We start from the raw sequence: 576,716 nt of genomic DNA, 5'->3' as shown, positions 1-576,716 counted from the left end.
CATTACCAGTCACTTAGCTCTATAGCAGCTTGATGGTTTGCTACATCCCACCTCTATTTCCATGAGTCAGTGCTAATGGGAGTCTGCACTAGAAAGTAAAGACAGCCGGGGGCCCTCAGAGCTGGACCCAAGCGATGGGGAGCAGGTAAGTATGCTTCTCTTCACACGTCTGGTGGGATGGGGATGGAATTTAAAAATCAAGTCATCCCTGGACAACACCTTTAAAGATGTCTTCCCTTGACAATTTATGCCCTATTCACAGGATAGGGGATAAGTGTCTGATTGGCAGGGGACCAACCGTGTGGGCCCCCAACACTCACTAGAGCAGGGCCTGTGTTCCCCTGTTTAAATGGACCGAAAGACACGCATGCATGTCCTCCGCACAATGCAGTCAAATATACTATGGCCTTATGGCATTGAGTGTTATTATGGTGTATGAGTGAAACTGAAATATATGACTTGTTTTTTTATGGGAAGCCGTAAAATATAAAATGTAAAATATCCAACTGCTGTATATCTCAGAGTATTCTAGGTGGAATCTAAGGGGAAGGGTAAGCAGCTATTTCTTACATTGCTAATTAGCACTGGACGGTGTTACCTATAAAGACAAATGAGTTACTAGGCAGTTTCAGCAGGAGTTTCTCTTACCTTTCAGACAAAATAGAACGAAAAGCAGTGATGTCCCTCTATGGAAATGCATTTCTTCTCACTCGGGAACGTCTGTGGTGAAAATCACTGCATGGGAGTGAGATTAACCTAATCTGTCCCTCATTAAGCACCTTATGCCTACCTTCTTAGCATGCTCTGGAGGGTGATTCAATCATTGGACACATTATTGTCATTTCGAGACTGAACCACTGAAAAGCTTCAGGGTGTACTTACATAAGCACATTTTGTGAAGGGTTCTTTAATGTTTTTTCCCCTGTGATTTTTGTGACAAAACTGTACTGGTTTTGAAAAAATGCCACAGTTTTGCCACAATTACAAAAATCGCTGGGAAAAAGGCAACAAAAACCACCAAAAAATGGAACCTTATAGCTTAAAGTATTCCAGAATATTAATATTGAGGGCCTATCCTCACATGAATGCTGAACCTTAGAAACTAATGGTAGGTTCACACCTCCGTTTAACTGATCCAGCAGAGATCAGCCTTCAGGAGCTCACCAGTTCTGGGCTAGCTGCATACTGCCGTTCACCGCCAGACTCCATTGACTATAATGGGATCCGACGGGAATCTGGCTGTTTTCCGGCATGAATGCCAGGTTTCAGCTGGACAAAAAATGTTGCATGTATACTGCCGTTCAGCACTGGACCCCATTGACTATCAGTCAGGGATCCGGCCAGTTTCAGGCATGAGCTCCGGGTTTTGGTCCAGCTGAGATCTGCCGCACACATCGGAAACCACTAGACAAAAAACAGTGCATGTACAGGTTCTTGTCCGACCGAAACCTGGTGCTTATGCCGGAAACCAGCGTAATCCCCGCCAGATCCCATTATAGTCAATGGGCTCCAGAGGTGCACAGCCCTATCCGGCTGATGCAGATGAAGTAATCTCTGGCAGGCTGTTTCCCTGTTGGAACAGCCTGCCGGATACTTTTACTGCGTATGTGAAAGTACCTTAGACTACTGTACGATCATAACAATAAAATTCTACCAAGCAAAAAAGACAAGTACTAATGTGACAGCATGTTAAAGAAATTCTACATAGAGGAGAAGACAAACACTTAGAAGACATTTTGATATCATCACAATAGAATTCTGTCAAGGAATAAATACAAGGACTTTTGTGACATCATCAAAATTTTATTTCGCCAAAGACAAACACTTCCAAGGAATATAGCCAAACACTACTGTGACATCATAAGAGTGGAATTTTGCCTAAAAAGAAAAGAAAATTGTGACATCATAATACTGTATGTATGTTGAAAAAGGTGTACACTGTTGTGACTTTATCAAAATGGAATACTGCCAACACTTTGGGCAAAATCATTTAGGATTCTGCTAGAAGGACGCTATTATAACACCATCACAATGTGCAAAAAGGTCCTGAGGGGCCAGTGCAGAGATTGGGAGTGCTGGTGGCCCTGATGAAGTGTTGTGTCATGGTGTACTCTCTCAGGCCATTGCTCCCTGGGGATCAGTGCAGTGGAAATGCAGTTTTGAGGAATGAGGCCAGAAGTAAATGTAAAATAGTCTTTTTTTTAGTAAAATTTCCAAGTGCAATTTTCTGGCACCAATAGAAATTATGTAAGTAGGTTGGATGGCTGCAATTTAGCACTTATATTGTACTGGCCTGGTAGTAGTCTGGGTGATGGGTGTCTTAGCTGTAGTGCCTCACCTCACAGCAGTGTCTTTAAATGCTGGTCTCAACTGGTCAATCTGCTGTCTGATTTCTCTCAAGTATGTTCTTGAGGCTGAACAAAAGTTGATCTCAGGTTACACAGGAACTCCCCCTCCTGGCAGGAAGCAGGACCAGCCCACTCCCACCAAGGGGGAAGAAACAGGGTGGTTAGCTCTGTTCCTTGCCAACCATTGCCATCCACTTATTAATGGAAGTAATGTCCATAACATACAATATAAAATACAATACATAACTATGTACATTTTTTCTGATACCTCCAGGTCTGGAATTCCTCTTAGGAATAAACAAAAACGATGGCGATTATTGAATATATCGTAATGGAATTTCACCTAGGGATGAAGGCAAAAATGAGGCATCATCATAATGGAATTCAGCTAAACATAGATTAACTCTATTGTGATCTCATAAACATGATTTCTGCAAAGAAGATAAATGCTATTATGTCATGTTTTTCGTGGATTTCTGCCTAGGAGCAAAGATTTATAGTGACTTCATGACAAAAAAAAAAAAACAATAATATGACACGATCACAAAATAATTTTGCCAAGTAGTACATACAAACATTATGATGTCATCGAATTTGGCCAAGGAAAATAAAAATAAACACTACTGTGACATCATAATAATACAGTGATTGTGACATCAACATCAGGGGAGAAATCATAGGGCCCCATAGCATGATAAAATTACAATAATTAACAGTTTGACAGTACCAAGTCCGAATACCTCCATACAATTTCTGTCAACAGGCAGGCATAATAAAACATTAAATGTCCCATTATAAAAATAATAAAATAAAGATCAATGTAACATCTTGTTATTATTGGGACCTTCATCAATTCTCCAGTTCCCTGCCATATTGAGTCGGGCTCAATCTCCAACTGTCAATCCAAATTTATCTCCCCGTTTCTCTCTCTCCCCCCCACGGTGGTTGTCTCGGTGGTTATCACTAATAGTTACCCGAATCCCTCCCCCCCCACTCATCCCCCCCACCGCCCCAGCTGGCAGGTCGATACCAGCTGCATATTGCTCATATCTGTCAGTCCTTACCAAAAGGTTTTTCCATTTCTTGATACTGGGGGATATTTTTGCTCCCCATTCCCTTGCTATTATTACTCTTGCCACCATTAAACCTCTTGTCCAAATACTTTTCTTTGTTTTCTCCCTAATTGATGGTAAGGAACACCCTAGAAGAGGCACTTCCGGTTTATATGGGAGGGAAACTGAGGACTCCGCACTCAGGGAGCGAAATACCCCTCACCAGTACAATTTCATACTCGGACAAGACCATATCATATGGATATAGTCAGCGGGCTCTTGGTTGCACCTCCAGCATTTTGGTTCTCGGTCTTTATATCTTACTTAATAGTGTTGGGGTCAAATATACTCTATGGATAATATTAAAATAAATAGTCCTAAAGTTACTAGATATAGTGGTCTTTTTAATATTGCTGTAAATGTTACCCCACTCGATTTTGTCTGATCCTATATCCTTTGCCCATTTTTCTTCACTATAAAACCTTAGTGTTTTTGCCAAACCCTTCCTTATTAACCTATAAACCTGAGATATGGTCACCTTTGTTATCATGTGTTTACTACAAAAATCTATGAATTCGTGATTTCGTGTAATAAAATAATCCTTATTTTGTGTGGCATCAAATGCGTGTTTTAACTGATAATACCTATATTGACTCATTAAATCTGTTCTAATTCCGGGGCATAAGTCTTTTATTTTCTTATTATCCCACTTTTAATTAATTGTGAAGCATAGATAATACCGTGATTTACCCAATATTTATAATCCGTAATTAATTGAAATTCTACAATATTACTATTATCCCACAGAGGCGAAAAATTTGTGGTGTTAACAATTCCCAGAATTTTTTTTATCTTTCCCCACGACAAATCCACCATACGACAAATTGGGCATTTTTTACCTTTGTTTTTGATAAATCCCGTCTCCAACATACTAAATATACCGTATTTTGGGCCGTTAAATCCCCGTTCCAGAAACTCAGTTATGTTATTTCCCCCTGACTTTATCCATTGTACTTGAGCAGCTAGATAATAACCCAGAAAAAAAGGAACCGATAGCCCTCCGTCTTCTTCCGCCAGCCAAAGATATTTTTGCTTAATTTTGACCCTTTTACTTCCCCAGATTAAGTCATTAAGCAGTCGTTCCAAATGGTTGAAAAACTGATCCTCTATCCAAACTGGACATGATGCCAAAATGTACAAAATCTGGGGAAGCAAAATTATTTCGATCAATGCGATTCTATCCGCCTGTCCCATAGATAACTTCTGCCATATTCCAATCTTACTTTTACATCTAATCATCAGGGGAGTTACATTCAGTCTCACAAAATCTAATATACTTGCACTTAACTTTATACCCAAATAATCCATGGATTCCGTGTTTTTTAATACCTTAATACCTAAGGAATTCTGTAGATTTTTCTAATCCAGTGGTAATAGCACTGATTTTGCCCAATTAACTTTATATCCCGATATATCGCTAAACTTATTTATTATGTCCATAAGATAGGGGAGCTGTGATACTGGATTCTCCAAAAAGAGAAGAATGTCATCTGCATACATGCTTATCTTATCAGATACCCCATTCATACCAAAACCAGAGATCCCCTCATCCGACCTAATTTTAGTGGCCAATGGTTCTATAAATAAGGCGAACAACAAGGGAGAAAGGGGGCATCCCTGTCTTGCTCCTCTGTACAATTCCACCTGTTCAGACCATACTCCATTGATATTATTTCTGGGATGATTATATAAAATCTGGGTCCATTTAATAAAATATTCGCCCAAGTTCCTCTTATGCATTACTTTCCAAAGATATCCCCACTCCACCCTGTCGAACGCCCTGTCAGCGTCTAATGACAGGATGGAGCGGGCAACACCCCCCTGGCCAGCCTGGATATTTAAAAAGGCCCTGCGTATACTAGATTGTACCAATCTTTTAGGTATAAATCCAGTCTGGTCTGAGTGAATTAGTCTATCAATTACTCCCCTTAATCTATTGGCGAATACCTTAGCACAAATTTTGTAATCTGTATTTAAGAGAGAGATCGGGCGATATGCCCCGATCTCCCTCTCGTCCTTTCCCTTCTTTAGGATAAGTGTAATTACTGCTTCAGATAAAGATACTGGTAACTGACCTATCTGATAAGAGTTATTTAAAACCTGTAGCAGCAGTGGCAAGATTACATCCCCGTATTGGCGATAAATTTCAAACGGGAGCCCATCGGTCCTAGGGGAAGAATTTCCCTGAATGGTCCCGAGGGCCGCCAGTAATTCCTTTAGTTCTATTGGCCGATTCAATATTTTGCACTCCTGATCTGTTAATTTAGGAAGACTGATATTCTCCAGAAACATCTCAATATCTCGATCCTGCAGGTTTTTGTTATTAGTATATAGGATATTATAATACTTTACAAATTCTCGCTCAATGTCCTCCGGGCACGTAATTATCTCTCCGGTTACACTCCTTATATCTTTTATTCTGTTCTTACTTTTTTGATTTTGAATCATAAATGATAGAAGGTTACCCGGTTTCCCTGCTTGCGAAAAATATTTGGCTCCTGTGAAAAAAAACTTATGTTGTGCTTTTTCATATAGGTAATTACTATATTCTAATCTAGCATCCTCAAAAAGCGATTGTGCAGTAGTATTATTGCTAATAAGGTCTCCTTGTAAACACTGAACCCCTTTTTTAAGAGCAAGTTCTTTTGCAGCATACTCTTTCTTTCTCCCATTGATTTTAGCAATATATATTCCGCGCAAAAACGCCTTAAAAGCGTCCCATACTACATGTATGGGTGCTGACAGAGCGTTCCATGCCCAAAACTCCCGGATTTCCTTTCCTGGTCCTTAATTAACTTGATCCAATGCGAATTTAATTTAAAGCTCCTTGTTTTCATTTTAATGTTCCTCATTCTTATCGTAATGACCATAGGAGAGTGATCAGATATTGTGTGCGTTTCATACTTCATTTTTATAACGCAGTCTAATAAATCAAAATGAGCTAAATCTAGATCTATTCTAGACATAACGGTATTTGCGCGGCTAAAACATGAAAATTCTTTTTCCCCCCGTATAAATATCGTCAAATGTCTATCAGTGCCATTTCATAGGAAATCTTTCTCAATGGTGTTAATTTTATCCTTATATACTTTATGAGGATGATCCCTGGAAAATCTGTCCTCCTCCAAATCCATGACATCATTAAAGTCATCAGTTACCAGAACTGGACAACGTGTTCTAGAGCCTATGAAATCGGCCAGATAGGACATAATGCACATGGAGAAAGGAGGGGGAACATATACAAATGCCAATATGCAAGCATGACCATCAAGGTAACAATGGAGGAAAACAAATTTTCCCTCTTTATCAATTCTATAGGCGATTGGGGTATAGTCCATAGATAGATGCACATAAACACTAACACCCCGGGAGTACACCGAGCAGCAAGCGTGGTAGTCATACTTTGCCCATTTCCTTCTCATATAGGTGATGTTCTCATCTATAAGATGTGTTTCCACAAGACATACTATCGCAGGAAGATGTCTTGCTATTGTATCAAATAATGTCCGCTTAGTCCGCTCGGACATTCCACGTATGTTCCATGTTAGAATTCTATTCATATACTTTCCTAGACCAGAGTGCAGCCTTCAGGACCCACCACAGGGACAGGTAGGGAAGGGGGGAAAGAGAAGGAGCAACCACCAACAACCACCGAGACCCCACCAGCCCACCCACTCCCATTGCACTTTCCCTAGCCCTCCCATACCCCTCACTACCCAGCCCCGCCCCCACATGGTCAGGAAATCCGGGGATTTACTAACCTCTTACACCTCGCCCCTCCCCCCCCCCAACCAGTCCGCCCCCCATCAGTCTCTGTTAAATAATAATAAAGTGCCTTTAGATAAAAGACCTATCCCCCTGCCGTCAAGCCATTCCTGTAATTCATCAGGTTGGTTAAAGAAATTTGTTTGGTCCTGGTATATCACTCTCATTTTCGTCGGGTAAAAGAGTGCATATTTAATATTAGCTTTCGCCATTCTCTTTTTGACATCTCTAAATTCCCGACGTTTTGCCTGTGTAGCTCTTGAGTAATCCGGATAGATTTGTATTTCCCTTCAATTATAGTCAAGGGGGGGCATGAGTCTTTTATTTTTCATTATATTGTCCCTATCCTGAACATTTTGAATTTTAACCAGGATTGCTCTTGGAGGACTCCCCACAGGTGGTTGTTTGGTAGGTATCTGGTGGGCCCGAAAACCCAACAGACAGTTTAGCCACCCCAAAGACCTCCATTAGCCATTGCTGGGTAAACCCTGTCAATCTTTCACTTTCTCACGTACTTTGTTCATCTCATCTTTTATTATAGACAAGTCTATTTGAATTGTGGAACTTTTAGCAGACAGATCTCCCAATGCTTGATTTTACGTTTGAACCGCATTCAGGATATCTGTTAGCTTCTTATCAACTATTTCTATCCTCTCCTCTGTTACTGCTTGTTTGTCGCTCCCGCCCTCCTCTACCCCATCAGTCCCCCCGTGTTAGATGGATTTGTTGCATCAACTTTATTCTTCCTATGTCCCTTCTGATTAGTCCTGGTCTTATATTGTCGTGACTTCCGAAATTTGTCCATTTTGGAGACTGGGCTACCTCCAAAGACTTCCTACCTGGGATCTTTGCTGGCATAATCTTGTAAGCTAAACAGCTTTAGCGACGCCAAGAGATAGGGAGACAAATTGGGGGAAGTGGAAGCAAATAGCTGCCTTTGCGCCTGGAGTGGCAGGCCCCCAAACAATGAACTTAGGGAAGCACTTACAGAGTAAAATAACTCTGGCACTATACAATCTCAATAGACCAAAAACAAAAGGCGCTCCCCAGATGCCCTGCTTTCGTCACACCTCTGGGAGCCTACCTGTCCAGGTGCAAGAGCGGCAACAAGTCATGCAACAGTCCGACATACAATAAAGGTGTTTAAACACATAAGCACATCAAATTCTCTCATTCAAAGCATCGAAATCACATTTGGGGAATTATTATACGTACGCCCCTTTCCTCTGTATCGAAAGTTCTACCAGATATTGCGAATGTAACTACTCAGGAGTTAATAAATATTAGTACAAAGTCCAATTAACATATTTTCAGAGTCCTGCGTACATATCGTAGCTTATAACGAAAAAAACGTAAGCGGGGAGAACAGGGCAGTTAATCTTAATCGGTTTACATTCAGTTATTTAAACTTAGGGCCATCTTTAACAAGGGGCAAAAGGGGCAGCTGCCCCGGGACCAGTTGCTCCTGGGGGGCCCAAGGCAGCTGCCTCTTGAGCCCTGCTAGCCACTGCCCTGGGTGTCAGGCTGTCAGCTACACAGGGGGTGCTGCCATGCCATGCCTGCCGGCACTCCAGTCCAGGCAGCGTACTGTGAGAGCTGTGATTCTCTAGGACCTTAGATGACATCATCACCATGTGACCAGTAACCTAGCAATATTACTGGTCACATGGCTATGAGGTCATCAAGGTCCTACCAGGAGTGTTGCTGTAGAAGTTTGCCTTAAGTTTGGAGCTATTTTTGTGAAGATGACATCAGAAAAAGGTGACAGGGGCTGTTATGCTAATATACTGTAAACTACTGTATAGTGGGGTGCTGTATAGTGTGGCGGCCTGTATACTGTGGGGGGCTGTATACTGTGGGGGGCTGTATACTGTGGGGGGTGTATACTGTGGGGGGTGTATACTGTGGGGGGCTGTATACTGTGGGTTCTGTATATTGTGGAGTGCTATACTGCTGTACTGTATACTGGTGGGGGCTGTATACTGTGGAGTGCTATACTGCTGTATTGTATACTGTGGGGGGCTGTATACTGTGGGTGCTGTATATTGTGAAGTGCTGTACTGTATACTGTGGGGGGCTGTATACTGTATACTGTGGGTGCTGTATATTGTGGAGTGCTATACTGCTGTACTGTATACTGTGGGGGGCTGTATACTGTGGGTGCTGTATATTGTGGAGTGCTGTACTGTATACTGTGGGGGGCTGTATACTGTGGGTGCTGTATATTGTGGAGTGCTATACTGCTGTACTGTATAGTGTGGAGGGCTGTATAGTTTGGGGGGCTGTATATTGTGGAGTGCTATACTGCTGTACTGTATAGTGTGGGGTGCTGTATACTGTGGGGGGCTGTATACTGTATGTGCTGTATATTATGGAGTGCTATACTGCTGTACTGTATAGTGTGGGGGCTGTATAGTGTGGGAGGCTTTATAGTGTGCGGGGCTGTATAGTGTATATCTGTGGGTGCTGTAAATTGTTGAGTGCTATACTGCTGTACTGTATAGTGTGGGGGGCTGTATACTGTGGGTGCTGTATATTGTGGGGTGCTATACTGCTGTACTGTATACTGTGGGGGGCTGTATACTGTGGGTGCTGTATATTGTGGAGTGCTATACTGTGGGGGGCTGTATACTGTGGGTGCTGTAAATTCTAGAGTGCTATACTGCTGTACTTTATATTGTGGGGGGCTGTATAGTGTGGGGTGCTGTATTGTGTATAGTTTGGGGTGCTGTATACGGTGAGGTGCTATACTGGTCTACTGTATACTGTGAGGTGCTGTATACTGTTGGGTGCTGTATACTGTGGGCTGCTATACTGCTCTACTATATACTGTGGGGTACTGTATAGTGTGGGGTGCTATACTGCATACTGTATGGTGCTGTATACTATAGGGTGCTATACTGCATACTGTGGGTTGCTGTATACTATAGGGTGCTATACTGCATACTGTGGGGTGCTGGGGTGCACTGTAACACTAGGGTGAGCCGAGCCCTGGTCTCCTTCCTGCAGAGCGGTGCCCACTTCCAGCCTGAGCCCAATGTCACGGATGGTGTTGCAGAAAGCTGGAACTTATAAATAAACATCCGACTGGCTTGATCCCAAACTAAGGAGCATATGGGTGAGCCCTAAAAAACCCCTAGAGCTCTCCCTGACTGCTATGCCCATGCAAAGATCTTTATGGTAGAGAATTGCATGTCCACGTACCTTATACTATCTGACACCTGAAAACCCTATAATAGTGAGGGGACACAAACACCGGCTCCCTGCACTTAATACGGACGGAGTCAGGGTCACCTACAATCAAGCCAGCAAGTAAACACAAATAAAGGAAACAGACTTATCTGAGGAATCAGGAGAAGGAGCATCCAGCAGTGAACAACTCATCCAGGAAGAAGTATAAAACGCAAAGTGAGGCAGTATGGGAGGGAATATAAAGGTAGACAATCAGTGCCAATAGATGACAGCTGGGAGAAGGAAAGGGGATGACAAAGTGAAACCAAAACAAAGAACTTTATGCAAGAGGTAGAGAAGAACGTCTAACGGACCTTCTCACATCGCTGGCGGTGACAGTACCCCTCCTTCTATGGGTGGACTCCGGACACTCAGAGCCCACTTTCTCAGGATGAGACCTATGGAAAGCCCTGATGAGACGAGTGTCCTTAATGTCCGCCACTGGGAGCCACATCCTCTCCTCAGGACCATAACCCTCCCAATGAACGAGGTACTGGAGAGAACCGCGGATAATGTGAGAATCCACAATCCTAGAGACCTGAAATTCAAGATTACCATTAACAACAATCGGAGGAGGAGGCAAAGAGGAGGGTACCGTGGGTTGGACATAAGGTTTTAATAGGGACCTGTGAAAAATATTATGGATCTTCCAAGTCTGAGGAAGATCAAGACGGAAGGCAACGGGATTGATGATGGACAAGATCTTGTAAGGCCCAATAAACCTAGGACCCAACTTCCAGGAGGGAACCTTCAGTTTGATATTCTTTGTAGACAACCACACCAGATCCCCCACATTCAGGTCCGGACCAGGCACACGTCTCTTATCCGCCACACGCTTTTATCTCTCACTCATCCTTTTCAGATTACCCTGAATCTTTTGCCAAATAAATGACAAAGACGAGGAAAATCTCTCCTCATCAGGTAAACCAGAAGACCCCTCTCCAGAGAATGTCCCAAACTGCGGATGAAACCCATATGCACCAAAAAATGGTGACTTATCAGAGGACTCCTGGCGACGGTTATTTAAAGCAAACTCAGCAAGGGACAAAAAAGAACACCAATCCTCCTGATTCTCCGCCACAAAACAGCGCAGATATGTCTCCAGATTCTGATTGACGCGTTCGGTCTGGCCATTCGACTGCAGGTGAAAAGCAGAAGAGAACGACAACCGAACCCCCAAGCGAGAACAGAAGGCCTTCCAGAATCTGGAAACAAATTGCGTGCCCCTATCAGAAACGATGTCTGAAGGAATGCCATGCAATTTAACAATGTGATCAACAAACGCTTGCGCCAGCGTCTTAGCATTGGGTAACCCAGGAAAGGGAATGAAATGCGCCATTTTGCTAAAATGGTCCACTACTACCAGAATCACAGTCTTCCCCGAGGAACGAGGCAGGTCCGTAATGAAGTCCATGGACAGATGCGTCCAAGGACGGGAAGGAATGGGTAACGGGAGGAGAGAACCCGATGGCAGTGAATGAGGGACCTTGGCACGAGCGCAGGTCTCGCAGGCTGCCACAAAACCCTCAACCGTCTTACGAAGAGCCGGCCACCAGAATCTCCGAGCAATGAGATCCACTGTGGCTCTGCTCCCCGGGTGCCCAGCAAGGATAGTATCGTGGTGCTCTTTAAAAACCTTGTGTCGTAAAGCGAGAGGCACAAACAACCTTCCAGGGGGACAAAGATCAGGAGCCTCTGCCTGGGCTGCCTGAACCTCTGCCTCCAAATCAGGATAAAGAGCAGAGACGACCACCCCTTCAGCCAAAATGGGACCCGGGTCTTCAAAGTTCCCCCCTCCCGTAAAACAACGTGACAGGGCATCCGCCTTCACATTTTTAACCCCAGGACGGAACGTAACAACAAAATTAAATCTAGAAAAGAACAAAGACCATCTGGCCTGTCTCGGGTTCAGATGCTTGGCCGATTCCAAGTAGGCCAGATTCTTATGGTCTGTAAACATGGTAATAGGGTGTCTGACTCCCTCTAACCAATGGCGCCATTCCTAAAAAGCTAATTTGATGGCCAACAACTCCCTATCTCCCACATCGTAATTTCTCTCTGCAGAGGAAAGTTTCCTTGAGAAAAAGGCACACGGTCGCCATTTGGCAGGAGAGGGACCCTGATATAAGACCGCACCCACACCCACCTCAGAAGCGTCCACCTCAACAATAAAAGGTAGAGACATCAGGTTGTACCAAAATGGGAGCGGAAGAAAAACTCTCTTTGATACTAGAAAAGGCTTTAAGCTCATCTACCGACCATGAAGAAAAATCTACCCCCTTTTTAGTCATATCAGTGAGTGGCTTAACAACAGAGGAATAATTCAAAATGAACTTTCTGTAATAATTGGCAAAACCCAAAAACCACATCAGCGCCTTCTGATTCTCAGGAAGCTCCCAATCAAGCACAGCGCTGACCTTCTCAGGGTCCATGCGAAAACCAGAAGCGGAGAGAAGAAAACCAAGAAATTGAATCTCCGGAGCCGCAAACACACATTTTTCCAGTTTAACGTACAATTTATTATCCCGCAGAATCAGCAAGACCTGACGTAGGTGGTCTCGATGAGTCTTGAAATCAGGGGAAAAAATCAAAATGTCATCCAGATACACCAGTACAAATTTCCCCATTAAATGATGAAAAATGCTGTTCACAAAATGTTGGAAAACGGCCGGAGCATTTATCAAACCAAAGGGCATAACCAAATTCTCGAAATGACCCTCAGGGGTATTGAAGGCCGTCTTCCATTCGTCCCTTTCCCTGACCCTGACTAGGTTGTATGCCCCTCTTAAATCCAACTTAGAAAAAACATTAGCCCCAACAATCTGGTTAAACAGGTCCGGGATCAGAGGAAGCGGATATGGGTCACGAATCGTGATACGGTTCAGCTCCCTGAAATCCAGACAAGGTCTTAAAGAACCATCTTTTTTCTTAACAAAAAAAAAACAGCGGCAACAGGTGACTTCGAGGGTCGGATGCGTCCCTTTCTCAGGCTCTCAGAGATATAAGTACGCATAGCGACTCTTTCAGGTTGGGAGAGATTGTATAAACGTGATTTGGGCAGTTTGGCGCCTGGGATGAGATTAATAGGGCAGTCGTACTCCCGGTGCTGGGGCAACTCCTGGACACCACTCTCGGAAAACACATCCGAAAATTCAGAGAGAAAAGATGGCATAGTCTTGGTAGAAACCTCTGAAAGAGACGCCGTGAGGCAATTCTCTCTGCAAAACTCACTCCAACCATTTATTTGCCTTGCTTGCCAATCAGTGGTGGAGTTATGTTTAGTGAGCCAGGGTAGCCCCAACACTAGAGGAGTAGGTAATCCGCTTAAGACAAAACATGACATATCCTCAACATGAGCGTCACCCACAGTCAAACGGATATTGTGAACTATGCCCTTTAACGATCTTTGAGAAAGTGGAGCGGAATCGATAGCAAAAACTGGTATATCCTTTTCCAAAGTGCATACCTGGAAACCATGTGTTATTGCAAATTGATTATCAATAAGATTGACAGCTGCTCCACTATCTACAAAAATCTCACAAACAATGTTCTTGCTGTCTAGCGCCACCCTGGCAGGTTGGAGAAAACGGGAACTACAAGTAAATGGCAAACCTTTAATTTCCGCATCAACCTTGCCAATAGTAGCAAATGGAAAGTTTTTAGAGGGTTTTTTTCTTTTTGTTTTTCTTTTATTACCCTCAGAAAACTCTATGAATCTCCTAGAGGGGCAAACATTAGCCAAATGATTTATACCCCCACAACAGAAAAAAACCCTCTTCTGAGAGCTGAATCCTTTACTATCAGAGGCAAGCAAACCCAGCTGCATGGCCTCCTCCTCAGAGGGGATTGAGAGAGACTGAGACCCCTGCGCACTGAATGAGACAGCCCCACTGTCCTTGGACTGAATATGACAGGAAGGAGTAGTCTCCTCTCTCTCTCTCTAAGACGCCTGTCAATACGAACAGCTAGAGACATAGCAGATTCTAACGAGGCTGGTCTCTCATGAAAAGCAAATGCATCTTTCAATCTTTCCGAAAGACCATGGCAAAATTGACTTCGGAGTGCAGCATCATTCCAATCTCCGAAATTCTGATCAATATATCTCTGCGGACTGTTTACCCTGGCATAAAAGACGCAGTTTAGATTCAGCCAGAGCAATACGATCCGGGTCATCATATATCTGCCCTAGGGCTACAAAAAATTCATCCACCGATCGGAGGGGCCGTGCCCCGACCGGCAGCGAAAAGGCCCAAGACTGAGCGTTATCCCTGAGCAGCGAGATGATGATCCACACCCTCTGCTCCTCATCACCAGAGGAATGGGGAAGTAGGCGAAAATGGAGTTTGCAAGCCTCTCTAAAGCAAAAATTCTCACTACCCCCGGAGAACGTATCCGGAAGCGAGATCTTAGGCTCGGAACAAACTCCATGAACGCAAGCAGAACCGGTCACCTGAAACTGAGACACAGTTTTACGGAGATCTGCTACCTCCAGTGAAAGACCTTGCATGCGGTCAATCAAGGCTGAAACCGGATCCATGCTTAAGATGGTTATTGCGCTTTATGATGTCACGGATGGTGTTGCAGAAAGCTGGAACTTATAAATAAACATCCGACTGGCTTGATCCCAAACTAAGGAGCATATGGGTGAGCCCTATAAAACCCCTAGAGCTCTCCCTGACTGCTATGCCCATGCAAAGATCTTTATGGTAGAGGATTGCATGTCCACGTACCTTATACTATCTGACACCTGAAAACCCTATAATAGTGAGGGGACACGACCACCGGCTCCCTGCATTTAATACGGACGGAGTCAGGGTCACCTACAATCAAGCCAGCAAGTAAACACAAATAAAGGAAACAGACTTATCTGAGGAATCAGGAGAAGGCGCATCCAGCCGTGAACAACTCATCCAGGAAGAAGTATAAACTGCAAAGTGAGGCAGTATGGGAGGGAATATAAAGGGAGACAATCAGTGCAAATAGATGACAGCTGGGAGAAGGAAAGGAGATGACAAAGTGAAACCAAAACAAAGAACTTCATGCAAGAGGTAGAGAAGAACGTCTAACAGACCTTCTCACAGAGCTGGCAGTGACACCCAGCTGCCCAGAGCACTGATCCTGAGCCGCTGGAGTCTTCAGAACTGGAAGTATTTACAGTCATTCACTGTACTCTACCAGATGTGTGGATTTTTTGTGTGTGTGTTGTAGTGGAGGGCGTGATTGCCTGCTAAGGTGTGGGAAGGCGGGATCCAGGGGGCCCAAGTAAATTTTTGCCCAGGGTCCAATCAATATTAAAGACGGCCCTGCTTAAACTGCAAGTGATATTTTGCTAGGATAGGTCCCCAAACATATAGCGTAAGAGGCATCTGCCCCCTCTATTTGATCACAGAGTTTCACTCATAGTTACTTAGTTTCGCAGAGTAAACAGGGAGAGAACATAAATCAAAGGCACAGATTGTATATCCAAATATCGACAAGGGTAGACAGGTGTTAGTAGCAGTACATATTCTAGGGAGCTAAATTATATGCTCCACCAGGCTACTCTCATAATCCAAGTCAACCAAAGCCTTAAAGGCAAAGCTGCTGTGTCCACTACTGTATCCTTCTGCTGGGTCCACTGGGTCCGGGGGGTGAAATGCAGTCAACTCACCACAGGGCGCCGCTACCAGCGCACTCACATATGTGTGCTCTCCACGGCGTCTCAGGCACCCGACCGGGTCCAGCGTAGGCGAGGAGGAACAGGATCAGGACATCTCAGCTGGAACCAAGCAGCGCCCCACCGCCTCAGCCAAACCGACGTGTTCTCCCACACTCAGGATACCTCCGTCACAGGCGTCCAGCGTCTCTCCTCTCAATGGGGGTATATGGTATCTATGCCGCTACCTGCCCCAACTACCGCCGATCCTCCTCATCAGACATCCGCCCGGGAGCGAAACAGCAGAGCATCAGGAATGCCAACCTGGAGCAGCGCCAAACATCAGGTGCGCAGAGACGGGGAACAGGTGGGAGGGAGCGCGGCACGCCCACGTATCATCGCCTCACGTCATGCCGCTGCCTACAAATAAATGTCTATTAATGGAGCATAGTTGGACCTGGAGTTGTTTTCTGTCACTTTTCTAATGCTTCCTTCATACATAGTGGGACATTTATTAAGACTGGTGTTTTACATGTCGGTCTTAATCTATGCTCTGCTGGGGCTACACTTAGTAATTGTGGCACATCCGCACGCCAGAACTGAAATCTATGCCGTCAAAGGAGCTGGTGAAGATTTCAGGTATAATCTTTGCCACCTTCCTGATGCATAATAAATGAGCCAAGCTGACTATACCTAGCCCCACACTTCCCTCTACTCGCCCTACTTATTAGAAGAGTGACAAATGGAGCTAAAAATTCACAAAGAGTCAAAAAAAGTTGTGGAAATTTAGCAAAATTGATGATAAATTTCCCTCAGTTTGTAGTGGCCTTTTTTGGTGACACTGCATTTTGGGGGAGCAGAATTCCACTGACCCCAAAAATGTACCAAAAGTAAAGAAAAATGCCTGAGAAACATCTGGCCACAGTTGGAAAAGAATACTGCAGAAATATGCCTTTTTTCAAAGAATGTATGTTAAACCCTCATTATAGTGACAAATACTGCATATGCCCAGATTTACTAATGTCTAGCTCCAAAAATCTGTCTAAAAAGAGCATCAATTTGGTCCATCTAAGGTTTATACACTTTTTTATGACATGCTTGATAAGTGGGTGGGGTATACTGGACAGGGGGTGGAACGTTATGTGAAAGAGGACAAGCCTAAGATGCAACATTTTGCAACAAAACTGCACCACAATTCTGACATAAAAATCTGTCTGAAAGTAAGCTAATAGTTGGCGTAGTGAGAGAAAATTTGTCTGTCCCTGCACCAGACTTATCCGCCAGCCTGAGCCCCTGTGATAAATCTGGTGCAGGTCTAGGCAGCCTGGCTAAGCTTACACCATCTTTAGAATTTGTAAATCTGGACCACAGTGTTCATGACAAATGTTATTTTATTTATTTTATTTATGCTATGCAACTGCCATAAGCACACTGATCAATCCCCTCAACCCAGTGAGCTTCAAATTTGCCTGCAGCCATCACTAGAGGGAGCTCAGTACAGGTCCTTCTCAAAAAATTAGCATATTGTGATAAAGTTCATTATTTTCTGTAATGTACTGATAAACATTAGACTTTCATATATTTTAGATTCATTACACACAACTGAAGTAGTTCAAGCCTTTTCTTGTTTTAATATTGATGATTTTGGCATACAGCTCATGAAAACCCCAAATTCCTATCTCAAAAAATTTGCATATTTTATCCGACCAATAAAAGAAAAGCGTTTTTAATACAAAAAAAGTCAACCTTCAAATAGTTAAGTTCAGTTATGCACTCAATACTTGGTCGGGAATCCTTTTGCAGAAATGACTGCTTCAATGCGGCGTGGCATGGAGGCAATCAGCCTGTGGCACTGCTGAGGTGTTATGGAGGCCCAGGATGCTTCGATAGCGGCCTTAAGCTCATCCAGAGTGTTGGGTCTTGCGTCTCTCAACTTTCTATTCCCAATATCCCACAGATTTTCTATGGGGTTCAGGTCAGGAGAGTTGGCAGGCCAATTGAGCACAGTAATACCATGGTCAGTAAACCATTTACCAGTGGTTTTGGCACTGTGAGCAGGTGCCAGGTCGTGCTGAAAAATGAAATTTTCATCTCCATAAAGCTTTTCAGCAGATGGAAGCATGAAGTGCTCCAAAATCTCCTGATAGCTAGCTGCATTGACCCTGCCCTTGATAAAACACAGTGGACCAACACCAGCAGCTGACATGGCACCCCAGACCATCACTGACTGTGGGTACTTGACACTGGACTTCAGGCATTTTGGCATTTCCCTCTCCCCAGTCTTCCTCCAGACTCTGGCACCTTGATTTCCGAATGACATGCAAAATTTGCTTTCATCCGAAAAAAGTACTTTGGACCACTGAGCAACAGTCCAGTGCTGCTTCTCTGTAGCCCAGGTCAGGCGCTTCTGCCGCTGTTTCTGGTTCAAAAGTGGCTTGACCTGGGGAATGCAGCACCTGTAGCCCATTTCCTGCACACGCCTGTACACGGTGGCTCTGGATGTTTCTACTCCAGACTCAGTCCACTGCTTCCGCAGGTCCCCCAAGGTCTGGAATCGGTCCTTCTCCACAATCTTCCTCAGGGTCCGGTCACCTCTTCTCGTTGTGCAGCGTTTTCTGCCACACTTTTTCCTTCCCACAGACTTCCCACTGAGGTGCCTTGATACAGCACTCTAGGAACAGCCTATTCATTCAGAAATTTCTTTCTGTGTCTTACCCTCTTGCTTGAGGGTGTCAATGATGGCCTTCTGGACAGCAGTCAGGTCGGCAGTCTTACCCATGATTGCGGTTTTGAGTAATGAACCAGGCTGGGAGTTTTTAAAAGCCTCAGGAATCTTTTGCAGGTGTTTAGAGTTAATTAGTTGATTCAGATGATTAGGTTAATAGCTCGTTTAGAGAACCTTTTCATGATATGCTAATTTTTTTAGATAGGAATTTGGGGTTTTCATGAGCTGTATGCCAAAATCATCAATATTAAAACAAGAAAAGGCTTGAACTACTTCAGTTGTGTGTAATGAATCTAAAATATATGAAAGTCTAATGTTTATCAGTACATTACAGAAAATAATGAACTTTATCACAATATGCTAATTTTTTGAGAAGGACCTGTATAGTTGAATGTATAGAACTATAATAAAACTCAATAGGAGCTAAATAAATCTCTATAAGTCCATTTCATTATGTCAGAAAGAAGTAAAAGCTCAGTATCAATCAATAAGGAGAGAAGAGAGGGGCTCGCAGAGGAGGCAGAAAGAACAAAGGCACACAAAGTGGCTTGGGCCCACCCTCAGTCCATTTAACTGCTCATTTGCATATGGATTCAATGTACTGTACTTTCCAGAAGTAAAGAGGTTGTCCGGTCCCAAAATCTAAATTCATTTTATGTGCCCCTAACACCCCCCAACATGCATACATGCCCCAAATACCTGTTTTTCATGTATGTGCTTTCTCTCCTCCTGTCTGGGCATCAGACTATCCTGGCAGATCTGTTTACATTCCTGGTTTCCGGTTTCGTTGAATAAGTAACTTTATTGATAAAGCCTGGCTACACTGCAGAGTGATGAGTCACCCCTCCCCCACTGTTTAGTCTGCAGGAGCTACTCCCACTACATGTAGCCATGTTACTACAATCATACATGAATCCTGCTCGTCTATTTCTCACTCAGTGTCTAAATCACATCACTGACAGTCCACAGGCATTTCCCTCACCATCTCCTGGAATCAGCAAACACATCCAAGCACATCTGTATCTAATCTTATCATGTGTGATACAGCCTGCTGTGCCTGATATACAGCCTCTTAGGTGAGATACTGCCTGCTGAGCTGTGTATATAATCCCATCTTGTACTATACTGTCTGGTGTGGTATGTATCTAATCCCATTTTGTATGATACTGTAACGGTCATATTGGTGTTTGACCGTGACGCGGTTTCGGTGCAGACTGGTTGCCAGGGGCAACGTGTAGTTTGTGGTTCGCACGTGCACTTCCCCTTTAAGGTGTGCCTCCCTGCTGTTTGGTGAGCAAGGGGTTAATCTTCTGGCTAGTGGGGATTAAGGTGTTTCCTGGGTGTGGCCACAAGCTTGATATAAACCTGTGGCTTGCTGGCTGGGTCTAGTGGTACTACAGCCTTGCTTGGGGTTGGAGCGTTGCTCCTTGCCTGGGTGTTCCAGCCCAGTCCTTGTGGGCCACCTTATGGAACATAAATTGTCCTCCCTTATGTACCCTCCTTGTACCTTTACCCTCACTTGTTGTATGTGTGGTGTGGGTTTATGTTTTTGGTGTGTGTAGCGTTTTGTTGGTTGTTACATGTCTGGGCTGTTGTTGGTGTTGGTCCCTGCATGTATGCTATACGTTACCCTGTATATTGTAGCCTGTATGCAGCGCTGCTTGGGGCTGCCATGCACTGTGTGAGCATGGGGGTCTCTGGCAGAGTTGCTATGCTGGATTCCTGTGTGGGTTGTTTGTACTGTGACCTGCTGTGTGTTTGGGCTCCTGTACTGATGCACAGGTTCCAGTTGTGGAGGCTTCAGCAGGTGAGTGAGTTGTCATGTTGTTCTTACCTGCTGATCCTCTTGCTGTATATGGTCTCTCCCTTTCCCTGCTTCTAGGCCTTTAGAGACTCCTGTTCCTCCGTGTTGTGGATAAACAGGTCGTCTCTCCCCTGCTCCTAAGGCCTCATGCACACGACAGTATTTTTTCACGGTACGCAAAACGGGGTTCTGTTTTTCCGTGATCCGTGACCGTTTTTTCGTCCATGGGTCTTCCTTGATTTTTGGAGGATCCACGGACATGAAAAAAAAAGTTGTTTTGGTGTCCGCCTGGCCGTGCGGAGCCAAACAGATCCGTCCTGAATTACAATGCAAGTCAATAGGGACGGATCCGTTTGACGTTGACACAATATGGTGCAATTTCAAACGGATCCGTCCCCCATTGACTTTCAATGTAAAGTCAGGAGTTAATATACCATAGGATCAGAGTTTTCTCCAATCCGATGGTATATTTTAACTTGAAGCGTCCCCATCACCATGGGAATGCCTCTATGTTAGAATATACCATTGGATTTGAGTTAGAATATACTGTCGGATCTGAGTTTCACGATCTAACACAGAGGCGTTCCCATGGAGATGGGGACGCTTCAAGTTAGAATATACTGAGAACTGTGTACATGATTGCCCCCTGCTGCCTGGCAGCACCCGATCTCTTACAGGGGGCTGTGATCCGCACAATTAACCCCTCAGGTGCAAATAACCCTTAATTGTGCATATCATAGCCCCCTATAAGAGATCAGGGGCTGCCAGGCAGCAGGGTGCAGACCCCCCTCCCTCCCCAGTTTTAATTTCACTGGTGGCCAGTGCGGACCCCCCCACCCCCCCTCCCTCTATTGTATTATTTTCATTGGTGGCACAGTGTGCGGCCCCCCCCGGCCCTCCCTCTATTGTATTATCATTGGTGGCCAGTGTGCGCCCCCCCTCTATTGTATTAATATCATTGGTGGCAGCGGAGAGTTAGAAGCATCATACTTACCTGCTGCGCTGTCTGTGACCGGCCGGGAGCTCCTCCTACTGGTAAGTGACAGGTCTGTGCGGCGCATTGCTTAATGATCTGTCACTTACCAGTAGGAGGAGCTCCCGGCCGGTCACAGACAGCGCAGCAGGTAAGTATGATGCTTCTAATATTGCTAAGTAACTATGGCAACCAGGTCTGCAGTAGCGTCCTGGTTGCCATGGTTACCGATCGGAGCCCCAGCGATTAAACTGGGACTCCGATCGGAACTCTCCGCTGCCACCAATGATCGGGGGGGGGGGGGGAGAGGGGAGGCCGCACACTGGCCACCAATGATAATACAATAGAGGGAGGGAGGGGGGGCCGCACACTGTGCCACCAATAAAAATAATACAATAGAGGGAGGGAGGGGGGGCGGGGGGGGGCCGCACACTGTGCCACCAATGAAAATAATACAATAGAGGGGGGGGGGCGCACACTGTGCCACCAATGAAAATAATACAATAGAGGGAGGGGGGCGGGGGGGGGGCCGCACTGGCCACCAATGAAATTAAAACTGGGGAGGGAGAGGGGTCTGCCCCCTGCTGCCTGGCAGCCCCTGATCTCTTATAGGGGGCTATGATATGCACAATTAACCCCTTCAGGTGCAGCACCTGAGGGGTTAATTGTGCGGATCACAGCCCCCTGTAAGAGATCGGGTGCTGCCAGGCAGCAGGGGGCAGTCATGTACACAGTTCTCAGTATATTCTAACTAGAAGCGTCCCCATAACTATGGGAACGCCTCTGTGTTAGAATATACTGTCGGATTTGAGTTTTCACGAAGTGAAAACTCAGCTCTGAAAAAGCTTTCATACAGACGGATCTTCGGATCCGTCTGTATGAAAGTAACCTACGGCCACGGATCAAGGACGCGGATGCCAATCTTGTGTGCATCCGTGTTCTTTCACGGACCCATTGACTTGAATGGGTCCGTGAACCGTTGTCCGTCAAAAAAATAGGACAGGTCATATTTTTTTGACGGACAGGAAACAAGGATCACGGATGCGGCTGCAAAACAGTGCATTTTCCGATTTTTCCACGGACCCATTGAAAGTCAATGGGTCCGCGAAAAAAAATGGAAAACGGCACAACGGCCACGGATGCACACAACGGTCGTGTGCATGAGGCCTAAGTGAGGGATTTCCAGGGCGACTCAGGATATTAGGTATCCAGGGTATGAGCTGTCCCACCATCAGGGTCCGCTCATACGGTTAGGAGTTAGGGAGAGGATTAGGGACGCAATAGGAGGTGACCTGATCCCGGTGTCCTGGCCTAGTTGTTACCATTATCCTTTTGATTGTACGGTGGGGTGTTTCCCCCACCGTGACAGATACTGTATGATGTGGTGTGTATCTAAGTTTATGTCAGATACTGTCTGCTGTGCCCCTGTATCTAAATCTATCAGCTGCAAAACTGTCTACTGTTCCAGTATCAAAGATTCTCATGTGTGATCCTGTCTGCTGAGTTATGTATCTAATCCTATCTTGTATGATACTGCCTCCTGAAGTGTGCATATAGATCCTCATGCACATGACTGTGTGGTCTGCAAATTGCGGATCCACTAAATAAGGATACCATCCTTGTGTGATCAGTGTTTTTTTGCAGAGCTAATAACTTATATGGTTTTGAGGACCTCATTTTGAGGACCAGAATAGGACATGTTCAAGTTTTCTGGAACTGACATACGGATATGGAAAGCACACGGATGATGTCTAATATAATACAAATGGACATCCACTCAAAAGGTGAAGAGTATATTAGGGTTAAGCCTCTTAATTACCACAAATGTGGCCACTCACGGATTCGTAAACCACGATAGGGCTAATGCCGTCACGTCATTCATTAATTGGATGTCGGAGTGCTGCAGCATAGGTTCTCCTGTTGTGTTGATGGTGTCATCCATAGGTAGATATAGATCCGCTTTTAGGCAGTGGGAGACTGTCCCTATATGGCTATCCTGTCCCTGTCTAAAAGCGGAGCAATCGCCCCGAAAGGGGTGGCCCCACTTCTCGGTGGCTCACCCTATATACTAAAAACCTGAGAGTTGTAATAAGCTCCCCTGTTCTGGTTGCCGAATACCAGTTATTGAACTTTCAGCCTGGTTCCTGTGTATACTAGCTAGTTCTGTGCATTTTGTAAGATTTCCTGTGTTTTTGACCCAGGTCGTATACCCCACTAATCATTGCCTTCTCCCTTGTACTTACTGTGTATGACATCAGACTACTCTCTTGCCTTTTTCTGTTTGTGCTGTTTGTCTCTCTTGGTTTTGACCTGGCTCGTTTCTGTTGTGGATTCTGGTTACTGATTTGGCTTTGATGTTCTTTCTCCTCTGGTTCGGATCCTGTTCACTCCATCAGCTAGCAACTGCCCAGTGATAAGATAGAATTCCATACCACCAGCAGGAACCACTTAGGGTTAAAGGAAATCTGTCACCAGGATAATCGCTATTGAAGTAAAGCCATAACCTAATAGCACTCAGTACCTTATTTCCAGATGCGCCTTTGTTCCCGAAATAGATGTTTTTTATCTTCTGAAAATCCAGTTTATTTGGTATGCAAATGAGCCAGTAATGTGCCTAGAGGGGCGTCACTCTTGCAGGAAGGAGCCCAGGCACCTCCTGCCACAATGTGTCCACCCACCCCTCCTACATCACAGTCAAGCCATAACTCTGCCCCCTTTTCCCTGCTTCCAGCATGGGGGAGTGCCTGGGCTCCTGCAAGAATGACACCCCTCTGGGCACCTTACTGGCTCATTTGCATACCAAATAAACTGGATTTTCAGAAGATAAAAAACATCTATTGCAGGAACAAAGGCACATCTGGAAAGAAGTGCGTCTTAGTTGGCATCCAGTCTGACAGTGCATGTGCGTCTTAGTTGGCATCCAGTCTGACAGTGCATGTGCGTCTTAGTTGGCATCCAGTCTGACAGTGCATGTGTGTCTGCTAGACAGTTTGTAGTAGTAGTTCATCACAGAACCCGTCCCTTTCTTTGGAAGAGTCACTGGTCAGTGTTCTTCACCAGGGACAAGCCTCTACTGTAGACCTCATCAAAATGATATATTTTCAACTTGTAGGCATTGAATGTATAGGGTCTTTTAGATTCTAGTGTATATATACACAGTATAACGAGATAAAACGTGTCACTTTTAGTAATGAATGTGGTCTATGACTTCCTGCATTGTAAAGCTCTAACACGCTGCTTTGCTTCGTAAAAATAGTATAATGATCAATTTACTACCAGATATAACCTTGAGAATAAACACCACCCACACCACACGCTCATCATAATTACTACATATTTCAGTGTTTTCTTCATGTTGAGAAAATTCCTAGAAATGATTTTAATCTGTAATGTATGCATGCTGTAGGACCGAAGAATTCACAGAATGCACTTGTACAATTTATTCATTACATTTTTTGGTTCATGACTTTGTTTCGTTTTTAGGCTTTTCACAAATAAATCTGTGCATGATAAAAAGGACACTTCAAGGTTAGACAAGTCTCAGCCTCTGATAATGGGCACAAAGTAAGAAAAAGACCACAAACAAAAGACAGCGCAGACTAAAGGGGGGTTTAGACGCTCCGATGTCCAACTGATTGTCGGGAAGGAAGTGAAGGAGACTGTTGTATTTACATGCAGTGATCTCCTTCACAGTATGAAGATGAAGGATGGCTATTGCGATCCTTGGTCCCCATACAGAATCATTGTTTCTGGGCAGCATGACCTGCTGCCCAGAAAAGAAAATTTTGGTGCCTGCACAACAGCATTTCACTTGTTCATCCGGTGATTGGTGGCACATTTAGATGGCAGATTGTCGGGAACGAGCGTTCACAGGAAAGTTTGTCCCCGATAATCTGCCAGATTATCGTGCAGTATAAATCCACCTTTAACGACTACAAACAAATGCATCAATTAAAATGAAATTTATCTGTCAATGAATTATGTAGATAAGGATACGGAAGGATAAGCGTAGGGAGGGACTAGTAATTCCTGTATGGAAAGAAACATAATGGCACACACAGTAAGGAGAGATCCTCCGCTCACAATCAACCAGCAAATTAGCTCTCCTCCAGACGGAAGAAAACTCTAGTGCCACCTATGGATAGATACCATGTAAGTCAATGTATTACACATTAAGGCCTCATGCACACGGCCATTGTTTTGGTTCGCATCCGAGCCGCAGTTTTGACGGCTCGGATGCGGACCCATTCACTTCAATGGGGCCGCAAAAGATGCGGACAGCACTCAGTGTGCTGTCCGCATCCGTTGCTCCGTTCTGTGGCCCCGCTAAAAAAATATAACATGTCCTATTCTTGTCCGCGCTTTGCGGACAAGAATAGGCATTTATATTAAAGGCTGTGCGTACCGTTCCGCAACACGGACGCCATCTCTGTTTTGCGGATCCGCGATTTGCAAACCGCAAAACACACCACGGTCGTGTGCATGTAGCCTAAATGGAATCACTGACCACTAATAGGAGATGCTCTGGAACTTTTAGCTGCCCAGTGTCTGTGGGATACAAATGACAAATGGAGGGCAAAAACGGACACACAGACCAAACACGACATCTTCACGGGTGAAACACATACTGACATCAAACAGACACTGATATGTGAACGCAGCCTTACAGGCTGGGTTGCCAGCTATCCAGAAATTCCTGGACAGTCTGTGAAAATCTGGGATATTTTTCCAGTGTCTGTGAAAAAAAAAAATAGTTGTGTCCCTAATCTTTGGGGCTGGTGGTACCTGAACAGATCAGATCACTGTGATTGTAATTATCATTATTTTACAGTTCAAATGCTGGTAAGGAGTTTATATAAGCTCACTGACCGTAGACATGTATTGATAATTATCTTTATCCTTCATTATGGTTTTCCAATTTGCCCATTAAAAATGTCCATGATTTTCAGGTAAGTTGTTTAGAGTAAAAAAAATTCCAGTTGTCAACTCTGCTTACACAATGGCCACCTCTATAAGTGACACAAGATACTGTAGATGACTTGTTCTTCTAAAGGAGGGATAATTTGCAGACCTTTTCACCAGAAGCATTGCTTGTAAGACACCCTTTGTCAGCGGAAGATGATCCCCCCCCAGCAAAAAATAAAAATAAACATCATTAGTATCAACGCATCCAAAAATGCCCTGATTATTAAAAAAGAAAAGTACTTATACCACAAGTAAATGACAAAAAAAGTATGAATTGCCATTCAATGGTCATTTCACCTGACAAAAAAAGTAAGAGAAAGTAATCAAAAAGTCATATGTACCCCAAAACGGGTACTAATATATATTTTTTCATAAATAAAAGTATTTTTTTTAAATAAATAGCTTTATTTTATTCACAGACGAATAAATATAGACAACGTACGTGTGCATTCCGTATTCTGCGGAACGGAACAGCTGGCCCCTAATAGAACAGAACTATCCTTGTCCGTAATGCGGACAATAATAGGACATGTTCTATTTCTAACGGAAATACGGACATACGGACATGGAATGCACACGGAGTACCTTCTGTTTTTTTGCGGACCCATTTAAATGAATGGTTCCGTATATGGCCCTCAAAAAAAACGGAACGGACACGGAAAGAAAATACATTCATGTGCATGAGCCCTAAAGGTAATGTATAATTTTTACCGCATAGTAAACACCGTAGAAAATGAGACCAATAAAACTGTTGCGCAATTGTGTTCCCCCCCCCACCCCATTAACCCCTTGATGACCAGTGCCATACATGTACGGCGGAAGTCGTCACTTTAAATATGGCGCCTGTTTGAGAGCGCAGCAAGCGCCATAGCTGACAGATTTCTGCTGTTTTGAACAGCAAAGACTCAGGGCTAATGTCTGCGATCAGCAATAATGCAGATCGCATTTAACCACTCAGAGCTGTACCCGTACAAGGCTTCCAGGCCTATCACAGGTATATTTCAATGCAGGCCTGCAGGTGGCAGCGTGGCACTGGAGAACACAGACGTTTCTATTCAGTAATTAAATTCTTTTACTGAATAGAAATGTCAATATGATTATTGCATGTTAAGGTCCCCTTGGGGGCCTAAAAAAAAAGTAAAAAAGTAAAAGAAAACAATATTGCTTACCGGTAATCGTTTTTCTCGATACCCATGACGGCACCCCATGCGACTCAGGACCTCCCACCTGGACAGGAAACCTGAGAAGATAAAAGGTTCACACCCCCACAAAGCTCCAGTGGAAGAAATAAATTGTACTCCGTATAGAGCTGTGGTAGGAATTCCTAATATTCAAGGCAAATACACCCATATTACATGACATAGGCATATAAATATATACATAAAGAGAAATTCTCTCTCTCTCTCTCTCTCGATATATAGGCTTGAAAAAGGCTCAAGTGTAGAGCCGAAACATTGCACCACCTGGGTGAATAAAGGTTCACTTACTTTTATCCATTGGAGTGCCGCTCGTTTTTCCGTTAAGCAATATTGTTTTCCCCTCACCCATGACGGCACCCCATGCAAGATAGACTATAAATTGGAACTTAGGGAGGGATCACAGCCTTAAGAACCTTCTTACTGAAGGATGCATCAGAGTGAAGCTGCAGTCTATAATGTTTAAGGAATGTATGCGGGGGAACTCCATGTGGCTGCTCTACAAATCTGCGCCAAGGATGCATACGCCCTTTCTGCCCAGGAGGTCGAGACTGCTCTAGTAGAGTGGGCCCCAAAAGGCTGACGGAGGGGAAAGCCCCAAGGAAACATAAGCTTTTACTATGGCCTTTTAATCCATCTAGAAACGACAGCAGAGGATACTTTGCGTCCCTTGTTTTTTCCCAAAAACTGGATCAGAAGATTCTCATCCAGCCTCCAAGAAGAAGTTGCCTCTAGATATGCTATCATTCACCTTCTAACATCTAGACAGTGGAATTTTTGTCCTTTAATGAAAGGATCTGGACTGGATCCTAAAAAGGAGGAAAAGATTTTCCAGACCCTGTTATACTTCCTAGCTGTTGTTACCTTCCTGCTACCTAATAAGGTTGAGACTACTCTGTCGGAAAGGCCTCTCCCTAACCAGATTTCCCTGTCAATTTCCAAGCTGCCAGCTGGAGAATCTCTGGATTGGGGTGAAGGACAGGACCCTGGGAGAGAAGATCCTCCCTTGGAGGAATGAACCAAGGAGGGCCCGTTGTCAGGCTTATCAGAGTTGAATACCAGCTCCTCTTCGGCCATCTTGGAGCTATTAGTATGATGGAGGCTCCTTCCCTCTGTACTTTCTTCAGGACTTGAGGAATTAGGGCAAATGGAGGGAAGGCGTACCCGAACTACTGATTCCAGTCCTGTGCCAGACAATCTATTGCTGTAGGATTTTCTGAATAGTTGAGGGAGAAGAATCCTTCCACCTTTTTGTTTTTCCAGGACGCAAACAGATCTATTGTTGGAAGTCCAAATCTTATTACAATCTGAGAAAAAGTTTCTGCGTTCAGACTCCATTCCCCTTGACTGAGCTTGTTTTGGCTTAGGTAATCTGCCAGGACATTCTCTTTCCCTTTTAGATGGATTGCAGATAGAAAAAGATTCCTCCTTTCTGCTAGTTGAAAAAATTCTGTGGCAGAAGGAGAGAAGGGACGCCACTCGCGTCCCCCCCTGGTGGTTTATATAAGCCACTGTTGTTGAGTTGTCGGAATAAAAAAACACCTTCCTGTGCGAGATCTCTGGAATCGCTACTTTTAGAGCCCCTTCCACTGCTTTGAGTTCTTTGAAGTTTGAAGTGGAATTCCTTGTTTTTAAATCTCACCTTCCCTGCCAGCATCTTCCTTTTGAATGTGCGCCCCATCCCCAGGCACTGGCATCCGTTGTTATCAAAATTGGGTTCGGAAAGGACCAGGGTCTTCCTTCTGAAAGGTTTCTTTGGGATGTCCACCAGAGAAGGGATGACCTTGCTCTGGAGGAAAGATGGAACTTTTTCTCCAGTGTTTGTGGAAGTCCATCCCAGGCCTGTAGGATGTCTGCCTGTAGTAGTCTTGTATGAATTTGTGCGAAGGGTACCGCCGGGATTGTAGCTGTCAAGTGCCCCAAAACCATCATTGCTTGCCTGAAAGAACAGTGGAAGGAACGAAACAGAGCTCAGACATGTTCTATGGTCGATGACACCTTTGTTTGTGGAAAGATTGTTTTCTGGGATTTGGAATCCAAACTCATTCCTAGAAAGGGGCAAACTTCAGATGGAGTTAAATAATATTTTTCCTGATTTATCTTCCACCCAAAGCCGTTTAAACAGTGAGCACACCAGGGTCAGATCTTTCTGTAATGCCTCTCTTGCGTGAGAGATGAATAAGTCGTCCATATATGGTATTAAAACTATCTTGGACAATCTGAGAAAGGCCACCATCTCTGCCACCACCTTCGTGAAAATTCTCGGGGCCTGAGAGACACCGAAGGGGAGCGCCTTGTACTGTAGATGCAGTAGATGACCTTGTACATGGACTGCAGTTCTTAACAATTTTTGGGAGGATGCATGAATTGGTATATGATAGTTCGCGTCTTCTAGGTCTATGCTGGCCATCCAGCAGTCCTTGAATAATAGATCCACAGTCGTCTTTAATGTTTCCATACAAATTTTTTTGTATTTTAGAAACTTGTTTAGTTTTTTTAAGTTCAGTATCATGCGAAAGGAACCATTGGGTTTTTTGACAAAAAATAGAGGGGAGTAAAACCCCCTGCCTTCCTCCCTCTTCGGTACTTGGCAAACTACTCCTTTGTTTATCAGTAATTGGACTTCTGATTGTAGGGCCTTGGACTTTTGTAAATCCCTGGGGAGAGGGGTCTGAACGAAAAAATCTTGAGGATAGGAGAGGAACTCCAAACGCAATCCCTTCCCTATCCCCCCCAGAACCCACTTGTTCTGAGTAATCCTTAACCAAGCCGGGAGAAAGGATGACAGTCTTCCCCCAACCTGGAGTCTGGCGTCATTGCTTCTCTTTAGGTCTGCTATCTTAGGTCCTAAAAAGAAATCCTCCTGATTTCCTCTGAAATCTGTCCTTTTCTTTTTTGTCGTATGGCCTTCCTCTTTGTCTCCTGAATCCATGCAGGGCTTTACGAAAAAAGGAATTCTTTTGAGGAATGGGAAACCCTTTTTTCCTGTCTGACGCCTTTTCTAGGATGTCGTCCAGACAGGATCCAAAAAGTCTGTTGCCATCACATGGAAGGGAGCAGAGTCTAGCTTTCGAGCCGTGATCCCCTTTCCAAGATTTGAGCCATATTGCCCTTCTAGCTGCGTTAGTCATAGCAGAGGACTTTGCAGCAAACCGGATGACGGCTGTAGATGCGTCTGTTAAAAAATCTGCAGCCTTATAAAAAGTAGGTAGTGAAGCTAGGATCTCTTCTCTGGATTTATTTTCTTTAAGGTGAATTTCCAGTTGGTCTAACCAAAGACGGAGAGACCTAGATACCCAATTGGCTGCGATAGCCGGTCTAAGGCATGTGGCTGCCGTCTCCTAAGCCCGTTTTAAATAGATATTAGCTTTCTTATCTAGCGGATCAGCCAGGCAACCCAGGTCGTCAAAAGGAAGAGACGCTTTTTTAGCTATTTTGGCGATCGAGGAGCGTTGGAGCCTTATCCCACACTGTGGACACCGATTCGTCATATGGGTATTTTCTCTTAACAGAATTGGGGATGAAGAATTTCCTGTCAGGGTTCCATTCAAGGCCTGTAAATTTTTGTGAATTGTGAATACTCTATGCTTTTTTGGGCCTAGGGCTTGAAAGGCTTGGTCCGCAACTGACTTAGATTGTTTAATATCCTCCAGTTGCATTGTAGATCTTACTGCCTTAAGTAATGGCTGCGTATCCTCAGTAGGAAAAAAGGATCTCCCAGAATATTCCCCTTCTGAAGAATCAGAATTGCTGGAAAATAATTGTCCTGATTCTTTATCTTCATTGTCGGAGGAGTCATTATCTGAACTGTCATACTCCGGGGATTTATCCGGGGATCTGGGACAACTCTTACTGAATGCTTTAAGAGATAAGCGACTTCATAGACCTGGTTAAACTCTGGGACTCTTCCGCCACTAGCTTATCAATACATGCTGGATATAACTGTTTAAGATATGAAGCTGCTAGGGCCGTTTTACATCCTGCACACTCTTTGTGCTTGGCCTTGCTAGTAGATTTTTTGGGCGGCTTTGAGGTCTACAAACAATCAGAACAACACCCCATTAGTAAGGAAAAGATTACTCTCACCAATAGATGTAGAAATTTTCCTTCCCCACTCCTTAGGACTGGTACCGGACTGACAGGCCTCAAGGGTTCCAGGGGTTCAGCAGGGAGCCCGGTGACGTCACCATCAGCCGCAAGCATTATGCAGAGTGATCAGAGGGGCTGTACCTTGGCGGCAACAGATCGCGCTAAGCCACACCCCTCCGGTCCGATGACGTCACCGGGCAGCGCGTGTTTTTCACAATGAAGGAGGCAAGGGAACTATGCTAATTAGCATAGTAAACGCCTCCAATGCAGGCAAATGGGGCGGCAGGATGGAGAGAGAAGCAATACTCGGACCTAATCACTTTTCAAAGGACTGAGCCAGGAGGAGATTAGGGGCTGTTACTAAGGGGGAGGAAAATGTGCGGCAGGAGGTGGTATATGATTCAAGGGGGGCGGATGCATGGAGGACGTGGCAATGTGCGTCGAGAGGCGGAATAACAATGAGGGGGCGGAGTCACGGCGGAGAGGAGAGTCGTCTGAAAGCACGTGATGCCGCGCTGCGCTGGGACCCACAGTGCAGAGCGGCAGGAAGTTAGACAAAAATAAACAGAGATGTAAACAATGCGTGAGGGACCGTCGGAGTCTTGTAGAAATGGCGAAAATACCTTAAAACATATGGGGGGACCTAGAATCACCTGTTAACAGTGAGTACGCTTAAAGGGGTTATCCGAGCTATGGGAAAAAAAATAAAACCTAACAAAATTAATCAGGATATACATATACATTAGTCAAGCTTGATTTTTTGAAAAAAGAACGATCCTTACACCTTTTCCAGGTTCTGTTATTGCTGTATGGATCTATAAGTATCAAATCACAACTCAAGCAATAAAGTTTTATACAAAATCACAGATCTTTTTATTGGTACAAAAAATAGAGTTGTGACCACTGGCCACACAGACATTTAAGAACACTTAAAATGCCATACAGACCGCAGATATGTGGTAGTTACAATAATTGTGCGTAAAGTGCAAGTGCTAAAATTACTTTACAGCAGAGGAGATTGGTCAATGCCCAACACCGAGTTAAGTCCTGTCTATACCATGTAGCAAACGGTAAACATTAAACCATAGACTAAAAAGGACCTATTACTCACATCGGTGACTCTAAACAAATAATGACATGAATGAGGAAGCATACTGACCACAATCTCTACCACGGCACTGACAGTCTGTGCCCCGACGCGCGTTTCGCCGTCAGCTTTTTCAAGGGGTAATGACAAACAACTTCCTAGCCGGGTATATATGGTCCACATAGTGGGCGGACACACTTTCACCTCACCTATTGATGAAGGGCACACTGATGAGGAGGCAGGTTCCACAGCATTCCTCACCTGCATAGTATGTTATGCTCGTCTCGTGTGTTATGGCGCACGAACCGCCGCACACCGCCAATGCCCACGTGACCGGCCGTAGCAGTGACGCAGGACGGCTACGCTCACCAGAGCACAGGACGTCCTACGTCAGAGCCAGGGCCGCGTCAGTGCGCCCGCGGCTGCGCAGATGGACGTGCGCACTACGAGCTCCATGCAGGTTAAGGGCAAAATCTGTCTTAGATCTATTACTCCAACAGTGCGCTCTCCATCCTAAAACATATATACATATGGGGTTATGTAGTTTTTCTTATCTCCCTACCAATATTTAGTTCGTCATGTATCTCTAAAGATATATATATCTCAAAACAGATATGCACAGATACCATACATCATAAATTAAATTCTGAATAAACCCCCCACACTAGAAATACAAAAACAGTGATTAATGACACCAGTGATAGTGCTATAAACAATATATATATATTTATGTAAAATACACATAAGTTGTGAGACAATTCATTATTATGTAAGCAAATATACACATCAATATCTGCATGATTCTCATTCCAAAGGACATGATTATCATACCACAAAAATACAGTTTGACTTGATTATATAAATAATTACCCTCGTGCAAAAAATATAAGTAAACATGATCATAGTATTAAAACATATGTTGTGCACAAATACATATAATAAAAAATAAAAATAAATAATAAAAATAAATATATTGTCATGCATGCCTTATCACGGTACAACAACACCGGCATGAACGAACAATACATGTGTTATAAAAATAAAGAAAGACATGTATTTAAAAATTATTAGTAATAAGAATACATGATTTCATCAACATGTGTTTATAATGTACAGACATAAATGCATTTCATAACATGATGTGTATACATGACTCATTGATCGCAGTTCACCAGACGATCCACTGGTTTGTAGGCCCTATCCATATTTATTCTTATGGAGAAAAAGATTTTCCGATCCCACAACAGCAGTATATATATACCCTACATATGTAGACAAAAGAGAGATCAAATCAGTGTGCATAATTCAAACATCACACCATAGGAACCCGGCTAGAGATAACCTAAAAACATAGACATCCTAACTATCTAAAACACCACACATCAGGGATGATGCTGCACCCTACAAAAACGAGGCAAATGGAATTTTGTCATTCAGGCCAAATGGCACCTGAGTGTTCAGCTTCACAATCCACTTGCTTTCAACCTGCTCCAACCGTTTGAACAGATCTCCGCCACGCGCACCAAGGGAGACCCTATCTATCCCCCTGAATTTTAAGTCCTGCCAACAGTTGTTATGTTTCTGACGGAAATGTTTTGCAATAGGTTTTAGTTTTACAAGTTTATCTCTTTCTCCATCCACAATTTTGGCAGCTGCCCGAATGTCTTTCTGATGTTCCTGTATGCGAACCCGAAACTCACGAGTCGTCATACCAATATATATCAGGCCACATGGACATGTGGCGTGATATATGATTCCTGTGACACTACAGTTGATAAAATGAACAATGTTGTAGCTCACTTTACCTGAGGAATCCTCAAAAGTCTTGGTTTTGGTAATTGCTCTACATGTGGTGCAATGACCACATGGTACAGACCCCCATTTGGGCCCTTTGGATTCAAAAATGAATCCGGATTTAGATGGTATATAATGGCTCCTCACTAAAATATCCCTAAGATTTTTGCTACGTTTCGCCACAAATTGGGGAGTGGGGGTAATTATTTTCCCCAGGTCCACATCCGATTTGAGGATGGGCCAAAATCTTCTGAAGATTTCTCTCATATTGTACCATTGAGTATTATAGTTGGTTATCATGCGTGTGACAGGAGTTTCTGGGTTGACCCGAGTCTTGGGAGATAATAGGGATTCCCTTGATGCGGCGGCGGCACGCGTATAACCACGTTGTATATCACTCTGATTGTAACCCCGTTGTGTAAAACGGTTTTTTAAGGTTTCAGATTCCCTTTCAAATTCGCCTCTTGATGTGCAGATCCGTCTTGCCCTCAAGAATTGACCAATCGGTATTGAGTTTTTTTGATGTTTGGGGTGGAATGAAGTCGCATGAAGCAAGGAGTTAACGGCAGTTGATTTCCTATGGATCGAGGTTTCAAGGTCACCATTAGTTGTTATTTTAATGTTGATGTCTAGGAAGTCAATTTCTTTCTGACTTACCACTTTGGTTAGAGTGATGTTCCAATTGTTCGCATTTAATTTCTCCAAAAACAAATCCAAAGACACCCGTGACCCCTGCCATATAAACAAAACATCATCAATAAACCTCATCCATGATATTACCTCCCCATCAGCTTCATCCATAGATGACTGCACACACTGTCGCTCCCAATTGCCCAAAAATAAATTTGCATACGAGGGTGCGCATTTCGCACCCATCGCTACTCCTCGTAGTTGTAAATAATGTTGGTCTTTAAACAAAAAATAATTGTGCCTCAATATGTAGTCTAGAAGTTTCATCAAAAGATCAATCAAATCCTGTGGAAGATTTCTTGTGCGTAGAAAGAAAAGAGAGGATTCCAAGCCTATATCGTGTGCAATACACGTATACAATGATTCTACATCACATGTTATTAAAAACATGTTATCCTCCATTTTTACATTCTCCAGACGTTTTAACACGTCTGTCGAGTCACGAATATACGAAGGTAAACTCTCAACGCATGGTTTTAGATAAAAGTCCAAGAACTGGAACACTGGTTCATTAAGACCACCACATCCCGAAACAATCGGTCTTCCAGGAGGCTCAACCCAGAAACTCCTGTCACACGCATGATAACCAACTATAATACTCAATGGTACAATATGAGAGAAATCTTCAGAAGATTTTGGCCCATCCTCAAATCGGATGTGGACCTGGGGAAAATAATTACCCCCACTCCCCAATTTGTGGCGAAACGTAGCAAAAATCTTAGGGATATTTTAGTGAGGAGCCATTATATACCATCTAAATCCGGATTCATTTTTGAATCCAAAGGGCCCAAATGGGGGTCTGTACCATGTGGTCATTGCACCACATGTAGAGCAATTACCAAAACCAAGACTTTTGAGGATTCCTCAGGTAAAGTGAGCTACAACATTGTTCATTTTATCAACTGTAGTGTCACAGGAATCATATATCACGCCACATGTCCATGTGGCCTGATATATATTGGTATGACGACTCGTGAGTTTCGGGTTCGCATACAGGAACATCAGAAAGACATTCGGGCAGCTGCCAAAATTGTGGATGGAGAAAGAGATAAACTTGTAAAACTAAAACCTATTGCAAAACATTTCCGTCAGAAACATAACAACTGTTGGCAGGACTTAAAATTCAGGGGGATAGATAGGGTCTCCCTTGGTGCGCGTGGCGGAGATCTGTTCAAACGGTTGGAGCAGGTTGAAAGCAAGTGGATTGTGAAGCTGAACACTCAGGTGCCATTTGGCCTGAATGACAAAATTCCATTTGCCTCGTTTTTGTAGGGTGCAGCATCATCCCTGATGTGTGGTGTTTTAGATAGTTAGGATGTCTATGTTTTTAGGTTATCTCTAGCCGGGTTCCTATGGTGTGATGTTTGAATTATGCACACTGATTTGATCTCTCTTTTGTCTACATATGTAGGGTATATATATACTGCTGTTGTGGGATCGGAAAATCTTTTTCTCCATAAGAATAAATATGGATAGGGCCTACAAACCAGTGGATCGTCTGGTGAACTGCGATCAATGAGTCATGTATACACATCATGTTATGAAATGCATTTATGTCTGTACATTATAAACACATGTTGATGAAATCATGTATTCTTATTACTAATAATTTTTAAATACATGTCTTTCTTTATTTTTATAACACATGTATTGTTCGTTCATGCCGGTGTTGTTGTACCGTGATAAGGCATGCATGACAATATATTTATTTTTATTATTTATTTTTATTTTTTATTATATGTATTTGTGCACAACATATGTTTTAATACTATGATCATGTTTACTTATATTTTTTGCACGAGGGTAATTATTTATATAATCAAGTCAAACTGTATTTTTGTGGTATGATAATCATGTCCTTTGGAATGAGAATCATGCAGATATTGATGTGTATATTTGCTTACATAATAATGAATTGTCTCACAACTTATGTGTATTTTACATAAATATATATATATTGTTTATAGCACTATCACTGGTGTCATTAATCACTGTTTTTGTATTTCTAGTGTGGGGGGTTTATTCAGAATTTAATTTATGATGTATGGTATCTGTGCATATCTGTTTTGAGATATATATATCTTTAGAGATACATGACGAACTAAATATTGGTAGGGAGATAAGAAAAACTACATAACCCCATATGTATATATGTTTTAGGATGGAGAGCGCACTGTTGGAGTAATAGATCTAAGACAGATTTTGCCCTTAACCTGCATGGAGCTCGTAGTGCGCACGTCCATCTGCGCAGCCGCGGGCGCACTGACGCGGCCCTGGCTCTGACGTAGGACGTCCTGTGCTCTGGTGAGCGTAGCCGTCCTGCGTCACTGCTACGGCCGGTCACGTGGGCATTGGCGGTGTGCGGCGGTTCGTGCGCCATAACACACGAGACGAGCATAACATACTATGCAGGTGAGGAATGCTGTGGAACCTGCCTCCTCATCAGTGTGCCCTTCATCAATAGGTGAGGTGAAAGTGTGTCCGCCCACTATGTGGACCATATATACCCGGCTAGGAAGTTGTTTGTCATTACCCCTTGAAAAAGCTGACGGCGAAACGCGCGTCGGGGCACAGACTGTCAGTGCCGTGGTAGAGATTGTGGTCAGTATGCTTCCTCATTCATGTCATTATTTGTTTAGAGTCACCGATGTGAGTAATAGGTCCTTTTTAGTCTATGGTTTAATGTTTACCGTTTGCTACATGGTATAGACAGGACTTAACTCGGTGTTGGGCATTGACCAATCTCCTCTGCTGTAAAGTAATTTTAGCACTTGCACTTTACGCACAATTATTGTAACTACCACATATCTGCGGTCTGTATGGCATTTTAAGTGTTCTTAAATGTCTGTGTGGCCAGTGGTCACAACTCTATTTTTTGTACCAATAAAAAGATCTGTGATTTTGTATAAAACTTTATTGCTTGAGTTGTGATTTGATACTTATAGATCCATATATCTTGTATTGGTTTTGTAATGAATGATTATGGATCATTTACTTATCTAAAATAAGGAAACAGTATTGGTTTATCTATATATCTTGTTGTTTCAGGATTTCCTTAGTTAATATGGACTTTCGTGCTATAGAAAGTGACTGGCTATCACGGGTCACTACCATATTCAGGGATGGTGCTGCATCAGCCAATAACGCCGCTCAACCGGATGTATTTGAGACACAGAAAGTACTTAAATACCTATATAAAAGTCGCACCAAGACATGGTGGAACAAAGTCGCATTGGAGCAGTATTTGATTAAGGACCTAACACCACGGGGTCTTCGTGTACAGGTATATCCCTCTTTCCCACTGGAAGATGACACACTAAAGCTTAGATGGGAAGATGCCTGTAAGATTTGCTCCCGGACATTTCTAGAACTCCTAATAGGGTATGAGAAAAAACATTTGGAGGAAATAGAAAAATCTATAAATCCTTTACAAGAGAAACTACGTAATCTTATAGATCCTGAGGCCCTAAATCGTTTTGAACAAGAACTGAACTCTGACCATGCACGTTGGGATAAGGAAATTCAGGATATGAAGGCCAAGAAATTCCAGCGGGATATTGCGGATCACCAGCAAAGCAGGGTGTTCCGATGGCAATATAAACGTAGTTTTGGAGTCTCTGGCAATAGTTCCTCAGCATCCAATTACAGTGGGATATCTCAACAATCCCATCGATCCCAAACGAGATCTCAAACAAGATCACAGGATGGACAAAGATCAGACATTCCACCCCAGGATGTGTCAAGACAATACCATACACGAACACCTGTAAAACGTAAATACAATCCTGAGGAGAACCACGGTGGGGAACTAAAGGTAATTAACTTGTCTGACACACCACTTACTGTGGCACAGATTGAGGTGTTATCATTCGGACTAACCTTTAGTCCAGTGTCCACCTATGACAATTTTACGGCAATAAAGGATACTTTCCTTTTTGCACGTAAACTAATATACAAAAAACATTTCTCTAAAAATGATCTTGATGTCTTTTCAGCCCCGGAGGAACTGGAGGCGCTTCGAGCGCTAGAATCTCTGCTTCTGGAACAAGAGGTAGGCATGCCCAAGTTCCCGCCCTTCACCCGTGGCCGGGCGACCACGTTTCCACCCTTGTCATGCAATTCCGCCATCGAGACTTTTGTCAAGATGGTGGTGCAGGAGCTGTATAGACTACCAGCGAGGAGGCCATATGATAATGTGTCGAAAAATCAGCGACTGGCCATAACAGAATTAAAGAATATGAAAAATGTGGTGATCAAACCAGCTGACAAGGGTGGAAACGTGGTTGTTTGGCCTACGGATATGTATGAAACTGAAGTATATAGGCAATTGCGGGATAGGATGTGTTATGAACGTTTGCCTGCCAATCCAACCATTGGTTTCAAACTCCAATTGGAGGACATTCTATCAAGTGGGGTAGAAGATAACATCATTACCCAATCGGTATACCAGAGCCTTTTAATCAAACATCCGGTCATCCCGACTTTATATCTACTACCGAAAGTCCATAAGTCCTCCACAAAGCCTCCTGGAAGACCGATTGTTTCGGGATGTGGTGGTCTTAATGAACCAGTGTGCCAGTTCTTGGACTTTTATCTAAAACCATGCGTTGAGAGTTTACCTTCGTATATTCGTGACTCGACAGACGTGTTAAAACGTCTGGAGAATGTAAAAATGGAGGATAACATGTTTTTAATAACATGTGATGTAGAATCATTGTATACGTGTATTGCACACGATATAGGCTTGGAATCCTCTCTTTTCTTTCTACGCACAAGAAATCTTCCACAGGATTTGATTGATCTTTTGATGAAACTTCTAGACTACATATTGAGGCACAATTATTTTTTGTTTAAAGACCAACATTATTTACAACTACGAGGAGTAGCGATGGGTGCGAAATGCGCACCCTCGTATGCAAATTTATTTTTGGGCAATTGGGAGCGACAGTGTGTGCAGTCATCTATGGATGAAGCTGATGGGGAGGTAATATCATGGATGAGGTTTATTGATGATGTTTTGTTTATATGGCAGGGGTCACGGGTGTCTTTGGATTTGTTTTTGGAGAAATTAAATGCGAACAATTGGAACATCACTCTAACCAAAGTGGTAAGTCAGAAAGAAATTGACTTCCTAGACATCAACATTAAAATAACAACTAATGGTGACCTTGAAACCTCGATCCATAGGAAATCAACTGCCGTTAACTCCTTGCTTCATGCGACTTCATTCCACCCCAAACATCAAAAAAACTCAATACCGATTGGTCAATTCTTGAGGGCAAGACGGATCTGCACATCAAGAGGCGAATTTGAAAGGGAATCTGAAACCTTAAAAAACCGTTTTACACAACGGGGTTACAATCAGAGTGATATACAACGTGGTTATACGCGTGCCGCCGCCGCATCAAGGGAATCCCTATTATCTCCCAAGACTCGGGTCAACCCAGAAACTCCTGTCACACGCATGATAACCAACTATAATACTCAATGGTACAATATGAGAGAAATCTTCAGAAGATTTTGGCCCATCCTCAAATCGGATGTGGATCTGGGGAAAATAATTACCCCCACTCCCCAATTTGTGGCGAAACGTAGCAAAAATCTTAGGGATATTTTAGTGAGGAGCCATTATATACCATCTAAATCCGGATTCATTTTTGAATCCAAAGGGCCCAAATGGGGGTCTGTACCATGTGGTCATTGCACCACATGTAGAGCAATTACCAAAACCAAGACTTTTGAGGATTCCTCAGGTAAAGTGAGCTACAACATTGTTCATTTTATCAACTGTAGTGTCACAGGAATCATATATCACGCCACATGTCCATGTGGCCTGATATATATTGGTATGACGACTCGTGAGTTTCGGGTTCGCATACAGGAACATCAGAAAGACATTCGGGCAGCTGCCAAAATTGTGGATGGAGAAAGAGATAAACTTGTAAAACTAAAACCTATTGCAAAACATTTCCGTCAGAAACATAACAACTGTTGGCAGGACTTAAAATTCAGGGGGATAGATAGGGTCTCCCTTGGTGCGCGTGGCGGAGATCTGTTCAAACGGTTGGAGCAGGTTGAAAGCAAGTGGATTGTGAAGCTGAACACTCAGGTGCCATTTGGCCTGAATGACAAAATTCCATTTGCCTCGTTTTTGTAGGGTGCAGCATCATCCCTGATGTGTGGTGTTTTAGATAGTTAGGATGTCTATGTTTTTAGGTTATCTCTAGCCGGGTTCCTATGGTGTGATGTTTGAATTATGCACACTGATTTGATCTCTCTTTTGTCTACATATGTAGGGTATATATATACTGCTGTTGTGGGATCGGAAAATCTTTTTCTCCATAAGAATAAATATGGATAGGGCCTACAAACCAGTGGATCGTCTGGTGAACTGCGATCAATGAGTCATGTATACACATCATGTTATGAAATGCATTTATGTCTGTACATTATAAACACATGTTGATGAAATCATGTATTCTTATTACTAATAATTTTTAAATACATGTCTTTCTTTATTTTTATAACACATGTATTGTTCGTTCATGCCGGTGTTGTTGTACCGTGATAAGGCATGCATGACAATATATTTATTTTTATTATTTATTTTTATTTTTTATTATATGTATTTGTGCACAACATATGTTTTAATACTATGATCATGTTTACTTATATTTTTTGCACGAGGGTAATTATTTATATAATCAAGTCAAACTGTATTTTTGTGGTATGATAATCATGTCCTTTGGAATGAGAATCATGCAGATATTGATGTGTATATTTGCTTACATAATAATGAATTGTCTCACAACTTATGTGTATTTTACATAAATATATATATATTGTTTATAGCACTATCACTGGTGTCATTAATCACTGTTTTTGTATTTCTAGTGTGGGGGGTTTATTCAGAATTTAATTTATGATGTATGGTATCTGTGCATATCTGTTTTGAGATATATATATCTTTAGAGATACATGACGAACTAAATATTGGTAGGGAGATAAGAAAAACTACATAACCCCATATGTATATATGTTTTAGGATGGAGAGCGCACTGTTGGAGTAATAGATCTAAGACAGATTTTGCCCTTAACCTGCATGGAGCTCGTAGTGCGCACGTCCATCTGCGCAGCCGCGGGCGCACTGACGCGGCCCTGGCTCTGACGTAGGACGTCCTGTGCTCTGGTGAGCGTAGCCGTCCTGCGTCACTGCTACGGCCGGTCACGTGGGCATTGGCGGTGTGCGGCGGTTCGTGCGCCATAACACACGAGACGAGCATAACATACTATGCAGGTGAGGAATGCTGTGGAACCTGCCTCCTCATCAGTGTGCCCTTCATCAATAGGTGAGGTGAAAGTGTGTCCGCCCACTATGTGGACCATATATACCCGGCTAGGAAGTTGTTTGTCATTACCCCTTGAAAAAGCTGACGGCGAAACGCGCGTCGGGGCACAGACTGTCAGTGCCGTGGTAGAGATTGTGGTCAGTATGCTTCCTCATTCATGTCATTATTTGTTTAGAGTCACCGATGTGAGTAATAGGTCCTTTTTAGTCTATGGTTTAATGTTTACCGTTTGCTACATGGTATAGACAGGACTTAACTCGGTGTTGGGCATTGACCAATCTCCTCTGCTGTAAAGTAATTTTAGCACTTGCACTTTACGCACAATTATTGTAACTACCACATATCTGCGGTCTGTATGGCATTTTAAGTGTTCTTAAATGTCTGTGTGGCCAGTGGTCACAACTCTATTTTTTGTACCAATAAAAAGATCTGTGATTTTGTATAAAACTTTATTGCTTGAGTTGTGATTTGATACTTATAGATCCATATATCTTGTATTGGTTTTGTAATGAATGATTATGGATCATTTACTTATCTAAAATAAGGAAACAGTATTGGTTTATCTATATATCTTGTTGTTTCAGGATTTCCTTAGTTAATATGGACTTTCGTGCTATAGAAAGTGACTGGCTATCACGGGTCACTACCATATTCAGGGATGGTGCTGCATCAGCCAATAACGCCGCTCAACCGGATGTATTTGAGACACAGAAAGTACTTAAATACCTATATAAAAGTCGCACCAAGACATGGTGGAACAAAGTCGCATTGGAGCAGTATTTGATTAAGGACCTAACACCACGGGGTCTTCGTGTACAGGTATATCCCTCTTTCCCACTGGAAGATGACACACTAAAGCTTAGATGGGAAGATGCCTGTAAGATTTGCTCCCGGACATTTCTAGAACTCCTAATAGGGTATGAGAAAAAACATTTGGAGGAAATAGAAAAATCTATAAATCCTTTACAAGAGAAACTACGTAATCTTATAGATCCTGAGGCCCTAAATCGTTTTGAACAAGAACTGAACTCTGACCATGCACGTTGGGATAAGGAAATTCAGGATATGAAGGCCAAGAAATTCCAGCGGGATATTGCGGATCACCAGCAAAGCAGGGTGTTCCGATGGCAATATAAACGTAGTTTTGGAGTCTCTGGCAATAGTTCCTCAGCATCCAATTACAGTGGGATATCTCAACAATCCCATCGATCCCAAACGAGATCTCAAACAAGATCACAGGATGGACAAAGATCAGACATTCCACCCCAGGATGTGTCAAGACAATACCATACACGAACACCTGTAAAACGTAAATACAATCCTGAGGAGAACCACGGTGGGGAACTAAAGGTAATTAACTTGTCTGACACACCACTTACTGTGGCACAGATTGAGGTGTTATCATTCGGACTAACCTTTAGTCCAGTGTCCACCTATGACAATTTTACGGCAATAAAGGATACTTTCCTTTTTGCACGTAAACTAATATACAAAAAACATTTCTCTAAAAATGATCTTGATGTCTTTTCAGCCCCGGAGGAACTGGAGGCGCTTCGAGCGCTAGAATCTCTGCTTCTGGAACAAGAGGTAGGCATGCCCAAGTTCCCGCCCTTCACCCGTGGCCGGGCGACCACGTTTCCACCCTTGTCATGCAATTCCGCCATCGAGACTTTTGTCAAGATGGTGGTGCAGGAGCTGTATAGACTACCAGCGAGGAGGCCATATGATAATGTGTCGAAAAATCAGCGACTGGCCATAACAGAATTAAAGAATATGAAAAATGTGGTGATCAAACCAGCTGACAAGGGTGGAAACGTGGTTGTTTGGCCTACGGATATGTATGAAACTGAAGTATATAGGCAATTGCGGGATAGGATGTGTTATGAACGTTTGCCTGCCAATCCAACCATTGGTTTCAAACTCCAATTGGAGGACATTCTATCAAGTGGGGTAGAAGATAACATCATTACCCAATCGGTATACCAGAGCCTTTTAATCAAACATCCGGTCATCCCGACTTTATATCTACTACCGAAAGTCCATAAGTCCTCCACAAAGCCTCCTGGAAGACCGATTGTTTCGGGATGTGGTGGTCTTAATGAACCAGTGTGCCAGTTCTTGGACTTTTATCTAAAACCATGCGTTGAGAGTTTACCTTCGTATATTCGTGACTCGACAGACGTGTTAAAACGTCTGGAGAATGTAAAAATGGAGGATAACATGTTTTTAATAACATGTGATGTAGAATCATTGTATACGTGTATTGCACACGATATAGGCTTGGAATCCTCTCTTTTCTTTCTACGCACAAGAAATCTTCCACAGGATTTGATTGATCTTTTGATGAAACTTCTAGACTACATATTGAGGCACAATTATTTTTTGTTTAAAGACCAACATTATTTACAACTACGAGGAGTAGCGATGGGTGCGAAATGCGCACCCTCGTATGCAAATTTATTTTTGGGCAATTGGGAGCGACAGTGTGTGCAGTCATCTATGGATGAAGCTGATGGGGAGGTAATATCATGGATGAGGTTTATTGATGATGTTTTGTTTATATGGCAGGGGTCACGGGTGTCTTTGGATTTGTTTTTGGAGAAATTAAATGCGAACAATTGGAACATCACTCTAACCAAAGTGGTAAGTCAGAAAGAAATTGACTTCCTAGACATCAACATTAAAATAACAACTAATGGTGACCTTGAAACCTCGATCCATAGGAAATCAACTGCCGTTAACTCCTTGCTTCATGCGACTTCATTCCACCCCAAACATCAAAAAAACTCAATACCGATTGGTCAATTCTTGAGGGCAAGACGGATCTGCACATCAAGAGGCGAATTTGAAAGGGAATCTGAAACCTTAAAAAACCGTTTTACACAACGGGGTTACAATCAGAGTGATATACAACGTGGTTATACGCGTGCCGCCGCCGCATCAAGGGAATCCCTATTATCTCCCAAGACTCGGGTCAACCCAGAAACTCCTGTCACACGCATGATAACCAACTATAATACTCAATGGTACAATATGAGAGAAATCTTCAGAAGATTTTGGCCCATCCTCAAATCGGATGTGGATCTGGGGAAAATAATTACCCCCACTCCCCAATTTGTGGCGAAACGTAGCAAAAATCTTAGGGATATTTTAGTGAGGAGCCATTATATACCATCTAAATCCGGATTCATTTTTGAATCCAAAGGGCCCAAATGGGGGTCTGTACCATGTGGTCATTGCACCACATGTAGAGCAATTACCAAAACCAAGACTTTTGAGGATTCCTCAGGTAAAGTGAGCTACAACATTGTTCATTTTATCAACTGTAGTGTCACAGGAATCATATATCACGCCACATGTCCATGTGGCCTGATATATATTGGTATGACGACTCGTGAGTTTCGGGTTCGCATACAGGAACATCAGAAAGACATTCGGGCAGCTGCCAAAATTGTGGATGGAGAAAGAGATAAACTTGTAAAACTAAAACCTATTGCAAAACATTTCCGTCAGAAACATAACAACTGTTGGCAGGACTTAAAATTCAGGGGGATAGATAGGGTCTCCCTTGGTGCGCGTGGCGGAGATCTGTTCAAACGGTTGGAGCAGGTTGAAAGCAAGTGGATTGTGAAGCTGAACACTCAGGTGCCATTTGGCCTGAATGACAAAATTCCATTTGCCTCGTTTTTGTAGGGTGCAGCATCATCCCTGATGTGTGGTGTTTTAGATAGTTAGGATGTCTATGTTTTTAGGTTATCTCTAGCCGGGTTCCTATGGTGTGATGTTTGAATTATGCACACTGATTTGATCTCTCTTTTGTCTACATATGTAGGGTATATATATACTGCTGTTGTGGGATCGGAAAATCTTTTTCTCCATAAGAATAAATATGGATAGGGCCTACAAACCAGTGGATCGTCTGGTGAACTGCGATCAATGAGTCATGTATACACATCATGTTATGAAATGCATTTATGTCTGTACATTATAAACACATGTTGATGAAATCATGTATTCTTATTACTAATAATTTTTAAATACATGTCTTTCTTTATTTTTATAACACATGTATTGTTCGTTCATGCCGGTGTTGTTGTACCGTGATAAGGCATGCATGACAATATATTTATTTTTATTATTTATTTTTATTTTTTATTATATGTATTTGTGCACAACATATGTTTTAATACTATGATCATGTTTACTTATATTTTTTGCACGAGGGTAATTATTTATATAATCAAGTCAAACTGTATTTTTGTGGTATGATAATCATGTCCTTTGGAATGAGAATCATGCAGATATTGATGTGTATATTTGCTTACATAATAATGAATTGTCTCACAACTTATGTGTATTTTACATAAATATATATATATTGTTTATAGCACTATCACTGGTGTCATTAATCACTGTTTTTGTATTTCTAGTGTGGGGGGTTTATTCAGAATTTAATTTATGATGTATGGTATCTGTGCATATCTGTTTTGAGATATATATATCTTTAGAGATACATGACGAACTAAATATTGGTAGGGAGATAAGAAAAACTACATAACCCCATATGTATATATGTTTTAGGATGGAGAGCGCACTGTTGGAGTAATAGATCTAAGACAGATTTTGCCCTTAACCTGCATGGAGCTCGTAGTGCGCACGTCCATCTGCGCAGCCGCGGGCGCACTGACGCGGCCCTGGCTCTGACGTAGGACGTCCTGTGCTCTGGTGAGCGTAGCCGTCCTGCGTCACTGCTACGGCCGGTCACGTGGGCATTGGCGGTGTGCGGCGGTTCGTGCGCCATAACACACGAGACGAGCATAACATACTATGCAGGTGAGGAATGCTGTGGAACCTGCCTCCTCATCAGTGTGCCCTTCATCAATAGGTGAGGTGAAAGTGTGTCCGCCCACTATGTGGACCATATATACCCGGCTAGGAAGTTGTTTGTCATTACCCCTTGAAAAAGCTGACGGCGAAACGCGCGTCGGGGCACAGACTGTCAGTGCCGTGGTAGAGATTGTGGTCAGTATGCTTCCTCATTCATGTCATTATTTGTTTAGAGTCACCGATGTGAGTAATAGGTCCTTTTTAGTCTATGGTTTAATGTTTACCGTTTGCTACATGGTATAGACAGGACTTAACTCGGTGTTGGGCATTGACCAATCTCCTCTGCTGTAAAGTAATTTTAGCACTTGCACTTTACGCACAATTATTGTAACTACCACATATCTGCGGTCTGTATGGCATTTTAAGTGTTCTTAAATGTCTGTGTGGCCAGTGGTCACAACTCTATTTTTTGTACCAATAAAAAGATCTGTGATTTTGTATAAAACTTTATTGCTTGAGTTGTGATTTGATACTTATAGATCCATATATCTTGTATTGGTTTTGTAATGAATGATTATGGATCATTTACTTATCTAAAATAAGGAAACAGTATTGGTTTATCTGTTATTGCTGTGTTTACATGCAGCAGTGACAACAATGACTCATCTCTCCCTCATGAATATTTGTGGGAGGGGTTGATCTGACCTTCTCCTTATTATAATAATTATACATTATTTACTTTTTTCTTCAAGTGGGCGGTCTTCACTGGAACGGAGCAGCCAGCCATACAAGTGCCGAATGAAGAGCTGCGGCAGTGGTGAGGATCGCGCATGCGCGATCAACTCACAGCCGCACGGACTGTAATGCAGAGAGGTGGGGGCGTGGCCAAGGCTGATGACGTTCCGTTGAGGTAGCCGCGGCACAAGTGAGGATCGCGCATGCGCGATCAACTCACAGCCGCGCGGACTGTCATGCAGAGAGGTGGGGGCATGGCCAAGGCTGATGACGTTCCGTTGAGGTAGCCGCGGCACAAGTGAGGATCGCGCATGCGCGATCAACTCACAGCCGCACGGAATGTAATGCAGAGAGGTGGGGGCGTGGCCAAGGCTGATGACGTTCCGTTTACATGGCTTAGTCACTCCGACAAGCAGAGAGCTCCATGTCAACGGAACGTCACAGCTGATGACGTGGGCGGTCACATGACTGTTTAGTGTAGCAGAGAAACGGCACAAGATAGGTACAGTAAGTGATTTAGGAAAGCTAAGGGATAGGAGAAATAAAGCCATAGAGATAAGGTTAAGTTAACTCGGATAACCCCTTTAATAGAAAAATAAAAAAATAAAAACTTTGATTCTGGACAACCCCTTTAAGTGAAAGACTTGCAGGCTTGTATTGGATAATGCAGGTCATTTTTTGGGAATATCTCGGGAACGGCAAATCCTAGAGAGCTGAGACCCCCACAAGATTTGAAGATGAATGGTTGCGTTTTTGAGTTTCCGCGGAACATACACACATACGTCCTTTTATATATATACAGTACAGACCAAAAGTTTGGACACACCTTCTCATTCAAAGAGTTTTCTTTATTTTCATGACTATGAAGGCATCAAAACTATGAATTAACACATGTGGAATTATATACATAACAAACAAGTGTGAAACAACTGAAAATATGTCATATTCTAGGTTCTTCAAAGTAGCCACCTTTTGCTTTGATTACTGCTTTGCACACTCTTGGCATTCTCTTGATGAGCTTCAAGAGGTAGTCCCCTGAAATGGTCTTCCAACAGTCTTGAAGGAGTTCCCAGAGATGCTTAGCACTTGTTGGCCCTTTTGCAGTCCAGCTCACCCCAAATCATCTCGATTGGGTTCAGGTCCGGTGACTGTGAAGGCCAAGTCATCTGGCGCAGCACCCCATCACTCTCCTTCATGGTCAAATAGCCCTTACTTTCAAAGTTTTCCCAATTTTTCGGCTGACTGACTGACCTTAATTTCTTAAAGTAATGATGGCCACTGGTTTTTCTTTACTTAGCTGCTTTTTTCTTGCCATAATACAAATTCTAACAGTCTATTCAGTAGGACTATCAGCTGTGTATCCACCTGACTTCTCCTCAACGCAACTGATGGTCCCAACCCCATTTATAAGGCAAGAAATCCCACTTATTAAACCTGACAGGGCACACCTGTGAAGTGAAAACCATTTCAGGGGACTACCTCTTGAAGCTCATCAAGAGAATGCCAAGAGTGTGCAAAGCAGTAATCAAAGCAAAAGGTGGCTACTTTGAAGAACCTACAATATGACATTTTTTCAGTTGTTTCACACTTGTTTGTTATGTATATAATTCCACATGTGTTAATTCATAGTTTTGATGCCTTTATAGTCATGAAAATAAAGAAAACTCTTTGAATGAGAAGGTGTGTCCAAACTTTTGGTCTGTACTGATATATATATATCAGTACAGACCAAAAGTTTGGACACACCTTCTCATTCAAAGAGTTTTCTTTATTTTCATGACTATGAAGGCATCAAAACTATCCGTCCTGACTTACAATGTAAGTCAATGGGGACAGATCCGTTTAACAATGACATAATATGGTGCAATTGCAAACGGATCCGTCCCCCATTGACTTTCAATGTAAAGTCAGGACGGATCCGTCTGACTAACAATTAGACTTAGAGTTTTTTTTACATAGAATGCAGACGGATCCGTTCTGAACGGATACCAGCGTTTGCATTTATAGGTGCGGATCCGTCTGTGCAGATACCAGACGGATCCGCACCTAACGCAGGTGTGAAAGTAGCCTAAGCTTGTGCTCTCTGTATATAGTGCCCCATGCTCTGTGCCCTCTGTATATAGTGCCCCATGCTCTGTGCCCTCTGTATATAGTGCCCCATGCTCTGTGCCCTCTGTATATAGTGTCACATGCTCTGTGCCCTCTGTATATAGTGCCCCATGCTCTGTGCCCTCTGTATATAGTGCCTCATGCTCTGTGCCCTCTGTATATAGTGTCACATGCGGTGTCCTCTGTATATTGTGCCACATACTCTGTGTCTCCTCCTGAGTTCTACTCCATCTGGTTCAGGCCACCATGATGACATCTCCCGGCCACTATTCAGTGCCCCTAATGCTAGTTCCACATGATCTGTGCCCAGGGGCGGTCCAAGGATTTTTGCCGCCCTAGGCAAAGATCCATTTTGCCGCCCCCTCATGTCACTCACTCACTGACAGACAGACACGCACTCAGACACTCACTGACAGACACGCACTGACAGACAGACACGCACTGACAGACAGACACTCAATATTCCGGCATCACAGAGGGCGCACGAGGGAGGAGTGGGGAGCTGCTAGAACAGCCTCCCTTGCCGCCCGCCTCCTCTCCTCCGGTAATTTACTGGCAGAGCAGGCACCTGCCATCAGGGTAAGCAGATGCCTGCTCTGCCATATTTAAGAAGGACCTCCACCTCCTGGCCCCCCTGTAACGGCGCTGAGGGCGGCTCAAGAGCCGCTCGCCCAGGGCTGCAGCCCCAGTCAGGGGGAGCCCACCAGGGAGCCCCCAGCAGGCCGGCGCCCTAGGCGAACGCCTAGTTCACCTATATGGTTGCACCGGCCCTGTCTGTGCCCCTTGTATATAGTGCCACATGCTTGGTGCCCCTTATATGTGCCCCTTTTATGTATCGTGCCACACACAGTGCCCCTAATGCTAGTGGCACATGCTTTGTGCCCTCTTTATATAGTGCTACACACTCTGTGCCCTCTGTATATAGTGCCATATGTTCTGTGCCCTCTGTATATAGTGCCATAAAACTTGTGCCCTCTGTTTATAGCGCCACACACAGGGCATCTAATGCTAGTGACACATACTCTGTTCCCCTTGTATATAATGCCACATGCTTGGTGCCCCTTATAAATAGTGCCTCTTCTATGTGCCCCCTTTATGTATAGTGCCTCTTCTATGTGCCCCCTTTACGTATAGTGCCTCCTCTATGTGCCCCCTTTATGTATAGTGCCTCTTCTATGTGCCCCCTTTACGTATAGTGCCTCTTCTATGTGCCCCCTTTACGTATAGTGCCTCTTCTATGTGCCCCCTTTACGTATAGTGCCTCTTCTATGTGCCCCCTTTACGTATAGTGCCTCTTCTATGTGCCCCCCTTTATGTATAGTGCCTCTTCTATGTGCCCCCCTTTATGTATAGTGCCTCTTCTATGTGCCCCCCTTTATGTATAGTGCCTCTTCTATGTGCCCCCTGAATACAGTGCACACATACTGTATTATAATACTCGGTAAATGGTAGAATGTAGTGGGTAACATAAGGTGTGATGTCACAGGTTACTTGTTGCTGATGGTCACATGACAAGAGGTATAATAGATGCAGTGGGTATATAGTATATACAGCAGTGCACTGATATGTGTGGTACTAGGTAAAAATTACACCTGACATTTCAAATATCAGTACACTGCTGTATATACTATATATCTGTACACACTGCTTCTATTATACCTCATACCTCACATATCAGTACACTGCTGTATATACTATATATCTGTACACACTGCTTCTATTATACCTCGTACCTCACATATCAGTACACTGCTGTATATGCTATATATCTGTACACACTGCTTCTATTATACCTCATACCCCACATATCAGTACACTGCTGTATATGCTATATATCTGTACACACTGCTTCTATTATACCTCGTACCTCACATATCAGTACACTGCTGTATATACTATATATCTGTACACACTGCTTCTATTATACCTCATACCTCACATATCAGTACACTGCTGTATATACTATATATCTGTACACACTGCTTCTATTATACCTCATACCTCACATATCAGTACACTGCTGTATATACTATATATCTGTACACACTGCTTCTATTATACCTCATACCTCACATATCAGTACACTGCTGTATATACTATATATCTGTACACACTGCTTCTATTATACCTCATACCTCACATATCAGTACACTGCTGTATATGCTATATATCTGTACACACTGCTTCTATTATACCTCATACCCCACATATCAGTACACTGCTGTATATGCTATATATCTGTACACACTGCATCTATTATACCTCGTACCTCACATATCAGTACACTGCTGTATATGCTATATATCTGTACACACTGCTTCTATCATACCTCGTACCTCACATATCCGTACACTGCTGTATATACTATATATCTGCACACACTGCATCTATTATACCTCGTACCTCACATATCCGTACACTGCTGTATATACTATATATCTGCACACACTGCATCTATTATACCTCGTACCTCACATGTCAGTACAATGCTGTATATACTATATATCTGTACACACTGCATCTATTATACCTCGTACCTCACATGTCAGTACAATGCTGTATATACTATATATCTGTACACGCTGCATCTATTATACCTCGTACCTCACATGTCAGTACACTGCTGTATATCACATATATCTGTACCACTGCTTCTATTATACCTCGTACCTCGTCACATCAGTGAGCCAGCCACTGGGAATAGCAGAGCAGGGAACCAGAGGTTTCCTTGTCCCGCTGGCGCTGCTCCAGGCACAAGTCCAGTGGACGCAGATACAATTGAGTTCAAGGGCCGCAGCGGCCCTGAACATCCACCGGCCCAGGGGTATGTGGACTCCTGCTCCCCGACCCAGCCCGCCCCTGTATACAAATATAGTATCATTATAATCGTACTGACTGAATCGTACTGGCTTAAGTCAGTTTTACAATGTAGTAAACGCCGTAAAAACAAAAGCCATAGAACTGTGGTGGAATTGCGTTTTTCCAATTATACCCTATTTGGAATTTTTTCCAGCTTCCCACTACATTGTATGCAATATTAAATGGTGCCATTAGAAAGTACAACTTGTCTTGCAAAAAAACAAGGCCTCATACAGTACAGCTACGTGAAGAGAAAATGTATTGCTCCTGGAAGGCGAAAAAAAGAAAACCAAAAAACACCAGGTCCTCTGAAGGGTACTTCCACTAGGGATCAACCGATTATCGGTTTCACCGATATTATCGGCCGATATTGAGGATTTTGACCGTTATCGGTATCGGCATCTATTTTGCCGATATACCGATAACGTATTGGGAACACAGAACGCGCTGCTCAGAGCTCTCCGTGTTCCCTCAGCAGCACAGGGGAGAAGGAAGCAGTGTCTCCCTCCCCCTGTGCTGCCGCTGCCGCCAATGACAGGAGAGAGGACAAGAGGGGGGGAGGGGCTGTGGCCACCGCTCCACCAATGAAGATAAGTCTCTCGATCATTCATATACAGGAGGCGGAAGCTGGCTGCAGAATCACATAGCCGGCTCCCGACCTCTATGAGCGGTAGCTGTGATCTGCGGTAGTTAACCCCTTAGGTGCCGCGGATCGCAGCTACAGTTCATAGAGCTTCATTGGTGGCGCAGTGCGCCCCCCCAAGCCCCCCAGTATTAATCATTGGTGGCGCAGTGCGCCCCCCACCCCCATCCCATCCCAATAGTAAAAACATTGGTGGCGCAGTACGCCCCCCCCCCCCCAGTATTAATCATTGGTGGCGCAGTGCGCCCCCCACCCCCATCCCATCCCAATAGTAAAAACATTGGTGGCGCAGTACGCCCCCCCAGTATTAATCATTGGTGGCAGTGGCCACAGGCTCCCCTCTCCCCTCCTCCTCCGATCGGAGCCCCAGCAGTGTAATCCTGGGGCTCCGATCGGTTACCATGGCAGCCAGAACGCTACTAAAGCCCTGGCTGCCATGTTCAGCTCCATGCTGCTGTGTGCACAGAGCAGAGCAGCAGGGACAGTGTGAGCTCCTATTCACCCTGATAGAGATCTATCAGGGTGAATAGGACAAGGGCTCTAGTCCCTAAGGGGGCTAAAAGTTAGTAAAAAAAAAAATATATATATTAAGTATAAATGAAAAAGATTTACAAAAAAAAAATACACGTTAACAATAAACATATACATTTTCAGCAGATTTGTGTAGGAAAAAAAAAATTTCTCAAAAATAAAAATACCCAGAATATCGGTATAAATTATCGGCTATCGGCCTGAAAGTTCACAAATTATCGGTATCGGCCCTAAAAAATCAATATCGGTCGATCCCTAACTTCCACACTAGCGTTTTTCTTTTCCGGCACTGAGTTCCGTCCTAGGACTCAATTCCAGAAAAAAACTGATCAGTTTTAGGGTTCATTCACTCATTTGTGTGTGTTTTGCGGATCCACAGATCCACAAAACACGGACACTGGCAATGTGCGTTCCGCATTTTGCAGACCGCACATCGCCGGCACTTAATGAAAAATACCTAATCTTGTCCGCAATTGCGGACAAGAATAGGACATGTTCTATTTTTTTCGGGAACGGAAATGCGGACCCGAAAGTGCGGATCCGCATTTCCAGATCCGGGCAACACATTGTGTGGCCCCATAAAAATGAATGGGTCCGCAATTCCGTTCTGCAAGATGCGGAACAGAATTGCGGACGTGTAAATGGAGCCTTATCCAGGGGTGTAGCTATAGGGGGTACAGAGGTAGCAGTCGCTACCGGGCCCAGGAGCCCGAGGGGGCCCAAAGACCCTTGTGCCACATAAGACACTGGCATTATAGAAAGTGCATACTGGTCAATTTACACCTCTGGCTGGAGGGAAGGGGTTAGGTTAAGAATTTGGCATGAGGGGGTGCCCTTTCAATGTTTGCCTCAGGCAGCAGGAAGGCTATGTGCTCCCCTGCCCCTTGCCAACAAGCACTGAGGGACGGGGGCCCAAGCTGAACTCTTGCACCAGGGCCCATGAGCTTTTAGCTACACCCCTGACCTTATCCCCATGCATTCTGAATAGAGAGCATTCCGTTCAGGATGCATCAGGATGTCTTCAGTTCAGTCTTTTTGCCTTTTCAGGACGGAGATAATACTGCAGCATGCTACGGTTTTCTGTCCGGCCAAAGATCCTGAACACTTGCTGGAAAACCGGATCCAGCAATAATTTCCATTAAAATGTATCAATGCCGGATCCGGTAGTATCCGGATCCGGTTTCCCAATCTGCCCATGCACAGACTTTTAAAAATGTGAAAAAAATAAATACCGGATCTGTTTTTCCGGATGACAACTGGAAAGACGGATCCGGTATGGCAATGCATTTGTGAGACGGATCCGCATCCAGATCCATCTCACAAATGCATCCATTTGCGTCCGGATTGCCGGATCCAGCGGGCAGTTCCGGCGACGGAACTGCCTGCCAGAATCCTCTGCCGCAAGTGTGAAAGTAATAAATTCTTCACCATACATTTTTATTTATAGATACATGCCATAATCTATCTATCTATCTATCTATCTATCTATCTATCTATCTATCTATCTATCTATCTATCTATCTAGCTATCTAGCTATCTATCATTGATCTAAGGAAAAAAAGCGCACCTTACAAAGCCCATGAATACCTGTATTTTTCACAAGCACTAAATAAAAAAATGTCTCATGAAAGAGGACAAAACAGCAATAATTATAAAAAAATAAAAATAAAAAAATAATGATGGTTCCACTGGGGCTCGAACCCAGGACCTTCTGCGTGTAAAGCAGACGTGATAACCACTACACTATGGAACCGCCGTGGAGGCTGACCCTGACATGCGTACAGAAAGAGAAAGCTCCCATTTCCTGTTTCCTACACGTCACACCGCGCTTGTTGGTAAACTACTATACAGACACATGAACCTGCGCTTTACACGGCCGTGGTCTGAATGACGTCACCAGCCTATTATAAACGCGTATATATATCATTGTAATTAGCAAAGTACCATAGTTCTTGCATATGCGATACTTTGACGTATTCAGCCCCTCGATGAATTCGTGTATTACTCACTAGTTATTAACGTTTAATGAATACTTCAACGTCCACCTCATAGCTCAGCGAGCAGACTGTCACTGGAAGTGCGTCCTGTATTCCACCACTAGATGGCGCACGGAGCCAGAGAGAGCGCGCGGGGACCGCTGCATACATTCAGAAAGAGCCTCCATTATGGCGGCTGTGCCGGGGTTGCGTCATTGTGACGCCGCTGTGAGGGGAGAAAAGCGCGGGACGTGAGGCATGAGATCAATGCAAAGATATTTTGCTAAATTTGGGAAACTGGTGCGTGACACCAGTCGTTGTTTAGCAGCGATTGGCTGCAACAAATTAGCCAATTTTAGGCAAATTATGGTAATAAATATGATCACAACACGTGGCCTATATGCTTAGATTTGCCACCGCATTTACTAAGACTGTCCGCTGGCCTTACGACTGGATTACTGCTCTGAGGGCACATTATTCTTCTGGCTACAGGTGGCGGAAATACTGCGGATTCTCTGGAGTGGAATTTGCGCACGGAAAATCCACAGCGTTCACACTACATGTAAAGTGGATGAGCGTACCTGCTAAGTGTATGGCCACACGGTCAGGTATCTGCATGGGGTTTCAGAAGCCAAAACAGCGTTGCCCCCCAGAATTAATAATGTCCCCATTAGTGCCCCCCAGAATTAATAGTGCCCCATTAGCGCTCCCAGTAATACCCTGATTAGTGCCTTGAGTAATAGAAATGCCCACATTTGTGCCCCCAGTAATAGTAATGCCCTCATTAGTGCCCCCAGTAATAGTAATGCCCCCATTAGTGCCCTGAGTAATAGTAATGCCCCCATTAGTGCCCCCAGTAATAGTAATGCCCCCATTAGGGCCCCCCAGAATTAATAATGTCCCCATTAGTGCCCCCCAGAATTAATAGTGCTCCCAGTAATACCCTGATTAGTGCCCTGAGTAATAGTAATGCCTGCATTAGTGCCCCTCAGAATTAACAATGCCCCCATTAGCGCCGCCAGTAATAGTAATGCCCCCATTAGTGCTCCCCAAAATGAATAATGCCCCCTTCTTGGCTTGTGGAAAAAAAAAAAAAAAAAAGGACTCACCTCCCCCATTTGATCGCGCTGCGGTGAACACTCGCTGCTCACTGGAAGCTCAGGACAGGACCTGCGAAACGTCATCACACTGGAGTGAGGGTCCTGTCCTGAGCTTCCAGTGAGCAGCGAGTGTTCACCGCAGCGCGATCAAATGGGGGAGGTGAGTCCTTTTTTTTTTTTTTTTTTAACACAAGTGGGGGAGGGGGCTGGAATTAAAGGCTGTACAATGGAAGCACTCATTAGTAACAGTCCATATAGGAAAATACCGGCATTTATTATTTACCGGTACCGGCAGGGACACTAAACGACCGGCTTGGCTGGTGAGTTACCGGCTAGGTGGCAACCCTATCCAGGAGGCTCCCGGATAAAAGGGGGGACTTCCAATACTCCTGAAAGAGATGGCACATCTCCCAGAAAGCATCGCTCCGTGTAGTGTAACTGTATGTGGGGCTCCGATGCTACGCCATTAGAAGCAGACCCTGCTCCCAAATGTGTATTCAGAGGACACTGGGCAAAAAAAAAATTAAGCGTCTTACGAAATGAGCAGAGTTTCAAAGAGGAGATTGGGGCCTTTAGGCCTCTTGCACACGACCGTGTGGCTTTTTCAGTATTTTGAGGTCCAGAAAAAATGTATCCGCAAAAAATACGGATGACGTCCGCGTGCATTCCGTTTTTTGCGGAACGGAACAGCTGGCTCCTGATAGAACAGTACTATCCTTGTCCGTAATACGAACAATAATAGGACATGTTCTATCTTTGAACGTAACGGAAATACAAAAAAGGAAGGCATACGGGGTACCTTTGTTTTTTTTTTTTGCAGATCCATTGAAATGAATGGGTCCGTATATGGAACGCAAAAAACGGAACGGAAAAAATATATAAGTTTGTGTGCAAGAGGCCTTAGGCTAATTTCACAAGGAGGATTTTGGCTCTGATTCCGCACCAAAAATTCTAGTCAAAAAACGCATGCTGAACTTCCCCATTGCTTTCAATGTTGTTGTTTTTTTCACATGCGGTTTTAAAAACCACATCGCAGAAAAAAGAAGCGTCCTGTCCATTCTTGACTGCGATTCTGTGCGGAATCCGCGTCCAAAAATTCCATTGAAAATGGGCAAGAATGAAAATCCTCGCCTAAACCACGTTAAAAAACAAGTCAGGAAAAAAAAACATGATACGGATTCCGCATCAGGTTTTTTTCCTTGCCCAAAACACTAGCCTTACAAAGGCTAGCTGATCCTTAAGGTCCAGCACCACCACCACGATCAGCTGTTCTGTGTAGCTCCATTGCCGGAAGTTGGTGCCGGAGCTACAGAACACAAGTAACATTGTAGTTGGCAGCATTGGGAACAGATCTCTCCGCTACAATGTTTAAGGAGCAGTGAGGTTCTGGCTCCGACTGAGGATAGGCCACCACTTAAAAATGGCTGAACACCCCCTTTAAATACAAGCTCCACCCAAACTTATTTTTTTTCAGTCTCGCCAAAAAACTGATGAAAACAAGCCATAGCCCCCCTCTCCCAGAGGGTATTTTATTATAAGGTGGTTTGGTGGTGTACAGCCACCTTACTGTGGGACTGTATGATATATTGTATTATTTTATGTGGGCCGTATAGAGCTGTTATGTTTTATTGTATGCGTGGGGCAGCCTCAGTTCTGGTGGTTTTAGGTAGGTGGTATCATCCCCCATCAGTATGGCACTGTGGAGTGTCAGCCCAAGAGGCCATTATTGATAGGGCAAGGAAAACAAAAGGACAACCAAGGACAACATCTGCGTGGAGTTTGTATGTTCTCCTCGTGTCTGCGTGGGTTTCCTCCGAGTTCTCCGTTTTCCTCCCACTCTCCAAAGACATTCCGATAGGGACCTTAGGTTCTGAGCCCCATTGGGGACAGCTTGATGCTAACATTTTTAAAGCACTGCAAAATATGTCAGCGCTATAGAAGTGAGTAAAATAAAAATTTAGGCAGTTTTTCTCCCCAGACCAGTGACATTACTGTGGAGTGAGGCTGACTGTCCTGATGCGGCTGGTAGAGTTGGCGGAAGAAACCGCAGTGTGGATGTGTTATTTCTTCACAGGTTTGCCAGTCCGGTTCCGCCCACTTGTGTTGCTCATTATTATAGTCGAGAACCTCTCACTAAGGGCACATTCAAGCAACCACGCTGTGTTTTGTGGTCCGCAAATTGCAGATCCGCAAAACACGTATGCCGCCCATGTGCGTTCTGCAATTTGAGGAATGCTACGGGCGGCCCATTATATAGAAATGCCTATTCTTATCATGCTGTATATTTTTTGCAGGGCCGCAGAACGGAACAACAGATGCCGACAGCAAACAGTGTACTGTCCGCATCTTTTGTGGCCCCATTGAAATGAATAGGTCCTTTGCGAAACGGATTCGGACCCGTTCATATGGTCGTGTGAATGAGCCCTTATCCTGAGACATGGACTGTACACGTGTTGTAGCTTTGCTTATTCCCTGAGGGACAATTACTGAACTGTGCTTGAATACTTATAGAGACTGAACCTGCCTCTGCTGTCTCGCCCCTGGTGGTTCTCCTCCCGCTCTGCACTAGAATCGGCTGCCTTTACAGTATTTATAGATGTAGCTCATACGGAACAGTTTTAAGGACTGTCGGTTTCTTGCGTGCACTTGGTCTCGATTTTCTCTCCTTTTCCTGATCTGGTTGGTTGTGGTGAGCCTTGTCATCTGCATGTGATCTCCCTCTTCTGTATGCGCTTATGAGTGATGTATTCACAGATTGCCACCATTAAAACATAGCCTTTATTCTAGTTAATCACCCCCAGATACATAAAGAAAAAATAAATATAATAACAAAAATATGAAATAAATAATAAATGGTGAAAATGAGGGGAGTAGTTCGGCGTAGGTGAAGACTGGTTATATTCTGGGACACTGTCCCTAAGTCTCACCCTATAATCGATACCCTACCTACAAAACGTAATGGCCGCCCTGATAGTGGCGAACCCGTATCAGGAACCTCCTATATACCCCTAGGATGGCCCTACTACAAGTTGGCAAATAGGCTACCATAAATACCAAAAATAATAAACCAAAAATAAATATTAAGCCTCCAAAAATATAACATCCACTAGAAATAGCTTATCAACTCCTTAAATCAGACACATCACAAGCATCACCAAATATTTAGATTGCTTTGAATAATGATGACCCAGACCAACGCGTTTTGCCCATTCTATCACAGGGCTCATCAAGGGACATCTTTTTATTATTTGATTGGAGAGTATAAACAAATAGTATCTCCAAAAAGACTATACAAATGAGTCTAACAGCTAGAAAGATTGTGATCAAATAAGGCAAAACAAGATAATGCCAACTTTCAGTGTAAATATCTGAAATATCAGATTTATTCCCTTCATCTTCCCCCCCGCCCCTCCTTCTGTACATCACATATAAGATTCGTACAGGCAGGGAGCTTTTATCCTTATTTATCTTTATATTCTTAAATACCCAATATCACATGTTGGGTTAGCATATATACAGATGACTCAGTCCTTTTATACTTGGGTGCCCGATGTCAGCATGGTTAGAAATAATAGGCTCAATATCCTGAAGATAGTTGGCAGTAGAAGGAGCGATACCACCGCGGACGCCAGGTCTACCCGGACCCCCTCTTTCTGATGAGTCGGCTACTGCCAACTATCTTCAGGATATTTAGCCTATTATTTCTAACCATGCTGACATTGGGCACGCAAGTATAAAAGGACCGTTTTGTAGGTAGGGTATCGAGTATAGGGTGAGACTTAGGGACAGTGTCCCAGAATATAACCAGTCTACACCTACGCAAAACTACTCCCCTCATTTTCACTATTTATTATGTGTTTGATATTTTTATTATATTTATTTTTTCTTTATTTGTCTGGGGGTTATTTTAATTTAACTAGGATAAAGGCTATGTTTTAATGGTGGCAATCTGAGAATACTCGTTTGCTTAGGCACCATGCTCTGTGTCTCTGGTTCCAGGTCCTTGGCTTAGACTGATGTCTCCTTCACCTTTGCAGTTACCCAGGATTTGGCTGATCATAAAGACACTCACTAATAGTCTGAATGGTAGTTCTGGTTCTGACAATCCAGCAGTGTGTTAATAATTGCCGGTTTTTGGGCCAGAGTTTATAGACAATGACTGTTAAAGGGGTTGTCCAGGTTATTTTTTTTTTGTTCTTTGTATGTTTCTAACTAAGCAAATGTAAGGGGTTTTCAGTTCACTTACTTCATCTACAGTGGCCCTATCCTTCTAGTTAGTGTCACATGACCTGTGATGTCAGCTTCTTTCCCTGCTCTGATGACGTTCCGTGCACAAGCTTGAAGGAGCAGGTCTGTGTCTGTGCAGGAAGCGTCACTGTAAGCTGTGCTGGTTGGAGCGACAAGCCACGCCACCTGCTCTGCCGATCTGCTGTTTAACCCCTTCTACCATAAGCAGCACAGACTCATGGTTGGAGGGTCTGCCTCAGGTACTAAGCAGCTGCAGGGTTTCCTCTTCTCCAGGCACTGAAGAGACAAATGCTGTGCACAGGATCTTCCCTCCCTCCTCACCCTGCAAACACAGAGCTGACAAAGACTTTTATTAATATTGGTACATAAGCTCTTTGCGGTGATTTAAACCGCAATCCGCAAAGAGCTTAAATTAATTTATCATCAATGATGGTCTGACCCCCACTCCCACACCATTCAGCCGTTCCCTGTAGCCTCTGGCACTGGAAGTAGCACTGTCAATGGAACACAGCTGTGTTCAAAGTGTGGTGGCCATGACGGGGTACTGCAGCTAAGCTCTCACTGAACTGAATGGGATGTGAGCTGCAGTAACCTACTACACTTTGAACGGAGCTGTGCTTCCTGTTCCATTGAACGTGCTAGTGCCAGCACCAGAGGCTGCAGGGAACTGCTGAATGGTGTGGCATAAGCTAAGGAAAGGTCATCAATGATGGTCTGACCCCCACTCCCACACCGGCACTGATGGGCGGACTTTAGCGCTGCCCTAGCCTGTAAAATGGCTAAAGCCCGCCCATCAGAGCCGGTGACATCACCGAACACACTGCTGGGCGGAAGCCTCTGCCCGGCAGTGTGTTATTGCAAATTAAAGAACCCTTGCCCTGCGCAATCCAGCATCGGAGAATGCTCCGATGCTAATATCAGGGGGGCTGACTGGGTGAAATTATGGTTATGTCCGGGTTTAGCTCTGAACCCGGACAACTCCTTTAAAGGGAACCTGTCACCAGGATTTTGTGCATAGAGCTGGGGACATGGGCTGCTAGATGGCCGCTAGCACATTTGCAATACCCAGTCCCCATAGCTCTCTGTGCTTTTATTGTGTTAAAAAAACGTTTTGATCCATATGCAAATGAACCTGATATGAGTCCTGTGTCCGGAGATGAGTCAAGCGGAAAGGAGCCCAGCACCGCCCCGCGTCCTCCGAATCTCCTCCTTGCTGGCTGACGTCACAGAGCTGGAGGATCTGATGCCAGCACAGGGAATGAACATGATGCCGACACTGCGCATGCGCTAGCTCGCGCATCGCGAGATTTCGGCGCTCCAGCTCTGTGACGTCAACCAGCAAGGAGGAGATTCGGAGGACGCGGGGCGGTGCTGGGCTCCTTTCCGCTTGACTCATCTCCGGACACAGGACTCATATCAGGTCATTTGCATATGGATCAAAACGGTTTTTTAACACAATAAAAGCGCAGAGAGCTATGGGGACTGGGTATTGCAGATGTGCTAGCGGCCATCTAGCAGCCCATGTCCCCAGCTCTATGCACAAAATCCTGGTGACAGGTTCCCCAAGGTCCAGGCCATTTTTTGCAAATCTGACATGTGTCACTTTATGTGGTGATAACTTTAAAACGCTTTTACTTATTGTTTACTCATCACATATTGACTCATAAATATATTGTATCATAACTTTGAGTCAATATATTTTGCCTTTATTTATTAAAAAAAATCCCAAATGAGGTCTGCCTCAGGTACTAAGCAGCTGCAGGGTTTCCTCTTCTCCAGGCACTGAAGAGACAAATGCTGTGCACAGGATCTTCCCTCCCTCCTCACCCTGCAAACACAGAGCTGACAAAGACTTTTATTAATATTGGTACATGAGCTCTTTGCGGTGATTTAAACCGCAATCCGCAAAGAGCTTAAATTAATTTATCATCAATGATGGTCTGACCCCCACTCCCACACCATTCAGCCGTTCCCTGTAGCCTCTGGCACTGGAAGTAGCACTGTCAATGGAACACAGCTGTGTTCAAAGTGTGGTGGCCATGATGGGGTACTGCAGCTAAGCTCTCACTGAACTGAATGGGATGTGAGCTGCAGTAACCTACTACACTTTGAACGGAGCTGTGCTTCCTGTTCCATTGAACATGCTAGTGCCAGCACCAGAGGCTGCAGGGAACTGCTGAATGGTGTGGCATAAGCTAAGGAAAGGTCATCAATGATGGTCTGACCCCCACTCCCACACCGGCACTGATGGGCGAGCTTTAGCGCTGCCCTAGCCTGTAAAATGGCTAAAGCCCGCCCATCAGAGCCGGTGACATCACCGAACACACTGCTGGGCGGAAGCCTCCGCCCGGCAGTGTGTTATTGCAAATTAAAGAACCCTTGCCCTGCGCAATCCAGCATCGGAGAATGCTCCGATGCTAATATCAGGGGGGCTGACTGGGTGAAATTATGGGTATGTCCGGGTTTAGCTCTGAACCCGGACAACTCCTTTATGTTTAAACTGTTTTTTATTCAGTTCATTTTTCAAAAACATTTAACATGTTCACATTTCAATCCATGAAGTACATAATATATATGCAAAAACAAATTACATACTATCAAAAATATCCCTGTAATGTGACATGTTAATAGGGCGTGAGGAATAAACCCCACCACAATTTAGAAAGAAGATACTAAACGTACAAGAAAGAGAAAAAGAAAGAAGGAGGGTAAGAAAGGTAAAGATAAGGAGAGAGAAGGGGAAGGGGGAAGAAGGGGGGAGGGAGGGGAAGTATATGATGAGAGTGCCTGCCATTTATGAAGTGAGTATTGACAGAAGTTCTGGAGAGTCTTGAAACTCGATCCACTGCGACCATACCTTTTGGAATTTATTCGAAAGGTCCGAAGCCTCTGCAGAAATCTCCTCCATTCTGTTTATATGCAACATTTCTTGATACCATTCTCTAATGTTAGGTGCATGTACAGTGCGCCAATGTCTAGGGATCACGGACCTAGCTGCAGAGATAAAAAATCTCAACACATTGCGTTTCTGAGAAGCGATGGAACCTGGTAGGATGGAGAGGAGCGCCACTCTAGGTGTGTTTTCTATTGACTTCCCAGTCATTTTCCTATATATGTCAAAGATTTTATTCCAGAAAGGTTTTACCTTATTGCAGCCCCACCAGATATGCAACATAGTCCCCTTTTCTGTGCTGCATCTCCAACAGGTTTCTGGTACTGATGGGAATATCCTATGTAATCTAACTGGGTACCTGTACCATCGAGCCATAATCTTATAGTTTTTTTCCTGTGCAGAACAGGCCATTGATAATTTGTGAGAGAATATAAATGCTTTCTGTTGTTCCTCCTTTGTTATGGAGGCACCTAGTTCTTGTTCCCAACCTGAAATAAAACTCGGTCTGCCCTGATATGTATCTTCCATCAGATTCCTATATAGCAAAGAAATCAGGTGAGTCGGCGGAGATGATAACAGAAATAATTTCTCAGTTTCAGATAAGGATTTTCCAAAGGAACCTTCCTCACCCTTCGAGGAAATGTATGATTTCAATTGCTCGTATTCCAACCAGGAAACACGAGCATTCAAGTGTTTTGCGGACAAGTCCTGAAAGGACGGCAAAGGAGATCCTGATAGGATGTGATAAAAGCGTGGATCTGCAGATGCCTGCATTCCCAGAAAGAAATCCCTATTGGAACTAGCTGGAAAAGCTGGATTGTGGAAAAGTGGAGTTAAGGGACTGAATTTTCTAGAACAGATGCCTCTCTGTATAAATGAATCCCATAATTTCAAAGTTTGTTGTGTCAGTTTATTACACTTTTTAAACTTGGGACGCATCTCTGTCGCAATCCAAGGAGTATGGTGAAGTGGAGAGGAGTAAAGGGACTGTTCTAGTTGAACCCACTGTTTAGAACGCCTATGATGCTGCCAGTCAAGCAATCTGAGAAAGGAGGAGGCCGCGTGATAAAGCTTCAAATCTGGAAGACCCGCCCCACCCGAGGATTTGGGTCTGGTCAATGTGGAAAGTGCGATTCGAGGACTGGACGAGCCCCATACAAATCTGGTAATTAAAGTCTGCATAGAGCGAAAAAATGCAGAAGGGGGTATCAACGGAACTGTTTGAAAGATGTATAGGAATTTTGGCAAGATATCCATTTTTAAGACATTCATTCTCCCAAACCATGACAACCCTTTTTTATTGTAGTTGGCAAGGTCTTTTGTCGTTCTATCTAATAGTGGGAGGTAGTTTAAAGTATACAACGAATCCGAATCCACTGGTATCTGGACTCCCAAATACTTTATTGCTGAGGATTGCTGCTTAAATTGGAATGATGTGAGTAAGTTGCTGAATTCTTGTTGTGGTATGGATATATTAAGGATATCCGATTTTGAATAGTTAACCTTAAAGTTGCTTAAGTGTCCAAAGCGCTCAAACTCCTTTAAGATTGAAGGAAGAGAAATATGCGGTTGAGAAACATACAGCATCAGATCGTCAGCATATAAGGCTGTTTTATATTGTGTTCCATTTATCGTGGTGCCATGTATTGAGGTATTCATGCGAATTGCTTTGGCCAAATGTTCCATTACAATAACATATAATAAGGGAGATAGTGGGCATCCCTGCCTAGTGCCATTGCTTATTTTTATAGATGGTGAGAATATACCGTTTACCCTCACCTTTGCTGTGGGAGTGGAATATAATGCACGAATTCTACTCATAAATTTAGACCCTAGCCCTATTTGTCTTAGGGAGGCGTCCATAAAACTCCAGTGAACGCGGTCGAATGCCTTTTCGGCGTCAATCGCTAATAGGCACAAAGGGGAGGAGTTACATTTCGCCGCGTTAGTTAGCAATAAAGTCTTTATTGTGTTATCACGAGCTTCCCTACCTCTTACAAAGCCAACTTGATCCGAATGTATTATAGATGGAAGTAAAGGGGATAACCTATCCGCGAGCATTTTTGAGTATATTTTGATATCTATGTTAATTAAGGATATGGGTCTGTAATTTGTTGGAACAGAGTGATCTTTACCAGGTTTAGGTAAAATACTAATGTGGGCTTCCAGGGACTGCGTTACAAATGGCGAGTTAGTATCAATACTATTAAAAACCTTCGTCAAAAAAGGAGACAGAAGGTCCTTAAATTGCTTGTAAAGTGCTGGTGTAAAACCGTCAGGACCGGGGCTTTTCCCAGTAGGGAAGGCGGAAATGGCGTTTGCGACCTCGGTAGTTGTAAAGTCTAACTCTATAGTCTCTTTATCCTGCGTTGAAATTGTAGGAAGAGCTGTTTCCTGTATATAATCTTCAATACGGGTATTTAGAGCCTCAGCAGGTGAGTCTGCAAATTGCCCTTTTATGTTGTATAATTGGGAATAATATGAATGGAACACTTCCATTATTTCGGTAGGATTATGAGTTTTAAGGCCATTAGATTTTTTTATGAAAGGGATAAAGGTTTGGGTCGACCTAGGGTGTATAAAACGTGCTAACGGTCTGCCGCATTTGTTAGAGTATTCGTAGAAGAAGCCCTTCCCTCTATCCGAATATCTTTTATATTTTTGATCAATCAGAGATTTAATAGAGTCCCTGACTTTTAGTAGTTCTACATGCGTTGTTGGGGATAACGTTCTTTTATGCCGTATTTCTAAGTCATGAGCCTGAGATAGTAGTGTGGTTAACTTGAATGCCTTTTCTTTTTTTAATCTGGCCCCATGTTTGATTAATGTTCCTCTCAGAACACATTTTAATGCCTCCCACTGCATTGGTAAAGAGGTGCTGTCTGTGGAGTGGATCTGAATGAATTCACTCACTGTTTTATGTATATCTGCGGCGCAAACTACGTCTTTGAGAAGGTTATCATTCAGTCTCCAATTCCATGGTTTGTGTGCTGAATCAGGAAGGTCTACAGAGACATAAATGGGAGCATGGTCTGAAAACAGAATATCTCCTATGGATGCCCTTGGATTCCATGCCAGTGTTTGATGACTGACCAGGAAAAGGTCAATACGGCTGTATGAATTGTGAGGGGTTGAGTAAAATGTGTAGTCTTTACCTTGTGGGTATATAGTTCTCCATATGTCCACAAGTTGAAGGGAGTGAATCCGCGAGAGCAAAGATCTCAGTTGCCGTCCCGAAGAGGATCCCTGACCCGCGCTGGAATCCATAACTGGATCTAGTGTGAAGTTAAAATCTCCGCCGATCAACACCCGACCCTCCGCAAAGTCGGACATCTGATTTAGGAAAGATCTGCAAATAGAAATCTGTTTTTGGTTAGGCAAGTACCAATTAACTATAGTAAACAGGTTGGAATGTATTCTTAATTTGATGAAGATATAGCGCCCCTCTCCATCCACCCTTACATCCTCCACCGATCCCTGTACAGATTTGTGCAATGCTATCGATACACCCTTGGACCTAGAATCCAAACTAGGGCTGTGGAACCATTGAGAATAATATCTATCTCGGATAGATGGTATGTGGTTCTTTTTAAAATGTGTTTCCTGTAATAATAACACCTGAACTTTCTGTTTATGCATATGGTAAAGAATCTTAGATCGTTTCTGGGGAGTGCTGAAACCTCGGACATTCAAAGATCCTAGCTTTAGGGTAGCCATCTCTCTTCGATACTGTAAATGGGGAAGAGGGGATGGAATGGGAAAAACAAGTAGGGGAAGAAGATCAGGTTAGAAAGGGGGGTGAAAAGGAATTAAAGAAAAGGTACAGTAGAAATAAGATAAGTAGGGTACTAAACACGTCTGGTGAGGACACAAGGAAAAGTGTGACCCCAACTATGTGACGTGATCCCTAAGTGGGGACGGACTTTCAATAGAGGAGCTACTCCCCTCCAACCATCCCGGAGAGATCATGAACAAATATTCTGAACTTGGTAAGTAAAGCACCAAAAACACTGCATGAAATAGACTAATTAAATACAATGGACCAGAACCACAGTAACAATAGGACCAATGTACATTAACAGATTCACAAGTAAGTGATCAGACCATTATGCCTTAAATCCCTGAGCTGGGTATATTAACACCTGCACACCATGAGACGGCATGTATAAGCAGACCTGTCTATGGTTGACTTACTAATTAGAGTGAACCCACTGAATATAATGTATCTGGAATCTCTTCCCGCTAATATTCCATCCCTAACCACGGTCATGAGGACCCAACCCCCCCCCCCCCCCCCCCCCCCCCGCCCGGGCGCCCCCAGAAAATTCTAAGGAAACCCCAAGGGAGCAGATCCCCACAAGGCGGCCAAGGATGAAAAACCAGTGTCACCCCAAGAATCAATAAAAACAGATTTTGTATCACTGACTCGTCTGGCTATATTTTACATTAATATGAACTACAATATGATTACCCACATGAGCTTTTCAGTACGCCCCAATCTGCTAATGTCGCCATACTAGTATCTACTGCTGTCTATGAGGAGACTCTTTGCAAAAATATGTGATGACCCATAAAAGGTTGAGTCAGGCACATACTTAATGCTGCATACCTTTCACTACACAAGGGTGTGAAGCAATCTTCAAACTGTATAACATAATTTGCCAAAGTATACCTATATCTACCATGCTGGGTATGTGCCGATAACTACATTTGACTGAGGCGTCTGAAATTTACATAAAGGCTTCTCATACGATTCCAACAGATATCTGCCTAATAGAACATCTTATATGGAACTGTAGCCCAAACACCACATTTTCTACACGTCCTGTTGTGGACATGTGATTACACAAGACCACCCTTCAAACCCTGGGTCAGTCTTGTATATGGCGTTCTAACCACATGAAATCTTGAGTGGAACATGAACACAGAACAGATAGGAACATCAATCAACCAAAGAACTGACTGTGCGCATCCCATACTATACAGACATGTTAGCACTTTCAAATATCGCGCCTCTAAGATTCATGTCCCAGAGTTAGGATCGCCAGATCATATTGTGTAGGACCTGTGAGTCCTATAAATGTTGCCCAATCAAATAAATCGAGAGTCTACTCCGTGTGAGACCCGTCATCCGCATCCAAGCCTCTGGGTGTGTGTTGTTTCTTCTGGCGAGGCGATCTAGAAGCTCTCTGAGGGAGTGGTGCCCCCCCTTTCATGGGGCCATTAGGTAAGGATGGCCAATCGTGTATCCTCACTGGGGCAATACCCAAGGATTCTGCAAAAGATGGTATGTCCCTGGGGTGACGTAGTGACACCAATTTGCCATTCATGCGGATTTGTAGGCAAAACGGAAAGCCCCAGGTATATGCGATTTTGCTTTGCTGTAAGACTTCCAAAAGAGGGCGCAGGGCCTTCCTTTTCAGCAGGGTGACTCTGGATAAATCCGCCAGGATTTGAAGTGGCGTGTCGTTATATAGCACTTGACCGGCTTGTCTAGCCTTATTCATAATGGCTGCTTTCAGCTGGTATCTATGGACGCGGCATATAACGTCCCGAACCCTATCCGTGTTATCCGGTTTAGGACCTAAGGCTCTGTGGGCCCTGTCCAGTTCCAACGGAGTGTCGGGTGGTGCTTGCAATATATCATTAAAGATGAGGCGCAGGGTAGTGTCCAAATCTTTAGGGGCCACAGACTCAGGTAGCCCCCTCACTCTGATGTTATTGCGGCGCCCTCTATTTTCAATATCATCGAGTAGGTCTGCTAGGTATTGCAGCTGGTATGTGTGGGACTCCATCTTGAAATCCTGCTGATCTTGTCTGGTGGACACTGCCCCAATGTCCTGCTCCACACATGTCACCCTTTCCCCCATATCGAGTATCTCATTTTTAATGTTGAGGACCTCATTTTTATATCCTGCTTCTATTCTGGACACGTAGGTCTCCATATCATCTTTTGTGGGGATTGAGGCGACTCTAGTGAGAAGGTCCCTTATTTCAGCCAGGGTAGGTGAGCCCTGGACGATTTGAGATGCAGCCAGTGAACCACTACATTCTTCAGATATAGGGGAGGTTGAAGGTGCATTAGGGGATTGAGGATTAGAGATATTATTGCCCTGTATCAGGCCCTGTTCCCATTCCCCCTCTCCCCATGCGTCAGACGACTCCTCTGTTATGGCGGTTTCCCGCCCTTCCTGAGGCTGGTGCTGCTGGCAAGATGGAGCGGTATCCCGCCTCTCTCTTTCCCCCGTTACCTCTGAGGACATTGCTGGGCTGTATCGAGGCGACGGCACCACCTCGTCAGACCTCCGGACCGCCGATGTTTCGAGCGGAGATCCCGCTCTGCAGGTCTCTGTCTGTGCGTCCTGAGAATCCCAGGAAGATGGCGCCGGTGGATCGCGCTGTGAACCAGAGGTCAGGAACTTCTCAATTCCCTGCGGGGTGAGGTGTTCGGGTTGGCTGGAAAGCGCAGACCCACTTTTCTTCGGTCTTTTAGGTCCCATTCTGAAATGTTTGCAGTGCTATTAGGGCTATATTACGGTCTCTCCAAAGATTCAGGAGCGGGAGCTGAAGCGACGAACGTCTCTACTCCTCCATAGCCAGGCCACGCCCCCCGGACAACTCCTTTAAAGGGAACCTGTCACCAGGATTTTGTGCATAGAGCTGGGGACATGGGCTGCTAGATGGCCGCTAGCACATTTGCAATACCCAGTCCCCATAGCTCTCTGTGCTTTTATTGTGTTAAAAAAACGTTTTGATCCATATGCAAATGAACCTGATATGAGTCCTGTGTCCGGAGATGAGTCAAGCGGAAAGGAGCCCAGCACCGCCCCGCGTCCTCCGAATCTCCTCCTTGCTGGCTGACGTCACAGAGCTGGAGGATCTGATGCCAGCACAGGGAATGAACATGATGCCGACACTGCACATGCGCTAGCTCGCGCATCGCGAGATTTCGGCGCTCCAGCTCTGTGACGTCAACCAGCAAGGAGGAGATTCGGAGGACGCGGGGCGGTGCTGGGCTCCTTTCCGCTTGACTCATCTCCGGACACAGGACTCATATCAGGTCATTTGCATATGGATCAAAACGGTTTTTTAACACAATAAAAGCGCAGAGAGCTATGGGGACTGGGTATTGCAGATGTGCTAGCGGCCATCTAGCAGCCCATGTCCCCAGCTCTATGCACAAAATCCTGGTGACAGGTTCCCCAAGGTCCAGGCCATTTTTTGCAAATCTGACATGTGTCACTTTATGTGGTGATAACTTTAAAACGCTTTTACTTATTGTTTACTCATCACATATTGACTCATAAATATATTGTATCATAACTTTGAGTCAATATATTTTGCCTTTATTTATTAAAAAAAATCCCAAATTCACAAAAAAAAATAAAAAAATTAGCAAATTTCAATTTCTCTACTCTTATAATAGATAGTAATACCTCCAAAAATAGTTATTTACATTCCCCATATGTCTACTTCATGTTTGGATCATTTTGAAAATGACATTTTAGTTTTTTTGGGACGTTAGAAGGCTTAGAAGTTTATAAGTAAATCTTAAAATTTTTAAGAAAATTTCCAAAACCCAATTTTTTTCAGGACCAGTTCAGTTATGAAGTCACTTTCTGGGGGCTTACATATTAGAAACCACCCATAAATCACCCCATTTTAGAAACTACACCTCTCAAACTATTGCAAACTTTGATAACCCTTTAGAAGCCCCGTGAGAATTAAAGGAAAATGGCAATGAAATTTCAAAATTTCACTTTTTTAAACAGATTTTAAATTTTAATTAATTTTTTCTGCAACACATGAAGGGTTAACAGCCAAACAAAACTCAAAATCTATTACCCTGAATCTGGAGTTTACAGAAAAAAACCATTTGTGCTCAAACACTGATGTATGGGGGCACAGCAGGCTTCAGAGTGGAAGGAGCACCATATGGCTTTTGGAGAGCAGATTTAGCTGGAATTGTAATTGGGAGCCATGTCGCATATGAAGACACCCTGAGGTGGCCCTACAGTGAAAACCCCCTAAAAGTGACCCCATTCCAGAAACTACACCCATCAAGGAATATTTCAAGGTGTATAGTGAGCACTTTGACCCATGAGGCGTTTAACAGAATTAGAAAACTTTGGCTGTGAAAAGGAGAAATTACAATTTTTCCCCGAAAAAGTTGCTTTACACCCACATTTTTCACTTTCACAAGGGGTAACAGGACAAAATGCACCCCACATTTTGTTACCCATTTTGCCCCCGGCAACACCCCATATGTGCTCAAAAAATTATGTATGGGCGCACAGCAGGGCCCTAGAGTCAAACAGCAAAATAAGGATTTTGCTGACCTGAATTGGCAGACATTGATTTTAGGTGCCATGTCACATTTAAAAGATTCCTGAGGTCCCCAGAAATTAAAAACCCCAAGAAGTGACACTATTTTGGAAAGAGCACCCCGTACGTACATTTTAAGTGGTAGAAAGCGTACTTTTCAGTAAACAGGTGTCTCACAGAAGGCAGAAACACTTGTTAAAGGATTTCAAAGTGCACATTTCTGAAAATGAAAAATTACTAGCAGACCCCAATTTTTCACTTTCACAGGAGGTTAAAGGAGAAAATGCACCCCAGTATATGTTCCCCATTTTCTCCCCATTCCGGAAACACTCCATATGTGCTTGTAGCCTGCTGTATGGGCGCACAGCAGGCAAACAGCTAAATGTGAATTTGGCTGGCCTGAATTTGCAGACATGGATTTTAGGTGCCATGTCGCATTAAAAAAATTCCTGAGGTCCCCAGAAATTAAAAACCCCAAGAAGTGACACCATGTTGGAAAGAGCAACCCGTACGAACATTTTAAGTGGTAGAAAGGGTACTTTTCAGCAAACAGGTGTCTCACAGAAGGCAGAAACACTTGTTAAAGGATTTCAAAGCACACATTTGTAATAATGAAAAATTACTAGCAGACCCCAATTTTTTTCTTTCACAAGGGGTTAAAGTAGAAAATGCACCCCAGTATGTGTTCTCCATTTTCTCCCCATTCAGGAAACACCCCATATGTGCTTGCAGCCTGCTGTATGGGCGCACAGAAGGCAAACAGCAAAATATGGATTTTGCTGGCAGGTCTGAATTGGCAGACATGGATTTTAGGTGCCATGTCACATTTAAAAGATTCCTGAGGTCCCCAGAAATTAAAAACCCCAAGAAGTGACCCCATTTTGGAAAGAGCACCCCCGTACGAACATTTTAAGGGGTGAAAAGAGCACTTTTGACCTAACAGTTGTCTCACAGAAAAGAATATGTAGTGGTTGTTGGAAAGTGGATATGCAAGCGAGGTGGACTAAATTAGAGATATAAAGTGGATATATTACAGGGAGCATAAAGGATGAAATTAAATTAATACTCCATGGATGTGTGGTAGATTCTGAAACAATCTTGCATGCACAGGCCAGGTTTTTCAGGGCAGGTTTCGCAGTGATAAATAGTGTCTTTCCTTATCCCCCTTTTGGAACACACCCTGCATCTTTTTTGGGTCCTTCCCTTCCTTGCTGTCTGGGGGACTTGACCTGGAAAATGTTGCCCTGGTACGACACGGGCACCATGACTTCCAGAAGTACTGGGACCCTCCCCAGCCTGGGTTTGAAAAATTAGGTCCTTGATAACCACCTCTTGGAACTGAAGGAAAGTTCCTCTGTGGCCTGCAGACTGAAATAGCACGTAAACATTGCCATCTGTACAATGTGTACGGCCAGCTTTTTGTACCACACTTTCGTTTTCCGTGTGGCACTGTAGGGCTTCAGAAGTTGATCTGAAAGATCTACCCCTCCCATGTGCCTGTTGTAGTCCAGGATACAAAATGGTTTGGGGAATGTGGTTGTGGTACCTCGTACAGGAGCAGGGATGCTAGCGTTAGTGTGAATGGTGGTCAGTACAAGGACATCCCTCTTCTCCTTGTACTTAACCACCAGCATGTTCTCATGGAGGAGAGCCCTACTTTCACCCTTTCTCAGTGGTTGCCCTACCAGAGATCTAGGGAGGCCTCTCTGATTTTTGCGCACTGTGCCGCAAGCCACAGTACCTCTTAACAGTTAATGGGGGTATGCTGGTATAATAGTTATCCACATAGAGGTGGTAACCCTTATCCAGCAGTGGGTGCAGTAAGTCGCACACAATCTTCCCACTAACTCCTAGGATGGGGGGGCATTCTGGGGGTTCTATCTGGGAATCTTTCCCTTCGTAAATGCAGAATTTGTGGGTGTACTTGGAGCTACTCGCACAAAGTTTGTAAATCTTTATGCCATACCTTGCCCCTTTGAAGAGTAATAGGGACTCATCTACACAGACATTTTTATCTGGGTTGTACACCTCAGCAAACTTTGTGTTAAAGTGGTCAATGACAGGCCTAACTTTGAACAGACGGTCAAATGTTGGGTCGTCTTGGGGTGGGCACTGTGAATTGTCGTTGTAGTGTAGGAATTTCCTAATTTACTCAAATAGCTTCCGGGTCATGGTGTTACTGTAAATTGTCCGGTAGAAAATGTCCGAACTCCAATATTGTCTAACGTTTAACTTCTTTACAATGCCCATATACAGCACAAGTCCCCAAAACCTAATCTCTGCTGCATTTACTAGGGTCCAACCTAGGGGTCTAGCATATGCTGATGTAGGGTTCTGAGCAATGAATTGTTGGGCATATAAATTGGTTTGGGCCACCATTACATTTACAAAGTCTTCAGAGAAGAAGATTTAAAAAAAAATCTAGTTCAGTGAAGCCCGCACAGTCTATCTGTATTCCGGAGATGCCCTCAAAATCCAGAATTTGGGGCTGATAATTGTCAGGGGGTGGGGTCCATAAGGGTTCACTCTGGGGGGCTGACTCCACTGCTATCCTGGGGCACCTAGAGGGTCCCGCATCACCGGATGATGATGATGATGATGATGATGAGGGGGTAGAGGAGTAGATGAAAGTGGCATCCTCTTCTCCGTCACTGGCAGACTCAATATCGGAGGCAAGGATGGCATATGCCTCTTCAGCTGAGTATACTCGTTTGGATGGATAGGATATTTTTATTTTATTGGGGTGTGACGTGTCAAATGTAGAAATCTTTATTTCGTGTGAAGGGTGTGTATGTTGTGTTTTCACACATGAAGGGGCTTGTAATAAATTTGAAATTTAATTTAGAAGAAAAAAATTATTGTAAAAAAAAAAGTATTTTCTGCCCACAAAAAAAACTTGCAGTGCTCAGTGGTTGCAAAATGCACGTACGCAGATGGTGTGTTCGTGCAAAATTCTAACCTGACTAACTGAAATATATATATATATATATATATATATATACACTCACCTAAAGAATTATTAGGAACACCATACTAATACGGTGTTGGACCCCCTTTTGCCTTCAGAATTGCCTTAATTCTACGTGGCATTGATTCAACAAGGTGCTGATAGCATTCTTTAGAAATGTTGGCCCATATTGATAGGATAGCATCTTGCAGTTGATGGAGATTTGAGGGATGCACATCCAGGGCACGAAGCTCCCGTTCCACCACATCCCAAATATGCTCTATTGGGTTGAGATCTGGTGACTGTGGGGGTCATTTTAGTACAGTGAACTCATTGTCATGTTCAAGAAACCAATTTGAAATGATTTGAGCTTTGTGACATGGTGCATTATCCTGCTGGAAGTAGCCATCAGAGGATGGGAACATGGTGGTCATGAAGGGATGGACATGGTCAGAAACAATGCTCAGGTAGCCTGTGGCATTTAAACGATGCCCAATTGGCACTAAGGGGCCTAAAGTGTGCCCAGTAAACATCCCCCACACCATTACACCACCACCACCAGCCTGCACAGTGGTAACAAGGCATGATGGATACATGTTCTCATTCTGTTTACGCCAAATTCGGACTCTACCATTTGAATGTCTCAACCGAAATCGGGACTCATCAGACCAGGCAACATTTTTCCAGTCTTCAACAGTCCAATTTTGGTGAGCTTGTGCAAATTGTAGCATCTTTTTCCTATTTGTAGTGGAGATGAGTGGTACCCGGTGGGGTCTTCTGCTGTTGTAGCCCATCCGCCTCAAGGTTGTGCGTGTTGTGGCTTCACAAATGCTTTGCTGCATACCTCGGTTGTAATGAGTGGGTATTTTAGTCAACGTTGCTCTTCTTTCAGCTTGAATCAGTCGGCCCATTCTCCTCTGACCTCTAGCATCCACAAGGCATTTTCGCCCACAGGACTGCCGCATACTTGATGTTTTTCCCTTTTCACACCATTCTTTGTAAACCCTAGAAATGGTTGTGCGTGAAAATCCCAGTAACTGAGCAGATTGTGAAATACTCAGACCGGCCCGTCTGGCACCAACAACCATGCCACGCTGAAAATTGCTTAAATCACCTTTCTTTCCCATTCTGACATTCAGTTTGGAGTTCAGGAGATTGTCTTGACCAGGACCACACCCCTAAATGCATTGAAGTAACTGCCATGTGATTGGTTGACTAGATAATTGCATTAATGAGAAATAGAACAGTTGTTCCTAATAATTCTTTAGGTGAGTGTATATACACTGCTCAAAAAAATAAAGGGAACACAAAAATAACACATCTTAGATCTGAGTTAATTAAATATTCTTCTGAAATACTTTGTTCTTTACATAGTTGAATGTGCTGACAACAAAATCACACAAAAATAAAAAAATGGAAATCAAATTTTTCAACCCATGGAGGTCTGGATTTGGAGTCACACTCAAAATTAAAGTGGAAAAAACACACTACAGGCTGATCCAACTTTGATGTAATGTCCTTAAAACAAGTCAAAATGAGGCTCAGTAGTGTGTGTGGCCTCCACGTGCCTGTATGACCTCCCTACAACGCCTGTGCATGCTCCTGATGAGGTGGCGGACGGTCTGATGAGGGATCTCCTCCCAGACCTGGACTAAAGCATCTGCCAACTCCTGGACAGTCTGTGGTGCAACTTGACGTTGGTGGATAGAGCGAGACATGATGTCCCAGATGTGGTCAATTGGATTCAGGTCTGGGGAACGGGCGGGCCAGTCCATAGCATCAATGCCTTCGTCTTGCAGGAACTGCTGACACACTCCAGCCACATGAGGTCTAGCATTGTCTTGCATTAGGAGGAACCCAGGGCCAACCGCACCAGCATATGGTCTCACAAGGGGTCTGAGGATCTCATCTCGGTACCTAATGGCAGTCAGGCTACCTCTGGCGAGCACATGGAGGGCTGTGCGGCCGTCCAAAGAAATGCCACCTCACACCATTACTGACCCAATGCCAAACCGGTCATGCTGGAGGATGTTGCAGGCAGCAGAACGTTCTCCACGGCGTCTCCAGACTCTGTCACGTCTGTCACATGTGCTCAGTGTGAACCTGCTTTCATCTGTGAAGAGCACAGGGCGCCAGTGGCGAATTTGCCAATCTTGGTGTTCTCTGGCAAATGCCAAACGTCCTGCACGGTGTTGTGCTGTAAGCACAACCCCCACCTGTGGACGTCGGGCCCTCATATCACCCTCATGGAGTCTGTTTCTGACCGTTTGAGCAGACACATGCACATTTGTGGCCTGCTGGAGGTCATTTTGCAGGGCTCTGGCAGTGCTCCTCCTGTTCCTCCTTGCACAAAGGCGGAGGTAGCGGTCCTGCTGCTGGGTTGTTGCCCTCCTACGGCCTCCTCCACATCTCCTGATGTACTGGCCTGTCTCCTGGTAGCGCCTCCATGTTCTGGACACTACGCTGACAGACACAGCAAACCTTCTTGCCACAGCTCGCATTGATGTGCCATCCTGGATAAGCTGCACTACCTGAGCCACTTGTGTGGGTTGTAGACTCCGTCTCATGCTACCACTAGAGTGAAAGCACCGCCAGCATTCAAAAGTGACCAAAACATCAGCCAGAAAGCATAGGAACTGAGAAGTGGTCTGTGGTCACCACCTGCAGAACCACTCCTTTATTGGGGGTGTCTTGCTAATTGCCTATAATTTCCACCTGTTGTCTATCCCATTTGCACAACAGCATGTGAAATTGATTGTCACTCAGTGTTGCTTCCTAAGTGGACAGTTTGATTTCACAGAAGTGTGATTGACTTGGAGTTACATTGTGTTGTTTAAGTGTTCCCTTTATTTTTTTGAGCAGTGTATATATATATATAACTACCACTAACTGCAGGTCTTTTAAAAAAAAAAAAAAATCAAAAACGTGCAGCTGTAAATGAGCACACTACTGATCGGTGCTCTGCAACACGCACGCACTCACACAGATCGTGCGTGCTTGCAAAAACTGTAGTATAAAAATTCACTACAGTGCGTTCGTGCAAAGATGGTGCACTAGATGGTGCGTTCGTGCAAAAATCGAAACTGACACTAACTGAAATTTATACATATATATATTGTATACCGGTATATCTAACTAACTACCACTAACTGCAGTTCTTTTTTCACACAAAAAAAATTAAATAAAAAAAACTTAAAATGTGCAGATGTAAATTAACACACTACTGATAGGTGCTCTGCAGCACTCACGCACACAGATCGTGCATGCTTGCAAAAACTGTAGTATAAAAATTCACTACAGTGTTAAAAAAGTAAACACTGGCAAAAAATTAACTTATATCTATATATATAGAAATATAGAACTCTATATATATTTAAATAATGCCCTAACTACAATTTCTTCTTTTTGAACCAAAAAAAAAGAAAAATTGGCAAGAAAATCAACACAGATGTTAAAAAAAAAAGCACAAAGAATAATCCCCAGGTGCTGATCAGGCAGGTATGCACTGAACAGCACTTGGAGGTCTCAGCTCGCACGCTGAAAAAGTGGTGCAGAGCTCGAAAATTGCACAAAAATAAAAATAAAAAGACCAAAAAAAGCGCACGAATAAAATGGCGTCCATAAAAAAAGGACGGGGGGAGGGAGGGGACAGGGACGGAGGGTGGTTAAGGGATCTGGAACAGATGCAAATGAAGAAAAAAATCAGTGCAGCAATTCCAGATCTTCTTCTTCTTTTTTTCTTTCTTCTTTTTTTCTTCTTTGAGCAGGAAAGGGTTAAAAGTGCAGTGGTGGTGCACCACAAGTCCCAGCAAGCCAACAGCAGCACAGAAAAGGACAGAACCTTTCTGCATGCAGTCGCCAGCCAGAATGGCTGCATGTAGGGAAGTTCAGCCCTTTCCTGTATGTGTCACCGAGGTTCCTGGCTTCGGTGAAGTAACAGCCAGTATTTTATGTGTCAGCAGCAGCTATTGCTAATTGACACCTTGAGATTTACCATGGCTGTTGTAGCTGATCCGGGACGGCTCTTACTGGGAGTTGTCAAAGTGCTGGGTGGGTGACTACTCCCCATATTCCAGGCCGGGTTTTGCCAGGCATAAAACCCAGCCAGCACTGCCAGGTGTGTGGATTTACCTCCCTCAGACAGTGGAGCTCAGGAGTCTATGTGCTGTGAACTGAGGGCTGTGCTGGGATTTGAGGTTTAAGCCGGGCTGGAGGACTCAGGCCACTCTAAAGGCAAACAGGCTACCTATGGACTTGATGAGGCTGAATGGCTAACAGGATGTGAATTAACACCCAGGAGAAAAGGTGACTTTTATTGTTTATGGACTTTCCTTGTGTGTGAACAAACACCAAGCCACCTGCGTTTTGTGATACACCTTATCTGCATTTTGTTATACACCAATGTGTGAATAAACACTGCTGTTTGATTCAAGAACTGTGTACTTTGCCTCTATACTGCATCCGCTAGTCCTAACTACCAGAGCGAATCCCCACAATTGGTGGAGGATGAGGGCAAGCGAAGTGAGGCTGACGTGAACGCCGTTATATTTTTGGGTTTGCATTTTTTGGGCACAGTTGTATGTCGTACATCAAATCAGCTTTATTTCAACCCGTGCCCCCCGACAAAATGGAGGCTGTTGTTAAGGCCCTCATGGAGGCTAATTTTCAGCAGCGAGAGACCGACCTGAACCAACGGGAGGCTAATAAGCAGCGGCAAGAGACCAACCAATTGCTGCTACAACACGTGAGCCCATGGACACTAATTGTGGTTACCGACAATCGCTATATGCTAGGAAACTGTGTGCCACAGGTACCCCGGAGGCTCTAGACCACTTGTGCCAGGTGGAAGTGGGAGACACTCAAGCGGAGGTGCTGCTGGACTCAGGGAGCTTGGTGACCCTGTTAAGGGCTACCCTAGTGCGGTCCGCTGAGTATACTGGCCAGAAAGTTGGGGTGATGTGCATTCATGGAGACTTGAAAGACTACCCCACCGCGCTGGTGTCTCTAACCATGGTGGCCGGCAGGTGGACCCACGAAGTGGCAGTCTCGACAAATCTCCACTATTAACTCATAATAGGGAGAGACTTTCCAGGTTTCCCTGCCCTATGGCCGGTTGTGAGAGTTAAGGATACCCCTGAGACAGGAATAAGCCCAGGAGATTGGCCTTCTTCAGGGGGACGGCCAGAACCCTGGGAACCTGAGGCCGAAGGGCCAGCAGTAGGGGTGACCGCCACTTCTGTGGAAGAGGGGGAGGCAATCCCACGTAGGGTAATGGTGGGAGTCATGGAGGAGTTGCCACTGGTATAAACCGCAAAGTGAAGCAGTATGGGAGGAGATATATAGGGAGGCAATCACTGCTAATAGATGACAGCTGGGAGAGGGAGAAGAGATGTCAAAACGAAAGCAAAACAAAAGAACATCATGCAGGAGGTATTGAAGAACGTCTATCAGAACTTCTCAGAGATCTGGCGGTGACAAACACTAGCCCCCAGCACCTGTTCCGCTGTCCCTTAGTTCCCCTCCCGATTATTGAGGTACCATTTGAGAGAATCGCTATGGATCTCATAGGTCCACTACCGAAGTCCGCTAGGGGGCACCAACACATCTTGGTCATCCTGGACTACACCACTCGGTACCCGGAGGCGGTGCCACAGCAACATAAATCGACCAAACTCATAGCAAAATAGTTAATGGAGATGTTTTCGCGAGTGGGGATACCCAAAGAGATTCTGACTGACCAGGGGACTCCTTTTATGTCCAAGGTCATGCGGGACCTCTGTAAGTTGCTAAATATCAAACAGATACGGACATCCGTCTACCACCCGGAAACTGACGGCCTAGTAGAAAGGTTTAATCAAACGTTAAAAACTATGTTAAAACGAGTAGTAGCTAAGGATGGAAAGGACTGGGACCTCCTTCTGCCCTATCTTATGTTCGCAGCGCGAGAAGTGCCCCAGGCCTCTACTGGGTTCTCGCCCTTCAAACTACTATATGGCAGACATCCACTGTTGGATATAGCCAAAGAGGCGTGGGAGCAACAACCCACACCATATAAAAGTATTGTTGAATACGTCACCCAGATGCAGGAACGTATGGAAACCATGTTGCCGCTGGTAAAGGAACATATAGAGGCAGCTCAGCAAGCTCAAAGTCGGCAGGCTCGGGTCCGGATCTTTAACCTGGGAGATCGGGTTTTGGTTCCGGTACCAACAGTGGACAGTAAGTTACTGGCTAGGTGGCAGTGATCCTACGAGGTATTTAAAAAGGTTGGAGATGTAAACTACAAGGTACACCAGCCAGGGCGGCAGAAGCCGGAGCAGGTGTACCATGTGTATTTACTCAAACCGTGGAAGGATAGGGAGACCAGTACTGACGATAGCCCGCGGCCAAGTTTTCTAGAGGGAGAGGTTCCGGCCCCTAAGTCTGATATAAGAGGAGTTTGTCAGCAGGCCAGGGAGTTTGTCAGCAGGAACACAAATGTGTTCTCAGACCTCCCTGGACGCACTTCCATAATCCAGCATGACATTGTCACTGAGCCTCAGGCCAAAATCTGGTTAAAACCATACTGGGTACCCGAGACTCGGCGACAGACCATCTCTGAGGTAGTACAACTAATGCTGCAACTAGACGTTATCGAGGAGTTCAAAAGTGAGTGGGCCAGTACTGATACCTAAACTGGACGGAATGTTGTGGTTTTGTAACAATTTTCTAAAAATTAAGCGAGGTATCTAAGTTTGACGCGTATCCCATGCCCCGGGTAGATGAGCTGATTGAGAGGTTAGGACAAGCCCGGTATTTTTCTGTTTTGGACCTCACCAAAGGGTACTGGCAGGTACCCCTAATGGAGGCTGTCAAAGAGAAAATGGCCTTCATCACACCAGAGGGGCTGTACCAGTATAAAGTGTTACCCTTTGGTGTGCTTGGCGCTTTCAAAAGGCTAATGGACATTGTGCTGTGACCACATCGTCGCTACGCTTCGGCTTACCTGGACGATATTGTCATCCATAGTACCGACTGGGAAAGTCACCTGCCCAAAGTGCAGGCTGTAGTAGACGCCCTTCGGAAGGCTGGACTAACCGCTAACCCAAAAAAAATGCGCAATAGGGTTAGAGGAGACAAAATACCTGGGGTGTGTCATTGGGCGCGGAGTGATCAAACCCCAAGTAAACAAAATAGAGGCGATAAGAAATTGGCCCCGATCTGTAACCACTAAACAAGTAAAGTCGTTCCTAGGAATGATAGGCTATTACATGAGATTTGTTCCCCACTTTGCCACTATAACCGCGCCCTTGGCAGAGCTCTTGAAGGGACAAAAATCTGTGATGGTTCGCTGGGATGAGTGGGCGGAAGAGGCTTTTTCCACTTTGAAGTTGGCCGTGTGCGGATCACCGGTTTTGGTGACGCCCGACTTCAATAGGGAATTCGTGGTACAGACAGATGTCTCCAAAGTAGGCCTCGGTGCTGTAATCTCTCAGGGAGTACACGGGGAGGAGCATCCCATTGTCTTTTTAAGCCGCAAACTCACCCCAGCCGAAACCAGGTACAGCATAGTTGAGAGAGAGTGCCTGGCTATTAAGTGGGCACTCGAGTCTCTCCGCTACTAATTGTTGGGGAGAAAGTTCTGCCTGGTGACTGACCACTCCCCTCTCAAGTGGATGAGCGAGGCCAAAGAGAGAAATGCCCGAGTCACCAGGTGGTTACTGTCCTTACAGAACTTTAAGTTGTCCGTGGAACACAGGGCAAGACGGTTGCAGGGAAACGCGGATGCCTTGTCTTGTGTATACTGTATGGCAAGTGTTCACCCCCTCAGGGTTGAACAAAGGGGGGGGTATGTAAGAAGGCACCTGGAATCATCGTGGATGGAAGGTATGTGTCACCGAGGTTCCTGGCCTCGGTAAAGTAAGAGCCGGCATTTTATGTGTCAGCAGCAGCTATTGCTAATTGACACCTAAAGATTTAGCATGGCTGTTAAAGCTGATCCAAGGCGGCTCTTACTGGGAGTAGTCAAAGTGCTGGGTGGGTGACTACTCCCCATGTTCCAAAAACCAGCCAGCACTGCCAGGTGTGTGGATTTACCTCCCTCTGACACTGGAGCTCAGGAGTCTGTGTGCTGTGAACTAAGGGCTGTGCTGGGATTTGAGGTTTAAGCCGGGCTGGAGGACTCAGGCCCCTCTAAAGGCGAACAGGCCGGCTATGGACTTGATGAGGCTGAATGGCTAACAGGATGTGAATTAACACCCAGGAGAAAAGGTGACTTTTATTGTTTATGGACTTTCCTTGTGTGTGAACAAACACCAAGCCACCTGCGTTTTGTGATACACCTTATCTGCATTTTGTTATACACCAACATGCAGTGTTGGACTGGGGTACCTAGGGCCCACCAGTAAAATTTATTATGGGGGCCCACCGTACGGATACATTCAAATATAATAAATAATCTAACATGTTTTTTATATGCAAAAAAATATTTTTTTATTAACATAGGCTGGTTGAGATACTGTACATTGAATATATTTATACAGTGCAGTAAGTCTAATGTGTTATGTGCCACTTGTGCAGGGGGTGGGAGACTAGGGGCCCACCTTGTTCAGGGGCCCATTGGGGGATTACCCTGTATCCCTGTGGGCCAGTCCGAGCCTGCCAACATGTGAATAAACACCGCTGTTTGATTCAAGAACCGTGTACTTTGCCTCTATACTGCATCCGCTAGTCCTAACTACCAGAGCAAATCCCCACAGCTGCTATAGTGCTGCCATTGACTGGAGCGTTGTTCCAGCCAATTGCAGCGCTCGCAGGGGACCCCAAACACAGGTGTCCCCTGCCTCACCTCGGAGGAGACCGGTGCTGACCAGTTCAGCACCAGTCACCTCCCTCTGACCCCCACCCGACCCGCAGCTTTTTTCAGCTTCCGGCGCTGCGATGTGCCAGTCTTCATTGACTGGCCAATCACAGCGCTTGGAGCTGCAGGGGGGCAATGCTCCCCCCCCCCCCCCCCGATCATTCCCCATAGCTCCGCAGACCTTGCGCCGTACATGTACGGCGCTGGTCCTTAAGGGGTTTATTATTAATTGCTAGTTTAGTGAGCATATACAGGACTCCATTGTTTTACAGTTACCAGGACTGGTAACTGGTACTAGGCCGCATTGCTAAGGGCTGAGAGACCTGGAGACCTTTTAGGAGAGGCCACTGGGCTAGAAGGTATAAAGGATAGCTACATATAAGAAGAGTTTAAGTTCCAAGGATGATATCTGTGAGACTACTACCTGTCTCTTTGTATTCCACTGATCTTAGGTGTAGGTCGTCTTGGGTATTGGCTGAGAACTGAGTGCAGGTTAAGTGATTGTTTCTGTATCTTATGCCATATGTGATCTGTGTCAGTATTTTCTGTATATGCCTTTATCACTGCTTAGTAAACTTGTTTGTTGTCTAAGCCTATTTATTCCAGGACCGTGAAACAGCTACCATGTTACAAAATATGGGAAAACTGTAAGCATTTAAATCAGTGATGTATCTCCAATGGCACTAGACCCCACAGCTGTTACAGGCCCAAGGGCTTCCTTTTAACGTTTGTTCATTTGCGTTTTTTGTGCTTGTGTATTTATGTAATAACTATGCTGTATATGTGCATCTGTAGCAATGCATGCACAACTATTTTTTCCATCTAAAATAACAGATGCTTAAAATACAGGATCAATTCTTTCTTTATATTTCTGTTCTTCTGATGGATCAGAAGAACGGAAAAATAAACAGTAATGTGAACCTGGCCTAATTGAAATTCCTGGTCATTTTGGGCTTTGAAGTCAAGCAGGTGGTCCTATCAGTGACTGACATCCTTCCCTCTATGACTGTGTATACAGAGATAGCTGTCAATCACTGATAGGACGTCTCCTTGACTTCAAAGCCCAGCAGGAATTTAAATTAATACATTACACATTTTACTGAATCTTTTCCCACAAAACTATATATCAATCAGCTCCTCCTGCTCTATAACATGCTGCCTGCAGATTGTACTGCAATTTCATGGTGACATTTTCACTGTAAGATGAGCTGTATTTGGACATAGTGTACCATTAATTAAGCAGGAATATCTGGCAGTACTAATATGTAATAATTATACCTCTTGAGATTTGTTGTTGCTTCCTTCTGTGATTTCCGTGGCTAACCATTACTTTTCTTAATCTTACCTGTCTAGCATACATAAAGTCTTTCATCATTTTTTTAAGTCTGATTCTTTAGAAGAAATTATTTATTTTTTAATCGTGTTAAAGAGGATTTTTTTTTGTTTGGTTTTGATATTTAGTAGGTAATTAATTTGTTAACATTTGGTCCCTGAGATCACCTCTAAAGGGTTAAGCAGTTTTTCTTTATATGCTTGGTTACTTAACCCTTAGAGGATCCTGAGATTTTCCATTTTTGCATTTTCGTTTTTATGTTTCCATTCACATAGCCTTATGAGGGCTTATTTTTTGCAGGACAAGTTGTACTTTCTAATGGCGCCATTTACGGTTGCATACCATGTAGTGAGAAGCAGAAAAGAAATTCCAAATGGGGTAGAATTGGCGAAAAAAAGCTACTCTGACAAAGTTTTTTTTTGTTTGTTTTTACACTGTAGACCACACTTGTATAATTTTTCTTGCGTTTTTAATACTGAAAAGAAAGTTAAAACCTTTGAGAAATAAAAAATATCTTTATCAGCATATTCTGACCCCTATAATATTTTTGTAGTTATGTGTACGGGGCTGTGTGAGGGCTCATTTGTGTGGGGCGATCTGCATTTTTTAGTGATACCAATTTGAAGTGTGTGTGACTTTTTGATCACTTTTTATTAAAAAAAATATTGAGGAGTTGGTGACAAAAAATGGCAAATTGGCATTTTTTTTTTTCGATTACGCCATTTGCCGTATGCCATTAATATTAATATATATTAATTGTATGGGCGGTGCCCATGATGTTTATTTTTTTTATTGGTTAATTATTATTGGTTAATTTTTTTTATATATGTAAAATCTTTTTCAACCTGGGTGACTATAACTTGCAATCATTAGATTGCCTATTGTGTTCATTGATGGCTATTAGAGATGAGCAAATCAAATCCCACGAAGTGGCATTCGATCCGAATTTCAGGATAAATTCGATTCGCCTCGATGCCGAATTTCCTCATGCTTCGCGAATCGATTTAACCTGAAATAGTGTAAAAAAACAAAAGAAAAATTAATACATACCTCCTCCATTTGCTTGCGACGATGTATGAACGCGGCATCTGAAGGGTACAATGATGGGGGGCGGCGCTATCGCAGCTCCCTGCCATTGCACCCGCTACTTACAAAAAAATGCGTCACGAAGCGAATTTTTCTAAAATTCGGCGAATCAGCCAAATCGAACTTTTCAAATATTCGCTCATCTCTAATGGGTATATAGCCATCATTGAACACTTAATTTTCAATATAACAGTAAGTTCTGCCACCTAGTGGCCTGTATTTGTATATTCCTCTAATAGACTCCGAAGCCTGCTTGAGGCGTTGGTCTATTAGATCAATGTAACAGGTTCCTCGATCTCAGCCGGGGAATGCTGTTACCAGAGCGGAAGCGTCCGGCTTCCGCTTCCGGACTGATCAGATGCCATGGTCACATTTGACCACGGCATCTGAAAGGGAAAATGTATGAGATCAGCCTTATGGCTTATCGCATACATGTGCTGCGGGTCTCTGCTATTTAAAATAGGTAGATTTCTGCCCAGTGATTAAGATACTATTTTTAGTATGGGTTTTGGAGGGAAAAATTCCCACCGTTTTTGCGGTGGTCACTGGGCAGAGTGGATATTCTGTCCAGTGATGTCCGTAATTGGCTAAAGTTTAGGGCCTGTCTGGTTGCAGGGTTTCGGGTTTTGGCACCCTGCAACAAGTCCTGATTGGTGGGGGTTCAGAAAGTGGGGGCTATAAATGTCCTGGCTCGCAGGCTGGCTTGCCTTTTGTCGCGGCAGCCCTTGAAGCCTGACCCACGCGCCACTCCCTGGAGATGGATGCTCATCTGGCCGACCTAACCAGCCATGCTGCGGAAGATGGTGCCCCGTCCTGGATTCGGGGATTTTCTTCTTCGTGTCAAGACCGTTTCCCGTCTTTCCTGCCTGGTGCCTCCCCGTGTGTCCAACGCCCCCCTCTGTCCAGAAGTTCGTGCGGGATAGGCGGCGCAGAGGCATCCCTGGTTTCGAGTCATGGTGCGGCAGGCCGCAGTGTCCAATGTGGAGCTGGGCATCCTGGATCTCGCGAGAGTAGTCGCGAGGCAGCAGACGCAGAAGCGAGATTCCTCACCCGTCGCTTTCTGCGGATGCGCATTGATGATGTCAGACACTCCTGCGCTGCGTTCCAACGAGCTGAAAGTCTGGATGGATTGTCGGGACCTGGGCAACAGCGCCCGGATTACAATTTGCTGGGGAAGTGAATCCTGTCGTCAGGCCGGCTGGACCCCCTCCTTCTGGATCTCCTGGACCCATCACAGCTGCAATGCCTCAGCCTGGACCAGGTCTACACTCGGGTGAGTGCTGTGCTGCGCAGATGGCCCCTGTTCTGTTCTATTTGTCCACTGTTCTGTCCTCTCTTCAAGCTATATTCCCTTTGTCTCCCCTCAACCCCCCATCAGTCAGCTTTAAGTGATCCTGTCATTACAGATGTTTCTGCTGCGTGGCTTGCCACAGGTGCGGGGGGGGGGGGGGATGTGGACAGCATTGTGGAGCCGTTATTGGTTCCACAGTGTTTGCCCGTGATTGACAGGTCTAAAGGTCTGTCTGAGACTTGTTTGAAAGAAGTTCCCCTCTTGGTTTTCATCTTTCTACATCTGTTAAGAAAAAAATATGGAATTCTAGATATGTAGATATTTAATCTCTCTTGCCTGCGTCCAAGGACTTTGTTTCAAAACTGGACCGCAGGGAAGAGAGGTCTGAGGAGGATAGGCGCCTTCCTGTTCCTTGTTTTTTTAATAATTGGCTCCAGGCATTTTGTATTTTTGCCAGCATGGTTGGTAAGAAACATCCTGAGAAGTTTTTCAGGCTTGTTTCAGCACGTGGACATTGTACTGGAAGCCTACAAAAGCTTTGGTGGCTTTGGTTGGTTTCAGTATGATGAGAATTTCCGGCAGAAATTGGCAGTTTATGCTCAGTTGAATTGGGGTACAAAGGATGTTGGCCTCTGACTAAATCTTTTGGTTCCCAAGAAATCACTGGCGTTAACCCAGAAGCCTTCCCCTGTGGGGGGTTTGTTGAAACGTGGTCTTTGCTTTGCTTACAATGAGTCGCAGTGCAAATGGCCTGCGAGTTGTAAGTATAAGCATGAATGTGTATATTGCAGCGGGAGTAACCCTCTTTCCAGATGGTTTAAGAAGGCGAATTTGCCGTCGCAACCGACGGTGAAGGAATTTCTTTCCAAAAGCTTGGACGCTGGTAAGCTTAGCAAGAATGCTGCTGGCCTTGTTAAACAAGTTTCCAAATCGGCAGATAGCTGATTTGTTGATGGCTTATTTTTCATATGGCTTCATTCTGTCTCCATTTTCAGGACGGGGCTGTACGATGGTGAGTAATTTACCGTCTGTGCCGCGTGTCCCGGAAGTGGTTAAAGCTAAGATACAGAAAAGAAATTAATGCTGCAGGATTTCTCGTCCTTTTTTGGTGCCATCTTTTGAGGATTTTCGTTTATCTCCTCTGGTGATGGTGCCAAAGAAGGAGCCTAATTCTTTTCGGATTATTCATCATTTGTCTTATCTGTTTGGTAATTCTCTTAATGATGAGATTGATAAATCCCTGTCGTGTGCTTGTTATTCCACATTTGATATGGCGGTTTCGGTTGTTAAGTCTTTTGGTAAGGGGGCCTTGATGGCTAAGGCCTCATGCACACGACCGTTGTGTGCACCCGTGGCTGTTGTTCCGTTTTCCGTGATTTTCTGCGGACCCATTGACTTTCAATGGGTCCGTTGAAAACTCGGAAAATGCACCGTTTGTCATCCGGCTCCGTGATCCGTGTATCCTGTCCGTCAAAAAAATATGACCTGTCCTATTTTTTTGACGGACAATGGTTTACGGACCCATTCAAGTCAATGGGTCCGTGAAAAAACACAGATGCACACAAGATTGGCATCCGTGTCCGTGATCCGTGTCCGTAGGCTACTTTCATACAGACGGATCCGAAGATCCGTCTGCATAAAAGCTTTTTCAGAGCTGAGTTTTCACTTCGTGTCTATTCTAACACCGAGGCGTTCCCATAGTGATGGGGACGCTTCTAGTTAGAATATACTACGAACTGTGTACATGACTGCCCCCTGCTGCCTGGCAGCACCCGATCTCTTACAGGGGGCTGTGATCCGCACAATTAACCCCTCAGGTGCCGCACCTGAAGGGGTTAATTGTGCGTATCATAGCCCCCTGTAAGAGATCAGGGGCTGCCAGGCAGGAGGGGGCAGACCCCCCTCCCTCCCCAGTTTTAATATCATTGGTGGCCAGTGCGGCCCCCCCCGCTCCCCCTCCCTCCCTTTCTTGTATTATCATTGGTAGCCAGTGTGCGGCCCCCCCGGCCCCCCCTCCCTCTATTGTATTATCATTGGTGGCCAATGTGCGCCCCCCCCCCGGTCCCCCCTCTATTGTATTAATATCATTGGTGGCCAGTGTGCGGTCTCCCCTCTCCCCCCCCCCCGATCATTGGTGGCAGTAGAGAGTTCCGATCGGAGTCCCAGTTTGATCGCTGGGGCTCCTATCGGTAACCATGGCAACCAAGACGCTACTGCAGTCCTGGTTGCCATGGTTACTTAGCAATATTAGAAGCATTATACTTACCTGCTGCGCTGTCTGTGACCGGCCGGGAGCTCCTCCTACTGGTAAGTGACAGGTCTGTGCGGCGCATTGCTTAATGATCTGTCACTTACCAGTAGGAGGAGCTCCCGGCCGGTCACAGACAGCGCATTGGTGGCCAGGGGGGAGCACACTGGCCACCAATGATAATACAATAGAGGGAGGGGGGGGGGCGCACATTGGCCACCAATGATAATACAATGGCGGGGGGGGCGCACACAGGTCACCAATGATAATACAATAGAGGGAGGGAGGGGGGGCCGGTGGGGGGCCGCACACTGGCCACCAATGATATTCAAACTGGGGAGGGAGGGGGGTCTGCCCCCTGCTGCCTGGCAGCCCCTGATCTCTTACAGGGGCTATGATACGCACAATTAACCCCTTCATGGTGCAGCACCTGAGGGGTTAATTGTGCTGATCACAGCCCCCTGTAAGAGATCGGGTGCTGCCAGGCAGCAGGGGGCAGTCATGTACACAGTTTGTAGTATATTCTAACTTGAAGCGTCCCCATCACCATGGGAACGCCTCTGTGTTAGAATATACTGTCGGATATGAGTTTTCACGATCTAACTCAAATCCGATGGTATATTCTAACATAGAGGCGTTCCCATGGTGATGGGGACGCTTCAAGTTAAAATATACCATCGGATTGGAGAAAACTCTGATCCGATTGTATAATAGGGACTCCTGACTCTACATTGAAAGTCAATGGGGGACGGATCCGTTTGCAATTGCACCATATTGTGTCAACGTCAAACGGATCCGTCCCCATTGACTTGCATTGTAATTCAGGACGGATCTGTTTGGCTCCGCACGGCCAGGCGGACACCAAAACGACTTTTTTTTCATGTCCGTGGATCCTCCAAAAATCAAGGAAGACCCATGGACGAAAAAACAGTCACGGATCACGGACCAACGGAACCCCGTTTTGCAGACCGTGAAAAAATACTGTCGTGTGCATGAGGCCTAAGGCTGATATTCAGTCTGCATTTAGGCTCCTTCCAATTCACCCTGCTGCATTTAATTCATTAGGTTTTTGTTTGAGCGCTTTTTATTTTGATAAATGTTTACCTATGGGGTGTTCGATTTCGTATTTTTATTTTGAGGCTTTTTCCACCTTTTTGGAATGGGTTGTTGCAGTGCGCTCCATGAAAGGAGGCATGGTGCATTATCTGAATGTTTTTTTATTTGTTGGTCTAGCTGATTCATCTGTTTGTCAAGATTTGTTGTCATAATTTTCTTGTGTTTGTTCAGAGTTTGGCGTTCCTTTAGCTTCAGAGAAGACAGTGTTACCTTCTAGTTGTGTTGAATATTTAGGGATAGTTATTGATTCAGGTGTTGAGGAGTTTCGTTTACCGGAAGAGAAGATTGTAAAAGCAGTTTTGTTAATTAAGAATTTTTTGTTGAGGCATAGTGTTACTGTTAGGCCTCATTCACACGGGCATAGCGGGTGACGTGCGAGAAAAGATGCAGGTGCGTTGTGGGAAAATGCGCTTTTAATGCGTTTTGCATGCGCGTGATAAAAATCGGCATGTTTGGTACCCAGACCCGAACGTGGACTTCTTCACAGAAGTTCGGGTTTGGGATCGGTGTTGTGTAAATTTTATTATTTTCCCTTATAACATGGTTATAAGGGAAAATAATAGCTTTCTTAATACAGAATGCTTAGTAAATTAGGGATGGAGGGGTTAAAAAAATTAATAAAATTAAACTCACCTCATCCACTTGTTCGCGCAGCCCGGCTTCTCTTCTTTCTTTTTCTTTGAGGACCTGGGAGAAAAGGACCTTTGGTGACGTCACTGCGCTCATCACATGGTCCATCAAAGGTCCTTTTCTCCCAGGTCCTCTAAGAAAAAGAAAGAAGAGAAGCCGGGCTGCGCGAACAAGTGGATGAGGTGAGTTAATATATATTTTTTTTAACCCCTCCATCCCTATTTTACTAAGCATTCTGTATTAAGAATGCTATTATTTTCCCTTATAACCATCCCGATTGTCACCTAGCAACCATGCGTGAAAAACGGACCGCATCAGCACTTGCTTGCGATTTTCATGCAGCCCCATTCACTTCTATGGGGCCTGCATTGCGTGAAAAACGCACAATATAGAGCATGCTGCGATTTTCACGCAACGCACAAGTGATGCGTGAAAAACAACGCTCATTTACACAGACCCATTGAAATGAATGGGTCAGGGTTCAGTGCGGGCACAATGCGTTCACGTCACGCATTGCACCCGCTCGGAAAACTCGCTCATGTGAAAGGGGCTTTAGAGAAGTTCAATCGTTGTTAGGTTTATTAGCATTTTGTTGCCGAATCATGCCTATGGGAAGAGTTTTTTGCAGACAGCTATCTGGTCATATTGCTGGATTGCGCAATCCTTGTTTCCATGTATCTTCATGCAAGGATGTCAAAGATGACCTTTAAGGCTACTTTCACACTTGCGGCAGAGGATTCCGGTAGGCAGTTCCGTTGCAGGAACTGCCTGCCGGTACCGGTAATCCGGACGCAAACGGATGCATTTGTGAGACGGATCCGGATGCGGATCCGTCTGACAAATGCATTGCAATACCGGATCAGTCTATTCGGTTGTCATCCGGAAAAACGGATCCAATATTTATTTATTTTCTCATTTTTAAAGGTCTGCCCATATGCAGATCGGATCCGGCATTAATACATTTCAATGGAAATTAATGCCGGATCCGGCATTCCGGCAAGTGTTCAGGATTTTTGGCCGGAGAGAAAAATGCAGCATGCTGCGGTATTTTCTCCGGTCAAAAAAAGTAAGAGGGACTGAACTGATGCATCCTGATGCATACTGAACGGAATGCTCTTCATTCAGAATGCATTAGGATAAAACTGATCAGTTTTTTTACGGTATTGAGCCCCTAGGACGGAACTCAATACCGGAAAAGAAAAATTCTAGTGTGAAAGTACCCTACAATTGTTTCCACTTGTAGTGGCATTATGCTTTGGGGACAGAATTTTAGAGATAAGTGTATCCGTTTGCACACGGATAATAAGGGCGTAATGTTTGTTGTTAATTGTTTGTCATCTAAATGTTCTTTGGTGATTAAACTTTTACGTCATTTAGTTTTAATTTGTTTGAAGTTGAATATCTGGCTTAAGGCTGTGCATATCCGGGTATTGATAAAATTGCTGATTCTTTGTCACGTTTTCAGAAGGACCAGTTTCGGATTTTGGTGCCGTCGTTGTCACGGCCACGGTTTTGGCCGTGACTCCTTGGGAGCCGCATACAGTTGCCCGCGGTTTGGGTTGTTGTTTCAACCGCAGCTTGAGGCTTGATGTTGTTTGCCTCAAGTGCGGTTGCCGCGGACAACAGGTATGTGTGCGGTCCCTTTGGAGTTTGTGTGCGTGTATGTATGCACTGTCGTTTGTCTGTGTGCACTCTGTGTAGTGTGTGGTGTGCACGGACACCTTTCCTGCACTGTGGTTGCCCGTGGCAACGTTTGTCGTTGTGTACATGTGGTGGCAGTGTCCCGGCCTTGGGGCTGACTCCCAGGACACGGTTGCCACCCATGTCGTTGCCTGCGGCAACAACCACAGTGTGTTTGTTGTGTTGGACACTTTCCCTTTAAGTTGGTGTTTTCCCTTTCCTGTGGTGCTGGAAGGGTTAACTCCCTTCCCAGTGTGTGTGATGTCACTGGGTGTGTCTGACCGTTGGGTGTGGCCTCTTAGGCCTATAAAGCCTCTCACTTTGTAATGGCTCAGTAGGTTGCTTCAGTCATGCTTTGCTGTTGCAGCCGCCTTTGATTTCCATCTTCTTGTAAGAGCCACCCTTCCGGTCATAAGTTCTAATACCGTGATGTGTTGTTGATGTCTTGTGTCTCTGTGTTTTGTGCAGCTATGGATGTCCTGGTCCCTGTGTGTCTTCATGTGTGTGCTGTTTACCTTTGTCTGTGTGGACAGCCTTTTCCTTAGCACGGGTTCCAGTCAGCAAGGCTGAGACAGGTTTGTTTGAAACTGTTTGGTTCACCTGTCTTATCCATAGTCCTGTTTATGTACCCCCTTCTTCATGCTGCTTGGCCAGTGAGACTCCTGCTCCTCCGTGCCTAGGAGGAGTGGGTTGTCTTACCCTGCTCCTTAGCCCAGGGACCGGTCGGAGGGTAAGTCAGGGATCCGAGGTTCCTGCGCATGGGTCCTCCTACCATCAAGGTCGGCCCATGCAGGTAGGAGACAGGGTCAGCGTTAGGGACGCAATAGGAGGTGACCTGCTCCCTTATTCTGTGTTCCTGGCGAGTAGCGACTGGACATCATCTGGCATCGCACGGCTGAGGATTTCCCCCATCCTCAGCCGTGACAGTCGTCCAATGTTTTTGGGACTCCTTGTCCGGAGCATCTTTGGGGACTAATTTGGTCCTAGTGTTGGATTTGTTGAGTCGTTCTGTGGCTACAGCAACATGGAAGAGCTATTTATCGGCTTGGCTGCGCTGGTATCATTTTGCCTCTGGTTTGTCAGTTTCTCCGGTGGTAGTTAATGAATCGATAGCGTTGGCTTTTTTCACCATTCTTTTTGTTAATAGGGTCTCTCTGACACTATCAGCACTAGTTGGTCACTATAGGGATACACCTTATTAACCACTTGCAGACCACCCATAGACTGGGTGGTCCACATTTTGCTCTGTAAGGACATTTCTGAACACCCTGTCCGAAACTAGTTTTGCGATTTAAATTTATTTATTTTTATGCTAGAAAATTGGTGTGGCTGGAATAATACATTTCCACCTATCAATTTTAGTTAAAGAGATCACTGTAGGTTATGGCTAGTTTCACACCCACGGTGTGAATTCCATCAGGCTTCTTCCGGCAGTGAACAGCCACCCGGAATTTTTTGGATTCGGCTCTGCTGAATGCCGACAGAATGCCTTCCGGCCGGAACAGCCCGACGGAGTTCACACTAGAGGTTTGAAACTAGCCTTAGATTGTTACTATACTATATGGACACAAATATTGGGACACACCGTTTAGTAGATTGCTAGGTCTCTTAAGTGAATATATAACATGGAGCATGCCTCTACTAGGAAAACCAGTATTTGAAATGTAGCTTTTAACCACCTCAGCCCCCAGTGCTTAAACACCCTGAAAGACCAGGCCACTTTTTACACTTCTGACCTACACTACTTTCACCGTTTATTGCTCGGTCATGCAACTTACCACCCAAATGAATTTTACCTCCTTTTCTTCTCACTAATAGAACTTTCATTTGGTGGTATTTCATTGCTGCTGACATTTTTACTTTTTTTGTTATTAATCGAAATTTAACGATTTTTTTGCAATAAAATGAAATTTTTCACTTTCAGTTGTAAAATTTTGCAAAAAAAACGACATCCATATATAAATTTTGCTCTAAATTTATTGTTCTACATGTCTTTGATAAAAAAAAAATGTTTGGGTAAAAAAAAAAATGGTTTGGGTAAAAGTTATAGCGTTTACAAACTATGGTACAAAAATGTGAATTTCCTCTTTTTGAAGCAGCTCTGACTTTCTGAGCACCTGTCATGTTTCCTGAGGTTCTACAATGGCCAGACAGTACAAACACCCCACAAATGACCCCATTTCGGAAAGTACACACCCTAAGGTATTCGCTGATGGGCATAGTGAGTTCATAGAACTTTTTATTTTTTGTCACAAGTTAGTGGAAAATGATGATTTTTTTTATTTTTTTTTTATTTTCTTACAAAGTCTCATATTCCACTAACTTGTGACAAAAAATAAAAACTTCTATGAACTCACTATGCCCATCACGAAATACCTTGGGGTCTCTTCTTTCCAAAATGGGGTCACTTGTGGGGTGGTTATACTGCCCTGGCATTCTAGGGGCCCAAATGTGTGGTAAGGAGTTTGAAATCAAATTCTGTAAAAAATGACCTGTGAAATCCGAAAGGTGCTCTTTGGAATATGGGCCCCTTTGCCCACCTAGGCTGCAAAAAAGTGTCACACATCTGGTATCTCCGTACTCAGGAGAAGGTGGGGAATGTGTTTTGGGTGTCATTTTATATATACCCATGCTGGGTGAGAGAATATCTTGGTCAAATGCCAACTTTGTATAAAAAAAATGGGAAAAGTTGTCTTTTGCCAAGATATTTCTCTCACCCAGCATGGGTATATGTAAAATGACACGCAAAACACATTCCCCAACTTCTCCTGAGTACGGAGATACCAGATGTGTGACACTTTTTTGCAGCCTAGGTGGGCAAAGGGGCCCATATTCCAAAGAGCACCTTTCGGATTTCACAGGTCATTTTTTACAGAATTTGATTTCAAACTCCTTACCACACATTTGGGCCCCTAGAATGCCAGGGCAGTATAACTACCCCACAAGTGACCCCATTTTGGAAAGAAGAGACCCCAAGGTATTCGCTGATGGGCATAGTGAGTTCATGGAAGTTTTTATTTTTTGTCACAAGTTAGTGGAATATGAGACTTTGTATGAAAAAAAAAAAAAAAAATCTGCATTTTCCACTAACTTGTGACAAAAAATAAAACATTCTAGGAACTCGCCATGCCCCTCACGGAATACCTTGGGGTGTCTTCTTTCCAAAATGGGGTCACTTGTTGGGTAGTTATACTGCCCTGGCATTTTCCAGGGGCCCTAATGTGTGGTAAGTAGGTAAATGACCTGTGAAATCCTAAAGGTGCTCTTTGGAATATGGGCCCCTTTGCCCACCTAGGCTGCAAAAAAGTGTCACACATGTGGTATCGCCGTATTCAGGAGAAGTTGGGGAATGTGTTTTGGGGTGTCATTTTACATATACCCTTGCTGGGTGAGAGAAATATCTTGACAAAAGACAACTTTTCCCATTTTTTTTTATACAAAGTTGGCATTTGACCAAGATATTTCTCTCACCCAGCATGGGTATATGTAAAATGACACCCAAAACACATTCCCCAACTTCTCCTGAGTACGGCGATACCAGATGTCTGACACTTTTTTGCAGCCTAGATGCGCAAAGGTGCCCAAATTCCTTTTAGGAGGGCATTTTTAGACATTTGGATACCAGACTTCTTCTCACGCTTTGGGGCCCCTAGAATGCCAGGGCAGTATAAATACCCCACATGTGACCCCATTTGGAAAGAAGACACCCCAAGGTATTCAATGAGGGGCATGGCGAGTTCATATAAATTTTTTTTTTTTGGCACAAGTTAGCGGAAATTGATATTTTTAATTTTTTTCTCACCAAAGTCTCCCGTTCCGCTAACTTGGGACAAAAATTTCAATCTTTCATGGACTCAATATGCCCCTCACGGAATACCTGGGGGTGTCTTCTTTCCGAAATGGGGTCACATGTGGGGTATTTATACTGCCCTGGCATTCTAGGGGCCCTAAAGCGTGAGAAGAAGTCTGGAATATAAATGTCTAAAAATTTTTACGCATTTGGATTCCGTGAGGGGTATGGTGAGTTCATGTGAGATTTTATTTTTTGACACAAGTTAGTGGAATATGAGACTTTGTAAGAAAGAAAAAAAATAATTCCGCTAACTTGGGCCAAAAAATGTCTGAATGGAGCCTTACAGAGGGGTGATCAATGACAGGGGGGTGATCAATGACAGGGGGGTTGATCAATGACAGGGGGGTTGATCAATGACAGGGGGGTTGATCAATGACAGGGGGGTTGATCAATGACAGGGGGGTTGATCAATGACAGGGGGGTTGATCAATGACAGGGGGGTTGATCAATGACAGGGGGGTTGATCAATGACAGGGGGGTGATCAATGACAGGGGGTTGATCAATGAGTCTATATGGGGTGATAACCACAGTCATTGATCACGCCCGTGTAAGGCTTAATTCAGACGTCCGGATGCGTTTTGCGGATCCGATCCATCTATCAGTGGATCCGTAAAAATCATGCGGACGTCTGAATGGAGCTTTACAGGGGGGTAATCAATGACAGGGGGGTGATCAGGGAGTCTATATGGGGTGATCACCACAGTCATTGATCATGCCCCTGTAAGGCTTCATTCAGACGTCCGGATGCGTTTGCGGATCCGATCCATCTATCAGTGGATCCGTAAAAAATCATGCGGACGTCTGAATGGAGCTTTACAGGGGGGTAATTCAATGACAGGGGGGTGATCAGGGAGTCTATATGGGGTGATCACCACAGTCATTGATCACGCCCTGTAAGGCTTCATTCAGACGTCCGGATGCGTTTTGCGGATCCGATCCATCTATCAGTGCATCCGTAAAAATCATGCGGACATCTGAATGGAGCTCTACAGGGGGGTAATCAATGACAGGGGGGTGATCAGGGAGTCTATATGGGGTGATCACCACAGTCATTGATCATGCCCCTGTAAGGCTTCATTCAGACGTCCGGATGCGTTTTGCGGATCCGATCCATCTATCAGTGGATCCGTAAAAATCATGCGGACGTCTGAATGGAGCTTTACAGGGGGCTAATCAATGACAGGGGGTTGATCAAGGAGTCTATATGGGGTGATCACCACAGTCATTGATCACGCCCCTGTAAGGCTTCATTCAGACGTCCGGATGCGTTTTGCGGATCCGATCCATCTATCAGTGCATCCGTAAAAATAATGCGGACATCTGAATGGAGCTTTACAGGGGGTTGATCAATGACAGGGGTGTAATCAATGACAGGGGGGTGATCAGGGAGTCTATATGGGGTGATAACCACAGTCATTGATCATGCCCCTGTAAGGCTTCATTCAGACGTCCGTATGCGTTTTGCGGATCCGATCCATCTATCAGTGCATCCGTAAAAATCATGCGGACATCTGAATGGAGCTTTACAGGGGGGTGATCAATGACAGGGGGGTAATCAATGACAGGGGGGTGATCAGGGAGTCTATATGGGGTGATCACCACAGTCATTGATCATGCCCCTGTAAGGCTTCATTCAGACGTCCGGATGCGTTTTGCGGATCCGATCCATCTATCAGTGGATCCGTAAAAATCATGCGGACGTCTGAATGGAGCTTTACAGGGGGGTGATCAATGACAGGGGGGTGATCAATGACAGGGGGGTAATCAATGACAGGGTTGTGATCAGGGAGTCTATATGGGGTGATCAGGGGCTAATAAGTGACGGGGGGGTGTAGTGTAGTGTAGTGTAGTGGTGCTTGGTGCTACTTTACTGAGCTACCTGTGTCCTCTGGTGGTCGATCCAAACAAAGGGGACCACCAGAGGACACAGGTAGCAGGTATATTAGACGCTGTTATCAAAACAGCGTCTAATATACCTGTTAGGGGTTAAAAAAAACACATCTCCAGCCTGCCAGCGAACGATCGCCGCTGGCAGGCTGGAGATCAACTCTCTTACCTTCCGTTCCTGTGAGCGCGCGCGCCTGTGTGCGCGCGTTCACAGGAAATCTCGCGTCTCGCGAGAGGACGCGCCGGCGCGTCCAGGAGGAATGAATCAACCACCTCCAGGACGCGTCTGTGCGTACAGCGGTCCGGAGGTGGTTAATTAGCGTAGATAAAATACATGGGTCAAAACAAACAAAACACCTTTTTGAAATAAAAAAATATATACAAAAGAGGAACTGGCTACCATGTAAAATGAATACTCCAGGAAGGGAAGATCTGTGTCACGAGAAGGGGGTGGGGAAGGTGCAAACTGACTCCACCCACACCTCTGTCCCTGCCTACTTGCACTTACCTGTCCTAGGCAACGGAGCGCAACTGGGCGGCGATCCCTAACCTGAGCAAGTGCAGGAGAGACAAACAAAACAGACAAACACATAAGGTCAAAACCAAGAGGTCCAGGCGGTACCAGGGGACAAGCAGAAGCAGCGTCAATGTACAAACCGGGAGTCAATACCAGGAGAAGCAAGTAAGACACAAGGAGCAGGCGAGGGCACGTCAAAGTCAAGCAGAAGTCAAAAACCTGTGGCCAGCAGGCTGCCTGTTAAATAGGAGAGAGAAGGAGTCATGTGACGTGGCCAGCGTCACATGACCCATCCCGCTGCATACAGATGAGCGCCGAGTGCCTAGTTCGGCGCTCAGACTCTTCACAGTAACTATGGGAGCGGAGGACGCCAGCCACGGTAAGGAGGCGTGCGGGGCCGGGTCCTCTTCGCCCCCTGTTCTCGCTCCGAACTTATCGCAGGGCGCCGGCGGCACTGGAGGGACGGAGCGCAAAGCCAGTGCCCTGTGACAATCTGGCTGCCCCTAGTAATCCCTAAATGCCCTACACCTGATCTGGTTTTCCAGTAGTGATTGCCCTGGAGTTTCCTTACTCACTGCCTTCAGCAGAGCCCTGGATAACTGAAATGTTCAGAATATCCTGATGCAGGAGTGCATTTGTGTAGCTAATGCTGTGGGCTGTGTCCCGACACGTTTCCACTTAACTATGGCGTTCAGTCTTATCAGGGGACCTCTTAGTTCCCGGAAAACAGCACAGCGTATGGCACAGTGCGGGGAACAGATGCACGTGATGCACCCCAGGCAGGCAACCTGGGATGCACAGCATCAGCTACACATACACACTCCTGGATCAGGACATATTTGGACATTTCAATTATAGGACTGTATCCAGTTCAATTAATGTCATTGGTTCAAGCCCTGTCGGCACACTATGACAATGACAAACATTTGGAATGTGCTTTTCTCACAGGGACTCAAAGTGCAGGGATAGTTGTGTGGCAGATAGGTGCTCAACCCCAACACAAACTATGGTAAATTTTCTAAAAAGCCAGTTTTGCCTATTTGTATATATATACAGTAAATATATATAGTGTTGATCGCGAATATTCCAATCGCAAATTCTTATCGCGATTATTGGCACTTCGAGAATTCGCGAATATATAGAATATAGTGCTATATCTTCGTAATCGCGAATATTCTAGATTTTTCATCAGTACCTATGATACCTCACTGCTTCTTGCTTGTGGTCCAATGAGAAGGCTACAATATCTTTGACTTTAGGAGTAGTGTTTATCGCGAATTTTCATATCACAAATATTTATGGCAATTTTTTTTTATCGCAAATTTTCCGATTGCCAATTTTCGCAATCAAGAAAATAATGATTGGAGATCACGAAATCGCGAATTAGCGAATATATGACAAGTATTCGCCAAAATATTCACTAAATATCGTGAATTCGAATATTGGTGCTCATCATACCGGTATATATATATTTTTTTTGGGGGGGGGGGAGTGGAAGGAAACTGGAGGAAATCCACACAAACACGTAGAGAACATACAGGGGGTGATTTATCAAACTGGTTTAAAGTAGATCTGGCTTTGTTGCCCATAGCAACCAATTAGAATCCACCTTTCATTTTTCACAGCCCATTTGGAAAATGAAAGGATAAATCTGATTGGTTGCTATGGGCAACTAAGGCAGTTCTACTTTACACCGGTTTGATAAATGACCCCCCACAAACTCCATGCACAGATAGAAACTCTATGGGGCACATTTATCAAAACTGTCTATAAGGGCTCATTCAGACGGCCGTATGCTGTCCGCAAAAATACTGAATGCTATCCATTTTTTTGCGGATACGCAAAAAAGCGGATACGCAAAAAAATGGATAGTATTCAGTATTTTTGCGGATCCATAGACTTCAATGGGGCCATGTCCTGATTTTCACGGACAAGTATAGGATTTGTTTTGCGGAACCGTGGAATAGAAAAGGGCCTCATAGAAGTGAATGGGTCAGCATCTAATCCGCAAAAAAACAGATCCGCATTTTTGCAGATAGCATACGGCCGTCTAAATGAGCCCTAAGGAAAACTTTCTTTGTTGCAACCAATCACAACACCGCTTTCACTTGACCATTGCAAATTATGAAATGAAAGCTGAGCTCTGATTGGTTGCTGTGGGCAACAAAGACAGTTTTCCTTTAGCCAGTTTTCATAAACGAGGTCTATGTCATGTAGACAGAGTAAATACAAGGGACTTACTAATGTATTGTGATTGTCCATATTGCCTCCTTTGCTGGTTTTATACATTTTTTCATCACATCATACATTGCTTGTATCCAGGGCTTATGACTACCCTGCAATCCATCAGTGGTGGTCTTGCTTGCATATTATAGGAAAAAGTGCTGGACTATACACGCTCCCATGGTCCTGACCACCAGAGAGGCCGGCGCCTTTTCCTGTAGTGTGCAAGCACGACCACCGTTGCTGGATTGCACGGTGGTCATAACCCCTGGAAATGAGCAGTGGATAATGTAATGGAAAAATGAATCAAGCCAGCAAAGGAAGCAATATGGACAATCACTATACATTAGTAAGTGCCTTATATTAACTTTCTCTACATGATAAATGCCAAGGGTTAATTCTGTTTCTGTCAGGATGCAGGCAGTTTCTCTTGCATGAAAGGATTGAGAAGTGATCACATGGCTGCTCGTGTACAGCCAATATTCTCCGGGCTCTTAGGCTTTGATTGTGCTTTCAATTGATTCAGTAAGTTAAAGGCAATCACAATACACAGTCGGATACCAGATATGACCCTGTCATTTCCCACATCCATCATCCTGCTGTCTTCTTGATGTTACAGCAGAGGCATCGGCAGACAGAAGCATTTTCTGTGTTACTGGGACTATAAAAAGTCGATACACCACCGAGTCTTAAACCATTACTTTCCAGAATCATCGACTACATTACCTTCTGTGCTTGATTGTCCTGAGCCATCAATTTACAGAAAGTCTATAAGAGCAAATCAGGAACAGCACTTATGTTTCATCTTCTGAAATCTGATAGATATGGGCAAGATGAGGCCACCTTCAAGGTAAGATGGATTAACCTTATAATTGTGCCAGGTTTATGTGCAGCTTAAGGCCTGCACACGACCGTATGGCTTTTTCAGTGTTTTGCGGTCCGTTTTTCACGGATCCGTTGATCCGTTTTTTGTTTCCGTTGTGTTTCCGTTTCTGTTCCGTTTTTCCGTATGGCATATACAGTATACAGTAATTACATAGATAAAATTGGGCTGGGAATAACATCTTCAATAGATGGTTCTGCAAAAAACGGAACGGAAACGGAAGACATACGGTTGCATTTCCGTATGTGTTCCGTTTTTTTTGCGGACCCATTGACTTGAATCGAGCCACGGAACGTGATTTGTGGGCAATAATAGGACATGTTCTACCTTTAAGGGTCCATTCACACGTCCGTTGTTTCTTTCCTGATCTGTTCCGTTTTTTGCGGAACAGATCTGGACCAGTTCTGTACCCATTCATTTTCAATGGGTCCTGAAAAAAAATCTGACATTGAGCTGTCCGATTTTTTTCAGGACCCATTGAAAATGAATGGGTACAGAACTGGTCCAGATCTGTTCCGCAAAAAATGGAACAGATCAGGAAAGAAACAACGGACGTGTGAATGGACCCTAAACGGAACGGAAAAACCGAAATACGGAAACGGAATGCATACGGAATACATTCCGTTTTTTTTTTTGCAGAACCATTGAAATGAATGGTTCCGTATACGGTCCGTATACGGAACGCAAAAAACGGCCAGTAAACGGGGGGGGGGGGGAAACGGTCGTGTGCAGGAGGCCTAACTGTTTACGATTTATCTTTTTTGGATATTTTCAAAGGACTTCTGTCAGCAGTTTATACCTATGAAACTGACTGACCTGTTGCATGTGCTCTCGGCAGCTGAAGGCATCTGTGTTTGTCTCATGTTCATATGTGCCCGCATTGCTGTTAATATTAATGTTTTAATATACCCAAATGAGCCTCTAGGAGCAACACTTAGAAGCTCTGCTCTCTCTGCAACTGCCGCACCCTCTGCAATTTGATTTCACAGGGCCAGGCAGTGATGATGTTTTCACTACCTGGTCCTGTCATTTAAAGTGCTAAGTGTTACACAGCTATCCAGGAAGTGTAACAATATAAGCTCCCAATAGTGTAAGTGCAGATGGCAGATACAGTGTATTAGAATGGAGAAGACATCACATGGCGGTGATTTGCCTGGTCACAGGACCCTCTATCGTCAGCCATTTTATGGACAGGACCTCTGTGTGGACAGCACAAAATCCTTGGCCAACAAGGGGGCATACCTTACTAACACACTGATCAACAGTAGCCAGAAAGTGGCCAACCCCATCACTTTCCAAGAGCTATAACCTTTTGTTTTTTTCATCAATATATGAGGGCTTATTTTTAGCAGGACAAGTTATATTTTTAATGCACCATTTTGGGTACATATAATCATTGGTTAAAGCCAGCTGTCTAGTCTAAACCCCCTTTGTCAGTAAAAAGGCATATTTGTGGTCACTGATGGGTTAATTTAGTAAGAGAGCATGTATATGCAGACTCTTGGGGAACTGATACATCTGGGCCATATGATGATAGGTTAAGATGACCATAAATGTGAATGTAAACTTTACTGTTGTGGGGCTGTCTGTTCTTCCGTTGGCTTCCTTTTGTTTATTTTTCTATTCTTGTGAATCTGAACTTGTATGTGTAATTATGTTTTATATGGTAAAGTCTCATTCACACGTCAGTGTTTGGTCAGTGATTTCCATCAGTGATTGTGAGCCAAAACCAGGATTGGAGCCTCCACAGACATAAGGTACAAGGTATAAGGATCTGCTCCTGTTCTGTGTTTAGAGCTGCACCTGGTTTTGTCTCAAAATCACTGATGGAAATCACTGGCCGAACACTGACGTGTAAATGAGGCATAACGCTGCAATTTTGGGACCCTCATTGCTACCAGGTGAGTGGTAGCAATGAGGGTCCCAAAATTGCAGCGTTATGCCTCATTTACACGTCAGTGTTCGGCCAGTGATTTTGAGATTTTACTTCATATTTCTTCTGTTTTCCGTATAAAGCTGTTTTTACTTGCTTCTGCTAACAATTCTGGTGATCCATGTCATGGGCAGGCCTCTGAACAGAAGTGGAGACTCACTGTGTCACCATTACCTTTGGCCTAGGTCTGAATGTAAGAGATTTTGTAGTTTACAATATGAACCAAAAGTCAAAATGTGATTTCACAAATCCAAGGTGTGGGCTGGTAAAGATAAGTCAAGGCTGGCAGCAATCCCAGGAAGCAGTCCGTGTCAAATCCGAAGCTCCAAAGAATAAATACTTTCACAAAGAAACAGGAGCCAAGGATCTTTGTTGACCAGGCAAGGTGGGGCAGTTCCAAGCTGGTGTACATAATAGAACCGCTGATATCCGGCGTTCCCTTTAAGATGTTTTTGGAAATAATCTTAAAGGGGTTGACCACTTTCTGGCTGCTGGTGATCACTGTATTTGTAAGATGACTACCATATATTGCACTTACTAATATAGCCTTTGTTAACATTCTGCTCCATTTTCTATATTTATTAGGTATGTCCCCTTGTTTGTCAAGACCTTTGTGCTGTCCCCATGGAAGCCCTGTCCATAAGATGGCGGGCCAGGGGAATTACTTAGCCTCCTCCATTCAAATACGCTGCACCTGCCATCTCAGAGTCAGACATTAAGGGCATATCGCTAGGATATGTCCCCAACGTCTGATAGGTGCATGTCCCACCTATAGGACCTGCACCTATCGTTATAACGGAGCTCGCAAAGTGAAGAAGGGCGTACCGCGCATGCACGGCCGTCCTCCATTCACTTCTGTGGGACTGCCGAAAATAGCCAAGTTCTGTCTCTGCTATTTCCGTCAGCCCCATAGAAGTGAATTGATTTCAATGGGACTGCCACTCATCTATTTTCAGCGCTCCCATAGGAATGAATAGGGGACAGCTGCGCATGCACGGTACGCCCCCCTTCACTTTGCTGGCTTCGTTCTAAAGGAAGGTTCAGGCCCTAGAAGTGGGGCCCCCACCTATCAGACATTGGGGGAATATCCTAGCGATATGCCCCCAATGCCTGAGATGATACAACCCCTTTACGTTTAGAGTCAATTATCTGTCCACATGACCCTCCATTTGCTGCCATCTTATGGATAGGACCTCTATGCGAATAGCACAATAGATTTGCCCAACAAGTGGACATGGCTTATGAAATATAGTAAACAGCACAGAATATCAAAAAAGACTATATTATTAAGTGCCATATAGACATTGTACAGCTACAGTGATCACCAACCAGAAAGTGGTCAACTCCTTTAACCACTTCCAGATCGGGCCATTTACCCTCTTCCTGACCGGGCCTAATTTTGCAAATCTGACATCTGTCCCTTTATGTGGTGATAACTCTGGAATGCTATTACTTATCCAAGCCATTCAGAAATAGTTTTCTCGTCACATTTTGTACTTCATGTTAATGGTAATTTAAGTCAATATGTTTTACCTTTATTTATGACAAAAATCGAAAAGTTAGCAAAAAAAAGTTTTCTACATTTTAATCTCTCTGCTTTTAAGACAGATAGTGATGCCTCATAAAATATTAATGAATTAACATTTCCCATATGTCTACTTTATGTTGGCATCATTTGCAATTTTTTTTTTTTTGGGACATTTGAAGGTTTAGAATTTTAGAAGCAATTTTTGAAATTTCCAAAGTCAACTTTTTTAAGGACCCGTTCAGTTCTGAAGTCACTTTGTGGGGCTTACATAATAAAACCAACCCATAAATGACCCAATTTTAGAAACAACACCCCTCAAACTATTCAAAACTGGTTTTAGAAATGTTGTTAACCCTTTAGGTATTCCACAGGATTTAAAGAATTTTTTTTTGCAGATTTTCCATTTTAATATTTTTTTTCCTGGAACACATCAAGGGTTAACAACAAAACAAACCTCAATATTTATTACCTTGATTCTGCAGTTTGCAGAAACACCCCATATGTTATCGTATTCCGGCAGATTTTGCTGGAATGGTCTTTGGGCACCATGTTGCATTTAAAGAGGCCCTGAGGCTCCCCCACAGTGAAAACCCGCAAAAAGTGACCACATTTTGTAAACGACACCACCCAAGGAATTTTTAAGGGTTGTAGCGAACACTTCACTTAACAGGTGTTTCATCAAAATTTTAATATTTGGGTGTGAAAATGAAAAATTACATTTTTTTTTGCAAGAAAATGGTGCTTTAGGCCCAAACTTTCTTTTTTACAAAAGATAACAGGAGAATATCCCCCCACAATTTTCTACCCACTTTCTCCTAAACTGTTATTTGAGGATACGCCATGGAATTTTCTGTCATGGTTTTGAAGAGCAAAAATTTTTTTTTTTTTGTTGAATGAGCTGTCTGAGGGCTTATTTTGTGCGGGACAAGCTGTTTTTTGGCACCATTGTGGGGAACATTTGGCTTTCTGGTTGCTGTCTATCTAATTTTTTGGGAGGTGAAGTCGCAAAAAAAGCTGTTTGGTGTCATTTTTCTATTATTTTTTTTTACACTGTTCACTCGATGGGGTAGATTATGTGATATTTTTTTAGATCTGGTCATTACAGATGCAATGATACCAAATATGTCTATTTTTTTATAATTTTTTTTACATTTTACACAATAAGAGCATTTTTAGAAAGAAAATCATGTTTTTGTGTTGCAATTTTCTTAGAGCCATATTTTTTTATTTTTCTGGCTATGGTCTTGTGTGGGGGCTCATCTTTTGCGGGATGAGGTGATGTTTTTATTGCTGCCATTTTGGGGTACATGAGACTTTTTTTTTTTTTTTTGAACAAACAAGAGACTTTTTGATTAACACAGTTTTTTGGGAGGTGAGCTAAAAAAAATCTGTTTTGGCGCAATGTTTATTTATTCCTCTTTTACGGCGTTCATCCGATTGGGTAGATCATATGATATTATTATAGAGTCAGTCATTGCGGACCAAATATGTCTATTTTCTTTTTTCTTCTATTTTTTACATTTTTAAATAACGGATTTGGGGGGAAATTTTTTTTTTTAAATGTAAAACTTTTTTTTTTTTTTTTCAAAACACTTTATTTTTATTTTTTATTTTACACTTTGTTTCCCCCATAAGGTCATACAACACCTCTGGTGGACATTTAACTTCATTTTTTTTTAACTATTGATTTCTCCTTTAACTGGGGCTGACATACAGTTGCAAGAAAAAGTATGTGAACCCTTTGGAATGATATGGATTTCTGCACAAATTGGTCATAAAATGTGATCTGATCTTCATCTAAGTCACAACAATAGACAATCACAGTCTGCTTAAACTAATAACACACAAAGAATTAAATGTTACCATGTTTTTATTGAACACACAATGTAAACATTCACAGTGCAGGTGGAAAAAGTATGTGAACCCTTGGATTTAATAACTGGTTGAACCTCCTTTGGCACAAATAACTTCAACCAAACGTTTCCTGTAGTTGCATATCAGACGTGCACAACTGTCAGGAGTAATTCTTGACCATTCCTCTTTACAGAACTGTTTCAGTTCAGCAATATTCTTGGGATGTCTGGTGTGAATTGCTTTCTTGAGGTCATGCCACAGCATCTCAATCGGGTTGAGGTCAGGACTCTGACTGGGCCACTCCAGAAGGCGTATTTTCTTCTGTTTAAGCCATTCTGTTGTTGATTTACTTTTATGCTTTGGGTCGTTGTCCTGTTGCAACACCCATCTTCTGTTAGACAGATGGCCTTAAGTTCTCCTGCAAAATGTCTTGATAAACTTGGGAATTAATTTTTCCTTCGATGATAGCAATCCATCCAGGTCCTGACGCAGCAAAGCAGCCCCAAACCATGATGCCCCCAACACCATACTTCACAGTTGGGATGAGGTTTTGATGTTGGTGTGCTGTGCCTTTTTTTCTCCACACATAGTGTTGGGTGTTTCTTCCAAACAACTCAACTTTGGTTTCATCTGTCCACAGAATATTTTGCCAGTACTGCTGTGGAACATCCAGGTGCTCTTGTGCAAACTGTAAATGTGCAGCAATGTTTTTTTTGGACAGCAGTGGCTTCCTCTGTGGTATCCTCCCATGAAATCCATTCTTGTTTAGTGTTTTACGTATCGTAGATTTGCTAACAGGATGTTAGCATATGCCAGAGACTTGCCTGACAAGTAGGAGAGCAGGATGAGGCAGCTTTTTAGCTCAGTGTTGTGAAGTAACTTGTCCTCCTGTGTGATTAGGACAGGTTCTGTGTGTACTAATAGGACAGCGGTCATTTTGTTTTTGCTCCCCAGACAAAACGATCCATTATAACTAATGTAAGGTATTTGGGAATATATTTATAATGAAGTAATATTTAAGTATTTTCATTTTCTTAATTCCCGGAGAACCCCTTTAAGATTATCTTACTCTGCTAAATCATGTTTGGACCAGCAGAATTATCTTTACATTTCGTGTTTCAATATATGTATGTATTTGCAATGCAGAATGTAAGATCATATGCAAGCATATATGAAGCATACAAAAGTATTTAAAAGTTATCTTCCAGACACATTGGTCAAAAGTAGCCAGAAAGAAAAAAAATATAGTACATGGTACAAGAACCAGCCCTGTACCTCACATAGATCCAGAGATCTCCACATTAATTGCTCCAATGTATGTGCTAGATTCTGTTCAAGCTGGCAGCTCAGGGGGTATGTCCTCTGACAGTAGGTGTGCCCTTTCTGCTGCAGCTTTCTCCCTGTAATAGTACGGCCACATTTGCAGATTTTTTTAATGCAGGTTTTGAAGGCAAAACAAGGAGTGGATTCAAAAAAGAACTATAATCTGCCATTAATATTTCTCATTTTATGACCCACGCCTGGTTTTGGCTTCAAAAACTGCATAAAAAAGACTGAAAGTATGACTGTACCCAAGCTGTCACAGATTCCAAGATAGAGTTGGTGGCAGTTGAAGGATGGAACTGAGTGTGTCCATCCACTTCAGCAATGTTACTGAGGCCTCAGCACTGATATATCCCCAAGTAGTACTGAGGCCAGTGAATGGCTGCAGCTGCCACGTGATGAAGGACAGGATGTCACACCTCCAGTTCATAGGGGTCTGGAAGCAGCAGAGATGAGATCCTTGGCACAGGAATGGAGTGCTGGTGACTTGGTAAGTAGCATTCTTTAGGCAGAGCAGATTCAGGCACTTAACTCCAATGATGGTGGAGGTTGGACAACACCTTTAATTCCTAAAATCACAATCTCCCAACCCACATCATCCAGAAACCTAAGATCCATAGTGCTGGATGTCTAGGCCCTTACTTTAGAGATTTCCTGTAGCTGCCCATGTCTGTGATATTTGTCAAGATGAATTATCCCTCGGCACAAGGAAACAACAAAAGCGTTCATTAGTTGAGAAAAGGAATCTTCCTTTTTCATTTGCAGGTATTACCTGTGATATGGATAAGTCAATGTCACGACCAGGGATTTACATTCTCAGTACTAACTTTTGACTATTAAAATACTATAGCTGTATTTGGTTAGTAAATGAACGTGCTGGTGCCTACTTCTTTTCTGTATCTCAGATCTCTAGTGTCAAAACTGTGCCAGACAGCACCTTATATCTCTGCTCCCTGGAGCCCTGTGTATTCATTTCTAAACCTCAGCCCTCCATCATCAGTTAATTCTTTCTAAGACCTGTTGCACGTACCACCCATGTGCCATCTGCATTTTTTGGAGGACCCATTGACTTCAATGGGTCCATGGACTTCAATTTGCAGTCTTTAATATGCAGATGCGAAGAGAAGTCCATATGTCCGTTATGCAAATTATAGAACATGTCCCACTCTAGTCTGCAAAATGAGGTCCACGGACCCATTGAAATCAATAGGTCCTACAAAAAATGCAGATGGCACACAGGTGGTATCTATATTTTGCGCATCCTCAGTTTGCAGATGCCAAAATGGATATGGTCATGAGACCTAAATATGTTGGTTCTGTTCTTGCTTGGACAATATGTACATACTAATGAAAGTTGCTGCCAGACCACACTGCATTATGCATCTATACAAATTTTCCTTGCCTCACATAAAATAAATATGAAATGTGTAAGTTTAGATGCACATTGAAGTTGATGAAGTGGATGTTTTTGATTTGAGACATTATACATTTCAGTGATGTAACGTCAGGCAGATGTTTATGTGACAATTTGGTTTACAAGATCCTCATCATGTGAGATGCTTCATAACAAGCTTTAATTATTTCTATGCAGCAGTCCCTTTGAAACCACACTGCTAATCCATGTAATTTAATTTCTCACTATTCTTCTCCCGTCTGACACACCTCCTTCCTTTTGTATTACAGACCAAAGCGGTTAAAGGCAAACAAGCTTGGGGACTTAGAACAACAACAGTGAGTAGACTTGGACTGTACGAGCCATAAAGACTTGATAGTGGTGCATGTTAGATTTGAAACCATGGGATGTGGGACATCGGTCAAGACTGAATATCAAGGCAAAAAATCTGAAAAAGGTAAGTACTTAACATGCATTTTTTTTCTTTGCAATGGTAAGATATTTTAAATATAGGCTGTATGTATGTATATGGATAATTTTTAACATTTCTTTTTGTATTTAGGCTTGTAAACCTTCTGAAAAATGCAATTGTACTAATGTTAAGGAAATAAATTGTGAGGGCTGTGGTCAGAAGGTAGAGAAGTAACAATTCTCTGTTCACTTAGACCTACTGTACATACCATGGTTCTGAATTTTAGGGAAATGAAAAAGGTATAATAGGTTATACTGTATGTATTCTTCACTATTTGGAACAGTTTGGGGTGTCCTTCCCTTACTTGCTCATGGTCAGTATTGTCTTGAGGTTATAATCATGTTTGGTTTTGCTGGTGTGACCAGAGGTGCGGCTAGGGTGGAGCTGTGGCAAACACTTTGAGGCTCCTGAATGATGGTCAGCCATGGTAAATACAATATACTTTAATGCACTTATACTGTTACTTGCCTGTCCTTCTTTAATTTCCAGAACATTGCCAAAACAGACCTCCTAGACGCCCAGTAAAGTAGGCATGTGGGTATTGTCTGAGTATATGAATTCAGGTCTAGGGAGAGCATGAGAAGTTTGGCATGTCACTTTCTCATAGTGTAAAAGTTAAATTTTTATGACTATGCCATTCTATCGCTATACTGTACAAAGATGGATTGGAAGAAAAGAAGGTCTTGGTTGGTTAAAGAAGCAGTCATGCTAGGATTTCAGAGGACCTTGTGAAGGTTAAATAACGTTAGTTCATACTTTCGTACCTGGAGAGAATGTGAGCCAAGAAATTACAAGTGTGTACTCTGAGGTATGGGTTATTTTATTATTTGGCATCTGACCTATTACACAGCTAAAACAAATGCTATCTTGTCTCTTATTGTGGTAAGCACTTGTTTGTTTGCCTGCTTCTATCCCTTGTGTTTACTTCTTGCCTTCAGGTAAGTTATAATTAAAATACAGCTTATTACTAGCAGAAGAACAAACTATCATTAAGTATAACTGAAAGTCTTGTTTTGCACATTTTGTGATCACAACTTATGGCGTAGTCTAACCAAAATGAAAAATGACTAACTTGCAGCAGGGTGTTAAAAAAAAAAAAAGAAAATTCCCCCACAAAAAACATCACTCACCTTTTGAAAGTACCAATGTTCCAGCTCTGCAGCTCCCACCCTTTTCAGATTGGAAGTGATGACTTTATATTCCTATTCACATGTCCGCTGCCGTGTGTGTGTTCTGTGTATATACAGTGGCATGCAAAAGTTTAGGCACTATTACTGTTTACAGTTAAGGGTACTTTCACACTAGCGTTGTTTGAATCTGGCGGGCAGTTCCGTCGCCGGAACTGCCCGCCGGATCCGGAAAAACATGTGAAAACGGATTACATTTGAATCCTGATCAGGATTCTGATCGCAATGAAAAAATGCATTGGAAAAAATGGATCCGCCATTTATGGACTTTAACTTTTTTTAAATTTATCGGGTTTAACATGCAAAAGCCGGATCCGGTTTGACGGAACACATGGCGCTGGCATTATTAATGCAAGTCAATGGGAAAAATGCCGGCGTTCAGTCAAAGTGTTCCGGATTTTTGGCCAGAGGTAAAAATACAACATGCTACGGTTTTCTGAAAAGCCTGATCAGTAAAAAAGACTGAACTGAAGACATCCTGATGCATCCTGAACCGATTGCTCTCCATTCAGAATGCATGGGGATAAAACCGATCAGTTATTTTCCGGATTTGAGCCCCTAGGACAGAACTCAGCGCCGGAAAATAAAAACACTGGTGTGAAAGTACTCTAAGCAAGTTGAAAATTAAATGATCTCCAGAAGGCATAAAGTTAAAGATGACCCTTTATATTTTAGGCAACAACAATTTTTTTATTTTTTACAATTTCTAAATAACAAAAAAGGAAAAGGATCCCATGCAAAACTTTGGGCATGCTGCATAATAGTAAACGCTTTTTGTAGCCAGCCTAGAATTTCTCAATTCTTGTTTGAGGGATTTTCATCCATTCTTCCTTGCAAAAGTCTTCCAGTTCTGTGAGATTCCTGGGCCGTCTTGCATGCACTGCTCTTTTGAGGTCGAGCCACAGATTTTCAGTGAAAACTTCAGCTTGCACTTTTTGAGGTAGTCTATTAGGATCATTATCCATTTGTAGAAGCCATCCTCTTTTCAACTTCAGCTTTTTTACAGTTGGTGTTATGTTTGCTTCCAGAATTTTCCAGAATTTCATTGAATCCATTCTTCCCTCTACTAGTGAAATGTTCCCTGTGCCATTGGTTGCCACACAATCGCAAAGCATGATTGATCCACCCCTGTGCTTAATGGTTGGAGAGGTGTTCGTTTCATGGTGTTCTGTGCCCTTTTTTCTCCAAACATAACTTTGCCCATTGGGGCCAAACAGTTTTATTTTAACCCCATTGGTCCACAGGACTTGTTTCCAAAATATATCAGGCTTGTTTAGATGTTCTTTTGCAAACTTCTGACTGAATTTTGTGGTAAAGGAATATTTGTGCAGGTTTCTCTGAACAGTTGAACAATCTACCTCAACTGTAGAGTCTGCTAAATCGGAAGGTCTTTTGCAGTCAAGTGGGTTCTGATTTGCCTTTCTAGCAATCCTATGGGCAGCTATCTCTGAAATTTTCTTGGTCTTCCAGACCTTCTCTTGACCTTCGTTGTTCCTGTTAACTGCCATTTCTTATTACATTAATTACATTTCGAACAGAGGAAATGACAACCTGAAAACACTTTTCTATCGTCTTATAGCCTTCTCCTGCTTTGTCGGCCTCAACCATTTTCAGAATGTTAGGCAGCTACTTAGAAGAACCCATGGCTGCTTTTTTTTTGGGGAAAGTTAGAGGAGTCTGGGTATTTCTAAAGCTTTTCTAAAGCATTTGCATCACCTGGCCTTTCCTAACAATGATTGTGAACAACCCTAACAGGCTATTTATGGTCTTAGACCTCGGTCAAAGTTATTTGAGCGCTCAAATCTCCTTGGATTCCCAAACTTTTGTAAGGTACTCCTTTTCTTTTTTCACTCTAAAATTGTACAAAACCAAAATAATACACTGATATTGCTTAAAACTTTATGCCTTTTGGAGATCATTTCATCGTCAACTTGCTTAACCCTTCACAGTAACAGTAATTTTGACCAGGCGTCCCTAGACCATTGCATGCCATTAAGGTTAGGCACTATATCCCAGTATACAGTATACACATACATATACTAAATTAAATAGGGCTGTGTTAGGACAGCTGCACATGGCTGCCGCCTTGCTGTCTGTCACATGCCGGGGGCCCAAGGCAGACCTCCGGGACGTCTTGCAAACAGGACACAGGCAAGATTCAGACCAGGGACCAACAGAGTACTTATTACACATGTAATAAAATAACATGACAGTAAAGCAGGTTAAGCAATAGTGGTAGCACTACCACAGAACCAAGTGCACCGGCAGACCAGAGGCAAAACGCAGAGGGCGGAGAGCCAGTGAGCCACGTTCTTCACAGAGCCCCTGGTGGTGGGGATGAACTGGGTATAGGGCTCACTGGTCGCACCTCCAGGAAGGTCCCGGTACACTTGGCCCCTACCTGCAGAGAACCACGCTGGTGATACCACCAGCGGAAACAGACAACAGTACTGGAACCCAAGCAAACACAGGGCATGGAACAGACAACAAGACAAACGGGAACCAGTACAGAAGCAGATGCCTGGACCCCATGCGGAACGGAAGCATAGCAGTGTCAGGCAGAGCTGCACACAGACAAGAGATACTCCCTCCGGAGAACCCAGGTGCCCTCTCACGAAGGCAGGACAAACACAGGAACAGAAGCAGTAAGGCACTGCAGGACAGACAAGGAACGTACTAGATCAGAAGCAGTTAGCACTGCCAGGCTGGACATAGGACACGATCAAAAGCAGTTAAGCACTGCCAGGCAATCAGACACAGTTAGAGCACTGCTAGGCTAGACATGGAACAGAGTGGATACAGACAGAAAACATGTACAGAAGGACAGGCAAGGCATGGACAAGGATAGCAACAACACAGGCTCGGTACAGAAAATCGGACAAGGCAACAACAACAACAACAACAATGCATTACCAGGCGACACCACAAACAAAGGCAGATGGCAAAACCCCCTGGGTCAGCAGCAAGGGGCTACACCCAGTAAGGCACAAGACAGACTGACGTCCTGGGTGAGCAGCAAGGTGCAACACCCAGCAAGGCAGAAGATAGACTGGCCTCCTGAGTGAGCAGCAAGGTGCAACACCCAGCAAGGCTGAAGAGACTGACCTCAAGCCCCACAGCTCACAGATAGATATAGCTGCATAACTAGGGCACCTGATAAGCCTCACCCAGGAACAGACCAAGGAATGTTAATCCCATCAGAACCAGGATTAACAAGAAGCACAGAACATACAATCACAAGCGTCAGTTCACACCAGTGACAGAATGCTGTAGCAAGCACGCCGGAACACCAACCAGCATACACAGGACAACTGTAGCCAGTATGAGGTTACAGGCAGCCAGCCTACACAGCAACAAGGAGTAGCAGAACCGCACTGTGATACAAACAGACCCATGCAGCCAAACTTAGATCCTGTACACACAAGGCCGCCGCCAGCATGCATCGCAGAACCAGCATACATGGGAACACCCACGGCCAGTACACAAAGCACATGCAGCCAGCACGGCACCAGAGACAGGAGCCGCACAGAGATGCAGACACGGGGAGTACACACATACACGAGCATAGTTCACACAAGACACCGCAGCCAGCACGCAGCCCCAAGCAACCAGTATACACAGGTTACGTCCTGCAGCCAGTACGTAAGAGAGCATGCAGCCAGCCTACACGGCCACAACTGTCACATTGAATTGCACCGTGACACTGTCCCCTGTGGTCATGGATTCAACACTACTCACCATGCTGCTGCATCCATGCTTCTGCATAGTACTTCAGCCACTGTCCCCTTAAAGCATATGCGCACTCACCCCAGGCCTCTCCGGCACCCTGGACGAGCAAGTTCAATGCGAGAAACACATGCTCCTCTAACAGGATCGCCCTTCTTTATAATGACTTATAATGCTGTGTGTCCCTGCCAGACCTTGAATCTACTGAATTGTTCTGACAAAATTCCATCAGTGTAATTCAGTAGATACCGGTCTAGTAGGGACACACAGCATTATGAATCATTATAATGCAGTGCGATCCTGTCAGGAGCAAAAAAAAGGTCAGAATGGGAAATAACGCTTACTCACGCAGCCTGTTTCCTGCATTAAACTTGCTGATCGCCTTAATTGACTTTTTCAATGGCTTTCAGTGGCTTTTGTGATATGATAATGTGCCATAATGTGATATCACATTCAAGTTTAGAACTGCTCCATTTGTGTACATTTTATGACACAGATATCCTACTATAAGTTATCTTACTACAAATACTTGTGTTCTCTGTATTAATAAACCCACTCTGGTTTTTCCATTAGCAATTAAAGCAGCAGTTCTGATACAGAGATGGTATCGTTTCTATATGGCGAGATTAGAGATGAGACGGCGTTACACACTTAATATTTTTCAGTCTATCGAATATGCAGAAGAACAGGCCCAGCTTCAGGTCAGTAGCATCTTCATTCTCTTAAACAGTAAATTATATAGTAATATAAATAATAAACACAAAATAATCATCTTACATTTTCAAAAGTTTACAGCTACAAGTGTTGTGTACTCTCTAACTGAAACCCCCCTATTGGTACCAACCTCTATAAGCAGGGTGTCTAGTAGTTTTCACCTCACCATGGTGCAGTGCCTTCTCTTAACCTCCTTGGCGGTATTCCCGAGCGTGACTCTGGGTTAATTTTCGCTGCCAGGAGCATTAACCCCAAGTCACGCTCGGGGTAACATTGCAGAGTCCCCTCACCTTCTGCCGGCGATCCGGCGATGTCCTCCGCTGTGATCGCCAGCGAGAGCGCATTTGACTTCCTGGTTATGTTCCCTGCGAGCAGCAGCTGCGCATGGGAGTGGAACTGGCCGGGAAATTCAAATAAATATAAACACAAAAAGTGACACACACACATAAAATAGATTATACATTGTAATCTGAGAGGATTGCACTGTATAACTTCAGATCTGACTGTAGTGCCCCTTGCCTGCCATTTTACTGTCATTTGTGCCCATAAAATAAATTTATAACATGGCATCAAAAAAGCGCAACTTTACTACAAAAGTGCTTTTGGACCAGTTGAGTGACAGCGACAGTGACACGGAGGTGCTCACAGAACTGAGCGATAGTGATTTGTGGGGAGATTTGTCGTCTGACACTGACACTGATCTGGCAAGTGACAACGGCGATGATCCTGCACCTGACCCCAGCCATGTGTGTACTTGGTGCCCTATTGACTGCGATACGGACCAGGTAGCGCCCCCCAAGATTCCTGTTCACTGGATCACCTGGGATGAAGGTAGATGCATACCTGCAATTATTTCTCACTGAGAAGGTAATTGAAAAAATTGTCACGGAGACAAATCGCTACCAAGAGCAGCAATCCGCTACGCTGCATGCCACCTTTTCCAGAAGCAGTAAGTGGGTGACCAAAGAGGACATGTGGCAGTTTCTGGGACTCATCATTCTTCAGGGGGTGATGGGGAAACCGCTCCAGAAATGGTACTGGACCACCAATAAGTTACTGGCCACTCCATTTTTTGGCACCGTGATGTCAGAATACCGGTTTTCCCTCATCATGAAGTATTTCCACTTCACGAACAATGAAGAATTTGATGAGGCCACGCATCCTGCGCCCAAACTAAAAAAAATCTGGGAGGTATGGCAAATTATTGTGACCAATTTCCAGCGGACCTATGTGCCAGAAAGGGACGTCAGCGTAGATGAAAGTTTGATGGCCTACAAGGGATGCCTAAGCTGGATACAGTAAATTGCATCCAAAAGAGCGCGGTTTGGCATCAAATCCTACATGCTCTGCGAGTCATCCACTGGGTACATCTGGAATTCGGTCATTTACACCGGTAAAGGCACGAAGTTCAACCCCAGGTACAGCGGCTATGGGATGGCCACATCATCTGTCCTTACACTGCTGGAGCCATTGCTGAACCAGGGATATTGTGTGACCACGGACAATTTCTACACGTCTCCGGAACTGTATGAGGTTTTGCTACAAAACAAGACTGATGAATATGGTACCGTTAGGCCTAACCGACGTGACATGCCATCTATGTTTGCCAAGAAAAAACTCAAAACCGGAGAAATGGTTGCCTGGCATAAGGGTAAGATGATGGCAATGCGATGGCGAGACAAGAAGGACGTGTGTCTCATGAGTACTGTGCACAATACTTCTACTGCCATGGTCCACACAAAAGGTGGGAAAGATGTGCTGAAGCCGCAAGTCGTGATAGACTATAATAATACTATGGGAGGTGTCGACAGAGCCGATCTGGCAATGACATTTTATCTGGCTATGCGCAAACAGCAAAAAAAAATATTATAAGAAGATCTTCAGGCATCTTCTGGAACAATGCCTTTGGAATGCATATATCCTGCACAGAGCAAAGACTGACAAGCCTCTTGTTCATTCTGAGTTTATATGGAAGGTGGTTGAGCGGATTGTTGTCAACCACCAGACGCCATCAGTAGCTGTGAACAGACCTGGACGTCATGCTGTTGATGTTGTCAACCCTGAACGCCTGACTGGTCGTCACTTTATCGACTACATCCCGCCAACCGCAAAAAAGGCAGCACCTACCAGGATGTGTGTGGTTTGCTGCTCAAAGAGAGATGGCAATGGAAAGAAAGTCCGAAAAGAAACCAGGTTCCATTGTCCTGATTGTGACGTCGGACTTTGTGCAGTCCCATGTTTCAAAATTTATCACACTCAGGATGTTTATTGAATTTTCTGTGTTTGACAAATTTCATTATTTTTTTACATTATTAAATAAAATTATATTATTTATTAGATTATAATTCATGATTTTGTGTTTGAAACTCTATCACATCTGGGATGTCTACTAAAGTCTTGTTTGGTCAGGTTTAAGTCAGTAATTACTAAGAATTGCAAGCCTACAATACATAACACCAAATTTCATGCAATATTTTGTTACCACTTTTGGTACAAAATTCCTGACATAATCATACCGCCAGGGAGGTTAAATGTTGCTGGGAGCTCTTCCTCTTCTTCTAGTGGTCGACTCGGGAAACCCCAACTTGAGCTCAGTACACACTCACAAGTTATAATGATAAAACAACTTGGCGCATTTATTTAAAAACATTTGAACTATAAAGGGTTAAGTAGGAGAAATGCAATGATATATCAAGTGCAAGGTAAAATCACATAGTACAACACAGGTACACACTAAGGTAAATAACACCCCTAGTGGTAGAAAATGGAGTATTTATATGCCAGAAAATGGAGTGGGTGGTAAGATCCTCCCCTGAAGCAGTCCAGTGTACTGTGGGCAATTCTAAAAACTCTAGGACATCACTGGTGCTTCTCTAGAGCCAAGTCCTCCCCTTTCAGGAATTGGAAGGCTGTCAGGACTCTACTTTTCTGCTCCTTGCATGTGGCTGTCACTGTTAAAGGGGCTTTCTAAGATATTGTAACTAATGACTTTTCCTCTGGATAGGTTGTCAGTATCTGATCGGTGGGGGTCCTACACCCAGGACACTGGCCGATCAGCTGTTTAAGAAGGCAGTGGCGCTCGCAGTAGGGCCACGGCCTTCTCTCAGCTCAACAAGCACAGTGTCGTACATTGTATAGCGATTGTGCTTGGTATCACAGCTCAGCCCCATTCACTTCAATGGGGGTAAGCTGCGTCTAAACCCTGTGACTGATGAAAGTGACGTCACATTGCCTAGTAAAAGGCAGCGGCTGCTATGCCTGGTAAGCAGTGGCCCAACTGCCAGTTTCGGTGCCTTCTCGAACAGGTGTTAGACCCCCAATGATCAGATACTGATGACCTATCCAGTGGATAGGTCATAAGTTAAAATATCTAAGAAAATCCCATTTAACCTCTCTCCCTGCACTCTGCAAACATGGAGCCACCATTAGCCATGTGCCCTCTGTCTGCTTTTCTTTTTTGGGCTTCTCCACCAAGCCCCTGCTCAGCTCATTTGGTCTCTTCTTGCTTCCTATATTAATGACCTATACTTAAGATGTCATCAATATCAGATCAACAGGAGTCTAACTCCCGGCTCCCCGCGATCATCTCTTTGAAGAGAACACAGCGATTGTGCGAGCATTGCATTCTGTTTACTGTTGACCTGCTCACCGTTGACATTGCAGCGGTGAGCAGGTATAATTGTAGTGCAGCTAGCCCCTGAGGAGCTGGTGCAGAGGATGGGAGTTGTAGTGGCGCTAATGAGATGTGTCACGATGCACTCACTCAGGCCATCACTCCCTAGGGTTGGTGCAGTCACGGAGGGGCACCCTATATTTCCTCGGAGCATTCCCTGTATTAGTGGGCTCCTTGCCGGATGGTAGTCTGGGGTTGCCCTTCATGTTAGGGCTCTTTCACACTTGCGTTCTTGTCTTCCGGCATAGAGTTCCGTCGTCGGGGCTCTATGCCGGAAGAATCCTGATCAGGATTATCCTAATGCATTCTGAATGGAGAGAAATCCGTTCAGGATGCATCAGGATGTCTTCAGTTCCGGAACGGAACGTTTTTTGGCCGGAGAAAATACCGCAGCATGCTGCGCTTTTTGCTCCGGCCAAAAATCCGGAACACTTGCCGCAAGGCCGGATCCGGAATTAATGCCCATTGAAAGGCATTGATCCGGATCCGGCCTTAAGCTAAACGTCGTTTCGGCGCATTGCCGGAGCCGACATTTAGCTTTTTCAGAGTGGTTACCATGGCTGCCGGGACGCTAAAGTCCTGGCAGCCATGGTAAAGTGTAGCGGGGAGCGGGGGAGCAGTGTACTTACCGTCCGTGCGGCTCCCGGGGCGCTTCAGAGTGACGTCAGGGCGCCCCAAGCGCATGGATCATGTGATCACATGGATCATGTCATCCATGCGCATGGGGCGCTCTGACGTCATTCTGGAGCGCCCCGGGAGCCGCACGGACTGTAAGTATACCGCTCCCCCGCTCCCCGCTCCTACTATGGCAGCCAGGACTTTAATAGCGTCCTGGGTGCCATAGTAACACTGAAAGCATTTGGAAGACGGTTCCGTCTTCAAATGCTTTCAGTACACTTGCGTTTTTCCGGATCCGGCGTGTAATTCCGGCAAGTGGAGTACACGCCGGATCCGGACAACGCAAGTGTGAAAGAGGCCTTAACTGTCCGTGTGGCTCCATATCTCACCATCCTCTACAGCTTCCAATGTGAGACTACCATCATTTTATAGACATCATCTTGGCTATCTCATACATAAGTTGGACTTGCAACTATTTTTTTTAAATCAGATCATTTTTATTAGCATTTATGATATAAACCAATAAAGTACATTTTATACAATCAAGTACAAATTGTGTCTACGTATTGTTACCATACGATTACAAAATATAAACTTCCTTCAAATATTGTAAACAGTTGCACATATATTATATCGAGTGCCCTAAAGCCAACCTCCCAAACCACCCCCATACTGAAAGGATTCCCCACCTCCAAACTCCCTCCCCCCTCCCCCACACTCCAGCATTGACCGACCAGTTGAGATATCCATTATTGCTCAGCCATCAATTCCAGAGCTTTTTAAATTTATGAGGACAACCACGTTTCAAAAATACTATTTATTCATACATCAGCATAGTGTTTACTTTATTTCGGAATTCTTCCAACCCGGGGGACACGCTTGAATCCAATGTAATGCTATAAGTTTCCTGGCTACATATAGTAGCCTTCCTATTGCTATCCTATCTGTCTCATCCTCTCCAATCTCAGTCATATATCTCAAGATACATATTTTAGGCTCCCGAGGGACCCGTGTTGAGAAGGATCTTTAAATTAGTTCTAGTATACCCGTCTAGAAACTTTTCAGGCTTGGGCACTGCCACAGCATGTTTAATAAGTCTGCTGGTTCCATCTGACATCTTGGACATTTTGCGTCTGCTCTGATACCTATATGATGTAAAAACACTGGGGTTTTGTAAACCCTATGTATAATAAATAATTGTGATAATTTCCCACTTTCACTCAGTGATGTTTTGGGTATGGCCTCTAAGATGTCTTCCCATTGTTCTTTGGATATCTTACCTACATCTTTCTCCCAACCTCTCATTCTTGATAATAGATGCGACTCCAGGAATGTATCTAAGAGCATTTGATAAATTGTGGATATTAGTCCCTTTTTATTTCTTCCCTGATCATTAAATGTAAAGTGGCATCTCTATGGATCACAACACTACTGTTTTTAACCATAGCATTAAATGTGTGCCTTATTCAGGGCCGTCTTTAATATTGATTGGACCCTGGGCAAGGCGGAACCCGCCTTCCCACACCCTAAAAAAAAGCTAAAATCTTATACTCACCTGTGTCCTTTCACTGGCGCTCACTAGCTGCTGGTACGGCGAGGGATGGTGCAACGCAGATGCGCACACCGCATCCTGGCACAGGCAGGCGTGATGACATCATCACGCCTGCCTGCGCTGGGATTTCCCTACAATAGACCTCAGGCGTGTAGCCTATGACAAGTCTTGTCGCCATCTGCAAATTTTAAGGCCATTGGCAACCATTTTGGTCGCCATCTGTAGCACTGTATTGCATCAGTGACATGACCACTCTCCACATATGATGATATATTACATCAGTGACATCACTGCTCTCCACATATAATGTTATATTACATCAGTGACATCACCGCTCTGCACATATAAGTGATATATTACATCAGTGACATCACCGCTGTCCACATATAGGAGATATATTACATCAGTGACATCACCACTCTCCACATATATGTGGAGATCGGTGATGTCACTGATGTAATATATTACTTACCAGTATATGTGGACAGCGGTGATGTCACTGATGTAATATATCACTTATAAGTAATATATTACATCAGTGACATCACCGCTGTCCACATATAGGTGATATATTACATCAGTGACATCACTGCTGTCCACATATAGGCGATATATTACATCAGTGACATCACCGCTCTCCACATATATGTGGACAGCAGTGATGTCACTGATGTAATATATTACTTATGTGGACAGCGGTGATGTCACTGATGTAATATATCACTTATATGTGGAGAGTGGTGATGTCACTGATGTAATATATTACTTATAAGTGATATATTACATCAGTGACATCACCACTCTCCACATATAAGTAATATATTACATCAGTGACATCACCGCTGTCCACATATAGGTGATATATTACATCTGTGACATCACCGCTCTCCACATATAGGAGGCATATTACAGCACTGTAAAATGATCGGGCAGCGGGGTTGGTCTCCATACAGTATATATATCTATATGTACAAGGGATGAGGCACCTGCTCCGCCGCTATCTGCTTGGCAGCCGCTGACGCCATCTTCCTTCTCTTCTAGCTGAGAGCTGTTGCTCTGCACACTGGAAGCTCTGACAGTCACATGACTTTCGGTCGCGCTCCTGGGCTCCTGCAGTCATATTGAGGGAAAGCGCCGGATGTGTGTGGGCCGGGTGGGGGTGGGGGGGGCTAGCTGGGGTGCGCAGCGCACAGCTCCCATGCCCCGCCGCAATATTCGGCTACAGTGCAATAGCTAAGGCTAAAAAGTCTTGTTGGTCACTGAGTGCTGCTTGGGCCCCCCAGGAGCAACTGGGCCCGGGGCAGCAGCCCCTTTTGCCCTGTGGTAAAGACGGCCCTGGCCTTATTTGAAAGTATTAATAGAAGCTACCTCTTGGTAGGCTATAGGTCTCTTGTAGATTAGTAAATGTTCTAAGCACCCCCTTGTCTAGCAGGTCGCCTAATCTGGTCACCCCTTTGTTTTGCCATGTTTGGAAACCCTTCAAAGGTAGAAATTCAGGAAGCATGTGGTTATTCCATAAGGGAGTAAACTCTGTGGCTCCGATAGCTCCTCTCAATTGTTTAGACTTTTACAAGTGAATTACGTTCATCCACTAGCTGTATTCCTGACCCCTCCAGCACCCACAGGAGCTTCCTCCCACCTATTTTGTGACGTAATATTTGGCCAGTCATGTCCGTTGAGTCCAGATCTATCCAACTGTATCACTGCCTGATAAGCGGTTTAAAATAAAACAATAAATCTTCATTGGAAGTTAAAGTATAAAAGGGCAAAACGATATTTCTCTTATTACAGAGACAGGCAATAGTGGGATGTAATTGTATGGAAAGTGGGATACAGCATATATTATCCAATTTCCAATATCACTGTCACAACACTACTGAGGGCTAGCTGTGTTTGAAAGGACCCTCATCTGTGTAGTATATATTACTCTATTGCACAGTGTATTGTGACTGATACATTCCCACACCGAATTGGCGGTCATGGGTAGGTGTGTGTATAGCGGCAAACACCTGTCCCAGTATCCGTATAGAAGCTTAGAACCAGTGCTGAACAAAACAACCCCTCAGTGATTACGGGGTGATTTCACTACTGGTTCAGTCTGTGTACTGTGCCTTCCCACTGAGAAAGGTAGAGCCTCCCATAAGCAGTATTGTTCAGCCACTGTCAGGGGGCCCTATACCTGGGAGCAGAAAGTGTACTCAGGCTGCAAAGTAACAAAAACAGTGGGATGCCGCACAGTACGATGCTATCGAATGCTCTATCCTATCAGTGTACTCTATACTGCGGTATCAGTAAAGCCGCTAAGAGAAACACTCAGTTAGAAAGCCCTAATAGAGTCTGGCATTCACAGGATAACAGAGCATGTTACAGCAAAGCTACCTAAGCACTACCTACTCCTCAGCCCGCTCGACGCGTTTCTGTGTCCATTGGGCTGGACACTTCGTCAGGAGCAGGGCAGAGGGCTAAGAATAAATAAGTAGTATTTAAATCGGCGCCGGCGGTAGAACGCTGCACATATCTATCCAACCCCTAAAATGTTGACATTGTGCCGCCAATTAATATATCCAGAGATTAGGCAGTGCCAGACCACCCGCTGATTTTGCGTGGAGTTGATTTTCTGGAACCTATCTAGTGATATCCAGCATTATGTCAAACATATAGAAGTTGAGGCATCATCATCATTTTTAAGAGGTTAACTCTCCCCACCACTGACAGGAATAATTTGCACCGTGCCCTGGTCTTGTGTCTAAATTTAATAAGCAGTGGTGTTAAATTCAACTCCTCAAAGTCTTCCAGACAAGGTGAGATATTAATCCCCAGATATTTGATAGTTTTAACACAAGGAATATTATTCACTATAGAAGTTGCCGGGGAGATCTGGCCGTCCAGGAACATCAGAACCGATTTATGCCAGTTTATAGACAAGAAACAAACAAAATGGCAAAGTATGTACCATATAATGTGTTATACTTCACAGGATACTCCCAAATATGAAACCAGTCTAAACTATTCCCAGAATGGAACAGAGGGAGCTAAAACGTAACGTTTAATGAGGATCAATTTAAAAGCTACGTTACAATCAAGAAATAATATATGCAACAAAGACTGATAGAAAGCGACACGACTGTCGTTGTCTATCAGTGTTTGTTGCATGTATTATTTCTTGTTTGTAACGTAGCTTTTAAATTGATCCTCATTAAACGTTACGTTTTAGCTCCCTCTGTTCCCTTCTCGGAATAGTTTAGACCAGTTTATAGACAAGCCTGACAGATCACCAAATCGGCCAGTCAGCAACATGGTTTCCGACAAAGATGTCGACGTATCCCCCAAAAACAGCAGAGTGTCGTCTGCGTACATAGCTACTTTGTTGTGGACCATTCCGCTAGTGGTTCAATTCTATTACAAATAGTAAGGGGGACAGTGGACACCCCTGCCAGGTCCCTCTAGCTAGCCTGAAATTTGAAGATACCTCCCCATTAGTTCTAAAGCATGCTCTTGGGTCTGAATACAATGTTTGCACCCATTTAATAAAACACTGACCAAAGCCCATTGCGCGTAACGTGCACCACAAATATCTCCATTCCACACTGTCGATTGTCTTAGCGGCGACGAGTGCTAGGACTGCCCTATCTTCCCTATTATCCGCCCCAATCTGCAGACTGGTAAAGACTCTACGTATGTCGATAGAAGTGAATTTTTAGGCATAAATCCAGTCTGATCTGGGTGTATTATGGAGAATATCACTTTATATAGTCTCATTGCTAGGGCCTTGGCCAGTATCTTAACGTCTGCCGCAAGAAACGAAATGGGCCTGTATGAATCTGGCAGTTTGGGATCCTTCCCAGGTTTAGGTATTACCACAATGAGTGCTTCCTGCATTGATTCAGGGAGACAGCCCACCTCTAGGGAGTGCTGGAAAACCTTCATCAACTCAGGGAGCAACACCCCGTCAAACTTTTTGTATACCTCAATCGGAAGTCCGTCAGTACCTGGGGCTTTATCATTTGCCATGGTATTCAGTGCTGCACTGCGCACGTGCGGGATATCAGCCGGTCCTGTGGATGACGCAAGGGACTTGCAGGGCGGGCCAAGGAAGAGGCTGGGGAGGAGTAATGTAAAAAGAAGGCAGAGCACCTACACACAAAACGCCGCCCCTGGGCACTTGCGAGCCCTCATTTGCATATGGATTAAAGTGCGTTTTTCCTGCTGGTGAAACTCAGAAGAAAATTATAAAGGTACCATTTGAATCCTGGATAGGTGTGCTAGAGAGCCATGTCAGTGGTGTACAAAGTGATATTTTGGTGACAGACTCCCTTTAAGTGTATACTAGAAGTCAATGAGGGGGCTGTAACAAATGTCGACTCAGCTTCCTTTACCTTTTCATGCATGCTGACATCTACCTCCCTAGATTGGGATTTATGCCTGCAGATAGATTGGATCAATATCCCTCTTAAAAAACCTTTCATAGCATCCCATATAGTGTGTATTGGTGCCATACCTTCATTAAAGGAAAAATATTCCCTCAATGCAACCTCAACTTCCTTCATATCGCCCAGAACCTGCAACCAGAAAGCATTACATCTCCACATCTTGGGTCCCAACCTAGTACCAGTAGACAGGGACCATTCAACCTTCAAAGGGGAATGGTCCGATAGGGATCTGGGTAGGTATTCCGAGGAGTGTATTAATGGAAACATAGAGAAGAGTAAGTGGACGAACTACATAAATAGCTGCGTTCCGCTGGGTGCTGCAATCTCCAGATATCTAACAAACCTACCTCTGTCGTAATGTTATAAAGAGAGTATGGTCCCAGCTGTCTACCAATTCCGAGTGTTTTACATCTATTCACCCCCCTCCTCAGGCACATTGTTAAAATCTCCTACTCTCATCCATGGGGTCCCTTCATATCGCCCAGAACCTTCAACCAGAAAGCATTACATATCCACATCTTGGGTCCCAACCTAGTACCAGTAGACAGGGACCATTCAACCTTCAAAGGGGAATGGTCCGATAGGGATCTGGGTAGGTATTCCGAGGAGTGTATTAATGGAAACATAGAGAAGAGTAAGTGGACGAACTACATAAATAGCTGCATTCCGCTGGGTGCTGCAATCTCCAGATATCTAACAAACCTACCTCTGTCATAATGTTATAAAGAAAATATGGTCCCAGCTGTCTACCAGTTCCGAGTGCTTTACATCTATCCACCCCCTCCTCAGGCACATTGTTAAAATCTTCTACTCTCATCCATGGGGTCCCTGCATATAGAGCCAAGATATCTATTACAAGTCGCATGGGAACCACCAAGAACGGGGGGGAATATATATCACCACCAAAATCATTCGCACACCTTCCAAATTACAGTATAAGCATATAAACCTCCCTTCAGAGTCAACATGTTCCTGAATACATTTGAAATGAACACCTTTATGTATTAAGATGCTTAACCCTTTAGAGTGCGCGGAGAACACTACATGCCCCAAGAAGCCCACCCATGCCTTCAGCACAGTGTGTAGCGACTGTTTGGTCAAGTGGGTCTCTTGTAGGCAGTATATAGTTGTATAAAAATGAGTCAAGTAAGTAAATATACTTTGGCGTTTTGCCGCATCTGCCATTCCCCTCACATTCCAGCTAATTATCTTAGACATATGAGTCATTTCTGAATGTTTTCCAGTAGTTATGCCTCCTATTAACCTGTATACATACATTGCCAATCAATTCCTGCACGACCCTTGGTAATCAATCAATGCTGAAGTGTGCTAGCCCTTCCCTCCCACCCCTCTTAACCCCCAACTAGAAAACGTCAAGCGAATTGTCTAGTAATGAACCATATATCCCACCCAACTTGAGCAAACTCTCCCAAACATGCCCAACGTAACTTGCAGCATAGCCCAGCCCTGTGCCTAGAGTCTCTTGATAAAGTCTCACATGCTACTCACTCTCCTGCATCAAGGCTGCTGTTGGTACCCTTGAAATGTAACATCAAGTCCCATTCGTGTCTGCACCTCCGGAAACGGTATTTCCTGTTACCGCTGTAATAAAGGAAATTAAACAGAACATGGAGGGAGAAGGGAATGCGACAAAACATACAAAAGGTGGGACGCCCCCAAAAGGGAAAAAAATCTTCTTATCTTCAGTTGCCAGCGTCCTTTGTTTTCAGTTGGTTCTCGTGTAGATCCAGCCATTTAAGCTCCTCTTCTGGATTATCAAAAAATTGCGTATTCACCATGGCCGCCACCCTCAGTTTCACCGGGAACATCATGGAATATGCAATTTAAAGATTCCGTAATCTCCTTTTAATATCCAGGAAGCGTGCCCTTTTTTTCTGGAGTGGAATAGTCCAGAAAGAATGATATCTGTACTCCATTAATAAATAAATCCGGATGATCTCATGCTTGTCTTAATATAGTGTCCCTATCCTTATAGTGAAGTATTTTAACTAGGATCGGACGTGGTGGTCTTCCTGGGGAGAGCGGTTTAGTGGGCACCCTGTGTGTCTGTTCCACAGCATATAGAGGTGATAGGCCCTTTTCTTGGTTCTTTTGCAATATCCATTTCTCAATGTGGACTTGCAACTATTTAGTATATTATTAGTTATGAAGATTCTTGTCAGGTAACTGCATTGTTACTGTTTTGCTCCTAAAATTCTAAATTTAAATTTGTATTATTTTGTTAGTATTTAGTAAATCCACCTTTTGCTTTCAACACTGCCTGAATCCTTCTGGGCATGCTCTCGGTCAGATTTAAGCATGTTTCGACCGAAATCTGTTCCCAGGTCTCTTTCACACGTTCCCAATGTTGGTGCATACTGGTCGATTCACTTGGGTAGGAATACAGCTTTTTCTTCAACTCTACAAACAAATGTTCGATTGGGTTGAGGTCTGGGGACTGTGGGGGCAAATCCAGCACCTTAACTTCATTGACATTGAACCATTTCTTCGCCAATCTCAATGTATGCATCAGGTCATTGTCCTGCTGAAACACTATGTTGTCCTTTTCATACCCATAGTACTCGAGTGCACGAAGTAACTCGTCCTGGAGGATACTTAAATATAGAGACCACCATCGATCCTGGTCAGGGATCCAATGCCTTTGGTTGTAAAACAACCCCATATCATCAGGCTTCCTCCACGAACTTGACAGTTCCTTCAATTTCTCAATCCCTTAGTCCCCTTTTCCCTTGTTTCTTCCAGACACATTTGCACCCATCAGAGCACAGTCTATTGACTTTCATTTCATCGCTCCAAATCTTTCCAATCTTCTACTATCCACTTTTCGTACTTTTTTGCAAACTCGAGCTGACGCTGCTTATGGCGATGTTAAGTCGAGGCTTCTTCACCTTTTTTCAGGCGACCATTCCAGACTTGTGTAATGAGCATCACACAGTGCTTGTATGGACGTCTGTGATCTCACTATTACAAAGCATACGAGCCACCACCACTGCCATGTTTGTCGCGTTAGAACTGATAGACCTTGTGATGAGCCAACTTGTTGCATCTGATATTTTGCCTGGACGTCCACCTCTTGGAATGGATGGATGGACTTAGTTTTGTATTATTCCAACTGTCATGGCACTTACATGATGCAGTTGGTCATTTTCTTGGCCAAGATACCGCTATCGATGAGCTGGATGATGCTGTTTCTCTTTTCTTGGGAAATATTCCTTTATGGCTGCTCCTGGATTCGAACCAGTGACCTTTCGCTTGGGAATAAACCTAATGATAGTATACAAGAAGAAAAAGATTGTTCCACCACCAGGAGCAAAACAGTAACAATGCAGTTACATGACAAGAATCTGCATAACTAATCATATGCAAGTCCAATTTATGTATGAGATACCAAGATATGTATGAGATACCAAGATGATTGTCTCTATAAGGCTACTTTCACACCTAAGTCAAAACGGATCCGTCCTGACTTAAATTGGAAGTCAATGGGGGACGGATCCGTTTTCAACTGCACCATATTGTGTCAGTGAAAACTGATCTGTCCCCATTGACTTACATTGTAAGTCAGGACGGATCCGTTTGGCTCCGCATAGCAAGCAGCGTTTTGGTGTTCGCATCCAGAGCGGAATGGAGGTGGAACGGAGCGAAACTGATGCATTCTGAACGGATCCTTATCCATTCAGAATGTATTGGGGCTGAACTGATCCATTTTTTACCGTTTGTGAGATCCCTGAAACGGATCTCACAAACACAATTCAAAACGCCATTGTGAAAGTAGCCTAATGCTGGTAGTCTCACGTTTGAAGCTTGTAGTGGATGGTGAAATATGGAGCCTGAAAATTAAAAGTTTGAAACTTTTTTTTACCCTTTTGCTTGTCAATGTAATACAACTGGCCAAAATTATCTCTGAAGTGTGCAGGTGTCAGAACTCGTTATCCCTCCACTGCAGTCAGGTCAAAGAATGCTGTATGCTGACCATTTTGCTGACTAAAAATTGTCAACCATGAATCCATGAATCTAAGGGTGCTTCAGGTGTCTTACCTTGTTTCCCCTTTGCAGCAGCAAAGTCTGTAATGCTTTACGCTGGTTAACGTGTTAACTCTAACGTTCTAGCCATAAAACTTTCCAAAATCATCTCTCTATCTCTCTCTTTCTCTCTCTGTAAAAGTGTCAGAGGACACACAGGAAACTGTCTCTGGAAGCTTCTAGCTGAATGCCTGGGGAAAGGATCACCTGCAGTCTTGCTCCCTCTCTCCTCCGGGCCAATCCTCACAGTTGCCTACTCCTAGGACGCTCAAATCTTCTACTGAATACAGGGGGAAGGGCCAGCCCCCACCCTGAGCTCCAGAGAGGGCTGTGCCAGAATAGTTAACTCTGGTCATGTGTGGCTAATGCTGGAACATTCTGAGTGTGTTAGATAGCAGCATAATACATGACATATAATGCGCACATTACTACCTTAACGGTACATTAACAAAAAATTGCAGATACCCCATCTAGGGTACTGCAGCAGCTCCTCCATCTCATTCACTTCAATGGGAAGGAGCAGTTACACCCCTCCTCCTGTTCCTTCCCATTGAAGGGAATGGGAATGGAGGAGCTGTTTTTATACCTGCTTACCGTTGCAATCTCAATGAGGAGCAGGTAGTGAAAAAAATTCAGTGCTCGCATGAGCACTATGTTGTCTTCAAACAGCTGGTCAGCTGGGGTGCCAGGAGTCGGATACCTGCCGATCTGATATTGATGACCTATCTTGAGCACAGGTCATCAGTATAGGATACTGGCCAACCTCTTTAACTCCTTCTCCTTTTGGTTGCAATGGCATAGGGAAACAGGTGGCGGTGGGAATTGTAGTCCAGTGCACGTCAGGAGAAAAAGTACTAATACTTGATGTTATAAATCCCTGTTTGGCATTAGCAGCAGTATCCACTGCACACAATGCTCCCCCAACATGGGTTATATGACAATCATCAACCGTCCTTCCCATATTGTCTGGGTTCCTTCCAGGTTGTCCAGCTGCTGGCATTTTTTAACCTCATAATGACCTGGCCTGAAAAGGCTTTAGTGGTTAGCAAAATGTTTTTGTTTTTGCCCCTTTGTGTTTCAGCAACTGTAACTTTTCTATTTCTTTGCATTGACAGTTGTTTGAGGCCTTGTTTAATGTGGGAAAAAATTTTATATTGTATTAATTATGTGCACAGTAAAATGTATTGTATACTAATAAAAGGTGTTTTGCTTTTTTTTTTTTTTTGCAGAATATGTTATTTGTTATTACATTATTACTAACATTTTTTATTTAACCTTGTAAATTCTCCCACCACACCATTCCGACACTTACCGGGGCCACTCTTGGTCTCCCCTTTCTGATCCCTCTTGACACTCACAAAATGCTCACTCAACCAATCATTGCCCACTGCAGTCACTCAGCAGGCATTTTCTGTGTGTCAGTATGGGACCAGGAAATGGAGACCAGTTTCAGTAAATGGAGCTTTTTCCAGCATATTTGCCAAATGTAGGGCTTAACTTAATGTGCAAAGAGCCTTATGTGTATGTACAGCTTTGGTTATTATTTTAATGTCCACTTCTTTTAACCTATCTGGTTTTCCAGCTCTCCAACTTTTTTACATTCATGATTGATCACTACGCGCAGATGAATGAGCAACCCCCAGGCCCAGGTAAGATTTACCAGATAAGCCGGCAGGGCGCTGATCAGGAGGAAGTTTATTTCTTTTTTTTAAATTCGTTTTATTGAAGTATAAATATGCATTATCAAAGTACATGACATTACAGCATATCAATGGATTCAATAGAGAAGTATCATGACATCAATGTACAAATTGGCATAAATACAAGTACAAGAAGTACAGAAAATAAATGAAATAAAACAATATGAAACATTTGTGGTACATTATTCATGTTTAAAGTACATTTTCCCATGGACATGGCATGGCCTCTTGCAGAGAGCAGTAAGGATTCATAATCTTTTCCCCATCCTGTCATAACAAGAATGTTATCCCTAGTGGAAATTTACTGTAAAAGCACCTCACAGTTCCCTTCACTATCTGTATTAGCATATGGAGTCTCAACGAGAACTTAGCGTATTTGCGGACTCGCACCATTCTCCCCAGACTTTCTCAAATTTCTGGGGGCATCCCCTATGAATGTAGACTACTTTCTCCAATGGGATAATCTGATTTACTACTTGTTTCCAGTGGTTAACATTAGTCATTCTATCAGCCATCCAACGAAGGGCTATAGCCTTCCTGGCCAAAAATAAAGTTTCCTCCAGAAATACCCTATGATGGTGGGACCATTGCTCTTCGTCCATGATTCCTAACAAACACATCTTAGGGCAAAGGGGGACCCTACCCGGCACTAGATCTGACAGTAGGGACGTCACATCTTTCCAAAATTTTTGAATAAGTCTGCAGTCCCACATCATGTGCCAGAAATTGGCGCCAGCTTGGTGACATCTTAGGCAATTGTCATTCTCAGATCTGCCTATTTTAAACAACCTACTAGGAGTAAGATAACTTCTATGGAGTATATGTAATTGTATCATCCTATTATTAACTGAGGGGGACACTCTTGTAGGGGCCGCCAACGCCTCACACCACTCTGTTCTAGAAAGAGACGGAATGCAATCCCTCCACTTATCCTCAACAGTCAATGGGGGTGTGTCTATCTTCGTAGTTATGAGGTGCGTGTAAATAGCTGATATAAGACCTCTAGGGCCTTGTGTGGAAAGCACTCCAATCAGGGGGTATTTAGAAATCCTTTTTGAGCCCCTGCCAAACTGTGCAGATAGGGCATGCCTAACCTGTAGATATCTGAAAAACATGTGTCTTGGGGTATCAAATTTTTCTTGAATCTGAGAGTAGGATCTCAAGGAGCCTCCCTCATATAAATCTCTCAGTGTAAGAATACCATGTTCCTTCCACATCGAGGCTCCTTCATGCCCAATTAGATGTTGAAACATAGGATTATCCCACAAGGGTATTAAGTCCGGGATGTCAGTGTAGTGTTTTAGCTTGGCTGCCTCCCAAACCTGATGGGCAAGCTTATGTATCGGGAGGGCTTTCCCATGGAACAGACTAATATCTTCCAGAACCGGCCATAGGGAGTGTAGTTGGAGGAAGTTCTGCAGATAGAACTCCGTATTGGGTAAGGGCTGTGAGGATACCCAGGTAACAAGGTAGCGCAGCTGTCCCGCTAGGAAATATAAAAACAGATCCGGTAGTGCCGCACCTCCCTGCAGTTTAGGCCTCTGTAAAGTGCTTATCGCCAGTTTCCTTCTGGCTTTACCCCAAATGAAAGCTGACATCATGGAGTGGAGGCGGTCAAAGAACTTTCTAGGAACGGTTGTGCTGGCATGTTCTAGAACATATAAGGCCTTAGGAAGGAGGACCATCTTAATGAGATTCAGACGCCCCATCATTGAAATGGGAAGGGATTGCCATGCCGCAAACTTCCTAGTAAATATGGAAATTAAAGGCTCCGTGTTCAAGGTGTACGCTAGAGGGGGGTCCCTAGTAATTATAATACCTAGGTATTTAAACCTGTCTACCACCGGGAGGTTGTGATATACCGTATGCCAGCCCTCCGGCTTGAGAGGCATCAGTGCTGACTTGGACCAGTTAATGTGCAATCCAGAGAAACGGCCAAAATTTTCAATCAACTCAATCGCTCTAGGTAGTGACTGTTCCGCCCTGTCCATAAAAAGGATCAAATCATCAGCGTAGAGTCCCACCCTATCCTCTCTATCTTCTAAGGAAATACCCCTGTATACCTCGTCCTGTCTCAGTCTAATTGCTAGGTGTTCTATTGCGACTGCAAACGGGAGGGGCGATAGAGGACATCCTTGCCTTGTCCCTCTAGCCAGGTCAAAATAATCTGAGTGTGCTCCATTCACCAGTACATTAGCTCTAGGTTGTCTATATAACATCTGTACCCAATTGATGAAAACCGGTCCAAAGCCGAAGCAATCCAGTACTTCCAGTAAGTATGGCCACTCCACCGAATCGAAGGCCTTGGCCGTATCTAGAGAGGCCAACACCCATGGCTTATCTAGGGCTCTACCTAATTGCGTGATAACTTGCGCCCTTCTAATATTATTGGAGGTGGATCTCCCAGGTATGAAACCGGATTGATCCAGGTGTACAACAGAGGCGACTACCCTATTTAGTCTATTGGCAATTATTTTTGTAAGGACTTTATAGTCCAGGTTCAGTAAGGATATAGGTCTGTATGAACCACATTCCAGTGGATCCTTATCTGTTTTCAAGATTACCACTATGGTGGCATCATAAAAGGAGTCCGGTAGTTTCTGCTGGGTTTTAGCCGCTTGTAGCATGAGTTTCATTCTAGGGGCTAAAATAGCGCTATATCTGTTGTACACCTCGATCGGAATTCCATCCGGTCCGGGGGCCTTACCAGTCGTCAAACCTCTCATAGCTTCTTGAATCTCATCTAGGGTATACTCCCCCTCCAACATGTCCCTATCTTCAGCACTCAATCGGGGGTATGTCACCTCCCGTAGGTAATCTGTTAGCTCTTGGGGTGAATACTGTGCCGCTGAACTGTATAGGTTTTGATAGAATTCTTGGAATCTAGTGATAATATCTGGCGACTTTTCTTTTATCTCTCCATCTAACCCCTTGATACGGAGAACTGGCGGGGCCGAGGCATTGTTTCTAGCAATGTGGGCGAGTAGCTTACCTGCCTGTCCCCCCTGCTCAAATAATTGTTGTTTAAGAAAGAAAAGTTTTCGGTCGCTCTTCACCAGTAGGTGCATTTTAATAAATGCTATGGATGACTTTATACACCCCCTCAGGTAAGCCTTCAATGTTTCCCAGATCAATATCTCATCAGTGGTATCACCCTGCACTTCAAAAAACATATGGAGTTGATCCGGGATTCGGTCATTAGAGCCCATCAGTGTTAGCCAGAAAGGGTGTATACGCATCTTATTACCATTCTCCCTTCCATCCGTGAGTAAGAGTTTAGCAACCAGTGGAGCATGATCAGAAGGCCCCTGCGGACAGTACTCAATGCTCTCCAAATCAGTGAGAGACAGTGCATTGCCCATGATATAGTCTATCCTAGACAAGGCACCTCTAGAGGGGGTGAAGCAAGAGTACTGCACCGCCAGGGGGTGTCTCTCCCTCCATAAGTCGAGCCAGCCCATCTCAGTAGCTACTTTGTGAAGTGCTGATGTGGAGCTAGTGGACATCCCCACTCTTGCTGGGTCACGAAATCTGTCTAGTTCTGAGTTCATTAGCATATTAAAATCTCCCATACACAATAGTCTAACATTCGGGTATTGTACAACAAAGCTCACTATTGCCTGTAGGACAGATGTGCTGGCTGGTGGAGGATTATACACATTGATGATGACGTATGGAGTGCAATTGATATAAGCATACATAAATATGAACCGTCCGTCCGGATCCATGACAGACCTCTGCAGTTCCCACCTGAGGCTGCTATGTATCAGGACCGCTACCCCTCTTGAGTATGAGTTCCCATATGCGTTGGCACTCCACTGTACCCACGGCTTCTTTATTCTGTTACCCGTTTCTATTGTCAAGTGGGTTTCCTGCAAGCCCAGGATATGTGGAGCAAATCGACGCACATGCGAAAACACTGCTATCCTCTTCCTAGGTCCTCCCAGACCTCTAACATTCCATGACATAACTTTTAGAGCCGCCATGCTATCCTAAATTCCATGAAATGCATAGTAATGTAACTTTGAGGAAATTTACTGAGCTTTCCTCTCTGCCGCCCCTCCTGCATGTCTACTTCAGATAGTACCATGAAAATAGTATGTACCACAACATAAAACATAAAAAGAAAAGAAAAGGAAAAATAAAAATAAAAGTATTTAAACATAGAACCGCTGGTAATTAGCAGTTCAATAGCCTGCTTCTTTTTTTTTTTTGACCGTGTATACGGGCACCTGCACGGTGTAAATGGATGTTAACCCAGTGCAGGTAGTCGCCGGGTGAGACCCTCGGTTATACTCTGCTAAACAGCCCAATATTCACTGGTTCTAATACAGGAATTAAACATTTCAATCAGATATTAACTCCGCATATCTCAACAAAGAAAACGTGGCATTTAAACGATACCAAAAGCTTAATATCGAAAGGGGAGTCCAGCTTTGAATAACAACGCAGGGCAACGTCCTTCTCAGGCCCACTCAAGGTAAGAAAACAGCACGAAGATCTCAAGGCTGCTCAGGCCTGTGTCTCGGCCTTCCAGCTGCCCACTCATCAGCCTCTCTCGGATCCGTGAAGAACAAGGATTTCCCGCCATCCACTACCCGGAGCCGTGCAGGATACGACATGGAGTACTGAACATTCATCTCCCGTAATTTCCTTTTGACAGCCACAAAGGTAGATCTTTTTTTCTGCAGCTCTGCCGAGAAATCAGGGAACAGAGAGATCCTGGCGTTGTTAAAGGAGAGGTTCTGCGCTGTTCTGGCAAGATTAAGCAGCATATCTCTGTCCTTCCAGTTCAGGAGCCTGGCTAGCAGGGGTCTGGAGGGAGCCCCCGGTGGGGGAGGCCTAGCTGGGACTCTATGGGCCCTTTCTACAGCATATGTCGCTGAAAACGCAGCCTCTGGGAATGTAGACTTGAACCAATTTTCTATGAAGGACGCCGGATCCATACCTTCAGCCTTTTCCGGAAGGCCCAGGATCCTGATATTGTTGCGTCTCGATCTGTTCTCTAAATCGTCGCATTTTTGCTGCCATAGTTGAACTCTCTGTTCCAGATCTGAGAGTTTGACCTGCATGGGTCTGGTGATATCTTCCAGCTCAGACACCCTGTGCTCCGTTTCTCTCGCCCTCTCCCTCAGCTGCTGTACATCATGCCTGAGGAGTCCAACATCCACTTTCACCTCCTCTATCTTACTTGTGAGGGAGGTCTGGCACATGGAGATCGCAGTAAGTAGCTGTTCATGGGCCGCTTTAGGCGAGAGTTCTGGCTCTTCGTCACTTTGAGGGTCTTGCTGCAGAGACGGGTTTCCGCGGGTCGCGTGAGTGCGGACGTTAGAAGGAGACGCGGCGCCATGTTGTGTCTCGGCCCTAGCATATTCCTTGAGCCGCTCCGCTGCCGCCTGCCCCTTGCTTGGGCTCATTTTACTCCTCCGGGTGTTCCCCTTTCGTTTCTGGACCTGCCACTCAATGTTTGCGGCTGATTAGCAGTCAGGATTGATGAGGATTGAGAACGGGTCTTGGAGCGGCGCTCAGAAGCGTGCGCTCATACCGGAAGTCGGTCACGCCCTCCAGGAAGTTTATTTCTAATCATTTCCCACACATTAAGTGCATTTGCAGGCACCAATAAAAATGCTTTATGGGATGATTGATCATAACTACAATTAATTAACCCCCATGCAGTCTCCTTGTTTGCCGGAAGAACATCCTTGTTTAGGCTTATTGCACATGAACGTGGCCATATTGCGGACCACATTTGCGGATCCGCAATACACGGGCACCGTTCCGTGTGCATTCCGCATCACGGATGCGGACCCATTCACTTTAATGGGTCCGCAAATCCGGAGATGCGGAATGGTGCGGAACGGAAGCACGGAACCCTACGGAAGCACTACGAAGTGCTTCCGTGAGGTTTCCTCCTGTACTTCCGTTCAGTAAAAAGATAGAACATGTCCTATCTTTTTGTGGAATGGACGGATCGTGGACCCATTAAAGTGAATGGGTCCTAGATCCGCTGCGGCTGCCCCATGGTGGGTGTTCGTGCATTGCGGCTCGCAATTTGCGGGCCGCAGCACGGCCACGGGGCGCACACGTTCGTGTGCAAGTTGCCTTACACAGGCAATCTGCTGCGTTTTTTTAGCAATTGTTTGTGACATGATCAGTGGCACCTTTACACATTCTAATCCTTGACACGTGTAAAGGAGCCTTAGAGTGCACCTGACAGCAGAATCAACCCTTTCAAACTAGGCATACTGCCTGGTAGAGTTGATCTTTCTGAACTAAAGTTACATCTGCCTTGGGAAAACTGATTGCAGTGTTTCTGAGAAAGAAAAACACTTTAATCTTTATGTAGGTGAGAGCTTCAGAGCACTGAGGGGCGGGGCCAGCACTGAAGAGCTGAAGTGCACTGAAGGGCTAGCCTCCCCCCTCCTCTGTGCACAAAAGCCCTCATTTGCATATAAAATAAAAAGTATTTTTTTCTCAGGAGCACTGCAACCGATTTTTACAAGGCATGTATCATTGTAATCAGTAGGATCAATCCTACCAGGCAGTATAAATAGTTTAGTGGGGTTGATCCTGCTGACAGGTGTTCTTTATAAGTAAGGTCCCCAAGCCAATGCTGTGATAGCATGCTTCTAGCAGAGTAGGGCATGCAAATGTTTTTATAGAATAAACCACAATAACAGATATGCCAGTCCCCAGCTGTGCCAGAGGCCGAGGGGGTTATTAAAGTGCAGAAATACTGGGGCAGATTTACTAATATTGTCTACAGGTGGCATCTCATACTGCATATACAACCATCTGCTCTGCTATAATACTGAAATGCCAGAGGGAAACTGATGCCAGAACTGATCCGATAGTTTTCTATGGAACAGTTTTGATGCTGGGTCTTCCATCGCTGGACAGAAAAACATAGCATGTAGCATTCTTCTGTCCAGTGCTTTTGGGCTATGGGTACTGGAATTGTGCACTAAAGTGCAAAAAGGCTGAGTGCACAATCATCAGTTAAGTACAGCTCCAGCATGACGCAGCCAATGTATATTCACCCACCTTTCCCGTTAAACAGTGTAAACTTAGACTAGACAGTGTAAAGATGCGCCACATTTATCAAAGTTGCTCATACTGGATGATAAATTTGGTGCATCTTTAGACACTGTTGTCTAACTTTACAAAACCTATTGATTGCCTATTAATTCCCGATTATAGGAGCTTCCTCTTTGAGGCTGATAATTTAATCTTGTGTTGCTTTGAGCACAGATGTATGCTGTATGCTGTATGCATATTTATTTTAATGCTTTTTTGCTCTGATATTCAGTAAATTTACTAAATGGAGTGACGAACCCAGCATTGAGGTTGCTATGAACTGTTTCCTTCTAATAAATCTGTGGATTGTTGAGACTAGTCGGAAAGTACCTGTGTTTTAGATCATGTGTAAGGATGAGTCAGATTCCAAATCATTAAACAAAATTCTGAGAATAGTACATAATAAATGTGACATAAATGCTTGATTTTCCAGACTTGATTTCTGATATAACTTTCAACTCTTCAAACAAAGGGCAAAAAAACCTTCTGCTCTATGAAACAATTGAAGTTCCGGACTCTTATGACGGCCCACGTCTTTCATTCCCTTTATCGGTGTCTGACACAAATACACTCCTCCATGATTTCAAGCAAGAAAAGGTAAGCCCACTGATCAGATGCATCCATGGAAATGACTGGCATTTGTATGGTTCCTAGCAGTAGAGCCCATCTGAAAAAATGTGGTCAAAGGCTGAGACTGTGGTAACAAACAAAAAGTCCAATACTGACCAGTTTGATCCCCCTGCCACTTCCAATGCCTTTGTTTACTTAGCTGCAGCAGTAGTGTGCCCATATACAGGCGAAATTGCTGCAGTCAATCAGTGGTCTCTTGCTGTATACCACCTACGGCAGTGAATGGCTGCAGTGGTCATGTTTGTATATGCAATTGTAACAGAAAACTGCAGCACTCTCCAGCCTTGGTCTCTACAAACTTTTATTCACCAATACAAAATGCGACGTTTCGATCTGTGTGATCTTTCTCAAGCAAATAGCTTGAGAAAGATCACACAGATCGAAACGTCGCATTTTGTATTGGTGAATAAAAGTTTGTAAAGACCAAGGCTGGAGAGTGCTGCAGTTTTCTGTTACAATTGCATCTGGATTTGGGGAAGCACAAGACTGGCTTCTGACACAGCGGGCACCACCACAGTAAGGAACAATATTCATTTTTGTAGTGCTGCTACATTTTTCTTTTTATTGCCATGTTTGTATATGGGCATGTAACTGCTGCAGCCAAGTAAACAAAGACAGGTGGGAGGCATAGGAGTGGCAGTACGGGAATTAGCAGGTGGTCAAATGGGTGAGTACTGGATTTATGTCATGCTATTACAATCCCTGCTTTTGTCTACATTCTAGCATAACTTGGACAACCCCTTTAATCATCTTCAAACCTTCTCTTTTCCCCCTGATCTTTTTCCCTCCTCTTTTAATGAACTTTTCAACCTATTGTCCCATAGGGTAGGGAACAGTCAGCCGTGTACTCCACCCAAATGTTGGCTCCCAACTTGGCGATGTTCCCTAACTTGACTAAGTGCAGGGGCCTAAACCTTGGGGGTAAAAGAGTAGTCAGACAGAAAGAGGACAGAACCAAACAGTCAAAGCCAGGACTGAATCAAAATACAAAAGCTTTTTCAAAATCAGGCCAGAGTCCAAACCAAAGAGACACGTCAAAACCAACACAAGATACAAACAAATACCAGACAGGGTCAGTGCCAGGAGATGGTCAAAGGAATAATTGGTAGTGAGGAACAAGGTCAGGGACAATCCAAAAGTCAGAATACCAGGGATCCAAACAATAGTAATACACACTAGTGAGGCCAAGAAGACCAATCATAGGCAACTGTGGCCAGCATATAGTCTTCTGACAGGAAGCATATTAAGTCGGCTCCAAGCCTGATTGGTCCGGCATCCCTTCTCCCTGATAGGCCGATCAGCCCCACCCATTTTTCATTGAATTATTTTCTATAAATATTTGGTCAATCATTTATTGAACCTTTTATTTTCTCTACTTTCATTCAAAGACAGAGGGATTTGTCTATTTTATAACTACTAAAAATAACAGGGTCATGACAAAATATTAAAGGGGTTGTCCTTAGATTTAAATTTATCAACAAGATCTGATTTTTTGGAGTCTGACCACTGGGTCCCTCACCAGTCTCAAGAACAGTGGTTCTTCTGTGTCCTCCTGCATGAATGGAGTGGTGGCCATACATGTCCGTTACCACTCCATTCATCTTTAAAGGGGTTCTCCGGGAATTAAGAAAATTAAAATACCTAAATATTACTTTATTATAAATATATTCCCAAATACCTTTCATTAGTTATAATGGTTTATTTTGTCTGGGGAGCAATCATTAGGAGAAATAAAATGGCCGCTGTCCTATTAGTACACACAGAACCTGTCCTAATCACACAGCAGGATGAGTTACTACACAACACTGAGCTACAGAGCTACCTCATTCTCCTCTATGCTCTACTTGTCAGAGATTATGATCCTGAATACAGTTTAATAGGATCTTCAGCTGAATCTCTGTAGGAATGGAGTTTATGAGGAGACAGCTGAAGTACAGAGAAGATGTACAGGGCAGGCTGTGGTAATGGAGGCTGTATACAAGTGCTGCTGCTCCTCAGCCACATCCCCACCTCCTCTCTGTACTTCATGTCTCCTCTTGAACTCCATTCCTACAGAGATTCAGTTGAAGATCATATTAAACTGTATTCAGCAGCATAATCCCTGACACATAAGAGAGGAGGGTGAGGCAGCTCTTAGCTTAGTGTTGTGGAATAACTTGTCCCCCTGTGTGGACAGGTTTTAGGTGTACTAATAGGATGGCAGACATTTTATTTCTCCTAATGATTGCTCCCCAGACAAAATGAGCCAATATAACTAATGAAAGGTATTTGGCAATATATTTATAATTAAGTATTACTTATTTGTTTTCATTTTCTTAATTCCTGGAGAACCCCTTTAAGGGACTTCTGAAAATAATCCAGTGCTGTACTCATTATCTTAATCAGGGGATACATTTAAATCTTGGCACAACCCCTTTGCAGACATATTAGAGGATCAGAAAAACATGTATGATTTGTGCCAAAAACAATGACACATCTGTTCAAAGGTTGTGTGTGGTAGATTCACTGAAACCACCCACACATCTAACAAATCAGTTAGATTTGGCCAAATGGTGCAGGGAGCATGATTACACATTCTGAAGTCACCCACACCTATCTCATAAAAATTGTAGATATTATTGTGTACTTTTTTACTCCAGTAGTACAAATAAACTGTATAATATATGTCCTGATGTGGCATAGTTGCTAAATGACCCTTATTTAACAGAACAGTTCCACACCTCTTTCTGAAGGAGATTTTTACGGGATTGCTATGGTTTTTAACAGATATGCTCATGTAGTTGCTTACCTCATGTACATCTTCCCCATGGTTTCTTCTTTCTAAACTTGCACCCTTCTAACCTGTTTCCACAATGTAGACAAATCCCTCTGGTTTGTTTCCATCCTGTATGTAAAACTTCCTGTTGCTGTATCCAACCAAACCCATGATGCACTTCTCCTTTCTCAGCCACAGCTCCAGCACCGCCCCTAACAACACCCAGCTAGTTTATAGCTCCTCTCACCTTGCTAGTTACATAGACACTCTCCCATCACTGCCCCTGTTACTGCTTTGACACATCCATGGACATAACATCACAGGAAATAGGAAAGAGCTGCATGGACATGGTCATGTGACCACAGCCCACAACAGGAGATAGGAGCAATAAGAGGAAAGGAAATACATTAACAGCTACTTTAACCCCTTCTCGACTGCAATCCGTCTATATACGTGATAGCTGCACATACCCCGTGCAGCTATCACGTGTATAGACGTCATTGCAGTTCTTTAATCCAAGCGCTGCAAAGCGCTTGGATTAAATCTTCTGCCCCTGTCCTGCTGCTGTCACGGATAGCATACAGTCTAGTAATGCCAGCAAGGGACCAATCAGAGTGGTCCCTTGCCGGCAATCGGATCGCGGCAGTGTTAAAATGCCGGTTTCAGGCTCTGATCTGCGCTCTGCAGATCAGAGCTTGAAATCGGGTAGTGTCCTGAAGCCCCCTATCTGTGCCCCCTTCTTGTGTGCCTCCAACCCCCCACCACCACCGTGAGCCCTGCCTCTGCCATCGGTCCCCGCCCCCCATCCATGTATCCTGCCCCTGATGCGGTCCGCCCCCTCCCCGTCCAATACATTCATCCTGCCCCGATCTGTAATTTATGAATGCTGGCCGTATCCCCACCCTTTTCCAGCGCTGCCCCCTGCCCCCGATGCGGTCCCCGTGCTGTGTGTGATGGCGGCGGCTCCATTCCTGAGCCGCCGCCATCAGCAGCGAGTGTCAGCTCTATGCTGACACTCTGCTGTAACCACATAGATGCCGCGGCAGCGGCATCCATGGGGTTAATAGAGGGAGGGGGCTCCCTCTCTCAACCATCGGGGCTGCAAAGGCGTCCGGTTTTCATGGCAAAGGCGTCCGGTGCTGCCACCTACAGGACATCTGGTAGTATTATACTTTGGAATGCAAGAGCATTGCAAAGTATAGTACAACCATCAGCCCCACTGGATCTTCAAGATCCAAGAGGGAACTGAAAAAAAAAAAATGAAAATAAATAAATAAATAAAAATGTAAATTAAAAAAATGAATTGCCTTTTCCTATATAAAACAAAACAAAAAAAACAAAAACCACACATATTAGGTATCACCATGTCAGTAACGACCATCTCTATAAATATATCACATGATCAACCTCGTCTAATAAACACCATAAAAAATAAAAAATAAAAACTGTAAAAAAAAGCCATTTTTGTCACCTTACATCACAAAAAGTGCAACACCAAGCGATCAAAAAGGCGTATACACCCCAAAATAGTACCAATCAAACTGTTACCTCATCCCGCAAAAAATTAGCCCATATTTAAGACAATCGCCCAAAAAATAAAAAAGCTATGGCTCTCAGACTATGGAGACACTAAAACATAATTTTTGGGGTTTCAAAAATGCTATTATTGTGTAAAACTTAAATAAATAAGAAAAAGTATGCATATTGGGTATTGCCACGCCCGTAACGATCTGCTCTATAAAATTGTCACATGACCTAACCCCTCAGATGAACGCTGTAAAAAAAAAAAAAAACTGTTCCAATTTTTTGGTCACCTTGCCCCATAAAGTGTAATAATGAACGATCAAAAAATCCTATGTACCCAAAAATGGTACGAATAAAAACCTCAACTCTTTCTGCAAAAAACGAGCCCCTGCACAAGACGATCAGTAGAAAAATAAAAAACATATGGCGTTCAGAAAATAGACACACAAAAACATAATTTCTTTTTCAAAAATGCCTTATTATGTAAAACTGAAACAAACAAACAAAAAAAAGTAGACATATTTGATATCACTGCGTCCGTAACAACCTCCTCTATAAAAATAGCACATGATTTACCATGTCGGATGAATCTTGTAAAAAATTTAAGATGAAAAAAGGGTGCTAAAACAGCAATTTTTTTGTTACCCTGTCTCACAAAAAAACTTAATATAGAGCAATTAAAAATCATATGTACCCCAAAATAGTACCAATTAAACTGTCAACTTATCCCCTTAGTTTCCAAAATAGGGTCACTTTTTGGGAGTTTCTACTGTAGAGGTGCATCAGGGGGGCTTTAAATGGGACATGGTGTCTAAAAACCAGTCCAGCAAAATCTGCCTTCCAAAAACCATGTGGAGTTCTTTTCCTTCTGTGTCCTGCCGTGCGCCCTTACATCAGTTTACGACCACATGTGGGGTGTTTCTGTAAACCGCAGAATCAGAGTAATAAATATCGAGTTTTGTTTGGCTGTTAACCCTCAATGTGTTAAAGAAAAAAATTTAATAAAATGGAAAATCTACCAAAAAAGTGAAATTTAGAAATGTCATCTCCATTTTCCTTTAATTCTTGTGGAACACCTAAAGGGTTAACAAAGTTTGTAAAATCAGTTTTGAGTAACTTGAGGGGTGTAGTTTCTACAATGGGGTCATTTATGGGGGGTATCCACTATGTAATCCCCACAAAGTGACTTCAGACCTGAACTGGTCCTTAAAAAGTGGGTTTTGAAAATTTTAAGAATTGCTTCTAAACTTCTAAGCCTTGTAACATCCTAAAAAAATAAAATAACATTTCCAAAATGATGCCAACATAAAGTGTACATATGGGGAATGTTAAGTAATAAATATTTTATGAGGTATCACTTTCTGTTTTAGAAGCAGAGAAATTGAAATTTTGAAAATTGCGATTTTTTTTAATTCTTTGGTAAATTTGGGATTTTTTCATAAATAAAGGTGATATATATTGACTCAAATTTATGACTGTCATGAAGTACAATGTGTTACGAGAAAGCAATCTCAGAATGGCTTGGATAAGTAAAAGCGTTCCAAAGCTATTACCACATAAAGTGACGCATGTCAGATTTGTACATTTTGACCTGGACACTGGGGCATCAATGACCTTTGGTCATGAAAGGGTTAATAAATGACTAATTTTAAGGATGTTGATGCAAACTGGACAACTCTTTTAAACCTTTTTCTGCAAGGGGTTCATCACCAATTTTCACCTGTATACATATACAAATAAAACCTGAATTATAAAATAAAGAATTAACATTCTGCCCTCCATACCCTTATATTTTGTGTAAGTAATCACCCGCAGGGGCGTAGCTAAAGGCTCATGGGCCCTGGTGCAAGAGTTCAGCTTGGGCCCCCCCTTCTCTCAGTGCTTTGTAGCCAGGGGGGCATATAGGCTTCCTGCTGGCTGAGGCAAAAAATGAAACAGCACCTCCCCCCCATGCCAAATTCTCGACCTTACCCCTTCCCTCCAGCCAGAGTAACAGTGTAACTTGACCAGCATGCACTTTCTATAATACTGGTGTCTTCTTATGTGGCACAAGGGTCTTTGGGCCCCCTCAGGCTTCTGGGCCCGGTAGCGACTGCTACCTCTGCACCCCCTATAGCTACGCCCCTGATCACCCGGCACATTACAATGTCATGTAGGTCCAGAACTTCAAATAAAAGCTGCAGCCTGAGCAGAGCTTTCAACATTATACCAAAACCAAGGCCGTAGCCCTAATATTCTATTCTCGACACTTATTTAATGATATGATGTATTATTCTGTACGTCATTGACGTGAAAGGGTTAACACATATACCGTCAATAGATATGTGTAAATGATACCATATAGAATGGTTTGCATGACATAATTACATATATTTTACAGTATCAATTATTCATATTTCAGCAACTTCATGCCCGGTATGTCCTTCAGCTCTTCCATGAAATCAAAAAGTTCCTAAAGCAAATGCCAAACATTGTTCATTTAACCACATCATACTCTAAACAGATCACCGTATGTGGTGAGTATTGTCTGTGGACCGGACTCAGAAGAACCTATCATACAGCTTCATGTAATGTCACTGACAGGAGGAGCAGATTCAGCTTGGATTCCATCAGTGTGTCAATGTACAGATGGATATTGTTAAGTAATTAACGTAAAGTAAAAAATTCTTTATGTTATACATATATTTATACAGGGTGGCCCACGAAAAATAACCCGTATGACAAGATGAACGAGCAAGTGGATTTTTTTTTCTTTAATTACCCACAAGTCACAAAAGATATTGAAAGTGGTCCCCGTTCACATCTAGGCATCTTTGGGCACGTCGGTTTATGTTGGCTGGTACTGCTTGTGATGCTGTGGATGGTGTTTGTGATATTTTCCTCGAGTTCATCCAGGGGATGTGGATTGTTAGTGGACACTTTCTGGTTTAAATTTCCCCACATATAAAAATCACCTGTGGACAAGTCTGGGGAACGTGGTGGCCATAACTAGTGTTGAGCGAATAAAGCTTTGGATCATTGATCCGAAGTCGATTCGGTCAACCACTTCGATTTTAATGCTGTCTCCGTACAGCATTAAAATGCATTGGTTCTGTGGAGCTAAACTTTGTTTCACCTGAAGTCGCGTGAGACTTTGGTGAATGAATTCGGTATTCATTTCTGCATCTTTAAAAACATTTAAAATTAGGAATCCAAAGTCGGGTTTGGTACTGGCTGGTACCTCGGTACCAAACCTGACTTTAGATTCCTAATTTTAAATGTTTTTAAAGATGCAGAAATTAATACAGAATTAATTCACCGAAGTTTCACACAACTTCGGGTGAAACTAATTTTGCCTACTCGGAGGCAATACATTTTAATGCTGTATGGAGACAGATCTCAGAGAGCATTAACACCGAAGTGTGTGAACGAATCAACTTCAGATCTCTGATCCAAAGCTTGATTCGGTAAAGCCTAGCCATAACCCCTTGCTCATAGTTCACTCCTCCGTAAACAGTTCATGGACCCATTCCAGTGAGTTCTGTGAGGTTTGGCATGTTGCCCCATCTTGTTGGAAAAAGCAGGACATGTTATCTTCTGGAGTTAGTTGGTTGTAAAACTGTTCAAAGATGTCCAGGGAAATTGTGGTATTCACAGTTGATCTGAAGGAAATTAGACCCATTATTCGTGTTCCTGACACTACGCACTAAACGCCAATTTTCTGGTTGTGATGTGTTTTGTGAGTGAAATGGGGATTTTCAGCAGACCAGTACCTCGTATTCTGGGTATTTACGTGACCTGATAAATGATACCAAGCCTTATCTATCATGAAGTACAGGAATGGGTCCAAATGTCTGTCAGCAATCATAGTCAGCAACCAAGTCCAGTAATTCACGTGTTTTGCTTTGTCAGACTCCTGCACACACGTTATTCGGTACGGTTTCAGGTTCAGAGATTTCAGCACTCGCTGACACGTCGTTCGTTATACACCAACTTGCTGAGACAGTCTTTGAGTTGATTTTTGGGGGCTACTTGCAATCCTCTCCTGAATTTCATGTACAACTTCAGCCCTCCTGATTGATGTTTGCAACAGAGCCCGTTGGATGCCATTTTCGAACCAGACTCTGAATACAGTCTTAGTTGCCCATAGCAACCAATTAGAGCTCAGCTTTCAGTTCCTACAGGGCTCTGAAAAAATGAAAGCTGAACTCTGATTGGTTTCTATGGACAACTAAGACATATTTACTATTAGGCAGTTTATTTTGGAGATATTGGAGGCAGGCTACTTTTTCATGGGCCACCCTGTATAATATATATCTTAAAAGGCTGGTTTAGTTGAAGTGTGAGTTTCAGGCAGGAAAATGAGATGGCCTTGGTTATGATATGCCACCCAGGGCCGGCGCTTCCATAGAGGCAAGGGGGGCGATTGCCCCCGGGCCCCCGAGTCCTTAGGGGCCCCCCCGCGCCGGCCCGCAACTAACTATAGGCAGGACAGTGACAGTCACACGGAGATGAGCGCTTCCATTGTGGAAGCGCTCATCTCCAGTCATCTGTATCGCCGTCCTCAGGACAGCGATACAGATGGCTGTGCAGCAGGGGAGGGAGAGGTGTTTCCCTTCCCCTTCCTCTGATAGGCTGCATCAGAGGCCAGCGCAGGCGGCATGATAACGTCATCGCGCCGCCTGAGCCCTGAGCCGTACGGGACACAGGCTGGAAGAGGCTTGCATCACATCGCTGCCAAGGAGGTAAGTATAAGTTTTTTTTTTTTTGGTTTTGTTGTCAATACTATTAGCTACTGGCACATGATGGGGGGCTCTGGATACTGGCACATGATCGGGGGGGGGGGGGCTATGGCTACTGGGACATGATAGGGGGGGCCCTATGGCTACTGGCACATTATAAGGGGGGCCTATGGCTACTGGCACATTATAGGGGGGGCCTATGGCTGCTGGCACATGTTGATGGGGGGCTCAGGCTACTGGCACATGATAGGGGGGCTCAGGCTACTGGCACATGATGGGGGGGCTATGGCTAGTGGCACATGATAAGGGGGGCTCTGGCTATTGGCACATGATAAGGGGAGCTCTGGCTACTGACACATGATAGGGGGGGGCTCTGGCTACTGGCACATTATAGGGGGGCCTATGGCTACTGGCACATGTTGATGGGGGGGCCTATGGCTACTGGCACATGATAGGGGGGCCTATGGCTACTGGCACAGAATGGGGGGGCTCAGGCTACTGGCACATGATAGGGGGCCTATGGCTACTGGCACATGTTGATGGGGGGGCTCAGGCTACTGGCACATGATAGGGGGGCCTATGGCTACTGGCACATGATAGGGGGGCCTATGGCTACTGGCTCATGATGGGGGAGCTCAGGCTACTGGCACATGATAGGGGGGCTACTGGCACATGATGGGGGGCTCTGGCTACTGGCACATGATAGGGGGGCCTATGGCTACTGGCACATGATGGGGGGGCTCAGGCTACTGGAACATGATTGGGGGGCTCTGGCTACTGGCACATGATTGGGGGGGCTCTGGCTACTGGCACATGATATAGGGGGGCTCTGGCTACTAGCACATGATATAGGGGGGGCTCTGCTACTGGCACATGATATAGGGGGGTTCTGGCTACTGGCACATGATATAGGGGGGCTCTTGCTACTGGCACATGATATAGGGGGGGCTCTGGCTACTGGCACATGATATAGGGGGGCTCTGGCTACTGGCACATGATATGGGGGGGCTCTGGCTTCTGGCACATGATATAGGGGGGGCTCTGGCTACTGGCACATGATATAGGGGGAGCTCTGGCTACTGGCACATGATATAGGGGGGGCTCTGGCTACTGGCACATTATTGGGGGACATCTATGGGGGCACTTATTACTGGCACATTGGGGGCACTTCTTACTGGCACATTATTGGTGGGCACTATAGGGGCATCTACTGAGGCCAAAAAGAACGGTTATTTTATATGGGGGCTCTGTATAGGGGCATTTTATACTGGGACACATTATGGTGGGTGCTATGGGGAAGGTGGGAGAGGAGTACTATGGGGTAATCTACGGGGGCACTAAGAAGGGGTATTCTATACTTACAAATTATGGGGGACACTGAGGGCATCTACTGGGGCACTATATATGGGGCATTTTATACTGGTACATTATGGGGGGCACTAGGAGGGAGGGGGGAGAGGAGCACTATGGGGGCATTTACTGGGGGCACTATATAGGGGTATTTTATACTGGCACATTATGGGGGCACTATGGGGACATTAGCTCAACTGGGGGCATTACAAGGGGGTATTTTTTGCACTGTCACATTATAAGGAGAATTATTTCTACTGGGTGGCATTATGGTAGGCTTTATTACTCCCCCATGGTATGACCCCCCTAGTAGCAGCACCAGCCTCTCCCTGCTCTGCTATCCCTCTGCCCCTTCTCCAAATCCTTATTATGAAATCTTTCTCATTAGGATAAAACACATCAGCTCCGCCGAGCCCCCGGCCAAAGTGTGGAAGTGGTGTCCGAGATCCCCAAGGGTCAAGCCAAGTAATTGTAAGTTTTCATATGGAATATGTTTATGTTATACACATATAGCATACACCGTGCCCCACAATATACAGTTTCTTCTGTAAAAGTCATCAAGTGTCGGGGGAGGGGGGCCCTATTTCACCTAGAACTGGCCCTGATGTCACCACTTTATGACTGGTGTGGGTCTGACCTCTGGGACCCTCCACTAATCCTGGGAATGAAATGGATTATCCATTGATTAATGTAAAAAATGAAAATCTGATATAATATAGTACATAACAATCTCTTACTAAGAAAGCCTGAACCCTGTACATGAGATGGATGCAGAGATCTGCACCCACTGTGCAAGGAACTATAGCAGAGCTTTATTCAAGTAAACAACTTGGTAGGCAGGAGCATCGCCGTGCCGGGAAAACCTACAAGGGAGTGCAGCGCTAAATAAGAGCTGCATCCATTTTATTCTCAGGATTGTTTAGAATCCTAGAGGTCAGATCCCCACTGATCATAAAGTGATGACATAATAATACACTATCACATGGGAACACCTATTTAAATTATGGAAACACCCTTGTAATTAGTAATTTTGTACTTTAAAATGCTTCATTTTAAAATGCAGTATTGTTGTTACTATCAATTATTTATCCGTTTTATGATTAGGTGACCTTCATGGGAAATTGGATGATCTGCTGCTGATATTCTATAAGGTACAAAAATTCTTGATTTATGTGCAGTTGGGGAAGTTGATAATTTTTGGGGGGGATCTAGTATACAGTATTTTGTGCAAAAGAGTCAGTTAACCAGCCTCAGGATAGGCCATCAATATATGATGCAGCATGCAGCATTTGATTACTATGGATTACTTTGATTACTATGGATTACTGTGGATTACTGATTATCTTGTTTCCCTTTGTAAATCCTTATCTGTTTCATGTATGTTGTGATTGTGTTCTGCAGAATGGTCTCCCTTCACCAGAAAATTCTTATCTGTTTAACGGAGATTTTGTAGACAGAGGGAAGAATTCTATAGAAATACTAATAATCCTCTTTGCATTCCTCCTGGTCTACCCAAATAATTTACATTTGAATAGAGGCAACCACGAGGACCCCATCATGAATCTGAGGTACCACAGCCATTAACATGTTTGTAAAGTTTACATGTCATTTGAATTGTAGCTAAAAAAAATTGTAAAGCAAATCTGTCACCAGCTTCATGCTGTCCTATCTTAGGGTAGTATAAATGGTGACAGAGATCCTGATACTGGGTCATTTACTTGAATTGAGCCAGTTGTGTTGATAACATCAGTACTGAGAAGTTCCAGATGAGCAAAGCAATGGAGACCACTAGAAACAGTGCATGAGCTCAGGAGTCCCAATATTCATGAGCTCCCAACCACTAATTGCCATAGGAAGAGAGCTCTCAATCAGCAGGAGTGGGGAGAGCCAGGAGCTTCTGATTATGAAGAGTCCTGAGTTTGTGCAGTGTACTGAATGGACTTCAGCTCTCAGCTTGTGCTGAAGCTGCTCAGAATTGATTTTAAGAAAGACAATTAAGGCAGTACAAGTAAGTGACCCAGCATTTTGCTCTTTCACTACCCTCAGATAGGACAATATAAAACCGGTGACAGATTCTATTATTCGCAGCTGTAGTGAGAGAGAGACACAGCCTCACAAAGATGCTGCTGGATCCATTAAAGGAGTTGTCAAGGTTAAAAAATTGTCAAAGTGGTAACATTTTATTAAAATTATACTGAGCCCTGCCACCCTGATCCTCCTGGCCGGGCTTTGTCTACATGACTGCAGTGATGACATGCCCATATAATTCATGTTACTGCACTAGCCAATCACTGGCCTCAGTCATCTCGTGCCATTTACTGCTTAGGCCAGTGACTGGCTGCAGCAGTCATGTCCAGTATATCAGCATGTCATTGCTGCAAACAAGAGCATGATGTAATGTTTGGTATTGGAGCAGAGGGGGTTTGAGCCAGTAAGTAGAGATGAGTGAACCAGACAAGGGAGAGAGGGAGAGAGACTAGTATGCAAATGTGTGTTTCTCAACGATATATATATGTGTTGTCTAAGGGGAACTCTGTCTCATTATGGAGAGCCCATGTTACTCCGAGTACATGTGAGCAGTATTGTAGGCCAGGCGATGCCCCTCTGGGTTTCTTGGAAAGATATTCAAATTATCTTTCCGAAATCTATCTGATGCCAGCAGAGGTTAGACATGGTAATTTGCATTTATTTTACCCAGAAATCCAGAGAAGTATTTTGTAGCCTACAATAGTTGTGACGTGTATCAACTGGTCTCCATAATAGAAATAGAACCCATCCAGAGGGTCCCCCTAAGGCCTTGCCATTAGAAATGTTCTCTTTTTTTCCTCTCTGATTAAGGGCTTTTTTCCTGAAAGAACTAGTTGTGGATGTGAGGCTGGCCTAGCCATTTTTCTAGCTGTGCTACGTAAGCATGTTTAAAGGGCAGAGAGGCATTTCTGCTAATCTACTGTGTGAAAATCATGCGGTGCTCATATTGCTGCTGTGTTCTTCTTACTTTTTACCTACTTGCTGTGCAGCAGCAAATAGATATAATTATAGCTCCCTCCTATTCACCTGAGCATACATCATCTGTATAGCAAAAACAGATACCATTTTGATTGAATGTCAGATAAACCAGAGAAACCTCCAAAGTAACATTCAACTGTAAGTGAATCAAGAGAATTACAACATCCCACAAAGCTCACACTTCTCTCAATGAAACATACACGCTAGTTATCTTTCTAAAAGGACTGGAGAATCAGAATTCCTCAAGAGAAAATCTTACTTAGTATTGTATGCCAGGTGACACTACTCTTGGTTTACGTGAAAAGCATACCTCAAATCGCATATCTTAATTAATTCTTATGCGATTTGCATATACTCTTTCTAGAAACCAAGAGTAGTGTCACCTGGCATACAATACTCATGCTTATTTTTAGGTCTCCCCTAAAAGAGTATCCCACAAGGCAAGTTAACCAAGTAAGACACGTTTCTCTTGAGACATTCTGGTTCGCTTGTCCTAAAAAGGGAACTAGCTTGCATGTTTAATTGAGAGAGGTGTATGATTTGTGGGATATTGTAACTCTCTTGTTTCAGTTAAAGGTTACTTTGGAGGTATCTCTGTCTGAAGTTGATCCAAAATTGTGAAATAAAGTTGCTGAAGTTGTTGCCTGTCTTTGCTGATGATGTATCCCCAGGTTAATAGGAAGGAGCTATAATTATATCTACTTGCTTCCCTCTATCTCTCTACAAACTTTGGACCTATCACAAGGCAGTTTGCTCATCCTTATCTGTAACTAATTAACTATGACTAATTTTATTGTTTTAACACTTCCCGTGACTTTCAACATTTTTTTTAATTTATACAACTACAATAGGTGTATTAGTGTATTAGTGACTTATGCAAGTAGTTGATTCACAGTTACACTAATACTGCTGTATAATGTCTTCCATGCTGCTGCTGCTTCTGAGGGTGTACTACAGAGAGTAGGGGAGCCTGATCTCCTGCTGTCTGTGTGCTGTGTATGGAAGACATCTTAGCAGCTATTACCCAAACACTTTGAGCTGAGTTTAAGGACAACTGACTATTAGAGATAGAGCCTTCAGAGCCTTCTGACAATAAATGTAGAGTACAAGTCATACTATATAATGGGCAGATATATTGTTATTCCTCATGCGCACACACAACAGTACACTGTGACTTTTGTTTACCCTTTAGGCCTCTTTCACACGAGCGTGACGGATTTGGTCCGCATGCGTTCAGGGTGCGTTCAGTGAAACTCGCACCGTTTTGCAAGCAAGTTCAGTCAGTTTTGTCTGCAATTGCGTTCAGTTGTTCATTTTTTTCCACGCGAGTGCAATGCGTTTTGATGCTTTTTTAACACGCATGATAAAAAACTGAAGGTTTACAGACAACATCTTCCGGGTGCAATGCGTTTTTCACTGAAGCCCCATTCACTTCTATGGGGCCAGGGCTGCGTGAAAAATGTAGAATATAGAACTGATGCGTGAAAAAAAACACACATGTACACAGACCCATTGAAATGAATGGGTCAGGATTCAGTGCGGGTGCTATGCGTTCACGTCACGCATTGCACCCGCGCGGAAAACTGGCTCGTGTGAAAGGGGCCTTATTAATCCAACATCAGCGACATTTCAGGAATAGCCACTTGACATAAAAAGCCTAACTGATCAATTCACCACAAATATATAGTATTTTATGAAAGAACGGCTCATAACTTGTCTTTATTTCAAGATCTAAGCATACTGGGGTAACTTGTGGTCATCAGAAAAATCAAGTTCTTGTATACTTTAATATAGTGTTTCGTAGGTTACGCCTTGTACAAGCCAACGAAAAATAATAAGGCCACTACATAACTGGTCCACTTCCCTATTAAATAATCATGGGTTTATTTACCAGTGCTTCATTCTGAGAATTAGTGGAGTTCCTGGCAGTCAAACCATCAATGATGAGCATGTGATAAAATACAGTATCCCAGTATAACACTTTCACTTCTAATAATGTGAAAAATATTTTTAATGAAAATATTTTTTTTTATGTCTCTTGACATGGAAGAAATATGCAGCAATATGAGAATTGAGATACGGTATGTATTTATCATTTATATTGTTATGTCCTTTTATTCAGGTATGGGTTCACAAAAGAAGTAATGCAAAAGTACAAGGTAAGTTTTTATGTCATTATACAGTACATAAAACTCTTCAAAGGGGTTGTCCAATTGTCCCAGGTGGTCAGCTGGACACTGTGAAGTCCAGCTTTGACAGTCAGTTGTCATTGTTGTTATTGCTATGTGTGTCCATTCATTCCCGTGGGGTCAACTAAATTGGTGACCATTAGAGGCAAAAACACATCCATTGCCTGAGTGGGACCCCAACCCAGGTAACACCACACCATGATCACTACCAATATCACTAAATAGTGGCTGACTAATATTACCATACTGATACTAAACAAAACCCTGTACAAAGACCAAAATGACCACCATACAGTGCAGTTATATCCAGTGACGTACAGTTAATGTCTCTGATTGGAATGGTTCACTTTCCTGTCTTCTCCATCTGAGACCACCATAACGACTACTTCCATCCATGACTTGTGTCTACAGAGACATCTTTTTGGCTCCTCACTTTTGTAGCCCCTTGTGCTCCCTTCAATAAGTATAATTACCCTTGTGCCCCCCAAATGCATATAAATGCCCCCTGAGTAAATATAAATTCCCCTTGTGCCTCCTTAATAAATATAAATGGCCCCCTGAATATACTGTACACTGAACAAAAATATAAACGCAACACTTTCGGTTTTGCTCCCATTTTGCATGAGTTGAACTCAAAGATCTGAAACATTTTCTACATACACAAAAGACCCATTACTCTCAAATATAGAAACATAGAATGTGTCGGCAGATAAGAACCATTTGGCCCATCTAGTCTGCCCAATATACTGAATACTATGGATAGCCCCTGGCCCTATCTTATATGAAGGATGGCCTTATGCCTATCCCATGCATGCTTAAACTCCTTCACTGTATTTGCAGCTACCACTTCTGCAGGAAGGCTATTCCATGCATCCACTACTCTCTCAGTAAAGTAATACTTCCTGATATTACTTTTAAACCTTTGCCCCTCTAATTTAAAACTGTGTCCTCTTGTAGCAGTTTTTCTTCTTTTAAATATTCTCTCCTCTTTTACCTTGTTGATTCCCTTTATGTATTTAAAAGTTTCTATCATATCCCCTCTGTCTTGTCTTTCTTCCAAGCTATACATGTTAAGGTCCTTTAATCTTTCCTGGTAAGTTTTATCCTGCAATCCATGTACCAGTTCAGTAGCTCTTCTCTGAACTCTCTCCAAAGTATCAGTATCCTTCTGGAGATATGGTCTCCAGTACTGAGCACAATACTCCAAATGAGGTCTCACTAGTGCTCTGTAGAGCGGCATGAGCACCTCCCTCTTTCTACTGGTAATGCCTCTCCCTATACACCCAAGCATTCTGCTACCATTTCCTGCTGCTCTATGACATTGTCTGCCTACCTTTAAGTCTTCTGAAATAATGACCCCTAAATCCCTTTCCTCAGATACTAAGGTTAGGACTGTATCACTGATTTTATATTCTGCTCTTGGGTTTTTACGCCCCAGGTGCATTATCTTGCACTTATCAACATGAAATTTTAGTTGCCAGATTTTTGACCATTCCTCTAGTTTTCCTAAAACTCTTCACAAATCTGTCTAAATCTGTGTTAGTGAGCACTTCTCCTTTGCCGAGATAATCCATCCCACCTCACAGGTGTGGCATATCAAGGTGCTGATTAGACAGCATGTATATTGCACAGGTGTGCCTTAGACTGCCCACAATAAAAGGCCACTCTGAAATGTGTACAGTTTTACCTTACTGGGGGGGGGGGGGGAGCAGGGTCAGAAAACCAGTCAGTATCTGGTGTGGCCACCATTTTCCTCACGCAGTGCAACACATCTCCGTCACAACAGGTTGTTGATTGTGGCCTGTGGAAGGTTGGTCCACTCCTCTTCAATAGCTGTGCAAAGTTGCAGAATATTGGCAGGAACTGGAACACGCTGTCGTATACGTCGATTCAGAGCATCCCAAACATGCTCATTGGGTGACATGTCCGGTTTGTATGCTGGCCATGCAAGAACTGGGATGTTTTCAGCTTCCAGGAATTGTGTATAGATCATTGCAATATGGGGCCGTGCATTATCATGCTGCAACATGAGGTGATGGTCGTGGATAAATGGCACAACAATGGGCCTCAGGATCTCGTCACGGTATCTCTGTGCATTCAAAATGCCATCAATAAAATGCACCTGTCTTCGTTGTCCATAACATATGCTTGCCCATACCATAACCCCACCGCCATCATGGGGCACTCGATCCACAACGTTGACATCAGCAAACCGCTCACCCACACGACACCACACACGCTGTCTGCCATCTGCCCTGAATAGTGAAAAACGGGACTCATCCGTGAACAGAACGCCTCTCCAACGTGCCAGACGCCATCGAATGTTAGTATTTGCCCACTCAAGTTGGTTATGATGACGAACTGCAGTCAGGTCCAGACCCCGATGAGGACGACAAGCAGATGAGCTTCCCTGAGATGGTTTCTGACAGTTTGTGCAGAAATTCTTTGGTTATGCAAACCGATTGTTGCTGCAGCTGTCCTGGTGGCTGGTTTCAGATGATCATGGAGCTGAACATGCTGGATGTGGAGGTCCTGGGCTGGTGTGGTTACACGTGGTCTGCGGTTGTGAGGCCGTTTGGATGTACTGCCAAATTCTCTGAAACGCCTTTGGAGACGGCTTATGGTAGAGAAATGAACATTGATTGCACGGGCAACAGCTCTGGTAGACATTCCTGCAGTCAGCATGCCAATTGCACGCTCCCTCAAACGTTGCGACATCTGTGGCATTGTGCTGTGAGATCAAACTGCACATTTAAGAGTGGTCTTTTATTGTGGGCAGTCTATGGCACACCTGTGCAATATTCATGCTGTCTAATCAGCACCTTGATATGCCACACCGGAGAAGTGCTCTCTAACACAGATTTAGACAGATTTGTGAACAATATTTGAGAGTAATGGGTCTTTTGTGTATGTAGAAAATGTTTCAGATCTCTGAGTTCAGCTCATGCAAAATGAGAGAAAAACCAAAAGTGTTGTGTTTATATTTTTGTTCAGTGCATATAGATGCCCAATTGAATAAATAGAAGTGCCCCCTGTGTTCCTATGAATACTTTTTCAGGCCCCTTTTGCTCCCTGAATAAATAATAATACCCCTAATTTCCTACAGACAGTTGCCACCACTAATAAATAAACATCCAACCCCTGACAAGCAGACCTGGTATCCAGATGTTATGTTCTGGTGCCTGAGCCCTACAAAACAGCAGGGCACCCACAGAATGCCAACATCCTGGCTCAGATGGTGTGATAGAACTACACAGCACCATTTATTGTGTAGCGGACACAGTTGGTTACTGCATTCACTTCCATGGGAGCAGTGCTGCAGTAACATGCTTCATCCACTATACAGTGGAAGGAGCTGTGTAGTTTCGTCACCAGAGCTACCCTGAAACAGCTGACTGGTGGGGTGTCAGGCACCCACCAATTAAATATAGACAGGCTATTCCAATGATAAGAGTTCTGACATTTTGTGTGTTAGAGACAATTAGAACAGGTATTAGAGGTGGAGATCTTGACACCATTTTGAAACAAAAAGAAGCCAGATGGACATATAGGTTGAATACTATAACCCCTTGTGGCCTTAATGAATATATTGATTTTACGTGTATCATTTAAATAATGACATTTTTGGACTAGTCTGTCTATTGTTATTTTTTATCTATGGGTGAGGTAAGGTGCTACTTATAATCAAATTTTGCACCCATTATATATATCTTATAAGATGTGGGATAGTAACTGTAACGGATCTCCTAGCACCCCGACCGGGTACCTCCGTTGATAGATGCTCCTAATGCTTCCCTTGGTCCCCAAGCACTCCACTTGACACTGTCAGCGCTGTAGACCCCACGAACCGCCGAAGCTTGGTTGAGGTCTCGCCGTCTACTACCCATCCTGGACCTACGACAAGGCTCCAGGTTTCAGTGGGTGAACCTCTCCTAAATCCAGAGAGCAGGAACAGCTCTTACAAGAGCTAGTAGTTATAGCCAGGAGAGTATAGCAAATCTTCAGCATATAGCAATCCCCAGTGTTGATCAGTTACCCAAACACAAGCCTCAACATGATGAAGGGTAAAACAAGAACACTTTATTTGAACACACAAGCATTGATTTATACACATTTTCCAACAAGGTTACCACCCACAGGGTTTTGTAAAAACAGCCAATAACCATGTACAATACACTCAGACACTCCCACACAAAATCCTCCCCTCTGCCCGTGATCCAATTACCTCACTCTGGGTTGATGCAATCATCACAGGAGAATACACAATGTCTTCTGTCCTGGAGACAACCGAGACGTAATTCAATTATCTCTCAGGACAAAGGACATCGCCAATACACACAGAGAGACAATGGAACAGACCTCACTACTCCGCGTATACAATGTCCCACCCTTTTCAATACACATAGTCATTTAACATCCCAAAATGGCACGAATTAGACCAGGGGTTCAAGTTAGTACAAGTCCTTTGTGAACAAAGGAAGCCTGGCTGATAAGAGGGCCCATAATCCTGGGGCAAGAGACTGGTAGCCAGGCCCCTCCAAAACCCAGTGGCGAGGTTGGTTTCGCCACACATCTCCCCCTCCCAGGGAAGACTAACCAGATACCTGACCTCATGCCGGTCGGTATCTGAGTTAGTCTGGCAGTCCACCCACAACCCAATACTGGACCTGTTGAATTTCGGGGCCTTGCTCTGTTCTGTATGTCCCCAGCTGTTGAGGGGGCATCTGCTACTCCTTGCTTCCTTGTTGTTCTCTAGCTTGGAGCTGTAGGTACTTGGTGGGCAGAGGTCGACTGCGCTCTGCCCAGATGCCAGCTCTTCCGCTGGGGTAGCCTGTGGGAAGTCCGCCTCTGGAGAAGAGGATAGGGGAGGGCAGAGGCCAACTGTGTTCTGCCCCGATGCCAGCTCTTCCGCTGGGGAAGCGGGTGTGGAGTCAGCCTCTGGAGAAGAGGCTAGAGGAGGGCAGAGGCCAACTGTGTTCTGCCCAGATGCCAGCTCTTCTGCTGGGGAAGCCGGTGTGGAGTCAGCCTCTGGAGAAGAGGATAGAGGAGGGCAGAGGCCAACTGCACTCTGCCCAGATGCCAGCTCTTCCGCTGGGATGGGGTCAGGGAATCCTACCCCCAGGATCTTGTTGCGGATCAGCTGGGGAGAGGAGGGATTGCTTACCTCCTCCTCCTGGCATTCCTGCGGGGTTGGTGGGGACTCTGTACCGGCCTTCCAGCATCCCGGTAGGCCTGGTGCAGAGACTGCGGTCCCATCTGCATCATTGGAGTTAGGGGTGCTGTCCCCCTGTGGTTGGGGAGAGGGACTGGTTGTCTCCTCTCCCTTCAAAGTACACTGCCGCTGGGGATCAGGACCAACTGTCCCTACTCCCTGAAACTCCGGCTGCCGTTGGGGATCTGAGCCGACTGCCCAGCATCCCTGTAGGGCCGGTGGAGAGATCTCGGTCCCATCTCCACCTGCCATATGGTTTCCCCCCAGGACCAGTCTATGAGGTCCCCTACCTCTGTAGCTGGTACTGAAGCAGGGGATACTTCAGTCGGGTCTTCCCAGCTGTAGGGTTGTAGGTCTGGGACTGCCACCCAGCTCTCTGGCAGTGTATATTGGGACCGAATTGAGCTGAAGAGGTATTGGTAATCCTGCTCCAGCTCCCACTCCTTTGACACTAGAGATGCCAGATCTTGTCTCACCTCTCTCGCTGTAGCCCAGTCATGCATAGCCTCCCTGTAGTCATAGATATCCCAGAACCGGGACTCTCCGGCATCTCCGAACTTCGGTTCTGTGAAGGCCTCAAACAACAGGCCAGGGCCATCATAATCCCCACCCTCTGGTCTGTCGTGCTCAGCCATCCAGGGGGAGTGCCGAATCACATACCACCAGAGTGCCTGGTAGGCGTTGTCTAGCCAAAGCTCCTTCCATACCAGGCTCTCCAGTTCTGTCACCCACTCACCCAGGGGCTTCTCTCCCAGAAGGGGCATTCGCAGGGCCACTCACATCCGCAAATGCTGCTCCTCACTAGGGAGACACTCGCCCCGCCGACGCTGTACATCTTCCAGGGCCTCGTGCCAGACGCCCTTCCGGACGGCATCCCTCCAGTCTGGGTCATCCTCCTCCTCGTAGTGGAACGCTGTTTAAAGACTAGCCGATTCCATCCTGCTGTAGCCAGGGGCGCTGTACGGATACTAGCGTTGCCCTTAATTTTGTAAATCCACGAACGGTGTCTCCGAGCTGCTTCTCCTCTCACTAGGACGCCATCCCACTGCTTGCCACCAATGTAACGGATATCCTAGCACCCCGACCGGGTACCTCCGTTGATATATGCTCCTAGTGCTTTCCGAGGTCCCCAAGCACTCCACTTGACACCGTCAGCGCTGCAGACCCCACGAACCGCCGAAGCTTGGTTGAGGTCTCGCCGTCTCCTACCCACCCTGGACCTACGACAAGGCTCCAGGCTCCAGTGGGTGAACCTTTCCTAAATCCAGAGAGCAGGAACAGCTCTTACAAGAGCTAGTAGTTATAGCCAGGGGAGTATAGCAAATCTTCAGCGTATAGGAATCCCCAGTGTCGATCAGTTACCCAAACACCAGCCTCAACATGATGAAGGGTAAAACAAGAACACTTTATTTGAACACACAAGCATTGATTTATACACATTTATACCACCCACAGGGTTTTGTAAAAACAGCCAATAACCACGTACAATACACTCAGATACTCCCACACAAAATCCTCCCCTCTGCCCGTGATCCAGTTACCTCACTCTGGGTTGATGCAATCATCACAAGCAGGAGAATACACAATGTCTTCTGTCCTGGAGACAACCGAGACGTAATTCAATTATCTCTCAGGACAAAGGACATCGCCAATACACAAAGAGAGACAATGGAACAGACCTCCCTACTCCGCGTATACAATGTCCCACCCTTTTCAATACACATAGTCATTTAACATCACAAAATGGCACGAATTAGACCAGGGGTTCAAGTTAGTACAAGTCCTTTGTGAACAAAGCAAGCCTGGCTGATGAGAGGGCCCATAATCCTGGGGCAAGAGGCTGGTAGCCAGGCCCCTCCAAAACCCAGTGGCGAGGTTGGTTTCGCCATAGTAACCTTCCCCCTATTTTACCTCCCCATCCCCCGTCCTATAAGCTGGTATGAAGTGACACTTGATTATGGTAAAATATTACTTTTTAATAGTCAAACAATCTTCTTGAATTAGTAGGGTACAGTGGCTTTGCCATTTGTACCATAAATTGTATGCCCAATGGTTTCTTTGTCCTTCCTCCTGTATTATCAGTAAATCTGTGATTCACTTTCTGTATTTGCGTTCCACCATGCGTTCCACCGTCGACTTCTGGTCATGTGACTTCCGGTTTTTGGCGTGCGGGTATTTAGAGCGACGCTTACTGCATGTAGGTATGGACAGAGACAGGACTTTCCATCTAGATGGCCATCACTGCACCACCAATGTTCCTCTGCTGACCCAGAATGACCTAATTATCATACCCTCTCCAGGCCTGGCATTTCAATTGGGATTAAGGGAAGTATGACCATATTCTCCCCCCTCTCTGCTATACCGATCGATTACTTTGATTAGCCTTTCCTGCTGTTTTTTTTAATTTTATTTATAAAGCCATATTATTACTATCAGTATTTAACTGGTCTGCGGTATGCTTTAAAAGGGGCTTATTAGTACTAGCTTTGTGAACATTAGATGTGTGATGCAGACGTATTATATTTGGTCCCAAATTTGTGGGAATTGTTATTCTTTTTGGCCATGAGATTCACCATTATCATATGGGCATTATTACAATAGTTTAATCTGATTCACACATATATCATTGCTTCCATTTTTGTATTGTTTGCTTTGTGGAGTTTTTTTTGTGTTAGATGTGGTCCCCTGATGAACTGACCCCAGAGAACGGTTCGGAGAAACACGTCGGGACAAAGTTTGCATTCCTGGGACATATGGTATGTGCTCCTTTTTTCCACTGGTGATCAAACTTAGATGCCACTGGGTTATTTGGGAGCATATATGTATTATGTGCCACTATTTATTTATGTTGTAACTTTATTATTTTCTGATACATACATTGACCAATGACATTACTGTTCGACTGTAGTCATAATAGGTCTCTTCTCGGGTGGCGGTATCTATCCCTTGTCAGGGACATATAGGGCCTACCAGGAGGTTCCTGACACGGGATCACCCCTATCTGGGCGGCCATTCCGTTTTGCTAGGTAGGGCTTGTAGTTTGATAGGGCAAGTGTGAGGGTGAGATATTTTTCCTTTCCTTGTCCTGCCCAGCCTTATTGTCTATTGCTTTCTATGGGCTCAATCTGAGTTTTAATGATCATCGGTAAAGGTTTCGTTTTACACTGGTAAAGATACTCTGTGATTATATTTTAATTCAATTACACTAGTGACTACCTGACATCTGATGTCTATATCTATCAGAACTGTAATAAATATTCTGATAAGCCATCAATAGTAAAATCCTAGACCACCCCTTTAAGTTTACAGTACATAAACATAAACCTATATATATTTAACACTGACAGAACATTAAAATATATTAGTTCAAGTACATACTTGTAGTCGGCTCACCTGGCTTCTTAATTGTAGTCTTCTGGGTACACGGAAAATAGCTTGAAAGCTTCAAACATGAAGAAAGATATATTCATCACTCCTGTGAGCGGTATAAAATCTTCTATACTTTATATAACATCAACAGATCTTACTCATAGCATGCTTATAGCATAGCATTTTATGATCAAAACGAGCAATGAAAATGTATCCATGCTGATATTCCTTTCTTCATTAAAATATGTTACATAGAAATATTTTTTGCTGCAGATCCATGCTAAGAACATACTGCATCTACTTGAAGACATATACAGTCTGCTGCCCCTTGGTACCATTATTGACAGCAAAGTTCTTATTTTACATGGAGGGATAGCAGACACGACAGATCTGGATTTCCTCAATTCTATTGAAAGAAGCAAGGTGGGTGAAATACAGAACAGGACATAGAGGTGGGAATAATTTGACTTACTTGATCAATAATTAGCATTGGGTTTGGTTGTTAGAAGCTGCATGTAAGATGCTTGAAAGCAAATACTGTACAACCCCTGTTAGGCTACTTTCACATCTGCGTTTTCAATTAACTATTGAGATCTGTCATAGGATCTCAATAGCGGAAGAAAACGCTTTAGTTTTGTCCCTATTCATTGTCAACGGGGACAAAACTGAACTGAACGAAACGGAATGCACCAAAATGCATTCCGTTCCGTTTGGTTGCGCTCCCATCGTGGACAGAATAACGCTGCAATCAGAGTTTTTCTGTCCGCGATGTGGTGCGGAGCAAAACGGATCCTGACACACAATGTAAGTCAATGGGGACGGATCCGTTTTCTCACAATAGAAAACGGATCCGTCCCCCATTGACTTTTAATGGTGTTCATGACGGATCTGTCATGGCTATAGAAGACATAATAAAACTGCATCCGTTCATGACGGATGCATGCAGTTGTATTATGGTAAAGGAAGCGTTTTTGCAGATCCATAACGGATCTACAAAAAACGCTAGTGTGAAAGTAGCCCTAGAAGAAGTGTATGCTTTGCATTAATGCTATTGCTATAGGTTACCACAGACCCTGTCACAGTGGCAGCCCCATCCAAGTTATGCTGCTATGAGACTGAATTCTGCCAAATATGCGAGTATGCATCTCAATGTGAAAAATGGTATGCATGCTATCTCATTATTTCTTCCTGTACTTCAGCAAGTGCCATTTATCATGTAGAGAAAGTTAATACAAGGAACTTACTAATGTATTGTGATTGTCCATATTGCTTCCTTTGTAAACTGCATTCATTTTTCCATCACATTATACACCGCTCGTTTCCATGGTTACAACCACCATGTAATAAAGCAGCAGTGGTCATGCTTGCACACTATAGGAAAAAGCACTAGCCTATGTACGCACCCAAGGTCCCGGCCACCAGAGAGGCCGGCGGTTTTTCCTATAGTGTGCAAGCACAACCACCACTGATGGATTGCAGGGTGATTGTAACCATGGAAACGAGCAGTGTATAACGTGATGGAAAAATGAATCCCGCCAGCAAAGAAAGAAATATGGATGACCAGTTTCACACTGGCGTTAAGATTTTCCCGGCAGGCTGTTCCGGCAGGGGAACAGCCTCCCGGATCCCTACTACCGTTTGCACATGTGTGCTGCCAGAGGTCCGCCCGGCCCCATTCACTTTAATGGGCGCCGGCCAGAGATCCGGCCGCAGCACAGCACATATGCCGAGAGGTAGCCAGACAAAAAACGCAGCCCACAGTGCTATCCGAAGATTTTTTTATTAGTTTCAGAAGAATCCCGTAAAAATGGCGCCCAGGACAATTTTACTGTGGATAATGGCGGGGAAAACTATGAGGGAGGAAGAAGATGGAAGATTATACAGCACAGTGGGGGGGCGGCTTGTCCTGACTGGCTCAGAGGATGACAGCCTGACCCAGGGGCGGATTGGCCATAGACCTTACAGGGAAATTTCCCGGTGGGCTGATGCCCGGGGGGCCGCCAAGCCTTCATCTCTGCCGCTGGCTGGGTACATAATATGCCCTCAGTGGTAATTAGCTCTGTGAGAATCAGGTATTCTTGTACCTGGTCAGCGACATTCTCTCCCGAATTCAACTATTTCCCGCATCTTACCTCCTCACCCTGCTTCATGTCTTAATCAGAAAATTGGAGGAGGAGGAGAGAAAATGGCCACTATTGATGGCCAACACAGAGGGACAGCTCTTGGGGCAATATATTGTGCTGCACTGTGGTATATGCTATTCTGCGCTATGGTATTGCTGACCCCTCTACTTTTGTTACCCCTGTCAATTTAGACCCTCCTACAACATAGGGCCACTTTTATTATTTTTTTCCCGGGCCACTTTAGGTTTCCAATCCGCCCCTGGCCTGATCGGCCAATCAGGGGCAGAATTCAGGAACCTGGAAGAGTGTCAAGTGTCTGACAAAAAGCTATTACAGACACAAGCCTTTAATGTAGTGTGATAGGGACACTGTAAGGAGAGAATTTGATCAGGGAAAGCTTTGAGGGTGTGAGGGACTGGTCGCACAGTTGTGTGTTTAATACAGCTGCTGGCTGGCAGCTACAGTAGTTCTGCATTACAAATCCCCCTGCAAGAAAAAGAAATTCAGTTTTTTCTGTAAATGAACAGACAGACAGCTTTTAAAAAACAACAACTCAAGTTTCTTTCTCTTTCTGATTGGCAAGTTTATCTTTCTTATTGCCAGCACCCCAATATTATTCTGCTGCAAACGCTGAGCAATTGCACATTATTTTCTTCTAAAAACAATTTCTGTGGATTATACCTATGTTATTAAACAAGTTGCATGTTATTGCAAGATAACGGGTACTTATAGCTAAAGCAATTTTGCAGGAATAACGCCATTATTATACCAATGTTATTAAACGTGTTGCGTAATAGGAAAAGCATTTTACGGCACTCAATAACGCTAATATTATACCCATCTAATTAAACATGTAAAACCATAAAATTCAAAGAGGGTGTACTTTCTTTTTCTCATTACTTTGTTTTTCTCATGACTGTATATAGAAGGTCTTATAATTTGTGTTGACTGCTACAGAAGGACAATATTTTATATTATATTTCAATGATATACTACCAAAATGAAAAACAAAAACAACAAAAAATCCTCAAAAAAAAAGTTTTCTATGAATATTGACCCACTGCGCTGATGTAAGATTAAGCAAATTTATGATGAGACATGTGCCTCATCATAACGGAATAATTTTCCGCTAACACATACACCTGGAAACAGGCGTAAAAGTTAGTAAATGAAGCAAACAGAAGCCAAGCATCAGCTTTTGTATACATGTCTCTCCCATTTCAGCCTCAGCTCCCTAAGACACAGTACTATGTACAGACCAAAAGACTCAGCATTATGTGCCCTTCTCTGCTACATCTGCATCTTTGGCCTTGGGCAAATCTTCAAGTTTTCTAAATCATGTATATGTAGATGACATCCAAATCTCTCTCTTTGCTTCTAACTATACTTTGCTCCCCTCAAGGGTCTATATACCAAAGAGGCATCTAACTGTTTTTCAGCCTTCTGTTTAAAAAGGATGTTTTTGTTTTCAATTTCAGTATAAATCAGCTTTGAGACCTCCAAGGCTAGATCCAAAAAGAAACAATCTTATACATAATGGTAATGGGTTGAATATAGATGGCTGTAAAGCTTCTAAAAATTCAGACGGACATATAGGATCTTCAAGCCATGGAGTACATCAAGTTTCTGACAAGTGCCTCTCTCCACAAATATTTCCAAGTTCTCATCAGCACACTGGTGGATTGCCGGAAAAATTCAGAAATGGTGCCATCCTGGAAATAAATTACTTGGATTCAAGTACTCAGTTGCCTGATACGACTCCAGAATTAACAGCCACTGTACTAAAGGAATGGAAACAGGTTTGTTAAATGTCTTCCTTTCATAGATGATCTGTTTTCTAATTGCCTTGTCCTTGCTTCAATGTAACAATTTTCTTTTGAACATGATTGAGATAGTTGGGCCAATTTAAAGAGGTATTTCAGGAGGAAAAAGGGGAACACTTCAGGAAAATTGATGCACTGTGTAATAACTAGTGTGAGTGGGTCATGGTATTATATGGATGTATATTGAATATTGACTCAATGTTAGAAGTTTTTTCCCTATTCCTATTTCTAAATACTTATTCATTTTTATTTTTACTTCTTGTTGCAAACATTGAGGAACATTTACAAAGCCTGTAGATAGCGTAACCATATAAAGGCTATCTAGATATACACCAGATTTATCACAGGAGCTCAGGCTGGAGGATAAATTTGGTGCAGGGATAGACACTTTTGTCCATCTCTGTACCAACTATTGGTTGGCTTACTTTGAGATAGAATTTTACTCTAAAATTGTGGCTCACTTTTTAGACAGGTTCTAGGTGCAGACTCATGAGTAAATCTGCACCAATATGTTCAAGTTATATTAACTAGTAGCTGATTTTTAGAGTGATAAATAGCATACTGTACTAACATTTGTCCTTTATTGGTTAAGGTTGTGGACATACTGTGGAGTGATCCAAGGAACCAATATGGCTGCTCACCAAACAGTTTTCGAGGTGGAGGTTGTTACTTTGGACCAGATGTAACCAAAAAATTACTTGACCGATGTAATTTAAAAATGTTGATCAGGTCACATGAATGCAAACAGGAAGGTTACGAGTTAGGCCACAATGGAAGGGTAAGAAAAATAAAAAGTACTTACAGTAGATGTCTCAGATTTATTTTTTTACCATAAAAAGTGCCACTCTTTTTTTGGGGTCTGTGACTGGTATTAGAATTTGAAGTAGAATATTGAATATTACTGCACCTTATATTTAGTCACAGACACACCGCTCCAATACTCATGTGCAACATTTCTTGGGTTGAGTTATCTGTAAAATGTCATATGAGGCACACTGATTGCTAATTACTACTTGTGCCTAGAAAATAACATAAACAGTGGACTAACTTTGCACTAAACCAGTGTTTAGTCTTTGTTGCTTCTTCTTTATAGGTTATAACCATATTTTCTGCATCTAACTACTATGATGAAGGAAGTAACAGAGGGGCATATCTCAAGCTGGGCCCGGATCTAATTCCACGCTTTGTGCAATATCAAGTCAGTAAGTGCACACGTAAACTCACACTTCATCAACGGTAAGAGTGCATTTTATTCTTTTTATATTTTTACCTTTGTATTTACCAGGGATTTGTCACTTACAAAACTTTCCTACATATTACTATGTTAAGAAGGACTTTTGGATTCCCAACAACCAATATGTATTTACATTGTCACATCTGCAATCTGTAGAAATTTGATTTCCCCATTGGGAGGCAGGTTTCCTCTGTTACTGTGAACAACAAGGGCTTCTACATCGCATGGCATGATTGAATCTGTCTCATTCGACCAGCACATTGTCCAGGCACATCTACAACAATCTCCAGACCCGACAAACAAGCTTTAGAAAAAAAAAAATCCTGGGTCCAGGACTTCTACTATTTTACTTTGATGCCTGGACCAGTAATATTTGAAACTCTCTGGTGAAACTAGAGGGATTAAATGGCAAGACAAAACCTGTCCACATGCCTTATTAGGGTATATAGACATCATAAAGGGGGGCCCCTGCTTGGGAATCCCTTTATGAGCCAGAAGCAAGTGGCAGTCTATAAGATTGGCTGCTGTTCTGGCAGACTGTAGCCATCCTTGTATTACAAGGAGAGCTATTCCTCTGAATGGCCGCTATGTAATACTGTATTTCCTCTGTAGCTTCTGGGGAAATGCCTGGCTGACCGCAGTTTTCCCTTGCAAAATCAGCTGTTTGCCCGAAACAGGACCTAGGGTGATCTACTGAATGCTGTCAGTGTTATCCAATACCTTCCAGAACTGTAAGGGTTACATAGCATCATAAATTAATATAATGCTATGCGACCCTGGCAGTGCTGGAACTTCAGGACAGGAGCTGCGCTGAGAGTCCGGAGCGTGACACTCGCTCGTGAAACCAGCCTAAGGGGGGATTTATCATGAGGGTGATATATAAAGTCTGTTTTTTTCTTGAGTCTGTGTTCATGTACTTTATGCCACATATATCAAATGTTGCATGTTGATAAATTTGAAATAACTCATTAACATAGCTAACCACACCCACTTTCCCACCCATATTTCAAAACTGGAGTGAGTGGTGTAAGAATGCAAAAAGGTGCAAAATGTTTGCGCAAGTGAGTGTAAAAAGTCACAAAAGTCCTATTTCACAACTTTTTTGAAGCCAGAATTCTGGAAAGAAAGCATGATAAATTGGGACCTAAGAACGGGCCATGACGGACAGTCCTGACATAGCTTGATGTTACAAAAATTAAGTAAGTTATAAAATGAGTGAAACTATTCAATGTAGAATTAAAAACATCACATACCATAAACTAACCAAGGTAAATTTTCTGCCATGACCCATAAAAAATGTAAAAAAATATTTTGCCTGTGTGAAAAGGGTTTTTTGAGATCTTTTTAGTGATGACCTATCCTGTGTAAAGGTCATCCGTATATGATCGGTAGGGGTCCGACAATAGGGACCCCCGCCAATCAGCTGCATAAGGCACCGGCGCTCTCAGTTCACCAAGCACAGCATCATACATTGTACAGCGGCTGTGCTTAGTATCACAGCTCACTTCAGTGGGGCTGAGCGGCGCCTAGGCCATGTGACCAATGAACATGACATGAGAGTGATACCTCTTATAGACAGAGTGCCCAAACTGCAACCCAAAACCCACTAATTTATCGCAAAGTGCCAACATGACAATTTAACCTGAATACTACAGTCCAATATAGTATATCTTCCATGTACTTTATCATTTAGCTGTAATAGCCTGCCTGCATTCAATGTGCTTCCTGTGCCATTCATAGTGCGCCCTGCACTGATGAATGGCAGGGAAAGTCTAAGGCATATTGGTATCAGATAGACTTTTTCCAGGGTGTGGGTGCCCACAGAGAGAGATCTGAGTGCCGCCTTTGGCACCTGTGCCATAGATTCGCTACCACTGGCCTAGGGAAAGCTGTGAGAAAGCCATGGTGCTACTGCGAGAACTGGTGCTTTTTCAAACAGCTGATCGGCGGGGGGTCCTGGGTGTCATCACCACCTACAATATTGTTATATGATTATTTAGCATACAGTTATAGGCCACTGATAAGAAAGCATCACATAATTCATAATATGTGGGAATTATGAAAAATAGCTTCCTCTTGGAGTTGCAGAATACTTCAACTTTTGGCAACTATTTTCTGATTGGTGGGGGACCAACACCTGGGAATCCCCGCCAATCAGCAATTTGAGAAGGCCCCAGCACTCACAGTAGTGCTGGGCTTCTCACAACTTTCCCTAGGCCATGTGATTTCACTTTCATTGGTCACATAGCCTTGGTGTAGCTCAGCCCCATTGAAGTGAATAGGGCTGAGCTGCGATACAAGCACAGCCGTTATCAAATGGATGGTGCTGTGCTTGGTGAGCAGGGAGAAGGCCGTGGTGTTACTGCGAGTGCCAGTGCCTTCTCAAACAGCAGATCAGCAGGGGACCTGGGTTTCAGGTCTAAAGGATAGGTCATCAGTAAAAAGTTCTCAGAAACCCCTTCGACCTTCTCATATATTAATCTCAAAAGGGGATTTGGTGATGGGTATGAAGGATGTATATCCATTGAAAGTTAAAAAAAAATCCTAGGCATACAAAAAAAGAAAAAATCTTTTTTGAATATTTTGTGTGTGCCGGAATGAGACTGATAGACTAGGTTTACCCTTGGTAGGAAACATGCACTTACATATACTGTGGGTAATTGAAAGTTCAATCAAATGTAACATACAGGGCAGTAACTGTCTTCCAAATTAAGGAGAGAGATAAATTAACCCTTGATATGCTGGTTTCTCTCCTCAGGATAAATGCTTCTGAAGATTCTGCTCTTAGAGCTCTACAAGAGCAATTTTTTGCCCATCGTTCTGACCTTATGAAAGCTTTCAAAGAGTGTGACCCAGATGGTACAGGTAAACACAATGGTTATTTTCCATGGCAAATCCAGCCTGATTTTGTTTTCTAGTTACATGTAAAAGCTCCATGCAGTTATTTAAAATGGTGCTATATAAAACAAACTCATATTTGTATCCATAATTAGTTTTATCTCTTTCTGATTATTATGTTTACATACTGTATGCTTATATAGAAAAGTATTAAAGCAAAAAAGTTCAACTGGAAATCTCTCAGTAGGCAGTTGTTGATGTATATTGGATACAGTGCAGTCAACATTTTGTGTGTAGCCTGCAATATTTGGTTATCTTCCTCCCCTCTGTGTCATTATAGTAAATGTTATTCTTCTGTTTACCCTTTTCTCAGTTTCTAGAATTTTATTGTTTAATCTAGAGTTAATTTTTTTTATGAATAAGAAGGTTACCAAATATTTAGGAGACTGAATAGAGGAAAAAGGCTAAGGGAAAGTGAGGAATATGCCACAGTCCCTTAAAGCAATATATCAAAATTTTAGATATGTATTCACATGTAGTACGAGTTTATGCAAAAAAAAACAAAACAAGAAATACATTTTAACGTTACCCAATTTAGGCGAATACAGCTAAATATGCTCCTGTTTTTAATTCTTTTTTTGTCCCAATTTACACAAAAACATTTTGCAAAAACAAGTCCTAAAAGCACATAGAAGGCAACTAAATAGAAGGTAACTAAATTATATGACCATCAAAGCATAAATCATTATATATTTACTAGGAAAAATCTCCATCAATGACTGGGCGAAAACAGTGGAGGCAGTACTCCATCTGGGTCTACCTTGGAGAACATTGCGCTCGAGACTTGCACGACTGGCTTCTGATGGAAATGTAGAATATCTGTCGTGTTTTGAGGATCTTCAAATTGAAAAATCCATTAAAGAAGTAAGTGAAGCATATTGATTTATATTTCTGGCTATTTATTATGCCAAATCTCAATATGAGGTGTAAGCAAATATGAAGGGGCACACTCAGAAGGGAAACACAATAATGGATGATACAGTAGTAATTTAATACTTTAAAAACACACCCTTAAAATTAATATAAAACATACATAAAAACGCACATCAATCGTAAACAAAACGTTGCGTGCAACAATCCTGCACAATGACCTCTGTACTTGAGATCAATGCAGCAGCAATGTGCGTATGGTAATAGTGCCGACAATGTCCCAATCAGAGTCCTAATTCCATATAGTGCTGATATAGTAATGGCACTATGGCCAAATCCTGATAGAACGGTGATAGTGATGTAGCAATGGCACTATGGCCAAATCCTGATAGAGCAGTAATGGTGATGATATAACCCAGTACCAATGTCCGGTAATATGAGCGTTCAAAGGTATATAGCAGTTGTTAATGCTGACTTCACAGTGGGACTGACAATCCAGTTACTTACAGTCTCTTGCAGCTTGTGATGCTCCAGTACGAGCCCGGTCTTAGCCCTCTTCGCTGCCTGACCGCAGCGCTGGCTTCCCAGGCGGACGTACACTCGCAGCGTCCCACGTGGTGTACTCGGCCGTGCGTGGCGTCCCACGTGACCTGGTTGTCTAGGGTACCGGATGGACGCTAAGCTGACGTCACTGCTGTGCGACTTACACTCCGGTTCTATGCCGAAAGTAGATCTTGTACGCTTTTGTCCTTTGATATCGGGCTTCCTTATTCTTTTTATGAATCCACGCTCACTCTGCAGTGCCAGACGCGTTTCAGGGTCTTACGCCCCTTCCTCAGTGGTGAGCCGCTGTATCTTTTTCACTTTACAAATCTCAATATGGAATTCATAAAATTTGAAACAATTTATCAATACAAAATCCAAATGAGGAAGAAGGATGAGAAGGAGTGGAGGAAGTCTGATTCTGGTTGCTTAAGGTTTAAAAGAGACCCTGCTGCATTTTATGAAGCAGAATTCATACTTTAATAAAATTATATATGAGGATATTGATTCAGAATCACATTAAACAATTCTGTATTAAAAACCCCAATGAGTAGTCTAAATGTTTATCACCAAATCTCATATTTTCACATAGAATAATTTGCAACATTGAAGGTTTGAATTTAGTTTTTCTAACCTTCTATTCTTAGTGCCTACTGTCAATATCCGCCACCTATACCATGGCAGAAACTGCATAGCCCCTCTTGGCGCGGTCACAGCTTTAAGCTGCCAGTCCGCAAACTTTAGTGCGCACCACGCAACCGACAGTGGAATTTTGGTTTCAGTGCCTGCTCCAATATTCCGCCTGCAAATTTCACTGTGTGAACGCCCCCTTAGATTTAAAATTTTCCCATTGAAAACAGATATGGTGAACTAACTAATATGCACTGTATGAATTTACAGTCAGGTCCATAAATATTGGGACATCGACACAATTCTATAATTTTTGTCTCTATACACCACCACAATGGATTGGAAATAAAACAAACAAGATGTGCTTTAACTGCAGACTGTCAGCTTTAATTTGAGGGTATTTACATCCAAATCAGGTGAGCGGTGTAGGAATTACAGCAGTTTGCATATGTGCCTCCCACTTGTTAAGGAACCAAAAGTAATGGGACAATTGGCTTCTCAGCTGTTCCATGGCCACATGTGTGTTATTCCCTCATTATCCCAATTACAATAAGCAGATAAAAAGTCCAGAGTTCATTTCAAGTGTGCTATTTGCATTCGGAATCTGTTGCTGTCAACTCTCATGATGAGATCCAAAGAGCTGTCACTATCAGTGAAGCAAGCCATCATTAGGCTGAAAAAACAAAACAAACCCATCAGAGAGATAGCAAAAACATTAGGCGTGGCCAAAACAACTGTTTGAAACATTCTTAAAAAGAAGGAACGCACCGGTGAGCTCACCAACACCAAAAGACCGGGAAAACCACGGAAAACAACTGTGGTGGATGACCGAAGAATTCTTTCCCTGATGAAGAAAACACCCTTCGCAACAGTTGGCCAGATCAGGAACACTCTCCAGGAGGTACAGTACAGACCAAAAGTTTGGCCACACCTTCTCATTCAAAGAGTTTTCTTTATTTTCATGACTATGAAGGCATCAAAACTATGAATTAACACATGTGGAATTATATACATAACAAACAAGTGTGAAACAACAGAAAATATGTCATATTCTAGGTTCTTCAAAGTAGCCACCTTTTGCTTTGATTACTGCTTTGCACACTCTTGGCATTCTCTTGATGAGCTTCAAGAGGTAGTCCCCTGAAATGGTCTTCCAACAGTCTTGAAGGAGTTCCCAGAGATGCTTAGCACTTGTTGGCCCTTTTGCCTTCACTCTGCGGTCCAGCTCACCCCAAACCATCTCGATTGGGTTCAGGTCCGGTGACTTTGGAGGCCAGGTCATCTGGCGCAGCGCCCCATCACTCTCCTTCATGGTCAAATAGCCCTTACTTTCAAAGTTTTCCCAATTTTTCGGCTGACTGACTGACCTTCATTTCTTAAAGTAATGATGGCCACTCGTTTTTCTTTACTTAGCTGCTTTTTTCTTGCCCTAATACAAATTCTAACAGTCTATTCAGTAGGACTATCAGCTGTGTATCCACCTGACTTCTCCTCAACGCAACTGATGGTGCAAACCCCATTTATAAGGCAAGAAATCCCACTTATTAAACCTGACAGGGCACACCTGTGAAGTGAAAACCATTTCAGGGGACTACCTCTTGAAGCTCATCAAGGGAATGCCAAGAGTGTGCAAAGCAGTAATCAAAGCAAAAGGTGGCTACTTTGAAGAACCTAGAATATGACATATTTTCAGTTGTTTCACACTTGTTTGTTATGTATATAATTCCACATGTGTTAATTCATAGTTTTGATGCCTTCAGTGTGAATCTACAAACCGGATTCCAAAAAAGTTGGGACACTAAACAAATTGTGAATAAAAACTGAATGCAATGATGTGGAGATGGCAAATGTCAATATTTTATTTGTAATAGAACGTAGATGACAGATCAAACGTTTAATCTGAGTAAATGTATCATTTTAAAGGAAAAAATACGTTGATTCCAATTTTCACGGTGTCAACAAATCCCAAAAAAGTTGGGACAAGTAGCAATAAGAGGCTGGAAAAAGTAAATTTGAGCATAACGAAGAGCTGGAAGACCAATTAACACTAATTAGGTCAATTGGCAACATGATTGGGTATAAAAAGAGCTTCTCAGAGTGGCAGTGTCTCTCAGAAGCCAAGATGGGTAGAGGATCACCAATTCCCATAATGTTGTGCAGAAAGATAGTGGAGCAATATCAGAAAGGTGTTACCCAGCGAAAAATTGCAAAGACTTTGCATCTATCATCATCAACTGTGCATAACATCATCCGAAGATTCAGAGAACCTGGAACAATCTCTGTGCGTAAGGGTCAAGGCCGTAAAACCATACTGGATGCCCGTGATCTCCGGGCCCTTAAACGACACTGCACAACAAACAGGAATGCTACTGTAAAGGAAATCACAGAATGGGCTCAGGAATACTTCCAGAAACCATTGTCAGTGAACACAATCCACCGTGCCATCCACCGTTGCCAGCTGAAACTCTACAGTGCAAAGAAGAAGCCATTTCTAAGCAAGATCCACAAGCTCAGGCGTTTTCACTGGGCCAGGGATCATTTAAAATGGAGTGTGGCAAAATGGAAGACTGTTCTGTGGTCAGACGAGTCACGATTCGAAGTTCTTTTTGGAAATCTGGGATGCCATGTCACCCAGACCAAAGAGGACAAGGACAACCCAAATTGTTATCAACGCTCAGTTCAGAAGCCTGCATCTCTGATGGTATGGGGTTGCATGAGTGCGTGTGGCATGGGCAGCTTGCATGTCTGGAAAGGCACCATCAATGCAGAAAAATATATTCAGGTTCTAGAACAACATATGCTCCCATCCAGACGTCATCTCTTTCAGGGAAGACCCTGCATTTTTCAACAAGATAATGCCAGACCACATTCTGCATCAATCACAACATCATGGCTGCATAGGAGAAGGATCCGGGTACTGAAATGGCCAGTCTGCAGTCCAGATCTTTCACCTATAGAGAACATTTGGCGCATCATAAAAAGGAAGGTGCAACAAAGAAGGCCCAAGACGATTGAACAGTTAGAGGCCTGTATTAGACAAGGAAAAATGAAGAAAGGATCCCGGAGACAAATAGATTCCTCTTTCAGCTCTTCTTTTTTATTTTGAACAGTAGACAGACATGACCATCGTATACACGGCAGGATGACGCGTTTCGGGTGAGTACCCTTAGTCGTAACACATTGCTAAATGTGGCCCCTCAATATATAGGAGTAGAAATCACCCCTCCTCAAATGGGAGGAACTGATTTCAAGCAACATCCGTTGCACCACACCTAGACACACTTTTTTCATCTTGTATCAATCAGTTTGTGATTGTTAGAACACTTGTGCAGACCTTCCTCTAGCATCTCAGGCTCACATTAACCCATGATAGCATTCAGTACAAGTCGCACAGTGTGAATACTTCACACTGTGCGACTTGTACTGAATGCTATCATGGGTTAATGTGAGCCTGAGATGCTAGAGGAAGGTCTGCACAAGTGTTCTAACAATCACAAACTGATTGATACAAGATGAAAAAAGTGTGTCTAGGTGTGGTGCAACGGATGTTGCTTGAAATCAGTTCCTCCCATTTGAGGAGGGGTGATTTCTACTCCTATATATTGAGGGGCCACATTTAGCAATGTGTTACGACTAAGGGTACTCACCCGAAACGCGTCATCCTGCCGTGTATACGATGGTCATGTCTGTCTACTGTTCAAAATAAAAAAGAAGAGCTGAAAGAGGAATCTATTTGTCTCCGGGATCCTTTCTTCATTTTTCTCTGCCTGTTACGGGAACACTCCCCCAGGGCCCTGGAGCCGGGACTATACACAAACCAGATAGGTGAGCTGGATTTTCTCCGTTTTCTTTTCTGTATTAGACAAGAATGGGAGAGCATTCCTATTTCTAAACTTGAAAAACTGGTCTCCTCGGTCCCCAGACGTCTGTTGAGTGTTGTAAGAAAAAGGGGAGATGCCACACAGTGGTGAAAATGGCCTTGTCCCAACTTTTTGGGGATTTGTTGACACCATGAAATTCTGATTCAACATATTTTTCCCTTAAAATGGTACATTTTCTCAGTTTAAACTTATGTTCCGTGATTTATGTACTATTCTGAATAAAATATTAGAAGTTGGCACCTCCACATCATTGCATTCAGTTTTTATTCACGATTTGTATAGTGTCCCAACTTTTTTGGAATCCGGTTTGTACAATTTTCATAGTCATGAAAATAAAGAAAACTCTTTGAATGAGAAGGTGTGTCCAAACTTTTGGTCTGTACTGTAGGTGTATGTGTGTCAAAGTCAACAATGAAGAGAAGACTTCACCAGAGTAAATACAGAGGGTTCACCACAAGATGCAAACCATTGGTGAACCTCAAAAACAGAAAGGCCAGATTAGAGTTTGCTAAACGACATCTAAAAAAGCCTTCACAGTTCTGGAACAACATCCTATGGACAGATGAGACCAAGATCAACTTGTACCAGAGTAATGGGACGAGAAGAGTATCGAGAAGGAAAGGAACTGCTCATGATCCTAAGCATACCACCTCATCAGTGAAGCATGGTGGTGTTAGTGTCATGGCGTGGGCATGTATGGCTGCCAATGGAACTGGTTATCTTGTATTTATTGATGATGTGACTGCTGACAAAAGCAGCAGGATGAATTCTGAAGTGTTTCGGGCACTATTATCTGCTCATATTCAGCCAATTGCTTCAGAACTCATTGGACGGCGCTTCACAGTGCAGATGGACAATGACCCAAAGCATACTGCAAAAGCAACCAAAGAGTTTTTTAAGGGAAAGAAGTGGAATGTTATGCAATGGCCAAGTCAATCACCTGACCTGAATCCCATTGAGCATGCATTTCACTTGCTGAAGACAAAACTGAAGGGAAAATGCCCCAAGAACAAGCAGGAACTGAAGACAGTTGCAGTAGAGGCCTGGCAGAGCATCACTAGGGATGAAACCCAGCGTCTAGTGTTGTCTATGCGTTTCTGACTTCAGGCTGTAATTGACTGCAAAGGATTTGCAACCAAGTATTAAAAAGTGAAAGTTTGATTTATGATTATTATTCTGTCCCATTACTTTTGGTTCCTTAACAAGTGGGAGGCACATATGCAAACTGTTGTAATTCCTACACCGTTCACCTGATTTGGATGTAAATACCCTCAAATTAAAGCTGACAGTCTGCAGTTAAAGCACATCTTGTTCATTTCATTTCAAATCCATTGTGGTGGTGTATAGAGCCAAAAATGTTAGAATTGTTTCTATGTTTCTATGTTTCTAATTGTGTCGATGTCCCAATATTCATGGACCTCACTGTATGTACTATGGGAATCTAATTCAGATATGTAAAGCTTTATGATGCCTATTTCATACTGTTTAATTTTTGAAAGCATTATGTAATATATATGCTGTTTCCCACTAGGTTCAGCCAAGTTTGGTTGAGACATTATACAGATACAAAACAGACCTTGAGATCATCTTCAACATAATTGACAAGGATCACTCAGGTATTTCTCTTAATTTAGACTATACCTGTACTTGTTAGGTGCTTAAATACCAACAGCGAGAAATGTGCCATATACTATGGGTTTCTTCCATATTTCTTATTCACTGCAAATATAATTGATAATATAGACATAATAGAGAAAAAAAAAAATTCATCACTTTACTTAAAAAATAAAAGTGATCAAAAAGTCATACACACCCCAAAATGGTATTCGCAAAACCTCCAGATTGTCCCCCATAAAATGAGCCCACACACATCTCTATAGACATAACTATAACTAAGTTATGGGTGTAAGAATACAGTGATGCCATGTTAAATGGTGGCATTAGAAAGCACAACTTGTCCCGCAAAAAACAAGCCCTCATATGGCTATGTGAACAGAAAAATAAAAAAGTTATGTTTCCAGAAAGGCAGGGAGCGAAAAGAGAAAACTGAAAATTTCTGTGTCAGGAAAGGATAAATATAACTTCCATGTCATTAGTAGTAGTTCTAATTGGAATTATCTAGTCAAATAAAAGTGAGTAGTGATGAACGAATTTCTTGGATTCAATTCAGCCAAATCAGTCGAGCAATTCAGCCAAATAAATTCCTCCCACATCAAGAGTGCTCCAATTACCCTGAAAAGATTTGGATGGCATTCTGGGGTCTTCTATGACTGTATGCTATTAATTTCAACCTTTTTATTTTATTTTTTTTAAGTTGTATTATACATACTAAAAGTACAATGCAAAACTATATGAACACCCACCCCATCCCCTTCCTCCGTGCCGTTTTATATGGGCAAAACCCATCCCAAGAAGAGCCAGTCAGCATCAAAATGTTTAATCTAGAGTGTACTTAATCAAATGCTGGCTTATGTCCATTATCCATAGATGGCTACACCAGTCATTCCAATAGGTAATTCTAAACCGTAGCATAAGCTCAACATATCATTTAATTCAGTTACAATCTGTCTTGAGACAGTAAACATTCTAGTTTTCAAGAGGGCAGGAGATGCCTATCCAGCTTTATTTATTTCAAGCTGTTTAATGCCAAGCCAGCATTAGTAATCCGAACGTGACAGTGACATACATGGCTATGGGTAAATGCATGGCTGCTGGTGGTGACAAACAGCCTCTTTAAAAACAAATAATGGCTCTGTAGGATTTTTGGATGAAGTGAAGATCAAGCTGCCCAGGATTATTTAATTTATTTCACCTGTCAATATTTTTGTGATAGCAATTAATCATTGATTGATATGCATAGTTTATTGCTTGTTTTACATTTCTTATTTCTTTTTAAACTGATCCAAATTTTTTTTGCTGTTTGGCAGCAAATGCTTGCCGGTGTGTATACACACACTGCTTGGGGTCATGTGATCCACCTCCATCTCTCCTGTCTTCTGACCGTCTGACCGGAAAACGGTGTAGGCTAATTTGAGAAATTCACCTGAATCGAATTGCCAAATATTCAGATTTTACTTGAATTTTTGAAAAATTCGGATCAGATTCAATTCATTTAGAATCGTTCACTCATCTCTAAGTAATGCATGCGGCAAATAATGTATGGTGCTGAGGATACTTTGATAGGTGGGTTGTATGTAGCTATTTGCGCATGTCCAAAATAATCTAGAAATAATATATATCTTTATAAATATATATATATATATATATTTATAAAGATGGCTCCTCAACATTTTTCTTGAATTGGTAATACCTTCAATGGTGGACATATATAACATAGGATATCTTTTATCAATGGTGTATCAATGATCATAGATGTAGGTGTATCTGTACAGTGCCACCTGCTGTTTGTGCATTTCCTTTGTCTGTTCATCTCACTAACATCACTGAGGTGGTAGCACATGCTCAGTTCCATCCTTCAAATGCCACCAGCTGTATCTACTATTAGAAGCTGTGCTAGTTACAGGGAAAGGGCTGCAGCAGAAAGGACATGTCTCCTGAGAAAGGACACACCATCTCAGCTTCCAGCCTGAAGGGAAACTAGCAGACCATTTGAAGCAAGGAATGGGTAGATGTCTGGATCCATGTGAGATACATGGCTGGTTCTAGTTTTGTTAGAGATTGATATCTAAATTACGGTATGTCTGATTTTCCTTTTAAACTTTAATAATGGGATAATCCCTTTAAGGAGCTGAATGTTAAAGAGCATTATGAAGAGGAATTATTGTATTTTAAAGATCAGAGAGCCCTAATTTCATATCTCCTTCAGGTTTGCTATCTATTGAGGAATTCCGTCAGACATGGAAGCTTTTCACCTCCCACCTTCAAATCGATATAGATGAGTCAACTATAGATGACTTGGTCCACAGCATAGATTCCAACAAGGATGGTAGCATTGATTTTAATGAGTTTTTGGAAGCTTTTCGAGTGGTTCACAAATTTGAAAGAAAGGATAGTAACAGAAGATGAAAACCATTACTCATGAAGGAGAATTTCACAGTCATGACCACTTCAAGACAGTCGATTGTTTCCAAACCTTGAAGTCGATGGGCTCTCTCTGTATGATGCAAGTCCTGCCAAGAGCAGAGGCCAGGTATGCTTGTCAGTCATGTACGAAGGAGAAGAAAATTTGATGCAATCATGGAGCTGCAGTCAATGACTGAACTTTGGGGACTTTGAAAAATGGCACTGAGATATTCAGCTGCGGACCACTATGGTGGACTTTTGAAAGAAACCATAAATGCAAGGCATATATACACGTTAAATATAAACTTATTCTATAATCAAAGTATGAGTATGGCCCAGGTTTAAATCTAGATGCAAACATTATTATTATTATTATAATCGTTAACTTTATTACTTTGACTTGGACAGATGGCTTTATGAGCAAACGGGAGCCTTTAGTCATATCTGGACTAGCTTGGCTCAGCACCAGGGGCAAACTAGTGCAAGAAATTTTACTTAGGGTATGCTCACGCATGCAGTTTTGGAAAACAAAATCTGGAGTGGATCATAAAAGGAGAAAAAAGTATAAAGGACAGGTTTGAATTTGCCTTTTTTTAATTTATTTTTTATTCACTTGTTTTGGCTTCCATAACTGCATGCAGAAACCTGACCATATGGTCCTACCCTAAGACATAGAATATTAGTGTAATTAAAATATATTCAAAGATAATGTAATACTTTTAACAGTTATGAATAGAGAAGTAATATGCTGTATATCAAAAATATGCATTTGGACTATATTAATGCTGTTTGTTTTATTTAAAAACTGAATGTTTAATAAGTACTGTATATGTACAATTTTGGTCATCTACACTGCAAATTATTCAGCCTTTACAAAAAAGTTACATGTAAAATAGCAATAGGAAATAACATTTAACCTAATGAATACTTAAGCCCTTTAAGACTATGGGGAGAATTTATCATGTCCTGCACTCCAGAATTCTGGCTTCAAAAAGTTACAACATAGGGGTTTAAGATTTTTTTGGCTTACTTGTTCATATTTTGCAACTTTTTCCATTTATATAACACTCCCTCCAGTTTTTAAAAGTGAGAGGGAAAGTAGGCATGGTAAGCTATGTTAATTAGCTTCCCCTTTAATTTATCACTGCAACTTTTTTAAAAAGGTTCAAAATCACTCTAAAGGAGAGGTATTAAAAAAACTGTAGCAGCAATTCTAGATGAAAATGTTAGGTTTAATGATGCACCAAATTTATCAAATGCAGCCTTGATAAATTTGGTACAATGTACAATGAAACAGACTCAAGAAAAATTCACTTCACATATACTTCACATGATAAATTATCTCTATTATGTTTCTAAAATAGCCATCCTTCTTTCAATAGCTTTCAGAAGCCTTACATCCGTGGAACCTGTGAGCAACTAAATTTAGCTAAAGCATTGCTACAGCCCTACAGTTCTTTGGACGTGTAGTGTTTTTTTCACACTGAAAATCTAATGTTTGTTGAGAGCGAACAAGTTCGCATTGAGGGTTAAATAAGAAGGGGACTAGGTCATTATTAAAGCTATTTTGGTTGAAAAAGGTAGTAAAGTATTTGGATGCATGGTCAGTAGAATTGTTATCCAATGTAAAAATTTTTTATCAAGATAGAACTGATAAAAATAACTTAAAAAAGAATAAAAAACTTTTTATGACAAGAATGATCCAGTCAAGAATCGGGGGCTGAAATGGCACAGCAGCCCCCGATGGGAGAGCGAGGGAGCTCCCTCCCTGTTAACCCCTTTCATACAGCGGTCCCTACGGACCGCGGCATGGAAGGGGTTAAACGTCTGACATCACAGCACAGATGTCAGCCGTTTCGAGCAGAGTGTCAGCAGTGTTCTGACACTCTGCTTACTAACCGCTCAGCCATCCTGGAAGTGAGAAGGGGCGAGCGGGCATCCCGCCCGCCTGCCCCCCCAGCACCACCTCAACCTCGGGTCAGGGCGGGGATCAGAAACTTCCGAAAGTACCAGGACATCAGGGCGTACCTATACCATAAGAGGTTAAATAAGAAGAGACGTCCAGCTTTCCATAAAAAAGGAATAGCTTTTATTCTTTTGAACCTTACTTTACAAAGGAGTGTGGTTTAGTATGATAGGGCATGGCTTGAGATGTGCCATCATATGCTAAAATTGCATTTATTTTCGGCAGCACACCCCTGATTACGCAGGAAAATGTGCGGCCGATAATCATGCATCCTTCATCCTGATGAAAAAATGCTCATCAGACAACAAGAGAGTGTTTACTCATTCATTGGCTGATCGGCTGCTTTATGATGCAAGCCAGTTATCAGGAACAAGTGCCCCTATGAATGCTTATTCCCCTTTATTGGCCTGAAAATCATGTGTTCTAATCGGGCCCTTAGAATTCCAGAAAAACTTTGAAAATATTTTATAGACATTTGTGCTTTTTCTTCTGAACACATTTTCGCTACCTGGAAGATCATGCATAATTTTCCAGAAATTGTGATTTCAATAGTTGATTCCTTTATTTTACAATCTTTGTCTTTTTTGTCATGGACTCCAAAAGTCATTTCACATTATAATCCACAAGTTTAAAATACTGTATTTTCTAATAATGAAAGCATACATGTACTTAAAGTTTTAAATAACTTTTTAGAATAAGCTGCTATGTGTGTACAGTATACATGAATGATAGCACTATAGTTGACCATTTTATGACTTGAACCTGGCATATTTAGCAGTTTTCTCCTTTGCATGCTGCATCTCTTATTCTCAGTTGTCTCTGAGCTGATAGAATACACATTTTCTTCTTAATTCTCTTTCAGAATCACTGTATAGGACATTATAGAAAAGTGTTACGCAGTATAGATGTGAATAAAACACTTGAGTGAGATATAAAACTTACTGTTGAATCATGTATTGCTGCTGAATCATGTATGTTTCTCTGCCTGATTGTTTCTCTCTGCACATTATCCCCTTTCCCCTCTTGCCTCCCATCTCCATAGAATTCTAAAGGATGTTGCAATCTGATGCTTCAGTGAGAAGGCAGTCCGTCCTATTCTCACAAGACAGTTTCTTACTAATTTTAGAGAGAAAGTTAGTTTAGAAAGGTGGGCGGGCAGAAAACAGCTGATAACTCTAGTACAAGGCATTTTTTCTCTGAAAATATATATTACCCAGTTTGTTATATTGACCTGTATTATTGATATATGCAAAGTTGTGTGAAAGTACAGTGACCATTTAACCATGAACTGAGGTATCACTAGTGTTTATTAATATTTAGATAGTGTTTAGTAGATATTTACTGTGCATGGCATCAAGCTGAAAGAAGCAATCGAGAGGCATTGTGAAGTGTTTCTTGTCAGGATGGTTGTCAGTCTTCTAAGCAATCAGAGCTGTAACTGGTTGACAGGACCTTCCTTAAAGGGGCTGATCGGTAGCAGTCTGACTCTTGGCACCTCCAGTGATCAACTGTTTGAAGTGGCTGCGGGACTTGGGCAAGCACTGCATCTTCTTGAGTGTTTACTTGCACGGGGTCTGCCTTGTAGCAGAGTTGCTATGTAGATATAGCTTCCTCTCTTATTCACTTGAATGAGACGGACAGCTGTAATTACCCTGCACTGAAACTACAAAGTGGACAACATGCAAGTAAACGCTGTGAAAAGGATGCAGTGCTTGCATGAGGGCCACAGCCCCTTCACAGAGTTGATTGGCGGAGGTGCTGGGAATCAGACCAGCATCGATCCTGCCCTGAGGATTGGTCATCAATATTACGAAACCGGACAACCCCTTTTATACTATTCCCAAATATCCTTTTCAGCTGGATTCCATGCAAAGTATACAGGCCCTGAAACTCTAGTTTTGGAAGCTATATAGATGCCCTTGTTGTAAGTGACCTTGTTTCATAACAGACGCACTTTAATAACTAAACATGGCTTTATAGCACATTTAAAGTTGTGAAAAACTTGACAGCGCTTCTGAGATGTCTATTTAAGCAAATACTTGTATCCCTCAGGAAATAACAATTATGCAGCTCTTTTTCTAAGAATTCTACATTGGGTTTTTTCTGTGTGTTTCATGGCTGACCCATGTTAGTGATCATACTCGCTGCTGGGTTCGGTCTCTACTGCTCCGTGGACGGCTCTTCATCTCCCTGATGCGTTGATACAGTCCTGATCAAAAGTTTAAGGCCACTTGAAAAATGGCAAAAAATCATATTTAGCATTGCTGGATCTTAACAAGGCTCCAAGTAGAGCTTCAACATGAAACAAGAAGAAATGGGAGTGAGACAAAACATTTTTTGAGCATTCAATTTAATGAAAGCAACTAATAAACTGAAACAGGCTGTTTTTCAGCTGATCAAAAGTTTAGGACCACACCTCCAAAAAAAAACTAAACTCCCCCCAAAACAGAAATCCAACTTCCAAACATGAACTCAGTAATGAGTAGCTCCGCCGTTATTGTTTATCACTTCAAAAATTAGTTTCGGTATGCTTGATGTAAGTGTTTCCATGAGGTGAGTGGGAACATTTCTCCAAGTGGTGAAGACGGCCGCACGAAGGCCATCTACTGTCTGGAACGGTTGTCCATTTTTGTAAACTTCCCTTGCCATCCATCCCCAAAGGTTCTCAATTGGATTTAGATCAGGGGAACACGCAGGATGGGCCAAAAGAGTGATGTTATTCTCCTGGAAGAAGTCCCTTGTCCTGCGGGCATTGTGTACTGTAGCGTTGTCCTGTTGAAAAACCCAGTCGTTACCACACAGACGAGGGCCCTCAGTCATGAGGAATGCTCTCTGCAACATCTGGACATAGCCAGCGACCGTTTGACGCCCCTGCACTTCCTGAAGCTCCATTGTTTCACTGAATGGAAAAGCACCCCAGACCATTATGGCGCCCCCTCCACTGTGGCGCGTAGGAAACATCCCAGGTGGGATATGCTTGTCATGCCAGTAACGTTGGAAACCATCAGGACCATCAAGGTTACATTTTTTTCTCATCAGAGAATAAAACTTTCTTCCACCTGAATGTCCCATGTTTGGTGCTCTCTTGCTAAGTCCAAACGAGCAGTTCTGTGGCGTTAAAGGAGACGAGGTCTTTGAAGATGTTTTTTGTTTTTGAAGCCCTTCAGTCTCAGATGCCGTCTGATGGTTATGGGGCTGCAGTCAGCACCAGTAAGAGCCTTAATTTGGATTGAGGATCGTCCAGTGTCTTGACGGACAGCCAATTGGATCCACCGGCTCAGTACTGGTGACATTTTTTGGGTCTTCCACTTGACTTTTTTGTTCCATAACCCTCAGGATCATTTAAGAAATTCCAAATGACTGTCTTACTGCGTCCCACCTCAGCAGCGATGGCGCGCTGTGAGAGACCCTGGTTATGCAGTTCAACAACCCGACCACGTTCAAAAAGGGAGAGTTTTTTTGCCTTTGCCATCACAACGTGTGACTACCTGACAGAAAATGACAATGAATCCACATCTTTGCACAGATTTGGCCTTTTAAAAGGCATGTGGTCCTAAAATTTGGATCAGCTGAAAAACAGCCTGTTTCAGTTTAATCGTTATTTTCAATTAATTGAATGCCCAAAAAATGTTTTGTCTCACTCCCATTTCTTCTTGTTGCATGTTAAAGCTCTACTTGGAACCTTGTTAAAATCCAACGATGTAAAATATGATTTTTTGCCATTTTTCAAGTGGTCTTAAACTTTTGATCAGGACTGTATCAACTTCTTGTTGACATGTAGCACATGACCACTGCAGTCAATAGCACAGCAGTGAACTGCTCCCCTTTTGTCATGACAAATGACATTTCAGTCGGTGTTGTCATTCCCCTTGCCAATGAGGGTTGTCCCTACACACTCTGACATTGTAAATTCAATGCTGCCAGTGCTAGACTGTGTCCTTACATGCCACTGACAAGAGGAATGGTAACACCCAGGTTTAATGGTACAAAGGAAATGGAATGGTACAATTCAGAGTTCTAATGAAAGATTCTACAGAATTGTGATTTCATGGAGAATACAAGTATTTACGTAAATAGAAATTTCAAAGATGACGTGTTCTCTATACTATTTTCAAATATTTTATTAAAGAGAATGTATCACACTATTTCTTACTGAATAAAAATCCACACTGAAACCAAATAGTGTTGCTTTGACCTTCTGAGTGTACTTGTTTTAATTTAATTTTATATACTAGATTGTCCATACACAATCCATGCCCATAATAATAGTGCCCCTTAGTGTTTTTGTGTTGCTTACATTAATAGTGTCTCCACACTGTGATAATGCCTCCTTTGTGCCCCTACATATCAGTGATGCCTCCTTAGTGACCCCACACAGTAGGAATGGCCCTTTAGTGTCCTCACATAGTAGGAATGTTTCCTTATTGTCCTCCATACAGTAGTGTTGCTCCCTTAGTGCTCTCGGACTAGTGTGATGCCCCTTTAATTCTTCACACAGTGTCCTTTGTGCAGCACACAAAGTAATGTCTCTTTAGTGCCACCCCATAGTAAAGATTTATGCTTAGAGTCCCCCACACAGAAATAGTGCCCCTGGTGTTGGCAAGTGATGCCCCATGGTTTAGTGTCTCCCCAGACTGCATGATGGCTCCTTAGTGTCACGTAGCCCTCTTTCCATCAACAATTTGAGTCAATCATCCAGTGCAGTTGTGCTCCAGTCTATGCTGTCTGTGACTTGGCTCAGCAAGCATGATGACGTAACTGCCTCATGCCTGCTTGCACCAAGCTGCCAGTGGCAGGTGTGACAGGGTGAATGGTAGAGTAGAAGGCTGATGGTTCCCTGCTTCACCATTGTACTCAGCTGTATCTGCTTCCTTAGTACACAGTTAAATAGTGACTTGTGGCAAGCTTCCCGGGACAGCGTCTCAAATCTGGGATTGTCCCACTGGATCCAAGACAAGAAGCATGCATTTATATGCAAGAGTGTTGTGGGCATGCTCTGTGACATGTGCAGAGGTCATTGTGCAGGGAGCGGGAGCAAATGAACTGTTCCCATTACCCACTGTCAGTAGTGTGATCCTGTGTTATCTGAATCCAACTTTATAATAGAGGAGTCACTATTCTCTGTAATCTTAGTCTCTGATGATAAATGAGATGACCGGTGACCCTGCCCCAGTGTACACAGCACAACGTAATCTCAGCAGGCTGCTTAGTGGTCAGAGAGAACCGTGCAAAATTATACATAAAAAAAAATAAAGAAGATATAAAAGTTACTTTGGAATGTGTATTTAAAAAAAATTCCTGTGAAAAATAATGCCCTGAGGGTTTTTCCAGTTTATTAGCAGGCTGTCACAGGTGGGGAGGCTGCAGTTATTTCCTATGTGAACTATGTTAGACGTTTCAGCATAGATTATACCTGAGAAACATATACTTAAGAGTTCTAGGATAGAGCCACAAGTCAACAATCACTTAGGAGCAAACACTCCAGGTTTATGCTTTCTTACCATACTAAGAGGGCTAAGAATATATGCATCTCCTTAATATGTTGTATGGAGATCTTTATATTCTTAATTTGAAGCCCTCTATGTTCTAGTCATCATTTTTTTGAAGACTGCTAATGATGGAATTTACCTTTTCTATGAAGGCATCACACTTCTTTCCAATGTTGTGCTTATTCTGGATAAAGTACAGTAAGTATTTCTGTCAATTGTGTTTTTTTTTTTTTTTTTACATACTCGAAATATTTTCTGTTGGTAAAAATGATATATTGTACAAAAAAAGAGCAAGGATTTAACAAGGTAAAAAAATCTCATTTTATTAATTATAAATCACATGGACATTACAGGTGAGACTCAAAAGGGACAGAACATGGAGACTGGGCCACAAAAGGGCTCTGCAATGTGGAGAATCACAATGGGGGATAATGTGACCATATACAGCAGGTAACAGACAATTAACAGAAGCTGTGAATATTGGAGTAGTTGCGGGTGCAATTGCTGTCCCCTAGTGTTGAACAACTACCTAGCTCTTATTCACAGCGTCCAAGCAATGGATGCTGTAGGGTGTAATTGGACGGTGCAATACTACTCATAAAGATGGCATATAACAATAACTGTAAGTCACTAGTCCCACCCTAATCCAGATACCATGTTACCTACCCATGTTGCTGCTGAAAAATGGTGACACGGTTCCCCCACTGATTTGACCTCAACACGTGTTTCGCCACGTAGGCTTCGTCAGGAGGTACAAATGATATAATCAGTATCCCATCTATAGTAAGATTAATGTTGAAAATGTTTTTAGAAAGTTTTCAGTTAAGTGCAATAATGAAAAAAATATTTTTTTTAATTGATAATAAGCCACAGACAAAAGTACAGTGTAAGCATTTTTTTTATTTTATGCACTCATATAGCGGTATTATATTCCGCAGCACTTTCCAGACATTAGTATCCAACTGTCCCCAATGGGGCTCACAATCTAAGATCAGAATGTCTTTGGAGTGTGGGAGGAAACCGAAGTACCAGGGGGAAACCCACGCAAACAAAGGGAGAATATACAAACTCCATGCAGATGTTATCCTTGGTCGAATTCAAACCTACCACCCCAGAGCTGCAAGACACCAGTGCTAACCACTGAGCCACCGCACGTTCTTTTATGTGAAAAATGGAAATAAGTCAATATACTACATGTCAACATCAATTATAGTTCACTGAAAAAACGATCAAGCAGCAATGACAGTTCTGGAACATCTTTTAATAGCATTCTGTGTAGGGCCATGCCTCTACTATAGTTTATTGATGAATTGCCAGCTGTCTGCAATAGAAGTCCATCTGGGCGCTACCAGTGGGGGTGCGTCACTGCACAGTTTGACAATATCCAATCAGTCGGAAAATACAAATGTGATAGCACTCTGTGAAAAAATGTGGGGGATTGAGTCAGCACAACCTGTATGTAGGTGCACATCACTATGGCGAAATACATATACAAACGGAAAATACTAATGTGATAGCACTCTGGAAAAATGTGGGGGATTGAGTCAGCACAACCTGTATGTAGGTGCACATCACTATGGCGAAATACATATACAAACGGAAAATACTAATGTGATAGCACTCTGGAAAAATGTGGGGGATTGAGTCAGCACAACCTGTATGTAGGTGCACATCACTATGGCGAAATACATATACAAACGGAAAAAACAAATGTGATAGCACTCTGGAAGTGCTATCACATTTGTATTTTCCGTTTGTATATGTATTTCGCCATAGTGATGTGCACCTACATACAGGTTGTGCTGACTCAATCCCCCACATTTTTTCTTTGTAATATCCAATCAGTGGCAGACTGGAGAGGGACCCCCCCCCCCCCCCCCCCCCCAACTTGCAATACCCAGATGGACCTTTATTGCAGACTTCTAGCACTTCATTCAGAAACTTCTAGTAGAAGTGAGGCTACTTTCACACAAGCGTTTTTGCTGGATCCCGCAGGGTCCAGCAAAAACATTTTCGTTACTGATAATACAACCATCTGCATCCGTTATGAACGGATCCAGTTGTATTATCTTTAACATTGCCAAGACGGATCCGTCATGAACTTCATTGAAAATCAATGGGGGACGTATAAGTTTTCTATTGTGGCAGAGAAAACTGATCCGTCCCCTTTGACTTGCATTGGGGGTAAAGCCGGATCCGTTTTGTTCCGCATCCCAGGACGGAAAGCAAAATACAACATGCAAGTTGCGGTTTGCTCTCCGGTCTGGGAACGCAACTAAACGGAACAGAATGCATTTTGGAGCATTCTGTTCTGTTCAGTTTTGTCCCTATTGACAATGAATGGGGACAAAACTGAAGCGTTTTTTTCTGGTATTGAGCCCCTATGACGGATCTCAATACCGGAAAACTTAAATGCTAGTGTGAAAGTACCCTAATAGAGGAATGGCACAACTTCATAAAAATAGATGTTGCAGAATTGTTATTACATTGGGGATGCAATTAGTCACTAAGACATTTCATAAGCTGCATGATAAAGGTCCTCTTTAATATATGTATGTGCAAATGAAGTCCCTTCCTTAAATTAAATATAAGCGAATGGTTTGAGTTGAATCATGTAATGGAAGAAGAGTAAAGGACTAATCAAGGCCATCCACTGTTGAAGGGGGATGAGATAGTGTCTTGAAGAGCCAAAATGAGGAAGAAGTTCGAGAATCAGGGGACTATACACCACCCCTTACACTAAGATAAGAGCACCAGTATTTAAACGAGTGCACGGTACTTGTAGTGGAAGAATACCAGTTATTGAGACAGCATATGAACATCAGGCTACCAGAAAAGGATTTTAGGCTTATTCAAGAGTGGATTTAAGCTACTTTTACATCTGCATTTTTGCTGTCTGGTTTTGAGATCCAGCAAGGGGATCTCCAAACCACAGCAAAATACACTGCTCAAAAAAATAAAGGGAACACTTAAACAACACAATGTAACTCCAAGTCAATCACACTTCTGTGAAATCAAACTGTCCACTTAGGAAGCAACACTGAGTGACAATCAATTTCACATGCTGTTGTGCAAATAGGATAGATAACAGGTGGAAATTATAGGCAATTAGCAAGAAACCCCCAATAAAGGAGTGGTTCTGCAGGTGGTGACCACAGACCACTTCTCAGTTCCTATGCTTCCTGGCTGATGTTTTGGTCACTTTTGAATGCTGGCGGTGCTTTCACTCTAGTGATAGCATGAGACGGAGTCTACAACCCACACAAGTGGCTCAGGTAGTGCAGCTTATCCAGGATGGCACATCAATGCGAGCTGTGGCAAGAAGGTTTGCTGTGTCTGTCAGCGTAGTGTCCAGAGCATGGAGGCGCTACCAGGAGACAGGCCAGTACATCAGGAGACGTGGAGGAGGCCATAGGAGGGCAACAACCCAGCAGCAGGACCGCTACCTCTGCCTTTGTGCAAGGAGGAACAGGAGGAGCACTGCCAGAGCCCTGCAAAATGACCTCCAGCAGGCCACAAATGTGCATGTGTCTGCTCAAACGGTCAGAAACAGACTCCATGAGGGTGATATGAGGGCCCGACATCCACAGGTGGGGGTTGTGCTTACAGCCCAACACCGTGCAGGACGTTTGGCATTTGCCAGAGAACACCAAGATTGGCAAATTCGTCACTGGCGCCCTGTGCTCTTCACAGATGAAAGCAGGTTCACACTGAGCACATGTGACAGAGTCTGGAGACACCGTGGAGAATGTTCTGCTGCCTGCAACATCCTCCAGCATGACCAGTTTGGCATTGGGTCAGTAATGGTGTGGGGTGGCATTTTTTTGGAGGGCCGCACAGCCCTCCATGTGCTCGCCAGAGGTAGCCTGACTGCCATTAGGTACCGAGATGAGATACTCAGACCCCTTGTGAGACCATATGCTGGTGCGGTTGGCCCTGGGTTCCTCCTAATGCAAGACAATGCTAGACCTCATGTGGCTGGAGTGTGTCAGCAGTTCCTGCAAGACCAAGGCATTGATGCTATGGACTGGCCCGCCCGTTCCCCAGACCTGAATCCAATTGAGCACATCTGGGACATCATGTCTCGCTCTATCCACCAACGTCACGTTGCACCACAGACTGTCCAGGAGTAGGCAGATGCTTTAGTCCAGGTCTGGGAGGAGATCCCTCAGGAGACCGTCCGCCACCTCATCAGGAGCATGCACAGGCGTTGTAGGGAGGTCATACAGGCACGTGGAGGCCACACACACTACTGAGCCTCATTTTGACTTGTTTTAAGGACATTACATCAAAGTTGGATCAGCCTGTAGTGTGTTTTTCCACTTTAATTTTGAGTGTGACTCCAAATCCAGACCTCTATGGGTTGAAAAATTTGATTTCCATTTTTTTATTTTTGTGTGATTTTGTTGTCAGCACATTCAACTATGTAAAGAACAAAGTATTTCAGAAGAATATTTAATTAACTCAGATCTAGGATGTGTTATTTTTGTGTTCCCTTTATTTTTTTGAGCAGCAGTGTACTTTCATTATAATAATACAACTGGCTGTATTATATCGAAAATGAAGACACCGAATCCGGCACTAAAACCATTATAAGTCAATGGTCGCCGGATCTGTTTTTTCGTGTAAAAAAATAAATAAAAAATAAATAAAATAAATGTCTCTCGCACCATTGACTTACATAGTTTTTGGTGCCTGATCCGGCTTCTTCAGTTTCCCATGCCGCACACAAAAGTGCTGCTTGCAGCGGTTTTTGTGTCTATATGGAAACGCAACAAACCAGAACGGAATGAATTCTGGTGCACTCTGTTCCGGTTTGTTCAGTTTTGTCCCCGTTGACAATGAATGGGGAAGAAAGTGAAGCGGTGTGCTGCGGTTTTGGAAGTAGCCATATTCAGCAGGTTTACAAGTTTACATCCTCAGATGTCAGAATTAATCAGGCTTTTACTAGTGGAATGGTGGTAATGTCACAAATGATATACAAAGTCCTGTTTGTAAGCGATATTTTGGCTTAATCTAAATACACTAGAAAATAAACCCTTCAGAAGGACATTAGGATGGGAAAGGGGTACTCATCAATGTCAGCCACCAAACAGCAATTTCTATCAGTTGTGCACCCCCTTTCACAAAGACATTCACTTAAAGGGTTTCTACCACCAGAAATACTGTTATGTAGCTGACTGACATTAGCGATGCGCTAATGTCAGCACTACATAACAGTATGTTTCTAACATTAGTCCCTGCAGCCGTTTTTGCTAAAAAAGCACTTTTATTATATGCGAATGAGCCTCTAGGTGCTATGTGGGCGTAAAATCAGCACCTAGAGGCTCCGTCCACTCACCCATTATCCCGCCCAGGTCCAGTGTTGTGCCCGCCCCGCTCCTCTTGATTGATGCCACTGTTCCCTGCATCGATGGCGAAATCCCACGCCTGCGCCGTTCACTTCTGTCTTCGGCGCAGGCGCAGTGAGTGAATGATGCGATCCTGGTGCCGGATTCCTCACTGCACCTGTGCCGACTACGTCACAGTGAGGAAGCCGGCATCAGGAGAGCGGCCTTCACTCACTGCGCCTGTTCCGAAGACAGAAGTGAATGGCGCAGGCGTGGGATTTCGCCAATGATGCAGGGAACAGTGGCATCAAACAAGAGGAGCGGGGCGGTCACAACACTGGACCTGGGCGGGATAATGGGTGAGTGGACGGAGCCTCTAGGTGCTGATTTTACGCCCACATAGCACCTAGAGGCTCATTAGCATATAATGAAAGTGCTTTTTTTAGCAAAAAACGGCTGCAGGGACTAATGTTAGAAACATACTGTTAAGTAATGCTGACATTAGCGCATCGCTAATGTCAGTCAGCTACATAACAGTATTTCTGGTGGTAGAAACCCTTTAACGGGGTTGTCCGGGATTGAGAACTTTGTTACATTAGTACAAGACAGACATACATATAACATACATCCATGTCCTACCTTTTCCACATGTTTCTGAAGCCCTGTTTTCTTATAGGAAATTCTTTGCCGGAAGTGAACTTTTCTTAGACTCACTGGGTCCCTTGCAGGAGCGCTGAAGCCTCTTCTTCCGGCTGCTCAGGGAGCCCGATGACGTCACCGGCACTGATGGGCGGGCTTTAGCGCTGCTCAAGTAAAACGGCTAGGGCAGCGCTAAAGCCCACCCATCAGAACCGGTGACGTCACAGAACACACTGCCCGGCGGAAGCCTCCACCGGGCAGTGTGTTTTTGTAAACAAAAGAGCCTTTGCCCTGCGCGATTTAGCGCAGCACAAAGGAGAGCATTTGGAGCATGAACTGCTCAGATGCTCAAGTCAGGGGGGCCACCTGGGTGAAAATAGAGGTTTGTCCGGGTTCAGCTCTGAACCCGGACAACCCCTTTAAGGGCGAATTCACATGACTGCGACGTATTTTGCGGCCCACAAATTGCGGATCCGCAAAACACGGATGCCGCCCATGTGTGTTGTGCAATTTGCTAAACGGAATGGGCGACCTATTATAGAAATGTCTATAGGACAAGAATAGGAGATGCTCTATATTTTTTGTGTGCTGTCCGCAAAATTACGGAACGGATGCGGACTCATTCATACAGTCGTGTGAATGAGCCCTGACAGCTATTAAAGATATCTAGAAACAAGTGGAGACTTCTAAATGAAATAATTTTTTTATTGGCGTGGGAAAAAGGGAGACTGATTTATTTAAAGTGGTTGTCTAGGAATCAGTAAAAATCTTCTTGAAACTGTATGATGCCTGTCTAGAGGTTGTATGTAGTGTTGTAGCTCAATCGCATTCACTTCAATGTAGCTCAGCCTCAGTAACAAACACAACCTGTGGACAGATGTGGCACAATTTGGGATAAAAGAAACCTTGTTATTCAATTCCAGACATCCCCTTTAAGTATTAGTAAAGTTCTCCACCACTTTTCTGTTAGGACGTACATACTATTCTTAGGATAGGCCAACTATACTTTATTGGTGTGGCTCCAACCTCCTTGATGCTAAACATCACAATGAAAGGGCTGTGTCAGTGTAAACAAGGTACTAAATTTCTCCATTACTGTACAAGCAACAACTTCTAGGATCTTTGCCGATCAGCACTGTAAGTTGAACATGCTTTGCTGAGGTAGTTAGATTTAAGGTCCTGTCAAGGTGCCAATAATCCAAAGAGGTCCTTAGCGGAACCAATGTGTGGAGTGGCTTACAGTGTGATGAAGACAGCAGCTGTTTGTATCATGTCTCATTATTGCCTAGGTATATTAAGCTCAGATGATAGTCCGTGAATCCATGGTGCTTGGGGTTACAACCCCAGTGAATTATAGAAAGAATAGACCAACACTAACAGTACCATACATCACATGTTCTGCTGTGTGTGAGCCTTTCTCAAATGTCCTCCTGGTGCACAGTAAAATAGACTTAAATGGTCACACTACTTACAACAAACCTTGCATAAAGCTATAGTACAGGTGAATTTAAGAAACTTTTTAATATATCTTATGACAGGAAATGCCTTTTTCCCCTCTAGCAGCTCACTCCTGCCCTCTCCATAGACTTTTATGGGCAGCAAATAATCAGTGAATTGGCATTCCACCTTGTCTCTCAAAATGGCTTCAGCAGGGAATGTTAGTTTAGGAGGGGGAGAAAATGAAATTTTTCGCTGATAAAATATATTACAAAGTTTTCTGACCATTTTATTCAATATTTTCATTTTGCAACAATTTATTAGCTTAGAAGCTAACTTCCGGAGTATACATTATGGGGGGCATTTATTAAGAACGATGATTTAGACGCCAGTCGTAGTCCCTCTGTGCTGCTGGTGGATGCGCCAAAGTTATGTGGAGGGTGTTAGCGTTTTTTCTCCAGGCAGGTTTATGATGGTTATAAGATGAGGCATCAGACCTCCAACCGTGAATATTTCCCTGTGCAATGAATATCCGATTTGCACTGGCCAGGAGATAAAAAACAGCCCAGACTGAACATGGGTTGTCAATATCTAAAATGTTTATTCCACAGCACATACTTATATGGCTTTGCGGGTGGGAGCATAGTGTGTGGCAAGATACAAGTGAAACTTCGTTAAACAATACTGGTATCTGCTATATACAATACATGAAAGGGTTATTTTACATATTGACCAAGGTTAATCTAAATGCTAATAAGTTGAATGACTTGTCATAGGTTGCGGTCATTGTATGTGAGATGTGATTTTAAATAGCCTTATGTTAAGGGAGGAAGGTGCTATTGTGTTCACCAACTTGCAAAAGGTGTGAAATGTGCTAATTCGGCGTACTGTATTCCATAAGAGATGAGGCTTGTAGACCTTGTATAATCTGTGATGTATCAATAGTAAAATTAGGAAAAATCCCTTTCAGAGGGGCAAGCCTCTACATAACTTTGGCGCTTCCTTACATACTAAAATCTAGGCCAGCTCTCTCACTGATGTAGATATATGTCAGTTTCCATGCCAGAAACTGGTGTGGAAAATGATAAATGAGACGAGCCTGCCGGCTGCCCTCTTCCCTGCTCACACCACTCCCCCTTTTCTCGGCACTCGGGAAAAGTAGCGAATGGCAAAAAAAAACTATTGCGACAAAATTATAATACACCAAAAAGTGCCGTATGATTCATAATAACTGTCTCTCTATATAATCGTAATTGTTCTAATATATAAAGAAATTTGGTTTGTGAGGTCATTAGCAGGCTTTGAGGCCTTTGTCCAGCACCTCAACCAGAATCAGATAGGAATGCATTTCACTTGTGAATCGCACCCTACGAGTTTACCATTCCTGGACATCAAAATTTCCAAGAATAACAGGGGTGAACTCGATACCTCCATTTATAGGAAGGCCGGCTCCACGAATTCCCTCCTGAGGTGGGAAAGCAACCATCCTCTCCCACTCAGGAGTGGAATTCCTAGGGGCCAATACTTACGACTCAGACGCAACTGCTCAGACAAGGATGATTTCATCAATCAGGCAGTTGATCTGAGGAGGAGATTCCTGTCAAGGGGATACCCCGATCATGTCTTGAGGTCCGCATATCAGACCGCCTTGTCCCGACCAAGATCTTCTCTATTAACTCTTAATCAATCTCCAACCCCCCAAGCTAAAGTAATGAGAATTATCACTAATTTTGACAGAGGGTCCAAACAAGTTAAGCACATTATACAACGCCACTGGGAGGTCCTTAAAATGGACCCGGATTTGAAAGATGTGCTGGGTGACCAGCTTCAGATCACCTACAGAAGGGGGCCTAACCTACGTGATAAACTCGTACAAAGCCATTATGCACCCAATCGCACAAAGTCCACCTGGTTGCGGTCTAAGATTGTGGGCTGTCACAAATGTGGCAATTGTATAGCATGCAAATGTATACAGACCACAAAATCATTTGTAAGCCACGTGACAGGCAAAAAATATTCCATCCAGCATTTCATCAACTGTAAATCCAGAGGGATTATATACCGCATTCAGTGTGAATGTGGGATGGAAAGAATACATAGGGAAGACGATACGAGAATTTAGGAGGCGGATAGGGGAACATCTGGGGGACATCTCACACAAACGGGACACCCCACTATCCAAACATGTACACACTGCCCATAATGGCATCGCCTCGTTGAGATTTATGGGTATTGACCTTGTGAAACCTCCTATCAGAGGGGGTGATTGGGATAAATATCTCCTCCAGCGTGAATCCCGCTGGATCTTCTGTTTAAAAACCACTGCACCCCTGGGCCTTAATGAAAGGCTGGATTATGGGTGCTTTATATAAATTGATATGAGGAACCTATGTAACCTATCTAGGTCTCCGCTATATATCCGGCGTCACTTCCAGTATTCTCTGCGACTTATTTTGTCTCCTATATTCTTGCAAGAAATGTCAGTTTAAATCTAGCTGCGATTTTGTGTCACAGCGTTACCATGGACGCCTTTATCAGGAGGCGTACCGTACGGCTGCCCATCTGTTGACATGGTCTCCAAGGCAACCTTCTCTCCCCACGGCCTCCTCATGACTGTGACTGGCCGCCGTTATCACGTGGTGTTGGCGCCGGCGTCTGGTGTGTTGCTGCGCGGCCGACGATTACAGGGCGGTCCTCCCAAGAGAGGCGCGGTTGGGCTCTATTTAAATCCCACAAAGGTATGTATCAGTGTGGCTGGTAGATGTCGAGGAACCCCCAGAACTAGAGGGACATTACCTTCAGTGAGGATCACCATATCCCCACACACCAACGTGCAGAGGAACATCTATTACTCTGCAGCACGGCACTCCAACTCCAGGGGTGTCTGCCCACAGGCTCTCACTCCAGCTGATAGAGCCTTTTTGCAATTTTTTGACTGCAGGGTTTATCTCCCCTTCTGTACCCGCGGTCACATATGTTATATGCTGTTTTTTCTATATGTACCAACTTCCCCTGAGGAGTCGACACGACAGAAACGTGCCACGTCGGGAGGTCTGAAGAATCTGCATTTTTTTTAATAGTGCCAGTGATCAGATCCATAACTAGGGACAGGTTTTCTGACGGGGTCGCCCTTTCTAGGGAGAGTGCTCTGTGTAGACAGGCAGTATGGGAGCAGCCCCCTTCCCCCAAGTGTTCAGGGTGAGATAGGGCACAGTACCAAGACTCCCTCTGACTACACAAGACACCGTCCGGTCCAGGCATTACCAAAGCCAAGCTGATCCTAGCCATCTGGTTGGTCGGGTAAGACTGCTTGTGTCCACACAGGCGCAGCAGATCTATTTTTCTACCCTTGCTCTACCAGCAGTGGGGTACCTATGTATGGACCCCTTTACATGTTTGTATGTGTGTTATGTTGATGCATGCTCTGGTGTATTGTATTTTATTGCATACCGTATAAAAGTTATATTTTCCCACACTTTCTGTGGTGGGCCCCTTCACATATAGAATCTTGAAATATCGGTGAGGCTTTTGTAATTATCAGCCCCACTCAGTTATCATTAGCACCTCACAAACACTTTGGGAGCAAATATTACTAGAATATATCTTAGTCTTTTCAGCAGCCACATGTTCAGGACTTGGTCACCTGGAAAATGGAAGAACTTTTTTCCGTTATGGAGGAATCTTAGCTCATTTTGCATGTAATCCTGGATTCAGTCTACTGGGACGTGTGAGTAGCAGCTGCATTCGAGGAAAGTGGAGAAAGCAAATACCTGTGTGTGTAGGTGGGTCATGTTTAATTTATACCAAATAGATCACATGCACCATAGGGGGCATATAGAAAAACTCTATGGGAAGACTTACATTAGTAAATTCTGAATGTTGTCTTATTGGGCATATAGATTAATATTGCTTTATTTTACAATTTGACTTTAAAGGGATTGTCTCACTTCAGCAAGTGGCATTTATCATGCAGAGAAACCACTTACTAATGTATTGTTATTCTCCATATTATTTCCTTTGCTGACTGGTTTCATTTTTCCATCACATTATACACTGCTCGTCTCCATGGTTACGACCACCCTGCAATCCATCAGTGGTGGCCGTGCGTGCATACTATAGGAAAAAGAGTCGGCCTCTCTGGTGGCCGGGACAGTGAGAGCACACATAGGCCGGTGCCTTTCATATAGTGTGCAAGCACGGCCAACGCAACTAAAATGTATGTGTATAGTGCAATCTGCTGTTTTTAATTTTATTTTTTTATTTCTCTGTCCACGTCACTGAGGTGGTTGCACATGCTCAGTTCCATCCTTCAGCTGCCTCCTGAGCAGTGATAGAGCTGCAGCAGAAAGGGAACATCCCATGTGCTGCCAGCTTTATATATAAATTTAGCATCCATTGTTTGTTTCCGTGTCCATTCCAATTTTTTTTGTGGATAGGATGCAGACCCATTCATTTTAATGGGTCCACAAAAAATGCAGACAGCACACCGTGTGCTTTCCGCATCAGTATGTCCGTTCCGTAGCCCCGCAAAAAAAATAGAACATGTCCTATTCTTGTCCGTTTTAGGCATTGTTACAATGGATCTGCAAAAAAATAAACAGATGGCATAAGGATGTCATCCGTTTTTTTTTATTTGCGGACCGCAAAAAACACATACGGTCGTTTGCTGCTTTTTCAATGTTTTCTCTTTTTATTTCATCACTTTCCTAGTAAGTGGTTGCCACGTGCCTTCTGGTATTGCACATGGAAGTCACAACAACGCTGTTATAACAGTCTCATGCAAAAAAAAAAAAGGATACAAACTTGTTGGCTCTTCTTTGGTCTATTGTGATGGAAAAAGATGGAACAGCACAATTCCCATGTGCAGAGGTACTATAGCTAGATGTTGTCATATGGAATGGTACCAGAATTAATACAGAGTACTGGCTCTCCTTAAAGAGACCAACTGCCTATAGAGACCTATTGGCAGTGCTCCACAGTATGGAGATTTAGCAGCAATGCTCCAGAGAACAATCTCACTAGCCCCACCTTTTGGAAGTGGCTCACTAGAGTCAAAGTCTTCGTTATTTTCCCTTGTCATTTCCCAAGGCTTGTTAAAAATTGGGACTTAGAATTAAAGGGAGCACCAGTGAGAGGGTTATCTTTGCCTGGGAGATACCTCTTTGCATACACTACATTTTGGTCTGTGACATATGCTCTTCCTTTAGCCCCAAGGCGGTGTTCAGACTTGCATTTAGCGGTTTCCATTATGTTATGTGGTATTTTTGACAGCCACACTTTATCCTATGGTTCCAATGTGGCAGAAGCCATAACACTTGTGGGCTGAAAGGTCCACCATTTGACATTTAGTTATTGTGGTTTAGGCTGTTATGTATTTGGCAACACTGTGAACACAGGGTTTCCAAAATGCAAAATCTTGTAGGAATTTTTATTTTATTTTTTATAAACTCATCTGTTTAAATTATTTCTAGAAATGGATATGATGGATTCCAGCTTACAAAAGAAAAATTCAGAGATCGAAATTACATTTGTAACTGAAAACTCACTGTTAAAAAAGGATCCAATAGGCGTTTCATTTAATGTCATAGAAACAGGGCATGATAACACAGGAATTGCAAAAAAGGAAAAAAATTATAAAAATACAATGAGTTCCTATAGCCAAGATATGCCTAAGGTGTGGGAACATCAACAACAGTTACATTCACAAAAGACTTTCCTGTCGTTTCAACATGAAAAAAGGCAAAGTCAAGTAACTCTTAAAGCACTGAAAGCTGAAAAGATCACTTCTATACCTGACAATCATCTAGCATGACAAAATATGTCACAAGTTTGCATAGTTGGTCTTCTACTGCAACACAAATGCAAAACTCAAAAATAACCCAAAGAATAAATCAACCGTCATAGATAAAAGCTATTCCAAATCTGACAGAATGGAATTCTAGCACAATATCTGGCTCATCAATGGAACCTCAAAGAAAGCATTCACAATTTGTAGAACATGAAAATAATGCTGGCAACAGATCATCTGTTGGCCCCCTAAAGACCACAATGTCAAATATTCCAGAAGCAACCCAGCAGGTGCTCTCTCAATACCTAAGCACCCACTTAGCAAATAAGAGGCTATCAATTATTAGCCGTTGTGCTTAAAACAATCTCAAAGACAATCCCTCCCTCAAGCCAACCCTACAACACTACTCAATTAATGGCAAACATTTCTGAAGACACCTATATCAAAGCAAATGCAACAACTCCAGCACAAATGTTGAGCAGCATGACATCATCAATAATCATCTCTAATCATACTTTTCCTGTCCTGTTACAAGCATCACAGACTCCCATAGTTGAGGTGGAAAATGCATCTAAATCATACTTTACCTGTCCAGGTACAAGCAACACAGACTCATATAGTGGAGAATGCAAATGTAGAAAATACGAGCACCACTTCTACTGATCTAAAATATAAAGCAACTTTGATTCAAAGTCCAAACTTGGCTAAACCCTCCAATGATAAGATTTACACCATTCAGAAGATAATATCAGCAGGCATTCCAGTAGCTACATCTACAGTTACTGCTTTCACAAGTAACGCCAGGAGAAACCATAACAATGTTGGCATACTAACAAAAGCCTATAAAAGAAGAGTCCAATGTGTTTACCCTCCGGTACCCAAGCATGGAACTTTCCGTTTTTTTTACGATAAGGGATCTACTCCAAAATCATTATCCTTATTACATACAGTACTCCTGTTATCCAGACTACACAATGTCTGCAGGTGATGTGTATAGTTTTTGCATGGACAGTGGAGAGTGGAGTGGACTTACCCCAGTTTGCGAAGACTAGTAAAGAATATACCAACTGTTGTGTTTCCTTCTGTCAGAGAACTTCAAGGTGACGTCTGATAATTTGTAGTACTTGACAATGATCGATATATCCTTTTACATTACATATACATTAATCTTTTACATTAACCTTATTTTCTAGCTGCCTTTAGTTTAACTTTCCTTACCCGATGGCTCTCTGTTCATGTAAACCACATCAGTTCCCCATAAATATGTCTTAAATTAAAACAATAATTAGGAGGACAGGGAGGAGGGGGATGCAGCTGCAGTTCTCTCACACTCTCTCTATAAGGCCAAATGCACACGGCCGTGTTCCGCGGCCGAAAGCGGTCCGTGGTATGCCGGGCTGGATTACTGTTCAGAGCAGGAGCGCACGGAGTCATTGGTTGCTATGACGCCGTGCGCTTCATGCCGCCGCTGCACTACAGTAATACACTCGTATTGCATTCGGCCTAAGACTGAATGCTGTGAGAAGGGAGAAGCAGCAGTGAGGATACGTTTTATTGACTATAACTCCTTTTTTGTCCAGGACAGATATTTTTTGCAGAATTCCAGGGATTCAATAGAGGCCATTTTGGCACTATATAGATCTAAACCAAAAGGGGCCCAGCATGCATGTGGAACCTACACTTCCTGAATTTCATGGTCGCCGTCATGGCACATAACAGGTGAATTTAGTGTTAGGTTCCAGTCTTACAGAGATCGCCTTGACGTGCGGCAGATGGGCTCAAATATTTTTGTACAAAATATATTTGCCAAGCATCTCTAATTTATTAGCATAGCATTTGCAATGTAATATGTCTTTGTACTTTATTTAGGTTGTAGAGTGCTGTTGCACTATGTGTTGTTCTATATGTTTTCAGCCATAGCAACGTGCACCTACGCATTGGGATGTGCTGACTAACCCCCTTTTCTTTATCCTCTGGATAGGTCATCAGCATCTGATCAGTGGCCATCTCCCTGCTCATCAAGTATTGCAACTCAGCCCTATTCACACTAATGGGGCTGAGCTGCACCTAGGCCATGTCCGCAATGAATGTGACGTCACATAACCTAGGGAAAGCTGAGAGGCGGCCGCGGCACTACTGCGAACACCGATGCCTTCTTAAACAGTTGATCCTGGGTGTCTGACCCCCTCTGATCGTGTACCTTTTTACTTTGTTTTATGATAACTATTTACTTATTATAATTATTTTATAGGTTGTGTAAGTCTTATTATCTTGTTGATATGTGGCAGAGCAGTGTGCTATGTTAGGCTACTTTCACACTTGCGGCAGAGTGATCCGGTAAGCAGTTCCGTCGCCGGAACTGCCTGCCGGATCCGTCAAAACGTATGCCAACTGATGGCATTTGTAAGACTGATCAGTCTTACAAATTCATTGAAATGCTGGATCCGTCTTTCCGGTGTCATCTGGAAAAACGGATCCAGCATTTATTATTTTCACATTTTTTTCGGTCTGCGCATTCAAAATACCGGAATGTCGGATCCAGCACTAATACATTCCTATGAAAAAAAAATGCCAGCAAGTGTTCAGTTTTTTGTCCAGAGATAAAACCGTAGCATGCTGCGGTTTTTTCTCTGTCCTGATCAGTCAAAAATACTGAACTGAAGACATCCTGATGCACACTGAACGGATTACTCTCCATTCAGAATGCATGGGGATAAAACTGATCTGTTCTTTTCCGGTATTGAGCCCCTAGGACGGATCTCTATGCCGGAAAAGAAAACCGCAAGTCTGAAAGTACCCTTACAGGTTTCTGCAACAAGTTGTAGATTACTAATGACCAAAACATTTCAAAATCTTTTTATCAGCACTAATGTGTCGATGTTAAAGCACTGTACTACACCTTTAAATGGGTTGTAGGTGGTCCTTCATTAAAAAGGATGGGGCTGAGCTACAATACCACACAAACCCCATGGACATGTTTGGCATGGTTTCTGGTAAAATGAAGCCATTTTTTCTAGTTCTGTACAACCCCTTTAACAAGATTCCTCTTCTTTATTTTTTACCACAAAAATCATATAAATGAATATTTACTTCTTTACTTGTACTATTAACATTTTTACATAAATTCAGTATATTCAGTAAGTGGAGTCGTCTCATCCCAAGCAACCTGTTTAATAAAAAGAGCCAAGACCCCAGTAATATCATCTGTTTGTTGCTGTTGCTTGCAGATTTTTCCTACAGTGGCCAGTACAGATGAGAAGCATCATTTGTGAATATGCACATGGTGTATATTGTGCCCATTTTTTTTCCACATGGATTTTCGCAGCGTAATACAGTAACCGCTTAGTAGATGAGATTTTCAAAATCTCATGTATATAGTATGAACATTTTTCAATGAGGAATGTGAAATCTAGAGCAAGTTGTTTGCGAAGATTTCACTCTTTGCAATGTAAAGGGTGAGATCTGAGGCAAATCTGCAATGGAAATCTATATTGCCATGTACCTCAGGGTGCTTACACACATCAATTTGAAACTGCCATTATCTTGCCTTTAAAAAAAACAAACACCGGAATAAGCATTTACATATTTTTTGGGTGGCCATCTGCAATTTTGTAGCTTTTTTTGCACATATTTACTAAGGCTCCTTATGCCTGTTTCTGGCACACAAAAAGTAGCAGGACCACGTGACAAAATGTGGTTGCACGCAGTGTTTTTACGTCACCCACGACACTGGGGAGTGGCAGGGGCGTGGAGTAAATGATTGAAAACTACTCCAGTTAGGGACTTGAGTAGCTTTGAACCTAGGTGCACGGACTGCTGAAGGATGCGCCTATTTTATGACGAGGCCTGTGCCTCATCATAAATTATACACATCCTCCAGAAATGCAGTGACTATCAAAGACTGGAGTAAAACTAGCGTTTTCTTCATGGCGTTTTTACCATATAGAGATGTTGGCAAAACGCCTGAAAAATAAGATAAATGGATGGTCATGTAATACTTGGACACATCGCATGGCCTGAGTGAGAACTGACTGGTGTCTAAAGACTGGACACGTATAGAAGTTACTCTGCAAATAAAGCAATGAAATACAAAAAAAAAACTAAATAAAAAAACATTACAGGCCCAAATATACAGAATATTTCCACCAGCCTAGGGCAACAGATCAGGGGATTAGACACGTATACATATCAAAAGATATATTTCGGAGTATTCCATTATATAGATTCATGCAGTATTCATTTGCAATAAAAATAAAGACGATTTAATTCAATATTGGTTTATTAGAGGCAAATTGTAAGAAAAAGAAATACACATACACGCATTTCTGCAAGTAAATGAAAAACAAGCTAAAACACGTCATAAGAAATGTTCAGTAGTCAAAAAACTTTTGATTATTTCTTCACACATTCAATATATACTATATGCATAACAGCAGTTAAATTCTGTACATTCAGTGTCACTGAGGAGCGCACACGGCGCTCTCACTAGTTATCACCTAGCCTATATATAATATACAGAAATTGTAAATTAATGTGTAGCTGCATCTGTCATTGCATGTTTCTAGTCTGTGACAGAAGTATATTTTAGGGAACCTGTAACCTGGTTTGGGACCACTAAACCACCAGCATGCTGTTATGCAGCTGGGGATTATTGTCCTAATCCTGCCCATAGAGGACTCCATCCCCCCATGCCAAGAATAGAATATGTCAATTGAACTTACCGGGAGAAGGGTCTGGTACTTTTCTTCAGCAGCAACGGGTCCACGTTTCACTGCGCATGCACATGTAATTGGGGTGCAACTGCAGTGAAGCAAGGTGTGCTGACCTCAGGTGCAGCACAGTATACAAGCAGTGGATGCCACTGGTGAAGAATCTTAGACTCTTCCCCAGGTAACTTCAACTGTCATTTACTATTCCTTGCAGGTTTAGGACCATAAACCTCAGCAGCATAACATGGTAGTGGTTTAATCAGCAGGGGTTCTGGCTGTTGGACCCCCACCAATCTGATATTGATGACCTATCCCGAGGATAGATCATCAGCGTCATGAAAGACTTTGAGAAATCTGGACAACCCCTTTAGGAATTGCACTGTCAGAATAGGCCACACCTGCCTAAAACCTTAGCACAGTACCACAGATTATTCCCAGATCCAAAGTAAATTTAAGATAGCTCATCCTACGAGTACCGTACATGTATCTGTGGAACATAAATTTTGCAACACAATTAAAATCAAATTAATTTTAGATTGCTATTTTTCCATACAGAAAAACAAATGTATAAATAGATTTATAAAACCAAACTGACTCTTAGAGCTAGATGCAGATTCCCATTACTGATCAATATTATTGCTGCTGAAGAGTACATGACATTTACTTATAGTATAGCAGCTCTTCTGCAAAAGAACACATGCAGGTTGCAGAAATACATTAGATGACTTTTCTAACAAGATCGTCAGAAGGTAACACTTAGCTGCAGCACCTAACTATGTACAGCCATATTTACTTCCTTGCTACTGACCAATTGGGAATTCCAAGAAAATCAGAGAGATTTGCACAGGCAGTAAGTACCATTGGTATTCGGAAGACTGCTGTGTGAGTGAGCAATAAGACTGTGTCTTATAAGAATCCTGGGGCTGTAAGCGGGCATCCAGGGGCCCAACTACACCCTCTAATGGCAGGAGCTTCTTGACTGTACTGTCTCCCCCATTACATTACTGTTTGCAGGTATAAATGATCCAAGGTTCTATGTATTAAGGATAACTAAAAAGTGTAACTATACTTTAACATAACTCATTAGTACATGAGAATATATGAAACTCTATAATAAACCTTATTAGTTAGAAGTAGCATTAACCTCATTTTCTAGTTGCCTTTAGTTTAACTTTCCTTACCCGAAGGCTCTCTGCTCATGTAAACTCCATCAGTCCCCCATAAATATGTCTTAAATTAAAACAATAATTAGGAGGACAGGGAGGAGGGGGATGCAGCTGCAGTTTTCTCACACTCTCTCTATAAGACTGAATGCTGTGAGAGGGGAGGGGAAGCAGCAGTGAGGATACATTTTATTGACTAGATCTCCTTTTTTGTCCTGGACAGAGATATTTTTTTGCAAAATTTATGGTTATGAATTTAAGGAAATATCTTACAACTAAAAAAAATAAATATTTAAAAGTCACTAAAATATTGGTAATTTATAATTTTAGGAACACGGAGAAACAACAATCCTAGAAGAAAAAAAAAAAAAGAATCTTAAAAGGGTTTTCTAAGACTTTTACAACTGTATCTGATCGGTGGGGGTCTGTCACCCAGGACACTCGCCGAAAAGCTGTTTAAGGAGGCATCGGCACTCGCAGTAGCGCCAGGGCCTTCTCCCTGCTCATCAAGCACAGCACTGTCCATTTGACAGCGGCTGTGCTTGGTATTGAAACTCAGCCCTATTCACTCTAATGGGGCTGAGCTGTGCCTAGGCCATGTCAGCAATGAACGGGATGTCAAATGACCTAGGGAAAGCTGAGAGGTGGCTGCGGCACTACTGCAAACACCGATGCCTTCTTAAACAGTTGATCCTGGGCGTCGGACCCCCACTGATCAGATACTGATGACCTATTCTAAGGATAGGTCATCAATAGTAAAGTCTCAAAAAAAAACATTTAATGTGAACTAGGTAAGGCTTAGTGCACATATTCATGACCTGATATAGCAGGCAATTATCGTGAACCATGGCTTCCCAATAATTGCCTGCTCATCAGTGGAGGATGCAGCAATCACCTCCACTGTATGGAGATGAGTGATGGCTACTGCCATCGCTAGTCCTCATACAGATTTATTGTTTCTGGCCCACAGATCGCTGTTTACATAGCATGATCTCCTGCCCAGAAACATAGATTTCACCCGATGAAGGAGCATTTTGCTCATATGATCTGCGGCACCTTTACACAGGCCAAATGTTAAGAATGAGCGTTCATACTAACATTTGTTCCTGACAACTGCCCTGTGTAAATCATTTTAGCAAGACACTATACCCATTTAATATTATACCGCTGGCTATAGACATGCGTCTCTGTGAGAGAGTAGGGACCATGGGGAACAGTTTGTGTAAGAGAGGGGCTCATGGGCAGCAGCCTGCATAAGACAGAGGGCATCGGGTGCAGTCTGCAAGATATGTGGGGCATAACAGCAGTCTGTGTAACAGTGAAGGGGCCATAGGGAGCAGTCTGTGTAAGAGGATAAAGGGACAATGATGGAGCCTGGAGGTGTGAGTAACCCATTGGACACCAGTTGTGTTACCTTAACCCTTTCTCTGCACTAGACCACCAGGGATGCTGACCTTAACCCCCTCACTACCCTAAACCCCCAGGGATGCTGACATTAACCCCTAATCTAGTCTCAGTCTTCCTACTACAGGGACAATAATTGAGCCTGGAGTAGTGAATAACCCACTGGAAACAGGTCATGTAACCTTAACCCTTTCTCTGCTCTAGAGGATCAGGTAAACGCTTTCTCTGCCCTAAGTCACTAGGGATACTGACAAAACCTCCCACTATTCTAGACCACCAGGGATGCATTCACCAGACAATGATAGAGCCTGTAGAGGTGGACACAAGTTATATAACCTTAACCCTTTCTCTGCACTAGACCACCAGAGATGCAGATATTAACCACTTTAATACCCTTGAGAATCAGGGTTGCCATCATTAATCCAGTCACTGACCTAGACCACTAGGGCTGCAGACGTTAATACCTTCTAAGCTCTAGACCCCAGGAATGTTACCATAAACCAGTCAACTTCCATAGCTAATCTATGGAAAATTATGTAGCACTATAGGCTATATTTATTTTCTGCTGCTTTGGACTGCCCAGTTTAGAAGGAACGGCTCCCTAGTCACTAACTTCCCTGCTCACTAGTTATAAAGGGAGTACTGCTGGGAGAGTTGAGAAACACCACATTAAGTTGTACAATAATTAAGCTCCACCCATAGTAGGAAAGTAAAAGAGAATTTTAGTTGGAAATGATTCATTATGTGACCCAACTAAAGTGAAAAAAGTATAAGAATAATATTACTAGTTATACTGTATTACTTATGTGTACAACATGAAACCCAAGGTTCTCTTGTCTTCTACTTAACAAGGATTCTTTTATTAGGTCTAAATATATTAACCAAAAATATATTAACCAGTTTAATAATAAACTAAGATCATAAAATATTCTATATATTACAATAAAATATTATGTGAATATTTTTTCTAGTAAAATTCTGGTTTTCCACCTCCCAATGCTTACAAGAACAGTTTTCAGCTGAAACTATAATAAAAAAATTCCAGCTGGAATAACTTGCCTGTAATTTTGCAGTAACAAATGAGAATTTCTTACATTGCTAACAAGCGAGACCAAGACCAAAAACAAGGCATTCGTGTAGCTGAAGCAAATCTACAGTATTTGGTTCAAAACGTTATATTTAACCCTGACGTTTCACTGCATCATACAACTAGAACTTGGTAAAAAATCTTGCAAGTAAGTGGCCACAGCCTTGGTCAGGTAAGTCATTGTACCAAAGGCACCGCTAGGAGCGCTGTCATACAAGAAATTGCAGATCCCAGTTGCTGGATCCTGATCGAGGTAAAAATCTCCAGCTCCCAAGGCTTTCTGTTAAACAAAAGAGACACAAGTTTGGATTCCAGATATAAATGAAATGGTTCGATGAGCAGAATGTATACTGGTAAAGGTACAGTTTTATGGAGAGTATTATCACCTATTCTTTATACAAGGTTGATACATTCTGCAACACTAAAACAATATTCAAATCAACTCCTGGGCCTTCAATCTAATTTTCCTACCGAAGGCACAAATGGAGACTAATTCTCATAACAAAAACTATTTAAAAACATTACAAAATATGTCATCTTTATACAATAAAACATATTATACTGGATGGGTGCATTGAATAGGAGCAGCTGTACAGTAACCAACCCTGGCGACCAATGAATTCAAGTGTGTAGTTCCGATGCCTCTTTCCGGCGCTCCTGCAAACATCTGATATTGATTACCTACCCAAAGGATAGGTCGTCAATAGTTGACTTCCAGAGAAGCCCTTTAAAGGGACTGTCCAGTCCCATAATTAAGCTTTTCTGTATGCCCAGAGTACCCCAAACACTACTTAAATTTACCCCCTATAACGTTTTTCATGTCAGCGCTTTCCTTCCCCTGTTCCAAGCATCACTGCATTCGGCCAGGATGTTTACATGCAGAACTTCCTGATCATCATCATCGGCTTTCTGATGGGTTTACTAACCAAACCCAACATACTTTGCTCTGTAATGTTTCTCAGGGCTTGCTCTGTCTTGCCACATGGTCATCTCTGCCGTACTTAGGCCCCCTACATCTCCCCTCTCCATGTTAGTTAGGCGGAGCAAGCCCTGTGAAACATTCCCAACATCTCTTCCATGACGGGGTTTAGATATTCTCTCTATACCCTGAAAAGGGAATGAATTAGTACAATCCCAAAATTCCTGCACAGGCGATACATTAACGTTCCACACTATCAATACATCATTGATGTACCGCCCTCACCAGATAATCTGACCAAGGAAAGGGCTGGTTGGATGTGAGGTCTGTGCATATGCTAATACAAGACATTTTCAGATAATAACAAAATAACGCACAGCATAAAAGGTTTTATGAACTGTGATACAGACAGACAGAACGCATTTCACATATTTAAAAAGGGCACTGAAAAGCATAGGGCGTAGCAAAACATTTTGTAGAGATCATTCGGTTTTGGAGGAGACTGGCAGAGATTGAGAAGCCTTCTGGATCATGCAATGGCAGACAAGACAGCCAGTCTGCTTAAATCTTAAGGGATTTAATGTATCTCTATTAGTAAAAATATCACAGAATAATCTGCTAGCTTTATCGAATATGTCATATGGTATAATGTGTGGGCGCATACTGGGTTCTTGTTCCTATCTGATTACTGTGAGAATCACGGGTGATGTTGGTTAGTGTGATACTAGTCTTGCTATATGTGTGGAAAGAACCTGTCTGTGTTTGAAACGCGTAGACTGCAGACTATTTCTTTATTTTAATTTTTTTGCATGTTTAATAATCATTGGATTTATAATTCTGAGCCTTTGGTGAGTCATACTGATATGGATCAATACCTTCAACAATTGGCGCTCCACCAGGTATCTATCCAAAATAGAGAAATGCTGGACTCCCCTATTCTTTTGGAGGAACTCCAAGCGATTCTCCCGTCCCTAAAGTATAGTTCATCTCCCGGTCCAGATGGATTACCGTTTGAAATCTATAGGTACTTTAATGAATCCTGCGCACTTGGCTCTTTACCACCATCATTTAGAGAGGCAGTGATTGTTTTGGTCTTGAAGAAGGATAAGGACCCATGCGATGTGGGGTCATATAGACCTATATCGCTCCTAAATACGGACTATAAGATTTTTGCAAAAATTCTGGCTGGTCGCCTGAAGAGGGTTACAGCTGATCTGGTACACCCTGACCAGACGGGCTTTATCCCGGGCCGCCAAATACAGTTGAGTATATATAGGGTCTATCTGAATTTGTCTGTTGGGGGTAGTGTGGACCACTCCATCCTGTCATTAGACGCCGCAAAGGCGTTTGACAGGATGGAGTGGTCTTTTTTGTGGGCAACGATGTCTCATTTTGGCCTTGGGAAATCTTTTTTGGAAAGGACTCAAATGCTATATGAACACCCGGTTGCATATATTAATATCAATGGTATTGGTACTTCTCCTGTTATGATGCGGAGAGGGATGAGACAGGGTTGCCCCCTGTCTCCTCTTCGCGCTCTTTATAGAACCGTTGGCTTGCCGGATCCGTTTAGAGAATAGTATAGATGGCTTCGGGGTGGCGGGAGCGAGCGATAAAATAAGCCTATATGCAGACGATGTGATTCTGTTTTTGGACCAGGGTTGGAAAATCCTCCCCTATGTTATAGAGGTAATAGAATATTATGGTAAATTATCAGGCTATTTGATTAACTGGTCAAAGTCATCGCTCCTCCCGCTGAACCGGAAAGCTGTAGATGAGGGGAGCAGAGTTCGTGTTTTGGCTCCTGACGATTCCTTAGATTACTTGGGGGTTAAGATCGGGGTTCCTATAAGTAGGTTTTATGAGCTCAATCTGGCCCCAGTTTTGGATAAAGTCAGGACCAAGGTTGGTGCTTGGCGGAAATTGATACTGGCACAGACAGATCGAATTGCACTGATTAGGATGATTATCTTGCCTATGGTTCTGTTTCCAATGTGTGCTTCCCCTATTTCGATTGATGATATCTTCTTTCATAGATTGGAGACCTTAATTAATGGCCTAATCTGGGGCAGGAAGAGGGTTCGTATAAAGCAGAGATATCTATGGTTGTCGGAGGTAGATGGTGGACTGTGACTACCCTTTTTTCAAGGTTATTATTTTTGTGCACAGATTCAGCGGTGCTGTAATTGGAAAGACAGTTTACTTTCACGATATTTGAATAAAGTCATTGATACACCAATAGGGAACATTTTTTCATGTTTGGAAACTGGGTCTATGGGAATGAGGAAGTCCTTGTTGATCCCTTTCTCAATACAGAGGGTGTGGAATAGGCTGAAGGAGCTCCTGAAAGCCCCCGGCCCGTTTGTTTTCACCCCTCTGTGGGGGAATGGGGGGCTGGAGGAATTTTTCAAAATTACAGAGTTTGGCTATTGGACACGTAATGGTATCAATAGGGTGTCTCATCTATTTCACTTAGGTCATTTTAAATCACTGTCGGAATTTGGTTTAACTGATACTACACCATTAGATTTATTTATGTATGCACGTTTGAAACATTTATTTGAAGCCTCTAGGAATAGGGGCCGTATTTTTCCACAAGAGAATATATTTTTTGATTACTGTGACGTTCAGAAGGACCAGAAGGTGAAATTATCTAGATTATATGCTAAACTCCGAATGGCACTGGCTACTGTTACACCTTTTAAAAGCCCAAGTAAATGGGAGCAAGAGTTGAATTGCCCTCCTTTACAGTGGCCCACTATCTATAGGAATGTGAGAAAGGCGACAGTTTCCAGTGCTCACAGACTAATTCAATTTAAGATCCTCCATAGGTTGTACTACACGCCCAAAACCCAAGTAAAATTTCCCCAAAATAGGGACCGGGACTGTTGTTGCCCAAAATGTGGATATCTGAATGCGAACTATGTCCATTTGCTTTGGAGCTGTAGTAAAATAAGACAATATTGGGGTGAGGTTTTCTCTGCCCTACAAAAGGAATCCTTAATGAACTATAACCCGGGGATCTTGATAGTGATCTTTGGAGATTATGGTTCAGAAACTGAAGTCCACCCCCAGGTTAGACGGATCTGGATGAGAGGATTGATGGTTGCGAAAGCTATATTGGTCAGCCACTGGGGCTCTGCCTCCCAGCACTCGTCAGGGGAGTGGGGTTTATACCTTCAACAAATTAAAATATATGAGGATATTGAAAGGAATCGGAGAGCTGCACGCAGAACCACGTAGAAACAGCTAATGCTTTTGCTGTATGTTGTACTTGATTGAACTGAGGGGAACGACAGCCAATGGGGGGGGGGGGATACAATGTTGTCTATGATTTCTATATTATATACATGGATGCGATGGATATGTTATATACTGCTATATTATATAATCTAATGTGATTGACATTGGTCTATGTACTAATTCTATGTGTTTTCTAAAATAAAAAAAATAAAAAATAATCATTGGATTTCAAGAAGCACAGAATTTCTCTCTTATGGGATTAATGCTGCCATGGGCTGGCGGTTTTCAATGCTTCGGCCGCGGACTACAGGCTAATACTGTGAAGCCAAGGCTACTTTCACATCTGCACTTTGCCTTTCCGCTATTGAGATCCGTCATAGGATCTCAATAGCGGGAGTAAACTCTGGCGTTTTGTCCCCATTCATTGTCAATGGGGGCAAAACTGAATGAAACAGAGTGCACCAGAATGCATTCCGTTCCGTTTGGTTGCATCCCCATCGCAGACAGGTTAACACCGCAAGCAGCGTTCTTCTGTCCGCGATGTGATGTGGCGCAAGACGGATCCGTCATGACTCACAATGTAAGTCAATGGGGACGGATCCGTTTTCTCCGACACAAAAGAAAACGGATCCGTTCCCCATTGACTTTCAATGGTGTTCATGATGGATCCGTCATTGCTATGTTAAAGATAATACAACCGGATCCATTCATAACGGATGCAGATGGTTGTATTATAATGACGGAAGCGTTTTTTGCTGAACCCTGCCGGATTCAGAAAAAAACACTGGTGTGAAAGTAGCCTTAGGGTACTTTTACACTAGCGTTCTTCTTTTATCCTAATGCATTCTGAATGGAGAGCAATCCGTTCTGTATGCATCAGGATGTCTTCAGTTCAGTCACTCTTACGGCATTTGGCCGAAGAAAATACCGCAGCATGCTGCGGTATTTTCGCCGTCCAAAATTCCGGAACCGGCATTATTTTCCATTGAAATGCATTAAATACCGGATCCGTTTTTCCGGACGACACCGGAGAGACGGATCCGGTGTTTCAATGCATTTGTTAGACGGATCCGCATCCAGATCAGTTTACAAATGTTATCCGCTTGCACACGGATTTCTGGATCCGGCAGGCAGTTCCGGCGACGGAACTTCCTTCCGGATCTTCACAACGCAAGTGTGAAAGTACCCTTGGGTGGTGAGCATAGTATATGTACTTTGTTATCAAGTAATCCGTACCTGGTCCTGAAGAAACAGATCACTAGCCATGTGCACAATACGATCCACAAGGATGATCCCACCAATGCTGTCAACATCCATATCTGATACCAATGTAAGTACATGTATTGCTTCCACTAGCAGCTGTCTGTACTCCGGCTGAGGAACATGGTTGAGGACAGACTCGACGTGTACAGCAAATTTGATTTCATAAGCAGTCATCTGATTGAAATAAAAGACTTTCAAGTATTATAACATATTTGTAAAGACTAAACACAACATGCCATACCCAAGCAAAATGCCAAGCAGGGAGCATATGCTTTTCTAGGACTGACTTTTTTACTTTTATATGTCACCAATGTCTGATTGTGGGGGTTAAACTTTGGGACCACCATGTATTCCCTGCATGAAGGGGGTTGCAATGATTGATAAGCTCACTTGGCTTTCTTATAAAACAGCACCTCACAGAACCTACCAACAAACCCTGCCACAATCAGATAATGATTCATATTGATTATACAGTATGTTAACAGTTGGAAATGGTCTTTATTGAGTGACCATTTAAAGAGGACCTGTCACCACAACATGCAAAGCAATCTGAAAACACCATGTTACAGAGCAGGAGGAGCTGAGCAGCTTGACATATTTTTGTGGGAAAAGATTCACAAAAATCTGCAATTTATACATTTATTTTTTAACTTTTTTTGAAGCCCTGTGAATACCCATCGGTACAAGAGGGGGGTGTTATCCGTGACTGATAGCATTGTGTGTATAATGTGCATACAGAGATAGCTGTCAGTCACGGATATCACCTCCTCCCTGTACCGATAGGTTTTCACAGGGCTGCAAAAAACATGGCTGCACCGGTCATATTAAACATGGTGTATGAGCTGCAGACAGTATGTTATAGAGCAGAAGGCGCTGAGAACATTGATCCATAGTTATATGGAAAAGGTTCATTATACCTTGAATTTCATTCCTTTAAATTGCTGCTCATTCTGGGCTTTGAAGTTGAGGCGGTCCTATCAGTGACGGACAGTCTTTTCCCTATATAACTGTGCATACACACAGTTCCTTGACTCCAAAGCCCAGAACAAGCAGGAATTTAAATTAATAAAATACAAATTATACTGAATCTTTTCCCATAAAACTATATATAAATCTGTTCTTTAACATGCCGCCTGCAGATTACAATGCATTTCAATGATGACAGGTTCTCTTTAAAGCATCTAATAGGAGTATTCATCTGCTCCAGTTTTACGCCATGATGTTTTACCAGTAACCAGAAAGTAACAATAAAGTGGTGTTATATATTCAACTTGTAATAGATTAACATAGAAACATAGAATGTGTTGGCAGATGAGAACCATTTGGCCCATCTAGTCTGCCCAAGATTCTTCAAGTATACTTCATGGACAAAATATATTTGACATTACCTCTCTTGTGCTTGACGAGGGAAGGACGTATCCATCAATAGACAAACCATGGCACTGAAGAAGACAGAATATGGAAAAAGGTAAAAAATTTATTACACCAAATCTAAAAATATGTATAAGAATAGTCTTATATTATTTCAGTTAAAGTCAAAAGTTTAGGTTGAAGCACTATCCATTACTAGTGTAAGACGGTCAGAATGGGATGAGAACATTGTCAATGTCATCAGCCGCCATGTGCAAATTTGAAAAGTATGTATGTTTTTTTGCTAAGGATGCCTTTCTGAAGCACTTGGGTGAAAACTACTGTATGTGACGTGGAGAATGATTTCTCATTAATATCTTTTGTACAGGGTTTGGTAAGACATAATGATAGTGTGTATGTCGTCTCAGATATAAGGCTACTTTCACACTGGCGTTTTGGCTTTCCGTTTATGAGATCCGTTCAGGGCTCTCACAAGCGGTCCAAAACGGATCAGTTTTGCCCTAATGCATTCTGAATGGAGAAGGATTCGCTCAGAATGCATCAGTTTGGCTCCGTTCCGTCTCCATTCCGCTTTGGAGGCGGACACCAAAGCGCTGCTTGTAGTGTTTTGGTGTCCATCTGACGAAACTGGGCCAAACATTCCAACACACAATGTAAGTCAATGGGGACGGATCAGTTTTCTATGACACAATCTGGCACAATAGAAAACGGATCCGTCCTCCATTGACTTTCAATGGTGTTCAAGACAGATCAGTCTTGGCTATGTAGAAGATAACAAACAGATCTGTTCTGAACGGATGCAGACCGTTGTATTATCTGAACGGATCTGTCTGTGCAGATCCATGACGGATCCGCACCAAACGCGAGTTTGAAAGTAGCCTAAGAAAATGTAGGCAAGACAAATCGTGGGAGACCAAAAATACAACTAAGCAGGCTATAGCCCAGCCCCTTTAATTTAATCAATTACTTACTTTCTGGAGAAGATTCCACACTTTTTGATAGAACCCGAGAGGCACCCTGTTGATGGCTCCATCTAACCTCCTTCTTCTGAGCCACTGGCCTTGGTGATCATCCCAAACAAGCTGGGTTCCAGTGGATGCAGTAGGAGACATAGTTCCCGTAGGAGAGGAAGGACTACTACATCTCTGTAACAAATATGAAAAGATGACTTATGATTTCCCTCCTTCCTCTTAGCTATCATACTGATCCAGGATTTGTGTTTTATTAAGGACAGAAGGGAGTAATTATTTGCAGCAAGCCATAAAGTGGGAAAGAAGATTAGACCCATGTGACAACTTTTTTATGAGGTTGTGCACATTTCTGATTTAATATGAGGATGCACTGGGCTTTTCCCTGGAAGGGGTCTTGAACTATACATCCTTCAAAAGCTTCAATATTCCAATTTTTTCAGGTACAAAATACATAGATTAATTGAAGAATTAATACACAAGAAACAATTAACATAATAAATTAAAGTGTGGGATAAAATGATCATATAATGCCAGACAGACACGACACGACACAAAATTCACAAATGGATTTCGAGGCAGCCTATGTACCTATAAAACCAAAACCATTTAGGCACAGTACCTTCTCTGCATGTCGCAATATTGATTACTTTTGTAAATTACTTTAGAAGGGCAATCTTACATAGCATTTGTCCATGGACACAATCATTATCCATGAATATATATTACATTAGAGGCATTTTTCTTGAAGAAAAATTAAGCATTTTCCAGGTAACATGATTATTTTGGGCCTGGAATATACTTACTTGGTTTGGTGTATGAAAAAACCAAAGTGTGGCCCACATGTTTCAGGCCATTCTACAGCAGTGAGATTACGTGAGCAGCACTCACTTTACAATAAAGAATACTATATTATTGGACAAGAAACTGAAAAAGGCAATCTAAGGAAAGAACTGGTGGTTTTACCGTCGATCTCGATGAGTAGATGCTGCTGCTTACAGAATGACCATACAAGAACTATAGGAGAACACAGAAAATAATGCTGGTGAAAAATAAATCTAACAGATGCGAAAAAGATCCTACACATGGGAAGCAGATCGAAAGATGCAGGTCCATAAAGGGGCTGTTAGTAGAGATTAGTTTATTAGTGAATAGATCGTATGACATGAACTTTACATGACTTCGTCAAATAGTGTATATAACAGGTCTACCACAATGTAGTTAGCCTTATAGCTCATCCTATATAAATGAGGCCTAAACAAATACAGTACAATCCAATATGGTATATTTTATGTTGCTGCCATTTAAAAGGGAAGATATAACCTGACTGACTTCACAGCCTCACATGAGATGCTGCATATACACTATAATAAATTCCATAAAAATAATTTTTATTATTGAACAGAATTTACTTTTTTTTTTTACAAATGGGATCATTTTAATATCATTTGTAAAACCTATATTTGCTGCTTCAGGTAGAATGCAGACGACTATTAACAACAGCCTGAATTCTGCAAATAGATTTTAAAGTTGTTTTTTGGTTTCTAAATCATGATGACCTATCCTCACAATCGGTCATCAATATCAGATCTGTGTATTTATCATTTCATGTATTTTATAATGTATTGGGGGCACTAATTTAAAGTGTTTTTCTAATACATTTTATTACAGAATTACAGTATATTGACTTAAAGGCTATGTACCACTTTAGGGGCAATTTTTTTATTATTGCAGTGTACTCATTTTGAGCTAAAAATTTTTAAAATTGGTCTTTATTAAAAATACAAAGTCCTTTTTTCTGTACATGGCTGACATGCTCTAGTAGCACCCTTTGGATTTTCTGTCCTTTCCGTCAGACCAGGAGCTGACGGACGCCTTATCTCTTCTCTCTGACCTCCTAAACACTCATTATAGCTTAGTTCTTATCTTACTGATAAGACTGTGACTTAAATAAGTGTTTATGACCTCTCAGTAACTTAGAGATGAGGTTTATTAGAGGACTGGCACAAAGTGAAAGTAGGATTCACACAGCTAGAAAAACTGTTAATCCTTTGTGACAGAACGGCTCAATATTTTAGCCAAAAACTAGTAGAATTCTATCATAAAAAATTTCCCCCAAAGGTGTACAAAGCATTTAAGTGTTTCCTTAGGAACTCTCTGCGAGCTTTGCTAAATAAAAAGTTCTGTCTTTAGTGTCTACTAAATCTTGAAGTTGGGTACTATTAAGATGTCCTAGCTCCTGCTTCCACAAATTTCTAAAAATATATTTTACAAAAAGAATGTGCATTTACTTGCCTGTCTGACTTGCTGCCAGCTCTAACCATTAGCAGCCTATTCTCCTCTCTGTACAGTGATCAGCACCGACACACAGGAACATAGAACACTTAGGGTACATTCACACGACCTTATGTGTTTTGCGGTCTGCAAATTGCAGATCCGCAAAACACTGATACCGGGCGTGTGAACGTAGCCGGCCCCATGATAGAAATGCCTATTCTTGTCCGCGATTGCGGACAAGAATAGGACATGCTCTCTTTTTTGCGGGGCCGCGGAACGGATCTACGGATGCGGACAGCACATTGTGTGCTGTCCGCATCTTTTGCGGCCCCGTTGAAATGAATGGGTCCGCAGCCGTTCCGCAAAATTGCGGAACGGATGCGGAGCCAAAAATACTTTCGTGTGAATGTACCCTTAATGCCAGCGCCGATCACTGCAGTACCGTTTCTCTCAGATAGAAGGGAACGAGGCTGCAGCATACCTACAGTCATGGCTGATTACTACAAATGGAGGCGAACTGGCTGGCAACTATCAGCAGTGGCAGTAAATCAGATAGGAAATCAGTAAAATTTACATTTTATTACATTGTGGAGGCAGGAGCTGGAGCATGGAGACCAGAGACAGGCTGAGAAGTCTGCTGCTGCATCTTCAGGGTTCAGTAGAATGTTGAAGATGGAATTACCTTAGCAACACTCAGAGGGTTGCTAACAGAACACTTTACAGCCAATTTTTCCTAATAAAAGTCAACATTATTTCTAATGAAGTATATTAGACAGACACTTTAAATCACTGTCCCAACACAAAAAAAAATGAAATTGTAGTTATATGTTAAAGAATGTAAGAACTGTAAAGAAATGTAATTTCCTTATAGCCCTGTTTCTATAGTATATATTAAGGAATTGCTGTTTGTTCACTTACATATAAGACTTAAATAAGGGCTATATCCATACTATGTTCTTTGTTCCATAGGATTTCCGCTCCTTCATGACTTTATACAGTACTGGTCATTGCTTCATAAAGAATAGTAGCCATGATGGAAATACGAACAGAGCCTAAGAGGACCAAGTGTATAAAACAGTTTGAGCTATACAGCCCACAGAACCCGAATTGGGGTTGCTGATCACTGATTCTGTAGTCCTTCTGAATAGGAGATATGCAAAATGCAAAAGGAGAAAAGCTCTATATGAGCTCTTCTTCAATCTGCATTGCTGCAAGAAGCTATGGAAGTGAGAAAAGAACAGCAATAAAACGGTGTACTCCACAGATAAATCTGCAGAAAAGCTGCGTGTACTGGACAGCACAAGTCGTGCTGTTCTCAGCGCTGAAGAATAGCAGGTCAGTTGAATTCCATATGGATTTTTTTCAGTCTGGCCAAAGAAAAAACACAACATAGGAGCTGAACAAAGAAGCCCCATGCAGCCAGTAACTCTGTGGCTCTGCCTTGTAAATTTCCCATAATTGTTCTCCGCCTTTTTCTTCACTTTACATAGGAAAAGAATAGCCCCAAGACTGTCTTATCCTATGTGAAGTGAAGAGTCATTGTCAGCCCACAACACTAAGGCACCTGCATGAAAGAAGATCTGCAGAGAATCTGACAAAGACTGCGAAACTAGACTCTACAGACATTGAAAGTGCAATTTGCAGGACTATATGTCCTAGTGTGAAGCCATCAGCTCACTGTACTGTGAGAAGTGAAATCCCAGCAAGGGGCCGCGAGGAAGAAAAAGTTACATTAGGTAAACTGCATTCCTGTGTGATGGAGCTAGACAAAAAGCAGAGTGAATAGAGTATACAGTATAATACAATACTGGCCTTGTCCTTCTTTTACCAAGCACCAATATAGACACTCTGTAAAATATGCTAACATGCCCTATGACGTTGCATTCCGGTGTGTAATGGCTTCAAGACAAGAGGCAGCTTTAATTCTTAGGGTACTTTCACACTTGCGTTAAACTTTTCCGGTATTGAGTTCCGTCCTAGGGGCTCAATACTGGAAAAAATGCTTCCGTTTTGTGCTAATGCATTCTGAATGGAAAGCAATCCATTCAGTATGCATCAGGAGGTCTTCAGTTCAGTAACTTTTACGGCATTTGGCTGGAGAAAATACTGCAGCATGCTGCAGTATTTTCTCTGGCCAAAATTCCGGAACACTTGCCGAAATGCCGGATTCAGCATTATTTTCCGGAAAAACTGTTCCGGTTTTGCGGTCTGTGCATGTGAAAAAGGAAAATACCGGATACATTTTTCCGGATGACAACCGTAGAGACGGATCCGGTATTGAAATGCATTTGTGAGACGGTTCCGCATCCGGAGGAGTCTACAAATGGTATCCGTTTGCATATAGATTTCCGGATCCGGCAGGCAGGTCCGGCGACGGAACTGCCTGCCGGAATCCAACAACGCAAGTGTGAAAGTACCCTACCTCTGTAGTACTATACTAGTATCTACTCTGTAGAGTCTATACATACTATACTTACACTCATTGACAAAAAAAACAAAAAAAAAAAAAAACAACACGCACCAAGAAGTAGTTGTTGGAACTGAATGAAACTTTATGTGTGAACGTAATGATATATTTAAGGATCTAGTACCTAGTTGGACTACCTCTAACCTGGATATGATGAGATACGGCCGGGCATGGAGGCATACAGGTTCTGTATGGTATCCTATTTGCCCACAGATATTGCAGATGGACCTGTAGATCCTGCACGCTCGTAGGATGCTAATGGTGTCACAGCAGGTTTAGTCAATGCTTAACTGGTGATAAATCTTGCAACTGGGCAGATCAGGGAAGTGCTTCAATCTGGCGAAGATATTACAGTGATCCCTCAAGATACAATAGCCTCAGGATACAATATTTTCGACATACAATTGTCTTTTCTGACCGATCATACAATGCCTCAGACTCAGATCCAACCAATCAAGGCCACTTCTCTGGTGAAATAACTGTATTAGTCGCTAGTTAGCAGCTGTTCCTGACTGTTATATGTAAGGACATGTTCTATCAGTCTTAGTTATCTGCTTATTTTTCTTAAATCTTCATTTTCTCTCATCTTGGATGACATTATAGGGGCTTTGGAACCGATTACTCAACTTACAATGGTTTCAACATACAATGGTCCTCCTGAAACCAATTAATATTGTATCTTGAGGAACACTGTACTGGGAAACCTTTGCTGTGTGTGGCTGAGCATTACCCTGCTGAAAAATGCCAGTTGCAAGCTCTGCCATGAGAGGCAACAAATATTTGCACATATTGCTGAGCCGTTAGTGTTCCTCGTATCACTACTAGAGGGGACCGGCTGTCGTATGCGATGGCTCTCCAGATCATTAGAGCAGTAGTTAGGGCAGTGTGTCAGTCCACAGCAGAAATAAAGCACTCACCATGAGGCCTTCATACTGGAACCTGAACATCGTCAGATCCAAAAAAGAACCTGGATTCGTCGCTAAAGAGGATATGGTTCTTGTCTGTTGCAGTCCATGTTTATCATTCATGACACCACTGCAAACTAAGGTGACTGTTGCTGTAGGTCAGTGGCAGGACACGTAATCAGCATCATGATACTAAATTAAATTCCACTAAGTGCCTGAAAATGATTCAGGCAAAGACAGGAGTGTGTGTTGAAAGTGCATGCCCCCATATAACCACTGCTCCCAACATCTAAGATTAAGTCAGAACGGCCTAAATCACAGGCAGTTAGTCAAAACAACCATCCGACTTCTCTCAATCCAAAGATATGTCTCTTCTCAAAGTCTATCAACTGGGCAAAATGTCTTTGAGTGTGTTGTAGAGGCATGTCTAACAGTCATTGATCTCTCACCAAAAGGTACTCTGTCCAAAAGTAGTCTCTGATGGACTTTTTATAGGGCAGCAGGGAAGCACTTTTACACCCTCTTGTGGCAAGACCCAGTGTCTACTCTTACCACACCTGTAATCATTTACATGTCTGCCTGAGACATAGCTACATGCTGAATTTTGCAATAATCTGACTTCTATCTGGGTGCATAATTTTTTTTGTCAATGAGTGTATTATGCATTTTTATTAGTTCAAGACAATTTTTTTCTATTTTTAAATATTTTTCTCTTTGTATCATAGCTGCTACACAAAAAGTCAAAATATACCTTACATACATTTATAGGGAACCTGTCAGATTGGAAATGGAGTGCAATCTGTCAGCAAGTTATAGAGCAGAAGAAGCTGAGCAGACTGACATGTATATTTGTGGGAAAATAATCTGTATAAATTGTATTTTATTAATTCAAAAAATTAAACCAGTTCTTAGTGGGCAGTCCTGTATGGTGGTATCTATAGATGGCTATCAAATCAATCACTGATTAGGATCCTCCACTGGACTCCTAAAGATCCTTTTACACAGGACAATGATCCATCAGATCTGCTGATCGCTAGCGGAGGAGACCGGTGCATTTACATACACCGATCTCCTCCAGAGTATGTGGAAGAGTGATCGCTAATGCCATCGCTCTTGTATGTATGTATGTATGTATGTATGTATGTATGTATGTATGTATGTATGTATGTATATATATATATATATATATATATATATATATATATATATACACACATACATATACATATACACACACACACACACACACACACACAGGTGAAACTCGAAAAATTTGAATATCGTACAAAAGTCCATTTATTTCAGTAATGCAAATTAAAAGGAATTGCATTAATGCAGCTTAAAATTAGAATTTTGTGAAAAGGTTGAATATTCTAGGCTCAAAGTGTCACACTCTAGTCAGCTAATTAGTCCATACCCCCTGAGCAAAGGGTACCTCAAAATTGTGACTTTGGGGTTTCATAAGCGGTAAGCCATAATCATCCAAATTATAACAAATAAAGGCTTGAAATATCTCACTTTGCATGTAATGAGTCTCTCATATGTTAGTTTCACCTTTTAAGTTCCATTAGGCCTCTTTCACACGACAGTATGTCTTTTTCAGTGTTTTGCGGTCCGTTTTAAACGGATCCGTTGTTCCGTTTTTTGTTTCCGTTGTGTTTCCGTTTCGTTTTTCCGTATGGCATATACAGTGTACAGTAATTTCATAGAAAAAATTGGGCTGGGCATAACATTTTCAATAGATGGTTCCGCAAAAAACAGAACGGATACGGAAGACATACGGATGCATTTCCGTATGCATTCCGTTTTTTTGCGGACCCATAGACTTTAATGGAGCAACGGAACGCGATTTGCGGCCAAATATAGGACATGTTTTATCTTTAAACGGAACGGAAAAACGGAATCGGAATGCATACGGAACACATTCCGGTTTTTTTGCGGAACCATTGAAATGAATGGTTCCGTATACGGACCGTATACGGACCGCAAAAAACGGCCCGCAAAACGGAAAAAAAAAACGGCCGTGTGAAAGAGGCCTTACTGAAATAAATGAACTTTGCACGATATTCTAATTTTTCGAGTTTCACCTGTATATGTATATAAATATATTTTCTGATATATGAGTGGGACATTTCAGAAGATGCCATTGGTAGGGAATTGTGCCCTGTAACCCCCACTGATTGCAAGAATGAATGCAACACTCTGAGCGCTGGGCCCCTTTGCCTTTTTATTCAGATCCCAGTCTAAAGGCAGGATTTTCCATTTCCTCACTTCTGCACTTTTATGGAATGTGTAACATTAGATGATCGAAGGAAAGCTAAGTGATGACTACGAATACTTTAATAGTTGTTATCAGAGGTCAGCAAGGATCTCCTACCTACAGAGGAGACCAAGATGACTTGGAGGCACCTGAACAGAAATTAGAAAAAAAATCACCATGACTCAGAGACTTACATATCCAGAATGTTCCACTGTAAAAAGCTTTAAAGGGGTTGTCCAGATTACAGATACTGATGACTTATCCTCAAGATAGGTCATCAATATCAGATAGGTGGGGCCAACACAGATCACCGTCACCAATCAGCTGTTTCAGGCAGCCATGGCACTGGAACACAGGGCACCTCCACCAATCAGCTGTTTCAGGCAGCCGTGGCACTGGAACATTTTTGAACCCCACTTATCTGATATAGACAACCCCTTTAATATAATGAAATAATTTCAGATAACTAGGTATTGGAAAAGTAAAATCATCAATATATACATATATCAAGATATTTTGTTATTTGCATTCCACGATTGTTACTGGTAAATCACCACACAATTACAAAATACAATAAAATTCCTTTAATCCAGTATCTGACATTCCAGAAAGTATCTGACATTCCAGGGGAGGGGGGGGGGGGGGGGAGGAGAGACACGGGGGACTCCTTTATGATGTCCATATGACCTAATGCACTGAAAAGTGTATATGTTTCCACTACGATGCGGCAATCCAGAATATCTAATAATTCAGTACCTATAACGTTCCATCAACTAATTAAAGGAATTTTACTGTAGCCAATAATTACTAATAAATATATGTTTAAAAGGTTAATGGTAAAAACTATGTTATATTAAAATTCAGCAGATCCAGAACTGTAAAAAGATTTTAGGATTAGAAATTGTACATTTTAGAATAAAGTACACTTTATTAGATGACATCCAAGTGATCATTCACCTGATCATCGGCACTAAATCTCCTATCCGTCTGAAACTGGAAATAAAGTACAATGTGATTTCAATTGAGCAAATACTGGATATAACGTATACAGAAATGACTTGTAACAGTGTAGCAGTGACATCTCTCCACTTTAGCAGACACTTTGGCTAATATACTAAGGAACTAGACGATAAGCATTGTCTATAAGCTCGTACAAAGTTTGCCAATAGGCAATCGAGGAACATTTGAATTACTTGTAACTAGACTGTTCTTGGTTATAGATCATTCTGCAGGAGTTACTAGGCTACAAACAGTATATTAGGGAATAATGCAATTATAAAACCCAGAGAAAATAAATATGATGAGTAAATATGATATGCAGTCTGATTATCTACATTAATCAACAGTTATAGGCAACAATAATGAACTTTCTAAAACATTTTGTTAAAGAAAAATTCTCCTTTCTTCACTTAGCAGATGCCTCTTTCCCTATATACCTGCATACTATACTGTCTGCAACTGTTCAGAATCTCTGCACTCACTGAAAAATAACAAAAAGAGGAGTATGTGGGATTAATGTTGTTGGAGCTTCTCAATGACAGAAGTGACTGTGCGAGATAGGTGGAGGGGGAGAGTGAACCTGTCAGAGCATGTAATGTATACATTAATACACAAAGGAGGGATCAACAAACCAGGACTTCCACCTGCTGTGCCCACGACCGTCACAACCATCTAGATAATCTAAAGTAAAGGAACAGATCAAGGCACTGCATGATCAAAATCTTCTGGACATCTGTCTATCCAGTTCAACCTGTTATCCTGCAAGTTGATCCAGAGGAAGGGGAAAAAAAAAACTTGTGAGGTAGAAGCCAATTTTCCTTACTTTAGGGGAAACTCTTTTAGTGAATTCACCATCACCACCTCCTCAGGCAGAGAGTTCCATAGTCTCACTGCTCTTACCGTAAAGAATCCTTTTCTATGTTTGTGTACAAACCTTCTTTCCTCCAGACGCAAACCTTAATACACAATTATTGGTCATCACCCAGGAGATTCCAATATCTCAATATACACATGTATACAAACAATAAAATGTGCTAAAATACATACAATGCAGTAATATATCAACATAATTACTGTGGACATGAGGGTAGGTGCACATACCGGATCATGGATCATCCTCAAAACTAAAAGAAACTCCACGTTTCAGAATATGCATTACATCAATTGCAGATGGCTGCGCTCTCTCATGACCGGCTTCCAGGTTGCTCTGATGCACATATGTGCAGAGCATACAGGCACCATATTTGAAAAGGGCATTTCCATGACAGTACATACAAAAACTACAGGAGTTATGGTCCCCACTCCCAAAGTCATGTTCCCCCCCAGGGGTCTTTCCCACAAGCCAAACACAGCGCTCACAAATGACACACCTATAAAGGCTTCTTATAATGTGCATAGACAGAGCCCACCGGCGCCATGTTTAAGAATGGAAATTCCTTGTTGGTGAACTGATAGCCCATGAACCCAGGCCGCTGGGGTATGACCATATATTAAATAATATGAGGGTATACCTCGGTATTATCAATTCTCCTCAATAAAGTAGCAGGATGTATAGTCTGTATTAAGTAGACGACTGGTGCCAGGAGAGGTTAAGATGAAGGATGGACCTCTCCGTTTCAACACATTTTGTTGAATGTGGACATCGCATTAGTCAACTAAGATTTAGGATAGCTGACTCAGTTCCTCCAATGCATTATAGGGAGAAGCTTTTGAAACAATGGGAATTATGGTGGATTAAGGAATTGGGTACTTTGAGCCCTAGAGGTTTAAATGTGGATTTTTGCCTCAAACCCTTTTTGTAACAAGGCTTAAGTGTTGATAGACAAGGTGTCTGTGCCCAAGAAATCTGAAGCATATGGTCAATAAATAATTCTCTCTGCTGTCTAGTAGGAACTTTATCATTTAATACAGTTGCAAGAAAAAGTATGTGAACCCTTTGGAATGATATGGATTTCTGCACAAATTGGTCATAAAATGTGATCTGATCTTCATCTAAGTCACAACAATAGAAAATCACAGTCTGCTTAACCTAATAACACACAAAGAATTAAATGTTACCATGTTTTTATTGAACACACCATGTAAACATTCACAGTGCAGGTGGAAAAAGTATGTGAACCCCTAGACTAATGACATCTCCAAGAGCCAATTGGAGTGAGGTGTCAGCCAACTGGAGTCCTATCAATGAGATTAGAGGTGTTGGTTACAGATGCCCTGCCCTATAGAAAACACACACCAGTTCTGGGTTTGCTTTTCACAAGAAGAATTGCCTGATGTGAATGATGCCTCGCAAAAAAGAGCTCTCAGAAGACCTACGATTAAGAATTGTTGAATTGCATAAAGCTGGAAAGGGTTATAAAAGGATCTCCAAAAGACTTGCTGTTCATCAGTCCACAGTAAGACAAATTGTCTATAAATGGAGAAAGTTCAGCACTGCTGCTACTCTCCCTAGGAGTGGCCGTCCTGTATAGATGACTGCAAAAGCACAGCGCAGACTGCTCAATGAGGTGAAGAAGAATCCTAGAGTGTCAGCTAAAAACTTACAAAAGTCTCTGGCATATGCTAACATCCCTGTTAGCGAATCTATGATACGTAAAACACTAAAGAAGAATGGATTTCATGGGAGGATACCACAGAGGAAGCCACTGCTCTCCCAAAAAAACATTGCTACACGTTTACAGTTTGCACAAGAGCACCTGGATGTTCCACAGCAGTACTGGCAAAATATTCTGTGGACAGATGAAACCAAAGTTGAGTTGTTTGGAAGAAACACACAACACTATGTGAGGAGAAAAAGAGGCACAGCACACCAACATCAAAACCTCATCCCAACTGTGAAGTATGGTGGTGGGGGGCATCATGGCTTGGGGCTGCTTTGCTGCGTCAGGACCTGGATGGATTGCTATCATTGAAGGAAAAATGAATTCCCAAGTTTATCAAGACATTTTGCAGGAGAATGTAAGGCCATCTGTCCACCAGCTGAAGCTCAACAGAAGATGGGTGTTGCAACAGGACAACGACCCAAAGCATAGAAGTAAATCAACAACAGAATGGCTTAAACAGAAGAAAATACACCTTCTGGAGTGGCCCAGTCAGAGTCCTGACCTCAACCCAATTAAGATGCTGTGGCATGACCTCAAGAAAGCGATTCACACCAGACATCCCAAGAATATTGCTGAACTGAAACAGTTCTGTAAAGAGGAATGGTCAAGAATTACTCCTCACCGTTGTGCACGTCTGATCTGCAACTACAGGAAACGTTTGGTTGAAGTTATTGCTGCCAAAGGAGGTTCAACCAGTTATTAAATCCAAGGGTTCACATACCTTTTCCACCTGCACTGTGAATGTTCACATGGTGTGTTCAATAAAAACATGGTAACATTTAATTCTTTGTGTGTTATTAGTTTAAGCAGACTGTGATTGTCTATTGTTGTGACTTAGATGAAGATCAGATCACATTTTATGATCAATTTGTGCAGAAATCCATATCATTCCAAAGGGTTCACATACTTTTTCTTGCAACTGTATATGGTCATACCCTAGCAGCCTGGGTTCATGGTGCTATCAGTTGACACACAGGGAATTCCCATCTTTAAATCTGGCTCAGGTGCACTCTGGGCACATGCGCATATAAGGCGCATTTATGAGAGGCCTTTAGGTGTGTCATTTGTGGGCACTGTGTTTGTTTGGCTTGTGGGAAAGCCCTTATGCTGCATATGTGCAACCTAGGAGCGCGTCATGAGAGAGCGCTATTGATGATGTAGTGCATATGCTGAAACCCGTGGAGGTTCTTTTATTTTTGAGGATGATCCATGATACAGCATGTGCGATCAAACAACGTGATCCGCTATGTGTCTACCATCATGTGTCCACAGGATTTCATTTGATATATTACTGCATTGTATGTGTTTTAGCACAATTTATTCTTTGTATACATGTGTTATCATGGTGTATAATGAGATATGGAATCTCCTGGGTGAGGCACAGTAACACATACTGTACACTACATTTTGGTATAAGTTTTAAACGCAAAGTCTGGAGGTCATAGGGCCGCGTAGAAAGCTACGTCTGGGCCCTCCACTTATCTGTCAATGACTTTACATGTAAAAAAAACATGCCAGACAGAATCTATACAGAAGGTTGTAACAGCCGCCTTCACAGCTTGGCCGCTGCATTTTAAAGAAGTAAAAATCTATGCGGTTGCCATCCTCTTGCATTTTTTCAGTTTAGCATGTGAACCCAATCATTTGCTCGGTTACTATGGCAACAAGCACTTAGGAGTAATCTACGAAAGTATTCCCCACGGGATTTGCCGTACCTTCACTGTACAAGGTTGGCTACACTGTTATGTACAAAGAGACATCACCAGCATCTCAACATAGTAATAGCAGCAGGAACATCTGTGAAACTGCATAAACTATAAACCAAAAAATATCAATACCTTAAAGGGGTTATGCAATGACTGATGTAAACATTATTTTTTTTATCAGACCTCATATAGAACATGACAATCTCTTTCTACCAAAGCTAGAACCAGCCCTGTACCTCACATGGGTCCAGAGATGTCCCCACTCATTGCTCCAGTTGCTCTGTTAGACATATTTCAGGATGGTTGCTCAGGGGGCTTGTCTTTTCCAATGTTGCTCTTTGCCTGTAACAGCCACAGCTTCGGGTGGCAGTTGAAGACTTAAACTGAGCATGTTCGACCAGCTCAGTGAGGTGGCCAAGAAATAAAGAAAGAACAAACAGCAGGTGGCGCTATACAGATACATTTTATTGAATAACTTACTAGCTATACTAAATTTGTAATTACATGCAATTACAAAAGTATTCAGATCCAGGTGCTGATTCGAAAAATATAGAACATTTTTTGTGGCACAACCCTTTTAAAGAGGACCTTTCATGTTTTTTTATTAATTGAGATAAATACCTTTAGTTGTGGGGTACCCCATGCTGATGCTGCCACCCTGCCTGATTTTTTTAAATATCGCTCCTATGCCCCGCGGTCCCCCCCCCTCCCCCCTGCACTTTTCTCGCTCAGTATGCTTTTGAGACCTAATTGTTTAAAATGTTGTTTATGTTATGGTATATAGAACTTTCTAATTCTTGGTCCTTACCAATACCAGATATTTCCCTACTTTTGCACACTAGAAAAAAAATAAATTCTGCACCGCCCTATTCCAAGAGCCACAACTTATATTTCCACCAACAAAACTATGAGTTATATTTTCCAGTGCGAGGTACATGTAACTCATTTTTTTAGAGAAGTGGTTAATGGTTTTTTTGGGATTATCTTTTATGTCACTCATGAAAATATTTTAGCTATGTTAGAGGAGTTGTAAAAAAAAATGCAGTAGTACCAAATATGTATATTTTACATTTTATTATTATTTTTTTTACTTTCCCTATTTTTGCACTGGCAAAATGGATTAAATGGATAAAAATAAAATATCCATTACAGGACCAAGAACTGGAGACCTGCCCCTTGTTTTAAAAAGTTTATCCTGTTTGTCAAGTTTATCAAACAACACTTTTAATTTTTTTAAATAAACTTTAATTACCGGTAACTATATTCCACTGTGGGAATTACCAACGCACTCCTCCGGTATTTACAGTACTACACTGGAATACTCCTGTACTGAAGTGCATTACTGAAGAGTTTTCCTGACACCATTGATGGGGTGACAGGGGGAGCCCCTTCACTCTGTTAGACTCTTGGGATGCTGCAGTTGCTACTGACTGCAGTATGTATGGGGTAGGACAGGAAGATCTCTAATCCTGGACATTACAGCACAATGTTGGCTGTTAGTTTCATCTGGCACCCGCGCTGGTGATGTTGCAGGCACAACTCCTGTGCTCACACCACTAACATGACACAATTGTAAGGTAGTTCACAGGAAAGGCTCACTTACCATGATGTACTGTTACACCAAAGGGTGGGAAAGGGTTAAAATGAAAGACCAAACATTTTGTGTGGATAGCAAGAGGAGGAAATGTCTGAAACACTCATACCATTACTGCTGCACAAAGCTTTACAAGAAGTTGTAATTTTTAATGGGGTTCTTCAGGAATTACATATTGATGATCTATCCTCAGGATAGGTCACCAATATGAGATCAGCAGGGGTCCGACTCCTGAGAACCCCGCCGATCATTGGTATGAAGAGGCCACAGCACTCCGTGAGCACTTAGGCTTCTTCCTAGGCCATGTGATATCACGTTCATCAGACATATGGCCTAGTCCTAGCTTAGTCCCATTCAAGTGAATGGGGCTAAGCTGCAATACCAAGCACAGCCGCTATCAAATGGATGAGCTCACGAGAGCGCCGCACTTCCTCAAACAAATGAGTGGTGGGGGGAGTTGGACCCCCACCAATCTCATATTGATGACCTATCCGGAGATATGTAAATCCCAAAGAACCCCTTTAAATAAGTGTCCAGCTGTTTGGAGGTGAAACAATACTAAACTCACCTGTTTCATTTCACTTCGTAGCCGAATAATGCCGCTCCTTTCAGTCTTCGTGGCACCCGTGTGTCCCATCTCATGAATGGAGATGGCTGGACTGGTTGCACATGATTGAACTGGTCGCACTTAACAAACAAGAAAGAAATCTAAATATCTGGAATAACTTTCTCACTACAACAAACATTTACAGATATCAGAGCCAAACCAGTGGGAATGCTTTATGAACTTTCCCTATTGAACATCTGATACTGCCAGGGGAACTGTATCACTGTGTAGTGCATTGCCCTAGATGGGTCTGAAGAGAGTGAAAGACGTCCTTTGTTATCAGCCCACTGCTATGGCTCATAGACGTCCTTTTATTTCTCGGTTACTTGGATTATTTAAAAGTTGCTGTCTATTGTACAAATTTGTCTAGTGACCTGTAGAAAGTCTAATGCTAGGAAAACTATTTCCTAGCCCTGCATTCCCTTCCCTACTCTAAGGGTACTTTCACACTAGCGGCAGGACGGATCTGACAGGCTGTTCACCCTGTCGGATCCCGTCCTGCCGCTATTTCGCCGTGCCGTCGGACTACAGCTCCGTCCCCATTGACTATAATGGGGACGGGGCGGAGCTCCAGCGCAGCATGGCAGTGCGCGGTGAGAGGCCGCCGGACTAAAAAGTCGGACATGCAGTCGTTTTAGTCCGGCGGCCTGTCGCCAGGCACTGCCTTGCTGTGCCGGAGCTCCATCCCCGTCCCCATTATAGTCAAGGGGGACGGAGCGGCGGTGCGGCGAAATAGTGGCAGGACGGATCCGACAGGGTGAACAGCCTGTCGGATCCGTCCTGTTGCTAGTGTGAAAGTACCCTTAAGAAAGCCAGCTTTTATATACTGGCCTTCAACAACCCAAACGGAGGAGCAGCAGCTTCTGGATGCAGTAACAAAGTATGATACATGTGTTTGGTGCAGTTGCTGAATATTTGAACTCTTTGCCATTAGCAAAATCGGGCTGCCAATGGAAAACCACAATCTCTGCGATGACAAAATACTATTATTAGGGGGTTTTCTGGGATCCGCACACCCACCTTCATGTAGGAGTAGGTTTGTAATATGGTTAGCATTCTGAAGTTGCATGGATGACTGCAAACTCCTGAATCCATTTCATCTGCACATGCACTATGCAGAAGAGCAGTTCTGACCCCGTCCACAACAGAAGTGACATCCTGTCCATGGCCCAGGCCAGAAACGTGGTAAAGTACGGGACAGTGGCAGAAGCTGGATTTATAGAGGATGAGCGCAACATGACCGGGTTCCTGGGAGACCAGCCTGCACAACTTTGGAACAGTAACTATATTACAAACTTTCGCCAACAGATGTGTTCTGTGAAATTAAGGTGGATTTTAGGGATCCACTGGGTGCCAGAAAACCCCTTTAACTGTTGCCAAGTTAGTAGGTATATTTAGAACCCATTGGGACACGATATTATGGGCTGCACAAGTGCTAATGGTATTAAAAAGATATACTGTGATATACAGTCTTAATTTGTTCTGGGATGACTATTGCAACTTAAGACCATAACTCTATGGAAAACTTGGTTCTGAAGCCCTCAAATTTTTACCCAGAATACAAAATAAAGATAAAACATAAGCAGCTACAACCACTATCTATAAAAAGCAACTCCTTACATTTAAAATTCAGAACAAATTGATGGATCCTGGTGAGTCAGTATGACTGTACAGATATAGAGCAGTACGGGACATAGAGCCAGTCAGCGGATTTACACTACATGTCCCCAGGGTGATGCTTGGATATACCAGTGAAATGTGCATGCTGATCGGCTGGATCTCCCCTGTCAAATAAAATGCTCAACTGACCTTCACCATCCCTGGACTTGTAAACTGAATGTGCTTTTAGGTTAGGCCATTGTGCATTAAAAATATTATAACCTTATCATCATTGCAAATATTCAGAATTCACTTACCACTACGTTCCACACCAAATTCTTTCCCAGTCAGAATATGATGAAGAAGATTCTTCATGTCAAAAGGGCTAAGACTCATCAAACTTTCTGAGGCTTCTTCACCTGAAAATAAAGTTCAAAAAGAGGATATGAAGAGTACAGATTATACCATACAGTGCTGTACATACTGGATATGACACAATGGGTTGACAACGAGTAGAGATGGTTAATAGGTGAAGGTAGATGGATGGGTTATCTCCATATTATACTGGAAGGTCATAGGGTTTTCGTAAGCTCTGTGAATGGACAACTTTGCCCTGTATGTAGTACCTACAGTATGTAGTTCATATTCAGCAGTCATTATGCATACATTTTACCAGCATTGAATATGTTCTTCCTAGATAAAGGTTTGAAAGGTCTTTCACCTGAACAGTTCAAGCTGCATGCAAGCTCTGTGGCCATCACCTGGATGATGAGGCCAATACGCAGTCTGAGCATCTCTCCAAAGACACTGGGCTGAGATCTGACATGCATGGCCAGATACAGCATTATTTCCTAGGAAAGAAAAATGGAGGACGCTATGTGTTATTATTCTTTTCCACTATTGGTGTTCACCCTTAAAGGGTCACTGAGTTTTGGTAAAAACTGTCAGAGATATATCAAAAGTTTTGATTAGTGGGGGTAGCCCTGAGACCCATAAGATCGCTAGAACCAGGAGAGAGAAGCACTCGCACATCGCGCTCTCTCTCCTTACTGCAGAGGACAGGATTAGGCCTCATGCACACAGCCGTTCAGCAATTGCGGTCCCCAATGTACGGGCAACATCCGTGCAGCGGGCCGGACCCATTCAATTTGAATGGGTCTGTGGTCTGTCCGCACTGCAAAAAAAATATGACATGTCATATTTATTTGCAGTGCGGAAAAACTGAAAGAAACACAGCGGAAGCACTCCGTAGTGCTTCCGGTGTTCCGTTCCGTGACTCCGTTCCGCATCTCCGAAATTGCGGACCCATTCAAGTGAATGGGTCTGCATCCATGATGTACACGGCCGGCGGCCGTGGATTGCCGACCCGCCGTTTGCATGAGGCCTTAAGATGGGCCCATAGACCTCTATTGAGGCCATCTCCTGCAGTAAGGGAAAGATATGTGCACGCTTCTCTCTCCTCGTTTAAGCGATCAATAGGGGTCTTTGCGCTCAGACCCCCATCGATCAAAACTTTTGACATCTCTATGAATATCAAAAGTTTTATAAAATCTTAGTAACCCTTTAAAGTCTCAAGTATTTGAGGTCATGTAACATTTCTATCCAAAAACACTACTTGTAAAATACAGTATGACCCATATTTAAAAAAAGAAGAAAAAAAAATGACTTGCTCCAAATTTATTGACAGGCACATACAATGCATTTGAGACCGCCTAAAAGTCAGAAAATAATCTAAACCTAACATGAAAATCCAAATTTGTGCGATTTTCTGGCTTTCCAGTTAAAGCTTACACCTGTAGTCTACAGACACTCCATAATACCCATGCCAGTTTCTCCATTCTTTTCAAAACTACCAAGTGCTGAGAAAAGTTTCAAGTTAGGCAAATGTATGGCGACCACCATGATTTGCAACCTATTAAGGGACAGTTTACACCAAAAACTGACATCGCGTAATACATTTGGGCCTATATATGCCAATGTATTATGACTTTATCCTAATTTTCTAGACTGTCTGAGAGACAGTTCTCAAACCAAGTCTTACCTGTGTCAGCACAGCAATGCTAATATCTTGCCCACTTGCTTCATAGATCAGACGAGTCAATTCATCTGGAGGCAAAGGTCTATGGTAAAAATAATCGCAGTTTTATGCATGTACTGTATTTATCGTAATATAACTCCATTCATGACTTTAGGTTTCTACGTTGTTTGGAGACTCCCGTCACATTAAAGAACTGCACTAACAGCAATTCCTTAGAACAGAAACAGCAACTAGCCCAGTTACAAGGCCATGAGTATGTATTCCAGAACTAGGATTATGATATACAGTGGTGCTTAAAAGTTTGTGAACCCTTCATCATTTTCTATTTTTCTGAATAAATTTGACCTAAAACTGTATTGGTTTTTCACAAACGTCCTAAAAGTAGGTAAAGGTAACCAAATAAATAAAAAAAATTGTCAAAAATATTAAACTTGGTAATTTATTTATGAAGGAAAATGATCCAATATCACATGTCTGTGAGTGGCAAAACTATGTGAACCTTTGCTTTCAGTATCTGGTGTGACCTCCTTGTGCAGAAATAACTTTAACTAAATGTTTCCGGTAATTGTTCATTAGTCCTGCACATTGGCTTGGACGAATTTTAGTCCATTCCTCCATGCAAAACAGTTTCAACTCTGTTATGTTGGCGAGTTTGCTCTCACTTCTGGTTCTTCCATAACATTTCTATTTGATTTAAAGGGTTGTAAAAGAATGTTTTTTTTGCAAAACCCCGATTTGTCCGGACCTGTAAAGGAAAGGTGACTTACCTGCTTTCTGGCACCGTCTCCCTGGTACTTTTCCTGCAGGCTTGCGAAGCTCAGCTTGGCTCCCTCAATGTGAACATCTGGTTTGACACTGCCGCAGCCAAGACTGAATCCACTTGCGTCATGTGACCATTCGTCATGACTTAAAGGGGTTCTCCGGGAATTAAGAAACTGAAAATACTTAATTAATTCATTATAAATATATTCCCAAATATCTTACATTAATTATAATGGCTCGTGTTGTCTGGGGAGCAATCATTAGGAGAAACAAAATGGCCGCTGTCCTATTAGGACACATAAAACCTGTCCTAGTCAGACAGCAGGAAAAGTTATTTTACAACACTGAGGTAAAGAGCTGCCTCATCCTCCTCTCTGCTTGTCAGGGATTATGATCCTGAATACAGATGATAAACTCTTCAGCTGAATCTCTGTGGGAATGGAGTTCATGAGCAGATGTACAGAGAGGAGGTGGGGATGTGGCTGATGAGCAGTAGCACTTGTATACAATCTCCATTACCACAATCTGTCCTGTCCGTTCTCTCTGTACTTCATATCTCCTCATCAACTCCATTCCTACAGAGATTCAGCTGAAGATCTTCTCATCTGTATTCAGGATAATAATCCCTGACAAGTAGGAGAGGAGGACGAGGCAGCTCCTTACCTCAGTGTACTGAAGTAACTTGTCCTCCTGTGTAATTAGGACAGGTTTTGTGTGTACTAATAGGACAGCGGCCATTTTGTTTCTCCTAATGATTTCTCCCTAGACAAAAAAACAAGCCATTATAACTAATGAAAGGTATTTGGGAATGTATTTATAATAAAGTAATATTTAATTATTCCCGGAGAACCCCTTTAAGGGAAGCTGGTCACCTGCATGGCCAGTTATTTAGCTGCAGCAATGTGAAAAATGGATGTTGACATCGAGGGAGCCCAGTGGAGCATTGAAGGAGAAAGAGCAGAGAGCCGGCGCTGGGAAGCAGGTAAGTGATCTTTCCTTTAAAGGTCCGGACAAATTGGGGGGTTTGCCCCCCATTCTTGCACATCTCCTTTCCTGACCATTCCAAAATGTACTCTTCTTTAACCATTCTTTGGTAGAATTTCTTTTGTGCTTATGGTCATTATATTGTTGCATGACAATTTCCCTTAGAATTTTCTGGTATAATTTAGACTTCATTGTTCTATCAATGATGGCAAGCCGTCCTGGCCCAGATGCAGCAAAGCACCACTATGTTGATTAGATGAGGATTTTATGTTGAAATGCAGTTCGTTTTCCTTTCTCCAACCATACCACTTCCCATTAAAATAAAAAAGTTCTATTTTGGTCTCCACTGTCCACAAAACATTGTTTGAATAGTCTTCTGGCTTGTTCAGGTGATTTAGCAAACTGCAGACGGGCAGCAATGTTCTTTTTGGAAAGCAGAGACTTTCTCCTTGCAATCCTGCCCTGCAGCCCATTGTTTTTCAGTGTTTAGAGATTACATTGGGTCAGGGTTGCCAACCTGAATTTTTCTTTTTTCTTATTTAAAAATCACCAATGTGAATGTGTAGGTCTGGGGTACTGCAAATGCATTAGAAGACTTTAGTGTGAGCCATAAAATGATGAAAATTACAATCACAATGACCAGGTCAAGTCCCACCAGCCTAAAAAAAAAAAAAAAAATCACAGACAACTATTTTCTTTTTTCTGACGCTGGAAAAGTGCCCCATTTTTACAGACTGTCCAGGAATTTCTGGACGGCTGGAAAAACCCCCTTGGGTTTCTTTCTGACCTCACAGACTATTACACACCTCGCTGTTGGTTGACCACTCCTGGGGAGGGTAATAATGACCTTGAATTTCTTCATTTGGACACCATCTGTCTGACTGTTGATTGGTGGAGTCCAAACTCTTCAGAGATGCTTTTGTAACCTTTCCAGCCTGATGAGCATCAACAACTCTTCTTCTGAGGTCCTCAGAAATCTCCTTTGTTCGTGCCATTGTGAACTTTCACAAACGTGTTGTAAATGTCAGACTTTGTTAGATCCCTGTTCTTTAAATAAAACAGGTCGCCCACTCACACCCATTGATTAAAAACATCTATCAGCTAATCCTAAAAGTTCACATACCTTTGCCACTCACAGACATGTGGTATTGGACATTTTCCCTAATAAATAAATGACTAAGTAATATTTTTGACTCATTTGTTTGATTTTATTATCTTTATCTGATTTTAGAATTTATGTGAAAATCTGATGTACTTTTAGGTCATAAATATAGAGAATTCTGAAGGGTTGCCAAACTTTCAAGCACCACTGTATGATGTTAGGGGTTTACACTTACGCTGTAATTGTCTTCTCTCGAGGTTCAGGGGGCAACCCCACGGTTAGCTGCTTTTGATGTGAAAGGATTATAGTGCATGCCTATTGAAAAAAAAGGGATTTTAGGAACTACATCAAGTCCTGTCTCTTTTTGGAGTATCCAGTAAAGGGTGACATGAAAATGATTATTTATCATACCTCTGCCAGAACTTCCATTCTCTTCTTCAGTAAACCAGAGATGTAGCGGATCAGACCCCATTCTCGGTTGTGGCCTGCTTTGTTATACAGTTCGCTTAGCAGACAGCGAACTGTTACTCCACTGTGGTCATTCAGATTAGTGTCCCAGTCTAGGCCTCTATACACAAAAATTAATGAACGGGTTAAATGACATGTTTCATATGCAAAAAGATAAGCTAATATTTATTAGCAGCGTGTACGGAGTAGTGAATACATAGTCCGATTTAAAGCTTGATCTGAGGACTAGACAACAGTAGGGTTTAGTGCTGTACAGTCCTATCCTAATCCTACTTTTAATGACCTGTACATTAGAAAGGTGATAAGAGCATGATAGGTGAGGGTCTGGCCTCTGGGAATATGTCCATAGTTTCAGATGGTACAGATCATTTTTATGACTGGTACCAGAAGTGGGAACTTGAGTCCCCTCATTTGTGGCAATGTGAATGATGTGGAGAGCAGATTTAAAGGGGTTTTCCAGGAGTAAAATATTGATGACTTATGAACAGTATTAAATCAGTAGGAGTAGAGGCCAGTGATGTCAAGTTCATTGGCCACATGGCCTATGTGCAGCTTCAAATGAATGAGCTTGGCCTGCAATACCAAGCACAGCCACAATCAAATGTACAGCGCTGTGTTTGGTATGCTGTGAGAAGGCCGCCAGGAGTCAGACCCCCTCCATTCTGACATGGATGACCTATCCTGAGTAGTGTTGAGCGAACTTCTGTTTTAAGTTCGGCGTCTAAAGTTCGGCTTCCGGTTAGCGGAGAATCCCGATATGGATTCCGAATTCCGTTGTGGTCCGTGGTAGCGGAATCAATAATCGGCCATTATTGATTCTGCTACCACGGACCACAACGGAATTTGGAATCCATATCGGGATTCTCCGCTAACAGAAGTTCGCTCAACACTAATCCTGAGGATAAGTTATCAATATTGTACTCTTGAAAAACCTTTTTAAATAGGGTAGTATATTATGGAGAAAGAGCCACTTTAGTTGTGGGATGAACCCTTTAAAACACCATCCAATATAACTGGCCCTCAGTTAAGCCTCTTGCGCACGACCGTTGTGTGCCCGTGGCCGTATTGTGGCCCGCATACGGCCGGTCCGCAATACACGCGCACTGGCCCGTGTGCACTCTGCATCACGGATGCGGACACATTCACTTGAATGGGTCCGCAATCACGGAGATGCGGAACGGAAGCACGGATCGGAACCCCACGGAAGCACTACGGAGTGCTTCCGTGGTGTTTCTGTCCGTGCCTCCGCACCACCAAAAAATAGAACTTGTTCTATTTTTTTTCGGTGCGGACGGGTCATGGACCCTTTTAAGTTGAATGGGTCTTGATCCGTCCCAGACCGCAAATTGCTGTCCCCAATGCACAACGTTCGTGTGCAAGAGACCTTCGTTGAAAATAAACTACACTAAACTTTGTCAACTTCGATATTCAGATGCAGCAAATGTTAAGTTGACATTTAAAAGGGTTTTCTTACCCAAAAAATTCACTGGCCACAGAGGTGACCTGACTGGCTTCAGCGGTCACATGCCACTGTGCTGGGAGCAGGAGGGGGAGAGCAGTGGGGGAGATGCAGTGGCAGTATGGGAGCGGCAGGTGATCTGCTTCTTTTTTTTTTTTAACAGGCTTCAACCTTAATTTTTCCACTCAGAAAAAAGGAGACTTTTGTATTACTTACCAGTAAAGTCTCTTTCTCGCTCTTCCTTGGGGGACACAGGAAACCATGGGTATAGCTCTGCTCCCTAGGAGGCGTGACACTAAGCGAAAGCTGTAAGCCCCTCCTCCATCAGCTATACCCTTCAGCCTGGAGAAGAGACTGCCAGTTGCGTGTCCAAGTAGTGAAAGATAACCACCAACCGGAAAAAGAACTGTCGAGCCCCAACGGGGGCAACCAAGCCGGAACCACAACTGTAACCCAATGAAGGGCGGGTGCTGTGTCCCCCAAGGAAGAGCGAGAAAGAGACTTTACTGGTAAGTAATACAAAAGTCTCCTTTTCTCGCCCATATTCCTTGGGGGACACAGGAAACCATGGGACGTTCCAGAGCAGTCCCAGAAGGGAGGGACCAGAACAAACTCAACCAACACCAGAGGCATCAATCAACTGCCGCCTGCAACACCAGACGGCCTAAAGCAGCGTCAGCCGACGCATGAGTATGCACCCTGTAGAACTTGGTGAAGGTGTGCAAGGAGGACCAAGTGGCCACCTTGCAAATCTGCTCCGAAGAAGCCCGATTTCTCTGAGCCCAGGAAGCCCCGACCGCTCTAGTGGAGTGAGCGGTAACACCAAGGGGAGGAACCCTGCCCTTGGCGAGATAAGCCTCAGTAACAGCCATCTTGACAAAACGAGCGATAGCAACTTTGGATGCCGCCATCCCTCTGCGCGACCCTTCCGGGACCACAAAGAGCGAGTCAGTATGCCTGAAAGAGCTGGTTACTTCCAGGTAAATCTTGAGCGCCCTGACAACGTCCAGGCGATGAAGCTTCCTCTCCCGCGGATGGGAAGGGGAAGGACACAAAGAGGGAAGAACGATGTCCTCGTTCAGATGAAAGGCGGAGACCACCTTAGGAAGGAAGGAAGGAAGGGACCGGACGAAGAACCACCTTGTCCTGGTGGAACACTAGGAAAGGTTCCAGACAGGAGAGTGCAGCCAATTCGGACACCCTCCGAAGAGAGGTGATGGCTACAAGGAAAATAACCTTGCAGGACAGAAGTCGCAAGGAAACCGTCCGCAGAGGCTCGAAAGGAGAAGCCTGGAGCGCTGAGAGAACCAGGTTCAGGTCCCAGGGCGGTACCGGAGGGCGATACGGGGGAACCGCGTGAGCCACGCCCTGAAGGAAGGTCTTGACAGGACCAAGGGGGGCCAGTGGGCGCTGAAACAAAATGGACAGCGCAGATACCTGACCCTTCAAAGAACTAAGGCCTAGACCTTGGGCCAGTCCGCTCTGCAGGAAGGACAAAACGGTGGGGAGAGAAAAGCGGAGCGGAGGAATCCCCAGATCGGCACAGAACCCCAAAAAAGTCCTCCAGGTCCTATAATAGATCCTAGAAGAGGACGGCTTACGGGCGCAGATCATGGTGCGGACGACGTCCGCAGAAAAGCCCCTACGTGTCAGGACGGTGGTCTCAACAACCACGCCGTCAAACGTAGGGACCCTAAACGCGGGTGGAAGATCGGTCCCTGAGAGAGAAGATCTTCCCTGGCGGGCAGTGGCCAGGGCGCGTCTGCCAGGAGCAGCATGAGGTCGGCATACCAAGACCGGCGGGGCCAGTCCGGAGCGACCAGAATCACCGAGACGCCTTCCGCCGCGATCTTCCGAAGGACCTTGGGCAGGAGAGGGATGGGAGGGAATATGTATGGGCGCGCGAAGCCTCGCCAAGGAAGAACGAGGGCGTCGGCTCCGCAAGCTCCCGGATCCCTGGCCCTGGACAGATAGGCGGGGACCTTGTGATTGAATTTTGAGGCCATGAGGTCCACGTCCGGAATGCCCCAACGAAGGCAAATGGCCTCGAATACCTCCGGGTGAAGAGACCACTCGCCACCCCTGGAATAAAAATTGCAGATAGGGCCGGGACGTGGGCTTCCGCCCAACGGAGAATGCTGGTGACCTCCCGCATCGCTGCAGCGCTGCGAGTGCCCCCCTGGTGGTTTATGTACGCCACGGCCGTGGCGTTGTCTGATTGTACACGAACTGGATGACCCTTCAGCAGATGAGTCCAGTATCGTAGAGACAGAAGGGCCGCTCTCAGTTCCAGGACATTGATCGAGAGTTTGGACTCCGATGGAGACCAAATGCCCTGGACGGATCGGGGAGGAAACACGCCTCCCCAGCCCGAGAGACTGGCATCGGTTGTAACCACCAACCAGTTGAGTGGCAGAAAGGACCTGCCCAGAAGAGGGGACTGTAACCACCAGCGGAGAGATGACCGCACCGGAGATGAAAGATGGAAGGGATGATCCAGAGACTGCGGCGATTTGTCCCAGGAGGAGAGGATCGCCCGTTGGAGAGAGCGGGAGTGAAACTGCGCAAATGGGATCGCCTCGAAGCAGGCAACCATCTGCCCCAATACCCGCATGCAGAAGCGGAAGGACGGTCGACGGTGGAGAAGGAGACCCCGAACCGCCCCACGGAGGATCAGACGTTTTTCCGAGGGAAGACCTACCTCCGCCGCTCCCGTGTCTAAAAGCATTCCCAGGAAGACGAGTTGTCTGGAGGGGGGAAGGGAGGACTTGGGGAAGTTGATGACCCAACCGAACCTCGCCAGAGTCTCTAGAGTGAGATCCACGCTGGCAACCGCTTGAGAAAGGGACGGAGCCTTGATGAGGATATCGTCCAAGTACGGTAGCAGAAAAACACCCCTGGAACGGAGTAAGGCTAAAACCGGGGCCAGGACCTTGGTGAACACCCGGGGGGCTGTTGCCAGTCCAAAGGGAAGGGCGACAAATTGGAAGTGGAGGTCCCCCACGGCGAATCGAAGGAAGCGATGGTGACACTGGGCTACCGGAACATGGAGGTAGGCATCCTGTATATCGATGGAAGACATGAAATCTCCCTGCTCCAGGGAAGCCACCGCGGAGCGGAGGGACTCCATCCGAAACCGTCGAAGGAGGAGAAAACGGTTGAGCTTTTTGAGGTCCAAAATGGGCCGCACCGAACCTCCCTTCTTGGGAACTACAAAGAGGTTCGAGTAGAACCCTTGGAATCTTTCCTCTAGAGGAACGGGGGTAATCACCCCCCTGTCCAGTAAGGCTTGAACGGCCGCGGAGAACGCAGCCGCGTCTTTCGGGTCTCGCGTGGGGCGGGAGCGAAAGAACCGATCCGGAGGGAAGGATGCAAATTCGATTTTGTATCCGGAGGACACAATTTCGAGGGCCCAGGCGTCGGAGACGTGAGCCATCCAGACGTCCTTGAAAAGGAGGAGCCGGCCCCCACCCGGGTGGGTGGGGGCGCGCCTTCAGGCAGAGGACTGTTTTGCTGCGGGTGTGCGGGCAGCCTGCGGCTTGCGCCAGGAGGGCTGCGCCCGAAAAAACGGCTTCCTACGCTTGTCCTGGGGAGGAGCCGAAGCGGCAGCTGTGGTGGGAGCCCCAGAGGCCCTGCGGGAGGACCGAAAACGAGACGCACCAGGGCGTCCGCGGGGGGCGCCCCTGGCTTGGGGTTGAGGAAGATGGGTGCTTTTACCACCCGTGGCCTCTGAAATAAGTTCGTCTAAGCGGACCCCGAAAAGGCGGGAACCCGCAAACGGTAGCCCCGCCAAGGAACGTTTGGAGGCAGCGTCCGCTTTCCAGACCTTCAGCCAGAGCTCCCTCCTGACGGCAACTGCCAGGGCGGAGGAGCGTGCAATAAGGGCTCCCGCATCAAGGGAGGCCTCACAGACAAAATTCCCGGCCCGAATAATAAGCTGGGCCAAGGAACGTAGGTCCTGGATGGGGATGTCCGAGTCCAACTCCTGTTCCAGCTGCGTACCCCAAGCAGAGATTGCTTTCCCTGCCCAAGCAGAGGCAAAAACCGGTCTGAGGGCAGAACCGGAGGCAGCAAAAATGCCCTTGGACAGGGTCTCCATGCGACGGTCCTCCGCTGACTGAAGAGAAGACCCGTCGGGAACAGGGATGGCCGTGTTCTTTGACAGCCGGGCCACAGGGGGGTCCACCTTGGGTGGGGAAGACCAGGTGGCCACGACATCGGCTGGAAAAGGATAGCAAATGTCCAGCTTCTTTGGGTTGACAAAACGGGCGTCCGGGCGAGCCCAAGCCTTAGACACCACGGAGGAGAAATCAGAGTGGATTGGAAAGACTTTTGAGGCCTGCCTGGGTCTGATAAAGGAGACGCTAGCTGCGTCCGAGCTAGGGGGGTCATCCTGCACCTTAAAGGTGTCACGTATATCAGAGATGAGTTGACCCATCGCTGAGGCTAGCTTGGACGGCAGGGCCGAGTCCATTTCCAAATCTGAAGCCGCCAATTCACCTTCAGAGAGCGAATCCTTTGGAGAGGAGAGGCTCGTCTGGGTGCGCACGCGTGGCGGGGAGAGGGAGGCATCCGAGGAGGAGGCTCGCTCTACTCTAATACGCTTCTGAGAGTGCCTAGCTCGGGAGGGGTCACTAGGAGAGGGTGAACCCGCTGCAGCGGCAGAAGCAGTGGACCCGGAGGGCGCGACAGTCAGAGTGGCGTCCTGCGGGGTAGGTGGCCTGTCTATTAGGCGGCCCACGACATGAGTGAGGCTTTCCACGGCCTGGGACAGGGATCTAGCCCAGTCAGGCGGGTCAGAGGAAGCAGGGAGCGACACAGCGGGCGACTGAGGCTGCGGTGGAGCTCGGCATGCAGTACAGTGCAGATCAGACTGCCCCCGGGGAAAGGGTTCCCTACAAGCAGTACAGGCATGGTACCATGGCTTGGCGGCTGCAGAAGGGTCTGACATGGTGGAAAGATGTTGCACTTAAAAGTGAAAACCAAGCAACAGTACTGTGGCACGGAGGGGGTTAAACAGTCCTACCAGACCCGGAGCTGAATGTGTAAGGAAGCTCCGCCCCCCCTCTGCCGCGCTGAAGCCGAAGCAGAGCCGCGCGCGCGCGGCAAAATGATTTTAACCCCCAAGGATGTTGAAGTGCCGGCCATGACATGGCGCCGTTCATGCCAGGAAAACGGCTCCCACCGCGCCTAGATGTAGCAGACGGCTTGCATGTCTGCAGCCGTCCCCTGTAAGGCAGCGTTCTAGGACTTGCCCAGATAAACTGCCCTCCAACTAAGCCCGGTAACGTCCCGATATGCGGGGGGGGGGGGGGGGGCGGGGGTTGTCCGGGATTGTAGCAGTGGCCATGTAACAGTGGCCATGTTGGTAGCAGCGGTGGGAGGGAGGAAGGGGAGGCTGGAGCAGCCACTCTCACCATACGCTGTCTTCGCCCTCAGTCCATCCAGCGGGGGTCGCCCCTTCAGCTCCTGGCACCGCGGTGGCAGGAAGCCGGGGGAGGGACTTGGCGTGCGGGCGACCCTGAGCTGGCGGGACGCAGGGGAGCGAGGCTGCCCTGGTCCACCTTGTCTTCTGTGGGGGAGGCGGCAGTGCGGAATTACCGGCACTGGCGCAACTCAACCCCGGGAGAAACAGAGGGGTCTAATGCGCCTCTGTTGTCCCTGTAGGTAGAAAAAAAACCGAGTTAAAAACAACAAATACGTAAAAATAAAAATCATAGGATAACAACCCTGCATAAGCAGGGGGTGTCTTGCCTCCTTGGACACTAAGCAAAAACTGGCAGTCTCTTCTCCAGGCTGAAGGGTATAGCTGATGGAGGAGGGGCTTACAGCTTTCGCTTAGTGTCACGCCTCCTAGGGAGCAGAGCTATACCCATGGTTTCCTGTGTCCCCCAAGGAATATGGGCGAGAAAAACCCTTTAACGTGTTAAATACACAGCTGAAGCAAACCTTAAATTGGCTTTTTCAATGCAACTATACAATGCAGCTGTATATCGTTCAACATAAAGATGAACTAAAATGACGACAGGAATATTCCTATCAGTAAGAATAAATCATCCTAGAATTCCAGCACGGATTGGGGAGATCGAAATCTACATGGCACCGATCCAGGCTAGGCGGTGCAGATTACTAGCGCCACTCATTAGCACAGTGCCTCAGGTCACTCAGGTACCGGCAAGTGTAGCCCTGCAAACCTGTGGGACTTGCATGTCGCAGATTTACTGCCCACAAACAGCATGTGACAATCCCTTAAATGGTTAATAAGTGGTCTCCTGTCCAAATCCCACATTGACATCCGACCAGTCCCCCCACTAATAACAAAGGTGCGACTCACTTTATGACGCACAGTACGTAGAGTATGTCCGCCTGGTCCTGAAGAGTAGGACACTCTTTAAGCTGCTCCACTAGTTTCTTGCAGTCCACGTTACCATGAGAGTCTTTCGGCAAATTTAGATCTGTCTCTGTTGTCTGTAAGAAAGTATAATGATGCCTAATGGGGACTTGTCACCTCCCCTGCTATGTCTCTTTTAGGCCTCTTTCACATGAGCGTGACTGATTAGGTCCGGATGCGTTCAGTGAAACTCGCACCATTTTGCAAGCAAGTTCAGTCAGTTTTGTCTGTGATTACGTTCAGTTTTTTCCACGCGGGTGCAATGCGCTTTGATGCGTTTTTCATGCGCGTGATAAAAAAAACTGAAGGTTTACAAACAACATCTCCTAGCAACCATCCGTGAAAAACGCAGAATATAGAACATGCTGCGTTTTTTCACACAACGTAGAACTGATGCGTGAAAGAAAAAAAAAAAAAAAAAAAAGTACACTCATGTACACAGACCCATTGAAATGATGGGTCAGGATTCAATGCGGCTGCTATGCATTCACGTCACACATTGCACCCACGCGGAAAACTCGCTCGTGTGAAAGAGGCCTTAGGCTTCGTTCACATTTCCGTTTTTTTTTTCACTGACGTGTGCTATCGGCATTTTCCATGGACAGCATATGTACTCATTGATTGATTTTTTTTAACATATCTGTTTGCACATCAGTAGTTTTTACTGACCGTGGGTCACTGAAAAATATCATGCACTCCTTTGGTCTGTGCTGCGGACCAAACACGGCCATTGAAGTCTATGGGTCTGTGAACGAACACAGACACAACATGAATGGCATCAGAGTTTGGTCCGTTTTTTTTACTGACCACTAATAGGAGATGCTCTGGAAATTAAACTTTCAGCTGAGCATCGTCTGTGGCATACGGATGACACACGGAGGGCAAAAAGCAGACACGTGGACCAGACACGGATGCTTCATGGACATCTTCACAGATGAAACACAGACTAATTTTTTCACGGATGTGAAACAGACACAGAAATGTGAATGAGACACAGAAATGTGAATGAGGCCCTATGGTGTCACATCATTCTCAGTAAGGCTACATTCACATTTCCGTGTCCGTTTCACATCCGTGAAAAAAATCAGTCCATGTTTCACCTGTGAAGCATCAGTGTTTGGTCTGGGTGTCTGTTTTTCACCCTCCATGTGTCAGCCCTAATCCATGGACACTGCTCAGATGAAAGTTCATTTCCAGAGCATCTCCTATTAGTGGTCAGCGAAAAACGGACCAAACACAGATGCAATTCATATTGTGTCCATGTTTTTTCACGGATACATAGACTATAATGGGTGCTTTTGGTCCGCATTTAGTAAAAAAAATACTGATGTGTGAACAAACATTAAAACCAAATGGGTACGTGTGCTGTCCGTGGAAAATGCAGACAGCACACGGAAATTATTAGTAAATACTTGTATGTCCCAAGAAATTCTGGAGAATCTTTTTTTGTTAGATCTTTTTGCGCTCTGATGTTTCTCTGTTATTCCTACTAGAAATGTATACATAAATTGATAACCCAGTGTTATAAGTGGAGACCTATACACTGACACTATCCAACCAGAGTCAGACAGTGTAAGGACATGTTCCTTTGACAAAGGGATGTATATATTTATAGGAGGAATAACAGAACGGTAAAACACAGAGTTCAATGAAAAGATGCTCCAGAATTGTCATTACATGAGGAAGTATTTACATGGCGGGAGAGGAGACAGGTCCTCATGAATCCAAAGCCAAGGTCACTGATGCACTTTCACATTATGTCATTGCATGCTGCATTGAGGACAATACTATAGGACATTCAGGAACTGCATTAAATATTATATTTAAAGGGGTTTTCCGGGCTTTTAATATTGATGACCTATCCTGCTATATCTATGGCAAAGCAGCAGCGAGCAAGAAGAGAGAAGGCATGTGCACACTGCGCGTGCCTTCCCTTCAAACAGCTGATCGGCGGGGGTGCCCGGTGTCGAACACCCGCCGATCTGATATTGATGACCTATCCTGAGGATAGGTCATCAATATTAAAAGCCCGGAGAACCCCTTTAAATTAGAGACCAGGGCACACCCAAAAAGTAATACAACTCCCTTTACAGACGGAGTGACAGAGCATTACTAAACACAACATCCGGATTTGCACACTCCACGATTGGGGTATTTTTGGCCATCATGTGCAGACACAATATAGCAATTTTTGGCACCGTTATGCTTTATGATAAGGGTTTATACCTACACAATTTAACAGTGCTATTAAAGGGCTTCTGTCAGCAGATTTATATCTATGAAACTGGCTGACCTGTTCTATGTGCATTTATATCTGCAGTGCTGAGAAAAATGATGTTTCACTATATGCAAATGAGAATCCAGGAGCAACGGGGGCGTTACCATTACACCTAGAGGCTCAGCTCTCTCTGCAACTGCTGTGCCCTCTGCACTTTAATTGACAGGGCCAGGCAGTGAAAACATCATCACACTTGGCCCTGTCAAAGTGGAAAGGACGCAGCAGTTGCAGAGAGAGCAGAGCCTCTAGGAGTAAGTGGTCTCTGACTGCCGCATAAAAGTGTATCAAGAAAAATATTACTACCTGAGGTTTGTTAAGTTGAGGAACCTCTAAGAGATTTAAAGACTTTCGATGACCGCTTAAATTTTTAGCAGGTAGAAACAAAGATGAATCTGAAATTATATAGAATTTCATACATTAGTCTACACCTCAAAAAGCACAACCCAGGTACTTCGTTCTATGGTTGGAAAGCCATTTAAAGGATAACTGTTATATTTTTTTTTGAGAAGATCCTCATAATGTAGGAATCAAAACAGCCGTAACTAAGGGGGAAACTCAAGGAAAACCATGGTAAGTGAAGAAACTAAAGATTGCTTTATGCATAATGCTGCTGCAACAGTAACATATGCTAAAATTGATTTTTTTGATGAAAATATGACAGTTATCCTTTAACTATATCGGAAACACACATTTGATTAACATTGGCTCTCTAATTAGCAAATGTAAAATCTAGCATATTTCTCATATATCTGATACTGCTGGAAACCATCAATAAGCTGATGCTGATTTATAACAGTCATGGCTATGAATGGCATTTATCATGTAGACAAAGTTAATACAAGGCACTTATTAATGTATAATGATTGTCCATATTGCCTACTTTGCTGGCTTGATTCATTATTCCATCACATTATACACTTCTCGCTTCCATAGTTACGACCTTCCTGCAATCCAGCAGTGGTGGCCGTGCTTGAACACTATAGGAAAAGGCGCTGGTGCTTTTTCCTATAGTGTGCAAGCACGGCCACCGATGTCGGTTTGCAGGGTGGTCGTAACCATGGAGACGAACAGAGTATAATGTCATACAAAAATGAATCCAGCCAGCAAAGGAAGCAATATGAATAATAACAATACATAAGTGCCTTGTATTAATTTTATCTACATAATGCATGTACATGATAAATGCAATTTGCTGAAGTGAGACAATCTCTAAGTATTTTCATTTTCTTAATTCCCAGAGAACCCCCTTAAGGTGACTTTTTTAGAATAAAATATTGCATATGAGGAACAACATTGTAGTTCACCATTATATAACTTTTATTTCTCATCAGTTTCCTTTCTATGTAAACTCCATCTGTAATTGTCATTTTCCACGAGTTCAGCTCCAGGAATATCATAGACGAGCTGGTTTGAGGTCTGCCATACAAAGCGCCCTCAGAGGCAGCAGCATGGAGGACATTATACAGCAGTACTGAGTAGGGTAGCTGTGAATGCTCTAGGCATGACATTCTTTTCTGGCATTTTCTTCTTCAAGTTTCTGTATAAAACATGGTATTTGAGCTGCAGGCAGTGTGTTATAGAGCAGGAGGAGCTGAGCAGATTGATATATAGATTTAAAGGAAAGGATACAGTAAAACTTGTAATTTATTCATGTTCTTTCTGGGCTTTGAAGTTAAAGAGACGGTCCCATCAGTGATTGACAGCCTTACCTCTATGAATGTGTATACAGATAGCTGTCATCACTGATAGGACCGCCTCCTGGACTTCAAAGCCCAGAATGAGCAGAAATTTGAATGACATTATTACAGGTTATAATTAATCTGTACCCCCAAAACTATATATCAACCTGCTCAGCTCTTCCTGCTCTAACATGGTACCTGTAGCTTACATTGCATTCTCATGGTGGCAGGTTTCCTTTTACCACTTCATACATGTACGGCGGATGTCGGGTCTTTAAAGATGGCGCCCACTCTGGAGCGAGCGTCACAGCTAGTGGATGCCTGCTGTTTGATACAGCAGACACCCGCAGCTAATGTCTGCGACCAGTGGTAAAGCCGGTTGCTGACATTTAACCTCTCAGATGCCGTGGTCAAATGTGACCACAGCATCTGAGAAGCTGGAAACCCTGAAGTGTGTGCTTCACGGGCTTGAATGCCTGCCCCGGACAGTGACTGGAGAAGGTGCTCATTCAAAGTAATGAGCCTGTATTAGGCTTCCAGGTTTGTTACTTGTATATTAAAGATCAGGCCAGCAGGTGGCAGCACTGAACTGTAATATACCATTTTTTTTTCTTATTGTCTTCCTCTAAACCTTGGTGGGTCTTATGGGCCTATGCGTCTTATAGGGCGGTACCTATTTCTGTATAGGATAATGGAGAAACTTCTATTAGCCTATACCAGGGATGCGGCCCTCCAGCTGTTGTAAAACTGCAATTCCCACCATGCCCTGCTGTAGGCTGATAGCTGTAGACTGTCTGGACATGCTGGGAGGTGTAGTTTTGCAACAGCTGGAGGGCTGCAGGTTGGGCATCCCTGCCCTATACAAATTGCAATCTGATGATTGCATGTTTTGGTCCACTTGGGGACCTAATAAAAAGTAAAAAAATAAAAATCCAAAATCCAAATACTTAAACAATAAAAAAAAAAACTAAATCATGGGCATCACCGAGTGTGAAAATGCCCGTACTATTAAAATATGAAAAACGTTCCCATGCAGTAAATGCGGCGGGAAAAAATTGCCCAATTCGCCTATTTTTTTAGCACTTTACCTCCCAAAAATAATTGATCAAAAAGTCATATACCCCCCAAAAAGGTATTATCACAAACTACAGATAGTCCTGCAAAAAATGAGCCCTCATACATCTCTGTTGCTGTATCTATAAAAAAGTTATTCAAGTTTTTTTTTCAGTATTAAAATGCAAGAAAAACGACACATATGCAGTATAGATGTAATCATACTGACCTGGAGAATGAAGAGCACAAGTCATTTTTACTGCATAGTGAACGGTGTACAAACAAAACCCGTAAAACTGTGGCGGAATTGCGTTTTGTTTGTTTTTTCCAATTCCACCCCATTTTTTTAATTTTTTTCCTGCTTCACACTACATTGTATGCCATATTAAATGGTGGCATTAGGAAGTACAACTTGTTCCGCAAAAAACATAAAAATAAAAAAAGTTATGGCTCCGGGAAGGCAGGGAGCAAAAAACAGAAATTCAAAAATGGAAAATCGCTGCATCAGGAAGGGGTTAAAGGGATTTCTAGGAATAACATATTAATGACCTATGCATAAGACAGATCACCAATATGAGACTGGTGTAGGTCCGACAATCGGCACCCCCAATCAACTGTTAGCAGCTGCAGTTCCAGAAGAACACAACGTAAGGAGCCGGAACACCTAATCAAGTGAATGTGGGCTGAGTGGACATTTAAAAGAAAATGGACGCAGATATATGCATGACTGTTGAAGTTACAGGTCCACAGCTTGCATTGTGAAAGTGAAATATTCTGATGGCAACACTTCCTGTTCTCATTTCTGTCAAGTACAGTGATGTCGTGCAGACCATGTGTGGATCTGCAGCAACGTTCTCACAGATACACACAACAGCCACCGTTCACTACTACATGGATTATTACACGGGCTAGACATGGACTAAATAAAACATATTTAGCACATGGTTTACATGTTTTTACTAAACTAAATGAACGCAAGTTTGGGCAGCCTCTTAGGCCTGGCCACCAAATTTAGTTCTAGATCGATCGATAGATATGAGATAGATAGATAGATAGATAGATGGATATGAGATAGATAGATGGATATGAGATAGATAGATGGATATGAGATAGATAGATGGATATGAGATAGATAGATGGATATGAGATAGATAGATGGATATGAGATAGATAGATATGAGATAGATAGATGGATATGAGATAGATAGATATGAGATAGATAGATATGAGATAGATAGATATGAGATAGATAGATATGAGATAGATAGATATGAGATAGATAGATATGAGATAGATAGATATGAGATAGATAGATATGAGATAGATAGATAGATATGAGATAGATAGATATGAGATAGATAGATAGATAGATAGATAGATAGTCCAAAGGCTTGTGAGCAGCACAGAAAAAAATATAGTTTAGGGCGGGTGCTAGAGGCTGATGGAGCGATCCAATCACCCAAAAAGATAGATAGAGAGACCCCTAAATATTTGGTCTGTGAGGTATGAGAAGATCCAGTAGAGCGCCAAGTCTGTGACGTCAAGAAATGACAGCATTTGTAACAGGAGGTAGAGGTCAACTGTGCTGAAGGCTGAGGACAGAACATTTGGCAGTTTTTAGATTACTAGTTTGTTCGGTTTGGCAGGTTCTATAGCGTGGTGGGGTCAGAAGCCAGATTGTAGCTGGTGAAAAGGTGAGTTGGAGAGGTAGATGGAAATGGAAAGAACATCATGGTACTTTTTTATCGTGATATGCTCAAGAGTGAGCAATTTAAATGGATGAGTGGTATATGAATGTCATGGTGCGCTTCTTAAAACTTACTGACCTAATTACAAGAAGAGATACTTAATCACAAACAAAAGCAGATGTCTCTAAATAAGTCTACTTACGGGGTACTTCCAGGCCCTTTGACTTGGCCATTAATGAGAGTATGTCACGAGTAGAATGGAGAGCACTAAATGCCTGGAATTTCGAGGAGTTAGTAGAGATGGAAGGTAAGTGTGCTGTAGCGCCAACACTTTGCTGCAACTGGTTTATATACTGATCAAGCTCATCCAGTGCTTCATCTGAAAAAAAAAGCAAACCATAATGTATCTAATACATGTTCTGTGCAGCTCCTTGTATCTCAGAACCATTGCATTGTGTGTAGCTCGCAATATAAAGCTACTGTTGAATCTTAAAGGGAGTCTGTCACATAATCTGAGCGTTTTAGACCGCTCAGATCAGGTTATAGACTGTTTGGCCCCCATTACAATGGTACCTCTCTTGTCTGCGTTCCTTGCCGAGCCCTTAAAAAAAAAAAAGAAGAGATTTTTGTATAACTTACCAGTAAAATCTTTCTCGCTCTTCATTGGGGGACACAGGAACCGTGGTATAGCTATGTCCTCTAGGAGGCATTGACACTAGTAAAAGCTGTTAGCTCCTCCCCTGGCAGCTATACCCCCCTCCAGCCTGGAGAGAGAGCTTCAGTTTGTGAACACGCAGTAGGAGAAGCAAGCTAATCAAGAAAAAACATGGAACACCAACCATGCCAAAAGACCCAAAGGGGTTCTAACCAGCAACACCCACACTGTGGCCGAACAACAATACTGGGTGGGTGCTGTGTGTCGCAATGAAGAGCGAGAAAGAGATTTTACTGGTAAGTTATACAAAAATCTCCTTTTCTCGCCCATATTCATTGGGGGACACAGGAACCGTGGGACGTTCAGGAGCAGTCCACGGGGAGGGAAAACCATGGAAGCAAGCGTCCCTGCTGTATCCAAGAAACTGCCGCCTGCAAGACCATGCGGGCTAAGCAGCGGCCGCCGATGCATAAGAATGCACCTGGAAAAATTTTGTGAGTGTGTGTAAGGAGGACAGGTAGCCGCGTGCTACACAACTGCGCAGCCGAGGCGCGATGCCTCAGAGCCCAAGAAGCGTCCACCGCTCAGTGGAGCGAGCCGTGACACCTAAGGGCGGAACCCCGCACCGGGTGCGGAATGGTACAGCATTTGCAGACTGAATCCATCGTGCAATTGCCACCTTGGAGGCCGCCAATCCTTTACGTGGAAACCCTGGATGACAAAAGAGGGGTTCCGTACGCCGGAAGGGACTGGAGGCTGCCAATAATGATCAGAGCCCTGACGTCAATGACGTAACTCCCTTCCCTAGGGAGTGAAGGAGAGGGACAGTGAAGGAAGGAATTTCTACTTTGATGTGGAAGACAGAGACCACCTTCAGGAGAAAAAGGGAATGGGCCGGAGAACCGCCTTACCCTTGTGAAGACCCAGGAAGGTTCTCTGCAAGAGAGCATCCCCAACTCAAACACCCGTCTGATGGATGTGAGAGCCACAAGAAAAAACTACCATCTAGGACAGGAGCCGGAGAGATATCTCCCCAAGGGCTCAAAGGGAGAAGGCAGGAACGGTGAGAGAACTATATTCAGATCCCAAGGCGGTAAAGGACGGTACGGAGGAACCGTATGTGCCACTCGCTGAAGGAAAGTTTCCATGGGCACCAGGGGAACCAGAAGAAGCTGGAAGCTGCCCCAGGATAGAAGCGCCAACACCTGAGCCATCAAGAAAACTAAGGGCTAAACGAAGGTCCAACCCTGATTGTAGAAAGGATAGGACCGTGGAGAGAGAAAAAACGGAGTGAGGGAATGTCCCGGCTTTCATAGAAGCCCAGGAGGACCGCCAGGTCCTATAATAGATCCAGGGCGGTGCAGGCGTCCCGGCCTGAATCATAGTGCAGATGACGTCCGCCGAAAAAACTTCATCCACCTCAGGATGACAGTTTTAATAGACATGTCGTCAACCAAGACCATAAATGCCGATGCAAGACCGGACCCTGAAAGAAGGTCGTCTCTGAGTGGCAGTAACAAGGGACATCTCCTGGAAGGAGAACGAGGTCGGCGTACCACACGCAACGGGGCCAATCCAGAGCGACTAGGATTTGTCGGAATACCCTCCATCTGATCCTCCGTAGAACCTTCTGTAGGAGAAAAACGAGATTTTTGTATAACTTACCAGTAAAATCTCTTTCTCGCTCTTCCTTGGGGGACACAGGAAACCTTGGGTATAGCTCATCTCCATAGGAGGCGTGACACTAAGTGAAAGACTGTTAAGCCCCTCCTCCAGCAGCTATACCCTCAGCCTGGAGCGAGCGACTACCAGTTATGTGCCCAAGTAGTTAAAACAAAGGCAAGGATCAACCAAATTAACACCAACAAGTCAAAACTCCCGTCAGGGCAACCAAAACAATGGGTGGGTGCTGTGTCCCCCAAGGAAGAGCGAGAAAGAGATTTTACTGGTAAGTTATACAAAAATCTTGTTTTCTCGCCCAATTCCTTGGGGGACACAGGAAACCTTGGGACGTTCAAAAGCAGTCCACAAATAGGGAGGGACCACAACCCAAGATGAATTAAAGCACCATAGGCATTAAGGCACCGCCGCCTGCAAGACCAGGCGGCCCAAAGCAGCATCCGCCGATGCATAAGTGTTCACCTTGTAGAACTTGGTGAAAGTGTGCAAAGAAGACCAGGTGGCCGCCTTACACAATTGTTTAGCCGAAGCTCGATTTCGCTGAGCCCAGGAAGCCCCGACCGCTCTGGTAGAATGAGCGGTAACACCAAAGGGCGGTTCCCTGCCCTTAGCACGGTAAGCCTCAGCAATAGCCATCTTGATGAAGCGGGCAATAACCACTTTAGATGCCGCCAGCCCCCTGCGCGGACCCTCCGGAACCACAAATAGAGAATCCGAGCGCCGCAAGGGTCTAGTTACATCCAAGTAGATCCTCAGAGCCCTAACAACATCCAGACGGTGAAGATCCCGTTCCCGAGGATGAGACGGGGACGGGCACAGAGAAGGAAGGACAATATCTTCATTCAGGTGAAAAGCGGACACCACCTTCGGAAGGAAATCCGGAGCCGGGCGGAGAACCACCTTGTCCTGGTGAAAAACCAAGAGGGGTTCTACGCAAGAAAGTGCCGCCAATTCAGACACACGCCGAAGAGACGTGATGGCAACGAGGAAAAAAACTTTGCAAGACAACAAGCGAAGGGAAACCCTGCGCAAAGGCTCGAAAGGAGAAGATTGGAGAGCCGTCAGCACAACATTAAAGAGGACCTTTCACCGATTCTTACCCTATGAACTAACTATACAGATATGTAGAGCGGCGCCCGGGGATCTCACTGCACTTACTATTATCCCCGGGCGCGGCTCCGTTCTCCTGCTATGCCCTCCGGTATCTCCGCTCACTAAGTTATAGTAGGCGGAGATACCAGTCCCTAAGTTATGGTAGGCGGAGTCTGCACTAGCGCTGGCCAATCGCAGCGCAGAGCTCACAGCCTGGGAGGTTATTTTCTCCCAGGCTGTGAGCTCTGCAATGCGATTGGCCAGCGCTAGGGCAGACTCCGCCTACCATAACTTAGGGAACGGAGATACCGGAGGACATAGCAGGAGAACGGAGCGGCGCCCGGGGATAATAGTAAGTGCAGAGAGATCCGCGGGCGCCGCTCCACATGTATGTATACTTAGTTCATAGGGTAAGAATCGGTGAAAGGTCCTCTTTAAGATCCCAAGATGGAACGGGAGCGCGATACGGGGGAGCATAGTGAGCAACCCCCTGAAGAAAAGTCTTAACTGGACCGAGCGGAGCCAGAGGTCGCTGAAAAAGGATCGAAAGCGCTGAGATCTGACCCTTTAGGGTACTGAGACCTAAACCCAAGTCCAGACCAGACTGCAAGAAGGATAAAATCGTGGGGAGAGAAAACCGAAGGGGATGAACATCTAAGGTCTCGCAGAAATTCAAATAGGCCCGCCAGGTTCGGTAATAAATCCTGGACGAAGCCGGTTTACGCGCACGAATCATGGTACGGACCACGTCAGCAGAAAACCCCCGCCGCGTTAGGACCGCGGTTTCAATAGCCACGCCGCTAAACGTAGCGACCCTAAATGCTGGTGGAAGATCGGCCCTTGAGAGAGGAGGTCTTCTCTTAGAGGCAGAGGCAAGGGGGCGTCTGCCAGGAGCAACATAAGGTCGGCGTACCAAGGACGACGAGGCCAATCCGGGGCTATTAGGATCGCAGGCGTGCCCTCCGCCGCGATCTTCCGAAGGACTCGTGGAAGAAGAGGCAGGGGCGGAAAAACGTAGAGGAGAGAGAACTCCGTCCAGGGAAGGACGAGCGCGTCCGCGCCGTAAGCGTCCGGATCCTTGGTTCTGGCCATGAAGGTGGGAAGCTTGTGGTTGAATCTGGAGGCCATGAGATCCACGTCCGGACGACCCCAACGGAGGCAAAGAGACTCGAAGACGTCGGGGTGCAGAGACCACTCGCCCGGGTCGATCGTCGTCCGGCTGAGGAAATCCGCCGCCCAATTGTCCACTCCCGGGATGTAAATGGCCGAAATGGCTGGAACATGAATTTCCGCCCAGCGAAGGATTAGAGACACCTCCCTCATCGCCGCCGCGCTGCGAGTGCCCCCCTGATGATTTATGTATGCCACAGCCGTGGCATTGTCCGATTGGACACGAACAGGGTGACCCTGAAGCAGCGAAGTCCAATGCCGGAGTGAAAGGAGAACCGCCCTCAGCTCCAGAACGTTGATCGGCAGTTTGGACTCCGATGGAGACCAAGTGCCTTGTACGGACCGAGGAGGAAACACCCCCCCCAACCCCGCAGACTGGCATCGGTGGTAATCACCAACCAAGTTATCGGCAGGAAGGACTTCCCTTGGAGAGGGGTCCGTAACCACCAGAGGAGAGGGGAGCGAACCTGGGGGGGGGGGGAAGGGGAAAGTACTGATCCAGACTTTCCTGGGACTTGTCCCATGCGGACAGAATGGCAGTCTGAAAGGTGCGGGAGTGATACTGCGCGTAGGGGATTGCTTCGAAACAGGACACCATCTGTCCCAAGACCCGCATGCTGAACCGGAAGGAAGGATGGCGGTGGGTCAGAAGGCTCCGAACCCACCGATGAAGGAGCTGGCGCTTCTCTGACGGAAGCCGAACCTCCGCTGCATCTGTATCCAGCAGCATCCCCAGAAAGATCAGTTGCCTGGATGGAACAAGAGCGGATTTGGGAAGATTGATAATCCAACCGAACCGGCGTAAGGTTTGTAGCGAGAGGTCCACACTGGCGGATGTCAGTGACAGAGAGGGTGCCTTGATAAGGAGATCGTCCAAATATGGAAGAAGAAAAACTCCCCTGGAACGAAGTAAGGCGAGGACAGGGGCAAGGACCTTTGTGAAAACGCGAGGGGCCGTCGCCAGCCCGAAGGGGAGAGCAACGAACTGGTAGTGGTCGGACCCCACTGCAAAGCGCAGAAAGCACTGATGACACCGAGCGATTGGAATATGAAGGTAGGCGTCCTGGATGTCGATAGAGGCCAGGAACTCCCCTTTTTCCAGAGAGGCCACCACCGACCTGAGAGACTCCATCCGGAATCGCTGAAGACGAAGGAAACGGTTTAACCGTTTTAGATCCAGAATGGGACGAACCGAGCCTTCTTTTTTGGGGACCACAAAAAGGTTCGAATAGAACCCCTTGAATCTTTCTTCCATGGGAACCGGAGCGATGACCCCTTTGTCTAGAAGGGTGTGAGTGGCAGTCAAGAAATCGGCCGCCCCTTGGGGATCCCGGGGAACCCGGGAGCGAAAGAACCGAACTGGGGGGAGGGACGTAAACTCGAGTTTGTACCCGGAAGACACAACTTCGAGAGCCCAGGCGTCGGAGACGTGCGCCTGCCAGAAGTCCCTGAACAGGAAGAGACGTCCCCCCACCCGGGTGGGTGGGGGCGCAGCTTCAGGTAGTGTTCTGCTTGGTCGCGGGAGGGCGAGCAGGCTGTGACTTGCGCCAGGAGGGCTGGGTCCGAAAAAAAGGTTTCTTACGTCTGTCTTGGACAGAGTTAGGGGATGGACCTGAAGAGGTGCGAGGTGCGGGAGCCCTGCGGGAAGACCTGAAGCGAGAAAAAGTGGGACGGCCTCGAGTGGTGGTCCTAGTCCTAGATTGAGGAAGATGCGTACTCTTCCCCCCCGTGGCTTCGGATATGATTTCATCCAAGCGGGTCCCGAACAATCGAGAACCAGTAAAGGGAAGGCCAGTAAGAGACCGCTTTGACGTGGAGTCCGCCGTCCAAACCTTTAACCAAAGCTCCCTCCTGGCCGAAACGGCCAGGGCAGACGAACGGGCTATGAGAGCCCCCGCATCAAGGGATGCCTCACAGACGAATTTGCCGGCTTGAATGATAAGTTGGGCTAGAGCACGGAGGTCCTGAATAGGGACGTCGGATTCAAGCTCCTGATCCAGCTGAGAAGCCCACTCTGAAACCGCTTTTCCAGCCCAAGCGGAAGCAAAGACCGGCCGGAGGGCGGAACCGGAGGCTGCAAAGATACCTTTGGTAATGGCCTCTATACGGCGATCCTCAGTGGATTGTAAGGAAGAGCCATCAGCAACGGGAATAGCCGTGCTTTTTGCCAAACGGGCCACCGGGGGGTCGACTTTGGGTGGTGACGCCCAGTTTGTAATGCAATCCGCCGGGAATGGATAACAGATATCCAACTTCTTAGGCGGGGTAAAACGGGCATCAGGGCGGGCCCAGGCCTTGGAGACCACCGACGAGAAATCAGTGTGGAGGGGAAAAACTGCAGACGTCTGTTTATGGCGAAAAAAGGAAACACTGTTTTTTTCAGAATTAGGAGGATCATCGTGAATCTTAAAGGTATCACGAATATTGTTAATAAGATGGCCCACAGCAGAAGCCAGTTTTGAAGGCAAGGCCGAGTCCATATCACAATCTGAATCAACTAGTTCCCCTTCAGAGGGCATATCCTGTATCGAGGAAGGGCCCGACTGAGAGCTCACCCTTGGGGGTGATACTGAAGCATCCGAGGATGATAGGCGCTCCGCCCTAGACCGCTTCTGGGGTTGACGGGCTCTGGAGGTGTCGCCTGGAGAGAGGGACTCAGACGGGTCAGCTAAGATAGCGGACCCGGAGGGCCCAGCAGGGGAAATATCCGGCTGCGATAAGGGCAATACCTCTGCAAGGCGGCCCACAACGTTAGAGAGGCTGACCACAGCCTGGGAAAGGGATCTAGCCCAGTCAGGGGGATCCAAGAGGCCAGGGGGTGACACAACAGATGGCGGACCCTGTAATGGGGCTTTGCAAGCCGAGCAATGCGGGTCAGGCTGCCCTTGAGGAAGGGGCGCCTTACATGCGGTGCAGGTGTGATACCAAGGACCGGCCGGCGCTGAGGGGTCAGACATGTTGGCTGAAGTAATATAAAAGCGTCCAGGCCAGAGGGGTGCAGAGCTAGAAGGGGTCAACAGTCCTACCAGGTCACAGTGGGAGCGGACGGCAACAGCAGCGGCAACACCTGAGGTAAAAACGATCCGTTCTGAGAGCAGGCTGGCACGAAGAGGAGGCGGGGCCAGCGAGGAGCGGGAAGAAGACGTCCGCACCCCCGACTGAATGTCTAACATGTACAGGAGAAGCGGAACGAAGCTCCGCCCCCCGCTGGAACTTTCGCGCGCGCGCGATTCAAACAAATATGCCGCCGAGAAAATATTGCCCCCCGACCACCTCCTTATACACCGGCGGCGAATGACACACCGGTAGCCGGCAAGAGAAGTCAGCCGGCAGCTGAACACAGCGGCAGCACTGGCCGAGATAACAAAAGGCGGCCCCACATGGCCGCAGCCCCTGAGGTAAACCCTCCCCCACAGCACCGCTCCGTCCTGCTCCACACACAAAGGGGGGAAGCCGACAGTAAGCCTTGTAATGTGACAAGGCTAGGCAGAGGGAACACAGAAGTTAGAACCCTAACCGAGGGGGGGGGGGGGGGGGGGGGGGGGGGGGGTAGGAACAGCTGCATAGCCACCTCACCAGTCGACGTTTTCACCCTCAGTCCATCCAGCAGGGACGCCCCTTCAGCCACTGGCACCGAAGTGGCAGGAAGCTGGAGAGGGGCTTGCAGGCGGGCGACTCTTGTGCTGGCGGGATGCAGGGGAGCTGGGCTGCCCTGGTCCTCCTTTTCTTCTGTGGGGGAGGCAGCAGTGCGGATACCGGCACTGGCGCAGCTCAACCCCGGGAAAACAGAGAGGTCTTAGCGACTCTGTTGTCCCTGTTGAAAAAGGGAAAAATTTTGAAAATAATAAAAAGAGAAAAAAATAAAATCTTTAGCAAAGACAGCTCTGCAGTGCAGAGAGTGTCTTGCCTCCTTGACACTAAGCAAAAAACTGGTAGTCGCTCGCTCCAGGCTGAGGGTATAGCTGCTGGAGGAGGGGCTTAACAGTCTTTCACTTAGTGTCACGCCTCCTATGGAGATGAGCTATACCCAAGGTTTCCTGTGTCCCCCAAGGAATTGGGCGAGAAAGAAACACGTAAGGAGGGAGAACTCCCGCCAAGGAGATGTCAGGGCATCCATGTCGTATGCTTCCGGAACTTCTGCTCGGGAGAGAAGGTGGGGAGCTTTCGTGTAGATGCCGTTAGCACACCCACACCCATGGAAGGAGTCCCCATAGAAGGAGGGAGGTGGAGGGCACCACAGCCCACCAGTCAAGGCCGGAGCGTGTCTGGAATGGAAGGCCACCAAAAGAATACCCCGTGCAATGCAGATGAGGGATGGTAGTAACATAGGAACTACCAAGGCATGCCGGGTGTCAGAACCATGATCCAGAGGAGGAAAAGGACAGGGGAAGAATAGGCTAGTCCAAGCCCATTTCCCGTCTGAGACTGGCGCTATACAGAAGTAGCCAAGGATTAAGTGGCTGCGCAAAAAACTCTGCCTGAGGAGGAAGCCAGGCAAGGGGGGGGGGGGTCACACTGTATCGCTAGCCCCATACCCCAGCAGAAGAGGGGGCCACCAGCAAAGGCCACCGAACCTAGTGCTAGAAGAGTCCATCACCTGACGAAAGAGCTGAACAGACAGAACCCAAGTATGTAGTGGTAACACAATACTGCTCCCACAGTAGTAGCCAGCGCTTGCCCTATCATGACAAGAGGGGTGCTGATGGCTTGAGGGAAGCTGGAATTGGCCTCAGGGGAGCTGGAAATGGCCTCAGGGCATGAAGACCATTACAAAGAGTGAGGGAGGGCCAGGAGGGTTAACATACTCACCTAGTACAGTGTACTCACCTCTCTCTTTCCTGCCGCCATCTTCACCCCTCCTCTGGTCCAGCAGGGTCACCCCTTCAGCTACTGGCAGGACGCTGGAAAAGGGGGGCTTGGATGGGTGACCCCTTGGCTGGCGGGATGCAGGGGAGCGAGGCTGCCCTGGTCCACCTTGTCTTCTGTGGGGAAGGCAGCAGTGCGGATGACCGGCACTGGCACAACTCGACCCCGGGAGAACAGGGAGGCGAGGCGTCCACTGTTTTCCCATCTGAAAAGAAAGGGAAAAAATAAAATAAAATAAAAAAATCTTCAGGAGAATCCCTGCAGAGCAGGGAGGTCTTGCCTCCTATTGACACTAGAAAAAACTAAAGCTCTCTCTCCAGGCTGGAGGGGGTATAGCTGCCGGGGAGCAGCTAACAGCTTTATCTAGTGTCAACGCCTCCTAGAGGACATAGCTATACCCACGGTTCCTGTGTCCCCTAATGAATATGGGCGAGAAAAACACTTTATAAACTTAGGCAAATGAGCTCAGGCTAGTTTCCGGGGCGGTGTTACTGCCGCAAATGCCCAGAAAACCACACCTCTTTCAGCCCTCTGGCCCGCCCTTCTTTCCTACTATCACGTCCTCCTCTGACTCCCTGAGGAACAGCTAGTCATGTTGCGCATGCGCCGGTCTTTGGCGCGAAATCCAGACCGGCGCATGCGCAATATGACTAGCAGTTCCTCTGCCCATAATGGGCAGAGCAGTGTGCATGTGCAGGCCAGCAGTGGAGCGGTGCGCATGCGCAAGATCAGGAAGGCAGAGGAGGACGTGATAGTAGGAAAGAAGGGCGGGCCAGAGGGCTGAAAGAGGTGTTGTTTTCTGGGCATTTGCGGCAGTAACACCGCCGCGGAAACTGGCCTAGGCTCATTTGCATAAGTTTCTAAAATGTATTTTTCACGATCTCGGAGAGGGACACAGCCAAGAGAGGTACCATTGTAATGGGGGCCAAACAGTCTATAACCTGATCCGAGTGGTCTAAAACGCTCAGATTAGGTGACAGACTCCCTTTAAACTTCAGAACATCACAGAACATTCACAATTACAGCTGCATTCACAAAAGTGTTGGCTGCTGAGCTCAAATTTCCTAGAGTTCCCTGGTTCTTACCATTTTCACCGTGGTCCACCTGAAATGCGCCTAGTTCATGCTCATATTCATTATCTGGACTAGAGAAGCCTTCACTACTTTCATCAAAAAGCTTTTCATCGCAATCAGAATCCAGGAAACTTAAGTGAGTGAAAAATGATGTAGTAAGAAAATCGGATAACCTGCCATGTTTTACCCTGAAAAGAAAACAGTCATATAAGAAGAATATATTGGTTGAAGGTAACAATGCATCTTATCTTAAAGGGAACCCGTCACCTAGAAAATGCATATTAAACCGCCAGCAGTACCTTATTGCAGCCTGATTATAAAAAGGTGTCTGTGTCTTTTCTGTACAATGCGCCAAAAGTCTGAAAAAAGACTTTTATTCAACTGGCCACGCTATGTAAACGATCGTCTTGAAGTCAAGGGGACAGCGGCTTTCTCGCCTTAAGGCAAACGTGCCCCGCCCCCTTTCCGGACCCTTAGCGTTTGATTGATAGGAATTCCAATTCCTTCACCACTGGACGCTCAAACGTAGGGCCGGCTATTTGATTCCGGCACCCGCCTCTTGTATTAACAGGTCAGTTACCTTCATTGTTGGCGGTGCGCCCCCCCCCCCCCCCCCCCAACATCCCAGTATAATAAACATTGGTGGCGCAGTGCCAATGAGGGTTAAAAAAATAAAATAAAAATTAACTCGCCTCCTCCAATTGATTGAGTAGCTGCCGGTCTCCTGTTCTTTCTTCAGGACCTCTCAAAGGACCTGTGGTGATGCCACTGAGCTCATCACATGGTCCATTACCATGGTGATGGGTCATGTGATGGACCATGTGATGAGCGCAGTGACGTCACCACAGGTCCTTCGTTCCTCACAGATGAAGACAGAAGAGAAGCCGGGCTGCGCGAACAAGTGGATTAAGGTGAGTTAAATTATTATTTATTTATTTTTAACCCCTCCAGCCCTATTGTACTAAGCATTCTGTTTTAAGAATGCTATTATTTCCCTTATAACCATATTATAACGGAAAATAATTACATCTACACAACCTTGAACCCAAACCTGAACTTCAGTGAAGAAGTTTGGGTCTGGGTACCACAGTCAGTTTTTTATCAAGCGCGTGCAAAACACATAAAAACTGAACAACGGAATGCAATTGCAGTCAAAACTGACTGCAATTGCGTACACCCACGCGGGTTTGCCGCAATGCACCCGGGACGCATCCGGAGCCAAAACGCGATGCCCGTCTGAAAGAGGCCTAAGGCAGTCGTTGGAACTGCCCGCCGGATCTGCCGATCTGGATGTGACTGAAAGCATTTGTGAGACGCATCCGGATGCGGATCCATCTCACAAATGCATTGCAAGAACGAATCCGTCTCTCCGCTTGTCACGCGGACAGACGGATCCGTCTTGTATCTTTTTACACATTTTTACCGGTCTGCGCATGCGCAGTCTGGAAGGACGGATCCAGCATTCTGGTATTTTGAATGCCGGGTCCGGCACTAATACATTCCTATGGGGAAAAATGCCGGATCCGGCATGTCTTCAGTTTTTTTTCGCCGGAGATAAAACCGTAGCATGCTGCGGTTTTATCTTTTGCCTGATCAGTCAAAATGACTGAATTGAAGACATCCTGATGCATCCTGAACGGATTACTCTCCATTCAGAATGCATGGGGATAAAACTGATCAGTTCTTTTCTGGTATTGAGCCCCTAGGACGGAACTCTATGCCGGAAAAGAAAAACGCTAGTGTGAAAGTACCCTAAAATATTAAGTTTAAAACCCCCCTTCCCCAATTTTACATATAAAATATAGAAACAATAAATAAATTAATAAATAAACATATTACATAGCGCTGCGTCCGAAAAGTCCAAACTGTTAAATTATAAAAAAATATCTCCTCTGCGGTGAGCGCCGTAACAGAAATAAATAAATAAATAAATAAAAACCATGCGATTCCCCATTTTTTTGTCACCTTGTCACCCCAAAAAAATAGGATAGGACTGTTCTATTATGGGACGAACGTTTCATAAAATGCATGCGGCTTTTTTTGATGTTTTTTTGTTGTTTACATAGCGTGGCCAGTTGAATAAAAGTATTTTTTCAGACTTTTGGCGCATTGTACAGAAAAGACACAGACACCTTTATAATCATGCTACAGGCTGCAATAAGGTACTGCTGGCGGTTTAAGCGGATCCCCAAGAATAGTATATCAAATGCACATTTACAGCCATAAAGATGTATTTATTTTATACACGTCACATACACTTCTGTCAAGATCTGCGGAACATCATTCAACAAGTGACCATGAAATTATTTTAAATATTAATGATTGTATATTAATTGAATATTTATGCCAGGATATTTTAAAATTATTATTAAAAAGGGTCCTGACTAGCAGGACCACTACCCTAATATCTAGAATGAAAGGCAATAATGAAACAGCATTGGCCTGTGCGGTACTTCAAGATTATCTCTAGGTAGCGGGGGCTACTATTTCTCCTTATGGAAGGCGCCACGTAGACATAAGGAGTCTTAGAGGCCACATAGTGCAAGGTAGCTATCCTATGAGTTAACGTTCAATCTTTTAAACTGGCCTTGAGACCTAATTCAGGATTACCCCAAAACAGCTGTCTGCAGATAAGGTGCTGGATTGGCTATAATCTTAGGTTATGTCTTACGGCCCGTTTAAAAAGAGAGCAAATTTGCTAATTTCTAGGTCTGAAATGGTGCAATTTTTTTGGGGGAAAAAAAGCTGAAATGCTGCTCATTTTATCCAGCTGTATTGCCCCTTTGTTCTGGTGTGGGCGCCAGCACTAGGACCCTCACAAGACACTGGTGATGTTCCTAACTGATAAGCCATCAAAGTCGAACATAGAAAATACTTTGTAGAGTATGCTCACGTGTGGAGGGTATACATTACAGTATCAGCACAGTGGATGACACTACCAAATGCTATCCATGCGCTGAAGAAAAAATCTGAACGGAAATTGGCATTCCATGTGGATTTTAAATCCGTAGCTACAAAATCCGCTATGCATTTTTCTGCACAAACCCCGTCCCGAGTGGATGGACCCTTAGGGTGGTCTCACACAACAGGGTACATGTACTAAACCTGTATACCAGTTTTACGGCATACAAAAGTCGCAATGTTTTATGCAAACACCATTCTGCACAAAAATATGTACAGTTCACAATTTTTTTTCTACGAGGCTAAGCACAAGATACAACAAACAGAAGTAAATCCAGCAGGAAGTAGAAGTTCTTCCTTGATATTTCCGATTCCCCTTAAATCCACTTCTAGCTTTGGCTTGAAAAAAACAAAACAAAAACATCAAAACCTGACATAAAAAGCTGTGCTTCCGGTCTTAGACATAGGTTACCTAGGATTGTTTTTCTATGGTTTGGGCCCATGAAATTTGCTCTAAGGGTCTTATTACACAAGCAGATTTGCTGCCCAGAACAAGCGCGGTTGGAAGCTAGTTTAGATGGATTTACGCAGAGCAATTATTGTGACAATATGTGTCCAGTCATTAGTGTGATCATTCATTCACATACAGCTTCATTCGTGTTAATAACTTACATACCTTGCACCTCCAAAGTATCCATCCTCAAGTTTTCTAATGGTGGCAAGAATAGCGGGATCTATGTCTGTGCCATCGTCATCTGAAACACAAATTAATGAGACCTACTGGTCAGTGTTTCATCATTTCATTAATGTGTACAGAAATCCAGGCTTCTTTCTGGTAGTTCCGCAGCTTAGAACTTTTGAGATGAACCTGGCTTCTCAGTGATATCATTTATCTATATTAACCCCTTAGTGACCAGCCTGTTTTGGGCCTTACTGACTAAGTGTTTGTTCTTCCTTTTTTGATTGTTGCCTTCCAAGAGCTATTACTTTTTTATTTTTCTGTCTATATAGTTGTATGAGGGCTTGTTTTTTGCGGGACAAGCTGTGGTTGTTATTGGCGCCATTGTGGGGTACACAATTTTTTGATGAACTTTTATTAACTTAGGGAGGGAGATGGGAAAAACAGATGGGACAACCAGTTTTTGCACTATAAATTCTACGGCGTTCATTTTTTCGGTATAAATAACATATCATCTTTATTCTCTGGGTCAGTACGATTACAGCAATATCAAATACATGTATTTTTTTGTTTTAATACTTTTGTGCAATAAAATCCCTTTTTTAAAAAAAAAAAAAAAAATTATCTTTTTACATTGCCGCTTCCCAAGACCCATAACTTTTTTATTTTTCTTTCTATGGAGTTGTGTCAGGGCTTGTTTTTTGCAAGACTACTTGTAGTTTTCATTGGTATTATTTTGGAGTAAATGACGCTTTTTGATCGCTTGTTATTAAGTTTTTTTCAGTGGCAACTAAGAATAAATTAGCAATTTTGTAAATTATACCGTAGGGGAGATTTTTTATTTTTTGCAATTTTTTTCATTGAAAAGCGTATTTTCAATGGAATTTTTTTAGTTTATAATTTTTTTTTCCCTTTTCTTTACCACTTAATAGTCCCACAAGGGGACTATAATAGACAACACATTTTGATTGCTTTTAAAATAAAATGCACCATCCCTATAGGAGAGGGGTGCACAACCTATGGCCAGGGGGCCATATGTGGTCCTTGATATCATTCTGTGTGGACCCTAACCATCTGGCAACAGACATGTATGTCTATGTCTTGCGGCTGCTCAAATGTATTTTTCATGTATTCTCCCATAAGATGGGAATCCTGAAACTTTAACTAGACATTAATATACTCTATGTCAGTTGTTAATACCCCTTGAAATTTTATTTTCGGCCCTTGAAATTGGTTCAGTCTGACAATGTGGCCCCCAGCCACAAAACCTTGTGGACACCCGGCAACAGTGCATTGCATTTTAATGTCAGTGCTTTACTGACATTGACCTGCAGTCTGCACCAGAGAGGCACAGCCTGCTGGAAAATACTCAAGGCTGACCCCAGCCAGCCTTTACACACATCGGCACCTCACAATCGCATTTGCGAGGTGCTAATGGAAGACACCTCTTTACATGCGGCGGGCACCATTGTCTATGGCATGTAAAGGATTTAACAGCCCAGATCGGCACTCCTGCCTGTCCGGGCTGTTAGAGCAGGAGCGCGGCTCTTATGTGAGAAAAAAAAAGTATGGGTGGTCACTAAGGGGTTAAACAACTAGGAGAATTTTATTAGGAGGCAAAGGTCATTTTCTGGCAGTCCATGCAATAGACAAGCAAACCAGATATATGCTGCTGTAGATTTGTTGTTTCCACCGGTCCCATGGATGGTTCCCTTCTATGTCCCTGAATAGGAAGGAGCTGTCCCATTGAATTGAATAAGACGACTTGTAATTACACTGCTCGCCACTGTGATGTCGACAGCGAGCAGGTAAACAATGAAGGGAAGGCTGCGCTCGCGCTGATCGGCAGGAGTGCCAACTAGACCCGCCCAGGACAGTGATGCAGCTAAATATTGAGGCGGGGCATGGGAGCTAATAGAACTACTGGAGGGGCACTGTGGGGGGACTGGCAGCATTATTGGGGGCACTCTAGGGGGACTTTTAATACCAAGGAACTATAGGATGCATTACCAGCCATTTTTTAATATGAGGGCACCATATGGGGCATTACTGGAGGCATTTTATTACTGGGGCACTATAACGGGATTTTCTGTACAAGGGCATTATTACTGGGGGCACTATAATGGCATTTTTAATGAGGGTAAAATAAGGGAAAATTAATGCTGGAGGCACTGTTAGGGGCATTTCTATTACAGGGGCATATTAGGAGACATTATTTTGCAGACAATATACAGGCATTATTACTGGGAGCACAATGTAGGGTTTTATTATTTTTACTGGGGGCATTTTAGAGGACATTACTTTTACTGGGGGCACTCTAGGAAGCATTATAGGGACATTATTTCTACTGGGGTCACGATTTTGTCAGCAGTATAATATTTGGAGGCATTGGGGAGCACAGTGTGCACAATATTGGGAGTGGCAACATGATGACATTGTTGGGACACCAAGATGGGGAGTTTGTGTTGAAAAGGTGTGGAGGGGAAAAACTGAGAAATCTAGCATGTCTGTGTAACAAAATCTGCAGAGACGACACGCGGCTGAAAGAGTTTGTCATGGCAGTCTGGGTCAAACGGAGGAGAATGTCTACATCACAGCAGTGCCATCTTAAGAGCATTATAGGCCCCCGGGCAATACAGTGCACTGGGGCCCTGTCTACACAATCACGCACTAGAATAAAAATGCAAATTATCAATAAGGCGATATTTATTGGTACTTTCAACAAAATCACGCCACTCCAACATTAATACCCACCAGCACCAGCAGTACCCACACCAGCATTACCCACTAGCACCAGAGTGTGTGTACATTTATATATATATCTATATTTATTTCGTTTTTTTAGTTGTATGATTAAAGTGGATGTAAACCCCCAAGTATGCAGTATAGCACCCTATAGTATACAGCACCACACAGTATGCAGTATAGCACCCTATAGTATACAGCACCACACAGTATGCAGTATAGCACCCTATAGTATACAGCACCACACAGTATGCAGTTTAGCACCCCACACTATACAGTACCCCACAGTATATAGTAGAGCAGTATAGACCCCCACACTATACAGCACCTCACTGTATACAGCACCCCAAACTATACACGATACAGCCCCCCACACTATACAGTACAGCACTCTACACTATACCGCACCCACAGTATACAGCCCCCCACACTATACAGTACAGCAGTATAGCACTCCCCCCACTATACAGCCCCCCCCCCCCACACTATACAGTACAGCAGTATAGCACTCCCCCCACTATACAGCCCCCCCCACACTATACAGGCCCCCCACACTATACAGGCCCCCCACACTATACAGTACAGCACTCTACACTATACCGCACCCACAGTATACAGCCCCCACACTATACAGTACAGCAGTATAGCACTCCCCCCACTATACAGCCCCCCCCACACTATACAGGCCCCCCACACTATACAGGCCCCCCACACTATACAGGCCCCCCACACTATACAGCCCACCACACAGTATACAGGCCACCCCCCCCCCCACACACAGTATACAGCCCACCACACAATATACAGCCCATTACACAATATATAGCCCACCACACAATATACAGCCCACCACACAGTATACAGGCCCCCACACAGTATACAGCCCCCCACACAGTACACAGCACCCCACTATACAGTAGTTTACAGTATATTAAAATAACAACCCCATGTCACCTTTTTCTGATGTAATCTTTACACAGAAAAGCTCCACAGTTAACTTCTGCAACACTCCTGATAGGACCTGTGATGACTTCATAGCCATGTGACCAGTAATTGCTAGGTTACTGGTCACATGGTAATGATGTCATTAAGGTCCTAGATCAAAACTCATTAAGGTCCTAGAATTAAGATCATTAACACAGTACGATCATGATGCCTGTGTAGCCGACAGCCTGACACCCGGGGCAGTAGCTAGCAGGGCTCAAGAGGCAGCTGCCTTGGGCCCCCCCAGGAGCAACTGGGCCCAGGGCAGCTGCCCCTTTTGCCCCTTGGTAAAGACGGCCCTGGCGGCAACGCTGCTAAATGACGGTTGGGAAGTTGGCTGGTGGGTTCACTGGGCAGGCGGGCCCCCAGGCAAGTGGGGCCCCCGGGCAACTGCCCAGCGTGCCCATTCGAAAAGACGGCCCTGCATCACAGGAGATGCCACCAGATGTAAGAGTTATGTGCGCTGTATTCTCCTGTATGTTTCATAGTGCTGGTAGGCACTATGCTGTAAGAAGAGCTGGCTCACTACTGTGACCGGCATCATACCTCCTCCTCCAAGTTTTTTTTAAATTATAATTATATGTATTTTAAATTTGGTGACAAAATTTTTTATTTGGCTCTTAGATTTTTCAGTTTAGGAGGCAATGGCTACTAGGTATTTTTTTTATTTAGTCTGGACCACTGATGGGTTATGCTATCTAGGAGAGGCTAAAAGCTGCGGTGCCGCGTCAGGTGGCTTTATTTTTTATTTTTTTGTATTTTTCATTCTGTTTTTATTTTTATTTATTTTTTATTTTACACTTTGTGCCCCCATAAAGTCATACAACACCTTTGGGGGACATTAAACTTTAGTTCTTTTATATATATACAGTCTTGTGAAAAAATTAGGACACCCTTTGAAAGCATGTGGTTTTTTGTAACATTTTTAATAAATGGTTATTTCATCTCCGTTTCAACAATACAGAGAGATTAAAGTAATCCGACTAAACAAAGAAAACTGAAGAAAAGTCTTTTCAAGATCTTCTGTAAATGTCATTCTACAAAAATGCCTATTCTAACTGAGGAAAAAGATAGGACACCCTTGCCCCTAATAGCGAGTGTTACCTCCTTTGGCTGAAATAACTGCAGTGAGACGGTTCTTGTAGCCATCTACCAGTCTTCGACATCGGTCTGAGGAAATTTTACCCCACTCCTCAATGCAGAACTTTTTCAGCTGTGAGATGTTTGAGGGGTTTCTTGCACGTACAGCCCTTTTCAAGTCACCCCACAGCATCTCAATGGGATTCAAATCTGGACTTTGACTTGGCCATTCCAGGACTCTCCATTTCTTCTTTTTCAGCCAATCTTTGGTTGATTTACTAGTATGTTTTGGGTCATTGTCATGTTGCATGGTCCAGTTCCGCTTCAGCTTTAATTTTCTAACTGATGGTCTCACATGTTCTTCAAGCACCTTCTGATACACAGTAGAATTCATTGTGGATTCTATGATGGTGAGCTGACCAGGTCCTGCTGCAGCAAAGCAGCCCCAAACCATGACACTTCCACCTCCATGCTTCACAGTTGGTATGAGGTTCTTTTCTTGGAATGCTGTGTTTGGTTTACGCCAAACATGTCCTCTGCTGTTGTGTCCAAATAATTCAATTTTGGACTCATCTGTCCAAAGAACATTATTCCAGAAGTCCTGGTCTTTGTCAACTTTATCGCTGGCAAATGTCAGTCTGGCCTCGATGTTTCTCTTGGAAAGCAAAGGTTTCCTCCTTGCACACCTCCCATGCAAGTTAAACTTGCACAGTCTCTTTCTGATTGTAGAGGCATGTACTTCTACATCAACAGTAGCCAGAGCCTGCTGTAGTTCTCGAGATGACACTTTAGGGTTTTTGGATACCTCTTTTAGCATCTTGCGGTCTGCTCTTGGGGTGAACTTGCTGGGGCGACCAGTCCTGGGCATGTTGGCAGTTGTTTTGAAAGCCCTCCACTTGTAGACTATCTTCCGGACAGTGGAATGGCTGATTTCAAAATCTTTTGAGATCTTTTTAAATCCCTTCCCAGACTCATAGGCTGCTACAATCTTTTTTCTGAAGTCCTCTGACAGCTCTTTTGCTCTCACCATGGTGCTCACTCTCACTTCAACAGTCAGGAGCACACCAAACTAAATGTCTGAGGTTTAAATAGGGCAAGCCTCATTCAACATGCAGAGTAACGATCTACTAATTATGTGCACCTGGTGTGATATACCTGTGTGAGATCTGAGGCAATTTAAGAGGGAATACATGTGAGGGTGTCCTATCTTTTTCCTCAGTTAGAATAGGCATTTTTGTAGAATGACATTTACAGAAGATCTTGAAAAGACTTTTCTTCAGTTTTCTTTGTTTAGTTGGATTACTTTAATCTCTCTGTATTGTTGAAACGGAGATGAAATAACCATTTATTAAAAATGTTACAAAAAACCACACGCTTTCAAAGGGTGTCCTAATTTTTTCACATGACTGTATTACAGATTTCTCCATATTAGCTACAGTTAAAATCATATTAGCCCCAGGTACAGGGGGGATATAGCCCCTAGAAAGGTTGTACATCCCTGTGCAAGCTCAATGCAGAGCTGATCTGGGTCTGATAAGACCCAGCAGCTCACAGACGATCACATGATCACTGGGACTGGAGCAGAAAGTGCTGTGTATAGCGTGATGGGGAAGGCAGAGGCAGGGAGAGCCCTGCTGTCACTTTCAGTGGCTTCCTGCTCCTGTACTATTAGTGTGCAGCTGAGATCTCTGCAAAATGTAAAAGAACCTTTATTCAATGTTTCCCTTCTCCCCTCATTCCTATTTTGGAGACAACTTAACTGCAGCCTAATGTGAACTCTCACAAATGTACTGTAGAAAGAACTAGACATTACTCAGCATGGAGTGAGTGATGGGGAAGGTGAGTGTTGGTCTTCCAGTCATTCTCCAGCATGAAGTCAAGTATGCTAGCTCACTTCTGAGCATTTCAACAATCATCTTGCTGTCCAGCGCTAGGTAGAAGTGATGCTGGTCTGTAAACTGTATGGAGAACCCAGAGATCATGTAAGTCAATGTTTCATGCTTATAAATATGATGTACATATGAACAAAAGTGCATCAGGTAAGTTACTTGACGGACAGAAGAAACTGTTCTAAGAAACTAAGAATCTAAAAAACATGATGGAAAAGATTTATAAAAACTGGTGCAAAGGAAAACTGTCTGAGTTGCCCAAAGCAACCACTAAGATTCCAATTTTAATTTTTTAGAGCTCCTTTTGAAAATAAAAGGTGGAAGCTAATTGGTTGCTAAGACATGTTTCCTTTACACCCCTGATGTGTGTACAAGGTTTCTATCATCTTAAGAAGGGTATGGAGATTAGTTAACTGCCACAAGAAAGAAAGCGGTTTCTCTAGTGCCATCTAATGGCGGGAGGGGGGCAGATTCTTAGCCATACACCACCAGTGTGTGAGATGTTCCAACCCCTTTATGGCAGCAAGAACAGAAAAAGTACCCAAAACAGATAAACACGCCATTGGTGGTTCCCAGTGTAAAGTAGAATACATTTAGGCAAATGCTGATATGCAGTGATGTTTCGTTCCTATCTAGAAATATGTAATACATATTATATTTTACATCCACCAACCTGCGGAGTAAACGTGAAGATCTGATTCCTAATTGTGTAGAGTTTAGACGTTCCCAATACTCCTATGTAACGATATGGCCTCCCACTTAGTTTCATGGCTTTATTAATTCCTATGGACATTAGGATAATATTAGAGAAACATGTTACAGAACAAATGGATTCCTATGATCTTACAATCAAAAGTGAGGCCCAGTTCTATGGTTTAATTCACTATAGAATTTGAGAGGCACATTCTCTAAAAACAGAGAGGGTTCCTGTCAGAGGGAATAAACAAAACCTAGCCAAAGATCTTGAATCTGTTCCTGTTCAGTACAAAACAAAAATGAGAATGGACAAGAATACAAGATTTCAGCATATGACATATGCTGAGGGGTTGTCTGGGGGATAAAAAAAAATGTTTAAAAGGTCAAAATGTAAAAAGTAAAAAGAATCATACCTTACCGATCCCATGCCACTCTTTTACAAAGCTTATTAGTTTTCCCTACTTCTTGGTCCCATGGAAATGTGGCTACTCAGCCAATCACTGGGTGAGGCCTGTCATCGCCGCGGCAAGTGATTGGCTGATCGGTACCAATTCCTGTCTCAAGAGGGACCAGGAAATAGAGACATCACTGGGGGATTTGGGAGGCATCAGAATGGAAGCAGCGGGGAATCAGTGAGGTCAGCATAACATGACCTTTTTTTTAAAATAATTTTTAATTGTATTTATTGTATACTTGACCATACAATGTATAGCTTTACCAGGACAAAAGTCCATGGACCTACCGAGTTTTGCATAGAGATGGCTCAATATTTTAGCAGGCTGCACTCGAAATGGTCGGACATCACTGAAGCTCTGCACGTCTATATCATGATTTTTTAACATCTTCTGAATCTCGGTTGTTTCAGCCAGAACCGATACTGAAAATGGAAGAATAAGGCAATATATATATTAGGTGTAGGGCAGTTTCTATGCAACTATACAAGGGCCAATTACATTGTCATTTAAAAAGTTATCCAATCTTTCAAAATTGATGGTCTGTATTTAGGATAGGTCATCGTTATTAGTTGGGGGAGTGAGGGGTTGTGACTCTCACCACTCCATCCAACCAACTGTTTGAAGGCTAGGGGCACAATCAAGCACCACTGCTACGGCTACTTCATTGTAAATATAAGGGAAAGGAATAAAGCTGCAATACCCAAGCTGGTACTAAAGGTACAGCATCCAAACATATGTGAACAATGAAGAGGCTGCAGCATTTGCCCAAGCAACAGGACAGGACCTGCACGGATGGCCTATCCTAAATTCACTCACTGACTGAACATTATGTAGGTCCACCTTGTGCTGCCAAAACAGCCTTGACCTGTTCAGTGAAGGACTCCACAATGCAACTGAAGGTGTCCTGTGGCATCTACCACTAATTCGTTAGCAGCAGATCCTTTAGAGGCCCTGACCAGTTTTAGGCTGAAACCAGACAATCAAGTTCTGCTGTCCAAGATCTGTCTACCCAGCTGCAGCAGTGACATCACATCAAAGACCTGTGACTTCTGCAGCCATTCACTGGCCTCAGCGGTGCACTAGAGAGGCCTGTGAATGGCTGCAGCAGTTACGTGTTGTCAACGTGATGTCACCGCTACAGCTGGGTAAACAGATTCCGGACAGGAAAATAGTAGAGGTGGAGCGGTGCAGGATCTACCAGGTAAGTAATGATCACTTCTTTATTGCAGACGGATCCCGTGTTTTTTTATTTTTCTCCTGAAACCAGGCAATCCCTTTAAGTCCTGTAGGTTCTGAGGCACATATTAGATGGCCTCAAGAAGTTCATTTAATGTGTATAGACAACTTTACAAGCTTTAAAAGGTCACTAACTTCACATAGGCATATAAAAAGTTTAGATCAGTGGGAGTCATATAGATGCTGGATATCCTCCTGTGGTATGTCATTCCAAACTCTTACAACTTGCACTTCAATCAAGGTGGTTGTTGGCTGCTGCACATGGAAGATCCATCTCTCCATCCAGTCCCAGCCATTCTTTGTGGGGGAGGGATCTGGTGATCGAGCTAGCCAGGGAGCTGCTGGATACCTTGAAGAGCATCTTTTGTTGTGCGGGTAGTGTATGGACAGGAGTTATCTTGTTGGAACACCACTTCTCCTAACCGAGTCAAAAAAGACAGTAGGACTGGTTTCACAATGTCCTGAAGGCTGGTCAAGTTCCCTCAACAAATACTAGACGGGAACAGCCATGATAGCCAATGGTGCCCCACACCCTGACACTGGTATTGGCCCCGTGTGTCTGTGCTCTCCAGCTTTCCTGAGAACTCTGATGTGGTCATCAGTACGAAGGCAGAACCTACTTTCGTCACTGAACACTACTGTTTGCTATTGATGGCCCCATCAGAGTACACAGGAGGACTAGAAAGCACCTGATGTCATGGTGTGGGGCACCATTAGTTACTATTTCCATTCCTGTCTGGTATTTATGGAGGAAACATTAAAGCCTCATTAACATGTCAGTGTTTTGGTCAGTGATTTTGAGCCAAAACCAGGTGCTATACAGAACAGGAGCAGATCTTTCTTTTATACATTATGTCTGTGGAGGCTCCAATCCTGGTTTTGGCTCAGAATTACTGATGGAAATAACTGACCAAAACACCGACGTGTGAATAAAGCCTGACTAGCCTTCAATATGTCCAGTCCTATTGCCTTTTTTTGACTCAGGAGATGTGGTTTTCTGACAAGATAATGCCCCCACACACAGACTGCCCGCGCTACACAACGTACACCGCTGTATCATCAAATCTCTCCCCTGTTGAGAAGGTCTGGGACTGAATGGGGCGACCTATCTTCCACGCACAGTTAACATCCTCCTTCACATCCAAGTTGAAAGAAATTGGAATGGCATATCACAGGAGGATATCCAGCATCTGTATGAGCCAGAGTGGCAGCAAGGGGAGATGCCTTCCAGTATTATTTTGACCCTACTGCAGACCCCCAAATAAGGGTGCACCACCTTGGCTGTGTGACCATTAACCAAGTACCACCAGAAGTTTATACTTTGTCAATCTCAGCTCAATCGTATTACATTTCCAGGTGTTCTTTTTTTTATTTTCTGCTACGGTGTATATCAGGATATTTTTCAAGCATAAAAGCCAAATGTTTCGAACAACAGTGTGAATAAGTCCCAGGTCCGTACCTTGCACTACAACATCACGTTTCAAGCCTGTTGAAAATCTTCTGTTTAACGGATCAATCTCTCCTGGTGCTAAAAAGCCCTATGAAGAAAAACATAAGAAACATTGAAAAGTAATTCTTCTAGCTAAAATACTACCTAAACATGAAACAAAGAAATGGCTATAAAATCAGAACCAAATCAAATCTGCAAAACAATCCGTATGTGACTAACCATGGCTGTATTTAACCTGCAGCTAACAGAGCGTGTACCGGAGATTATACTGTAAAGAAGGAACGGTTTCATTAAAGGGCTTACGCCATGATTGATGTATAAAATGAAAATCATGACAATACCTGTCTAACAAAGCTACATCCAGCCCTGTACCGCACATTCACTGCTACCTTTGCCATGCTAGATTATCTTGTGCTGCAGCTCTCTCCCTGTAACACATGGCTGGTGGAGATTAGAACTGAGCACGTGTGACCAGCTCAATGAGACGGCCATGAAAGACTGAGATGGGAATAACCCTTCAACACATGTTATAAACCCTAAAATTACATTGAATAAAATGTACCGGTATATATGTTTATCAGGTTGTAACCAAGCCTTTGCAATGTAGAAGTTGTCAGTGCCACATCAATGTACTGTTTTATACCTCAGCAAGTAAAGCTCCAAGAATATACAGGGATTGTCCCCACATATGTGGCAATTTTCCAATAGGAACGCGGTCAACTGTATGAGGGTTATGGTACTCCTCTTCTATCTAAAGACAGAGCACAGTAAGACATTAATGTATAGGCCCACACACAAATGCACTTCTGTATGGATCCACATCCACAATGTGATGACCTTGTTGTGTGGGACAGCATATAATTCTGGCACAAGGCGAACCCCATTTTTCCCTCTGATCAGTACTCCTTCTAGAGCTTCTCTGTACTCCTGAACCTAAAATATGAAAATATACAGTATAAAATATAAAGTATTGTAAAAGACATACAGTTTTAGGAAAATGAACCTGCTCAATCAGATGTGGTAGTATGTAGACGTCATTATTTCTGCTATTTCCTATAGGAGTGTGAGGCAGTCATAACAGTGTGTGCATGGGTATGCCAATTTAAAGGGGTATTAAAGTGTTGCACCATGCCCCATCAAACAGCTGATAGGTGGGGTGTCAGGAGTCTGATACTGCGGATGGGTCATCAATATCATGAAATCGTAATACCCGTTGAAGGGTTTTCCAGTTTGCATCAACCTCTTCTAAAATAATCATTTATGAAGGCAGCTGTAATTTTGTATTGTATTTCTTTAATCTTTATTGCCCGTATCTGCCATTCTGGGTTGTGGTCACATGACCATGTCCATGCAGCTCTTTACTTACTTACTGTGATGTTGTGTCCATGGGTATGTCAAAGCAGTAACAGGAGCAGTGATGGGGGAGTGTCTATGTAACTAGTGGGGTGGGAGGAGCTATAAACTAGCTGGGCGTTGTTAGGGGCGGCGCTGGAGCTGTGGCTGAGAAAGGAGAAGTGCATCATGGGTTTGGTTGGATACAGCAACAGGAAGTGCTACATACAGGATGGAAACAAACCAGAGGGATTGGTGTACATGGTGAGAAGGGGTCAGGATGGTATATATTGAAAAAGAAAAACCAGGGGGAAGATGTGCGCGAGTTAAGCAAGTACATGAGCATATCCGTTACAAACTATAGTAATCCCGGAAAACACCTTCAAGGACTGCACTGTACTGTACGGATGTTGTCACAATTATGTTTGCTTTATTCATAGGGGGGGCAATACTGTGATCTCACAATAGTGTTTGTGTTTATAGGCTGTGTTCCACACTACAGCTGTCACAATAGTTTGTGCGCGCATTTATAAGATGTTTTCTGTCATGATGATGTCACAGTTGTACAGATGTAACAGAGTTAACAGTCAGAGTCATCACGCGTTAACTAGATGTGATAACTCACCAAGTGTGACTGTTAACTCTGCTACATCTATATGTGTGTGCATTTATAGACTCAGGATGCTGATTAATGTTCATACTAAAGTGACCAATTCCTACTGATCAGTCCCGGGTTTCCATGAAACACATTGGCATAAGGACTCTCAGAGTCAGGGAACTGTAGCATCTTTTAAATGTATCTTGCATTCTGTGATTATAATTTCAATCTGGAGGGTTTTATACCATTCTCTTTCTGTGCATTTATAGGTTGAGATTTATTTGCATTTAGAAACTCCCCCCTGCTGTAAGTCACAGTAGTGTCTATAAGTCTGTACTTCTAGGCTGCACTGCATTGTGCTGATGTCACAAAAGTGTATTCATAGGCTGGACTCTGATGTGATGATAGCGTTTGTGTGTATAGGAGATGTTCCATTGTGCTGATGTCACAAAAGTGTATTCATAGGCTGGACTCTGATGTGATGATAGCGTTTGTGTGTATAGGAGATGTTCCATTGTGCTGATGTCACAAAAGTGTATTCATAGGCTGGACTCTGATGTGATGATAGCGTTTGTGTGTATAGGAGATGTTCCATTGTGATGATGTCACAAAAGTGTATTCATAGGCTGGACTCTGATGTGATGATAGCGTTTGTGTGTATAGGAGATGTTCCATTGTGATGATGTCGCAATAGTTTCAGCTCATATTTATAACTTGCTCTTTATAGTGAGAATGTCACAATTTTAGATAGTTATTCGCTTCACTGTGGTGATCAGGTCACAATAGTGTGTCATTTTGTAATACAAACTAGAGAGAGAATGAATCAAAGAAGGGAAGTGTAAAAATCACCAATATTTGCACAGAGTAACAACTTTTAAAAATGTATGCTCCTCTTTGGGAAAGTGAGCGAGACATTGCTGGAGGGCCGCTGGCTCCCGCAGTTCAATAGATTTATTGTAGTTTACGCCAGAAACTAGCCTGCCAGAAGGTGTGCCTCGTGATACACTGCAGCGTGCTTCTTATTAAGACTGATGTATGATATACCAATCTTAATAAATTCACCAGTATGAATCTGATCAGTCACAATTCCTTGGTTTGTTTTCCTCTTACCTGAACTAGGTCTCCCCTAAAAACACCATCAATGACTAGATACGTCCAGAATATTGGCCACTCGCATTCAATGTTTTCAAACAATTTCAGCTCTGTTGAGTCGTAATGTAACCTAGTTGGGTCCTGCCAATATTTAAGGAAAATTGGTTACAAGGTCTAAAATTCTCTCCATTTCATTCTAACAACCAAGTAAAAGTGAATATCTACAAACTTGGCTAAGAACACATATAAAACATATGAAGGAAAGGAGAAAGACATTGAGAAAATATAGGTCATGTTTAGATTAATCACTTAAAGGCTATGTACACCTTCGGACTGCATTTTACTAATTTTTGGCTAAAAAAAATTATAATTTTTTTTTAATTGTCTAGCTGTGTAAATCGTGCCCGTCATCTAATAACCCTTATCTCTAATCTAGTAACAGGTCATAAACACTTATACAAGCCACATTCTTATCAGTAACATAAGAACTGAGCTATAATGTCAGAGAGCAGAGATAAGGAGCCCGTCAGATTAGCTGGCTGAGGAGAGCAGAGTGAAAACTCTGATCCCTCTATTAGAGCATCGTAGCCCTGTACAGAAAAAAGGGTTCCATATTTGGAATAAAGGCCAATTAAAAAATGTTTTTTTTTAGCTCAAAAAGAGTACAATGCAATAATAAAAAATAAAAAAAAATTGCCCCCAAAGGTGTACATAGCTTTTAAGGACAGGGTGCATTTTAGTTTTTTCTTTTCTACCTTCCAAAAGAACACAACTTTTTTTAAAAATTTTCATTCACATAGCCATATGATGGCTTATTTTTTGCGGCACTATTTAATGTACTTTAATTTAATATTGTGCACTGGAAAATGGGAAAAAAGAGCTAATTGCAATTTAACCTGGGATATGCAATTGCTTGATGAGTTGCTAAAAAAAATACTGAACCTTTGAGAAACTTAATACTATACTATTCAAGTGAGACCTAATGATGACCTGCTGCCTATCCACAGAAAGGCACATCCTCTAGACCAGTGGTGGCGAACCTATGGCACGGGTGCAAGAGGCGGCACTCAGAGTCCTCTCTGTGGGCACCCGCACCGTGGAAAAAGTCTTTGGTGTATACCAATATGCCTTAGACCTTTCCTGCCATTCATCATCGCAGGGCGCACTATGAACAGCACAGGCAGCACATTGAATGCAGGCAGGCTATTATAGCTAAAAGAAAAAGTACATGGAAGATATACTATATTGGGCTGTAGTGTTCAGGTTACATTGCCGTGTTGGCACTTTGTGATAAATAAGTGGGTTTTGGGTTGCAGTTTGGGCACTCGGTCTCTAACAGGTTCACCATCACTGGTCTAGACAAATGTATTAAAAAAAAGTTTTCAATTTGTGAGATAAGTCCTTTGAGATACTTTCATATTAATTGAACTTTGTGTGTTTTAGAAAAATCATAATTTACCCTCCAGGAACCATCAACTAGTTGCTGCATTTCCTGCCACGGTTCTTACCTCTCTTGGGGTTCTGTAACCATCTCTGAGAAATCTACAGCAGCCATATCTTCCCTTAAAGGAAAATAAAAGATTACAAAAGATGATGGGTAAAAACATACAAAAATAAGAACACAACAGCACATCAGTGTTTGTGCTTGGTGGGATGGGGTATTGAACCACTGATTTTAGTAATACCAATCACTTGTTTGCTCATAAAAGCTAAAGCGTAAAAAACCCTTCAAGTTGTTGGGTTGCATTCTACAGATGAGATGATGGACTGAGCAGGGAGATTTATAAGGGGCATTGTGGGTCATGAACACTATTGTTTTCACACTACACTGTACAAGGCTGCCATACTGTACAAACATATACAGTACACATACAGTATATAGGGCTGTCATACTGTACAAATATAGAATGCCACTATATAGTACATACCGTAAATGACATCCATATACAAGAAATCTAGCAGCGTTCCAGCACAGTGCTCCGAATAATAAGTGCCTGCAGAGTGACCCCTATAAACCGTGTCAGCTAAATAGGCTACTTTCACACTAGCGTTCGGCGCGGGATCCGCTCCTATAATGCAGACGTTTGCATCCGTTCAGAACGGATCAGTCTGCATTATAACTTAGAAAATTTTCTAAGTGTGAAAGTAGCCTGAGCGGATCCGTTCAGACTTTATATTGAAAGTCAATGGGGCCGGATCCGTTTGAAGAGTGAGCCATATAGTGTCATCTTCAAACGGATCCGTCCCCATTGACTTACATTGTAAGTCTGGACGGATCCGCTCGCCTCCGCACGGCCAGGCGGACACCCGAACGCTGCAAGCAACGTTCAGGTGTCCGCTCGCTGAGCGGAGAGGAGGCTGAACGCTGGCAGACTGATGTATTCTGAGCGGATCCGCCTCCACTGAGAATGCATTAGGGCTGGATGGCTGCGTTCAGGGCCGCTTGTGAGACTCTTCAAACGGAGCTCACGAGCGGACACCCGAACGCAGGTGTGAAAGTAGCCTAAGTGACCCCCATACGCAGTAATGGCAGCAGAGTTTAGCTGGATTTTCTGCAGTGCTCTAGGTCAATAAAATAGTTTGTGGCTATTCTAAATAAACCTGCTCATGCACATTAGATAAATGCTGGCCAAACCGCCATGGAGGGCTCTCGGATTTTAACTGCTCAATCCTTTTGTTCTCAGGCAGATAAGCTGCTCCCAGAGGTATGTGGCTTTTCCCCCTTTCCTCGTTCAGGACACATGAAGTGTGCATGTGTTTGGAGGGGTTTAGGTAGATAGCTGTTGGCCGAATGCTCATCTGGCCAACAGCTATCAAATGTGCATGGCCGACTTTAGTCCAAAATATATCTTTATAGGAATTAGAGCTCTGTTCTTTAGGAATCTGAGTTCCCTTCACACAGACATAAGGCCCCCATACACATTAAAGGGATTCTGTCAGCAAGATATTTGATATAGAGCTGTTCATATCATCCTATCAGTCTCCATTATCTTATTAAAAATATACTAGTTTTACCCCCACCTGTCCTTTCATTTTTGATAAAAATCGGTTTTATTAATATGCCAATTACCTTACTAACGTGCCCAAGGGGCTGTCCCTCTGGCTGTTTATGCCCAGCCGCACCCCTTATCTCGTAGCCCAGCGCCGCCCCACTGCTAATTATGCACTACTCTCATCGCCGATGGTGCGCCGTAATCTCGCGCATGCACCCTAAATCCACTGGTCAGCGCCCGCGCGGTGTCCTGGCAGCAGCCTCAGCGAACGAAGAGCCTTTGGATCACCACAGCCGCCCACCGCACATCCCCTGTTTCCGGTGTAGCGTCCCTCTCCAAGGGGCCGCACACCGAAGGTGGTGATCCGGCTGGAGATAGGGGAGCAGAAGACGCCAGACGGGGGTGGAGAGTACCTGTTCTCGATAGACATCAAGGACGCTTATCTTCACGTTCCCATCTGCGCCAGTCAAAGATTTTTCTCCGGTTCGCAGTGGGTCCATTTCACTCACGGGCCTTTTCCAGTTTGTGGCCCTCCCGTTCAGCCTGGCCACGGCTCCCAGGGTCTTTACGAAGATTCTGGCAGCAGTCAAGGCCCTGCTCCATGCCAGGGGAATTGTGGCGATCCCTTACTTAGACGACATCCTGGTAAAGGGTCCGTCATTCCGGGCGACGGCGGACAGCCTGCGCATAGTCCTGGACACCCTGGAGCGCTTCAGATGGACCCTGAACAGGCAGAAATCCTGTCTTTCTCCATCGCAGCGAATTACTTATCTGGGCATGGTGCTGGACACATTTCAGGCCAAGGTATTCTTGCCTCCGGAGAAGCTATCCACTTTCCATCTTCAAATTCTCCCCTTGTTGCGGCCCTGTCCTCTTCCCATTCGTCATTGCATGCAAGCTCTGGATCACATGGTCTATGCCTTCAAAGCAGTTCCCTATGCTCACTTCCATACCAGAACTCTTCAATGAGCCCATTCTGTCCAGCTGAGATTGTTCCCCAGCCTCCCTGGATCGGCTCATACATCTCTGCCCGTACCCTCAAGTGGTGGTTGGTCTCTCCTATGCTGAAGTCGGGTCGCTCGTTCCTTCCTCTCCAGTGGACGGACGCAAGCCTCAGGGGTTGGGGGGGACTATGTTGGGAAATCGTTCCACGCTCTGGATTTGGTATGAGCCATTCGAGTCTATCTGTCCCAGATGTCATCTTTCCGGTGGACGGATTCCCTGATCGTGATTCCAGAGGGGCCGAGATGGATTCGTTTGGCCATTGTGGAAGCGTACCGCGTTAATGACCGGGCCCCACCCTTCCGGGTGACTGCTCATTCGGCTCAGGCAGTGGGGGCCTCTTGGCGGTGCATCACGGGGCTTCGGCCCTTCAGGTATGCAAGGCGACTAAATTTTACAGAGTGCACACCTTTGCGTCTTCTGAGGCTTCTGTGGGGCGTAGAGTTTTGCAGACAGCGGTTCTCCGATTGGCAAGAGGGTTTCTTGTTATGCCCACCCTTGGGACTGCTCTAACATCCCATGGTCAAGCCTGTGTCCCCCAATGATACGGATGAGAAAACTAGACTTTTGTACTCACCGTAAAATATGTTTCTCTTCCGTTCATTGGAGGACACAGCTCCCACCCGTTCTCTTGTTTACGGGCCTTTTCTGGCCTGTGTGGTTCTGGGTTTGTACATAGTGTTTTTTTTGTCTTGCTTCTCCTACTGCTTTTGCTGATTTAGCTCAGTCCCTGTAGGAAAGGTATAGCTGAAGGGAGGAGCTCACACCTTTAGTGTCCGCCTCCTAGTGGCAACAGCTAAAACCATGGTAAAGCCTGTGTCCCCCAATGAACGGAAGAGAAACAGATTTTACGGCAAGTACAAAAATCTAGTTATTTGACCTAATTCTTGTGTTCTCCCAGGAGCTAAACCACCATCGAAAGTGCCTTACTCATCTCTCCCCACTGACAACACATAGACACTCTGCCAAACCATAAGTGTATGTGGGAGGCAGGAGCGATAGGGGTCGGCCAACAGCTATTGAATATGCATGGTGGCTTTAGAGTTACATGGTAAAATTCTATTAGAGAGCAGAATGAACTGTAGCATGCAGATGGGACAGCTTAACCCAGTAGCCCACGCTTTCATAAGCCCCTGCAATCCTGCCCACTTTATTTGACCCAGGGAACAGAAAACATACTTGTAATTTTGTGAGGATTTCATTTTTGGTCACATTAACCAGGTTTATGTCTTCCACTGCAAATGCTGGGTATGAAATGATAGAAAACAGACCTGCGTCAATCTCTTTTGAAGTGGAAGCTCTTGGTAGCATGGAACACAGGATTGACTGTAAAGGGAAGAAAACATATACGCTTTTGTAACGGACAAAATAAAAACACCATAGAAGGAGAAAATCTAGATCTGTATGTGTGTGTGCCCTTGGCACATGATCATGAGGTAACTTCAATAATGACATTAGTATGAAGCATCGATGGCTAACCTCCGGCACTCCAGCTGTGGTAAAACGACAACTTCCAAGATGCTTGGCTGTTCTCAGAACTCCATAGAAATGAATGGAGCATGCTGGGAGTTGTATTTTCACCACAGCTGGAGTGCCAGAGGTTAGCCATCACTGGTATAAAGGGAGTCTGTCACTAGGTTAATCCAGGCACAATGCCTGGTAGGGCTAGCTCAGTTGAATGTAAGAATACCATTCACCTAGAGATCTATTGCTTCATTCTGGAGAAAAAGTATTTTTTATTCAAATTCAAATGAGCAGTTAAGTGCACTGAGGGTGGACCCAAGCCACTCTGTGCACCCTTGCATCTCCCATTAACTCTGCCAGCCACTTATTCTCCTTCTTTATTGCAAGGGCCTGGTTCCTGCATGGTCATCTTGCCTGGCTTTGTAAATCATGAAGAAGAATGAGGGGACAGCAGAGGAAGCAGGAGGAGCAAAGGTGCACAGACTGGCTTGTGCCCGCCCTAAATGCGCTTAACTGCTCATTTGCATGTGGATTACAAGTACTTTTTTCTCTAGAATTAAAGGGTTTCTACCACCACATTTTGACCTAATTAGCTGTCAGACACTAGCGATCTGCTAGTGTCTGCTCTACCTAACCATGCTATTGTAATCCCTTTCTCTGCAGCTGTTACCCTAAAAAACAAACTTTTATTGCAATGCAAATGAGCCTCTAGGTGCTATGGGGGTGTTAACATGTATAGCTTGGAAGAAAGACGAGACAGAGGGGATATGATAGAAACTTTTAAATACATAAAGGGAATCAACAAAGTAAAAGAGGAGAGAATATTTAAAAGAAGAAAAACTGCTACAAGAGGACATAGTTTTAAATTAGAGGGGCAAAGGTTTAAAAGTAATATCAGGAAGTATTACTTTACTGAGAGAGTAGTGGATGCATGGAATAGCCTTCCTGCAGAAGTGGTAGCTGCAAATACAGTGGAGGAGTTTAAGCATGCATGGGATAGGCATAAGGCCATCCTTCATATAAGATAGGGCCAGGGGCTATCCATAGTATTTAGTATATTGGGCAGACTGGATGGGCCAAATGGTTCTTATCTGCCGACACATTCTATGTTTCTATGTTTCTATGTGCACTTGCAAGAAAGAACATACTTTGCTGCTTCGGGGCTCATGAGAAAGAGGGTTGCAGCTCTGGCTATTACTATCCCTCATCTGAAACCTGCCCACCAGAGATCCAAGGCGCAGCCTTGAATGACTGGCGTTCCAAAATGGTGTTCAGATACCATTGCAGTGTATTGAAGGTAGTGAGAAATTTGAAACCAGATGCAAAAAATCCTCAGGATATGCCATAAATATCTGTTAGGAGAGGCCCCACCTCTACCATCCCTACCTATTGGGAGGACAAGGTTTCCCTGACGCAGACTGTGCTGGACGAGGTGGCTAGTAGTGGCCGCATCCAACCACAAACTGAATGGAGAAGTAGCAATGTATGTGCACACCACTTTCCATTTAAGAAAGAGGTGTGCACATACATTGCTTCCACTGACCAGGATCATTACACTTCTTTACAACGGAAGCAGGATGGTGAAGATGTAACAACTTGCTGGATGTGATGGACCCATTGTTATAATTCCAATGGGACCCCTCCACTTTTATTGTCCACATCTAAAAATGCTGTGTTCACAGTGAACCTGTCAGGGTGATTGGCAGTCTTCCCTGTATTACTGTGTACACAGAAGGCTGGACCCTCACCGATTCTCTTAGGAGTCCTTTCAGGTTAACCCTGCTCAAACCCTGGAAAAGGGTTCTATATTAACTCCTGTTTATAACAAGAACAGAAATCTACAATGCACCTCTATAAATACATTGTTCAATCATAGCGTCACAGGATTCAAGGAGCCCATATTGACAGGTCAAGATGTGAACCAGTTCACTAAAACTCAAGCCATTACATTATGAAGATTTGTAACTCTGAAAGTGGTTTTCCCGGGAATTTGATATTGATGGCCTTTCCTCTGGAAAGGTCATCAATATCAGATCAACAGGTGTCCATTTCCTGGCACTTCCGCCGATCAGCTGCTCTTTCCAAGCCATGTCACATCATGTTCATCGGTCACATGGCCTAGGTGCACCTAAGCTGCAATACCACGTACTGCCACTATACAGTGTATGACTCTGTACTTAGTAAACCGCGAGAAGTCCACTGAACCCACTGAGCTCAGATGAGCACAGCAGATTCCTCAAACAGCTTATGGGCTGGGGTGTCGGACCGCCATGATCTCATATTGATGACCTATCCCAAGGATAGGCCATCAATATCAAAATCTAGGAAAACTCCTTTAATGACTGTAGCACAGAACTTTTTTCCCCACAGTGGATATGCAATCAGTATTCTCACCTGACAATGCTCCACGTCATCAGGCAGAACATGAATCACTGATCTGGGACCTCCATGAGCACCAAAAAGGTCCAGTTCATCAATAGCTTCCAGGGCAGCCTTTAAACAAGCATAAAATGGTTTTCTCTATTATCTGCAGGTTAATAAACTATTCTATTCTCAGGTTTGTTTTCATTATGGTTACAAATGAAAAGATATTAAAAAAAAACATAGGAAAAGTCTGAACAGTTAAATAATAACAATTCTATAGAATGGAGCAGGTTGTCATAAGTACAATGCCATGAAAAATAGAGGTGCAAAACAAATCCGTAAATGGACTATCGGGCAGATTTATTAAAGGGGTTGTCAAATTTCTAAGTGGGGTATTAAATGCCCCCCACCAAGCGAGACCCGTCAAAAGGAAGCATACTTACCTGCTCCCTGGCACTTGGTTCCGGCTCCATGGGTTCATTACTGTTTTCATTGTACTTGGGTCTCTACATGTAAACTTCTGGCGTGGACGAGGGACTCCAAGCGGCACATCACTGTGGTCATGTGCCGCTTGGGGGACACGTCACTGCTACAGCCAGTCATTGGCTGCAGCTGCACACGTGATCCCGTCTGTGCCAGAGCTTTACACTACTGACAAACATGGTATAAAAAGCATAGCTTTTGTGCAACCCACAACTTTTAAAGGTAAAAAACTGCAGCAAATTCCCCTGGTGCAAGGCTGTACAATCATGAAACCACAAGATCGTGTTAACGCCACAGAGTGCTATGAACAGCTCACAGACTTTGCTTTGTTCAGTTCTATGAGAAGAGGCAAAATGAATAAAAGCTGAAAAAGCACAGCACTCTCCTCCCATAGTTCCAGTGATCAGTGGGTCTCAACACTTGGGACGCCCGTCGATCAGAACTTATGTCATGTTACTATCAAACATCAAAAGTTTTCTTTCACTTTTTGTTCACTTTGTACACTACAGTAAGTTTAACCTGACTGAAGTAACACATTAAAGTAACAGGATGCAAGAACTGACTAAGCACTGGGTGATGGGAATCTACTACGAAAGTGGCCCTCGAACAGAAATTAGGTTGTGGAAGTAACCCAGTGAATTCTTACTTCATGGGAAGTAGGCTGCAACGTGTGCCACAAAGATGATGGGCGTTTCACATGACTTTACACTTCCTCAGACTGCAAAATGGCTGTTAACTTTTTGAACAGGTTCCAAACCCACAATTCCTATGACTGCCTGTATTGAATACAGCATAGTGAGAACTGACCTGATGAGGGCCACTTAATTTCTTTATAGTGGTCCTCACATTCTATTATATCTGCATGCTGAACATCCCAGTTATTTTGTGGGTCCTAACTTCCACCATAACTGTACTTGTAGAGCAGTGACTGATTCTTCCATTATCGACTATTCTGCACGAGAGCTACAGTCATTCAACATATGATTTTGGTCCTTCATTATCCAAGTCATATGTCGTAAACGGCAAATGACTGAACCTGGACTATTTGCAATCACAGATATCTACATAATCAGATACAGTGGTCCCTCAAGTTACAATATTATTTGGTTCCAGGACAACCATTGTATGTTGAAACCATTGTAACTTGAGTAAACGGTTCCAAAGCCCCAAAATGTCATCCAAGATCAGAGAAAATGAAGATTTATGAAAAATAAGCAGATAACTAAGACAGATAAAACAAGTCTTTACATAGAACAGTCAGAAATAGCTGCTAAATTTTTCTGACCCATCGTAAGTTGAAACTAGACTCAACATACAATGCCTCGGACTCAGATCCAACTAATCAAGGCCACTTCTCAGGTAAAATAATTGTATTAGCAATTATTTTACCCGAGAAGTGGCCTTGATTGGTTGGATCTGAGTCCGAGGCATTGTATGTTGAGTCTAGTTTCAACTTACGATGGGTCAGAAAAGACCATTGTATGTTGCAAATATTGTATCCTGAGGTCATTGTTTCTTGAGGGATCACTGTACTACACTTATAGTATAACATTTTGTATGAGGAAGTCTAAACATAAGCCAACAATTCTGACACATTTTTAGCACATTGCTTTGACAATAAGCTACAGTATTCATCTTACTTTGGCCATCCCCACAGAGCTGGCATTAAGTTCAGGAATTCCTTGATTAGTTTTGTCTCCTCGTTCCCACATTCCATAATCCTGAAATTGACAATATATGAAACATAAATGTATGAAACAACCGTAAGATTGATTTCTTCAACAACTTGCTGACTGCCTGTTGACTATATATGTCCTGGTGGCCGGCACTTATCTCTGCAAGGACGTGTTGAGGGTGGGGTGTCTGCACAAGCTGCTGGGTCTTAGCACACCCAAATCAGCCCTGCAATGAGCCTTGTAAAGCGTCTGGGACCTGTATTCGCTCTGTAACTGGGGACTAATATTGCAGCACCAGTTACAGGAGAAATAGCAATAAAAAATGTAATGTTAAGTGCCTCCAAAGGTCTTCTATGATGTTTTGGGGAGCACAAAGTGTAAATAAAAAAATAAAAAATAATAAAAACCGTCACCACATGACACAGTGCTACTTCTAGGCCCATCACCCAGTGAACATAACCCATACATTCCCTCTATCAAAATGGCTGTAATGAAAATGGGTCATCATTTAAAAAAGTATTTGAGTTACATATTTGTGTTTATGACAAAAAAAATATGAGAACATGTGAAAAACAGTGTTTTATGTCCGGTTTATTACATTTTCATGGGTATTAAAAAAATAAAAAATAAATTACAAAAATGTATCAGTGAAAAAAAAGGCATAAAAATTATTTATGTAACCAAAACAGAAAAAAGAGGTTTTGGCTTTCCAAAACGCATATACAAAAATAAATTTAAAATGCACCAGGTTAGGAACGGCCCAGCCTTAAACTGGTTAAAAATAGAAATAAAAAATATTCCTCTAGCAGAATGGAAAAAAAAATGCATAAAACACCCCAGTTGATCTCAGTAATATTGGGTGAAAGGACATCTCTTATAGTTTCAGTTGAAAAACATATACAGTAGTGATTGCTATCTAAACACACATCTTGTAATTACATTCCTAAAGTTATGAAAGTTTTTAAATTATTCACTTACAGCAACTTTATAAGCAGCTTCAATATAAAACACAAGATTCTGTATAAAGGCCACTTCATCCAGGGTAAACACAATGCGAAGTCCTAGAGTGCACATAATTGTTCATGTTAATATTTGACATACACAACCAGGTCACAAATATACATCTTCTCACTGACTGAACATGTGTGCCCTACCTAGAGCTTTAAAGGGTTTCTACCATCACATTTTGACCTACTTCGCTGTCAGACACTAGCGATCTGCTAGTCTCTGCTGTACCTAACCATGCTATTGTAATTCCTTTCTCTGCAGCGGTTACCCTAAAAAACGTAGTTTTATTGGTATGCAAATGAGCCTCTAGGTGCTATGGGGGTGTCTTTTCAGCACCTAGAGGCTCCGTCCACTCACCATTTCTGCCGCCCAGCGCGCTCCAGCCCGCCCCTCTCCTCTAGATTGACAGCCTACTCGGGCCTGCGCCGTGTGCTTCTGTATTCGGCGCAGGCGCAGTGAAGATGCAGGGAGACAGTCACTGCGCCGAATACAGAAGCACACGGCGCAGGCGCGAGTAGGCTGTCAATCTAGAGGAGAGGGGCGGCAGAAATGGTGAGTGGACGGAGCCTCTAGGTGCTGAAAAGACGCCCCCATAGCACCTAGAGGCTCATTTGCATACCAATAAAACTACGTCCATCCATCTTAGTATCTTCATTTTACATACTTCATCTTACATCATGATTGATGTAAAAAATGATAGATATGGTGGTGGCAGTTGAAGGATGGAACTGACCATGTGCGACCAACTCCGTGGGTGGACCTGCACATTATTATACAGATTAGACGCCAGGGTGTGCCATTACTTAGCTGAAGCACATTTTACAGAGATTATAGCCTCCTGTCTTCTTGGGTATGATGGTAGAAGGTTTGCACACCTGGATTAGGGGGGTTTCTGCCATTCTTCTCTGCAAATCCTCTCAAACTCTGTCAGGTTGTCTGGGGACAGTCAGTGGACAGCCATTTTCAGGTCTCTCCAGAGATGCTTGACTGGGTTCAAGTCAGAGTTCGGGCTTGGCCACTCATGGACATTCACACAGTTGTCCCTAAGCCACTCCTGTGTTGTCTTGGCTGTGTGTTTAGCATCATTGTGTTGTTGGAAAGTAAGGGCTGTTTCACACGAGCGAGTGTGATCCTCCGCTCTGGACTTGCAGGAGCGCACGGCATTATCATGATTTATAATGCTATGTGTCTCTGCATGGCCTTTTTTCCACAGAATCATAGTGACATAAAGCCGTCAGTATGATTCTGTAAAATTAATATTGTCAAGCAGAGGCAAATAGCATTATAAATCATGATAATGCCTTGCGCTCCTGCAAGTCCAGAGCGGAGGATCACACTTACACACGGAGCGCGATTCCCGCAATGGACTCGCTCGTGTGAAACAGCCCTAAACGTTCAGCTCAGTCTGAGGTTCAAACTACTATAGATCAGGATTTCATTAATAATATTTCTGTACTTTGCTCCATTCAGCTTTTCATCAACTCTGACCAGTCTCCCTGTCCCATGGGCTAAAAACAGAGTCTCTCACAGTCTGGGAGTCCTTTAGGTGCTTTTCTGCAAACTCCAGGTGGGCTTTAATGCGTCTTTTACTGAGGGAACGCGTCTTTCTGGCCACTCTGCCATAAAGCCCAGAGTAGTGGAGGACTGCAGTGATGGTTGACGTTTGGGAAGTTTCTCACATCTGCACACAGGATCTTTGGAGCTCAACCAAAGTGACCTTTGGGTTCTTGGTCATCTCTCTTAGCAAGGACCTTCACCTCTATGATTAGCTGGTGGGGCGTCCAGCTCTAGGAAGAGTCCCGGTTGTTTCAAACTTCTTCTGTTTTAGAATTATGGAGGCCTCTGTACATAAAATTTTTTGTATCCTATGGTTCCGTGACTCCACATTATTCCGTCTCTCAGCTCTACAGGCAGTTCTTTCCCGCTCATGGCTTGGTTTTTGCTCTGATATAAACGGTCAGCTGTGAGATCTTATATAAACAGGGCTTTGTCTTCCCAAATTATGTCCAATCACCTGAATTTACAACAGGTAGACTCCAATCATGCTGTAGAAACATCTCAAAGACAATCAAAAGAAATAGGAAGCCCCATAGCTAAATGTCAAGTGTTGTAGCAAAGGCTCTAAATAATTATGTCCATGCAAAATTTTTGTTTTTTCTTTTTAATAAATTTGCAAACATTTCTTGTGAGTGTTGGAATGAGAATAATCTTCATTTTTTTTTGTTAACACACAACTGCAGCTTCTAAAAGTGGCCTTACTCTTACATCCAGGACTTGCCATCGGGAATGCTTGCCAATCTGAAACTTGCCTCCCATCAATCAACAGCAAATATGCCTATTTTATTCAGATTAAGCCACCCAAACAATTTCACTGACAGTACTGATAGCTCAATTTTACAAAATGTACAATGGTAATGATAGATGGCTCCCCAAAAACAATGGGACTGATAGATGGCTCCCCAAAAACACAATAGGAAGTCTTGCTAACTTTCCTTGGACAATCTCAAAACAAGAGTTCTTGGGCTGGAAATAAGGGATTAGATTGTAAATTTCACTTGGACTATACTTTTTTTTCCGATCCAAGTCAACAAGTGAATGTAAAATTAAAGTTTTGTTGTTTTTTTTATTTACCTGAAGCGGTCATCTCCGCCAGACACAGTAGGAACAGTGAGGTAGCATCAACTTGCAGATGTCCCCACTGATCATCACCTACGACAGTGCTACATGTAGCCGTATTGTACTTTGCATGAAGACAGTCGTTTGTACTCTGTGTATGCTTGAATTTTTCCACTTTTTCAACCTAAAGCACAGCAATTTATTACATTCTCGAAGAAATAAATCAATAAATGCTGCATTAAAATTACAGGGGGGGAATTTATCATAAACCAGCATTTTTATGCTGGTCTGTGATATCCGCGTGCGTTGCTGGAGGTTGCGCCTTATTTATAACGAGGTTCATGACATAAATTAGATGCAGTCTCTGCCATAAAATAAGATAAAATACATCTGGGCTGCTGGCCCCGCACCCTCCCCATTTCGGGAAAGTGGCAAGGGCGGTGGAGAAAAGCCACTTGCAGAAAAAGATTTGCACACGTGGTGTTAAAAAGGTTGCAAACACAAGGGGGAAGATTTATCAAAGTGGTGGAAAGTAGAACTGGCTTAGTTGCCCATAGCAACCAATTAGCTTCCACCTTTCATTTTTCAGATCTCACCTGGAAAATGAAAGGTGGAATCTGATTGGTTGATATGGGCAACTAAGCCAGTTCTACTTTACACCAGTTTGATAAATGACCCCAATGTTTTTTACACCAGAAAACTGTCATGGGGGAATGATAAGTTCCCCCCACAGTAGCCACACACCCAAGTCTGGATTTAGTAATCATATTATCTAGCCATCGTATGCGTGCTTCACATAAAGCTTTCACAGAGCCTATGTGGCAGATTTACTGTACTGTTAAAAATGGACTCGGCAATGTGCGCTAAAAACATGCATACATACTTTGCACTGCATTTACTGTTTTAGACACTTTTCTAAACTTTGTACTCCTCGTAAAACAATGGGGTGTTGCTTAGCAAAAAAGGGGTGTGGTTTTACAGGAAGGGGTGTGGCTTAAATGTGCATCCATGCTCCAAAATATGGCAAAACTTTGGCACTTTTTCAGAGCAAAACTATGCCAACTTATAGGTGGTGTAAACGTTGGCTAGACAGTCTAGAGGTGCACCCGATTCATCATCCAGCATCAGCCTGGACAGTTTTTTGAGGTTGGTGGTACTTGACTAGATTATCTTGGGAGTAATTATCATCATTTTACAGCTCACAGTAAAACCTGGTATTGAGGTGTTATCAGTATAATGAGCTATAGACATATATTAATTTTAATATTTATCATTCATTATGGCTTTCCAATTTGTCCGTAAAAAATGTTGGCTGTCCGTGATTTTGGGATAAGTTATTCAGAAAAAAAAAAATTCTGGTTGGCAACCCTGTCTGTGCAGTTTAGAGGGACTGTCTCACCATGGACAATGGGGGCATATCGCTAGGATATGCCCCCATTGTCCTATAGGTGCGGGTCCCACCTTTATCGAGAACGGAGCCCGAGAAGTGAAGGAGGGAGCACTGTGCATGCGTAGCCGTCCTCTATTCATTTTCTATGGGGCTGGCGAAAATAGCAGAGCACTGGCTCAGCTATTTCCAGCGGCCCCATAGAAATGAATGGGAGCGGGGGCCGCGCATGTGCGATGTGCTCCCATTTACTTCTATGGGGAGCCGGCTTGGTGGTGACCGGACCGGAGTCCTCCAGCCACCACCTTGCTAGGCTCTGTTCTCGATATAGGTGTGGATCCCAGCGGTGGGACCCGCACCTATAAGACAATGTAGGCATATCCTAGCAATAATCCCCCAATGTCCATGATGAAACAACCCCTTTAAGGGTCCATTCACACGCCCGCATGAATGAGTCCGCATCCATTCCGCAATTATGCAGAACAGGTGCGGTCCCATTCATTTCAATCCGTAGTTCTGTTCCGCGGCCCCGCAAAAAAGATAGAGCATGTCCTATTCTTGTCCTCAGTCATGGACAATAATTGGCATTTCTATTCTATACTCCTCATTTGCAGTATTGTGCTTAGTACTGGAGACCATATCTCCAGAAGGATATTGATACTTTGGAGAGAGTTCAGAGAAGAGCTACTAAACTGGTACATGGATTGCAGGATAAAACTTACCAGGAAAGATTAAAGGACCTAAACATGTATAGCTTGGAAGAAAGACGAGACAGAGGGGATATGATAGAAACTTTTAAATGCATAAAGGGAATCAACAAGGTAAAAGAGGAGAATATTTTAAAGAAGAAAAACTGCTACAAGAGGACATAGTTTTAAATTAGAGGGGCAAAGGTTTAAAAGTAATTCAAAGAGAATAATATCAGGAAGTATTACTGTACTGAGAGAGTAGTGGATGCATGGAATAGCCTTCCTGCAGAAGTGGTAGCTGCAAATACAGTGAAGGAGTTTAAGCATGCATGGGATAGAGATAAGGCCATCCTTCATATAAGATAGGGCCAGGGGCTATCCATAGTATTCAGTATATTGGGCAGACTAGATGGGCCAAATGGTTCTTATCTGCCGACACATTCTATGTTTCTATCACAGGGCCGGTCATGTGCGGTCTGCAAAATGTGGAACGCACATGGCCGGTGTCCGTGTTTTGCGGATCCGCAATTTGAGGACCGCAAAACACTTGTGGACGTGTGAATGGACCCTAAGACGGTCTAAGTTTCCACTGTATTACTTGTAGGCAGTACATTACATTTGCCCCTATATTTCTATTTGCTATAGGATGGCTTTTGTCTTGTGGCGATGACTATGGTAACCACTGTGGAGAGCTGCGTTCACACTCCCATGGATGCGGCCGCCATATATGTGGAGTTAATACACTATTTCACCTAGTAGATTATAAATGGATGTTGGCCTGATGTAATAACAGCCTATTCAGCATCTATGGAGTCATGACATAAGTGTCATCTAAACAGGAAGATGTGGGTTGGTGACACCCAAGTGGTGAAGGCCTCAATATAACTGCTCATATGGCTATGCTATACCTGGTCCTATTTAGCATAAGTAATGTGTAATCTGTTACCTGTCTGAGCATACAATGTAAGACACCACGCATCAGCTTCACGACACTCTAGAAGAGGAAACGTAACACAATGTCAGTATTGCATGTTAGGATGTTAATTTTACAGTGAATGGAAACATACATTTTTCTATGACAGAAGTACAGAAACATTATTTTTTTGTTTGTTTTTTCATCAGTTGTTTCACAATGTTGCCCCATCTTCTGTCAATTTTGTTGGACCAGTTTTAGGTTTTTCCAGGGGCACTTTAAGTTAACTGTCCTGTGTAAAGACAGAAATGTCGTGCTGACATGGAGGAGTAAAGTCCTACTGCAGATTTTCTGTGATATTACATGGATCAAGAACCGATACACTGGCGCCCTGTTTTGTCATTTTTTGAAGAGCGTGCTGCTTTTTCTCCTGATATACATTCACACCCTGATCTCCTGCAGTACAATCACACCCTAAAGGCTAATACCCAGAACAACTAGCCAATATAGACACATGAAGGGAGTGGAAGGGGAAAGTACTCAGATATCTTACATAAAAGAGTATTTGCTTTCACTGTGATAAGGCCAAAGAAATCAGTTACGATATATAAGATGGGTGCTAAAAAGAAGGCTGGAGGACAGTGCCAAACATGCCTGCTGCAATTACTATGCACTTATTTTAAAGGGGTTCTGCACTTTCATTTAAATGATGATCTATCCTCTGGATAGATAATCAGCTTCTGATCGGCGGGGGTCCGACACCCGGGACCCCCGCCGATCAACTGTTTGAGAAGGCAGCGGCGCTACAGCAGCGCCGCGGCCTTCTCACTGTTTACCGCCGGGCCGCCGGCCCACTGACGTCACGACTAGTATCAACTAGCGTGGGCGCGGCTAAGCTCTGTTCACTTGAATGGATACTAGCAGTTGATACTAGTCGTGACGTCAGTGGGCCGGCGGTAAACAGTGAGAAGGCCGCGGCGCTGCTGGAGCGCCACTGCCTTCTCAAACAGCTGATCGGCAAGGGTCCCGGGTGTCGGACCCCCGCCGATCAGAAGCTGATGATCTATCCAGAGGATAGATCAGTTAAATGAAAGTGCAGAACCCCTTTGAACAACGGTTTCATACTGAAAACTGTACTAATGAAAAGCTGTTTTTACACATAAGTTTCTCTACTGAGGTTTTCACCCACAAAGATAAAAAACATGTAAAAAACGGCAGCATGAATTAAAAGGATAGTCTAGGACTTAGCACACTGATTAACAGTTGTGGGCTGTCTACAGGGTAACGAAATGCAGTTTGCATCTAATCAGAAGTGCAAAGAGCAGCAAGTGCAATAAAAAACAAGTTGTATATACATAAGGGTAGTGTAGACGGTGGGAATAGTCATGTACAGATAATGTACAAATAAAGCTACTTTCACACTCGCGTTTGGTGCTGATCCGTCTTGTATCTGCACAGACTGATCAGCACCGATAATGTAAATGCTTGTATCTGTTCAGAACGGATCTGTTTGCATTATTCATTCAAAAAAAAGGATCCGTCTTGACTTACATTGAAAGTCACCATATTGTGTCAGTGAAAAACGGACCCGTCTCCACTGACTTACATTGTAATCAGGACGGATCCGTTTGGCTCTGCATCATCAGACGGACACCAAACCGCTGCAAGTTGCATTTTAGTGAACGTCTAAAAAACGCAAACGGAGACCAAACGCAGCCAAATTGATGCATTCTGAACGGATCCTTATCCATTCAGAATGCATTGGGGCTGAACTGATCCGTTTCGGGCCTCTTGTGAGAGCCCTGAAACGGATCTCACAAGTGGACCAAGAAACTCCAGTGTGAAAGTAGCCCAAGTTAAATATACAGGTGAGAAAATATACGGATGTACTATGGACAAATATACAGATGTGCTGATGCGTACATATATACAGATATGCTGATGTATACATATATACAGATGGACCATTCTACACTCACCTAAAGAATTATTAGGAACACCATACTAATACGGTGTTGGAACCCCTTTTGCCTTCAGAACTGCCTTAATTCTACGTGGCATTGATTCAACAAGGTGCTGATAGCATTCTTTAGAAATGTTGGCCCATATTGATAGGATAGCATCTTGCAGTTGATGGAGATTTGAGGGATGCACATCCAGGGCACGAAGCTCCCGTTCCACCACATCCCAAAGATGCTCTATTGGGTTGAGATCTGGTGACTTTGGGGCCCATTTTAGTACAGTGAACTCATTGTCATGTTCAAGAAACCAATTTGAAATGATTCGAGCTTTGTGACATGGTGCATTATCCTGCTGGAAGTAGCCATCAGAGGATGGATACATGTTCTCATTCTGTTTACGCCAAATTCGGACTCTACCATTTGAATGTCTCAACAGAAATCGAGACTCATCAGACCAGGCAACATTTTTCCAGTCTTCAACAGTCCAATTTTGGTGAGCTCGTGCAAATTGTAGCCTCTTTTTCCTATTTGTAGTGGAGATGAGTGGTACCCGGTGGGGTCTTCTGCTGTTGTAGCCCATCCGCCTCAAGGTTGTGCGTGTTGTGGCTTCACAAATGCTTTGCTGCATACCTTGGTTGTAACGAGTGGTTATTTCAGTCAACGTCGCTCTATCAGCTTGAATCAGTCGGCCCATTCTCCTCTGACCTCTAGCGTCCACAAGGCATTTTTGCCCACAGGACTGCCGCATACTGGATGTTTTTCCCTTTTCACACCATTCTTTGTAAACCCTAGAAATGGTTGTGCGTGAAAATCCCAGTAACTGAGCAGATTGTGAAATACTCAGACCGACCCGTCTGGCACCAACAACCATGCCACGCTCAAAATTGCTTAAATCACCTTTCTTTCCCATTCTGACATTCAGTTTGGAGTTCAGGAGATTGTCTTGACCAGGACCACACGCTTAAATGCATTGAAGCAACTGCCATGTGATTGGTTGACTAGATAATTGCATTAATGAGAAATAGAACAGGTGTTCCTAATAATTCTTTAGGTGAGTGTATATTGCTATACAAACGGGCAAATATACAGATGTACTATGAACAAGTGTCCCAAACTATAGCAGTAACCAATGTGAACATACCGTGAATGTTGAGAATGAATGACAGTCATGATCATGGTCATAGGAAGGGATGGAGGGAGGAGGAGTGTAGAGGGTTTGGTGAGTATTGATAAAAGGGTTAATCGGGGGACTGAGTTCAGTAAGGTAACAGCTGTGGGGAAGAAACTGTTCCTAAACCTGCTGGTTTTAGTCTGAAGGGTCCTGTAGCGCCTTCTGGAGGGGAGGAGCTGGAAGAGTTTATTGGCAGGATGAGAGCAGTCCCCAAGAATGATGCGTGCCCGGCGTAGACATCTCTTCTTGTGAATATCCTCAATGGCAGGAAGTGGAGTCCCTGTGATGCATTGGGCGGTTTTCACCACCCGCTGCAGTGCCTTGCGTTCAGCAATAGAGCAATTCCCATACCAGACTGTCACACAGTTGGTCAGGATGCTCTCTATCGCACAGCGGTAGAAGTTACCCAGTATGTCAGCAGACAGGTGGTTTTTCTTCAGTGTCCTCAAGAAAAAGAGGCGCTGATCTGCCTTCTTGACCAGTCTGGAGATGTTGGTTGACCAGGACAGATTCTCAGAGATGTGGGTCCCCAAGAACTTGAAGCTGGAGACCCGTTAAACAGCCATGCCATTTATGTGGATGCGGTCAAGGGTGTTCCTCTTCTCCTTCCTGAAGTCCACAATGAGCTCTTGTTTTGCTGGTATTCAGGAGCAGGTTATTGTCCGTGCACCACACAGCTAGGTGCTTTACCTCTTCCCTATAATCAGACTCATCGTTGTCAGGACCCTATCCAATGTACCCACATAATTATTCCCCTTGCAGTCCTCTGGTTCACCCTCCTCTCCTACTCCGGCTTCGAGATCTCGCGTGAGCGCCGGTCACCACTGGGCCCGTGCATGCGCACTGCTTTGCCCCTATGGCTAGAGGCATCAATCTTAACAGTCTTAATGTGCGGGCCCACTGGTGACCAGCGTTCACGTGAGATCTCCAAGCCAGAGGAGGAGGACAAAGTAGGAGAGGAGGTGAGGGCCAGAGGACTGCAAGGGGAGTGGTCGCGTGAGCACATCGGAGATGGGCCTGGGCACTTGCGGGACCTAATTTGCATATCTTTATAAAGTGATTTTTTTTCAGCGTGGGACAGGCACAAGATAGGTACTATATTTATGTTGGGCAACTGTGATATAACGCAATATGAACGCTCAAAGTAGGTGACAGATTCCCTTTAAATACAGATGTGGATTTTTATGAGTAGCATATGCAGCGCGCCGGGCACGGTGGCTGTTAACTGGATAGGTCCTCACAGTGGTTAATCCCTCTTTAACGCTCCCTGGGCCGCGTGTGCAGTGAAGGGTGCACCATTTCTTCCCACGGGGCACACCCTGGACTTTTGGGGACTCCTACATGGTGGTGGCTGCGGTGCCTTTGATGTTAGGGTGAATGAGCAGCAGAGTGCAAGGCAGGCAAGGGGCCAGCGGATGGATTATGGAGTCAATAACCAACCCCACTTTGTTATAATAAATATAGAGTCTCTTTTTACTAAGCAGATGATGGAAGTTGTAGTATAAACACAAGTAGTAGGCATAGTTATGATGTATATAACACAGCAGGATTCCTGCAAAGGTTTTATGTAGGAGCTGGCGATGATGATGGTGGTAGTCTTCCCTGAGTCTCTCTAGAATAGATACACTTTGCAGTCTTGCCAAATTAAAAACAGGCATTCAATCACTCTCAATTTCCTTTCTTCTATACCCAGTCTGCGGGGTGCAGTCCTTATGGCCAGTCTGTCTCAAATCTGGATGGCAAGTCTGTCTCAAATGTGTGGTGGGTGCCAGAGGCAGTTAACCCTTTCCACGAGCAGTAAAGTCCATTGCCATAAACATGCATATAGCTTACTGTCTCAGTCCAGCACATGATTTTCAACCATCTGCAAATGTCTGTTCTTCTCTCAGAGGTAAACTCTCAATCAAGATGTCTCTCTTGCAGCTTTTAATCTCAGGGATGAAGGTTCCCTGGACTAGTCCTAGTTGTCAGCAGCTCACACATACTCATCTTTCCTCTATGCCTGCTCAACAAAAGACTGCTAACCAGGGGGTTGGGCAAGACAATTAACCTGGCAACTGCACTAACAGCCCCCAGTTAACTGTTTGCTGCCTATACATTACCACTGCACAAGAAAATTAATACTTTAAATATTTAAATACTTTTGAATGTTTAAAGTATTTAAATGTTTAGTAGTATGTAGTATTTAAAGGGGTTATCTAATGTCTCCAACTGCCCCCCCCCCCATGTGCTGAGCCGCCCACATTGAATATACTTACCCCACGCCGCTCCTGGTCCCCGCACCGCTGCTGCTTTTTCCTGTACACGAATGAAAACATTCGGTGTCGGGGGGGGACGAGCCACCCTAGCGTCACCCGCAATGCTAGGGAGGCTCGTCTCCATCCCCGCCTGCCATTTGCTGCTTTCCCCCCAGACACTGGATGTTTTCATCCGTGTACAGGGAGAAGCAGCAGTGGCGGTGCGGGGACCAGGAGCGGCGCGGGGTAAGTATATTCAATGTGGGGGGCTCAGCACATGGGGGGGGGGGGGGCAGTTGGAGACATTGGATAACCCTTTTAAAACATTTAGATCCCAATGTTAGCTCTTTCAGTTCACTTCACACACAGCTACACAATTTCTGGCCACCATAAATAGGATAGTTATTCTATTTCACACAGGTTCTCAAATGTATTTTGATAATTTCTGTAACTTAAAAAAATATAACCCATATTTGTTACCCATATAACTGGTTATTCAGAAAGGAAAATGACAAAATGACTTGTATGACTTCGCAATGGACACAGAAATGGATGAAAGACTTTAGAAGCTGGTTACATAACATCAGGAGCAAACAGACTGTTTGGGAGATTGGGGAGATGTATTATGGCTCTATACCAGCTGGCATAGAAAAGTCACAAGGCGTATAGATTTCGGTTCTGGCGCACTGTGCAGCACAGATTAAGACCAACGTATAAAATGCCAGTCATAATAAGTCACCACCCTAGGATTTGTTCAGCCTTGGCTTAAGAAAGACATCTTGGGCGTCATACCTACATGTTATTTATACTATTTCTCCTCAGTAACAGATGGTGACAGAGGGGAAGAGGTAACATATGGACACAACAGACTGTCCTTTCAATGATGGATAAGTAGCACAGTTAACGACATGCTACGCAGTTATACACTCACCTAAAGAATTATTAGGAACACCTGTTCTATTTCTCATTAATGCAATTATCTAGTCAACCAATCACATGGCAGTTGCTTCAATGCATTTAGGGGTGTGGTCCTGGTCAAGACAATCTCCTGAACTCCAAACTGAATGTCAGAATGGGAAAGAAAGGTGATTTAAGCAATTTTGAGCGTGGCATGGTTGTTGGTGCCAGACGGGCCGGTCTGAGTATTTCACAATCTGCTCAGTTACTGGGATTTTCACGCACAACCATTTCTAGGGTTTACAAAGAATGGTGTGAAAAGGGAAAAACATCCAGTATGCGGCAGTCCTGTGGGCAAAAATGCCTTGTGGATGCTAGAGGTCAGAGGAGAATGGGCCGACTGATTCAAGCTGATAGAAGAGCAACGTTGACTGAAATAACCACTCATTACAACCGAGGTATGCAGCAAAGCATTTGTGAAGCCACATCACGCACAACCTTGAGGCAGATGGGCTACAACAGCAGAAGACCCCGCCGGGTACCACTCATCTCCACTACAAATAGGAAAAAGAGGCTACAATTTGCATGAGCTCACCAAAATTGGACTGTTGAAGACTGGTGGAAAAATGTTGCCTGGTCTGATGAGTCTCGATTTCTGTTTAGACATTCAAATGGTAGAGTCCGAATTTGGCGTAAACAGAATGAGAACATGTATCCATCCTCTGATGGCTACTTCCAGCAGGATAATGCACCATGTCACAAAGCTCGAATTATTTCAAATTGGTTTCTTGAACATGACAATGAGTTCACTGTACTAAAATGGCCCCACAGTCACCAGATCTCAACCCAATAGAGCATCTTTGGGATGTGGTGGAACAGGAGCTTCGTGCCCTGGATGTGCATCCCTCAAATCTCCATCAACTGCAAGATGCTATCCTATCAATATGGGCCAACATTTCTAAAGAATGCTATCAGCACCTTGTTGAATCAATGCCACGTAGAATTAAGGCAGTTCTGAAGGCAAAAGGGGGTCCAACACCGTATTAGTATGGTGTTCCTAATAATTCTTTAGGTGAGTGTATATGGCCAGTTCTTAGAATGGTAACTTAGGATAAATAATGACACTTCAAGACAAAGGTGATGTCAGCCAAATAATGATGTGTCCCAAAAGGATAAGTCAAGGTTCAAACAGTGAAGAGAATGTTTTATGAAGAAGTTTTTTTTGTTCTTTATACTTTCCCTCTCTGTAGGCACCATTTTTATTTTTTTTTAAAGTACCAAAACCCCAACAATTAATGTGAACTTGTTTCCTAGGCCATGGAAAACAAGGACACGTGGAAACAATATGCATTACAGTTCTTATTCTGAATCCATTTGAAAATACAGCTGGACCAGAGGATCTAAGCTTAGACGCCTTGTCTGATTATGACTCTCTTTCTGACAGGTCATATTATGGAATTTTGAGTCTCTAGAAGACCACTCTGGAGGTCTTTCACTACAGCTGGCTGATAATTTAATTTTCCCTTTTTATGCGTGACTATATTTTTTACAAAATCACAAAATAAGTTTTTTTTCTATAAAGTAATTAAATAAAATGGTGTCTACAGAAGGAAGGACAGTCCTGTACATAAGCTCAGGTTGCACAGATATTTTTCTTTTCTCTTAGCCCGTGCCAGGATGAAGAGTCATCGAAGGCACTGTTTGGCAGCAAAGCTGTGAGGATGCAATAGGAGAGAACTGCGTCTTAACTTGCACAGTCCAAGATAATCCTCTTTCCTTGAAAACTGGCCTGCAGTAACACTGTGGCCTACCTATATTCTGGCACCTATATCCAACAGTCATCTTGTCAGAGGGCTTCTTCAGGCATCACAACTCTGAGTCTGAGGTACTGCAGAGTCAGAGGAGGTTGGAGGAACACTTCCAGCAGGCCTCTCCATCAGGCCCTCGATAAGGTCCTTATCCCAGGCCTGCTGCATAGTTCTGCTGAAAGCATCTGCCAGGAGATTCTGGCCTTGATTCTTTTGACCTTGTGGTGAGGGTACTGGGGGGTGTCATCCTGCGTGTCACTGGCAGTACATTGCCTGAATTTGCAGGCCACCCAGCCAAGTTACAAATGAAAAATCTAAAGAATTGATTATGTGATGTATGCTGATTCCATGAAATAAGCAGTCATCGAGAACTGCTATTTTGCTATTTAGAAATTAGACCTAGACTGTTTCTATATAGCAACATCGCAGTTCTTTATGGCCTAATTCATGGAATGAGCATCAGCATGCCATGCATAACATGACACGACTTAAGGCTATATTACACTGGAAGATTTTCTGCTAGATGATTGCTAACGAGTGTTTGTAGTAGGGCTCATTAGCGATTATCTGGCATACGTAATTACCCGATGAGTGAGCAAACGCTCGTTCATCGGGTAATTGTGACCTTTCAGCATGCTAAAAAATAAATAAATCACAATTTGCTATCTAATCACGATCTGCTGCCGGTAAACCACAACACTGCAAGGGGACGAGCGATGGCATAACGACTGCTTCTGCCCATGCTGTGGAGGAGATCGCTGCATGTAATAGCAGCGGTCTTCTCTGCTAGCGAGCAGGCGATTCTCTGGACTTTGCATTTGTAACCCAGCTGAGTTCATATAGTATGTAACTACACACCCTATTAGATACAGAAAAAACAGCATGCACCACCACCAACAGTTACTGACGGAAAACACTGAAAGTATGAAGCTGTGAAGTTGCCTAAAATGTATTCATCCATTATTAGATGAGTCTTTGTATGTTTTACAGTTAAAGGCGTTGTCCCCTGCCAATCAGCTGTTTGAAGAGAAAGCAGCGCTCCTGCAAGCACAGCCTTCTCTTACTTTTTTACCTGCTCGCCGTCACAACCGCACCGGTGAGCAGGTGTAATTCCAACTAAGCCATCCCATTCACTTCAGTGAGACGGCTCCTTCCTATTCAAGTGAGTAATCAATATAAAAGAAGTGGACTACCCCTCTAAAGGGGTTGTCTCCTCCCAGCCTTTTATGGCTGAAAGGGGAGCAGTCCACAGTAAGCTCTGGGAGTTACGTTACTGTGTTACGGTGTTTGTGTAGCTCACAGCTATGGGAGTTACGAAATAGTGGAGTGTCAGCCCAGTTGGCCAAACAGCACTGGGACACTGTGAAATATTCCCGTCTCGGCCATTAAGTGCCAAGATGGGAAAATTCCTTTAAATAATTATCTACATTTAAATTGAAAATTGTCCATAAAAATGAAGTCATTATTTTTGTCTGACAAAATCGGCCATCACTACTTGGCACCTATGTGCACTGATTATGCCATGTTAAGAGGATTCTCTGTCCACTTTCTACTATGATATCAGCTGACTTCAAGGGGCCACATCTTGTCAGAGGATCCTTTTCTTATTTTTTTTTAAACAGGGGAAACTACATAACAATAATCATAATAATGTAGAAAAAAGTAATCATGTACAAAAAATATAAGTCAAAAATTTCAACGATAGGAGTGAGGACCCTGCTCGCATACGGTCTATGAGGGGAAGAGCTTACAATACTATACACATTAAAGGACCATTACATAAATAGATGTAAAAGCACTCCCTGTTCAGTAAGCCCAATACAGATGTAGCCAGCGCTATCTTGACTAGCGTGACGCGTGAACACAACAAAAATACTTCACAGTAATAAATAAAAAATCATGTTAAATTGACCGTCCTGGCACAGCTGTGTCACAATAACACTGGCTACATCTGTATATACAGGGTTTCATGCTTCAGTACATGCAGTTTTATGGTTTTGCACATGAATTTCTGTACCTGCTCTAATTCGTATGCCTTAGCCTTGTCCTCATCGCGGTCAGCATTTTTCCTGTAGGCCATGCCCAAGCCCCAAACAGCCAGAATGCTGTAGACGTTGTCCCGGACCCAGGCATCCTTCTGTTCATTGCTGGCAGGCAGCAGTCCAGTGACTGGGTTCTGAAAGAAAGATTGCAACTTATAATGATAGAAATCATCCAAAGAGCCAATTAAACAGAGTTAAAGGGAGTCTGTCACCTACATAACATGTTTTAAACTGATGATATAGCTCTGTGGGAGGCAGATCCATAACACTGATGGTACCCATGTTTAGTTTTTCAGAGCCTCCAAAGTACCTAAAATAAAGTTTTAAAAATATGCAAATTACCCATCGCAAGTGCCCAGGGGCGGAGAGTGTGCTGCAAGTGCCCAGTGGTCCCCGCCGTACTTGCTCCTGACTCCTCCACTCTGTATCGTCCAGCCAGCCCTGTATCCTTGCTGGGTCATTTTCGTCTCCATTCATAATCCAGAGCCTGTGCACTTTACCGCCGGTGTAACGTTACATTACCCTACTTCGTGAGATTTCCCTACCTCCTAACTTCCGGTCGCACCGCTAATGACGTGAGGAGGAGTTCCTGATTTTTGCCGATCCGCGCATGCGCAAAAGGAAAGTTTAGGGAAAAACTCACAGCGGAGTTTAGCTGCACACCGGGACACTACGCATGCGCCGGAGAGCCTCAGTAGGGAAATATTACGGCCCAGTACATCCATCCGATCTCCGCGCCTGCACAGTGTGGGGGTAGGGAGAGCTCATGGCCATATTTTCTGTATATATATATATATATATATATATATATATATATATATATCTTGCCTGAGCTATTCTTAACATAATTTAGGCCGGGTTCACATCTGCATTGTGAACTCCAGTCACTGTATTTAGCGTACATGCCGGCTTTCAGCCGGACAAAAAAATTCTCTAAGCAACATATTTTTGTCCAGCCGAAAGTCGCCATATAAGCCAGAAAGTGGCCCAATTACCGCCGGATCCCTTTACAGAGAATGGGGATCCGGTGGTACATGGTGGTATCCAGCTATGCCAGATACGGTGAACTCTGGCAGTCTGTTCCTCTAACGAAACAACCAGCTGGAGTTCACAGCGCAGATGTGAACCCAGCCTTATAAAGCATAAAATAAATTACTTTACAGCAGGCCCATGGTCACAATGGTCAGGAGGGACTAGGGTAGGGCAATATACCGGTATTGGTAATACACGGTAGTATTAAGAAACGGCAATATCGCTGTTTCTTAATTACTGTGGTATTTTGGTGATATCCTAGGGGCAGTCACACTTGAGTCCCTTCTTCCCTCTCCACTGTGACGTGACTGCTGCTGACCATCAATGAGAAGATAGTACTGAGGAGGAGGGGAGGGGCTGTGGTCACTGTGCCACCTATAAGACGCACTTTCCCCCCCCCAAAAGTGGGAGGAAAATGGCAGTGAGTCTTATGGGGCGAATGCTGCCGTTTACACCGATACACCTCCAACCGCGCTGTGCAGCATGCGGTTGGTGGTGTATCAGCGAGGAGGGAGGAGGGGCTGGGGGCCGGCATCTTCTTTTGTAATGGCAGCGGGTCCCGGTGCAGTCACTGTATTCTATTGCACCGGGCCCCGCTCACTGTACTAATCGTATCTAACTGCAGGCAATGTTTAACTATAGAATATCTTCAATCCAGCAGCCTGTACTTACGTCCGTAGCAGGCAGGAGGCTGGGCGGGCACTGGCAGCGTAACTCACTACGTCACGCGCCTGCTCTGCCCACTTTATGAATAAAGCAGGCGGCGCGGGCACGTGATGTAGTGAGTTACACTGCCAGTGCCCGCCCGCCCGGCCTCCTGCCTGCTATGGACACAAGTACAGGCTGCTGGATTGAAGATATTCTATAGTTAAACATTGCCTGCAGTAAGATACAATTAGTACAGTGAGCGGGGACGGTGCAATAGAATACAATGACTGCACTGGTTCCCGCTGCCATTACAACACTACTGTAGATGCCAGCCCCCCACGCTCTGTATTGGGGGTCATTCACAATACACAGGGACACTGTTATTGGGGGGGGGGGGGGGATGTGGATGACACATAGATAAATAGCATCTTATGCTGTCATCCACATATCCCCCCCCCCCATAGCAGTGTCATGCCACCCACAGACGCCCCCATAACAGTGCGTCATCCACAGATCCCCCATAATAGTGTCATTCACAGGCTATCATTAGTTCAAAGACCACCAAAAGCACAACTTTTGGTTCAAAATATTTATTTTATTTTCCTCCTCAAAAACCTAGGTGTGTCTTATGGACCAGTGCGTCTTATAGGGCGAAAAATACGGTAACCATGACTCTGCTCAGGTAGATTTGACTCTTAAGGCCTGTGCTAAAATGATTATGATGCTGGTTTCTCAGCAACCACTGACTTTTAGCTCATGAGTGACACACCGCTGAGATCAGCATTTCTGTCACTATTTTATGCTGCCCTCAGTCTTACAAAAAAAAAGGTTCTACATTTTTCAAACAAGCACCTGGATCCGAATAAATATAAACATTTTGTACAGCCATTTAGTTATACAATAAAGTGTATCTGTATATGGCCTCTTGCAGTTTGGTCTTTTCCCTAATTCTCTGTCTACCTTGTTGAGATGGACGCACAATATTAGTTCCATCTCTGAACTTCCACCAGCCCTATCTTCTGTTAGAAGCTGTGACAGTTACAGGCAAAGAGCTGCAGCAGAAAGGACATACTCGCTGAGAAAGGATCTGCCCATGTGCCGTGAAAGGTAGTGTCATGCCCCACTCTGACGATGTGCGGAGGTCGGCCAGGATAGCAGCACGAGTTTAGTATTTGTTTTGGTGCCGTGCTGGATCCACCTCTCATCAGGTGCACTGGGTGGAGTCATTAGTTTAAATGGCCTCCAGCTAAGTGCTCTGAGCGGATTATACTGATCATTTTGGTCTGGGAAGTTTGGAGGGAAGGTTGGCTGTCAGTTCCTGCTCTCAAGAGATAAGTGTCATTTCTAGTTTGGTTGTTTGTCATCTATCCCATCCAGGTTCTGTGCGAGCAGGCTACTCCTCTCTCCCCACTTCACCATCTCAGGGAGTTCAGGGTTTTGTCAGTCCAGGCTGGAGGACACAGCACACCTACCTTCAAGGTCTGCCTGTGGGCTGAGCAGTGCAGGGAAAGAGGTCAGGGAGAAACTAAGAGGTGACCCTTCCCCTGTCTCTCGTCCAGAGCCTGGTTGGTGTGTTATCTTTTATACTGAGTGCACGTCCGCCGTGACAGGTAGACAGCTGTTGCAGAAAGAACATGCCCCGTGAGAAAGTGCATGCTCCTAAGGCGCCAGCTCGAAAAAAAGCATAGCAATTGGATCAATAAATGGTGAGATCTCTAGATCCATGTGAGGTACAGGATTGGTTCTAACTTTGTTAGAATGAGATTCTCATGTACAATATGAGGTCTAATTTTAATTTTTTTGAATTAATCAATGGATATCCTCTTAAAAAACTGATAATTGCCAAAAATGATTCTGTTACCAAGAGATTCTGCACTGGGCCCACCTCTCCTGACAAGTGATATGTACTGGTTATTCTCTGCTGTACTTTCACTAGCATGGGATCAAATACAAGCTATTTTCAGCTGCTCTTTATGGAGCCACACTGATCCTTAGCAGCCATCATCAGCAGTGTAAGGTCTATTTATATATGTCTGGATGGTATGTGCTGCCTCAGAGCTATCATTTGCTCTGTAAATCAGTCAGGCCTAAGGCATGTGGTCACTAGCATCATGGCATATTTAGGACACGTGGACTATTGGTTGGCAGATCTAGCCCCCTCATCAACAAATTAGATCACTTTTATTTGCGAATCTGCAAATGCCTAAATTCTGTCTTCTTTGTACCATTGGGGCCTAGTGGTTAGCTCTGTTGCCTTGTAGTGGCAGGTCTGAACATACAATGCACTCAAAGTCTTCAGACCCTTTTACTTTTTGCACATTTTGTTATGTTGTGGCCTTGTGCTAAAATCAGGTTTTCCCTCATCATTCTGCACTCCCCTAATGAGAAAGTGAACACTTTGCTAATTTATTGAAAAGGAAAAACTAAAATCTTGCATTGACATACGGTAAGTATTTCAGCCCCTTTACTCGTGACTTAGTTGAAGCCCCTTTGGCAGCAATTACAGCCTCCAGTCTTCTAGGGTATGATGCCACAAGGTTTACACACCTTTGGGGATTTTCTGTATTTCCTCTCAGGCTCTGTCAGGATGGCTGGAGACCATTGGTGGACAGCCATTTTAAGGTCTCTCCAAAGATGTTTGATTGTGTTCAGTTGTTTGAGGGCTCTGGCTGGACCACTAAAGGACAAATCACATAGCTATCCCTAAGCCGCTCCTGTGTTGTCTTGGCTGTGTGCTTCGGGTCTTGTTAAAATGTGAACTTTCGGCCCAATCTGAGGTCCAGAGAACTCTAGATCAGGTTTTCATAAAAAGTATCTCTGCACTTTGCTCCATTCAGCTTTCCTTGAACTCTCCCTGTCCCAACTGCTGAAAAACACCCCCACAGCATGAGGGTGCATTCCCATTAACGTATACTTAGCTCCGCAATTTTGCAGAACGGTTGTGGACCCATTCATTTCAACGGGGCCGCAAAAGATGCAGACAGCACACTGTGCTGTCCGCATCTGTAGAGCCGATCGGTGGACCCGGCAAAAAATGCATGTCCGGACAAGAATAGGGACAAGAATAGGCATTTCTTGTCCCTATTCTTGTCCCTAGGCAGAAATGCAGAGAAGAATAGGCATTTCTATCATAGGGCCGGCTACATTCACACAGCAAAACACATACGGTCCTGTGAATGTAGCCTGATGCTGCCACCACCATGCCTCAGTGTAGGGATGGAAGAGTCCTCGTTGTTCCAAACTTCTTCCATTTAACAATTATGGTGACTTCGATTCATTACTCAAGCAGATGGGGAATAAATGGGCACTTTCGGACATCTAAGAGGATAATGACAAAACTTTTGCTAAAAGCAGTGGGGGATGGAGTAAGTTGTTAGTAAGCCCAAACTGGAAAGATAGGATAATGGCGGGGTGGAATAGGACAAGAAAAGCAGGGATATGCGAGAGATGGAGAGAAACACAACTGAAACTGATACACAGAGCGATATACGGCTTTAATATATCTCCTGCAAGCAGTAGTGATACAAGACTGACTAAATGTCCAAAGTGTGGTTTGTTGAGGGCGGACTTAGATCATGGGGTGTGGTTGTGCCCCAAATCAAGACAATATTGGGAGTGGATGCTGTCATGGATTAAAGATACGTGGCAGATCAATCTACCATGTGAACCAGAGGTGGTTTTGTTTCATGTATACCCAGATACAATACGAATACCCAAATTAATAGATGGGGTGCTACTGGTAGCATTAAAACGTCTGTTACAAAAATGGTTAGAGCCTCAGATTCCTACAATTGCAGAATTTCTGGGTCTAATGAGACATTTTCTGTTAATGGACCAACTAGACACAGAATCTCATAAAAAAAACAGTTCAACAGGGTTTTTGAATAAATGGTCAACTTTTATTGCCAAACATTTATCGACAGAGGAAATACAGTCTCTTATGAATAAATGGTACCTACGAAAAGATATTCGTGGAGCATTGGGAAAGTTGAAAGTGTCATAAATATGGATTGATGAGAATATGTTTTTTTTCTTTCTTTGTATGACCACGGAAAGGTTTGTAGGAGGGAGGAGACGCATTCAGTCAGTATAGGGGGGGGGGGGGGGGGGGGGAAGTTTCCATAGTTATTGTGGGATTGACAAATGCGATGTTCTTATTCTTGGACGATACTTGGTCTACTAGAATTATATGTAACACTGTGCCTATACTACTGTCCAAACAATTAGTGATTTTGAATACTTACAAAAATGGAATAAAATGTTATTGAAAAAAAAAAAAAGAATTATGGTGACAACTGCACTCTTGGGAATGGTCAGGGCAAATTTTTTTTTCTACCCTTCTAGAGATCTGTGCCTCCACACAATCCTTTCACTGAGCTCTACAGTCAGTTCTTTCCTCCACATGACTTAGTTTCTTCCTCTGATATGCACTGTCAGCTGTGAGACGTTATATAGACAGGGCTGTGTCTTTCAGAATCATGTCCAATCATATGAATTTACCATAGGTGGACTCCAATCACGCTGTCTAGAAATATCTCAAAAAGGATGATCAAGAGAAATAGGAGGCTCCCAGAGTTACATTTCAAATGTCATCAAAAATACTTATAACCAAGCAAAATTTTCCTTTTTATTGAATCATTTTTAAAACTACTTTTTCACTTTATGGGGTATTGAGTGCAGATTGAGGGGGAAAACTAGAATTTTCAGTGGGACAACCCCTTTAAATTGGGCTGTGCTTTTTAAAACCATGCTTTCTATCTTCATTCAGCAGGACCTGCGCTGACGTCACCATGCTCAGATTATTTCAAAGGTCCTTTTGCAGGTCCTAAAAGAAGCAGCAAGAAGACGATGCTAGCTGCGCGATCAATTGGATGAGGCGAGTTAATTTTTTATATTTTTTAACCCATCAATCCACATTTTAGTTAGCATTCTGTATTAGGAATGCTATTATTTTCCTTTATAACCATGTTAAGGGAAAATAATAAAATTAATAGAACACCTAACAAAAAACCCAAACTTCAGTGAAGAAGTCCGGGTTCGGGTCTGGGTACCACATTCAGTTTTTTCTCATGCGCGTGCAAAACGCATTGCACTCGTACAGAAAAAATAATAATGAACATTGGAACGCAATCGCAGTCAAAACTTACTTCAATGTATGGTGAGGTCAGGCAGCACTGCGCGTTAGTCAGAGGGTGCTCGGTCTTGCGGATGTAATCCCGAAGTCTGCACAACGAAGAAAAACCGGCACTCCAATTTTCTTTGCTCAAAAGGATTTATTGGTCACTCATGTGACGCGCGTTTCGACACTCACAGGTGTCTTTTTCAAACAGAAAGTTAGCAGCAGTATCACTTATTACTGCAAACTTACTGCAATTGCGTGCCTACTCGCGCGGTTTTCCCGCAATGCACATGCGACGCATCCAGAGCAAATCCAAAACGCCCGTGTGAAAGAGGCCTTCAGGCAGAGCAAAGACACAGAATTTTAAAAAGGCTAATTTCCCTGGGTTGAGGGCAGCATTTCAGGGCATAGACTGGGAGCAGCTACTGTCACATAATACAGAGGATAAATGGGAGAGCTTCAAATCCACATTGAGTAATTGCACTAAAATATTTATTCCTTTAGGTAACAAGTATAAACGGCTAAAATTAAACCCCCCCATGGCTTACAGCTACTGTAAAAAGGGCAATAAAAGAGAAAAAAGGGCATTTAAAAAAAATCGGAAGGGTCAGCTGTAGCGTTTAAAGATTACAAAGGGCTTAATAAAATCTGTAAAAAGGAGATAAAATTAGCAAAAATGCAAAACGAACAGCAGGTGGGAAAAGAGAGCAAAACAAATCCCCAAAAATACTTTAATTATATAAATGCTAAAAAAAAAAAAAAAAAAAAAAAAAAAAAATAGTTCTGAGCAGGTAGGTCCACTGAATAATGGTAAGTGGGGGTAGTCACTGAAGATAAGGAAAAGGCAGAGTTACTAAATGTTTTTTTTAGCTCTGTATATACAAAAGAAGAGAAAGGAGCTGATATCTGTGGTGCTGGGGCTGTTTGTCAATGGAGTATATTACTGGATGTACTAACTGTAGATATGGTCCAAGATAAGTTAAATAAGGTAAATGTGAACAAGGCTCCGGGTCCAGATGGATTACACCCAAGAGTTCTTAAAGGGACACTGACAGGCCTTCTGAGCATAGTTAGCTCTTTATATGCCCCCCTAGGTCTTATAATAAGTTCCCAATTCATATAAGTATTATCCCTGTGCGCATTATAAAACGTTAAAAATAATCTTTATAATCACCTCTCCTTTCTGCCCAAGGGGCGTTCTTTGTGGCGCATTTGTGCCCAGCCGCGTCCCAACTGCCGGGTCCTTAGACACGCCCATCTCATTAGTATTCACTTGGCGCAATGTGATCCCAGCGAGCGAGGGTGCCGGGCGCATGCGCAGTATCTCCAAATGTCGGGGACTGGAAAATACCGCCCAGAGAAGTGAATACTAATGAGATGGGCGTGTCTAAGGACCCGGCAGTTGGGACGTGGCTGGGCACAAATGCGCCACAAAGAACGCCCCTTGGGCAGAAAGGAGAGGTGATTATAAAGATTATTTTTAACGTTTTATAATGCGCACAGGGATAATACTTATATGAATTGGGAACTTATTATAAGACCTAGGGGGGCATATAAAGAGCTAATTATGCTCAGAAGGCCTGTCAGTGTCCCTTTAAAGAGTTCTGTTCAGTCATTGCTGTGCCCCTGTTTATAATTTTTAAAGATTCTCTAGGTATTGGTACAGTGCCAAGTGATTGGCACAAGGCAAACGTAGTGCCCATATTTAAGACCCTAAGTCCTTAACAGGTAATTATAGACTTATGGGCTTCAAAAGTATAGTTTGTAATTGGATTGAAATCTGGATGAAGGACCGTGTCCAGAGAGTTGAGGTCAATGATTCCTATTCAGAATGGTCCCGGGTTAAGAGTGGTGTACCCCAAGGTTCAGTGCTGGGCCCTCTATTATTTTAAATTTATTTATTAATGATTTTGAGGACAGGATTAATAGCACAATATCTATTTTTGCAGATGACACTAAGCTATGTAGTACTGTGCAGTCTATGGAAGATGTCCATAAACTATAAGCTGACTTGAACACTCTTAGTGATTGGGCATCAACTTGGCAAATGAGGTTCAATGTGGACAAATGTAAAGTTATGCATCTTGGTAGTAATAATCTCTGTGCTTCATATGTCCTAGGTGATGTAACACTGGGAGAGTCACTTATAGAGAAGGATTTGGGTGTCTTTGTAGATGGTAGATTAAATTACAGCATACAATGTCAATCAGCTGCTTCTAAGGCCACCAGGATATTGTCATGCATTAAAGGGTTTCTACCACCTCATTTTGACCTAATTAGCTCTCAGACACTAGCGATCTGCTAGTGTCTGATCTACCTTACAATGCTATTCTCAGAACTGTGTGTGGATCCGTTTCACAAAAAACAAACTTTTATTAATATGCTAATGAGCCTCTAGGTGCTATGGGGGAGTCTTTTCAGCACCTAGAGGCTCGGTCTACTCACATTGTATGCCGCCCCGCTCGTCCCTCCAGCCCGCCCATCTCCTCTTGAATGCCATCCTCCATCTGAGCCAGTGGACGAATTCTCGCGCCTGCGCCGTGCGCGTCTATATTCGGCGCAGTGAATGTCTGACCGCTGCCTGCACAGACATCTCGGTCATCGGCGCAGGCGCAGTGGAGATGTCTGTGCAGGGAGCGGTCAGACATTCACTGCGCCTAATACAGACGCGCACGGCGCAGGCGCGAGAATTCGTCCACTGGCACAGATGGAGGATGGCATTCAAGAGGAGATGGGCGGGCTTAACGGACGAGCGGGGCGGCATACAATGCGAGTAGACCGAGCCTCTAGGTGCTGAAAAGACGCCCCCCATAGCACCTAGAGGCTCATTAGCATATTAATAAAAGTTTGTTTTTTTGTGAAACGGATCCACACACAGGTCTGAGAATAGCATTGTTAGGTAGATCAGACACTAGCAGATCGCTAGTGTCTGACAGCTAATTAGGTCAAAATGAGGTGGTAGAAACCCTTTAAACGAGGCATGGACTCGCGGGGCAGAGATGTGATATTACCACTTTACAAAGCGTTGGTGCAGCCTCATCTGTAATATGCAGTTCCGTTCTGGGCACCAGTCCATAGAAAGGACTCTCTAAAGCTGTAAAAAGTACAGAGGAGAGCGACTAAACTGATCACGGGCATGGAGGGTCTCAGTTATGAAGAAAGATTAAAATAATTGAATTTATTTAGTCTTGAGAAGAAACATCTAAGTGGGAACATGATTAACCTATACAAATCTATAAATGGGTCATACAAAAAATACGGTGAGAAACTGTTCCATGTAAAATGCGCTCAAAAGATGAGCAGGCACTGCCTCCGACTGGAGAGGAAAAAGTTCAGTCTCCGGAAGTGTCAAAGCTTCTTTACTGTAAGAACTGTGAAGCTGTGGAATAGACTCAATTCCTTCTAGGATTCGCATCCCCACCTATTTCCTGGTTGAACTTGATGGACTTATGTCTTTTTTCAACCGTATTAACTATGTAACGCTATATACACAATCTAACAACTGCCAAAGGCCTCTGCCGTACCCGTTGATACATGCGCTCTGCAAAAGACGTCTTCCAACCTTCCAGTCAAAGTTTTTTCAGGACAACACAGTAGATGGTCAGTTATAACAGGAGCGGTCTTCTCTCCTGACATGGTTGTAGTAACAATTCTGGAGCATCTAATCATATAAAATGTATATGCAGCGTGTGTAGGCATACCCCCACCTAAAATAATCTGGCAAAACACAAGGAAGTTTTTTGTTTTAAAAAATAATTTTATTAAACAATTAAAAAATGAACATTTATTAAACATTTTTTAAAACAAAAAATAGGATTTCTGTGCTTAATTGTAAAATCCTTTTCTTGCCGAGTTCATTGGGTGACACAGGATACCATGGGTATAGCTGCTGCCACTAGGAGGCGACACTAATTAAAAAAGCGTTAGCTCCTCCCCTCAGCTATACTCCTCCTGCCCACACTGAGCTAATCAGTTTGTACGAAAGCAGTAGGAGCAGCAAGGAGAAGCGAACAGAAACCAATTGTAAGAAAGAGAGCTGGAGATGGGTCAGAACCAAGAACAGGTGGGACCCATCAGAAAGAACCAGCAATGTACTTACTGGGTGAGAAAAGGATTTTATAGGCAAGCACAAAAAAAATCCTTCTCGCTCGTATCATTGGGGGGGGGGACAGGATACCATGGGACGTTCCAAAGCAGTACCATGGGGAGGGATCAAAACTCTAGAACAAATCTAAGGCTGGCCATGGGATCCCGCACAGAAATGTGGGGAATGGATACACAGAAACTCTGAATAGGACAGGAAGAGCATTAACCAGAAAGGCCAGCCAGACCTCGTAGAATGCACGGCGTCTTCGACTGGGCAAAAAGAGGAAAACCCAGTTAAACAAAGCCCCAGGGCTCGAGAGACTTCAGAAGATGTGGATAGTAGCACATAATATCCACAAGAAGGATAAAGCAAGTCTGACAACTGAAGATGATGTGCAGAAGGTACTTCTGGATATCAAGGACCACAGAATTGCTGTGGGGGCCCGGACAGGATAAACAGGATGTGTTGCATGACAATAAGCCCCATGGAAAACCGAGGGGTGTTTACTCAACAGAAATGGGTCTGTAGAATCTGGGTATGCATGAGACCTAGATAAGACCTTACCAAATGCGCAAGTATCGCGATGGGATATTTCAACGGAGGAAAAAACACGAAAACTAGAAGGAATTACTGGGCAACTGGCAGAGGACTAGTCCTGTAGGGATCTCCCAGGTACGTTAGGAGACCCCTATGTGCCAATTTTTCAAGAGAAATTAGCGAGTAGCCACTCCCTTGTAAAAGAAATCCAGCACGAGAAGAGACAAAAAAAAGTATGGAATATGATCACTCATCAAGCCAGAGATAAGGGATGGCCAAGGGGGACGAAAAGGCACAATGAGAACCCATCAGAGGTATAAAACGAAAAACCATAGGCAAATGGGGAGTAGTCTAAGAGGAAGAGACGGTGTCCTCGGGGATTCATAGCATCCCAGCCGTGCAGCAGAGAGGAATGTGGCAGAAGAGTGTAGCCAAAGCAACCTCCGCCACTGGACAAAAGGCAGACTGTGAGTGATGCTGGATCCAGGACCATATCATGACTGGCATTAGACAGCCTGAGGAAACTGAGCAACTGTACTGTGAAAAGAGAGCAGGCTACAACACATGAGAGAGAACACATACACTCGCCAGAAATACAATCACGGAAGCCAAAAAGGTAAGGATCGCAGCATACACCTCTGCTTAAAAAAGAAACGTGCCAAAGGAGAAGGTACTGTGGTAGACAGATGCCCCCAGAGCCATAGAGGCTTGTCATGAGACTTCCAGCAAAAGAAGCAGCTTGATACTCCACAAACTGCCTAGATCAGGCAGACTCAACTGTAGGCTGAAGAATAAAAATACCGTAATGATAGGTAGAAGCAAAGCGGACGCCAAAAATATCGGAGGTGTGTAGATTCGTCAGAGACCATCTACTGTCACCGTGTAGCGACTCTGCCTGAAGGGGACAATGCGGTCATCAGAGGAATGCACAGATTGGTCCAAGATAGGAGAAATACTCCTCCAGGAGAGAATGTGATGACTATTTCCGACGTCACAAAAATACCAGAGAAAATCTGGACATATAGAAAATAATAGTGCAGGCATTCCAGAGCAGTAAGAATCCAACCTCAGGAGTATGGATAGTGGCCAGGTAGACAGAAACAGTATCTGGGGGGAGAGCAATTACTCGCCTTGTAGAGGGGCATAACGTTGAAAGGATGTTGCATTCCAGCAACGAAAAATCTATTAGCAGTGACAACATGTGACAGCACCACAGCTCCGTCCGGTGAGGGGGGAAAAGTAGTTGATGCACAGTATGTGCCCTGAATCGGTGTGTCCACTACATAAAGACATGTCAAAGCTATTACTCATCTCTTAAAAGAGGCAGTGTTGAAGGTGTCACAGTGTCAGTTAGCGCCAATGTCCCACTTGTAATAGGAACCATCTGGAAGACCAGTGCCATAGAAACGAGGAGTTTATGACAACCAGGGAGAACCCCGCAATAATGCGCACCAGAAGTAAATGGCTCATCGCCTATAGCATGCATGCCAATGCAAATACCTGGTCTTAAAATGGACGTACTGCAGATGACGGTCATCAGGGATGAATGGATGTATTAGCTAAAACTGCAACCGCCAGCGTAAAGACCCCACCTATTGGTGCAACGGCATCCATTGGTAGCGTAAAATGAGCCGGAGATCCACCTGAGAGGGAATGTAGATACAATCACCACACCTAGGACCAGTGTGGGGGTTCCACCTATTGAAGGAGAGGAGCGGTAGATTCTACAGTATATAGAGCCAGTGCCGAAACATAGAATGGAACAGAAGGCAATGTGGTAGAAACCACAAAAACCATATCCAATGCAAATGCAAGGAGTGAGGAAGAAAGCAACGTGGGTGCCACCATGGCTTGCAGGGTGAACGTAAACCCTGAGCTTGAGAAGGGAACCACTCAGTGGTAGACAAGTCATACAGGGTTAAGGCAAATTCTCCACCTAAGAAAGGGGCCAGACAGGAATAGCCACAGGAACTAGTGCTGGTGCAATACTCCACCTGAGGAGGAGGTCATACCATAGAATCCATAGTATCAGGTGTTAGCACCATACTCCACCTGATGAGGAGACCATACAGTAGGAGCCATGGTATGTAGTACTAACGCAAATACTCCACCCGAGGGGGAGGCTGTTCAGTAGGAGCCATGGTATAGAGGGCTAACACATATACCTCCACCTGAGAAGGCCATACAGTAGTAGCCATGATATGTAGCGCTAGCATACTCCGCCTGAGAAGAGGGCTATACCGTAGTAGCGACAAAAGCCAAAGCCAGGGTAGATACGCCACCTGTGAAGGAGGCCCAACAGTAGTAGCTACGATCTCTAGTTCTAGTGTAAATACTCCACCTGCAGAGGAGGACATACTGTACTAGCAATGGTATGGAGTGCTAGCCTAAATATGCCACCTGAAAAGGAGGAGAGCTAGAAGTGGATACAGTATTCAGAATTCCACAGAATTCCCTCCTAGGGCAGATACACCACCTATTGAAGGTGTTGAGTATCATGACCAACCATGTAGTGTGGAGTCCCACCAGGACTTAAAGCTGTGTTGTGGGGGATAAACCCTGGGAGGACAGAGACTACCATGTTGGTGCTCAAAACCAACAAACAAAAATTAAGGGGATAATGCGGTAGTAGCTGCAGTATCCAGTGCTAGTGCCCATATTCCGCTTGTGGAGGAGGACCGGGTAATAGTAGGTACCTTCTCTTGGCATTCTCCACCCATGGAAGAGGAGGAATATGATAGGAAATATAGTATCTGGTGCTGTGGCGTAGTAGACATAGTATTCAATAGTGGCACAATTACTTCACCTGTTCTTGTGATTATTGTACTTGTGGGAGTAGGTAACGCAGGATAAACTATCCAGTGATGGAGCAATTATTCCGCCTATGGAGGTGGGTAATGCGACAGGTTGTACAGTATCCAGTGGACGTGCAAATACACCGCCTATGGAGGGGGATAATGCGACAGGTTGTACAGTATCAAGTGGACGTGCAAACACGCCGCCTATGGAGGGGGATAATGCGACAGGCTGTATAGTATCCAGTGGTAGTGCAATTACAACGCCTATGAAGGGGGGGTAATGCAACAGGCTGTACAGTATCCAGTGGTAGCGCGATTACGCCGCCTATGGAGGGGAGTAATGCAACAGGTTGTACAGTATCCAGTAGCCGTGCAATTACGCCGCCTATGGGGGTAATGCAACAGGCTGTACAGTATCCAGTGGTAGTGCATTTACACAACCTATAGAGGGGGGTAATGCGACAGCTGTACAGTATGCAGTGGTAGTGCAATTACGCCACCCAAGAGAGGGGGTAATGCTACAGAGTGTGCGGCAACCAGTGGTAATTACTCCCGCCGAGGAGGGGGTAACACGACATACATTGGTAGTGCCATTACTCCGTCTATGGGGGGGGGGGGGGGAATATGACCGGATGTACAGTAACCAGTGGTAGTGCAACTACTCCACCTACGAAAGGGGGAACGCGACAGAATGTACAGTAACTAGTGGTAGTGCAAATACGCCACCTGTGGAAAGGAGTTACGCTACAGTATGTACTATATCCAGTGGTAGTGCATTACTCTGCCTGTGGGAGAGGGCAATGAAACTGGACGTACAGTATCCAGCGGCAGTAACCGCATGACGGGGAGCGCACATGCCGCACCTTAGAGGGGGTTAATTCTGCAAGACACCACATTCAGCACTTGATAACACCAGAGTAACTTTTTACTTAAATTTTTTAATATTAACATATAATCGTGTATTTGAAATATGAACCCCCAGCCTCAACTGGGTGAAGAGGCAAGAAGGGGTTATTTTTCATTACACAGCCATGGAACGGGAAAGCCAGCCTCAGTAAGGTGCAGGCAAGTAAGGTTGGTTTGTTTTTTGTCTTTTAAATCAGTGAGTACCGGGGGCGGAGCTCAGCAGTCTCCTGGGGAAGGGGGATCCCTGGGCGTGAAGATTTCGCACCAGGGGCACAGTTTCCGCCCCCCAAACTCCAGGATGGAAGTTGCGGACTAGTAGGCCACAAAGCCAGGGACTCGTGTAGCCGCAGGCCGACTGGAAGGATTTCCAGACGGAACTGAAGGCCCGGAAGAATGGCCGCGGGATTCCAAACCTTAGACCGAGGAGACCTGGGACGGGCGTACTCGACGCCCGGTAGCTGGATGCAGCGGCTGCACCAGGAGGGTATGTGACCGCTGGGAAATAGTACCGGTTCACCCCGGAGGAAGGGGGTAGAGAGAGGGGGGCACAAGGAGAGAACCCAGGACGGGAGGGAATGCAGTAGGAAAACAGCACTTGGCCAGGGAATGGAGGGGTGGAGAGGGGAGGTGGGGGTGAGAGATTGGAGGAGGAGGTGGATGGAGGGGGTCATACTTACCCTGTGTTACCAATACTCACCCCATCTTCATCCTCTTCTCTTCACCCCCCCCCCCCCCCACCCTTCGGGGTACCAGCGGGTTCACCTCTTCAGCCACTAGCACCGAGGCAGTAGTGAGGCTGGAGTGGAGGGGGGGGGGGGGGCAGGCGGTGAGGCGAACAGACAACGGTCTTCCTCCCCAGGTAAACAGAGAGGCCAGGCGTCACATGCATGCGTAATGGCCATCAAAAACTGTCTGTTTTCAATGGCTGTCGTGTGCATGTGGCCTAAATCTATGAATGTGGCCTAAATCTGTTATTCCTTCTGGACGTCTATGAATAAATTGCCAGCAGATCCCACTGGCTGTTACCAGTTTTGGGTGTGACCCTGCACAATGTGACACTGGCAGCACTGATTAGATAGTGTCGGACTGTGCTGGTAACACCCAGTTGATCCTGCTGGTAATTCATACATAAACATCTAGAAGGAATAACAGAGAAATGGCACAACATGAAGTGATATAACAATATGCCCCAGAATTGTAGTTACTAAATCAGACATGTCTGGAGAGGCGATAGCTCCCATTTAACCTTACGCAACCTATTTAGTGTTTTTCTCAGTCCAGTCACTAAGGCCTCCTGCACACGAACGTATTTTTTTGCGGTCCGCAAAAACGGGTCCCATTTTTTCGTCCGTGGGTCTTCCTTGATTTTTGGAGGATCCACGGACATGAAAAAAAAGTCGTTTTGGTGTCCGCCTGGCCGTGCGGAGCCAAATGGATCCGTCCTGAATTACAATGCAAGTCAATAAGAACGGATCCGTTTGACGTTGACACAATATGGTGCAATTTCAAACGGATCCGTCCCCCATTGACTTTCAATGTAAAGTCAGGAGTTAATATACCATCGGATCGGAGTTTTCTCCAATCCGATGGTATATTTTAACTTGAAGCGTCCCCATCACCATGGGAACGCCTCTATGTTAGAATATACCGTCGGATTTGTGTTACATCATGAAACTCAAATCCGACAGTATATTCTAACACAGAGGCGTTCCCATGGTGATGGGGACGCTTCAGGTTAGAATATACTAAAAGAACTGTGTACATGACTGCCCCCTGCTGCCTGGCAGGTGCTGCCAGGCAGCAAGGGGCAGCCCCCCCCCCCCCCGTAGTTAACACATTGGTGGCCAGTGTGGCCGGCCCCCCCCTCCCCCGTAGTTAACACATTGGTGGCCAGTGTGGCCGGCCCCCCCCTCCCCTGTAGTTAACTCATTGGTGGCCAGTGGGCCCCCCCCTCCCCTGTAGTTAACTCATTGGTGGCCAGTGCGGCCGGCCCCCCTCCCTCCCCTGTAGTTAACTCGTTGGTGGCCAGTGCCCCCCCTCCCTCCCCTGTAGTTAACTCGTTGGTGGCCAGTGGGCCTTCTCCCCTCCCTCCCCCTCCTAATTAAAATCTCCCCCCTATCATTGGTGGCAGCGGAGTGTACCGATCGGAGTCCCAGTTTAATCGCTGGGGCTCCAATCGGTAACCATGGCAACCAGGACGCTACTGCAGTCCCGGTTGCCATGGTTACTTAGCAATTTGTAGAACCATTATACTTACCTGCGACCTGTCACTTACCAGTAGGAGGAACTCCCGGCAGGACCTGTCACTTACCAGTAGGAGGAGCTCCCGACCGGACGCAGACCATCGCAGCTCGCAGGTAAGTATAATGGTTCTACAAATTGCTAAGTAACCATGGCAACCGGGACTGCAGTAGCGTCCTGGTTGCCATGGTTACCGATCGGAGCCCCAGCGATTAAACTGGGACTCCGATCGGTACACTCCGCTGCCACCAATGATAGGGGGGAGATTTTAATTAGGAGGGGGAGGGAGGGGAGAAGGCCCACTGGCCACCAACGAGTTAACTACAGGGGAGGGGGGGGCCCACTGGCCACCAATGAGTTAACTACAGGGGAGGGGGGGGGCCCACTGGCCACCAACGAGTTAACTACAGGGGAGGGGGGGGCCCACTGGCCCCCAATGAGTTAACTACAGGGGAGGGGGGGGGCGGCCGCACTGGCCACCAATGAGTTAACTACAAGGGAGGGAGGGGGCCGGCCACACTGGCCACCAATGTGTTAACTACAGGGGGGGGAGGGTGCCCCCTGCTGCCTGGCAGCACCTTCCAGGCAGCAGGGGGCAGTCATGTACACAGTTCTGTTAGTATATTCTAACCTGAAGCGTCCCCATCACCATGGGAACGCCTCTGTGTTAGAATATACTGTCGGTTCTGAGTTTTCACGAAGTGAAAACTCAGCTATGAAAAAGCTTTTATGCAGACGGATCTTCGGATCCGTCTGTATAAAAACTAACCTACGGCCACGGATCACGGACACGGATGCCAATCTTGTGTGCATCAGTGTTCTTTCACGGACCCATTGACTTGAATGTAAAAACACCAAGTTGGAGCTCACCTCACCATACACCACCGAGGAGCACGGACACAGAACCGGAGCCAAGGATGAGAAGTAGCAAAAAAAATATTGTCCAGCTTCACCTCGCAGTGCGTGTTTTATTAGGAAACGTGCTTAAAAACCAAACATCAGGCTCATATCATCAACATGTTTCGGATCAACATATATTACAGATCCTTCCTCATGATACAGAGAATAAGACTGACAAATCTTATATACAGAGTAAAAGCAGTGATTCAGCTGTGGGTAATTGATTGGCAATTGGACTGCTTTCACCCCACCCACAGCATATACCACTGAGACACAGGAACAGAACTGCATGAGAAGAAGAGAGGGGGAAAAAAAAAAAAAAAAATTTTTAATTTTCACCCCTCTCTTCCTCCCACGCAAGAACCGCCCCTAAAGGACAAGAGAAGAAGATACATCTAATAATGCAATATTAAATCTTGTCTTTGATTAAGGCCCAAAGGCATACAGGACTGAAATCTAAAAATCCAATAGGCTTCTCTATTGAGAAGAGCTTTCCTATGGTCTCCGCCCCGTTTAGGAAAATTAACTCGTTCAATGCCCTGAACTTTCATGCCAGCAATATTGCCCTGGTGGCAGGAGGCAAAATGCTGGCTGACTGCTGACACATTTTTTACAAAAGCATGAGATATATCTGAGATATGTCTGCATATCCGAACTTTGAGGGCTTTGGACGTGCATCCCACATATTGCAATTGACATGTAGAACAAGACACACAATACACCACATGTGTGGTATTGCAGTTAATGTATTGTTGTATCTCAAATGACTGCTGGGCTGCAACAGAGGCCACATTCCGTCCTGTTTGTACGACACTGCAACACGTACAAATGCGGTGCCCGCATTTGAACATCCCTTTAGACCTAAGCCAACATTGTTGTGGTACCGTACCATCTGAAAACCGACTCGGACTGAGTTTTTGAGAAAGTGTTGGCGCCTTGCGGGCAACACATTTTATTCCCTTGTCCACAATCGGTTTCCAGGCGGCATCTGTGCGCAAAACTGTCAGATTCTTTCTGACAATCTTGAAGACATCCAGATATTCAAGACTATAGTTAGTTATAAAGAATGGCATTGCAGTCTGGCCTCCTTGTTTTAAACCTTTGTATTTTTTATATTTAGGAAAAACCAGGTCTCGCCTGGGTAATGCAAGAGCTGTTTTTTTAGCTGTGTCTATTAAAGGCTGGCCGTAACCTCTGATCTGCAGTCGAGCAGTCAACTTTTCTGCCTCTCTGAGGAAGGTGGAATCATCTGAGCAGTTCCTCCTTAATCTGATAAATTCACCCCTAGGGATGTTTTTAACCACGTGTTTCGGATGACAGGACAGGGCTAATAAAGTGGTATTGCCAGCTGTCTCTTTTCTATACGTACAAGTGGTTATCTCAGATTTTTCCACATCACCATGGAGAGTAAGATCCAAAAATGAAATAGTGTGCACATGAAAATCAACCGTAAAGCTCAGATTCATTTGATTATCATTGAGATATCTCTCAAACAGTGGTATGGCCGTCACATCCGACGACCAGATGAACAAGGTCATCTATGTAACGGCCATACCACTGCAGGGAGGAAGACCACGGGTTATCACAGGAAAACAAAAAAAGAGACTCCCACCAAGACATGTATATGTTCGCCAGTGAGGGCGAAAATTCTGCGCCCATCGAAACTCCAGTACATTGTAAGTATAGCTTCTGGTCGAACATAAACACATTGTGTTTGAGCAAGAACCGAATCACATCACAAATATAAGCAATGAATTCCAGGCTATAATCTGAGTATGCATTTAAAAACCATTTGGTTGCAGCAATAGCCTGATCATGCGGGATGACTGTATAAAGTGATGTGACATCGGCTGTTACCCAAACAAAATCCGGGTTCCATTTGAAGTCATAAAAGGATTGTAACACTGACCTAGTGTCCAGCAAGAAACCAGGCAAGGTTTGCACTAATGGTTGTAACAGACTATCTACCCATTCTGACATTTTTTCAGAGTATGAGCCTATGCCTGCAACAATTGGTCGCATCGAAGGAGGAAACACTGGTTTATGTATTTTCGGGAGTGAGTGAAATATCGGAGTGATAGGAAAAGGAACATAAATATAGTCTGCTTGTCTCTGATTAATGAACCCTCCACTCACTCCAACACTTAACAACTCCAGAAGTTCCTCCTGAAAGCGGGGGGTGGGGTCACTGGATAGCTCCGTGTATGTGTCCGGAACCCCCAACATAAGGAGATTCTGGGACCTATACACGGAGCGATCCAAGACCACCACCGCACCCCCTTTATCTGCCTGTCTAATAGAAATATCTGGCATAGACTCCAATTTAGATAGAGCTAGTCTTTCCTCAACAGTTAAATTATTTCTGTGCCTGCCTGTATTGTTGCTGACATTATCCTTTAACCGGAACAAATCGCGCTCCACCAACTCTTGGAAATTATCCAATGCAGGTGAGCGCGACTGAATCGGATAAAAGTCAGGATTATGTGTCAAAAAATCATCAGAACAATTAACAAGAGTATCAGTATCATTGCACCTTGAGCGACATTCTTGAAGTTGGGATGTGACACTGAGTTCCTGAAAACTGAACATGGTGTGGAGTAAACTATTGTTTCCCCGTGAGGGACCTTCGGGTAATAAACCCCCCCTGGATGAGAGCTGATTACACTGTGCGCAGAATTATTAGGCAAATGAGTATTTTGACCACATCATCCTCTTTATGCATGTTGTCTTACTCCAAGCTGTATAGGCTCAAAAGCCTACTACCAATTAAGCATATTAGGTGATGTGCATCTCTGTAATGAGAAGGGGTGTGGTCTAATGACATCAACACCCTATATCAGGTGTACATAATTATTAGGCAACTTCCTTTCCTTTGGCAAAATGGGTCAAAAGAAGGACTTGACAGGCTCAGAAAAGTCAAAAATAGTGAGATATCTTGCAGAGGGATGCAGCACTCTTAAAATTGCAAAGCTTCTGAAGCGTGATCATCGAACAATCAAGCGTTTCATTCAAAATAGTCAACAGGGTCGCAAGAAGCGTGTGGAAAAACCAAGGCGCAAAATAACTGCCCATGAACTGAGAAAAGTCAAGCATGCAGCTGCCAAGATGCCACTTGCCACCAGTTTGGCCATATTTCAGAGCTGCAACATCACTGGAGTGCCCAAAAGCACAAGGTGTGCAATACTCAGAGACATGGCCAAGGTAAGAAAGGCTGAAAGACGACCACCACTGAACAAGACACACAAGCTGAAACGTCAAGACTGGGCCAAGAAATATCTCAAGACTGATTTTTCTAAGGTTTTATGGACTGATGAAATGAGAGTGAGTCTTGATGGGCCAGATGGATGGGCCCGTGGCTGGATTGGTAAAGGGCAGAGAGCTCCAGTCCGACTCAGACGCCAGCAAGGTGGAGGTGGAGTACTGGTTTGGGCTGGTATCATCAAAGATGAGCTTGTGGGGCCTTTTCGGGTTGAGGATGGAGTCAAGCTCAACTCCCAGTCCTACTGCCAGTTTCTGGAAGACACCTTCTTCAAGCAGTGGTACAGGAAGAAGTCTGCATCCTTCAAGAAAAACATGATTTTCATGCAGGACAATCCTCCATCACACGCGTCCAAGTACTCCACAGCGTGGCTGGCAAGAAAGGGTATAAAAGAAGAAAATCTAATGACATGGCCTCCTTGTTCACCTGATCTGAACCCCATTGAGAACCTGTGGTCCATCATCAAATGTGAGATTTACAAGGAGGGAAAACAGTACACCTCTCTGAACAGTGTCTGGGAGGCTGTGGTTGCTGCTGCACGCAATGTTGATGGTGAACAGATCAAAACACTGACAGAATCCATGGATGGCAGGCTTTTGAGTGTCCTTGCAAAGAAAGGTGGCTATATTGGTCACTGATTTGTTTTTGTTTTGTTTTTGAATGTCAGAAATGTATATTTGTGAATGTTGAGATGTTATATTGGTTTCACTGGTAAAAATAAATAATTGAAATGGGTATATATTTGTTTTTTGTTAAGTTGCCTAATAATTATGTACAGTAATAGTCACCTGCACACACAGATATCCCCCTAAAATAGCTAAAACTAAAAACAAACTAAAAACTACTTCCAAAAATATTCAGCTTTGATATTAATGAGTTTTTTGGGTTCATTGAGAACATGGTTGTTGTTCAATAATAAAATTAATCCTCAAAAATACAACTTGCCTAATAATTCTGCACTCCCTGTATTCACAGTTACAGTGTCATCACATTCCGAATTCAAAAAATGTTTTTTGACTGTCAAATCTCTGGCAAATTTATTTACGTCAAGAATGGTTTTATAAATGTCAAAATGAACTGTGGGAGAAAATGACAGACCCCTGGAAAGTAAATCCAATTGCTGCTGAGACAAAATTTTAGCAGAGATATTCACAACTTGCAAAGTTTCTACATCTTTTTGTGTCGCGACGGATACCGCATACTTTTTCGGGTGTTTGCGGCCAGCTCGCCGTTTTTTGTAGGTCTTGCTGTCGAATCATTCTGGGCGATCGATGTGAACCGAGCTGTGGCTGAATTATCACTTGTGGCACCCTCAGGTGCGGAATCAGACGAATCTGGTTCCGTTGAACTGAAGCCCACTTTCGGCGCTTTGAATTTTCTATTGCGCTGTGATTTCCTCATGATTGAACGCGGTGTGTTTGATTTATTTTCTGTTGTTTTATACACCACATTGGTTTTATAATCCTGCAGGTCGCGGTTGAACTTCTCCTGTTTTACTGAAATCAAAGTCTCTTCCAATTTGAACAGGTTTTTTTGTAACTTATTGTCCAGATCCTGGAACAGGTCATTGTCGACCATCGGTGTTATAAGCTCCTGTGTAGCTTTTATTTCTTCCCGTAAATTGGAGAGTAAACATTCTTCCTGAGTGATGATTAGTTGCATAAGTTTGAAAGAACATTCTGATAGAATTGATTGCCACTCAGAAAGAAAATCATCTGAATAAATAGTTGTTGGATATTTTTTCAACCTCAAGCCACGTGGAATCATTTTTTTATCCACATATTTTTTCAAAGAGGTCGAGTCCCACCACGTCCAATGCCCTCAAAGTTCGGATATGCAGACATATCTCAGATATATCTCATGCTTTTGTAAAAAATGTGTCAGCAGTCAGCCAGCATTTTGCCTCCTGCCACCAGGTCAATATTGCTGGCATGAAAGTTCAGGGCATTGAACGAGTTAATTTTCCTAAACGGGACGGAGACCATAGGAAAGCTCTTCTCAATAGAGAAGCCTATTGGATTTTTAGATTTCAGTCCTGTATGCCTTTGGGCCTTAATCAAAGACAAGATTTAACCCCTTAAGGACACAGCCTTTTTACACCTTAGGACCAGGCCATTTTTTGCAAATCTGACCAGAGTCCCTTTAAGTGCTGATAACTTTAAAACGCTTTGACTTATCCAGGCCGTTCTGAGATTGTTTTTTCGTCACATATTGTACTTCATGACACTGGTAAAATGAAGTCAAAAAAATTATTTTTTTTGCACCAAAAAATACCTATTTTAACAAAAATTTGAAAAAATTTGCAAATTTCAAAGTTTCAGTTTCTCTACTTCTGTAATACATAGTAATACCCCCAAAAATTGTGATGACTTTACATTCCCCATATGTCTACTTCATGTTTGAATTGTTTTGGGAATGATATTTTATTTTTTGGGGATGTTATAAGGCTTAGAAGTTTAGAAGCAAATCTTGAAATTTTTCAGAAATTTACAAAAACTAAATTTTTAGGGACCAGTTCAGGTCTCAAGTCACTTTGCGAGGCTTACATAATAGAAACCACCCAAAAATGACCCCATCTAAGAAACTACACTCTCTAGGTATTCAAAACTGATTTTGCATACGTTGTTAACCCTTTAGGTGTTGCACAAGAGTTATTGGCAAATGGGGAGGAAATTTGAGAATTTCATTTTTTTGTCTAATTTTTCATTTTAACCCATTTTTTCCACTAACAAATCAAGGGTTAACAGCCAAACAAGACTGTATCTTTATTGCCCTGACTCTGCCGTTTACAGAAACACCCCATATGTGGCCGTAAACTGCTGTACGGCCACACAGCGGGGCGTAGAGTGAAAGGTGCGCCGTATGGTTTTTGGAAGGCTGATTTTTATGGACTGGTTTATTTACACCATGTCCCATTTGAAGCCCCCCTGATGCACCCCTAGAGGAGAAACTCCCTAAAAGTGACCCCATCTAAGAAACTACACCCCTCAAGGTATTCAAAACTGATTTTACATACGTTGTTAACCCTTTAGGTGTTGCACAGGAGTTATTGGCAAATGGCGATGAAATTTGAGAATTTCATTTTTTTGCCTAATTTTCCATTTTAACCCATTTTTTCCACTAACAAAGCAAGGGTTAACAGCCAAACAAGACTGTATCTTTATTGCCCTGACTGCTGTTTACAGAAACACCCCATATGTGGCCGTAAACTACTGTACGGGCACACAGCGGGGCGTAGAGTGAAAGGTGCGCCGTTTGGTTTTTGGAGGGCTGATTTTGCTGGACTGTTTTTTTGGCACCATGTCCCATTTGAAGCCCCCCTGATGCACCCCTAGAGTAGAAACTCCATAAAAGTGACCCCATCTAAGAAACTACACCCCTCAAGGTATTCAAAACTGATTTTACAAACTTTGTTAACCCTTTAGGTGTTGCACAAGATTTAATGGAAAATAGAGATACAATTTCAAAATTTCACTTTTTTGGCAGATTTTCCATTTTAATATTTTTTTTCCAGTTACAAAGCAAGGGTTAACAGCCAAACAAAACTCATTATTTATGGCCCTGATTCTGTAGTTTACAGAAACACCCCATATGTGGTCGTAAACTGCTGTACGGGCACACGGCAGGGCGCAGAAGGAAAGGAATGCCATACGATTTTTGGAAGGCAGATTTTGCTGGACAGTTTTTTTTTACACCATGTCCCATTTGAAGCCCCCCTGATGCACCCCTAGAGTAGAAACTCCAAAAAAGTGACCCCATTTTAGAAACTACGGGATAGGGTGGAAGTTTTGTTGGTACTAGTTTAGGGTACATATGATTTTTGGTTGCTCTATATTACACTTTTTGTGCGGCAAGGTATCAAGAAATAGATTTTTTGGCACGTTTTTATTTTTTGTTATTTACAACATTCATCTGACAGGTTAGATCATGTGGTAATTTTATAGAGCAGGTTGTCACGGACGCGGCGATACCTAATATGTATACAATTTTTTTTATTTATGTAAGTTTTACACAATGATTTCATTTTTAAAACAAAAAAAATGTTTTAGTGTCTCCATAGTCTAAGAGCCATAGTTTTTTCAGTTTTTGGGCGATTATCTTAAGTAGGGTCTCATTTTTTGCGGGATGAAATGACGGTTTGATTGGCATCTATTTTGGGGTGCATATGACTTTTTGATTGCTTGCTATTACACTTTTTGTGAAGTAAGATGACAAAAAATGGCTTTTTTTACACCGTTTTTATTTTAATTTTTTTACGGTGGTCATCTGAGGGGTTAGATCATGTGATATTTTTATAGAGCCGGTCGATACGGACGCGGCGATACCTAATATGTATACTTTTTTTTTTATTTATGTAAGTTTTACACAATGATTTCATTTTTGAAACAAAAAAAATCATGTTTTAGTGTTTCCATAGTCTAAGAGCCATAGTTTTTTCAGTTTTTGGGCGATTATCTTGGGTAGGGTATGATTTTTGCGGGATGAGATGACGGTTTGATTGGTACTATTTTGGCGTACATGCGACTTTTTTGATCACTTTTATTACCTTTTTTGGGAAGTAAGGTGGGCAAAATTTCAATTTCATCATAGTTTTTTATTTTTTATTTTTATGGCGTTCACCGTTCGGGTAAAGTAACATAACCGTTTTATAGATCAGGTCGTTACGGACGCGGCGATACCAAACATGTGTAGGGAATTTTATTTTTTTCATTTTTAATCAGTGATAAATGTGTTTTTTGATTTTTACTTTTTTTTCACTTTTTGTAACTTTTTTTTTGACCCAGACCCACTTGGTTCTTGAAGATCCAGTGGGTCTGATGTCTGTATAATACAGTACAGAACAATATATATTGTACTGTACTGTATTTTACTTACACTGAACAGATCTATGCCTTTCAGCACAGATCTGTTCAGCACCATGGACAGCAGGACGCCTGAGAGGCGTCCTGTTGCCATGGGAACCTTCCCCGTCTGCTCAGAACTGCGCAGACGGGGAAGGGTAAGCACAGGGCTGAGGGGGGCTCTTTGGGGGCTCTCTCCCTCTCCCATCGGGGGGCTGCAAAGGCACAGCAGCCCCCCGATGGGAGAGGGAGGGAGCTCCCTGCGCGGTTAACCTTTTCCATACAGCGGTCCGTACGGACCGCTGTATGGAAAGGGTTAACGGCTGACATCGCATCGCAGATGTCAGCCGTTTATACCAGGGTGCCAGCAATGTGCTGGCACCCTGGTATACCCACTAGAAACCAACGATTATACAGGGGGAGGCGGGCGGGGGATCGCGATCCCGCCTGCCGCACCGCCCGCCTCCCGCACTGCCCGCAACCCTCCCCCTGCACCTCCCACCGGGCTAAAATCACTCGGGGGGTGCAGGGGGAGGGATACAGATCTATTTTAGGAATACTAAAGTTTCTGATCCCCGCGGTCAGAAATCGCAGCTGAATTGACCTGCGGTTTGCCGCGATCGCCGACATGGGGGGGTCACGGGACCCCCCCGCGCATTTAGCCTAGGTGCCTGCTCGATGATTTGAGCAGGCACCGGGTTCCGATCACTGCCGGCCGGGCGGCAGTGATCGGAACAACACATGACGTACCGGTACGTCATGTGTCCTTAAGTACCAGGACATCATGACGTACCGGTACGTCATGTGTCCTTAAGAGGTTAATATTGCATTATTAGATGTATCTTCTTCTCTTGTCCTTTAGGGGCGGTTCTTGCGTGGGAGCAAGAGAGGGGTGAAAATTAAATTTTTTTTATTTTTTTTTCCCCCTCTCTTCTTCTCATGCAGTTCTGTTCCTGTGTCTCAGTGGTATATGCTGTGGGTGGGGTGAAAGCAGTCCAATTGCCAATCAATAATCCACAGCTGAATCACTGCTTTTACTCTGTATATAAGATTTGTCAGTCTTATTCTCTGTATCATGAGGAAGGATCTGTAATATATGTTGATCCGAAACATGTTGATGATATGAGCCTGATGTTTGGTTTTTAAGCACGTTTCCTAATAAAACACGCACTGCGAGGTGAAGCTGGACAATATTTTTTTTGCTACTTCTCATCATTGACTTGAATGGGTCCGTGAACCGTTGGCCGTGAAAAAAATAGGACAGGTCATATTTTTTTCACGGCCAGCAAACACGGATCACGGATGCGGCTGCAAAACGGTGCATTTTCAGATTTTTCCACGGACCCATTGAAAGTCAATGGGTCCGCGAAAAAAAACGGAAAACGGCACAACGGCCACACACAACGGTTGTGTGCATGAGGCCTAAGTCAGAGAGGTTTCTGAGAAGGTTTATTGCTCTGTTCACCTGGGAGTTCAAGGAGAGAGAAAAGATGTGGGGGGGTTGGGTTGAGTCTCAAGACAAAGCAAAGGTTGAGGTCTAACAAAGAGTCACAGCTTATGTGTCCTTACCACATGAATGACCTGTGACTCTACTGGAGAAAGAACATGCAAGTAAGCAGTCAAGTAATCAAATTAACAAACAATAAGGGCACTACAGAATCAGGAGTCGATCATAAGTAAAGGGTAGACACCACTTTTCTTTTTTTTTTTTTTAATTCACTCCTGGTTTTGGCTTCTAAGGCCTCTTTCACACTTGCGTTGTCCGGATCCGTCGTGCACTCCATTTGCCGGAGGTGCCCGCCGGATCCGTAACAACGCAAGTGAACTGAAAGCATTTGAAGACTGATCCGTCTTCAAAATGCGTTCAGTGTTACTATGGCAGCCAGGACGCTATTAAAGTCCTGGTTGCTGTAGTAGTAGTGAGGAGCGGGGGAGCAGTATACTTACAGTCCGTGCAGCTCCCGGGGCGCTCCAGAATGATGTCAGAGCGCCACATGCGCATGGATGACGTGATCCATGCGATCACGTCATCCATGCGCGTGGGGCGCCCTGACGTCACTCTGAAGTGCCCGGGAGCCGCACGGACGGTAAGTATACTGCTCCCCCGCTCCCCACTACACTTTACCATGGCAAACAGGACTTTAGCGTCCTGGCAGCCATGGTAACCATTCAGAAAAAGCTAAACGTCGAATCCGGTAATGCGCCGAAACGACGTTTAGCTTAAGGCCGGATCCGGATTAATGCCTTTCAATGGGCATTAATTCCGGATCCGGCCTTGCGGCAAGTGTTCAGGATTTTTGGCCGGAGCAAAAAGCACAGCATGCTGCAGTATTTTCTCCGGCCAAAAAACGTTCCGGTCCGGAACTGAAGGCATCCTGAACAGATTTCTCTCCATTCAGAATGCATGGGGATAATCCTGATCAGGATTCTTCCGGCATAGAGCCCCGACAACGGAACTCTATACCGGAACAAAACATCGCAAGTGTGAAAGAGCCAACTGACTTTCAATGGGTCCGTGGAAAAATCGGAAAATGCACCGTTTGGCAGCCGCATCCGTGTTTCCTGGCCGTGAAAAAAATAGGACCTGTCCTATTTTTTCTCACGGTCAACGGTTTGCGGACCCATTCAAGTCAATGGGTCCGTGAAAAATCACGGATGCACACAAGATTTTCATCCGCGTTCGTGATCCGTGTCCGTTTTTTCCTATCATTTCAATGGCAAACTTGACTTAGATTTTTTTTTTCATTTTTCATGTCCGTGGATCCTCCAAAAATCAAGGAAGATCCACGGACGAAAAAACGGTCACAGATCACGGACCAACGGAACCCGGTTTTGCGGACCGTGAAAAAAACTGTCGTGTGCAGGAGGCCTAAGTATGAATAAAATGTAATAGAGGACCTGTCATGTCTGTAAATAATTTTATCCCCCATAATATACGATCACCGTGCAGATGCCGTCCTTGGCTGGATTTGTATATTTAAATTTTTATATAAATATAAGACAAAATAGTTTTTAAAAAGTACATACAGGGGAAGAAGTAACACATTTCTGGTATTTTGTGTATCGTTTCCTTCCTTTCCTCTATATAGGTGATTACAGAAAAAAAATACTCTTCCCACTACGTACAATTACAGATCAATACTCAATGGTGCAAAAGTACATGCATTACCAGAATAGCACCAAAAAGTAAAGTGGCCATCTAGTATACACCCATGAAAGCACTAAGGGGAATATACTGTAGATGGACACATGTAGATGACCTTCCATGTCTAGCAATGATCTTCTCACATTAAACAATACAATCATAACAGTACTTTCTTTGGTTCTGGACCTGTGTGACGTTCAGGTACCTCATGCTATTTAAGGGTTTTTCCAGGAGTAGAATATTGGTTCCTATCCTCAGGATAGGTCATCAATACCTGATCAGTGGGGTTCCAACTACTAGCACCCCACCTCCACCAGCTGTTTGAGGAGGCCGCAGCATTCTGATGAACGCAGCGGCCTCTTCCTAGGTCAGTAACGTTATGTTAATCGGTCACCTGGTCCAGAAGTCGCACTACGTTTTTTCCAGAAGAGTAAAAATACTCCTCTGAACATTTTTGAGCAGTATTTTTACCCAGGGAGGAGTACGAAAGCTGCAGTAATACAAATACAGTGCCTTGCAAATGTATTCACCCCCTTGACTTTTTTCATGTTTTGGTGCCTCACAACCTGGAATTAACATGGATTGTTGGAGGATTTGCATCATTTATTTTACAGAACATGCCCACAACTTTGAAGATGTTTTTTTTATTTATTGTGAAGCAAACAACAAATAGGACAAAAATAACAGAAACAGTCAATGTGCATAACTATTCACCCCCCTAAAGTCAATACTTTGTAGAGCCACCTTTTGCGGCAATCACAGCTCCAAGTCGCTTTGGCTACGTCTCTATGAGCTTGCCACATCTTACCACTGAGATTTTTGCCCATTCCTCCTTGCAAAACTGCTCCAGCTCCTTCAAGTTGGATGGTTTGCGCTTGTGAACAGCAATCTAAGTCTGACCACAGATTTTCTATGGGATTGAGATCTGGGCTTTGACTAGGCCATTCCAACACATTTACATGTTTCCCCTTAAACCACTCAAGTGTTTCTTTAGCAGTGTGTTTGGGGTCATTGTCCTGCTGGAAGGTGAACCTCGTTCCTAGCCTCAAATCAGTCATGGAGTGGTACAGGTTTCGCTCAAGAATATCCCTGTATTTAGCACCATCCATCTTTCCCTCAACTCTGACCAGTTTCCCAGTCCCGGCTGCTGAAAAACATCCCCACAGCATGATGCTGCCACCACCATGTTTCACTGTCAGGATGGTGTTCCTTGGGTGATGTGATGTGTTGGGTTTGTGCCAGACATAGCGTTTTCTTTGATGGCCGAAAAGTCAAATTTTTGTCTCATCAGACCGGAGCACCTTCCTCCATACATTTTGGGAGTCTCCCACTTGCCTTATCGCAAACTCACAACGTCCTTTTTGTTTTTTGCTGAAAGTAATGGCTTTCTTCTGACCACTCTGCCATAAAGCCCAACTCAATAGAGCGTACGGCTTATTGTCGTCCTATGTACAGATACTCCAGTCTCTGCTGTGGAACTCTGCAGCTCCTCCAGGGTTACCTTAGGTCTCTGTGCTGCCTCTCTGATTAATGCCCTCCTTGCCCGGTCCATGAGTTTTGGTGGGTGGCCGTCTCTTGGCAGGTTTGCTGTTGTGCCATGTTCTTTCCATTTTTTTTTATGATAGATTTAATGGTACTCCTCAGGATCATCAAAGATTGGGATATTTTATTTTTATAACCTAACCCTGACTTGTACTTCTCAACAACATTGTCCCTTACTTGTTTGGCGAGTTCCTTGGTCTCCATGGCAGTGTTTGGTTAGTGATGCCTCTTGCTTAGGTGTTGCAGCCTATGGGGCCTTTCAAAAAAGGTGTGTCTATGTAATGACAGATCATGTGACACTTAGATTGCACACAGGTGGACATCAATTCACTAGTTATGTGACTTCTGAAGGTACTTGGTTGCACCAGAGCTTTTTATGGGCTTCCTAACAAAGGGGATGAATACATACGCACATGCCAATTTTCTGTTTTCTATTTCTAAACAATAGTTTTATTTATATATTTTTCTCATTTCACTTCATCAACTTAGACTATTGTGTTCTGATCCATCACATAAAATTCAGATTAACAAAACATTGAACTTAAGGCTGTAATGCATCAAAATACAAAAAAAGTCAAGGGGTGTGAATACTTTTGCAAGGCACTGTACATGATACGTAGGCCTGCGCTTGTTCACATCTGCGTTTCTAGCCTCTGTTGCAGATTCTGTCAAAAAGACCTGATAAAAAAGCCTTGTATGCAGCACTTTTTTGTCTGGTAAAAAGACAAGCTCGTGAATGGAACAGCTTCTTCCCTGACAGTCAAGTTGGGCTCACATCACATTTTTGTCATATAGTCAATGTACACAAAAAACGTATATATGTTATCAGACGCCTCAGACAGACGCCATACTGTTGCATCCGTCACCACAGAGTTCCACTGTAAAAAAAAAAAAAGTATGTTATGTAAACCTGCAAAAGGAAGGGGGGGGGGGGGGCAGCGTACGGTTCTGGATATTCACGGAGGCACAGATGATATAAAGTTCACGTCACTTTTATTTAGGGTCCGATTTCAGGAGGGTCACATCAACACATGCTTTTTAGAAACCCAGGATTTCCAGTAACAAATCACAAAACAAAAGCCTCCCAGTCTGGGACTAACTAATAACACAAAGAGTTTGTCTCACCTAGGCTACAGTTGTTAGGCTGACGTTCACACAGCAGGTAGTTTGCTCACTGGTCCTCAGTATTCACAGCACCGTGTGCTGTCCTCGCAGGCCTCTACCTAAGTGAGCCACAGCACTCTGTATATAGTAACCTAATGAGGTTAACTGCCTTAAGGTGTTTCAGAGCATAACAACAAACTGGCCTGGAAGGAAGGGAACAGTTGCTCCCTCTGCCAACCTTAACAACCGTTCCGCATAATCCAGGCCCCACGTATTTCCAGAAAGAATCCTGCCTAAACAACCAAGTTTGTTCAGGCCACAGCACTCCCTGGATTACACTTACTTCACCCAGGTGAGAAATCTGGGTGAAATATACCTTCCTTCCACCAGTATTCCACCTGCATGACCACAGTTACGCTCCATTCACACGTCCGAAAATGGGTCCACATCCGTTCCGCAATTTTACGGAACGGATGCGGACCCATTCATTTTCTATGGGGACGGAAGGGATGCGGACAGCACACAGTGTGCCGTCAGCATCCGCATTTGAGGAGCGCGGCCCCGATCTTCAGGTCCGCAGCTCCACAAAAGATAGAACATGTCCTATTCTTGTCTGCAGCTTGCGGACAATAGGCATTTATATAGGGGTGCCAGGCGGGTGTGTTGCGGATCCGCAATTTGCGGGTCCGCAACACACCACGAACGTGTGAATGGAGCCTTAGCCTTCATGTTTTTTTGCTGTACTTTGCGAGATGGAAAAACGTGATTGTAATTACACTATGCCACCGCTCCACAGGAAACACGTAATGTACAGTCGTGGCCAAAAGTTTTGAGAATTACATAAATATTGGAAATTGGAAAAGTTGCTGCTTAAAGGGTTTCTGTCACCCCACTAAAGTCATAAATTTTTTTTGAGGCTAGTTAAATTCCTTATACTGCGATATATGAATATATAATGCTCTTACTCACTTTCCTTCAGCTGACTTTTATAATATGTAAATGAGCTCTCTACCAGCAAGTAGGGCGGCTACTTGCTGGTAGCCGCCGCATCCTCCTTTCATAAAGACGCCCCCTCCTCATGTTGATTGACAGGGCCAGCGAACGCGCTCGTCCTCTGGCTGGCCCTGTCTGCGTTTAAAATCTGGCGCCTGCGCCGTACCTGTCTTCAGTCGGTGCAGGTGCACTGAGAGGAGGACGCTCGCTCGGCCGCTCCATCCTCAATGCGCCTGCGCCGATGACATCACATCTACACACGGCGCAGGCGCACTGAGGAAGGAGCGGCCGAGCGAGCGTCCTCCTCTCAGTGCACCTGCACCGACTGAAGACAGGTACGGCGCAGGTGCCAGATTTTGAACGCAGACAGGGCCAGCCAGAGGACAAGTGCGTTCGCTGGCCCTGTCAATCAACATGAGGAGGGGGTGTCTTTATGAAAGGAGGATGCGGCTGCTACCAGCAAGTAGCCGCCCTACTTGCTGGTAGAGAGCTCATTTACATATTATAAAAGTCAGTTTTTTTTAAGAAACTGCTAAAGGAAAGTGAGTAAGAGCATTATATATTCATATATCGCAGTATAAGGAATTTAACTAGCCCAAAAAAAAATATGACTTTAGTGGGGTGACAGAAGCCCTTAATTTTTATAATAGCAATTTGCATATACTCCAGAATGTTATGAAGAGTGATCAGATGAATTGCATAGTCCTTCTTTGCCATGAAAATTTACTTAATCCCCAAAAAAACTTTCCACTGCATTTCATTGCTGTCATTAAAGGACCTGCTGAGATCATTTCAGTAATCGTCTTGTTAACTCAGGTGAGAATGTTGACGAGCACAAGGCTGGAGATCATTATGTCAGGCTGATTGGGTTAAAATGGCAGACTTGACATGTTAAAAGGAGGTTGATGCTTGAAATCATTGTTCTTCCATTGTTAACCATGGTGACCTGCAAAGAAACGCGTGCAGCCATCATTGCGTTGCATAAAAATGGCTTCACAGGCAGGGATATTGTGGCTACTAAGATTGCACCTCAATCAACAATTTATAGGATCAAGAAGTTCAAGGAAAGAGGTTCAATTCTTGTTAAGAAGGCTTCAGGGCGTCCAAAAAAGTCCAGCAAGCGCCAGGATCGTCTCCTAAAGAGGATTCAGCTGCGGGATCGGAGTGCCACCAGTGCAGAGCTTGCTCAGGAATGGCAGCAGGCAGGTGTGGGCGCATCTGCACGCACAGTGAGGCGAAGACTTTTGGAAGATGGCCTGGTGTCAAGAAGGGCAGCAAAGAAGCCACTTCTCTCCAAAAAAAAAAAATCAGGGACAGATTGATCTTCTGCAGAAAGTATGGTGAATGGACTGCTGAGGACTGGGGCAAAGTCATATTCTCCGATGGAGCCTCTTTCCGATTGTTTGGGGCATCTGGAAAAAGGCTTGTCCGGAGAAGAAAAGGTGAGCGCTACAATCAGTCCTGTGTCATGCCAACAGTAAAGCATCCTGAGACCATTCATGTGTGGGGTTGCTTCTCATCCAAGGGAGTGGGCTCACTCACAATTTTGCCCAAAAACACAGCCATGAATAAAGAATGGTACCAAAACACCCTCCAACAGCAACTTCTTCCAACAATCCAGCAACAGTTTGGTGAAGAACAATGCATTTTCCAGCAGGATGGAGCACCGTGCCATAAGGCAAAAGTGATAACTAAGTGGCTCGGGGACCAAAACGTTGACATTTTGGGTCCATGGCCTGGAAACTCCCCAGATCTTAATCCCATTGAGAACTTGTGGTCAATCCTCAAGAGGCGGGTGGACAAACAAAAACCCACCAATTCTGACAAACTCCAAGAAGTGATTATGAAAGAATGGGTTGCTATCAGTCAGGAATTGGCCCAGAAGTTGATTGAAAGCATGCCCAGTCGAATTGCAGAGGTCCTGAAAAAGAAGGGCCAACACTGCAAATACTGACTCTTTGTATAAATGTCATGTAATTGTCGATAAAAGCCTTTGAAACGTATGAAGTGCGTGTAATTATATTTCACTACATCACAGAAACAACTGAAACAAAGATCTAAAAGCAGTTTAGCAGCAAACTTTGTGAAAACTAATATTTGTGTCATTCTCAAAAAATTTTGGCCACGACTGTAATGACTCACATGGAGCGCCACCCACTTGTCAAACAGCTAATCAGCGGGGGTGCCGGGTGTCGGAACCCCGCCGATCAGATATTCCTGACCCATCAATAAAAAAATTATAATAATAAAAATAAAAAACGCTGCACAACCCCTTTCATAGAAATAAAAAATGATTTTATGTCAGCACACCTCACATTAACCACCTGTCCTGTAACCAAGCCAATTCATTTCAACAACTCAATTACATGTAGGCATCCACACCCAGAATGTTCACCGTTCGTGACTTGTCAGACCGTCAAGCACTGCCAATGCCTTAGTGGTATGAATATAGTCATTACATGTACCATTGTGTTGAGTGGCCAGATATTACACTGTAGTCGATGGGATCGGAAACCTATTCACACAAGATTTCAGTGAATTGTTTTTTGTTAGTGATGTTTGAATGTATAAAGTTTTTAGGATTATTTCTTGTTGTTTTAAATGTGGTGACCCCTGAGGGGCACATTCAAGAGATCGCAGGCGCAGGTCAGAAAAGAGGCAGGCGGTACAGGAAAGAGGCTCACCGGCAGTTCTCTTCTGTACTGTTCCGACGCCTGGTACTCAAGCGCACAGTGGGGCGCAATACTTTAGGAGAAGTCAGGCCCAGGCATGATGATGTTTACGCTGCTTGGCCCTGTCAATCAAAGTGCAGGGGATGCAACAGCAGCAGGGAGAATGGGGTGTCTAGGAGTAACAGCAACGCCCCCATTGCTCCTAGAGGCTCATTTGCACATGCTAAAAGTTTAAATAAAGGCATACATGGGGATGGGACCAAGACCGCCAGCTTCTGCTGACCTGCGCACATGTCACAGAGCAGCCCGTTTCATTGCTGTGATTCTAGTGGCCACCAATGTCAGATAGTTATAGATGTCCCAGCGGTGGGACCCGCATCTATGTGTTTTTGGAACCTAAAGGTTTTCATCTAGTCCAGCGTTTCGTAAGGTTTCGTATAACCCCGGTGTGACTTGGAATTTAGAAAGGGGTTAACCAGAAGACAGCAGGATCGCCTGTCTGTCTCACCATAGGGATGAACTAAGCCGTTAAAGCAGACCTCTAACCTCTTGTGACTTGTCTGTTTTAGTAACTATTAGGATCCCCATGTAATAACAATTCTGGAGCAGCTATTTTTATGACTCTATTGTGCCACTTCTCTATTATTCCTTCTACAAGTTATGAATAAATTGCCAGCTGTCTGCAATGGAGGTCCTGCTGGGTGTTACCAGTTTGGCAGTGTCCCGACACAGTCTGGTATTATCCAATCAGTGCTGCCATTGTCAGATTGTGCAGGGACACACCACCAACTGATAACACCCATCTGGACCTTTACTGCAAACTGCTAATTCATTCAGAACTTCTAGCAGGAATAATAAAAGAATGGCACAACACTAGTCAAAAGAACAGATGCTTCAGAATTGTCATACAGGGGGAATGCAAGTAGTTACTAAAACAGTCATGTCAGGAGAGGGGACAGGTCCTCTTTAACAAATCTCAGCCAAGGTATAGAACGGAGCAAGAATTATACAATGCTTTACCTCCTGACCAACCAGCACAGGAGTAAGACTGCTTTCACACAGTCAGTGCATTAAGCAGGCTCAGGTCTTTCCCTTATATTGGCGGTCATTTATCAAACCGGTGTAAAGTAGAACTGGCTCAGTTGCCCATAGTAACCAATCAGATTCCACCTTTCATTTTGGACAGCTCCTATGCAGATGAAAGGTGCAATCTGATTGGTTGCTATGGGCAACTAAGCCAGTTCTATTCTACACCAGTTTAATAAATGACCTCCCTTATGTCTGTGGAGGCTCCACTCCTGGTTTTGGCTCACAATCACTGAAAGCGGTCTAAAGTAGGGAATCTCCAGGAGTGACAAATATTTTCAGAGGTTCCTCGATAGCAATAAGAATAGGAATCATTAATCTTGTCACTTTGTGTTGCCACGATGTGCTGGTTTTCCTCAGACCAAGTTATGGTCCTACCACAAGACCCTGCGCATATCATATAGACATTGCTAACCCTAACACAATGTGAACACCCAGGACCGTCCTGATGACATACAGTCCTGATCAAAAGTTTAAGACCACTTGAAAAATGGCAAAAAAATCATATTTTACATTGTTGGATCTTAACAAGGTTCCAAGTAGAGCTTCAACATGCAACAAGAAGAAATGAGAGTGAGACAAAACATTTTTTGGGCATTCAATTTAATGAAAATAATGATTAAACTGAAACAGGCTGTTTTTCAGCTGATCCACATTTTAGGATCACATGCTTTTAAAAGGCCAAATCTGTGCAAAGATGTGGATTCATTGTCATTTTCTGTCAGGTAGTCACACGTTGTGATGGCAAAGGCAAAAAAACTCTCCCTTTTTGAACGTGGTCGGGTTGTTGAACTGCATAAGAAGGGTCCCTTACAGCGCGCCATCGCTGCTGAGGTGGGACGCAGTAAGACAGTCATTTGGAATTTCTTAAATGATCCTGAAGGTTATGGAACAAAAAAGTCAAGTGGAAATTTATCAGCACTGAGTCGGAGGATCCAATTGGCGCTCCGTCAAGACACTGGACGATCCTCGACCCAAATTAAGGCCCTTACTGGTGCTGACTGCAGCCCCATAACCATCAGACGGCATCTGAGACTGAAGGGCTTCAAAAACAAACAACGTCTTCAAAGACTTCGTCTCCTTGAACGCCACAGAACTGCTCGTTTGGACTTTGCAAGAGAGCACCAAACATGGGACATTCAAAGGTGGAAGAAAGTTTTATTCTCTGATGAGAAAAAAACGTAACCTTGATGGTCCCGATGGTTTCTAACGTTACTGGCATGACAAGCAGATCCCACCTGAGATGTTTTCTACGCTCCACAGTGGAGGGGGCGCCATAATGGTCTAGGGTTCTTTTTCCTTCAGTGGAACAATGGAGCTTCAGGAAGTGTAGGGGCATCAAACATCCACTGGCTATGTCCAGATGTTGCAGAGAGCATTCCTCATGACTGAGGGCCCTCGTCTGTGTGGTAACGACTGGGTTTTTCAACAGGACAACGCTACAGTACACAATGCCCGCAGGACAAGGGACTTCTTCCAGGAGAATAACATGACTCTTTAGGCCCATCCTGCGTGTTCCCCTGATCTAAATCCAATTGAGAACCCTTGAGGAAGGATGGCAAGGGAAGTTTACAAAAATGGACAACAGTTCCAGACAGTAGATGGCCTTCGTGCGGCAGTCTTCACCACTTGGAGAAATGTTCCCACTCACCTCATGGAAACGCTTGCCGAAACGAATTTTTGAAGTGATAAACAATAACGGCGGAGCTACTCATTACTGAGTTCATGTTTGGAAGTTGGATTTCTGTTTTGGGGGGGGTTTAGATATTTTTTGGAGGTGTGGTCCTAAACTTTTGATCAGCTGACAAACAGCCTGTTTCAGCTTATTCGTTGTTTTCATTAAATTGAATGCTCAAAAAATGTTTTGTCTCACTCCCATTTCTTCTTGTTGCATGTTGAAGCTCTACTTGGAACCTTGTTAACATCCAGCCATGCTAAATAGGATTTTTTGCCATTTTTCAAGTGGTCTTAAACTTTTGATCAGGACTGTATATACACAAAAAATAACCAAAGAGCCATAATGCACCAACAAAGCCCCTCTTCAGGTATTTCTACGATCAAAGCCTTTTAGATCTGTAAGCCGTGGAATATGAACACTGTATGGGCTCATATACGGCATATATTACATGTCTGACAGTTATATACCATGTCTCTGGTACGGGCTCCCTCCTGGAGGTGCTGGCAGGGCCTCGCTTTCAGCATCCGTGTCCTCAAATAACCTCTTATTTTCTTGGCTCATGAGGTATAAAAATGACACGCGCTGAACTTCACCGAGTGATCTGGCAGCAAACCCTGAAAGAATCCTGACAAATCCAACCACATAGAGAGGCCTTGTGAATACGCGGAGAGGCATCGTTGTTTTTCCATCACTTTATACACTTTTTCTTTACCATGGTTACGACCACCCTGCAATCCAGAAGCAGTGGTCGTGCTTGCACACTGCAGAAAAAAGCACCAGCCTATGTGCACTTCCGCAGTCCTGGCCACCAGAGACGCCGATGCTTTTCCTATAATATGCAAGCACGACCACCGCCGATGGATTGCAGGGTGGTCCTAAACCCCTGGATACGAGCAGTGTATAATCTAATGGAAAAATGAATGAAGCCAGCAAAGGAAGCAATATGGACAATAACAATACATTAGTAACTCTGTCTACATGATAAATGCCATATGCTGATGTGACTCAACCCCTTTAATATTTACCAGAAACAATCAATACGGTAAACACGGGGCAGAACGTGAAAAGGGGTTGGCGAGGGCAAATGGAAGAAGATGGGTAAACATTCCCGGGCCTATGATACACTTGTTGGAACACTGCGTCTCCTGAGTCCAAAAAGACAGTCAGCGGTTCATCCATCAAGAAGTCTGTGAAACATCTGTATTTGGTCCATGTGTCCGTTTTTTGCACTCCGCGTGTCATCCGTATACCATGGACACTGCGAGGCTGAAAATTTGTTTCCAGAGCATCTCCTAGCAACAATCGATGAAAACCACAAACCAAACATGGATGGCGTCCGTCTCGTGTCCGTTGTTTTCACAGACCCATAGACTGTAATGTGCATGAGGTATTTATAATCACGGACAAAAACATTGCACGCTACTGCGGTGTCACCATGGGTCATGGAAAACCGTACACATTAAAAAGTCAATGGGTACATGTGCTGTCCGTGACTCAATAACGTGTGAAAGAGACCTACAGTTACATGACTTATGTATTTTGCGGTCCGCAAAACAGGGATCCACTAAATATTAATAACGTCTGTGTTGCATCCGTTTTTTGTGGACCTGTTGTTTTCAATAGGTCCATGGTCTGCATAGACCACAAAATACATGCGGTCGTGACTGCTTACAGTGAGGATTCCCTTCTAAATGAATGGACAGTAGTTATGGTCGGCGTTTATGACGTGGATTTCTACACAGATTATTGCCACAAGACCCCCAGTGTGAACATGCCCAAAGATAGGGATACCCCCGATGTAATCACAAGTACATCACACATACCGTTCTAGCCTACAATGAATGAAAACATTAAACCGCTCCAGGATTTATAGGGTTAATCAGCGGCCAATGTCTCTGATCTCAGAGGCCGTAGACAACTCATATTTTTCAAGGATTTGGCAGTGTTAATAATGGGGGATTTATTATGTAATGCACCTTTCATGTGGATGGCATAACTTGGCACTCAGGGCTTGTGCCCAGGATGGCAGAGAGTGGTCACAGCACAGGCCGTGTGAGGAGCACGCAGCAAATACTGAATACATTCAATTACAGAAATACAAATATCTCCTACCTGGTGGCACAGGATGGTCTGCTGAACAAGCCTGGCATATCCATCAAGCCTGACGCCAGAGTTACTCCTGCTCCTCATGGTGCCTGCAGCTCTGCCCGGGGTCAGCTGTAGTCGGCCTGCTGTCCTCTCCCATTCATTCAGTGACAGGCAGCAGCTGGCGACCTTGTTCCAAAATAAACAGAGCTGGATTAGGAGGGGGATGTGCCTGCCACCGCACAAGGTTATTCATAGACAGCAGGCTGGCCGTACGTGCATCCGTGTACGCCCCTATACCCACCCGGGTACGCCCCTATACCCACCCGTGTATGTGGGGGCTCTCGTACCCACCCGTGTATGTGGGGGCTCTCGTGCCCACCCGTGTATGTGGGGGCTCTCGTACCCACCCGTGTATGTGGGGGCTCTCGTACCCACCCGTGTATGTGGGGGCTCTCGTACCCACCCGTGTATGTGGGGGCTCTCGTACCCACCCGTGTATGTGGGGGCTCTCGTACCCACCCGTGTATGTGGGGGCTCTCGTACCCACCCGTGTATGTGGGGGCTCTCGTACCCACCCGTGTATGTGGGGGCTCTCGTACCCACCCGTGTATGTGGGGGCTCTCGTACCCACCCGTGTATGTGGGGGCTCTCGTACCCACCCGTGTATGTGGGGGCTCTCGTACCCACCCGTGTATGTGGGGGCTCTCGTACCCACCCGTGTATGTGGGGGCTCTCGTACCCACCCGTGTATGTGGGGGCTCTCGTACCCACCCGTGTATGTGGGTGCTCCTATGCCCACCCGTGTATGTGGGTGCTCCTATGCCCACCCGTGTATGTGGGGGCTCCTATGCCCACCCGTGTATGTGGGGGCTCCTATGCCCACCCGTGTATGTGGGGGCTCTCGTACATGTGGGGGCTCTCGTACCCACTCGTGTATGTGGGGGCTCTCGTACCCACCCGTGTATGTGGGGGCTCCTATGCCCACCCGTTTATGTGGGTGCTCCTATGCCCACCCGTGTATGTGGGGGCTCCTATGCCCACCCGTGTATGTGGGGGCTCCTATGCCCACCCGTGTATGTGGGGGCTCCTATGCCCACCCGTGTATGTGGGGGCTCCTATGCCCACCCGTGTATGTGGGGGCTCCTATGCCCACCCGTGTATGTGGGGGCTCCTATGCCCACCCGTGTATGTGGGGGCTCCTATGCCCACCCGTGTATGTGGGGGCTCCTATGCCCACCCGTGTATGTGGGGGCTCCTATGCCCACCCGTGTATGTGGGGGCTCCTATGCCCACCCGTGTATGTGGGGGCTCCTATGCCCACCCGTGTATGTGGGGGCTCCTATGCCCACCCGTGTATGTGGGGGCTCCTATGCCCACCCGTGTATGTGGGGGCTCCTATGCCCACCCGTGTATGTGGGGGCTCCTATGCCCACCCGTGTATGTGGGGGCTCCTATGCCCACCCGTGTATGTGGGGGCTCCTATGCCCACCCGTGTATGTGGGGGCTCCTATGCCCACCCGTGTATGTGGGGGCTCTCGTACCCACCCGTGTATGTGGGGGCTCTCGTACCCACCCGTGTATGTGGGGGCTCCTATACCCACCCGTGTATGTGGGTGCTCTCGTACCCAGCTGGCCGCCTCCTCCCGTTACACAGATATCCACCACCCACCGTGCATTGTTATGACACGGCCACTTACCCTGCACACCGTGCAACCTGTCGGCTTTCCTGTCCCGCCTGCATGCTACACGTACACCGGCTAGCACGAACGCAGCGGCCGCCCCGCAGATCACCTGTCATGACACTGGGGCCCCGCGATCGCTCTCTTCCTGGTGCCGAGCTCTCTATGGCTGCTGCAGCCGGGGCTTCATGCTCGGAGGATCCGGAGCCGCAGTCTGTGTGCGTTTCCACCTTTGGATGGAAGGGGGCGGCAGAGAAGCCGGTATATCGGCGGAAAGCTGCATTTAGTATGTAGATGCACTTCCTCTATTGGACACAGGAGGGCAGCCGAGAAGCAATGACACGAGGGATGACGCAGCTGCTCGCTCAGCTCCTGGAAGGTGAAGTAAGGGGAGAAGCAGCTTAGTGTGTAGGGGCTGCCGGGAGGGTTCGGTCACGTGGTACCGAGCCGGGCATCTAGCTTCCAGGAAACGGCTGCGGTTTCGGGGTCTTTCTTAACCCCTTCCTGTCACATTTATTTATTTATTTTACTCCAGGTTTTTAAAAGCCATTTTTTTTTCTATTCACATATTAGTATGAGGGCTTGCTTTCTGTAGAGTTGTACTTTCTAATGCCACCATATGAAGTACTGAAAGCTGGAAAACAAATGAATGGGGTGGAATTGGGGAAAAATGCAATTCTGTCCTTGTTACCGGTTTATTCTTTATTCTGCGGGTCCGTATGATTACAGGGATTCCACATTTTTATAGTTTTTGTTATGGTCAAGTACTTTATAAAAAAAACTCTTTGTGGGGTGATCTGTAGTTTCTGTTGATGTCATTTTGGGATATCTGTAACTTTTTGATCATTTTTTATTCTGTTTTTTTAGGAGTCTTTTGGCCATTTTCTTTTTTTTTTCCTTTTATGGAGTTCACCACACAGGAGAAATCCCTTAATATTTTAACCCTTTCCTGGCTGAATTTTCAATTTTATATATTTTTTTAACTTCCTGCCTTCCCAGCGCCATGACTTATTTTTTATTTTTTTTATTCACATAGACGTATGAGGGCTTGTGTTTCACAGAACAAGTTGTACTTTCTAATGGCGCCCTTTCATATTACATACGATGTAGTGGGAAGCTGGAATAAAAGTCTAAATGGAGTGGAATTGGAAAGAAAAACACAATTCGGCCACAGTTTTATAGGCTTCGCTTTTATGACGTTCCTTATGCGGTAGAACTGACCTGTGCCTTTCACTCTAAGGCTCCATTCACACATCCGTATCCGTTCCGCTTTTTGCGGAACGGGTGTGGACCGATTCATTCTCTATGGGGCAGGAATGGATGCGGCCAGCACACAGTGTGCTGTCCGCATTTCCGGAGTGCGCTGCCAATCTTCCTGTCCGCAGCTCAGGAAAAAAATAGAACTTGTCCTATTCGGACAAGAATAGGCAGTTCTATGGGGGTGCCGGCCGGGTGTATTGCGGATCCGCAATACACTACGGAGGTGTGAATGGACCCTTAGTACGATTAGTAGAATTACAACAACCACATTTGTATAGTTTTTTTTAATATTCTTTATTTTATGTTGATGTATTTTTATTTTTAGAATGAGGAGAGGGGGTGATTTGAATTTTTATGTTTTTATTTTTTAACTTTTTTAAACTTATTTTAATTCCACCTAGAGGATTTTTAAGGGGCATTCCAGTTACGGTAGATTGTTATCCCCTATCCACAGTGGATGTTGTCAGAAAGTGGCAGAAGCTATAGCTGAAGTTTATGCCAACCTGACGTAGACATCAGTTTCTGGCGCAGGGCCGAGATGCGCCTGATTTGTGAAAAGTCATCTACCTCTTAATAAATTAGGCACATCTCGCCCAGTGCATGGAGATCAAGACTGGCATGTGGACACGCCAATCTTGATAAATGTCCCTCATTGTATACATTTTTTACCACTCTTGTGAACCACAATAAATTCATGGATGTTCAGAACACTTTAATGTTAAGAGAAGGCCAACCATCCCGAAATATCTGGAAAGTCCATGAAAATAGGCAACTTTATTCCTGTGTCAGTGGAAAAAAAATAGACGCATGGGGCCAGATTTATCATTAGCTCAGGTCAGAATAATGGAGTGAAAAAGTCCCAAACGCTAAAACTGCGCACAAATTTGCGACTTTTTTCTGCTCTGCACTATGCTCGCCAGTTTTCTGAAAGTGGGCGTGTTTTCTCATGTAAATGAATCTCTAGACAGATTTACTATTGGGACTATTTAAAAAGTCGCAATTTCACTCCAGTGAGGACCATGCTTATCTTATGAGACTTTTTAATAGAACATGCGACTTTTTCGTAAAGATGTGCGACTTTTGTAAAGCTGCTTACTGACGGATAAACTGCTACCGTCAAACCACATTTATTACGGTCTTAAAGGGCCGATCATAAATCTGACTTGGCTAAAACTGACTTTAGCCATATGTGAAAGTGGAGTGAGCTGTCAGAGTCATGATAAATCTGGCCCATGGTCTTTTCTGAAGCTGGTGGAACTTGACTAGATGATTTTGGTCGTAATTATCATTTACAGCTCACAGTAAATGCTGCTAATGAGATCTTATCAGTATATTGAGCTATAGACATGTAGAAAAAGGGGGTTGTAATCCAGCTTCTAAAAAAAAAGTTATGCTTTATTTCATGCGGTAAAAACTTCCAAATACGAGACTGGTATGCGGTCTATGCGTTTTCGGACCTATCAATCACGGTCCTTAGAAGCTGGACTACAACCCCCTTTTTTCACAGTTTAAACAGCCGAGTCCAGGCCGTGTCCGCGCTTCTCAGGTTGTTGGCTGCAAGTGAGCGCTGCTTTGCTTAATTCAAGTTGAGCTATAGACATGTATAATCTTAAGACTTCTTTATAGTCTTCCAATTCATCCATAAAAAAATGTTGGCTGTCCGTGATTTTGGGATAGGTTGTCCAGAGAAAAGAGAAATTCTGGTTGGCAACCCTCTTTCAGACACACATTGGGCTTGTCACATCTGGTCTGTCAATGCATTGATATCCAATTACTCTCCAATAATTCCGTGAGGGATATTTATAAAGATTGATGTTCCCATACGCCAGTCTTGATCTCCCTTCACTGCAGTGAGATGCACCTAATTTATTAAGAAGCAGCAAGAGGCTGGCGCAGACTTCAAGTATAACTAACGCCAGTTTCTCGCCCATATTCAACCAATCAATCGGATCAGTCTTTACACATTACTACAATCTGCAATGCGGGAATAATTTATCTAACCTACAGTTTCATTATATCGGGAACAAAGCCGTCTAGATAATTATGGAAGTTACAAAGGACTAGTAACAATAGTAGTCCCTGCAAGTGGTATTCAGAAAATTGCTGTATATTGTTTAATTTAAATGTCTAAACCTGGGATTTTGCTCACAATGCACTATTGTTCTACAGCAGTGATGAACAGGAAATAGGTGATTATTGGAGTCTCTACACTACACTACCGCTGTGAAGACCCCCCCCCCCCCCCCCCCCCCCCCCCGGGCTCCCAACAGATTAAGGAGAACACGCAGATTATTGGTTTTTTGAAAGCAGAGGATGAGTAAGGCCCCGTTCACATCTGCGCTGTGAACTCTGGCAGTTCACTGTATCCGGCATAGCTGAATACCACAGTGCACTGCCTGATCCCAAATATCTCTAATAAGTCCCCACATTGATATATATATTGTGGCAGTGGAGCTGCCAGAGGGCCATTCAAGTGATGTATCTCACCCAGAGGAGGCCTGTGGGAGCCGGAACCCTCTGTGGGGTAAGCACTTCTGTGTTTTGGGGAGCTGGACCCAGATCCCGCTAGAGAGGAAGATTATACTGTGTAGTCAGTGGCCAGACGGCTGAGGTTTATGTTTGATTTCTTTGTTTGCTTTGCTGGTGTCAAAATAAAAGCACAGTTTGGACACTAAATCCTGTGGTCTGTAAGGAAGTCTATGATGGAGACCCCCTAAGAGTAGACGATCTCTTACATATGGTGGAGGATGTCAACCAATATTAACCGGACAGAGTAAATCTCAAAAAACCAGACCCACAAGGAGCCGTAATTATCACCAAAAAATGAACATGACTTTCATATATATGAAAATCCAAAAAGACTTTATTATAAATATACATAAACAGTACATACATAATAATAAAACAGGCAGCACAAGGCGGGACACACGGATGAGGAGCAGGACCCAAGGAGAGGCCGGGAGATCAGTGCACCAGAGAACAGGGAAACAGAATGCTGGCTAGAAAAGCATACCAAAGAACCTCATGGCAGCAACGCCCCAAACAGATTACAGACGAGGCGATTGTGAAATTATAGAAAGTTTGAGGTTTAGGTAAAGGAACAAAATAGGCATACCCTGAGTGGTGTATCGATCTCTCGGCCGACTCCTGACCCAACGCCGTTTCGCCAGTAGACCTGGCTTCTTCCGGGGATATGGAAACATATAAAAACATCTCCCCTATATAGTGCCCACACAGGTGTGTGGAAGATAATTAAGATTGCAGGACCTGGTGACGCCAGCACCAAAGGAATTGAAGCTCTAGTGTTTGGGGACCAATCAGCTGAGGCAAATGAGCCTGGTGGGGGCGGGACTGGGCTGACAGGGTGATCATGTGGACGAACACATGACCGCAGTGTCAGAGATGTGTCGAAGGACACACCCAAAGTGCGCCGGGAAAACCAATCAATAGCTCATATAATCCTATGGAGGAGGTGCCGTGGGTGGTACAGTAGGCGCGGCCAAGCGCCTGAATAGCAACACCATCAGGAAACACAAGGCCACAGACTCCAGGGGGCGGAGAGGTGATGACGCGGCGAGCACGTGGCGAGGCATGTGACCGCGACGTCACAGGCGCCGGCGAGACAACGCCCCCACCGCAGGTCCACAAGCAGTGGGAAACGCCTAACCCGGGCTCCACAGGCAGAGCCTATGTGACGGAGCGGTCACATGGTACAACACATGATCGCGGCGACACACCTCAGGCAGGGATACACCTACCAGCCCGCAATTTCCTCCAGATATGGGCAGGTAATCAATGTACATAATGACTTATTTTATATACGCCAAGGTGGGACATACCTAGCCGGCAGATAAAAACTAAAAATAGAGTAGAATAACATAGTATAAAGGACACAATTAAACCCTTTGTTGTACTAGTAGATAGCAGATGACAGCATCGCAGTGTGGACAAGTGGAGTACACCTCACCACGCCGCGATGGTGTATCGCACGACCATATTCAGACTCATTATGTTCACACTCACTATACACAGTGTGGTAAGTGCATACATATATTATAGGAGGAAACAGTGGCACGAGTGCCAGTATTCCAAACCAACAGCTTGCATAGCTTGACATAAAGTGCTAAATGCATGAGATTAATATAATTGTATTTATATATAAGTGTTAACACTTATATATAAATACAATTATATTAATGTCATGCATTTAGCACTTTATGTCAAGCTATGCAAGCTGTTGGTTTGGAATACTGGCACTCGTGCCACTGGAGCTTCAATTCCATTGGTGCTGGCGTCACCAGGTCCTGCAATCTTAATTATCTTCCACACACCTGTGTGGGCACTATATAGGGGAGATGTTTTTATATGTTTCCATATCCCCGGAAGAAGCCAGGTCTACTGGCGAAACGGCGTTGGGTCAGGAGTCGGCCGAGAGATCGATACACCACTCAGGGTATGCCTATTTTGTTCCTTTACCTAAACCTCAAACTTTCTATAATTTCACAATCGCCTCGTCTGTACTCTGTTTGGGGCGTTGCTGCCATGAGGTTCTTTGGTATGCTTTTCTAGCCAGCATTCTGTTTCCCTGTTCTCTGGTGCACTGATCTCCCGGCCTCTCGTTGGGTCCTGCTCCTCATCCGTGTGTCCCGCCTTGTGCTGCCTGTTTTATTATTTTTTATTATTATGTATGTACTGTTTATGTATATTTATAATAAAATCTTTTTGGATTTTCATATATATGAAAGTCATGTTCATTTTTTGGTGATATATGGTGGAGGATGCGGGCAAAAGCAACAACAGCGGGTTGCTAAGATTGGTTGCTAGGGGCAATGGCATGGCAGAAAGAGCAGGTGCTGCTAATCTGGACACTTCTACTGTGTTTAGAACGAGTTGCTATGTGGAGCTTAAACGGCCAGAAGCCTGTTTGTCCGGTGAAAGAAAGACAACTGGAGACAGTGGTCTCTAATTAAAGTCGACTTGTGAAAAGTCTGTTGCTATGGGGTGGATGGAGGATCTCACCGAGCAGCTGATGCAGGCCAATCTGGAGCATGAAAAGCTCAGGGAGGAGGCTAACCTAAGCCATGTGAAGTGGCAACAGGAGCATAAAAAAACTCATGGAGGAGTTGGACAAAGAGAAGTCCTATCCCAAGGCGTTTCCCACGGTAACAGCTGTGCTGAGGAACTGGGCAGTGAGCTGCAGGTTCTCAGGATGCAGGAAGTGAAGGAAGACCACCACAGAGATGTCCCGGCAGCACCAACACCTCCCCGGAGTGCCAGACCCCTGACTACTGTGGGTAAGAGAGTTCTGGTTGTTGGGGGTGTGTGGAGGAGTGCACGAGGCAGCACGACTCTAAAGGCTGGGCATGGGCGAAAGACTGGCTGTGTGTCCTAGTGGCAATCTGGTCCCAGAAAAGTCTTCCTGCCGAGGACATCCAGGATGCTCCAGTGCTGGAGGTGCCATGACTGGGGACACATGGCAGCCCTCTGACCGCATTGCCCAGCGAATGTGATGCTACACGGCAACAGTTGCTTTATGCGAGTTGTGTTTGTGCGGCTTTAGTGGTACAAGAGACTGAGCCACAGTTACAGTATGTCCTCTGGTGCTAAAGGACTACGCAGTCAAGGCTTTTGTGGACTCTGGTAGTCTGGGCACTGTGGTGCATGCCATCTTGGTAGCTGGGGACCATGTGATGGACAGGGATAGCATGGACTATCCTGTGGTTCTCACTGAGGGTGAAGTGAAACTCCAGTGAGAACTGGGACTTATGAACTTGGTGTTAAAAATATGCTGATGCCTGAGGGAATGTTCGGCCGTAATTTCCCGTTGTTCTGGGGAAATGGAAACACTCCTGCAGAACCTGAACCTATCCCTTTAAATGAGTGTGACAGAGATACACATTGAACACATGGTGTGAGTGAAATGACCATTGAAAACAATGGTGCAGATGAGGCGCAAAGTGAACCTGACAATCAAATTGAAGTGCATAATGAAAATGTGGGGTCATATGATGCTGATGATGACATGCCTTTTCCGTTGCAGGTTGTGATCAGGGGAGAAGCGCCCCCTGGTGGAAAACATATAAAATGATGCAGAAATGCAGATAAATGTTGTGAACACAGTGGAGCGATCCTACTCTGGTGAACGTGCAAGAAAGGGTGGCAGTCCTAGAGGGTGTACCACACGTACCAGAGGTAAATATGCAGTCTCCACAGTGTTCTAGGGTCAATAAGCTAATGTCCCAGGTGGGGATTAACTCGTCAGTGCCCCTAGAGGTCAGCGTTAATAATGACATGAGCGGTATAGGTGATGTATGTGCAGTGACTGATAGCAGCTCAGAGAGCGAGGCTGCCATGTCAGTTTCCTGTGAAACTAAGGTGGTTGCTAGTGGCAATCGGGAGTCAGTTGTTCCTGACGAGATGAGTGTCCAGTCTGTGAGCTTGATAGGGGAAGAGAAAGTGTCTGGTAGTGACTGTGTGCTGGAAGAGTGTACAGAACCAGTGATGGATCATGGAGGGACCTCCTTGGAGGCCGCTGATAAGGTGACTGTGTGTGCAGCAGGTGTCAATGCTGAAAAGAGTTTCATGTGGCTGCTGGTAATGTACTAGCTTGCTCAGGATTGCCAGTACCATTGGTCTGTGGCCCCACCTCTGTACATTCCTCACAGTCAATGGGCTTATCAATGAGATATTGCGACGTAGGTTTTTCTGCCACTCGTAAATCCTCACGATTGCGACGAAAGAGAGTTCCGTCATCGTCCACTAGATACGAGCGTGGTGCAACTTTTTTCAAACAAGTACCCATTCTCCAACGACCTGTTCGATCCCCAGGTAAGGGTTTCATACGGATTTGTTCTCCAGTAATCAAATCTGGCAGATCCCTGGCCGATGTATCATATTGAGCCTTTGAAATGTGTCTCTTAAACTTTAACTTTTCTGTAACACCTTGTACCACACAAGGTTCCAGAAGCTTATTCACTGCCGGTAAGGAAGTCTTCAGCCTCCTTGACATCAGTCTTTGTGCCGGACTACTATCCATGCCTTCTGTTGGAGTGTTTCTCCAATGTAAAATGGCCTTCCACGAGTCTTTACCATCACTGTGTGCTCTCTTGCATAAGTTCTTAACAATCTTTACAGCTGCTTCAGCTTTGCCATTCGCTTGTGGATGACGTAGTGAGGAAGTAACGTGCTCAAACTCCTCTTCTAAATTGCAAGCTTGAAAACTGAGGGCCATTATCAGAGATCACTTTGTCTGGTTGGCCATAACGGGCAAACTGAGCCTTGCACCGCTTAATTGTGGTTTCAGTGGACAAATCAGAAAGAAGGTCGATTTCCTAAAAGTCCGAATAGTGGTCAACTAATATCAGGTATTCTTTGCCTGCGTAGTTGAATAAGTCCATACTGATGATCTGCCATGGACGTGTCGGTATCTCGTGCGACATCATAGTTTCCTTTTGTTGGAAGTGGGCATATTCATTGCAGATGGGACAATTACTGACAAAATCTTTGATTTAACCTTGCATGTTAGGCCAGTAAAGAGTATCACGAGCTTGTCTGTAGCACGCTTCACCTCCAATGTGGCTAGAGTGTATTCGTAATAACATCTCCGCTCTCAGTGATTTAGGCACTATGACCCTTGGGCCTTTGTACAAGATACCATTTTGTACGCTGATCTCATCTCTGAAGGACCAATATTCCCGTAGAGTTGCAGGAATTGCTACTTTATCATCTGGCCATCCACTCAAGACAACAGATTTCAGAGCTTGTAACGTTGCGTCACCGTCAGTGTGTTGTATGAGTTGCTGCAGACGCTGAGCAGTGACATTAAGATAGTCGGCTTGATTGATGTCGGCAAAGAAAATTTGTTCCTGTTGCAGCTGCCAAATTGTTTGCCGCTCGTGCTCACCTCCAGGTGCCACATTATCCAACGTAGCTCTGCTCAAAGCATCGCTGATATACATTTTACTTCCTGGCTTATAGACAACATTAAGGTTGTAATGCTGCAATGTAAGCATCATGCTCTGCAAACGCTTGGGAGCACACAAAAGGGGCTTCTTGAATATGGCTATCAGAGGTTTGTGGTCAGTCTCCGCTGTAATGGAGTCCCACCCATAGAGATAATGATGGAAGCGTTGGCATGCAAATGCAATACTTGAACATTCCTTCTCAATCTGAGCATAGTTTTGCTCAGCTGGTGAAAGAGCTCTGGACGCATATTCAACCGGTTGACCTTCCTGCAAAAGACAACAACCCAGGACATTTTTGCTAGAGTCACTTTGTATGGCAACAGGCTTAGTGACATCATAGTATTTCAACACTGGTGCAGAGGTGACCAAGCGTTTGATATCCTCTACCGCCTGGTCATGTTTGGGAAGCCAATGCCAAACCACATCTCTGTCCACAAGTCGTCTTAAGGGCTTACACACCTCAGATAAATGTGGCAGGAATTTTGCTAGATATGTAACGAAGCCAATAAATCTCTGTACTGCTTTGGCATCAGCAGGCTGTGGCATGTCCACAATGGCTTTAATCTAGTCCGGGTCAGCTTTTAAGCCTTGTGAAGACAGGATATGCCCATGGAAATGGACTTCTTGCGCCTTGAACTGCAATTTCTTCACGCTAAGCCTCAGCCATCACCTGTCTGCAATGATCTAGTAACGCTATTAACTTTTCGTCATGGTCCCGCTCAGCTTCTTCATCAGTGTTACCACAGCCAACTATAAGAATATCATCAGCTATTGGCTCAATTCCACGAAGCCCACTCAATAGTTCATGTTTACGCTGGTAGACCTCTGGTGCCATGGAAACCCCAAATGGAAGTTCAAGCCATCTCTTTCTGCCCCAAGGAGTCCAGAAAGTGGTCATGTAACTGCTTTTTTCCTCTAGTTTGCACTGTAAAAGGGCATCTCTTGCATCGACTAGTGTGAAAATACGCACTTTTGGAAGTTTGTGGAAAATGTCATTGAGCGTAGACATTAGGTAGTGTGACCGCTTCAGGGCCATATTCAGGAACTTGGGATCGATACAGATTCTGATCTTTTCAGGCTTTCTGATAACCACCATGTTGCTTATTTAATCCGTGGGTTCTGATACTGAGGTTAGATGTCCCTCAGCTTCATACTTGTCCAGTTGTGCTTTGACCTGTGGCTTAATAGCTATTGGTACATTCCGTGGGGCACATTGAACTGGTTGAATAGCAGGGTCAAGTTCACAGCGCACCTCCCCTGGAACAGATACTACCGGGCCCTCAGATACATCACTGTAGGCATGAAGAATTTGCTGTTCTGTCAGCGGCCTCGTCTGAGATTTCGCTGGCTGATTATCAACATAGGAATAGTGAACTGCAGCAGTCCCAGGCGCTCACATGTTGAACCAGATAATAGCGGTTTCTGATCAGCTTCCACAATCTCAAAGTGCAATTTGTGCACACAATCTCGTATGCTGCATTTTGTTTAGAAAAGTCCCAATGATTCCATGATTTCCCTTTAATATAGTGCTGCTAGGCTGAAGGGGTGTTTTGGGCGCCAGTCTCATTTTGTCCTTTAAACTCATTACATCACATGTTGCACCTGAATCCAGCTGACAAGGTTGGATTATATTATTTAAATTGAGGTTTACAAACCATTTCTTGCCTTTTGTGTTTACAGCACCAATGTATTCAGTGTAGAGTAAAGCATATCAGTGCTAAACAGTCATGCTTCCTCAGAATCGGGCACTTGCTGAATTGTGGGTAGCTTCCTTACTTTCATGTCACGGGAGAGACGCAGTCTTGCAAAGTGATTTGGCTTGCCGCATGCAGTACAGAATTTCCCATATGCAGGGCACTTTTCTTTCACACGTAAATGCAGACTGCCACAATACTTGCAGGATGCAGGCTTCTGCTCAGGTGAGTTGTGTGAGCGACTCTTGTGCTGCTGTGAAGAGGCTACATTGATATTGTCAGTCGTTTTATCCTGCTCCATAGCTTTCATATGCTTGTCAGTAAGTTCTGCGGTGTGACATATCTCAAGCGCTGTTTGCAAATCTAAATCACGTTTCCTCAACGTGTGTTTTCATTGATGATACCCAGAACCAGTTTATCACGAATAAGTTCATCTCTCAAAGATACAGAGGTACATATAGACCTCTATTGTCCTGATGAAGGGGGCCGTTCGCCCCTGAAACGCGTAGACGAAACTAGAAATAAAGCTCCACTTTTATTTATCAACTGAGTCCTGACTTCTTCTGCAACAGCGCCGCTTCCAAAAAGGTCCATTTCTTCACTTCATCTACTATCATCTCTCAAAGAGCCATACTCACAGCTTGCAGATTTTTCTGTAAGCCGTGTGACAAACTTGTCTATCGATTCACCGTCTTCTTGCTTGCAGCAGCCAAATATATATCTTTCATATATGACATTTTTAGAAGACCTGAAGAAAGTTTCTAATGCATCCAGGATGGCTTTGTTGTCATTCTTTTGCTTCTTTGTAAGGTTTAGATTATGCTTGTAAACATGGAGGCATTCACTGCCCATCACCCTCCTCAGAGTGGCTGCCTGCACTGCTGCAGGGTTCTCCTTTAACCCTGTGGCGAGGCAGTAGTCATCAAACTCAGTTTTGAAGGTGTCCCAGTTATCACAAACGTTGCCGCTTATCCTCATCGGCTCAGGCAGCGGAATGCTGTTAGCCGCCATAATGCTGCCATTGCTTGGGTTAAATGCTCAAATCCACGGACAGGAGACACGATCACGCTGCAAGGCTGGCAGGCTCTCAGCGGCAAATGTGCAGAAGCAGCGCAGATCCAGATACGTCTGACACCATGTTTCATGTGATGTAAATAAACACAGCACGCGGGATTACTGCACAGGAGCTGGTAACATAACATAAAGACAGGAGCAACCGCCACAAACAGGAAACAGGAAGTGGTGCACCAACATAACATCCATAACAGGGAGGTGTGTGATGCTGAACCTTGTATGTCTGCTGGTGTCCTATGTACTGACTCCTCAGAGCCAAGAGTCAAGTAGTGAGATGTTGCAGGATATGGAGGATCATACTGGGGTGAATGCAGCTCAAGATCATACATTTGAGTACCTGGATGATAAAATCAGTAAGGTCTGCACGCTGATGGATGTGGTGTGGTATGTAACAAGAAAAATCACAAAATCAATGTATGTGTGAGGCAAGTAAGCAAATGGAGGAGTAAGTCCATGTCTGAACAAGTGTCTTGTACACCTCTGGAAGGTGATGTACATGGCATGTCTACTGCTAAGGTGACCCCAGATGTTTCCCAACGTAGGAGTTTTGACCCTGGAGCGGGTTTAGGTAATGTGAAAAGTCCTACGGCCTTTATCAGAGGGGCGAGATATGTGGCAGTGGAGCTGCCAGAGGGCCATAGGAAGGCCATTCAAGTGGTGTATCTCACCAAGAGGAAGCTGGGTGAGAAAAAGAAAGGCTGGGAAAATAGGGTTTTCCCACTGTCTGCAGCAGCTAGTGTGGTAATGAGGATAATTAGCAGCCAGCTGAGGAGCTTGGATAAAGATGGGCTGAGCTCCTCAATCAGGGCTCCCAGTCTGAGGAAGGAAAAGAAGAGAGAAAAAAAAGGAGGAGGTTTTATTCAGACACTAAAGGATCTAGAGAGAAGAATCCTCCTGTGTCTGACAGTAGGCGCCGACAGTGGTGGTGACTGAAGTCTAGGTAGTGCAAGGGTGGCAGCCAAAAAGTGTCCAAGTGGGGCACTCAATGTAGATTTTTGAAGAAACAAAACAAAAATAGGGGTGGGGATGAGGTACAGGAGAGGCGCCAAAAACCGAGCAAAAAAGCACTAAAAATTCACAATTTTTTTTTTTAATATCATGGTGCTAGAGTGCTAGCATATTATGCATGTAGGTCAAAAGCTTCTATATATAAAAAACCTTTCATGTAAAAAACATATAAAGTGAATTAATAATAACGATTGTTAAAAAATTAAATATAATTTAAAAAAATAAAAATAAAAAGAGAAAAAAAAAATAGTCGATATAAAAGAGGTCCCTGCTGTGGTGAGCACAGAGGGTTTAAGGTGAAGGTTAAAAACCAAGGGTTAAAAGCAAGGAATAAAATGGATGAACAAGCATCCAGTGAGGCACTTACTTCACTGGGGGGTCGTCAGCAGGATAAGCATAAAACACCTGTGACGATTCCCCCCTGGCCAGGATCGTGTGTAGAGTCTTAGTGAATGATGGCAGCAAGGCAGTGTACTTCTGATCAAAGCACCTTTATTAGCAGATAAGTGGCTCAACGCGTTTCGGGGATCAATGTTTCCCCTTCATCAGGAGCAAGTGGCTAGTCTGAGGAAGGAACAGGCTACGTCAAGGCCTGTGGGAGCCGGAACCCTCTGTGGGGTAAGCACTTCTGTGTTTTGGGGAGCTGGGTGGTAGACCCAGATCCCACTAGAGAGGAAGATTATACTGTGTAGTCAGTGGCCAGACGGCTGAGGTTTATGTTTATGATTTCTTTGTTTGCTGGTGTCAAAATAAAAGCACATGGAGACACAGATCACATAACTACTTAATTAAATTGTTAATAAGACACCACAACTTAATGTTGGATAAAATAGGCAGTGTTGCTTTATTCGGGGTTACCCAAGTTCAATCAACCAATAAATATATTAAATAAATAATCAATAAATAAACCACCAATAAATAATTAAAACAATAATCAATAAATATCGACCACTAAGTGCACCCAACATTAGCTGGGCGACCATATCCCACAAGCTATGACTCAGAGATTCCCCCCCCCCCCCCAAAAAAAAATAAAAAATTTAAAATGCAACACAGGCGCCTTTCAAGAGCATTGTGGAAACCCAAGTTAAAGATATCCAATCCAACATCAGACGGATGCACATTGTCTGACCTATATAAATCCAGGTCACTGTGTCTATAACAGACCCCCTAGAAGAGGCATAAATTTAAACATTGCCCTGTTTAATCTTTTTCTAATTCTTTCAAATGGCCGACCTTCTGCAGATGACTATGTAAGTCTCTGAACAATTTCCGAAAAAACTAGAACAGTGTCTGGAAAATAACTTTTTAGCAAGGCCATATTCTGTTTCATTTTCCATAACATATCTAATGTCTTAACTTTATCTATGTCATTCCCACCCACATGCACAATTAACACATGCGGTAAAGGCCATTCAAACATCCATTTCTGAATAAAATTTAGTAGATCTTTCCATTGTAACCCCCTGAACCCAAACCAGAAGATATTAAGTTTATTGGAATCAAAGGATACATTTTCAGTATAATTTTTTTTCATGGCTCTCTTCAACCCAATAAACAAAGGAATGACCAATAACCCAAACTATACATTGGACACCTGTAAAATATAAGAAAATCAAACAATAAATCTGGTCTGACATATAATTTAAATCTATTAGAAGTCCAGCGACCTATTCTTTTAATGATCGCATCCTCCAATCCCATCCCGCCCGCTTTAGTAGCCGCACCTATTCAGAAGGAATGAGAGGATATCCGGAGATGACTCATTTGCAAGGCACTTAAGCATTTCTTGAGCAAATAGTTAAATTGAAATTTAGTTAAAGGACTCAAATCAGCATGCAATATAAAGGAACTTTGGACAGCCGGTCTTAACTGTAGCCAAGCTTTAACAGCTCTGACTAGACACAAAACTGAGTTAGACCATCTGTTCTAAGAAACCACCTGCCCATGACCTAAATGATCAGTTTTTGAACGTCTAATTCTTATAATAACCCTGTCCTCTATAACTGGAACATCTGTTAAAAGAAGGCCAGGACCAGATACTCTTGTCATAGATACTAATTCGCCAATCCTAAAGACCCCAAATAAAGCCAAAATGAACGCAGTCTGAAATAAAACCATTTCAAAATGATCCCTTGTGACATTCGGAAGCACCTGAATAAATTTTTCCAAGAAATCTAACTATATAGGGCTCCTCAAATCAGCATTAAAATTGGCCTTGCAATACCCTTTCAAAGCTTGCTTGATAATAAACATACCTGATAAAGGTGGCTGACCATATATCTTTTGAAAAAAATGACACTCCAGCTATCGTTTTTGCAATATAAGACACCGAAAGTTTTTTAGCCATAAGTGAAGAAACAAACATGAGACCTAAATTCTCCAAACTAAAAGATGAAACAAATTCCACAGACTGACTAAACAACAACCAATCCTCCCATGCGGATGCATATGTAGCCCATGTTTGAGGTGCAAGGGAATTACGTATGCTATCCATCATTAATCTCGGCGCAGTTCCCATAAATGCGTAGGACAAGGCACCCCTACTTGATCTGCCGAAGGGGCTAACCCCGAAACCTCCTCCACTGAAAACGAGAAAGTCGGCTATATCGATAGATTTACCCTCAATATACTTCGCTTTTAACCATATATTAAATGACATGCAACACAAAATTAGATGTCTTAAAAGGCGAACCGTCTTTTCACATTTTGATGATAATGTATTAATAGCAAAGACTACCCCTTTATTGTCTGTAAACAGAAGAATTCACTTGTTTCTGAAAAAGGAACCCCAAATTACCTCTGCGACCAAAACAGGAAATAATTCTAACAAAACAATATTAACCGTGAATTTACTTTCAACCCAAAAAGACGGCCACCTCTCAGCACACCACTTATTGTTCCAGAAAGCACCAAAACCACATCTACCTGCTGAATCTGTAAACAACTGAAGAGCATCAGAATCCTGAAACTCCTCCTGCCATTGAATTTACTCAAAAAACTCCAGCCACATAGCCATGTCTTCTCTAAGAGGTCTTGTTAATCTGATATGAGCCCTAGGTGACCGCAAACCTCTTGTAGCGAAATACAACCTCTTAGAAAACACACGGCCCATTGGTATAATCCTGCATGCGAAATTTAAAGAGTCCAACAAAGATTGGAGTTATTTCAAAGTACATTTACTCTTTGCTAGCAAAGACACTAAACTAAATCTTAATGATTCTAGTTTAGTCTCATATAAACGAAATTCCATCCTAGAACTATCTATGACTATACCTAAAAACTCTAAACAGGAACAAGGGAAAATAGTTTTTTCAACCGCAACAGGAATACCAAATTCACAACACATATTAAGAAAACACTTACGCTGGGTTCACACCTGAGCGTTTTACAGCGCGTTCCTACGCGCTGTAAAACGCTCAACAGGCAAGAACCAATGATTCCCTATGGGAATGGTTCTCACCTGAGCGTTTTATAGCGCGTACGAACGCTCTGTAAAACGCCCTACGCCCCAAGAAGTACAGGAGCTTCTTTGGGGCGTAGTGTCGCGCGTTCCCGTACATAGACTTCCGGGAACGCGCGACAATGGGTGTTCGTTTGCACAGGAGCCGCGTATGTGAGACGCCCCCGTAGAATCGCGCATACAGAGCGCTTCATCCAGTACGCTCAGGTCTGAACCCAGCGTTAAAAAGATTATTTGCAGCAATCTAATATTCCTGTACTTACAGAGCAGGACTCGGTATCCCTGAACTCCCCAATCCTTTTGAGCGAGCTGCAGGAGGTTTTATCCGGGATTCATGGATCTCCATCGCCCGAGTCGGATGGCCTCCCGTTTGACATATACAAGTGCCATGGGGAGGTCCTCCTGCCTGGGTTATTGCAGGTACTAAACGAATCCCGCTCTGTGGGGAAATTGCCTCCATCATTAATGGAGGCAATCATCATAATAATTTTGAAGAGAGGGAAAGATGGAAACAATGTAGAGTCATACCGACCCATATCATTACTCAATTCAGATTACAAGATAGTTGCCAAAGTCCGCGCAAATCAATAAAAAAAGTTATAAAGGGGTTAGTACATGTAGATCAGACGGGGTTCATCCCTGGGTGACAGATTCAGACCAATATACGCAGAACATTTCTGAATATACAGATAGGAGGGGGGGAGGACCGCTCCATCTTGTCCTTGGACGCCGCCAAGGCCTTCGACAGGGTGGAGTGGTCCTTCCTATGGCAGACTATGCATAGGATGAATCTGGAGAAGAGTTTTATTGACTGGATCCGAATGCTGTACTGTGGTCCAACGGCAAGAGTTAACATCAATGGGGTGATCTCCCTCGCTATTCTCCTGCAGCACATTACCCGACAGGGTTGCCCGCTTTCTCCATTACTTTTTCGCAATTTTTATGGAACCCCTTGCTTGCAGAATCGGAGCGGACGATGAAATTGAGGGATTTGGAGGAAATGGGGTAAGGGATAAGATCAGTTTATATGCGGATGATATATTGCTGTATTTACATGATGGTTGGAGAAGTGTCCCTCGTGTTATGCAGACAATTGATGAGTTTGGTCTGGTTTCAGGCTATGAGATAAACTGGTCTAAATCTGTTCTCTTTCCTCTGAATCGATCTCACCCACAAAGCAACATTAAAGTTAAGGTGATATCGCCATTGGACCACATTGAGTACTTGGGGATAAGGATTAGCGGGTCGTTATGTGATTATAACAGATTAAATATCATTCCCACGATAAATAAAATAAAGGAGAAGGTTAGGAATTGGCAGAAACTCCCCCTCTCACAGGTTAATAGAATCGTATTGGTTAAAATGATTCTGCTGCCACTGATATTGTATGTGATTGACCCCTGCCCCATCTGGATTGAAGACAATTTCTTAAATTTGATGGAGAGATTGATCAACAATCTGATTTGGGGCAGGAAAAGGGTCTGTATCAAACTGAGATATCTGTGGCTAGCTGAAATCGATGGCGGCCTCGGCCTCCCATATTTTCAGGGATACTATTTGTGCTCACAATTACAATGGTGTATCAATGCTGGGGAAAGCTCTCTTTTATCGTACCTCACTGAACAACATAAGCACCCCATACAGAATATATTTAGCACATTGGATGCCGGCTGTTTTGGTGGCAGGGAAAACACCTGCCCCATAAGCATAATGCTGCAGAAAGTATGGAATAAGTTAAAGTCCATTTTGAAGGTTACATATGCTTTATATTTTACCCCGCTCTGGGATAATACTTTTTTAAATGAGTTTCTGGCCTTAAACGACAATAATTACTGGAGTCGGAGAGGGATCACGATGGTGTCACACATTTGCACATTAGGTAAATTAAAATCCATATCGGAAATGTTTCACGAGACACCAATCACGGTGTTAAATCATTATAGATATGCCCAACTTATGCACGCATTTGCACACACACGGAACAAAAAACGCCCACGCACTCACTTTTAGATTTTTGCTACCCGTCATTTGGTAAAAAAATTAAGGTCTCACAAATATATGTTAGATTACAAAAGGATTTAGTTACGGTCACTAAATTTAAAAGCGTTGGAAAATGGGAAGCGGATTTAGGGATATGCAACTCATTTCAGTGGCGTGAAGTATATCAAAATATTAAAAAGGCCTCCCTCTCTAGTCAACATCGGTTGACACAGTTTAAAATTGTACATCGGCTATATTACTGCTGGCAATTTTTATCGCAGTCTTCGATGCTGCAGCATCGCAGACTGTGATGTATTAGTGAGGAGGGAGGAGGGACTGTAGTAGGTGGGGAGAGCGGCGGGGCAGTGCAGGCACTGTACTCTGGCCCCGCAGCTCAGTATGTACTGTATTATACGTAGTGTTAATCATTAGATCTAAACTAAATAATAATGATGCGCTCCCCCTGCTCCCCATGTGCTTACCAGTACACATGTCACGCTCCTGTAGTAAGCACTAGCAGCTAGCAGGCAGGCCGGGCGGCCGTAACTCACGGAGGTCACGTGCCTGCTCCGCCTACTTTATGAATGAAGTAGGCGGAGCAGGCACGTGACCTCCGTGAGTTACGGCCGCCCGGCCTGCCTGCTAGCTGCTAGTGCTTACTACAGGAGCATGACATGTGTGTACCAGTAAGCACATGGAGAGCAGGGGGAGTGCATCATTATTATTTAGTTTAGATCTGATGATTAACACTACGTATAATACAGTACATACTGAGCTGCGGGGCCAGAGTACAGTGCCTGCATGGCCCCGCCGCACACCCCGCCTACTACAGTCCCTCCCTAGGAATCTGTGAATGGGATAATAATGGAGGGGGGGGCGCTGTGGATGGCATTATGATGGGGGGATCTGTGGATTGGACTGTTATGCCATCCACAGATCCCCCCCACCATCATAATGCCATCCACAGATCCCCCCCACTATCATAATGCCATCCACAGACCCCCCCATCATAATGCCATCCACAGCTCCCCCCATAACAGTGCCATCCACAGATCCCCCACATAACAGTGCCATCCACAAATCCCCCACCCCATAACAGTGCATCATCCACAGATCCCCCATAATAGTGTCATGCACATACCGCCATTAGTTCAAACCCACCAAAAGCACACCTTTTGGTTTTCTTATTTTCCTCCTCAAAAACCTAGGTGCGTCTTATGGGCCGGTGCGTCTTATAGGGCGAAAAATACGGTATACTTCGGAGCTTCTCTCTAAAATGTACAAGAATAAAAAGAAATAATTTTGCTGTCTGAAGTGTCTTTGTCCGGATGCTGGATATATTCATATGTTATGGAGTTGTCCGGCTATTAACAACTTCTGGCAAAGTATATTTCAGGCAATAAGGTCAAGAGGTACTACCAAATTTCTACCCACGATTGAATTCGCCATACTTGGCATACTTACCCCTGAGAGCAAACACAAGCTTTCAAAAGGTGACCATCTTCGGTGGTTGAAGGAGCTTTTATTGGCCAAGGTCTTTGTAACGGAACGCCTAGCACCCCGACCGGGTACCTCTGTCTATAGATGCTCCTAGTGCTTCCAGAGGACTCCAAGCACTCCACTTGACACCGTCAGCACTGCAGACCCCACGAACCGCCGAAGCTTGGTGGAGGTCTCGCCGTCTCCTACCCACCCTGGACCTACGACCAGGCTCCAGTGGGTGAACCTCTCCTAAATGCAGAGAGCAGGAACCATGAACAAGCTCTTACAAGAGCTTATACTCAGGGGAGTATTGTGATATAGCAATCCCCAAGAGTGTAGTTATACCATTCCCCAAACATGAGCCAAAACTTCATGAAGGTATAAAAACAGGAACTCTCTTTATTTTAACACACAAGCATTTTATACACATCTTCCAGCAAGGTTACCACCCACAGGGTTTGCAATATGGGAGGGGGGATACCAGTATTATTATTCCTTTTTTCGTTTTGTTTCGTGGTCCACCATGTTATTTGACAGTTTAATGTTCTAAGTTTTATGTATTTTTCTGCGGTGGTAGAATCCGCAAGATTACTATGCAGATTTGGTCGTTTTTGCACTTGTATATGTCATTCTCCTCCTTCTGAGAAAACAATAAAGAAATAAAAAAATTAATAAAATGAAAACACTGTAAAAGTTGAGAACACAAAGTAGAACCCGAAAAACCTATGAACAGAAAATCGGCTAGATTTGAATTACCCAATGTAAAAATTTGGAAAAACATTCAAAATAAAAACCCATAGGTAAACATTTGTCAAAATAAAACTTGCCATCAAAACTAAAACCCAAAGAATTAAAACCCGTAGGACTAACTGACAAAAGCCTGAATGCTGCTTTAATATCAGCCTTTGCCAGTAAAGCCCCACGACCATAATGTCTCAACAATGTAACTGCCTGATCAAAAGATCCATAAGAAACAGGAGCTTCATTCTTACTAATCTCAACATTAAGAGAGCTATCAACAGGGAAAGATAAATGATGAATTAACCTGTACTCGCCCGGTGCCTCCTTAGGAACAATACCCAACGGGGATACCCGAAAATTCACAAATGGTGGAGAATCAAAAGGGCCAGCTATTCTACCGCTAACCAATTCTTTATTACCGTATTTTTCGCTTTATAGGACGCACTTTCCCCCCCCCAAAAGTGGGGGGAAATGGCTGTGCGTCTTATAAAGCGGATACTTCGCTGGCCGCTATGCTGCACAGCGCGGCCAGCGAAGTATCAATGTGGAGGGAGGAGGCGGGGACACTCATGGCGGGGCCCGGTGCAGTGACTCTACTCTAATACACCGGGCCCCACAAGTACATTCAATCCGATCCATATCTTAATGTATACCGCACTGTTCTGTACTTATTGTAGTACCGTATGTATAGCATTAAGACGGCGCAGACTGGCAGCTCTCTCGGTCATGCGCCGCATGCCGCAGCTCCCTTTTCATGCGCTGCCTGCCCCGTCTGCCTGTTCATTCATAAAGTGAGATAAGCAGGCAGGCGGGGAGGCGGCGCATGAGGAGGGAGCTGGGGCAGGCGGCGCATGACCGAGGGAACTGCCGGTCTGCGCCGATTTAATGCTATACATACGGTACTACAGTAAGTACAGAACAGTGCGGTATACATTAAGATATGGATCGGATTGAATGTACTTAACAGCTGCGGGGCCCGGTGTATTAGAGTAGAATCACTGCACTGGGCCTCGCCATGAGTGTCTCCGCCTCCTCCCTCCACACTGATGCATCTGATGGGGGATCTGTAGATGACACTTATGGGGATCTGTGGATGACATCAGTGTCATCCACAGATCCCCCATCAGTGTCATCCACAGATCCCCCATCAGTGTCATCCACAGATCCCCCATCAGTGTCATCCACAGATCCCCCCCATAACAGTGCGTCATCCACAGATCCCCCAGTAACAGTGCGTCATCCACAGATCCCCCCATAACAGTGCGTCATCCACAGATCCCCCCATAACAGTGCGTCATCCACAGATCCCCCCATAACAGTGCGTCATCCACAGATCCCCCCATAACAGTGCGTCATCCACAGATCCCCCCCCATAACAGTGCGTCATCTACAGATCCCCCCCATAACAGTGCGTCATCCACAGATCCCCCCCATAACAGTGCGTCATCCACAGATCCCCCCCATAACAGTGCGTCATCCACAGATCCCCCATAACAGTGCGTCATCCACAGATCCCCCCATAACAGTGCATCATCCACAGATCCCCCCATAACAGTGCGTCATCCACAGATCCCTCATAACAGTGCAGCATCCACAGACCACCATTAGTTCAAAACCTACCAAAAGCACACCTTTTGGTTCAAAATATTTTTTTCTAATTTTCCTCCTTAAAAACCTAGGTGCGTCTTATCATAAGGTGCGTCTTATAAAGCGAAAAATACGGTAATCTTATCACGAACTACGTCCGAAAATCTAGTGACAGATTTTAAATTGTCTACTAAAAAACACCCCTCGTCCTTGAATTCTGGAACAGAAAATCCTTCAGAAAATCCATAAAAAATGTATTTAACCTTCACCTGGTCTGGGTATAGTTTTAGCCAAGGTAACATTTCTGCTAACTTCACTGGCGTCAATGCTTTTGGAAAGTTGCCCCTTGGCTGTTAAAAATTCCCCTAACCGCTTCGCTTAAAGAACCTACCGTAGATAAAGGATGGGTGACCCCGCAAAAGGAGCATTCATGCTTGTAGCGGCAGTTGGTTAACCACTTGCACGTACTCTCATTAAAAGCAAAGCTAAATCCTTTCCTCAAGCTTTGAGAAGGAGTCTGCTTCAGTGGAGCGGTTCTTTGAGGAAGCATTAAATTAATCCAAAGCCCAATGTCCTTATAACCCCATTTTAAAGAAGGGTGGCTAGCCAATTTTTGCCTGAACATCTCGTCCTAATGGAACCAGGCCATTCCACCAAAATTACGGTATGCTTCCAGAATTATATCCAAGTGCTGAAAAAGACCAACGCACTTTTTCGGAAGCTTTTCACCTAACACTGATGCATAAATACAAAAAGCCTGCAGCCAATTGTTAAGAGCACGGCTAACTACGCTTTCTGACTTCCTCTGATTTCTCATCCTTTTTGTCACTACTTACAATATGCTCTTTATTAGAAGGTAATAAAGACATAATATCAATAAACTCTAAGCGCCAAATACGCTCCTTAATATTTGATTGTAAATGAAAGCCTAGATGTGAAACCTCACAGGATAACACCTCATTAACACAGGCTTCAGATACCCCCAAACCGCTGTCAAGATTAGGAGCGCTGACTGTAAAATGACTAGAATCCCTTGCCACCGGATGGTTAACCCAAACTCCAGCTGGGGAATTTGTATTCTCTTTGTGAACAAAATCTGAAAACAGGGCATATAAACCTGAAACAAATTTTCTGATTAGACAGAGACTGTACATGTAGTTTGTCACCACTAGATGGAACCTCCTGCCCAGGAACCAAGGACTGAGGGAACTTCAGCTTCCCAGGAAATTCACAGCTGACCTCAGGAACTTTAGCCGATGCCGGAGTAGAGGATTCTCCCTTGCTGTATTCAGGTAAGCTGTAAATCCATTGTATTTCAGGGTCTGTAGTCTCTGCTTCTACATGTTGACACGCCGGATCAGCTGTATTCACTGCCGCTGCTTGATGTTGCTGAAAAGTTCCGGGTGCTGTACTGATCGCCGCCTTCCGATGTTTTCTATTGACGCCGGCCGATGACGCAGGGTTCCCTTCCGGACACTCTCCCGATCTGGCCCTCCTATAGCCAGCCTCAGGAGGCGGAGAATACGAGCGCTTTGCTCGTCTGGCTCTTTTGCTGGGCAGCGCATCAGACTCCGCCTCCCTCAGCAGAACACTCTCCGTTGCCACTTCATGTTCTTCCTCCTCCAGTACGCGCTGCTCCTCTTCATTCATCGCCGCTGCCGAATGTTCCGGCTGGGTAAGGCATCGCCGCAGCCACTCTTCTCCGCCCGCTGATTCAGCCTTCAAGATGAGCTGCCGTAGTAGTTACTCCATCTTCTGCACAGGTCCAGGTCTTCTTAAAATTGCAGGTCACTAACGGCGATGTCCTTTCTTTTAAACCAGCAGGCTTCCCACCACAGCAGTCTTCTGCCAATCAGCTGATGGACTCCTTCCCGCTGCTGGACAGCTGACCAATTACCAGCTGATCCCAAGACAGCTGTCACTGGGCAAAAGAGGGATCCGAAACAGCTGGAACCGGATTTAATCTCGGGTAAGACCTGTAAACACAAAAAGGGGGGTGGGGGAGGCGACTCAAAAACACACCACCACCAGCCAAAACAATAAAACCAGACCAAGTGATCATGTTCCCATGCGTCCTCCAAGCTATATACGCTCTGGGGGGCCCCCACAGTTTGGACACTAAATCCTGTGGTCTGTAAGAAGTCTGTGATGGCGACCCCCTAAGAGTAGACGATCCCTTACAATATATACTGTGATACAGTGAAGGGTATGGTCTGGGAAAACAGGTATTTTCCTCCCAGCGTGTGCTGCTGGGCTGATTTGCAGCCAGGTGGGGTCAAACACCGGACTGGATTTTAAGTGCCGGTCTGGGTTTAGACAGCACCTAGCTGTCCTTAAAAGACAGCTGGGCTCAGCAGCAAGGGATGTGTGCTGGGATCTGAGGCTTGTGCCATGCTGGAGGGCTGAGACCCGTGTTTAGGGGAAACAGGCCCCCTAAAAGCCTGCTATGGACTGCTGGAGATAGAACTGCCAACAAGGTGATTTTTGCTATGTGGACTTTACATTGTGTGTGAACTAACACCAAGACTGCAAAGTGGCGTTTTGTTTTTGCCTGATGTGTGAATAAACACAAAAGTTTGATTTAAGAACTGGTAATTTGCCTCTGTACTGCGTCCGCATACCCTGTCTACCAGAGCGAATCCCCACAATTGGAGAATGCGGGCATGCGCAGAGAGGCTGGCGTAAACGCCGAAATATATATTTTTTTTTTCTGGGTACGGCTGGATGTCCTGGATTAAACCAGCTAAATTTAAACCTGTGTCACATGACAAAATGGAGGCTGTAATGAAAGCTCTCGTGGAGACTAACCAGCACCAGCAAGAAACAAACCAGCTGCTGTTACAACAGGTGATGGCTTTACAGACGGCATGAGTGTCCCAGAGTTTCCATGATGTCTGGAAAGCGGTCCATGTGGCGATCCCCAAGATGACACCCTCAGATGACATTGAAACCTACCTGGTGATGTATGAGAAGGTGGCCACAAGGGAGAATCTACCCTCTGACCAGTGGGCTGAGGTCGTCGCTCCGTTCCTGGCATCCGATTCCCAGCGGGTGTATTTCGACTTACCAGACGATCAAGCGGCCGACTTCCAGAAAGTCAAGGGGGAGATTCTGGCAAGACTGAGGGTGAATGTGTTAGTCTGGGCCCAGCGGGTGCATCAGTGGGGGTTCAACACGGCTGAGCCCGTGAGACCCCAGTATTATAACTTACTTCACCTCTTGCAAAAGTGGCTACAGCCTGACGTGCTAAGCCCCACTGCTATGCTGGATCGTCTGTTAGTTGATATGTTCTAGAGGGCTTTGCCACCCCCTCTCCAGCACTGAATCGTCCAGGTGTCTCCTAGCAATGCCATTGAGATGGTGGACCTGGTGGAATGCTATGAGGCTACCAGGAATCAAAAGGGGAGTTCTTTTGGGAGGAGGCCAGTCAAACCCTGGAAATCTTCACCCCAGGCCCGGAGGTTTGAGCCGATAAAACCCGCCCAGGATGTACCCAATGCGGAGCCAGGAGCTTGGCCATGTAAGGGTTGACTGTCCCCATCGGGTTGAGCCCATGGACACTAACTATGGCTACTATCAGTCACTATATGCCAGGATGCTGTGTGCAACAGGTACCCCAGAAACTCTAAATCACTTGTGCCAGGTGGAAGTGGGAGACAATTCAGCGGAGGCCCTGCTGGACTCAGGGAGTCTGGTGTCCCTAGTAAGGGCTCCTCTGGTATGGTCTGCTGAGTATACTGGCTGGAAAGTCGGGGTCATGTGCATTCATGGGGACTTAAAAGACTATCCCATCGCCCTTGTGTCTCTAACCCGGTGGCCAGCAGGTGGACTCACAAAGTGGCACTTACACTATGAACTTATAATCTGGAGAGACTTCCCCAGTTTTCCGGCAATGTGGCCTGCTACGAAAGTGACTGATACCCATGAGACAGGGGTAACCCCAGCAAAGTGGCCTTGCTCCGGTGGAAGGCTAGAACCCTGGAAACCCGGGGCCGAAGGGCCAGCAGTAGGGGTGACTGCTACTTCGGTGGAAGAGGGGGAGACAACCCCACTGAGTGTAATGGTGGGAGACGTGGAGGACTTGCCGCCGGGGCCTGAGCTGGCAGACCTCAATGTCTCCGGGGATAATTTTGGTACTGCACAACACCGGGACCCAGCCCTATCCCGAGCCTGGGAAAATGTATTAATAGTAGATGGTGAACCACAGCGAGCTGGGGCAGAGTCGGTGTTCCCCAGTTTTGTGGTTCATCAGGATATGTTGTATCCGGTAAACCAGCTGCGGGGTGAACCCATTTAAACAGTTGCCCCAGGCTTATCGCAAACTCGTGTTGGTTAGGCCACCAACATGTTCTCAAGGTTCATCTGGGAAGACAGAAAACACAGGACCGGATACTACAACGGTTTTACTGGCCCAGTGTGTTTAGGGAGGTGGACGAATTCTGTAAGCCTTGCCCGACCTGCCAGGCAACTAGCCCCCAGCACCTTTTTCCGCAGTCCCTTGGTACCTCTCCCAATCATTGAGGTACCGTTTGAGCAAGTCGCTGTGGACCTTGTGGACCCACTACTGAAGTCCGCTAGAGGATACCAACACATCTTGGTCATCCTAGACTATGCCACTCGGTACCCGGAGGTGGTCCCACTGCAACATACATCGGCTAAACTGATAGCTAAGGAGCTAATGGAGATGTTCTCCCGAGTGGGGCTACCTAATGAGGTTCTGACTGACCAGGGGCCCCTTTTCATGTCCAAGGTCATGAGGGAACTCTGTAAGTTGCTGCATATCAAACAGTTACGGATAGGGCTGAAACGATTACTCGATTGAATCGAGTAATTCGACACAAAAAAATCATCAATGCAAATTTTTTGCATCGAGGATTCGTTTGTGTCATGTGACCACCGAGCGGGAGTGAAGCGCTTGCTATTACTTACCGCTCCGTGGTCACCTGCCGGCCCGTACCGTGCTGCACTGGATCCTGACACATCGTCAGGACATAGTGTGCGCTTACGTGCACTATGACCCGACGTTGTGTGACATCAGGATCCAGTGCAGTGCGCGGAGAAGAGGAAGGAGCTGTGGAGCAGCGCCCCTACAGGAAAGGTAAGTATTTTATTTTACTGGCGCTAGGGACATGGCACTGAAGGGGGACAGCCGGCAATGGATGGCATGGAGGGGCAGATGGGAGTGGGGGACATAGAGGGGCTGATCTGAAGGCACTGCGGGACATGGAGGGGCTGATCTGATGGGAGTGGGGGACATGTCCATGGATGGCATGGAGGGGTTGATGGCACTGGGGCAGTGCAGCTGAAGGCACTGGGGTGGGGACAGCTGATGGCATTGGGGTGGGAAGGGAGCTAATGGCACTGGGGGATAGTGAAGCTGATGGCACTGGGGGAACTGATGCACTTGGGCTGATCGCACAGGGGGGAATGAAGGGTGTTGGGGACTGATGGCAGGGGGTCTGAGTTTTTATAAAGGAAAACAGTCTATTAATTCATTTTTACTTATTAAATTACTCTATTAATCGTAAAAAATAATTGATAGAATACTCGATTACTGAAATAATCGTTTATTGCAGCCCTAGTTACAGACATCCGTGTACATCCGCAAACGGACTGTCTGGTAGAGAGGTTTAACAAAACGTGAAAAAACATGTTAAAAAGGGTGGTGTCTAAAGATGGGAAGGATTGGGACCTTCTTCTGCCCTATCTCATGTTTGCTGTGCGAAAGGTACCCCAGGCTTCTACTGGGTTCTTGCCCTTCGAACTGCTATATGGCAGACATCCTCGTGGTTTGTTGGACGTAGCCAAAGAGGCGTGGGAACAGCAACCTACTCCGCACAAAAGTGTCCTTGAGTACGTTACCCAGATGCAAGAAAGGATAGAGACCATATTTACCTCTTGTTAGAGAGCATATGGAGGCAGCTCAGCCAGCACAAAGTTGGCTCTATAATCGGCAGGCCCGGGTCCGGATCTTTAACCCGGGTGATCAGGTTTTGGTTCTGGAACCGACCGTGGACAGTAAGTTCCTGGCTAGGTGGCAAGGGCCATACGAGGTACTCGATAAAGTTGGAGAGGTAAATTACAAGGTACACCAGTCGGGGCGGCGAAAGCCGGAGTAGGTTTACCATGTTAAGTTACTAAAACCTTGGAAAAATTGAGAGACCTGTACTGAAGACAGCCCGCATCCGGGTTTTCTAGGGGAAGAGGCTCCAGCCCCTCTGTCTGATGCAAGGGAAGCGGTTGCCACAGTAAACATTGTTGACAGCCTCTCCTCTAAATAGGCTCAGGAGGCCAGGGAGTTTATTAGTCGGAACACGGATGTGTTCTGGGACATCCCTGGACGCACTTCCGCAACCCAGCATGACATTGTCACTGAGCCTCAGGCAAAAGTTTGGATAAAGCCATACTGGGTGCCCGAGGCTCGGCGACAAGCCATCGCGGAGGAAGTGCAGCTAATGCTGCGGCTAGACGTCATCGAGGATTCCAAAAGTGAGTGGGCCAGTCCTATAGTCTTAATACCCAAGCAGGACGGGACGTTACGGTTTTGTAATGATTTTTGTAAGCTGAACAAGATATCTAAATTCGATGCATATCCCATGCCCCGGGTGGATGAGCTAATCGAGACGTTAGGACGAGCACAGTATTTTTCTGTTTTGGACCTCATGAAAGGGTACTGGCAGGTGCCCTTAACGGAGGCTGCCAAAGAGAAAACTGTCTTCATCACGCCTGACGGGCTTTATCAGTATATGGTGTTACCCTTTGGTCTGCATGGCGCCCCCGCCACTTTTCAATGTCTAATGGACATTGTGCTTCGTCCACATCGGCGGTACGCCTCAGCTTACCTGGATGATATTGTCACCTGCCCAAAGTAAAGGCCATTGTGGACTCCCTTTGGAAGGCTGGACTAACAGCTAACCCAAAGAAATGTGCGATAGGGTTAGAGGAGACCTAGGGTATGTCATTGGGCGCGGAGTCATCAAACCCCAAGTAAGCAAAATAGAGGCGATACGAAATTGGCCCCGACCTGTCACCACTAGGCAAATAAAGTCATTCCTGGAAATGGTGGGCTATTACATGAGGTTTGTCCCCCACTTTGCTATGATAGCCGCGCCATTGACAGTGCTCTTGAAGGGACATAAGTCCGTAATGGTTCACTGGGATGATCGGGTGGAAAAGGCATTCTCCGCTTTGAAGTCGGCCCTGTGTGGGTCCCCGGTTTTAGTGACGCCCGACTTCAAGCAGGAATTTATAGTACAGACGGATGCCTCCGAAGTAGGCCTCGGTGCTGTACTGTCCCAGGAAGTCAAAGGGGAGGAGCGTTGTCTTCCTCAGCTGTAAGCTCACCCCAGACCCGGTATAGTATAGTGGAGAGAGTGCCTGGCTATCAAGTGGGCACTCGAGTCTCTCCGCTATTTGTTGGGAAGAAAATTCCACTTGGTGACCGACCACTCCCCTCTCAAGTGGATGAGCCAGGCCAAAGACAGAAATGCCCGGGTCACCCGATGGTTCCTTTCCCTACAGAACTTTCAATTTACAGTGGAACACAGGGCAGGCCGGTTACAGGGAAACGCGTATGCCCTGTCTCGAGTACATTGTCTGGCGAGTGTTCACCCACTCAGGGTTGAACAAAGAGGAGGGGGGGGGGGTTATGTGACACAGTGAAGGGTATGGTCTGGGAAAACAGGTATTTTCCTCCCAGCGTGTGCTGCTGGGCTGATTCGCAGCCAGGTGGGGTAAAACACCAGACTGGATTTTAAGTGCCGGTCCGGGTTTTGACAGCACCTAGCTGTCCTTAAAAGACAGCTGGGCTCAGCAGCAAAGGGTGTGTGTGCTGGGATCTGAGGCTTGTGCCATGCTGGAGGGCTGAGACCCGTGTTTTTAAGGGAAATGGGCCTCCTAAAAGCCTGCTATGGACTGCTGGAGGCAGAACTGCAAACAAGGTGATTTTTGCTATGTCGACTTACCATTGTGTGTGAACTAACACCAAGACTGTAAAGTGTCGTTTTGTTTTTGCCTGATGTGTAAATAAACACGGAAGTTTGATTTAACTGGCAATTTGCATCTGTACTGCGTCCGCACACCCTGTCTACCAGAGCGAATCCCTATAATATTATTATATGCAGTCTTTCACCCAGACAAAAAATGCTGCGTATGGTATCTGTGGATGGCACTGTTTAGGGGAGGGGGATCTGTGGATGGCACTGTTTAGGGGGGATCTGTGGATGGCACTGTTTAGGGGAGGAGGGATCTGTGGATGGCACTGTTTAGGGGGGAGATCTGTGGATGGCACTGTTTAGGGGAGGGGGGATCTGTGGATGGCACTGTTTAGGGGGAATCTGTGGATGGCACTGTTTAGGGGGATCTGTGGATGGCACTGTTTAGGGGGGGATCTGTGGATGGCACTGTTTAGGGGTGGATCTGTGGATGGCACTGTTTAGGGGAGGGGGGATCTGTGGATGGCACTGTTTAGGGGGGATCTGTGGATGGCACTGTTTAGGGGAGGGGGATCTGTGGATGGCACTGTTTAGGGGGGATCTGTGGATGGCACTGTTTAGGGGAGGAGGGATCTGTGGATGGCACTGTTTAGGGGGAGATCTGTGGATGGCACTGTTTAGGGGAGGGGAGATCTGTGGATGGCACTGTTTAGGGGGGATCTGTGGATGGCACTGTTTAGGGGGGATCTGTGGATGTCTTTGTGATTAATTACTCTGCTTTAATTATGTTCAATTTGTAGCAATAAAAATACATCCTGCATATCAGATATTTACATTACAATTCATAACAGTAGCAAAATTAGTTATGACGTAGCAAGGAAAAAAATGTAATGGTTGGGGGTCACCACAACATGAGGAACTGTATTAAGGGGTCACGGCTTTAGAAAGGTTGAGAACCACTGCCCTAGTATATATAGTTAGGCCCAGACAGGAAGGAGGGTGTGCAGTATATTCCAGGAGGTTAGTTAGTACAGTCTAGCCTGCCTGAGGTTCCTGAGCAAAAGAAGCTCAGAAGTTGCACCAGGAGAAGAGTCTACCTCCTGAGAAACTAAGTTCCTATAAAAGTACAGTGCAGAGCCAAGCTTTATTCCAGCCAAACAGAGAGAGCTGAAGGGCAGAAGGATATATTTACAGCAAGGAGACATATACCAGAGGAAGTTTTCCCTACCCAAGGATAAAGCCAGCAATAGGGCATACGGGCCTTGGAGAAAGACAGACAGGATCCTGAGGAAAAGTGCAGCCTGATCTGTAAGTGTTTAACCCTCTGAGTATCTTGCAAGAACATCGCCTGCCATTTGATATAGAGCCTGCCTGTTATAACCTTTTACATGTGGAACTGATTTAAGACTGTAAATAGTTGAACTGTTCAGTAAAAGGAAGTTTTGGTTCACTGCAACGTGTGTTCCTCAATTATTACTACAAGAAATCGGTGTGCCACCGTTACCGGCACTGGCGTCACAAACTTAAAGGGATCTTGCCACCGGCACATTAAACCTGCAACACCCAGGGCACCTCACCTACCACCTGGCCTTGTCCCTATACACAGAGAGTGCCCCAGAAGATCCATGTGCCAGCCTCTCCATTACTGCTGTACGCCTGCCTCATCACTGTGAGTACCAAGAACAACCCTCTGTTTGTTAACTACCCCTGTGACCTCACATTTGCTCACCCTGCAGGGCTGCGTACTGCATATTTTGGCGTCACGAACAGGATGCGATTATTCCTACGCAATAGTGGAATCTGAACTGTGTGCCAATATTGCCTACAAAGTAATAAATGCCCTATCTGTTTATTTGAAAATTGTTGGGTCAGAGAACTGTGAAAGATTGCGGTGTGAAAACTGTATTATTGTGGACTGTTTGCCGCTTCCTAAGTCACCGCTTGCTGTCAGTGAATTGACAGCCTTATGCTTAAAGATGGCTGCCTAGCTGACTGCATTATCGGTGCGCCTTGTTGTGTCTGTTTGGCACGAAAAAGAAGAAGTGAAGGTACCGCCCAGCCTGCGAAAGGAAAAAGATACCGCCTACCACGAATCTGGAAGCTCCGAGAAGCTGCGCCCATCTCTTGACACTGCGCGTGGGACCTCCGCACGACGTAACCACGTACCTCGCGAGACTTGGACTGCGCATCACCGGAGTGAGTAAAAACGTTGGTATTCACCGGCCCCTTTGTATACAAGTACCGGGAAGATTCCGATCCTTGCTGGGGGACTGGGGGAGGCCCCTCGTTAGTAACAAGGGACTTAATCCGGGAGAAAGTACATCCGATTCAGATTTGGCCTGCTCCATCGCTCCTTAAAGGGCCATACCCACTCTGTGGTCACCCATAGCAACGCTTAAGCGAGCGAAGCCCAGCGTGGGTCTGTCTCCAGAACTTGCCTCCAGAGACCACACCATGTCCACACCTGAAGAAACGGGGCAGGTGGCCCCCGATGAACCTTTTGTAGTGCACGCAGCTGATAACAGGGCGCCCGCCGCTGCGGCAGCATCCAGCCTGATGCTGCTGACCATGCCATATTATTTTGAGGCCCCCTGGTTCCCGCGATACTCCGGGGAAGCCCACAAATTGAAAGACTTTAGAGACCAGATCCTGGCCTTATTCCGGCTCTATCCTATCTCCGCTGAGCAACAAATGGAGATCCTCTTAGCACAGTTAGAAGGGGCCGCCCGCAGGGAGGTCATGTCATGGCCCAGTTCCGAAAAGAGTAGCCTGGAACAGATCTTTGATCGCCCCTGCACCACGTTTGAGGCCAGGACGGTGTCAAAAGTTAAGATGCGATTTTTCAGCAGGAAGCAACAGCCTGGTGAGTCCCTCCATGATTTTGCTTTGTCCCTGCAAGAGACCCTGAGGGCTGTGGTGCAGGTGGACCCCCGGGGAGCTGAGGACCAGGACTGAACTCTGAGAGAGCAGTTCATTGCGGGTGTAAACACTGAGCACTTAAAGGGCCAGCTGAGGATGCTGTCGGCCCAACACCCCAATTGTGCGTTTTTGGACTTTAAAGAGCTGGCCAGCAGTATCCTGGGTCAAAACCCGCTCTCAGGGCCGGCGGCCTCCCTTGAACCTCAGGCCTGCCAGTCAAAAACTAATAATGTGAGACCGCCCGGAGCCAATCAAGCCACCCAGGCTCCAGTAACCGATGTGGTAAAGGGCGTTAATGGAACAAGTTAACAATCTCACTAAGAGCATAGAAAAGGTGTGCAGGAAAATAGAGGAATGGGAAAGACCATTGTTATTGGAAAACGAAAGTCCCCTACCTCAAAGACTCCTCCCGCCTGCATATAAAGAGGTATACCCCAAAGAACCTGATGGACGACCGAGTTACCGGTCTAAGAATCGTAAGCAGCCTGTCTGCCACTATTGTAAAAAATATGGACATACTGAATCAACGTGTTGGCAGTTAAACGGGCCACCCCCGAGGCCGAGGACCGCTCCTCGGGAGGTAGAACAGTAGGTCCAAAGGATTCAAGTTGGATGCCCAGATACGTAGGATCTCGTCCAAAAATTAACATATGCATCAACGGGATACCTCTTGAAGCCCTGCTGGATACCACCATTCAACGACCCACCTTTGACAAATTCTGGGATTCAAGTCTCCTCACCCAGCCACCGGAATCCTGGCTGGATATCATTGTGAGCAACGGCAAGCCGGTGAAAGTCCATGGGTACTGGGAACCTACCCTCCAGGTGAGAGAAGCCACCTTACCACAGCAAGGTGTGATTGTGGTGCAAGCCGGAGATAAAGGGGGACACCCCGTGATCTTAGGGACTAATGTCTTTAAAAATTGTTACTCCGAGGTGCTTGAGGCATTGAACCAATCCATACCTTCAGCTTCACCTACTTTTAAAAGAGTCATTCAGAAGACTATCAGTGTGCTGTGTGCTCAGCAAAAATTTGCAAATGGAAAAGGAGAAATTTGTACTGCCCGGATCCGGGATAACCAGCCGGTAATCCTGCCACCAAATTCCCAGATCATCCTGTGGTGCCGTGCCGTGCTAGGTATCCAGGGCCAAGACTATCAAGCCCTAGTGGAGCCATCCAAATTGTCCCTGGGCTGCGCCCCTAGTTCTTGTTCGTAAAAAAAGATGGCAGCATTAGGTTCTGCGTGGACTATAGAAAAATCAATCAAATCACCCACAAAGACGCTTATCTGTTGCCACGCATTGAAGAGTCTTTAACTGCCCTGGGGTCATCAGCCTACTTCTCAACCCTGGACTTAACCAGTGGATACTGGCAGGTACCTATGGCCCCAGAAGACCGGGAAAAGACCGCTTTCACTACGCCTATGGGCCTGTTTGAATTTAATTACATGCCTTTCGGACTGTGTAACGCTCCAGGGACGTTCCAGCGGTTGATGGAGCGTTGTTTAGGCCATAAGAACTTTGAGACTGTATTGCTATACTTGGATGACGTCATTAGCTACTCCAAGATATATGAGGATCATTTAAAAAATCTGGCTGAAGTGTTTCAAGTTCTCATTAAATATGGCCTTAAAATCAAGCCGTCCAAGTGCCATCTGCTGAAACCAGCAGTAAAGTACCTAGGGCACGTTGTTAGTGCAGAAGGAGTCCAGCCTGATCCTGATAAACTTGCTGCTGTCCGTAATTGGCCTACTCCTACCACCGTGAAGGAGGTGAGAAGTTTCCTCAGCTTTGCAGGATATTATAGACGCTTCAGCTCACATTTTGCACAGATTGCGGATCCGATCCAGGAACTCCTAAGGGGGCATCCCAAAAGGAGTCCAAAGACTCCTATCCCTGTTGAATGGAATGAAGAACGGGAGATTGCCTTCCAGCTCCTAAAGAAGAAGCTGACTGAACCCCCTGTCCTGGGTTACCCGGATTATCAGAAGCCGTTTCACCTCTATACGGATGCCAGTAAAAGAGGCCTGGGAGCAGTGTTGGCTCAGGTGCAAGACAACAAAGAGAGGGTGATTGCCTACGCCAGCAGATCCCTGAGGGGAGCTGAGAAAAACGATCAGAATTATAGTTCCTTCAAGCTGGAGTTCCTTGCTTTAGTGTGGGCTGTGACTGAAAAGTTCAAGGACTACCTTGCTGTCACTCCGTTTTTCGCCTTCACGGACAACAATCCCCTGGCACACCTGAATATACAGCCAAGTTAGGGGCTCTGGAGCAAAGATGGGCCTCTCGTCTTGCCAACTATGACTTCACTGTGAAATACCGAGCAGGCCGCTTAAATGATAATGCTGATGCCCTGTCTCGGCTTCCCACTACAGAAGCACCAGATGAATCAAAGGATGCCTGGGAAGAAGTGGAGATGCCGGCGTTTTACAACAAATTTGCTCAACAAGATAATGTTCACACTGAAAATCACTCAGCTGCTGATCTCTCTCCACCGAATAATCCTGAGTCCAGGGGCGAACTAGAAAGGTGGATTAAGCTCCAGTCAGAAAGTAGAGTTCTCGGTGAACTGCTTGACTTCCTTACTAGTGGAAGAACTCCTTAAAGAGTCTGCAGGAAGAGCGCAGATCCAGAACTACTGAAATTGTGGAGACATCGCCACCAACTCTTCCTTCAAAAAGGCCTGTTGCTAAGAAGGAGCCTGGATCCAGTGTCCTGCGATAGGGTGTACCAAATCCTCATACCACGTCGAGATGCCAGTCTGGTATTAGAGATGTATCATAACCAGTCCGGACACTTCGGCGTGCAGAAAACTGAGGCCACCATTCGCAGAAGGTTCTATTGGATTGGGATGAGAGAAGACATTGAAAAATGGTGCCGGGAATGTACTGCCTGTGCCGTCGGGAGAATTGAACGCCATGACCAGAGAGCGCCCCTCCATCCTATCGTGAGTAAAACTCCCGTAGAACTTGTTGCCATTGATCATGTGAAGTTGGAGTCAAGTCGCTCAGGTTATACTTATGCCATGACCATTATTGATCACTTCACTAAGTTTGTTGTAGCAGTGCCTGTGAAGGACCTGACAACCAAGACTGCGGTGGAGGTGTTCTGGAAGCATTTCCTCCTACCCTACGGCTGCCCAGAGAGGATCCTCACCGACCAGGGGTCTGCGTTTGAATCACAGTTGTTCCAGGAGATGTGCCTGCTACATAATTGTCAGAAGGTCCGGACCACAGCCTATCATCCGCAAGGTAACGGACTCTGTGAAAAGATGAATCAAACTCTCATTGAAATGTTGAGAGCAGTACCCCCTGAGACAAGGGGTAATTGGCCTGCTCTGCTGCCACAACTCATGTATACATATAACAATACCATTCACTGTTCCACCAGGTACACGCCCTTCTATCTGATGTTCGGCCGTCAAGGGAGGCTGCCTGCCGACCACTCCCTGGATGTACAAGTGCCTGATGTCATCAACCCACTACCAAAGACTGATTGGGTGGTGGAGCATCAAAGACGTCTCCTTAATGCTAAGGAGATTGTTCAGGAGCACATGGAAAGTGCCCGAGAGTGACAGCAGAGAGACTATGACCTGGCTGCTCATGCAGAACCTCTAGCTCTAGGGGACATGGTGTGGTTGAAGAATAACCACCGAACCAGCAAGCTGGACAGTAAGTGGGAGAGGACTCCCTACATCATAACTGATATTCCTAATGCTGAGACCCATGTTTACCAAATTTCCAGGGAAGGTAAAGGCTCCCAGATCGTACACAGGAATCGTTTAAAACCCTGTATAGAAGGAGAGACTACAGCAGGGAGCATTGAGCTAGAGTCTCCTGAACCAGAGTCAGCAGCCCAACCTGTTGATCCTATGCAGGCTGTTGAGAACCTGATACATGACAAGGAGCCACTTCATTGGTTCCTCACACCCTGGTTGAACTTGGTGGTGCCGGCTCCAGTTCCTGTTAGTCCTCAACCCCAGGATGACCTGTCCCAGGGTATACCTGAAAGGTCTCCAGAGCCTGTGGATTCCTCTGGCCCCCCTGAACCAAGGCAGGAAGAGTGCGTACTGCACTTGTTTCCATGGTTATTTCCACCCTGTAACCTATCAGCAGTGGCCATTCTTGTACACTATAGGGAAAGCCACTGGACTATGTGCGCCCCCACAGTCCCGGCCACCAGAGAGGCCAAGCACGACCACTGCTGATGGATTACAGGGTGGTCGTAACTATAGAAACGAGCAGGGTATAATGTGATGGAAAATCCAGCCAGCAAGGGAAGCAATATGGATATTAACAATACATTAGTGAGTAGCTTGTATTAACTTCCTCTACATAATAAATGCTATTTGCTGGTGACACAACCCCTTTAAAGCTACATCACAATGGACATTACATATAACTATGCAGAAGATCAGCAATTTGAACACAATGACCCTGGGGGAAATTAATTTCTGTTAAAGTAATCCAGGAAGATTTGGGCAATATCTCTAAATTGTAGGTTAAGATAAATTTGTACATCAGACCATGGGAGGGGAACCTGAGGGAGGAGATGTCCCTAAGGGACTGGCAGGATATGGCTGAATATCCTGCTAAAATATCTAAATGCATTGAAATGAATACTGAGGGAATGTGTGACATAGTGGGAATAAATGAAACATGACTAGACGATAGTTATGACTGGGTGGTTAACTTGCAGGGTTACAATATGTAGAGAGAAAGGAATATACATAAAACAGCAAAAGGGTAGGCAAATGCCTTTATGTTTAAAGGAACACTAAACCTAGAAACCCAGAAGACTGAAGAAGAAAATGCCCATACTGTCAGTTTTTAGGATTTTCTGCATGCCCTTGAAAACAAACAGTGGCACAATCTGAAGCTTCTCCTCCCATGCAAAATCTGTAATAGGGCCCCTCTTTACCATGTGCCATGTATAATGCTGTATTGGGTGCAGCTGCTACCTCTGCACCCCCTATAAGCTGTGTGTTTGCCTGTAGAGGACTTGCAGAGAACACAGGTATTAATATCCTCCCTTGCATTTATGTCTGGCAGATGGTGGGACGGCAAGGCTTAAAGCCCTGTTAGGTTGCCGATATTGGGGCAGGGGGAATAGTCCTTTTGTAGCCTATTACATAGATCAATGCAAAGTGAATGAGGGAGGATCAGTTACTATCTCTATTCAGTTCTAGTTATTACTGGCAGCACATCTGAGGAAGATGAAGGATGCAAATCAGCTAGCAAGTGAGGCAATTATCAGGAACATTCTTGTGAACGCTTATTCCCAATAATTGGCCTGAAAAGTGCTCAGTTTAATAAGGCCTTTAGGGGAAGATTTATCAAAACTGGTGCAAGATAAAACTGGCTCAGTAGCCCAAAGCCACAGTACTAAGGTGGAACTTAAAATGAAAGATGGTACCTTAATGGAAGCTATGGGCTACTAACCCAGTTTTCTTTTCACCACTACTAATAAATCTCACCCACCGTTGCAAATGGCAGATTGGCCATAGACCCTACAGAGAAATTTCTTGGTGGGCCGCTGCCTAGGAGGGCTACCCAAGCCCTCCTCATGGCCACCAGGCAGGTTCATAATGATCTGATTCTCTTTTAGCCCCAGCCACAGGTGCCCTCCTGAATTAAACTGTATTGACTTCCTTAGGATAGAGACAGGCACGTACATACAGTTGCGACCGGGCCTGGCACTCCAGGAGGCCCGGCCGCCTGTGTACCCCTGGCCCCTGCAGTAGTGCTGTATGTAGCCGGGGCCCAGTGCTCCTGGTTTCCGCGCGGCTCGCCCCTTACCCTCCCCGGCCGTGCGCGCACTATGTCAGGTGACAGTGCAGCGCCAGCCGGGAAGACAGAAGAGCGAGCGCAATTTCTGCCGGAGAGGAAGAGTAGCCGCAGCCCGAGGCACAGAGCAGGTAAGTATGTTGGGGCCGATGATAAGGGGAACCGCTGCGGGACCCATACTGATCCTCAAACTGACTGCAGTGGAGGGGGAGGGGGGCGTTTGGTCAGATTGCCCCTGGTCTAATGATTTGGTTTTGGCTAAGTCCCAAAGTTGTGGCAATGATCATGGGTTTACTTGTAAAGCGTGACCCTGGTGGGGGCCAAAGAACAAAGGAGAAGAGGCAGCACCAAATGCGCCCCTCTGCGGTCGGGAAAACGGAGCACGGGATGAAGGCTGAGCACCAGGGGGCACCGACCGCTCCGCCTACTGACACTATTTACCTGGCCACGAACGTTGTATCACCTCTTTATCTGGACACAGTGAGCACTATGTAGAAGTATTTATCTGGGCGCAGTATGACCCTGCCAGTGGGCACTATATAGCAGTAGTTATCTGGGCGCAGTATGACCCTGTCAGTGGGCACTATATAGCAGTAGTTATCTGGGCACAGTATGACCCTGTCAGTGGGCACTATATAGCAGTAGTTATCTGGGAGCAGTATGACCCTGTCAGTGGGCACTATATAGCAGTAGTTATCTGGGCGCAGTATGACCCTGTCAGTGGGCAATATATAGCAGTATTTATCTGGGCGCAGTATGACCCTGTCAGTGGGCACTATATAGCAGTATTTATCTGGGCGCAGTATGACCCTGTCAGTGGGCAATATATAGCAGTATTTATCTGGGCGCAGTATGACCCTGTCAGTGGGCAATATATAGCAGTATTTATCTGGGCGCAGTATGACCCTGTCAGTGGGCACTATATAGCAGTAGTTATCTGGGCGTAGTATGACCCTGTCAGTGGGCACTATATAGCAGTAGTTATCTGGGCGCAGTATGACCCTGTCAGTGGGCACTATATAGCAGTATTTATCTGGGCACAGTATGACCCTGTCAGTGAGCAATATATAGCAGTATTTATCTGGGCGCAGTATGACCCTGTCAGTGAGCACTATATAGCAGTATTTATCTGGATGCAGTATGACCCTGTCAGTGGGCACTATAAAGCAGTAGTGGGGGGGGGGGGGGGGAGGCAGGTTGGGGAGAACGGGCGGTGACGGGGCCCCATGGATCAGTTTTGCTCCGGGGACCCCATGGATTGTGTGTATGCCACTGGACAGAGATACAGTTGAATATTGTGGTGCAGCATTATTTTGTGCTGTACTGTGGTATTTGGTTCAGCTGGAGTGGTATATTGCTCTGCACTACGGTATTGCTGGACCTGCCTTTCTGTTGTTCCTGCCTACATATGTTGGCTCTGCCTAATTATGTTGTCCTGCATTCTGTCCATTTGGACCCACCTGCAACATGGGGCCACTTCTACCCTTTTTTCCAGGACCACTTTTAGTTTCCAATCCGCCCATGGAAGATACAGTACAATGGGGGAAGTCTCCTTTTGTAGACAGTTTCACATTGTGCATTTCAAAGGGATATGATCTATGGACACCACAGAAGGGAACTTCTGCTTGGAACCACCTTTTATGAGCCAAAGCAGAGAGCCAATCTCTTAGTATGGCTCATGTGAATGACGGCCATGTATTTCTACATTTCCCCAGATGGATGGTGCCTCCCCTTGCATAAAAGCTGCTGGCATGTATTAACCTAAGGCTGTATTGCTTAATTACCGTACTTAATGTACAACCTCTTCCCTGAGCAATTGATCTTTACAGTTTTGTTCCATATTGAAAATATTACAAAAAATACAGAACATAAAATGATTTGATATCTGCTGTCTATGCAGAGAAATATTGGAAGTGACATTCAGAACTTTGACATGTTTAGCAGAAAAAGTATTTTAATATTTAAGATCATTTATTGCACCATCAATGCCTAATACCAATCAAGTCTTTAACTGCCCAGAGATATTAGTGATGGCATTTGGGACTGCTGAGCTTTCAGGGGGAAAACTCACACTTTAAAAGTTAAAAAGCATTTGAAGCAACTTTATGAATATATTTAGGCCATTTCCATACCTTCTTCCCCTATATTTAACCGCCTCCGGACCGCCTAACGCAGGATCGGGTTCCGGAGGCGGCAGCGCTGCGCACAATCACGCATATACGCGTCATCTCGCGAGACGCGAGATTTCGCTCAAAGCCGGCCCGCGCATGCGCATCGCGGGCCGGCAAAAGTTAGAGGACAAGTTTGTCACCAGCCTGCCAGCAACGATCATTGGCTGGCAGGCTGGCGATTTTCTAAAAAACAAATCAGAAGCCACATAACACATCATATTAGTAAATATGATGTGTTAAATGGCTTGTCTGCTCCTCTGCTGGTCCTTTTCGTCGGTTGGTTCCAGCAGAGGAGCAGACATCACTGTGAGTACCCACCAAACACTACCCTTAGCCCCAGATCACCTTCCATCACCCCCATCATCCAAATTAACCCCTTGATCGCCCCCTGTCAATCACTTAGTGAAAGACAAAAAGTGATCAGTGTAAACTGTCACATTTTTTTTTCACTAGTATTGGCTGTTAGGTTTTAGGATAGTTTAGGCCCCTTGGTTAGGTAGTTAGCGATCGGTTAGCGCCCAGCCCACCGCACCGCAGTCACTGATTCGCTGATTAGCGTATCGCTAATCAGCATTTGTTCTTTTATAGTATCTGTAAGTGATCAAAACTGATCACAGTCAGATCTATAATTGTATTAGTGTCACCTTAGCTCGCCCTCCACCCAAAACGCAGTGTTTGCCCGATCAGGCCTGATCGGTCGCCCACACGTGCGTTCACCCACGCCCGCCCCGCCGCAGTGACAAAAAATATATATTTTTTTGATCACTGCACATTCATTTTACACGCACTGCGGCGATAAAAAAAATCAGTTTTGATATTTTTTATCAACCGCAGCGGCCTCCGGTACTTCGCTAGCCTCCCCTTTGTAAGACAGGCTTGCTTTTTTTCTTGGGTAGTCTCAGGGAATACCCCTAAATTTAGTAGTCCAAATGTCAAACAGGGGGTATTCTTCTGAAGAGGCCTACAGGATTCTGACCCAGTCGGATGAGGAATGGGTGGAGCGGGTCAGAATATGAACCTGTAGAAAGCAGTGGCTCTCTGACCCAAAGTTCGGACGAGGAGGTGGAGGTCACTGATAGAACCAGGCGTACCCGGCCCCGTGTCGCTAGACCACAGGTTGTGCAGGATCCGCTTCAAGAGCAGCAGAGTGGGGCTGGCGCTGTCGGATCACGTGGTGAGGCATACACCAGCAGCGCAGCCCTCCCTGGACCTAGTACCAGCACTGCCGTACAACATGGTGACGTGGCGAGCACCAGAAGGGCAGTTGAAGCTGGTACGGTGGCACGTGCAGTAGTTACCCCGTCGCAGCCACCGCACAGACAGGCCCGTAGACCCCCTAGAGTCCCTGAGGTGCTGGCAAATCCTGATTGGCAGTCACCAACTTCAGCCGCACCATTAGTTCCCCCTTTCACCGCCCGTCTGGAGTTCGGGTTGAGACGGCTCAGATCGGTTCGGCCCTGGGATTTTTTGAGCTGTTCTCGACTGCGGAGCTCTTGGACTTAGTCGTGGCAGAAACAAATCGGTATGCCACACAATTTATATCCGCCAACCCGGGAAGCTTTTATGCCCAGCCTTTCCGGTGGAAACCAGTCCAAGTTTCCGAAATTAAAATTTTTCTGGGCCTTCTCCTCAACATGGGTCTAACTAAAAAGCATGAATTGCGGTCATATTGGTCCACGAACCCGATTCATCACATGCCCATGTTCTCTGCTGCTATGTCCAGGGCACGATTTGAGGCCATCCTCCGTTTCCTGCATTTTAGCGACAACACCACCTCCCGTCCCAGAGGCCACCCAGCTTTTGACCGGCTCCACAAAATTCGGCCCCTCATAGACCACTTCAACCAGAAATTTGCAGATTTGTATACCCCAGAGCAAAACATCTGCATAGACGAGTCCCTAATACATTTTACCGGGCGCCTTGGCTTCAAACAATACATCCCAAGCAAGCGTGCCCGGTATGGGGTCAAATTGTATAAGCTCTGTGAAAGGGCCACAGGCTATACCCACAAATTTCGGATCTATGAGGGAAAAGATCAGACCCTGGAGCCGGTCGGTTGCCCTGACTACCTGGGGAGCAGTGGGAAGACAGTCTGGGATTTGGTGTCACCCTTATTTGGCAAGGGGTACTATCTTTATGTGGACAATTTCTACACAAGTGTGGCCCTCTTTAGGCATTTGTTTCTAGAACAGATTTGCGCCTGTGGCACCGCGCGAACTAGTCGCGTGGGCTTCCCCCAACGGCTCGTTACCACCCGTCTTGCAAGGGGGGAGAGGGCTGCCTTGTGTAACGAAGAACTGCTCGTGGTGAAATGGAGAGACAAGCGTGACGTTTACATGCTCTCCTCCATTCACGCAGACACGACAATACAAATTGAGCGAGCAACCCGTGTCATTGAAAAGCCCCTCTCAGTCCACGACTATAATTTGCTCATGGGAGGGGTGGACTTCAATGACCAGATGTTGTCTCCGTATTTAGTTTCCCGACGCACCAGACGCTGGTATAAGAAGGTGTCTGTATATTTAATTCAATTGGCTCTGTACAATAGTTTTGTTCTCTACAGTAAGGCTGGGAGAACACGATCCTTCCTCAAATTCCAGGAAGAGATCATCGAAAACCTCCTGTATCCAGAAGGTTCCGTGGCCCCATCCACCAGTGTAGTTAGCCGTCTACACGAGCGACATTTCCCCAGTGTCGTTCCTGGTACCTCAACCCAACCGTCACCCCGAAAAAGATGTCGTGTCTGTAGCAGGAGTGGAATAAGGCGTGACACCCGCTATTTCTGTCCTGACTGTCCTGACCACCCTGTCCTATGCTTTGGAGAGTGTTTCCGGAAGTACCACACACAGGTACACTTAGCATAGGGATTGCATCTCACAGGACAGGCACACAGGGCTATTAGGGCCCTTTTACTCACAGCTGCTGCAAACCTCTCCTTTCACCTGGGATAAAGTGCATAACGTACTTCGCCACATCTTTGGGCGATTTGCGCTTTGCACATTGTCCCATGGGGAAGGAGAGGTTTGTTCTATAAAGGTAAAAAAAACTAAACAAAGAAAAAATTACCGGTAAGTAAAAAAGTTAACGTTCAGTTAAAAAAGTTAAAAAAAGTTTATATGTTCTGTTCAAAAGTTAATAAATTTATTGCGTTGCGGCCTGGTTTTTTCTTTTTTGTTTTGTTTTTTTTACCTTCCAGGTGGACCAACCGATCGACTAGCTGCAGCACTGATGTGCATTCTGACAGAAGCATTGCGCTGCTGTCAGATTACACGTAAGTCGGTGTATGCGGCGCTGCAAGACGAGATTTCTCCTCTGCAGTAAAAGATACGTTTGCCGAGGCATATGAGCTGAGGAGGTGGCGGTGTTCATATACTTTGCATATATAAAAAAAAAAATCCCGGCAAGGATTTATTCATTCACATCGATTGATGTGAATGGAGAAATCTGGTTTGCCAGGGCATACGAGCTAAGTGGGTATGGATGTTGGGCGGAGCTCCTATGTCCTGGCAGACGCCTTTCCCCTCCTTTTTCTTTTTTTGGCAGAGATTTTTTCATCCACATTGATCGATGCGAATGAAGAAATCTGTGCCGTTCATTTTTTTCTTTCAGCCCAGAGGCTGAACGGAAAAAAAAAATCTCATTACCCGTATGCTCAATATAAGGAGAATAGCAGAAACTTCTAATGCTGGCCATACATGTAATGATTGCGGAGACCCTCAAATGCCAGGGCAGTACAAACACCCCACAAATAACACCATTTTGGAAAGAAGACACCCCAAGGTATTCGCTGAGGGGCATATTGAGTCCATGAAAGATTGAAATTTTTGTCCCAAGTTACTGGAAAGGGAGACTTTGTGAGAAAAAAACCAAACAAATCAATTTCCGCTAACTTGTGCCCAAAAATTTTTTTTTCTATGAACTCGCCATGCCCCTAATTGAATACCTTGGGGTGTCTTCTTTCCAAAATGGAGTCACATGTGGGGTATTTATACTGCCCTGGCATTTTAGGGGCCCCAAAGCGTGAGAAGAAGTCTGGTATCCAAATGTCTAAAAATGCCCTCCTAAAAGGAATTTGGCCACCTTTGCGCATCTAGGCTGCAAAAAAGTGTCACACATGTGGTATCGCCGTACTCAGGAGAAGTTGGGAAATGTGTTTTGGGGTGTCATTTTAAATATACCCATGCTGGGTGAGAGAAATATCTTCAAACTACTTACCACACATTTGGGCCCCTAGAATGCCAGGGCAGTATAACTACCCCACAAGTGACCCCATTTTGGAAAGAAGACACCCCAAGGTATTCCGTGAGGGGCATGGCGAGTTCCTAGAATTTTTTATTTTTTGTCACAAGTTAGTGGAAAATGATGATTTTTTATTTATTTTTTTCTTACAAAGTCTCATATTCCACTAACTTGTGACAAAAAATAAAAACTTCCATGAACTCACTATGCCCATCACGAAATACCTTGGGGTGTCTTCTTTCCAAAATGGGGTCACTTGTGGGGTAGTTATACTGTCCTGGCATTCTAGGGGCCCAAATGTGTGGTAAGAAGTTTGAAATCAAAATGTGTAAAAAATGACCGGTGAAATCCGAAAGGTGCTCTTTGGAATATAGGCCCCTTTGCCCAGCTAGGCTGCAAAAAGTGTCACACATGTGGTATCTCCGTACTCAGGAGAAGTTGGGGAATGTGTTTTGGGGTGTCATTTTACATATACCCATTTTCCCATTTTTTTATACAAAGTTGGCATTTGACCAAGATATTTATCTCACCCAGCATGGGTATATGTAAAATGACACCCCAAAACACATTCCCCAACTTCTCCTGAGTACGGAGATACCACATGTGTGACACTTTTTTGCAGCCTAGGTGGCCAAAGGGGCCCATATTCCAAAGAGCACCTTTCGGATTTCACCGGCCATTTTTTACAGATTTTGATTTCAAACAACTTACCACACATTTGGGCCCCTAGAATGCCAGGGCAGTATAACTACCCCACAAGTGACCCCATTTTGGAAAGAAGACACCCCAAGGTATTCGCTGATGGGCATAGTGAGTTCATAGAAGTTTTTATTTTTTGTCACAAGTTAGTGGAATATGAGACTTTGTAAGAAAAAAAAAAAAAAATCATCATTTTCCACTAGCTTGTGACAAAAATTAAAAAGTTCTATGAACTCACTATGCCCATCAGCGAATACCTTAGGGTGTCTACTTTCCGAAATGGGGTCATTTGTGTGGTGTTTGTACTGTCTGGCCATTGTAGAACCTCAGGAAACATGACAGGTGCTCAGAAAGTCAGAGCTTCTTCAAAAAGCGGAAATTCACATTTTTGTACCATAGTTTGTAAACGCTATAACTTTTACCCAAACCATTTTTTTTTTTACCCAAACATTTTTTTTTTTTATCAAAGACATGTAGAACAATAAATTTAGAGAAAAATTTATATATGGATGTCGTTTTTTTTGCAAAATTTTACACCTGAAAGTGAAAAATGTCATTTTTTTGCAAAAAAATCGTTAAATTTTGATTAATAACAAAAAAAGTAAAAATGTCAGCAGCAATGAAATACCACCAAATGAAAGCTCTATTAGTGAGAAGAAAAGGAGGTAAAATTCATTGGGTGGTAAGTTGCATGACCGAGCAATAAACGGTGAAAGTAGGGTAGGTCAGAAGTGTAAAAAGTGGCCTGGTCTTTAAGGGTGTTTAAGCTATAGGGGCTGAGGTGGTTAAGAAGAAATACTGCAAACTTACAATTTCTGCAAATGCACTACATTTTGGTGCCTTCTATAATAATATAGCTAACATTTTAAGATTCCCCTGAATTATAGTGCTTTCGCCAAAAGATGTCCCTCTTATCCCATATCAAGTCTTGCTGATCTCGCTGAAAAGTTTAGATTGGTATCACTATGCAAAAAAGCAGTTACATGACAATCAAGCTCCACATGTTAAATGTGTACTGACTGTAATATAGACAGTTACATTCAATGATAATTTATTCAGCAGCAGTAGAAAATAAAACATTCCATTTAGAAAATAAAAAAATCATACTGATAGATATATGTACATTTTCTTACAAGAGCATGACTTACAAATGTGGAATTCTAGCTATTTTATCTACGTAGTGTACATCATTAAAATCATTTGCGCCCAAAATAACATGCATATTCATGTGCAACAAAATGTATAGCAAAAGCTTCAAGGCAAAGCAGTGTGGTTGAGAGGATTCCACAAGTTATTCTTCAGAATTAGGCCAGTTTCACATAGCGTGTTTGGTCTGGGAAACACACTCCGTATGATGCGTTTCCTACACTGAACACTGCTCTTCTGATTTATGATGCTGTGAGTTCCAGCCTGACGAGGGTCTAGTGTACTGTACTCACATAATGCTGTGACTGCAGAACAGGAGGATTCTGATCAGACAGGAACTGGCTGCATCATAGACCATTAAGATGCTGTGAGTTTGAGTCAGAGGAGCAGTGTTTGGTCCAGGATATGCTGTCATAATAAGGAGTGTGTTTCCTGAACCAACGTGCTTGTGCGATAGTGGCCTTTAACAAGTATTAAAACACTGTGAAAAATACATAATATATAAATAAGATATCCTGGAAAATGTCCATATGATCCCCGCTATATTGTATTTTCCAGTATCCATCTGTTGCGTACCTTTATTAGGCTCAGGTAAAGTACTGCTTTAAAAATGACTGTAACAGACAAACTGGGTGATGCCTGTATTCATTTTGTAATAAATGGCATCCTTATCCTATGGGTGCAAAGCACTTTATTATGTTGGTGCCATTACTTTGTTACCTTAAGGTCCATTTACATTGGAGGAATGGCTGTATTTTACATGCAGCGATCTCCTATGCAGTTTGGGGAGGAAACGATCGCTAATGCATCACTTGTCCCCATACAGAATCATTGTTTGCTGGCTGTAGAAACGTGTGTTAGACACCACAATCGACTGCCGGCAAACAATGTTCGTTAGCGATAATCTGCCCGAACATCAGGCAGTGTGAAGGGCCCTTAGGTAGAGCTTGTATGTACATGTTTGATAAGCTAAGTATGGCAAACGTCATTAAAATGTGCAAATATGCAAAAAGAGCTTTCCTCTGCAAACACTTCTGCAATATAACATTTCTCATCGTACCAATGTGTTTTGGGGCTGAACTCAAGATCAGTGCCCCTTTTAATATCACATTGTCTAAGGGGAATTTCAAAAAATGCGGCAGCATTCTGTTACAGGACACAAAATAGGTCCAGTTCTGTCGAGAAAATATAATGGAAGAAAAGAGGCCTACACACTAATAAGTTACAAGGTGTAAGCTTAAACTGTTAATACATCTCACAGGCCTAGTCTTCATACGTACATTAATATTAAATTTAACAATATATAAATTAAATATATAAAAATACAGTAAAGAAGAATGGATAATCAGCTGAACAAGGCATAAAACATTATTTCCTGTGTCGTTGTCCCGCATTCCATCATACACTTGGTTCTTCTCACTTGACTAAGACCATTATAAGTTTATTAGAGAAACAGCGACTTCTCTATCACGTGTTCTAATTTCAGCCGTGCTTGACAGTCCAAGGCAGCTACGTTCAGTAAATGTTCAAATATACGAGCCGCTAGTATTCTCACATTTGGAGTGGCAGGATTCCCAGTCAAGGCTTCATGATCCAACTATATCTGATCAATGAAATGCACACTTCCCCGATTGGAAGTCCTTCTCAAAGCATTCTTGGTGTGCATCACATTTCTTGATGGATGGTCTTCCAGAAATTCTTGAAAGTGCATCTCACCATTCTCCAGCTTAAAGGAAACGCCATTTCTCTCCTTATAGACATTGCCTTAAAATATAAATTTATAGCATAAGTAAGTTAAAAAGGGTCTTCCAGGACTTGTGATAGGCCTGTCCCCAGGATAGGTCATTAATATCAGATCTGTGGGGTCCAACACCTAGCACCACCCCACCAATCAGCTGTATCAGGGTAGCTGCAGGCGCTGGACACTATATAGCGACTGGAGCTGGAAGTACAAGATTCCGTCCATTGTTTAGTGGACATGCTGGGGTACTGCAGCTTAGCTCTCATTCAGGTGTCAGCGGCTGCACAACACAGCTGATTGGCAAGGGCCAGGAGTTGACCAACAATCTTGATATTGAGGACCTAGTTGGAGGATAGGTCATCAAGATCTATGTCCTGGAAAATACCCTTTTAATGGGAAAACTATGCACCAAATAGAAAACACCAATGGGATAATGTGAATTTCTATAAGGCTCATTTTGCTGTACTTTTGCAATGGAAAAACAAAGCAGTTTGTTTAAAAACTCCAGCATAGTTTGAAAGCCAAAAGAATAACCATCAGAAAAACCACATATATTCATTAAAGGGGTGTCCGGGCTACAGATATTGATGACCTATCTTTTGCAAACTTTTTTTTAATTTCAAGTACATTCTTTCAAACCAATGAAATCCCAACGCTTATATTCCACCACTGTGGCATTCTCCATGGGCAAAAAAGGAATTCACAATGTGACAAACCCTTGGAGAACTAACCATTAAATCTAATTTGACATCTAAACAGTAATTATGGGTATTGGGATTGAACAGAAAAACACCGGAAAATTTTGAGCTTTTTTTTTCTTCTAAATATTGCAAAACTAGAAAGAAAGCATTCAAAGCTCACCATTTCCCATTGGGATGCACAGAGTACTCAGTGCCACTAGTAATGTTGTAGAATTAGTATTACTGGTTGACTGGATAGAGTTGCTGGAACTGCTGGATACACCTTGTTTTGAAGTCTGTTTCCTTAGCTTGTTGGTAGCTGTTTTACTCCAATCTAAATCCAAAAAATAGTATAATTGAATTATAAGTAAAAAATAAAAATGCACACACACAGAGGCCAACTGGGAACCATAGTGCAGCACAATATAGTTCCCCAAAAGCTGTCCTTCTGTTGTGACCATCAATAGCTGCTGTTTTCTGTCCTCCTCCAGTTGTCTCTGATTAAGATATGGAGAAGGGGGCTTAGAAGATGAGATGCAGGCCACAGCAGTTGAATTCAGAGGGCATGTGTGGTCGCTGGTGGGGTACATGAGTTTCTGATTCTCACTGAGAGTTCATTATCTACTTGGCCAGTGGCACAGAAAAGAGCTTGGATGGCTCCTTGGTCATCGGCCCACCAAGGAATTTCCCTGTAAGGTCTATGGCCAATCCGCCCATGCACACACAAAGCGCCCAACACCCCTCCCTCAAAGCCTCAACTGAGGGAAGTAAGCCTGAGCATACAGCTGTTTTCAGAAGAGGCTCAAGAGTCTTCAAGAGGCATCAGCTAACCAACTCGCACCATGCCAAGTCAGGACTTTGAGGGCTGTTTCATGAATTTAGATGATAGAGGCTTGATCCTCATGGTAACATATTACAGGTATATGACACGCATGTTTTTAGTGAGACAACCAGTTTAACAGGAGTCTAGTATTACATCTAATGATCTGTCCCATTCTAGAGCTAAATACAAAGAGACATGAATTTAAAATTTCCCTGTAAAAAAAGATGTCTGTCATTAGTATATGCTATATTATATGGCACAGCTCTTCTGCAAAGAAGTTAATAGGACCCTTTTTCTAACTGATTAGAAAACGTCAGACATGTCACTATGACAAGTTGGAGGTTTTCTAAAATAAAAATTGCACTTTAAAAAAAGTTTTATTGATCAGTGTTTTGTCAGTCAACCCAAAGACCTCCCTACCATATGGGTGGACAGTATGCCTACTTAATTTTTATTATTAGCTGGGCTCTCAACATGTACCTAATGTGCAGCATGAAATTTGAAGAATGCACAGTCTTATACCAAGCTCACTCTGGAGAGTCAAAACTTAAAAGGGACAACTGACAGGCCCAATAAGCATATTTAGCTATATATATGACTGCACAGGTCTTCTAATGTTAGTAAAATCATATAAGTATACCCCCTGTCCACCTTATAAATACAGTAAACTCATGTTTTATAACCTGATAGAATCGTCTTCTTTCTGCCCAAGGGGCGGCGTTTCAAGTTTCACTTGCGCCCAGCTAGCCGCCCCCAACCGCCGTTTTGAAGCGCCGCCCAGCTCATCAATATTCACTTCGCTGGGGCGGCTTGCTGTTGTCCCCGACGTTCGAGATACGCGAATGCCCAATACAAAGCTAGTATTAACCCCTTCTGATTTTTTGAGAGCAGCGATCTGAATCGCTGCCTGAATAGTGCCCGCCGCAGGCGCAGAACGCAGAGGCTGAAGCGGCCTCAAAGAAGCAGAGGGGACGCAGGCGCTATGTGATCCCGGCCAGTGAGGGGTGCCGGGCGCATGCGCTGAAGATGAAATAGAGTCCGTGCCCATAGCTTTGTATTGGGGCATGCGCCGTTCTCGTAACGTCGGGGACAGCAGTAGCCGCCCAGCGAAGTGAATATGATGAGCTGGGGCGGCGCTTCAAAACGGCGGTTGGGGGTGGCTGGCTGGGCGCAAGTGAAACTGAAACGCCGCCCCTTGGGCAGAAAGAAGACATTCTATCAGGTTTATAAAACATGAGTTTACTGTATTTATAAGGTGGAACAGGGGGTATACTTATATGATTTTAATACACATTAGAAGACCTGTGCAGTCATATATATAGCTAAATATGCTTATTGGCCTGTCAGTGTCCCTTTAAAAAGCAGGTATGTGCGACACAGTAAGGCTAGGTTCACATCTGCGCACATATTGTCAGTTTTAATATACCAGCATTACTGGGGTCATTACATAACTGACACCAACAGGTTTCTGTCATGGTGTCTATGATTTTGCCAGAAAAAAACTGCAGGGGCAGTCCAGCATTATATTTTTTGGCTTTTTTTGATGAATCTGCAATGAAAGCTTCTCTGGTGCAGAGTGTGAACCTAGCCAAATAGATATAAACTAATCTTGTGTTTTTGTTTTTGCAGTATGCCTTTTGGAGGTGTCGCTGCCTCCATTTGTTGTGCACTCCTAACATCTTTTTCCACAGACCTTTTAATGCAATATATAGCTGTTAGTTTACCCTCCCTGAATTCATTTGAGGCCTGCAGGGCGACATGGAGAAGTAATTCTCATCCAGAAAAAGGTCACCTTGCGGTGGTGGATGGGCACAAATAATTTTAGTTTATATTTTCTATTTTTGCAGAGTGCTGTTGCATTGTGTTGGTTTTTACTTTTGTAGTTTTAGTGCATTAACTTTTATTTTAAAGGATTTGCTGACTTTGTCTTTTGTTTTGCAAATAGATATAAACTAAAATTACAGTGGAAGTAACTGAACGAGCATGTAGCAAATTTAGTTCCTAAAAGCATTACCAGAGTTTTCAGCCAGCCTGAATTTTCCACAGCAAAGATAACGCCTCCACTGCTTGCGGACATTTTCCTTTGCTACGCAGTAGAAGAGAAATATGAAGAAACCTAGAAAAGAAACATATAGCATATTTTTTATTGCCTATATTGCACCATGGGATTCTGCAGTGCTGTGCACAGTATTGTAATCACTCACAGAAGAGCCAGACAGTATGTTTTAATTGCATGTGGGAGGAAACTGAAGTACTGAGGAAGCCCAGGCCAATTATCAGGAGAGCATAAAAAACTACTGTGCTTCCCTGACTACTTGCCCTTACTGTAAACACCACCAACTTAAAAAAACAAGGCAAATACTTTCCAAAACATTACAAGGAGCCATCATGTCCATCAACAGGAAGACATCCACAGATTGAACCTTGTGTGAAGCAGTATGGGGCTACAAATTGGGAATACCACATTGCTCTGGCATCGTCAGTAGTGAATTAAATAACATTATTGACCCATATTAGGACATACATTCCCAGACATTTAATCGAATTAAAGAGGTTGTACGGCCTTTTTAATATGATGGGAGTATAGGTAGTTAAATAATGAATCACTAAGGTCAGTACACCATTTACATGATTATACCATTAAAGTTTTATCAAACATACATACAGACTCAAAAGTTTGGACACACCTTCTCATTCAAAGAGTTTTTCTTTATTTTCATGACTATAAGGCATCAAAACTATGAAGTAACACATGTGGAATATATACATAACAAACAAGTGTGAAACAATCTGAAAATATGTCATATTCTAGGTTCTTCAAAGTAGCCACCTTTTGCTTTATTACTGCTTTGCACACTCTTGGCATTCTCTTGATAAGCTTCAAGAGGTAGTCCCCTGAAATGGTCTTCCAACAGTCTTGAAGGAGTTCCCAGAGATGCTTAGCACTTGTTGGCCCTTTTGCCTTCACTCTGCGGTCCAGCTCACCCCAAACCATCTCGATTGGGTTCAGGTCCGGTGACTGTGGAGGCCAGGTCATCTGGCGCAGCACCCCATCACTCTCCTTTATGGTCAAATAGCCCTTACTTTCAAAGTTTTCCCAATTTTTCGGCTGACTGACTGACCTTCATTTCTTAAAGTAATGATGGCCACTCGTTTTTCTTTACTTAGCTGCTTTTTTCTTGCCATAATACAAATTCTAACAGTTTATTCAGTAGGACTATCAGCTGTGTATCCACCTGACTTCTCCTCAACGCAACTGATGGTCCCAACCCCATTTATAAGGCAAGAAATCCCACTTATTAAACCTGACAGGGCACACCTGTGAAGTGAAAACCATTTCAGGGGACTACCTCTTGAAGCTCATCAAGAGAATGCCAAGAGTGTGCAAAGCAGTAATCAAAGCAAAATGGGGCTACTTTGAAGATCCTAGAATATGACATATTTTCAGTTGTTATGTATATAATTCCACATGGTGTTCATTTCAGTAGGTTTGATGCCTTCAGTTGTGAATCTACAATTTTCATAGTCATGAAAATAAAGAAAACTCTTTGAATGAGAAGGTGTGTCCAAACTTTTTGGTCTGTACAGTATATTAGACAACATGATTGGCATACACAGACTAGTTAAAAAGATTAAAAACATCAAATTGTGGTGGCCGGGACAGCGGGATAAACAAAGTGCAATAGAAAAATAATAATAGGATAGTATTAGAACCACAGCACCACGCCCCGACGCGCGTTCACAGTCAGCTGTGTGGTGGTCTGACCAGATACAAGATTACAGGATCACTTGCTTGTTTTTCCTGTATACATCTATATTGTACCATATTCTCTCCAGTATATGTAGTATAATTTATATACTTCCACAGCTACATTGTTGTGCTGTGGTTCTAATACCATCCTACTATTATTTTTGCACTTGCACATTATGTTTATCTCACTGTCTGGCCGCCACAATTGTGTTTTTTAATCTTTTTAACTAGTTTGTGTAGTGCCAATCATGTTGTTAATATATGTTTAATAAAACTTAATGTATAATCATGTTAATGGTGTGACTACTTAGTGATTCATTATTTAACTACAATACTCCTATGGTGTCTTTGGTTTAGTGTGTATATGGGTTAATGATACTTTAGAAGGGGAAGTAGTTCGGTGTTTATTTTTTAATATTGGTGACCCAGCCTATAGGTCATCAATATTAGATCGGGGAGACGGTGCGTAAGTCATCAATGCTGAAAAAAGAACTTTAAGTAGTTTTATTGTTTCAAAATTATTGAACAATAATGATTATATAGGTTAGAGCTATAGCAAATGCTCTCAGACTGCCCGAAAACATTGTACAAATGCATACAAGTAAGGGGACCTAAAAGCTGTTGTGCTATGTTTTACCAACTGCTGCTGAAAAGATGTAATCGTGGCAACATGCTGTGGACCCTCTGATTATGTGTAGTATTGACATAAAGTATGGCAGGGAGGCAACCAGGCTGATGTCAGTTGAAACACAACCACAATGGAGCAGGAGCAGTAGTGAGAAACAGAAGATAAGTGTCCACAGCCTTGTGGTCTCCACAATTACCAGAGAGTGTTGTGGTCTCCACAATTACCAGAGAGCATTGTGGTCTCCACAATTACCAGAGAGCATTGTGGTCTCCACAATTACCAGAGAGCATTGTGGTCTCCACAATTACCAGAGAGCATTGTGGTCTCCACAATTACCAGAGAGCATTGTGGTCTCTACAATTACCAGAGAGCATTGTGGTCCTCCACAATTACCAGAGAGCGTTTGTGGTCTCCACAATTACGATAGAGGTTTTAGAATTGGGCGATAAGTGACATGTGCAATGTAAATAAGCAGATGCTGAGACTGCACATGGAATCCTGATGGACAGCCCCTCTGCTCCACTGCATGATTTTAAAGGTCTGTACTGTTATTGGTGATAGCAGTCAGTGTATAGTGTGTTTAGCGGAGATCGGTCACCCCGCAGGTGATTGCAATGGGGTTGGTGCTATTCTTGGAATTGCTATTGAAGTGAATGGAGAGAACTGCGCATGCACAGCCACCTGTCTCTTCTTGGCTGGGCACCATGGTTTCCTGTTCTGGAGATAGGAGTAGAGGTGGGCAACACATCTATCTGTGGATATGCTATAAGTGTGCCAGATAGGAAAACCCCTTTGAGGTGAAACGAAAACAAGAAACCAAGATGTTCTGAGTGCTAGTGCACAATCTATTTTTATGGAGTAGAGTGCAGGATCCCTAGAGTTCTGTGCTTCACTGTTATCTACTGGGGTTTCAGAGGCAACCACAAAGCAGACAAACAATGTAGAATATTTTCAGCATTTTCAGACATTTTGTATGTGAGTTCATACTAACCTTGCAGACTGTTAAATATAGTGAACAGGTACATGATAACCGTCTTCCAGGACCAAAAGAGAAGAAGCAAACCCCCATGTTTATGCCCAGTAGAAAAGTAATTCCAGCCACACGTGCGCATGTCTTGGAGGGTGGTTTTCCTCTGGTAGCCCAGCTGTTTCTGCTTCTTGATGCGACACAACTGTATAAGGACCACAACAAACATTGCTGACGTCAACAGGAATTATGAAAGCAAAATATCCGACTACTGTGATCCAGAAAACAATGTCCTCCACCCAGCAGCTATAACGGGGATAAAAAAAAAACATATGAATGTGAACTGTGTAGAGAAAGTAAAACTTTAACTTTGAAGTAAAAAGCTGATCAGGTCATTCTCATTCATGAAGCTTATCAGTGCAAAAGAAAGCACACAACAGTGAACAGGTTTCTATGAAATTCTGTTCACCCAAAGCTGTAAATTGGGCATTTGTTTTGTGGTTTTTTGAAAATATTACTGGGCATTTTGTAGCCCTTTTTCAGTGTTTAGTGAAATCCACAAATATAACTTTACTTGTATTGGGTTACTGCAAACCCACTTTCTAGATTTAGCTACAGAAAAATTCCCTTAGAATTGTGTCCTTTGAAAATCCACAACCAGTATCAGAGGAAAATGCATCAAGTTAATGCATTTTACAGGAAAAAATGAACCTCAAAATTGTGTAACTGGGAGTATTATATCAAGTTATGGCGTAAAACACTATTTAGCACCTTTAGCCAATGAAAGCATTCTTATCTCATCTTACAAATAATCTGCTGATCCATTAGTATTTTCCGCTTATTTGGAGTAAGACGCATCTTTCTTAACTGCAAGGATTATTGCCACAACCACCCGTGAGCTCCTGAAATGAGACAAAATGAAAAGGAATGATAAATGTTACAAGAAAACTAAACTGCTCATCTCACATGCCGCAGACAAGGTAAAGGTTTTGTAAAGGGGTATTCAGTTACAACAAGTTATTTTCTATCCGTGTTAAATTGGTATGTTAGAATTGAGCACTGGTGAGCATGTACACCACCGAATACCCCTTTAAGAAAAAGCATCCAAAACTACAAGCGAGGCATACACTGAAATTTTCAATTGCATTTCTTACTACGATTATTTTGTACTCGGCTTTAATAAGGCTTCTACTATAACGATGATTCATGCAGAGGCATATGAAGTTTTTCATGTGGGACTGAATATGAGACTCTACTGATAAAATAATTGTTGCTTGCTCCATTAGACTCTGGCTGTACAAGGTATTCTCCGTAGCTGCAATACCACAATTTTTTTTGTGGTGAGCTTTTTCAATTTTACATATCGAGCTGCTGGTGGGGTCAGAGGAATACATCGATAGGCCTGTATTCAGTGCGCTCCTTTGGGACTTAAAGGGGGGTCCTACGAATAATAGTCTACAGTTTTCAAACCAGCACCTGATCTGAAATACATTTGTAAGTGCATGGAATTTAAAAATGTATTATAGCTACTGTTAGTCAATTAAATCTACCTGCTCACTGAGATAGAAGCACCATCTCACGTCCATCCCTTCAACTGCCACATAGCTGCAGCAGAAAGGACATGCCCTCTGAGAAAGGACCTACCCCCTGAAACTGCCAGCTTTAATCTTAACAATTGGAGCAATAAATGAGGAGATGTCTGGTTCCATGTGGAGGACAAGGGCTGGTTCTAGCTGTTACTAAGAGGTTGTCATGTGCGAGGAGTGTCTATGATTTTCAGTTTTTACATTAATCATGGGATAATCCCTTTAAAGATTGTGTTAGCTCCAGACTTAGTAATCACAATGACAAAATCAGACTAAGTAATAACGTACCCCATCCAACATTGCAGAACTTTAAGATGTATTTTCGTACATAGGTATTAAAGACTTTACTAGAGACAGAGTACATGTGGAAAGCTTCAAGACCCATCCTGGTGATAGAGACCAAGACAAAATAATGCAGAAAAGCAGCCACAGAGATACAGAGTCCAGGGACGTCATTATACAGTGCGATCCAGGGATTCAGGAGGAATGTGAGGTTAGCAAACCAGGGCAGCACAAGCTGAATTAAGATTTTAGATGGGTAATCTCTCCGGATTTTCCTAAAAAAAAAGTAAGTAAATAACTTTCACTATACAACATATTTTGCTATTTATTATAGCTCTACTTTATATCAAGTGGTGAAAGTAAATTAATTTTGATCAAAAGAATAATGCAAAACACCCATCAGGCTTAACATTAACAACAAAGGACATCTCTTTAAAAGACCTGGCATGTACAGCCATTTCTTAAGCGAGCACTGACGTCACTGGATACTATGTAATTCTTCATCTGACTTGCGGTAAAACACTAGGTGAATTACTGTAAGTCAATCACTGCAGATCCCACCATTAGGACACTCTGTGATCAGGTAATTTTTTGCAGAACCTTCACCCCTTTAAAGGGAACTTGTCACCATAAAAATGCAGAGTTGTTATAGAGCAGAAGTAGCTGGGCAGATTAATTTATACCGTATTTTTCAGACTATAAGACGCACTCCAGGTTTAGACAACAGAAAATTGAAAAATAAAATAAAAATTCTACTTATTAAACCTTCCATGGGTGGTTTGTAATGGAAATGGTGGGGTCAAGGGCGCTATCTTCAGGGTGTAGTGTAGAGGGGGTTAATAGTTTGGTCAGTGCCTGTTAACGTTAGTGTGTCATCTGCTGACCAATTGTAACTAATACTGCAGTCACCTCACTAAATATACCTATCCAAGTAAATATAAGAAGATGAGAAAGGAATCCGGCTCTCTCCAGGTGAAAAAATGAATAACTTTATTCCAGCGAATTAAAATCCGTACAGGTGTACATGAAACCAGTCAACGCGTTGCATGACCTCTGAGAAATATGGGTCCTTCCTCATGACAAACGTTTGTCATGAGGAAGGACCATATTTCTCAGAGGTCTGAAACGCGTTGACTGTTTCATGTACACCTGTACGGATTTTAATTCGCTGGAATAAAGTTATTCATTTTTTCACCTGGAGAGAGCCGGATTCCTTTCTCTTTCTTATATTGGATTTTACCGCACCCAGGGAGCGGCATCCGTGCTCCTCAGGTGTTTCTACTACTGCAGGGAGAGCTGCCTTACTTTTTTTTCTATCCAAGTAAATGTGTCTCCTGTGCTTGCTCTGTAGTGTCCCACCATGTTTTGTTTTGCTAGATGATTTTTTAGGCATTATTTTACGCTCCATGATCATGACATTATGCACACATTATACACACACAGCACTGGAGCACACACAGTATACACACACAGCACTGGAGCACACACATTATACACACACAGCACTGGAGCACACACATGATACACACACACAGCACGGGAGCACACACAGCACTGGAGCACACACATTATACACACACAGCACTGGAGCACACACATTATACACACACAGCACTGGAGCACACACATTATACACACACAGCACTGGAGCACACACATTATACACACACAGCACTGGAGCACACACATTATACACACACAGCACTGGAGCACACACATTATACACACACAGCACTGGAGCACACACATTATACACACACACAGCACTGGAGCACACACATTATATCACACACAGCACTGGAGCACACACATTATACACACACAACACCGGAGAACACACACAATACACACACACAGCACTGGAGCACACACATTATACACACACAGCACTGGAGCACACACCATTTATATACACACAGCACTGGGAGCAACACACATTATATATACACACAGCACTGGAGCACACACATTATACACACACAGCACTGGAGCACACACATTATATATACACAGCACTGGAGCACACACATTATACACACCAGCACTGGGAGCACACAACATTATACACACACAGCACTGGAGCACACACATTATACACACACAGCACTGGAAGCACACACGTTATACACACACACAGCATCGGGAGCACTCACATTATACACACACAGCACTGGAACACACACATTATACACACACAGCACTGGAGCACACACATTATACACACACAGCACTGGAGCACACACATTATACACACACACAGCACTGGAGCACACACATTATACACACACAGCACTGGAGCACACACATTATACACACACAGCACTGGAGCACACACATTATACACACACACAGCACTGGAGCACACACATATACACACACAGCACTGGAGCACACACATTATACACACACAGCACTGGAGCACACACATTATACACACACAGCACTGGAGCACACACATTATACACACACAGCACTGGATCACACACATTATACACACACTCAGCACTGGAGCACACACATTATACACACACAGCACTGGAGCACACACATTATACACACACAGCACTGGAGCACACACTTTACACACACACAGCACTGGAGCACACACATTATACACACACAGCACTGGAGCACACACATTATACACACAACAGCACTGGAGCACACACATTATACACACACAGCACTGGAGCACTCACATTATACACACACACAGCACTGGGAGCACACACATTATACACACACAGCACTGGAGCACACACATTATACATCACACAGCACACACACACAGCACTGGAGCACACACATTATACACACACAGCACTGGAGCACACACATTATACACACACAGCACTGGAGCACACACATTATACACACACAGCACTGGAGCACACACATTATACACACACAGCACTGGAGCACACACATTAATACACACACACAGCACTGGAGCACACACATTATACACACACATCACTGGAGCACACACATTATACACACACAGCACTGGAGCACACACAGTATACACACACAGCACTGGAGCACACACATTATACACACACACAGCACTGGAGCACACACAGTTATACACACACTAGCACTGGAGCACACACATTATACACACACAGCACTGGAGCACACACATTATACACACACAGCACCGAGCACACACATTATACACACACAGCACACACACACAGCACTGGAGCACACACATTATACATACACCCAAACAAACAAACATTTTATATGTACACACAGAGGTCTGCTGCATTGCACAGCCAGAGGCGGATTGGCCATAGACCTTACAGGAAAATTTCCCAGTGGGCCGGTGCCCAGGGGCCACCTGGGCCCTCCCTCACAGCCAGCCAGTGGAAGCTTTTTGGAATGTATTTTATGCTGCAGCAGTATTTTGTGATGGACTGTGGTATTGGGCTCTGTTGGGGTGGGTATAATGTGCCACAATATGGTAGTGGCTGGGCCCTGCCTTCCATCAATTTGGACCCAACTACAAAATGGGGCCACTTTTAGTATTTTTTTCCAGGGCCACTTTAAGTTCCCAGTCTGCCCTTGTGCACAGCTGCCTATATATGTGCACTCACAGCTCTCATGCATACACACCTGACAAACACAGCTCTTCTACACAGCTGACATACACACACACACACACACACACACACACACACACAACATTGCTGCATACACACCTGACAAACACAGCTTTGATACACAAATAATATTTCATTACACTTACAAGCACAGCATTCTTCTTCATGGTCTGGCCCCTCCCACTCATGACATGACAAGATCCTTCAGCTGCAGTTTAATCACAGCTTTCATCTCCTTTCACTGCAACTAGGAGACCTTCAAGATGGAGAGAGCTGTGTTTCTAACAGTCCTCTCTATAATTGTTCTACCTCCTCTCCTGCCTGCACTGATCACAAACATCGTTGTGGGGCAGGGAGAGAGAGAAGTGTGCAGATGCCCCACTCTCTCAATGATTGGGTATGAGTGCGCTGCCGGATCATTAAGGAGGGGCGGGGGAGTTTGGCACTGCTGGAGTACCCGGACTGTAAACTATAAGATGCGGGAAGATTTTTTGTTGCTGAAAAGTGCGTCTTATAGTCCCAAAACATGGTATGTTTATGGGGGAAAGATTCAGCATAACTTGTAATTAATTCATTTAAATCTCTGCTCTTTCTATGCTCTGTATGCTTAGTCATGCAGAGTTAGATGTCAATCACTGATAAGGGCACCCGCATGAAAAGGGGTTGTCTCACCTCAGACATTGGGGAATGGAGTCCCACCTCTGGGACCCACACTTATCTTTAGAATGGAACCCGCAAAGTGAAGAAGGGTGCACCGGGCATGCGGTGCACATGGCTATTTTCGGCAGTCCCATTGAAATCAATGGGAAGTGCACAGCGCAAGCTGATGGACCTGACTGAAATAGTTTGGCTATTTTCGGCACTCTCATAGGAATGAATGGAAGGCAGCCGCGCATGCATGGTGCGCCCTCCATAACTTTTTAGGCTCCGTTCTAAAGATAGATGCATGTCCCAGAGCTGGGTCCCGCACCTATTAGATATGCCCCCAATGTCTGAGTTGAGACAACCCCTTTAAGAATAGAACAAGCAAGGGGTTTTCTGGGAGTTTAATATTAATGGACTAACCTCAGGATAGGTTATCATTATCTGATCGTGGGGGTCTGACCCCAGCTCCCCTGCTGATCAGCTATTTAAAGATGTTAGATTTTTATTAGATGATTTTCAGTAAATTTTTATTTGACATTACTTTTGTCAGTTTCAAGTTATTTCAGTCACCATTGTGGGTTTTTATTTCTTTAGTTGAAGGTTACCAACAATTTTATCCACGTATGCATGTATGTATATACCGGTATCTCACATACTAATGTACAAGTTTTGTTGTCTTCATCTCATTTCAATACAGTCCCTCACAGGACTGCTACAATATATTGTGCTATTGTTAAATTATGCACAGAAATTAATCTGACAAATGTACTTGGAGAAGATGAAACCATTTGACGGAGACAAATTACATTAAAATAGACAAGTAGGTTTGTTACATACTCAAATGCAATGTAGGTTATGAGAGTCACAGACAGGAATATTGCGGAAAGACCACATCCAATATATGTGATAAAGGTCAAAACCAACAGATCTTCTGGATTTAATTGATCATTGGGTGATACATTCTAAAAGACAATTAAAAAAACAAGCAGACAAAAATATAAGCAATATACATTAATATAAGCAATATATTTGTCCAATACCGGTATCTTAATAGCACTCAAAAACTATTTATGGCACATAGAATTGGTCCATTTATGGAAACGTCATGGCTTTGGTGTATGTGCACCCCTACTGCTTATTAACGGCAAAAAGATTCTATAATACAACAGAATAAAAATGGCTGGCACCAGATTTACATGGGTGCTTGTGTGATAGAGTCGAAGTGGACAACTCAACATTCGTTTTTCTGTAACTTACATACAGTAATACATTACAATAAGAAGTACTGCAGTGTATTATATGGGCGATCAGAAGATCACATATTCAAATCCCCTACTGGGACTTTAAAAAAAACAAGAAAAGTAAAAACAAAAGTCATTTTTCCCAATAAACACTTCAATCCTTTCCGCTGTATGCATTTGGGCCCAAATACCAAATATATATGTATGTGTGTATATATATACACTGCTCAAGAAAAAATAAAGGGAACACAAAAAATAACACTCCTAGATCTGAGTTAATTAAATATTCTTCTGAAATACTTTGTTCTTTACATAGTTGAAATGTGCTGACAACAAAATCACACAAAAATAAAAAAATGGAAATCAAATTTTTCAAACCCATGGAGGTCTGGATTTGGAGTCCACACTCAAAATTTAAGTGGAAAAACACACTAACAGGCTGATCCAACTTTGATGTAATGTCCTTGTAAACAAGTCAAAATGAGGCTCAGTAGTGTGTGTGGCCTCCACGTGCCTGTATGACCTCCCTACAACGCCTGTGCATGCTCCCTGATGAGGTGGCGGAACGGTCCTCCTGAGGGGATCTCCTCCCAGACCTGTACTAAAGCTTCTGCCAACTCCTGGACAGTCTGTGGTGCAACGGACGTTGGTGATAGAGCGAGACATGATGTCCCCAAATGTGCTCATTGTGATTCAGGTCTGGTGAACGGACGGACCAGTCCCATAGCATCAATTCCTTCGTCTTGCAGGAACTGCTGACACACTCCAGCCACATGAGGTCTAGCATTGTCTTGCATTAGGAGGAACCCAGGGCCAACCGCACCAGCATATGGTCTCACAAGGGGTCTGAGGATCTCATCTCGGTACCTAATGGCAGTCAGGCTACCTCTGGCGAGCACATGGAGGGCTGTGCGGCCCTCCAAAGAAATGCCACCCCACACCATTACTGACCCAATGCCAAACCGGTCATGCTGGAGGATGTTGCAGGCAGCAGAACTTTCTCCACGGCGTCTCCAGACTCTGTCACGTCTGTCACATGTGCTCAGTGTGAACCTGCTTTCATCTGTGAAGAGCACAGGGCGCCAGTGGCGAATTTGCCAATCTTGGTGTTCTCTGGCAAATGCCAAACGTCCTGCACGGTGTTGGGCTGTAAGCACAACCCCCACCTGTGGACGTCGGGCCCTCATATCACCCTCATGGAGTCTGTTTCTGACCGTTTGAGCAGACACATGCACATTTGTGGCCTGCTGGGGGTCATTTTGCAGGGCCCTGTTCCTCCTGGCACAAAGGCGGAGGTAGCGGTCCTGCTGCTGGGTTGTTGCCCTCCTACGGCCTCCTCCACGTCTCCTGATGTACTGGCCTGTCTCCTGGTAGCGCCTCCATGCTCTGGACACTACGCTGACAGACACAGCAAACCTTCTTGCCACAGCTCGCATTGATGTGCCATCCTGGATAAGCTGCACTACCTGAGCCACTTGTGTTGGTTGTAGACTCCGTCTCATGCTACCACTAGAGTGAAAGCACCGCCAGCATTCAAAAGTGACCAAAACATCAGCCAGGAAGCATAGGAACTGAGAAGTGGTCTGTGGTCACCACCTGTAGAACCACTCTTTTATTGGGGGTGTCTTGCTAATTGCCTATAATTTCCACCTGTTGTCTATCCCATTTGCACAACAGCATGTGAAATTGATTGTCACTCAGTGTTGCTTCCTAAGTGGACAGTTTGATTTCACAGAAGTGTGATTGACTTGGAGTTACATTGTGTTGTATAAGTGTTACCTTTATTTTTTTGAGCAGTGTATATATATATATATATATATATAAAAATAACTACTTTTGCACAAAAAAGTGTTTTTCATCACTGCATTCCAAGTCCCATAACCTTTTTATTTTTCGTTCTACAGAGCTGTGTGAGAGCTTGATTTTTGTGTAGTAACTTGTAGTTTTCAATTCTGCCATTATTTTTGTTTTTTACAGTGTTCACCGAGTGGGATATATTACATGATAATTGTATAGTGTGGGTGGTTAAGGACACTACGAAAATACTAAATATTTGGAGGAGATTTTAATTTTCAAAGCATTTTTTAATGGAAAAAGGTGTGTTTTTTAACTTGAAGATTTTTACGACTGCTAGTGCTGCATTTGTAACAACCCATACAATAAAATGATCACATTTTTATCCCATATGGTGAACATCATGAATACCCTTACACAGATCTGTTGATGGAAAAATCTGTATTAAAGGGGTTTTCCAAGATTGGTTTCTGGATTGGTCATCAGTATCTGATCGGTGGGGGTCCGACACCCAGGACCTTCACCTATCAGCTGTTTGAGAAGGCAGCTGCACTCGTAGTAGTTTGTAGCTTTCCCTAGGCCATGTGACGTCATGTTCATCGGTCACGTGGCCTAGTCGCAGCTCGAATTGGGCTGAGTGTGATACCAAGCACAGCCGCTATACAATGTACGGCTCTGTTCTTGGTGACCTGTGAAAAGGCTGCAGCACTCACAGGTGCACCGCTGCCTTCTCAAACAGCTGATCAGAGGGGATCCCGGGTGTCGGACCCCCACCGATGAGATACTGATGACCTATCTAGAGAATAGGTTATCAGTATTAATATCTTGGAAAAACATTTTAAAAGTCTTTGAATGCAGTGGCACAAAAATCACTGTGCAAAGTACAAAAACATAAAACAAAAACTATATGAATTTGATATTGCCATAATCATGCTGCACAAAAAAGGGATCATATCAGACAAACAAAATAAAAAAGACAATGGCAGAACTGCAGTCAGATTATGACGTTCAGTTAGGGAGTCATACTGTATGTGTGATTAGCATAATTTTCTTACCATCAATATTGCAAAGCTGGTCATATGATTACACTGACAGACTGTCTCATTCTGTGTTGTGTTAGCAACTACACAGCCATATGAAGACCACCCGCCACTTCCATCTGTTGAACATAGAGAATTCATTATTTAAAAGCATAGATTTTCTTTCTGCGTTTATTAGGCTACAAATGATCTAAGTTATGTAATTCATATCATATTCTGCATAGCTGGGGTAAAGAATTTCTAAGGAGAGTAAAACATATACCTCTAAATTGGTACAACTTAAAAATATAGCCAAATATACCCATATATAACCAGGACTGTGACTGTGGCGAGGGGACATCCTCTGCGTCTGGAGGAACAAAGGTTTGTACACAAACATAGAGGAGGATTCTTTATGGTTAGAGCAATGAGACTATAGAACTCTCTGCCTGAGGAGGTGGTGATTGTGAGTACAATAAAAGAGTTCAAGAGGGGCTTGGATGTACAGTATTTCTGGAGTGTAATAATATTACAGGTTATATGAGAATTGTGGTTTATGAGTTTTACGAGAATTGAAGAGAAGGGATCAGGTTGTTATTCTGATTACCAGATTTGGAATCTGGAAGGATTTTATTATTTTTTTCCCCTCAAGCTACAGTATCTTACTATCTTATGCGGGAATTAAAGCAGAGGCCAAAGTATGGTATTTATGATTTCTTTTACTTATACAGTAAATCCTTTGGCATTTTACTGTTTTGCTGCTGTAGCCATAATAGCGATTGGAGTAACAGAAAGAGCAGCCATATTTGTTGTCATTCCTGAAAATTTGCTATTAGAAATTGCAAATGTGACATGCAATATGGCTGCACTTTTGCAACGATGGCCACTGCAACTGAATCTGGAAAAATGACAATATGCCTTTAAATAAAACTGACAGTATTATGAAAAAATAATCATGGCTCTACCTTCTGGCTTACTAATGTACTGCAATATTTATGGTTTGAATTTCCAATCTGGCTAATTTATTTATATATCATTAAAAGGGTCGTCCCATCACAACATTTATGACAATATCACTAGGATATACCAAGGATGCAGCTTAGGCGGAGTGCAGGGTCTCCTTAAAGAGACCATTCCTGTATGGAGACTTACTGGAAGTGCTCCATGGTGTGGAGACTTATTGGCAATGCTCCATGGGAAAAGAATATGCAAAGAGGTATCTCCCAAAGAAAGAGAGTTTGTGCAAGTGGCTCCCTATAAGTCAAAATCGGACTTTTTAACTAAGCCTTGGTATATGACAAGGGGATATTGCCAAGCCAAATATCCATCTGCAGACAGTTGTTTTGGGGGGCTTGCCCCTCATCAGTACGGAGTAGGATCTGGATGGCCTGGTGGAGTGCCTTGGATGCAGTTTAAAACATCGGAGCCAATTCCACAAGGTGGCACTAGCGAGATGGTTCTCTTTCTTTTGGAGATACCTCTTTGCATAGGATATTCCATTAATGTTAGATAGGTGTAGTTCCCACCTCTGGGACCTGCTCCTATATCCAGAACAGGACCCCCGAAGTGAAAGGAGAGCAACAGAGCATGCGCAGCCACCCTCCAATTCACCACTGTAGAAGTCCTGAAAATAGCCAAGCATGCTCGGTAAGCTTTTCAAAGAAGTCCCATTGCAGTGAAAGGAGAGGACACGCATTCGCTGTGCACTCTCCTTGGGGGCCTAGTTTTGGAGATAGGAGTGGATACCAGAGGTCGGTGGGACCCACACCTATCTGACATTGATGGCATATCCTAGTGATATGCCATCAGTGTTGAGATAGGACAACCCTTTTAAATTGCCAATTGTTTCCTGTATTATAATTTTACTGTCTAAAGACATTAAGAGGGACAGTTTTCTTTAAAGGTATATTCCATCCCTTCAATATAGTTCTGGGATAACTCAAATTTCAACAGATTTTTAACTAATGACAAAAAAGCTAATTTGCTACAATTGATGTACTATGATGTTATTGACATTTTTATGATAATGCTGTAATATGTAATACTGTAGTATCAAGAATATAGGTAGTACTTATGACCAGTACTATATTTCCTTGTTTACTTATATAGTACAGATGTAAAAGCAGATGAAATGTTTGGGTCGGTAACTGAACAACCTTCATGTAATTCCATAGTGCACAGCAATGTGGGGCCCTGGATATGCATTTCAATGCAGTGTACTTACTGTTCTGATTAAAGTCCCAAAATACACAATCCACTTTTTCCTGTGGAAACACAAATTGACATTTGACATCTTAATACAGAATATGTTTATTTCCTTTGATGTCACAATACAAATAGTCACGTTAATGATAATGACTGTGACCCCGGAGTAATCCTGCCCGTCTTATCTCTATTGACACTGCCCTGGTCTGGGGTCAGTCAAGGTAAGCTGGGCAGTAGTAGCTCCAAGATCACAGGACACGTCCTTCTTCAAGATTTCTTTTATTCATCTCTAGCACATCCTGTATATTCGTGGAGTCCCATCTACACCTGTCAGTCATTGAAATCTGAATATCCAATACAGGGAACCAATGTTGTGCCAGGATTTGTACATACTGGGACATATAAACCATATACGTCACAGCCGTGCAGTATACTTACTGTGCCATTCCTTGGTGAAGTCTTTAGCGTCACAGTAATATTTTCACTTAAATTAGTTACTGAGAGGTTTGCAAAACTTGACGATATCACTTTGCTCACCAGTCGTTGGTTTGTAGTGAGGGAAGAGTCCTGGTAAACATGCAGAAAAAGAAAAGTATTGAGACACATACAGTATACTGGAAGCAGCCTGAAAACCACTTGCCATGCCAGTAAATAGTTTTACTATCCTTGAGACACTCTGTAAGTTATGAACTACTGTCCTGCCTGAGGCACGTTTCACATAAGCGTAGTACGAGCACCGCTGCAGATCACCCTAACTAGCACCATCATAATGACCCATGATGTTGCTAATCTGGGTGATCAGGCCACGATCTGCAGCCGTAATATCCTTGTGTAAAAGTGGCCTAAACCATTATCTATATTGCTAACGGGAGGAAATATGTTTATTAAAGGGGTTTCCCGGCTTTTTTATTTTGATGACTTATGCTCTGGATAGGTCATCAGTATCTGATTGGTTGGGGTCCTACACCAGCAACCCCCGCTGATCAGCTGTTTGATAAGGCCAGGAATGCCGCTGCTTCTCGTAGCTTACCCTAGGCTAGTGACGCCACGTTCATCGGTTACATGGCTTAGGCGTAGCTCAGTCCCATTAAGGGTCAATTCACACGTCCGCAAATTGCGGATCCGCAAAACACGGACACCGACCACGTGCGTTCCGCATTTTGCAGACCTGGTTGGCACTTTAAATAGAAATCCCTTTTGTTGTCCGTGTCTGCGGACAAGAATAGGACATGTTCTATTTATTTGCGTAACGGAAGTGCGGGTGCGTAACGGAAGTACAGTGTGCTGTCCGCATCTTTTGCGGCCCCATTGAAAATGAATGGATCCAGATCCGTTCCGCAACCCATTTTGCGGACATGTGAATGGACCTAAGGCAAATGTGGCTGAACTGCGATATCAAGCACAAGCGTTGTTCAATGTACGATGCTTGGTGAGCTGTGATGAGGTAGGACCCCCACAGATCGAATACTGATGACCTATCCTAAGAATAGTATAAAGAAGGCGGAAAAGATCCATCTTATGGAACAAGTGAAATCCTAGTTATATTTATATGCTGGACATCGTATCACGCTACGGGAAGATCTATATTTTACCTTGAAAAATGAAGTCTTTGCATAGTAGTTAAACTGTACTCTGGAAGCATTCTTCTTGTCACCGGGAGACAAGTCATTGATTAATGAAGCAGGAAGAAGAACGGAGCCATCACTGTTTGCTGGTTCTTGGGAACCCAAAGATACCTTTTATGTAAAAACAGTTTACAATGAGCAGGTCGCATACAATTTCTTTGTGAAAACAATATGGGAACATATGGACGTTGATGGATGATATAACATGCTCATTTCAGCACCGTCAAACCGAGCAAACAGCTGCTTGAACGATCGGATCATTTATGTGACTGTTCCTTTACATTACTGTCGGCAGCACATCATACTGGGCGACGTGCTGCCAACAAGGCATCTGATCACCCAACATATGAGCCTTTACTTGTTTCTCAGTTGATTGGCGAGCCTTTTACTTTGGCCAATGATTATTTGAGCCTTCCTTTCAGCCAATCAATGGCCTGCGGAAAAGGCCCCTCGACTCAAATCTTTAGTAAAGTGGAACATTAAGCAAAAATGTCAGCCACGGCACGTAATACATTTACCAACCAGCTAAACTGCTGAGGAGTAAGATGTGTCCGATTTGTTAAAAGTCATCTCTTGAGCCGCCACATCTTGGGCTGGCTATGCGTCACAAAACTAAATCTCATTTTTTGGTGTAAATTCTGATAAATGTGTTGGACAAAGAAACTCTCCCCCCCCCCCCCCCCCACACACACTTCTGCTGAGATTGCCCACTTTCTTTAAAGCACCACAAGCAGTGTAAGACCCAAAAAAGTCAATATTATTTGTGCCAAATCCCACAACTTTTGTATTGTACTGTGATTTTTGAATGTCAGAAACGCCGGCATTTAGCTTTGATAAATCCCCCATAAGTGTCTGGTGTATTGTTTGGTTGCTCCTATTAGCCAAAAATCACAATGCTGTTTTGGCTAACAGGAGAGTGACCCTGTCCCCGTACCGTGCTGCCCTTACATTGACCAACATCCACTTTAATGTAAGATAATAATAAGATGGTAGGCTATTGGGGTGTGCACATTTTCCTTTTCCGGGATTACTGAGGGCATCTGCGTCATCTTTTATGGCAAATGGTCTGAGATGACGTGCAGCTTTTTCTTGGGGTGTACAAGGCAGATCCAGGGGAGGCAGAAAGGATTTAGTATCCAGTGATAGTCAGTTCGCAGTGTTCGCCAGCGAACACATGCGGGCTGCCATCTTTAGTAAGGTAGACTCACCCGTCCGGCGATGCACAGGTAAGGCTTTACCTGTGCCTGTGCCGGGAGCCGGTCTGAAATCAAATGCAGTCACCGGGAGCAGGCAGTTCTGAGAACAGCTGCCTGGGGCCTTCATCGGGCTGTTCTCGGAACTGCCTGCTCCCGGTGACTGCATTTGATTTCAGACCGGCTCCCGGCACAGGCAAGGCCTTACCTGTGCATCGCCGGACGGGTGAGTCTACCTTACTAAAGATGGCAGCCCGCATGTGTTCGCTGGCGAACTGACCATCACTGTTGGTATCTACTTGTCTATATTCTAATTATTGCTATAATCTGACTGGTGGTAGGGGGTAAACATTGGGGACGGATCTGTTTACTATTGTGTCAGAGAAAACTGATTCGTCCCCATTGACTTACATTGTCAGGACGGATCCGTCTTGCTCCGCCCCACATCGCGGACAGGAAAACGCTTGCAGCGTTATTCTGTCCGCCATGTGAGCGCAACTAAACGGAACGGAATGCATTTTGGTGCAATCCGTTTTGTTCAGTTCAGTTTTGTCCCCATTGACAATGAATGGGGACAAAACTGAAGCGTTTTCTTCCGCTATTGAGATCCTATGACGGATCTCAATAGCAGAATTGAAAACGCAGATTTGAAAGTAGCCTAAAATATCTTACCTGCAGGCCAGAGGAAGAATTAACACTGAATGATGTGCCGATGAAAGAGCTGACATTGACTTTATTCACTGCCAGTGCCAAGGACTGAGAGGTGAGAGAAAGACATTTTCCACGGAACGTCAACTGCAAGGCAATTTTATCCACTATTCGAATTAATCTATAAAAAGGAAAGAAAACAAAGCAAAAAATGTTATTTTCTTGAATCCCTGCGTACTGAAATCCATACACATATATTTACAGAAGTAGATGGTGTGTTACTTTTGTGAAAAGACAAACAAACGTTATGCACAATACGGGGGTTGTCCCACGAAATAAAAAAAAAGGCATTTCCCCTTTTCAAGCCAGCACCTGGATCTGAATACTTATGTAACTGCATGTATTTAAAATTAGTATAATGCAAAAAACAAAATAATAAATAAATAAATAATAATAAAATAAAAATGTTGTATATCCGCTGAGTTACTCAATAAGATCTCATGCACACGACCAAATCCGTTTTGTCGTACACAAATTGCGGATCCGCAGAACAAGGATCCTGGCCGGGTGCATGCCATCGTTTTTTTCAAACTCCTCTAGAAATGTACTATCTTTGTCTGCAACACAGACAAGTGGGGCCGCAGAATGGGCATACGGATGCGGTCAGCACACGGTGTGCTGTCCGCATCTTTTGCTGCCCCATTGAAATTAATGAGGCTGCATCCAACCCGCGGATCGGGTATTGCTTGAAACTACCGTCTTGTGCATAACGTTAGCATAGCGCCACCTGCTGTCTGTTCTCTTCCTCATTTCTCTGTTTACCTAACTGAGGTGGACACACATGCTCAGTTCCATCCTTCAAATGCCACCAGTCATATCTACTGGTAGAAGAGTGAACGGCAATAGAAAGGACACAAACCCTTGGCCGCATCAGCAAGGACACATGCCGTGAGCTGTCTTCTAGAGAAATGAATGGGGAGATCTCTGGATCCATGTGAGGTACAGGGCTGGTTCTAGCTTTGTTAGAAAGAGATTGCCATGTACTGTATGGTGTCTGATCTTCATTTTCTACATTAATCATGGGATAATTTAAAATAAAATGCCCCAAAATGTGCATAAAATGTATGTAAAATGCAGCTGTATAGTATGCAACTGCATTTGTCTGCCACTGACATTCAATGTGAAAAAGTATATCACCGTGCTGTCATCGGTAGTTATACAATTACAACTCCTATCATGCTGTGACTTCTAATTCTTACAACAGAAGAGCCACAAGTTGGAGACGACTGTTGTAGATTTTTTGTAGTGTTGGATGTTTTTTAACGTACCCATCGAATGTATGCTAAAAGGACATTAATTTTATTTTATAAATCAGCGGTATATAGGTATGTCCCAATATATAGCTGGATAACTATGCAACATACCAGCTGCCTGGACATCCTGAAACCAGTAATATATCATACATCTGACATTACATGGACATATAATCCATACAATACCCTAATGATAACTGACTGATACAAGCCAAATTACCTGTTAGAGACTGGTCCAAGAAGAGCTTGAGAAATATTCAGAAATGTACTCAAGATATTAAGCAGTGCTTCGCCATCATGAGGACTCACTTCTCCAGACAAATGCTTTTCTAACCTGGACACAATGTAGTCTACAGTGGAGGAATTGAGATTACTGGAACTAAGGAGGTCCGCCAAATCTTTCAAATCATCTTGAAACAAAATGAAAAAAATGAAAAAAGAAGAAATTAGTTGAGGCTGAACCATTGAAAGGCACATTTTCACTCACAGTATAGCTGATAAGTGTCTGACCGGTGGCGGTCTGACCAGTGGGGTCCCTGCCGATTATAAGAACAGGGTCCCCTGTTCCCCCATCCAAGTTAAGTGGCGGACACGCATGTGTGCTGTCACTCCATCCAGGGACTGCTGCATAGAGTACGCGGCTATCCTCAGCAGTCCCATAGAGTTGAACAGTGTGTAAGGCATGCATCTCTGTCGTCCCTCCAACGGGAGAACCATACACCCTTATTCTCGTGGCAGTCGGGCTCCCGCCACTGGATGGGGATAAGTTGTTGTAATGGGACAACCCCCTAAAGAACAAAAATGAAAAACACTGGTGCAATGGACAGTGCAGAGTTACAATACTTGTGATGTCTAGTGTGAGAGGGTCACTGAGCTTGTGTTGCATGATGCTTTTTTTTCTTAAAGATGTTTTTCTTCTGTGAACATATACTGCTTGGATATGCCCTCACTTTATGATCAGTGGGAGTCCAACCCTCGGATCCCTACAGATCCCGAGAACAAAAGGGATGAAGAGTCGATGTGGCTATTCTAAAGGCTGGTTGACAATGTGCTGGGAAAGACAATGAACTGGGCACAGCCCCTAAACTTTTGTTATGCAAATGTCTCTTATATTTTATGTACCAGTTTTTTTTAAAACCTGGCCCACTCACATAATGATGGCTTGTTACTGGATACAGCTCTGATGAGGGTGGGTAACACAGTGCAGTTATATTGTGGTGCGGTCATGCAGCCAACTGTGGACCACACTGCTTATCCCAAAATACTATTAGTAGGACTGATGATTATAAGCAGCAATAGGGCTATGATCACCTTTGGTAAATACACAATATTTTGGATATTTTTGAAATATAAATGCAGAAAAATCTGAATGCGAGTTCTAATGTTGAATTATTACAAGAACAAGAAGAACTTACTTTATACAGGTGAAACTCGAAAAATTAGAATATCGTGCAAAAGTTCATTGATTTCAGTAATGCAACAACAAATTTGAATTTTGTAAAGAGGTTCAATATTCTAGGCTCAAAGTGTCACACTCTAGTCAGCTAATTAGTCCATACCCCCTCAGCAAAGGGTACCTGAAATTGAGACTTTGGGGTTTCATAAGCTGTAAGCCATAATCATCCAAATTATAACAAATAAAGGCCTGAAATATCTCGCTTTGCATGTAATGAGTCTATCTCATATGTTAGTTTCACCTTTTAAGTTGCATTACTGAAATAAATGGAGTTTCACCTGTATAATCATGCTCACTTGTGCACACTCACTATAAACATACATGGTTACATCTGCATTTTCAAAGCATAAAAGCATGCATACATGCACAGTAACTAAATACAGTCAAACATGTATGCACTCAGAATACATACACACTTGCACCTTTTTGTACAGATATATATATATGTTTACACACACACACACACAAATAATGTCCGGGTGGTGGCAGTATATACTGTATATAGTGCTGCCCCACAACATTCAGCTACCCTAGGCACCCGCCCTTGGGAGCCTAATGGCAAATACAACCCTGTGTCTGTGGAGATTCCTACAGAACAGAGTAAGAGAATATTTAAGGTTTACCTGTAATGTTGGTGGATGTTGTGGTTTTATCTGAAGTAACGGAACCGTTTGTAATTGTTACTGTCTGACTGTTACTAGACGTTGTTTCAGATCCACTGTGAAAGGTTGTCGTATATCCAGTATTATCAGTGGTATTATGTGTACTAGTTCTAGGCCCACTATAAGATGTTGTATTATATCCATCAGCTATAGCGGTTTTAGGTGTGCGGTTAGTTGTTGAATTAGATCCACTATTAGTAGTCCTTGCAGGCTCACCTCCAGCTGTTGTATTAAATCCATTATTTAAAGTTGTCAGAGGATTATTGTTAACTGTTGTATGAGTTCCACTATCAATAGTTGTCAGACGTCCGCTGTTAGAGGTTGTATTAAATCCATTATTTAAAGTTGTCAGAAGACTATCATTAGCTGTTGTATCGGTTCCTCTAATGACAGTTGCTATAGGTCCGATGTTATCTGTTGTATGAGATGCATTATTAGCTGCTTCACTAATACCAGTTGTCATTGTTCCGCGCTCACCTCTTGTACTGGTCTCATTATTACTAGTTACTGCAGTTCCATGGTTAACTGTTGCACTAGATCCACTATCAGTTGATTTACTTCCACTGTTATGTGTTGTTTTAGATTTACTGTTCACAGTTAACGTAACTTCACTTGTAATTGTTTCATTATTAAAGGTTGTAATAGGACCGCTGTTAAAAGTTGCACTAGATCCTTTGGTAAAAGTTGCAGAAGGTCCGCTGTAAACAGTTGTACCAGATCCATTCATAAAAGCTGTGGCAATCGTCAAGCCGGTGTTGTTGAAGGTCGTGGACTTGACTCCCGTGGTAACACTGCCACCAGGCGGACAGGTCAGGGTACTGTCAACGCTGCAAAAGCAAGTACAAAATTAGACTTAAAAATTCGAAATATTTGTATCTTGTGTTTGCGTTCCCTCTTCTCTGTGGGTCGTTGTGTCATGCTCGTCTTAAAATAATGTAGTCCAAATGTTGGTGTCAAGAAAAGTCTCTAGTAACTGTCATAAGTAGTAGTAGCCCAATAAAAGAAAGGGCCTTGTTTAGGGGAACTAACAGGGTAAGACTGTGTTCACATCACATTTTGTGGTTAGGTGTAACATATATGCTAGGAAATGCCTAGGAACCCATTGATCCAATATATGCCAAATGAGTGTCCACACATTCAGAGGTGTGCACTGATATACCTTTACTTCTGCCGCACCCAAAAGTGCAGTCAATGTAAACCATACAGTATACTTTTTTTGCATGGGATCTTATAAGCACTGGCTTTATGACCAGGCCACACGTAGATTGCACTAGCGTATACACCAAATGTAAATGAATACCATGCTGTTAACATCCTAAGGCCTCATGCACACAAATATATTTTCTTTCTGTGCCTGTTCTCTTTTTTTTGTGGACCGTATACAGAACCATTCATTTCAATGGGTGCGCAAAAAAAACGGAAGTTACTCCACGTGCATTCCATTTCCATATGTCCGTATTTCCATTCCGCAAAAAAAATAGAACATGTCCTATTATTGGACAAGGATAGTACTGTTCTATTAGGGGCCAGCTGTTCTGTTCCGCAAAATACGGAATGCACACGGACGTCATACTTATTTTTTGAGGATCCGTTTTTTGCGGACCGCAAAATACATACGGTTGTGTGCATGAGGCCTAAGGGTCATTCGCACGTCCGTAGTGTATTGCGGATCCGTAATACACCCGGCAGGCACCCCCATAGAACTGCCTATTCTTGTCCGCAATTGCGGAGCCGCAGACTGGAAGACTGGAAGATTGGGGGCGCACTCCGGAAATGCGGATGCGGACAGCACACTGTGTGCTGTCCGCATCCATTCCTGCCCCATAGAGAATAAATGGGTCCGCACCCGTTCCGCAATTTTTGCGGAAAGGATGCGGACCCATTCTACGAAAGTGTGAATGGACCCTAAAGGTGATTATACACATGAGATTAGTCTAAGGGCTCATTCAGTCGAGCGTGTGCAGTCCAGAAATCATGTTCCGTGTGAGCGTAATCTTCCGTTCTGGACACTGCTTGTCTTGCAGGAGCGCAGGGCATTATACTAATTTATAATGCTCTGTGCCTCTGCATGACATTACTTCTACAGGATCATACTGACATAAAGCTGTCACTATGATTCTGTAGCAAAAAAGTCATGCAGAGGCACAGAGCATTATAAATCATAATGCCGACGCTCCTGCAAGACAAGCAGTGTCCAGAATGGCGGATCACGCTCACACACGGAACATGATTTCCGGACTGCACACATTCGTGTGAAACAGCCTTAAAGTTGATCAACCAAAATAATCATTCATCGGGTAAAGTTTAACAACGAACGAGTGTTTTAGCCAACGGATGACAGACCATGACGTCTGAAAATAAGTTGGCAGTGTTTGAAATTTTCGCAGAATGATGGATGAAAGATCTTTCTTTGAAAGAATGTTCCCAGAAAGACCTGTTGTCCCCTGCCTGATTTAATTTAACTTGTACAGTCAGTTTGAACAACTGTATTGTCCAGTGTGGACTAACATGTCACCAGATGACTGTTTGTTAGCTGCTGCGCAGCCATCAACCAATTTCTATCTAATGTGTATGGCCACCGTTACATTTGGGGTCTCAAAAGGGCCCTAGTCACTAGCATATAAAACATTAAAGGGATTTTCTGGGATTTTAAGCAGCGAGAAAGCTTTGTCACTACTGTGAGCGCCGCTACCTTCTCGCTGCTTTCCCTAGGCCGAGTGACGACACGTTCATTAGTCACATGGCCTAGGCCAGTGGTCGGCAAACCGCTGCTCGCGAGCCACAAGCGGCTCTTTAGCCCCTCGAATGCGGCTCTTACAGGGGCCCCCCAGCGCTGGCCCGCAATACTAGCGCTGCTAAGTTTTCTAACTCCACTACGCTAAGCGCAGCTGCACATGGAATCCTGGGGACGGTGCACGGTCCGGACTAATATGGAAAGGAGGGGGCCCCCCCCGGCGGCCGCTCTGAGCCCCACTCTGCCTGCCTCTTTAAGAGACTCGACGAGCAGTGGCTGTGAGTGAGCGTGCCGCCGCTGCCGCACAGGCAGGCACGTCTTCGCGTCTGTCTGACGTTGCCATAGCTCCGCCCCCCAGAGAAGAAGAAGAAGCGAGCAGCGCCAGCGGCAGCCAGCCACAGCCCAGACTCTGCCAGGGAAGGCCTGCCGCCCACACAAAGAGGAATCTTCTGAGACTGTGACAGGAGGCAGCCAGGTAGGTAGGTTGATTAAATAATCAGGGAAATAATGTTATTTACATGGGACTCTATGGTGGAGGGGCTGAGAAATTATAATTTCTGAGGACACTAAATGGAGGAATATAACTACAGGGGGCACTGCAGGGGGCATTATAAATACTGGGGGTTCTTCAGGGTGAGCATTATAACAGTAGGGGGCAATATAAATACTGGGGGTGCTTCAGGGCGAGCATTATAACAGTAGGGGGCAATATAAATACTCGGGGCGCTTCAGGGTGAGCATTATAACAGTAGGGGGTAATATAAATACTGGGGGCGCTTTAGGGCGAGCATTATAACTAGAGGTGGGACGAATCCAATTTTTTTCCATAACAGTGCCATCCACAGATCCCCCTCCCATAACAGCCCCGGCCCGGCAGTAACTTTTACTTTAACTTCAGATTCAGCGCATCTTTATTACCTTACAATGAGGCTCCAGTAACAGGCAGAGCGGGCGGCGGCGTAATGTCACTCACTCACGTGACGTGCCTGCTCCGCCCACTTTATGAATGAAGTAGGCGGAACAGGCGCGTCACGTGAGTAAGTGACGATACGCCGCCACCCGCTCTGCCTGTTACTGGAGCTTCATTGTAAGGTAATAAAGATGCGCTGAACCTGAAGTTAAAGTAAACCGCCCGCTCCCGCCAGCATAGCAACGGGATTCGTCGACAACGAATCCCGTTATCGAACGTCGGGATTCAAGTCCATGAATCCAGCAAGATTTGAGGGATTCATGGATTCGACGGATTCGTCGTCCCACCTCTAATTATAACAGCAGGGGGCAATATATATACTGGTGGCACTGTGGGGGCATTATAACAGTAGGGGGTAGTATATATACTGGTGGCACTTCAGGGCGAGCATTATAACAATAGGGGGCAATATAAATACTGGGGGCGCTTCAGGGCAAGCATTATAACAGTAGGGGGCAATATAAATACTAGGGGCACTTCAGGGCGAGCATTATAACAGTAGGGGGCAATATATATACTGGTGGTCCTTTAGGGCGAGCATTATAACAGTAGGGGGCAATATACATACTGGGGGCGCTTCAGGGAGAGCATTATAACAGTAGGGGGAAATATATATACTGGTGGCACTTCAGGGCGAGCATTATAACAGTATAGGGCGAGGTAAATACTGGGGGCACTGTAGGGGCATTTTAACAGTGGGGGGTTAAATACTGGTGCACTTCAGGGTGAGCATTATAACAGTAGGGTGCATTATAAATACTGGGGGCACTGTGGGGGCATTTTAAATCCAGGGGACATTAGACGTTCTTATTACTACTGGGGGCTCTATAGGAGGGACTTCTAGATCCACCTTATTTCTACTAAGAGCACTATGGGGGGCCTTATTACTACTGAGGGGTCTGTAGAGAGCTTTATTACCACTGGGGGAACAATAGGGGGGCCCTATTACTACTGAGGGCTCTTCTACTAATGGGGGCACTCTTGGGGAGCACTATCACTGTTGGGGGCACTGTAGGGGGCAGTATTACTAATGAGGGCATTCTAGAAGGTAATTACTATTGGTGGGACTATGAGGAGTACTATTACTATGGGGGCACTCATTTTTCTTCAGGATAGTATTTGGGGGTACAGAAAAGTGAGGAAGCTAAGATGTCTGTGTGTCACACTCTGCAGAGACGAGGCGCAGCTGAGAGAAGTTGTACGGACCATATGGAGAAGATGATGACAGAGAAGATCTACATCAGAGGAGACGTCACCTGGTAGGCACTGGATTTAAGAGGTATGTGCTACTGTATAGCAAGTACAGTAAAATGTCTTCAGTGCTAGTTTTTGCAGGGGGTGGGCGGCGGTTGCTCGACTTAGAGAACTGGGCCATATGCATTGGGGCTTGGGCCCTGGATCTTTTGAGACCCTAGCAACACCTCTGGCTGCACATATGGTTTTCAACAAATGGAAGGAAAGAGTGACGAGAACTCACCAGTTAGGTATTGAACACTCCTCGAGACAACAGCAGTAGTAATCTACATGAAATACAAGAATACATTAGCCATCTTACTAACATCAACATCCCCCCATATCTTATATATGCAGGCAAAAAGGCTGGCAGGCAACCATGGCTTTGCATACTAGTAAAAAGTTGTACAAAATCATCTGATGGGGGCATCTAGTGCACAGTTTACATGAGTTTCATTCATTCATATTCTATGTGAACAGTTTTGTCGAAGGATGTCAGTATGTGGTCTAGAGTCATACATGTGACGTGTCATGGCACACACTGCATGTTTCCATATATACAGTCGTGGTCAAAAGTTTTGAGAATTACATAAATATTTGAAATTGGATAAGTTGCTGCTTAAGTTTTTATAATAGTAATTTGCATATACTCCAGAATGTTATGAAGAGTGATCAGATGAATTGCATAGTCCTTCTTTGCCATGAAAATTAACTTAATCCCAAAAAAAAACTTTCCACTGCATTTCATTGCTGTCATTAAAGGACCTGCTGAGATCATTTCAGTAATCGTCTTGTTAACTCAGGTGAGAATGTTGACGAGCACAAGGCTGGAGATCATTATGTCAGGCTGATTGGGTTAAAATGGCAGACTTGACATGTTAAAAGGAGGGTGATGCTTGAAATCATTGTTCTTCCATTGTTAACCATGGTGACCTGCAAAGAAACACGTGCAGCCATCATTGCGTTGCATAAAAATGGCTTCACAGGCAAGGATATTGTGGCTACTAAGATTGCACCTCAATCAACAATTTATAGGATCATCAAGAACTTCAAGGAAAGAGGTTCAATTCTTGTTAAGAAGGCTTCAGGGCGTCCAAGAAAGTCCAGCAAGCGCCAGGATCGTCTCCTAAAGAGGATTCAGCTGCGGGATCAGAGTGCCACCAGTGCAGAGCTTGCTCAGGAATGGCAGCAGGCAGGTGTGAGCGCATCTGCACGCACAGTGAGGCGAAGACTTTTGGAAGATGGCTTCTCATCCAAGGGAGTGGGCTCACTCACAATTTTGCCCAAAAACACAGCCATGAATAAAGAATGGTACCAAAACACCCTCCACAGCAACTTCTTCCAACAATCCAACAACAGTTTGGTGAAGAACAATGCATTTTCCAGCACGATGGAGCACCGTGCCATAAGGCAAAAGTGATAACTAAGTGGCTCGGGGACCAAAACGTTGACATTTTGGGTCCATGGCCTGGAAACTCCCCAGATCTTAATCCCATTGAGAACTTGTGGTCAATCCTCAAGAGGCGGGTGGACAAACAAAAACCCACTAATTCTGACAAACTCCAAAAAGTGATTATGAAAGAATGGGTTGCTATCAGTCAGGAATTGGCCCAGAAGTTGATTGAGAGCATGCCCAGTCGAATTGCAGAGGTCCTGAAAAAGAAGGGCCAACACTGCAAATACTGACTCTTTGCATAAATGTCATGTAATTGTCGATAAAAGCCTTTGAAACGTATGAAGTGCGTGTAATTATATTTCACTACATCACAGAAACAACTGAAACAAAGATCTAAAAGCAGTTTAGCAGCAAGCTTTGCGAAAACTAATATTTGTGTCATTCTCAAAACTTTTGGCCACGACTGTACATATCAATAATGAGTTGTCAGCAAACAAGATGCTTTAGGCCCCTTTCACACGAGCGAGTTTTTTTCCGCTCGGGTGCAATGCGTGACGTGAACACATTGCACCCGCACTAAATCCGGACCCATTAATTTCTATGGGGCTGTGCACACGAGCAGTGATTTACACGCATCACTTGTGCGTTGCGTGAAAATCGCAGCATGTTCTATATTCTGCGTTTTTCACGCAACACAGGCCCCATAGAAGTGAATAGGGCTGCGTGAAAATCGCAAGCATCCGCAAGCAAGTGCGGATGCGGTGCGATTTTCACTCACGGTTGCTAAGAGACGATCGGGATGGGGACCCGATCATTATTATTTTCCCTTATAACATGGTTATAAGGGAAAATAATAGCATTCTTAATACAGAATGCATAGTACAATAGGGCTGGAGGGGTTAAAAAATAAATAAATAAATATAACTCCACTTGATCGCGCAGCCCGGCTTCTCTTCTGTCTTCTTCTTTGCCGTGCACAGGAAAAGGACCTTTGATGACGTCACTGCGATCATCACATGGTCCGTCACATGATCCATCACCATGGTAAAAGATCATGTGATGGACCATGTGATGAGCGCAGTGACGTCATCAAAGGTCCTATTCCTGTGCACGGCAAAGAAGAAGACAGAAGAGAAGCCGGGCTGCGTGATCAAGTGGATTAAGGTGAGTTATATTATTTTTTTATTTTTTTTTAACCCCTCCAGCCCTATTGTACTATGCATTCTGTATTAAGAATGCTATTATTTTCCCTTATAACCATGTTATAAGGGAAAATAATAATGATCGGGTCCCCATCCCGATCGTCTCTTAGCAACCGTGAGTGAAAATCGCACCGCATCCGAATAAGGTGAGTTATATTATTTTTTATTTTTTTTTAACCCCTCCAGCCCTATTGTACTATGCATTCTGTATTAAGAATGCTATTATTTTCCCTAATAACCATGTTATAAGAGAAAATAATAAAATCTACACAACACCTAACCCAAACCCGAACTTCTGTGAAGAAGTCCGGGTTCGGGTCTGGGTACCAAACATGCCGATTTTTTTCACGCGTGTGCAAAACGCATTACAATGTTTTGCACCCGCGCAGAAAAAACGCAAACATGGAACGCAATCGCAGTGAAAACTGACTTGTTTTAATATCAAAATCGCACCATTTTCCCTGAACGCACCCTGAACGCATCCGGCCCCAATCCGCAACGCCCGTGTGAAAGGGGCCTTATTGATTGGATACTATCTTCCAGTGGTAAAAGCCTACTTCATAAAGCAAATAACATGTATGGCAGGGCTTACTTACCTAGGGTTTTTAAAGACAGTATATACTGGATGATAACAGGGTTATTCAATGTAGAACAAATGTCAAGGACAGTGTCATTAAGTCCAAGTGCCAAGACACTGCAGTTATTCACACTATTAAAGGAATGAAAGGAAGAAAACAGAAGTTTAAATAAAATCAATGACTGTATATAGAGATGAGCGAAGTTTTTAAAACTTTTCACCAAGAAATTTGATACGCTATGAAGTACTTTGTCACGAATTGTGAACGGTAATTGCCCCTGATTACGCTGACCTCAGCATCTGAGAGTCACATTGTGGCTTTACAGCGGTTAAAAAAAAGTACATACTCCCGCTGACCTGATGGCGCGTCATGACGCCGGTGGATGCGGTGAAGTCATCACTGAAGTCATCATGACGTAGTAACATCACATGTCAACATGCGCAAGATTTGTTGTGTTTTCTTCAATCAAGATGGCTGCGACGGCCTCTCAGCGATAAGGTATGGGTTTTTTTTTTACCGCCATTTCAGGAAATAATTTGCCTTCGTGATTAATCAAATTTTTCCTGAAATTCACATCGAAGTCCACTTTGTAAACTTCGATTTGCTCAACACTAACTGTATAAAAAGACTTTCTGCATTATCAGATGCTGGATTAAATCAATTCCATTTTAGATATTGTGTCCACTATCTTCCATAGAGCAGGTGAGCAGAAGTTGAGGAGGTCATTGACTGGTGTTCACACCTACTAGATAAACACTTTCATTGTCTTATAGTTCTGCATGTTACATAGACTGGGGGAGATTTACTAATCCTGTCTGATATTCAGACAGTGTAAACTTCTGTTGGCCATATGCATTCAATAGCTGTTGGCCGAAAGATTGTTAGGCCAATCTCTGCTGACTCCCTATCGGCTCCCATATACACGTTCAGCTTGAATTAATGTGTATGTGTAGTCAACAGGGAGAGGGGAGAAAATCACTGCCTGACACCTCTGGTGGTGGCTTATCTCCAGGAGAACAAATAGAACAGGCAAAAATATTAATTTCTCCCGAACTTCTCTCCCCCCGACATAGTCATTCGGGGGAGAGTCAGAAGCCACACACATTGCTGACAATGCACTAATGTGTATAGGGCCTTTAGCCAAATTTATCACAGTGGCTCATGCTTTACCGGTATTATACAGTAAATGTGATGCATCTTCAATTGTTCTTTCATATACTAATATACTGTCTCTTCTACACTGTAGAGTCAGTAGTCTGGCTATTTAAAAATAGGGTTTTCCGAGATTTTTTTTTACTGATAACCTATCCTCAGTCAATGGAGGTCCGACACCGGGTACCCCCCGCCGCTCCTGTGAGCGCCGCGGTCTTCTCTCCGCTTTTCCTAGGCCAGTGACTTCACATTCATCTGTCAAGTGGCCCAGGAGCAGCTCGGCCCCATTCAAGTAAATTGCTATGTATGTATGGCGCTGTGTTTGGCAAGCTGTGAGAAGGCAGCGACGCTAACAGGAGCGCCTGTGCCTTCTCAAATAGCTGATCGACAGGGGTCCCCAGACCGATCAGATACTGATGATCTATCCGTCAGTAAAAAAAGAAATCTCAAAAAACCCTTTTAAGCTCTGTTGTACACAATACATGTATACTTTTTTACATAGAACAAACTGAGCAGACATAAAAAAAACGCCAGCCTTGTACTGCAAGTTTTTTTTTTGTTTTTTTTTTATGCTTTCTATGTTTCTATAAGCATTTTATTTATTTTTTTTAGTTTTAGCACGTGCCTTTTTATACAGGAAAGTAAAGTTTGAAAACACCATAAAAGATACTTGCATTTTTTCAAGCAGTCCAAATAAATGGATGTCTATGGGGTAAAAAAGCAAAAAAGGGGCAAAAATGCCACACCCACAGCATGCTGAAATGTCTGAAAAATTCCACTGACCCACAAAATGCAGTGCAAGTGAAGAAAAATGTCACAAAAACATGTTTGGGCTGCGTCTGATAATTACAATAACATTTTTATTCTATGGCCCGTTATCTACGTGATAATTGCAGTGAAGGTAATCATTTTACTGTTGACTGTATTTCTAAGTTACCCACTCCCTTTTGATCCTCAGCTGTATGACATGACCAACACTGACAGCGTCTTATGAGCCAGTCTCTATTCATTCCTATTAGAGCCTTAGGGTCCATTCATACGTCCGTAATTTGGGTCCGAATTCGTTCCGCAATTTGCGCACCCATTCACTTTTTAATGGGGCTGGAACGGATGCGAATCCGCATTTCCGGGATCCGCATTCGCATTTTCGGGATCCGCAATTCTGTTCCTGAAAAAAATAGAACACGTCCTATTCTTGTCCACAATTGCGGACCAGAAAAGGCATTTTCTATTATATTGTCTGTGATGTGCGGTCCGCAAATTGCGGATCGCACATTGCAGGTGTCCGTGTTTTGCGAATCCGCAAAACACTTACTGACGTGTGAATGGACCCTTAATGTGAGTCTCATAGGGATTAATAGAGGAAGGGACTCTGTCCACACATAGGACGCTGTGTCAGTTGGAGAGACAGAGTATCGGTCACTTGACACCGCAGAAGACCAGAAGGGAGAGGATAACTCACAACTACAGCCAATAGTAAGAAATAACCTCACTGCAATTTACACAAAAAAAAAAAGATTAAATATATACTAGGCGCTATTCAGGAGTAGTATTCTGTTTTTTGGCTATTGTGATCTGATCTAACTTTTTCTTCTGCCCATAGTGACCACTTTTAGACAATACCTTAAAGGGGTTGGCTACTTTCCTGTATCGAAGACCTATCCTCCAGACAGGTCATCAATATCAGATTGGCGGGGGTCCATCTCCCGGAACCCCGGCCAATCAGCTATCGTGTTAGAGCTGCATTGTCTTCACTATTTACCTCCTTGCTGTCGACACCGCAGTGGCGAGCAGTGTAATTACAAGTGCTCCGTCCTATTCACTTCAATGGGAAGGAGCAGAGCACTGAAATGAATGGGGACAGCGTAGCAGTAATGACATCTGCTCACCACTGCAATGTTGACTGCGAGCAGGTAAACACTGAAGAGAATGCAGCGCTTGCACTAGTGCTGCATTCTCTTCAAACAGCTGATCGTCGGGGGTGTCGGGAGTTTGACTCCCGTCAATATGATATTTGTTAGCTATCCTGAAGATAGGTCATCAATAGTGTTGAGCAAAGAGAAGTATTCAATACGGAACTCGGTCTGAAGCTTAGGAAATTTCCTTGCACTTCGTGGTAACGAATTAGGTTTTCCTAAAATGGCGGCTGCACGTGTTACAAAGAGAAACTAAATGTAGAGGTGACAAGTCTGGGAATGCAAGATCACCCATAATGCCATGCAGCCAGCCAATCCGCAGATAGCCATCTCCTGTGATGTCGCAGCCCTATAAAACCCTCATCCTGCGCGGTCTTCCCATGTCCTGTGAGCTGAGCATAGGGAGAGACGTGGCAAGCGCTCATGCACTAGGGACAGTGTTGCTGAAAGTGATTAATAGAAGAATATTGGAGAGGGAGAGTGCAGAGAAATTTATTCTGCGTCAGTTTTATTTATTTATTCTAGGGTTGTTGCGGGTATCGAATTATCGCTACCCAATCGATACTTTTGTACCAGTATCGATTCGATACCGGGATTTGACATTTTACTGCGCAGCCTAGCATCACAGAACATGGTGCGCGCTGCTCTCAGCACGCTCCATGTTCTCCTCAGCAGCACAGGGGAGAAGGTGTCTCTCTCTCTCCCTCCCCCCCTGTGCCGCTGCTGCCACTGCTACCAATGAGAAGAGACGGGCGGAGGAGGGGCTGTGGCCACTGCGCTACCAATGATGATAACTAAACTAAACCAATGATTATAATACGGCGGGGTTGGAGGGCGCACTGCGCCACCAATGTTTTTAGTACTTGGGAAAGTGGGGGGGGGGGGGCGCACTGCGCCACCAATGAAGATAAGTAACCTTTTAATACAAATACAGGAGGCGGGTGCCGACGGCAGAATCACATAGCCGGCACACGACCTCTATGATAGGGCGCTTCGATCCGCGGCAGTTAACCCTCATGTGCAGCACCCTGTCATAAAGGTTAGGTACCGGCTATGTGATTCTGCCAGGACTAAAAACATTGGTGGCGCAGTGCGCCCTCCAACCCCGGCGTATTATAATCATTTGTGGAAGAGGCCACAGGGTCCCCTCCCCTCCTCCTCATTGGTGGTGCAGTGGCAGCTTCTGATGAAAGCCCCAGCAGTGTAATCCTAGGGGCTCCGATCGGTTACCATGGCAGCCAGGACGCTACTGAAGCCCTAGCTGCCATGGCAATCTCCTTGCTGCTGTGTGTACTATGCACAGAGCAGCAGGGACAGTGTGAAGTCCTATTCACCCTAATAGAGATCTATTAGGGTGAATAGGACAAGGGATCAAAAGATCCCAGGTTGTAGCCCCTAAGGGGACTCATAGTTATTAAATAAAAAATAAATAAAAAAAGACACCAAAATATTAAGTTTAAATCCCCCCTTTCCCAATTTTACATATAAAATATATAAACAATAAATAAATAACATATTTCATATTGCCACACCCAAAAAAGTGTGAAACTTTAAAATATAAAAAAACATCTCCTATGAGGTGAACGCTGTAACAGAAAAAATAAAAACCGCGCAATTCACGATTTTTTAGTCACCTTGTCCCCCCAAAAAATAGGATCGGACTGTTCGATTATGGGCCGGACGTTCCATAAAATGCGGAATGCAGGCTGCTTTTCTGGTGTTTTATTTTTTTCGCGTGGTATCGAATGGTATCGAGTATCGCAATACTTTTTTATGGTATCGAAACCGAATCAAAATTTTGGTATCGCAACAACCCTAATTATTCCTACATTTACTTATTCCTACATCAGCTGTAAACTAAGATATGTAATTCAATACCAATAAGATGGAAGCCTTTATTATTCCACTGCCAGCGTGCCAACCAATACCATCTAGTCTGCACCCCTTAGGGGGCCAGGTCTTAATGATGACCATCCTTATCTTTTGCTGGCTTTACTATTTCTAAATCATCTTTCAAAGTCTCGGTGTCTTAGAAAAGTCAGCAAGATGCAGAGAGAGGAGGAGCTGGATCTTCCTGATGACATATTCTCATCCATATTAGATGATGTGAAAATGGAGGAAAAGCAGATGGCAGAAGAAGGGCTGTAGGGCAGGAGAGCGCTGGCATTGGAGAAGTGGGTACAGCCCCTGTTTAAGGCCTCATGCACACGGCCGTTGTTTGGGTCCGCATCCGAGCCACCATTTTGGCGGCTCGGATGCAGACCCATTCACTTCAATGTGGCCACAAAAGACGCGGACAGCACTCCGTGTGCTGTCCGCATCCGTTGCTCCGTTCCGTGGCCCTGCAAAAAAAATAGAACATGTCCTATTCTTGTCCGTTTTGCGGACAAGAATAGGCATTTCTACAATGGGCCGCCCCTTCCGTTCCTCAAATTGCGGAAGGCACACGGGCAGCTTCCGTTTTTTTGCGGATCCGCGGTTTGCGGACTGCAAAAAACGGAACGGTCGTGTGCATGAGGCCTAAAGGTGAGTTAAAGGTGCCGTTTGGCCATTAACAATGAAGACCAACTATACAGTGAAGGGCAGCTGCAGGTTAATTGGCTGTGTGTCTCTTCACCGCAGCATAGCCACAACCTGCCCTCAGCACGGCCGCTCCGTGTGGCCTAGGTATACCTGATTTATAGCTTTTGTTGATTCGTAACAAATTGAATTTCTTGTCAAACTTTGGCGAAGCTACCAAATAGAATTTTCAAAACTTTGCTCATCTCTAGTCATCAATATAGGAAACTGGCGAAGCCATTTAAATTCTATTTAAGTATTTACTACAGTATTTTACCATAGCCAAACTAACTATCCATTAAACTATATTTCTGTATGATGAGCTACAATAGTAACAGACATAGGCAAATGTATGAAGTAATACACAAATTACAGGTTGACAATAACAACAATGTACAAGCCATTGACCAAAACAATGTAAATATACTTACATGAATGTAATGCTGTTGTTATTTTTCAGAAAAAGACTGATAAAGGGGAAAAAGCACAGTATGTTATACAGTCTCTGCCATGATTTTCCCATTTTTAGGCCTAATGCACACGACAGTATTTTTTCACGGTCCGCAAAACGGGGTTCCGTGATCTGTGTCCTTTTTTTTTTTTTCCGTGTGTCTTCCTTGATTTTTGGAAGATCACCAGACAAGAAAAATTTAAAAAAAATCTAAGTCAAGTTTGCCTTGAAAATGATAGGAAAAAAACGGACACGGATCACAATCTTGTGTGCCTCCGTGTTTTTTCACGGACCCATTGACTTGAATGGGTCCGCGAACGTTGTCCGTGAAAAAAATAGGACAGGTCATATTTTTTTCACGGACTGGAAACACGGATCACGGACGCGGATGACAAACGGTGCATTTTCCGAGTTTTCAACGGACCCATTGAAAGTCAATGGTTCCGCAGAAAATCACGGAAAATGAAACAACGGACACGGAACCCAACAACGGTCGTGTGCATGAGGCCTTATACTGTTCATCACTGGCATACAAAATATATTTATAGTACATATTGTGATAGTTCTGGTTGTACTAGAGATGAGCCAACTTCTTGAAATTTGTTTTCTGTCTGATTTGCCGAATTTTTAACATTAAAATGGCGCTGGCGCTGTTTTTGCGCAATTTCTCCAAAATCAATTGCCAAAACTTCGGATTTGTTTGGCAGATTCAGTTTTGTGAAATTCGTAAAAAGTGAGATTGGTTTAGAATTAATTTGCTTTTCTCTAGGATATACTAAATATGTGAGTGTTAGGGCTCATGCACACGACCGTTGTTGTTTTGCGGTCCGTTTTTCACGGATCTGTTGTTCAGTATCTGAGTTTTTTTTCCCTCTGATTTAAGTCCTCTTCGTTTTCCGTTATTGCACAAAACATATCCGTATAGCATTTCTACAGTATGGATCCTCAAAATACGGATGAAATACAGATGACATCCAGATGTGTTCCGTGTGCGTTCCATATTTTTTGCGGAGCCATTGACTTGAATGGGGCCTCGGACCATGATTTGCGGACAATGATAGGATATGCACTACTTTTTTACGGAAACGGAATGCACACTGAGTAATTTCAGTATTTTCTACAGCCCCATTGAAGTGAATGGTTCCGCATACGGTCAGCAAAAAAAAACGGAACAAAAGCGAAAAGAAAATACGTTCGTGTGCATGAGCCCATATTGTCTTTCTGCTTCCGTTCCGGTTTTTTTGTGGACCGTATGCGGAACCATTCACTTCAATCGGGCTGTAGAAAATACAGAAGTTACTCCGTGTGCATTCCGTTTCTGTTTGTCCGCATGGCTGTTCTGCAAAAAAGTAGAGCATGTCCTATTATTGTCCGCAAATCACGGTCCGAGGCCCCATTCAATTCAATGGATCCGCAAAAAATACGGAACGCACATGGAACACATTTGTGTGTCATCCGTATTTTGCGGATCCATACTGTAGAAATGCTATGCCCAGCCCATATTGCTCATGTGTTTGTTGATTAATAAGTTACTGTTTCTGTATACGATCCGCAAAAAATTGATCAAATACGGAAACCATACTGATATGTTTTGTGCAATAACGGAACAAAAGAGGACTTAAATCAGAGGGGAAAAAAACTCAGATACTGAACAACGGATCTGTGAAAAACGGACCGTAAAACAACGTTCGTGTGCATGAGCCCTTATACATGATATTGTCATATTTTTAATTCATTGCTTAATATTTTTTTTAAATATAAAATTTCAATTTTATTGCAATATACTTGTACACCTGTAAGCGAGTATATTGTGTCTATGTGTAGGCTTTTAAAAATGACAGCCCAAGGGACCATTATTTGGCCCCGGGCAATCTCCATAGCGGCACCAGCTCCAGCAATCATGTAGTTGCAGCTGGTGATCATTGCTACAAGAGGGTTCAACTTGCCACAATTAGGCGTGATCCTGGCACTGAAAGGGTTAACTGCCAAGATCTGAGATTTCTCTAGTCCTAGTAGTTGTAGTGTTATATGGCTCTGTATTAGGTCTCTTTCACACGAGCGTGTCCGCATAAGGTCCGGATGCGTTGCGGCAAACCCGCGCAAGTAGGTACGCAATTGCAGTCAGTTTTGACTGCGATTGCGTTCCGTTGTTCAGTTTTTATCGCGCGGATGCAATGCGTTTTGCACGCGCGTGATAAAAAACTGAATGTGGTACCCAGACCCGAACTTCTTCACAGAAGTTCAGGTTTGGGTTCAAGGTTGTGTAGATTGTATTATTTCCCCTTATAACATGGTTATAAGGGAAAATAATAGCATTCTGAATACAGAATGCATAGTACAATAGGGCTGGAGGGGTTAAAAAAAAAATAATAATAATTTAACTCACCTTAATCCACTTGTTCGCGCAGCCGGCATCTCACTGCGCTCATCACATGGTCCATCACATGATCTTTTGCCATGGTGATGGATCATGTGACGGACCATGTGATAATCGCAGTGACGTCATCAAGGTCCTTTTACTCACAGATGAAGACGGAAGAGATGCCGGCTGTGCGAACAAGTGGATTAAGGTGAGTTCAATTATTTTTTCTTTTTTTTAAACCCCTCCAGCCCTATTGTACTATGCATTCTGTATTCAGAATGCTATTATTTTCCCTTATAACCATGTTATAAGGGAAAATAATAAAGATCGGGTCCCCATCCCGATCATCTCCTAGCAACCGTGCGTGAAAATCGCACCGCATCCGCACTTGCTTGCACATGCGTGCGATTTTCATGCACCCCCATTCACTTCTATGGGGCCTACGTTGTGTGAAAAACGCACAAAATAGAGCTTGCTGCGATTTTCACGCAACGCACAAGTGATGCGTGAAAATCACCGCTCATGTGCACAGCCCCATAGAAATTAATGGGTCCGGATTCAGTGCGGGTGCAATGCGTTCACCTCACGCATTGCACCCACGCGGAAAACTCGCCCGTGTGAAAGGGGCCTTACAGCTATCCTCCTCCTGCCAATGATCGCACTGCCTGTGTCCACACGATCACTTAGACACAGCAGTATGTCACAACGGCCTGCTACATAATTAGCTGGAACCCTCTGCACATATCAACTCTGGTTTGGATCCATGTCATTTTGAAAGCTTTTTATTAGATTCTTACAGCCTCTTGTGTTCTTAGTAAGGCCTATATTATACAATTCACTGAATGCCCATAGGCCAGACCACCAATTTATAGTACTGTAAGTATATTATCACGTCAAACGACTGTATTGCCAGTATGAATTTGTTTACACTAGCGTTTTGCTGACGTGTCAGGGTTTCTAGTAATTTTGATGGCGGCCATGGCACTAGTGTGAACATTTACATGGGCGATGCATAGGACAATAATTGAAAACAAACTGTTTGTCCCCGATTGTTGCCCATTTGTTCAGCTGCGTTTACATGCAGCAATCATTCCCTCTGTAAAGTGATGAACAATCGCTTCTGCGATCGTTCGTCCCCATGCAGATTTATCTCTATTATTTAGCCAGGGCAATGTGCTGCCAACTACAAGATGATTTTAGGTGCTGCATGAAAGACTTGATCACCAACCGAATAAGTGTTTGCTTGTTCATTTGGTGACTGGCGGCACTTTTTCTTCATGAAGCAATTATCGGGAATGAGATTTCATATGAACATTTGTCACTGATAATTTTCCTGATCTTTGGCCTGTGTAAAAGAGCCCCAATATTTATTTATTTATTTTCCTCACTTATATAGCGCCGACAAAAATAATAATTACTCGCTTTCCCCATCGGGGCTCAAAATCCAAATTATCAGTACCCTACACAACCCTACCGAAAACATTTTAAAAAGGCAATTAGCGATGTCACTTACTTTTTAAGTATATGTTCTGCCAATGCACAATCCTGTAAACAGAGTCATAAACATGTAAGCTGATTATAATTGCACTGAATACATTTTATGGATGCACAATCATGTTTTTTTGGTATAAGGAATTCGCAGTACACAATGGCTCAGTGATTGATGAATTTTTTGATCACATGAAGAAAAAAAAAAACACATATGCTGCATTCACTTTAGCATTGCTTTGTACATTCACAGCATTTTGGTCAATCCCGGATCTCTCTGAGTTGTATCTGGTATAGAAGAGGCAGTAGGACCCTATGCCTTATACATAAAGACTAGTCTAGTCCTTTACATTCTTGGTAGGCCTTTAGCCAATAAATATTGATAACATTTTTGGTCTAAGTTGACTTAGACTGATGTAAAGTAGAACTGGCTTATTTGCCCAGATCAACCAATCAGATTCCTATCAAAAATGAAAGGTGGAATCTGATTAGTTGAGATGGGCAACTAAGCCAGTTCTACTGTTCATCAGTCTAAGTCAACTTAGACCAAACATTTTACCAATATTTATTGGCTAAAGGCTTATTTATTGGCTTTGATAAATGACCCCACTGGTCTCTTGAACGGGTTTTCCAGGTTTTGTATATTGATGTCTAATAAGACACCCCACACCACCACTATCAGCCATTCCAAAGTAGCTCTGCCCATTGTGTTGTAGACAGAACTGGTAGCTGCAGCACTGCTCCTATTCACTTAAATGGGAGCAGTGCTGCAGTAACCAACTTTGTTCACTAGACAATGGACGGAGCTGTGTAGTTCTGGTCTTGCGCCTACTTAGGGATTTCAGAGCAGCTGATCAGGGAAGTTTGGGATATCAGTCCACCTCAATAAGATATTGATAGCCAGTCCTCCTGACGATAGGCTATCAATATAAAATCCTAGACAACCACCATAGTGATCAAACATAGGTCTGGTTTTTCATGGAATCAGCAATCTGAAATTTGGCTGACAAATATTTTAGGTATATTACACCTAAAACCATCCTGAATGTGACTGTATCAATACTTAAAATATAAGCCAATATTATTAATACACACAGTCAAGTCATATTAATATTATGACCACCAGCTAATAGCCAAAGTAACCGCCGTCTGCCGCACGGACAGCAGCTATATCGGCTGGCAGTGACTTAATAAGGTCCTGGTGGGTTTTCAAAGGTATCTGGTGCCATGCTTATTGCAGTGCATCCCACAGGTGCTGGAGGGTGCATGGGGAATCCATAGAGTGAACATGACGATCAAGGTGGTCCCACAGATGCTCAATTGAGTTTAAGTCCGGGGAATTAGTGGGCCGGGGTAGAACTTGGAAGTCTTGCCCATGCTTTTCCGACCAGTGTTGGACATTTCTAGCCATATGATCATCTTGCCGGAAGATCCCATCGGCCCCAGAGAAGACAATCGGCATGTATGGGTGTACGTGATCTGCAAGGATGGATTCATACCCACATCGGTTGAGAGTGCTTTACACATGGATGAGTGAGCCCAGAGAATGCCATGAAAACAATCCCTAGATCACAATGCTGCCACCAGCATGTTTGTTCTCTGATGTTTCTTACCTGACATGCCAATGTCCATCCGTTCAATGAAGCAGAAAATGTGACTCATTGGAGAAGGCAACCCAATTAGTGAAGGTCCAATTCCAATACTGCTACAAAAATGTAAGCCTTTTCGGAGCCCCATATACACTAGGGTTCGCTAAACTGTTGTTTTAGACAAGTCTGGTAGCCCACTGGTTCATTTTGGTGGTGAGCTGCTCCACTGTAACACACTAGTGCAACCTCGCACACCTTTGTAGCCAACGTTCACCTTTCACATCAATGGCACGTGGTGTTCTGCAGTTTCCATGTCACTTATTCACAATGGTTCCATTTGTCCATTCACAACACACTTTCTAGCAGCACACAAACAGTTCACAAACTGCATAGCTTCAAAAATACTGCCACCCTTGGCCTGGAAGCCAATAATCATCCCTAATCGCCCCTTTTACCCATGACAGCAATGAGGGCTATGTGGTAAGACAGCCTATCACACACCTTATATACCACTAAGCCAGCTCGCAACAAGTGACTTCCTTCATGAGCTACAAGCTGCCGACATCGAAGTAGGAAGTGGTCATGATAATGTGACTTGACTGTGTATATTAATCTTAATTATATAAACACAGCAATAAGAATTGAATTAAAAATGTCCATCCCAATCAGCTGTCTGAAGAGGCCACGGCACCTGGTAACAACTGATCGTGGGGTTGCCAGGTGTCTGAACCCCGCTGATCTGATATTGATGAGCTACCCATAGGATAGCTCTTCAATATCAGAATCTCGGAAAACCCCTTTAAAGGGGATCTGTCAGCAGCTTTATGCTGCTAGGCTCTAAAAGCTCCAGCACATATTGAGTTCTGATATTCATGACCTCCTGGCTTTCTCATGAAAGGAGCTCATAAATATTCAGGACTCATCAGCATGCACTGGAGCTGTTCAATACCAGATTTTTGCAAAAGAGCGAGTCAATTAAAGAAAGTGACCCAGCATTTTCCTAAGGAGACCTGTCACTAGTTTATGTTGCCCTTAGTTAGTAGTGATGAGCGGCAGGGGTCATATTCGAATTTGTGATATTTCGCAAATATTTTGTAGAATATTCGTCATATATTCGCTATATTCTACATTCTTTTTTTTCATACATTCTTCATTTTTTTTTTTTACGCGAAAATCGGCAAGGTGATGATCGCGTAATATACAGGCGTGGGTCAAAAACGAATATATAGCACTATAGAATATAGTGCTATATATTCGTTTTTTTAGAATATTCGTCATTTTTTCCATCTGAACACATGATTCCTCCCTGCTTCTTGCTTGTGGGCCAATGAATCATTGGCCCACAAGCAAATTAAGCAGGGAGGAATCATGACTTCAGATGGAAAAAATGACGAATATTTAAAAAAACGAATATATAGCACTATATTCAATATATTCGTCATTTTTTTCCATCTGAAGTGAACACATGATTCCTCCCTGCTTCTTGCTTGTAGACCAATGACGTAATTGTCCCACAAGCAAGAAGCAGGGAGGAATCATGTGTTCAGATGGAAAAAACTGACGACTATTTGTCATTCCGAATATATAGCACTATATTCAAAATATTCGCGAATTCTCGAAGTGCCGATATTCGAGATTAAAATTCGCTATTCGAATATTTGCGCTCAACACTATTAGTTAGGACACCATAAAAGTGGTGACAGTCTCCTTTTAATAACAATAAATTGTTGGACAGCATACAGAGCATGGCTTGAGTAACAGTATTGCTAGCATCATGTGAGCATTAATGCCCTACAAGTATATACACAAATGCTACATGGAAAACTCAACTGCTCTGAAACACGCAGTCCAGCATCACAAAATACTTTTCTCACCAGCTTCATTAGGGAATTAGAATACACAATTGGGCTTGTAAATGTTTTTTAGCTACTTATACAATAAAAATGTAACATGATTTACATAAATTGTACACATTCGAAAATATTTGTTGTTTTACAAATTAGTAACCATTACCTGATAAAGGAGTTTTCCAAGACTTTTTAACTGATGACCTATCCTCTGGATAGATCATCCGTATCTGATAGGTGGGGGTCTGACATCCGGGACCCCCGCCTCCTCTCAGCTCACCAAGCACAGTGCCATACATTGTTCAATGGCTGTGCTTGGTATCACAGCTCAGCCCCATTCAGTTCAAAGGGGTTGAGCTGCGCCTAGGCCATGTGACCGATGAATGTGACAATGTGACATTACATGTCCTAGGCAAAGCTGCAGCGAGTAGCGATGCCTTCTCAAACAGCTGATTGGGGTCCCCCACCAACCAGATACTGATTACCTATCAGGGTTGGACAAAAATCTCAGAAAACGCCTTTAATTAGCAACAAATATAAAAAATATGAATTACAAAATCACTTACTTTTTGCAGAATGATCTCATAAGCTGTTAAAAATTAGAAGATACAAATAATTTAGGTTTGTAGCAGTAAAATAGAAAAAAGGTACTAAAAAGATATAACTGAGAGATTTAATAAATAAAAAACTAAATATAAAAACATTCCATAAAAAATATTAACATATCCAGTTTAGGGTACTTTCACACTTGCGTTTGTCTTTTCCAGCATAGAGTTCCGTTCTAGGGGCTCAATACCAGAAAATAACTGATCAGTTTTATCCTAATGTATTCTGAATGGAGAGCAATCGTTTAGGATGCATCAGGATGTCTTCAGTTCAGTCTTTTTGACTGATCAGGATTAAGATAAAACCGCAGCATGCTACAGTTTTATCTCGGGCCCAAAAAACTGAAGACTTGCCTGAATGCCGGCATTTTTTTCCCATAGGAATGTATTAGTGCCGGATACGGCATTTAAAATACAGGAATGCCGGATCCATCCTTACGGTCTGCGCATGCGCAGACCGAAAGTAAAATGAAAAAGATAAATGCCGGATCCGTTTTTCCAGATGACACCGGAAAGACGGATCCGGCATTTCAAAGCATTTTTCTGACTGATCAGGCATTTTTTAGACTGATCAGGATCCTGATCAGTCTTACAAATGCCATCAGTAAGGTCCTGGTAGGTTTTTACAGGTATCTGGTGCCATACTGACTGCAGTCCTCTTAAATACGTGCCCACATTGCTGAGAACAAGGGCAGATCTTTCCTTTATACCTTATCTCTGGAGGGTCCACTCCTGGTTTTGGTCACAATCACTGATGGAAATCACCGACCAAAACACTGACGTGTGAATGAGGCTTAATGCTGGACTTAAGGCTGTATTAAGCCTTATTCACACGTCAGTGTTTTGGTCAGTGATTTCCATCAGTGATTTTGACCAAAACCAGGATTGGAGCCTCCACAGACATAAGGTATAAGGGAAAGATCTGCCCCTGTTCCGTGTTTAGAGCCGCACCTGGTTGTGGCTGAAAATCACTGATGGAAATTACTGAGCTAACACTGATATGTGAATGAGGCTTTACACAGGCGATTATCAGGCAGATCATAGTAACGCTCGTTAGCAATGATCTGCCTGTATAAAGCCTCATTCACATGTCAGGGTTTTGGTCAGTGATTTCCATCAGTAATTCTGAGCCAAAATCAGGATTGTAGCCTCCACAGACATAAGGTATGAGGGTAAGATCAGCGCCTGCTCTGTGTTTTAAAGCCACACCTGGTTTTGGCTCAAAATCACTGATGGAAATCACTGACCGAACACTGACTGTGTGAATAAGACATAATACTGCCGCTGATAACCCGATGACCGAGCAAATGCTTGTTTATCAGGCAATCGTAATCTTTAAGCAAGTTTAAAAAGCATCGCTTGCCGGCAGCAAATCGCGGTGTCTAATCACGATTTGCTGGTGGCAAATAATGATTCTGTATGGGGACGAGCGACGGCATTAGCGATCGCTCCTGCCCATACTTTGGAGGAGATCGCTGCATGTAATAGCGGCGGTCTCCTCCACTGACACGCAGTGATTTGCGGGAAGGAACGCTTCCTTCCAGACAATCGTCTGCCAGATCTGCTGGTCTAATACTAACTTTACACGCTCCAAACAGCAGCCAGTTATAAGGAAGGAAGCGTTCTTTCCTGAAAATTGACTGCTCATTCAGTGGAGATGAAGTGCTGCGATCAGCTCCACAGCAGGGCCGTTTCTACAGCCGGGCGAGGGGTGCAACCGCACGGGGCGCATGTCTCCAGCAAGAAGAGGGGGGCGCCGTGGCCCGTGGGCATCTATTTACTGGCTGGGAGCGCAGCGCAGGCAAAGTTAAAAGTGCTACTACGCTGCGGCTCCATATTGCTAATGGTTCTGGGCCTCTGGCTGCAGGCTCGGCTGTCCTGTAAGCTGTAAGGGGCAGGGCCTGGCAGCATGTCCGGAACGCCCCAAGACCAGTGCGCTGTGCGGGGTGACGTCATAGGCAGCGCTGCTGCGTGCGTCCATTACTTCAGGCGGGAGCAGAAGAGCGAGGCGGATGCCATTTTCTTAGTCTCTCCAGTCTGTCTGCTCAGTCACTCACTGCACTGGCACAGAATCCTCCAGGATTTCAGCCTCCGGTCCTCCACCAGCAGATTCAGTCAGGAAGTGGCACTAGGCTAGCCCAGGCCCCCCAGCAGGTTAGGTACAGTTAAAGAAGTATTAAGTTAAAAACAGACAGTATGGCAGGCCTATATATAGCTGCATAGTACATGTGCATATATATAATTATGCTCAGTGCTTTTGCTGTATATATAATTATACTCAGTCTCAGATGATACTATAGATAATATACTGAGTATAATTATAATTTATATGTACAGTTACAGCGCTGAGCATAATTGTACATATGTACTATTCATATTCAGCTGTATAAGCCTGCTATATATATAATATGGAAAAACGAACTGCACTCCAAAAAATAAATCAAAAAAAGATCATTTATTGACCCTTCTGGTGCAACGTTTCGGCTCTGAACCTAGAGCCTTTCTCAAGCTTGAGAAAGGCTCTAGGTTCAGAGATGAAACGTTGCACCGCATGGGTCAATAAATGATCTTTTTTTGATTTATTTTTTGGAGTGCAGTTCGTTTTTCCATATTATCTTGGGGCTTATGGTCAGTCCCCATTGAACATTGCACCCGCCTAAGCACTTTTGTCCAGTGCCGCCATTTCTCTTATATATATATATATATATATATACATACACATGGATGCTGCATAGCTGACACGTATATTGTCAGTAATAAATATATATATATCAGCTATGCAGCATACCCCCTTAAGGACACAGGGTTTTTTCATTTCATTTTTGCGTTTTTGTTTTGCGCTCTATGCCTTCCAAGAGCCATAACTTTTTTATTTTTCCGTTCACATAGCCATATGAGGGCTTATTTTTTGCGGGACAAGTTGTACTTTCCAACGCCATCATTTAATAATGCATAAGGTGTAGTGGGAAGCGGGAAAAAAATTCCAAATGGGGTGAAATTGCAAAAAAAAAGCAATTTCACCACAGTTTTACGGGTTTCTAAATTACGACGTTTGATTTGCGATAAAACTGACCATTTAGTTTTATTCTACAGGTCAGTACGAATCCGGCGAAACCCAATATGTATAGCTTTTCTTGCGTTTTGATAGTGAAAAAAAATTCACGGTAAGCATTTTTACATAGTGTCATCTTTCCTTTATTCACAGGTTCTTGCTTGTTCTGCATCAGAAGTGGAAACACACAGATCTGCAGCAAGTTAACTACACCATCTGGACAGCACCATCTGAACTACACCATCTGGACAGCACCATCTGAACTACACCATCTGGACAGCACCATCTGAACTACACCATCTGAACTACACCATCTGGACAGCACCATCTGAACTACACCATCTGGACAGCACCATCTGAACTACACCATCTGGATAGCACCATCTGAACTACACCATCTGGACAGCACCATCTGAACTACACCATCTGGACAGCACCATCTGAACTACACCATCTGAACTACACCATCTGGACAGCACCATCTGAACTACACTATCTGGATAGCACCATCTGAACTACACCATCTGAACTACACCATCTGGACAGCACCATCTGGATAGCACCATCTGAACTACACCATCTTAACAGCACCATCTGATACACCATCTGAACTACACCATCTGGACAGCACCATCTGAACTACACCATCTGGACAGCACCATCTGGACAGCACCATCTGAACTACACCAACTGGACTACAGCTGCACAGTAAGAAAATGTCTTTAGAATAAGTTTTGCTCCAGGCACTTTGTAGATAAAGACCAAAATACCTAAAATGGTTGTCCATGATTACAAACTCCACCACCCTCACCTGTAATGAGATATGGATTTGATTGTAACTCAGTTCTATTCAACAGAACTGAGCTAGGCTGCGATACCAGGCACAGGCCATGGGCAGGCAAAATCTTTTCTGGAAAGGAGAGTTGGGTGGTAGCTGAAACTCAGTCTACGGTAAGCATTTTTACATAGTGTCATCTTTCTTTTATTCACAGGTTCTTGCTTGTTCTGCATCAGAAGTGGAAACACACAGATCTGCAGCAAGTTAACTACACCATCTGGACAGCACCATCTGAACTACACCATCTGGACAGCACCATCTGAACTACACCATCTGGACAGCACCATCTGAACTACACCATCTGGACAGCACCATCTGAACTACACCATCTGGACAGCACCATCTGAACTACACCAACTGGACTACAGCTGCGCAGTAAGAAAATGTTTTTAGAATAAGTTTTGCTCCAGGCACTTTGTAGATAAAGACCAAAATACCTAAAATGGTTGTCCATGATTACAAACTCCACCACCCTCACCTGTAATGAGATATGGATTTGATTGTAACTCAGTTCCATTCAACAGAACTGAGCTAGGCTGCGATACCAGGCACAGGCCATGGGCAGGCAAAATCTTTTCTGTTCTGTGTATGCTATGCAACATTGGTTAAGTCATTGTTATTTAATGTTTGGGGGGGGGGCGCTTTTTTAATGTCCGCCCTGTTGGTAAAATAACCTAGAAACTGCCCTGCTCCACAGTATGAGAATGAGCAATGGCTACTGCCATCTCTCATCCTCATCCAACTGCATTTTTTAAAATAATTTAGCTGTCTGCATTAACGATTTAGATGAGCTGATTATTGGGAGCGACTGTCCGTAGGAACATCTCTTCCTGATAATCAGCCCGATCATCAGGCAGTGTAAACCCAGTATTACTGAATTTACTGAAATAATTTACTTAAAAAAGATTACGGTATACACATCTCTGTTATTTCAACACCAAATATTCTGCCCATGATAAAACTATTTATGCTTTTTGCTTTAATATTAAGAACAATCTAGTGATTTGATGCTAGTGGAAAATGTTATTACATTATGTCTGTTCAAATTCATAATATAAAGAATGTACCTGAGCCGTAATCACAACTTGTATTACAAATATCCGAATGCCCTGTAAATAAAAAATTAAGAAAAACATGATTAGAAAGCTAGCAATAAAGCCTCTGGTGTGAAAACCACTCTGTCCCCTCCACTGTACCCTAGGTATGACACCACAAAGAATGTGAGCTTTAGAAAACTTTTATTCTTGGTGAAACATTAAAATAAAATATGTGGAAACATTTCCAGAATGATCTTAGATACTGACAGACCCACCCCCCACTCACAACTCAGGATTCGCTAAGTACCCGACTCTTCACCCATCCCAGGAGCATCCACTACTCAATACCCTTATAATGTAATCCGCTCTATACTCAAGCTGGCAGAGTCCACTACTCAATACACATCTCCCTGTAGCAGAGGAGTAGGGTGGGAAGAGGGATACTGAGTAGTGGACGCGTGTCTAAGGCCTCCTGCACATGACCGTATGTTTTTTTTCAGTGTTTTGCGGTCCGTTTTTCACGGATCCGTTGTTCCGTTTTTTCTTTCCGTTGTGTTTCCGTTTTTCCATATGGCATATACAGTATACAGTAATTACATAGAAAAAATTGGGCTGGGCATAAAATTTTCAATAGATGGTTCCGCAAAAAAGAAACGGATACGGAAGACATATGTACATATGTACATTCCGTATGTGTTCCGTTTTTTTTGCAGACCCATTGACTTGAATGGAGCCACGGAACGTGATTTGCGGGCAATAATAGGACATGTTCTATCTTTCAACGGAACGGAAATACAGAAATGGAATGCATACGGAGTACATTCCGTTTTTTTGCGGAACCATTAAAATTAATGGTTCTGTATACGTCCGCATACAGACCGCAAAAAACGGCTCGTAAACGGGAAAAAAAGACGGTCGTGTCCAGTAGGCCTAAAGCAAACCTTTTCAGAGCTCAGCTTTCATTTCTTAAACTGCTCTGGTAAAATGAAAGCTGTGCTGTGATTGGTTGTTAAGGGCAACAAAAAGTTTTTCTTTTAGACAGTTTTGATAAATCTGCTTCACTAAATACAGTTTCCATGTAAAACAGCACATTCATAAGAATTGTCCATGCAGGGAGATGAGAGGAAGGCTGAGAAGCTGCACTACAATTACCTCCATGTATATTTGCTTCAACCTGGCACTGATTAGCACTGAAATGGTTACTCCATGTGATTGTGTCAGCCAATCAGAGAAGAAGTGAGTCACTGGCAACATGGCTTGCTACATACAGCTCATATGGGGAGGCTGGAGTAGTAGTGGTGCAGTTGAGTACCTGAGTACCGCATCATCACACAAAGAAAAACTATAATTTTGTGGGTCTTTAATATTATGAAACACTGAATGCATGTAGAACAGTTTCTACACAAATTTAGTAACTACCTTACAAAAATGGTGACCTTATAGTTCCATGTACCCTGTAACATATATTGACTGTGGTGTACAATTAGTAGTATCTAATTAGTTATGGTAACAGATACAGCGGCAAGAATGCCAGGAAATCTTCTGTATGACCTCTCACTGCTAGAAAAGCTGATGCTACTGAAATGCAATCCACTTGGTGCTGGAATATAACATTCATTTCTAGCAAACACGTTTTTTTTTTCATGGGTGGTGTATAATGTTTTACTACCAGAAAATTTAGACAAGCACATTCATAATCGCAGATGCATATCCATAAAGCTAAACATGCAGGAAGCAAACAAAAAAAGGTAAGGCAGCACAACATTTCACATACAAACAATAAAACTGAGGGTAGCTGCCTCTTTTAGGGTACTTTCACACTAGCGTTATTCTTTTCTGGTATTGAAATCCGGTAAAGTGTCTCAATAACGGAAAAAAAACACATCAGTTTTGTCCCAATGCATTCTGAATGGAAAGCAATCCGTTCAGAATGCATCAGGATGTCTTTCGTTCCGTCCCTTGTACGGTCTTTGACCGGACAAAATACCCCAACATGCTGCAGTATTTTTTCCTGCCAAAATCTTGGAACACTACTGCATTAATTTCCAATGAAATGTATTCATGCCGGATCCGGTATCAAGTGTTCCGGAAATTGCTGCATCACCGGATCCGGTTATCCGGTCTGCGCTTGCGCAGTTCTTTCTAGCTTTGAAAAATATTTAATACTGGATCCTTTATTTCGGATGATACCAGAAAGACAGATCCGGTATTTCAATGCATAAGTCTAACGGATTTCAATGCATAACTCTAACGGATCAGGATCCGGAAAAAAAAGATATATTCGTTTGCATACGGATTTCCGGATCCAGCAGGCAGTTCCGGCAACGGAACTGCCTGCCAGATTCTTCTAACGCTAGTGTGAAAGTACCCTTGGATTAAGCACTCCCCGCCCATCTGCCTGGGGCTTCTGAGCAGAGTATATATGTAGCTGGTTCCTACACTGCCCTGAATTTGTAGGATTAGGTAAGTCCAAGAGAGGCGGTTTGTTAGTGTTAGGTACCCATCTGCGGAAGCCACCTTGACGCCTGGTAGATGGGCCCGACACACGTTTGATCAAAAATGTGCGCAAAGAGTATCTATTTTTTTCATTTATAGTAGGTATAATACCACTTTAAGTTAGAATGATCCTTATTTCTTAGTTTTATTGTTTGAATGTGAAATGTTGTGCTGCCATACCTTTTTATGTTTTATGTTTCAGCATTTGTTACTGATTTGAATTAAATACACCAGATCTTGCTTAATTTTGAACGACTGAATGCAATACAAGTATTGTGAAATAATTACATCAATTCTTTGTAATTCCTGTATGAAATCACTACTGGGAATACTAACCCCATACAAGCAAGTCAGATCAACTGACTATAGTCTCATTGTTGGCTAGGTGACTGGAATTTGCAGGCATCTGATTCTAATAGTACCAATGTGGTGCATGTAGAGAAACCATGTCTGATATAATACATCAGCACTAATGAGCAACCACTCTAGTACAAGGAAGGATCCATAATATTGTTGTAGACATGAAAGCACCACTGCACTCTGGTGTAACCATTAAAGGGAACTTTATAAATGTGCCCTACTACGTGACAACAGCACAATGCTGACCAAGTTTTGAACAACCCCTCACAAAGTCATTGCTTTCCTGCAGCCACCACAAGGGGGAGTAATAAAGATTTTTACAGCCCTGATCAGTTCAATGAGCTACCCCTAGTGAGAGTTGTATCACGTGATTCAGTGACTGTGTAAATTGAGTTTTCCAGGAGTAGACTATTGATGACCAATCCTCAGGACAGCTCATCAGTATCTGATCAGTGGGGTTCCGACACTCAGCACCGCCACGGATTACCTGTTTGAAGAGGCCGTGGGAAGTGCTGCAGCCTCCTCACAGCATACCAATCATAGCACCATCTATTGTATAGTGGCTGGACCTGATATTGCAGTCCAGGCCAATTCACTTGAATTGTATTGAGCGAAGCCTAGGTCACATGACCAATCACTGGCCTAGGAAGAGTCCTCAGCGCACCCCAGTAGATAGGTCAAAATATTCTATTCCATGAAAACCCCTTTAAGGAGTTGTCTAACATCACCAGATAAAGTTATTACTGTTTTCCAAATGTGAAATAAATATATTGATACTTAAAATTTCTAACATGTCTAGGGTTTCTGTCTCATTTCATTAGCTAAGACCCCTTATCTGTCTCATTAGCTATTGCTTAGCTACCTAAGCCACGCAGTGTGACACACAGGGAGGAAGAAGTTCTCCCTGTGTCAAAACATCACAGTGTTACAAAGGCCGTCACCACTGTTATGCTTACTTTACCCAGTTGCCCAGACCCACCTCCTACTGTCTTCTTCCCCATTGGTCTGGCCACTGCATCTGCTCTGTTCCTCCACACAGGCTGCGGCACCCTTATATATACCAGCCAATGGCTGGCTATCCTAGGGTACTTAAGTCTCCCCTGTGGGAGGTTGCCTGCGCAATAAAGTTAACTAGCTTGCTAGTTCTCTGCAAAGTTGTGCTGTATTCTGCTGTCTGACTGTGTACTGACTGTCTGCCCCTTTACTGGAATCTTACCCTCCTTTGCTTGACCTGACATGTGCCTGACCTCTGCATTGACCCCTCGCTGCCTGCCCTGATCTCGGACTACTAACCGTTGAGCACATACTCCGCCAGCCCTAACCTTGGCCTGTCCTCATGATTTTGCCTCATGGGTCAGCTGTCAATCCCATAGAGACTACTTCAGGAGGTAGCGGCATGGTGGTTCTCCTGCAGCGAAGTCCAGATCCCTGTATAGATGTTAAAAGGTGAATACCAGGGGATGGCCAGGATAATGCCATTAGGTTTAGCCCAAAGTCAGATCTGTTGGTTGACATAGTGGTTCCACACCCACTGCTGTTATACACACAGTTTCACTTCCAGGACCATGTGGACATGAACTGATGTCAGACTGTCCATGCAGTTTAGGAAATTAAGAGTACGTTTCTAAATATTTATATTTGAAAAATGATAATGAAGGTTTCCAGTATCTGACAACCCCTTTAGACTATTCTTAGTTTTGCTATGGGGTCCTGTGATTTCTGTCTATATCTCTGGTGCAAACCGTTAGATTTTAGTCACTAGAAGTTTACTAAACCAGATGTGTTGATGCTGGATCAACTCTAGCTCCTATTTTGAATTGGGATTCATGGGTTTTCTAGTTACATGTTTAATATCTGTGAAATAAGCACTTACAGTTCTGAAATGCTTCAGTGTCATTGAAGGAACAATTCATACTTTCTGTAACAGTAAAAATAAAAACAAATTAATACAATATTAGAACAGTCTGATTCAAAGTAATAACATGAAACATGGCTATTTACTTATGTATAATTCCTGTCAGAATACTTACCCAGGTTCACTCTAGTGTTTTTAAGCAAACTAGATATTTTGTGGAGAGGTAATTTATTGGTATACGATAATACAATATGGCTACCTGTTGTCAGATTCTTTGACACAGTATTGGATGTCATTGTAAATATGTAATTGCTTAAAACTAAAGAAAGACAAATCATACAATTGTATGTAATATGACATTAATTCCTTGAGCAGCAGGCCAAATTTTGTTCTTGCGTTATCTTTTTTTCCTTTCTACCTCCCAAAAGCCACCATTTTATTTACATTTTTGTTGACTATTGAGGGCCTATTTTTTGTTATAACAAGTTATATTTTTAATGACACCATTTAATTTAACATATCTTGTATTGGAATACAGTAAAAAATTATTTGTGTGGTAAAATTGAACCCCCCCCCCAATTATGTCAAGGTTTTTTGGGTTTTGATAGTTCAGCACTCACTGTGTGGTTAAAATGACATGACATCCTTATTCTGTGGGACAGTACAATGATGACCATACCAAATCTGCATGTTTTTACTAATTAAAATTAAACCTCTGAAAAAATAAACACGTTCACCGTGCATAACTTTTTTTAAATTTATTTTAACAGTGATACCTATTATGTTTATTTTTTTATTGTGTAGAATTGGGAAAGGAGGTAATTAGAATTTTTTCATTTTTGCTTTTTCATTTAAAAAAAATATTTTTTACACTAACTTTTAGTCCACGTAGGGACTAAACATCTCCTTAACGCATGGCATAATAATTCTGTGCATGTTTTTATCATAATGTTATGTGAAATAACTCCTGTTTAATGCTATGCATCAGAAAGTGTGCCTTCAATTACAATAATTTTTAAAGAAATCAGATAAATGTCTGTTAACATTTTGTTACTATGCTTAAGGCCTCTTTCACACTACAGTATGTCCATTTCAGTGTTTTGCGTTCCGTTTTTAACGGATCCGTTGTTCCGTTTTTTTGGTTCCGTTGTGTTTCCGTTCCGTCGTTCCGTTCCGTTTTTCCGTATGGCATCAACAGTATACAGTAATTACATTGGAAAAATTGGGCTGGCCATAACATTTTCAATAGATGGTTCAGAAAAAACGGAACGGAAACGGAAGACATACGGATGCATTTCCGTATGTGTTCCGTTTTTTTTGCGGACCCATTGACTTGAATGGAGCCACGGACCGTGATTTGCGGGCAATAATAAGACATGATCTATCTTTCAACGGAACGGAAAAACGGAAATACGGAAACGGAATGCATACGGAACACATTCCGTTTTTTTTGCGGAACCATTGAAATGAATGGTTCCGTATACGGACCGTATACGGAACGCAAAAAACGGACCGCAAAACGGAAAAAAAAAACGGTAGTGTGAAAGAGGCCTTAAGGGAATGTGATTATGGGGCAGCCATCTTGCTTGGGATGATGTCAAAGGGGTTATCCAATCCCTATAATGACCACCAGAATGCTCGGGCCCTCCTCTAGAGCATACTTACTAGCTCCCCGGCACCCGCGTCCCTCCAGATCGCTGCACGGCCGCCGCCCGTCATTGTATCTCCCTGTCACACCGATCAAAACATCTGGCGACAGCAGGAGCAGCCATAAGCAGGTCGTGATGGTGACCAGCCTCCCTAACATCGCGGGTGATGCTAGGGAGCCAGGTCACCGCAGCGGCCTGCTATTGGCTGCTCCCCCCCCCTTCCCCCGTTGCCGGATGTTTTGATCCACACAACGGGGAGATACAGCTGTGGGTGTGCAGCCATCCGGAGGGACGCAGGTGCTGGGAAGCAGGTAAGTATGCTCTAGAGAAAGGGCCCGAGCATTCTTCCTTGCTTCAAGTCAAGGTAACCATGCCCCCTAACCGTCCCCTCTTGCCAGAGAGTGACAGCCTGAAGTGCGGCCGCGATTCGCAGGCTGTCACTCTCAGGCAAGAGGGGACGGTTAGGGGGCATGGTTACCTTGACTTGAAGCAAGGAGGCCGCTGCCCCCTTGACTTCAAGCTGGCCGCACTATAGCGCTGATGGAGAATAAAACTGCGTTTTTTGAACATATGCAGCATCGGACAACAGGATGAAGCATATGATTATTAACAGGCTGCGGGCTACTATGAGGTACTGCTGGCGGGTGTAGATGCATTTTTGAGGTGATAGGTTCCCTATAAACATATGTTTAACATAAAAACTTGATTTAAACAATAAGTAATTTTCAAATGACACATTCCCTTTAATCAAACTTCAAAGCAGCCTTACCACCCAGCACAGATTGTCAGAAATGGGAAGCTAATTAATCTATCAGTATACTGCCAAAACCCGCACAAACACTGGGCCAAAGCCGGAAACGGTTTAAAAAAAATGAGAAACAGCAATTTTTAACCTTTTTCTATATATGGTTAAAAGTTAATAGGTGCAGGTTGTACTATGGCCATGCCTGTACTCCTGAAAACAAAGTATAGGCTGACTATCTAACTACATTATATATAGTTAATACAACACTTGCACTTATAAATGTATACTTTTAAATACATTAACATTAAAAGAAAAATTCATTGCACTGGACTTAGAGATAAAATAGGGATAGCCATAACTGATCCCCTTGAGCACCGGTTTCTATGTGAAATATTTTCTCTTCTTCTTTTTTTCTCATTTGAAATCTTTTTCTAGATTCCCAGTGTCTAAATACTTGCATTTCCTGCTTCTGCCCTGTAGCTGTTTGTCTGTAGGTGATGCCATTCTAAATCAAGAAGCAAATTGTGAGGCCGGAGACAACAGTGGCCTTGGCTTGTCCTCAGGAAAAGGAAGTAGTGTTTGGAAGTGGATGCTGCGCACACTGCTGTTCTTGGTGGTGAGTAGTTTGCCTGCACCTTCTATTACTGTTACGTATTTCCCTTTTTATCAGGTTAATGTTCTTGCAGCTCATAGCTTATGTCATCAAGATATTATGACATGTTCTAGATGATTCCTAATAGTATAAGAATATTAGTACCTCTAAAGGAAGACTATCACTGTCATCAGTTTACTATTTAATACTGCAGCTCTGGCATAGTTCTAATACAGTATCTATGAGAAAACTAGTCCTTTGTGATTTCATAAATGTAGTCAGCCCCTCATAGTGTCTCCGTGCAGGTTTTACGTACTCCTGGGACACCACTTGCCTGTTGCCCAGAGTAGAATGTGCTTACCAGTCGTTATTTGGCCGAACTCAGATGTAACGTATGCATGCTGAGACGTTACGCCACTACTCCAACTGCTGCTCCCTGTGAGAAGCAAAAATAGGTTTGAAACAAAAGAAAACATTGGAAAATGACTAAAATAACAATATATTCACAGTGTACTCTCTATTGACATACATTGACAACAAAATGCAGTTTTATCTTGTTATAATCATTAATAAATCTAAAAACTTCCCAAAGACGTTAAAATAATAAAGATAATTTGCTAACATTATTTTAACCATTAAACAATTCAATCAATTTTATTCAATTCTAAACAAACTAAATTTGTTACGAATTTTCCAAAAACGTAAATTTCCAACGATTCCCACATTTTTGGGATTTGTCCCGCACAAATTTATCAAAATGGCATCCACCGTTTCACATATCAGAATACAGGGAGTAAGAGAATAGAAGAACCACATGACCCCGTCCTGACGGGCTTGCCCATAATACTTTGTACTGCAGTCAGCCTCAGCCATTTATGAGGGACTATAGCTGTGAGGTCAATGGATCTGCCATGTTTTTCTGGGCCTGTACAGTGGAGGGATAGCACATCTGTTAAGGTCCCTTTACACGTGATGATATACACGCAGATTGTTTGGAAGGAAGCGTTCCTTCCCAACAATCTGCTGATCGCTAGCGGAGGAGACAACTGAATTTACATGCAGCGATCTCCTCTATGCACATTTGGCATCCGTTTGAGCTATTTCCATCTGAGATCCGTTACCTTGGATGGGAAAAAAAATCTTGTGGAAAAAAAAAGAACGGAAAAATAAACGTGATGCGAACTCGCCCTTACTCTTGCTTCATTTCTCTACCAGCATTTAGAACAGAAAACTATATAGCATGTACTGTATATGAGTGCTGTAGAGAGATTATTGCACCAACTCCCATTTCTCAAAATGTAATCTAGCTATAAAACTACATTTAGTATCGCTGTAATCGTACCAACCAGGAAAAGAAAGTTAACATGTCATTTTTACTGCACAGTGAACACCATAAAATGAAACCCATAAAACGATTGCAGAATTGAAATTTTGTTTTCCGGCTCTACCCCACTTACAAAAAACAAAACAAGCTCTCGTAGAGTTACAGAATGTGAATTAAAGAAAATAAAAAGTTATGTCTCTTTGAAGGTAGAGAGTAAAAAAAAACACGAATATTGGCTGCGCCAGGAAGGGGTTAAGTTGCTGTATTTTACCTTTGGGAGAGACATACTAACCATTGGTGACAATTGTGTTTAATGATGATGTCCAAAGTGTGCTGCTTTTGGATGTGCCAAGGGTAAATTCGGTGACTGTAACAGTAAAACAAGAGATACTTCAGTTCAGTGCACGTTACTTGTGGGTTGGGTACGGCATTAGGCCAACTAAACTATGTTGTTGCTGTAAGCCTTATAAATCTATGCCATTATCAAAATACTATAGGGGTAATTTACAGACAGATATACGCCGCACAGATATAGCGCAGGTACTGTCACACCCCATGTTGTGGCAGAATCTACAACTTCTTCCCCGCTCACTAAAAAAGGAGGTGTGGTATGGGCGGGGAAGGCGATCCACCGGTCGCCGGTCTTAATAAATGTGCCCCTATCTAGAGAGAGCTTAGAATACAGAGTCCCTTAGCATAGAATCAGAACTACAAAATGCTTGTGACAATCTAGTTTATACTATTATTTTATACTGCATACTATGTGACAGCAAAGATACTCCCTATAATAGGTTTACCCACACAAATTATGCCCATAGTAAGACAATTAAAAGGGTTGTCTGGCCTTGGAACCCCTGGGCTCCTTCACTGTCCCCCTAATCATAAAAAAACCCACTCACCTGTCTGTGGCACTGCCACTGCTCCATTCTTGGCCACTTTTGGTCCCCACAGGACGAGGAAGTAGCTTGGTCCCGTTTTCAGACCTCAGTGGTCACAGTGGCTTGAATGGGACATCATTGCTGTGGCATCGCTTTCAAGCCCTGTTACCGCTGAAGTCAGTGATTGGCTGCAGCAGTCAGGAGACCATGTCGCTTCCTGGCCCTGCAGGGACAAGAAGCAGCCAGAAAAGGAGCAGCAGTGGGACCATGAACAGGTGAGTGGGGCTTGTATGTCCAGGGGACGACCCCAGGGGTTGTCTGCTCCAAGGCTGGACAACCCCTTTAACAATCTAAATTAGCCTGTATGTGTAGATCTACACACACTTGCTCACATGTAAATTTCATAAAGCTGGCCCTATATATTACATATTGTTAATATGTTGTATTTCCTATGCAAAACTTTCCATATGCTAAAAAAATAAAAAACAGACTGATAGAAGATGCACACGTGTTACCCTGGTCTAAGAACCTACAAGCGACCCTGGGGAAGCCAACCAAAATCACCATAGAAATCCATTTCCCAAACCCAAACCTCTTCTTCATTGATGGAAATTCCCTATAAGATGTTAATGCCCACATGTTACTGGCACTGCCCAGTGATTTCTGTCACAGGAAACCTTTGTGGTGATAATGAATGCTCACAGACCTTTGATGACATTCTAACATGTATGTATGACATGGTCTCAGGAACCCATAGAGGCCAGGCTAATTACACCTTGACCTTCAATTCTGCATGCTACCTATTTGCATTTCATTAAATGCATTAAACGTGTTTTCTACTTACCTCTATGAATTTCTGCACTGATGGTTCACAGGTACTTACCATTAGTTATATTTGTGGTTTCTGAGAATGTATTAGACCCAGTGGTCAGGGTTTTAGTCTCTGTAAAACACAACGGTATATAAAAATGCAGTATATTAAAATAATCTGAAACCACTCTAAGCAAATACCAATACTAACAAGCCTAAGCAAATGCCAAGAAACAGAAATAAAATGGTATTCTCTTCATACCTCTAGTATTCACCCCTGTTCCACCAGTGAATATCCCAGACACCACTGTAAAATTGAGATTAAAAAAAATGAAATTATGTTTCTGTTTTTTTTTATGATTGCAGATTTTTTTATGCTATATCCTGAACATGATTATGGGGGCTGCCATTTTGCCTGAGCTACTGTTAACAGAATTAAGAGATAAGCTTTACAGCAGCCACCATGGTCCATAGACCTCATTGACTTCTACGGGAGAGTTTTCTAGGCACGCTCTGTGACCTGTGCAGAGGTCAGGAGCAAGTAGATAAGCTGTGATATCTCCTATTGTGAATGGTGGATCATGTGTTTGTACCTTTCATTGTAATCCTGCCTGTGATGATTATGAGGTGACTGCTGAAAAGTGATCTGTATGGGCAAAAAAGTGGCGCCTATTATTAGGCTTAGTGGCCAGTGCAAAAACTGCAGGATTTTCGTTTTTTTTTTTTAAACATAGTGACACTGAAAATTAAAAATAACATTCCCAAAATTCTTTAAAATATATTTAGCATAAAAACCTGATTTATACATTTTCTGATGATACATTCCCTTTAAAGGGTTATTCCCATCATTAACATTTATGGTATATCCATAGATTTCCATGGACATATCCAACGTCCACCTGGTGAGGCTGTTTCCATTACCTCTATAGAGAACCACACAGATGTTCTCTGAAGATGTAACAGGCAGATCCACATTTTGGGCCAAACATACTGTGGATTTCTCATAAATGTCTAGGATAAGAACTGGCCTTTGATGCAACCCGAATGTCTTTGGGAAGACAGGGACATGTGTACTATAGCTGTCCATCAGATTCCAGCCCATAGTTGGCGTAGCTTTAGGTTTCTTGCACACAGACAGCACAAGAGCACTAAAAGGCGCATATGCCTCAATCAATGTGGTGCAACGTATTCCAACAGACATTTTACTGACATATGAAACTCCAATCTTGAGTAAATGTGGCCCATAGCCTTGTGTGCCTTGCAGGACTTACATACCTGTAGTGGGGGTGTTTGGTGGTGAAATAGGAGGCACACTAGTAGTGCTGCCTGAAACTGCAGAGAGCAAAGCAAACATACAAACAGCATTGTTAGCTTGAGGCGTGCAGAGGAGGTCATCTCAACAAAAAGTCAGACTTCTGATGTTCCTACTTTATCATTTACAGCTATTGCGTGCTGTCATCACATTTAAATGAGCTGGAGGGCCACAAGTTGGGTATCCATGCTGTAGACTATGTATGAAGCAGCTGTGCTAAACTGAGACTAAACATTGTCTAACGGGACTCTGTCACCACCATCTTGGACTATTATCTGCAGTAATAAATCAATAGTATGGCAGATAAGGAGTCCAAATCCTATTTTTTTTTATTTCTTCTGCCCCTCAAAGTTAGTATTTTTTGCAATATTGGGGTTCTGAGTTCAAATCTAACCAAGGGTGACACATGCATGGAGTTTGTATCTTCTCATCTTTGTGTGTATTCCTCCCCCACTGTGCTGGAATACATTGTCTGGACTGCTGTGCATGTGCACAAGAGTCTTCGCCATTAGTCTTGACAATGTATCAGCAGCAGGGAGCGGCAGGCAGCAGGAACATAAAAACTGTCTTTCTGGACTCCTTATGTGTAGTACTATTCATGTGTTACAGAAGATAATAGTCCAGAATTGTGGCAACAGATACCCTTTAAAACATTACAATAATTGGTATTTTTAGCGTGATCTAAAAGCTGACTTTTTGTTAAATCAAATAAAAGGAGCTTTTTTTTCTAAAAATGATTTTTCAGCATTTTTCATGTCTACTCTAAGGGCAAATATCACACCGGAAAAAAACGTAAAAGATTTGTGACAAAACAATTAAAAAAAAAACGAGTGGTGATCACACCTGAAGTAATATAAATAACTACAAATGCTTGTAACTTTGATGTAAGCACAACCTTAAAGAGGCTCTAACACCAGGATCAACCCTATAAAACCAGACATACTGGCGAGTAGGGCCCGTCATGCTGATTAAAACAATACTTTTCTTTTGTCTATACGATAAATAGCTGCAGAGATATCTGCGTTTAATTCATATGCAAATGAGAAGTTTGAGCACCAGGAGGCGGGGCTGAATCCTTTGAGCACTGCTCTGTAACACCCCCTGTGCTCTGAACACTCCCCCCTTCCTTTGATTGACAGGGGCTAGACATGCTGAGGGCAGAGCTGTGTCCTAGCATCTACATATCATATACTCTATGTACTATAGCTTCACCCCACTGAGATCTGCTCAGAAAGCGAATCTACATATTATTGCTTTATCCACAAGCACAATATATGATTATAAAGACACCAGCAATGTGTGTGTTAGCTTATAAGCACAGAAAAAACATGCACTGCTATGCAGTAAGGCTACTTTCACACTTGCGGCAGAGAGATCCGGCAAGCAGTTCCGTCGCCGGAACTGCCTGCCGGATCAGGCAAAATGTATGCTAACTGATGGCATTAGTAAGACTGATCAGGATCCTGATCAGTCTTAAAAATGCCTGATCAGTCGAAAAAATGCATTGAAATGCCGGATCCGTCTTTCCGGTGTCATCCGGCAAAAACGGATCCGGCATTTATTTTTTCACCTTTTTTTCAGTCTGCGCATGCGCATACCGGAAGGACGGATCCGGCATTCCGGTATTCTGAAAGCCGGATCCGGCACTAATACATTCCTATGGGAAAAAATGCCTGATCCGGCATTCAGGCAAGTCTTCAGTTTTTTTAGCCGGAGATAAAACCGTAGCATGCTACGGTTTTCTCTTTTGCCTGATCAGTCAAAACGACTGAACTGAAGACATCCTGATGCAAACTGAACGGATTACTCTCCATTCAGAATGCATGGGGACATACCTGATCAGTTCTTTTCCGGTATAGAGCCCCTGTGACGGAACTCTATGCCGGAAAAGAACAACGCAAGTGTGAAAGTAGCCTTATGCTATAGCTTTGTGTTAAAGGGAGTCTGTCACCTCCATATGGCCATATACAGCGCTTACATGGCTCTGTAGCACACCTATACAGGATTGTAACGGTACCTTTGTTCTTTTCTTTAGACTTGCACCAGCAGGAAAAAAAGAAGTTTAATTCATATGCAAATGAGCACTCGCATATGCAAATGAGCACTCCTCCCCAGCCTCTTCCTTCGTCCGCCCTCCAAGTCCGGACCTATCCATGAGGCAAGAGACTTGGAGGGCGGGCAAAGGCAGAGACTGCGGAGGAGTAAAGTGAAAAAAAGGCAGAGAAGCCTGGGCACCTACACACTGAACGTCGCCCCTGGGCACTTGCGAGTGCTCATTTGCATATGAATTAAACTTCTTTTTTTCCTGCTGGTGCAAGTCTAAAGAAAAGAACAAAGGTACCGGTACAATCCTGTATAGGTGTGCTACAGAGCCATGTAAGCGCTGTATATGGCCGTATGGAGGTGACAGACTCCCTTTAAGTGCTTGGTTTTACATATAGAGATCCCAGGTTTGAATCCTGGGAGAGACTTCCATAAACTTTTTTTTTCAGTTTTCCCCCCCTCTAATTTAGCCCATAATAAAAGGCTACACTATAATAAATAATATAAATTGATATAATAACAATAAAAGGCCTTACTGTATTCAGAACAATGTTTTGTTTTTGCTTAGAAACCAGCCTAGACACCCATTACAGACACCCAGTGGGGGAGATTCATCAAACTGGTGCAAAGGAAAACAGGCTTAGTTGCCCATAGCAACCAATCAGATTCTACCTTTAATTTTCCAAAGGAGCTGTCAAAAATTAAAGGTGGAATCTGACTGGTTGCTATGGGCAAATAAGCATGTTTTCCTTTACAACCAGTTTGATAAATCTACCTCATTATTCTCAATATGATAAGGATATAGGGGGTTGATACAAATGACAGTAAGTATAATTTTTAAGTCATCAACCGTTAAGAGTATAAATCTAATTTTATTGAACAAATCTCCCAATGATAACAGTATTTTTTTCACAAATTAAAAAACTCAAAATGCACCATTCCAAATGATTAAGCACAACAGAGTTTCAAAACATTTTATAGATTGTAAGGGACTGAAGATGGTCATTTGTTGAATTTGCAGCACTAAGAGAATCACATTTACTGAAAATGCTGTTTCAAACAATAACATCTTAATAGGACAAGTTACGTGTTAACATGGGACCCCTCCTTTAATATCAGTTTCACAATTCTTGCATCCATTAAAGGGGTTATCCCATGGTAATCCCATCTTAGACAATGGTGGTATATTGCTAGTTTATGCCCCCATTGTCTGATAGGTCTGGGTCCCACCTCTGGGACCCGCACCTACAAGAACGGAGCCGGGGAGAGTTGTGGCTGGAGGACCCCGGGTTTCCAGGGGTCCGTCCACCACCAGGCGCAGCTCCCCGCCTCTCCCATTGAAGTGAATGGGAGTGCACCGCGCATGCGCGGCCACCGCTCCCATTCATTTCTATGGGGCCGACAGAAATAGCCGAGCCAGCGCTCTGCTATTTTCGGCGGCTCCATAGAAATGAATGGAGGGTGGCTGCGCATGTGCAGTGCGCCCTCCTTAACTTTCTCCGCTCCGTTCTGCTTGTAGGTGCGGGTCCCATAGGTGGGATCGACACCTATCAGACAATGGGAGCATATCCTAGCGATATGCCCCCATTGTCTAAGATGGGATAACCCCTTTAAACTTGTGTGTTTTTGGGGAGTTTCTGCTTGAATTTCTTTGCAGGATGTCAGAGTAGCCTCCCAGAGCTCATAGATCTTTTGCATGAGGTTCTCAATAGGGTTGAGGTCAGGGGAGGATGGTGGCCACACCATGAATTTATCTTCTTTTATGCACATAGCAGCCAATGACTCAGAGGTGTTCTTTGAAGCATGAGACGGTGAATTGTTATGCATGCATTTTAATTTGCTACGGAAGGCACAGTTCTTCTTTTTGTACCATGGAAGAACGTGGTCAGTCAGAAGTGCTATATACTTTGCCGAGGGTATTTTCACACCTTCAGGGACCCTAAAGGGGCCTACCAGCTCTCTTCCCATGATTCCGGCCCAAAACATGACTCTGCCACCTCCTTGCTGACGTTGCAACCTTGTTGAGACATGGTGGCCATCCACCAACCATCCACGTGGACCATCCTGGGTTGCACACCACTCATCAGTAAACAAGACTATTTCAAAATTAGTCTTAATGTATGTTTGGGCCCATTGCAACCGGTTCTGCTTGTGAGCACTGTTTAGGGATGGTGAATAGTAAATTTTTGCACAACTGTAAGCACCTAGATGATATTTAACCTTGAGGTTAGTGGGACTCCAGAGGCACCAACAGCTTCAGATATCTGTTTGCTGCTCTGTAATGACATTTTAGCAGCTGCTCTCTTAATCCAATACATTTGTCTGGCAGAAACCTTCCTCATTATGCCTTTATCTGCACAAACCCATCTGTGCTCTAAATCAGCCCCAAATTTCTTCACAGTATGATGATCATGCTTTAGTTTTCGTGAAATATTTACCTTGTCCAAGGCATTGCACTATTTGATGCTTTACAGCAGCAGAGAGATCCTTTTTGTTTCCCATATTGCTTGAAACATGTGGCCTGCTTAATAATGTAGAATGTCCCTCTTAAGTAGTTTTCCTATAATTGGGATCACTAATTTTGATAATTTGGAATGTGGTGTATATGATTGTTTTATTCCTTACTCAACACATTCTTAAACAGTTTCTTATATACTATTCAATCTCACTAATACTTACAGTACATGAGTGAATCTGGAAAGATGAGGTTGTCTTCCATGGGGTTCTCACAAATAGAGAACCCCTTTACATGACCTCTTATGTACATAACTGATGTAGATATAACAAAATGGTCACCGGTCAATGTCTTTCCCTTACTAACAAAATTGTTTTGTACGCTACATTTTGCTCACCATTTCCTTTTAGTTGTGAATGAGACTGAATAGACCTGCTACAGCAGTTCTTCAGTGTGAGGACTTGAATTCACTTCATGAAACCTTATAAATATGACTATAGGGGAGAATAGGTGATTTCGGTCAGGTTTTATCTAAAATATTCTTTAAAAAGTTGCCTTATCAGATGCAACCCCTTGCAGAGTGCAACGCCAGGAGCTATTAACTGATCACCATATATCCTGCTCATGGCAACCCTAGCAAACAACTGAATTTGCCAAGTTGTGGCCAAACAGATATTTCCCCAGCAGTGCCGCTACAGCTGAAAGGTGCTGCATATCAAGCACTGCTTTAAAGGAATGGCTATTCAAGTAAATCAATGGTGGCCTGAGTTCTCCAGAAGGGGTTCTAACCAATATTCTTCATATCATAAACTATCAGAACCTCAACAAAACCCTAAAGATGTCTACTCAGAGACATCCCATTTAAAAAACTGTCCACAGGAGTGATCAGCTGATCGCCAGGTCTAGCTGTTTGCTTGGGGAAGTCACAACCAGCCTGGTATTTCCCCTGCAGAACCTGCGGCAGAGCCACTTCAGTATTATACAGCAGACATTCATGTGAAAAGCCATCCATGGAATACAAGAACGGCTTGAGTCCTCCACAACAGGAGCCACTTAGTCCACTGTTGACTCATTGAGAGGGGTGTCCAGAGAAGGAAACTCCCTTTTATGATGTCAAATTGCCCTAATAGGACATGCTGTGCGCCGCTGTTCCCCTGCTTGCCGCCACGGACCCGGGCGCCGTGTTCTGCGGTGATCTGCTGCCAGTTTTCTTTTCAGCCCTGGTCAAAGCAAGCTTGCTGCTTGTTTCCTGCAGCATTTCCTTAGGGGCCGGCACGCGTCACTTCCTGTGTTTTATGGGTTGGATCATGTGACCTCGCCAACCAATCCTAGCTCTCCTGCACATATATAAGTGGCTCAGCCCCCTTCCCAGATGCCTCAGTGTCAAGGTCCTTGTGTCCTGCTAAGGTTCCTGAAATCCGCTTGTGTTCCTGTGTTCCTGACTTATAACTTGTGTTCCTGGACTCTGCTACCTGTTTGATCCCTGTCTGCTTGCCTTGACTCTCCTGTTGCCGACCCGGATTGCCTGACCTGTACCTGTGCCCCCTGCCCTGACCTATTGTCTGACTTTGCCTCTGCCTCATCCTTCGGTCCTGCACGTTGCTCCTGGTAACGACTCAGTCTGTACCTCTGGTACCTTTCTCAGATACCTCCTGGTCCGCCTGGACCAGCTGCATCATGCCCCTATCCTCCTCAAGAGGTAACGACCTGGTGTTCCCCTCGGGAAAGTCTATCCCCACCATCAGGGGACTGTGAAGATCGAGGGGTTCACTTAGACAACACCCTTAGAGGGGGTAGAGAACGTGGCACAGTGGGTTCACACCCGCTGGTTCGTGACAATGAGACATCATACTCTTGTCAAAATTAATATCTGGACAATACTGTGCTACACACTTTCATTAAAGCTATCTGACAGGTATCTAAATGCGTGCAAGAGATTAACAAAAACATATATGGCGTTATGATGTTAGTGTACTTGCACAATTCTGTATAATGTGGCTGTATTCTAATGATATGAATATGTCACACATTAGGTTACCTACATTACCTGATATACGAGTGAAGTTAGTCAAAGCTACCTCTTAGAAATTTGCTGTTGAACAACTGTATTTATTCGTTACGTACTGTAATACTACATTAAAGATGCTAAAATTCATGATACAGTCCTGCAACTAAAATCTTCTTTTAAGCATTGTGTTACAATTTGACAATTTCTGTTTTATGAGTTCCATTGTATGCAATGTGGGCTGGTTGCAGGATACTGGTGGTGTGTATCTAGGGCCATGTGTTGATGCGGTGGTGCACATCTGCCTCTGTCTTATGCATACTGGCCACTGATACTTGTGGTGTCCCATTGCATTCCGTGTGGACTGGTTGCCGTATACTGGTATATATTTAGCTAGGGCCATGTGTTGGTGTGGCAGTGGATATTCGCTTCTGTGTTGTGCGTACTGGCTGCGGAAACTTTGTGGTGTGAACATGACCATCGAGTATTATGTCTCTTCTTTCTGTCTAGCAAGACACAAATTAATCACCTCTTGATTGCTGGGTGTTCTGTGTTCCATGTCAAAGTTAATCCCTCTTTCTGTCTGTGTGCATTTGCAGGTGTTTTGGGTTAATGAGCTCAGGTATATGTTCTGTCTGTTTATCGCACCCCTTGCCTGAGCAACAGCTTCTGTATCTGAGTCTGTAGTTCTGTTTCCCTGCCCAGTCTTCGCCAGTCTGTATGTCTGTTTTGTGTCTGTTTTCATGTCTGACCGTACCCTTCCTGAGTTTCTGCCGTGGTCTGTGTTATCCTGCTTGTTGGTCTCAGTTTAGTTCTGTTCATGTTTTGTCATCCAGTCTGGTGTTTCTGCTCTTGATCCAGTCTGTCTATTGTGGTGTTTCAGAGATCTGTGTTTTAGTTTTAGCACCTGTTCAGACTATGTCTGTGGTTTGGTGTGTATCCTGGCCCTGCCTGTGTTCCTGATTCCTAGGGTCAGCTTTCTAAGTACACCAGGACCATCCGAGGAGGTAGCGGTCTGGTCACTAACACACTGTGAAGTCCACATGCTTTAATAGGGGTTAAAGGGTGTAAACTGAGGAGGCGCCAGAATAACGCCCTTAGGGTTTGGCCCAATGTCAAACCAATAACTTGGCACAGTGGTTCCACATTACTACTGATCTGTCTTGATCCTAATCAGTGGATCTGTAGCACATTTGTTCACTGGTGAATGGAGACTTCTCCAGTCTAACTGCAACAAACATAATGTAGTACTGACCATAAAGACCAGACATCAGATCCTGGAAGACCACTCACAGGTACCTGTATATGTTTTTACTTTCACGTTGCATTGTTTGGAGACAGCTACTTTTGTACATGCAGCAATAAGGGGCATGGGTTTTAGTGTGGTCATATTAGTAGGCATGGCCTTAGGATCCCTGCATGCTGTGCGTATGGGCCCCACAAAGATAAATCTAGGACTAGCACAGGGGATTAATATTTAAAAGGTATGTCACAAATGATTAATCAATAATTAAGTCAGTGGGCAGTATAGCAAACATAACACCTAAGAACAAAGACATGCGCTCAAAAGTAGTCATCCGTTTGCTAAGAATTCTAATATGTAAAACCGCTACAAATACACTCCAAAGGTTTAGCACCAGAAATTAAGAGAATAGTCTAAAACATAGTGTATACTGCACATACACCGCACCTGCTCTACCTCTGGTGTCGCCACTCGTTTCGAATAGATCGCTATCCTTCATCAGGGATTCAGCTGTCTCTGATAGGAGACATGGAAGAACCAATCAATAATCTGTAGATAGTGCTGTTACTGCCACGGTGATGTAAGGTGGACCTGGATCTGTAGGACCCCCGCTGAAGAATGTGCAGAACTAGTATATTTTTATTGCAGCTCCCTTCCAGCAAAGTACATCAGCTTAACAGTTCTGGTAGCAAGGGTGTCCAGAAACTGTGGGCTACACAGCAGACCCTGAGGGAAAAAAGGTGCATCCCCAACTCAGTGTGGTAACTGGAAAGCGTTCCCCAGGTCAATACATGGCTTTCAGGTCCAGTAACATAGTCTATAAGGCTGAAAAAAGACATCCATCCATCCAACTCCCTTTACAGCAAACAATCTGTTTATGCAAATGACATGGGTGCCTCCTGTGCTCTGAAGGCCTCCCTTTCGAGTTTAGCAGGAAAGAAAGGGAAACACCCTGTTATCACTAGGCTGGGTTCCAATAGTGCAAATGTGGTGGTAATGCTCCACTGTCACCTTCAAAACTGTTGGAGTCTCTTTGTCAGGGACTCGCTTATCATTTCAGCTCTAACTCCCTCTGTCTACCGAGTTCCCATCCCCTAAACTGCCTGGCCTGGACCAATCCACTATAGTGCTAAGGTGGGCCTGTGTCATCTCAAACCCCATGATCCGCAGCCTGCAGTAACTCGCCCTTTGAGAGTTGTTTGCCCTAATGTCAGCAAGGTAGGGTCCTGACCTCTAAGGTTACATCACATAATTTGCTTGACACACTCACTCTGTCTCTAGGTGGCAAAACTAGTCATATACGAACACCTGCTAAGCCCTCCCAGTGAATTCCATGGCGCAACACTTTCACACCTACATTCCTTGTACTGTGCAGTTGACATAGCCTCCTGTGAGACTGCGAATAGGACCCACATTCCCTTCCAGCATCTAGGAAGGGACACAAGCCAAATCTAGACTATGGGCTACCAGCCTCTCTCCTTGGGAAACAAACACAAACACCACACAGGCATCAGAGCAATCACTGTAACCACAAACCATACAACATATAAACATAACTGCAGATGCCTGCCACCAACAATGCACCCCATTACATCACCACCATAAGCCTATATATTCCAAGTGTACCAGATTCCATCTGTACAAGTCTGCACTGATGAGTATGTACTATCCCATAATCGAAGATGTGAATAAAAATATTACATTCTACAAATAATCCCATACAGATTCAGGATTTACTATCTAAGTGTAATTTGCTAGTTGCTCTAGACAGAAATGTGTATGTGACACCTGTACTATGTATTAATACACTCATTAAAGGGAACCTGTCATGTTGAACCTGGTTTCTGAGCTGAAGGCAGCAGGTTACAGAGCAAGAGGAGCTCAACAGATTAAGTAAAACTTGCAATTTATACATTTAAATTCCTGCTTATTCTGGGCTTTGAAGCCCAGAAGGCGGACCTATCAGTGATTGACAGCTATATCTGTATACACAGTCAATCACCGATAGGACCGCCTCCTGGACTTCAAAGCCCAGAATGAACAGGAATTTAAATGAATGAATTACAAGTTATACTGAACCTTTTCCCACAAAATGATATCACTCTGCTCAGCTCCTCCTGCTCTATAAGATGCTGTCACGCTTTGGTGTGAGAGGGAAACACCACACCGAGCATAGGAAGAAAGGGGGGTACAGGGAATCAGGCCTGAGAACTAGGGAAGGAATATGGATACCTTCTAGTGAAAACCCTAACCAAAATCCTGTTCTGACTACCAGTATGAACAGACCCCAAAGGTAGGTGAGTTCATACGCAGGAATAGCTAGAGTCCTATCTAGCCCTATATGACCCTGGTACTAATGGCAGGGACGAGACTACCTGTTCCTCCAAAAGGAAGGACGAACAGGAGTCTTCTTCACGCCTAATACAAATAGTAGGGAATGCAACACACAGAACCGAAAAAAATACAAAGGGGCTCTGGAAGCTCCAGGAACTCAGCCGAGATGCAACCACAAACTATCCACAGGCACAGAAGCTATAAACCGCACAGCAAAGTGGGAGAAGCAACTATAAATAAGGAAGGTTAAATGACCACATTAGCAAAACCTGGAGGCAAGGGATGTGGCCATTACCAGAAACAACACTGACACCTATTGATCCAAGGAAAACCTGTCAGACCAAACCACGTGTTGCCAGTCTCACAGATCTCCTGTCAATCACTGTCGCCGGGACGTCCGTATGTCTCTGTACGTCTGTGATACATGCTGCCTGCAGATTATACTGCATTTTCAAGGTGACCGGTTCCCTTTAAACATCTTACAGGTACAGGACACTGCACTAAACATACCAAGCTATCAAATAAATGTTCCAGGAGGTAGGTGTAGTTTAACATAAAACACACCAGGTAGACTTATATGACACACAATAAATGAAATGCCAAATCTTACAATGCTGCTGTATAACTTTTACTCTGTATAAGAGGCACTCTAAAATGTAAGACAGATAAGATCTAACTTCACCCTCTGATAAATGCTGCTGTCTGTGTAGCCATGAGGCACCTATCACACATATACAGTCGTGGCCAAAAGTTTTGAGAATTACATAAATATTGGAAATTGGAAAAGTTGCTGCTTAAGTTTTTATAATAGCAATTTGCATATACTCCAGAATGTTATGAAGAGTGATCAGATGAATTGCATAGTCCTTTTTTGCCATGAAAATTAACTTAATCTGAAAAAAACCTTTCCACTGCATTTCATTGCTGTCATTAAAGGACCTGCTGAGATCATTTCAGTAATCGTCTTGTTAACTCAGGTGAGAATGTTGACGAGCACAAGGCTGGAGATCATTATGTTAGGCTGATTGGGTTAAAATGGCAGACTTGACATGTTAAAAGGAGGGTGATGCTTGAAATCATTGTTCTTCCATTGTTAACCATGGTGACCTGCAAAGAAACGCGTGCAGCCATCATTGCGTTGCATAAAAATGGCTTCACATGCAAGGATATTGCGGCTACTAAGATTGCAACTCAATCAACAATTTATAGGATCATCAAGAACTTCAAGGAAAGAGGTTCAATTCTTGTTAAGAAGGCTTCAGGGCATCCAAGAAAGTCCAGCAAGCGCCAGGATCGTCTCCTAAAGAGGATTCAGCTGCGGGATCAGAGTGCCACCAGTGCAGAGCTTGCTCAGGAATGGCAGCAGGCAGGTGTGAGCGCATCTGCATGCACAGTGAGGCGAAGACTTTTGGAAGATGGCCTGGTGTCAAGAAGGGCAGCAAAGAAGCCACTACTCTCCAAAAAAAACACCAGGGACAGATTGATCTTCTGCAGAAAGTATGGTGAATGGACTGCTGAGGACTGGGGCAAAGTCATATTCTCCAATGAAGCCTCTTTGCGATTGTTTGGGGCATCTGGAAAAAGGCTTGTCCGGAGAAGAAAAGGTGAGCGCTACCATCAGTCTTGTGTCATGCCAACAGTAAAGCATCCTGAGACCATTCATGTGTGGGGTTGCTTCTCATCCAAGGGAGTGGGCTCACTCACAATTTTGCCCAAAAACACAGCCATGAATAAAGAATGGTACCAAAACACCCTCCAACAGCAACTTCTTCCAACAATCCAACAACAGTTTGGTGAAGAACAATGCATTTTCCAGCACGATGGAGCACCGTGCCATAAAGCAAAAGTGATAACTAAGTGGCTCGGGGACCAAAACGTTGACATTTTGGGTCCATGGCCTGGAAACCCCCCAGATCTTAATCCCATTGAGAACTTGTGGTCAATCCTCAAGAGGCGGGTGGACAAACAAAAACCCACTAATTCTGACAAACTCCAAGAATTGATTATGAAAGAATGGGTTGCTATCAGTCAGGAATTGGCCCAGAAGTTGATTGAGAGCATGCCCAGTCGAATTGCAGTGGTCCTGAAAAAGAAGGGCCAACACTGCAAATACTGACTCTTTGTATAAATGTCATGTAATTGTCGATAAAAGCCTTTGAAACGTATGAAGTGCGTGTAATTATATTTCACTACATCACAGAAACAACTGAAACAAAGATCTAAAAGCAGTTTAGCAGCAAACTTTGTGAAAACTAATATTTGTGTCATTCTCAAAACTTTTGGCCACGACTGTACATTAACAATTAGGTGGAAAACCTACAAAATGTGGCATTTGTTCACCTTTTCACAAGGTACATGCACGTGCTGACATTTATTCAATATCTTCTGACTACTCAGCTACTGACATTACCTATATCGTGTGTGCCAGACACAGCATTTAGTGAGAAAACCTGAGGTTAGTGTAGCGGTGTCCAATCTACCAGACCCTTTTTTGTGAATGAAATGCTGCTTATATTGTAACTGCCTGTCACAGTAGTCACTGGGAATGGGGTCATTTACTTATTTTATGCACTTATATATAGTGCTGACATATTCCGCAGCGCTTTACAGATATTAGCATTGGGGTGTCGCCAATGGGGCTCACAATCTAAGGTCCCTATCAGTATGTCTTTGGAGTGTCAGAGGAAACCAGAGTACCCAGAGAAAACCAGAGTACCCGGAGGAAACCCACGCAGACACGCGGAGAACATACAAACTCCATGCAGATGATGTCCCTGTTTGGATTCAAACCTAGGACCCCAGCGCTGCAAGGCACCAGTGCTGCCCATATCATTAAAAGCCACCGTGCTGCCCATATCATTAACCACCGAGCCACCGTGCTGCCCATATCATTAACCACTGAGCCACCGTGCTGCCCATATCATTAACCACCGAGCCACCGTGCTGCCCATATCATTAACCACTGAGCCACCGTGCTGCCCATATCATTAAAAGAGGTCTTTTGTCAGAAATGAAGCAGCATCACATGTATGGATGTCAACTCATCACCATTGGAACACTTTAGTTTTGGTGCAGCTCCTGGGTTCAGCTCTCTGTTGGGTGCCCCATTGAGACCATTGATTGGCTACAGCATTCACGTGTTTTCCACATGATGTCAATGGCGGTGCAGGGATTTAACAGAAAGTAATGCCATTGCCTGTCTTTGCCCAATTCTCAGACAACCCTTGTAACATCCAAGTCATTCAGTGTATCTTTTGTTGTAGGTTGTGAAAGAGGACAGGTTTGTATCTAGAGGCCAAGTCATGATATGAGATATATCATGTCAGGTACAGCATATCAAAAAGTAGGATCCTATGTACATAATATTAACTGCTTTTCATTGAAGCAGAAAATTCATCTATAATAGATATGATATATGTCAGGTTTTCCTTGGCAACTTTTCCACCGCTGTACAGTCTCAGTTTTACGGTATAGAATAGAGTACTGTCCAATATTCCACAACCTTCACAGGGACTATGCCATAAAACTGGGACTGCACATGCCGGGAGGGACGTGTATTCCATACGACATGAGCAGAAAAAAAAGAGGCATTCAGATATTTCATTAAAATTCATTAGAATTAGTACAACACAAGGAAGCAACCAGACTTCTTTTTACCTCGAAGAGATCTTTTGTAAAACATGTGAATGTTATGGTTGATCTGACCTGTTTCATAGAAGAATAAAAAAGGAAATTATTAGATTTTACCTTTAGATTGGATAATGAGTGTTTCCTGCAGAACATTTCGTTTGTATAAGGGCTCGTTCACACGAACGTGTGAAGCCCGTGCCTGTGCTTTGGACCGCGAATTGGGGCAGGCGCATAGGGATCGCAGACCCATTCACTTGAATGGGTCCGCAAACCTTCTGTTCCGCAAAAAGATAGAGCAAGTTCTATTTTTTTGCGGTGCGGAAGCACGGAACGGAACCGCAGAAAGCCTTCCATAGTGCTTCCGTAGTGTTCCGTTCCGTTCTTCCGTTCCGCATCTCCGGATTTGCGGACCCATTGAAATGAATGGGTCCACATCCGTGATGCGGAATGGCCACGGAACGGTGCCCGTATATTGTGGGTCCGCAAATGCGGTCCGCAATATGGCAACGGGCATCACACGTTCGTGTGAACGAGCCCTAATTCCTAACAAAGTTGATTGATCAAACTCAAGAGTCTTATGGATCGCACCTGATACCAATAAAACTACATTCCCTGCCATAAGGGTGAGATACCATACGTCTGATTATCGGAATGGAACTGGCATAAATGGGGCAATTATTTGTAGACTAAGGCCCGTTTCACACGAATGCGTGATGTGACCCGCACTGAATCCTGACCCATTCATGCGCAGCCGCCCTCCATTCATTTTCTATGGGGTCGGCGAAAATAGCCGCATAGAAATGAATGGGAGCGGGGGCCGCGCATGGGTGCGGGGCTCAGTTTTCGATATAGGCTCCTAGCGATATGCCCTCATTGTCTATGATGAGACAATCCCTTTAAGGCTACTTTCACACTAGCGTTTTTGCTGGTTCCGGCAGGGTTCAGCAAAAACGCTTCCGTTACTGATAATACAACCATCTGCATCCGTTATGAACGGATACGGTTGCATTATCTTTAACATGGCCAAGACGGATTCGTCATGAACTCTATTGAAAGTCAATGGGGGACGGATCCGTTTGCGATTGTGTCAGATTGTGTCAGGACGGAAAGAAAACTGCGTCATGCTGCGGTTTGCTCTCTGGTATGAGAACGGAACGGAATGCATTTTGGAGCATTCCGTTCTGTTCAGTTACGTTCTGTCCCGATTGACAATGAATGGGACAAAACGGAAGCGTTTTTTTCCGGTATTGAGACCCTATGACGGATCTCAATACCGGAAAATATTAACGCTAGTGTGAAAGTAGCCTAACCCTTTCATCACCGGGCCTAAAAAAGGCCTGAATGTCCAGGCAACTTTTTGTGATTTTGTGCACGTGGTGATTTGTTTGACTACCAAAATCAATTTTGCAATTTTTTGTTACTTGATTCTTAAGACTTTTTATTAGAATTTTTTTTTTTTTTTTTGTTTTAGGTTTAATTGGAGGAAAACAGCTAATTCTTATAAAAAAAAGTAATTCTTTTTATGACATTTTATTTAGAATGGAAGAACTGATTGCATACTCTCATGATCTGGGGGACAGGTTCTATACTAGATGGAACTCTCTCTCTCTTCCTTTACTCCACAGAGTTCTCCAGGCTTTTGGGAGAGCTTTCCAAGTGATGTTAAGAAACTGACATTGTGGCATTATCATATATCGATGGGACTGAGGCGAGTGTGTCATCTAGGCATTAGCGAAGGGAGTTGGTATAAAAGACTCCTTACCTCCTCCCCCTGCCCTTCATTCCTTCACCTCATTTCTCTCTAAAAACACTTAGGCCCCTTGCAGACGAGCGTGAGCAGATTAGGTCCGGATGCGTTGCGGAAGCGTTCAGTGAAAAATGCTCGATTTCGCAAGCAAGTTCATTCAGTCTTGTATGCGATCGCGTTCAGTTTTTCAGTTTTTATCACGCGGGTGCAATGCGATTTAATTGCGTTTTGGACGCGCGTGATAAAAAAACGGAATGTATACAAACAACATCTCTTAGCAACCCTCCGTGAAAAATGCATTGCATCCGCACTTGCTTGCGGGTGCGATTTTCACGCAGCCCCATTCACTTCTATGGGGCCTGCGTTGCTTGAAAAACATGCTGCGATTTTCACGTCAACGCACAAGTGATGCATGAAAACCAACGCTCATGTACCCAGATCCATTGAAATGAATGAGTCCGGGTTCAGTGCGGGCACAATGCGTTTGCATCACACATTGCACCCGTGCGGAATACTCGCTCGTGTGAAAGGGGCCTTACACTATTTCCCCCTTTTTTTTTTCATTCCACTTCTTTTCTTTATTTTATACGTTATTGGTTTACAATGTGGATTTAGCTATTTCTGTTGACATCTAAAGAATTGCAATAGCTGTCACTATAACTAATATATTTCTACCTTATGCCTTGTTTTATCACGGATAGACTGTGATTCGGAATGTATATGTACTAGTTGATTTGAAGCCTATGTATCTGGATGTTACTTTTGTTTAATAAAATGAGAGTAAACATAAAAAAGTAATCCTTTTTAGGGTACTTTCACAATTGCGGCAGAGAGATCCGGCAAGCAGTTCCGTCGCCAAAACGTATGCCAACTGATGGCATTAGTAAGACTGATCAGGATCCTTATCAGTCTTAAAAAAGCCTGATCAGTCGAAAAAATGCATTGAAATGCCGGATCCGTCTTTCCGGTGTCATCCGGCAAAACGGATCCGGCATTTATTTTTTTTCACCTTTTTTTCAGTCTGCGCATGCGCAGACCGGAAGGACGGATCCGGCATTCCGGTATTCTGAACTAATACATTCCTATGGGAATTCAGGCAAGTCTTCAGTTTTTTTCGCCGGAGATAAAAACGTAGCATGCTACGGTTTTCTCTTTTGCCTGATCAGTCAAAATGACTGAACTGAAGACATCCTGATGCATCCTGAACGGATTGCTCTCCATTCAGAATGCATGGGGATAAAACTGACCAGTTCTTTTACGGTATAGAGCCCCTGTGACGGAACTCTATGCCGGAAAAGAAAAACGCAAGTGTGAAAGTACCCTTAATTATAGCTTTTTATTTCTTAAATCTTAAAACTGACATAAAAATTAATTATTGCAATGGGTTCCATATTTTGTGACAATAGTTTTAATATATAACTTGTAAATTTTTTTATTTGTATTTTGGTTTTTTACTTATATTTTAATTTATTTTTGGCAAATAATATGTCCCTCAGAAGATCATTAAAAGACCTCTGAAATACTTTTTTATTTCACTGTTTCCACTATAACTGGGGGATCCACATGAGCCCCAGTTACAGGGAAAAACAGCCCCCTGTGGGGGCATTACATACAGGCAGAGCTGATCAGGGTCTCCTTAGACCCTGCAGCTCTGCTCCTGCCCCTGACACCCCCAGCGGTCACGCTTCCTGCTCTCCCCCTGTGCTCCTGCATTGATCTTCTGCCGGCACAGAAGGCAGAAGTGGTAATAAACCGCTCCTGTCTTCTCCTCAGGGTCCCCGCTTTGTCTGTCAGCTGGGACCCGACCTGTTCCTGCTAGATTGCAGGAGCAGGAGCTTTAATCCCAGCGCTGATCAGCTCTGGGATTAAAGTGCTGCCTGCACGTGTATATATATATAAGCAAAACTTCGTGGCACTCTGCCGTCCGTTTGCCGCTGGAAGTCGGGTTCATGACGTTTCGGCCCTATATTGGCCTTCATCAGACTTCTGGCGCTTTGGGGTGGATATCCAGGATACAGGCGTCTGTGTAAATGTGCAATCGCACTGTCTAAGAATGCACCTTTGGTCTGATGAAGGCCAATATCGGGCCGAAACGTCATGAATTGTACACAGCCGCAAATGTCTATTAAAAGATTCCTTTTTTGCAACGCTATTGCTGGAGTTCTTATATTATTATTGCACGTGTATATACACGGGACGTATATACCCAGAGGGCAGTCGGGAAGGGGTTAATGCTAGATAATGAATGGATTAGGGTAGTAAGGGTACCTGCACACGCTGCGGATTACGCTCGTTTTTTCCGCATGGATTCTTGGTTAGTGTAATACAGTGCTAGCAAAATGTATGAGATCAGTCAAATCCCATGTACACTTTGCTTTTTCGTTTCCATGTGGACATCGACCTGCCTGCGGATTTTGATATATGAAGCATGTCAATACTTTGTGCGCTTCTTTTCGACCATTTCAACGCATGGCTGAGATCTGGCGCAAAACCGCATCAAATCCTCACCAAAAACTGCAAATAACACATGCCATTTTTGGTGTGGAAATGCACAGAATTTCTGCAAGACAGCCCACACCTGTGCGTAACCTTTTAGTACACAATGTGCCAAATGACAACTGAGATTCGAAGCAAAAAAAAAAACCCCATTGCACTTTTATGCTTCTACTTAATAGGTTTTACTTCCCAATTAGATATATTGCGACATCTTAATCAAAGAAATTTAAGGAGACAGAAGAAAACAAGATCAGAAGCACGTGATGCTTTTAGAGTGTATTATACATCGTCCTCAACGTGACAGATTCTATAGGTTTCCAGTAGAAATACGGGTTTTAACAACCAGGAATCTAAGGAGGAATGTGGTTTCATTATACACTCCAAAACCAACACCCTCTCAGAAGGTGTCCACATAGACAGAAGACATTCGTCACCAGATATAGACACAAAGATACTTTTACGATCCAACAATAGCAACAATCAAAAAGCATAACGCCTTTAAAACCTGAACCTCCCCTTTTACATTCACGGGCAAGAGGAATTACTTGTCCCCTCAGTCCTGGTAACCTTGGGTGGTGCTTATTTTTTCTCTCATAATACCACCATAGACTACTAGATTTATAAATTTAAAGGTTCAGGTTCGAAGTGGTGTCATGCATTATACATTCAATGAATGTATACATGCAGAGAGATTTCTGCATGATTAGGGCTCGTTCACAGGAACGCTTGAAGCCCGTGCTGTGGACCGCAAATTGCGGTCTGCAATGCAGGGGCACCGACCGTGGCCCTTCGGCATGGGGATCGTGGACCCATTCACTTGAATGGGTCCGCGATCCCTCCGTTCCGCAAAAAGATAGAGCATGTTCCATCTTTTTGCGGTGCGGAGGCACGGAACGGAACCCCCAGAAAGCACTCCGTAGTGCTTCCGTTCTGCATCTTCGGATCTGCAGACCCATTGAAGTGAATGGGTCCGCATCTGTGATGCGGAATGAACACGGAACGGTGCCCGTGTATTGTGGATCCGAAAATGCGGTCCTCAATACGGCAACGGGCGTTCGTGGGAACGAGCCCTTATGCTGATTTCTTCCAACTCAAAATCATATTGAAGAAGAGTTTGTCTGCAGAGGATTTGCTGCTTATATGCCTCAGTTAAGCATGTCCAGTGTTAGGCTTCTGATCTGTAGAAATGACCCTTTTGTGATCACAGACATGTATTATACTGGTGGAAAGCTTGACATGGGTCATCTAACACAATGTTCCTAAACTCCAGTCTTCAGGGCCCACTTGCAGTGTCAGTGCCTTGAGGACTTACCTCAGGTCTTCATTCTGTGGGATATTCTCAGATCATGACCGGCAAGTGGCCCTGAAGACTGGAGTTGAGGAACACGGATCTAACATTCCTAAACACGTGTACAATAAGACGCTCATTGGAGCTGATCCTATGCTCATACTGTTCCTCTGCAGAAAAAAACAAAAAAAAACAAGTTCACAGCCCATGCACAGTAAATCAACAGAGCCCTATGAAGGTTTTATTTCTCATGGACAGCCTAGTGTGATCACAACTGAATGTGCCATAAGCAGTAGACTGCCAACGAAACATCTTCAAATACAACCAGATTGCCCATTAACATTATGAGTATCTATCATTTACCCTCATTAGTATCTAGGTTTTCACTTGGACGGTTTAGAAAAATAAGGACACTTAGGCCTCTTGCACACAAACGTTTTTTTTTTCCGTTTCCGTTCCGTTTTTTGCTTTCCGTATACGGAATCATTCATTTCAATGGATCCGCAAAAAAAACGGAAGGTACTCCGTTTGCCTTCCATTTCCGTATTTCCGTTCCGTTCAAAGATAGAACATGTCCTGTTATTGTCCGCATAACGGACAAGAATAGTACTGCTCTATAAGGGGCCAGCTATTCCGTTCCGCAAAAAACGGAAATCACTCGGACGTTATCCGTATTTTTTGCAGATCCGTTCTTTGCGGACCGCAAAATACTGAAAAAGACATACGGTCCTGTGCAAGAGGACAGGCCTCCTGCACATGAACGTTTTTTTTCTTTCCGTTTACATTCCGTTTTTTGCGTTCCGTATACGGACCGTATTTAAATGAATCCGCAAAAAAAACGGAAGGCACTCTATATGCCTTCCGTTTCCATATTTCCGTTCAAACATAGAACACGTCTATTCTTTAGGAAAGTGTCACGGAACCATGAACCAGACGTACAACAAGAGATGAGTGAAAATAAGAAGGCTTTATTGAAAATAAAGCTGTAAAGCAAAGTCCAAACGGATGGTGAAACCGAGCAGAGTCTTTGCGAAGCCAGAGGTCAGGAACCAGAAGGGTAGTCAGACGAAGCCAGGATCAGGAACCAGCAGGGTAGTCAGACGAAGCCAGGATCAGGAACCAGCAGGGTAGTCAGACGAAGCCAGGATCAGGAACCAGAAGCAGCAGCAGTCTTAGAAGCATGTGAACACAAGAGGACCAAGCAAGGAACTGAAGCCACAGACCTCCTATATATATGAGCTAGGCATCCAGCTCCTCCCAGTGGGAAGGAGGAGCCGCAGGGTGGAAGGCTACAAGAAACCCAGAAACCAAGATGGCCGCCAGCACATGTCAAACGAAGGAGAACAGCAAGAAGGTAAGACCATGACAGTACCTCCCCCTCAAGGGCCCCTCCTCCGCGGAGCACAAAACGGTTTCTGAGGGAAGCGTGCGTGGAAGGCTCGGAGCAAGGCAGGAGCATGGACATCTGCGGAGGGAACCCAGGAACGCTCCTCTGGACCATAACCACGCCAATGGACCAAAAACTGCAACCGACCGCGGACCAGGCGTGAGTCCAGGATATTGCTCACCTCATATTCCTCACGATTGCCCACTTGGACCGGACGAGGCCGAGGAACCGAGGAAGTGAAACGATTACACACCAGTGGCTTCAACAGGGAGACATGAAACACGTTGGAGATCCGCATGCCAGGAGGAAGCGCAAGGGCATAGGCTACCGGGTTTACCCTGCGAAGCACTCGGAAGGGACCAACAAAGCGAGGCGCCAGGGGGGGGGGGGGGGGGGGGGGGGGGGGGGGGGGGGGGGGGGGGGGGGGGGGGGGGGGGGGGGGGGGGGGGGGGGGGTGGGGGGGGGGGGCGGAGTTGGGGTGGGCACTCGAAGGTTGAGGTTGCGGGTGGACAACCATACACGGTCTCCGACCTGGTAGGAAGGAGCAGGCGCTCGTCTGCGATCAGCCTGGAGTCTCTGGCGCTGCGCAGAGACCTCAAGGGACTTCTGGATCTGTACCCAAGAAGCACGTAGGACGGAAAGGTGATCCTCCACAGCCGGAATATCCTGGGGAGAGAATACCTCCGGTAACACGGCAGGTTGGAACCCATAATTGGCCATGAAGGGAGACGTCCCAGAGGAAGAGTTCACCGCCGTGTTCCTGGCAAACTCAGCCCAAGGCAGGAGGTCAACCCAATTGTCTTGGTGATCGGAGACATAGCAACGAAGGAATTGCTCCAAGGCCTGATTGGATCGTTCTGCGGCCCCATTGGACTCAGGGTGTTAGGCCGAGGAGAAGGAGAGATGAATCCCCAACTGGGAGCAAAAGGCGCGCCAGAACCTGGACACAAACTGACTCCCCCGATCCGACACAATCTCCTTGGGCAAACCGTGCAACCGGAAGACCTCCCTGGCAAAAATCGTGGCCAACTCTTGTGCAGAGGGTAACTTCTTGAGAGGAACACAGTGGCACATTTTGGAAAACCGATCCACAATCATGAGAATGACCGTATGGCCTCGGGATGCAGGGAGGTCCACAATGAAATCCATCCCCAGGTGTGACCATGGGCGCCCCCGGTGGCTATGGGTTGCAGAAGGCCCAACGGAAGGTGCCGAGGGGACTTACTCTGGGCACAAACGGAGCATGCCGCTACATATGCGGCGATGTCGGAACGTAGGGAAGGCAACCAGAACAGACGTGAAACAGCCCAGGACAGCTGATTCTTTCCAGGATGCCCCGCGGTCTTGGAGTTATGGTAGGTTCGCAACAACCGAGTGCGCAACTCCTCAGGCACAAAACATCTGCCGTTGGGTCTCCCAGAGGGAGCACCAGATTGAGCCGCCAAAATCTGCTCACCCAGGGGAGAGGTCAGGCTGGTGCGAATGGCGGCCAGGATCTGATTCGGAGGTATGACCGAAGTCGGAATCGACTCCTCCCTGGACAGCTCGGAGTACTGCCGTGATAAGGCATCCGCCCTGATGTTCTTGGAACCGGGTAGGTAGGAGACCACGTAATTAAAACGTGACAAGAACAGAGCCCATCTGGCCTGACGTGGTGTCAATCTCTTGGCCTCAGAAAGGTAGGTCAGATTCTTGTGGTCCGTCAGGATGAGAACCGGAACCACCGAACCCTCGAGCAAGTGCCTCCATTCTTTAAGGGCCTGCACGATGGCCAATAACTCCCTGTCACCAATCTGATAGTTGCACTCCGCGGAAGACAGTTTCCGGGAGTAAAACCCACAAGGAAGCAGAGGACCCTCTGGTGTTCTACGCTGAGACAGAAGGGCGCCTACTCCCGTCTCAGACGCGTCCACCTCGAGGACAAAGGGCAACCCAGGGTTGGGATGCGACAGAATCGGAGCCGACACAAAGGCGGACTTTAGGGCCTCAAAAGCTCGGATGGCCTCGAGCGGCCAGACCTGGGAATTACTGCCCTTCCTGGTCAGATCCGTGAGAGGCTTGGCCAGCATGGAAAAGTCCCTGATGAACTTCCGATAATAATTGGCGAAGCCCAAAAAGCGCTGCAGGGAACGAAGACCACTGGGCTGGGGCCACTGTAAGACAGCCGAAACCTTCTCAGGATCCATGGAGAACCCCTCAGCGGAAATGATGTAACCTAAGAAGGTTACCTGGGATCGGTGAAATTCGCATTTCTCAAGCTTACCGAACAGCTTGTTCTCTCGTAACCGTTGCAACACTCGTCTGACATCCAGAATGTGGGCCTCCATGGATTCAGAATATACCAAGATGTCATCCAAATAGACCACCACACACTGCTGCAACAGGTCACGGAAAACATCGTTGATGAATTCCTGAAAGACTGCGGGCGCATTGCACAACCCAAAGGGCATAACCAAGGATTCATAATGACCGGTCCTGGTGTTAAACGCGGTCTTCCACTCATCGCCCGCCTTGATCCTTACCAGGTTATATGCCGTCCTCAGGTCGAGTTTGGTAAAGACCGTGGCCCCTTTAAGGCGATCGAACAGCTCGGAAATCAAGGGTATCGGGTAAGCGTTCTTGATCGTGATGCGATTGAGACCCCTGTAATCGATGCAAGGCCTCAACTCACCGCCCTTCTTTTTCACAAAGAAAAATCCAGCCCCTGCCGGGGACGAAGATTTGCGAATGTGTCCGCGTGAAAGCGCCTCCCTCACGTACTCCTCCATGGCCTCATTCTCCGCTACCGACAGTGGATAGACTTTGCCACGAGGAGGAACGGCACCAGATTGTAACTCTATGGCACAATCGTATGGGCGGTGCGGAGGTAGGGCAACCGCGCGCACCTTATCGAATACATCCCGGTACTCCTCGTATTCAGGAGGCAACAGAGAGTCCGAGGAAGTACACAGCAACTTGACAGACCCATGGATGCAACTAGCCCCACACTGCGGTGACCACGAGAGGATCTCGACCGATCTCCAATCGAAAGTCGGATTATGCTTCTGGAGCCAGGGGTACCCCAAGACCACCGAGTAGTGTGGAGACGAAATAACCTGGAGGCAGACCGACTCTCTGTGAACGGCACCAATGGCTATCCCCACTGGAAGGGTCTCATGAGTCACGTGTGGCGGCAGAAGGGGTCTGCCGTCTATCGCCTCAAGAGCCAGTGGGGAACCTCGAGCCTGCAGAGGAATGGAATTGGCGGCAGCGAACACACTATCAATGAACAAACCACCAGCACCAGAGTCCACCAACGCCTGGGTCGTCACCGAGCCCCCGACCCAGGAGAGGACAACAGTGATCAGTGGTTTGTCAACACGGGAAACCGGGGACGAGGAGACTCCACCCAAGATCTGCCCCCGACAGGATCTCAGGTACGAGCGTTTTCCCGGACGGTTCGGACATGCCAACCGAAAATGCCCACCGAGACCACAGTACATGCATCGGCCCTCCCGTCTCCGGAGTGCCCTCTCCCCCTCGGACAGGCGAGCAAACCCCAGCTGCATGGGTTCACCCCCAGACAAGTCATCCCCAGGAGGCGTGGGAGGAGAGGGAGGCACGGGTGGGACAGCAAACGTAGGCACCAATCTGTTAGAAGACCTCCGCAGGTTCTCCTTAAAGGAAGGTCTCTCCCTGAGTCTGGTGTCAATCAAAATCAGGAAAGAAATAAGAGACTCGAGCTCAACTGGTAGGTCCTTAGCTGCAACCTCATCCTTCAAGGCATCCGAGAGACCATGAGAGAAAGCAGCGACCAGAGCCTCATTATTCCAGCCCACCTCTGCTGCCAGGGTACGAAACTCAATGGCGTATTCAGCTACGGATCGTGAACCCTGTCTGATGGACATAAGGAGCTTCGCAGCAGAGGCAGCACGAGCCGGCACATCGAATACCTTCCGAAGAGAAGCAACAAAACCGGAAAACTCGGCAACCACCGGATTGTTGTTCTCCCATAAAGGGCTGGCCCAGGCCAAGGCCTTGTCCGAGAGCAGCGAGATCAAGAAGCCCACCTTTGATCTCTCAGTGGGAAAGGCATGTGGCAGCAACTCGAAATAAATGCCCACCTGGTTAAGGAAACCTCGGCACTGAGTTGGCTCTCCCCCAAAGCGCTGTGGAAGAGGGGCAGAACCGGTCATACCCCGAAACACCGCAGGCGCAACAACAGGTGTCGGGGTAGACTCTGGCGCAACAACCGGAGCGGCAGTAGGAGCGAGCCCAGGAGCGACAACCGACCCATCGGCAACGGGAGCGAAATGAGCCGTGCGTTCAAGCAGGGTTTGCAACGCCACAGCGAACCGACCCAACAGGTGATCCTGCTGATCAAGTCTGGCAACCAGCGTGGGTAGCGAGGATGGCCCTGTACCGTCAGAATTCATGGCTTGGTCCTAATGCCACGGAACCATGAACCAGACGTACAACAAGAGATGAGTGAAAATAAGAAGGCTTTATTGAAAATAAAGCTGTAAAGCAAAGTCCAAACGGATGGTGAAACCGAGCAGAGTCTTTGCGAAGCCAGAGGTCAGGAACCAGAAGGGTAGTCAGACGAAGCCAGGATCAGGAACCAGCAGGGTAGTCAGACGAAGCCAGGATCAGGAACCAGCAGGGTAGTCAGACGAAGCCAGGATCAGGAACCAGAAGCAGCAGCAGTCTTAGAAGCATGTGAACACAAGAGGACCAAGCAAAGAACTGAAGCCACAGACCTCCTATATATATGAGCTAGGCATCCAGCTCCTCCCAGTGGGAAGGAGGAGCCGCAGGGTGGAAGGCTACAAGAAACCCAGAAACCAAGATGGCCGCCAGCACATGTCAAACGAAGGAGAACAGCAAGAAGGTAAGACCATGACAGAAAGTGAGGAACCGCAGGAATGTCCCTGATGCCAATCAAGGGCTGTTAGGCCGTCATCCAAGTAATAAAGTATTGAGGCACTCAGGTTGAAATTTTGCAATTAAAGTATAGCTTTATTTCATATTATCTGCATCATCCATTTGCCCAGTGGTACATATCAATAGCAGAATATTTCTGACCGGACGTTTCGGTCACGATGGACCTTCATCAGCGGTCATATTATCTGTGAGGTGAGTAGAGGCATTCCTAGGGCGCTGGATGAAGATAATATGACCGCTGATGAAGGTCCATCGTGACCGAAACGTCCGGTCAGAAATATTCTGCTATTAATGTACCACTGGACAAATGGATGATGCAGATAATATGAAATAAAACCATGTCCTATTCTTGTCCACATTACGGACAAGGAAAGTACTGTTCTATTAGGGGCCAGCTGTTCCGTTCCTTAAAATACAGAATGCAGACGGATGTCATCCGTATTTTTTGCGGATACGTTTTTTACGGAATGCAAAACCATACGGTCGTGTGCAGCAGGCCTTAAGGATATATTTTTTTCTCCAGAAAGGAGGTTTTCCATGATCATATTCATTCAAAACATTTTACATGGATATTATATATATATTAGATGTATTATTCTGGTACGACCATACGGACTGGCCGTGCTGAGATCTGGATGCTGCCAGCGGCCAAGTACCGCCCAGCTGTATAAGCCACAGCTACATCCTATTAACTAATTACACCCGCACTGTTTCTTCTGTCTTCGCTGGTAATGGCTACACCATGTGGCCCTTAGAAATTAGTTAAGCTGCTGTTGTGGCTTGTACGGCCGTGCAGTACTTGGTCACAGGCAGCCGCATCCCAAACTCGGCATGGCAATTCCATGTGGCAGTAGAAAGTGCCATTATCCACACAAAGGTGCCCATACACAGTGTAAGGAATCCATATTTGAATGAACAGTATATCTAAATTTAAGCTAAAAGGGGCAATGAAGAACAGATTCCAGTACTGCACACTTCTTTATCTATGGTTGTAGAAGATGATCAGAAAGCCAAATGATCAGCAAAGCAGGAGAAGAAGAAAATCCGGTATAATAGGAAATGAAGAGTACAATCAGCTACCATGAATTAGCAAGTTCAGGGTAAAAGTGATTTTTTTAATGGTATATTATCACCTCTAAGCCTTACCATTCCTCCTTTGCAATTTACCTCATAATAATTAGTTCCAAACTCATTGTGCATCTGGATTAGAAGGGTTAGTGGCAATAGCCGCTAAAGGCAGGTCTACATGTCCCGATGTAACGGCCGATTGTTGGGAAGGAAGTGTTCCTTCCAGTCGGCTGCTCGTTCAGTGAAGGAGAGGGATAGCTATAGTGATTGCTTGTCCCAATACAGAATCATTGTTTCTGGGCAGCAGATCACTGCTTAGACAGCACAATCTGCTGCCCAGAAATTTGTGTGCCTGCACGAACGTCAGGATCGCCCGATGAACAAGCAGGTGATAGGTGGAACATTTGGACGGGCAAATTGTCAGGAACGAACGGGATTTTAATATTGATGACCTATCGATGCCGATAGCAGGCAGGACCCCTGCCGATATGATATTGATGACCTATCCTGAGGACAAGTCATCAATATTAAAATCCCGGAAAACCCTTTCAATTCACCTGTGGCGGTGCTGTAGGGGAACTGAACACTTGCTGACAGCTTTTGGTACAGAATGAGGCTAGGTGGAAGTTATCAGGGCAGCAAAAGAGATAGATCATGGGTCCAGTAAGTGCACCTAAAAGTGGAGGACCTCTGTACAAAGTACACACTATTGCTGCAGTAGTTGCAAATCTTAATGTGTAACTGCCATTCTATTTTTATTTTTGTAATGTGTAGCGGCAGTGATGTTAACCATTTTTGTAAAATACTTTAACTACTGGAACTGTACATTTCTATTAGAAAAATAGCTGTAAAGTGGCCCATTTTGAGCCTTAGCAACGCTCCTCTGTCTTCTGTTTACATAACTGTGGAGACTTGCTAACACTGACTGTGTTATGCAAACAGAAGACAGAGGAGCGTTGTTAAGGCTCAAAATGGGCCACTTTAGAGATATTTTTTCTAATAGAAATGTATGATTTCAGTAATTAAAGTATATTACTAAAATGGTCAGTGTTCTGCCCAGCAGGGTTAGAAAATGATTCTAGTTCATTCTGCCAGAGTCTTGGTATTTCTCAAGTGGTTAGTGTGGTTATAACACCATCTAGCGGTGTTAAATTGTATTACACTTTGTTTTTCCTGTTACAATACTACTGCATTGTGGGTGGTGCACTGCATTGTGGGAGTGCAAAGCATCATGGGAAAGAAAAGTCTCCAGTCCCCAGGACACATCAGCAGAGCTGTCATTTTGCATATCTCCTTCTTAAACTCTACCATCCTTGTATAAGCATATCTGGTGAGAGATCTATCTTCATTTCAGGAGCATTATGTTATGCAGAGCTGTTCAGCTAGTTGTAATTGTTACTCAGGGAGTTGTTACTACTGTTAGACATGTAATCTTATGTATACACGCAGCCATTTTACCATATGCTTCAGTGTTAATGCAAATGTTATAGTACATGCTATCTATACTTTATACTTATACTTGCTATTTGTATTCTTGTAGTTTACCAATTAACAATCCTGTTTTACCAATAAACAAGTTAGACTACAAAGAACAGTCCTCCTATTTGGAAGACAGGAATGGTTTATGCTGAATGTCAGACTGCACACTGTGTGAACGTGTATGAAGACAGAACAGTCAGTATCAGTGCCCCTATACAGCACAAAAATAAAAATAGAATGGCAGTTACACTTTAAAATACTGATAATAATTACCGTACAGTATTTGATACAATGTAGTAAAATGGTTACATAGTAAAAATTTGTCTCACATAGAAAACTTACCAGAAGTTGAAGGGTCTGACTCTGTTCCTTTTGCTGCAAAAATAAAAAGACACTTGAGTTACAAGTTTGCCTCAAGAGGGCCCCATCTGCTTCTGAAAAGGTAAGCTACAGTCCTTAACCATGCACTATGCTCTACTGGAGGAAATATCGACCTTAAAATGACAAATCAAGGTTTGGCCATTCCAAGTAAGTTCTGGTTTATATTAATAATATTCATTAATCCAGGAATAAACCTACATTTCCAACAAAAATAAAATAAAAGGTGCCCACAAAACCTCTGTTCACACTAGTGGCATGGCTTCTGCTCTTTACAGCTGTGCTGTATTCATACTGAGAGACCATAATGAGGTCCCACAGGTTTTGGTTAGGGTTATGGTGTTTTGATGGTATGAATGGCAGGGTGATTCTTGCTGTCGAAAATAGCACAACCCTCGCGGAAGGATCATTTACCATTGAAAGGTCAGGATAAAGAGCAGAATAGAAGGGGCATGAAAGTAAGTAAAAGTAAAGGTCTTACGTTCTGTAAATACAATGATTTTAAGGACAACGGGGACAGAATTACTTATGGAATCTATCACATTTGTATGCCAATTTGGCATATAAAAGTCACAGATTTTGGCGCTAGTGCCGTATTGCACCAAAATGTGCAACTTTTTGCCATTTTACACCACCCTCGCCGCTTATGAAAAGTGATATAGAAATGGGCCTGGTTTAGTATGGTAATGAGTTTATACACAGACTTATAATTATGACTCAAGACGCCAAATAAGTTGTAAAAAGGCAACAGCTATGGGGTTGGGATAGGAATAGCGGAGAATCAAACATTGTACAACTTTTGATAAATTTAGTGAACCTTTCAACAAATCTGACTTCAAAAGGCCGCATCTTGATAAATTCCCCTAGAGTGTCTAAGATTCACTTTAATGGGGCGAGAAGTTCTAATTACACTGCGCCGCATCTACAAGCGAGACAACGGGACGATAATTATGATGAGGAATTAGCTCTTGCACAAGTACCGCTACCTGTTCAGACAGCTGATCGGCGGGGGTGCTGGGAGTTGTACTCCTGCAGATCTGATATTGGTGACCTATCCTGAGGATAGGTCATCAATATTTACCCACTGCACAGCCCCTATTAAAAAATGTGTACGGCATGTGTGACAGAAGGCCCATTGGTTACAAAGCCTTCAAAAAGTTGACATTCTCTTCCAGGGTTTTGCTAACCAGGCTTTACAACGGTTTAAGGCTACTTTCACACTAGCGTTAATATTTTCCGGTATTGAGATCCATCATAGGGTTTCAATACCGGAAAAAAACGCTTCCGTTTTGTCCCCATTCATTGTCAATAGGGATAAAATGTAACTGAACAGAATGGAATGCTCCAAAATGCATTCCGTTCTCATACTGGAGAGCAAACCGCAGCATGCTGCGGTTTTCTTTCCTTCACGGGATGCGGAGCAAGACGGATCCGTCCCCATTGACTTGCATTGTGGGTCATGACGGATCCGTTTTCTCTGACAAAATAGAAAATGGATCCGTCCCCCATTGACTTTCAATAGAGTTCACGACGGATCCGTCTTGGCTATGTTAAAGATAATACAACCGGATCCGTTCATAACGGATGCAGATGGTTGTATTATCAGTAACGGAAAAAGCACATGCAAATATGTAAAAGTGGTCATGAAAGTTGTGTTGTCACCTGTAACAGCACTATTACCAGCTACCAAAGAAGCAATGAGTAGTACGACATCTGGTTCTACAACTGTTAACCCCTTTAATGAGTCATCCTCTGTAGGTAACCCAGTGATGGCACTCGTGTCACCTCAGTACCCAACATGCCAGTGATAAGAACATTACTGGTTAGCGTCTTATCAAGTAAAGCACGTAATCCGGCAAGATGCAAATAAAATATCCTTACAAAACACAAAACAAGAACTGTGGCCGACTAATAAGAAATATGATACTGTTCTCCATTTCCAAGTGAGTCATTCAGCCACTAGTTAAAATCCAGAGTTTCCAGCTCGCCCTCTGATCTCGCCTGTCTGGTTCTGACTTTCCTGTCTAGCAGAACCATTTCTGGAATCTGGACAGCTAAAGGAATCATATAACTCAATAGGTTCCAGAGGTTTCAGATTAGGACCAAGGGCAATAAAGCAAGCGTTAATTTTTTCTTTATGGTGGTTAGAAAAATTCCTATGAAGAAACTGAAGCTGACAAAACTCTCCTGATAATAGATACAATTGGATGGAAAATACGAGAGCCATAAAGTCAAAGGGGTATTCTCGTCTCGGTGCGGCTATTTTCAGAACTTCCATAGCAGTGAATGGAGAGCAGGCTGTGCATGCGCAGTGTGCTGTCCTTCACTTCAGCCCGTTCTGAAGTCCAACAGAGGTGACGGCATATCCTAGCGATATCCCATCAATGTCTGATATGGTTCAACCTGACCTGAGTTTGTCTTATTTAGTCTAGCAACTTTTTCTCAAAAAGGGATAGACCATGGAAAAATAAATGCTTTTATTTGACTCCCAGCTCCCCTGCCAATCAGCTGTTCAAAGGCGCCCAGCACTCAGACAAGCGATGCACTAAAGTACAGTGGTTGTGTAATGACCCAGAGTGCCATTACCGCTCTTTTGCACCTTGCTACTGTCTCCAATATGCTAACTTATGTCATCAGAATGTATTTTATTCCGTCTCTGAATAATGTGCATATTTATTCCTATGAAACTGTTTATGTTCATGTAATTACCTGGTTTACCACAAGATGGCGGCATTTCTGGCATAGCTGTATTGTATAGAATAGAACCCTTCCTCCATTCTATTCCTCTGTCTAGAGAGGCAGGAGTTTAGTTTAGTTTAGTTAGGAGTCAGTTCCAGCCTACACCCTAGGGGAGAGGTTGTGTGTCTAGCTTATCCCCTTCTGGGGAAGGAAGCAGGCCTTGTCCCTGCCGGACAGGCCCTGCCTGTGAATTCTAAATGGTTGAATATCCCCTCTTGGGCTTGCATTGCCTAAAAGCCAAGCTAAGGAAGCTTGAAACCAGGAAGAAGTTTTCCTACGATTACAGTGCGAGTCAGACTACAGAAAGCTAAGTTGCAGCCTACAACAGAAAGCTAAAGGAAAAGATTCCAATTTAAGCCAGCCAACATAGCAGAGCTGTGGAAGTTCAGATGTAGCAGAGCTGACAGTGTTTGCCTGCCGGAACTTCATGCCAAAGCCTGCTGGAAACCAAGACCAAGTCTGTATACTGTTTGGATTACCGTTTACTCAAGTAAAGCTGTATTGGAACTAGATACAAAGTCTGGACTCTATTATTCCTCCATAATCCAAGTTAATCACCCCTTTGCACTGCAACGGACGACCACGTCTGGGATCCAAGGATATCCACGTAGGAGCACTGTGACACGTGCATACAACACCTTCAGGGACATTGTAGGCCCACCTACACCAGTCTGGCATTCCTACCCTGGGTATCAACACCACTATACATAAAGGGGACTCCATGTCCTCGTTGCTTCACTGTAACTGGCGTCACGACTACTTGCTCTATAAGAGGGATATATATTGTAAAAACCTCCTACGGTGCAAGGGATACCCCAGACTTCCTGGCCACCGTCCGCTGCAGTTGTGGCTGGTATTGCAGCTCAGTCCTTTGTCATTCACTAGAATGGGACAGAGGTGCACAAAGGCCAATGGACATAACGTCACAAGTCGAAGAAGAGGCCTCTTCAACTCCAGCTGATCAGCAGGAGGACCAGTAGTTCCCACCAATCAGATAGTGATAAAAATATGCTGAGAATAGGTCATCAATAACAAATCCCAGAAAAGCTATATGGAAGATATTAAATCCCAGAAAACCCATATTGGAGATATTTAAATACCAGAAAAACGCTATTGGAGATATTTGAATCCCAGAAAATACCTATTAGAGATATGGAGGAAGCAGACCAAGCAACATTCAGCTACATCTGCAACGTCCACAGTCGTCAATAGCAATCTACACCTTTCCACTGAATTCTACCATCTCCTAATAGGTAAGGGTCTTGAGGATATACTATTTATGTGAGAGCCTCACAGCAGCCTAATATTCCTCAGTGCAGTGGCGTAACTAGAAATGACTGGGCCCCACAGCAAATTTTGGATGCAACCTCCATTCCTGTGGCTAGTCAAGAGGCCCAGCAGCCGCTCAGCCCATTTTCTACAGTGTCTCTGTATATAATGTTATATTACAATACTGTTGAGGGGGCCCTGACAATAAATTATTTTAGCCTTAATAAATTCTTTTAGCCTTCCTCTTGGGTGGGCCCCTTCTGAGTTGGAGCCCCAAAGCAACCACTGCCCCTACTTCCCCTATAGCTAAGCCCCTGCCTCAGTGTCAAAAGTAGAGAAAACCGAGAACCCTTAATAGCCCTGTCCCCCAACCACCACAATTTCAGGTCTACCACCGTACATCCCGATACATTGTCAACTTCATTTATTGAGGGGCCAATCTTAAAAATGCAGACAATGGACGAAAAGTGTTGAGGGAGGCGTTCTCTGCCTTATTGCTATACTACAAATATGATGAGCATATCCAGAATTAAAGCTGTAAAGCCCGAGCAGGGAATATAGTTATGTATCTGTCAAATTAGAATATGTCATTTATTACCTAGCTCATTCCCTGTAACCCAACCAGTTTAGATCGTATCAGACAGCTGCCTGGTGATTCCCTAGATGGACATTAGATCATATCTTGATTGCTGCCTTGAGAATACACGTCTAGAAATCTGGGATCACAGGAACACAAAAATAAATCCATCAAATGCAAAATGCATATCTCCCGACATTTGAATCCCAGAATGTAGGACATTAAGCACTTCTCTCATTTTGCCTGGAAACGCCCTAAAATAGCGTAAAACTGCCCTTTTTATGCACATCTGCAGAACATTATTCACTCATTAGAAAGAATACAGTACAAACAGACAATCATGCTGATCCCCCCCAAGAGTGGAGAAAAGTTGAGGCAGCATCTGGCATGAACATGGCATTACTGCGATCACTCGCCTGAGCATATCGGCTATATTGATTATTTTTATAACGTGACCAGAATTACTCTTTAAAAATGTTAATTATCCATGGCTGACCATACTCAATGTAGTGTGGTAGAGAGATCCATATGGATCACCGCTAACTGCTGAGCCGCACCTGTATCCAGAAATTTGCAGCGATCTGCATGTGGATCCCATACGAGCAATCTTAGGGTTGCGACCACATGGTCAGGTTTCTTGATGCAGTTTTGGAAGCCAAAATCAGGAGTGAATCATAAAGGAGAAAGTATAAAAGGCAGATAGCACTTCTCTTTTCTGAATTCACTCCTGATGCAGAAACCTGATTACGTGGCCATACCCTTAGGGACCTGCAGGACAGCTGCAGAGAGACTGAAAATGCCCTGCATGGCCACACAGGATTTTTTGTGCACTTTTCGACGTCTGGATCATAAAAGTAAAGAAAGAGAAAGTAAAACGACTGATACGACCACTCCTCTTTTTTTGAATCCACTCTTGGTTTTGGTTTTATAAGCTGCATCAACAAATGTGAAAAGTGTGGATGGTGCCCAGGTTTGGACTGGCCCACCGGGGAGCCGGGGAAATCCTCGGTGGGCCCCCGAACCAGCAAGCAGTGGCGTAGCGGCAGGGCACAGGGAGATGAGCGCTTCTATTGTGGAAGCGCTCATCTCTATAGTTATCTATCGCCGTTCTCAGGACAGCGATACAGATGGATGTTGCGGGGCAGGGGAGAGACGTCTTCCTTCCCCGTTCCTCTGATAGGCTGCAGGCACTAGGCCTGCAGCCTATCAGAGGCTGGTGCAGGCGGAGCGATGACACCATCGCGCCGCCTGAGCCGTACAGCGTGGGACACAGGCCTGAAGAGGCCTGCATCGCATCGCTGCCAGCATGATGGAGGTAAGTATATGTGTTTATTTTTTTTAGATGGCACAATACAGGAGAGGACTGCTGTGGGGGGCACTTTTTACTGGCACATCATTGGGGGGGGGGGGGCATCTATGGGAGGGCACTTCTTTGGGGGGCACTTTTTACTGGCACATCATTGGGGGGGCATCTATGGGAGGGCACTTCTTACTGGCACATGATTGGGGGCATCTATGGGGGGACTTCTTACTGGCACATTATTGGGGGGAACTGTGGGGCATCTATGGGGGCACTTCTTACTGGCACATGATTGGGGGCACTGTGTGAGCATCTATGGGGCACTTCTTACTGGCACATTATTGGAGGGCACTATGGGGGCACTTTTTACTGGCACATTATTGGGGGCACTGTGGGGACATCTATAGGGGCATTTCTTACTGGCACATGATTGGGAGGCATCTATGGGGGCACTTCTTACTGGCACATTATAGGAGGGCACTATGGGGGCACCTTTTACTGGCACATTATTGGGTGGCACTATGGGGGCATTTTATACTGGGACACATTATGGTGGGTACTATGTAGAAGGGGGAGAGGAGTACTATGGGGTCATCTATGGGGGCACTAAGAAGGGGTACTTTAAACTTGCAAATTATGGGGGACACTGAGGGTATCTACTGGGGAACTATATATGGGGCATTTTATACTGGTGCATTATGGGGGCACTAGGAGGAAGGGGGAGGAGCACTATGGGGGCATTTACTGGGGACACTATATAGGGGTATTTTATACTGGCACATTATGGGGGCACTATGGGGACATTAGCTCAGCTGGGGGCCATTAAAAGGGGGTATTTTTTGCACTGGCACACATTATAAGGTAGCATTTTTGTACTGTCACATTATAAGGAGAATTATTACTACTGGGGGGAATTATGGTGGGCTTTATTACTACTGGGGGTATATAGGGAACATGATTACTAGTATGGGCACTATGGGAGCATTATTACTTCTGGGGCACAGTGGGGACATGTTGGGGGCACTGTAGGAGCACTATTACTACCATGTGTGCTCTAGCAGATAAGTATTCCTATTGGTGGGACTTTTGGGAGCACTATTACTGTGGGGGCACCTTGGCACAGTATCAGCTTACCAAAATTGTTTTTGGGGGACGTTATTTTTACACTAATAGTGTCAGGGGCACTATTTGCTGGGTGCAGTTATTTTAGGGCACTGTGTGCCAATAATTATTGAAGGGGGCGTTATCGGGGGGTAATACTAGCATTATCAGGGGGTTTATCTGTTTCTGCAGTATAGTATTGGGGAGCACAGCGGCCCAGTATTGGGGATGGTAGGATGATTTGTCCAGAAGATGGGAGGATGATCAAAAAGTAGTAAACTGCAGAAACGAGAAATGGTTGAAAAATGGTGGTCTGGTCTGAAAGGAGAAGATGAGGAAAGAGAACCTCTACATCAAAGAGACGTCACTGGATGTAAGAGATATGGGGCTGTATTACCCTGAATGTTCTGTAGTGATGGGAGGGTGGATATAGAATTTGGTCCACCCTGGCCCCAGACTTCAGGTTACACTGTGTGTGTTCTGAAATCTGGGGGCTCACACCCATCTACTGCATTATCTGTACTCAGAGTGTTATTACTGTTTAGTGGTGGTGTTACATAGGACTGCAAGTAATATCTACTACATTATCTGTAAAAAAAAAAAAGGGGGGGTGTGGCCACAGGTTGGGAGGGTGGGCAACCAATGCTCTGCCACTGCATTTATGGTAGCTGTACGGTGAGCCCCCAGAATCAATTCCACTGGTGGGACCAAGGCACCCCAGTTCGACACTGACGGTGCCCATTTGAAAATCTGCATGAATTATTTTTTTTTAAATGCATAGAAATCTGCACTATTTATAGTGGTTGTGTGTTTTTTTGTGCAGCTTCACATTAAAATCCACAGCAAATACCGTAGTCTGTCGCTTTTCTGTGGATTTTAACAACCCCCATTGAAGTGAGTGTCTTCATGAGATACCCCTTTCATTTACTTCCTTCGATGTGTTATAATAGATGAGATCAAATAAAAAAATTTTTACTCCAGCAAAACAGAGTATATGCTGATAGATATGTAAAAGGAAAGGAATGAGATATATTCTGCTGAGAAACCTAATGAAGGAGAAGTAACAGCTCATTCGTTCAGGTTATATAAGACGGTGTTTGCCAGTGTTGGCTTACACTGAATAGCCTTCTCCCAAATGCCTTTGAAATTAATCCATTGGCTTTCAAGTCAGACAAAGCCTGTTGGGGCTAAGAGATGATTGCCTTTCATCCATTTAACCATCCAGACAGCTATTTTTATGCTATCATTAACCCCATTCAGCACCTTGTGATTTTTCATTTTTGCTTTTTACTTCTTGCCTCCCCTGAGCCCTGTATGAGGGCTTGTTTTTAGCGGGGCAAGTTGTACTTTCTAATGGAACCATTTAAAGGTGTTGTGTCATCGAGAGCATTGGTGCCACTAATGTCTGATAGCTGCGAGTCCTACCTCTGGGACCCACAGCTATCTCTTAAACGGAGCCCACTAAGTGAATATAAAAAATTAATGGGAAACGCACCGCACAAGTGTGGCCACTGCTCCGTTCACTTCTATGATTTTGTAGGTCTTGTTTTTACGGTAAAGCTGACCTGTTATGCTCATTCTTTGGGTCAGTACAATTACAGCAATAAGACATTTATATAGTTCTTCTTGTGTTTTAATATTAAATTTTTTTTTATTGTCATATTCTGACCCACGAAGCTGTGCAGGGAATCTTTTTTTTTTTGTGCTATTTTAAAAGACCAGAAAGGGTCTTTTAAAATCAGTTCCAAAGTAAGCATACGGCCATGTAGGGTATGCAACCCGAAAGATAATCATACCTTATCTTGTAAAAGTCTGGTCATTGGATTCTGATTTTTTTTTTCTTTTTACAGAAATTTTTGTGCAGGATTTCAGGTGGGAATACTCCATTAAGTGCACCATCGCTCCCCAGTTACACTGCTCAAAGGGATTCTGTCACCAGATTTAACCCTATTAAGCTAGCTGACATTAGCGATGTGCTAATGTCAGCTAAACCTAACTAGCCTATTCCTACTTTTATCTATGCCCCCGTTATGCCAAAAATCTAACTTTTATAATATGCTAATTACCCTCTAGGAGCGGGGAAGGGGGGGGGGTGTTGTTCCTGCTCCTAGAGCCTCCGTTCTCCCACCTTTGTCGCCTCCCTCCAAGTCCTGATTGACAAGGCCAGGCAGTGCTCGCATCTGTCTGCCAGCCCTGTGCTCTGGTGAAATCTCGCTCGCAGGCTGCCAACTTCCTACACTACACCTGCGTCGAATACTAAACGGTGCGAGATTTCACCAGAGCACAGGGCTGACAGATGGATGCGAGCACTGCCTGGCCCTGTCAATCAGGACTTGGAGGGAGGCGACAAAGGTGGGAGAATGGAGCCTCTAGGAGCAGGAACAACGCCAGCCCCCCCCCCCCCCCCCCCCCCCCCCCCCCCCCCCCCCCCCCCCCCCCCCCCCCCCCCCCCCCCCCCCCCCCCCCCCCCCCCCCCCCCCCCCCCCCCCCCCCCTGCTCCTAGAGGCTAATTAGCATGTTATAAAAGTTAGATTTCTGGCGTAACGGGGGCATAGATAAAAGTAGGAATAGGCTAGATAGGTTTAGCTGACATTAGCACATCGCTGTCAGCTAGCTTAATAGGGTTAAATCTGGTGACAGAAACCCTTTAATGCCTCCCCTTTTGTTTGACTGCCAGTCCCTGAGGTTTCAGAACTGGTTGCGATGTCACAGGGGAAGCCATGTGAACCAAACAGAAAGCCCTACCAAGCATTGTGCCAGGTTTAAAGGGGTTTTCCAGGTGTTTTTTACTGTTCAGTGGGGGTCCACTGTTTGAGAAGGCAGCGGTGCTTACAGCTTCCAAGCGGACATGAAACAGTTCAGTCAGTTACATAGGTACAAATCGGTTGATAGACGCCCTTTAAATACATAAAAAAAATCTAAGATCTGGGTTTTACTGCACTTTGGTTAATAAGAGCTTTTAATGTGTTTTTCCTCCAGTTATAAAGTTGGCAGTGGCACCACACAAACCTTACATCACCATCCAGGCTGGGTGGTTGGGATATGTGAAACTCTGGAAATTATCAAACAGAAAACTAGTATTTCTCTCCGTACTGTATATTTACGTCTCAGGCTTTTGCCTTCAGTTTGTAGGACTAGAAGTTGCTTTCACTGTCCTCCATCTTTAAGGGGATCTGTCACTAGTGACATCCCTATCAAACTGTTTGCATAGACACATACAGGGGTGCACCACCTATAAAGGAAGGTGAGGAGATTGCCTCAGGCAGCAGAAGAGCCATTGGCAATGAGGGCTTCCATTGTGGAAACGCTCATCTCTACATATTTGTGACGGACTGAACCGTCACTGGGGCTGCTCGAGAGGCCTGAGAGCTAGCCTCCTTCCTATGGACTATGGACCAAGAACTATGGAGACCCCTTCCCCTCCGCTCATTATTCTACAAAGGGAAAAATGGGTCGTTTCTGCCTGTGAGTGATTACATTATCCCATTGTGTTGATTAATTGTCTCAGTCTTCCACAAGGTCCCCCATGGGAGTGTCCCTTGTTGGAAGACCTACATAAAAGGCTGGCATGTAGCCTCATTAAATGTCCTGTTCTACCCTTTATGAAGTCTGGGCTCATGTTTGGGGGATTGGAGAACAACACTCTGGGGATTGCTATAATCATTATACTTTCCAGAGTATAATCCCTAGATCTTGTAAGAGCTGTTCCTGCATCGCTTTCTGAAGGAAGCCTTGTCGTAGGTCCAGGGTGGGTAGAAGTCGGCGAGATCCCAACCAAGCTGCGGTGGTTCGTGGGGTCGGCAGTGCTTAGTGTCGAGTGGAGTGCTTGGAGTCCTCGGGAAGAACTAGGAGCATCCATCAATGGAGGTACCCAGTCCAGGTGCCAGGACATCTGTTACAATATTCATCTACATCGCTGTACACAGGACAGCAATACAGTTGAATGCTGCGACGGGGCATGGCAGCGATGTCTCCCTGGCCCACCGTTTCCTCCAATAGGCTTTAGTCCTAGTTCCTGTAGTTTATCAGAGGCCGGTGTCATCATTATCGCGCAGCCTGAGCCGGGCTGCATAGAGCTCAGGGCACAGACTAGAAGAGGTCTGTGTCTTGCACTCCATCGCTGACAGCAGAATGGAGGTAAGTATTTGAGTTTATTATTTTTATTTTGCAGCATGCGTTGGGCCACAATGGGGTGGGGGGCATTATTTTGTAATTGGAGAAAGCACTATGGGGACATTGCGGCTGTAAAAAGAAGCATTTTTGTACTGGCACACATTATAGGGGGGGCCACTATGAGGAATTCTGGGGGCACTAAAAGGGGGTTGTTTTTTGTACTGACACACGTTATAAGGGAGCATTTTTTTATACTGGCACATAGTGGGGCATCTTTTGTACTTAACGCACATTGTAATGGAGCATTTTTGTACTGGCACACATTCTAAGGTGGCCACTATAGGGACATTTCTTCTACATGGGGGACGAAAAGGGCTTTTTTTGTACTGGCACATGTCATAAGAGAGCATTTTTTGTATTGGAACACATAAGAGGATATTTTTGTACTGCCACACATTATAAGGGAGCATTTTTGTACTGTCACACATTGCAAGGGGGAATTATTTTACTGGCAAACATTATAAGGGGTCATGTTTTGTACAGGCACACATTATAGGGGAAATTATTACTACTGGGGGCACTATTACATTTGGCGGCAAAATGAGGGGCATTATTACTATTGGGTGCACTGTTACTACAGAGAATTATTACTATTGGTGGGACTCTTAAATTGGGAGGCACCATGGCACAGTATCAGCTTAGCACAATATTTTTGGAGGACACTATGTTTACGGCACTATAAGTTTCAGGGACACTATTTGCTGGGTACAGTTATTTTTTTTATGGCACTATGTGCTAATAATTATCGAAGGAGAACTATGCGTGTGGTAATAGTACTTTCAGGGGCATTATCTGTTTAGGCAGCATAGGATTGGGCACAGTATTAGAGGAGGCAGGATGGGGTGTTTAAAGGGTGGGGAGAAGGATGGAAAAGTAGTTGTCAAACTCTGCAGAGACGAGAGATGGCTGAAAGAAATCATCATGGTGGTCTGGTCTGAATGGAGAAGATAAAGAAAGAGAACGTCTACATCAGAGGAGACATCACTGGATGTAAAAGCTATGTGGCGCTGTATTACCCTGTATGTTTTGTAGTGCTGTATGTAATGTTTTCCAAGTATGTCTTTACCAGTAGGTCTGGAGGATAGGGGTTAGGTTAAGCAATTGGCATGGGGGGTGCCAGTTCAGTTTTTACCTCAGGCAGCAGAAAGGCAAGGTGCACCCCTGGACACATGTCTATAGTTCACCTGATTAAAACACTGTCTTTCTTTTGTAGATCCCATGTTCCATTTCCGAGTTATTCTCTTTTTTTCTTAATATGCAAATTAGTGCTTTGGTGCAATGAGGGTATCACAGTTGCTCTTGTTGCACCCAAGCTCCATTCCTTTCTGTGTACAGTCTCTCCCTGGCTGATTTGATTGACAGGGCCAGGCAACAGCAAAGCAGTGAGGGAGGGACTGCACTCAGAAAGTAATGGAGCTTGGGTGCATCAAGAGCAACGGTGGCACTCTCATTGTACGAAAAGACTAATTTGCATATTAAGAAAAACTGTTATAACTGGTTAACAGAGCCTCAGAGCAACAAAAGAAAGACAACATTTTAATCAGATGAACCACAGCTAAGTGTCTATGCAAACCGTTTGATAGGGAAGTCACTGGTCACAGATTCCCTTTAACTGTCATGTCCTCCCACCTCTGCTGGAAGCAGCGGATCCAGCATGTGCCGGACACCAATGGACTTCATTGGCTAATGGGGTCTGTTGGGTTTTCAATATAGTCTGCGTGCAGTGGTATTTTGTCCGGCTTCATTTTGAAAGGTTGCATTTGGGGGTAGCATAACTACTGCTCTGTACCACTGAGAGACAAGAAACAAAAAAAAGTCATGTCTACAGATGGATGTCTCTGGTTTAGTTCATATTATTCAGTAGCAGGCACTCAGTTTACTTATATGGTAAAGTAGTGCAGGAGGTTTTGTTCCTTCTGCTTAGCTCTACATATCCTGGTCCATGCAGGTGACGATCCAATGCTATCCATCCACTTCTGATCAATAATATGTCCATTATAGGGGTATTCCAAGATTTTATTATTGATGGCCTACCTTCAAGATAGTATCTAATTGCCAGGGGTCTGACACCCACACCCCTTAAAATCAGCTGTTCTTTAGTAGTGTGGTAGACAGGGAGGTGATGTTTGTGTGGACCCATTAGAGACAAGAAGGTACCGTCAGGACACAGGGATCTAGAGAAGTGGAATTCGGGAAGGACTTGTGAGAGCCAGAGTGCTGAGGAGGGACCTCAGGGCCCTTAAAAGTTAGGGTAAGGTTCAAGCAGTGAGGTAGTGTCCTAGGGTTTTTTGTGTGCCTTCAATCATATAAAAAGCTGAATAAAGTCATTACTTTTGGACTACCATTGGATTCAATGGCATTTATTTGGCACTCAGCACCACAAACACCTCTGTAGCGTCCAGGAAATTTCTGCCTTTGATGCTAAATTGTCCCAAATTGTCACTCCACATTTAGTGCATTTTTTGGAAAATTGGCTGGACATGCTGGATAATATTGCTAAGTAGAAGATTGGTATTAGTGCATAAAAATTACATTTTTCATTGTTAGTGGATCAGACTCATCCATTCAATGAAAAAAAAAAGCCATCCGTGTGTTACTTGTCTTCTACAGGTCCGATTCTGATGGATGTTTGAATGTACAGGAGGCTCCTAGGCCTCCTGTACACAACCGTATCCGTTTTTCCAGTGCGCAAATCGAAGAGCTGCAAAACACAGATTTTGTGCCTCGGTATGTCCTGCCCTCACAGACACATACAAGAATAGGAAATTTTCTATTTTTTCTATTTTTTTCTTTTTTTGTGGGGCCGCCATTGAAATTAATGGATCCGCATACCATCCACAAAACATGTGGATCGGATGCGGATCAAAACTACAGTGGTGTGCATGAGCCCTTACTCTGAGACTGCTGTCCAAACCCCCTGATTCCCGTACACTTAAAGGGAACCTGTCACATTGAACACAGTATTCAATCTGCAGGAAACATTTTATAGAACAAAAGGAGCTGAGCAGATTAATATATAGATTTGTGGGTAAAAGATTCAGTTCCTCCTGCTCTATAACCTGCTGTGCTGTCCACACATCAGACTGCATGTTCAATGTGACAGGTACACACACACATACAGCCAGGTCCATAAATATTGGGACATCGACACAATTCTAAAATTTTGGGCTCTATACACCACTACAATGGATTTAAAGTGAAATGAACAAGATGTGCTTTAACTGCAGACTGTCAGCTTTAATTTGAGGGTATTTACATCCAAATCAGGTGAACGGTGTAGGAATTACAACAGTTTGCATATGTGCCTCCTTGTTAAGGGACCAAAAACTAATGGGACAATTGGCTTCTTAGCTGTTCCATAGCCAGGTGTGTGTTATTCTCTCATTATCCCAATTACAATGAGCAGATAAAAGGTCCAGAGTTCATTTCAAGTGTGCTATTTGCATTTGGAATCTGTTGCTGTCAACTCTCAAAATGAGATCCAAAGAGCTGTCACTATCAGTGAAGCAAGCCATCATTGGGCTGAAAAAACAAAACAAACCCACCAGAGAGATAGCAAAAACATTAGGCGTGGCCAAATCAACTGTTTGGGACATTCTTAAAAAGAAGGAACCCACCGGTAAGCTCAGCAACACCAAAAGACCCGGAAGACCACGGAAAACAACTGTGATGGATGACCGAAGAATTATTTCCCTGGTGAAGAAAACACCCTTCACAATAGTTGGCCAGATCAAGAACACTCTCCAGGAGGTAGGTGTATGTGTGTCAAAGTCAACAATCAAGAGAAGACTTCACCAGAGTGAATACAGAGGGTTCACCACAAGATGTAAACCATTGGTGAGCCTCAAAAACAGGAAGGCCAGATTAGAGTTTGCCAAACGACATCTAAAAAAGCCTTCACAGTTCTGGAACAACATCCTATGGACAGATGAGACCAAGATCAACTTGTACCAGAGTGATGGGAAGAGAAGAGTATGGAGAAGGAAAGGAACTGCTCATGATCCTAAGCATACAACCTCATCAGTGAAGCATGGTGGTGGTAGTGTCATTGCGTGGGCATGTATGGCTGCCAATGGAACTGGATCTCTTGTATTTATTAATGATGTGACTGCTGACAAAAGCAGCAGGATGAATTCTGAAGTGTTTCGGGCAGAATTATCTGCTCATATTCAGCCAAATGCTTCAAAACTCATTGGACGGCGCTTCACAGTGCAGATGGACAATGACCCAAAGGATACTGCAAAAGCAACCAACAAGTTTTTTAAGGGAAAGAAGTGGAATGTTATGCAATGGCCAAGTCAATCACCTGACCTGAATCCAATTGAGCATGCATTTCACTTGCTGAAGACAAAACTGAAGGGAAAATGCCCCAAGAACAAGCAGGAACGTAAGACAGTTGCAGTAGAGGCCTGGCAAAGCGTCACCAGGGATGAAACCCAGCGTCTGGTGATGTCTATGCTTTCCAGACTTCAGGCTGTAATTGACTGCATTGACTGATGCATGCCATCATTTTTGGGAGCTTAATGAGTGTGGGTTTCTTATTGAGTTCAACTAGAGCCATACAAATCCTAAATATATTATTGTGACACTAATAGGGCTGAAACGATTACTCGATTGAATCAAGTAATTCGACACCAAAAAATTCTCGATGCAAATTATTTGCATCGAGAATTCGTTTGTGTCATGTGACCACGAAGCGGGAGTGAAGCGCTTGCTATTACTCACTGCTCCGTGGTCACCCGCCTGCCCGTACCGCTATGCACTGACACATCGTCAGGTCATAGTGAGCGCTCACTATGACCCGATGCTGTGTGATGTCAGGACGGCAGTGCAGTGAGCAGAGAAGAAAATGGAGGAGCTGTGGAGCAGAGCCCCTACAGGAAAGGTAAGTAATGGTGCTGGGGACATGGCCAAGAGGGAGAGATGGTGGCACTGGGGGGAAAGCTGGTGGCACTGGGGGCAGTTGGTGGCACTGGGGTGCAAGCTGTTGGCACTAGGGGGGCAAGCTGGTGGCACTGGGGGGCAAGTTGGTGGCACTGGGGGGCAGCTGGTGGCACTGAGGGGGCAGCTAATGGCACTGGGGAGCCTGATGGCACTGAGGTTGCAGCTGGTGGCACTAGGTGGCAGTTAGTGGCACGAGGGGGCAGCTGGTGGCACTGGGGGGGGGGTTGGTGGCACTGGGGGGCTGCTGATGGCACTGGGGGGGAGCCTGATGGCACTGGGGGGGGGAGCTGATGGCACTGGGGGGAAGCTGATGGCACGGTGGAAGCTGATGGCACTGGGTGGCAGCTGATGGCACTGGGGTGTCATCTGGTGGCACTAGGGGATAGCTGGTGGCACTGGGGAGCAGCTGGTGGCACTGGGGTGGCAGCTGATGGCACTGGGGTGGCAGCTGATGGCACTGGGGGGACAGCTGGTGGCACTAGGGGACAGCTGGTGGCACTAGGGGACAGCTGGTGGCACTGGGGAGCAGCTGGTGGCATTGGGGGGGAAGCTTATGATACTGAGGGGGCAGCTGATGGCACTGGGGTGGCAGCTGGTGGCACTAGGGGGGCAGCTGGTGGCACTGCGGGGGCAGCTGGTTGCACTAGGGGGGCAGCTGATAGCACTGAGGGGGCAGCAGATGGCACTGGGGGCCAGCTGATGGCACGGGGGGCAGCTGATGGCACTAGGGGGGACAGATGATGGCACTGAGAGGGCAGATGATGGCACTAGGGGGGAACCTGATGGCATGGGGGGGCAGCTGATGGCACTGAGGAGACATCTGATGGCACGGGGGGGGGGGGAAGCTGATGGCACGGGGGGAAGCTGATGGCACTATGGGGGCAGCTGATGGCATGGGGGGGCAGCTGATGGCATGGGGGGGCTGATGAGTTTTTATAAAGAAAAACATTATTTTAATAAGTTTTTTGTTATTAGAGTACTCAATAGAATACTCTATTACAAAAATATTCGATAGCTGCAGCCCTAGACACTAATCATCATACATAGAATTGTGGATTTAAATACTAAGCTAACTGCACACTTTAAGGATCATTTTACATGAACAACCTCTTGAGGTTTTACCAATATATAATGCTATATTTTCAGAGGGCACTTGTGTTCCCCTTTATTGAATCCATTTCTAGATTCATAGCATCACATACTGTTACTCTACCAAGTTGCATATAAATCCTTAATAGGCCTTTTATGTTTGTTTAGCCAGTCAAGGAGAATATTGAGTCAGCTTTGGTTTTAATTAGCAGAGTTGGAAACAATGTCGTCATTGTGGTTTTAGAACGTGGTCTGCCGACCTGAACCCAAAAATATACCATTCAGAAGAATTTCTGCATAATTGTAATGTATGGGCTGACATTTTCTCATGTCAGACTAAGAAAAATACAGCAGCTGCTGAAGAAGTTTTAAAAATGACTATTTGTACTTTTGTATTTCTACTTCCAATAATGTATGGGTTTTCTTTACCAGCTATCTTACTTTCTCTTTTCTGTGCCACTAGCTCACCAAGAAGTGCGATGTAACATGAATGAGACATGGCTTAGTAGGAAATGGGAATGGCAAAGCTGCAACATTTTGCTCTACGATTCTGGGTAAATTTCTGTAGCAAAGTAATTATATGTATATATATACAGTGCTGCCCATAATTATTCATACCCCTGGCAAATTTTGACTTAAAGTTACTTTTATTCAACCAGCAAGTAATTTTTTGACGTGAAATGACATAGGTGTCTCCCAAAAGATAATAAGACGATGTACAAGAGGCCTTATTGTGGAAAAAAAAAACATTTCTCAGCTTTTTTTTACATTTGAGCAAAAAATACAAAATGTTCTGCACTGTGGAAAATCTCAGAGGACGTGGTTGGAAGCCAAAAGTGACACCTGTGCTGGCCAGGAGGATAGTTAGAGAGGTAAAAAACAATCCAAGGATCACCACCAAGGACATCCTGGTGAATCTGGGCTCTGCTGGTGGCAATGTCTCAAGGCAAACAATCCAACGGACACTGCACAATGCAGACCAAGGAGGACGTCAGTTCTCCAGATAAGGCACACAAAAGCTCGCTTGGCCTTTGCAAAAGCTCATCTGGACAAAGAAGAAGACTTCTGGTCTTCTGTGTTATGGTCAGATGAAACAAAAATAGAATTGTTTGGTCACAATGATGTTTCCTTCATTTGGAGTAAAAAAGGAGAAGCCTTCAACCCAAAGCACACCATCCTCACTATCAAACATGGTGGTGGGAACCTAATGCATTGGGGGTGTTTTTCAGCCAATGGACCAGGGAACCTAATCACAGTAAACGGCACCATGAAAAAAGAGCAATACATGAGGGTTCTCAACGACAACATCAGGCAGTCTGCAGAGAAACTTGGCCTTGGGCACCAGTGGACATTTCAGCATGACAATGACCCATAACACACAGCAAAAGTGGTGAAGAAATGGTTAGCAGACAACAACATTAACGTTTTGGAGTGGCCCAGCCAGAGTCCAGACTTGAATCCAATTGAGAATCTGTGAAGGGAGCTAAAGATCAGGGTGATGGCAAGAAGACCCTCCAACCTGAAAGATTTGGAGCTCATTGCTAAAGATGAATGGGCAAAAATACCTGTGGAGACATGCAAAAAGCTGGTCTGCAATTATAGGAAGCGTTTGATTGCTGTAATAGCCAATAAAGTCATTTCTATTGATTATTGAGAAGGGCATGAATAATTTTGGACTGGACACTTTTTGCTCAAATGTAAATAAAAGCTGAGAAATGTCTTTTTTCCCACAATAATGCCTCTTGTAGATGGGAGATACCGATGTCATTTCCCGTCAAAAAATTACTTGCTGGTTGAATAAAACTAACTTTAAGTCAATATTTGCCAGGGGTATGAATAATTATGGGCAGCACTGTATATATATATATATATATATATATATATATTCAAATCAACCCTTTTCTCCATTTTGCTAATAAAAATAAATACCAAATAAAGATCATTGGTATTGCGTTGTCCAAAAATTACTCATAAATTAAAATAAAAGTATGCACCCCATGGGTGTATGGTAAAATGGAAGAAAAGCAAAAAGGCTGATTTGCAGTTTTTTTGTTGCTTTACCTCCCCAAAAAATTGAATTAAAAAAATGATCAAAAAGTCATACAATCCACAAAATTCTGTAGCAATGAGAAATACAGATCACCTCTCAATAAATCAGCTCTTGCACAGTGCCGTAGACATCTGAAAATGGCGATGCAAAGACACATTTTATTTTTTCTAATGTTTTTATAAAAGAATTAAGACACAAGAATAACTACAAAAATGTGGTTATTGCTGTAATCATACTAACCCGCAGAATTAACATGAAGTTGTCAAACACCGCATAGGGAATGCAGTAAAAACAAAACCCATAAAACTGGTGGAATTGCATTTTTTTTCCAATTCCACACCATTTTAGAATTTGTTTTCCTAGCGTCTAGCTTCATGTGCAATATTACAAAGTACAACTTGTCTGTAAAAAACAAGAGCTCATACGTCTATGTGATCGGAAAAATAACAAAGTTATGGCTCCTGGAAGGAGGGGAGTAAAAAAAAAAAAAAATGGAAAAAATCGCTGCATCAGGAAGGGGTTAAAGTAACTCTGTGGTACAGCAGCCTGCAATCTGTCACTGGCAAATGCCATTATGATGCCTGTTGGCATGCTACGACATGTGGAAGCAGTGCCCCAACACATGCTGTACAGAGTGATTGTATTATAGCATGCAAGAAAGCCTTGGAAATTGTGGAATGCCCTGGCAGACTGCAAGTTTACTGTTCAATTATTCCTGCTGGTGAAGAGAGGGCATTCAGTATATACCTATGAACCGTTACTTTGCACCAAACCACAGCCTTTCGTTAAGTGAAATCTGTAATAATTATGTCATCTTGGGATGTTATCCTAGGCAAAAATAAATGAAAAGCAGTAGTGACAGGACTTACCGCAGTGCAGGGATGAATCTTTCTGTACTACCGTTGAGATGTAGATCCAGTCATCCTTTCTCCACTTTATAACTTTCCCATCAATGCATTTCTGCAAAAGGGACGTTTGTGCTCTGTCCCACATCCGGAACATGTAGATATTACCGACTAACCCAACAGATGCTGAGGCATTTATGTCTTTAAAGTGCGAGCAGCCGAGGACCACACTGCCACCTCCGTCTAGTTTGGTGCTGTTCTCCAATTTGCGGCTTTCTTTTAATGTACCATCCAGATAAAATCCCATGGAGTCATTGCTGCCATCCCACATAATGCAGACCTCGTACCAAGTATGTGGTTTTAGTCTCTCAAACACAGTTATCTCAGTGCCGAACATCCATATTTTCAAGCTGCTGCTGTCACCAAGAAGACCCAATTCATAGGAATTGGTGGGAGAAGTAGGCAGCTGGTAGGTGAAAGCAGTCCAGGGATCAGAAGAATCCAGCTGTATGTAGGTGCACACGGTAAATTCTGTCAGCTCAGGGACAGGTGTACTTAAAGTCATAATGTCCACGCATGGCGCACTAAACACAGCTTTGAAATCAAATTTAGCAGCATGAGCTAAAAAAGAAAATACGTGAGAAAGTAAGGACAAAATACTTCTGAGCCAAAGCTAGATTAAAGAGAATGTGTCATCAGAAAATGACCTATTGTTTAAATCACATTTTTATGTTTAACATATTTTTAAAGAATTTGGGATGATATTTTTCATTTCCATGTCACTATCTATATTTTTTTTAAAAAAAACATAAAATCCTGCAGTTTTTGCACTGGCCACTAAGCCTAATAATAGGCACCACTTCTTGGTCTGCACAGATCACTTTACTGCAGTTATCTGCTTAGGTACACACAGGACTAGAATGACAGATATCACCTCTGTATAGATAACACAGTATCCTCCAGTGATAATAGGTCATTGTCAGAGCTTATGTACTCTCTCCTGACCACAATCACAGAGCATGCCTACAAAACTCTCCCAACAGAAGTTAATGAGGTCCCCTCCTGTCCATTTTGTCTACGGCCTGTGTGGCGGCTGTCCCTAAATGCTCTCTCAATGCTGTTAGGACCTGCTCAGGCAAGATGGGCGCCCCTATAATCATGTTCAAGAAATAGCAACATTCGCTTTGACACAGCCGCAGCCAACTGCTGGCCACAGCGGCAACCTGCTCCCCTTGCGTTATGCCAATAAGTCACCACTGTGGCCAGCGATTGGCTGCAAGGAGCAAAGGAGCCGGAACCCAGTGCCGGGGAGCAGGTATGTATGCTTCCCTTTGCAGGTCTGCCCAGGAGGGGGGTTTGCCAAAAATCCTCCAAAAAGGTGGCCACTCCTTTAAGAGCAGAACAAAAATGGAAAGATTACAGTCTGAGGTATCTAGATGCATTAAAGCAGTTGTCTCATCAGAGACTCCAACATCTCTGGCAAACAGCTGACCTTGCCAGAGGAAGCCCTATTACATGGTGGCCTTGGTAGTAATATGGCTGGAGTCCACTGGTAATAGGAACCACTTGTACAGAGCAGCTTTTAGTCCTAGCTCATGGACAGGGTCCAAACTGGGAACCCCCCTCTATGATGTCTATATGCTTTGATGAGACAACCCCTTTAATGTTTTGTGAGTGGCCAAAGGAACCCCTATTGTCTGACGAGTGGTTAGATTTGCATGCAAACTACAACATATGAGTAATGCTACATTTTCTCTTAGTTTTACATTAGTCTAAGGACTAAATACTGGGCCATCTGTTTACTGTGTATTCTGACCACATTGTCCACTGATTATACAAATGCTGGAGGAATATCAGTCCTTTGCTACTGCAGAACCTCAGCTCTGGTGACCACTTGATTTATCACATAGCAGTTTATGCAATTAAACATTTTAAAAAGTTGTACTATGGCAGCCATCTACAATACTCTTGGCACTCATGCACATGAACGTGTTTTTTGTCCGCATCCAATCCGCCTTCTGATCCGACTGTGGAGCCATTCACTTCAATGGGGCTGTGTGCTGTCTGCATCCGTATGAGAGTTCTATAGAGGGCAGGACACTCACATAACCAGTGTGCGTGTTTGTGGATCCGCAACTTGCAGGCCGCAAAAACGGCTACAGCCGTGTGCATAAGCCCTAACCGTAAGAGCCAACTGAAGGTTACTTTTTTACAGAGCCCTGTAGGAACCTCTTCAAAAACTTTAAGTCAAAGAATCATTCATTTATACCCCTTCACAGTTCTGGGAATCGAAATTGTAGGCCAGTGCGTTTATTTTAATTTGCCGTAGCTGGATCCAAAAGCCACACAGTAATTGAAAACTATAATTTCCTTTTAAAAAAAATGTGATGCTTGGACTTACTCCAAGTGATGACAAATTCTAATTAAACAGAAAAATGTCAGGTTTTTATAAATATATTTAGAAAAATATACCCAAACCAAGCATCTGAATTTGTATAAAGAAATATTTTCCAATGTGCTCATGCACACGACTGTATGTATTTTGCGATCCACGGATCCGCATTCATGTGCATTCCATATTTTGCGGAACAGAACATACGGACATACGGAAACGGAATACACATGGAGTAACTAACGTTTTTTTTTGCGGACCCAATAAAATGAATGGCTCCGCATATGGTCCCCAAAAAAAAAAAAAAACGGACACAGAAAGAAAATACATTCGTGTGCATGAGCTCTAAAAGATGTAGGTTTGTTATACATTATAATACAGAACATTTCATATAGTACAATACCTCAGTGCTGCACTTCACCGTTTAGTGAGCAGACTGAAGGAAGCGCTGTTCTTTTTCAGCCCTCCTAAATTATCAGAATTAAAAAAGGTACATACTTACCCCCTCCTCTCTTTAAATTGTAGAATCTCAGGGGGACATTTACTAAAATCGGCATATTAGATCTGTCCTAATCACACGATTACACGACCACCGCTACCTCTTCAATCAGCAGGGGTGCTGGGAGTCCGACCCCCGTCAATCTGATATTGATGACCTCTCCTGAGGATAGGTGATCAATATCCTGGCACTGTACAACCCCTTTAAGAGATGTAAACCTGTGATATGAGTAGGGGAAGGATTTAGACCTGCGTGAAATATGCCGGTTTTAGTAAATGTCCCCCTGAGATTCTACAATTTGAAGAGAGGAGGGGGGTAAGTATGTACCTATTTTAATTCTGATAATTTAGGAGGGCTGAAAAAGAGCAGCGCTTCCTTCAGTCTGTTCGCAGCATTAGGTCTCTTTCACACGGGCGAGATTTCCGCGCGGGTGCGATGCGTGAGGTGAACGCATTGCACCCGCACTGAATCCGGACCCATTCATTTCTATGGGGCTGTGCACATGAGCGGTGATTTTCACGCATCACTTTTGCGTTACGTGAAAATCGCAGCATGTTCTGTATTGTGCGTTTTTCACGCAACGCAGTCCCCATAAAAGTGAATGGGGCTGCGTGAAAATCGCAAGCATTCGTAAGCAAGTGCAGATGCGGTGTGATTTTCACGCACGGTTGCTAGGAGACGATCGGGATGGGGACCCGATCTTTATTATTTCCCCTTATAAAAATAAAATTGAATTCACCTTAATCCACTTTTTCGTGCAGCCCGGCTTCTCTTCTGTCTTCTTCTTTGAGGAATAGGACCTTTGATGACATCACTACACTCATCACATGGTCCGTCACATGATCCATCACCATGGTAAAAGATCATGTGATGGACCATGTGATGAGCACAGTGACGTCATCAAAGGTCCTTTTCCTCACAGAAGAAGACAGAAGAGATGTCGGCTGCGCGAACAAGTGGATTAAGGTGAGTTAAATTATTTATTTATTTTTTTAACCCCTCCAGCCCTATTGTACTATGCATTCTGTATTCAGAATGCTATTATTTTCCCTTATAACCATGTTATAAGGGGAAATAATACAATCTACACAACCTTGAACCCAAACCTGAACTTCTGTGAAGAAGTTCGGGTCTGGGTACCACATTCAGGTTTTTTATCACGCGCGTGCAAAACACATTGCACCCGCGCGATAAAAACAAAACAACGGAACGCAATCGCAGTCAAAACTGACTGCAATTGGGTACCTACTCGCGCGGTTTTGCCGCAACGCATCCGGACCTTATCCGGACACGCTCGTGTGAAATAGGCCTTAAGGTACTGTAGATATCCGATGTACAAGTTCTGTATGAAACGCTCTATATTATAATGTATGACAAAACTATTACATTGGAATATATTTACAAAAAACTGTCATTTTTCTGTTTAATTAGAATTTGTCATTACTTGGATTAAGTCCACGCATAACATTTTTTAAAGGATATTATAGCTTCCAATTACTGTGCGGCTGGCACTGCACAACCCCTTTAATAATTGTGGCACATCTGTGCAGCTCCGTGCGCCAAAACGGAACTCTACACCAGCAAAGGAGCTGGTGTAGATTTCTAGTATAGCTTATACCAGTTTTCTGGCGTAGATAATTACACATGAGACGGGCTATGCCAGCCGTGCACTCCCTGCTCCCAGCTCCACTTTGGGGCTCTAACCCCCAAAAAAGTCACTAAATTTTGCGCTCCAAACATTGGGACTTTTTTGGTGCCAGTTTTCTGGTATACAGGGGATAATTAATGTCCCAACCCCAGTATCTAAGGCTCATGGACTCCCAAATGATCTTTTATGGTACATCCACATGGGACAGGCATGCTGCAGCTTTTCTTCAGCAGAGCTGCGTGCACAAAATCGGCAGCATTTTACCCAGGCAGCCGAACGGATAAGAGTTTTTTTTTTTAATATCATCCACATACTGAAAAAAAATTCCAGAAAGGAATCTGCACATTACTTGAGGTGCAGATTTTAAATTTGCAACATGTCAATTTATGTTGCAGGTTTTCACAGCAGATTTCACCATTTGAAAACCCGAAGAATATAGGGTGTGACACTGCAATTATTCCACAGGGTAAAAACCATAGCATCTACGTCCTGTTTCGAGCAAGAGCACGGCGCTGGTTATGGACATGCTACTGTAGATACACTATATTTTATACTACCAAAAATATACTATTTATATGCTTCACAATTCCTCAGTGAGGGACCCACCAACCAGACACCGCTCATCTATATGATATCAGAGCTTATGGTAGGGAGGTGGGCAAGGTTTAGACCCAGCCTGAAGAAAGTTAATGCGTCAAGCTTTTCACTCCTTTTCTAATCTACATCACTTCAAGTGACAAAACGTAGCTTAACGGGTAGGAAATATCTCCTGAAACCTTCTGTTACATAAAAATCAAGCATTCAAAACCCAGTTGTAGCATACAGGTGCAGCCTCTACGTGATCAGGAGAAGTCATGTCGTGCATGCGCTGTCTCCCCACCCAAAACAAGCTTTACCCTAAAAGCAGCCACATTCCTTTCTTAGTCACAAATGTTGAAATATATCCTCTATTGTCATCATGTTACTGTCATTCCTCCTTTACAGAAATAACAGTACACGCCCGCTTGCAGACGCAAATAGGTGTAGGTAGGTGACAGGTTAAGCGAAAAGATCATTTCCTGAAGCTGGTCTGCTTAAAGGGAACCTGTCACCTGGATTTTGGGTATAGAGCTGAGGACATGGGTTGCTAGATCGCCGCTAGCACATCCGCAATATCCATTCCCCATAGCTCTGTGTGCTTTGATTGTGTCCAAAAAACGATTTTATATATATATATGTAAATGAGGCTACTAACGTTTCCAGAGCCCAGCACCGCCCCGCATCCTCCGAATCTCCTCCTTGCTCCCCGACGTCACAAAGCTAGGGCGCCGTAATCTCGCGATGCGCGAGCTAGAGCATGCACAGTGTCGGCATAGTGTTCCTTCCCTGTGCTCGCATCAGCCTCAGGGAACGAACTGCGCATGCGCTAGCTCGCGCATCGCGAGAATACAGCACTCTAGCTTTATGGCGTCAGGGAGCAAGGAGGAGATTCGGAGGATGCGGGGCGGTGCTGGGCTCCTTCACAGTGGGTGTTACTGCACTCCGAGAGTCAGAGAACCCTGGACTCATCTCTGAAGCATGGAGGAGACAGGACTCATCTAAGGTTCATTTACATTTATTTTAGATTTTTCTCTGAACTTATAGTTCGTTCAGAATTGATTTTAATATCATTATTAATGTATTAAAAAGTATTTTTAGAAAAATGAGTGGATAAATAGGCTTAGAAAGTGATGACAGGTTTCCTTTAAGCTAAAGAACTATCTGTGGTCACGGACATTTTTCCAACGTGAGTTGTGACGTAAGCATAGCCACAAATGTATTATGTATACCCGACCCTTGGGCTGCTGCTGGTGGAACTTAGACTCTGGTAAAAGATTAATTGAAAGATTGGACAGAGTTCAAGAAGATATTCTTCAGTGGAGTGCCGCACCTAAACTCCTCTAGACTTCCCTTCAGAGTCCAGCGCTGTGCATTCTTTATGTGGGTGTATACCAAAAAAATGATATTGGTACCTTCTAGACACAGATTTATTAAGCCATGTACATAAAAATCGTTTCCCAACATTATTCGAGATGTGAGGTGGGTCCTATTACCTATGTCAATGGTTAAAGGGAACCTGTCAGTAGATTCATGCTGCTCTTCCCATGACATATTGACAGGTTCCCGATCTACAAAGACCAAAGAAAACAGCATTAAAAAGAGTCAGGCATGATGGGAAGACGTTTTCGCTAGGTGGTCCCCCTCTGGCTTCTCCCCACCCAGCTTGATTGACAGGTTTCTCCCTATAGAAGGACAGGCGCTGACCCAGTAGAGACTTCTACTGGGACAGTGTTTTCTATGTTCTTTGGAAAGAAGGACCCTGTCTCTGTTTCATGCTGCCAGTGGTTAGGATATCATGAATGGAGTGACGGGTCCTCTTGAATGTCCTTTTCACGCTGTATTTGCTTGTAGTGGGAAGTGGCTTATAAAATGACAAAAAACAGAAAGTCCTGACTGGGAGCCTGCATTTCTTACCTGTCAGAAGGCACATCAGTATACATATCGGCTGGATATTCTTTAATTTCACAGGACGATGCCTTGCTTTGCCAGTTATTGCACTTAGGAAACCACGGAGCAACATCCTGTATAACACAAAACAGACACTGGACATTACCAATACTGCCAATCACGGGAGATATTTCACAGAGTATTCGGAACATCTGGCTGAAGAGGAAAGATAACATTCTGGGCATAGTTTTGCTTCCTCACATAGGCATATTAAGCGTTCAATAAAACTCTAGGATTGAAAAATAAATGAATTTCTGAGGGTGTTTATAGTTCTACATATCTGTTAGCTTCAAAATAATGGCAATAAATCCATAGGCGGCATTAGGAGTACACAGACTGTCATTTTTCAAGAGTCTACGTCTATTTTCTTGTGTAAAAGAGAAGCTTACCTTGAGTTTGCTACTTTTTAAAAGCAATTTGTGCAAAAAATGCAATTTGTGCAGACCTCGCCACTTTCTGAAAAGGTAGAAGTGTGGTGTTGGTGAGGACGTCGCCACTGGCAGATTTATCGCTATTGACTGAAAAATGCGCCACTTATGATCTGGTGTAGATCTCATTCTAGGCGCACGGAGGATGCACTTAAAGTGGTTTTCTCATGATTAATGTAAAAAAATCAGACATCATATGATACATATTCCCTTTCTAACAAACCTAAAACCAACCCCTGAACCTCACATGGATCTAGAGATCTCCCCATTCATTGCTCCAATTGCTTTGCTAGATTTTTTTCAAGTTAGCAGCTCAGGGGGTGTGTCCTTTCCCAGGGAGCGTGTCTATTCTGCTGGCAGCTCGGGGGGGGTTCTTTTTCAGGGGGTAAGTCCTTTCTCATGGAGCGTGTCTATTCTGCTGGCAGCTCGGGGGTTTTTCTTTTTCAGGGGGTGAGTCCTTTCTCAGGGAGCGTGTCTATTCTGCTGGCAGCTCTGGGTTTTTTCTTTTTATGGGGTTGTGTCCTTTCTCAGGGAGCGTGTCTATTCTGCTGGCAGCTCGGGGGGTTTTCTTTTTCAGGGGGTGAGTCCTTTCTCAGGGAGTGTGTCTATTCTGCTGGCAGCTCTGGGTTTTTTCTTTTTATGGGGTTGTGTCCTTTCTCAGGGAGCGTGTCTATTCTGCTGGCAGCTCGGGGGGTTTTCTTTTTCAGGGGGTGAGTCCTTTCTCAGGGAGTGTGTCTATTCTGCTGGCAGCTCGGGGGGTTTTCTTTTTCAGGGGGTGTGTCCTTTCTCAGGGAGCGTGTCTATTCTGCTGGCAGCTCGGGGGGTTTTCTTTTTCATGGGGTGTTTCCTTTCTCAGGGAGCGTGTCTATTCTGCTGGCAGCTCGGGGGGTTTTCTTTTTCAGGGGGTGAGTCCTTGTCTCAGGGAGCGTGTCTATTCTGCTGGCAGCTCGGGGGGTTTGCTTTTTCAGGGGGTGTGTCCTTTCTCAGGGAGCGTGTCTATTCTGCTGGCAGCTCGGGGGGTTTTCTTTTTCATGGGGTGTTTCCTTTCTCAGGGAGCGTGTCTATTCTGCTGGCAGCTCGGGGGGTTTTCTTTTTCATGGGGTGTGTCCTTTCTCAGGGAGCGTGGCTATTCTGCTGGCAGCTCGGGGGGGTTTCTTTTTCAGGGGGTGAGTCCTTGTCTCAGGGAGCGTGTCTATTCTGCTGGCAGCTCGGGGGGTTTGCTTTTTCAGGGGGTGTGTCCTTTCTCAGGGAGCGTGTCTATTCTGCTGGCAGCTCGGGGGGTTTTCTTTTTCATGGGGTGTTTCCTTTCTCAGGGAGCGTGTCTATTCTGCTGGCAGCTCGGGGGGTTTTCTTTTTCATGGGGTGTGTCCTTTCTCAGGGAGCGTGGCTATTCTGCTGGCAGCTCGGGGGGGTTTCTTTTTCAGGGGGTTGTGTCCTTTCAGCGGCATCTCTGTCCCAGGTTCTAACAACATATACGGCTTGTGGAAGTTGAAGGATGGAATTATGCATGTGTGTCCATCTCAGCAAGATAGACAGAAAAATATGAAGAACAAACAGCAGTGAGTTATTGAATAACTCGCTGGTTATACAAAAAATTTTAATATATGCAATTACAAAAGTACTTAGATCCAGGTGCTGGTTTAAAAAACAGTAGAATATTGTTCATGGAACAACCCTTTTAATTTATGGTGAAGCGTCTGCCTCTTCATAAATGAAGCACATCCTCCAGTTGTGCAGGCGGCTACCAACACTGGTGTAGAAGATGCTGGTCTTGATAAATGACCCCCACTGTATGTAATGCAACCAGGAGTGTAGAGCATTATATGTACTTTTTGGGAACTCTCTTTCAAGCTCCATAGCTTCCATTAAAGTACATTTTCTTCACAACTGTTGAGTGGACAAGCTCTTCTTGCTAACAGCTGTAAGGCTGTGATATATGTCTTGACCAATCGGCTGCCTTCCCCTCCCAACTGCTGCTCCCTCTCCCCTCTCTCAGCGTAAATTTTATGTACAGTATATGACCTCCCTCTACCCTCCCCTTTTACACCGTCTCAAACAGACACTGAGGAAGAAATAATGTTGCAACCTATTTTTTCTTATTTAAAGGGGCACTTCTATCAGAATGGGGCATTTTTAAAAACTCATTTATTTCAGCAGTACTATGTCATTGAAAATAAAAAATATTGTCTGCTGTAGCAGTCAAGAGAAATGATAACACCTACTATATAGATAGGTCACCCACTGTCAGTTTACTGCAGCTGTGAGGGGAAGATGTTATCTGCAAGGCAATACTCATGATAATAGTCGGTGTAGAATTGGGATATGGCTGCTCTATTGTTCTATTGATTAACCTTATTAAAGACACCCGCAGAAGAGTACTGCACTTATCTGTGTAATGTGTGACGCTCTAATTTGCTCACCCACAACCATTCCCTATCTGGTTGGAATAAACGGTCTAACTGAAAAAGTTAAAGGCGATGGCCCATCTCACACATTGGAGGCATATCGATAAGAGACACCACCAATGTCAGATAGGTGTAGGCCCCACCTATTGCTAGAACAGGCCCGCAAAGTGAACATCGGCCACCCTCCATTCACTTCTATGGGAGTGCCGAAAATACCTGTGCGCTGGCTTGGCTATTTCCAGAACCTGATAGAGATGAATAGAAAGGTGGCCGTGCTTGTGCTCTCTCCATTCACTTCTATGGAAGTTCCGGAAATAGCTGAGCGCGTTGGTTTGTAGGCCACATGTAGTGGATTTTGTTGCGTTTCTATTGCAAATATTCAGAAGTGAATTTTGCTGTGTTTTGGTTTTGACTTTATTCATAAATGTCCAGTAGTAATAATAAAGGAACAAAAGAGAGCTATCAGAAAAGATGCCGAGGATTACAAAGGAATTTCATGTATTTCCGTGTACTACTGAATTATGCAATCTGCAAACAATGATATCACGTACGAGTATAATTAACCCTACGACAAACAAGCTGTTATCCAATATTGATCTGTGCAAGCCTTTGAGAGCATACAATTATTTTGGGCACGTCCTTGACCTCCTTTAATGCCCATTATATCTCCTGTTGTTGTCTATTGGGTGTATCCAGCACTGTTGTAATAAGAGCACAAATGAGCCGATTAATAATAAGAGACAAGCTGAGTCGGAGCATCTAGAGTGCAGATTTTGAAAGACTCCCACGACTGGTGTCATCATCAGGTGCTACTCCTCAGTAATCCTGAACAATGAGAGTCTATAACAGGGGTTTTGTTCTTCATGGACATAATCTGAACTGCTCGGGTTCACATAGAGCACAGGATCCTAGCAGAGAATAGGGCACAGTCTCCTCGGTATGCAGTGCAAAAAGCAAGTGAAAGGTTTATTATATCATTCTTCTAAGAACTGCTTAATTACTGTTATAAAGCATAATGGACGGCTACGGTAACCCTGTTATTAACCTATGCAATATACAACTCAGCGCAGTCAAAATGGTTTAAAGATATTGGGGCAGATTTACTACTCCTAGAGACGCCAGCTTAATTTGTCACGATGGCTCAGGCTGGATGATAAAGAGAGAGTTTTACCCCAGAATAGTGGCGCGAAACGTCACATTTTGGGTCACACCACTGTCATGCCCCGTTTTTCGGCTAGGTGCAAATCTCTCGAAATCTACCTGTGCCAAATCAGGGCACGGATTGGTATGATTTACTCCAAAATGTAGGTGCATCGATTTTTAGTCTGGGTGGGTAATCCACATGTCTATTAGAACTCTTACTATATTTAAGGTAAATATTATGGGGCACAGTTATTAAGACCGGTGTTTTAGAGCCGATGAACAAGCATTTCAAACACTCATCTGATCATTGGTCTGTGTAACAGGATGCATATGAATGCATTGTTGTACACAGGACACAATTAGATGAGGTAAGGGATGGGTAACATAAAACTCACCGGGCTTTATCGTTGGCACACTGCAGACACGCACAATGAAGCACACACAGTTTCACATAAACAAGCCAACAATTAGCTGTTGACAAAATGACCTTACTTTCCTGTGTACTATCACAGCCAAATGAGGCTAACAGAAAAAAAAACTGAAAATATCAAAAAGCGAGTGTGGGAGGGGGACATCCGACAGGAAAGTAGGCAAAAATATGAAATGCCGCCTTACGGCAATGGTGTTTAACATTGAACACAGGTTTGCATCCCAAAGACATAATGTCGGAGGAAGCTCTACAATGTGTGTATTAAAAGGCATTCATTCCAATCCTTGTAGAGACATCCATATTGTACTGTATATCATAACTGAGACATGAGACACCGTACATATGTCCTTGTGTAAAAAGTCCAATGCTACATCTACGTCATGGTAAAATGGCATGAAATATATTATTTGTATAAGGCTACTTTTACACTGGGGGCAGCGGGGTCCAGGAGGCTGTTCCTGCAGGGGAACAGCTTGCCGATCTGTGCTAACGCTCCGGCCCCAATCACAACAATGGGGGTGGGCCGGAGGTCCGGCCGCAGCACAGCAAACAAGCTGAGAGGCGGACAGACAAAAACCGCAGCATGTTGTAGTTTTTATCCGGCCGCCTCTCGACATGTTTGCCCTGCTGCAGCCAGACCTCCGGCCCACCCCCATTATAATGAATGGGTGCCCTGCTGATGCCAGTGTGAAAGTAGCCTAACACATTATTCAAAGTTCCTTGATTAACTTTTTTTCCTATCATTGTAGCTGTGAGATGGCTTGTTGTTTGCAGAATAAGTTGCAGTTTTTACTGGAACCATCATACTTTGCAACTCCCCCGCATTCGGCAGCTTGTCCTGTGGTAAACGGAGGGCTGAGGTATGTCCTGATTTCAATTGTATCTGCGTCATCAGACGAATGCAATGGTGAAGCAGAGGGCGGTCAGCTACCTGCCTCACCATTCCCCAGCCTGGACTCTCCCCAGCAGCTGCTGCAATGCAGTGATGTCATCGCGCCTGCTGTCCTGGGCAGGAGACTAGAGAGTGCACAGGCCGAAGATCACTTCCCGGCTGGGAAAGCAGCCTGTGCACGCTTGTGCTCAACAGGCACGATGACTTTACCACATTGAGCCTGTTGCTGGGGACAGCATGATGTTCTCCATTCATCATGGGAATGGGGCTAGGTGAGTATTACATTTTGATTTTACTAACACTAAGGGACAACATTCTTGTAAGGGAGGACACTGTGGGACCAATGGAAATAGCTGAGAACTGTACTCAGCTATCTCTGGTGGTCTCATAGAGAATGAATGGAGCAGCAGGGAGCATACTTAACCTGCTGCTCCATCAGATCTGGGGAACGAGACCCCTGTTCTCAGGAACGATGGGTGTTCCAGCAGTCAGACCCCCACCAATTCCTTACACTGTGGATAGGGGATAACTTCAAAATTTGTCACAGCCCCTTTAATTCCCAGAACATATCCTAGCAATGATCCATGAAAACCATGGACCAAACATGGATGGCATTGTCTTGAGTCCGTGGTTTTCACTGACCCATAGACTATATTGTGTGTGAGGGATCTGTAAAAAATTATGGATGCATCCGTGGTGTCACAACAGACTGACAGGCCATGGAAAACCACTGATGTGTGTATACACACATTAAAGTCAATGGATAAGTGAGTGGTCCATGGAGATCACATAGTTATGGAAAAAGGAATACCACTTTAACTTTTATAAATTTTGGAGTGGTGGTATGGAAAAAAACAGCAATCTTATGCAATGCACCTTGCAGTGTAAACAGGATGTTCCCTTTATACAGCAGGGCATTAATTTTTTTTATTGGGGATTACTTAAGCAATAAACTATTTTTTAATTAAAAAATACATTCTTATCTTTTGGAGGAAGGATAGTTTTTTAAAGCATCATTGCCCTCTGGCATGATTTAATAAGCTCATACTTATGGCAGACTTCCTCAGGCCCCCAGGTGGCTATGGTAACCCCCAATTGCCTGGCCATGTTCTGGTGGGCGGACAGAGTCGCTTTCCTCTGGAAAACTCCTGAGATGGCTGTATTTAAAGAGGACCTTTCATGAGTCCGAACATTGTAAGATAACTATCTGGACATGTAGAGCGGCGCCCAGGGATCTCCCTGCACTTACTATTATCCCTGGGCGCCGCTCCGTTCACCCGCTGTGGCCCCGTTACCTTCTCCCGCGCTGTATGGTAATTGCTGTAATGGTTCACCAGGGAGGAGTCTGCCCTGTTTCACCCTGGGCGTTTCTTCTCCCTGGCTGTAGCGCTGTCCACTTGCAGCACAGAGCTCACAGCCTGGAAGTTTTTTTTCTCCCCTGGCTGTGAGCTCTGTGCTGCGATTGGACAGCGCTAGGAGAAGGAGACGCCCAGGGAGAAACAGGGCAGACTCCTCCCTGGTGAACCATTACAGCAATTATCATACAGCGTGGGAGAAGGAAATGGGGCCACAGCGGGCGAACGGAGCAGCGCCCAGGGATAATAGTAAGTGCAGTGAGTTCCCTGGGCGCCGCTCTACATGTCCAGATAGTTATCTTACAATGTTCGGACCCATGAAAGGTCCTCTTTAACATGGATCCTGAAGGGTTTAAAAAAAGCCAGGATCAGAGACTTCTGTGATCCCGGGTGTTACAGCGGGAGCCAGCTGTCAATCACAGGCTGTACTCTTGGAATCACAGCTTCTGTGCCTCCAACATCACCAGGACATAGCGCAATCAGGACGTATAAGTGCAGTGTGTCTATCTGAGTAAAGGGTCTAAACATGATTTAAGATCCAGTAACTGCATATTCATCTTCAGGAAAGAACGTGAATGATTTAAAAGCGAAGGGAATATTATCAAATTATTAATCTGAAAATAAGAAAGCCATTTATCTTTTGTAAGGTGTTTAGTTTATCATAATGCACCCTTTGTGCCTGGCATACAATAGTACTATGGAAAGTAAAGCTCCTCATTGCACAACTTATGGACATAATGACTCAGTTTTCTGCACAGGACATTATGGATTCTACTGTTCTTTGCCAATTACACTAAAATCATTTTCTCACTGTCGGTACTGAATCACCTTGTACAAAAAGAATATCCTCCTCCTGTTTAGACTCTGTTCACACTGCATTTTTTGCTATGTTATCCTGTAGAGAAACAGTTCTGTTTGTGACCCTACTGGTTTAAGGGAGAATTTTCTGAGGTCAAATACCACCAATTGGCATATATTAGATTTTATTCTGTCGGCTTTTAAAGGGTAGTGTAGTGCTATAGCAGTCTATGCCATTCTGTCCACCCCCCCCCCCCCTCCCCTACGGAAACCTCACAGAACGTAGGCTAACTGCACAATTTCTCCTGTCCTTCACAGGGTTCTCTGGAAATGATATCAAATGGCCACCAGCAACCTGTCCTAGAGTATGAGAAGACTGGTTGCCTTCACTTACAGAGCTGCCTAGGAGGGTGAGGGGGCAAGACCTCACTACACACTACACTGCTCTACAATAGATTGGAACTAGAAAAGCTACAATTTCTGGGGAAATTGTGTGAAGTGTTCTTGCCTCCATAAGTAGTCTACAACTGGAGTGGGCGGAGTAACTGGGTGGAGTGGCTTGAGTAACTGTTGTGTGCTTGGAGTGGCTGGAGTAACTGTGGAAAGGTTGGACTGGGCAGAGTAACTTTATGGAGTGGGCAGAGTAACTGTGTGGAGTGTTTGGAGTGTGTAGAGATAGTAAACATTACACTAACCAATTTATAGAGAGAGAAATGCATTTCAACTTTTTTTTAATTTTTATAGCACATTTAATTGCAATGTTGTTGCCCAAAGTGCTTCACAGTTACAATAAAACATTAGCAGCCGATTTGTGTAGGTGGGCTTGAAAATGAGGGAGTGGTGGCAGTTTAGAAATCATGTCTTGATTTTTCAGCTCACACTCTAGCTTTTGCCACTCTGCTGGCTGCTCACACACCTGGGTTCCTATGGCAACTCACTCTACAGCAAGGGCAGAGGAGAGCGGTTAAAAACAAACTGCTCCAACTTGCTCACTTCACTGGCGGTTGCCATCTTCAAATAAATCCTACAGGGAGGAGCTTTATATTGTGAGAATCACAAGACCCAGACCTACATTGATGCATAGTATGCCTCTGAAATATAAAAAATGAAGGCACAGTCGCAGTTTAGAAATTGCCCTTCAAATTTGAGGTGGCTAGAGTGGAGTTTAAATGAATGTCAATGGGTGGGGTGAGTTGCAAACAAATTGTCATATTGTAAAAACTCTCAGGACTATGGCTTTGCAGTGGACATTTTTAGTGGCAGCAGGGATAGCTGAACGTTTTGATATAAGATTTGTGTAGGTGGGCTTGAAAATGAGGGAGTGGTAGCAGTTAAGACATGATGTCCTGATTTTTTAGCTCACACTCTAGCTTTTGTCAGCTCTCACTCTAGTTTTGAACATTCCGCCATTCATTCCTGAAGGACCAATTTTGCCACAAAAACGCCGATATTTCGTGAACCATTCGGCGAAATGTTCCACAAAGTAATAGCACACCAATTGGGAACAATCCACACGTTTCGGTATATTACTGTCTATGTAGTGTAAAAACTGTGGGAGGAGTTAGGGTGGTAAATTTGGATATATTAATAAGAATATATATGTAAGATAACAGTAAGTGGTTTTTCTATGCAAGAACACTTAATGATGTGATCTTGCCTACGATATGCCATCATGGCTGAGCGGCCTAACAGGAAAACTCAGCAATATGTAGTATATACAAGTGCCAGAACGTGGAAGAGCAGTGTAGTGAGGCCTCATCACTTCACCCCCTAGGCAGCTCTGCAAGTGGCAGCAACCAATCCTGCTCACATTTAAAGGGGTTGTCCCATCAAAAACATTATACAGTTTTCAAACCAGCACCTGGATCTGAATATTTTTGTAATTGCATGTAATCAAAAATGTAGCCTAGCCAGGGTTATTTAATAAAATGTATCTGTATAGCGCCACCTGCAGTTTGTTTTTTCTCATTCCTTTGTCCAGCTCACTGAAAAGGCCGCACATGCTCAGTTTCATCCTTCAACTGCCTCCTGAGCTGTGATAGGTAGGGCTGAGACATACCCCCTTAGCTGCAGCAGTAAAGACACCCCCCTTGAGCTGTCAGCTTGATATAAATCTAACAGAGCAATGAATGTGGAGATCTCTGGACCCATGTGTGATACAGGGCTGGTTCTTTGTTAGAAAGAGATTGTCATGTACTATATGATGTCTGATTTTCATTTTTTACATTAGTCATGGGATAACCCCTTTAAGGACATTTTTAATCATTCCTGAAAAACCCTCCATTATGTGAGCAGCAAGGGCAATTTTTTTAAAATATTTTATTACATATCTAGAATGTACTACCATATGTAAAAATAAGATGTAGATGTCAGAAGATAGTCAAAAAAGATATATCTGAGTGCACAATGCATAAATATATTACAGTCAATAGGTGGAATAGCCAACAATGGGAGACAGCACAGCAGGTATACATAACAAGAATAGGGGTAGAGATGAGTGAATTTCCCAAAATTTATTTTGGGTCAGTTTTTCCCTGGAACTGCCACAGCTTCTAACAGAAGATATGGCTGGTGACAGTGGAAGACTGAGCACGTTTGACCAGCTCAGTAAAGTGGATGGAGTAATAAGGAAAAGAACAAACAGCAGGTGGCGCTATACAGATAGATTTTAGTGAATAACTCAGTGACCATACTAAATTTACTAAATTGTGACACATGCAAGTAATGCAGAAGGATAATGCATCCAGGATATCTTTGTGTGAATAACCCCTCAAAATGAAGAAATTTGTGCGAAATTTCCCTGTGTACATTCTCTAAAATGGGAACAAAGTGCTTGGAACTGATATGATGGGTCAGTCAGAGGTCGGCCTCTCTGTAGTTCACAGGGCAGTAATAGTTTAGAGGAACTGTTAAATACGGTACGTCCTAGGAAAATATCAGGAAATCCTTGTAATGTACTTCTAGAGAGGAACATACTATGAATCAGCAGTATTGTGTAACATCAAGATGTATTTTTGTAGCTAATTAGTCACATCCCTTTGCAAGTCTAAGTAACTTGTCATTATTCTAGACATTTTCTTTGAGCCATTACCAGGTTTATCAGGTAATGCTGGGTTCACACACTGTGGCTGCCAAATGTGGCCAGAACCCTGCCCATCCACAGTGTTACCCGCAATATCGTCTGCCATTATCAGCGCAGCGTGGAAACCCAGCCTAAGACACAAAGATAAGCATTAGAGGTGCTCTTTTTTCCAATTCACTTTCCAAATACTGTTCTTTAAAGGGGTTGTCCAGTATTTTTTCCTTTTCAAATCCCATCCCCAGCAGCAGGACCTGTGAAGAGAAACATACTTACCTGCTCCCCGCCACCAGGGTCCAGATCCCAGGCTGCCTATACTGCACTTCCAGTCCCTCTCTGTCAACATCCGCATGGACAGGGTCACATGTGCTACTGTAGCCAATGACTGGCCTCGGAAGTGAGGGGGGGGGCACATGAACAATGAGGCCAGTCACTGGCTGCAGTGACACCCATGACCTCATTTATGCAGAAACTGACAGACAGGGAGCGGAAGTCTAGTGAAGACAGCCTGAGGGCCACAGCGGTGGAACTGAGCGGCGTGGATCAGGTGAGTATGGAGTTCTCGACATGACCAAATGGCGCAGTATACTAAGAAATTAGATCACTTCTAGTTCTTTCATAGTTAAAGAGAACATCCTGCAATGGATATTCTAAGTATATTGACTGGATTTGTATGAATTAGTGACTGCTGGAACCACAACATATTTTAAGAATGGGATGCGCTGACTGGGAGACCAGTGTCGGTCTGGCCCGCCTTGGGCCCACAAGGGAAAAGGATTCTGAAGGACTGCAGTCCATCTCTACGGTATATGCACGTATGCTGCTATATTGTGCACCACAGGTCATATCATTAATACATTCTAAAGATTTCTCTGTCAATAAATAATTAAGTTAAAAAAAAGTACAAAATTCTGAAGAAAAAAAATTGCTTCATAGTTCACAAGTGGAAACAAGCATCACTGTTAGCAATTCTTCCGAGCTGAATCATCTTAAAATCCACTTTGACTCCAGTGTGAGACTGCCAGCATGTGAACCAGCCAATATGGCACAACCCATGTGCCAGCCGCTGGCAATAAACCGAGGCGTGCAGCTTCATAGTTTATATACAGTTGCAATAAAAAGTATGTGAACCCTTTGGAATGATATGGATTTCTGCACAAATTGGTCATAAAATGTGATCTGATCTTCATCTAAGTCACAACAATAGACAATCACAGTCTGCTTAAACTAATAACACACAAAGAATTAAATGTTACCATGTTTTTATTGAACACACCATGTAAACATTCACAGTGCAGGTGGAAAAAGTATGTAAACCCTTGGATTTAATAACTGGTTGAACCTCCTTTGGCAGCAATAACTTCCACCAAACGTTTTCTGTAGTTGCAGATCAGACGTGCACAACGGTCAGGAGTAATTCTTGACCATTCCTCTTTACAGAACTGTTTCAGTTCAGCAATATTCTTGGGATGTCTGGTGTGAATTGCTTTCTTGAGGTCATGCCACAGCATCTCAATCGGGTTGAGGTCAGGACTCTGACTGGGCCACTCCAGAAGGCGTATTTTCTTCTGTTTAAGCCATTCTGTTGTTGATTTACTTCTATGCTTTGGGTCGTTGTCCTGTTGCAACACCCATCTTCTGTTGGGCTTCAGCTGGTGGACAGATGACCTTAAGTTCTCCTGCAAAATGTCTTGATAAACTTGGGAATTCATTTTTCCTTCGATGATAGCAATCCGTCCAGGCCCTGACACAGCAAAGCAGCCCCAAACCATGATGCCCCCCACCACCATACTTCACAGTTGGGATGAGGTTTTGATGTTGGTGTGCTGTGCCTGTTTTTCTCCACACATAGTGTTGTGTGTTTCTTCCAAACCACTCAACTTTGGTTTCATCTGTCCACAGAATATTTTGCCAGTACTGCTGTGGAACATCCAGGTGCTCTTGTGCAAACTGTAAACGTGCAGCAATGTTTTTTTTTTTGTACAGCAGTGGCTTCCTCTGTGGTATCCTCCCAAGAAATCCATTCTTGTTTAGTGTTTTACGTATCGTAGATTTGCTAACAGGGATGTTAGCATATGCCAGAGACTTTAGTAAGTCTTTAGCTGACACTCTAGGATTCTTCTTCACCTCATTGAGCAGTCTGCGCTGTGCTCTTGCAGTCATCTTTACAGGACGGCTACTCCTAGGGAGAGTAGCAGCAGTGCTGAACTTTCTCCATTTATAGACAATTTGTCTTACCGTGGACTGATTAACAGCAAGGCTTTTGGAGATACTTTTTTAACCCTTTCCAGCTTTATGCAAGTCAACAATTCTTAAGTCAAATTAATTCTTTTGTGCGAGGCATCATTTACATCAGGCAATGCTTCTTGTGAAAAGCAAACCCAGAACTGGTGTGTGTTTTTTATAGGGCAGGGCAGCTGTAACCAACACCTCCAATCTCATCTCATTGATTGGACTCCAGTTGGCTGACACCTCACTCCAATTAGCTCTTGGAGATGTCATTAGTCTAGGGGTTCACATACTTTTTCCACCTGCACTGTGAATGTTTACATGGTGTGTTCAATAAAAACATGGTAACATTTAATTCTTTGTGTGTTATTAGTTTAAGCAGACTGTGATTGTCTATTGTTGTGACTTAGATGAAGATCAGATCACATTTTATGACCAATTTGTGCAGAAATCCATATCATTCCAAAGGGTTCACATACTTTTTATTGCAACTGTATAACGGATTTGGCCTGAAAATAGGATATTTTAGAAACACGTTATCTTATCTAATCAATACACATGAACAGGAGTATCTGATCAAGTCTTGGCCACGTACCTAAGGCCTCATACGCACGACCATATCCGTCTTGGGGTCCACAACTCGTGGATCTGCAAAACACGGAACCCACTGTGTTAGGGTGGCCACTGGCTTCACCCAAGAAAGTCGGACCTCACCGGCCATGCCACCAAACTGATAAACCACGCCCTCATCCGTGAAGCCACACCCCCACCACCGACCGGGGGAAAATACGGGGGGAGGAGAGGGAAGAAATTTATTTGGGGAAGGTGAGCTGTGCTTCTCTTCCCCTCGGTCTGCCACAGGGAGCCATGTCTGCGGCTCTAGTGACTGACTGGGGGTGAGAGAAGCCTCAGTCAGTTGCTGCAGCTCACACTCAGACAGCACAATGCTGCTGTCTGAGCGTGAGCTACTAAAAGGGTGGACAGGCCCTGTGCCGGACGGAGGACAGGGAGTCAGAAAACAGGACTGTCCGGCCTAAAACCGGACGTCTGGCCACCCTACGCCGTGTGCATGCCACCATTTTTTCAAACTCCTCTACAAATGTCCTATCCTCTTTCCGCAAAACAGACAAAAATAGTTCTATCTTTTTTTTGCAGGGGACCAGAACGGACATACGGATACTGTCCAATTTCTTGCTGGATGTTTTGGTCCTGTCAGACCTTTCAGCAGTCAGTCTATGGCAGAGATGTATGCTGGATGTGTAGACCAGGCTTATCACATAAAGTCTGCCATAGACTCAAAAATGTTAAAGGACCGATGGGAGAAAACATACTAGTGGATGGTATTTATCAAAACTGGCGCAAAGGAAATCTCGCAATGGATTCCTCCTTTCAATTTCCAAAGGAGCTCTGAAAAAGATGAAATCTGATAGGTAGCTATGGGCAACTAAGCCAGTTTTCCCCCAACAGTACCTTATGCAGGTCTGCTACTAACTGCCGGGATGGACTTTACATTTATCAATAAAACACTGGATTTTAAGTGCAAAAAACGATTTGAAAGCTGGGGAAGTATTCTTTTGGAGCTCTGTCACTATGACGAGCCCTCCACGGGCACCTCAGAAGTCAGGGGTGCGCAGGAGTCACCTGCGGGGACCGGAGAACTGAACCAATTCATTGTAATGATCAAAGAGAGAATCTAAAGCCAAACGTGGAAGCTTAGATGAGCCACTGTACAGCCAACATCTGTTTTCTGGTGACAATAAAATGTTACTCTTCAGAAGTTATTAGCGCTGCAGTCTCCTCACGGCATACCAAGCACCATACATTGTACAGCGGCTGTGCTGGGTATTGCAGCCCAGGCCTTTTCATCTTGAATGGGGCTGAGCTGCGCCTAGGCCATGTGACCGATGGTCGTGACATAATTGGCCTAGGCCCTAGGGTAAGCAGCGAGAACTGGCTCGGACTGGCCCACAGGGAAAAGGTGAATCCCTGGATGGGGCCCTGACAAAGCTGGGCCCCCAGTCCCCCAGCACAGCATCTCAACCAGCCTACACGTATATCAATATAAAAACTGGGTAGATTAGGTGCATGGGAGGCTAATATGACTTCCAAGAATACAGGCCAGCCAGTATTCCCTCTTTCCTGGGACCCACCTTTTGAAGTTGTTGCAGAGACCCCAATAATCAAACATCTTGTAGCATCTTGCTGCTGCCTGCCGCTGTGTGGGCAGGTAATATTTGCATGTAGCTGTACAGTGGGCTCCCAGAATAATCTTACTGGTGGGCCCTAGGCACCTCAGTCCGACACTAAGCGAGATCAGATGCTAATGACCTATTCTCTTAGTCAGATAACCCCATGCTGGAGCTCTTGGTGTTTTTGTCAGCTGTTTTGACATCTCTATAGGGGTAGTAGTAAGACTGAGGGAGATTTGTCAAAACTGGTGCAAAGGCATACATAATGGAGTTGCCCATAGCAACCAATCAGATCGATCCTTTCATTTTCCAAGGGAGCTCTGATAAATGAAAGGTGGAATCTGATTGGTTGGTATGGATCGTTATGGGCAACTTTGCCAGTTTTCCTTTGCACCAGTCTTGACAAACTTCCCCCAGTGTGTACAAGACAACAGAAAAACTGCCACAAAAATGTGGCACGAAACATTATTCTGGCATTTTCAGTGGTTAAAAACACCAGTGCTAAGTTCATGTGTCTAGGGCCCCTTTATCTAGACACAGTGGCCTGGTGGTTTTCAACATGCATCTCAGTCACTACAAAACAAAACCTCCCAGGGATATTTGACTAATAGAAATAAAGATTAGCCATAGTAGAATGAAAACTAGTCAACGTTTTGATATATTTTCTTTTACGTTCCCAAGATCTCTGCCGGCTGTCAGTGAATGGTAAAATAGGTGCCTAGAAATATACGCACACAAAATACCAGTAGATCCCCCTACAAAAGCCACTTTCACATGGTCCGTACAGTATTTGGTCAGTATAGCTAAACCCAGAAGTGGTACCTACAGAGAAGAAGCATAATGGAAAGATGGGTACCTCTTCTGTGTTTCTTTGGTTTTGGTATACAAATAATGGAAAATACTGACCGTGTGAACATGGCCTAACACTTAGATTGCTTCTTCCTGTCTTTCTAGCAACAGACCATAGAGCATCAGTGGGATGTGATCAAAGAGCCCCTTGTATCAATGCTTATATCCTCGGATCAGTTTTAACTACTGCATACACAAGGTGCACACTGAAGAACATAGAAACCTTGGATCCCACCCATGACATACACTTACGTCACTTTTATTTGAAAAAGTTTATTGCACTCTTGTGTTCTCCAGACGTGCAAATGTGTGAGAACATCTACTCATATGTTGGAATACATTTGCCATTAATTTTAGAACCCCCCCGAAAAACTGTTTCCTGAAGTAGAACTGCCAGATTTGTGCAAAGGGGCAGTCTTTTGTCATACGTCTGCCCAACAAAGTCCCATGGGTACAGTACATGTATGACACAGGCCAAAAGCATGGTGTGAACAGGGCCTTACATATTTTCCCACTCACACGCCTTGAAAAGATCTCAAATGGTTCTGCACACGATATAAGAGCAGCTAGAGATGATTTCATAAACTAGACTAAATGGGGAAATCTGGAACAGTTGGCAGCAATTATAAGACATAAAAGATATTATAGGTCTCGAAGAAATTTCCTAGCAGAAGTTGAAGTGTACCATCACTGAGAAGCCTGAGGCCTGTTATGTCCGCATTTCCATGGAAACACCACAGTTCACCCTCAAACATAAAAGAGCAGGTTTCTGGTTTCCATGAAGAGTGTTCTCAGACCAGAAATGAAACAATTAGAAAGCCATGCATCAGGTAGTAGACATATGAACGTAGCATGTTGGGTGGTGGCCACAGAAACCTTGTGTGACTCATGGCTATGAAGAATTATTTTTGATGGAGAACATAGAAATACCTTTTAGGCGAGTCACATGTTTAACGTTTGTGCTCAAAATTCACTTTTTACCTCACAAATACTCCTGATATAAAGATAAATGAACTAGGAACGTAGCAGAACTTTACATGCAATGTCTTGTCCTTCAGAGATACTGTGCCTCAGTTTCATAAAACACCATTATTAAAGGAAACGCTTCTGTTAGCTGCAGTGAGGCTGAAAAAACACAGGTATTTTGTGGAATTTTCCGCATTTTCCAGTGTCATTGGGGCTTGCCCTTGTTGTAAAATGGGCCATTATCTGGCTCAATTTGGTGTATTTTTGAAGCATCTAGTTTTAAACGTATTTATGAAGCAAATATGACAAAAACACATCCACTGCATCTAGTACCCCTGGGGAAAGGGCCGCTGTCTAAGGTGCAACAATTTTCGGCTAAATGGAGCCTAAAGTTTGGCACAAAGTAATGGTCCTTTTACACAGACTGACGATACAGGCAATTTCTGCCAACGAACCAAACATTTCTGATAATTGCCTGATCGTCAAAGGAGATGAAGCTGAATTTAAATGCAACAAACATCTTCTCTGTGATCACTTGTCACTGTCTAGAAAGACCTTTAGGGCTCGTGCACACGACCGTATGCCCCCCGAGACATACAGCCTGTGAGCGGGCCATATGTCCCGGAGCGGCATACATCGTGCGCACGGGAGCGCACAGCATCATAGGTTACTATGATATTGTGCGCATCGGGCCGCACACGGGGCTATTGTCCCGCACTCATATGATCATATGAGTGCAGGACAATAGTCCCGCGAGCAGCCCGATGCGCACAGAATCATAAACCCGCGCGAGTAGGGTGCAATACGTTTTGCCCGCGCGTGATAAAAAACTGAATGTGGTACCCAGACCCGAACTTCTTCACGGAAGTTCAGGTTTGGGTTCAAGGTTGTGTAGATTGTATTATTTCCCCTTATAACATGGTTATAAGGGAAAATAATAGCATTCTGAATACAGAATGCATAGTACAATAGGGCTGGAGGTGGATTAACTCACCTTAATCCACTTGTTCGTTGCATCTCTTCTGTCTTCTTCTTTGAGGAATAGGACCTTTGATGACATCACTGCGCTCATCCCATGGTCCATCACACAATCTTTTACCATGGTGATGGATCATGTGATAGACCATGTGATGATCGCAGTGACGTCATCAAAGGTCCTTTTCCTGTACACAGCAAGGAAGAAGACAGAAGAGATGCCGGCTGCGTGATCAAGTGGATTAAGGTGAGTTAAATTATATATATATTTTTTTTTAACCCCTCCAGCCCTATTGTACTATGCATTCTGTATTAAGAATGCTATTATTTTCCCTTATAACCATGTTATAAGGGAAAATAATAATGATCGGGTCCACATCCCGATCATCTCCTAGCAACCGTGCGTGAAAATCGCACCGCATCCGCACTTGCTTGCGGATGCTTGCGATTTTCACGCAGTCCCATTCACTTCTATGGGGCCTGCGTTGCGTGAAAAACGCACAAAATAGAGCTTGCTGCGATCTTCACGCAACGCACAAGTGATGCGTGAAAATCACCGCTCATGTGCACAGCCCCATAGAAATGAATGCACCCGCGCGGAAAACTCGCCCGTGTGAAAGGGGCCTAAAGGTCTTTCTAGACAGGGACAAGTGATCACAGAGAAGATGTTTGTTGCATTTAAATTCAGCTTCATCTCCTTTGACGATCAGGCAATTATCAGAAATGTTTGGTTCACTGTATTTTAGTAATTTTGGACTAAAGATCAATTGGTCTTTTCTCTACAGCTCATAAACACTCAATGTAGCTAAATGCTTATGAAACTGATCCACAGGATATCCACAGGATAGAGGACAAGTGCCTCATCATGGGGGTCCAACTGCCGGGACCACCTCCTGTCCCTCTTCCAAGTGATACCTTGGAACCGAACCCGAGTTCGGGAAATGTATTTTTACAGTATAAATTAATTTATGACGTTATTGTGCGAAGTCTCATCAGAGCCAATACATTCTAATACTGTACGGAGTAACTGTTTTAGGACACCAAAACAACCCATTCAGATAAATGGAACCGATTTTGAGTCGCAGATCAAAATCTGCAGTGTGTAAAGGCACCCTAAAGCCGCCTGCGTAAGAACCGCAGAATTTCCATGTGGATTTATCTGCGTTTCGGCACCATATCCGCACCAAAATCTGCAATTTCTAATAGCGGGTTTTGGTGCAGATTTGATGCAGTTCTATCGCAGATCTCACCCTTCATTAGAAAACGGTGAAGTCCGAAGCTAAAACAGCAAATATAATTGACACAGAATAAATCTGCAAAGTATACATGAGATTTGTGTAATTTCATACACTTTTGCTGGAATTGTACTACGCTGCGGTTTTTCTGCACGGAAAAACCGCACGTATTCCGCAACATGTGCAGGTGGCCTAAGTCTCTGCCCTTCAAGGGGTAGTCTGACATCAGCAAATAGCATTTATCATGAGAAAGTGAATACAGGGCTCTTACTAATGTATTGTGATTGTCTATATTGCTTCCTTTGCTGGATTGATTCATTTTCACATCACATTATACACTGTTTGTTTTCCATGGTTACGACCACCCTGCAATCCGTCAGCAGTGGCCATGCTTGCACACTACAGGTAAAAGTGTCGGCCTCTCTGGTGCCCGGGACCATGGGAACTCACATAGGCATGCATGCTTAGGAGCTCTCGTCCCAGCCACCTCATATCCACGCTGCAGAGGTGGCCGTAATCCCTGGATAGGAGCAGTGTATAATGCGATGGAAAATGAATCCAGCCAGCAAAGGAGGCAATATGGACAATCACAATACATTAGGAAGTGCCTTGTATTAACTTTCTCTACATGATAAATTCAGCCATTTGCTGAAGTGAGACGACCCCTTTAAAACTAATTTCCCTATCACAGAAAGACACACATAAAAGGACTCATTGAATAGGACACTAATTAAACTCTCTCTTTTGGAGGAAACCACAGTGTCTTGGGAAAACCCAGGGAGAACATACATCCTCCATACAGATCCTGGATTTGAACCCAGGACCCCTGCGCTTTAAGACAAGAGCTCTACTTTGCTCAGCCGTGGTCATGAATCATGCCCAGAAAAACTTTGAGCTACTGACCAAACAAGTGCTTTTAGCGAAATAATAAATTACTGTCCTGATCTAAAAGACAGAGAAGAATGAAGACTGAAACGTTTCTGAGCTTTTCTTATCTGTGATCTCTCTGCTGATATGTCATAATTGGTGTAGATTATCCCCTTGGATTAAAACAGGTGTGCCCTACAAATACAGCAAGATTCCCACCCATAAAATGCGACAGACTTTTTTTGTTACATGCTGACCAATAGGAAATTATGACACCCTGAAAATACAATTTTTTTCTAGTGGTGTTTTAAGATGTTTCTTGACAGTTTTTTTTTTTTTTTTTGCTCCTTTGGAGTTTTTTTTTTTTTTGCAGCATGTTCCGGGTTTGATGTTTTTTTTTCCTGATGTTTTCCTTTAGAAAAACAAAAAGGAAAAACAAAAACAGAAAAAAAATTCTATGACAAAAAAATGGCACTCACACCCAGAATTTCATTCCTGGGATGGGTTTAGGCCTCTTTCACACAACTGTATGGCTTTTTTTTGGTGTTTTGCGGTCCGTTTCTCACGGATCCGTTGTTCCGTTTTTTGTTTCAGTTGCGTTTACGTTTCTGTTCCGTTTTTCCGTTCGGCATATACAGTATACACTAATTACATAGAAAAAATGGGCTGGGCATAAGATTTTCAATAGATGGTTCCGCAAAAATGGAACGGATACGGATGCGGACCCATTGACTTGAATAGAGCCAAGGAACGTGACTTTCGGGCAATAATAGGACCTGTTTTATCGTTCAACGGAACGGAAAAACGGATATACGGAAACGGAACCATTGAAATTAATGGTTCCGTATACGGACCATATACAGAACGATTGGAAATTCAGCCTACATTTTTTAGGACCGTACGTATACGGACCATATACAGAATGCAAAAAAAACGGCCCATAAACAGAAAAAAATAAACGGTCGTGTGAAAGAGGCCTTATTAGGGGTATTACCTTCAAATCTGGCAGCCACTGCAATATGTCCACTGATTGGAAATTCAGCCTACATTTTTTAGGACCTTACGATAATGAATGGTTTAATATAAAACATACTAAACTTACATAGGGCAGATTATTTATAATTTCTGGAATCAATAAATCCATTCCATGCAAGTGCAAGGGGTTGTTTCTGTAGCTTGTGTGTAAATCTGCCATGTAGATTATCAGGAGCGTTATATGTAAAAAAGGACATTATATGTAAGGCGGTAATTCTTCAGATCACTGGAATGATGAAGGAGGATGAGAAAGAAATCAGTTACTAACAGTACGAGACATACAGGGAAATGATGTGATATCACATACCGCAAACATGCGGTGACTGCGGGTGAAGCGACACACTACATGCAGCTGATAATGTGCAAAGTGAATAGGCATAGACCCCGATTAGTTTGCATCTGCCGATCAATTTGCATTTGATCAGGCTCATTCGGGGCTGCACTTGCCAGTTGTTGCATTGGAGCAGTTGCCATGATCATCACAGCAATCATTCATTGGAATATACACTGCTCAAAAAAATAAAGGGAACACTTAAACAACACAATGTAACTCCAAGTCAATCACACTTCTGTGAAATCAAACTGTCCACTTAGGAAGCAACACTGAGTGACAATCAATTTCACATGCTGTTGTGCAAATGGGATAGACAACAGGTGGAAATTATAGGCAATTAGCAAGACACCCCAAATAAAGGAGTGGTTCTGCAGGTGGTCACCACAGACCACTTCTCAGTTCCTATGATTCCTGGCTGATGTTTTGGTCCCTTTTGAATGCTGGCGGTGCTTTCACTCTAGTGGTAGCATGAGACGGAGTCTACAACCCACACAAGTGGCTCAGGTAGTGCAGCTTATCCAGGATGGCACATCAATGCGAGCTGTGGCAAGAAGGTTTGCTGTGTCTGTCAGCGTAGTGTCCAGAGCATGGAGGCGCTACCAGGAGACAGGCCAGTACATCAGGAGACGTGGAGGAGGCCGTAGGAGGGCAACAACCCAGCAGCAGGACCGCTACCTCCGCCTTTGTGCAAGGAGGAACAGGAGGAGCACTGCCAGAGCCCTGCAAAATGACCTCCAGCAGGCCACAAATGTGCATGTGTCTGCTCAAACGATCAGAAACAGACTCCATGAGGGTGATATGAGGGCCCGACGTCCACAGGTGGGGGTTGTGCTTACAGCCCAACACCGTGCAGGACGTTTGGCATTTGCCAGAGAACACCAAGATTGGCAAATTCGCCACTGGCGCCCTGTGCTCTTCACAGATGAAAGCAGGTTCACACTGAGCACTTGACAGACGTGACAGAGTCTGGAGACGCCGTGGAGAACGTTCTGCTGCCTGCAACATCCTCCAGCATGACTGGTTTGGCATTGGGTCAGTAATGGTGTGGGGTGGCATTTCTTTGGAGGGCCGCACAGCCCTCCATGTGCTCGCCAGAGGTAGCCTGACTGCCATTAGGTACCGAGATGAGATCCTCAGACCCCTTGTGAGACCATATGCTGGTGCGGTTGGCCCTGGGTTCCTCCTAATGCAAGACAATGCTAGACCTCATGTGGCTGGAGTGTGTCAGCAGTTCCTGCAAGACGAAGGCATTGATGCTATGGACTGGCCCGCCCGTTCCCCAGACCTGAATCCAATATAGCACATCTGGGACATCATGTCTCGCTCTATCCACCAACGTCACGTTGCACCACAGACTGTCCAGGAGTTGGCAGATGCTTTAGTCCAGGTCTGGGAGGAGATCCCTCAGGAGACCGTCCGCCACCTCATCAGGAGCATGCACAGGCATTGTAGGGAGGTCATACAGGCATGTGGAGGCCACACACACTACTGAGCCTCATTTTGACTTGTTTTAAGGACATTACATCAAAGTTAGATCAGCCTGTAATGTGTTTTTCCACTTTAATTTTGAGTGTGACTCCAAATCCAGACCTCCATGGGTTGAAAAATTTGATTTCCATTTTTTAATTTTTGTGTGATTTTGTTGTCAGCACATTCAACTATGTAAAGAACAAAGTATTTCAGAAGAATATATAATTAACTCAGATCTAGGATGTGTTATTTTTGTGTTCCCTTTATTTTTTGAGCAGTGTAGTATAAATTGATATATTAGGACACTAGCTCCATATTGAAACAAATAGCAGACATGATCATTACATGTTTTTAGACTCCTCCACGGATTCTGACTCTAAGGGCTCATTCACATGACCGTAGCCTATTTTGCGTCCCACAAATTGCGGATCCACAAAACACGGATACCAGCTGTGTGCGTTCCGCATTTTTTGATGAACGGAATGTCCGGCCCCTAATAGAACAGTCCTATCCTTGTCTGTAAGGCGGGCAAGAATAGGACATCTTCTATTGTTTTGCGGATGCCGTGGAACAGACTTACGGAAGAGGACAGCACACGGTGTTCTGTCCGCATTTCATGCAGCCCCATTGAAGTGAATGTGGGACAAAAAATATGTTTATGTGCATGAGCCTTAAGTTAGAACCTTCAGCATTTAGCTTAGTAGTGAGAAGTCCTATGGGCACCTTTATCTGAGCTCGGAAAAGGCCACTATATGGCAGAAATGTCTCTTTCACTGTATATACCGTATATATCTACTATGAACATCCAATCTTTATCTGAAGCTTGGTGCAGTTAATCCAGGGATCAGCAACCTTCAGCACTCCAGCTGCTGTGAAACTACAACTCCCAGCATGCACACATTCACTTCCATAGTAGTTTCAGAACAGCTGGCGTGGCGGAGGCTGCTGATCGTTGCTTTAATCTAACCACCTTTCTTTCCTTCCTGTACTTGATACCCACCTTTATCTGCAGGGTCATTTGGGGTCCTAGCTCATGGACCACCACCAATGAAAACTTCAGTCAAGTCTCTGAGATCTCATATACTCTATGGGGAGAATTTATCATGGACCTGCGTTTTATGCCGGTCTATGATATCCCCATACCTCGTCATAAATTAGGCGCGGCACAGCTCTGGCAGTCCATGCGTCTAAAGTTAAATCTCCGCCAGCCCCTGGTGTAAAAGAAGATAAATATGCCATGGCTGCTGGCCCTGGGCAGTGTAGACACGCCACTTGCACAAAAATATTGTTGTGCAACTGGCAATAGAAAAATTGCAAACACTGTGTTTGGGACTTTTTTACGTCAGACTGGCGTGGGGGGCATAATAAATTCCCCGTCTCTCTCCCCAATGTGTCTATGGGAAAAATCATTGCTTAGAAAACTTCCCTCTCAGTGCTTGTTCACATTTGCGTTGGAGGCTCTGTTCAGCACCTCTGGTGCAAATTCCATGAGAAACTGCTGTGAGAACAGTCTTTCGTGCAAGACTTTTCCCTAATGGAAACCCAACGGACCCCATTATAGTCAGTGGGATCAGCTTTGGCTCTGTTGGGGGTCAGTTATCGGCCAAATCTGGCAAAACCGTAATTTCCATCATAACAGAACAATGGAAATAAATAGCACAAGTGTGAAAGAGGCCCTAAAGGAGTTTCCCGAGACTTTGATATTGATGGCCTATCCTCGGGTGGGGATCTGGCAACTCCACTGATCAGCTCTTTTGGGTAGCTGCTGGCATCAGAAATGATACAGTTGATGGCAAGCTCAGTCCAATGTGTATATTTCCGGCACCAGAGTGGCTCAGCTCCCATTCACTTAAATGGCCTCTCCACAGTGGACAGAACCCTGAGCTTCCAGCTCCAACCACTGTATAATGGTCAAAGTTGATCACTGACCACAGATGATCAGTGGGGGTTCCAGGTGTTGGACCCCCACCCATCTGATATTGATGACCTAGCCTAAGCAAAGATCAAAAGATATCTAAGTCCAAGAAAACCCATTTAAAGGGGCTGTCCAGCAGAAACTGTGCCACATCTGTCCACAGGTTCTGTGTGGTATAGCGGTCATTCACCTCAATGAAGCCAAGGTGAAATACCAGAAAACTCAATCATATCAGACACAAGCATTCTGAATATACTGTGTTAAAGTCCGGTCTCCAGATACACAGAGCCATAGTGATGTCCAGTATGGATGTGCAACACATGTGAATAAACAATTATTGTATTTTAAGGGTAATTGTGGTGTCGGCACTGCTACCTCTTTTTTTCCAGGTGACGGCTGTTTTCGCGCTGGCTTCCCAAGTGGAGCAAAACAGACACACAACAGAGGCAGGCCCAAAAAATAAGAACTTATGGATGTACAAGGGATGTCTCCATAGGACAGGTGGTAAGTATCTGATCAGTGGAGGCCCTCACTCATCAAGAGTATGGTGATCCAATGTCTCAACAGTTGAGTGAACCAACAGTGAAGCATGTGCACCGCCACTCTATGGACTACTGGAGATAGCCAAGTGCTGTACCCGGTGATCTTCATCAGTCCCATAGGCTCTGAGCGGAGCGGCAGCACACATGCTGGACTGACACTCCATTCTATGGACTACTGGAGATAGCCGAGTGCTGTACCCGGTGATCTTCATCAGTCCCATAGGCTCTGAGCGGAGCGGCAGCACACATGCTGGACTGACACTCCATTCTATGGACTACTGGAGATAGCCGAGTGCTGTACCCGGTGATCTTCATCAGTCCCATAGGCTCTGAGCGGAGCGGCAGCACACATGCTGGACTGACACTCCATTCTATGGACTACTGGAGATGGCCGAGTGCTGTACCCGGTGATCTTCATCAGTCCCATAGGCTCTGAGCGGAGCGGCAGCACACATGCTGCACTGACACTCCATTGTATGGACTACTGGAGATAGCCGAGTGCTGTACCCGGTGATCTTCATCAGTCCCATAGGCTCTGAGCGGAGCGGCAGCACACATGCTGGACTGACACTCCATTGTATGGACTACTGGAGATAGCCGAGTGCTGTACCCGGTGATCTTAATCAGTCCCATAGGCTCTGAGTGGAGCGGCAGAACACATGCTGCAGTGACACTCCATTGTATGGACTACTGGAGATGGCCGAGTGCTGTACCCGGTGATCTTCATCAGTCCCATAGGCTCTGAGCGGTGCGGCAGCACACATGCTGGACTGACACTGCATTCTATGGACTACTGGAGATAGCCGAGTGCTGTACTCTGTGATCTTCATCAGTCCCATAGGCTCTGAGCGGAGCGGCAGCACACATGCTGGACTGACACTCTATTCTATGGACTACTGGAGATAGCCGAGTGCTGTACCCGGTGATCTTCATCAGTCCCATCGGCTCTGAGCGGAGCGGCAGCACACATGCTGGACTGACACTCCATTGTATGGACTACTGGAGATAGCCGAGTGCTGTACCTGGTGATCTTCATCAGTCCCATAGGCTCTGAGCGGAGCGGCAGCACACATGCTGGACTGACACTCCATTGTATGGACTACTGGAGATAGCCGAGTGCTGTACCTGGTGATCTTCATCAGTCCCATAGGCTCTGAGCGGAGCGGCAGCACACATGCTGCACTGACACTCCATTGTATGGACTACTGGAGATAGCTGAGTGCTGTACCCGGTGATCTTCATCAGTCCCATAGGCTCTGAGCGGAGCGGCAGCACACATGCTGGACTGACACTCCATTGTATGGACTACTGGAGATAGCCGAGTGCTGTACCTGGTGATCTTCATCAGTCCCATAGGCTCTGAGCGGAGCGGCAGCACACATGCTGCACTGACACTCCATTGTATGGACTACTGGAGATAGCCGAGTGCTGTACCCGGTGATCTTCATCAGTCCCATAGGCTCTGAGCGGAGCGGCAGCACACATGCTGGACTGACACTCCATTGTATGGACTACTGGAGATAGCCGAGTGCTGTACCCGGTGATCTTCATCAGTCCCATAGGCTCTGAGAGGAGCGGCAGCACACATGCTGGACTGACACTCCATTGTATGGACTACTGGAGATGGCCGAGTGCTGTACCCGGTGATCTTCATCAGTCCCATAGGCTCTGAGAGGAGCGGCAGCACACATGCTGCACTGACACTCCATTGTATGGACTACTGGAGATAGCCGAGTGCTGTACCCGGTGATCTTCATCAGTCCCATAGGCTCTGAGCGGAGCGGCAGCACACATGCTGGACTGACACTGCATTCAAAGAGGGGACATGGGACTCCATTCTTGAAAGGAGATTTTGGCTGTGACATCTGTCGTACGACCAGAGATCACAGTGTAGCAGGGCTGCCATAGGAATGAATGAGTTTGCAGTGTGACACATCAACTACGACCGCGACAAATGAACGGCTGACGCAACCAAAACCGACCAAGCTTTCAGACGCAACCAAGACTGAAACTTTCCCTGTTTTACAATGTTTTCTTGTGTTTGCATTTTTCAGATTGGGGACTTAATCTAATTTGTCCCAAACCTGACATTTTCTGGTGCACACAGCCTACACAAGGGGAGAGCAGCCGTAGACTGTAGACAGTGCGATCTGCGGTGACTATTTCTTTTCTGTGACATTTCAGGTTTTGTGCTGCCAGTTTTGTCAATCTCAGCTATACTTTGTGCCAATACTTTTTATAGTCATGCCCCAAAGAAATCCTCTTTCTGTAGAACGCTTTGTTATCCGACATTACAACATTATAATGTCTGGAGGGACACAATACAATATGGACACATTATAAACTACTGATACATTATACTATATGGACACATTATACTATATATATATATATATATATATATATATACACACACACATTATACTATATGGAATTATTATACTATATATATATACATACACACACACACATTATACTATATGGATACATTATAAACTACTGATACATTATACTATATGGACACATTATACTATATATATATATATATATATATATATATATACACACACACATTATACTATATGGAATTATTATACTATATATATATATACATACACACACACACATTATACTATATGGATACATTATAAACTACTGATACATTATACTATATGGACACATTATACTATATATATATATATATATATATATATATACACATATACACATTATACTATATGGAATTATTATACTATATATATACATACACACACACACATAATACTATATGGATACATTATAAACTACTGATACATTATACTACATATATATATATATATATATAAAGAAACTCTGCGGCACTTTTGCGAATGTGCGTTTATTCACCCGGTATCATGCAACGTTTCAGTCCTCTCAGTGGGACTATTCTCAAGCAGTGGTTGAGAATAGTCCCACTGAGAGGACTGAAACGTCGCATGATACCGGGTTAATAAACGCACATTCGCGAAAGTGCCGCAGAGTTTCTTTATTTTTTGTATTTTTGGGCTTTAGGGATTGACCTTCAGCCGCTGGCACTCCAGCATTTGCTTGAATTACAGCGCTGCTCCCTCATTTATTTATTTATATTTATATAACACTATATGGACACATACTATATATATATATATATATATATACACACACACACATTACACTATATGGACACATTACACTATATGGACACATTACACTATATGGACACATTACACTATATGGACACATACCATATATATATATATATATATATATATATACACACACACACATTACACTATATGGACACATTATACTATATGGACACATTACACTATATGGACACATTATACTATATGGACACATTATACTATATGGACACATTACACTATATGGACACATTATACTATATGGACACATTACACTATATGGACACATTACACTATATGGACACATTACACTATATGGACACATTACACTATATGGACACATTATACTATATGGACACATTACACTATATGGACACATTACACTATATGGACACATTATACTATATGGACACATTACACTATATGGACACATTACACTATATGGACACATTATACTATATGGACACATTATAAAATATGGATCCCTGATGGCCCCAGTGCTCCACCTGCACCCTTGCACACCCCTGGCAGTAGGTCCCAGGCAGAGCCCTGATGTGTCACACTTTCCCGATGTTCGCGGCTCAGCCTCAGCTCTAATAGTTGTACACAGCACATACACATACCCTGTGATCAGCAGGCAGAACAGATATCACCAGCCAGACGACCACCTCAGCTCTGCTACACTACATCAGCAGTAGCAGCATCTCTAAACATGTCTCATAATGACACCACCGCTGTACTAACCTGGCCGTGTAGAAGTCCTCTGTCCCCGCAGGTCAGACCATTCCTCCAGTCTGGAGCAGTTACCTCAGAGTGTGACTACTTCCCCCCGCACAGTGTGGCTGTGTGAGGGCTGGGGCTGCTCCGAGGTGACATCACTGGGGTGGACGCTGAGTCCTCCAACGGTTCCCTGATTGTGAGGAGCTTTCTCCGCCAACTTTGAGCAGTCTCCAGATAAGCCAGTCCCTGGGTGACTGCAGCGTGTCTCCAGATTGCGTGCCTGGACTCTGCTCCGTGAGAGGAGGGACAGGGTGTGCACTCCAGTCATTATAGCACAGCTGCCATAGGATGACACCTCGTTACAGGGGCAGCAGAGGGCACCCCGCACCCCTGAGTAATCCTGCAGCTCCAGGGTACTGGTACAGGAGAGGGCACCCTGCACCCCTGAGTAATCCTGCAGCTCCAGGGCACTGGTACAGGAGAGGGCACCCTGCACCCCTGAGTAATCCTGCAGATCCAGGGTACTGGTACAGGAGAGGGCACCCTGCACCCCTGAGTAATCCTGCAGCTCCAGGGCACTGGTACAGGAGAGGGCACCCTGCACCCCTGAGTAATCCTGCAGCTCCAGGGCACTGGTACAGGAGAGGGCACCCTGCACCCCTGAGTAATCCTGCAGATCCAGGGTACTGGTACAGGAGAGGGCACCCTGCACCCCTGAGTAATCCTGCAGCTCCAGGGCACTGGTACAGGAGCGGGCACCCTGCACCCCTGAGTAATCCTGCAGCTCCAGGGTACTGGACTGGTACAGGAGAGGGCACCCCTGAGTAATCCTGCAGCTCCAGGGTACTGGTACAGGAGAGAGCACCCCGCACCCCTGAGTAATCCTGCAGCTCCAGGTTACTGGTACAGGAGAGGGCACCCTGCACCCCTGAGTAATCCTGCAGCTCCAGGGTACTGGACTGGTACAGGAGAGGGCACCCCTGAGTAATCCTGCAGCTCCAGGGTACTGGACTGGTACAGGAGAGGGCACCCCTGAGTAATCCTGCAGCTCCAGGGTGCTGGTACAGGAGAGGGCACCCTGCATCCCTGAGTAATCCTGCAGCTCAGGGTACTGGACTGGTACAGGAGAGGGCACCCCGCACCACTGAGTAATCCTGCAGCTCCAGGGTGCTGGTACAGGAGAGAGCACCCTGCACCCCTGAGTAATCCTGCAGCTCCAGGGTACTGGTACAGAAGAGGGCACCCTGCACCCCTGAGTAATACTGCAGCTCCAGGGTACTGGACTGGTACAGGAGAGGGCACCCCTGAGTAATCCTGCAGCTCCAGGGTACTGGTACAGGAGAGAGCACCCTGCACCGCTGAATAATCCTGCAGCTCCAGGGTAATGGACTGGTTCAGGAGAGGGCACCCTGCACCCCTGAGCAATCCTGCAGCTCCAGGGTAATGGACTGGTACAGAAGAGGGCACCCCACACCCCTGAGTAATCCTGCAACTCCAGGGTAATGGACTGGTACAGGAGAGAGCACCCCGCACCCCTGAGTAATCCTGCAGCTCCAGGGTAATGGACTGGTACAGGACAGGGCACCCTGCACCCCTGAGTAATCCTGCAACTCCAGGGTGCTGGTACAGGAGAGAGCACTCCGCACCCCTGAGTAATCCTGCAGCTCCAGTGTGCTGGTACAGGAGAGGGCACCCTGCACCCCTGAATAATCCTGCAGCTCCAGGGAACTGGGCTGATACAGGAGAGGGCACCCCGCACCCCTGAGTAATCCTGCAGCTCCAGGGTGCTGGTACAGGAGAGAGCACCCTGCATCCCTGAGTAATCCTGCAGCTCAGGGTACTGGACTGGTACAGGAGAGGGCACCCCGCACCCCTGAATAATCCTGCAGCTCCAGGGTACTGATACAGGAGAGGGCACCCTACACCCCTGAGTAATCCTGCAGCTCCAGGGTAATGGACTGGTACAGGAGATGGCACCCTGCACCCCTGAGTAATCCTGCAGCCCCAGAGTACTGTTGCATCAGAGGGCACCCTGCAGCAACAGGGTAATCCTGCAGCTCCAGGGTCTCAATTGCGCATAAGTCCTCATTAAAGTGATGTGCCCAGAATGTATGCATACACACTTAACCCCTTAAGGACTCAGCCCTATTTCACCTTAAAGTATAACTGTCGTATTATATTTTTTTTGGAGTATTGGATTGTGGTGATTAATATCTCCTTGGTGGCCCTATTTCAACTTTTCACTGTGTATTCAATTACCCCTTAATTCCACATTTCTGTTCCCTGTACTGCCTACTTTTACCTCTGCTTAAAATAGGGTTGCTAGGCATGGTCCGTCCTCTGTTGAAGGACGGAGGAAGCACGCTGCGTGCAAGGTCACATTACTGACAGCCAGGGACTGTAAGTAAATGATTAAAGCCAGGTCCTTCCCAGCAGCTGATAACAGTGCCTGGGCTGTGTGCACTTCTCCCTGTCCCTGCGCTTGGCAGACGCTCCCTCAATCAGCAGACTGGGAGAAGGCAGAGTTGAACCAGCGCACAACAGGGAAGGGAGATCTGCCATCTGCTCAGTGTATAAATGAAAGCAACATGTGGTAAGAGGACCCCTTTGTGCTGCAGGAGATTAACCCTTTAGGGAGAGGGCTCTGGTTACTGACACTTTTGGGGGGCTATTGTTACTGGCTAGTGAGGGCAGGCGGGATTAGCCTCAGGGTGAGGGCAGTGGCGGCCATCTTAACTGAATAGTGAGATTGCAGTTTTATGCAGACTGGTTGCTAAGATCTGAATCTTATTAAATATGGGGTAAGCCAGTCTAATAGTAACTGATTCTGGAATATCATGTTATTAGTAACTACATATATGAAAATTGAAATTAGGGTCTAAATGTGACAGTTATCCTTTAAGAACTTGGCCATTTTTTGCTAATCTGACCAGTGTCACTTTAAATGCTGATAACTTTAAAACGCTTTGACTTATCCAGGCCGTTCTGAGACTGTTTTTCGTCACATATTGTACTTCATGACACTGGTAAAATAAAGTCAAAAAAAGACATTTTTATTTATAAAAAAAAATACCAAATTTACCAAAAATTTGTAAAAAATTGCTAATTTCCAAGTTTCAATTTCTCTACTTCTATAATACATAGTAATACCTCCAAAAATAGTTATTAATTTACATTCCCCATATGTCTACTTTATGTTTGGATCATTTTGGGAATGATATTTTATTTTTTGGGGATGTTACAAGGCTTAGAAGTTTAGAAGCAAATCTTGAAATTTTTCAGAAATTTTCAAAAACCCAATTTTTAGGGACCAGTTCAGGTCTGAAGTCACTTTGCGAGGCTTACATAATAGAAACCACCCAAAAATGACCCCATTCTATAAACTACACACCTCAAGGTATTCAAAACTGATTTTACAAACGTCGTTAACCCTTTAGGTGTTGCACAAGAATTAATGGAAAATAGAGATACAATTTCAAAATCTCAAATTTTTGGCAGATTTTACATTTTAATAATTTTTTTCCAGTTACAAAGCAAGGGTTAACAGCCAAACCAAACTCTTTATGGCCCTGATTCTGTAGTTTACAGAAACACCCCATATGTGGTCGTAAACCGCTGTACAGGCACACGGCAGGGCGCAGCAGGAAAGGAATGCCATACGGTCTTTGGAAGGCAGGTTTTGCTGGACTGTTTTCATTTTGACACCATGTCCCATTTGAAGCCCCCCTGATGCACCCCTAGAGTAGAAATTCCATAAAAGTGACCCCATCTAAGAAACTAAACCCCTCAAGGTATTCAAAACTGATTTTACAAACGTCGTTAACCCTTTAGGTGTTCCACAAGAATTAATGGAAAATAGAGATACAATTTCAAAATTTCACATTTTTGCCAGATTTCCATTTTAATAATTTTTTTCCAGTTACAAAGCAAGGGTTAACAGCCAAACCAAACTCAATATTTATGGCCCTGATTCTGTAGTTTACAGAAACACCCCATATGTGGTTGTAAACCGCTGTACGGGCACACGGCAGGGCGCAGAAGGAAAGGAATGCCATACGGTTTTTGGAAGGCAGGTTTTGCTGGACTGTTTTTTTGGACACCATGTCCCATTTGAAGCCCCCCTGATGCACCCCAAGAGTAGAAACTCCCATAAAGTGACCCCATTTTAGAAACTACGGGATAGGGTGGCAGTATTGCTGGTACTAGTTTAGGATACATATGATTTTTGGTTGCTCTATATTACACTTTTTGTAAGGCAAGGTAACAAGAAATTACTGTTTTGGCACAGTTTTTATTTTTTATTTACAACATTCGTCTGACAGGTTAGATCATGTGATATTTTTATAGACCAGGTTGTCACGGACGCTGCAATACCTAATATGTATAATTTTTATTTATTTATGTAAGTTTTACACAATGATTTCATTTTTGAAGCAAAAAAAAATTATATTTTAGTGTTTCCATAGTCTGAGAGCCATCATTTTTTCAGTTTTTGGGCGATTACCTTGGGTAGGGTATGATTTTTGCGGGATGAGATGACGGTTTTATTGGCACTATTTTGGGGTGCATATGACTTTTTGATCACTTGCTATTACACTTTTTGTGATGTAAGGTGACAAAAAATTGTTTATTTAGCACAGTTTTTTTTTTTTTATGGTGTTCATCTCAGGGGTTAGGTCATGGGATATTTTTATAGAGCCGGTCAATACGGACGCGGCGATACATAATATGTATACTTTTTATTTATTTATGTAAGTTTTACACGATAGCAGCTTTTTTAAAACAAAAAAAAACGATGTTTTAGTGTCTCCATATTCTGAGCCATAGTTTTTAATATTTTTGGGGCGATTGTCTCAGGTAGGGGCTCATTTTTTGCAGGATGAGGTGACGGTTAGATTGGTACTATTTTGGTGGGCAAACGCCTTTTTGTGATGTCAGGTGACAAAAAAATGGTTTATTTAGCACAGTTTTTATTTTTTATGGTGTTCATCTGAGGGGTTAGGTCATGTGATATGTTTATAGAGCCGGTCGATACGGACACGGCGATACCTAATATGTATACTTCCCCCCCCCCCTCCCTAATTTTTACCAATTTTTTTTTAACTTTATTTGGGGAAAATGAAGTTTTTGTTTATTTTTACTTGAAACTTTTAATTTTTTGGGGGGGAAACTTTTTTTTTTGTCCCACTTTGGGACTTGAACTTTTGGGGGTCTAATCCCCTTTACAATGCATTCCAATACTTCTGTATTGGAATGCATTGGCTGTATGAGTAATACTGTGTGTATTACTCATACAGCTTCCGGCCTGTGAGATCCAGGGGGCTGGATCTCACAGGCACGTCACAGGAAGGCAGCGCAGATGCCTCAGGAAGGCATTGCGCTGCCTTCCATGCCATCGGGTCCCCCGCCACAGCCCCATGGGGACCCAATGGCACCGCCGACCACCGCCGCCGCACCAGGTAAAAGCCGCAAATCGGCGATCGCCGATGCGGGGAGGGGGTCACATGACCCCCCCCCGGCGTTGTGACAGGATGCCCGCTGAATGATTTCAGCGGACATCCTGTTGCGATTAACCCCCGCCGCGCCGCAATGCCGTTTTAAAGTTAGGACATACCGGTACGTCCTGGGTCCTTAAGGACTCGGCAAACATGGCGTACCGGTACGTCCTAAGTCCCTAAGGGGTTAAAGGCACTGGGAGAGATTTATAAAAACTGGTAGAAAGTAAAACTTGCTTAGTTGCCCATAGAAACCAATCAGATTGCACCTTTTATTTTCCAAAGGAGCTCTGAAAAATGAAAGGTGAAAGCTGATTGGTGCTTTAGGCAACTAAGCCAGTTTTCCTTTCCACCAGTTTCACTAAATCTCCCACATTGTGTAGACCTTGCTAAGGGCTCATGCACATGACTGGGGATTTTGTCCGCATCAGATCTGCATTTTTTGCAGGTTGGATGCAGACCCATTCAGGACGGCAAAAAGATGTAGACACCACTCCGTGTGCTGTCCGCATCCGTATGTCTGTTCTGCGGAACCCACAAAAAAATAGAACCTGGCCTATTCTTGCCCATTTTATGGACAAGAATAGGACTGTTCTATAGAGGGCAGAACGTTCCATTTCGCAAAATGCGGAACGCACACGGCCGGTATCTTTGTTTTGTAGATCCGCAATTTGCAAACAGCAAAAACAGCTATGACCGTGTGCATGAGCATTCAGGGTACATTCACATTTGCGTCATGCCTGATCCAGCTCAAATGCTGGCTGGGCAAAATGCGTTGCATGCATTTATGCTGGAAAGCGGCTGGATCACCACCGGACCCCATTATAGTCAATGGACATCTGGCAGTTAACTGTGAAATCCGGCAGACTGCTCTTTGCCTGAACAGCCTGACGGATACGCTGCCACAGATGCGAACGTACCCTTATTTAATTTTTACTTAACTGTGCTGTATATATAATATTCAACTACTAATATGCCTTTATTAAAAAAAAAAGTCTGAGCTGATGCCCCCTGCGGCCTGACACATCACTATGAAGACACTGTGTCAGGGGTCACATTTCACAAATGGCAGTATAAAAGAAGAAATGGAGAAGACATATAGAGTCGTATATAGTCAGGTGACTGGATAAATATACACTAAGGGGGGAATTTATCATAGATGATATCCCCTGCGCTGCCGGAGGATGTGCCCAATTTATAATAAAAAAAGAAGCAGAAAAGAATACATGCCAAAGAGCGATGCACACTGTATGATAAATACACTGCCTGTCCAAAAAAAAAGTTCACACACGCTAACATTTCGTTGAACCGCCTTTAGCTTTGATTACGGCACGCATTCGCTGTGGCATTGTTTCGATAAGCTTCTGCAATGTCACAAGATTTATTTCCATCCAGTGTTGCATTAATTTTCACCAAGATCTTGCATTGATGATGGTAAAGTCTGACCGCTGCGCAAAGCCTTCTCCAGTACATCCCAAAGATTCTCAATGGGGTTAATGTCTGGACTCTGTGGTGGCCAATCCATGTGTGAAAATGACGTCTCATGCTCCCTGAACCACTCTTTCACAATTTGAGCCCGATGAATCCTGGCATTGGCATCTTGGAATATGCCCGTGCCATCAGGGAAGAAAAAATCCATTGATGGAATAACCTGGTCATTCAGTATGTTCAGGTAGTCAGCTGACCTCATTCTTGGAGCACATACTGTTGCTGAACCTAGACCTGACCAACTGCAGCAACCCCAGATCATAGCACTGCCCCCACAGGCTTGTGTAGTAGGGACTAGGCATGATGGGTGCATCACTTCATCTGCCTCACTTCTTACCCTGATGCGCCCATCACTCTGGAACAGGGTAAATCATGACCTTCTTCCATTGCTCCAGAGTCCAATCTTTATGCTCCCTAGCAAATTGAAGCCTTTTTTTTCTGGTTTGCCTCACTGATTAGTGGTTTTCTTACAGCTACACAGCTGTTCAGTCCCAATGCCTTGAGTTCCCTTCGCATTGTGCGTGTGGAAATGCTCTTACTTTCACTATTGAATATAGTCCTTAGTTCTACTGTTGATTTTCTTCGATTTGATTTCATCAAACGTTTAAGTGATCGTCGATTACGATCATTCAGGATTTTTTACCCGCCACATTTCTTCCCATTAGCCTTCCAGTTTTTAATAATGCGTTGGACAGTTCTTAAAGAGGACCTTTCATCGGTCCAAACATTGTGAACTAAGTGTCATGATCTGTACAGTGGCGTCCAGGGATCTCACTGCACTTACTATTATCCCTGGGTGCCGCTCCGTTCTCCTGCTATGCCCTCCGGTATGTTCGGTCACTTGGTTATAGTAGGAGGAGACTGCCCTTGTTCTCCTGGACGTCTCCTTTTCCCAGGCTGTAGCGCTGGCCAATCGCAGCGCAGAGCTCACAGCCTGGGAGAAAAAAACTCCCAGGCTGTGAGCTCTGCTCTGCGATTGGCCAGCACTACAGCCTGGGAGAAGGAGACGCCCGGGAGAACAAGGGCAGTCTCCTCCTACTATAACCAAGTCCCTTAAGTCTCCGCCTACTATAACCAATTGAGCGAAGATACTGGAGGGCATAGCAGGAGAACGGAGCGGCGCCCAGGGATAATAGTAAGTGTAGTGAGATCCCTGGGAGCCGCTGTACAGATCATGACACTTAGTTCATATTGTTTGGACCAATGAAAGGTCCTCTTTAACCCAATTTTTGTAGTTTCTGCAATCTCCTTAGATGTTTTCTCTGCTTGATGCATGCCATTGATTTGACCCTTCTCAAAAAGACACATCTTTTCCACGACCACGAGATGTGTCTTTCGACATGGTTGTTTAAGAAATGAGAAGCAACTCATTGCACCAGTTGGGGTTAAATAACTTGTTGCCAGCTGAAAGATAATCGCCCATGCAGTAATGATCTAATAGGAGGCTCATAACTATTTGCTTAGTTAAATCCAGGTGGCGACTTTTTTTGGGACAGGCAGTGTAAATATATATATATATATATATATATATATATATATATATATACTGTAAGGGGTTACACTCTCAGGTAGGGAGGCGATGACAGATTCTCTTGCAGGCCACAGGGTTAAAGTCCAAATGTTGCTTTATTTATCACACTCCGGCAATACAGGCACCCCAGTTATAATTCACTGGGTAAGCTGAAGGTCCAGCACCACAAAACATAAACCAAAATAAACACCTGCCCGTCTGGGCTCTGGCTAACACAGTGAATTTCCTAACTTACCTATTGAACACAGTTCACACAGAGAACTCTGCTTCTCTAGCCAGCAGGGCAGCCAGCTTCCCAGACTTTCTCCAGGCATTACTCTCCCCAGACTGACAGTCTGGACTGTGCTTTATTTCCCCTTGACGATCCTAGCTGGCTTCAGCTGGGGATCCCTCAGGCTAGGAGAAAACCTGTCCCGGAATAAGGTGGACTGGGGAGGTCCCTCTACCAATCCTACCTTCTCCCAGTCCAATAAAATCCAGCCCATAAACTTAACAAAACTGTCACAGCAACCTACACATTGCTGAGGCCATTTTAACCTTCTGGATTTTATTTACTTAACCCAGTTGAGGAAGCTGGGTGGGATATACACCCCTTCCAGGACTTTGCCATACACTTTTCTGTTCACCTTACCACAATACATACAGTACAGACCAAAAGTTTGGACACACCTTCTCATTCAAAGAGTTTTCTTTATTTTCATGACTATGAAAATTGTAGATTCACACTGAAGGCATCAAAACTATGAATTAACACATGTGGAATTATATACATAACAAACAAGTGTGAAACAACTGAAAATATGTCATATTCTAGGTTCTTCAAAGTAGCCACCTTTTGCTTTGATTACTGCTTTGCACACTCTTGGCATTCTCTTGATGAGCTTCAAGGGGTAGTCCCCTGAAATGGTTTTCACTTCACAGGTGTGCCCTGTCAGGTTTAATAAGTGGGATGTCTTGCCTTATAAATGGGGTTGGGACCATCAGTTGCGTTGAGGAGAAGTCAGCTGGATACACAGCTGATAGTCCTACTGAATAGACTGTTAGAATTTGTATTATGGCAAGAAAAAAGAAGCTAAGTAAAGAAAAACGAGTAGCCATCATTACTTTAAGAAATGAAGGTCAGTCAGTCAGCCGAAAAAATTGGGAAAACTTTGAAAGTAAGGGCTATTTGACCATGAAGGAGAGTGATGGGGTGCTGCGCCAGATGACCTGGCCTCCACAGTCACTGGACCTGAACCCAATCGAGATGGTTTGGGGTGAGCTGGACCGCAGAGTGAAGGCAAAAGGGCCAACAAGTGCTAAGCATCTCTGGGAACTCCTTCAAGACTGTTGGAAGACCATTTCAGGGGACTACCTCTTGAAGCTCATCAAGAGAATGCCAAGAGTGTGCAAAGCAGTAATCAAAGCAAAAGGTGGCTACTTTGAAGAACCTAGAATATGACATATTTTCAGTTGTTTCACACTTGTTTGTTGTGTATATAATTCCACATGTGTTAATTTATAGTTTTGATGCCTTCATAGTCATGAAAATAAAGAAAACTCTTTGAATGAGAAAGTGTGTCCAAACTTTTGGTCTGTACTGTATATATATACAGTACAGTATATATAAAGCTTTATTGGACAACACATAAAAATAATTAAACGCACCAGTAAAAACAATGTATAGGAGAAAACCTCCACCCACGGCGCAATTCACAATAGTACAGAAGAAGAGGTGAAGTGAAAAAATGTGTAAAATGAAGGCAAGGGAGCACTGGGAACTCAAAGTGGCCCTGGACAAAAAATACTAAAAGTGGCCCCATTTTGTACGCAGGTCCAAGTTAACAGAAGGTGGGGCAACACAAGTAGACGGGGTCAACAATACCATGGTGCAAAATACCATCCCATCAGAGCTAAATAACACAGTGTAGCACAATATACTGCCTCAAAAGCTGGCCCTCTGTGGTGGTCATTAATAGCTGCCATCATCTGTCCTCCTCCAGTTGTCTATGGAGCAGGTGGCTTAGGTGGTGAGGTGCGGGCCACAGCAGTTGAATTCAGGAGGGCATGTGCGAATACTGGCTGGGTACATGAGTACCTGATTCTCACAGCGTTAATTACTGTTGAGAGCTCATTATGTACCCGGTCAGCAGCAGAGAGGAGAACTTGTGTGGCCCCCTGGGGCATAGGCCCACCGGGAGATTTCCCTGTGGGATCTATGGCCAATCTGCCCTTGGATGAAGGAGACCCCAAAAGGGACAAATGTAAAACAAAATACCCAATATATCACAATGATAGCCCTTTTATCAAAACAAGTCTACTGCGCATGCGCCAATGTCTTATTGCACGGTGCTTGCAATAGAAAACTGGGCCTGGATTGTCTAGGAGGCTGATGGAGAGGACCTTTTGTGTTTTTCAGTTTGACCCAGGGGCGTTGCTAGGGTCTCAAAAGATCTTGGGCCCATGCCCCAATGCATATGTCCCAAATCCCCCCTTTTTCTCCCCGGAAAACACTACCACTGAAGACATTTTGCTGTACTTGCTATACAGTAGCACGTACTGCTCACATCCTGTGCCTCCTAGGTGACGTCTCCTCTGATGTAGATCTTCTCTGTCATCTTTTCCATTTGGTCTGTACACCTCCTTCAGTCGCGCCTCATCTCTGTACAGTGTGACACGCGGACATCTTAGCTTCCTCACATTTCTATCATCATCTCCCAACCTGGAGTCCCCACTGTGTTATCCTGCTGCTCACTGTACCCCCCAATACCCCCAAATACTATCCTGAAGGAAAATGAGTGCCCCCCATAATAATAGTGCTCCTTATAGTCCCACCAATAGTAATTCCCTTCTAGAATGCCCTCATTAGTAATACTGCCCCCTACAGTGCTTCCAACATTGATAGTGCTCCCCAAGAGTGCCTCCATTAGTAGAACAGCCCTCCAGTATTAATAATGCCCCTATTGTTCCCCCAGTGGTAATAAAACTATCAAAAACTATCTAAACTATCAACAGTTAATAAGGCCCCCCATAGTGCTCTTAGTAGAAATAATATGGATCTATAAGTCCCTCCTATAGAGCTCCCATTAGTAATAAGAACACCTAATGTCCCCAGTATTTATAATGCCCCTACTGTAAAAAGCTCACCCTGAAGTTCCCCCGGTATTCATATCACCCACTACTGTTATAATGCCCCCACAGTGCCCCCAGTATTTATATCGCCCCCTACTGTTATAATGCTCGCCCTGAAGTGCCCCCAGTATTTATAATGCTTCCTGCAGTGCTCCCTGTAGTTATATTCCTCCATTTACTGTCCTCAGAAATTATAATCCTCAGCCCTTCCACCATAGAGTCCCATGTAAATAACATCAAACCATCTCTCCAGCCCCCTCCAATATACAGTCCCATGTAAATAACATCCCTCTCTATCTACTGCCCCCTCCAAAATACAGTCCTATGTAAACAATATCACACCATCTCTCCTGCCCCCTCCAATATACAGTCCCATGTAAATAACATCCCTCTCTATCTACTGCCCCCTCCAAAATACAGTTCTATGTAAATAACATCACCCCCTCCCCAGCCGCCTTCAACATACAGTCCTATGTAAATAACTTTCCTCCCTTCAGCCCTAACATACAGTCCCAGTCAAATAACTACAACTCCCAACATTGCTCTCACACTGAGTAATCTACCCCTTCACTTACCTCTCCTCATGTACAGACCTCACCACAGCTTATTCCCAGGACTTCTCTTCACTGCTGAGCCGTCCTCTCCTGCACTGGTCACATGATGGTGACATCATCGCAGGTCCTTTTCAGCTACTGCATTAAGAACTGATCACATGGATTGTGATGTCATCACAGGTCCTTAAAGAGGACCTTTCATCGGTCCAAACATTGTGAACTAAGTATCATGATCTGTACAGCGGCGCCCAAGGATCTCACTGCGCTTACTATTATCCCTGGGCGCCGCTCCGTTCTCCTGCTATGCCCTCCGGTATCTTCGGTCACTTGGTTATAGTAGGAGGAGACTGCCCTTGTTCTCCTGGGCGTCTTCTTCTCCCAGCACAGAGCTCTCAGCCTGGGAGGTTTTTTTTCTCCGCCTACTATTACCAAGTCCCCTAAGTCTCCGCCTACTATAACCAAGTGACCGAACATACTGGAGGGCATAGCAGGAGAACGGAGCGGCGCCCAGGGATAATAGTAAGTGCAGTGAGATCCCTGGGCGCCGCTGTACAGATCATGGCACTTAGTTCACAATGTTTGGACCGATGAAAGGTCCTCTTTAAGCTCTTGCAGGGCATTAGATTCAATTGTCTTGCCGTCCTGAGGACAGCAATACAGCTGTATCTATCTGGCAGGCAGGACATTCGGGGCCTGGGACAATACATCAGGGGCCCAGACCCTGAATGTTTTAACCTAGCAACACCCCTGGTTTGACCCCCTCCTTTTTATGGTTTGACAACCTTGCCTTTGAAGAGATGGGACCTATACAAGTTCTTCATACCTATTGGTTGGGGCAGTGTGGCACTCCCATACACATAAGATAATAGTAAGTGTGCCATGCTGGCTGACACATTGTACAGTGGACAGCGTTCTGTAACCATAAATAACCATGGCTGCCCTTCTAGCACACGCATATGAAAGACTGTCTCACCGCTTCAGATTTTTATACTAATATATTTCTAATCTAAGACTGGGACACGCTAGGCTCTTTCACAGCTCTTAAGTTATTGGCTGTTCTTTTCTCAATCCCTTGAAGTAGCGCTCTTTTCTTTGGCAGGCAGGATAATGAACGCCACTTGATTAGGCAGTTTCTGTGGCACACAAACACTAGCTGGAAAGAAATGTATGCTCAAATATGTGAAAGGTTCTTTCCCAGTTGAATATACCACTGGCAGAAAGCACTGGCAAGAGGACACTGGGCTCTGGTTGATGCTCTAGCAACATCCATAATTTCGTCTCCCGTTTTTCCAGACACATTTTGAATCTGAGTCTAGTAAACTTATACAAACTATGCTTGCAACAATATATAGTTTCATGAAACTAACAGGATTTAAAATGACACTCCAATTCAGGCAAAAAAAATTGACATTACCTGGGGAATGAACAGAACAGTTATGTGGTGACCTCCTTATCATCTTTTAGGTGCAGATCTATCAATTTCCAGACTCCTATTCAGCCATTCAAGATGACTCCACTGCTTCTCAGATTATCTGATGCATAATGTGCATTAGGTAGCCTAAAACACTTCCTGGTGCCATTGGATTGGCCAGCACTGCTCATGTGAACAGTGGTGGCCAATACAAGAGCAGGACTGGACAAGAAGGAAGTGTCTTTATCTACCAAATGCACAGTGTGCTTCAGGTATTCTGAGAAGTGGTGCAGGCTTCTTGGATGTCAGAAGAGGAGCCCGGGAACTAGCAGGTCTTCAATTAAAAAGAAGAAAAGGAAGGTTTCTGTTTGTTCTTCAGTTACTGTAATTTTTTCTTAAACCCGATTGTTACTTTAAGCTAGTCGAGCTCTCCTTAGTCACAAATTACAAACACATCTTGAAACGGATGGAGCAACCATACTTACTAAATGGCCTTTCTTCATCTTTTCTTGTTCAGCAATTTCCTAATTCGTTTTCTTGTGTTAGATTGTAACATAGTAACATAGTACATAAGGCCGAAAAAAGACATTTGTCCATCCAGTTCGGCCTGTCATCCTGCAAGTTGATCCAGAGGAAGGCAAAAAAAAAACTGTGAGGTAGAAGCCAATTTTCCTCACTTTAGGGGAATAAAAAATTCCTTCCTGACTCCAATCAGGCATTCAGAATAACTCCCTGGGTTTAGATTAGGTTATAGTTAAGGTTTTTTTGCATGATCCATATTCCTTATTTTGAAAAAAATAAAATATGCAAAACATGGTAAAGTGTGTGAAAGGTGCCTAAATGAACAGAGAAAAAGGCATATTAAAAAGACTGCAATGTTTTAAAGATGTGAGCTGCAGACCTGAAGAGACTAGATGCCGTCCGGAAAGCAAGTGACAGGGTGCGTTGGGGATTCATAACCAATTAGGGTATGACCACAAGTAAAGGATATTAGATGCAGTTTTTGAGACAATGCCAGCAGTAGATAAAAAAAAAAGGAGAATTGGTATCTGTCCTTAAAAAGGTTATCCCATGATAGAAGTGAAAATCAAACATCATATAATACATGAAAATTCCTTTATAACAAGCATGTCAAACTCAAAGGCTAACATGGGCCAAAAAAACAAAATTTAAGTTTATGTGGGCCGCATAAAAAAAAATAAAAAATCGTACATTTTCATAGAACAACATTGTTGTTTCATGACTGCTGACCCCCAACATCCCGTTGCCCAATAACACAAGTGAGACCTATATATATATACAAATATTAAACTTCACTATAAGACGCACCTAGGTTTTTGAGGAGGAAAATAAGAAAAAAATATTTTTAACCAAAAGTTGTGCTTTTGGTGGGCTTTGAATTAATGGTGGTCTGTGCATGACACTATTATGGGGGATCTGTGGATGACGCACTGTCATGTGGGGGATCTGTGGATGGCACTGTTATGGGGGACCTGTGGATGGCACTCTTATGGGGGATCTGTGGATGGCACTGTTATGGGGGATCTGTGGATGGCACTGTTATGGGGGATCTGTGGATGGCGCTGTTATGGGGGATCTGTGGATGGTGCTGTTATGGGGGATCTGTGGATGGCACTGTTATGGGGGTCTGTGGATGGCACTGTTATGGGGGATCTGTGGATGGCACTGTTATGGGGGATCTGTGGATGGCACTGTTATGGGGATCTGTGGATGGTACTGCTATGGGGTGGGATATCTGTGGATGGCATTGTTATGGGGTGGGGGGATCTGTGGATGGCATTGTTATGGGGTGGGGGATCTGTGGATGGTGCTGTTATGGGGGATCTGTGGATGGCATTGTTATGAGGTGGGGGATCTGTGGATGGAACTGTTATGGGGTGGGATATCTGTGGATGGTACTGCTATGGGGTGGGATATCTGTGGATGGCATTGTTATGAGGTGGGGGGATCTGTGGATGGAACTGTTATGGGGGGATCTGTGGATGACACTGCTATATGTCATCCACAGATCCCCCTCATAACAGTGTCCCCCAATACACCGGCCCTCTGCTCACCGAAGTATTTATAAACGTGAATCCTTATCCTGTTATTAAGTTGAACTAACGCTGCGCTCTCCCATGTTCCCCTGTATCCCCACAGCACTTACGAACATGCTTCCATAGCAGGCAGAGCGGACGGCACCAGCAACGTCACTCACTGACGTCGCGCGTCTGCTCCGCCTGCTTCATTCATAGAAACATAGAAACATAGAATGTGTCGGCAGATAAGAACCATTTGGCCCATCTAGTCTGCCCAATATACTGAATACTATGGATAGCCCCCGGCCCTATCTTATATGAAGGATGGCCTTATGCCTATCCCATGCATGCTTAAACCCCTTCACTGTATTTGCAGCTACCACTTCTGCAGGAAGGCTATTCCATGCATCCACTACTCTCTCAGTAAAGTAATACTTCCTTATATTACTTTTAAACCTTTGCCCCTCTAATTTAAAACTGTGTCCTCTTGTGGTAGTTTTTCTTCTTTTAAATATGCTCTCTTCCTTTACCGAGTTGATTCCCTTTATGTATTTAAAAGTTTCTATCATATCCCCTCTGTCTCTTCTTTCTTCCAAGCTATACATATTAAGGTCCTTTAACCTTTCCTGGTAAGTTTTATCCTGCAATCCATGTACTAGTTTAGTAGCTCTTCTCTGAACTCTCTCTAGAGTATCTATATCCTTCTGGAGATATGGCCTCCAGTACTGCGCACAATACTCCAAGTGAGGTCTCACCAGTGTTCTGTACAGCGGCATAAGCACTTCACTCTTTCTACTGCTTATACCTCTCCCTATACATCCAAGCATTCTGCTGGCATTTCGTGCTGCTCTATTACATTGTCTTCCCACCTTTAAGTCTTCTGAAATAATTACTCCTAAATCCCTTTCCTCAGATACTGAGGTCAGGACTGTGTCAAATATTATATATTCTGCCCTTGGGTTTTTACGCCCCAGGTGCATTATCTTGCACTTATCCACATTAAATTTCAGTTTCCAGAGTTCTGACCATTCTTCTAGTTTTCCTAAATCCTTTTCCATTTGGCGTTTCCCTCCAGGAACATCAACCCTGTTACATATCTTTGTGTCATCAGCAAAAAGACAAACCTTACCAGCGAGGCCTTTTGCAATATCACTTATGAAGATATTAAACAAAATCGGTCCCAGTACAGATCCCTGTGGAACCCCACTGGTAACATTACCTTGTTTTGAATGTTCTCCATTGACTACAACCCTCTGTTGTCTGTCACTCAGCCACTGCCTAATCCACTCAACAATATGGGAGTCCATGCTCAATGACTGCAGTTTATTGATAAGTCTTCTATGTGGGACAGTGTCAAAAGCCTTACTAAAATCTAGATATGCGATGTCTACTGCACCTCCACCGTCTATTATTTTATTCACCCAGTCAAAAAAATCTATAAGATTTGTTTGACATGATCTCCCTGAAGTAAACCCATGTTGTTTTTCATCTTGCAATCCATGGGATTTTAGATGTTCCACAATCCTATCCTTTAATAGGGTTTCCATTAATTTGCCTACTATTGATGTCAGACTCACTGGTCTATAGTTGCTCGATTCCTCCCTACTACCTTTCTTGTGAATGGGCACGACATTTGCCAATTTCCAATCTTCCGGGACGACTCCTGTTACTAATGATTGGTTAAATAAATCTGTTAACGGTTTTGCCAGCTCACCACTAAGCTCTTTTAATAATTTTGGGTGTATCTCATCAGGCCCCTGTGACTTATCTGTCTTCACCTTAGACAGCAAACTTAGAACATCTTCCTCTGTAAAGATACATGCATCAAACGATTTAATAGTCATTCTTTCTAGTGGAGGTCCTTCTCCTTTTTCTTTTGTAAAAACTGAACAGAAGTATTCATTAAGGCAGTCGGCTAGCCCTTTATTCTCTTCTACATACCTTCCGTCCTTTGTTTTTAATTTAGTTATTCCTTGTTTTAATTTCCTTTTTTCATTTATATATCTGAAGAATGTCTTATCCCCTTTTTTCATAGACTGAGCTAGTTTTTCTTCTGCCTGCGCTTTAGAAGTTCTTATAACTTGCTTGGCCTCTCTCTGCCTAATCTTGTAGATTTCCTTATCTTCATTGCTCTGGGTTTTTTTATAATTACAAAATGCTAGCTTTTTATTTTTAATGATTTGGGCCACTTCTGCTGAGTACCACATTGGTCTCCTCCTTTTTTTGCTTTTACTGACGAGTCTAATGCAATTTTCTGTTGCCTTCAATAATGCACCTTTTAAGTAGTCCCATTTCTCCTGGACTCCATGTAATCCGTTCCAGTCTGATAAGGACTCATTTATGACTAATTTCATTTTTGAAAAGTCTGTTTTTCTAAAATCTAAAACTTTTGTTTTTGTGTGGTGGGACTCTTTCACAGTTCTTATATTAAACCACACTGACTGGTGATCACTAGATCCCAAGGTTTCGCCTACAATGACATCATATACCGAATCCCCGTTTGTGAATACCAAATCCAAAATGGCCTCCCTCCGGGTTGGCTCCTCAACCACTTGTTGTAGAGATAACCCCAGTAGGGAATTTAGAATATCTGTACTCCTGGTAGAACTTGATATTTTGGTTTTCCAGTTTATATCTGAAAGATTGAAATCTCCCATAATGATAACTTCTCCTTTCATTGTCATTTTAGCTATTTCTTCAACTAGTAGATCATCTAGTTCTTTAACTTGACCAGGTAGTCTATATATCACACCTACACGAGTTACTGCATGGTTAGCAAACTGCAACGTAACCCAAACTGACTCTATGTTGGCCTCACCAACTTGTATTAGGTTAGATTTAATGCTATCTTTCACATACAGGGCCACTCCTCCTCCTTTCTTGCCTTCTCTGTCTCTTCTGTATAAAGAGTACCCTGGTATGGTTATGTCCCAGTCATTTCTTTCATTAAACCATGTCTCCGTAACAGCCACTAAATCTACATTCTCAGATGCCATTATTGACCCAAGTTCATTGATTTTTTTACCTAAACTGCGAGCATTTGTAGACAGGACTCTGAGCTTATCATTTCTTAACCTCAGTGCTTCTAGCCTGTTCTGGCATTGTTTCGGGGGGCAATTGGACTCTTTTATTTTCACTCTTTTGCCCCCCCTTCCTAGTTTAAATACTCTTTCGCAAATTCTTGGAGTTGTTCACTAAGTACATTTGTTCCTTTGAGAGAAAGATGCAAACCATCTTTTTTGTACAGTTCCTTTCTATTCCAAGTAGAGCTATCATGAGAAACAAAGCCAAATCCTTGCTCTTGACACCATTTACCAAGCCATATGTTGAACTCCTTTATGCGCCTCTGCCTATCATTCTGAACATTATGCACAGGCAGAACTTCAGAAAATGAAATGGTGGATGCAAAATCCTGTACGTCATTACCAAGTGTGATAAAAGATTTTTTCACCTCTGACACTTCATTGCAAGCCAGGTCATTTGTCCCTAGATGGACAAGAACATCCACGTCCCCTTCCTGCTTTGCTTGCTTAACAATATTAATAATACGTCTTCTATCTCTTCTAGCAGTAGCCCCAGGGAGACATCTCACAAAACCATTTTCTTTAAGCTCCACACTTCTTATGATTGAATCACCCAGCAACAGCTGCATCCTTTGAGACTTCACTTTATCTTTTTTGTTGCATACATTAGACATAGGAGTCGATGGTTTCTCACCCTCTGTGCTTGAGTCCATATCCATGTTGTCCTTACATTCTGAGAGTGCTGCAAATGAATTATGGAGAACCACCGACTGTGGGACATGTCTTCTATCCACCACTCTAAGACTTCCAGAACCTACATTAACCCATCTGCCATTTCTGGGGGTCCTCTGTGGCAGTGGCATTGCAGCAGTCCTAGCTGGAGTTTGTTTAACAGATAATTTAAATATTTCAGCTTTCAAAAATGCAATTTCCTGCTGCAGTAAGGAGAACTGTCTACAGATGTGGGCGGAGCAGGCGCTCGACGTCAGTGAGTGACGTTACTGCTGCCGTCCGCTCTGCCTGCTATTGAAGCTTAAGTAAGTGCTATGGGGATACAGGGGAACATGGGAGAGGGCAGCGTTAGTTCAACTTAATAACAGGATAAGGATTCACGTTTATAAATACTTTGGTGAGCGGCGGGGCCCGGTGTAAGAGTACAGTGACTGCACCGGGCCCCGCCCCTAGTTACGGACTCCAGCCCCTCCTCTCTCCCGGCTCATACATAGCAGTCTGCGATGCTGCATCTTTGCCGGGCCGCAAAGATATTCATTGCGGGCCGCATGCGGCCCGCGGGCCGCATGTTTGACACCCATGCTTTATAACAAAGTTAGAATCAGTTCAGCCCTGTACCTCACATGGATCCAGAGATCTCCCCATTCATTGCTCCATTTGCGATGCAGATGATGGGAGTGGTAGTAGCCCTGTTGAGGTGTTGTGTCACGGTGTACTGCCTCAGGCTTTTGCTTCTTGGGAATCGATGCAGTGGAAAGGTGGGTTGAAGAATTAGGCAAGAAGTAAAAGTATAAAAGTCTCTCTTTACTTTATGCAAAATATAACTTGTGGCACGCCAGCAGGATTACGTACAAAGTGCAGTTTCTGACATCAGATGAGGAGGTATGGTGGCTGGTTGGATGGTAATTTAATAGCACTAGCAGACACTTGTGGATATAGGTGTCTACTGTCTGTAACAGCGGCTCCTATGTGCCGCTGTTCCGCTGCTTACCGCTGCGGTTCCGGGCACCGTGTTCAGCGGTGATCTGCGGCCGGTGCTTCCCATTCACCACTGCAGTCCTGGGCTCTGTTTGTGTGGGTGCTGTTGTTCTGGATCTGCTCCACAGTTTGCTCTCAGCCCTGGCCACAGCATACTTGCTGTTTGTTGCTGCTGCACTTCCTTAAGGGCCGGCGCGCATCACTTCCTGGGCTTTGTGGCTTAGGTCATGTGACCTCGCTGACCTATCCTAGCCCTCCTGTGCATATATAAGTGGCTCATCCCCCTTCCCAGATGCCTCAGCGTCAAGGTCCTTGTGTCCTGCTAAGGTTCCTGAGAACCACTTGTGTTCCTGCTACCCGTCTGATCCCTGCCTGTTTGCCTTAACTCTCCTGTTGCCGACCCGGATTGCCTGAACGGTACCTGTGCCGCCTGCGCTGCCCTTTTGCCTGTCTGACTTCGCTTCTGCCTCATCCTTCGGTCCTGCACTGTTGCTCATGGTAACGAACCCGCCTGCTGACATTGCCTGTACTTCTGGTACCTTTCTCTGGTACCTCCTGAGCCGCGTGGACCAGCTGCCTCCTGTGTCTATCCTTCTCAAGAGGTAGCGACCTGGTGTTCCCCTTGGGAAAGTCTATCCCCACCATCAGGGGTACTGTGATGAATCAAGGGGTTCACTTAGACAATGCCCTTGAGGAGGTGGGACTCGTAGCACAGTGGGTTCGCACCCACTGATTCGTGACGCTGTCATACACGCTGATTGATGTTAGTCTGGCCTGGAGGTGGTTTGGGTGATGGGTGTCTGAGCCATAGTCCCTCTCCTTGAAGCAGTGTCTGTAAAGCTGTAAATTTGCTGATCATCCGCTGTCTTGTCACACTGGAAGCAGTGTTCTGGATACTGATGATCTCTGTGAAGTGTTTGTCTCACAGTAGAAAACAGGATACGGTTCCTAGGAGTAGGAGTTCTGACGTGTCTTCCTCTCTTTTCTCTGACTACTCAGGAATTCCCCCTCCTGGCAGGAAGTAGGACCAGCCCACTACTACTAGAAAGGGAGGAGCAGGGTGGTTAGCCCTGTTCCTGTCAACCATTGGCAACCATTCTTCCTCTGCTGGAAAATACGGCCAATACATGAAAATAAAATACATTACATATAAAACACACTTGCAGAAAACCCCAGGTCTGGGGTAATGCAGATTTATTTCCATCTGGCAGCTCAGGGGGTGTCCTTTCTCAGGTGTGGCGAAACCAACCTCGCCAATGGGTTTTGGAGAGGCCTGTTTATCAGCCTCTTGCCTCAGGATTATGGCCCATACTAACTTTTAACCCCCTGAACCTATTCAAGTGAATTTTGGATAGGTTTGTCCCCAAGTTATACTGTTTAAATTGATGTAAGTTATATGTATGGCCAATGTAAACTCACAAAGTTGTAACAATTTATAATAAGTGTAACTTGTCAGCTTGGGAGGAATATGCTGGGTGTGTTTCTATTGTGCCATTGTCCCATTGTGTGTTTAAATGGTGATGTCTGTCCTGTTATATCCACATGTGTATTGGTGATTTCTCTTTGTCTTGAGAGGTGTCTCCAGGGCAGAGAGGAGGAAACCATGATGCATTGTGGGGATGTATTGTCTCTGTGTATCCTACAGTGCTGCATATCTGTCCTATGTCACAGTCTTCATTCTGGTCCCCTAGGGGCGTGTACACCAGATGGGCTTGGTTGTTTTATACCTCCCTGTGGGTGGACCTGTAATTGCAACAACTGTAATAAAAAACAGGCTGGGTGTGCCAGGACCTCAGACCACTGCTTGACCCTCAACACGGAGCCTTGTCTCGGTATTGGGGGGATCCGCTGTATGCTGTTAGAGACTGATTGCCAGGAGTATAAGCTGATTCCCGTTCGTCTGCTAGCAGCTATTCGTGAGGTTCCAGTTTGGAGTGCTATTTTGTATCCAGTTCGGGAGTTGGTGTTCTGCAGTAGCTGTGCCTGTCTCTCAGAAAGGGGCATATCGCCTAAACGGATTTTAACCCCTTGTCTGCTGAAACGGTCCGTTACATTGGTGGCAAGCAGCGGGATCGTTCCTACAGCCAGAAGGACAGCTACAGGAGACACCATTTCTTTGGATTTTACAACTTAAGGGCAACGCATGTCTCAGTACAGTGACCCTAAAAGCACCAGGATGGAACCAGCAGTGGAGTACAGATACTCTGTGGAGGAATTTGACCGTATGATGTGGTTGCGGCTGAACTTCTTCGGACCCAATCCAGCTGAGAAATATGTGAAGTTCGTGAGGAGTCTAGTGTTCAAGACCCTACTATACTGGGCAGAAGGTGACGGTCAGCTGCCACGTTGGGTGGACCTCCACCGGAAGTTACAGTTGCGGGACAGAGAGAGCTCAGTCTCCCCTCCCCAGCGGCAGAGTGTCCAGCAGGGAATTGGGAGCCCAGTCTCCATTCCCCAGCGGCAGTGTGAATTGCAGGGAATTGGGAGCCCAGTCTCCATTCCCCAGCGGCAGTGTGAAGTGCAGGGAATTGGGAGGCCAGTCTCCATTCCCCAGCGGCAGTGTGAAGTGCAGGGAGAGGAGAGCAGCGTCCTCCCTCCCCAGCGGCAGGCTGAGTTACAGGGGGCAGAGGTAGTTGTTCCTGCCCCCCAGCAGCAGAGTGATATGCCGGGAAGGCAGTGTGAAATGCAGGGAGAGGAGAGCAGCGTCCTCCCTCCCCAGCGGCAGGCTGAGTTACAGGGGGCAGAGGTAGTTGTTCCTGCCCCCCAGCAGCAGAGTGATATGCCAGGAAGGCAGTGTGAAATTCAGGGAGAGGAGAGCAGCGTCCTCCCTCCCCAGCGGCAGGCGCAGGCTGAGTTACAGGGGGCAGAGGTAGTTGTTCCTGCCCCCCCAGCAGCAGCATGATTTTTTGGGAATTGGGAGCCCAGTCTCCATTCCCCAGCGGCCGTATGGATTATTGGGAATTGGGAGCCCAGTCTCCTTTCCCCAGCGGCAGGCGGAGTTACAGGGGGCAGAGACAGTCGGTCCTGTCCCCCAGCGGCAGAGTGTCCAGCAGGGAATAGAGAGCCCAGTCTCCTTTCCCCAGCAGCAGGACACTGTATTGGGAGCGGAGACGGTCGGTCGCCCTCCCCAGCGGCTGGAAGTATGTATGGGAGAGGAGCTCGTTACCCCCTCTCCCCAGCGGCAGCTTAACGCACCAGGGGGAGACAGTAAGCCCCACAACAGTGCAGATGGGACCGTGGTCTCTGCACTTACAGCACAGGGGGTAGAGACAGTCGGTCTCCCCCTCCAACAACCAGACTCCAAGCCAGGGAGCAACACAGAGACCAGGAGTACCAGCTTCCAACATAACCTTGGTGGACTCACTGGACAGAGACAGGCTACCAAATGCAACAGGTCCAGTATTGGGTTGTGGGTGGGCTGCCAGACTAACTCAGGTACCGACCGGCGTGAGGTCAGGTATCTGGTTAGTCTTCCCTGGGGGGGGGGGGGGGGGGGGATGTGTGGCGAAACCAACCTCGCCACTGGGTTTTGGAGAGGCCTGTTTATCAGACTCTTGCCTCAGGATTATGGCCCATACTAACTTTTAAACCCCTGAACCTATTCAAGTGAATTTTGGATAGGTTTGTCCCCAAGTTATACTGTTTAAATTGATGTAAGTTATATGTATGGCCAATGTAAACTC

At 44.1% G+C, this 576,716-nt stretch overlaps 3 protein-coding genes, 1 long non-coding RNA gene and 2 other non-coding genes across 16 annotated transcripts; 3 read left to right on the top strand and 3 right to left on the bottom strand.

The window, feature by feature from the left end:
* Positions 1-56,147: 56,147 nt before the first annotated feature.
* On the bottom strand, positions 56,148-56,220 carry TRNAV-UAC. Its single transcript has one exon. It is a non-coding gene; the product is annotated as a tRNA-Val (tRNA).
* A 47,184-nt stretch (positions 56,221-103,404) lies between these two features.
* On the top strand, positions 103,405-184,042 carry PPEF1 (protein phosphatase with EF-hand domain 1). The gene is made up of 18 exons (XM_040421821.1): positions 103,405-103,510; positions 111,865-112,031; positions 117,533-117,660; positions 133,573-133,639; positions 141,201-141,364; positions 148,078-148,192; positions 152,852-152,898; positions 153,149-153,315; positions 156,876-156,912; positions 165,797-165,946; positions 169,125-169,259; positions 169,317-169,445; positions 170,062-170,247; positions 170,563-170,705; positions 173,462-173,568; positions 174,302-174,465; positions 181,057-181,141; positions 183,352-184,042. Exons 2-18 carry the CDS (start codon positions 111,977-111,979, stop codon positions 183,549-183,551), a joined length of 2,079 nt encoding a protein of 692 aa, XP_040277755.1. The 5' UTR covers positions 103,405-103,510; positions 111,865-111,976; the 3' UTR covers positions 183,552-184,042.
* LOC120996856 lies at positions 145,100-145,185 on the top strand. Its single transcript, XR_005777954.1, has one exon. It is a non-coding gene; the product is annotated as a small nucleolar RNA SNORD71 (small nucleolar RNA).
* Positions 184,043-210,676: 26,634 nt separating the features above from the next.
* On the bottom strand, positions 210,677-354,237 carry PHKA2 (phosphorylase kinase regulatory subunit alpha 2). Of its 4 annotated transcripts, XM_040423691.1 has the most exons (34): positions 353,999-354,237; positions 352,328-352,494; positions 311,603-311,761; positions 301,545-301,592; positions 298,538-298,706; positions 295,877-295,959; positions 294,863-294,943; positions 292,770-292,868; positions 290,091-290,237; positions 286,425-286,478; positions 284,935-285,057; positions 282,732-282,827; positions 282,538-282,645; positions 281,904-281,982; positions 279,496-279,630; positions 278,731-278,840; positions 277,982-278,126; positions 271,357-271,435; positions 267,792-267,967; positions 257,446-257,622; positions 253,127-253,215; positions 250,489-250,622; positions 242,639-242,795; positions 242,463-242,542; positions 239,383-239,461; positions 238,063-238,192; positions 237,659-237,760; positions 235,704-235,822; positions 229,191-229,226; positions 221,291-221,341; positions 220,328-220,501; positions 219,374-219,427; positions 217,959-218,159; positions 210,677-212,840 (listed from the first exon to the last, which is right to left on the bottom strand). In XM_040423691.1, exons 1-34 carry the CDS (start codon positions 354,099-354,101, stop codon positions 212,667-212,669), a joined length of 3,918 nt encoding a protein of 1,305 aa, XP_040279625.1. In that variant the 5' UTR covers positions 354,102-354,237; the 3' UTR covers positions 210,677-212,666. The 4 variants fall into 4 exon arrangements, with proteins under 4 accessions (XP_040279625.1, XP_040279627.1, XP_040279626.1 ...); XM_040423693.1 differs by lacking the exon at positions 221,291-221,341; XM_040423692.1 differs by lacking the exon at positions 229,191-229,226.
* On the top strand, positions 220,512-223,968 carry LOC120994851. The gene is made up of 2 exons (XR_005777483.1): positions 220,512-220,767; positions 223,571-223,968. It is a non-coding gene; the product is annotated as an uncharacterized LOC120994851 (long non-coding RNA).
* Positions 354,238-406,387: 52,150 nt separating the features above from the next.
* Positions 406,388-552,968, bottom strand: ADGRG2 (adhesion G protein-coupled receptor G2). 8 transcript variants are annotated; one of them, XM_040423689.1, is made up of 29 exons: positions 552,696-552,968; positions 523,622-523,728; positions 516,614-517,210; positions 496,467-496,499; positions 481,764-481,811; positions 467,990-468,046; positions 466,977-467,021; positions 466,788-466,847; positions 465,319-465,393; positions 464,064-464,138; positions 460,735-460,779; positions 456,036-456,077; positions 451,040-451,062; positions 447,063-447,094; positions 443,168-443,203; positions 437,128-437,240; positions 434,178-434,220; positions 429,555-429,823; positions 427,099-427,288; positions 425,590-425,746; positions 423,692-423,835; positions 422,538-422,666; positions 422,119-422,158; positions 419,931-420,034; positions 416,678-416,802; positions 411,594-411,862; positions 410,526-410,621; positions 409,744-410,025; positions 406,388-406,489 (listed from the first exon to the last, which is right to left on the bottom strand). In XM_040423689.1, exons 2-27 carry the CDS (start codon positions 523,725-523,727, stop codon positions 410,596-410,598), a joined length of 2,883 nt encoding a protein of 960 aa, XP_040279623.1. In that variant the 5' UTR covers position 523,728; positions 552,696-552,968; the 3' UTR covers positions 406,388-406,489; positions 409,744-410,025; positions 410,526-410,595. The 8 variants fall into 8 exon arrangements, with proteins under 8 accessions (XP_040279623.1, XP_040279616.1, XP_040279617.1 ...); XM_040423682.1 differs by having other exon boundaries at positions 428,958-429,823; positions 552,696-552,967; XM_040423683.1 differs by lacking the exon at positions 552,696-552,968 and adding an exon at positions 524,044-524,140 and having other exon boundaries at positions 428,958-429,823.
* Between the last annotated feature and the right edge of the window lie 23,748 nt (positions 552,969-576,716).

The sequence above is a fragment of the Bufo bufo genome, chromosome 3 (assembly GCF_905171765.1).
Source record: "Bufo bufo chromosome 3, aBufBuf1.1, whole genome shotgun sequence".
Classification (NCBI taxonomy): Eukaryota; Metazoa; Chordata; class Amphibia; order Anura; family Bufonidae; genus Bufo; species Bufo bufo.
This window is presented reverse-complemented; position numbering and strand designations above follow the sequence as displayed.

Bases quoted from the DNA above. Each gene is read 5' to 3' on its own strand.
- PPEF1 (XM_040421821.1), top strand. From the start codon at position 111,977: ATGGGATGTGGGACATCGGTCAAGACTGAATATCAAGGCAAAAAATCT. The intron at 112,032-117,532 runs GTAAGTACTTAA...TTTTTCCATTAG, and splicing joins AGGCAAAAAATCTGAAAAAG to CAATTAAAGCAGCAGTTCTG. The intron at 141,365-148,077 runs GTAAGCCCACTG...TTCATATTTCAG, and splicing joins ATGATTTCAAGCAAGAAAAG to CAACTTCATGCCCGGTATGT.
- PHKA2 (XM_040423691.1), bottom strand. From the start codon at position 354,101: ATGACAGGTGATCTGCGGGGCGGCCGCTGCGTTCGTGCTAGCCGGTGT. The intron at 286,479-290,090 runs GTATGTTTTCTG...TTTTCCTTTAAG, and splicing joins AAATCCTCACAAAATTACAA to GGAAGATATGGCTGCTGTAG. The intron at 237,761-238,062 runs GTGAAAGACCTT...CTTTATTTTCAG, and splicing joins ATGCAGCTTGAACTGTTCAG to GTGAAGAAGCCTCAGAAAGT.
- ADGRG2 (XM_040423682.1), bottom strand. From the start codon at position 523,727: ATGTTGCTCCGTGGTTTCCTAAGTGCAATAACTGGCAAAGCAAGGCAT. The intron at 451,063-456,035 runs GTACATTCTTTA...AATTTTTAACAG, and splicing joins AAGTTGTGATTACGGCTCAG to CTTATGAGATCATTCTGCAA. The intron at 416,803-419,930 runs GTAAGAAAATTA...ATTGTCTTTTAG, and splicing joins CCAGCTTTGCAATATTGATG to AATGTATCACCCAATGATCA.